The 576,716-nt window shown below is 41.1% G+C and overlaps 3 protein-coding genes and 3 pseudogenes across 11 annotated transcripts; 3 read left to right on the top strand and 3 right to left on the bottom strand.

Annotated features, from left to right (window-relative positions):
- Window positions 1-60,733: 60,733 nt before the first annotated feature.
- Window positions 60,734-67,370, bottom strand: LOC114505574 (annotated as a pseudogene).
- Window positions 67,371-103,936: 36,566 nt separating this feature from the next.
- On the top strand, window positions 103,937-454,232 carry NHS (NHS actin remodeling regulator). 4 transcript variants are annotated; one of them, XM_028522230.2, is made up of 9 exons: window positions 103,937-105,526; window positions 401,103-401,255; window positions 406,940-407,073; window positions 435,433-435,495; window positions 437,581-437,773; window positions 440,642-440,773; window positions 441,762-444,740; window positions 445,034-445,160; window positions 450,148-454,232. In XM_028522230.2, exons 1-9 carry the CDS (start codon window positions 104,971-104,973, stop codon window positions 450,755-450,757), a joined length of 4,947 nt encoding a protein of 1,648 aa, XP_028378031.1. In that variant the 5' UTR covers window positions 103,937-104,970; the 3' UTR covers window positions 450,758-454,232. The 4 variants fall into 4 exon arrangements, with proteins under 4 accessions (XP_028378031.1, XP_035872948.1, XP_028378032.1 ...); XM_036017055.1 differs by having other exon boundaries at window positions 441,762-444,050; XM_028522232.2 differs by lacking the exon at window positions 103,937-105,526 and adding an exon at window positions 351,020-353,038.
- Window positions 418,079-420,806, bottom strand: LOC114504826 (annotated as a pseudogene).
- Window positions 454,233-455,288: 1,056 nt separating the features above from the next.
- On the top strand, window positions 455,289-469,917 carry SCML1 (Scm polycomb group protein like 1). 4 transcript variants are annotated; one of them, XM_036017190.1, is made up of 8 exons: window positions 455,289-455,479; window positions 459,689-459,834; window positions 461,472-461,549; window positions 462,013-462,087; window positions 465,179-465,283; window positions 465,666-466,212; window positions 468,072-468,223; window positions 469,458-469,917. In XM_036017190.1, the coding sequence occupies exons 2-8, from the start codon at window positions 459,805-459,807 to the stop codon at window positions 469,593-469,595; spliced, it is 1,125 nt and encodes a 374-aa protein (XP_035873083.1). In that variant the 5' UTR covers window positions 455,289-455,479; window positions 459,689-459,804; the 3' UTR covers window positions 469,596-469,917. The 4 variants fall into 4 exon arrangements, with proteins under 4 accessions (XP_035873083.1, XP_028378957.2, XP_035873081.1 ...); XM_028523156.2 differs by lacking the exon at window positions 455,289-455,479 and having other exon boundaries at window positions 457,387-459,834; XM_036017188.1 differs by lacking the exon at window positions 455,289-455,479 and having other exon boundaries at window positions 457,387-459,834; window positions 462,016-462,087.
- Window positions 469,918-475,644: 5,727 nt separating this feature from the next.
- LOC114505575 lies at window positions 475,645-476,271 on the top strand (annotated as a pseudogene).
- An 18,584-nt stretch (window positions 476,272-494,855) lies between these two features.
- On the bottom strand, window positions 494,856-557,541 carry RAI2 (retinoic acid induced 2). 3 transcript variants are annotated; one of them, XM_028523243.2, is made up of 3 exons: window positions 556,732-556,859; window positions 496,704-496,862; window positions 494,856-496,487 (listed from the first exon to the last, which is right to left on the bottom strand). In XM_028523243.2, exons 2-3 carry the CDS (start codon window positions 496,836-496,838, stop codon window positions 495,228-495,230), a joined length of 1,395 nt encoding a protein of 464 aa, XP_028379044.1. In that variant the 5' UTR covers window positions 496,839-496,862; window positions 556,732-556,859; the 3' UTR covers window positions 494,856-495,227. The 3 variants fall into 3 exon arrangements, with proteins under 3 accessions (XP_028379044.1, XP_028379043.1, XP_028379042.1); XM_028523242.2 differs by lacking the exon at window positions 556,732-556,859 and adding an exon at window positions 557,328-557,541 and having other exon boundaries at window positions 494,856-496,862; XM_028523241.2 differs by having other exon boundaries at window positions 494,856-496,862.
- Between the last annotated feature and the right edge of the window lie 19,175 nt (window positions 557,542-576,716).

Genomic DNA, 576,716 nt, shown 5'->3' on the forward strand with positions numbered 1-576,716 from the left:
AACCTTATCACTCCTAAATACTTATTGTTTAGCCTGAAAATATTGTGTTGTGTGTATATTTTATAGGGGATTACATAGATCAGTTTATAAATTAATATAAAAACTTTCTATTGGTATCAAATAAGTAAATTAAGATTTGGATTATTTATTTATTTGACTAAACATGACCAGCATTGCTTAGACTCTGTATTAGCATGCATAGTTACCAAAAGAACACAGTATGTATGTGTATATACATAGTTTGTATGTATATACATATATATCAAACATACATATGTGTCTGATTTTGTTCTTGTAGAGATATGGAAATGTAATTGAAACAATACCCTCTGGCAACTTTAAACACTTCACATATTTTCCTTTGTTTCCTCCAAACCATTTCATTTTACCACAGGAAAAACATGAAACATGGAGTCCAACCAAGCCCATAACACTGCCAGCCAGATGCAAGAGAGAGTCCTTGCATGGGCTGCTATCTAGACTGGCAATAGGGGTGTGGTAAATTGTTTGCAAAAATGCCCTCTCTGCGTGCACACACCTTTGCAATGTGACTTTGCAGAATTCCCACCAAGCTGTGAAATCTGTTTCTCCAACCCTTGAATCTAAGTTTGAACACGTGACTTGCTTTGGCCAGTGGGGTATTAGAAAATGTGGTGGAAGCAGAGACCTGAGAAGTGCTTCTGCACTGGGCTTGTTCCCTCCTGATATACCTGGGAATTCTGAGAACTCCATCATGTGAATAAACTTGGGCTGGCCTGCTGACGATATGTAGCCCAATTACCCACATGGTTTCAACCAATAGCCAACACCAAACATCAGACATATGAGTAAGGCCACCCTAGACTAACCGCACGCCAGCCAGTATACTAGCTGACTCCAGCTGTACGCATAAGTCTATGTGAGAACATCAGAAGAACCATCCAGTCTATCCCAGGACAAACTGCTGAACAAAGAATCATACATTAATAAGTGTTGTTTTAAGCTATAAAGTTTTAGAGTGGTATGAATTAGGATGGGTATCAAGTTGTGAGCCTTTGTCAGAACAGGAGAACCCATTTCCTGCCCTCCCTCTACCCAGTAAAATTTGAAAATCTATGAGGAAGGTAGCTACTATAATTTATGACCTCTGCCTTAGAGGAAGGCAAACAAGACAGTTTTGAAGACTCCTTTTCTTTCTGTACTAATTAAAAAATTCTGACAAATGAGTAGCTCATCACCCAATTACCATCAAAACTCAATGAAGTGAAAATGATTTTGATTCATTGAGAAATTTAAGGAAATTGAAATGAACCAGAATCTGCATTCTCTTTTCATCAAGGCTGCTGCAGTTTTGCCTGAGAATAGTCCATCAAATGACCTTGCTGTAGACTCTTAGGACTTGCCTCCTCCAACCCCACTTTGTTCAAGTGAGCCATCTTGGATCCATGATAACCCAGGATCATGATTTTTTTTTGTTCAGTAGCTCCATTTCTCTACCAGTGATAAGTAAACTAGAGACAAAATAAAAAGGAAATACACCCCATGGAAATATTCCCTTCCCAAGTAATAATCCTCCCCTCACCTATCACATAGCTTTTCCAGCAATACATGTTGAGAATTACATAGCCAATGGTCTTAAGAAGTGTCACTTCTATAACCCAGTGGTCACTTTCTTGGAGTAAGCAGAGTGCTGTTCTTAAGTGATGAATTAGTCATCCTGTGTCACTTAAAGGGGCAGAAGACCATGCCAGGTGCCTGGTGGGAAGGAGGCAGGGCTGCGTTCCACCTGAGCCTGACTCTTTCCCATTTTTACATGGTCATCACTGTGAGATCCATGTTCAAGGCTGATGCTTGTATTCCATTTTTTTTCTTGTCATAAGACCCACACCTTTTCCTGGTCTTCTAGAAGGCAAAAACCTAAGGTTTTATTCTGAATTCTGCAGAAGTGTCTGGTACTGGCCCAACTCCAAAGGTGAAAGTGAAAATGCCTTTGGTAGTTCCTAAAGACTGAGAACTGGTTCAGAAATATGTTTCAAAGTAGACCAGCCATTTATAGTGCCCTCAAAGTAGCTATACTCAAAATATATTTCCTCTCACCCCACCACTCCATCAGGCGGATTTGGAAATTTACCTATAACCAAATTTATCTTTGGAGGTATAAAGTAAGGGATGAATGAAACATTGACAGTCATTGGGTGGATTTACTTTAAGACATTCAGATCATTAAGGATTCTCATCACAAAGAAACTTTGCAACGTATTAAATAGCTGGAGACAAGGCTGAGAATGAGCTTAGGCAGTGATAAAATGGAAAAATGGAAATATATCGCTTTTGTATTTGCTGTATTCTTGCCTGGAACTCTGATCTAGCTCTTGTATGAGCATTTAATTCTTGCTATCCCTGTATTTTTTTCTCTTAAGGAAATTGTGGGTTCCTTGAGATTAGGGAACTAGGTTAAACTAGATGGCAAACTCTGTAAAAACAGGTAGTGTGTCTGTCTTGTTTGCTGTAATATCTCTAGTACCTAGTAGAGTGTCTGGCACATAGTAGGTACTCAATACATATTGAATGAATGAATGAATGAGTGAGTGAATAAATGTGGCATCGAATACCGTATAACAGCTGTTGAATGAAAGAATAAACTGATGAATAACTGTGTGAGAATGAATAAAGTGTTGCTGGTTCATTTGAAAAGCCTAAGGGTATGTATGTCATTGGAATGCAGCCAACAGGAAGAAGGGCTACTGATAGCATACCTATGTTTGCATCTTTCATTTAGAGAAGCAGATGATTTTTGCTGCCATGATTTTCAGTGCTTACTGAGTCTGGTCCACCTGGTTATTAAAAATTGCTTCATTCATTTTCAATTAATTTCACTCCTTGGCTCAGCTTCTCTGCTTTAGGGTTTCGTTTCTCACTAGTGGGGCTTGCTGTCTCTCAGCTCAATGTGACACTACTCTGAAGACCTTGGAACGGTTTCCATGGTTACTTCTGGAATTCCCCCTTTGGAAACCTTATGTTCTTTCTTTACCTGTAACTTCCATCTCAGAAATTTAAATATACACCTCAGGGTTTTCAAGGGTGTTAACACTCTCCCTAGAAACACTTCAAACCATGGAAGACAGAAATCAAGGACTTCATATTCTGTTTCTTCTGTTATATGTGGAACAGGGGCAGACAACTTGATGCTAAGATCCCCTGAAGCTCAGAGATCCAGAGATGTCCAGTAAAAAAAGATTTCCCAGGTTGCCAAAGTCATAGTCTTATTCCAAATGGATTCATATCACAAGAATGAGCATTGTCATCATCATCAAAGCCTTTTTTATCTTATTTTCTTTTTATTTCTTGTCTCTTAAAATGACTTCTCATGCTAAACTTACTGCCAGTGTGTCTCACCTTGAAGTGTCTTAAGTGTTTTAGTGATAGAAGAAAATCAGAGAAGAGTAAGACTAGTGAGGATTGGGAGACAAAGGTGATTGATTTTCTTTTAAAGGAACTTCAAACACCAAACATTTATATTTTACTTTCTAAATCTTCCACTCTTTCCACTTCTGTAATTATTATCTAAGATCTAAACAGTAAGAGACTTCTATGGATTCAAGTTCTAAACCAGACTCAAGTTGGGTACACCTGGGATATACCTGTGGATCCCAATGGACTTATAAATAAAATGAGTGAGCTATGCAGTCAGTAATACAAACCCCACTTCATGGCTGCCACTCAAGAGAGCATCTCACCTTTTATGGCTTCCCTCCTCTCCACCTGTCTTTTCAGAATTGTCTCTAAGCCCTCATTTCCCCCATGCAACCCCTAATTGTTTCTTCAAACGCCTCCGTGCAATGTCTCTTCCCAGCTTCCAAAGGCACAGTAATCAAAACGAGAAGAAGCCATTCCTGGTTGTTTCCCATGAAGCTGAGTGCACTCAGCTGGTCTTCAGATCCTGTGCTCCATTTGTTCATACCCCAGAGGTATACTTGGCTCTGGGAAGAGCACAAAGCTGCCAGGCCTCATCATCAGACTTACTGCTTCTGTCTGAAGTTCAAAAGCTTCCAATTGGTCTCTTTATGGAATTTTCTTTCTTCACAGATCCTAACATTGTGATCAGTACTCACAATGTCGGTATCACAAGCCCATCCTTGCACCACTTGGGAGCTGACAGTGGTAGCAGCAGCAGTGGATTGGAATCTGGTAGCATTTCGATAGGCATTATAGCGTAGTTGCTAAAAGTGCAAACTCAAGCTAGATTGCATGGGTTCACATCCTTCCTTCACCGCTTACTAGCTGAGTAATCTTGGCCAAATTGCTTAACCTCTCTTTGTTTTTGTTTCCTCATCTGTGAAATGGGAATGATGATAATCATCTGCTTCACTGCTGAGTATCGAATGGATTAATTATGTAAAACACTTAGAACAGTGTATCACACATAGTAACTACCAAAACTGTTGTCTGTTGTTGTTGTTGTTGTTGTTGTTGTTGTTGTTATTATTATTATCTACATCAAGGCTTCTTTTCTTAGTGGGATGAGTCCTGGTTCTGCCACTTTGGAGCAGTGTAGTCTTAGGGCAACTCACATAACCTATGTGAGCCTTAGTTTCCCCAGGATAGTTAGGGAGGTTAAATGGCTTATTGGGCATGCAAGCACCTGAAAATGATATATTTTTGTCCTTACTCTGTATGATGAAGTCTGGGTAATAATTGGCATCTCTACTTTCTCATTTGTTTTTCTTTCTTTCATTCTTTGATTCCCTTTTTCCTTCTCTGACACTAAATTCTTGATGTTCTTTCCTACCTAATGTCTTATTGTTCTTACTTTGTCAAATCATGAAAACCATAAGAAAAAACAAAGGCCTGAGTAACACATTAAAAACTTTTTCTAGGTAGAGCTGCTAAAGGGAGGATCGCAGAGGTCTCCTCTTTCTGGGATCCAGGTAACTCCAGCTAGGCCAGGGTCAGTGAGGACCCAGCACAGGGATCCTGTTACCCCTCTGCTTAGAGACCTCCAATACTGCTCAGCCTGGCTTGCTGACCAGTGCTTCGGGGGCTGCTACTGAGCCTCCTTATGGCCTGGAGCTGTTATAAAAGTTCTGGTACCCTTCTCAGCTGTCTTTACCATGCATGGCCATAGCTGATGCTGATGTTTGGGAAGAACAGCCATTCTCTTCCCTATTGTATTGGTTAGTTTTTGCTGCATAACAATCAATCCTCAAACAGTGGCTTAAAACAACAAGCTATTTACTCAGTTTATCAGGGTGGTAGCTTGGTCTGGGCTCAGGCTGTGTGGTTCTACAGCTGTCTCAGCAGGTCAGCTGCCACCCAACTATATGGTTCTGCTTCTGAGTATTGATTGGCTATAGGCTGGGATGATGTGGGTGACTGGATCACATGTTTCTCATTATCCATCAGGCTAGCCCAGGCTTCTTCATATGGAGGTGGTGGCAGGGACTTCAGTGACAATACCAGAGGGAAATCTCCAACATTTAAGTAGTTTTCAAGTCTTTGCTTTAGTCAAAATTACTGTTGCTCCTTTGGCCAAAGCAAGTCATGTGGCCAAGCTCAGAGTTAGTATGAGAGGTGACTATCCAAGGGCACAGATACAGAGCCATGTGAAAAAATTTTGTGAATATGGAAGCATAGGTAAACATGGCTCACCTCCTCACACAACCACATCAAAATTACAACTAAACTATAGAACAGTAATCACTCAGAACAATCAGAAACTGAGTTGAATGGAAGTCTGACAACTATGTAATTAAATAAACCAAATCCATCCAGACTGGTAGTGGGCATGGAGATGTGCAACGAGGTGGTCCTACATTCACATACGGTAGAAAAATTTGGGAGGAACATCTCAGCAGCAAGGAATCCCAGTCCAATATCAGGCCCCTGGGCCAAGGTTCCAATGCCAGAAAAGTAAGTCCCTATAACTTATGGCTGCAAAAACCAGTGAGGATTGAGTTGGTAGAAGAAAATTCTGGAGTCCTAAGCAGATCCTCTTAAAGAACCCACAAACAGACTTAATCAGACTCATTCCCTCTGAGCTCCAGCACCAGGTTAGCAGCTTGAAAGGCACAAATGGCAATATAGGGAGGAACTGAAGTGTCTGGCATCAAGGTGACAGTTGGGGAGCAGCTTTCTCCCAGACAAAAAGGCCAGCAGAGGCCATTGTCCCTTTTCCAAAGCTGCAACCCTCTCTCCACAGAGCCATAGAACCAGCAGGCAGGTACCATATCTGAGACTCCATCAAACTGGCTAACACTATTTGCCCAGCCCTGGAGATGCCCTGAGGATCTGTCCCACCCAACTTATGGGCCCACCCAAGCTGTTAACAATGGCTTTTCCATATGAATGGTTGGTCTTGGCTCATGATCCACAACTTCCTAAATCTTCTAAAACAAGCAACATCTGGCCTCAGGGTGCCTCCACCCACCTACCATGAACCTCTTGCTAAGTGGCCTCAGGCTTGACACTGGCAATAACCAACCTAGATTCATAGCTTGGCTTCACTTTGGATGCTCCAAGCCCAGCACAAGAAGCAGCCATCTCATATTGCTTTATACCACAGGCGGGGTAGCCCTGGGAAAAACATGGCTGGGGGCTGAACTTGGCCTGCACCACCTGGAAAACCCCAGAGCGTGCAGACCAAGTGTGCAGCTGCAGACCACTTCAGAATACTACCACACTGCTTCTGCACAGCTGATCCTCCATAGAGGCGGAGGTTGGTGGACAGTGGTCACAGCCAGTCTTTGTAGCTGACTAGCCTAGGTAAATCCCTCCCATTGACTTGCCAATAGTAATCAAGGCTCAACTACAAGAGGAGGATGTACTCAGCTCACACACATAAAGGGTACACCCTGAGTACCCAACTTGGGTGATAGGGGAGGCTGTGCCACTTGACCCTACAGGACGCCTAGTACATTAGGCCATACTACCAAGACACAGAGTCAAAGTAGCTCTCCCTAATACATAGAAACAAACACAGGGAGACTGCCAAAACAAGGAGCAAAGAAACATGGCCCAAATGAAAGAACAAATCAAAACTCCAGAAAAGGAATTAAATACAATGGAGATAAGCAATCTATCAGATACAGAGTTCAAAACACTGGTTATAAGGATGCTCAAAGAACTTAGTGAGGATCTCAAAAACATTAAAAAAGATCCAGTCAGAAATGGATACACTAGTTAAAATAAAGAACAATTTACAGGGAAACAACAGTCAAGTGGATGAAGTGGAGAATCAATGATTTGGAACACAAGGAAGCAAAAAACAACCAATCAGAACAACAAGAAGAATAAAGCATTGAGAAAATGAGGATAGTGTAAGCAGCCTCTGGGACAACTTCAAGTGATCCAACATTCACATCATAAGTGTACTAAAAGGAAAAGAGAAAGATCAAGAAACTGGAAATCTATTTGAAAAAATAATGAAAGAAAACTTCCTTAATTTGGTGAAGGAAAGAGACATGCAAATCTAGGAAGCACAGAGAGTCCCAAGTATAATGGATGCAAAAAGTCCCACTCCAAGTCACATCATAATTAAAATGCCAAAGTTTAAAGATAAAGAGAGAATCTTAAAAGCAGAAAGAGAAAAGCAGTTAGTTACCTACAAGAGAGTTCCCATAAGATTGTCAGCTGATTTCTCAAAAGAAACTTTGCAGGCTAGAAAGGATTGACAATAAACAAAGGGATGAAAGGAAGGACCTACAACCAAGATTACTCTACCAGTAAAGCTATTGTCTAGAATCAAAGGGCAGATAAAGAGCTTCCCAGACAAGAAAAAACTAAAGGAGTTCATCATCACCAAATCATCATTATATGAAATATTAAAGGGATTTATTTAAGAAAAGGGAGATCAAAACTATAAACAATAAAATGGCAGTAAATGCATATCTATCAACAATTGAATCTAAAAAACAAAGTAAGCAAACAAGAAGAACAGAGACAGAATCATGGATACAGAGAGCACTTTCATTGGTTGCCAGATGGGAAGAAGGTGTGGGGGAGTGGGTGAAGAGGTGAGGGGATTGAGAAGTACAAATAAGTAGTCACATAATAGCCATGGAACTGTAAGTTACAGTATAGGAAACAGAGTAGCCAAAGAACTTACACGCATGACCCATGGACATGGACAATGGTGGGGGGATTGCCTGAGGGATTGGGGTGCTGGGTGGAGGTGGAAAAGGGGGAAAAATTGGAAAAACTGTAATAACATAATCAATAAAATATAGTTAAAAACTTTTGAGAGTGTGGGACATGGCAACTAATTCCAAAATCTCATTTACATATTTTTCCCATAGATTCCTCAAAATATTACACCAGCTCTCTATGAGATTGCTTTAGTTATAAAGTTATGCTTCTTTAAGAAAATTCAGGCTTTGAAAACACCTACATTAGCAGTGGCCCTTAACTCCTCTTATTCAGAGGTAAGAAGACATTGAGTTGGCTAAAATATCCATTTAGTTTTTTCTGTAATGTAAAAGACTGATTTTTTTCATTTTCACCAATAACTATTAATTTGGATATTTTGAGTATGTCTGCTATCTCCCACTATTGGCTTCTAGAGGGCAGAGGCCAGGGGTCCTGTTAAACATCTTCCAATGCCTAAGACAGCCCCTCATCAAAGAATTATTTAGCCAAAATATCAGTAGTACCAAGAAACTTCACAAACCAGTTTTGGCACATTTGATTAGCCACAGCACCTTTTCCATACACTGCACGAATATTTTTTTTTTTGCATTTCAGTCACATTTTTACCTTTCTTGAAATAATAAAGCATAATATGCTGAAAATGTTTCTTATTTTTTCCATCCTCAATATTGAAATGGCTGCACAGAAATTTACCAATTTTGATGATTTTTAAGAATTCACACTGTTATGACAGCTGTCAGAATACACTCTAACAAAATTATTCTGAATGGAGTTAAAGACTACTAAGCATTATTGAGCCACACTGTATGGGAAAAACTAAATGAACTTTTTGGCCAACCCAATAGTTACAAACTCCTTTCGGAATCTGATGAAACCTTAGTACCTTCTTCTCAGAGAAATTCTCTTTTTTTATTATTGTTGTTCAAGTACAATTGTCTCCATTTTCATCCCTCCAGGCCCCCCCCCCCACCCCACCGATCTCCACCTCCCACCCTCTAACCTACCCCCTTTGTCTTTGTCCATGTGTCCTTTAGACATGTTCCTTGATGACCCTTCCTCTTGCCCCGCTTTATCCCCTCCCCACTCCACTCTGGTTACTGTCAGATTGTTCTTACTTTCAGTGCCTCTGGTTATATTTTGCTTGCTTTTTTCTTTTGTTGATTATGTTCCAGTTAAAGGTGAGATCATATGGTATTTGTCCCTCACCACCTGGCTTGTTTCGCTTGGCATAATGCTTTCCAGTTCCATCCATGCTGTTGCAAAGGGTAGGAGCTTCTTCTTTCTTTCTGCTGCATAGAATTCCATTGTATAAATGTACCACAGCTCTTGGATCCACTCATTTACTGATGGGCACTTAGGCTGTTTCCAGCACTTGGCTATTGTAAATTGTTCTTCATTGAACATTGGGGTGCATAGGTTCTTTTGAATTGGTGAATCAGGATTCTTAGGGTATAGTCCTAGCAGTGGGATCACTGGATTGAAAGACAGTTCCATCTTTAGATTTTGAGGAAATTCCATACTGTTTCCACAGTGGCTGCACCAGTCTGAATCTCCACCGATAGTGTACTAGGGTTCCATTTTCCCCACAACCTCACCGGCACTTGTTGTTTTTTGATTTGTTAATCATGGCCTTGTAATATAGTTTATATCAGATATTGTGATCCCTCCTACTTTGTTCTTCTTCCTCAAATTGCTGTGGCTATTTAGGGTAGATTATAGTTCCATATAAATTTTTGAAATGTTTGTTCTATATCTGTGAAATGTGTCATTGGTATTTTAATAGAGATTGCATTTAATTTATAAATTGCTTTGGGTAGTATGGACATTTTGATTATATTCTTTCAATCCATGAACATGGTATGTGCTTTCATTTGTTTGTGTGTTCCTTAATTTCTTTCTTCAGTGTTGTGTAGTTTTCTGAATACAGGTGTTGTTGCTATAACAAAAGGGATTTTTCATGATTTCTGTTTCTGGTATTTCATTACTGATGTACAAAAATGCCTTAAATTTCTGAATATTGACTTTGTATCCTGTTTCTCTGCCAAATTCACTTATTAGGTCAGGTGGTTTTTGAATGGAGTCTATAGGATTTTCTATGTACACTATCATGTCATCTGCATACAATGAGTTTTGCTTCCTCCTTTCCAATTTGGATGCCTTTTATTTCTTTTTTCCTTGTCTGATCACTGTGGCTAGGACTTCTAGTACTGTGTTGAATAGAAGTGGTGAAAGCAGACAACCTTGTCTTGTTCCTATCTTAGTGGGAAAGCTTTTAGTTTTTGCCTGTTGAGTATGATGTTGGTTGTAGGTTTTTCATATATGGCCTGTATTATGTTGAGGTATGCTCCCTCTACTCCCACTTTTCTGAGTGTTTTTTTTTTTTACCATAAATGGGTGCTGTACCTTATCAAATGCTTTTTTCGCATCTGTTGATATGATCATGTGATTTTTTTGTCTTTCCTTTTGTTTATGTGATATATTACATTTACTGATTTGCGAATATTGTACCATCCTTGCATCCCTGGGATGAATCCCACTTTATCATGGTGTATGATCTTCTTAATGTATTGCTGGGTGCAGTTTGTCAATATTTTGTTGAGGATTTTAGCATCTATGTTCATCAGCGATAGTGGCCTGTAGTTTTCTTTCTTTGTTGTGTCTTTAACTGGTTTTGGGATTAGGATGATACTGGCTTTAAAAAAAAGAGTTTGAGAGTATTCTGTCTTTTTGGATTTTTTGAAATAGTCTGTGATGGATAGGGGTTATCTCTTCTTTACAAGTTTTGTAAAACTCTCCTGTGAAGCCATCCGGTCAAGAGCTTTCGTGTGCTGGGAGTTTTTTGATTACTGCTTCAATTTTACCAGTTGTAATCAATCTGTTAAGGTTTTCTGCTTCTTCATTCAGTTTTGGAAGATTATGTTTTTCTAGAAACTTGTCAATTTCACTTAGGTTTTTGTTGGGAACCGCCCTGACTGGTATCAGAAGCTGAAACCCCCGCCTAGGCTAAGGCTAAGGGAACGCCCTTGGAACCGTAAGCCAGCAAGGAGACAAAAGCTTATCTCCCTGGCAGGAATGCTGCTTCTGCTGCTGAACCCCAAAAAGGTTGGTCGGCTAGCCAAAGACAGGTAAGATTCCCCAGGGGGGAACGACCTAAGCCGGGCACAATCACTTTGGGAGGCCCCCCAAAAGAAGGACTTTGGGGGCTGCAGCAAAAGAGGGTGATGGACCCTCGCTTCTCGGCTTTGACATAGCCTGAGTTCTCATCATCTGGGAGAAAAATCTCCTTATTGCCTTAGTTCCCGTGCTAAGCCTGAAAAAATGACAGGGTGGTGCAGCTCTGTGCTGAAAAGAGCAGATTCCCTGGGTGATCAGGCCTAAGAAAGAACATGTAAATTACTGTGAAACCTTCTTTGTTTAGAATGCTCTCAGTTGAATGAGAGGGGTCCAAGGAGGAAGTTTGTTCCTCAAAGTCTTACAGCTCTTTGACCCCCACTCAATAAACCAGCAAAGTTCCTTGTTTTCTATAGTTCCTTACTTCCCCCTGATAAGTACTGTACTTTACCTGAATTATTATGTAAAATGAGCCCAATAAAAGCAAGTGTGGACAGTAAATCAGGGCCCTCCCCACTAGGGGGGGTGGCCATTCTGTCCCTACTTCCCCACAGGACCTGGTTGTCTTTGTGCATGTGTGTTTGTTTTTTCTCTCGCGTTTTTCGGTGAGCCATCCACAGCGTTCCGTGGTCACTGCTGGCCGGTGACCCACGCGCAACAGGTTTTCAAATTTCTTGGCATATAGTTGTTCATAGTACAACTATATATACAACTATATAGTACAACTATATATAATTTCTTACAATCCTTTGTATTTCTGTGGTACCAGTTGTAATCTCTCCTCTTTCATTACTGATTTTGTTTATTTGGATCCTCTCTCTTTTTTTTTCTTGATGAGTCTGCTTAAAGGCTTGTTAATTGTTGATTTTTGTTTATCTTTTCAAAGGGAACAAGCTCCTGGATTTATTGATCCTTTGAGTTGTTCTTTTAGTCTCTAGGTCATTTAATTCTGCTCTGATCTTGGTTATTCCCTCCCTCCTACTCACTCTGGGCTTTGTTTGTTGTTGTCCCTTCAGTTCTTGTAGATGTAGGATTAGGTTGTTTATTAGAAATGTTTTTATCTTTTTTAGGTCGGACTGCATCACTATGAACTTGCCTCTCATGACTAGCTTTGTTCTATCCCATAGGTTTTGGACTGTTGTGTGTTCATTTTCATTTGTTTCCAGAAACTTTTTGATTTCCTCCTTGATCTCATTATTAACCCAGTCAATGTTTAATAGCATGCTATTCAATCTCCATGAATCTGTGTGTTTTTGAGTTTTTTCCTTGAGTTTGGTTTCTACTCTCAGGGCCTTGTGGTCTGAGAAGATGCTTGATATGGTTTCAATTTTCTTGAATTTGTGAGGCTTGTTTTATGTCCTATCATGTGGTCTATCTTTGAAAATGTTCCATGTGCATTTGAAAAGAATGTGTATTTTGTTTCTTTGTCATGAAAGGTCATATATATATATATATATATATATATATATATATAAAACCTTTATATATATGTCTATTTGATCTCAGGCATTGTTCAATTTTGCAATATCCTTTTTGATGTTTTGTTTGGAATGTCTATCCATTTTTGACAGTGGGTGTTAAAATCCCCTTGTATAAGTGTGTTGCTGTCTATATCTTTCTTGAAGTTCTCCAAGATTTTCCTTATGTATTTGGGTGCTCCTATGTTGGGTGCATATATGTTTATAATGTTTATGTTTTCTTGATGGATTCTTCACTTGAGTATAATGAAGTATCCTTCTGTGTCTCTTTTTATGCCCTTTGTTTTGAAGTCTATTTTGACTGATGTAAGTATTGCTACCCCGGCTTGATTTCCTGTCCATTTGCTTGGAATATCTTTTTCCAGCCCTTTACTTTCAGTCTGTGTAGGTCTTTTGTTCTGAAGTGAGCCTCTTGTAGGCAGCATGGGTGTGTCGGTCATGATTTCGCGTCCATTCAGCTACGCTATGCTTTTGATTGGAGCATTTAACCATTTACATTTAAGGTTATTATTGATAGGTACTTGTTCATTGCCATTTTACTTCCTTCATACCTCTGTTCCTTTCTCTCTCACCTTTTTTATTCCTCTTCTTAAAGCAGTCCCTTTAACATTTCTTGCAGTGCTGGTTTGATGGAGGTGTATTCTTTCAGCCTCCTTTTGTCGAGGAAGTTCCTTATTTTGCCTTCCATTTTAATTGGGAGACTTGCAGGGTAGAGTAGTCTTGGTTGCAGGCCTTTGCTTTTCATTATTTGGAATATTTCTTACCATTCCCTTCTGGCCGGTAGTGTTTCTGTTGAGAAGTCAGTTGCTAGCCTTATCAGGGCTCCCTTGTATGTTACTTTCTGTTTCTCCCCTGATGCCCCTAAGATTCTCTCTTTGTCTTGGAATTTTGCCACTTTAATTATGATGTGTGTTGGAGTGGGCCTTCCTCTTGATTGGGACCCTCTGTGCTTCCTGGATTTGTGTGATTTTTTCTCTCATCCAATTAGGGGAGTTTTCCATCATTACTTTTCAAATATGTTTTCTATCCCTTGGTCTTCTCCTTCTGGTATCCCTATTATACAGATATTATTATGTTTTGTGTTTTCCTGAGGTTCCCTTAACCCCTCTTTGTTCTGTTTGAGTATTTTTTTCCTTTTCTTGCTCTTTCTGGGAGTTTTTTCCTACCTTGTTCTTCAGCTTGCTGATTCAGTCCTCTGCTTCATCTAGCCTGCTTTTGATTCCTTCTTCTGTGTTCTTCAATTCAGAAATTGTATTCCTCATTTCCTCTTGGCTCTTGTTGATAGTTTCTATGTCCTGTTTCATGCTGATATAGTTTGCAGTGAGTTCATCATAGTTTCTTTGTAGTTTTTGGTAATTCTCACTGAACTCATTGAGCTTCCTTATAACCATTGCTTTTATCTCAATCTCTGATAGTTGACTTGCCTCTATTTCATTTAGCATTCTTTCTTCAGCATCCTTTCCTTTTGATTGGGTGTTGTTTCTTTGTTTTCCCATTGTTTGTGAGACTCTTGTTGTTTGCTTCTGCTTCTTAAATTGATCTGTTTTGATTCCCTGAGTTTGTGGTGTGAAGTTCTATGATAGGAGAACTGTGAGATTCAGTGGTGCACTCTCTTTGGTCTCCTGAACTTGATGCTCTTGGGATGCCCTTTATGCTGTGTATGTTGGCTCTCTGGATGTAATTGGGTTTTGATTGTTGTTGGGTTATTCTTTGGTGGGTCCTTCCTTCCAGCTGGTTGACTGAGGGTCACTCTGCCTACCACGTCTTTTATGCTGTTTGCAGGTGCTGCCAGAACAAAACCAGAAATCCTAGGAAATGAACCCACATCCGCAAAAATACACCCCTCCCCAAAATCCCACTACCAACAGCAAATGAAGCAGTATTAATAAGAGTGTAAAGAGATTAAGACTATTGTAAGGAAGGAGAGAAAAAACTGTAGTATAAAATCTAGTAACTTAATATGCACAAACTTGATGGATAAGAAATGAATGTTAAAAAGTTATGCAGGAAAGAAAATATCACAAATCATGGAGGAGTCTACACTGGATTTCTTCTCTGTAGCCTCTAGTATTTACCGTTGTTTTTTCTTTCTGTACCTACCTCTGGTGATGTCAGATGTTGACCCTGTCTGACCTTAGGCAGCCTGCTCTGAGACTGCCAGGTATCTACTGTCTGTGGCTGTCTCCTTCCATTGTTAATCTAGTCAACACTCAGCAGTTGGGCTTAAGCCCCAGAGGGTGGGGCAGAATCACTCCTGGGGTTGGAGCTACTGTTTCTCCTCTGGCTGCTGCTGCCTGGAGGGGAGTGGTCTGCCTGAGCAGGATGGCTGCTGCTGTAGGGGCGATGAGTCAGCACCAGGATCCCTGAGGCTACTCTCTCAGCTCTCACTCCAAAGCTTCCATCCCCAGTCTCTCCTCTGGGTTCTTTAGCCCACTCTCCCCCCACCTTTGCCAGAGCCCAGAGTAAGTAGCTTCCAATGAAAATTTGTGTGTTGTTCCTTTAAAGAGTGTTCTGTGTCTCCAGCCTTCCATCTCTGGCAGAGAGAAACGCTACCGTTTTTCACTGCTGGTTATCTGTGTAATTTTTTGGCTCTGGTGCGCTAGGCTGAGGGGCCCAGCTTAAGGTTTAGGCTCAACACTTATTGGGGGGGATGCAGTCAGTTGCTTAAGTATCCCTCTGGCACTGCTACCTGTGTGCACCTAGCCATCCCTCTCATGTCTCCACTATATTCCTTACCAGTCAGGTTGTGCTGAAGCTGATTCTTCTGTCTGTCTGAGGTTATAAGGCTTCTTTCTCACTATTGTCCAGTTGTTTGTTCTGAGTGATTTCTCCACAATTTAGTTGTAATTCCAGACTGGTCCTAGGGGGAGGTTAATGTGAATTCCATTCACTCCTCTGCCATCTTGTGCCTCTCTCCACTTCTTTAATATTGTATTGCCCTCACTGTTCCAGGAGAATTGTAGCAATTTGGCTGTTGCATGCAGGTGACAATGTGCACAAATAGAAAAAAAAAGATTACTTTTCATTAGCAAGGCAAACCTCCCCAGCGAACTGCACTGGGCATTTGTTAAGTCTCATTGGCCAGAATTGCATAACCTGACAATATTTAAACCAGTTAGTCACTTGCTAGAGAAAGGCTAGCACCCTGATTGGCTTAGTACAAAATGTATTTCTCCTTTGGCTTTGGCCTCCTCTGCATGACATGACTTCTTGAAGGGTTAAAAAATCAGTGTGTTCTTGTTAAGAAGAAGAGAGGATCAACTGGCCATTGGCTGAGTAGTCCACAGTGTCTTCCATAGTGTTCTGTTCCTTAATAGTTAGTTTGAATGGGTAACATGACCTTTAGTGGAACAAGAGGAAAGAGAACACTTTTGCTAACATAAGTCATGGGAGGAGGGACTCCTAAAATGTCACAAAGGCTGAACCTGAACAGTTAGGAAAGAAGTTGATGGTTGCCAGAGAGGGGGAAATGAAGAATAATGGCTCAAACATGAGGGGATTAAGCATAAGACAGTGTGTAGAAGAGGGTAGTTATATAGGTTAGGGGAAGGGTGAATGTAGTGCAGAAAATAGATTAAGTATGAAGGACAGGATTAAATAAGAATACAGTTACAGCCCTGGCTGGTGTGGCTCAGTGTGTTGAGGGCTGGCCTGAGAACCAAAGGGTCGCCATTTCAACTCCCAGTCAGAACACGTGCCTGGGTTGCAGATCAGGTTCCCAGTAGGGGACATTCAAGAGGCAACCACACATCAATGTTTTTCTCCCTCTCTTTCTCTCTCCCTTCCCCTCTCTGTAAAACCCTTCCCCTCTCTTTAAAAATAAATAATTTTTTTAAAGAATATGATTACAGAGAATAGTAAGTGCCTCCCACATTGTATTCAGTAAAATGGCAGAAGAAAGACTTTGAAGGGGAGGGGTATGGCCACAGGACAAGAGAGTTGGACCCACACATTGAACAGCTTCTCTGTTCTTAGCATGGCTATCTATGTAGAGTCCAGCTTATGGTCCATGTCCTTTTAGGATGCTCTATCCCACTTCCAACTGCCAATGTCTATGTCTATATGCCTGTGGGTTCATTTCCACTCCTTTGCACCCCTAAGACTGTGGAAAGATGGGAGAATCAACACCCTCCTGGAGTAGACCACAACTAGTGACTCTGAGGAATAAATACCTCATTTCCCTCAACTCTTATTTTGGGATAATTCTGAGCTGAAAGCTTTACACTTTCCCAGGTTTCCTGGGGATGAGGTTTCAGTTGTCCACTGGTAGCCTGCTTAACAGCACACCCTTTGTTGGCTGTCCTCCCTTGCTTCTTTCTCCCCCTTCCGTATGTCTTTACCTCCAAATAAACTCATTCCACCCCAAAGCGTGGTATCATGATCTGCTTTATACACATTATTTTGTCCAGTCACTACAACAACCCTAAGGGTAGTAGGTATTATTGGCTCTGATTGATAGATGAGGTAACAGACTCAGGCAGGTTAAGTAATCTTCTCAATTTCATTCAGCTGGTAAATGGTAGCGCTCAGATTGAAATCCAGGTCTGTCTGGTGAAAGCCCATGCTCTTTCCCTAATAACAATTTGTATCTTGGTGATATATATTTTTAATCCTCACCCAAGTATATGTTTATTGATTTTTTAGGTAGACAGGCAGGAAGAGGGGGGATTGGTTGCCTCCTGTATGCACCCCAACCAGGTATCAAGCCCACAACCCAGGTATGTGGCTCAACCGGGAATTGAACCCACAGCATTTTTGGTGTACGGGACAATGCTCCAACCACTTGAGTCACCCAGCCAGGGCTGTATCTTGGTAATATTAAACCAGACACTAATGCAAAGACTGGAGATCATGGATAAAGCCAAGAACTGTGCAGTTGTTGTGCCACCTGTCCACAACCTGCCGTAGGTGGCAGCTGGTTGCTTTTGCATTTCCGTCTGTCAGGTCTTTCCAGGCTAAAACTCAAGAAGTTGATGCAACATACCTGCTTGTGTGCATGATGAGATGAAGCAGATCAAAGACCATAATCATGTGCAGTGAATCAGGGCATCCATAGAAAACATGGACCCTGGCTTCAAATTCCAGCTGGAATCAGAACTAATAGAGTTCAAGATGAGAACTCAAGATGTGACTGGCCATTGTCTAGAGTTCTGACTGCATAGAAGAACTTTCCAGGAAAGAATTTCACAAGTGATATACTTCATACATGGCCAAGCTATTGAGACAGTATCATGGACAGGTTACAAGATGGATTTTGGATCAGAATCTTCTTCTACTACTTTCCAAGTTTCTAGCTTGCTAGCAACTTCCAACCTCAAGAGCCTGAATGTCTCTTTCTTATGACTACTCTCTGACAGCTCTGAAGTCTGCTCAGCCACAAGTAGGTACAGTCCAGAACTGTGAGTGAGTTAATATCCCTCAACCAACGAGGAGCAGTAGTCAGTATAAATGCTGAAGTCTCTCCACCCTGTAGTGGGCTGATTCTGAGGCACATTACACATAGTTTATCAAAGGATCCCCAGCAGAGTTAAGCCTCACCTGCCCAGAGTTGTAACCCATTCATTAATGAGCTTATTTATTGGTTTTTGTCCTCTCCCAGTGTCACTGTCATCAAGTTGCTTAATTTTCTTAAGCCTGTGAGATTAAAATTACATCTTCATCATAGGGTTGTCATGAGGATTAAATGAGCTTCTATCTACAGAGTGGTCTGTACATAATAACTGTTCAATAGGAATATTGTGGTTGTTAAATTATTGAGCCCTTCTTTTCAGCCTTTAGGCTCCATCCCTGCAGTTCCAGTTTCTCCACTAGGTGGCAGAATATCAACATTCATCAATGGAAGGCAGGCCTCTTAGAAAGAGTAAGTAAAATAAGTAAATTAGAGACCCTGAGGGACTATGGTCAGTGTGACATGAGAAGGGCATGCCTATGATTAGAACCAAATCCAAATAAAAAAAGCAGTGCCCTGAAATTCCAGCCTCAGTCAGATCGGTGTCTGATTCAAGGCTTTGAAAGGTAGAGTGTTGGATGAATTCCCAAAGCAACATGGGAACCTGTATGAGAGAAGCAGGTGGAGCCTCTTTGCAAGAAATTACTGGGTGCTATTTTCCCATGCCTAGGGTAATCCTAAGTCATGGGAGATGACTAGGAGTTGGAGGAATGGCAAGGAGCCAGGGGAAAACCAAACAATCACTTGAACAAAGTAGATCTTGATAAGAGTCAGTGTGATCCTCTAGTCAGCTTTGGAACAAAATCTTTCAGGATTATATGGTGTTCCTTTTGGCAAGATGTTTGCATCATTGGACAAACCATACCAACTGAGAATTAATCAACTCCCTGGTAAAAGTTCAGGAAGAATGGGGTATTTGTCTACTAGCTTTAATCTGTCATTGGTTGAGAATTTACCCTGGGTCATTAACTCCACCATACTTGTAGGGAGTTAAGATGCAGGCATTTGAAGTAGGATTGTATTGGCATATAATAAACTGTCTGCCATGTCTGCTGATGAACTCAGGTGGGCAACTGAGATATGGTGCGGGGGGCATCAACAATGACTGCTTCTCAGATTTTAGTGTATATACAAATCACCTGGGGATCTTGTTAAAATGCAGATTTTGATTCTGTATGTCTTGGGTGATGCTTAAGATTCTGCACTTTTTTTCTTTCAATTTTATTTTGTAATGGTTTCAGGTGTATAGCCTGGTGGTTAGACAATCATATACTTTACATACTGTTCCCCTCGATATTTTTGGTACCCCAACTGGCACCATATATAGTTATCACAGTATTATTGACTGTATTCACTATGCTTTACTTGCTTCCCTGTGACTACTCTGTAACTACCAATTTGTGCTTCTTACTCACTTCACCTCTTTCACCCAGTTACTCAATGCCCCTCTTCTCTGGAAACCACCAGTTTGCTCTTTGTGTCTATGAGGTTGTTTCAATTTTGTTTGTTCATTTATTTTGTTCTTTAGATTACACATAGAAGTGAAATAATATGGTATTTATCTTTCTCTGTCTGACTTATTTTGCTGAGCATAATATCCTCTTGGTCCATCCATGTTGTCACAAATGGTAGGATTTCCTTCTTTTTATGTCTAAGTAATATTCCATTGTATATATGTACCAGCACTTTTTTGTCCATTCATCTATTGATTGGCACTTGGGTGGCTTCCATAGCTTGGCTATTGTAAATAGTGCAGCAATGAACTAGGGGTGCATATATTCTTTCAAATTAATATTTTGGGTTTCTTTGGATAAATACCCACAAGTGGAGTCACTGGGTCATAAATCAGATTCATTTTTAATTTTTTTGAGGAAACTCCACGCTGTTTTTCAGAGTGGCTACAATAATCTGCATTCCCACCAATAGTGCATGAAAGATTCTGCATTTTTAACAAGCTTCTGGATGATTTAATCTGCTGGTCCACAGATCACATTTTGAGAAGCAAAGGCTACACAATTCTTTAAGTCAATCCTGATATTTCTTTCATCATCCCACATCATTATTAACCCGAAATAATAGTGGAGGCACCAGGGTCCCTGTGCTTTGATCTTTCTCTTTCTGGACCTCAATGTATTCATCTTCAAAATGGAGGGCTTGGGTTAGAGGAGCTAACTGGTGTGGTGGATGGGGAGATGAGAGGAGGGAGTTTTAAAGTAGCATTTCAATATTTAGAAGACATTGAGATTTTTTAAAAATAAAAATTCAACAAAACAAAATAGGAACAAAACTTCTGAGCTGTTCCAGCCAAGATGGAGGCAGAGGTAGATACACTGTGCCTCTTCACACAACCAAAAGAAGGACAGCAACAAGTTTAAGAACAAAAAACCAACTAGAACTGACAGAAAACTGAACTGTGTGGAAGTTTGACAACCAAGGAGTTAAAGAAGAAACATTCATCCAGAGCGGTAGGAGGGGTAAAGATGGGCAGCAAGAGCAGAGAGGACTCAGAGCCGGGCAGTGGCTAAAGGACGGGGATGGGCAAGGCGGCAGCTGATGGAGCAGGTGGTCTCACATTTGCATGTAGATAAACCTGGAGGAACAACTGGGGAGCAAGACAGACCATGCAACCCAGGGTTCTAGAGTGGGGAAATAAAACCTTGAAACATATGACTGAGAAAACCTGTGAGGGTTAAGGAAGCAGGAGAAACTCCCAACCTCACAGGCCAGTTCATTGGAGAGACCTACAGGATCCTAGAACTTACACAAGCTCACCCACCCAGGAATCAGCACCAGAGGGGCCAAATTTACTTGTGGGTGGTGGGGGAAGTGACTGAAAGCTGGTAGAGAGCTGAACAAGTGACATTGTACCCTCTCAGATCCCCTCCTCCTCATACAGCACCACAACACAGGAACCTGGGTTGCCCTGCCCTGGTGAATATCTAAGGCTCCACCCCTTACTATGTAACAGGCACCCTGAGACCAAAAAAAAAAAAAAAAAAAGAAAAGAGAAAAAGAAAAAGGCCCAAGTGAAAGAACAGATCAAAGCTCCAGAAAAAAAATACAACTAAGTGATGAAGAGATAGCTGAACTATCTATCACATGCACAGTTCAAAACACTGGTAATCAGGATGCTCACAGAATTGGTTGAGTATTGTTGCAAAATAGAGGAAAAAGTGAAGGCTATGAAAAGTGAACTAAAGGAAAATGTACAGGGAACCAACAGTGACAGGAAGGAAACTGGGACTCACATCAATGGTTTGGACCAGAAGGAAGAAACAAACATTCAACCAGAACAGAATGAAGAAATAAGAATTCAAAAATATGAGGAGAGGCTTAGTAACCTCTGGGACAACTTTAAAGTTCCAACATCTGAATCATAGGGGTACAAGAAGGATAAGAAGAAGAGCAAGAAACTGAAAACTTATTTGAAAAAATAATGAAGGAGAACTTCCTCAGCCTGGCAAAGCAAATAGACTTCTAGGATGTCCAGGAAGCTCAGAGAGTCCCAAAGAAATTGGACCCAAGGAAGCACACACCAAGGCATATCATAATTACATTGCCCAAAATGAAAGATAAGGAGAGAACCTTAAAAGCAGCAAGAGAAAAGGAAAGAGTTACCTAAAAAGAAGTTCCCATAAGACTATCAGCTGATTTCTCAAAAGATCCTTCTGGGAAAGAAGGGGCTGGAAAGGAGAATTCCAAGTCATGAAAAGCAAGGACCTACATCCAAGATAACTATCCAGCAAAGCTATCCTTTAGAATGGAAGGGCAGATAAAGTGAGTCCCTGTTAAGGTCAAGTTCAAGGGGTTCATCATCACCAAGCCCTTATTATATGAAATGTTAAAGGAACTTATCTAAGAACTTTTTCAAAATATGAACAGTAAAATAGAAGATCAAAAACAGTACGACTTCTGGCCAAGATGGAGGCATAGGTAGACACACTGTGTCTCCTTCGCACAACCAAATTAAGGACAACAACAATTTAGAAACAAAATAACAACCAGAACTGACAGAAAATTGAACTGTATGGAAGTTGGACAACCAAGGAGTTAAAATAGACACATTCACCCAGGAGGGGCGGAGTCTGGCAGCCGGGTGGAGAGGGGTCACAACACAAAAAGGGGTGGCACTGGGCACATAAGGTATCCCAGGCACACAAGACCACAGCGGGTGGACCCTGGATGCACAGGTGGCGGCTGGCAGACCCAGCGAGGAGGCAATTGTGAAGCAAGGCACTGTGCGAAAGCCTGGCTGGGTGGTCCCACATTTGTGCACAGATAAACCAGGCAAAATTAGGGAGTGAGACAGACGTCGCAACCCAGGGTCCCGGCACTAGGAAATAGAGCCTCAGGGCACTAATTGAAAACACCCGTGGAGGGAAGAGACTCCTAGCCTCACAGGAGAGTTCGTTGGAGAGACCCACGGGGTCCTAGAACTTGCACAAGCCCACCCACATGGGAATCAGCACCAGAAAGGCCCAGTTTGCTTGGGGGAAGTGGCGGAAGGGACTGAAATCCAACAGAGAGCGGAGCAAGCACCATTGTTCCCTCTCAGACCCTGCCCCCACATACAATGTCACAACCCAGCAACTGGATTGCCTCACCCTGGTGAACACCTAAGGCTCTGCCCCTCACTAAGTAACAGGCATGACAAGACAAAAAAAAATGGCTCAAATGGGAGAACAGATGAAAGCGCCACAGCAAATAAAACTAAGCGACTAAGAGATAGCCAACCTATCAGATGCACAGTTCAAAGCACTGGTGATGAGGATGCTCACAGAACTGGTTGAATTTTTGTCACAAATTAGATGAAAAAATGAAGGCTACACTAAGTGAAATGAAGGAAAATGCACAGGGAACCCATAGTGATGGGAAGAAAACTGGGACTCAAATCAATGGAGTGGACCAGAGGAAGAAAAACAATCAAACAGAAAAGAATGAAGAAAAAAGAATTTTAAAAAATGAGGAGAGGTTTAGGAACCTCTAGGACATCTTTAAACGTTTCAACATCTGAATTATAGGGGTACTAGTAGGGGAAGAGGAAGAGCAACAAATGAAAAAGTTATTTGAACAAATAATATAAGAGAACTTCCCCAATCTGGCAAAGCAAATAGACTTCCAGGAAGTCCAGGAAGCTCAGAGAGTCCCAAAGAAGTTGGACCCAAGGAGGAATACACCAAGGCACATCGTAATTACATTACCCAAGATAAAAATGAAAGAGAGAATCCTAGAAGTAGCAAGATATAAGGAGACAGTTACCTACCAAGGAGTTCCCATCAGGCTGTCAGCTGATTTCTCAAAAGACACCTTACAGGCAAGAAGGGGCTGGAAAGAAGTATTCCAAGTCATGAAAGGCAAGGACCTACATCCAAGATGATTCTATCCAGCAAAGCTTTCATTTAGAATGGAAGAGCAGATAAAGCTCTTCCCTGTTAAGGTTAAGTTAAAGGAGTTCATCATCACCAAGCCCTTATTATATGAAATGTTAAAGGGACTTATGTAAGGAAAAGAAGATAAAAAACATGAACGGTAAAATGACAACAAACACACAACTATCAACAACTGAACCTAAAAAAAAAAAAACTAAGCAAACAACTAGGACAAGAACAGAACCACAGAAATGCAGATCACATGGAGGGTTATCAGCAGGGAGGGGGAGTGGGGAGAATGGGGGAAAAGGCACAGGGAATAAGAAGTATAAATGGTAGGTACAAAATAGACAGGAGGAGGTTAAGAATAGTATAAGAAATGTAGAAGCTAAAGAACTTATGACCCATGGACATGAACTAAAGGGGGGAATGTGGGTGGGAGAGGGTGTGCAGGGTGGAAGGGAATGAGGGGGGGGAAATGGGACAAATGTAATAGGATAATCAATCAAATATATTTTAAAAATATTAACAGTAAAATGACAACAAACTCATAGCTATTAACAACTGAACCTAACCTCCCCTCCCCCAAAACAAACTAAGCAAACAACTAGAACAGGAACAGAATCATAGAAATGGAGATCACATGGATGGTTAGCAGTGGAAAGGGAAGGGGCGATGGGGAAAAATGTATCAGGAATAGGTAGCATAAATGGTAGCTAGCAAATAGACAGGGGGAGGTTGAGTATAGTAAAGGAAATGTAGAAGCCAAAGAACTTATATGTATGACCCATGGACATGAACTAAAGGGGGTGGAATGTGGGTAGGAGGGGGTGTGCAGGGCAGAGGGGAATTAAGGCAGGAGGGAATGGGACAATTATAATAGCATAATCAATAAAACATATTTTTTTTAAAAAAAACTTCTGGGTTAGCCAAGATTCAGAGATGATAACTCCACTTTCCTAAAAGATCCCTGTATCCTGGGAGTGGGGGATGATATAATAATTTCCTGGGTGGGGGGTGGCCTAGATATATTTTGTTTTTATACAAAGGGGTTATTGGCTTTAAATGGTTTAAATAGAGGGAGGGCGGCAAAGGGTAAAAATTGGGACAACTGTAATAGCATAAACAATTAAAGAATTTTTTTGTTTTTGTTTTTTTTTAAAGATTTTATTTATTTATTTTTAGAGAGGGAAGGGAGGGAGATAGAGAGAGAGAGAAACATCAATGTGCAGTTGCTGGGGTTATGGCCTGCAACCCAGGCATGTACCCTGGCTGGGAATCGAACCTGTGACACTTTGGTTCACAGCCTGCGCTCAATCCACTGAGCTATGCCAGCCAGGGCATTTTTGGTTTTTTGTTTTTAAATTTTATTTTAATCATTGTTCAAGTACAGTTTTCTCCCTTTTACTCCCATTCCAGCCCACCCACCCAACCCTCCCCACTTCCCTCCCATTGCCACCCTCCCCCTAGTTTTTGTCCATGTGTCCTTTAAATTTGTTCCTGTAAACCCTTCCCATTCTCCTCTGAAATTCCCTCTTCTCTCCCCTCTGGTCACTGTCAGTCTGTAAAAAATTTTAAAAGGTTGAAAAAAACTGGATTTCATCTGTGAGATCTCATCCAGGTCTGATATATTTCCAGTGAATTTATATAAATATATTATATTATTGTATCAACTTACCGATTTATGTGTCTTCCCTACTGGCTTGGAAGCTTGTCTAGCCAGGGATTCATCTCCATCTCTATCACCCACTCTAGTGCCTGGCGCAGAGTAGATGCTTAGGATATCCCTGAATACATGAATGAGTTTATAGATTTTTTCCAGGTCTAAAAAACATTGTGACACCATGGAGCTGAGCCACACACTGGCTTTTTGGAAAGGGTCTTTTAAGACATTTTTTGACTGATGTGGTACTAACTCCTTTGAAGTTTTATTGTAGCAGAATTCTAGCCACATACAATCCCATGTCCAGTATTTAATAACACTATAAATTAATGTGAGCTGTTCCAGAACATATGCCATTTAGTGACATCCCAATGACTATTCTTTGGCTGGAGAACTGTTTGAAAATGGTGCTTTGGAGTAAGAAACATCTGCCCTAGTTTGCCATGGATGAGGAGTCTGTGGAGTACATTCTGATGGGCTCTGCCTGATTGAACTTGCCAGTGAGAGGCGGAGGCACCCCTAATTACATGTCTTGCATTATGGGTTGGAAATAGACATACAGAGCAAATGCTCTGGCCCACAAAGCCTCAAAAAGTGATGAAAGCATCTTAGGCTTCAAATTCATTTTAAAAATTCCCAGCATTGCAGAGCAGAGCCAGCCATACAATTTTTCCTCTTTTTCATGTGGCACTTAAGACACAGAAGAATGAACTAGTAGGAAGTCTGGAAATCTTGAAAGTTCAGAAAAAAAGAACTGCAGAGTGTCCAAATGAAAGATATAGACAATGACATTGTTAACATATAATTTTCACTGGAGGTATTAATTAGTAACTTTCTCAGACCCTTGATATGCTTGAAACAGGTCAGCATCATTGCCTGGCTTACACAAACTTGATTGCACTTAGTTAAGTTGCTCTTCTTCACGCAGGTCTTAGTCATGCAATGCTGAAAGAGACCTTCCTAAACAGGAAGAAAGTAGAAGAAGCAACAAACAGAATGAGAAGGCCAAGTGGGCAATGAGTGGGAGCCAAGAAGGAGCCCCATTCCTGGGTTCAAAAGATGAATTCTGTAATTGTAGGTAGCCCATTAAGATAAAATTTAGTAGAGTTGGGGCAACAGCAAGCTCAAGAAAAACTACCAAATGGGATGTAGGTGCCCAGTGACTAAAATATCTGTGGCAGTAATAGTTGGACTACTCTTCCTAGCCCTCCTTGCAATTTGGTGTGGCCATGTGACTGATTTCTAGCCAATAGAATGTGCACACAAATGAGGTGTTTTATTTCCAGGATAGGTCTATAAATACTTCTCACGCATGATCTTTCGTGCTCTCCCCCCTTCTAGCTTTACACATAAAAAGGGTGACTTTGGAAGCTGTGTGTTGAATATAGCAGAGCCTCAAGATGGAAGAGGCATGGGTCACAACTGCTTGGAGGAGAGCCATCTGTCAATGAGGACTTGATGTGAGTGATAATAAACTTTTATTAAGTAAAAGTGTTGAGATATTGGGGTTTATCTGTTACAGTAGCTTTTCTTACCTTAATTAAATATATAGTCTTTGGCTGTGTTAATACAAAGATTATAGAAAGAACAAAGGAGTGTTTTGCTGTTCTTTCTAGGACATTACCTTTAAGAGAGATTTTCCCAACTAGAACATGTACCTAAAAAATACTAGCATGGTAAGGAGGTGGGGTGTGATATATTGGGGAGGATCAGAGCAAGGGGGTTCAGTCTAAAGAAGATAAAACTTTGGTGTGGAGTAAGAATATACAACATCTGTTTGTAGAGTTTTGAAACTATGTCACAAGGAGGTGGAATGCTAGAAAGCAAAGCTAGGAGCAAGATTTGAGCTCAATATAAAGAACTTTTTAATAATTAGCAGTGCCTCAGAGTGGAATGGCCTTTCTTACCAGGTAAAGCCTTCTCCATCTTTAGTAGATGCTGTTGATTGACTGCTCAGTTTCCATGTCTTCCCTTCCTGACTATAGGACCCTAGTTTTGTTGAAGTATCATCTTCATGTGATTATGGAAGAGGGATCCCAGCTCCAGCTCCAGGAATAGTTACTGATTAGTGTAAGGCATTCAACACATGGCATTCTCTTAGTAGCTCTTACTGGTCTAGAAGTTGGTACATACCCTAAGCTGACCCAAAAATACTTAAAGGAAGCTCTTTCTTGTGTTTCATGGTTGAGGAAGAGATTTTTTCCTTTCTTCTGCTGGACATGCATAGGATTCATTAGTCTTGATTTCTCACTGGCAGCCATCTTGTTGCCATAAAGGAAACCAGCCTTAAGATGAAACCACCACTGAGGATGGTGGAGCAGAGAGATGGAAAGTACCTGTCCGTTAAGCTGCTGATCATCTTATGCCTGAAGGCTCCTCTACCTCTGGATTTCACTTTGAGTTGGGTTTTCTATTATGTCGAACTTAAATCATCCTAGTTGACACACTGTTCCTGAGGAGGTTTGGTAATATAGGTTGAATGCTGCCTTGTCATCAGCAATGTCAGAGGGGATTTCTAGCTTGGGCAGCAGGTGGACCTCTCAGGACAACATAAAATCCAGAGAGTTATAAACTCTGCTGAAAGAGATATAGCCAACTTCATTTAAATTAAAATATAGATGTACTTACAAGAGTCTGGAAATATATTTTGTAATGGACTTATGTTGGCTTTTGGCTGTCACACAACCTACCCATTCCATGTTGACTCCCATATATCTTTGTAGGAAGTCTCCCATAACAGAGACGACTTTTGTCTGTAGCAGATTTGGATTTCCTCTTGCTGAGTGCAGAGTCTTTGGTTGGAACCATCTGCCTACCAGGGACTCCATTTCTCATGCCTCCTTACATGTAGTTGAGACCACAGGACTTGTTCTCGCCAGTGGGATGGGAGCAGTAATGATGTATGTCTTGTCTGGGTTAAGAAGATTAAGCAGTGGGTGTACCTTCACTGTCTTTATCCATCCTCCAGCTGAATGAAAAGGATTCCAAGGCCCAAAAGAAGGGTGGAGTCAATATATGGAAGGAGCCTGGGTCATGAATAATCCTATGGAATGTTGCCTGTCAACCAAGACTGTTCGTATTGGATAGTTACCTGCATAAGGAATACACTTATATTGTGTTAAGCCATTAACATTAACCAGGGGTTTTTTTTAGTTATAGTAATTAGTATTTCCCTAACTAATACATCCTCACTGTACATGGTCTTCATAGGGGGTCAATAGCCAGCTCAGTCTCCTGGTGAAACTTCCATTATGGAATGCAAAGGGGTCTAATTCCCCTTTATATCTGTGCCTGGTAAAGCCAAGGGTTAAATAGGCACTTACACACTTGCCTCTGGGATACTGAATCTTAAACAAGAGGCACAAAGATGTAGGGAAAGTTCAGAATCAGATATATACCTGTGGCAATTGGGCTTTGGCTATGGTTTCTCTACTTCAGTAGCATACTTGGGTCTGCTGGTTGTCCAAGCCTTCTCCTCCAACTTCTCATTGATGCTGTTGGCCTGCAGTAGCCTGATAATTAATTCCCTCATTTGCTTAAGATAATCAGAATTTTTACTCTTGCTTGCAATTATATGGTGGTAGGTTTTAATTTTTGTTCATAGAAATGGCTCATCTTAAACTCATGCATTTCATTTTGTTTTAACTTTTAAAAGAGAAGTCTTTCCCTTACAAAATTCTGTATTTATCTCAGCATTTGATTCTACTTTACTTATCTTAGATTCATGATCTAACAGCAGTTGATGTTTGGCACCACTCAATTTCCTCCTTTTATTGACTGCCTGTCCAGATAATCAAGCCGTTATTTATTTTTTCCTTTTGTTGATGGCTTGATCTCTCTCCTAGCTTTCAGCAATTATTTTCCTCACTGGCCTTACAGATTATCCTTACCTGTGCATTTCAAGGTACTTCTACTTGTTAACCATTTCTAGCATTAGACTGTGTCATCCAGTTAGCAATCTGTAAAGTTTTTGTGATGGGGGAAGGGCACAGTTGGTGGAAAAAGCACTGGATTTGTTTTCTCAGAGACCTGTTTCTGTTACTTAGAAGATATGTGACCTTGGGCAAATCAATGAACTTGTCTTTCCCTGAGACTTGTTTTGCTAAGTAATTAGAATGAGAGAATACATAAAAATCTCAGTGTCAGTTACAATGACAGGAGTTAATTAAAGGCCACATGGATAGAGGAATACAGTTGGAGGGAAGTTAGGAAAGTATGAAGGTAGGAAATCTACAGCCTCTCCTGGGAAGTCAGGCTGTGAGAGCTATGAAGTGGGGAAGACCTATTCACCTAGACTTCCATCAGGTGATGGGAAGGAAGCACCCAATCATAGTTTGTTTGGATGCCAGCTTTATATGTTTTTTATTTCTCCTCAAATACTGTCCTTGAACAGAATCCAAACAGAGCAGTGGCCCTGCTTCAGCATTTATTCAGTCCTCACACATTATGACCACCAGACAAATTTGATTCCCCCCACAGAAACCTTTTACCTTACTCAGTGAGCAATTCTTGCACACCTCTGGTAGTTGTTTATATTGGTGATTGATCTGAATTAGGAACTCTACCTTAATGTCTCAAGGACTGTTTGGAGGATCAGATTTGGTGACCTCCAACACTGGGCCTCAGTTTCCTCATCAAAATGGGGTAGATCACCTACTGTTCCCAGAGTGTCCTCTCTGTTCCATCCCCCTGTGATGCTGGAAGATGATCTTGTGACCCCTCCTCTGACTGTCTGCTTAGCTCCGAGGTGGAATTAACTTTCCTTCTCAAAAGCAAAAGAACACTTCTGCTTGGTTTTCTCTTATTGAAAACCTCCTCCCTCTCCCTTTGTTGGGTGGAGCTTGATGACATGGAAACTCTGAGGTCTACATTAAATTCATCCAAATGGACTCATAAATGCCTATAGAAGGTCAGGATAGAGTATTTCTCTAAACGTGGTGATTCATTAATAGGAAACAAGTATTTAGTCACTCTGATAACTTTTCATAGAATTTTCCCTTTTTTCTTCAAGGTCACTTGACAAAATAAGATAGGACTGGAGTCAATTTGGCACAACTTGATAATCATTTTAAATATTTCTTACAGATAGATACACTTATCTTAGGGCATCTTTTGACTTGGAAAAATTATCTTCTCTTCTAAAACATATTATGAGTGTTTTGAATTGAGCCAAGAAAACGAGGCAGGAAAAACAAGCTTAAATAACTAGTAAACACTCAGATAAAAATAATCAAGTGTTATTTGGTAATACTCAAATAAATACCCTGAACACTATCTCTTCCTAGCACACCTACACACACACACATTCGTAATTACCTTTCCATATAATCAGATGAAACCTGAAGAAAGAGTAATGCCCCCCAGAGTTTGGAAAATGCTGGACTAAGTATGTCTTTCTGAGTGTTCCATAGAGTTCCAAGGCCAAATAGAGAAGCAGCTGGTTAAGGACAATGTGGTACCATGAGGAGGTGGAAGGTTATTGGAATGCTGAGCAGGCAAATTCATTTCAAATCGAGCCTAGGAAAATAAGGAGGTTTATAATGTAGGAATTCCAGCCCTTTAGGTGCCACAATGAAATATTAAGAGCAGCTAGGGCCCCCAGGATGCAGGCAGGCTCTTTGTCTGAGGCTTGAAATAAAAGGCATATTGCCAACTGAGACAAAGTGGGAAAGATCCACACACACAAAAGACTGGCTGGGCTGTCAGGCTGTATTTGTGTCTGCCTGAGCTGTGATAAAAAGAACTTCCTTTCCTGAGTCACTAAGACCCCCACTCCCAAACAATAGAGGGATGGAGTGGTGATGCTCCCTGTGCTAAGCAACAGATTGGAGACATGGGAGTGGGAGCTTTTATCTTGGCTCTGTCATTAATAACTACCACTGAACCCAACGCTAATGGCTTCAGCTTCCTCATTACCAGGAGGTGGGGGATGATGAAGAGTCTGGGCCATCCCATGGAGATGGTCCAAGGTGATGAGTCACTACTGCAACTTACCTTCCCTCCCTTCCATCCAAGCCGCCATTGTCTTTCACTGGGGTTTTAGCAGTTGCTTTCCCTTTGGTCTCTGCTTCTGCTCCTACTTCCGTATAGCTTGTTGTTCACCCGCCCTGAAAGCAGACTGATGCTCTCAAAATACAAGTTAAATTGCATCATTCTTCTGCTCAAAACCCTCTGATGGCTTCCCAATGTTCTTATTGTGACCTACAAGGTCCTACACAATCCGCCCTAACTCCCATTTTTTTCTCTAACCTCATCTCATATTACTCTTCCCCTCTCCTACTTTGCTTCAGACATATTGGCCTTCTTGCTTGAACATGTCATTTCTGTTCATGCCTCAGAATTTCTGTACTTGCTGTTCCCTCTATCTAGAATGATCTTTCACCAATTACCTACATTATGTGTTGCTTCACCTCCTTCAGATCTTTCTCAGATGCTGTCTTCCCAATGATGCCTTCCCTATGTTAGTCATAATTAGGCTGCATAATAAACCATTCCACACTCAGTTACTTACAGGAAGAACTTATTTTTGTACTCATGGGTTTGAATGGTACTTAATTGACCTGGGATGGCTTAGTTTGTTAGCTCTGCTTTATGCTGCAGATTGGGTTTACGTCTGCTCTGTGTGTGCTTGTGTTGAGGCCCAGAATGAAGGGTCAGTGGCTACCTAGGGCATGCTCTTCTTATGATATATGATCAGAGTAAAAGAGCCAAATCAAATAATATATGTATTTAAAGATCTCTGCTTGCATCACAGTCCCTGAATATTCTCTTGGTCAGAAGAAATCACATTATCAAGCCCAACATTAATGAGTTAGGGAAATATACTCTGCCCTCATTGGGAAGGGGAAAAGAAAGAATATTTGCTAAATAATTGAAACTATCACACACATACACACACCCACACCCCGGACCCCTGCCTGCCCTCTCTATTAGGGCTTATCATTACCCTACATATGACATATTTTAATTATCTATTTTGTTTATTATCTGTCTCATTGGCTAAAATGGAATTTTGTTTATTTACTACTGTATCATCAGTACCTTGAACAGTACTTGGAACATAGTGGATGCTGAATAGATATTTTTTGAATTATAGAATAAATAAATCTGCCTAGTAATGAGAGTACTCATTAAAGAAAGTGCAGAAATGAAATCAGGTCTTTCAGCCTTTTTCATAGAGACATAATCTCTGTAAAAGCTGGCTGTATCACTATATATACCACATTACTACCACTATTACCTCATCAACACCATTGCCATCCTTACCACTACCATCATCACTGTTACCATTACCATCATCATCACCATTACCATCATAATCCACATCAACATCACCATTGCCACCACCATTTCCTCACCACCACCACCATCACCATCACCAACAACATCATCACAATCACTCTTACTAGCAAAGCTTCTACCAAATCACCATTATCACTACCATCACCACCATTACCATATCATCATGGCCACTTCCATTACTATCTCGTGTCTACCGCCATCATCCTCATCACTGTCATCTCCATCACCTCCATCACTATCACTATCACCATCACCATTATCTCCATTCAGTGATGATGATTGACAGTAATACTGATTGCACACAGCTCTCAATAAACTAATTGCATCACAGGAAGCAGAAGAAATGATCATTTTGTCCTAGTAGGCTAGCTGCAAGGAAAGACATCAATGAGATTATTATTTCTCTTGAGATCCCAAAAGTAAATCTATAACAATTATACATTCAATGTTTACTACAGCTTTAGAAATGCTACCCACTCTTTTGGAGGTCTGCAGAAATTATTAAACCTTTAATTTCACCAAGGAGTACTGAAATTGTCTCCAGCTCCTCTTCCTTTTATCCTTCTGGAGGGAAAAAGGTTTTTTACAAAGTCATTTCTCTCACCACTTACAAGTCCATTACTTCTTGTTGCATAATAATAGACCACATGACTTGTTGATTAATCTTTTCCATCCTGAAACAAAATCTTTTCCTGGATTGATGCTGCTTCTCCAGTTCTTTGTAAACACTGCCTGACAAAAGTGTGTGGGTGCTGGAAGGCCCCCAAAATACCAGGGGTAAGATTAAAGTCCACCAAATCTCTGCTCCAGATCAATTCTCTCTGCTTACAGAGCAAGGCAGTGTAGTCTTTCTTCCACTTCTACTTGTTTTTTTTAAACATTCCTTTTTAAGACCAGATTTCACTTTAATTTTATCTGGCCCGTGACTCTAAAATGATCTACTAAAGCCTCTACTTTATTTATTTATTTTTGCTGAAGGCATCAAATGAATTGATGTGAAATCTGGAAATATTCAAGATATTCTACCAAAACAATCTTCCTCATAAAATATTGTACCATAGGTTAGGGAAGAGTCTGTTGAAGATGGTGTGAAGAAGAATTTTATTTAATTCTTAAAAGCAATTTTTCTTTGAAGGGAAGAAATTGCCACTGTTTGGCTTTGGTCCCAAACCTGCTATTATGATGAAACACCAAGAGTACAGTTTATCATATCCTGATGGCAACGCATATGATTTTGATTCTATCAATACAAAAAAAAACTGTATTGCCGGGGAGGGGGATGATTGAAAAAGGAATGTTAGAGCCTCCTGAGAAGCCTTCCTTTTTTGTGGGTATGAGAGAATGTTCCACAGGCAGAGGGAGAACTAGACGAAAAGGCTTACACTATTAAGAAGCTAATAAAGACACATTTGCCCAGTGATGCCCAGAATATTGGGTGACTGATGTCTGGTGCCTGCTGAGGACATCTGATGCAATAAGATGGCAGAAATGATGGAACTTAGCTGCCCCACTTCTCAACTCACACCTAGTCAGGTCAAATCTGTATTTGAATGTTCCCATCATTTCCTTATTCCTCTAAATGATTCTCGTTTCTGGTTGGCTTAGGCTGACTAGCCTGGGAAAACTTCAGGCTGAGCTAGGCTGAGGAGCAGTGGGAACCATCTTCTCCATAGGATTCCAAAGCCACCCCCACCTGAAAGGCATTCCAGGTGGTAGAAAACCCCAGCTTCAGCAGCTCTGCAAGTGAAGCTGGGAGAGCAGCTGGTCTGTGCCAAGGGTGCCTCTGCTGAGCTGAGGATTTTGCTGTCTGAGCCCAGACAGCCTCTTGGCAGGGAGGCTGGGATTTGAACTTAGGATGTGCTCAGTTGTAAAAAGATTTTGGAAGAAGACACTTCCTGTAAAGGGATTCAGCTTCAACTAAACAGTGTTCAGTTTATAGTTACTGTGGGCCAAAAGAGGAAATTTTTGTGTGTTTGGATTGTAACAGGATCTCTGAGTAAGGATGTATAGACATTTGTAGAAGAGTGGGAAGGAGGGAGTAAGGGAACAGTGTCGTATCTTGTGACTGAGACTTTGGCCCTTATCCTGCAGGCCTCTTTAGTGAAAACTCAGCTCAGAAGTAGATCTGGGCTTTAAAAGGCATTCAGTGTTTTATGGATTGAGCCTGAGGAGGGCATTTCTAAAAGAGAGGTTAGGGAGTGTGGCCTGCCGTGTTCCCCAGGAAGCAGACTGATGGAGAGATTCGTTTGCAGAGAGTTTATTAGGGATGCTCTTAGGATTAACACCTGTGAAAGAAAAGAAACTAGCAGGATTAGGCCAGGGATAATTTGAGCTACAGTGCAGCTGCAACAAGGACCTCTGTTGATCCTATGGGAAGCTCTGGACCTGTAATAAACTTGCAAAGATGTATAGAGTTAGAGCGCGGGCCCATGTATTTATACCACTGCATCCACCTGTCATTAGATGTGGGCTCTCCCAGCAAAGGGGTATATCCCTCCTGAGGCAGCTCTCTCCATCTAATGGAAAATGCTTAGCTGCCAACACTCCAATCAGCTACGTGCATGAGTACTTGAATCCTGAAGGGGGTATTGAGGAGACACAACTACCCTGAACTAGAAAGAAAGCCAAAGAATTTTTCACTAGAAGGGAGCCAGCAACAGATGACCTACTAGTTTCCTCCTTTTTAGTGTCAATTCTAGCCAATTCAAAAAAATATTTGAGTGTTTACTATGGTCAAGGCACTGGGAATACACAGATGAAAAAGATGAAATTCCTCCCTTTGAGGGACCCAGGATGGTGGAAAGATAAAACATATCAGAAATTAACCACCACTCAACATGATTATAGAGGCACTGAGCAAGTATATAGGATGGGGTGTGGAGGGGGCTGTCAACTTAATTACTGTGTGATATTCCAACTTTTGTGCAGCAGTAGACTAGTGAGCATACATCACGGCATAAACGCCTTATAATTTAGAAAAACACATACCATATGAAGTCTCTTCCATGTGGAATCTAAAATGCAGGTGAATTGGTTTTTGTTGTTTTTGGTTTAAGTAAATTGAAAAATAAAATATGTTTGTTGAAATACAAAGAAAAAAGAAAGAAAGTAGGGGTGAAGGGAGCTGGATCACAATTAAAGGAGGAATAAAGACAAAGCATGTCATAGCTACTTTAGCAGAGCTGGAACTAGAGTTCCGTGTTCTATCCTTTGCTCGGAGTTCTTTTTTATCTTTTTCCAGCACTGAATATAATTTTACCCATAGCAGTGTTCCATAAATTAACTCATCCTCTTTGCTGGAGTACCCTCTTTGTGCTTGGTTAGATAAAACCTCCTGATCAGCATGGACCTGACCCCTTGTGGAAGACCCCTCAGTCTCTTCATTCTCTGGCCACAGACTGCACGTATAGTGGCATTCTTGTTGAGGTGTGCCACTTGTCGCATTGGAGGGTAAGATGAGAGGGAAAGATAGATCCATGCAAATTGAATAAAAACACTAAGGTGGCTATTCAAAATATTTATCAGCTGGCACAGCATGGCAACAACCAGTACAACCAATACAGCAAAAGCTGTGCAAACAGGCTGAATACTAGCCTGTTCAGGATTATTTTAAAAATTACAAGTGCTTATCTTCTAAAAAATAATTTCGGGTTGTAAACAACATTGCTGTTATTGTTGTTACCATTGAACCACTTATTTTTCTACTTTATTGAATGACTAAATTATAGTATTGGCCAGAAATTAAGGGTGAACTCCTAGAACAAAGATTAACTCTTGTGGGCAAGAGGTCTGGAGAAGATACTAAAATTATTGCTGGGACTTCCAATGAGCCTTCAACAGCTGCAAATCTGAAGCCTTTGTTTCTTTATTATCCTTGTCTCTATAAAACAAAACCAACAATGTTTATTGATATACCTGTGTTTATGAAAATGACACATGTTCAAAAACAAGCCTATTTTCATCTTTAAAAAATGTTATAAATTTAAAGAAAGAGAAAAAAAATCAAGAGTAATATAAAAAATACCTGTGGTCTCATCTTCCATAATTATAAATCCTAACTTTTAGTCATTTCTGCTTCAGATTTGAAGTAAAGTTGAAGTTTCCTCTTGCTGATTCCATGTTTCTCTTTCCTTTTCCATAGGCAACTAAACAGATTTCCTATGTCTCCTTCAGACTCAGTCATTCTCAGCCCTGGCTGCACATCAAGATCACCTGGCGATCTATGAGAAAGCCCTGGTGCCTGGTTCTCATACCAGACAAATAAAATCAGTAAAAGGACCCGCATCAATAGTTTTTAAAGTTCTTCAGGTGATTCCAATGTGCAGCCAAGATTGAAAAACTAAGCACTGTCTAGCCCATGTTTGTATATTTGTAGTACATGTGTATCTATTTATGAACAATGCATTTTTATTGCTTGTATGTGTGCGTATGTCTACGTTTTAGTAGAATATGTAAATGATGTCATAGTGTAACTTTCTGCACCTGGCTTTTTTACTTGACATTATTTTTTTAATTATATTGAAATGATTTTAGATTTACAGAGAAGTTGCAAATATAGTGTGAATTTTCCAACTATCTTCAGTCCAGCTTCCTCTACTGTTAACACCTTGCATAACTATGGTACAACACTAAAATCATGAAATGAATATTAATAAGTTGCTATTAATTAACCCATAAACCTTATTTGGATTTTGCCAGTTTTCCCTCTGATGTCCTTTTCTGGTCTAGAATCCAATCCAGGTTCCTACATTACATTTAGTTTTCATGTCTCTTTAGTCTCTTTCAATCTGTGATAATGCCTCAGTTTTTCCTTGTCTTTTATGACCTTTGCACTTTTGAAGAGTACTGGTTAATTATTTCAGAGAATATAATTTTATTTTGATTTGTCTAATGTTTTCTCACTGCTAATTGAGCTTATGCATTTTGGGCAAGAATTCCACACAAATGATGTTATGTTTGACTCAGGCCATCATATCAGGGGGTCATAATGTCAATATGTCTCACTTGGTTATGGTGATGTCGACAGGATTTTTCTACTGTAAAGTTACTATTTTAATCCTTGTAATTAAAAAGTATCTTGTGAAAAGAGGCATTGAGATGGTGTAAATATCTTGTTTCTCATAATACTTTTGCTTACTAATTTTATCATCCATATTAGTTTGCTAGTACTACCATAACAAATACCACAGAATGAGTGGCTTAAACAACAGTAACTTCTTTTCTCACAGTCCTACAGGCTGGAAGTGTGAGATAAGGTGCCAACAGGACTGGTTTCTCCTGAAACCTCTCTCCTTGGCTTGTAGATGGCTACCTTCTCATGCCATCACATGGCCTTTGTCTCTGTGTGCATCCATCCCTGGTATCTCTTCTTTTTCTTGTAGGACATCAGTCATATTGCATCAGAGCCCCAGGCTTATGGTCTCATTTAACCTTAATTACCTCCTTTCTTAAAGGCCTAATCTCCAAATACAGTCGCATTGGAATTAGGGCTTCAACATATGAAGGGTGGGGGACACAATTCAGTTCCTAACAGCATCCGTTAATGATTACTGCCTGCAGCAACTTTTACAGTGGTCTTTGCCTAATGGTGTTTTTCAATTTCCACCATCTGTTTACATTTATTAACTGCAATTCTTTCTATATTTCTTCTGTATGATTGAGCAGACACATGTATATTTTTTCATATTCCCTTCTTTCTCACATGAATGGGAGCATACTACGGGTACTCTTCTGCCCTATCTTTTTTTTTTACACTTACCATAATGTCTTGGAATTCGCTCCATATCAATTCATAGATATCTTCTTCATTCTTTTTTAATATCTACATGTAGTACTCCATTGTGTAGAGCACAGGTGGCAAACACAAGGCCAGCTGGCCGAATCCGGTACTCCACCTTCTTTTATCCAGCCTGGCACCTTGTTTCTACCTGGCAGCAGCACTGAGCTCCTTGCTCCTACTTAAGGAGCAGTTACATTTATACAGTCCTAAAATTACATTCGACCCTTTGAAGGCAACCGTGAGGCTAATGTGGCCCCTGGTGAAAATGAGTTTGACAACCCTGGTATAGATGCTCCATTTACTTTATTCACCCACTCCCCCATGTATCAGCATTTAGGTTGTTTCCAATATTTTGTAATTACAAATGATGCCACAATAAATAACCTTGTGCATTTGTATTTTTGTATTGTTGGGTGCATTTCCAGGAAAAGATATTGCTGAGTCCAAAGACAACTTGCACATACAATTCTGTACATATTGCTTAACGTCTCTCCAGAAGGGCTATACCAGTTTGCATTCTCACCAATAATGTATGTGAGTGCTAGTTCCCTCACAGCCTAGAAAACACAATTTGTTATCACACTTTTAAAGTTTTACAAATCTGGTAGGTGAGAGACGGTATCTTAGTATTGCTTTATTTTGTATTTCTCTAATTATAAATGTATGAACATTTTTCTTATGTTTAAGGTCCATTTTTATAACATTTTGTTAATTGTCTGGATATGTATTTTTTCATTTTTTCATCAGGTTCTTTTGTCCTTTGTCCTCCAGTTAAAAAATATTTTAAAACCTTTACTGTGGTAAAAATACATGTAACACAAAAGTTGCCATTTTTGCCATTTTAAGTGTACAATCAGGGGCATTAAATACATTCACAGTGTTGTGCACCATCATCATTATCTATTTTCAGACCTTTCCTGCACCTCAAAGATAAACTCTGTAACCATAGCAATAACTTCTCATTTCACCCTTACCCCAGCCTCTCATCCTTCCATTTTAAGAGTTATTTCTATTTTAGAAATATTCAATGCATTTTCTATGGTACATTTGAGTTTTTTCTCTCCATTTGTCCATCATCTGTTAACTTTGTTTATAGTCGTTTTGGCCATGCAAACATTTGCTTTTAAGTAATTAAAATTTTCAACCTTTTCTTTTATTGCCTCTGGATTTTGAGGTATAGTTAAAAAGCCTTTCCCTATACCCAGCTTCTAGAGGAATTCACTCATGTTTCCTTTCCTTTCCTTTCCTTTCCTTTCCTTTCCTTTCCTTTCCTTTCCTTTCCTTTCCTTTCCTTTCCTTTCCTTTCCTTTCCTTTCCTTTCCTTTCCTTTCCTTTCCTTTCCTTTCCTTTTCTTCCCTGATCCATTTGGAATTTATGCTTATGTATGGTGTGAGATTTGGATCTAATTTTATCTTTTTTCCTTATGGCTAGCCAATTGTCCCCGAACTATTAATAGTATCTTCTTTCTCTACTTATTTATAATATCACATCAATCACACCAATATCCTATACATGCTTGATTGTGACTAAAATTGCATTGATTTTATACATAAAATCAATTTATAAAGTAATTTTATAAGAAGCAAATAGTTTTCTAGGCTGAAAGAACTTTTTGGAAAGGACCGTAGAAGTCGTCTAGGTCAACCTTCAATGACTTCTCACTATTTTCAACATAGAGCTAAAACCCCTCATCTTAGCCCAAGAAATTTCTTATGATCTGATCCATGCCTTCTTTTCTAGCTTTTTGTCCTGCCTTGTTTTTCCAGTATCCTACACTGTATCCTACTGAACTTTCTACATTTTATCCTACCCATGATACTGCTATATACCTATAGGCCCTCACATGTGCTGTTTCATCTGCCCAGAAGGCCATTCTTTCTCCTTCTGTGAGTGCCTTAGAATTCAAATCTCATGTCACTTCCTCTAGGAAGCCTTCCCTGACTCTTCCATATTAGCTAAAACCCCCTCTCTTGAAGCACTGCAGTATGTAGATACACTATAGTCATGGTCTCGTTGTACCATATTGTAATTATGGGTTTATTTGTCTGCCCCACTAGAATATTAGTCCATTGAGGCCAAGGGCTAGGTCTTAATTTTGTTCTTTGTATCTCCAAATACAGTGAAAGCTTGGTAAATACGCAGCAATGCATCTAGGCTTAGCTTGAATTCTTCAAATAACAGGCATTTTGCTGCTCCAAAAGGCAACCTGCTCCATTTTTACATTATTCCAAAGAAGGTAGCAGTTCTAGAAAAGCTACTGGGGATGAGACAGGTGCTAAAGTTGAACAAGCTGATGGATATGAGCCCCCAGTCCAAGAATCTGTTTAAAATTCAGATATTTAATGGTGACAAATAAAAAGGCCTGTTTATGATTTAAAAAAATTCTTCCTCACAGTAAGCTGAACTTTGCTTCCCTGTAATTTCTACCCACTTGCCTTTCTTCTGTCCTTAGGAACCAAATCTCATATTAGAGGGTAGTAATCTGTTCACAGAGCTGGGTCTTGGCCAGAGGAACAGTTGTAACTGATGCCTATTGGTACAATTCTGTGCTGCTTATTTGGGGTATGAATTCTTGTTTTTAATCCTTACCGGAGGACATGTTTATTGATTTTAGAGAGAGAAGAAGGGAGGGAGAAAGTGAGGGTGAGAAACATCAATGTGAGAGAGAAACATCCATCAGTTACCTGTCATATACTCTGACCTGGGACCTAACCCACAACTTAGACATGTGCCCTGACTGGGACTTGAACCTATGACCTTTAGGTTTATGGGACAATACCCAACCAGCTGAGCCACACCAGCCAGGGCTGAATTCTTACTTTTAATGGATATTTGGTTTAAGGTAAGAAACATCTGAGTTTTTCATAAAGTGCTTCAGTCTGTCAATGCTACTTGAATGTGATTGACAAGCCACTTCCCTGAAAACTTGCTAACTTAATTCAAACAAAGTATTTATATCCAGAATGTTATTTGTCAATTCAGTGATGACAGTTGCTGTTTCTTCCCTTCTTTTTATGGCGTTCCTATGGATTTAATCGGAGTCTTTGTTCTCTGTTCTTCTGAGTATTCTGTGGTGCTGACATGCTTGCAGTTCCATGCACCATCAGGTCGCTGTCCAGTGCCCCCAGCCTTTGGCTGCAGAGGTCTAGCCTAGATCTGCCCACGAGTTGTGGTACCACATTTACAAAGTTCTTTGGAAATGCTACACCATACCACAAACTAGAGTTTCTCAGATGACCATGTGAATTAGAATCTCACGGTGAATCTCTTAAAAATACAGATTCTTGAATGTGTACTCATGATATTACAGATCAAAATCTCTGAGGATGAGGCCCTATAGTATGTTTTTTAAACTAAAGCCTCTCTGGATGATTCTCAGACAAGCTAAACTGAAGAAATGCTGCTCTGGATGTTGGCAAAATAATCATTGTATATACATCATCAGTAATCTGTTTGGAATATTCATTATATCTAAGTATCATATTTTTTTGGACTATAAGATGCACTTTTCTGTCCCCAAATTTGGGGGGAATAATGGTTGTTAATGCTGCTGTTGAGGTCTGTTTACATTTACATTGGTGAAATATTATGTTATTTATGTTATTGAATATTTTACCACATTTTTTGCCTCAAAATTTTTTTCCTATTTTCCTCCTCTAAAACTTAGGTGTGTCTTATGATCCTAAAAAATACAGTATATGCACACCTCTATTAATGTCCTATCTACTACTTTTCCTTTTTCCCTCAGATATAAGTTTGGTGAGGGACCAGTGACCAGCACAGTACATGGACACATAATAGGTGCGCAGTAAGTAGCCATTGAAAGCACAGGAAACAAACACTTCTTCATCCCTTCCACTGCATTGATCCTTGTAATAGTAGGGGGAGTCTATGATGTAAATGAAGTGAGAGGAATGGGGAGCCAAGGAATGGGGGAGTGCTGAAATGCATATAGCATGCAGTTGTTGTGGGCCCAGAGTTCTACAGAAATCTGTGGATGAAGACAATTCCTTCATTAACAAGAACTTCTGTAGGTACAAGGTCTGTAGGCCATTGTCTTAGACTGTGAGAGATTGGGCAGCCAGAATCTGCAGAGACAGGGATGATTTCTTCTCTTTACACCAACCTCAAAGCCTATAGAGTTTGGGTAATGAGGGAAGGGCAAGAAACAGCAAAGGCTTGTATTGTGTTTCTAACAGTAACTAGTCATTCAAATAAATAAAAGCCTCAAGTAATGTTGATAATAATTACTATTACAACTGCCTTGGGAAGATAGGATGTGGAGTTGCTGTGAACCAGACAGAAAGCCTGTATTCATATTCCATTTCTTACCAGCTCAATTTCTTTTTACTTCTGTTTCTTGATTGATAAATGGGGATAATTTAATTATATAATCCCTATTGTGCTAGTTCAGATAATGCTAACTACCATAACAAAGGTATCCTCATACTTCAGGGGCTTAACACCATTGAAGTTTATTACTTGATCATGAAAAGTCCAAATGGATGTTCCTATTTGATGGGTGGCTCTCCATGTGGTGATTCAGGGACCCAGGTTCTTTCTATATTATGGATCCACATCCCCTAAGTCCTTTGAGCCTTCTGCTAGAACCTCTGCATCTAGTCAGCAGACAGAGAAAGAAAAAGTGAGAAAACACATCAGCTCCTAAACTACTTTGGCATCGAAGTGACACATGCCATTTTCCACTCACATTTCACTGGGAAGAACTAGTCACAGGGCCAATCTAGGAGCAAGGTGGTATGGAAAACATAGCCCAGCTGTGTACTCAAAAAGAATATTACTTATTGCTGCATTAAAAACCACTACAAAACTTAGTGGTTTAAAACAGCAATACTTTATTTAGTTCACAGTTCTGTGGGGCAGCAATTTGGGCTGAGATCAGCTAGGCAGTTATGCTGATCTAAGTTAAATTTATCTGATCAGCAAACTAGGATCACTCATGGAAATGTGGTCAGTTACTATGTTGGCTAGGGACTGGTTGGTCTAGGTTGGCTCACCTAGGAAAATGTGTTTTTGCTTCATTTGTCTGTCACCCTCCAGTATACTAGGCCAGATTTGTTTACATGGCATCTGAAGAGAGTCCCAAGATCAGAAATCTGCAATGTCTGTTGAGGCCTAGACTCAGAACTCACACAGTGTAGTTTCTGTCACATTATATTAGCCAGTCCCCAAGCAAGGAGCAGAAGTATAGAAGCTATGAAGAATTATGGCCATTTTGCCATGGCTGGTGTGGCTCAGTGGATTGAGCACTGGCTTGCAAACCAAAGGGTCACTGGCTTGATTCCCAGTCTAGAGCACATGCCTGGGTTGTGGGCAGGTCCTTGGTGCGGGGGGCGTGAGAGGCAGCCACACATTGATGTTTCTCTCCCTCCCTTCCCCTCTCTCTAAAAATAAATTTTAAAAAGAATTATGGCCATTTTGTAAGCTATCACAAAAATGAAATATACTTGATTAAACAGGTTTTCTGTGACATGCTTAACAGAGTATCTGGCATCATAGTAAGGGTCCAACAAATGTATCAATTGTCATCATCATCATTACCACTTATTGAACACCTGCTATGTGGCAGGCTCTATACTAGGCAATTTACATACATTGTCTTATTTAATCACCACAACTATTCCACTTTACAGATGAGGGAACTGAGGCTCAAAAGGTGAAGAAAACTACTGAAGGTCATTCAGTAAGTGATAGTACCCAAGCTTGTACTCTATACTGCCTTGGGTCTTAGTTTTCTACCCTAAAATGCTGAAGGACAAACTAAACTTGAATTTGGGATGATATTAAATATTTAGGAAAGTCTGGAAAGCGATATGGAAGGAAAGACCCTGCACCTATTACCTCAAATATGAGGGTGAAGTCCAGAGCCAGTTTTAGCAGATGCTCCTCAAGTTGGTCACAGCTCATCACAAGGACAAAGCAATGCTGATTATTATGGTTCATCTGCTTGTGTATGCTGACTAGTTATTTCCTTTATCACAGAGGGTTGATGAATTCCTTCCTGACCAAAGAGTCCATGTTAGTGTTACAAGATCTTGGGTAGGGGGAAGGAAGTAGAAAGGAAGTTGGTAGAGGATATTGTGAAATTCAGCCTCAGAATAGAAAATAGCAGAGCAGAAAAGGAGTCTGAAATTCCCTTAGCCAGATATTCCCAATCTCTTTTTTGTGATAAAAACACTGATAAATAAGTAGCACTTTATTGATTGTACAAACAAGGCTTGGTGAGCATATGACTTAACATACACTTTTCAGTAAACTCTCAGCCTCCCAGGAGCCTGCAGCCCATAAACTGGGAACCAGTGGACTAGTTCGGAGCAGTAGGTTTACTTTTGAGAGCCATTCTGTTAATTTGGTAGTGGTTACTGGAAGCACTGTGTTGAGATGGATTCTGAGGACATCTCTAGATATTACAGGAAAGATTGCTAAGACTGATTATTGCTTTCAGTGGCCTGGATAAAGATTGTGGTGTAATGCATGCTAACTTTTTGCCATCTCTGATCCAGTTATGTCTTCATAAGAATAAACTGTAGCACAGAAAATGATGTGATTTTTCCTCCATGTTACATAGTTAGTTATATAGGTCTATATCTTTGGCCTCATGATTAATGCCTGAGGCAGAATGTATTTTCAATTTTCTTTCTGCATTCGCCCCTATCTTTGTCTGGAACTCTGCTTCCATGCTGGATATGGTGTGGTTTCCTTCCTTCATTTAAGGAAACAAAACTAAACAAAGCTTATTTGGGGGTTTTCCTGCTGAATTTAATTGAGTGTTGAGACAAGGGTTTCAATTCTGGTCTATTTTCCACATCCATTCTCCTGTTGTAACACATTCGTGCTCAAGCATTAGACTTTGAAATTAGAAGACTAGTTTATTGTTGAATTAAAATCTAGTGCAATTCAAGACTACACTGTATATGCCTCTCCCCACCCTTTCTCTTTTTCAACCTCCCAGGTCCCTCACTGCCTTTCTGTTTTAATACTTTTCAGGCATCTGAGATTAATTAATTTCTGCTTACTCAAATGCACACCCCCACACAACCCCATGAAGCTCACGAGTCCCATAAAACCTCATTTCACTAAACCTAGAAGGGACTTAGACTTCATCCAGTCTATTTTCTGAGGAGACTAAAGTGCAGAGAGGGAAGAGCTGGAAGTTTTCAGGGTTGCACATCTGGAAGCCAATTTTCTAGAATCCAGTTTGCCAAATGGCCAATTTGCTGAATGGCTGACTCACACCACTACCTCGTTTTGTGAACTTCTTTTATTTAGTTGATGGGTTTTCACTTTGTCTTCATTTTAAGGAATATTTAGATGGTCTCTGCCCCAGTTCCCTTCTTCTGTAGCTGAGCCTGGGGAAAAGCAAAAGGGAAGCATGAAGAGCATGAGAAGACCATATAAAGAATATGAATAATTTTATTAACATATTCCCTATTAATAATATATAATGAAATGCTACACATTCAGAATGTATTTTTGAATAATGCTCTATTAATAAAGGATATCAATAAAGAACATATTTTTATGATGTCTTCCTCTTATGAGTCCAAGTATGAATAGATTTTCCTTGTGCCCTTTAGTTCTCCCGCTCTCTCTCTCTCTCGTCTTCAGCTTAGCAGCACTTTCCATCTTTCAAGTCCTTTAAAACACCAAGCTTTTTCCTGTCGTGACCTTTGAATTGCTGTTTCTCACTCCTTGAGTGTCCCGCCTGCTCTTAGTATCAACATCTCCTGATACCTTTTCAGCCTCAGCTTAAATGTCCCCTTCTCAGTGAAGCTTTACCTGGTCACATAATTTAACCTCACTCCTTTATCCCATGTATCAGTTAATTTTTGCCATGTAACTATCCCCCAAATTTCAGTGGCTTGAAGCACTCATTCCCTTAACTCATGTCTACAGACATATAAGAGAGCCTAGCAGAAATCAGCTGGGCCAGCCCAGATCAGAATTATCCAGTCAACCCATAGAATTGTGAGCTAAATAAAATATTCGCTGTTTTAAGCCACTACAATTTGGGGTGGTTTGTTACACAGCAAGAGCTAAGTAGAAGAGAAGTTCTGGATTAAGACACCAAATTCATTCATGTAACAGTATTTAGTCCTGTTTGTTTAGGTCTTGTAGCAGACACTTATAATGCCCCACCACAACTCTTCAGGCCTTACCATTTTCGTCCATATCTATATGACTCTCAGCTGCCAGTTATGTATTTCTTTGCCTGAGGGCTTTCTCTGGCTGCTGGATCCCACCTTGCCTGTACACACAGTACACCAAAAGTTCTGGAGAATTAACACTAATATGAGCATCTTTCAGTGATTGATACAAGTTGGTGTATAAATGCCCCAATTTCATCATCACTTGCGTGGGATCATTCCATACTGTCTTCCAGAGTTCTCCAGTGAGATTGAGCTGTAGGACTAGGTAAAAAACTTCCATCACATCCCTGCTCTTGTCTTTTCCATCCACAGCCTGACCTGGAAGCACATAACCCAGGGATGAGCTGAGGCTGCTTATTTAGGCTCTGTCACAGGCTGAAGCTGCACAATTACACCAAATAGATTTGGCATGATAGTTTTGATGGGGAGGGAGAGAGCTTTTGATATGGTTATCACAGAGGGAATGAGATGAAGCTGAGAGATAAGAGTGAGTAATAAGACTGGGGAGAGATCTGCTTTGTAAAATTATGTGACAAGAAAAAAACTAGTATTTAATGTATCTATTTTTCTTATAATAGTATTTTTTTTCTGCCAATACTATTTGTATGTATGTGTGTGGAGGTATAAGTTTCATACAGTGAAATACAATGCACTATTCAATGAGCTTTCACAAATGTATACACCTGACCCGAACCTCACAAATCAAGATACAGAGCATTTCAGTCACCCCAGAATGTTTCCTTATGCCCCTTTGAAATCCATCTCCACCCCCTACCAGAAGTAATAACTGTTATGATATCTATCATCATATATTATTAGTCTTACTCATTCTAGAACTTCACAAAAATGAAGTCATATAGTATATACTCTTTCATATCTTGCTTCTTTCATTCAATAGAATGCTTTTGAGATTATCCATGCTGTTGTGTATATCCGCTATTCATTTCTTTTTTATTGCTGGATTATATCCCATTGCATGACTATGGCATAATTTATTTATCAATTCTCATTATGCTTGATATTTGCATTATTTCCTGTTTTTATCTTTATGAATAAAGGCACCATGAACACTTCTACACAAGTATTCTTACAGGCATGTATTTTCATTTCACTTGAGTAAATATCTAGGAGCAAAATTGTTAGATCGTAGAGTAGGTGTGAAGCCTTTGCCTTGGTTGCCTCTGTGGCTCCCTCAGTTACCCTAGCCCTCTCTCTGACCTGCCTCCTCCTGCCTCTGGGTCTATGGTACTGAAGTTTCAGCAAGCATTCTGTGGAGGGGCCTTAGTTACTTCCCTCCAAGATTCAGAACAGGGATTAGGGATAGGGCCAGGAAAGAGCATGGAGCTATAAGTGGAGCATGAGTGGTTAAGAGACCAGAGTCCATCTTGGTTCTTCCATTAATAATTTCCAAGAAAGTGATTTTCTGAACTTTCATTTTCTCATAGATTTCAAGATTCCTTTCAGATGACTTTGTGTCTGTCTTGCGAGTTCATAGTAGATACTCATTTAGAATTTGTTTCCCTATGCAGAACAGAAAAAATATTAAATTATTTATATTCCTCTTGACTTCAAAAACATGAAAATAGTTACTGTTTGACTGATTTTTCTGCCTCATGATAAAGGTGGGTGCTAAGGATGATCTTTGTGTTTTTTTTGTGTGTATGTGTGTGACCTGGATGGTCAATGAGTGTATAAATGGGTGAGGCCAAAGAGACTAGACTAGGAGGAAGAAGAGGTTGCATAGAACAAAGAACAGAAATGGGAAAGAGGCTTAGTAGGAAGAAGAGGTGGAGGAGAAGGAAGAGGAGTGTGTGTGTGTGTGTGTGTGTGTGTGTGTGTGTGTCTGTGAAGAGAGCATAAGAGCAAGAGAAATAATGAGAAACATATACATAGAAGATGATAGTTGTCATAGGGAGTAAACTATGGGGAGAGAAACAAAAAGGTGTTCTAAGTAGTTTCCTGAGTCATGTGCAACATCAACACCTCTCCTCCACCACCCACCCCCTAAGAAAATTTCAGTGACACCATCCATATTTCCATAGTTTTTTCAGAGTTGGATATATACTTTGATATTTTTAATAAGAAAGAAGGAACTCCTACCCTTTGCGACAGCATGGATGGAACTGGAGAGCATTATGCTAAGTGAAATAAGCCAGGCAGTGAAAGACACAAACCATATGATCTCACCTATAAGTGGAACCTAATCAGCAAAACAAACAGCAAGCAAAAGACAACCAGAGACATTGAAATAAAGAACAAACTGACAGTGATGAGAGGGGAGGGGTGAAGGGGATAACAGGCAAAGAAGGGGAAGAGTCATCAAGGAACATGTATAAAGGACCCATGGACAAAGACAACGGAGGGGGAATTGAATGTGGGAAGTGGATGTAGTAGGGTGGAGAGTAATGGGGGGAAATGGGGACTACTATAATTGAGCAACAGTAAAGATACTGACCTTATGGTGACCTCAAAACCAGAAGAGAATTTCCTAAGGGGGACCTACAATAGTTAGGATGAATAAATGAAAGTATTAATTAGGGTAAAAGGCTAAGTTTCTGTAATAAAGAGACCTAACAACACAGTAGCCTACAGAACCAAGAGATTTATTTGTATTTCAGGTACCAACTCAGTGGTGTATGGTTCAAATTTGTAAGCACCTCTACACCACAGTCAATCAGAAACTGGAGTTCCTTCCACTGTGTGGCTCTGCCATCCCCTAAGGTATTGTTATCCGTGAGTTTAAGGCTACATCGTGGTGAGTTCCAGGTGGTAGGAAAGAGAAAGATAACATGGAGGAGACATGTGTACTGTCGTGAGTCCTAATTCTGGAAGTGGTTTACCTTGCTTCTTTTCGTATCTTACTGGCCCAAATTCAATCACATTACCACGCCTCATTGCAAGGGAGACTGGGAAAAGTAGTAAAGCTGTATTTCCACTAAGAAGTGCAAAGTGGATTGTAATGGACAACTGGTGGCCTTCACCCCAAAGAACAAGCCCTCAATTTCCACACAAGGCTGTTTGGGGGACTGTTCTGTCCATGCTGTGAGGGAAGAACACTATTATTCAGACCTCAATGAGAGGGTTTTTTTTCCCCCCTCTGGACTATCTTGCATTTGCCCTGAATGTGTGCGCATTTGTACTATGGTCTGATGGGTTTTGGTCAAGAGGGTTATTTACTAGTTCTTGAACCCTTGTCTGATACCAAGTTAAGGTAGAGCTAAATGTGTTGCAGGAGCTGAGTAAAGCAGGAGGAAAGTGAGCTGATGGGCTCTGTTCCTTCCCCTAACATGTTTGTTTCACAGTGGGGAGCTGAAGCTGAAGTCTTAAATCTCTTTTCCTGGAAAAATTCCCCCAAGCCAGATGTGCCCTTCCCCACCTACCTCCATTACCCAACAATTTTTTTCTACCCCCGCCCCCCCTTACAGAACCCAACAGTGTTGACTGGTTATGACAGATTGTAATTGAACACAGAGCATTTTTCCCCCCACTGTGATTAGTCAAACTTTATCCCATATGCAGTTGAATCACCCTTAAAAAGATGCAGCTAAGGTCTCCAGGCTACAAATTCCTCCTGAGGTGTTGAGTGGTATGTGCTTGGGTGTTCCTCTATGGTGACACCAATGCCAATTCTATTAACTGAGTACTTCCTCTCTTCTCACTTTCTTACTCCCTCTCCCCTTCTCCTCTTTCATGACTTTGACACTACCATTTTTCTTTACTTCAGGCCCACCATGGCCTGTGAGCCAAATCCACACTGTCAACAGGTTCCCTGGAATGGCATCCTATATTTAGCTTGTAACCAGACTCCGGTGTGTCTACATGGCAGTCAGTAGCTGATTAGGGTAACAGAGAATTTTCTCTTCAAGGGAAAGAGGTAGAGTTTAATTAATCTCAGGGCACAATGGTTCATCTCAAAGTAAATTATATTCTCTATCTGCTATAATGGCTGTTGAACAAAACACATTATTCAGCAAGTGAGAAGAATGACAACCTGCAGACCTTAAATCAGGGGGAAATGTTAAAACAAAAATAAATCAGGTGTGGTAGATTATGTAAATGATGGCTCCCAATACTTCCTCTGCCTGTATCATTATAGATCTTCCCATCAAGGGGTGGAATCTATTTCTTCACTCCTTGGGTCTATTCTGGCCATGTGACCCTATTTTGTCCAATGGGACATTAGCAACCATGAAGTGAGCAGAAACTTGAAAGATGCTTGGGCACTGGGGCTTGCTCTCCTGTGGGGCATGTGACTCTGTGTCACACAATTTCCTGCTGGATGATATGAGACATGTAGTTTCCCCTATTGTCCCAGCCAATAACTTGCCAACACTATACAGATGTGCGTGACCATCATAGGTCACTCAGTCCAGCCTCAAGAAATCTCATTATGTGACTGCAGGCAAATGAGAAATCTCAGCCCAGACCAAAAGAATTACCTGGACAAACATCAGAATCATGATCTAAATAAATAGTGGTTTTAAGCCATTAAGTTTTAGAGTGGTTTGTTATGTAGCAAAAGCTAACTGATATGACCAAGTAGGTGACACGTGTGTGTGATTGTATATGTGTGTGTGTTTGTGCTTGTATGTGTCTTTTACATCTTTCCCCCATATCCATAATAGATGCTCCTAACATACTCTGAAATCAGTACAGTCCAGGTAAGCCAAATTCACACCGTCACTCTTTACTTGGACACTCTATAGGAACTCCAAGCTCCATAAATACACAGGTAAAGAAAAAGTAAGTGATTGGTCTTGTCTTCCCTTTCTCATTCCTCTCCTACCCCAGGCTCCTGAACTTGAATCCTGGCCAGGTAGAAGCCTGACCAATCCAAAGGAAGAAGGTGTCTAGCACGGGCCACGCAACTCATTTGCTTCGGGGTACTACTTCTGTCTGGAAGCCCCAGCAAGAAGGATCAAGGAAGATATGTGTACACACCTAAGTTCTTCTGATTATAAGTAAATAGATGATAAGGAAATTGGTGCTTTCCTCTTTCTCATCAAGGGATTTAGATGCTAGAATCTCACAACCTTCCCACCATACCTTATATCCCACAAGAGTTGTTCATTGCTGGTAGCTTTCCTAAGACAGTTTCCCTAGGAGTGCTCTTATATATCAGATGTGGGTATTGGTTCCTAAAACCACAGATGTGGCATTTCTCAGGGAGTCTTCTTTGGATAGACAAAGCCTGCATGAGATTCTGTCCTTAATATTAGTTTCCTGTATTTGAGCAGGCATAGTTGGCCAAAATATTTTGTGTCCTGTATCAAATATATTGTTTTTATTGTGGAAGATTTATGCACGTGTTTCAGCTATGAAAATTAGTTTTCTTTCTTTAAAAAACAGATTTATTGAGGCATAATTTATACACCACAAGTTACTCATTTAAAGTGAATAATCCAATGCTGTTTAGTAAAAATAAAGAGCTGTGCAACCATCGCTATGATCCAATTTTAGGATTCTCACCCTCAGTCTAAGGCAACCACTAATCTGCTCTCTGTCTCTATAGATTTGTCTGTTCTGGACATTTCATATTAATGGAGTTATACAATATTTGGTAGATTTATGTTTTATAAAGACTTGCGAGTTTTCTAAAGACATAAATGTGTTTATAAAACCCAGTCTTTCTTTGAAAAGTTGATCCACGAATATGAACAAGATGTTCTAACTTTTTTTGGGTTCTCTCAAAGCAGATGTCAAAGCAAGGACTTAGAGGCAGATAGTTTATTTGGGAGAGTATCACAAGAAGCAAAAGTGAGGGAGTAGAGAGAATGAAATACAGAGGGAGAAAAATAAAATAAAATAAAATAAAATAAAATAAAATAAAATAAAATAAAATAAAATAAAATGATCATGCATTGAGAAGATTACCATCTGTGGATACCTGAGGCTCAGTCTCACTGAGGATTGCCTGAGGAACCATGTGGAATGTGCTTCTGCAGAAGCTGGTGTATTTATTCACCATATTAGTTGTCTATTGCTATGTAACTGGTTGCCCTAAACTTAGCATTTTAAAACAGTGATTAACATTTATTATCTCTCATAGTTTTAAGAGCTTAGCTGGGTTTCTGGCTTGGGGTTTCTCATAAGATTGGAGTAAAGATGTTGGCTGTGCTGCAGTTATCCAAAGACTTGACTGGGGCTGGAGGATCCCCTTCTAAAATGACACCCTCACCTGGCTGACAACTCAGTGCTAGCTGTTGGCAGGAGGCCTAAATTCCTCACCACACGGTCTTTTCCATAAGGCTACTTGAGTGTCCTTATAACATAGCAGCTGGCTTCCCCTAGAGAAGGTGATCCAAAAGAGAGCAAGGTGAAAACAGTAATGCATTTTATGACCTAGCCTGAAAAATCACACACCATATTTCCACTATGTTGCAAAGGTCACTCATATTCATTGTGGGAAGGAACTACGCAACGGTATAATTACCAGGAGGGAAAGATCACTGGGGCCATCTTTGATCCTGGCTACCACATCCATTGTCTCCTGTATCTCTTTGGTTGAAGGTTGTATTATGTGAGTTGAGGAAACCTGAGGAGGGGCTGGTAAAGCTGCAGGCAGAAGATTTTCGAGTGTTTGTGGTGACCATCCTGCTGGGCAGTATTTACTGTGGCTGGAAATGAATTCACAGTGGACATAGGGGCTATGGGATAGAGCCTCCCTAGCATCTGTCACATGCCCCCAATTTGTGCTTAATGGTATAATTTTACAGGTACATTTTAAAATGATTTTATTTATGTTTTGGGGGAGGGGAAGGGATGGAAAAAGAGAGAGACAGAAACATCAATGTGTGGCTGCCGCTCATGTGCCCACAAATGGGGACCTGGCTGGCAACCCAGGCATGTGCCATGAATGGGAATTGAATCAGCGACCCTTTGGTTCACAGGCAGATGCTCAATTACAGGTACATTCTTGATAATGAAAAGAGAAATATTCTACAGCCCAGCCTTAAAGGCAGAACAAAATGATAAGTTGTCAGTGATGTATTTATATCTTTTGGAGGTCCTTTAGTTGGCCACTGTGCCACTGAGATTTGGGTTTTTGGAAGCTCTTCCTCCATGAAGAAGAAGCTTCTAGTATAACAAATCCAACCTGCTCCTCATATTTCTAAAGAGTATGAAATCACAGGCCAGCCCTGGGAAGAGGTATAGCCACATTCTTGAAATATGGGAAAGGAGGTGGAGTCAAAGGCAGGAGTCAAGATTTGGAGCATCCAAGTTGTGAAGGTTCTTTTCAAGTTAACCTGAAGTAGGAGGAAATGATGAAAGATCAATGGCCAGCAACGCTGCAGAGTGCTGGGTTGAAAGTACTGACACTGATGGACTCCATCACTCATGCCACCAAATTCTGCTACCCTTTAAAAATATAACAGCAGGAGGAGAATGGAGGAAGGTAGAAACAGAGTAACAAAGGAATAAGGGAAGTGAACCTATAAACTCATATCCCTTGCTTCAAGGCCAAAGCTAGCTGAACCACATGACCCAGCTGGCCAGGGACAATCCTAGGTTAACTTGCTGTTCTGGAATAGTTATTAATAGCACCTCCTTTTACTCTCAAAAGCATGCAGGTTTGAATGGCAAATTACATGATAATCTTACCCATACTACATTGTACTATCCCATGCACAACCTTCCACACACTTAATTTGAACTATTTAATGTCTGTGTTGTGTACTCAACTATAATTTCCAATAGGGACCATGTCTGAATTTTATACTGTTGTATTGGCAGCTTTGGCATTTGTGAAGTGCTCAATATGTGCTGTCTGAATGAATGAATGAATGAATGAATCAATCAATCAATCAATCAAGCAATCAAGCAATCAATAAATACATGAGCTCTATTTAAAAAGGTTTGGTATGGTTGGAATGGCTGCATGGCAATTATAAGTTTATAATTCCAAAGGAAGCCATAGCAAATGTGTTGGAAAAAAAAAAAACCAGGTTAAAGCTTTATTCACATGTATTCCCTTCATTTAGTTCCAGTGGCTCTGGGACCAGATGGTGTATGTTCACAAACAGAGCTGCCATTGCTGCTGCTGCTGCAAGTATGGGTTGTCAAATATTCAGAAAAGCCCCAAGTGGGAGTCAACAGGCTTTGCATGTCTTTTCTCCAAGGGTCTGCTCTGTCAGCAAGTGGTCTGAAAGCCAGGAAATTGTTTTATCAGTGGCATAGCAACTGTAAGGTATGTTTTCTTTATTATTTCCTTTTTAGGGTGAGGGAGTGGAGCATCTTGCCACCAAATAAGGACCATTTATGGACGACTAAGTCACATTTGCTGTGAGGTGCTGAGGATGGCACGTGATCTTAAGCATAAACCTTAGCCCATCTCATGTAGCCAAGAGCATAGGCTCAGGATTTGGGAGAGAAGAAAAAAATGAAAACTGAAAGCTGAAGCCAAAGTTCTGCACACACTGCTACATGGTGGCTAATTTCGAAGGGAACCTTCAACACCTCCAGTGATGGGGTTTGATTTAGCCCTCCCAGCTGGTCCAAAGGCACTAATACCTCCTTTGCCCTTGGGTCTTAAATTCCCCCAAATAAGTTGCTATTATTGTTTTTCTTTTAGATTTTAGAAATAGAGTCAGGATTCTTGTTAAGGAATGAGACATTGAGTCGTAGTACCTGGCTTCTCTTTGCTGCTCTGCCATTAGATCATTGTAGAGCTGCTTAACATTTTTTTTGTATGCTTTTTTCTTCTAAGATGGGAATCACTATGCTCACCACATCATTATAATACTAATGCCCTGTACACTATTATTATGAATATTTACATTCTCCCATTCTAGTCTTTTCCAAGCATAATTCCAAAGCATACCCCCTTTATAAGAGCCCACAAAAGAAGAACACTTCTCAGCAAACTGTTCAATATTTATCTAGTACCTACTAGAATACACGTAATTATATTACAGTAACATCAGGTTAAGGCAATAGATGATAAGTACTAATGTTATAGTGGAAAGATAAAGGATGGATAGAATTTAAGTAGGCAGACAGGAAAAAGGGCTGTTCAGGCAGGGAAACAACAGTGGCAAAGTCATAGATGAGGAATTGGCAAACTATGGCCCTTGGGCCAAATCTGGCCTGCCATGTTATTGCAAAGAAAGTTTTATTGGAATACAGCCATGCTCACTCACTTTTGTATTGCATATGGCTGCTTTCATGCTACAACAGCAGAGTTGAGAAATTGTGGACAGAGACTGTATGGCCCCAAAAGACTAAAATATTTACCGTCTGCACCTTTTAGAAAAGGTTTGCTGAGTCCTGCCATATAGACAGTGGTGGAAATGAGGGTGATTCTTCCTTCTTGGAATGGGTATTCAGAAAGTGTGAGTCTGAACATAAGACATAGGGCTTCAAGCCCTGGCTGATGTGGCTCAGTGGATTGAGCACCAGCCTGCAAACCAAAGGTTCGATGGTTTGATTCCCAGACAGGACACATGCCTGGGTTGTGGGCCAGTTCCCCAGTAGGGGGCACTTGAGAGGCAACCACACATTGATGTTTCTCTCCCTCTCTTTCTCCCTCCCTTCCCCTCTGTCTAAAAATAAATAAATAAAATCTTTTTTTAAAAAGACCAGAACTTCAAAGCCATTTTAATAGAAAATAGGAAGAAGACTCATGAGAGTGGAAATATTTTTCTCACCCTGTAGCAAACTCAGTCTCAGACCCACATACTGAGAATCTGGAGGAATGGAAACCACTTAAATGTGTTGAATTTATCTATCCTTTCATTGATTCATCCATCTTGTTGAGCATGTATTTACTTACTTTTGCAGAATCATTTTGTTACTCAAATATAACATGGCCATTGTAGGGAAAAGCAGTTTGAAAAATAACCACCCATAATTCCACCAACCATAGATAACAACTGTTACATTTTTGTATGTGTCTTTCTTTTTTTTTTCCTAGATGGAAAAGGAAGTTTGTATTGAGTGCCTATTACATGCCAGGCTGTATCCTTAGCACTAAAGATACAAAATGGTGAAAGCTTGGTCTTGGCCTTAAGGATAGAGATCAATGACCCAAATCATTGCAATATAGGGTAAGAAGTACAATAATAGTTGCTTGAAGAGATACAAGAAAATCTGGGCAGAGGGAGTGAGCACCTCTTACTGCTCTTTATAGTCAAGGTGAGCCTTAAAAGATATTTGGGAGTCTACCAGATGAGCAAGAACATTCCAGAGGGGAAAGTAATTGATGTTTCCCATGCACCTATCAGGTACCTAGGAGTTTTATTGAAAACGTCTCATGTAATCATCAAAACAGATCTAGGAGGTAGATATTATCATTCCCATTTTACAGGTAAGGAAATTGAGACTGAAAAGCTAAGGCATTTGCCTAAATGCATTCAGATAACTTGAGGGGGATATAAGATTTAAACTCCAGTCTGTTCCCCATGCTTTCCCTACTTTATCATGCACCCTCCTCAGGTTAAGCAAAGTCATGGTGGTCACCTTTATTTAACAAATATTTATTGAGCTTCCACTATGTACCAGATAAAGAATATATTAACTGTGTCTTCAAGGAGTCCTAAATGATCTCTCATGGTGTGTGTGTGTGTGTGTGTGTGTGTGTTGAGGGAGTCTATACAAAGTCAGGTTATATTGTTTGGCTTCAGACATAACTTGAAACTGATTTAGTCCCCAAACATATATATTGAGGTTCTTCCCTCATTTGTTTTAGGACTCTTGGCCCCTTCTTGGAGGATGTGGACCAATCATGTTGCATTCTTTGCTCTCTAGAGAGACCATACTAACTGGATGATTTTAGTACACTGAAGATGGAGGTTGTCAATCTTTCATTAAGTCAGTCAAACAATTACCAGTGTTCTTGCTGGATAGCAAGCTGTTCTGCATGCACACCAGGAGATGTCACAAATCTCCCTTTAAAACCCAGGAGGTGCTTTAACTTCCAAATTCAAATTCCACTGTGAGAAGTAGGTAAGGATTGGAGGCTGGGGTTGTGTCTCACTCTCCCTTTCTTTGGAACACACACAGAGCCACCCATAGAGTTAGTGAGTTGCACCATAACATATGGCATGGCCATAAATGAAATTACAAAGAAATCGCTTCCAGAGGCTTCACCTTGAAACTTTAACTTCTACATTGTGAGCACACCATTTATTACCACCACTGCTGGGAAAGGGAGCTGTTAGTGTAATGCAGAAACGACAGGCCATCTAGGGAACAAAACATAAGATTTATTGTGGGAATAAAGCCTCAGGCAAATTGCCTCTTGTTACATGTGTATGTTGGGTCCAATGTCAAAGCAGTTCACTCCAGGCAAATATGATGGTCTTCCTGGAAAATTCTCTTCACTGGCCTGTGCCTCTGTTTCTCTCTTTGTAGGATGGCATATTAAGTGGTCTATTAAGAAAGGATTGGTGAGTGGGAAGATACTGCATTCTCTTTTATGTTCCTTAGTCTAACTATCCTTTTTCAAGTTTGCTCATGACTTCTTCACCTGGCGACCTCAAAAATGGTGATGATGCTCGTGACAACCTCACAGCTGTTCCACAGCCCTCACCTCCTGATGACTCTATGACAGCCACCCAAAGGATGCTTCTTTTCTTTTTAATTTTTATTGGATCTATTGGGGTGACATTGGTCAGTAAAATTATACAGGTTTCAGGTGTATAATTCTATAATATATCATCTGTATATTGTATTGTGTGTTCACCACCCAAAGTCAAACCTCTTTATGTCACCATTTATCCCCCCTTTACCCTCTTCTACCTCCTCCCCTTACCTCTTATAATCTTGTTGCCCATGTTTATGAAGTGTTTCCCCCCATACCTGACTCATTGTATTTGACTACTCTGCAATGTGAACCCATAGTCAATGTTAATGGAGCAGGCACTATCAGTACCCCACTTACACTCCCTTGGCACTTACCATTCTAGTACATGCTGAAGGCATCCTACTTCAAGTACATATAGCTCTTCTCCTTAGGGTTCTCTTTCAACCTCCAGGAGGGGAGACCAACAATACCTCCAGGAGCAGCCCTTAACTAATTATGGCTGGGAGTTATAGAGTAAATACTCCAGTTTCCATTCCCCTAAGGTGGCACACTAAGGTGTGTTCTACACCAAGTTCCTCAGCAGACTGAGCCTCAAAACCCACAGTGGGTACCCTGCCCAATAATACTCTTTACTGGCTTTCTTTCCTTTCCTATCTTACTTCCTCACTCCTCTAAGTGATTTCTGGGATCACCTCCTGAGTAAACTACTACACTCATTCGTATTCTTGTCTTCAGAGTCTCCATCTGGATGAGTACAATCTACAATAATCAGTGACTAGCCCTTTAAGGTAATGATGTTTAAGGGCACTGTCCTGAAAGCTTTTCAATGGCTTGTCCTATTTTATCAGCTCACCAGAATCTCTGGCATATTGACCAACAAGTAGAGGCTTAATATTGTTCTTAGTTTGTCCCATCCCACAGAACTGCAGACTTAACAACTTGGCACTCTCTCTTTGCCCTCCCAAACACACTACCTCGCATGAATTGGCACTTTCAGTTACATTTTTCTGCATTAATGATTTCTATTTTAATACTAGTTTCCAACCTCAGTTTTCATCAGACTGAGCTCCTGGTTTCATTTTCTCCTAATTGCAATAAGATGTCCAAGACATCTTAGGCATGATGGGTCTTAGGTGGGTGTAAATTGTTTGCTGCTGTTGAAGACACTCTGGGAAGGAACCTCTGGGATATGACAGGAAGTTTTTCCAGATGTCATAAATTTAATGCCAAAAATAAAAATAATCTGCCTTTACTAAACTGATAAGGGTCTTTGGCATTTCAGAAACAAGAGCGCCTCTAGCATGAGCCAAATCTGAAATCTCTGGAAATGGTTCAGAGATACAGCAAATATATGGGTTAAAAGAGTTCTGGAAGCTAGAAGATGGACTGTGGCCATTTAAGGAATCATTTTCTCATGTCACATCCGTGATTGGAATACTAGAAGAGCAGGAAAGGATCTTGGAAATTCTCTTATTCACCCTCCACTCTCTAATTTTATGTTTTAGAAACACTGATGGCCAGAGAGATGACATGATGAGTCTATAGACATACAGATAGTGAGCTGAGTCTAAAAACAGATTCAAAGCTTTTTCCACAACCTTGGAGCACCGCCTCTAGTTTTTGTGCAGAAAAGCCAATGATTCCAGATCAACAACCATTACTCCCACCTTCATCACCAGGGAGGACTAGAGAGTTGGGAAAGCCAAGGGAAAGACTAAAATTCTCACAGCTATTTCTTGACTATGCAAGACAGTGGGAACCACATTTGGTAGCTCACCATGAGGGATTGCCCAGGATCTAGTTAGAAGGCTGGCATGTGAAGTTCACTGAACTAAAAATTAATTCACCTACTGATGGAGCATCAGAGCTAGAAGAGTATTTCTGGCATACCTCATGGCATCAGGCCCGGAATTAGGTATAGACTTGGGCTCTGCTGTGAAGCTATTTATGATTGAAATAGTGGAGACAAGGCAGAAAATGAGCCAATTTGAAATATATAAATGTAATTACTAAGTTTCTTTCACCAAATGTTTGGTTGAAGTCTGGCATGTGTCTTCTCCATCCCATTCTTGGAATTGTCCAACAAATCCATGAATATGAATAGTATCTTATCATAATACCCATAAGTTATTTTTGGATAGAGATAATATTTTCACTTATTTATTAATTCAACAAATGTATTGAGTGCATTCAATACGTAATTAAGGATGAGACAGAGTGCTAGGTGAAGAAAATAGAACAAAAGGTGTCTTAAACACTCCAGCGGCTTCCTATATCACTCAAAATACAAACCCAAGTCCTTATAACTATCTGTAAAACCTATCTTAATTCCAAAATCTTTACTTTCCCTCTGGTATCTTGCTCTCTGTAGTCTAGTTGGAGTAAGAAAAGGCTGTTATGTGAGGTTATAGGGGGTGACTAGTTTCATTCATTTAAGTTAATTTATTGACTTCACTTATTCATGCATTTATTTATTTAACACACATTTATTGATTATCACCTCCATGTCAAGGCCTATGCTGAATAGTAGGGAACTGGTGGTAAATAGTGTTTTAGTTCTCATGAACCTTATAGTTGGTAGAAAGGAATTCTAGCAATGAACAGATTGACTGGTATCTAAACCATTATACAATGTGATAAGCTCTCTGAAAAAGAAATAAGGCATACAAAAAAAGAATAATGGGAAAAACAATTTATATTGAGGGTGAGAGAAGGCATCTCTTTGGGAAGTAACATTTCAATTGAGGCCTTAAAGAGGAAGCTTTAGTTGGGCAAGAGTGGAGGTGAGAGAGATTTTTCAGGTGGAGGAAACGAATTGCCAGAGAGGTTTGACACTGGCACACTGATATCCTTGTACTCCACCCTTGAGATCTGAATACACTCTTCATGCGACATTCTTGTGGACTCCTCTGCCTTTGGAAAACCAGCAGAGGTTGGTGTGTGGAAGAGGAGAGTTTAAAATATAAGGAGGGTCTCTCAAAGTACAACTACCTCAACACAACAGTTCTGGGAGAAGAGTTATAGAGAGTGATCCCATGAGGCTAATCCCCTAGGCACACACACACACACACACACACACACTCACACACACTCACACTCTCATATTTGGAAACACTTTGTTGACAAGAAGTAATTAGGATCAAGTCCTGTTTTTATTAGGGACAAAATGTACAAAACAGGAAAATTTCTCTTTGCTTTCTTCCTTAGCTTCCTTAGCATTTTCTGCCACAAAAGATTGACCTCTGCTCTATGCACGCTGAACTTAGAATTAGAAGGCTGTCCCACTTGTTAGTTGAACTTGAAGCACTTGAAGCTTTACTTTCCTTGTCTGCAATATGAGTGTTCTACATTTTCCCTATTTCCTTACAACAACTTTTATGCAAAGGTTTCAGAAAATATAAATCATCATAAAAATATTTGTAAAATGTAATACACTTTATTTTAGAGTACTTTTAGGTTCACAGCAAAATTGAGTAGAGAGTAGAGAGATTTTTATATACCTCCTGCCCTCCTACCTCAACACATACAACCTCCCCACTATCAACATTCCCCACCAGGGGAATGTATATTTGTTACAATCAATGAATTTACACTGATATATCACAATCACCCAAAGTTCATAGTTTACAATATGATTTACTCTTGACATTGCATATTCTGTGGGTTTTGAACATTATAAAAATATAATAATAATTGTGTTGATTATTCTTCACTCTCCCCTGCTCCACCAAGATACATTCTCTACCTTCTTTTCCCAGCTCTGTGTACCAAGAAACAGACTACATCACTTAGATTCCCCTGTCAGCTGCCTTCTGATTGGGTTCAGCCAAAGGGAGGGTCCAGCAAGAGATCAGAAAGCAGGAAGAAAGAGAGATTCTGGTCCCTCCCTGTTTTAGCATCCTATCTCTAGCAAGTCCTGGGTTTCCCTGTAACTCCAGATCCTGATAGGTGGCCCCCTTGCACATGGCTCCAGCTCTCACTGCGGTGTAGAGACACTATTTCTCCCCCTTGTTTCCTTCAGCGCAAGAGTATTAATGGTTCTTTATCATAGACTCTGGATACTTTAATATTCCTTGTCGGTTCCCTTCACCTGCCCACAAAGTACTCTCTTCATTGGAATCTGTTCATCTGAATCTCTTGGCTGAGTTCTGTTTCTTGTTGGCATTCTCATTCATATAAACATAACGACAAAAGCAGCAGTAACAACCCAATAATAACTTTCTTCAGTCCTTACCATATGCCAATTGGTATGTTAATTCCTTCAAAAGTATTGGCTGGATTAAAGGTTAATTTTGAAAAAATGTACAACTGTGACTTACATACAAATGTAAAGGGAACACACATTGATTGACAAAGACTCTATCCTTAACCTAACTCTACTCAGTTTCCTCTAAGCCCTCAAGGCTCCAACTTTGGGCTCTGTCCTTGGCCTGCTTATTCAACAATCCCACTGAGTCAGTTTAGCCAGAATCCCCCATTCTTGGTATTCCACTTCTCTTGATATCTGATCAAATTCCTCATCCCCCCTGGATATCTTACTTTTCTGGCTTGCCTTCAGCAAGAATCTTATCAAGTCTATCAAGTCAGTTTACCCAGAATCTCTTTCATCTCTGATGTTTCTTCTTAGTAATTTTCTATCCACTGACTTTTCCCTGCTTTTGGCCATAAATCTCCATGTGTCGTTGTATTTGGAGTTGAGTCAGCTCTCCCCTCCCCTGCAAAACCTCATTGTAGTAATCCCCCTGAATGAGGTATGCCTTAAACAGTGTCATGAACATTTTTCTTTAATATGGCAAAAGCTCTTTCCTTAACCAAACTGTAGACAAAAGTCCTCTGAGCTCTCTTTTTGACTAGGCTTCATCCTTGGACCTCATCTTTGGCCTACCTTGCCCAGTTTTAGCAAGAAAACCTCTAAATCCAGTTAGTGAGAATCACCCCCCCCATCCCTGATATCTCCTAGGTATTTGATCAAATTCCTCATCCCCCCACCCGCTCCATCCTTGATGTATGATCACCCTGGCCTGCCTTCAGCAAGAATCCTATTAAGTTGTTTTGGCAAGAAGCCCTTTATCCTTAATGTCTCCTATTAGTAACTTACTATCCACTGACCCTCTCAGTCTACTTGTTGGCCATTAACAGTTCTTTGCAGTATCCAGAGTTGAACCTTATCTCCCTTCTCTACTGCAAAAGTGTTCACAGCATTTGAATTAGTGCTGAATAAAATCTTTCTTACCATTTTAACAAGCATCAGAATAACTTTTTCTTTAAGACTGTTAAATATTTAATTCATCAAGAAGGGAACTGATATGATATTAAACCAGTTGAAGGGAGAATCCAAAGAATAGACATATTTATAAATCAGAAATATTTAAATGGGTATGCAAAGGAAAGCAAAATTGATCTCTTCTGTAGTTGGGGAAGGAAGTCAATTGAACAGAATTTGCTTGTCTATAGACAAGAATTATTTTTGCAGAATTTGGACAGAATTTGTGTGCCTATAGACAAGAATTATTTTTGCAAATATAGAGTTGTAAAATGGCTCAAAGGCAATAATCATATAACCTCAAGAAAGGTGTGCTCTAGACTACTGCCCATGTGCCAAATGCAGCTCATTGCCTATTTTTGTAAATAAAATTTTATTGGACCACAGCCACACATATTTCATTTGTGTATTCTCTGGTTGCTTGATGCTACAATGGCACAACTGAGTAGCTGCCGCAGTGCCCACGTATCCCATGAAGCCTAAAGTATTTACTATCTGGCCATTTACAAAAAGGTTTCTTGACCTCCCTGCTCTGGGCAGTCCATTGAAGCACAATTTTTTTCCTACAGCTGATTAGGAATATATCATTATTAGCACCATTTTACAAGTGAAAAAACAACTAAGACCAGTAAGTGGTAGAACCTGAACTCTAACCCAGGTCAGTCTGAATCCATCAGTAGTGCCGAGATCAGCAAGCAATTTAGCTGACCCTAAGAAAAAAAGTCCTGAGGCTTAAATACATGCCAAACATCAGATTACCTTAGAAAGTATTTCATCTTTAAGAAAGAAAATGTTGTCTTTAAAAAGGTATGTGTGTGTGTTCATATATATGGAGGGGCAGGAGGCAAGAAAAGAGTGACTGCTTTGATAACTACCTAGCCTAATTTTCTTTTATTCCTTAGTGTAAAACTACTTTTACAAGAGAAAACGAATTAAATTGCAGCCCCTTCGTACAAAGCAGGACACTAGTTGTACATCAGTGAACAAGGAATTGAGCCAGAAACTGCAAATTATTTCAATTTTGTAGTGTTTTCTTTTGAATGTTTGCTCTTTCTGAATCTGCCCAGCATCACAGCACTGTATACTTAGTGCAAGTTAACTTCAGTTGTCACTTTCTTAAATTGTCCATACCTTCCCTCTCCCTCTCCCATTTATTACATTTCTTCTCTTTTAAAGGTGTTGAAAGTGCTTGTCTATGAAAGGGATTAAGTGGGTTAATTAGCATTAAAAAGCCCTTTTATTTAGTCAGTATTTAAAATCTCTAAATACTGCCTCCACTATCCACCCCCTCCCCATTTTGTGAATGGGAAATTGAGATGAAAAACTCCACCTAAAAGAGAATGTCTGAGACTGAACCCAGCCAGCCCATTCCCCAATCAGATTTGGAAATCATGTCTTTAGTATCAGGTTACATGTGAAATCTTTGTCAAACCTTTTGTTGTTGGTTTTTTTTTGTACACGCTCATAAATAATACTTCCCAGAGTATCACTAATAGTCACAAGACACAGTGGGTGAATTTCAATGACTGAATTGCCATGGAGAAAATGAATAGACTGTTAATAGGATCGTTCTTGAATAAAGCTAAATTATTAAACTGCAGTGTGGTGGGTGTCACTTCCTTGGTGTGGCAAATTAGATTTGAAGGTGCCAGTGTAAATGTCTCAGGAATATTACATTGCACAGCCCTTTAGAAGGATTTTAAACTTTTCTATAGCCTCCAACCTTCTCTCCTTTACCAGAGCTTAGGTTTAGTTCTACTTTTCATTGGTTGTTGTTGGTAGAGGGTGTAGCAGACAGTATTGGTTTTCTGCCACATCGCCTTGGTATCCACCTCTTCAACAAAGGCTCTCTCCTGCAAACACCTGCACTGCCTTTTCTACCTCTAAGAGCATCTGGGCCCTCCTTTAGGGCAAGGCCAAAGTACTGGAAAGTAGTTCTGCCCCAGGCTGCCTTCACTTAATGATGGCTGTGAGTTGGGGGCCCAGCTGCTTCACCTCTCCATCGGAGCAATGATGAGGTGGGTTGACTCTGGGGTATGGGATAACAGTGGGCTCTGGGAGTTCCCCAGCAGGACTGAACTCCAGTGACCCCCCTGCCATCCCAGTATTTGATAATGTTCCCCTTATTGGCTGCCTTCTACTTCTGTCTCCATTTCCCTACTGATGTTAGAACCACCACCCAAAGATATGACTTGCATTCAAATTCTTTTCTTAGGTTCCACTTCCAGGGTAACCACACCAAGACATAAAGTGAATATGAAGATTTTCCTTACCAATTTTCATGCAGGAAAGGCGACATTTTATAATTTCCTCTCGCAGAACAACTTTGCCAAGTCCCTTGCTTTTACCAAGTGGCAGCATGTTTCCCTGAGAAAGCCATGAATTTAGGGGTTATGTTCAATATTCAGTTCAAATCCTGCCTTTCCCATTCACTGGCTGTTCGACTTATGTGACTTTGTTTATTTTATCTCAGTAAGCCTCAACTTCTCCATTTATAAAAGAAGGATAATAATACCTCCCTCCAGAATTGTTAAGAGAATTAACTACATAATGTACATCAACAGCTCAGTACAGAGCTTGGCATATAGTAGCAAAAATAGAAATGTCAATTCTTTGACCTCTGATGGGTTGCCCCACAGTCATTACCGATAGAATACAATGTTCTTGTTCTTGTAGCTTTTGTCAAAGAGGAATAAAAAAACAGATACTCAGAGAAAGAGTAAGACTATATCAAGATTTCAAGATTCATGTGATTGCGAAACAGTAGTAAAAATAACTATGAGGAAAACCTTATTTGATTAAAAAAATTTTCCAGTCCATTTATTAATTATTTTTTGAAAAATTTCATACATTCCAGGACTAAACTGAATTGTATTTAGTATTCCACTTTTATAGTTCTATGACAAATGAAAATTATAAGCAAAAAAAACCCAAATAAAACAAAACAGGGAGAAGCTTATAGAACTAAATATGGAACTCAGCTCTAATAGCTGAAAGTAGAAGGGAATTAAAATAATTTAAAAATCGTAAATGGATCATAAAGTATAAAGAAATGGGCATTGTACAGGCTATGGGAATTGCTGACTATTCAGAATTGCTGACTACACAGATGGATCAGAGGTGGTGAACAGCCAGCAAGGATTATAGATGCATTTGCATGGTTTTAGCTGCTTCCCATGCTACTCCTCTCTGAGGAAAGCCTGACAGACATTGAACCAGGCTAATGCTGGAAGCAGATCCAATGATGGTAACCTGCTTATCACTAGATCCTTCTTACTGGGCTTGCAGTTTGTTTATTTTTATACTTATTTAAAAAGATTTTATTTATTTATTTTTAGAGAGAGAGGAAAGGAAGGAGAAAAACATCAATGTGTGGTTGTCTCTCATGCACCCCCTACTGGGGACTTGGCCTGCAACCCAGGCATGTGCCCTGACTGGGAATCAAACTGGTGACCCTTTGGTTCACAAGTTGGCACTCAATCCACCTAGCCACACCAGCCAGAGCTGGGTTTGCAGTTTGATCTGTATCCTAGACATCTGGTATATCTTACTAATTTTGGCTTCCTAATGTCCCATTATGAAGCCAATCAATATGCTTGAGATGATGTGTTCACAAATAGTGTTAGTGGATGCATTTAAACTTGCCCAATAGCCTTTTACCTGTGGAGAGTGGATTGAACATCATTGAATCCAGGGTTGCCATGCATTATAGAAAAGCAAGACCTTTGCATTGCCCACAGGGGCAGCCTGGTCAAATGTGGCTGCGGTCCTTGGATGGTATAGGCCTGCAGAGGAAGTCCCAGAGGAAGTCCCTTCAGGTCATTGTTGAGGCACATATATAGGGTGGTATGGGGATAGCTCACACATTGCTGCTTATTATGTGCCTGTCCTGATCACCTGTAAAGATGGCCAGAGAGCTAGATGGACTTCAAGGTCAGAGTGATTCCAGAATAAGCAGACTGCTATGTGTTGATACAGGGATGGATTTAGGATGCCAGCAGGTGAAATGGCCTGCTCATTTAAGTTGAGAAGCATGCGCCCTTCCACCTGGACCTGAGCACCTGTACTTTCTTATCAGATATCTTTGATGTTGGAACCACTTTTCCCAATGAAACACCCAATGATAGCAGAGACCATCAGGCTCAGGGGTGACCAGGGTTTCCTGGCATGTGTGCTATTGTGCTGTCCTCTTCCAGTTTGCTCATAATCATAGCAAAGACTTTAAAGATGGCATTAAATGGGTCTAGCTGAGGTGGTAATTCTCAGCACAATTGCTTTCTGAGGTGTTGATACGCACCTAGCTCCCCACAGAGCATCTTAACTGAGCCTCCTTTCTTTCTGTTGATACTGCCAACTTCCTTTCCATGCATCAGGAACTGGTTGAAGACATTTAATTCACCTTCAATCATACCCTCCATCCACTGCAGGGCCCTTGTCACCTCCCTGCTACTCCTTATTGTTCTTCCTCTGGCCTTCAGCCTTTCCCCTTCCCAACCATTCCCCTTTTCTCCTTGAGTGTATAGGTTTTGGTTTTTACCACTACCAATGACCAGAGAGCTGGATCATTCAAAGTTCAGCTCCCCAGACATGGAGGCAGGTGTGATTATTAAAGGAGGCACACAAAGCACTAAGCGTAAAGGGAAAACAACCAATAGATTTGATTACATTTAAATGAACTTAAAGCAAGCCTTAGAGTGAGGGAAGACATTTGCACCTCTTGCACCTAACAAAGGGCTTTTATTTAGAATAAAGAACCCCTGTAAATTAAGAAAGAAATAGAATCTCAGTAGAGAAATGAGCAAAATGCTTGAACATGAGCTGCAAAAAGAGGATATCTAAGTGATCAATAATCATAATAAAATGTGCTCAACCTCATTACTAATCAGAGAAATGCAAATTCAGATCTCTACTATACATTGAATAGATTAGCAAAAATGAAAACATCTGACATTACCAAGTATAACCTAAGGTGCGAAACAACTGGAACTCTCATACACTGTTAGTAGCAGTGTCAATTGCTACCCTCAATTTGGAAAAGAATTTCATATTATCTGTTGAAGTTTAAGATACTTATACCTATGCCCCAGCAACACACACTGTACAATTCCATTTATATAGCTTTCTTTTTTTTTTAAACATTTTATTTATTTATTTTTAGAGAGGGAAGGGAGGGAGATAGAGAGAGAAAGAGAAACATCAATGTGCGGGTGCTGGGGGTTATGGCCTGCAACCCAGGAATGTACCCTGGCTGGGAATCGAACCTGGGACACTTTGGTTCCCAGCCCGTGCTCAATCCACTGAGCTACGCCAGCCAGGGCTCATTTATATAGCTTTCAAAAACAGATAAAACAAGTCTTTAGTTTATGTATGCACACATAGGTGGCAAAACAATAAAACACTGCAAGGGAGTTATTACCATAAAGTCAGGGAAATGGTTGCCTCTAAGGAGGAGGAAGGAATTTGTAATAGGTCAGGAGTACACAGGGGTCAAGCGAAGGGTTGGAAGGGTTCTATTTCTTGACCAGGGTGGGTAAAGAGTGGTTGGTGTGAAATAATTCATTATGCTGCATGTGTGTGCTCTGTGTACTTTTCCATATGTGTGCTGCATTTCATTATAAGAAAGTTTAAAAATTGTTTCTCAAAGTGTTCTCAGAGAAGCACTAGTTATTGAGATTTTAATATATGTTACTCAACAAAAAGGGTTCCATGGTCAAAAACATTTCAGCACTGGAACAAATGAAGATGAACAGGTCTTTAATATGCCAAGGTACGTTGTGAAATTCCAAGAGAGGTCAAGAGTATGCAATGATTTATGTGACCACAGAACGCTTTTCCTAAGGGATGTCTTAGAGAGCATATACTTAGGAAAAATAGATGGAAAATAATCATAAAGTAAGTCCCAGTTTCCTGAGGCATTTGATCTGATCTAATCAAGGGCTTCAGGAGCTTTATGCAAAGCACAAAAAGCAAAGGTGCAAACAAATAAAATTTTAGGTAGTGCTGATCTGGAAGCCCTCACTAGTCTTAAAATCCTCATAATGTCAGGTGTCTACTCAATTAATCCCAAACACTGAATAGTGAAAGGTCAGCCTTTACCCATTGCCATACTCTCTAGCTATGTTTGTTCCAGTCTCCATAGTCACCATGTTGATAACTATGTGTCTGTGGATGGATGGACCACCCCAAATTTGCTCACTTCTTGTTTTATATCAATGCCAATTACAATTTTTATTTTTAAGTATATTTTATTGATTATGCTATTACAGTTATCCCAAATTTTCTCCCCTTTGTCCCCTCTCTTCTCTGCATCCCCCCACACTTTACATCACTTCCCTTGCTTCCCACAAGTGAATTGTGCCCTTTCAGGTGCTGATTCCTGGGTGGGTGGGTTTGTGCATATTCTAGGACCCATGGGCTTATGCAATGGACTCTCCTGTGAGGCTGGGAGTTTCTCCCACTTTTGCAACCCCCACAGAAATTTACAGCCAGAGGTTTTGAGTATTTAGTTTCCCATGCTGGAACCCTGGGTTTCACAGTCTGTTTTGCTCCCCAGTTGTCCCTCCCAGCTTATCCATGCACAAATGTGGGACTGCCCAGTCCTCCAACCCTGCCTTACCCATGCAGTCCTTTGCCTTACTGTACATCCTCTCTGCCTGGCTGTGCAACTCTGTCCCTCCTACCAGTCTGGATGAATGTTTCTTTAACTCTTTGGTTGTTTGGCAGTTCTGGTTGTTGTTTGTTTTTAAATTAGTCAGTATCCTTCTTTTGGTTGTGCAAGGAGGCTAAGCTTTTCTACCTATGCCTCCATCTTGGCTGGAACTCCCACTCCCAATTACAATTATTTCTAAGCAGAATCATTCTGATAAGATCCAACATCTTCCCTAATGCTAGTGCTACAACTCTGCTATCACTGGGACATCATGTCATTTAGCTTCACTGTAGAACAAACTGCCCCAAAACCTAGTGGATTAAAATAACAACCACTATTCTGTGCTCTGGAAATTTGGACTAGGCTCAGATGGATGATCCTTCTGCTGGTCTCAACTGAGTGTCAATCATGTGTCTGTGGGTAGGTACTAGGTCAGCTAGGATGTTGGCTGGCTATTAGCTGAGGCAGGCATATCAGTTCTAGCCATAAATTTCTTTCATCATCCATCAGGTAGTCCTGCATGGACTTTTTCACATGGTGGCTATAACAAGAGTCCTAAGAAGAACAAGAGAATAGACCCGATGTGCAAGTGCTTTTCAAATCTTTGCTTGCATCACATTTGTTACTATCCTATTGGTCAACAAACCACATGGCAAAGTCTAAAGTCAGGGTAGAAGGAGACTACCCAAGGGTATGATTACAGGGAGACTTGAACAAATGGGAGCCATTACTGCATCCATCTGCCAAAGGTGCTTCTGGCATCATAGCCATTTGTTTCCAAAACTACATATTTCTAAAACTGTGTTGACTTATGGTACCTCTGATACCAGTCAAATTTACTACTGAGTAGATTTTTAAAAACAATCCTTTTCAATAGTCTTTTAAAAGAATGATCCAAATAGGAAAGGCTGATTAACATTTCAAATATATAATGAAATGTAAATAGTTTTCCCTAAGGAAAGTGTGCAAGTTGATTATTCAGGAGAAATTTAATTATAACCTAAAAAAAAAAAACAGAGGGATTCTAGCAGATAGGGGTTAAGTTTGGATTGAATTTTTACAGACATAGAAAAACTATCTCCCTTCCTTTAGTTTCACTTGTTTTTATTTAATAAAATCTGTTCATTTTTTTCAATATGACTGTATCTTATTTACAGTTTAACTGTTACAGAGTTCAGATTATTATCTAAGACTGGACATATTACCCCTGTCTGTTGGAAGAGAAAGAGCCTGTCATGTGGGTAATTATAGCTGAGGGAGACAATAATGAAAAGGCAGAACAGGCCCAGACCTGCTTTTTGTTTCCTTCAGCCATTGCCAGTCTATGGCTGTGACCATGCTGAGTTAGAAAGGGACTCACATCTCTAAGTCACAACAGTACTTGGAGGTAATTTCTCTTGGGAAATGATGAACCAAGGATCGTCAGGTGAGTCCATGTGGGATTATCAATTTTGATTCCATTTGACCACCTAGGGCCACCTCCATGTACTGTTTTTACACTATGAAGACCACAAGAAAGTATTGTCACAAGAATTTGTCTCTCAGTTCTGTCATTCCATGGCAAGGTCTCATATTCTCTTGCTTTGGAGGGCATAGAAGTCTATAAATAATTTACAATTTGATGAGGTTATAGTTTCTAAACTTTTTACTGATAAATTGAGACAATAATAATGCTTATAGAGAGTAACAGCTCTTACCAAGTTCTTGATAAGAATCATATCATTTAATCTTCAGAACACCCTCTTATTTCTATTTGATGCAGTAAAAACCAGAGGCTTTAAGAGATTAACTTGCCCAAGGACCCACAACTTGTAAATGGTGGCACCAGGATTTGAATCCTGAACTAATTTGACTCTAAAGTTCTGCTCTTAACTACTGAGCCACAGCACCTCCTTTTGAGAACTTGCTGGGTATGTCTGAGCATCATCATCATCAACAACATCATCTAAACTTTTATTGAGCACTCAGTTCACTGTGGGTAGCATGTGCAGAACTGTGCTGAAAGTGTGTCATAAAAAATTACTCTTGTACAAATGAACATGGATAAACAAACTTATAAATAGCTTTCTCTTGTTAGTAGTCTTGGTAGAGATGGAAAGCATAAATTATAAGAACCTTGTCAATTGACAAACCTGCTTTTGGTTAGAGGTTTAAAACCCTCCACCTCCCTCAACAAATGCTCATAAGACAGTCACTAACAAGCACCAAAATGGGAGAATTTGAGCCCTAGCACATCTTGTTTACCACATTCACCCCAATATTTTGTTGATGAAATCATATGAGACCAGGGAGCATCCTGGGTATTTCACAGCTGTAACTTTCAGATACCACATCTCCAAAAAATGTACTTTCATATTTACATATGGTTTTAACTGTCTTCTGCCAGTAAAAAGCATAGATTCAGACTGTGTTGGGTCAATCACAGATCTGCCATTTTACTAGCTGTGTGACCTTGGAAATATTAATAAACCTCTCTGGGTCTCATTTTCCTCAACTGGAGAAAAGATATGATAATAGTATTTTTTTGCAATTGAATTATTGTTGAGATTAAGATAATATATGTAAAATATACAATGCCTGGCTCATAGTATGTGCTATTTGAACATTAGCTATTAAAATTATTATTCTGTTAAACAGCTTAAATTACATAGAGGTTTTCATTTTTAAAAGTATATTTTATTGATTATGCTATTACAGTCATCTCGTTTTTTTCTCCCCTTTATTCCTCTCTGCCCTGCACCACCCCACCAACATTCTCCCCGCCCCCTGCCTTTAGTTCATGTCCATGGGTTGTATATATAAGTTCTTTGGCTTCTCCATTTCCTATACAGTTCTTAACAACCCCATGGCCATTTTCTACCTACCATTTATGCTACTTATTCCCTTACCTTTTCCCCCATCCTCCCTCTCCCCCTCACTACTGATAACTCTCCATGTGATCTCCATTTCTGTGATTCTCTTCCTTCCTGTTCTAGTTGTTTGCATACTTTTTGTTTTTGTTTTTTAGGTTCAGTTGTTGAGAGTTGAGTTTGTTGTCATTTTACTGTTCATTGCTTTTGATCTTCTTCAATTTTTTAGATAAATCCCTTTAACATTTCATATAATAAGGGCTTGGTGATGATGAACTCCTTTAACTTCACCTTATCTGGGAAACACTTCATCTGCCCTTCCATCCTAAATGAAAGCTTTGCTGGATAGAGTCATCTTGGATGTAGGTCCTTGCCTTTCATGACTTGGAATACTTCTTTCCAGCCCCTTCTTGCCTGCAAGATTTCTTTTGAGAAATCAGCTGACAGTCATATGGGCACTGCTTTGTAGGTAACTCTCTCCTTTCCTCTTGCTCCTTTTAAGATTCTATCCTTATCTTTAATCTTGGGTAATTTAATTACGATGTATCTTAGTGTGTACTTCCTCGAATCCAACTTCTTTGGGACTCTCTGAGCTTTCTGGACTTGCATGTCTAGTTACTTCACCAGATTGGGGACGTTTCCTTCATTATTTTTTTAAAGTAAGTGTTCATTTTCTTGCTCTTCCTCTTCTCCTTCTGGCATCTCTATGATTTGGATGTTTGAATGTTTAAAGTTGTCCCAGAGGTTCCGAAGAGTCTCCTCAGTTTTTTCATTTCTTGTTTCTTCATTCTGTTCTGATTGAATGTTTCTTTCTTCCTTCTGCTCCAAATCATTGATTTGAGTCCTGGTTTCTGCTCCTTCACTGTTGGTTCCTTGTCTATTTTCCTTTATTTCACTGTGCATAGCCTACACTTCTTCCTTTATTTTTCAACTGAACTCAGCCATTTCTGTGAGCAACCTGATTACCAGTGTTTTGAACTGTGTATCTGATAGGTTGGCCATCTCCTCATCACTTAGTTCTTTTCCTTTAGTTTTAATCTGTTCTTTCATTTGGGCCATATTTGTTTGACTCAGTGTTCTGGGTGTGTTGTAAGGGGCAGGCCCTTAGATATTCACCAGGGCAGGGCTACCCAGGTCACTGCATTGTGGCACTGTATATGGAGGAGGGGTCAGAGAGGGAACAATGCCACCTCTCAGCTCTTACCATGTTTTAAGTCACTTTCCCTGCTACCCACAAGTAGATTTTGTCCTTTCAGATGCTGATTCCTGGGTGGGTGGGCCTGTGTACACTCTAGAACCCCGTGGGTCCCTCCAACAGATTCTCCTGTGAGACAGGGAGTTTCTTCCACCACTGCAACCCCCACAGAATTTTACAGCCAAAGGTTTTGAGTCTTTAGTTTTCCATGCTGGAACCCTGGGTTGTGCGGTCTGTCTTGCTCCCCAGTTGTCCCTCCCACCTTATCTGCACATGAATGCGGGACTGCCAGGTGGGCCAGCCGCCACCTTGCCCACCTGGTATGCCAGCCACCACTTTGCTGTGCTTCCTTGACATCCCAGCTTCCCATCTTGCCCCTCCTATCAGTCTAGATGAATATTTCTTTAACTGCTTGGTAGTCGGACTTCCACACAGTTCAATCTTCTGGCAGTTCTGGTTGTTGTTTGTTTTTAAATTGGTCGTTATCCTTCTTTTGGTTGTGCAAGGAAGTGAAGCATATCTACCTACACTTCCATCTTGGCCAGAAGCCCTCAGTTTTTAATTTAAAAACTTTTACATGCAGCAATATTTTCACCAATATGTCCCCTAGAGCAAGGGACATAAAGGAAAGCATAAACAAATGGGACTTCATCAAAATAAAAAGCTTCTTCACAGCTAAAGAAACCATCAACAAAATGAAAAGGGAACCAACTATATGGGAAAATATATTTGCCAAACATACGTTAGACAAGAGTTTGATCTGCAAAATATATAAAGAACTCACACAACTGCACTCCAGGAAGACAAACAATCCAATCAAAACATGTGCAAAGGACGTGAACAGACACTTCTCCAAGGAAGACATACAGAGGTCTCAGAGTCATATGAAAGGATGCACCCCAATGTTCATAGTAGCACAATTCACAATAGCCAAGTGCTGGAAGCAACCTAAGTGCCCATCAGTAAATGAGAGGATCAAAAAACTGTGGTACATTTGCACATGGGATACTATGCAACAGAAAGAAAAAAAGGAACTCCTGCCTTTCACAAGTGTGGATGGACCTGGAGAACATTATGCTAAGTGAAATAAGTCAGGTGGTGAAAGACAAGTACTGTATGATCTCACCTATAAGTGGAACCTGATAAACAAAACAAACAAGGAAGCAAAATATGACCAGAGACGTGGAAATAAAGAACAAACCGACAGTAACTAGAGGGGAAGGGGAAGGGAGACAATAGGGGAAAGAAGGGAATGGGTCATCAAGGCACATATATAAAGGACCCATGGACAAAGCCAAAGGGGAAAGACGGAGGGTGGGAGGTAGGGGTGGGTGGGGTGGGGAGAGTGGTGGCAGGAAAATAGTGACAACTGTACTTGAACATCAACAAAAAAAGAATTCTCAAAACAACAGTAAAAGAAATTGATTCAGTTAGAAAAGAACGAAAGACATGAGGAGACATTCCACCAAAGAGAATATACTGATGACAAAAAAGTACATGAAAATATGTTTGACACTTTTAGTAATCAGGAAAATACAAATTAAAACCATGATGAAGCACCATTATATAGTCATCAGAATGAAGAGAATAAAACAAAACTGACAACATCAAATGCTGGTAAGGATGTGAAAAAAACGAATCACTCTAGTTGCTGTGAAGAAAAATGGTACAGCCAATCTGGAAAATACTTTGTTAGTTTCTTATAAAAATAAATATTCTACTACCATATAACCTATCAATTTCAGTGTTGGGGATTTATTGCAGAGTAATGAAAAATTACTTCACAGAAAAACTTGTATACAAATATTTATAGTGGCTTTATTCATAATAGTCAAAAACTGGTAAAAATTAAGATATCCTTCAACAAGTGAATAGTTAAACAAACTGTGGTACACCTGTAACATGAAATACTATTCAGCAATAAAAAGGAATAAACTTTGATTTCATGCATTAACTTGATGAATCTTCAGACATTATTCAGAGAGGGGAAAAAGCCATTCCAAAGTGTCACAGACTCTATGATTCAATTTATATAACATTGTTGGAATGACAAAATTTTAGACAAAGAGCAGATTAGTGATTACCAGGATTCAATGCCAACAAAAGTGAGGCAGGAGCCAGGAGGAGCTTGAAGTAATTATAAAAGGGAAATGCAAGGAATTCCTATGGTGGTAGAATTGTTCAGTATCTTGACTCTGGTTGTGCTTTCATAAGTCAACAAATGTCATAAAATTACATTGAACTGAGTATATTAATACAAATATACACAAATAAGTAAAACTTGGAAATCTGAATAAAGTTGGTGGATTGTAAAAAAGTAAAGAGAAAAACTTTTAAAAGAAATAAACATTTTTTAAATAAAAGAGCAATTTTTTTCCAAAAGAACCTATGTACCCCAATGTTCACAGCAGCACAATTTGCAATAGCCAAGTGCTGGAAGCAACCTAAGTGCCCATCCATAAATGAGTGGGTTAAAAAACTGTGGTACATTTACACAGTGCAATACCACAAAGCAGAGAGAAAGAAGGAGCTCCTACCCTTTGCAACAGCATGGATGGAATTGGAGAGCATTATGCTAAGTGAAATAAGCTAGGTGGTGAGGGACAACTACCATATAATTTCACCTTTAACTGGAACATAATCAAGAGAAGAAAAAAGAAAAGAAAATATAACCAGAGACATTGAAATTAATAATAATCTAACAATAGCCAGAGGGGAGGGGGGTGGGGACAATGGGGAGAAGCATTTTCAGGAGCTACTATAAAGGACACATGGACAAAACCAAGGGGGAGGGTGGAAGCAAGGGAGGGAGGTGGGTTTGGCTGGAGTGGAGGGGAGTGGTGAGGGAAAAATGCAGACAACTGTAATTGAACAATAAAATAGTTTTTTTTTAAAAAGCATTTTTTCCCTGATTTTAAAAGTAATGCATGTTCTTTGTAAAACTTTAGAAAATGCAGGGTTATGAAAAATTGCTTTTGGACTTTTTTCTTTGCTCATTTATGGATTTATTTTTTTTATTGTTGTTCAAATACAGTTGTCTCCATTTCTCCCCACCATTCCCCCCACCCCACCCATCCCCACCACCCACCCTCCATCCTACCCCCGTTTGGCGTTGTCCATGTGTTCTTTATACATGTTCCTTGATGACCCTTACCCTTTCCCCCTCCCCTTTTATCCCCTCTCCCCTCCACTCTGGTTGCTTAAGAACATAGTCTTAAAACAATACTCAATTATTACTTTAGAATTCTGTGGGTTGGTAGGTTGGGCTCAGTGTACCTCTGCCCTCTTCTGGAGGGTTGGCTGGGGCTGGATGATTGAGTATGGCCTCACTCACAGCTAGCAAATTAGCAGCCTGTTGGCCAAGGCACCTCAGTTTTCCTCTACATGGTCTCTCCAGCAGGCCATTAACCTACTGGAAAATAGGCTTTTCACCTATTCACATGGTGGTCTCGAGGTTCCAAGCACAACAAGAAGCAAAGCACAAAGCCCAAGTATTTTTCAGGCCTCTGCCAGTACCACATCTGCTAATGTCTGATTAGCCAAACAGGTTACAGGGCTAAGTACAGATTCAAGGAATCAATAGACAGATTTCAACTTTTGATCTAAGGGGAGCCAAAGGTACAGCCACATTCCAAAGTCACATTCCAAAGGTACAGCCATACAGAGATAGGAATAGTTTGTGGCTATCTTTGCCATTTTCCACAGATAAATACTGTTAAGTTATATATAGATATATAAATATGTACATATGTACATATATGTATACATATATGATGTGTATTTATTTATGTATACAAAGACTTTAAAACATACATACCCAAACAAAAGAAACCATACTGACTATGATGTTTGAAAGTTTTTCCCCATTAATTATATACTAGGGGCATTTAATGTCTTTATTTTAAGATGTGCATAATATTATATTGTATGGATATACCATAACAAATGTAACCAAAGTCTCTTGTAGGACTTTTAGGTTGTTTCCAATTTTGTACTAACCTTCTGAATATGTAGACTTTTATGCATTTTTCTCATTAGTTCCTTTGTGTACATAGTTTAAGCTCTGACACATTTTAAGAATACTCAACAGGTATCTTGTATCCAGAGATTACATTCAAAATACTCAACAGCACATTACATAATGACCTTAGCAGAGCAAAGTCCTGAGGGTAACCCATTTGTGGCTGGATTCAGAGGTTCAGGTCCCAGGAGGGAAGGCCAAGGGACTGGAGAAGTGGGTGGTACTCAGAGATGCTCATGGCGGGACAACTGTTATTTACCTTTACAACCATACTAAGTAGCAGCCATGGAGAATGTGGGAGAATGTTTCCCGTCGCCCTCTCCAACTCCAGATGTCATATCCCATAACTCAGGTTCTTGCTCTATTTGCTTCTGCAATATTAACTCATAAAAGCTTTTTACATGTGGATATTAACTTTAGGTATTTTACATTTTTCCTAGTTGGTCTTTCTACTTTTAACTTTCCTTGTCGTGTTGCTTGCTGGACAGGAGTTTAAAAATCTTACAGATTCGTTTTTCTATATGAATGTTTTCGGCTTGATTGAGGTTTAATTGACAAAATTCTCGTATATTTAAAATGTGCAAAGTGATGGTTTCAGATATATATATATATATATATATATATATATATATATATATATATATATATAAATGATTCCCACCATTGGGTTAATCCACATGTTCATTGCCTCACATAGTTACCTTTGTTTTTCGTCTGAGAACACAATTTCTACTCTCAGAAAATTTGAAATATACAGTACAGTATTGTCAACTATAGTCGCCATGTAATATGTTAGATTGCCACCACTTATTCATCTTATATCTGATAGTTGTATGTAGTTTAAAATATTTACTATGGTCAAGTTTTGCAAGCTTTTTTCTTAATCGATTTTGCCTCTAATATCATTCTCAAATGTTCCCTATCTAAAGGATATAAAAGTATTCATCTATATTTTCTTCTATATAGAACTTCAGAATTGCCTGTATTAAAAATATATGTGCTTAGGCCCCAACTCAGACTTATTGAATCAGGATTTCTATAATGAAGACTAGATGTTTATGCTTTTAAAAACATAAACAAGCTTACAGTCCAGGAGGACTGGTAAATACACACATTTATCTCTTTTTACTTTCCAAAGTACGTGAAATTGAGAGAAGAAATACTAAATTAAGAATATATCTACAAAATCAACTTCAGATGGTTAAAAGTTGTGAAATCCAAAATTTAACTTTTAAAAGAACACATAGGAGAATATTTTTATTAGAGTTCTCTAGAGAAACAGAAGCAATATTTATATATCCATCTTTCTCTCCTTCTCTCTCTCTCTCTCTCTCTCTCTCCATATATACATGGAGAGAAGTTTTAAGGAATTAACTGACATGACTGTAGGGGTGGGACTGGAAAGTCTAAAATCTTTAGGGAAAACCATTAGGCTAGGAATTCGACAAGGGTTGATACTGCTGTATTGAGTCTTAAAGCAGTCTGGAGACCAAGTTACTTCTTCCTTGAGGAACTTCAGTCTTTTCTCTTAAGGCCTCAACTCATTGGATGAAGCCCACACACACTATAGGTGATAATCTGCTTTATTAAACTGTACTTACGTAAATGTTAATCACATCTATAAAATACCTCCACAGCAACATCTGGACTGGCATTGTACCAAACAACCAGGCACCATAGCCTAGCCAAGCTGACACAGAAAATTAGCCATCACAATATCTTTATGACCCTGTGGTAGTGAAGGACTTTTAGCAAGACATGCACATGCAGAAAATGCACACTCACAAACTTGATAAATGGTTTGAAAAACAGGGAAATGTGTTTTCTTACCCTGTGCAGTTCTTCTCCCTCATTTGAGATGCCCCTGAGGAGACCAGAATCCAAATTAAATAATATGTTTCATGGAATCGTCACAACTTGCTCCCTTTCCAGAGAGCTCTTTTCTTTTTACACTTCCGTGATTCCTGATAAACACCAAGAAATACAGTGCAAGAACATAAAAGAGAGAAGTGTGTTTTAATTTAGGGTCCACAAACCTAGATATTAGCTGTGGTACCACATTATCCCATGCCAAAATACCAAACAATGATGAATTTTTGGTGCCCTAATTTAAAACAAGCCTGATTTATTTTTAAAAATGCAACCTCAAAACACGACTCACCAGACGTGATATGGAATGTATTATAATGCCTAACCAATAAACAAAATGCTACTTGGTACAGTGGACTTAAAATTATCTTGCTATTAATAGAGCTCCTGGATGGCTGTGATTTGTTGGATTTGATACATTACAGTTTTGGCAGCTGCTGAGGACTCAAAATAAGAAGTTCCATACGTTATTACTTATAAAGAAACTAGGTCATGAAATAGCCCTTTGGTGAATTTTTAAAAAAGATATTGAAGAGCCCAATTCCGTCTTTAATAGGCTCCTGTCACCAATTATGCTTGACAAAGCAGCAATGTGATTAGCAGACTCCTTTGGAAGTGTGTAAAACTGAGAGCAATGAGGGGTACCCTGATACTTTCATCCCTTCATCTAGAACAAATGCCTCAAATATTGTACACCTGCAAAAATATTTGCTGAATCTAAAAGTGTCCTTCTCTTTTGTTTTACATTTTGAGGGCCTGACACTGAACTACTGATTCAAACGTTTGGATTGAGAACCTTTACAAATATATCTGTCCAACAGATAACAACGTTTTCAAGAGTTTAAGGTAACACTGATCTGTTCAGCTAGGCTCAAAACATTTTTAAATGTTTCATTGGAGGAAAATATTTCTGCCCACCATCCCCTTTATATACAATTTTTTATTATTCATTTTTATTTTCTATTGTATTTTTCCATTACCTTTTATCTTCCTTATACCCTCTTGCACCTCCACCCACCCTAGTCCCTGCTCGCAATCACGACACTGTTGCCCTTGTCCATGAGTCCCTTTAAAAACAAGCTTTTCTTTTTTTAAGAGATTACAAAAAGGAAACCTTTAGCGGATTTTAGGGTTTGGTTTTTTACTTAAAGAAATCATTAATTGTTTTAGGTTGGATTTCTTCGTAGTAGACTGAAAGTTCATAAAAAACAGTAAGGAAATAGAACTAGAATGGGAAGCACTCCAAAGAGTGGTGATATATCAAGCAAAGTCCCCAAGAGGGTAACTTTGCCTCAGTCCTGCTCTGGGACGGTGTAGATCCTCATCAGGGGGCAAGTGACCTGGAGTATTTTTAAACTTTCCTCCTCATAATAGTCAGTGAATCAGGACTCACTGCAGCATAGATCCCCAGGTACTTCTGGATCTCCTTGCATGGATAACGTGAGTTGTATCAGCCTGAGGACTGTCCTCTAACAAACAGATGCAGGTGCCAGTTGGGGATGGGGGAGAGTGACAGGTGTACCTGAAGATAGTGAAGGGCTCTGAGGGGATATATGCAGACACCGGACAGTATCTGCCTCATTATTAAACAAGGAATAATTTGTCATGGTCTCTCCACAACTGAGAGCAAGTTTAGGTACAAAGAGAAGGAGGCACTATGTAGGTGATGCAAGGTTTTAAGCAGTGGCCTTATTTTCTTTGGTGTCTTGGCCCCCAGGCTGAGTCAATAGAAAGGAGATTAAAGAGAAGTTTGCTTTTGAGATGGACAACTGTGACACTCCCCTCTGAGGGTAATCCAAGCAACAGATTCCAAAGTCTGTGAGGTGGTGGACAGTGAGCAGGTCTGGAGTACAAGAACAGCATAATGATCCTAAAGGTGATACTTGGGTCAAAGACAGAAAAATGAGCTCAAGTCAGGGCTTCACTGGGGAGAGAAAAGAGAAAGGGATTGGGGGGGCTGGAGCTGGAATAACCATTATTATATTATATTATATTATATTATATATTATACATTATATAATGTACTATAAATTACATTATATATAACAATTGTGTTTATATATAACATATACAATACATAAACGTAATGTTTATATTACATTACATACATTTATTCTGTAACCATTTATATTACAATATAAAGCTATATTGTACAATGTTTAATAATGTAATATGTAAATTATTTAAATAACTGTAATACATTTTTTAATGCATTCCCCACATTTCAAGTACTCAGTAGACACACCTGACTAGTGGCTTCCATATTTGACTGTGTAGCTCTAGGAAATTACATCAACACAGAAAGTTCTTTTGGACAGTGCTGACCTAGAGGGTCCTAAATGGATAAAGGGTTAAAATGTATTAGGCTTCGCTTTCATGTCAAACTCTTGTTTTCTTCTTCCTGAGATTCAGCTTATAACAAATCAAATTTTGCCACTGGGATTTACTTGAAAACATTTGAAGTAGCCAATTAAAGGGCAATAGTATAGAGATACTTTTTACTTTCTGTCTTCAGTTACCTTTGTTAAATGGCTTTGACTCCTTGGGTGTAATCTGAGTCCTTAGCAGTTGAATGTTCACTCAGATTGAGTACACACTGAGCTTCTGATAAGCTATTAGAACAACCAAATAATCATGTTCACTTTCTTCTTTGATTGCTGTCTTCCGTTACCTTACTGTTTGTGTACATTTTAATCTTTACAAAGAAAAGGAAAAATGTGATCACAAGAGGGAGGCAGCAAAAAAGGCACACAGGAACAGAGAAAGTGGCAGAATCTAACTTTCTCAATCTTTTATACTTCCATTGCCACATGGCCAGAGCAGGAAAATTCTGTTTAGCTGCTGGGACAGATTCTCACTGCATCAAGTGACCAAGTAGAATCTGGGCACAGTATTTCCAACAGTCTGGAAGCTGCTGCTAGTTTTGTTAACATCCAGGAGCATTTTTACAGTGACGACTGCCTCCCAGGACACCTGTAAAAACTCTTAAGTTTGAGGAAATCCTGCATTACAATTGATCACCTTTTTCCTAAAGTTGAATTACAGATGGTCTTAATTCGTGTACTGCCAGAAGAAGACCCTGACACAAGGATTCAAGTGGAAGCACACTTTGTTTATGGGGTAATTCCAGGAAACACTGGTAGTGGGTTTTGGAAAACAGACAGGAAGAGGAAGGAATCAATTAGGATACAGTAACAAGGAAGTTTATCAGTGGAATATCTGTGATCCACTGCCTCACAGTTATCCCACTGAAGGGTGGGAGAGCTGGGCATTTAGCCATCATTTCTCATCAGTCATTAGTCGAGGGATATTGGGGGAGAGGAGTATAGGAGCACCTTGGCCTAGTGTGTCCATGAGCAGAGAAAGTCCTCAAAGAAATACAGATTCAGGCGTTCAGACCGGCATACACGGAAATGGTGAGTGTTGAAGGACATGAATGAGGCATTTACAGAGTCTGCTACACAGACTTATTTTTATGTTTAAGCAGACAAAATAGGCTTAAGACTCTTAGGGAACAGCCCATCCTTGTCTTAGTAGGGCTGATTCACTGGCACAGAGGACATAATGAATCACTGCCAAATGGAAAAACAAAAGATTCTTTAATGGATAACTTGACCTTTGGTCAGAACATCTTAAATAGTTGAGAGTAATGACAGAGCCTTTGGTATTAAATGCCTCTAAATTCAAAGGGTAGGGAGACAGTACTCTGCACCAAAGAAGACATGGAAAAACTTATTTTAACCACTTGGGTGGCTAGTGCATTCTGGGATTTCTGAGAGAGGCTTACCAAATGCTGAGACTGACGAAGCCCAGCTGGGGCATCTGCGTGCCAGGAATATATGGTTGCATATGTGCCACTATTTATCTGTTTGCAAAACATGCCATATGTTGACAGCCTGGGCATATGTTGAGCTATATGGTAGATCAGTCAGGGAGAAATAAGAGCCAGAATATAATAAACAGAGGGATAAGGACAAATATAAAAGTGAAAAAAAAAACCCTTGTCACTTTGGCTAGATGATGAATTCCTTGAGCATAAAGGGTATATCTTCATCATCTTTAACCCCTAGTGCATACAGTTTTGCTGGGCACATAGTAGATGCTTGGTTAGTGCATCCTGAAGATGGAAAGACTTAGAACATGCAAGGTGCTTAGAACCATGTCTCCTACATAGATGATGCATGGTAAATGTAGACTGAATAAATGCATGAGAGGCTATTCAGAGTTAGAGAGACTTTTGGCGTTTCATTATATCACTATTTTGCAAATAAAACTAACTCCTGGAGGAACGTGAAAATGACGGAAGCCTTAGGGCCTGGGTGTTGGAGCTGGTGCTTATGTCTCAAGGTGTCATCCACCACCTTCTTTACTGTGCTTCTGTTATTGCTGCTGTCTGGACCCTATGAGTCCATTCTGCAGCTGCCCCTGTTGTCCTTGGGTCTCTCATTGTATTCTAAGACCCTATACAACTGTTAAGTTATGGTCTGATGACATACAAGATGATAAAACTCCTAGAAGGAAACAGAAGAAAAAATTAATGACATTAGTTTGGACAATGATTTGGTTATCAAAACATCGTCAACGAAAGCAAAAATAGATAAATTGGACTACATAAAACTAAAAAACTTTTGTTCATCAAAGGAAACAATCAACAGAGTAAAAAGGCAACCTATAGAATGGGAGAAAATGTTGCAAATTATATCTTTGATAAGGGGTTGATATATTGAATGTATAAAGAACTCCTATAACTCAAAAACAAAAACCCAAAAAATCCAATTAAAACACAGACAAAGGAGTTGAATGGACATTTCTTTAAAGAGGACATGGAGATGACCAATAAACATATAAAAAGATGCTGAACACTAGTAATCATTAGAGAAATGCAAATCTGAACCACAATGAGGTATCACCTCACACCCATTAAGATAGCTATTATCAAAAAAAATGCAAGTGTTGGTGAGGATGTGGAGAAGTTGGAACTCTTGTGTACTGTTACTGGGATTGTAAAATGCTGCAGCCACTATGAACACCAATATGATGATTCCTTAAAAAATTAAAAATAAAACTACCATATGTCCATATGTCAGAAATTGCACTTCTGGATATATCTTCAAAAGAATTAAAAGCAGGGTCTCAAAGAAACATTTGCATACTCATGTTCATAGCAGTACTATTTATAATAATCAAGAAGTGGAAGCAATGCAATGTTCTCCAGTGGATGAATGGATAAGAAAAATGTAGTATACACATATAATGGAATATTATGCACATTCTACAATATGGGTGAACCTTGAGTACATTATGCTAAATACAATAAGCCAATCACACAAAAGGACAAATACTATGTGATTCCACTTATTTGAGGTATCTAAAGTAGTTAAATTTATGGATATGGAAAGTAGAATGTTGGTTACCAGGGATTTGGGGAAGCAGGGCAAAAGGAATTTGTTGCTTAATGTGTACAGGGTTTTGTGAAAAAGTTCTGCAACATGAAAAAGTTCTGGAGACTTGTTTCACAACCATGAAAATATACTGAACACTTTCTATGCAAACCTATTTCTACTTTTCAAGCTAGATAGCTAGGTATTAGCCTCTGCCAATAGGGGGCACTAGAATAGAGTAGAAGGCTATAGAGGAAGGAAGGGCATTCTCCTTTGTTTTCTTCCCGTTCCTGTGAGGAGCACAGCAGAAGTGCAGTTTCTTGGTTATAGCACTTCCTTCCTATAGCAGTTAAATCCAGTTTGCAGCTTTCTAACACTCCAGGTCAACTTCATTGCCATCCCTACCCTATTCCCCACCCCCACTCCCCACAAAAGGCAACAGCACCAGTGGCTGAGGCCACATCTTCAGAGGTCTGGGTCTCAACCCCCATAGACCTGGGAGCCCCTATGTTTTTGATCATTCTAACCTCTTTCCTTTGTTCCTCAGCCCCAGGAGTTACGGTAGCTGCCTCTAGCAGGTGCTAACTCTGTGATAACTTGAGTGTTCTCTCTTTGCCTTTTCAGTTACCTAATTAATGACTTTATACTTAGTTAACAATTCTTTATATTAAATCATCTGTTAAAATAACTAGAGTCATTTCTGTCTCTTGACAAGACCTTGACTGATAGACATCCCATTCAGCTTTTTTATCTGTCTTCTGTGGGAGTGTTCATCTAAATTACTATGTTCCCCTTACCAAAATTGGAAGCCCTCAAATGCTGTTATTATGTTACATGAAAAAGTCTCCATTGATCTTTGCATCATCACTAAGGCTGAACCATGTAGCCTTTGCTTTTGCTCCAAGACAAATGTTGAGGAGGTCCTTCTGTAAAATGTTCTTATCCTGTTTCTTGGGAGAGGGGGACTTTGAGCTCTGTTAGGAGAGATGTGCAACCCTGATTCCACAGAACATGACCCCTCTTCAAAATGGATAGAAGGAAGGGTGCCCTAGCCTGAGTTTAAGGATTCCGGAGAACAGTTGACATGGTCACTAAACTCCAGGCATTGTTAGCATGAGTGTGGCCCTGCCACTTCATTACTAGATTTTGCCTCAGGCTGCAGATGGCTTGCTATCCACCTTGGCTTCTTAGGATCCCAGTAATATAGATGGAAATGGTCTTGGCAATCATGGGGTCCAATGCCCCCATTTCTAAATGAAGAAACTGGGTCCATAGGTCTCATGGCCCTATAAATAGAAATTCAGGAGTAGGAAAACAGACTTGTGACTCCATTCTACTTCTACTTCCATTCTTGGCTTCAGTTTCTTTTTAAAAAAAAAAAAGATTATTTATTTATTTATAGACAGAGGGGAAGGGAGGGAGAAAGACAGGGAGAGAAACATCAATGTGTGGTTGCCTTTTATGTGCCCCCTATTGGGGACCTGGCCTGCAACCCAGGCATGTGCCCTGACTGGGAATCGAACCAGTGACCCTTTGCTTCACAAGCCAGTGCTCAATCTACTGGGCCACACCAGCCAAGGCTTGGCTTCAGTTTCTTTTTTCTTCTTTTTTTCCTCTAATTTTATTTTGATCGTTGTTCAAGTACAGTTTTCTGTCCTTTACTCCCAGCCCAGCCCACCCACCCCTCCCTCCCCAGGCTTCAGTTTCTTATGTGCTCACTTGCCCACCCACCAGCAGCCAATGTTCTTCCTTGTCTCCTGTCCATCCTTCAAGTTCCCGTCCATTCTTCTCATTCATTTGTGTCCCCTCATCCCTAATACATATTGTGCTCCACCTAAGCTCTTCCCTGAGAATAACATTGATCCCTTTTCCTCTGGACCTTAGTTACCATTGTTCCTCTGCCTAGAATTCCTTTCCCTCCTAATCTAACTATAAAAGGCCCAACCATCCTTATGTTCAATCCAAATGGCACTCCATCATGCATCCTTCCCTAGAATATAAAGCTGGAAATAATTTCTTCATCTTCTGTATTGTTATGACAGAATATTTCTATCAGACCATCTATTAGTTCTGCCTTGTATTATAGTTGTTTATGCTCATTATTCTCTATAAAATAATAATCCACTTGCTTGCAGAAATTCTTTCATCTTTGACCTTCCTCAGTGCCTATCATAGAGCCTTCAACATAGTAATAATAATAATTAGCAATTATTGAGTGTTTACTATATGTTAAGCACCACATTTAAAGGTTTACATGAACTGTCTCATTTACTTCTCCCAATAACCATGTGAAGTAAATGCCATCATTAGTCTCATTTTACACACGAGGAATCTAAAACACAAAGAAGTTAAGAAACTTTCCTAACATAACACAGCTGGGGAGTTGGTCTCAGGGTTGCTGATACTTAAGTTTAAGCTCTTAGCCACAATGTTGCACTTCCTCCTAAGGACCATCTGAACATTTGAATTTATATCACTGTTATTAAAATCTGAGGGTAATTTTTATTTAAAAAACCATTAAGTATTTGAATTTATAAGAATAGTTGTCCTCCTAGAAATAAAGCAAGAAGGAAACAGTAGATAAAAGGCTAAGATCACTCAGATTTCCCTCAGTAAAAAGTTAAATGAGCTTCATCAAATTATTTAAAATTTTTTATCTCCTCCCTCTGTGTAAAGAGTAAAGTACAAGTCCCCCTCCCTCCTGAAGGATTATATAAAGTGTCGTGTTGTTTATGAAACCTTTAAAATCCGTGGAAGTATAGAGAACAACATGAGTCATTATTAGCTGGCTTAAATTTTATGAGACCTATTGTGGGTTAGAAGGGCTGGAATCACCTCAGGATCCTGGCAGTCTTGTGTGAGTGTGGACTTAATATGTTTTAGTTTTACTATCTCAAATGGGACATAGTCAATTACAGTAATGTCAATTCTGTGGGAGCCTAAAGATTAGTGTATAGGAATCCTTCTCATTCCCGAACCCCCAAGCTACTAGCTACTTTAAGAGATTTTCAAAAGGATACATAACCAACCACTCCTCAGAACAGGGCCTTCTGAAGCTTTTGGCCTGAGGAAAAGAAACCTAAGGAGTTAGATCACAGTTGGCCAGAGTTACTCTTGTATTTCACTTGGAGAAACTACAAGGAGATGATAGGTTAGCAGCAAGGCTGGGCACAGCTTTGGGTTTACCTGAGAGGCTGTGTGGTGAAGTATTAAAGCAGAAGATAGACACCAGACTTCTCATCTGGTCCAGCAGTGCTGTTTAGTAGTTTGGTGACATTGCTTCACCTAGACTCCCTAAGCTGCACTTTCCTCCTGTGTCAAATGGGGATAATGATATGCATCTTAAAAGGTTGTTATGATGACTTAATAACACTGTTCGGCTTCCCAAACTTGAGTCACTTACATATCACCATATCAATCAGGGTAATGCTTTAAAAATTTATTTATGTTTAGAGAGAAGGAAAGGGAGGGAGAAAGAGAGGGAGAGAAACAACAGTGTGTGGTTGCCTCTTGTGTGCCCCACACTGGGGACGTGCCCTGCAACACAGGCATGTGCCCTGACTGGGAATTGAACCAGTGACCCTGTGGTTCACAGGCAGGCACTCAGTCCACTGAGCCACACCAGCCAGGACTAAGACAGGGTAGTTTTGAGGAATATTTAGTTAAGGGATCTGTTACAAAAGTATGTGCAGAATTCAAGGAGACCAGCTAAGGGATAGTGCAGGACCTAAGGCTAGCTATTGCAGAGAGCTGTTATCACAACAGAGCTAAAAGGAGCAAGATGGGAACCCATGCACAGAACTGGGGAGCTGTTTAGAGGATGTGGCAAGACTATGGCCCAGTCAACCTTCGGGCACCCTTGCTGGAGAGGAAGCAGGATACTGAAAAAGTGTTCCAGCCTCACTTTCTTCCCCACTATTTCCTGCTGGGGTTCCCCATGTGCTGAGCCTAGCCAGAAGCAAGGGAGCCCATGACATGAGCCATGAAGACCAGACTCCCAGGAAGGAAGAGGAGGGAAAGTAGGTGGGTGGAGAGGGGCAAATGGAACCAATCCAGCACACTACCTCTATTAGCATTTGCCTATTCCCCACTTAAAACAAATCCCCTATTAACTGAAATACATTTAGTTTTAAAAGGAGACTTCTTAAGTCTCATCCTAAGCAGTGATATCCATGGATGTGCTACTTTTTTCTCTGTACACTCTGGAAAGCTTGGCCTCAGTTCAGCAGTTGGAACATAGTAAATACTCAAAAGAAGTAATCATCTCTGTTGCTGGATGTCACAGATGAACACCTTGTGCATAATGAAACTAACTTTTAAAAACACAAGTTACTATTAAAAATGCAATCTCTTCTCAATATGTTTTCTAACTGGAGATTGCTAATTTATAGAAAAGATGATAAAAATGAGTTTTATGTATTTGTTTTATAACTGGCCTACATTAATGTATTTGATTATTTGGCCCATTGGTTTTTCATTAGATTCTTTTGGCTTCTTTAGACAAACAACTAAATCATCTGGGAATGTTGACAAGTTATTCCACTTGATGGTATTTAACATCATATTACAGTGGCTAGAACCTACCGGGCAATATTGAACAACGATGGAACAAGAATGGTGATGTCAGGAGTTCTTTGTTTCTTCCTTACTTTAATAGAAATGCTTCTAGTTCTTTTGTTGTTTGTTTGTTTATGAGAGACATCCTTTAACTTGGAAGTGTCCTTATATTCTTAGTTGACTAAGAATTACTATCAGGAATGGGCATTATATCTTATCAAATACCTCTTAGATGTCTGTTGAGGCCTTACAATCCTGAAACAAATCCTGCTAGATTATGATGCATAATTCTTTCAGTGTATGGCTTTACTATTTTTTTCTAGAAGAATTACATCTTGGTTGGATAAAACGAGTGTGTGTGACTGAGTAGTTTTTAGGGTTTTTAAAAATTTTTAATTTTTATTTTAATGATATATTTTATTGATTATGCTATTACAGTTGTCACATTTCCCCCCTTTATTCCCCTCTGCCCTGCACAGCCCCTACCACCCACATCCCCCAAATGCCCCCGCTTTAGTTCATGTCCATGGTTCATACATATAAGTTCTTTGGCTTCTACATTTCCCATACTATCCTTAACCTCCCCCTGTCTATTTTCTACCTACCATTTATGCTACTTATTCTCTGTACCTTTTCCCTCTCTCTCCTCCTCCCACTCCCCTGCCTATAACCCTCCATGTGATCTCCGTTTCTGTGGTTCTGTTTCTGTTCTAGTTGTTTGCTTAGTTTGTTTTTGTTTTAGGTGTGGTTGTTAATAACTGTGAGTTTGTTGTTATTTTACTGTTCATATTTTTTATCTTTTTTCTTAGATAAATCCCTTTAACATTTCATATAATAAGAGCTTGGTGATGATGAACTCCTTTAACTTGACCTTATCTGAGAAGCACGTTATCTGCCCTTCCATTCTAAATGAAAGCTTTGCTGGATAGAGTCATCTTGGATGTAGGTCCTTGCCTTTCATGACTTGGAATACTTCTTTCCAGCCCCTTCTTGCCTGTAAGGTCTCTTTTGAGAAATCAGCTGACAGTCTTATGGGAACTCCTTTGGAGGTAACTGTCTCCTTCTCTCTTGCTGCTTTTAAGATTCTCTCCTTATCTTTAATCTTGGGTAATGTAATTATGATGTGCCTTGGTGTGTTCCTCCTTAGGCCCAACTTCTTTGGGACTCTCTGAGCTTCCTGGACTTCCTGGAGGTCTCTTTCCTTTGCCAGATTGGGAAAGTTCTCCTTCGTTATTTGTTCAAATATGTGTTCATTTTCTTTTTTTTTAAGATTTTATTTATTTATTTTTAGAGAGGGGAAGGGGGGGGGAGAGAGAGAGAGAGAGAGAGAGAGAGAGAGAGAGAGAGAGAGAGATTCAATGTGCAGTTGCTGGGGGCTCTGGCCTGCAACCCAGGAATGTACCCTGGCTGGGAATCGAACCTGGGACACTTTGGTTCCCAGCCCGCACTCAATCCACTGAGCTATGCCAGCCAGGGCCGTGTTCATTTTCTTGCTCTTCCTCTTCCTCTTCTCCTTCTGGTACCCCTATGATTTGGATGTTGGAACATTTAAATGTGTCCTGGATGTTCCTAAGCCTCTCCTCACTTTTTTGAATTCTCATTTCTTCATTATTTTCTGCTTGGATGTTCCTTTCTTCCTTCTGGTCCATACCCTTGATCTGAGTTCCAGTTTCCTTCCCATCACTGTTGGGTCCCTGTGCATTTTCCTTCATTTCGCTTAGTGTAACCTTCATTTTTTCATCTAATTTGCGACCAAATTCAACCAATTCTGTGAGCATCCTGATCACCAGTGTTTTGAACTGTGCATCTGATAGGTTGGCTATCTCTTTGTTGCTTAGTTGTATTTATTCTGGAATTTTGATCTGTTTTTCTATTTGGGCCATTTTTTTTTGTCTTGGCACACCTGAGCCATGAAAGGTTAAGTGCCTAAGGCAGGTTCTGCTGGAAGGACTGATGCGCCTGACTGACTTGGAACCTGCAGGTAAAAATGCTGGAGTAACTTGTCCCAGTGTAAAAAGTCTACCTGCATCCACACAACTGCAGTTTCTTAGAAGAAAGTACATTCTCGGTGGAAGGGATGGATCACAATTCTCTCCTCTCCGAGTTTTCCGCCTTGTTTTTAGGGTTTTGAAGGACTAAAAATGAAGTGCATAAAATTAAAATGCAAATTATTTATTCTGATAAAAATTGAATATTTAACAGTAAAAATGTATGTTGTATATACAATAATGTTTAAAATAATGTTGTACGAGATGTAACTGTAGTTGCAGGCTCCCAACAGTCTGTAGGCTACTGAGTATTTCTTTTACCTCCAGCTCCTTAGCAGTTTCTCAAAGAATATGGAGACTGAGATATGGAAGATTTTGAATATTAAAAACTGAAGATTTTGGATAGAATTCCAAGCTGAGATAAAGTTGGGCCTTGCATATCTTCCTACTTTTCTGGAACTAGATCCAGCATCGGACTTTTCTCTATTGTCTCTAGTTAGAATAGGTAAATTTATCCCAGTGTGAGCAAGGACAACTATAATAATGAAGGAAGTGGCAAGCCAAAATATAATATAAGAAAGCTGTAGGTATGTTGTAAAGTGTACATGGTAGTGGGGGGGTACGTGCATATGCATGAATGCAATACAAGCCAAGCTTTTATGCTATATAAATTCAGGCCACCATGTTGTCCCCCTCAGCTCAGTTCTGCATTCAGAAGAAACAAGACTACAACAATCCCCCCAAATTGAAAACCTATTTAAATTTTTCCTGTAGTATCGACAAAATGTAAAGCACCAATTTATAACATAAAGCCAAGTTCCTCTTTGCTAATTTCATCACAACCCAACAGTTGCCCCTTCTTTTCCCGGTCTTTTGAAAGGTCCTTAGGCTTTCTGTCCTTTGCCATCTCTCACCTTCTAGATCCATTGTTTTCTCTGCCTTTCTCAGTGTAAACCAGTTGAGTTCTTTCTGGTTCACTGCCTTAGCCATTGGCCAGATCTGCATGTTAAGGCCCAAGCACTATCCTTAGCAAAACCCTTAGCAGGCAGGATTTTTATTTTGTTTTCCTATAACACATGCAGAAACAAAATTTCCAGGCAATCTTTAGCTTCTGCTTACTCAGGACTTTAATTTTCCTCCTCCAGCAAACATTTCACCATGTTCTAATTTGACAGATTCAAATCCACCACCCCCACCAACTCAATTATAGAACAAATAATGAACAACAAAGCGGACAAAAGCAGGGAGATGAAGAGAGACCTGTGTAGATGAGAACCTGGAAAAGGAATTCTGAGTAATGGAGTGTTGAGTCTGTTGGCTAAATTATGGTCACAGAAAGTGCTGTCTCTTCTACTTGGCATGGTTCCCCTAAAGCTGAAGTTTCCCAACAAGTATTATTAAGGCCTCAAGAAAGAGGTACAGGAGGAACAAGGTGGCATTAATCTGTCTTTCTGCTTCTTAAAGCTGGAGAGTTTTCAAGGGCTGAGATGCATCTAGATGGAGGAGGGCCCTGCCTGCCTTGGGCAGTTTCCATCCCAGCCCTTGCCCTCTGCCACCATCCTCTCAGTCTCTAAAACCCAAACACCCACCCCCCCAGCAGAGTGAGGAGCCTATTTTTAAAAGACCAGGCATACTCTGAATGAATAATGACTTCTCTTTTTCTCCACCCGGTGCCAATCAGTGACTCATCAACCATTTTCTAAATGACTATGTTTTCATTCCCCAGTTTCCTTCGCACTGCGATATTAGAGAAGATTAAATGCAGCCCCTAACTGCCTCCCTCTACTTTTCTGCCTCTTGTTTTAGAGATGGTAATACCCCCAAAATAGAAGCATTTCTTTGAATGCTGATCATTTAGTGACGAGTGAAAACGCACACACACACACACACACAGCTGTGGTGTTAGGGAAAAAGATCTGTACAACTTCCAGGAGTATGTTGGTGAAAAGGGAAGTTGAATCTTGGACTGCAAAAAATGTGACATCTCTACTGGACCCCATTCCCTCCCCCCATCTCTCCCCTAATTTCCTGGCAGAGAGCATTTATTAAGGACCCCTGACTACACCTTGTATGTCCCTTTCTACTCTGTGCTAGTCTCTGACTGCCAAAGGTTTCTTTTCCTTTATGGGCACTTCCATTCTGCCCAACTCCCACCCCTGGAACCTTTTCCTACCCCCTCACTGTATCTTTTTCTAGTTCCCTGAGGTCCTCCTAACAGCCACAGGGAAAACTATTTCTTGCTAGGATCTTGTCTTCCTGCTATTCCTGGACATGACTGTTTCCAATATGAGGCAGTCTTTCACCCCAAGAACAAAGAGAAAGTTTGGATGGTGAACATAAACCCATCATTATTTGTAGAATAATTATACAAGCCTATCCTGTGGCTAATGGGCCTGTGGTCTTGTTTTCTTGACAAAACAAACAAATAAACAAACAAACCACACCAAAACGACTGCTTAGATGTCCCTCCGCTATTGTACTAGATATCTTTTATTGGCCCTTCTCTACCCTTCTCCAACCTGTTCTGTGGCTGGGGTGCTTGATCTATGTACATTATGTCAACAGGGTCCTAGTGCCCATAAGCTTCCAGTTGGGTTCAAACTGGAAAGAGTTCTGGAAGTAAATCAGAGGGTAGGAGGACAGTAAGGTGCAGATACATATAATGCTCAGTTCCCTATTTGGGTTGACTCTTTCTGTTGACCTAAGGTCACTGCTTCTTTCAAGGAAGACTACATTCCTTTCTCCTTCTGGTAACTTCTCTCTATCCTCATCCCTTTAGGCCTAGGGGTGGTAACAGCTCTGCTACTGCTTGTCCTGAGTTCTTGCATTTTCCCACTAGCTGACATTGTATAATTAGTGCCTTTGTAAAAGAATCCTCTTCAAATCATCATTTGAATGTGTCAACTGTTTCCTGTTGAGACACTGTCTGGTCCTATGTCCCTCTCTTCTCCACTCCCACCCTACCCTTTGACCATAATTTGCTCTGATTTTTCTCTCACCCCATGCAGCATATTCTGACATGATGTATGGCAGACCTTTCAAAACACCTGCTGACCCTTTGGGAAACAGCTCCAAAGGGACTACAGTAAAAGGAATGTGCTTTTCTGGAGCGAGAAGCACTGGAGCAATAAACACAGCTCCCAGGAGTCTTCAGACTTATGGTCTAAGTGTAATGCTCATGAGCTCTGGTGGTCAACATATACTTGCTAGCAAGAAAGGCTAAGGATAGATTTGAAGCTGGATTATTGGCTATGCCCTCAAACTCTTCACATTGCGACTTACTTGTTCTGAGCTTATGGGGCTTCTTACTTGGTGAGCCATTCTCAGATCATTTAAGGCCACAGGATATCTATAGCAACTGAATCTCAATAATCATAATCATCATAGTGGCTGCCCAATTACTGACTGCCAACTCTGAAGCAGGCACTGTGCCTGGTGTTTTGCCTCTGTAAATCAAAGGGAAGTTTTCCTCTGATTCTTAAGTGTTGTTTCTCCATAGACTTTTGGGAAGAGTATGGGATTGAATCCCAGTCCATTCTGAAGTTATCTACCTGCATCCCTGGGCTTTTCTGAGTCCTGTATTACTCCTCACTCCACCAGGGGGCTCTATAAACTTCATGGTGGGTGCAGGGCTGGAATGTGGGAGGACCTGATCCTGGGTAAATTGCTGTTCTCTATGCAAGGATCTCTGGGAGCTTCAGGGGTAATTGGAATTCTCAACTTTCACTTTCCTCCCTAACACAGCCAGACAGTTATGCAGATCTGTGTGTGTTCAAGATTTGAGGAACATCAAAAGGGAAAACCACATGTGTAGGAGAGAATGTGAAACCTCATTAACCCTCAAGGAGTTTAAACTCGCACAGGGGGACTTCTCTTCTAAACTTCTCTAAAGCACTTCCCGTCCTTGCTCCCCTGCCCTCAAGTTGTCTCTTCTCTGTGGAATCCATTCCTTCTTCCACCTCTGCCTTTTGTCTCTTGGAAATGTTCATTCGCTGGAGCTATTCTCCCCTAGGATACATCCTTTCCCTACCAAAAGGACATATCCTCCAGTGTGAGTTAGTCAACAAGTACCTCTGCAGTCTCCAGGGGCGGTATTCTATCCACTCTCCTTCATGATCTGTATGCCTAGGTGGGGGCAGATGCATCCCTTACTCTTTAGATTGTCCAATGGTAGCTGTGGATCTCTCTCTCTCTCTCTCTCTCTCTCTCTCTCTCTCACACACACACACACACACACACACACACACAGAGCTCTCCCAAGGATAAGTATGAATTCTCGGAGACAACATAGTCTACTCCCAGAGGGAAGAAGGGATCTCTTTCCCTGAGTGCCTCCATGATTTGCATGGCTCCCTCTCCCACTGTGGACTTGGTACCTCACACCGTGATACAATCACAATCAGTTCTCTATTCATTTTCCTTTTCCAAGCTTTGGGTCTATGGAAACAGACTCTTTAGCAGCCTTCCCTTTAGCTACATAAAGACAGCCCAGGTATTTAAATGACCACTTTGAGAGCCATTGCATTTTTTTAAAGCTAAGGTCCCCACTCTGCCCTGATGCCTTTTGGGGGTAAGGGTTGGTTTCATATGCAATTTCATATGCCTTAGCTCTAGACCTTCACAGGCCTTTAGGGTGGCTGAGGGTCTTTTCTCACATTCTTTGTCCTAGTGAATCTCCCATCAATCTCGGGACCTAGCAGTTGACCTTCCCTGCCTTTTTCCTCTCATGCATGTCTTGCATGTATCAACTTGTCCCACATATGTTGTCTCCTTGACTTTTCCTGGAACCTATCTATCAAAACTGCACCTGACTCCATGTATAGTAGCTGACCCAAATAGGGAGTTATCTTTTCTCACAATATAAGAAGTCTGGAAGAGGAGGGACTCCAGGTCTAGGGCAGTTGTCTTCTCTCTTATGTTCCAGGAACTTTATCCCTTTGCATGAGAGTTCCATCCTTGTGCATGTCACAGGCATAAGACTAACCTTCCATCTCAACCTTGAGTCCATTCTCCAGGACCAAAGAAGAAGGAAGAAACAGAAAGAGACAGCACCTGTGCCAGGACAGCAAACGCATTCCTAGAAATCCACATAGATATCTTTATTCAGAACTACATCATGTGGCCAACCCTGAATGCAAGGGAGTATAGGATGGTGAGCAGATTGACTGGTGCTATTGCCACCTGAAACAAAGTCAAGATTCCGTTAGAAAAGAAGAAAGGGTAAACAAATGACAGTGTCTGCCTCTGTAGCAAAACTACATAAAGATGTACAGGTGGTTCAAGTGAAGACGCTGTATCCCAAGAGCAAAAAAAGAAAAAGAAAAAAGAAAAAGAAAATGGAAAATAATTTTGAAAACTCAAATCCATGTTCTTCATTCTCCCCATCCTTTTATTATGACTTTCCTAGCAACCAGGGGTGAGGTTCTTCCTGAAGTCAGTAGAAAATACTTTAGATATGTTGAAACATGGTCAAAATGAGCTCTGGCTGGTGTGGCTCAATGGATTAAGCACCGGCCTATGAACCAAAGAGTTGCTGGTTTGTTTCCCAGTCACGGTACATACCTGGGTTGTGGGCCAGGTCAGGTCCCCAGTGGGAAGTGCATGGGGGGTGGCCACACATTGATGTTTCTCTCCTTCTCTTTCTCCCTCCCTTTCCCTCTGTCTAAAATAAATAAGTAAAATCTTAAACAACAACAACAACAAAAGAAACATGGTCAAAATGAGCCTGTAATGCAAGTGCTTAATTACCATTTTTTCAATAAAAATCTTGGAACGCTGTTTATTTTTGTCTTAGTGGCCTGATATTCCATCTGTACACTAATGAGTGTCTAGGATGGTCACCTTTTAAATTCTCTTTTTCTTAAGTAGAAAATTCGAACTTCTGCAACGTTTCTGCTAGTGTTGCTGTTACTATAGGAGACTCGTAGGTGCTATCGTTCCTTATGGTGAACCTTGTATTTCTCCATGGAGAAGCTTTCATTATTTCCAGACTTTTATTGAATACATTACAAGGCCATTGAGACAGGATGAGAAACAAAAATGTCTACTTTGCACACTTGGCTGTTATTCCCAGATCTTTACAATTGAGGTGGAAAAAAGAAAGTACCTTCAGAAAAATAATTTAAGAGGCATGGCTGGTTGGTTTTCTCATGTTTGATCCCAGGAGCCCTGTAGTTCATATGCAAATATGAAAAGGGCCACATAAGTAAATTTCAATGACATTTTTTATTTAAAAATCTCCCACTGACAAAGTCACCTTTCCCACCAAGGGTCATCTTGGCACACAATTTAAAGGCTGTCCTGACCAGTAAAGGGCTTTTGTGTTAAAAAATCTGGATTTTCATTTACAGAGTTGTTTTTCTAAGTGGCCGTGCTGGATTTGAATTAGTTCATTGACCTTTTTGTGCCTGTGTGTTCCACATTCATAAAAAAAATGGCTGTAGTTTTTGGTTGTATTGATATAGAGACACTGAGTTAAATATCTTAATCCCCAAACACTAACCTCACACCAAAAACATCATTTTCCAGAGCAAGACATCATTTCTGCAAGTAGATTCTTAGTCAAGTTGATCATAAGGGTGTAGCAGTTCCTTCCAAAGAACCAGACTCTCTCCCACTATTGTCTAATTGACTCGATATTGTTTTGCTTGTTTGTTTGTTATAGTTCATCTAACACAATATCATATGTTATTATCTCAGTGAGCCTCCCATGAGGATGTCAACTTGTTCTACACCCACATAATATACTTTATTCTCTGATTTTCTTATTAGATTTACTAACATGCCGTTGTTATACCATTACGATTTGACAGCTTGGGAAGAAGAAAGAACAAGCTATTATACAACTCGGCAAAGCCAACAGGGTTGCAGGGAAATCATTGAGCTTCAGGAAGTTTTAACTTTCTTGCACCGAATTTCTTATCATTTATACAAAATTTGTATTCTTCTGGGTGCCCCTGATCCTGTAAAGGAAATAGAGGGAGTAAAGGGAAGGGGAGACTAGGAAGAGACACAAATCAGACTGAGCCATAGCCAGTTCCAGTGCCTGCATTCACATCAGTGATTAATCAAACTAATGGGGAATTCTAATTCTGTGCTTTGCTACTCTTAAGCCCTGTAATTGCGGTGTCTCTGAACCCAAAGGAAACACGTTGCGCTCTGCATGCCCAGACGCATAGCTTTTAAATCTTCATAACTCTGTAATTACTACAGCGCTTTCCTTCAAATCTGGCTCAATTTCACTTCCTTAATGTATATTACAATCTTGATAAGGTTTGAAGTTTGCTGCTTCTGCTGTTCACAAGGACCCAATCCCAGAATGATAATGTGAGTTGTAGATTTTTTTTCCCTCAAGTTCCTCTGAAAAAGAGCTGATTTATTTCAGGACCACCACAGTCAAAAGCACTTTCTCTGGGTCAAGGCCAGTACTGGGTGTTTTCATCACACAAGGGTGCTTGGAGAACAAATTCTGAACAGTTAAAAAAAAAGAGACGTTGCGGGGGGAGCTTATGAACCCTTGGGGAGTGGCTGTTTAGCTTTATTAGCGCCATGTGCTCTAGAGACTGTGGTTCATTTTACCCAATTGAAGACTTTTCTTTATAGTAAATATATTAAAAATCCACTTCATCTTTATAAACTGAGCCCTGCCAAAGAGTGAAAATTACAAGTCAGCTTAAAAAAAAGCAACATAATTTCCACATTCTTTCTTCTACCAACTGGTTTTCAGGATTTTTCAAAGACTTGTTGGAAATGCCATTTAATGATTCTAGTCAATAACATATCTCTTGCAGCTGGTTGTGGGGTCTCCATTTTCGCCAGTTTATTTTACTTTTAACCATGTGGTGATGCTTGGTCTCGGCTTTTAGTCTTTCCATTTCTAGGCTGTAAGAACCAGTACTGAAGCCTGAGTTGTTTTCAGAACCCCTGCTTCAGTCTACAACCCTCCCCCTACCCCAGTCAGTGTTAATCTTCCTGGAATTCCGAATAGCACTTAATTCTTCTCTATTATTTGTTTACATGTCTATCTCCTCTCCTAGATTCCATCCTTTGGGAGCCATGTTTATAACTTCTTTGCTTTATATGCCTGGCAGCTAACAGAGGCCTGAGCACCCAATAAATGTTTGTACTCAGTAAATAAAGCTTCCGGTAAATGTTTGTTGCGGAAGCAGAGGAAGGAATAAGTGAATGAAACACCCTTGTTGTTTGCTATCACCATCTGCTTTAACTCTGTCAGTTATTTTGATGTATTTGCAGTTCTGACTAGATCCAGATTTGGCATGTTTAAAATTACATTCAGTTGTAAAATGTGAGGCGTGAATTTTTGAAGATAAGAAAGAAGTCTAAATTTCTCCCATTGGAAACAATATGAGTAATCAACAGTTCTTTGGAAAGAAGATAAAAAGGCTGGTTGAAACGGTCTTTGCATTCAGTCTTTGGAATTTTGGGAGAACATTTAATAGCATTATTTTTTTCTGCTTATGTTTCCCTGTCAGTAAAATGCAGAAAGAAACCTCTGTCCTTAATATTTCATAGACTAAATGAGGACTTTTGCAGAACAAAAGCACAAACTAAAACAAAGGGAAACTTTCAGTAGTGGTATATAGTCTTTCCCCCCCATAAAACCATACGCATGATTGTTGTCAATATGCATGTGCCTGGACTGATGTGTACTGCAGCTTCATATTTTGAGATACTAATGAATCTTTCCTGTGATGTTTCCTGGGAACACTAGTACAGACAGCCAAATTTAAGGTTCTCAAACTGGAATAAAAGGGACTTCTGAATTTCAAAAACTAAGCCATGAAGGCTTTGAACATAATATTTATGCCGTGAACCATAGATCTGGAAGAATGCATGTACCCTACAACAAGATGGCATACAACCATGGGCTACTGGCCTCCTCCTAGTAACCAGCACAGCTAAAGGAGAAAGGGGGCTGGTGAATCTCGGAGCTCAGAAACTCAGATCAAACTTCAAACTTGGGAGAACCAAGTTCAAACTTCTAACATCAAACTTGGGAGAACCTCCTGGGGAGCATGAGGTGGTGGTCTCCTGTTGTTGGGGGGAGAGAGGGGTAAGTAACATCTTTTGCAGTCCTTACATTGGCTACGATAAACCTTCTTCCCATGTGTTTCACAGCTCTCTCATCTTTAGCTTTTATTTTGCCCTAAAGGTGTTTTCCTGTGCTATTACTTTATTTGTGGGTTCATGTTGGGTATAGGAGAACCATGAGCTCCAAGAAGTTTTCTGCTTGAATAAGAACCATATGACTTTCCAAGTTTCTCAAAAATGGAACCTCTCCCTCCTCATACAGCCCGTGCTACCCACTCTCAAATCTGCTCTTCTTCCTTGGGCAAGTTTAATGCACCTCTATTATAAGATATTACATTTTGTGGACAAACCATGTTCATTTATATTTAAATTATTGCTTTTTACTAATGTGAACTTGGTATATTTTTCTATCTGTGAAATGGTTTGGGTAACTTAGGTTAGGATGGAATACTCATATTTAATCCAATGTAATTACTTAAAATATTTTTATTTAACAGCTTTTACTTTGTGGCAGGGCCTTTAGGACTGAATTAAAATGATTAAGTGAGGAATAGGTGCAATTGGGTGGAAGGAGACTTCAGTCACCATTATTAGATGATTATGTTAACAAGCCCATGTGTTTCCTGGAATTTCTTAGACAAAATAAATATTTTTAAGTAGAAATAATTATGATGCAGCATCAATGCTGGCATATTTGAAACACAGCAGACATTTTGGTGAATAATCTTTCCAGAGTCTCCGCTTTGTTTCTTGTGAGATTCTAGAGAAAACTTGAATATCCTTCTGTGGACATAGGAGGTTAAGGACGGAGGTGGCTTATGGTGTTTTGTATGCCAATCCTTTTCTTTAACAAAGACCTTGTTCCTACTGGGCTGCAGCAGGCACTAGTGTAACTATGGGGCGTGGTGACACAGACAGGATATTTCATTCATTTTACAATGGCATAAGGTTTATACTGACTGAACATTAGAGTTTATGGGGAAACTGCTGGCCTTTGAGCTGCATGAATGACCGCTGGGGATTAGGCAGTGGGGTCATTTTTCAATGCTGCCTTTCCTTTCTATTTTGGCTATAAGCTCATGGTAATAAATATGTGTACATGGGTGTGGGCGTATATGATCAGGAGAGATCAACACATGTAAGTAGGTATAAAATCTGGCTTCAGATATCAACTTTGATGTCATCAGAACTTTTTGTGGGAAAAACTCAGAGTAAAATAGTGCAATTGGGGATTTGAATAAGAAAGGCACAACTCCAGGAAAGTGGTGGTGGGAAAATGGAGACAACTGTATTTGAACATCAATTAAAAAAGGGGGAAAAAAACAAAAAAAAAAAAGAAAGGCACAACTCCTAGATGTTTGGAAGACTCATTGGCATTAAGATTTTGTACACCTGAATTATATAATGTTATTAACTGATATTACGCCAATAAATTTAATTTAAAAAAGGAAAAAAAAACATACATCGCATCATGATTACATGTGGTTGCTACAATTTGATTTCAGTTCTACAAAGTAGGAACCAAACTAAAATACTTGTGTGGGTGTGGGGGTGTGTGTGTTGCGGGGGCGGGGTAAGCCACATAAGAGGGGCTTGAAGTGGGAATGAGTACAGTGAAGCCAGGAAGTTGTCCTGAAGCTACCCTTGCATAGCTAGCATGTAGTTCTTATTAAAATGGTGTTGTGGATGTATAACGATCACATTTTTAAAGGTGCCTTTAGTCACACCTTATAGAGGACTGAGAAAATATCAACCAATCGTATCAATGTATGTGTTTATTTCTATTAGTTTTATTTTTGGTGACTCTGAAGTCATCCTTTAGGAGTGAGAATTCACCACCACTCAGCCCATGTCAGGGTTCAGCTGGGCCCACTCCACTAGGCCCCTTGAATGCTATTAATAGGACGGTGCTGGGTAAGGGGGAGTGAGAGGCAGGGCAGACTTTCCACAAGGCTTGCTAACTGGATGCCTTTAATACCCTTTGTTTTTCTTTACCTCAATATGTTTAGGGAGGAGTATGTGGCTGGCCACCTAGCAGAACTCATGTTCAGAATTTTGAACATATGAAAAAGTCAAGCTACCTGCCACTACCCCACTGCCCGATTCCCTCTGGTAAAAAAAAAAAAAAGCCAAGTTAAATTTGAAAATAGCCAGCTCTAAGCTTTTTTAATTTGTGAGCTAAAGAACAACTCCCAAAAGACCCTTTTCCAAAATATTCTTTCTTTCACTTTTTATAGGGAATCCAAGCCAAATTTAAAGTTCCAAGAAATGTATGATGAATCCCAATATATCCTTTACTTAGACTCATTATTTTGCACATTTTGCTGTATTTTCTTTTTTCTTTCTCTTCATACATATACATTATTGTTTATCATTACTATTCTTGTTGTTGGTACTGAACCATTTATGTGTACTTGCAGATATCATGACCCTTTACCCCCAAATCCCCAGCCTGGATCTTTTATGAACAAGGACATTCCCTTGCCAAAAAAGTTACTTCTTTAGGTAGAGTAAGAGAAGGGTCTGTTGAAACCTTTATAACCAAAGTGTGGGCCAGTCCAAAGTGCTGATTGTGGGGCCCTGTTCAGGCTCCTGCTAAGGCGGAAAGTGAGAGGAGACACCAGCGAAGGTCTGGAGGACTTTATTGTTGCCATAAAACATTTTTTTCCATGTTCTCTTTAGACACATGAAATGAAGGCTGCATTCCCAAGATCTGGCTTGTGGCTTTAAAATAAAGAAAAAATATTTTTACAGTATTCTTTTTGGAGGGATGAAAGCATGTATTTTATTAACATTTCCCAAACTCTAAAAAAAAAAAAAAAAAGGTTTTAGGCTGACAGCATCTAGCCTGCTGCAATCGAAATACATGGCTCTTTAGAAATTATACCTTTCAGTTAACCGAAGGGGAAAACTTTCCTCTATGAATCATCTCTCTAATGGAGAAATTTAAAATCCCTGTGAATGATCAGCACAGTACAAAGGTAATCCTGCGTATCTCACCTAACGTGTCAATGAGTTTTGCAAGCAGTTTTCGGATTTGCTCATTGGTGGTTTGGGTCTCATTCATGATATTCTGTAGAGACTTGGCCCAGTGCAGGAAGCCGAGTGATACCTGGGAAGGGGGTATAAACAGCATGCTGGCTATTCTGGTCGTGCTGGGGTGCGCCTACGTCCAGTCATCCTCCCCAGCTGTCTCACTGCGCTCATAGAGCCCCGGGCACTTATAGGGGGAGCCCGATTTTCCCCGCTAAGAACCCAAAGGACTTGTTCGGGGCTGGAATTCGGAGAAGCAACTTGCTTCAACACGCCAGATCTGCCGGGTCCCCAATACCCCACCCCTCTGCCTCTGTGCTTGCTACCCACACCCCTAACCCCAATTTGAGGATTCTCCGCCCCGCCACGCTGACAGTCTCAGCCCTAACCCCTTAGATGTGAGGAAGTGTTTTTGCGTCGGAACGCACAGGGTGAGGCCACCAGTGACTCCCAGCGGCCGTACAGGGCGCTGCGCCCCTCGCCCTGGTCTCCCCCCTCCCTGCGTCGGCCCCGCCGCCCCCGCGCCGCCTCCTGCGCCGGGGCTGGAGGCGGATTCCTCTCTCCGGGTTTTCAAAGCGCCTTTCTGAAACCTCCTCCCGGCCCAGAGAGGGAAAGAGCCTGGGCGCAATCGCTCCCCGGAGCGGCCGAAGGGCGCGCGGGGAGAGGCCTGCGCTGGGGTACTTTCAAACTGAGGCGCGCGCACACACTCACACCCACCCACCCAGACACACACGCACGCACACACACACACACACACACACACACGCCCATTTATATAGGCGGCGGCGGCAGCAGCGGCCGGGGCGGCTGCGGCGAGCGCTGGAATGATGGAGCTGAGCCAGCCGACCTGGGTTGGAAGCAAGTGAGCAGAGCCCAGGCGCACCCCACGATTTCTGTGCCCCGCGCTTATCATCTTCCCCAGGGAACCGTGCACCCGGAGGAGGACCAGGAAGACTGATTTGCTAGGGGTAGGGCGGGGAAGAGGAGGAGGCCAGGTGAACGGAAGAGACCCCTGCGTATCCGGAGTGCCCCAGCGTGCCTTTGCCCGACTTCTGCCCCCTCTCCGCCCAGGTGGGCGCGCCCGGTTCCCAGCTAGCAAGGGGCGCTTTGAGGAGACCAGAAAGTCGCGGCCCGGCTGCGCGGGATGCCTTTCCCTAAGCGGATCGTGGAGCCGCAGTGGCTGTGCCGGCAGAGGCGCCCACCGCCCGGCCCGGCAGAGGACACCAACGGAGGCATAGCTGAACCGCCGCCACCGCTGCAGCCGCCCAGCGGACGGGACGAGGCCGTAGAGACCGGGCCGGAGGATCCTCCCCGTGCGCTCCGTGCGCCCCCTGCGCCTCCTGGGCCGCCGCCGCCGTTGCCCGTTCAGACCGATCAGGCACAGCCACAACACGGAGAGGCGCCCGCGGCGGGCGACGAGAGCGCGGCAGGGGTCCCAGAGGCGGTGTCCGCGGCTGGCGAGGCGTCCTCCGCGGCGGCTGCGGCAGTGCTGCTCATGCTGGACCTGTGCGCGGTCAGCAACGCCGCGCTGGCTCGCGTCCTACGGCAGCTCTCGGACGTGGCCCGGCACGCGTGCAGTCTGTTCCAGGAGCTCGAGAGCGACATCCAGCTGACCCACCGCCGTGTCTGGGCGCTGCAGGGCAAGCTCGGCGGCGTGCAGCGCGTCCTCGCCACGCTGGACCCCAAGCAGGAGGCAGTGCGTGAGTACCCGCGCCGCCCGCCCGGCGCTCCGCTCCTGCGCCGCACCCTCAGCCCTCCCCAGTCGCCGCAATCCCAGCCCCGCGGCGCCGCGCCCACTGCAGCTTGCAACTTACCCTTGCCTTCCCACCCCTCCCTTCCCCTGGGGCCCACCCCAATCCTCCCGGTGCTGAGAGTTCCAACTGGACTCTAATACAAGGATGCAAATGTGGAGGGGAGAAAGTTAAAGGGGCGGCCTCGGAACTTGCAGGCAGCTGTGGGCTGAAAAGGAGCGTTCTTGACGACACAGGAGGCAGAGGGGTCTGTCATTCACCTGTGGGGCTCACCTTCCCTATTCCTCCCTCTCCATCCATGGGGATGAGAGGGGTTTGGTGCAACTTCTGTGGTTTCCAGCTGCCCAGCTCTGAGCCTGATAGTTCGACACCCCTCACTCGTGATTGGGGGCTCAAGAAGTAGGGAGTGTCTTTTTAGGGCTTCTGCTTCGCTGTGGCAGTTTTGTCACTCTTACCGTGACCTGAGGAGCTGTGCAGAGCCCCGAACTTATACCTTGAGCTCTTGTGAGACATAGCAAGGCGACACTTGCCTCCTAGAGTGAACTCCTCTAAGAGCTCTGCTCCAACCTTGTGGCCCAGAGGAGCCTCGGGGAGGGGTGTGGAGGGAGGAGCGTCCAGGGCCCTGGGGAGATCATTGGACATCTTTTTTGCTCTCAACAAGCCCAGGGTTCCCACTAAATAGCTCTTGGTGCCTTCTGCCCTCCGAGGATCTCAGAAGTGTTCCCACGTCGTACTGTCTCCCAAATCCACCCGTGTATGGAAGACGCCTGAGCATCTTTGTTGCCCATTAACTTCACACTTGAGACACCTTAGGGCTCCCAATAAATGTCATTCTGTGTCATCTGCCCTCTGAGAGACGCTCAGGAGGGTCCCCTGGCGCACTGTTGGTAAAATCAGAGCGCGGCAGAATCCTTTAGGAATGAGCCAAAGGTGGGCGGGGGCACTAGGCCTTCGCTCCGGTTGTTAGGTGCCTAGTTCAGCTGCAACGCTCCAGCGAAGGTGATGTCAGCGGCTCTGACTTACATAAGAAGCTTCCCCGTTGCTGCAGCAGCTGCGCGGGTGCGCGGTGGCCCGGGGCGCGGGGGGCGGGGACACTGTCGCGGTGTCCTTTCCGGGAACCTCTGCCCTGCAACCCAGCTCACTCATTGCCCCCACTCAAAAAAAAAAAAAAAAAAACGAAAGAAAGAAAAAGAAACCCCTTTGAACCCCGCCCCGGGAATTCGCTGCTTTTCTGCAATAACAACAATAATAACCGTAATGAATAAATGATGTGCGCGATCGGTTTTCGCTGCTATAAAAGACCCTGAGTTGGGTTAATGACTGGTTGTTTAAAAGGGCAATTCCGGGGATGAGTTCTGGAAAGAATTAGGACTGCCGTAGGCCAAGTCGTATTTTACTTTTGGGACTTGAAATGAGCGCTTTAATCCTGCCTTTTTTTTTTTTTTTTTTTTTTTTTTTTTACCTTAAACCACACAGCAGGGACAGGCCCTTCACTTTCAACAGCGCTGATATCTGGGGAGTGCGGTTGGGGTGAGTGGTGATTTCACTTCAAAAGAACTGGAGGGAAGTTTTGCAGACTGTTGAGTGGTGCATACATTTCCCGTGTGTGTGTGTGTGTGTGTGTGTGTGTGTGAGAGAGAGAGAGAGACACACACACACACACACACACACGCGCAACTCTTTAAATTAGATTTCACACAAGTGAAACTCAGTGCTGGAGCAGATTGTGTCGTCTTTTTTCTCCCTCTTTCTCCCCTCCTTCTTTAGAGACAGCAGTGGGCACTTTATGTACATGGAATTTGACAGTCCTTTCAAGTCCTTTTAACTATTTGGAGTACAAACAAATGGTTAATGGAGGAAAAAAGAGAAAATCCTTAACGTGTGTATACAGCTGATGATGAACATATACTCTGTATTTATATATCAATAAATAAGTCCAGGGATGGACTTTAAAATATGTATTTTTAATTTTTCTGAAATGTTATATTTACACTTTGGGTCCAGACCTCCCTCTTTTTTTTTGTCCATATGAATTTAGGATGTCATTGTTCTTGTTTGATGTGATGGAAGGCATTACCTTTGGAAGGAAAGGCACAATAGTATCTGTCTCAGTTGGAGTTTCACAGCAGGTAGAGGCAGAGACAAGGGTTTCTGTGTAAGTGGTTTATTTCAGAGGCATCCCAGGAAGCACAGGGAGGGAGTACAGAAGTGGAACAGCATAGGGAGGAAAGTTCATGCACAGTGTGAGTTTGGATAACACTGTGGGCAAACTAGGTTCAATTCAGCACACATCTCAGAAATGTTCCACTGAGGAGTGAGGAAGCTAGAGTATTCTATCTACCAACTTCCACCATTGATGGAAAGTAGGACCTGGAGTATGAATTCCCTGGCTCACAGAGGGGGCCTACCCTATGTTAGGGCTCAGCATGGCCCCAGGCCAGGTATAGAGATGCAAAAAGCTTAGGGTTCATACAGGAATGCCTGCAGGCATCCTGTGAGGAGGGTCTATAGGTGAAATACCAGTGGCATCTGCTACATCATGCATCTCCCCTTAGTCTTCCTCAAGGCCTAGGGGAGTTTCAAAGAGAGTGACCCACATTGCCTTTCTTCTCCCTTTGAAGGTGTCTGGGTGCCTGCATATCCCCTGGATAGCCTTTCCACCAGGATCACCATGCCATACGCAGTCTTCTGTGTTGCTTAATCCTTGGACAGCTGCTTCCCATTGCCCTGAGACAGACTGGGGGCAGGGGAGCAGTTTGCAGGGGTGACAATGATCTGACATATACTTTAGTAACGTCACTCTGGAGACAAGTCTGAAGGCCGGTAAACCAGTTACACAGTGTGACTCATGATGGTGGCTAGGACTAGGGAGGTAGCTATGCAGACCGTGAGAAGTGGTGGGATTCTGAATTCATTTTGGAAATAGAATTGACAGTATATACTTATCGGATTGGGCACAGAGTGTAAGAAGAAATGTTTATGGATGATTACTTTTTTTTTTTATTTAAACAACTTGTAGAAAGAAGTAGTATTTCCAGAAATGGGTACATCTAGTGGAAGAGTGGGTATTTTATTGTGAAGATAGAATCAATAGTTTTCTATTTGCACCATGTTAAGTTGAGACTTAGATCATTAGATGTTTGAGTGTGCAACTGGAGAGGCCCAGGCTGGAGAGGTAAATGGGGGACAAAAGCATAGAGATGGTATGCAAGTTCTAGAAGCTAGGAACAACATAGGTAAGTGAAGAAAAGGGGGCCGGAACTTAGCTTATGGCAGTCCAACTTCAGAAGTTTAGTAGAGGAGGAGAAAGACTGACAAACAACAGCCAGCAAGCTACAAGGAAAATCGGGAGATTATGGTCTCAGAGAAACCAGGAGAAGGTGTCTCAAGAATGGAGAAATCAAGTTGGTCAGATGGTTCTAAGAGTAAGATGAACACTGAAAGCAGACTGTTCAGTTTGGTATCTTGTTAGCAATTAATGGCCCTGATAAGTGCCATTTAAGAGGAGGAGTGGCTATGAAGGCCAAATAAGAGGGAATGAAGAGAGAACAGGGTGGGTGGAAGAGGAGATAGCAACCACAGATGACTCTTATAAGGAGTTTGCTCTGAAGGACAGTGGAGAAATGGAACAGTAGCTGGAGGGGAATACAAGATCAAGGGAGGTTTTTCTTAAAAAAGTATTGATGTATAGGCACATTTAGATTCCACACAGCTGGAAATTGATAATGCTGGAGAAAGAACTGTATAATTATGGAAGAACTTGAGAAGCTGAGAGGGGAAGGGATCAAAGCACCCTTCCATCCATAGTAGTGGAGGAAAGATAGAGGATATGGGCAGACAGGCAGGTAGGGTGGTGAATTGATGGTGGTAAGATGCAGTTTTCTTGTACAATTACATCTATTTTTTCTGTGAAGTACCTGGTGAGGTCATCAGGCAAGAGGGCATTGGTAATTTGAGAAAAGAAGGCAAGGTGTTAATGTTGTCTCAGGGAGGGAACATGGATGCAGTAAGGAAGTGTGAGGGAATTGCCTGGCTGTGTTGAGAGCCTTCTGAAATTTATGGTCATAAATTTGAGGTCAGTCCATCTTTTCAGTCACTAAAACCTGACATTTTGGAATTTATTTTATTGGCCTAAACCCCAAGCTGTTCATTCTTAGATGTCATTGGCTTTTCAGTTGCAGTTAATTAATTATATTTAGTTACTAAGTTTTAAACTAAAATTTATATTAAAGTTGAATATTCCTACAGAAAAGTATACAAATCATAAATATACAGCTTGGTTAATTTTCACAAAGTGAACAACTCATGTAACTGTCATCCAGATCAAGAAATAAAAACATTACTGTATCCTGAAACAGTCCCACCCCCAGGCCCTTTAGCAATGGCTATCTCCCTTCCCAAAGGTAAACACTATTTTGACATCCACATCCACCAATTAGACTTTCCTATTTTTGAATTTTATGTAAGGGGAGTCATAGAGTATATACCCTTTTGTGTTCACCAAACATTATGTTTGCCAGATTCTTCCATGTTGGCCCTGGTTGGTGTGGCTCAGTGGATTGAGTGCCAGTCTGTGAACCAAAGGGTCGCTGGTTTGATTCCCAGTCAGGGCACATGCCTGGGGCGTGGGCCAGGTCTCCAGTAGGGGGCACATGAGCGGCAACCACACATTCATGTTTCTCTGCCTCTCTTTCTCCTTCCCTTCCCCTCTCTCTAAAAATAAATAAATAAAATCTTTAAAACAAAGATTCTTCCATGTTGTTACAGTAGATTGTTCATTCTCATTGCTGAATACAATTTCATTGTGTGCATATACCACAATTGGTTGATGCATTCTCCTGATGATGGCCATTTGGGTTGTTTCTAGTTTAGGGCTATTGCCACAGACATTTTTATTTGCCTTTTGGTGAGCTTATATACACACAGTTCTTTGGTATATATCTAAAAGTGGGATTTTTTGGATCAAAGGGGGATGGATGTTTGGCTTTAGTAGCTATTGCCTAACAGTTTTCTAAACTGGTTGTACAAATCTACACTCCCAGAAGTACATGAAGGTCCCAGTTGCTCCACATTCTCACAACACTGTTATTCCCTTTTTAATTGTAGTTACTCTAGTGGATAGGTAATAAATATTTCACTGTGGTTTTAATTGGGATTTATCTGATAGTTTGGGAGATTGAGCACCTTTTCATATATATTTTTTGACCATATGGATATTTTCTTTTGTGAATTACCTATTCAAAGCCTTTGCTCATTTTCTGATAAGGTTTTTTGTATTTTTTTATTGTTTTGTAGGAGTTCTTTAGATATTGTGGATATGGGTCATTTGTGAGCTATAGCAATTGCAAATACCTTCTCTCTGTTTGCCTTTTCACTCACAATGTTGTCTTTTGGCAAGAAGTTCTTATTTTTTTATGTACTCCAGCTTATCAATCTTTTTCTTTATGATTAGTGTTTATTTGTGGACTGTTCTGTTTGTTCTTAAATTCTTCACTGGCCTCAAGATCATGAAGATATTCTCCTATGTTCCAGAAGTTCTTTGTTTTGTCTTTGTCATTTAGATCTGTGATTCATATAGAATTGATATTTGCAAATGGTATGAGGTAAGAGTCAAGCTTAATTATTTTTCCATATGGATACACAATTGATCCTTTGCCACTTACCGAAATGACCATCATTTCTCCATTGCACTACAGTGACACTTTTATCATCTATTGAGTGGATTGATTTTATTTTTAGCTAACATTTATTGAGTTCTGCTATATGTCAGGTCCTGTGCTAAGATCTTTATATGAATTACCTTATTTAATCTTCACAATAATTCTATGAGAGAGGTACAGTTATCTTCCCACTTTACTGAGGATTAGCAACTTGCTCCAGGGAGCAACAGCTAAGAAGTGCTGGAGCCTAGAATTAGGGTCCAGGTTTGAGCCTACAGTGTTGTTTGCAAGCACTAGGCTTTTCTTTCATGCATTGCTGCACAAATCCAGAGGAATCACTCTATCTCTTTTCTACCCACTGACCCTCCCTGCCGCCTTCATTTTCTACTTCAGTCCAGTTACACTGACCTACTGGCAATTCCCCAGCTTGCCAGACTTTCTCATTCTTCATGCCTGTGTATATTTTGCACTTTCCTTATGGACCATTTCACTGACTAATTTCTACATGGTCATTCTTTGATACTTAGCTGGCACATCATCATCTTCTCTGTGAAGTGGAACCTGATTCCTTGTCCACCACCTCCCCACCTACAAGTTTTCTCAAACTCTGTGCTAGCCGTTATCTTAGCTTTTCTCTTCTGAGCAGCCAGCGGTGTTGGTACTCTGTCTGTATTCCATCAGCCCTCACCTCTCATACTGAAGGTTGCTTACTGCAAACTCCTAGAACTCTGCCTAGGGCTTTTCCCCTTCTGGCTAATGGACCATGCTTAGCTGTGCCCACAGGGAAGGCTGAAAGCCCAGTTAGTTAGTGCTCCTGAAGCAGCACTCAACCAGTGATGGACAGGGTACTGATGGATGAACACCCCAGCTTCTTTGCCCCTTGGATGAGAGATCTATGAGGTGTATTCTATACCATTTCTCACAGTTCTCCAATAGGCCTGAGCTCTAGTTGCCCACAGTGGTGACTTATTTAATAATGCAGCATGTATTCTCTGCCTTCTTTTCTCCATCTCACTGTCTCACTCACCTATGGGTGGTTCCTGGGGGCACCTCCCACATAAACTACTTGTGGTTGAATTTGCACTCAAAGAGTCTAGGGCAACCTAGATCAAAACAATGTGTTTAATCTTTGAATTGTGAGGGCAAAGACCTAGGGCCAGGAGTATGGTAGAGGTGATTTTTTCACTCTTTTTCCTCAAACTCTTTCACCCAGGATTATTATATTAGCCACATGCCTGTCTACTCCCAGGTGATGTATAGTGGGTCTGGTAATAACTTACTACCCTTTAGAAGAGATCTTTAGTGCTTCAGAGGTGTGAGGGGGCATGGGAAGATCTCAAGTCTAAGATGATGAAGACACACCACCTTAGTTTCTCAATGGTCCATTGGCCAGCCTTATAGAGTACTATTTATCATCCTGTGCAATTGGGCCAGTGACAGCCCCGGGAGATCCAAGGTTCCTTGTTTGAGAAGCACAATGTCAGCCTAAGCAACGTAGAAACCGGTAAACCTGGAAAGAAACTAGGAAGTCACACATTGGGTGGAGTGATCATTTTGGATTGGTATGGTAATGCTAATCATGGGTTCATTCTACTTCTGGAAGGTTCATCCTTTTCCTCCCCATTCTGTTCATTCTCACACATGCAAAAACCCTTTGCAGACTGGTTAATGTGAGGTTCTTTTGATGTTTCAGTTACTTTTCTGTTTCTTTCGGTTATGTTTCTTTTCCTTCTGTCTCTATTCAGCACGTTTCTTTGGGGCATTATGAGATCCTAACAGCTCTATTGAAATCTGCTTTTAAACCCATCACAGAACAACTTGAGGAAAAAAGCAATCTTTCAAAGGTTAATAATTCATGGTTGTAATATTCTCATAACCAGTAACAACAACATATTTCTTTCTAGACTTTTCTTCTTGTACTGGATTGGGCTTTTAAATCAAAACTACTGAACTACTTTACCTAGGAAATCCTTGAGATTCTGCTTGGCTGATATTGCTAAGATGGTAACAATAAAGAGTTCTTTCTTTCTGTTTGTGGAGACCTGTCCCACACAATGCCATCAGGAAAGTGTAAATTCCACATAAGCTCTCAGAAATGTCTTCAATCTCAAAGCTTCTAGTCTACCTTTAATGGGCATTACCTTTAAATTGCCATGATGTATGAAATTTCTCCTATTGTCCCATGTTTGCCCAAAGGTGTTAAGGATCCATTCACTTCGTATAATGCTTTATAATTTTATGGACAAAGGCGATTTCAAATGTAGTTGAACTTTTATTTTGACAGTTCAGTTTAAATTATTTTTTAAAGATTTTATTTATTTTTAGACAGAGGGGAAGGGAGGGAGAAAGAGAGGGAGAGAAACATTAATGTGTGGTTGCCTTTTGGGTGCCCTCTATTGGGGAGCTGGTCCACAACCCAGGCACGTGCTCTGATTGGGAATCGAACCAGTGACTCTTTGGTTTGCAGGCTGGCACTCAATCCACTGAGCCACACCAGTCAGGGCTAAATTATTTTTATTCTATTAAAATAGTGGAACACAAGATTCTGTGGGGCACTATTAACAAGCATGGGAAGAGACTGCCTGGAACAAATCATCAATAAAAAAAATTTCTGAAGGTTCTTTTTGCATCAAGAATTCCTCATGAATAACATCTTGATAATAAATGAAAATAAAAATAATGAGGTTGGAATGGTTTCTGAATGTAAGGCTGTCATTATAAGGTCTAAATTTATTGAGGCAAGGTTTTGGAGAGCCTTCCTAACATACTGCAAACCCACAAAGGACAGTGGCCCTGTCAAGCTCATCTTTTTGAATGACTAAGACAGGCATGACAGATTTTTGTTTCTGACATTAATGTCCATCTCTCAATCCACTAATGAACATGAGAAGGGTTGAGTGTACTGAAACAGGAATCTGAGGACCTGGATATCCATATGGACCTGGGCATCCATATGCTGAAAAATTAATTTATTATGAAGTCCTTAATTAAGTCCTTCCAAGTGAAATTAACCGAGAATAAAATGAATTTAATAAGAATTGGAGAATCTTGGGATCTTAGAGTTGGGGAAGACCTTAGCACCCATTGAATCCAATCTTTGATCCAAGGTAGGACCCTTTTTAAAAATGTGACAAATGACAACCCATCTGGTCTCCAAGTCCTCAGAGGCTCCTAGAAGGGGAAGTGGCCACCCCCACCCCGACTTTATTAGTGGATAGTTCCTGTTCTCAAACAATCCTTATCTACACTGAGACTAAATCTGTCCTTTTGTAATTCCATTCTTTTAGTCCTACTTCTGGTGTCTGGAGCCATATAGAATCTGCCTACAATCTCTTATCCAGGACATCTTTTAAGTGGCTAAAGGTTACTGTATGGTCCCTGCTAAGCTTTCTTTATCCCAGGTAAAACAACTTCAGTTCTTTCAACCAGACCTCTTAATGTCAAGTTTCCTGTCCCTTGTCACACTGGTTACCCTCTCCTAAAGGTGCAGAGCATGAATGGACTCATTCCTTTCTTTATAAGAATGCCCCACTAGGACTAAGGTGGCCCTTGTTGTTTTAACCATTGCAAAATACTCGTGGGTACATTATTGCTCTTATGGCCCAACAAAGTTCTTTCCTTTATAGTGGTAGTTATTTTACATGAGGTTTCTTCTATTCCATTGGTGCAGTTGTTATTTTGAACTTAAATTTCACAAGACTCCTCTATTGTCTCTGTTAAATTGAATCTTGCTTGCTTTGCTTTTTCACTTCTAATCAGTGGTGATGGCTTAAAATCTTGATTCAATGTGTCAGCTACTGCCCACAGCATTTTGCTCTCTGCAGACATCATAAACGTGATTCTAGACCATCACTCACATCTTTCATAAAACTGTTGTTCAAATGGACTGAAATCCAGACGCCATTGGCAGCGAGTGCTAGCAACATCCCTCCAAGTTGACATCTATTAGTCAACATTCATTGGGTACCATTGTTGCAGTAGCCACAAGTGATCCCCCCATTGTCCCATGCAAACCACATTTCTCCACCTTGCCCACAAGATCTGTCATCCTTTGTGACTGTCAAAAGTTTACTGAAATCGAGATACCATATGTCTGTAGTATTCCTTTCATCTCCCAGTCTAATAACGCTACTCAAAAGGGAAATGAGGTTAGTCTGGCTCAAACTGGACTCATAGTCATCAGATGGGGCCATTTACATTTTTTTTGTATGTAATGGATAAAGAGTTTATTTTGCAGACTCGGTTTTGCTGTTTTGGCCATAGAATGACTGCACTCTTGGACTGCAAGGGGGCCCTCTGAGTCCTAGAGTCCATTTCTCTAAGTCCGAAGCGTGTGGTTTGTAAAAGGTAGAGAATCAGAATGCTCATCCCTTTCTTTCTTTTATGATACCTGGTGGGAACCTATGTCCTTGTTTATTAAGGAGAGGCTTGGAATTCTTGACCTTTGGAGTTTGCTTAGGCTCAGTTTGAGTCAGGTTGGCAAGTGTCAGGTTTATTTTATTGTTGAGAAACGAGTGTGGGGTTGAGAGTAGGGATTCTGAAGTTAGACAGCAGGGGCTCAAATTCTGGCTCCACCTACCCAAAGCTGTATGACTTTGGACAATTTAATGAACATTTATTTTCCTTTGGGATGCAGATGAAAACAGTATATGCTGCATCAGGTTGTTGACAGGACTGAAGGGGGCAAGGGACATAGGCACTCAGAACTGTGCCTGACCCATGGTGAGCCCTGGTCACTATTGGATGCTATTTTATTGGTACTCTGATTGGATCATGCAGAGTGGGAGGCATATGTTAATTTTTTCCAAGTAGGTGAAAACCTGTGCCTGAATCTGTGAAATGTTGGGTCAGGGAGAAAGAGACAGCTGACCAAGCAATGCTATATCTGTCTGCATGGTCAGAGGACTATTAAGATTTCTGTGTTCTTCGTGACCTCTTTTTTTATGCAAAGAAGTATGGAAATAAAAAAAATTGATCAATAATCTTATCATCCAGATTCATTCATTTATTGTATGCCATGCACTATTCTAGGCACTTGGATTTCATCAGTAAACAAAAAGTAAAAAAAAGAGCTGATAGTGGAGAGAGATAAACCATAAACAACAAACATAATACAGAGGTTTAACAGAACTAGACATAATTTAAAGAGATTACAGAACATGTTAGGAGGTGGTAACTTATGGGCAAAAAGAAACTAGAGCAGGATGAGGGCAATTCAGAGGATTGGAGTGGGGTTACCATTTTAAATGGGGTGGTCAGGTATACCTCATTGAGGAAGCAGCATTTTAGTGAAGATTGGAAAGAGGTGAGGAAGTTAAAGATGTTGATAGCTGGAAGAAGAGTGTTCCAGCAGAAGGGACCAGAACTAGTGCGAAGGCCCTGAAGTGAGAGAATGCTTGGCATGGTAGAAGGATGGTAAGGAGGCCAATATCTTGGATGCAGAGTGAGCAAGGAGGAGACCAAGAGAGGAGGTCAGGGAGGTTGGGGGCAGGGCAGCTCATGTAGGATCTAGAAGACCTTTGTGAGGACTTCGCTTTTTGCTCTGAGTCAAGTGGAGACCCACTGGAGGATTTTAAGCCTAGGAGTCACATTACTGACTTATGGTTTAAAAGGATCACTTTGGCTATTGTGTCAAGAAGAAACTGTGGGGCAGGGGTAGATGCAGGGTGACCAAGTAAGATAATTGCTCTAGCTGTTATCCTGGTGAGAGATGGTGGTGGTTTTGTGGAAGTAATGAGAAGAGGTTGGATCCAACTAAGAGATGTTGATATTTTCTGTTTCAGGTTTAGGACTAGGCAATTGAACCCATACAGAGGGCATAAAAAAGAAGGAAGGGAAAGTCCTCCTCCCCTCTTACTCTACCAGACTTGCTCCAAAGGAAACCATGTTACAATGTGCTGTGCTCTTCTGGAAGGAGCAAAAGAGAATTCTCACATAGGCCTAATGTATTTTGTAAAGCCACTTCTGAATGTTGAGGAAATAGGCACTTCTAGTGTCTTATTGATTAATCTTATTTTGCTGCCTGGGGAAAATTTAAAAGGTGTTCTAAAGAAAACTTTTGTGTACTTGAACAACAATAAAAAAAATCAATGTATAATTTCCATACAGTGAAATGTATGGATCACATGTGTGTAGTTTGATAAATTTTAGCAACTGTCTGTACCTCTGTAACCCACATCCCTATTAAGAGAGGAACAGTTCTCTCACTTTAGAATCTAAAGTTTAGATTCTATCTAAAGTTTACATAGATAATACCATTTTGAGATAGAAAAGCAATATTTGAACTCTGGTGCTTTCCCACTGTTCCCTGCTAGAGCTGTTGCATTAATATGAACATGGAAGAAAATGTTTCCCCAGGAATGTCTGGACTCTTCAGTAGGATCAGACTACGGACTAGTGGTTCCATATATAAAATTTGCAAAGGAACAAACTTCTAGTTAGAGTATAAATGAGTCTTGGGGATGTAACGTACAGCATGGTGACTATGGTTAATCATAGTGTATATTTGGAAGTTACTAAGAGAGTAGATCTTAAAAGTTCTCATCACAAGAAAAAAAACTGTACCTAGGTATGGTGATAGACATTAACTAGACTTACTGTGGTGATTATTTCATCATATATACACATATCAAGTCATTACATTATATATCTGAAAGTAATATAATGCTAGTGTGTTAATTACATCACAATTTTTAAAAAGATTGAGAGAGAAAAGATTCCCAAGACAACTGGAACAGTGGAGTCTCTTCTCTTTGGTCTTGTCCATTTTGGGACAAGAAAAGAATCTTGCCTCAGAGACACCAGAAGTAATTTATAAGTAGGAGTTTTTCTAAGATAAAGCTAAAATAACATTTAAAAATACATGGGGAAAAAAGAACTTGTGACTTGTACTCAAATTGCTAAATAGCTGGGAACAGTGATTTGTAACTGGGTTTTCAGCTTATACTGATGCTTGAAGCCTGGATAGAGGATGAAGAAAGTTCTTTAAGATTTGCTTCCTGATTATTCTATCCAAGTGCATTTAGATTTGTAAAAGAAGGAGCCCATTGTAGAGTTCAGGTACTTTTGATTTTTAATACTAACTATCTAAGAGGGAAGAACTAGTATCTATGAGGAAGGATGAGAGCCAGTGAGACTTAATGTCCATTAGAATATATAAGCTGGGGTGGTGGGGAGGAGTATGGGGAAAAGGCAGAGAACTGTACTTGAACAACAACAAAAATCAAAAGTATTTTTAAAAATGTTCATTAGAATATAATATCAATATTTATGTTTCTCTACAGCATGAATCTGGATTCTGTTCCTCAAGCCTGTATTTATATTTCAATAATGAGAGTAAGCTGTATTTTCTTTTTAAATTTTACATCAGAGTTTGCTGCCTCAGCCAGTCCTCTCCTCACCCCTGAACACTTAATTGCAAGATGGCACATGTTTATTAAGAGATCGATTCTGGAGCTTAACTTTGAAGTGGGGGAAATGCGGAATGAATAAATACCTCAGAAATCCTTTTCCATGCAAGAAGTCATGGGGCTTTCTGCTTCACAAACAGGAAAGCATCAGCATAAGAGTTTGGGACAGTGTGGGGGAAGTGGGCAAACCAAGGAAGAGATACTGGGAAGGATGCCCTGGAAGGGTTTCTCAGAGTTTCACTTGGGTTAAATGCCTTTAGTGTGAGAGAAGAGATGTTGGAACCCTGCTCAGGTATCAGATGTCACCGGTGATTATCTGGCAAAGTTTTAGCCTTTGCTAATTAAAATTAATGCACTTGCATGAAGAAAAATACATTGCGTAAGGTTGTGCTTGTGTGGCTGTATTTTATTAACCCTTTGCCCCATATCCTAAGACCAGCAAATGTCAGGTCAGTGATAAGGTAGGAAGTGATGGTGAGAAATGGGATTCACTTACAAATATATTTGAATAAAGACAATGAGTGGGGCTATTGGCTTGTCTCTGTAAATTTGAAGCCCTTTGGGTTTTTTTTAAAATTGATTTGTCAATTCGAAGTTTTAATGGCTGTTGAGTGAGGAAGAAAATAAAAAAAAAACAAATAGACACCCTTGTTTACTTCTGAACTTGTACTTTTTCTTTGCAAATTGCTCTGTAAGCTTTTCTGTGGCCTGATCAGCGTGGTTGGATCAAGCCCTGTTCTTAAAAAGCTACCTAGAACTGAAATAATTAATTCATTTTCATTCTCTCTCCCTTGCTCTCTCTCTCTCTGATATATATTTAAATATTAAATTTTAAGACCTAATTATAACACAAATATAGCAATGTGCACAAATCATAAGTGGATAGCACCTGGAATAAGAAACAGCATTTGCAGCCCTCTAGGAATTCTCCCACTGTTCCCTTCCAGTCATACCTCCCAAAGAGTGGCCCGTGTCTGACTTCTAACAGCCTAGATTATTTTGGCCTATTTTGGAATCATATAGTATATCCTGTTTTATGTCTGGATTTTGTGGTCAAACTTATATTTATTTGTCCCATTCATGTTGTTGCATGTAGTTGTAGCTCATTTTTCATTGCTGTATAGCATTTCTTCATATGAATATACTATCATTTATTTGTCCATTCTACTATTGATGGACATTTGGATAATTTCCAAATAATGCTACTATGAACATTCTAGTTCCTAGAATGGTCTTTTGGTGAATATATCTGTGCATTTCTGTTGGGTAAAAACTTCCTGAGTTGTAATTTTACAAAACTTTCTCTTTCAATAAGATACCTCAAGGCTATGACAGTGACTGTTCTTACTCTTTGCTATGCCTTGACTTCTGGACTAAGCAGAAGTTTTGTTCTGTTTTTCTATAACGTAAAGATTATCATTGATCACTGATGACAAAGTTTTGAGGTCTGAAATGGATGAAATGTGATCTGCTTAAATGGACTCCCCCCCCCCTCTTTAAATTAAACCATAATTATGAGGCTTTTTATTTCTCAGACTAGGGCTCCTCACAAATCCATGTTTCAAATCACTTGCAAACTCCATGTAATCAGAGTTTGACATTTGAATCTTTATTGGCACTGCTTCAGCTCTTCCTCTGTGAGAAGGAGAATCCTTTTGGATTTTCAAATTGCTTCCTTTCCTTGGGGAAGGAATAGAGGAAAAAGAGTGATGAGTTCTCTAATCACTTGGCTGGATTAGCCTTAGAGCAATGGGGGAGTTGCCTTCTCCAGTTGCCCCTACTATCAAGGTTTTACAAAAAAAAAATCTAGGCAAAGCAGAATATTTCATCAGAAGAGCGAGAGACAAAGAAGAGGGGGAGGTCTTTCCATTCCTGTCACAGGGTCTATTCTTGTGGCTCTGTTTTCAGAACCTTGAGGTATCTGATTCACAAAGGAGTACCTGTGGCTAGATGGAACTCTGTGGATTCTGGGAGTTGAAAAGGCCTCATGCAAATTCTGAAATTGCCCACAGGACTTTCTTTTAACCCCCTGACATAGGCTAAGCTTCCCAGATGCCTTTGCTGAGGTTTGAAGTCCCAGACTCAATGAGTGGTGTAACCACCCTCCCCACAAGCCCTGCTGGCCCACAGGCTTCCTCACTGTTTGGTTTGAAATGACCATGATTGGAGAATTGAGGGGGTGAATGTTTCAGCCTGACAGGCCTTCCCCTCCAAGAATCCTGGGAATGTCTGAAACATCTTTGAGGTCCAAGAAGCCTCATGGCTGCCTTGTATTTTGATGGAACATTTGGTTCACTTTGGGTGTGAAACCTTTACAGTTAAGTCTGAAAAATGGTTGTGAGAAGTGCCCAGGGAACCCTGCTGCTGAGTGATACACACCTGGGCCTTTGAAAGTGGGGTTTTATGATAAATTTGAACATGGTTTTAAATTTTATTGTACTTTGCTTCATTCCTTTTCCTAACTAGAGGAGAGGTGAGCTGATTTTTCCATGAGAGAACTTTTTTGGACCATTAACCCAGATTTTTTTCAAGTGTAGAGGCGACTACGTAATTGAGTTTTGGCTTTTAAGAGCTAGAGGCTTAGTGAGACAGCTCTGTGAAGTCAGAGTTGCAGGTGGGGTTGGTGGAGGGGAGGATAGACTTTTTTAAAATTCAGCAGGTATGAAATGCAAAAGAGCTTTATGCAGAATTAGAGGCCTTTAAAAATCCAGAGGTAGTCTCAGGAACTTGCTTAAATCCACTGCTTGTTCCCGGTTGTCTTTCTCTTCTGTACGTTACAGCTGAGATCACAGGCTACAGTTTATTTTTCTTTACCTGTTTGACTTTTTCTATAGCCATCCCTGTCCCCAGTTTTTAGAATGGCTGAAATTTTGTCTCAGATGATTGACTGTTATCAAGGGGATTCTTCTAAACATGTTCAGACAGACATCAAATAAATTCGCATGCACACACACACACCCACAAATACCCTTAACATTTATTGTATGACTGGTTTCTGCTAGTACTCATTCACCTTATTTCACAAGTCCCTCAACATTTTGTGATGGAAATATTATGACATTCTTTGGGTAGATGAGGAAATGGAGGCCCTGGTAGTAGCTTTAAGACCACACTGTTTAAAACCACACTGTTTAACAGTTGAATCCAGGATTCAGATGTGGCTGTCAGTCTTCGGTTTTAGAGCTCCATCTACTCTACTCAGGGCCTCTCCATACAGCACATGGTTTCTCCCATCACTAGTGCCTTCATACCACTGTGATAGCCTAAGTCTCCCAGTTTGTGATAGGGAAGCAGAAGCAGTTAAAAAAGACATTAGGGTAATTGCTGTCCAGGTGGGTCCTTGGATGCTCAGAAGGTCTAGGGTTGGGACCTCTGGACAAAAAGGCTCACAAATCAGGAAGTACCTACTTTGTGTCTGGCGCAGGCACATGGCTCTATTGGATGTTAGCATGTGTAATTGGGCAAGGGGGTGGCTGCCTGTCTGGCTGTAACTAATTAGTTGTACAGTTGAAACTTAATAGTTTTTGGGAACATACCCAATGTGTACAATAACTCCTTCATGACCATATTCTGCTTTACTCCAATTCTATTCCTCTTCGCTTCTGTTTCATTTTTAAGATGACTGATCATGACCCACTAAGTTGATTTTATGATTTCCTAATGGGCCACAAACTACAGTTTGAAAAATGCTGCTCTAGAATGTTAACAGTGGTTATCTCTGGCAGGTGGAATTATAGAAACATTTTATTTTTAGAAAAGAGGGGTCCTCTTTGCGTCTCCATGTTACTTATGTAATACAAAGTCCAATGAAAGTTTTTAAATGACGTGATTCCATTTAAAAACAAACTGACACCCTGTAACTTTTTAGGAAAGTATTGATTGTATAAAATAAGATGCCTGCTCTACTCCATATTAGGTACTTGGAATGTTCTTGGAAATTTAAAGAACGTGATGGCAGAAAAAATATATCCATTGAGACACATGGTTTAAATAATAAAATAACAAGAAAATGAAACATGACCTTACCTCTTTAAACTCAAAAGATCACCAAACATCCCTACTTATTGCTTTACCTCAGTGAAGTTGCATCAGTTCTCTGGTATTTATTTCTATTTATGTTCCAGATTACATTTTTTCATATTCATTCCCACCTTAAAAAAAAGAATGTTAAATTCATCAGGCTACTTTCTAGCCAGATTATCTTGGCTTACAGTGCTGTTGAAGTTAGCCTCCTTTAAAGCTAATGATGCTTTGAAATGGAAGGTAGTCATTAAGAACTTAGAGCAGGAAGGAGAAGCTTTAGAGGGGGACAGGAAGAATCCCTGGCCTGAGCCAGTTTACTTCTCCATGGGCTTCCTGCTCTTAGCACAAAGCTGAAAATCTGCAGACAGGCCCAGGAGGCCCACCTATATCATGGCCACACCACCAAAGAGGGTGTAGCGTATGAAGTGAATTTTCCCTGGCTCTTCTCTGGGAAAACCATTGGTGGGAAAGTGGGGAAGAGATTTCTGTGGAAAGTTCTGTTTACATAGAGCCCAAGTAAATCTTGAGCACATGTGCCAACTGCCAAGAGGGTGAGGGCAACCCATAGGGTTGGAGCTGGGGAGAGGCTGGCTGGCATTTTCAGGGTAGGGGCATGAAGAGAGATGCTTCCTGCCCTTGAAAGGAATTAATGATAGGAAATCTGAGAAAATAACTGGGGTTGCTTTCATTGCTTTCAAAGATGTATTAATTTAGTTACTATTGTCTCAGACTTTGCTGAGAGTAATCTGACAATGCTGAAAATGTTATTTAGAGCCCTGGCTTTATACTCAGGGAGAAGGCTAAATTCATTTTATCTTTTAAACATTGTGAATAGCATGTCAAAGTTATTCATATGCTCCTGTATTTATTCATTTTCATCCATTCCATTTATATCATTTCATATCAATTCAGTGATGATTATCCATTCATGTGGTTATTTCTTCATTCATTTTCCTTCCTTCCCTCCTTCCTTCCTCCCTCCTTCCCTCCCTCCCTCCCTTCTTTCCTTCCTTCCATCCCTCCCTGCAACCATCCATCCAAGCATCTACTTACATGGCGTTTCTTGACTAGATGCTTTGTATTGAGGGGCATGAGGCAATCATTGACATAAGTGAAGGGACTCCAAAAGGAAGAAGAGCAGTCTGTATAGCTGAGTTGCTCACTGTCAGGTGTTGTAGACAGATGAGTACATAACTAATTGCCACATAGTATGGTAAGTATTACTAGAGAGGCCAACCTGACTTGATACAGATGTAAAACTATCTCTCTCCTTCCTGCCTTGAATCATGGAATGTCAGCCTGAAAAGAAGCCTCAGAAAACCAGAATGTCACAATGCTTTTCAGACCTTATCCACAGATTGCTGGGGTACCATTCCAGGAAGTAGAGGTGGGTATAGGGGGGAGAAGTGAGAGAAAAGCTGATCAGATGGGGTTGAGCTTCCTTGAGAACCAGAACAACTCCCTTTTCATCTGTTTCATTTATTGAGGTTCCTTGTAGAGTATCATTTGAGGAAAGACCTTGTTTGCTAAATGATATTTGCAAAGCACTGGACTAGTCTACCATCATTCCTTGTTTCTCTGGTTTAAAAATTGAGGCTTGCCCTGGCTGGTGTGGCTAAGTTGGTTGGAGCATCATCCCATAACCAAAGGTTACATGTTTGATTACCAGTCAGGGCATATACCTAGGTTGTGGGTTCAATCCCCGGTCCAGTCACATATGGGAGGCAACTAATAGATGTTTGTCTCTCACATTAGTGTTTCTCTCTCTCCCTTCCCCTCTACCTTTCTGACTTTTTCTAAAAGCAATGACAAAATGTCATTGGGTGAGGATAAAAAAATTGAGGCTCAATAAAGTGATTTGCTCAAGGCTGTAAAACTGATTAGTTAACAACCCAGGAATAAGACCTGCTCTTATTAACTCTGTATCAGTTAGCTTTTGCTGTATAAAACATAACTCCAAAACTTAGTAGCTTGAAACAGCCAGTTTGTTTAGCCCATAATTCTGTGAGTGGGCAATTTGGGCTAGACCCAGATGGGTATTCCTCTGGTCTAGCTGGGCTCCTTTAAGTCAGTGATGAGTTTCTGATCAGTTTGTGAGTCACCTGAGAACTAGTTGGTCTAGGATGGCCTTACATCTAAGAGATGGCTAGGTGTTGGCTAGGGTAATCAAGTAACTGAGTCTGGAATGTCTCATCAGCAGCAGGGTACTAATAGAGTAGGGAAGTGTATGTAGCCTCTTTAGGCCTAGGCTTGGAACTGATCAAAGCAAATTACAGGAACAACCCATACTCAAGAGGCGGAGAAAGAGACTGTACTTCTTGAGTGGAGAATTACAAGGGGGGCGTGGATCTAGGAAGGAAGAATTATTGCCCTTTTTGCTATCTACCACAAGAATACTGTGTATTAACGTATCTTCTCTTCTTAATTTGGATATTTGAAAGATGTATGTTTGAAACTGTTATCTAATTTCAGTGGTATCTTTACAAGAAGATCATAGCCATGACTCTAGAAGAACTCTCTTTGTGTTTGAGACAGATGGTGTTTACTTCTTGTGGTAGGGACACCTTACCTTAAGAAGATCCCTACTTTACTTCCAATCACAGTCTTTCCATCAATAGCCCTTACCATGGAAAGTCTCCTTCAGCTTTTGGTTACCCTGATTCTTTCAGATGCTTCTGAAGGATGATTTCATCCTCATCATTCCCACAAAGATTTATTGAGTGACTCCTATGTATTAGAGAGTTAACTAGATATTGAAGATACAGATAGTCTTAAGGTAGGCCCTAAATTCATGTAATTCACAGTATGGAAGGGAAGGAACAAAGATAAACAGATTATTACTGTGAAATATAATGAGAAAGAGGAATGGAAATGGAATTTCTTTTCAGTAGTCATTATTATCTTTATAATTAGAAGGTACAGCCACAGGACCATATAAACAGGTGCAGAAAAAGTATTCAACAAAATTCAGTACTCTTTCAAGATGAAAACACTTAAACTAGGAATAGAAGAGAGCTTCCTCCATCTAAAAAAAGGACATTTATGAAAAACTCACAGCTGACATTATACTTACTAGTGAAAAATTGAATTCTTTCCTCCTAAGGTGAGATACAAAACAAGGTTGTCCATTCTTGCTATTTCTATTTAACATTATACTGCAGATTCTAGCCAGTACAACTAAAAAAGAAAATAAAAGGCATTCAGATCAAGGAGAAGTGAAAGTATCTTCATTCACAGATGATGCGATCTTGTATATAAAAATTCCTAAGTATCTACAAAAACTATTAGAAATAATAAATGAGTTTAGTAAGCTTTGAGGATACAAGATAAATATACGAAAGTCAATTGTGTTCTATACACTAGCAAGGGACAATGAGAAAGGAAAAGAAATTAAGAGAAGAATTTCTTCTATAATAGCATAAAGACGAATAAGATATTCAGGAATAAATTTTATGAAAGTAAGACTTGTACACTGAAAAATATTAAACATCATTGGAATAAAATAAAGACCTAGCCCTGGCTGGTGTGGCTCAGTGGATCGATTGCCGGCCTGTGAACCAAAGGGTTACTGGTTCAATTCCCAGTCAGGGCACATGCCTAGGTTGCAGGCTGGATCCCCAGTGGGGGGGCATGTGAGAGGCAGCCACACGTTGATATTTCTCTCCCTGTCTTCTTCCCTTCCCCTCTCCCCCATAATAAATAAATAAAATATTTAAAAATAAAATATAATAAAGACCTAAATAAAGAGAAAGATATTCCATGTATGTGGAACAGAACACTTAATATTGTTTAGGAATGATATTCCTTAAATTGACATACAGATTCAATTCAATCCATATAAAAATCACAGATGACTTTTTTTTCCAAAATTGACAAGCTGATTCTAAAATTTGTATGGAAATGCAAGGGACCCCAAAATACCCAAAACAATCTTGAAAAAGAAGAACTAAGTTTCAAAACTTATTATAAAACTATAGTAATCAAGACAATGTAGTTGTGGCATTACAAAAGATATATAGATCATTGGAATAAAATTGAGAGTACAGAAATAAATCCTTACATCTATGGTCAATTGATTTTTGACAAGAGTGCCAAGGCAATTCAACAGATGGTGTCTGGACAGCTGAATATTCACATGCACAAGAATGAAGTTGAACTCCTTCCCTACATGCCCACAACAAAAATTAACTCAAAATGGATCATAGGTTTAATTTTTAGAGTTAAAACTATAAAACTCTTAGAAGAAGACATAGGGGTAAATCTTTATGACCTTGAATTAGGCAATACTTTTTTAGATATGACACTAAAAGTATAAGTGACAAAAAAATAGTGAATAGAACTTTATAAAAATTAAAAACTTTTGTCTTTCAAAGAATAACATAAGAAAGTGAAAAGTCAACCCACAAAGTGGGAGAAAATACTTGGGAGTCACATAGTGAAGAAAGGACTTTGTATTAGTTTTGTAGGGCTGCTCTAACTGACTACCAATGGGTGGCTTAAGACAACAGAAATTTATTCTTTTATAGTTCAGGAGGTTGTAAGTACAAAGTCATGCTGTCAGTAGAGCCTTATTCCCTCTGAAGCCTCTAAAGAAGAATACTTTCTTGCCTCTCTCCTGGCTTCTGGGGCTTGCCTACTGGCATACCTGGTATGCCAGTATATACCCAAGGAATACCTGGTATTCCTTGACTTATAGTCACATGATTCCATTCTGTCTCTGTCTTCACATGGCACTCTTCCCTATGTGTGTCTCAGTGTCTCTGTGTTTTCACAAGGCCTTCTTATAAGGATATAAGTCATTGGAGTTAGGGCTTACCCTAATCCAGTATGACTTCATCATCACCTGATTCTATCTTCAAAAACTCTATTTCCAAATAAGGTTATATTCATAGGTACTGGAGGTTAGGAAAAAAACATATTTTGGGGGGAACACAATTCAACCTGTGACAGACTTTATCTAGAATTATTTAAAAACTTTTAAGAACTGAATAATAAAAAGCAAATCTAATATTTTTAAAAGTCTCTCTTCCTTCCTTTCTTTCTTTCCTTCTTTCTTTCTTTCTTCCTTTCTTTTCTTTTCTTTTCTTTTCTTTTCTTTTTTTCTTTTCTTTTCTTTTCTTTTCTTTTCTTTTCTTTTCTTTTCTTTTCTTTTCTTTTCTTTTCTTTTCTTTTCTTTCTTTTCTTTCACAAGGAGGAGGAAGGGAGAAAGAGAGGGAAAGAAACATCAGTTGGTTGGTTGCCTCTCACATGCCCCCAAACCAGGACGTGGCCCACAACCCAGGCATGTGCCCTGATTGGGAATCAAACCAGCAACCTTTAGGTTTGCAGGCTGGTACTCAATTCACTGACCCACACCAGTCAGGGCTAATTTTTAAAATGGGCAAAGGGTTTTTGAATAGATATTTTCTTTAAAGAAGACATAAAGGTGAGTATAAGCAGATGAAAAGATGCTCAGTGTCATTAGTCATCAGGAAAACGCATATCAAAACTACACTGAGATATCACTTCATGCACATCAAGATAGCTAAAATAAAAAAGACAGACAGTGAGAAATGTTGGTGGGGATGTGGAGAAATTAGAACCCTTATGAATTGCTGGTGGGAAGGTAAAATAGTATACTAGTTTGGAGAACAATTTGGTAGCTTTTCAGGTTGTTATACATAGAGTTACCATATGACCTAGGAATTCTAGTCCAAGATATATACCCAAGAGAATTGAAAACATATGTTTAAACAAAAACATGTACATGAATGTTCATTGCAGCATTATTAACAATAGTCAAAAGATCAAAATACTCCAAATGTCCATCAGCTGATAAATGGATAAAGAAAATGTGGTTATCCATACAACAGAATATTGTTTGGCAATCGAATGGTGATAAAAGGCAATACAAATTATTGGTACATGTTACAATATGGATAAACCTTGAAACATTTTGATAAGCAAAAGAAGCCAGTCATAAAATAATACATGTTGTATGATCCAATGATATGGAATGTCAGAACAGACAAATTTATCGGGACATAATGCCGGTTAGTGTTTTCCTAGTGCTGAAGGGAGGGGGAAATGGCAAATGACTGCAAATGAGGATGGGGTTTCTTTTAGGGGTGATGAAATGTTCTAAAATTGCATTGTGGTGATGATTGTTTAACTCTGTGAATGTGCTAAAAACTATTGAAATGTATGTTCTAATGGGTGGATTCTGTTTTATGTGAGTTATGCCTCAATAAAGCTCTAAAATAATAAGGGGAAGTCCTTTGCTAGGAGTAGGAGATGTTAGGGGAGTGGAGAAAAATGTTAATAATTTGGAATCCCCTCTCAAAAGAATGGGAGAGAGCGCTGTATTAGTTAGGTTAGCTGCCACAAGCAACAGCCCAGAGCAGTCACTGGCTGAAAACAATAAAAGAAATTTCTTTCTCTCACACCATTGTCTGATCTTGGTCAGTTGACTATCTTCAGTGGCTGTCTTCCACATGGTGACTCAGGCCCTCATGTTCTTCTATCTTTTGTCTCTGTCCTCTTTTAGAACTTTGGTCACCGCTCCACTCAGCTGCTGGATGGGGAAAGAGTGTGAGGATTGAGTATGGGAGAATTTTATAGTATGGCCTGGATAGGATTGCTTCACTTCCACTTATATTCTGTTGGCCAGAAGCAAGTCACACAGCCACACCTACCTGCAGGGGAGATAAACACAAAGAGTCTACTTATGTTTTTTAGAAGAAAGGGGAAACAGGTTCGCTGAAGAGCTAGCCAGCCTCTACTGCAGGGGCTGATCAAGAACAAGGAGAAGGATTGCAGGCTCAGAGCCCATCTTGAGGTGGCATATATTTGTGGTCACAGGGCTGGGTCATTTTTTCCCATGGTTCTAGGTAAAACATTCCTAGGTTGAAAGTACCATAGTGGAGTACATTTCTGTGAATAAATGTAGCCCAGTCTGCATTAGTAATGCCTGGGGAGGAAAACGAAGAACACTTCAGCATATCTCTTATGGAATGACAAAGGTAGCCATGCTGTCCACATTGTCATTAAATGGGGAGCAAGAAAAAGAAGAATGTGAGAAATAAATTTATGTTTCTTTGCACTTGGACATGGAATGAATAAAAATAAAAATATGCCTCCTTTTAAGGTTGTGCTTTAAATGGAAATCTGCCTCAAGCCCTTCTTGATCTCTTTTTTCTTGGCTCCCTCTCTCTGGCTGTTATTCACTCCTGGTCACATCTGCTCCTTTGTGGTGGGGGCTGGGGGTTTGGTTTCTGCTTGGGAGAGAACTCACCTGAGTGGATCCCTCAGACTGAAGCTCTTTCCAAGTAACTTTTTCATACATTTTCAGGGCTGTCTTGACATTTCTGTAGTGAGTATACCTATCCTTCTAGACAACTGCTGCCTGTCTTTGTGACAGACTGTGTCTGAGTACTATTGCTGGAGTGAAAATCACCTCATTGGCCTGTCCTTGTTTTCCGAGGCACTTGTCTATAGGTATGATGCTAGATGTTTAATGAGCATTGCTTGTGGAGAGTGTGAGATAGAATAGTATGACCTCTTCCTTTGTGGCATAAGGGCCTGTAAGCTTTGTTGAAAGGCACGCTGGGGCCTTGAGGACAGGCTGGCAGGAAGAGGGGAGCACCAGGATCAGAGAGAAATGATTCTGTTTCAATTGGACTGTAAGAGATGCCCAATAGTCTAAATAACAGCGGCCAAGATCTGGAGTAATGGTGGGTGGGATCTGGGCTGATGTAAATGCCCAAGGCTCTGGTGTACAGAAGAGGTTTCCCATTGGTAATTGTGTTTGCCTGCCTATCTTGTTTTCCCCGAGTCCATTCTCTGCACTTCTGCAGAGTGAATCTTGCAAGGCACAAATCCAATCACATCACCTCCTAGTTCACATTTTTTTCCATGGCTTCTTATTGCTCTTCTGATGACATCTAAATGAACTGGTTTTCAAGACCGTATGAATCTCTCTCTAGCCTCATCTCTGGTCACAGCCTCTCTTCAGCCTTATCTCTCATTCTGCCTCTTTAGGCTCATTGCTCTGGCCCCAGTTCTAAGATTCTTATGGTTTCTCTTATAAGCTATGTTATCTAGCTCCTACAGCTTCCTTTGGTCCTGACCTTGATAACCCTTTTCCCTTGTAGTCTTCCTGACTAACCCCATTTGCCTCAGTGAGTTAGTTGCCACTGCCCTCTGTGCCTCCACCTCCATGGCAGTCATCTCAATCTGTTGTAATTACCTGTCTGTTTTTGTGCTCCTGCACTGAACTGAAAACTTTATAGCATTAGGAAAAATTTCTCATTCCTCATTATACTCAAGTTGTATTAGTCAGGAATGTTAATTTCTGTAACAGAGAACCCCAAATATTTAAGTAGATAAAAACAACAGGAGTGTTATTTTTTACTCACATAACAGTTCACTGTGGGTATTTGGTTGATGGCCTTCCACACAGGCTATTCAGAAATCTAGATCCCTTTCATTTTGTAGTTCGTTCCAAATCTACATCTGACATGCAAATAGCAGAAGAAAGAATGGAGGTGATAGAGGAGGGGTTTCTTGAGCCACACCTGAAAGTTGTGTACTTAATTTCCACCTAAATTTCATTGGCCAAAACATAGTCATATGGCCACATATAATTGCAAGGGATGGAAAATGTTAACCAGTTAAGCAAATAGCTGGTCTCTGCCACACCAGTACTTTGCCTGCATTGGTAAGAACTGAGTAAATAAATATCTGTTGAATTTGTTGAACGAGTAAGTGATGTATTCTAGGCTCCATCTTGATTTTTAGGTGGTTCAACTTAATTATCAGGAAGGACATGTGATGACAGATCGCAGAGAAAGAGCCCAGTTATCTCAGTTTCTGGGTACCTCATGAGTGTTATAGACAGTAGTGAAAGGAACAGCAGTGTCATCTAGGAGACGAGCACTCAGACAGTGAGGTGCTACCCTTTAAGTCCTCCAGGGGAAGAGATTTTTTCATTAATTCGGAAACACATTTTCTCAGAGGGAACAAAGGAGACAAAGGAAGAGTGAGGACTGACTCTTTTATTTTGTAGAATGTAATGGTGTCAGCTTTTTTTACACATTGCTCCTAGGTCTATAAAAGAAACAAGTGGCATGCCTGTGCATGTACCCATCACTCTTCTTTTTGCCTAGGAGGGAGCAGGTGTGTGTAGCACACATGACATGTCCATTCTCAATTCCATCATCAGTGCATCCCTGAAACCATGCTCCCTTAGATGTGAGTCTCCATCCAGGCTTTTCCTTGAACCTGGCCCCCTACAGTTGGCAAAACCTCATTGCCCACATGGATAGGAAGAAGCAAGAGAACCACATGGTGATAGCTACTAATGACCAAGAGTTTAGTTTGAAAATTAACCTCCAAAGGCTCAACTTCTAGACGGGTTGGGCTATAGTAACTCCTTGCCTGTGGATGGCTCTAGAATTTTCCAAAGTTCTTTCCCACACCTTATCTCATTTCATCCTCTTAACAACATGGGGAGGTAAGAAAGCCAAGGGGTATTCTGTCTGCTTTACAGATGAGCAAATTGAGGCAGAAAGTAGCTTGGATGACTTTCCCCAAACCACGTGGCTATTCTTCCACACTTGCTGTTTCTACCCCAAGCCCCATTGCTCAAATCTGCAAACTATTTTCCAGAAGATTCCCTCTTAGCTTGCAATTAGTGGGACTGGAAAATATGTCTGATGACTGACCTTACCTCTCAACACTGGCCACTTATTTTCCTGTCTAAACAAGCAGGTCTGCAAGAAGCTACCACAAAATCCTCCCCTATATTTAAGTCTCGGTGGACTGTGGATCTTTGTCTTCCCTCTGAGTGTTGGGGGAGAAAGCCAAACACAGCTTAAATGTTTTCCAAGTTGCAGGGCCTTACATCCCAGTTCATTACAATAGGGTCTAGGTGGGTGGGGTTGTGCCATGAGACTCTTATTTTATTAAATCAAAACAACACGAAAAAGCCCAGGGTGTTTCATTCAGTGTCCATGTGCATGCTTGCTGCTGAGCCCTTGTGTTGCATTCCCAGGAATCCTTAACACTCTCTCCCAACCTCACTCAGACAGAAAACTGATATTATCTTGCCATCCTACCTAATTAAAGGCAAAGGCTATAGTTTCCCCAGTCTATCATAGTCTGGTTTATGGATTTTGCCAGCACAGAGGAGGCGGGCAATGCTAAAGGTTGGCTGTGATGTGGGAGAATGTAGGAAGAGGCAAAGGGGGTCAGGATGAGTTCCTTACCCAACATAACCTAAAACACAATTTCCAGCATCAAAATCCTAACAGCACAAAGTATCTTTGTGGAGGAAAGACTGGCTAATGTCAGTTCCTAACCCTTCCTTCCTCCCACTGGCTCAGGTAGACCCACGAAACCCACATCTTCTGGCATCATCTCCCATGCATTGTTTTCTCAGAAGCAGAGCATGACCAACATTGAATAGTATCGATGTTGGTATCTGCCTCAGCAAATCCCTTTCTGTATTAAAAGATTAATGTAGTAAATCTGGAGTCGGGGGAGATTGTGGTGTTTCCTCTTCTGCCCTCAGAGTGTTGTTTATTAACGCTATTTTGTGTTTTCCTTTTTTGTTCTCCCCTCACATCCCTATAAACCATATTTTGAAACCCTTCTCCAATTTCTCACTTTTCCTAATAGTAATAAAAAGTCAAAGCAAATTGGATGGCATCTGTGCCTCCTCCCTTAGGGAAGATAATCCATTTTTTTCTCCAACAGAAAAGTTATGGGTCTTTTGTGATCTGGCCTAAGGTCCCTTGAGTGAGGCTGACATGAAGAAATGATGCTTGGTCCATAAGGTTTTAGGAAATGTTCTGAAAACCAAGCTTTCTCTGAGGAGTACTGATATTGCTTTTTCTGGGAGATTATTTTTGTCAGTATTCAGGTGAGAATTCAAATCTGCTTCTGCTACTATTCATGACTGCCTAATGGTGTGCTTAATTCAGATAGTACTGTGCTATGCAATGACCACTTGCTTTGAATTGTATATTAAGACATGTTATCATATAAGCTTTTCTGTGAGCCAAGAATTTGCCTGGTGAAGCTGAGAATATGGCTGTTATTGGGTCATGTTTTTTAAAATAAATTTTATTGAATGTATTAGGGTGACATTGTTTAATAAGATTATATAGGCTTCAGGTATACAATTCTATGACACATCATCTGTATATTGTATTCTGTGTCCATCACCCAAAGTCAAGTCTCCTTCATCACCACTTATGCCCCCTTTATCCTCTTCTACCTCCCCCACCCTGGGTTTGGTTCATTTTTGGGGGAGTGCCGCCTGCTTGCAAGATACCATACTGTTCAGACTCCTAGAGATCTTCCAGGTTAAGTCAATCAGACTGAGCACAGCTCAGGGAAAAGATGGCAACATTCCAAGGACAATTGTACTGCCATGTGGTATGGAAGGCATGTCCCTCCAACCCACTTCTCTGATTATGGATTATGCTCACAATTTAGCAGTGTGTGTACTTCTATGAAGAATGGTGAGATAATCAGTAATTATGTATTGCCTGGTTCGACTCCCACCATGGTCTAATAGCATATGGTATGTGCTCAGCAAATGTCTGTGGTATTGAAGTAATGTGTTTTACTCAATGTATTTTTTTCATTAGATTGTGAGTTCTTTGGAGTCAGGGCATGTGTGTTACTTGCCTTTGTGTCACCAGCTCCACACCTAATTTTACCATGTCCTTGTTTTTTTCCTTCCATTATGATTTTTTGAATCCATGGGAATTCTCTTGAGCATATTGATTGCAAAAAGCTATTCACTTTTTAGAGACAGGAGAGCAGTAGCAAAAGGAGGTAGCGTAGGAAAGTCAGGATAAGCTGGATTATGCTGTGGTGATAAACATTCCCAAATTTCTAGTGGCTCAAGATAACAAATGCTTATTTCTCCTTTACACTACATGTTGCAGGCATGTTAACAGGGGCACTACTAGTTGTAAATTTTGGGGGATACAGCCTGATGGAGTCTCCATTTTGACACATACATGGCAAAGAGGAACTTAGTAAACTGAACACAGCTCCTGAAGTTTCACCTAGAAGTGTCACATAGCGCTTGCTGCTCACCCTTTATTGGCTAAAGTAAGTCACGTGGCCACACCCAATCTCAAAGAGGCTGATGAAGCAATCTTACTAAGAAGTGGGAAAGCTCAAGTATTTGCCAAACAACACTGATGATTACTATAATGGGGTTATAATGAGGCTTAAGTAAATGTGGGTGGAACTTGAGCAAAATTTGTGGCACAAATGGAAATTTTTATTTATTTTAATGCTGTTTTTAAAAAGACTGTGTTTGCAAAACAGTCCTCACATCTAGGATTTCTTGCCGAGCTGAGTATTTCTGCACCTAGAATGAGATTTCACAGAATGAACCATTTTCCACTGAGTTCGTGAGAGTTGCCTTTCAAGTGTCCATACAATATAAATAACAATAGCCTCAAAGAAACAATTAAAAGCTCTCCAGGTGGCTTATCTCAGATCCACTGAGAAATGAAACCCCCCAAACATGCCATAACATTTTAAAAAAATGGCTGTGTCTGAGGGTGGTCTCCTTGTAATGATAAAGCTTTCTCCCCATCCTTCCTGAAAGTGATACCAGCCTTAATGTTAGGAACAGTATTGCTGTCTGGAAAGGGGATGGCTGAATCTGGTAGGATTACATTTGAGCTACATAAACACAGATTGAATTAAACATGGTGAGTTGATGATGGGGGAACGTAGAAAGAGTCAGGACCTTCCGTTGAGATAATAACTAGTTCATTATCTGCCCAGATAAAGGTCGTACAGGCTTTCAGCAACAGCATGGAAAGGAGACTAGACTGACCTTTCTGACAGCAACTCTCTGCTTTGTTTTTTTTTTTTTTAACAGACCTTAGAACATCAGTGAGTAAGGAAATCCATGTTCCTCCTGACACCCTTCCTTCCCTTTCCTTAGCCTTCTCAATACACAGGACTTCACTTCAATTACTTTTTGAGCGGCTGCCTTTGTTAAAATTACTTATAGTGGAACTTTCCTGGAAAAAAATCTTAAATAAGCCCACGAACAGATGTTATTACCTTACATTTCCCCCATTTTACACAATATCTCATGCCTTTCCCTTGCTCCTAAATTTTGCGTTTTCATCAAAAGGCACAAATGGCATCACTTAGTCAAAGGAAACTTCTGCCTCTTGGGCTTTATCTTTCAATTTTCCTTAAAAGAATCCATTATGAATCATTTGGAAGGAACCAGCATGCCATATTGACTTTGGGTGAAACTTAGAAAGCAGTGTGGTGTGGGTGGGGTACTTTTACCTATAAAGAGAAATGACAGTTACATGTGGTTTTCAAGACATTAATGCTATTTTCGAATCCAAAGTTAAGCAATGGCAAGTTAAGCTTTTCCCAGGAGATGGTGATTTTAGTGAAATGTCATAAAAGTGTTAGCCCAAAGCCAAAGTTTCCAATGAGATTTCAAGCGAATAAGTTTTCCTTATTCATTTTGCATAGTTGTTTTAATATGCCAACTATGTTTCATAATGGATAGGGAAATCCTGAGCAATATATTTTTTCTACTACCTTAGAAATCTTGTCAATAAAATGAAGACTAGTAATATGGATTTCTTATGTGGATGTCATTTCTCTTTGTAAGGGGAGTTACTATGGTAAGAGAAATGGTCTGTGTTGAATGCCAGATCATAATGAGGCCTCCTGTCTCCAATAAATTACATTTGTTCTAGGTTGACTAGCTAAGGAATGAGGTCATATGCCCTTGATCCAAATTATGAATGTGACAGTCTGCATCTACATATAGAATAATTCAATCTTTGCTACCCTATTATACTTTATCACTGTTTCTGTCATCTTCAGGGCATGGGTTTGGCATAGGATGATAGTAGTGATGAGTATTATGCTCAATCCTTAGCCTCACACAATAAAAACCTTACATTTAGATTTTTAAAAGAATATAATTTCATATCATCTAAGGATAATTAATAGGTTCCATGTGAGAAATGAAATCAGAATTATTGAACTTAGAAATAGAGGGAATATAGAAGATTCCTTGAAATATATTCAGATAGTATAGAAAACCTGTGATGATATCTTGTAATATTTTCCTCTCCTTGGCTGCCTATGCATATTTATATTCTCCTCCAATGTACTCCTGAGTACCATGCATGAGAAGTAAGAACATGAGAAACAAGAACAAGTGATTTTTTTGGAAATAGGATAATGTCATTTTGTCAGGGGTAAGTGGTTATGCTCAGGAAAGATGTATGTGGGAGACGTATTAGAATCACATGTAGCTTCATACTTTTGGTAACAGGGGATTTCAGATGGCTGTCTAGCTGCCCCTGATTGTTATGTATCTCTCTGAGTTTTGTGATGAAGTAGAATTAAATGATAATGAATGATAGTACATATAATTATGGAGTTATGTGTTTGTTTACATGAAAGTGAGTAAAATCCCGTGCATGTATGAAACTCTTGAAACAGATGAATAACATTTGTATAGCTCAATTCCAATGATATTCATGTACTTAAATTATGTATTTATAATGCATATTATATATTCAAATAACATATATGTACTGTATCATATCAAGAACATAGCTCAAAAATGTTTGTAATGAAATTAAGGTTCAAAACAAAGGTAGTAATTATGTTAAGTCTCAAAAGGTCCTTTTTGTCTGAATTTTTAGTGTGTCATTATATTTAATAACATTTTTCAATAATTTGGGAAAAAAGTCTAGACCTTGTTGTAACAAACATGAACAATGTGTGCAGGCCGACTGATGTGGGAGTTAGGAGATATTCATTGTGTTCATCAGATTGGCAATTTTTTTCTGTAATGATTCAAATAGTAAATATGTTCAGCTTTGCAGGTACATAGTCTTTCTTACAACTACTCAACTTTGTCATTGTAATGCAAAAGTAGCCATAGACAATATATAAATGAGTGAACGTGGCTGTGTTCCAATAAAACTTTATTTATAAAAACAGCTGATGCCAGGTTGGCTTGTGGGCTAAAGCTTTCAACTCTGAATCTCAACTATGAAGCTTTTAATCTATACCCTAATTGAAAAACAATTTACATATGGTACCTAGTTGAATATGTGACTACCTGTATATTCAGTGTAAGAACATGTTCATAAATGTGTGTGTGCACACACAAGAATGAGGTGCACTGTTTATATGTGTTTTTCAGAGGAGATTGGGCTCATTCAGGGTGGTATGGCCATGGACTATATGTGTTTTTCAGATCAGTCTAGAAGAATCTCTGTGTATGTAATGTTGTCTCGCAGTAAACAAATATGCTCCATTTTCTAAATAAACATTCTGATTCTCTCTGGGAGTGTGGCTACCTTACCTGCTTAAAGTTTATGCAATGTTGTCATTGTGTCTTTTCTCCTGTGGGGTAGTAACAAACTGTTCTGTACTGTCAAGTTTCTTTTAGCTGGTCTAATAATCAAATATATATAAGACAGGTCAGCAAGATAAAATAACCAAATTTAATACATATATATGTATGGGAACCCTGCATATATATGAAGTTCGGAGACCTCATATGTAGGACAGGTTCAGAGATAGAAAGGGAACAGGGATATATAAGACATTCTGAACTAGGGATGCGATAATGCACCTTGGGGGCTTCAAAGAGTCATTGCAGGATAAGAAGAGTATATGTGTAATAGATAAAAGTTTGCCCTGCCATATAGGTGGGTCAGAAAGAGAGTATTACTGGTAATCTCTTACTATGAGCAAGGACCCTAATTTAAGTTCTAGGTAGTTAAAGGGAGGGGCACACGTTTCTCTTGAAGCTAAAGTTGCCTTTAGCTCAAAATAATCTACATCCACTGAGGCACATCTTTGGGTGGCCAATTCTGAACCCCCACACCCCTCTGAAGTTAATTGCATTATGATCATATGGGCTGCTTAATTAATACTCTTTAGTGAAGATGATACTATTAAGGGGGACTTTTTAAAATATAGGCTATGGAAGTCACGTTTGTTATGAGTTATTCTCTATTGATATCTTTATACAGTTTTAAACTAAGCATTAATTGAAATGATACCACAGGTTTGGTCAGATTGATCACCCTTTTTAGATTCTATTCAAAATACTTTTCTTTCTTCCTAGAAAAAAATCTGCAGTCATTTGTCCAGAAATGGGAGAGAACAATGCTTTTTCCAAATGATAAGGCTGTTTGTTTTGAGAAGTGAATTTATTGGGCTGATAAATCTGGCTTTTACTATCTGCTTGCCTGTTTGTTCTTAGGAGAATTATCACTCTTTATTGATCCTTTTATGCTGGAAAAGTTGAAAAGACAGACAGTTTCAAAAGTCAGACCAAAAAGAACTGATAAGCACAGGGAAAAAAATTACTCTTGTGCTTTGAATACATGTGGGCACTTCCTTGTGAAAGGCAGGTCGTCAGACTAGAGCTGTGGCTTTTTGGTAACTGAGCCCTGCCTTGTATTTGAGAAGCACTGTCTTTTGGGGGGCAGGGAGAAGCACAGTCTTCCAGAGATTTAGGGCACAGGTCTTGGGCTAAACATATCTGTTTTTTTCATCAAAGGAGTAATTGATCTTTCCTAAATAGGAAGAGTTTAAATTAAAATGATGATTTTCATTTAGCTAAATGACAATAGGGCATATAAGTTTAGAAATTCAAATGAATAAATGTACATGTATTTTACATTTTATTTCTAGGCAATGACATTTTACTTTCCCAAAGACTTTTTTTGAGATTACCTACCTATAAGAAGGGGTATTTTGCCCCCCTTCCCCACCCTCAACCAAAACAGAAACTATCTTAGCTTTCTAAGAGCACAAAGCACACCTTGCTTGTCTAAAAACAAAGAATCCATATAGACTCTTTTGAGGTACCTACCCTGCCCTGCCCCCCTGCCAAGTCTCAAAAGTCATATAGAAAAAAAAATAAATCTCTATTTCCTTTTCTTATGATGAAAAAAAAGTCATATAGAAACAGAATAACTCCATTGTGGGAGGGGTTTGGTCATCTTAGCAAAATGCAAACAAATAAATATAGTTAAGACACTTCTTAACCTGGGGAAACCTAAGAAAACCTCTTAATTTTTTTATTGATTTACTCAGTTCCTTTTGATGCATCTGACATCTACACAGCAGGCATGGAATGGCGCTCGGAATGACACTGATTCATCCTTTAAAAATATTAGCACCATTTGGGGTCTGAGATGCTTCCGGGCTTTTCATCCAGCAGGTTTTATTAGAGGGGCCTGGCCCAGACAATGAGCAGATGAAACTTTTGTCCCCTCAATTTCTTCTGTGCAACTGGTTGCAGCATCTCTGCAAAACCACTTATATTCTCTTAACTTTAGCCTGCTTGTTTGTAAAATGAGTGAATCCCTAGTACAAGGCAGCAGCAAGCAAAGATGTAAAAATCACCCAAGAGGGGGAGGGCAGAAATGAATTCACGTGGCTGGAGGTGCCGTTGTGTATTCAGAAAATCCCATCAGCGTGCGCACTCATGAGTGTTAGTGTGATATTTTAGTCTTTCTAATCATTGTCAGTGGTGTGCTTTCATGTGCAATTTGATCTTAAAAATATGTGGGCTTTCAAGACTTTTATTTCAAAATTTCCCCCTTTGGTGAAATAATTGGGTAATACATTTAAAAGAATGCCTCTTCTTGGCTGGGCCTGTTTTCTCTAAGAGGTTACTCGCAGTGTGCTCATTAGCAGTGGTGAGGAAATGGCACCCTAGCAGCCTTTGTGAAAGGTCTCCACTGTGCTAAGCTGGAAGGTGGGCACCTGGGTGGCTGGGGTCTTAGTAGTTTTAGCAGGAGGGAAAAGGGAAATGAGGACTTTTGTAGCCTCAGAAGTTTTTATGCATATACTCTGTGAAAATGGTAAGGATAATGAATTCCAAGTTGAGAAGGGTAACACAGACAGCAGTGTGGAACACCAAGGTCCTTACTTAGCATCCCTGTGGATATTCGGAGTCACCTTCACTTCTAGGCCTTCCAGGAATGGGGGACAGAAAGGCAGAAGAGAAAATGGTGAAGCAGTTCTCTGTTGCCCTTGGCAACACTGTATGGGGTGGGGTGGGGGAACTAGCATTTTAGGAATGGGCCTGTCCTTCCCTGGGGAGGTCATGAGACATCACATACGGGTGGAGACAGGGTTGAGGTGGGCTGAGCAGTGTGGTGATCACAAGACTGCACCATGAGCAAGCACAAGTTCCCTGCTGGGCACTGCAGCTCTGGGACATCCTATAGTCCCCATATGGCTCCTGTAGGGTTGTTTGTTTGTTTGTTTGCTTGTTTGTTTTTTAGGGTATTGATTCATCATAGTAAAAGCTCACCAAGAGCAAGAGTGGGAAATGAAATAATCCCCCAGACTACTCTTTCCTCCCCCTTCCTGAGTCTCCATGGTATCAGATGGCTGCTTGCAACCATTTACTTCTGATTGAGTGCTCTAATTTCTTTAGTCTCTTATCTTCTCCTCTTCCCTCCCCCAGTTTCTTACCCACAGATTCAGTAAGAAAGAGCCAGCCTTGAATTCAAGCATAATTGCTCGGTAGGGGGGACTTCCTTGAAAAAAACCTCAAATTTTTGGTTGTAACAGTGGAAATCTGTTTGAACCCTTGAACTTCCTTTATTGTTGAAATGACCACCTACAGAAACATGCTGGGGAAAGTAGCAGAAGCACAGTGGTCCCTTTTATGGGAAAAACAGTAGCTGGAATTATTTCACTTTTGCAAGAATTCTGTAATGAGGAGGAATTTCTGAAAGGAGAGTATGGAGCAAACATTCCACAAGTTGAAGATGTCTGGGCTGAGATTGGGATTTTGTAGTAATCAATGTTTCTGGGCTTGGAAACAGAGTCTTCATTCTTTATTGGCCACAAGTACAAGAGCTGGTGACTGGAGCATTTCTGTATACTTTCTTTGCCATTTGTAGGGCTCTGCTCTGGATACTGGGGATTTTCAGACACACAAGCAACAATAGAAAGAGGAAGGATTTTTTTTTTGCCTCTTATGAAGTAAAATTGGCATGCTGTAACTGTTCTGTATTTTCCAACAAACAGATTGCGTGAACGCTTTTCTTTGGTTCGCACAGGCACTAGGATATCCTTCCATTTATGGAAGCCCTGTGCACTTGGTATGCCTGGGGAGGGCTTGTGGGTGGACAGACACTGATAAATCTGGGAAGTTGTTGCTTTCAGTCTGCTCGCCTCTTCATCCTCCATCCATCTCCCCTCTTCTGTTTTTATCTTGAAACAGAAATCTGAGCATGTTACTTTTCTGCTAAAGCAACATCTATAGCCCCTGCCTTTAAAGATAAAACCTAGCCTTCTTAGCAAGGCATGGGTCTGACTCAAGTCCACTTTCCAGCTCATCTTTTTATGCCCTCCACTCTCACCGGACTCTATCCAGCACACACAATAGGCAGAACCCGGGACCTTGCATGTTTGTTTCACTTCACTACAATATGCAATTCCTGCTGTTTAACATATCCATTCTCTTCTTCACTGGAAACAACTACTCAGACTTCAAACCCCAACCCAAAGGTCCTTTCTTCTGTGAAGTCTTCCTTAACTTCATCTGCTCACTCCATCCACTTGGCTACCAAAATATTTTCATATTTGACTAATATTCCTCTGAACAGTACCTATAACACAGGACCATAATCATTTGTTACATGACTGTTGCTGTCCACTGCCAGCCCAGTGAGGACAGGACTGTGTTTTACTCTGCTTAGATTCTTGGTACCCAGCATAGAGCCTGGCATCCAGTGGGTGTTCAGTAAATATATTTACTCAATGAATGGATGAGGGCCTTGAGGAAGATGTAGAATAATGTCTGTGTGTGACTGTGTATGTATGCATGTGTGTGTGTGTGTGTGTGTGTGTGTGAGAGAGAGAGAGAGAGAGAACAGTTACTATAACTGGTATTATATAATTACAAGGGTTATAGTTTTCTTGAAATGAGCTTTGAAAGAAATAGCAAAACAGCTACATCCACTCTTTTTATCAGCATTCTAGACAAACACTCCGTATTGCTATAAGGTGACACAATACTTCGGTATTTTACTTAGATTTGTGGGTCTATGTGGATTTCAGAACACACACACACAAATTCTCAGTTTTAAAAACACAAGTTAAGATTTTTTTCATTGAGTTACTACATAGCAGGGGTCAGGACCTTTTTCTGTAAAGGGACAGGCAGTAAATATTTTAGCCATTGTGAAGCAGTCTTTGTTACACTGTTCAAGTCTGCCTTGTAGAGAGAAAGCAGCCATAGAGAATATGTAATTAAAAAATATTTTTTTACATTATAGATTTTAAATTAACATACAAAGTCTCCACTTTTGAATAATGGATATTCAGCAATGATTTTATGTTAAAATTATTTTCCCTGCAACTTTTTGGAGTTATATAAAGCATGTGAAGGAAGCTACAGCAGGAGCAAACACTGAGAATGGATAATAGTATTGGAATCAGTTTATTTTCATGTTAACCACAAATATTTATGATGAATCTCTTTAAGCTGCCACAAGTAAAATAGAATGCAATACAAAATCCAAGTTTTTAGCAATACTTTTTCTTACTTATGGCTTCCACTGTTCATTTCCTCATTTATAATGATTAAACATTGGCTTATCTGAGAAAGACAAATTTTTCCAGAGAGGATTAGTGTTCCTTTTTGGCATTGTGTTGATCACATCAGTCAGAATCATCAATTAAAAATATATTTGTAGAAGTTGCAGTGTTGTAAAGATATTTGCATTTTTTTTGTAATAGGGCCACAGATTATTCTTTGACCTACTCTACTGATTTTCATTTGGATGACGAATAAGAGACCATGTATTTTGTGTATCAATGTTGTGCCTTTGGTTAATTTTGCAAATTTTTGTTTTGTCAGTGATATTTTCTCCTTGCAGCCACATTCACAAATGCATTGTTTTAAGCAACTTAATTCTGGATCATGCATGCCACCAGACAGTAAATGCACAAAAGCCCTTTGAAAATTGTCAAGTTCTACAAACTGTTTTTGTACATCAAGGACTCTTTCTGACAAAAATTAAGCAGCAAGAAATCAATGCAAAAAGAAAAGAAAAACAAGCATGAGCTGAATTGAAATGTACAGGTTAATGCCTTAATATTACAAGAAAGCCAGATGATGCATTGAGAGAATTCATTCATTCTAAGAATGCTGGAATCTTTCATTGTCACTCATTAAAATAATGAAGGTTGGGTGTGTAGAGATTATTTCCCAAACATCCTGGCAGGAGCTGGCCCTTCCTTGCACCTCCCTTCCTGGGTGCTATCACCTCCCCTGGAGGTGCTTCTTCAGTCCAAAGCCCTTACCCTGCCTGACCCAGGCTACTCTGGATAGTCACCCCCTTTCCTCTGGGGAGCACTATAGTTTCTTCAGCTGGGCCTGCCTTGAGCCTGTCCTCAGGGGCCTCAAATCTAATCTGTCAGGACACCATAGTTTTTTTTCTCCTCATTCTCAGCTGCCCTCAATCCAATGCTAAGGAGGCTTGGAAATTCCCCTAACTTCTTCCATGTTCAGGATGACTTTGCAGAAAATAAAACTTTCTATCCTTTGAAGATGTGTTAGTTCTCAATCTCTATGTGACATTTGAGCCTGTGAAACATTTTCATGAAGGCTTAGGCCAAAGGTGCTTCCTAGCACTTCCCAAGGCTTATTTACCTCTGTGATGATGTTCATCCAGCCCATCTGATATTGAAATAAAGGAAACAGGTTGAGAGTCAGAGAATGGATAAATAAAACTACAAGTGGGAGGACGAGGCAGCAAAGAAAGAGCAACCCAAACAGCAAAGGGCAAATGGAGGGGAATATTGATGTTCAGGCTGGTGGTGACTAGTAAACATAAGTTTCATAGCTAAGGCTCTCAGAGCAGACACCTCTGTTTGTGTGTGTGTGTGTGTGTGTGTGTGTGTGTTTGTGGATACGACTTCAAATACATGAGATTATTCTGCAGTAAATATTTTTGTTGCAGTTTTATCTTAGCATCTTTATGGCTCAACATAGATCCTTTCCTTTGATCAATGGATCTTAAAGGCAGCAAGCTTTGCTATAGACTTTTGTAAACATAATTTTCCCCTTCTAGTGTTGAGCGTAGAAATCTAAAGGGCATGGTCCTTTTTATGGGCAGATCTTTTGTTTAAAATGTTCAATGGCTCACCATCAGCACAAGGAACATTTTAAAACGGAATTCTGAACTATTATCTTTGGTTTATATTAAAATTCTCTATTGAAACTTTTTTCTTTTTCAAGTGGACCTTCTGGACTTAGACATAAACTTCTATAATCTGGTTTGTTTCTCAGAATAATAACACTTAAAAAAAGCTTTTGGGTGACTATCAGTTCTGGCTTGAAATGAAAACAGAAATGTAGATAAAATACACAGGTAGAAAACATGAAAAGAAAGGAACTCCTCTTTAATGTCAGTGTAAAACAGGTGGTATTTGCTGTGGGCTGCTTAAGCTTATTTAAGGTTGCTTAAACTTGGTTTGATGCTTTAAAAGCCATATATGTGTCCATGTGTGCACATGCATGAGAGGGAGGAATAATATCTCTAGATTTAGTGTTTACAGAATAATTGGTTAGCCCTGGCTGGTGTGGCTCAGTTGGTTGGATTGTCCTCCTATAATGGAAAGGTTGCCAGTTTCATTCCCCGTCAGGGCACATGTCTAGGTGTGGGTTCAGTCCTTAGTCGGGAAGCATGTGGGAGGCAACCAATTGATGCCTCTCTCTTATATGGATGTTTCTTTCTCTCTCTCCCTTCCCTTCTCTCTAGAGTGAGAAAATATTAAACCTTTAAAAAAGAATAATTGGTTAGATTGTGTAGAAGGTGAGAAATGAGTGGTTATGATCATGACCTACCTGGCCCGGGGTTCTGCCATCAACCAGCAGTAAGGTATGGGCCATAAAAAGCTAAGATTGTTCCCTGATGTCACTTTTAAAGGTGAGGTATGTGATAGCTTATTTTCTAGACACTCATAGTTTTGAATTGTTAAAATATCTTGCTTATATACACTTTTTTTTTAAAGATTTTATTTATTTATTTTTACAGAGGGAAGAGAGGGAGAGAGAGGGAGAGAAGAGAGAGAGAGAGAGAGAGAGAAACATCAATGTGCGGTTGCTGGGGGTTATGGCCTGCAACCCAGGCATGTACCCTGGCTGGGAATCGAACCTGGGACACTTTGGTTCCCAGCCCGTGCTCAATCCACTGAGCTACGCCAGCCAGGGCTTATATACACTTTTGAAACAAGTAATTCTATAAGTATCTCCTAATATTTCTATTTTGATATTGGAATCAAATCCATGATCACCTTATCCATGTCCTTTGTGGATTTATAGATTTCTATTGTATTAACCTTGGCTTTCTCCAACAAATCTGGTAGCTAAATGGTGGTGATTACTATTTCTTTAATTTCTGTATGCTGTAGTAGTCTATCTCAGTATGCAATCTACTCATTCCTTGCCCTTTCAAAAATAAGGTTATATTTTAATTTTTAAACAATTAAGTATTAACAGAGAACCTATTATGAACCTGAGTCAGAAATGTTATGAGTAGATATCTAATGCAAACAATTTGAGAAACTAAAATTAATTTTTCAAAGCATGTAATCTATTTGCTAGTAGTTTGTTCATTCATTTGGTAACCTGACTTTCATCTTTTCATTCCCCTATCTGCTCTTCCAGCCACTCATGCATCCATCCACCCATCTATTCATCCATCTACCCATCCATCAGCCCATCATTTCATCTCTCCCTCTCCCCATCCATTCATCCTATCATCCTACTTTCCCTCCCTCCACTCATTTATTCATCTATCCACCTATTGATTATTCATGAGACAGATGATGAAGGCCTATCATAATCTTTTACATGTCTTGGTATTTTAAATATAAAGTTGACAAAATAGTTTTTATCCTCAAGAAGTTCAGAATCTGAGTGTGGAGACAAGCTAAATAAAAAATTTCTTTATAAAGATTTTGAACTTCTTGGTAGAAAAACATTCTTCAAGCACAGTGGCCTAATCACAGTGCATGTGTATTGGGCATTCTGTAATAGTTATTGTTTTAAAAGGCAGTGCTAAGTTCTGCTTTAGCAACTGAGTATTTTTTCTTGCTGTACTCTTCTGACTCCTTATTTAAATGCATAAAATTTTTATAATCATCTATAAAGGTATGCTTTTAAAATGGAAGTAAGAGATATAGTGGCAAGTGTTAGATGGAATTAAGTAGCTATTGGAATGTGGTAATTCAGTAAGGGGACATAGCTGAGAACTTAATGGTTTTAAGAAGACTTGCCATCATTTTTTCTTCAGTAGCAGGAAATTCATAATTTCTGTTTCTTGGGAGAGAGAGGACAAGGGTGCTTTCTTAATTATGAAATGCAGTTGTTTAGATTCTTAAGTGGTATGATTGCTGTTATGAGCTGCCCCAGGAAGCCACATCAAGGGCAGCTCTGTGTGTGTGTGTGTGTGTGTGTGTGTGTGTGTGTGTGTGTGGTGCTGGCCTGGGTCTTTGAGACAGACCTGGTCTGTCAAACTTGTATTTAATTTCATTGTTTAAATGAGAAACTAGTGTGTTTTTTCTGACTGAGAGAGTCATAATTTTCCTGCCTTGTTTTCTAACCATCAAGTCTATATTTGCATTTTAATTAAGAGAAAAGATAACTCTTGAAGCTGAAATTTGGATGAAAGCTGTGAATATTTACTATTGGGAAGAACCTTGTTAACATAAGCCTACCAGTTTAAAACATTTGTTTTTAAACTTTATACTAGGGCTGACTTTTTCTTTTTAATTAATGTTTTCCTTTTTAAAAATAAGCTGTAACTGACATAGAGGAATGTGAACAAATGTGATAAATTTTTGTGTGTATATACACACATCTGACCACCAACCTGATCCAAATGTGGAACATTTCCAGTGTTTCAGAAAGTTCCCTTGTGCCCCCTTTCAGTCAATAGTAATGCCCCACCTCCCACAACATTAACTACTATTCTTACCTCTATCATAGATTCATTTTGTTTATTTTTGAGTTTCATAGAAACAGAATCATACAGTATATATCTTTTGTGTTAAGGCTTCTTTTGATGACTATTATGCCTATGGTATTCATCTATATAGCTGAATATTGAAGAGCTGTTCTGTTTGTTTGTTTGTTTGGATTGCTGTGCTGTATTTTTAGAAAATAACTGATTTTTGACCACTTCCCTAGGTATGTTATCTTAAAACCATAATAGGATTGAGCTAAAATGTTCTGTTTCAATTTATATTTGGTCATTTGCCCCTCCCCTATGATGTAATTGAGGTGCATAATCATCAATTAATTATCAAAAAGTTTTTATACCTACTATGTACCCAGCATCACTGGGAAGAAAAGAAGTGTATAAGACATGATCCCTGCTATCGAATATCTTACAATTCATTTAAAGTAAATAAACTTCATGTTTTTAACCACAGACAAAATTATCAGGGTTTCTGCCTAAGTTCTAAGAAACTGAAATTACTACCTGAGTTGCTCTTAGTTGAGTTTGTCTGACTTCTTTGTTTGGTTTTGACAACAGGGGTTGGTCCCAGTGATAGAGGCAGTTAATGATTCAGTCCATCAATCTGTCAGTTTTTATTGAAAACTCACTCACTATGTGGTCAGCATGTGCTTCATCTATAGAGTTCTCTTCTAACCCACTTTCTCACCATAGGTACTATTGACATTGGAGGCTGTATAATTCTATGTTGTGGGGGCTGTCCTGTGCATTGGATGTTTAGCAGCACCCCTGGCCTCTACCCACTGGATGCCAGTAGCACTCCCACTCCCCCTAGCCATGATAATCAAAAATGTCCACAGAGATTACCAGAATCTCCCTCGTTGAAAACCACCTTCCTCAACATACTGCAGCTGCTTCCTACATTTTAATTCATACACCTTTTTGAATACCCGCTGTGTGTTTCTATTAGGAGGAACCTTTGGAGGAAAGGGGAAGGTGGTCTCCAAGTTCCTCTTTTGTTATGTACCTGGATGTGCAAATTACACAGATTTCACTTCTAGAGGGTGGAGAACAGTATGAAAGAAAGCACCAAGTTAGAAATTAGTAAGCTTTTATATTGGCTATTTACAGGGCAAATGTTCAAACTTAAAAGCGTTGATTCTTAAGAATCTATTGGCAGTCTGAAACTCTAAGTGATTTTTAGAGGTTTTGAAAATTCAAGAACTTCTAAGGCTAGCACAGTTTGGAATTATGCCTTGAATAATAGCCCTGGGATAGGCATAAAGTTCCTATACTGTATTTCATTATAAGGACTTGACCAGGGTTCCAACTGGCATTTGCAACTGGAGTTTGGATCAGAGAGAGCCTTGTCCTAAAATATGAGAAAACTTGAATAGTAGAGCCACCATGCTGATGGCTTTTCATTTATTTGTTTAGAACCTGCTTTGTTCTAGGAAGGGCGTAAGGTGGTTGTCATCATCACATATGCTGTCTTCAGTATTGGTTTAAAATGTCAACCAGAGTAGAGATATATTAGACAGAGCAATATCAGAATCATTGCTCAAAAAACTGTTTGAGAAGGCTTTTCCTCCTCCTTCTTCTAACCTTCAAAAAGGACCTCCCCTAACCAGACAATCCAGTGAAATCATGAGTTAATTATAGACTTGGAAGAGTTAGCATGAGAACCTTGTCTGTCTTGCCTCTGGCCCTTTGTCTGCTTGGCTGCCTCTTGGTTAGGAGCCTTTGGAAAACTCAGGTTGTGGATGAGATACTTTGCCAGGCTTGGGTGGGCATCAAAGACACCGGGAAGGAACCCAGCTCAATTTCTGGTAATTCTGTCACTGGGTTTTACTCATGTGTTCAAAATATTCTATTTTTCCATCTGTGAAATGGAGATAATCCTTCCTCACCTTGCAGGGCTGTTGTGAGGATTAATTAGCTAATGTTCCTCAAGTGCTTTGAAGTTGAAAAGGCTTGTGGAAGTGCTAAGTAGAATTAAGGAAAGGCAGGAAATGCCTACTGGAAGTGACCTTATTTTCCTGATTGTCTTCTCAGCATTTGTGTTTCTCTTGACTTTTAAGTGTGTTTTTTGGAGCATAGTGCTTTGTTGGTGGGCAGGACCATGCATAGATCAGTATAGAACAAAGATAATGCCGCTTTATTTTATTCCTTAGTACTAATTTGGCTTATCAGTTGGCATGACTTCTGAAGATCTTTAGCTCAGAATGTTTTAATTATTAAGTTCTGGTGGTTGTCCAAGGAGGGCTCAATTTACTTTGGGGTGGAGGAGGGAGGAAGTGAGGTTAGAAGAGGTCGAGCCAGATGGCCTTGAATTGCAAGGATTTCTAGAAATGGAGGTGACTTTTGAAGTTATGATAGGTGAGAAGACCGCAAGGGAGAGAGAAGCTGAGAGGAAAATGCTGTGTGTTCTCTTCACTTTTACAATAAGAATATAACTTCCACTGTCTTAGCAGTAGCTTGTTCCTTGAAGCTGTAATGCCTTCCAATTGTGTCTTTCCTGAGGTGAATTTTTCCTTTCCAACCCAGATTTAGAAGAGGGAGTCCATGCAGGTCCCCCATACTAGGAGAATGGATTGACCAGGCACACCAGTTTCAGCTTATCAGTTCATCCTTTACTGTTGTATGGTTTGTGTATTAGGATGGAGCTCTCAGTGAAGGGGCTGGATACAAGGCTTTATTGAGAAGCATGTCTCCTACTCTTGCAGTGGTAGCTTCTTCAGATTTTGCATCCCTTTCAGGATCTTTTCTAGGCATGTTATTATTTTTTTAAAAAATTTAAAAGTATTTTATTTATTTATTTTTAGAGAGAGGGGAAAGAGAGGGAGAAAGAGAGGAAGAGAAACATCAATGTATGGTTGACTCTTGCATGCCCCCTGCTGTGGTCCTGGCCCGAAACCCAGGCATGTCCCCTGACTGGGAATTGAACTGGCAACCCTTTGGTTCACAGGCCAGCATGCAATCCACTGAGCCACACCAGCCAGGGCAGGCATGTTATTATCTGTAATAACTACCTTGAACCTGAAAGAAGAAAATTAATAGTGTTCAATAATTTGTTGATTTGAATCTTTTAATCTTAAAAATTCTATTGAATTCTTTTGAGAAATTTTTCTGGTCATTGATTTTATAAACCACCTTGCTTTAGAGAATGGGTATGATCCCAAAACACTGAAAGCAAACCAGATTTTGGTAAATCTGTTATTTTAGGTTATCAGGTTATTTTAAGGACCCATGGCAGTTTATAATTTAAATGATGCTTAAAGTGAATCCTTGTATAAGACAAAGTATCTTGTATATCCTGTTGACTTTATCGTGTGTGTGTGTGTGTGTGTGTGGTGGTAGGGAGGGGATGAGACTAAAGACCCATAGGCAAAATTCGGTGATATCTATTCCCAAGTGACCCTCTGGGAAGGGTTGTGCTTGTGTCATTTTGGTGGGGCAGATCATAGGGTCAAGAAATTGGGCAGAAAGCTGAGAAGCCATTTATAGGTGTTTGTTTTTATATCGGGTCTGCTTACGATCTGTCTGGTATTTATTCTCCTCTATTTCTGAAACCAAGGCCCTGGATTCCCTTCTTTTTAAAGACCTCTTGGCAACCTTCTGAGGAATAGCAGAGTTCATTCTGACCAGTGTCCGGTGAGTGTACCTCAACCATGATGGAGCTCAACCTGTCAAACTCACAGAAAAATGTCCGTTACATATTCCAGCTGTTCCTTAGACGTGCTCCCTAAGAGCTATTTACATGTGTTAGCTGTCAGAACGATGGTAGAGTGATTGCTGCAGACCCTTGGATGTCATCATTCACCTTTTTTATACAAAAGTTTTTTTCTTCTTCTTTTTTTAAAGATTTTATTTATTTTTAGAGAGGGAAGGGAGGGAGAAAGAGAGAGAGAGAGAGAGAGAGAGAGAGAGGGAGGGAGAGAGAGAGAGAAACATCAATGTGCGGTTGCTGGGGGTTATGTCTTGCAACCCAGGCATGTACCCTGGCTGGGAATCGAACCTGGGACACTTTGGTTCCCAGCCCGCGCTCAATCCACTGAGCTACGCCAGCCAGGGCTAAAAGTTGTTTTTTTTTCTTTATTAGCCAAATGATGTTTGGCAAAGAGAAAAAAAGAGGATAAGAACTTTCCCTGATGAGTTGTTGCCCCTAACCTTGAAGCTCTTGTAGCAAAAGGAAATTGAGGAAGATTTTGGTTTTTCATGTTTTCCCTCTTGCTTATGAGACCTGTGGAGGGCTGCCTGAAGCTGAATTCAAGCACCTCCATTGACATTGGCAAAGATGAACGTCTGAGCTCATGCATCACCTTGGAAACTGGATCCAGTTGCTGCTAGGAAAGGAATGCTTGGTTGCCCTGAGCATTAAAATAGAAAATGTTGATTCCACCTCTCAGCACTTCTGCCTGGAGTTGTCAGAGATGCAGGCAGGATGAACCAAATGACTTCTCAAAACTTTGATTCTCTCTGGAATCCATGGACATTGGAACTGGAGACTTTAGGGTTCAATGGCTGAGGGACAGTGCTGCTAGAATTTTTTCTCACAAACTGAATGTTTGTTGCTTGTGAGACAAAGATCATTCCATCCTCCAATTCAAGTGTTTTGGATTTCTCAGAAACTCGAGCAGTGTGCTGGAGTCAGCTTGTACCACCCCTCTAGAGCTGACTGTGACACCTTTCCTCAACTTTCTTTTAGTGACATCATTGATAGCTTGAAATCTGTCATGATGAGAATATGGACATCATCAAAATTGACAAATGCTGCAAATCAGAGTTCCTCAGCATCCAAGCTGGTTGTTAAACATCTACTAGCACATACAGGAGGTTATTCTCACCATTTACATGTCCTTAGCCTCATTTATGGGGCTGTTTAGTTTAAAAGGAAAAGGCTCCCTTTGCTGTCCCTTTGCTGTGGTTTCATGGTATAGACCTCTTCTATATAGGGAAACTGGGCCTTGTTCTCTCATCCACTCTACTCAGCCTGAGAGAAAGCACTGTGGGCTGGGCCGTGTGACAGAAAATTGCCATGCTGATGATTCTGTTCCTTTTGCTAATAAACTATACAACAGGTCATTTTACCTCTGTAGTCTTCAACTTCCTTTTCACTATAATAAAAGTAATATGGATGATATTAGATGATTCCTATGTTTCCTTTTAGCTCTGAAAATCTATGTTTTCATGAGTGCTTAGCTATTAGGAGATGCCATGCCTTTTAAAGACTTGGGACTCTTGAAAACTTTCTTATTTTCTCTTTTGACCTTGGGCTCCCAATAATTTCACTTCTGTCTAGACTTTTACCTCCAGCATGAATGAATGGGACTTCTCTTGGTGAGAATCATCACTCATTAGTTCATTTTATCTGAAGGTATCAAAGCACTCAAGGCAGCAGCAGTCAGTACCTTCCATGGTCACCCTCCAAGGAAGGTTGCATGAGTGTGCCTGCTAATTTACAAGGTGGGGCCTATCATGGTGGTGAACTGAGGGTCTGTAATTATTGACTTATCATCTCTTGATCAGAAAAGAGGCTACTTCCTATCTGAAAGAAGTTTCCGTTTTGAGACTAGTCTGCCATTTATAACACCAGATTACTTGGCATACTTGGCCTGCTGACAGCACTTTATGTATTTTTCATCTCTCTGAAGTGGAAATACACCTGCATAGGTTTTTGCTAGTCCAGATGATTTTAAAATACATGTTTAAATAAGGCTTTCTCTTCAAAATTCCTTAAAAGAAGAGTGGTGTGGGTTTGTATTGGGGATTGAGGGTAGACAATGGAATGTAGAAGGAATGAAATCCACCCTTATGGGGTGCCTGAAAGGAAAAGAGGTGCTGATGAAGAGTTAGGAGTGACCACAGATTTGGCAACTTTGTGGTCTTGCTTAGAATCTTGTCAAGACATGTAGGCCCATATTTCAGCACCTACAGAAATACATGTCTGTGGGATGAGCCGTCTCTGCCCAATGACATGTGCCAGCTCATTCCAGCTGTTATTGTGATTGTATTTATGAGGCCATTGATTCTTGAATTGGGAATCCTGAGTGTTTTTCTGACTGTTTGCAGGGTTTGTTACCCACCCTGACACCCCAGCTGGACTGTTTGTGTTCAATAGCTGCAGCCATGGTTCCCACACCTGAAGGTTTGGGCCATTGAATCTGCACCTTTGTAAAATTGAGGATAGGTGGGCAAAATATACCTTTCTTTAGTAAAGGGGGAGGAGCGTTGTGAAAGAGGAGTGAGGGGAAGCAGAACACCAAATATCTAGCAGATTAGCTTTAGGGAGGCAGCATATGGAAGCTGAAAATATGGAAATTGAATCTTCTAAACTGATCCATATGCCCACATACTGCCAGGAAGTCTTTGGGGACCTCAGTGGTAGGTGAACCCCAGTTTAATAATATTGAGTTGGAGAATGAGTTAATACCCTTTTAAAAATTCTTGGATTCAAGCCTTTTAATCTCCCTTCTGCCCTTTTCCGTGTGTGTGTGTGTGTGTGTGTGTGTGTACATACATATACACACAGCCAAGTATGTGAAACAAAAGAAAATTAGTTCCAGTTCACCACAACCAAAGCTTCTGCCTGTTTCCTTGTCTTCTATTGAATTCCAGTTGCAATTGAATTTATCAAATATTTATTTAATATCTACTGTGCTTCAGGTACTATACCATGCATTGGGGATGTAGAGATGACCAATGTAGATACAGGGAAATAGTTACCATTAGCAACCAATGTGCAAACACTTGTGGGAATCATGTAGAGATTTTCATAGGATTCTGAGTAAATGGATGGCAAGAAACTCCCACTGTTAACCTAGCACCACAACCTCCTTATTATGGGTGAAAGTTCCTGATAAAGGATATTGAAGTCTATTAAAGAAAAGATTCATCTGCCTCTGCCCCTGTGTGAGTGTGTATGTACATACACACATACATCTTATAGCTGAAATTATCACAGACCTGCAATGTTATCCAAGTGCTTTAATGTTTAATTCCCTTTGATTTGGTCCACAGTAACATCAAGTGTTTCTTTGGGCAGTTTCAAGTCATTTTAGGAGCCTTTCTGGGAATTAAATCCAGTAAGACCTTCAGGGAAACTGGAGAAGGGGAACTTTATTGGTTTTTAGGTCAGCCTTATCATTTCATTCTGTTTTCTGAGACACCCATGTCTTTTATCACCTATTAATGCATGTGTCCTGCCAATCTCATGATTTAAGATGAGAAAAATGAGCAAATGTTTGGGGAGAAAGCAGCACCATTTGGGCACTGTGGCTGTTCTCACGTTGGGGCAATCAGATAAATCTAGGATCCATGCATCAGAAAAGAAATGGTGCAAAGAGCCCTGGCTGGGTATCTCGGTTGGAATGTGATGCCATACACCAAAAGATTTTGGGTTCAATCCCCAATCATGGCATGTACTTAGGTTGCAGTTTAGATCCCAGGTTGGGGCACATGGGGGACACAGCCAATCAATGTTTCTCTCACACATTGATCTCTCTCTCTCTCTTTTCCTATCTGTCTATTAAAAGAAAGAAATGGTGCAGAGAGACTCTGCCACTGTCCTTGAGCTGTAATTCTGGGTAACTTGTTGACTTTGATTCCCCGGGTCAGGTTATTGATAAGTTGTTGTTAGCACTAAGAATTGTAAAATGGCCTTCTGCATCCAAGGTAAGAATATTTGGGGTATTAGTGGCGAGAATATTCTCCAGATGGTGTCACAGAACTTCTCACCAGTACCGTTTGAGGTCCCTTTGGCTTCAGTCCCTTCCCCTCCATGCATACCACTGCAGTCTGGCCCGAAGTACTTTCTACCTTCTCTCCTCACCCCTCTTTGGCTGAAAGCTGGGGAGCTCATGAAAGACACGTAGGACAGAAGAGGGTGGAGATTTGGACATCTTTGAATACCCCAAGACCAGTAGTTGTCCCTGCCATGTTCCTCTCTCTTTCTTTTTCTTTGACTTTAATTTAGTTACTTAAAAATTGTCAATTTTTACTGGATGCTAAATAGTTATTGAGTAAAGAGCTTACATTTTAAAACATTTAGAAATAACAGCTTTGTTAAAATGCAGCTCACTCATTTAAATAATAAAGTTCAGTTGTTTTTAGTATATTCTCACAGAGTTGTGTAGCCATTGTTACAATCAATTTTAGAACATTTTCATCACCCCACACAGAAACTCTGTAGCCATTAGCAGCCACTGCCCATTCCCTGTCCTGCCCTGGCAACCACTAATCTACTTTCTGTTTCTATGGATTTGACTATTTAGGACATTTCATGTAAATAGAATCATATAATATGTGACATTTTATGTCTAGATTCTTTCATTTATACTTTTTTAAGGTTCATCCATGTTGTAGCATGTATCAGTATATCATTGCTTTTTATAGCTGAATAATATTTCATTGTGTGGTATGCCATATTTTGTTTATCCATTCACCTATTGTGTTATTCTACCTTTGACAATTATACTGCTATAACCATACGTGTACATGCTTTTGTGGTAATATACATTTTCATTTCTTTTTGGTATATGCCTGTAAGTGGAATTGCTGGGTCAGATGCTAAGTCCATGCGATCTGTGGAGGAACAGGTTATGCATTTTTTATCTGTTATTGGTCCATGGAGCTTAAAGGTAGGAAATGGGGGTTTAAGCTATTTACAATATTGGTGGATCTTAGCAGTGCTCAGCTTGGCAGTGTCATTTTTATGGACACAACAAGCTCATCTCTTCAGCCTTTTGTGGTCTTGTTTTCCAGAGACTAACAACCCTCTTTGGTGTATGACCTTGGCCAGAACTAGCAATTTTTTTATTTTTAACCTCTCTTGAGGGATGCCTGTGAAACACAAGCCCCTGGAGTGCTTGATAGACTGTCAGCCTGTATGTGCAGGGAACACAAGCCAGCTGTTCAGCTCTGTTAGTTCCTGTCTCATCTGGAACTGCCTTTCAGTCCCCCCCCCCCCAAACAATACCCCAAGTTATAGCCTTTCAGTTGCCAGCCCCACTTAATTGGGTCCTTCATTTCATATCTGTTATTTGCGTGGTGTCTGGGCCTTGACTGGAGGGCCATGTTTTTCTTGAACTCAAAAGCTTAGTAAGATGTCTCTGGTTATATTTTGCTGGCTTGTTTGTTTTACTGATTAGGTTCCACTCACAGATGAGATCCAATGGTCTTTGTCTTTCACTGCCTGGCTTCTTTCACTTATCATAATGCTCTCCAGTTCCATCCATGCTGTTGTGAATAGCAGGCGTTCTTTCTTTCTGTTGCATAGTATTCCATTGTGTAAATGTACCGCAGTTTTTTGATCCATTCATTTACTGATAGGCACTTAGGCTGTTTCGTGCACTTGGCTATTGTAAATAGCACTGCCATGAACATAAGGATGCATAAGTTCTTTTGAATTGGTGTTTCAGGTTTCTTAGAGAAACATCAATGTGCGGTTGCTGGGGGTTATGGCCTGCAACCCAGGAATGACCCTGGCTGGGAATCGAACCTGGGACACTTTGGTTCCCAGCCCACACTCAATCCACTGAGCTACGCCAGCCAGGGCCCATAGTGTTTTTTAAAGTGGCTATAACCAGTCTGCATTCCCACCAACAGTGCACTAGGGTTCCCTTTTTTCCACATCCCTGCCAGCACTTCTTGTTTGTTGATTTATTATTAATGATGGCCATTCTGACAGGTGTGACGTGATATCTCTGTGGTTTTAATTTGCATCTCTCTGATGGCTAATGATGTAGAGCATCCTTTCATACGCCTCTGGGCCCTCTATATGTCCTCCTTGGAGAAGTGTCTGTTCAGGTTTTTTTCCCATTTTTAAATTGGATTCTCTTCCTGGTGTCATGTCATGTGAGTTCTTTATATATTTTGTAGATCAAACCTTTGTCCACGGTATCACTGGCAACTGTGTTCCCCATATGGTTGGTTCCCTTTTCATTTTTTTGATGGTTTGTTTAGCAATGCAGAAGCTTTTTAATTTGATGTAGTCCTATTTGTTTATTTTTTCCTTTACTTCCCTTGCCCTAGGAGATATATCAGCAAAAAATTGCTACATGGGATATCTGAATTTTACTGCCTATGTTTTCCCCTAGGACTTTTACTGTTTCACAACTTATATTTATGTCTTTTATCCACCTTGACTTTATTTTTGTGTATGGTATAAGTTGGTGGTCTAGTTTTATTTTTGCATGTACCAGTCCAGTTTTCCCAACACCATTTATTGAAGAGGCTGTTTTTACTCCATTGTATGCTCCTGCCCCCTTTGTCACATATTAATTGGCCACAGAGACATGGGTTTACTTCTGGACTATCTATTCTGTTCCACTGGTCTATGTGTCTGTTCTTATGCCAGTACCAGATTGTTATGATTACAGTGGCTCTGTAGCAGAGTTTGATGTCAGGTATTGTGATCTCTCCTACTTTGTTTTTTCTGAAGATTGCTGAGTCTATTCAGGGTCTTTTTTTGTTCCATATAATTTTTTGAAATACTTGTTCTAGATCTGCAAAATATGCCATTGGTATTTAATAGGAATTGCATTGAATCTGTAGATTGCTTTGGGTAGAATGGACATGTTAATGATGTTACTTCTTACAATCCATGAACATGGTATATACTTCTATCTAGTTGTATCTTCCTTAATTTCTTCTTTCAGTGTTCTGTAGTTTTCTGAGTATAGATCTTTTACCTCCCAGTTTGTTTATTCCTAGGTACTTTATTTTTCTTGTTTCTATATTAAATGGGATTTTTTTTCTAGTTTCTGTTTCTGGTATTTCATTGTTGGTGTACAGAAATCCCCTCAATTTCTGATGATTGACTTTGTATCCTGCTATATTTCCAAATTCACTTATTAGTTCAAATAGTTTTTTTGATGGAGACTATAGGATTTTCTATGTACACCGTCATGTCATCTGCAAATAATGACAGTTTTACTTCCTCCTTTCCAATTTGGATGCATTTTATTTACTTTTCTTGTCTGATCATTATGGCTAGGACTTCCAGTACTATGTTGAATAAGAGTGATGAAAGTGGACACCCTTGTATTGTTCCTGTACTTAGGGGGAAAGCTTTTAGTTTTTTGCCCATTGAGTATGATGTTGCCTGTAGGTTTCTCACATATGGCCTTTATTATGTTGAGGTATGCTCCCTCTACTCCCACTTTGCTGAGTGTTTTTATCATAAATGGCTGCTGTACCTTATCAAATGCTTTTACCACATCTATTAATATGTTAATGTGATTTTTGTCTTTTTTATGTGGTGTATTATATTTATTGATTTGCAAATATTGTACCATTCTTGCATCCCTGGGATGAATCCACTTGATTATGGTGTATGACCTTTTTAATGTATTTCTGGAATCTGGATTGCCAATATTTTGCTGAGGATTTTAGTGTCTATGTTCATCAGAGATATTGGCCTGAAGTTTTCTTTCTTTGTTGTGTCTTTATCTGGTTTTCGAGTTAGGATAGTACTGGCCTCATAAAAAGTGTTTGGGAGTCTTCCCACTTCTTGAGTTTTTTGGAATAGTTTGAGAAACAATAGGAGTTAGTTGTTTTTTAAATGTTTGGTAAAATTTGTCTTTGAAGCCATCAGGTCCAGGGCTTTTATGTGCCAGGAGTTTTTTGATTACTGCTGCAATCTGACTAGTTGTTATTGGTCTCTCCAGGCTTTCTGCTTGTTCTTGATTCAGTTTTGTATGTTTCTAGAAATTTATCCATTTCATCCAGGTTGTCCAATTTCTTGGCATATAGTCTCCACCTTCTTTTATGGAGTTTTCCACATTTAACCTTTATTGGAGTTAATTGTGCTTTAAATGTAACTCCATTATTCTGATGGTCAGCCCTAGAAGAGTAGAGCCTGGTCAGATGTTTTGATATATCCTGTAAGGCCTTGCATGGAGGGCAGTAAATATTTGGTAAATAATCCCCTTTGGAAACAATGGTTTTAAACCATTAAATTAATAAGTGTTTTACTGATGCAAACACAGAGACATATGCACACAGACAGAGTATCCCTTCAACAACTTCATGGCATGTGGCTTTCTTTTTTCCTAAAGGAAGCGATAAAGGTAAAAATTAAAGAGGTGGGTGATGGTAGGAGCCAGAGACTTGTAAAAAATAAAAATGTGAGTTCAGTTCAAAGAATAGGTTGATGCTAAAGTTTTATTGGAGTTTAACAATTATAAAAAATATATTGGTTTCATTCTGTTTTGAACACTTTCAAATGTTGTGTGGTTTTTGAAATGAAAGCACACAAAAACCCTTTGGTTCTGTCTGAAAAATAATGAATAATTTGCACTGGATTCTGGATATTGAAGGTAATCTCTGTTATTGTGCTTCTTTGGTTAATGGTTGGAAATGCTGTGGTTATCTAGTGAGGAGTTGAGGCCTATCTCTTGTTGGACATGGCTGGTTAGAGAGAAAAAGAAGTTACTTGGCCAGTAGTCCCTAATAGAACAGGGTTGGTCAATACATGGGCTGAGGTCCTTCTTGCATGCCCAGAGGACTGGTGACAGGTCAAAGAGAGGTAGTTGCCAACTTGTACCTGAAGAGATCTCCCTGTTTTATAGAGGATCAGGTAACACTTGACTAACCTCGGAAGTTGGGAAATAAGTTACATTGAACTACTTCCTCCATATCATGTAGAAAGAAGCCATGTGAATCAAAACAGAAGTATGGACTGGGTCAAGGCAATTTTTCTCACTTTGACTTTTGAAGTTATAGATTATGTGTACCCTGAAGTTTGGGTAAACTGACAAAAGTGTTTCAAAAGTACATTATCCACAGTAAACTAACTGCTGTAATACTTTCAAACCTCTGTGATTTACCCCAGAAAATGATTATTTTTGACTCTCAGCACAATCTAATGTGGGATTGCAGAGGATGGAGGGGGGCGTGCTACACATTGTCATTCAGTGGTCCAGGCTGCTTCAGTCTTGTGGCTCCACCCTCCCTTGGGGTCTCAGATTTGGGAATTCTCTACTGGATTCCACAATTCTTCCAGCAGTCAAGAAATGAGAGAGACAGAGAGTATGGGGGAATGTGAGGGAAGTTTTTATGGGCCAGGTATAGTAATGGTATTTATCACTTCTTCCCACATTCCATTGGCCAGCCTCAGTTCATGGCCACACCTAGGTATAGAGAGGCTGGGAATCAGGTCTAGCAGTGCCCAGAGGAAAGGAAAATGATTTGGTAAAAAACTAGTCAATCTCTGCCACAGAAAGCAAACTGAAAATGTCTCCTCTCAGTTGTCATAAGGAAGGGCAGGGTATTATACTGTGGTTTGGCAAAATTCTTGATGAAAAATTTTCTATCAGTGTGTTTTGGAAGGTACTGGCACTGAATACACCAAGGGCAATCATTTGTTTAGATTTCTATTAAGCATCTATCCTGGGTCAGGTGTTGTGTTGGGCCCAGGGTCCATGGTGGTGAGAAAAACCAGAAGCAACCCCTGTCCTCTAGGAGTTGGCATTTGTCAGAAGAAGGGCAATTAAATGTGCACATTGCATACAATCTGAGGACTTCATGGGGGAAAGTAGGAGTGCCGTGGAAGCAAATAGCTAGAGGCCTAGTCCAGTCTGGAGTAGCCACAGAGCTTTCCAGAAAAAAATAACACTTACACTGAGACTTGCAGGAGGGGTACTAAGACTTACCTAGCTGAAGAAAGGCAGGGCAGTGATGTGGGTAAGTGTGTGCCAGGCAGAGGGAATAATAGCTCAGTGGATCTTGGTCTTGATTGCATTTTGGAGCTAGTTTGGGTAGATTTGGCCAATTAACTCAGAATCTCGTTGAGAGGGGTGGGATAAGTCCAGGCATTGGTTTTGTTTGTTTGTTTGTTTGTTTTAAAAGATACTTCCCAGGTGACTCTGATGCACAGCCAGGGTCAAGAATCACTGGAGTAGCAGCTTCAAAGAGAGGCCAGGAGGATAGCTCCCGGCCTCCAGGTGTGTGTGAGGGACTGAAAACTTTCCAGACAGAAGTTGCTTCCGTGCTGGGGTTGGTGAAAACAGGACAGAGAGGGGAAATGCTTAGTTGAGGAGAACCTAATTCACAGAAACTATTTCTTCTGGGTGTTGGGAAGGATCACTTCTCCCCAAAGCTCTCTACCTGGCAGAGTTTCACCAACACCGAAACTCCTCCTGCAGGGTCTAATTATCTCATTGCCTTTGGTGGTTTGGGGGAAGGTAGGGCAAGAACAAGGATGGCATAAATAAAAACCCGCCTCTCACCATGATTGCTTACTCAGAGGCAGGGCAGACTGCAGGCCCTACTCAAGACTGGCTGGAGTCTGAGTTTCCCTGGTACTGCTCAGGGTGCAGGTGTGGCCTCAGGATTGTCAGCTCTCCATTCAGCAAGGCATTGTGTGTGGGAGCACAAGGGCTTCTTTAGAAAGAACCCATTGGGATTTATCAGGTCAGCATGGGGTCCTGCCCATAATGAAGGGGCCTATAGGTTGTTGTTGCTAGCCCCTTCTTGGGCCTGTCAGTCTGTTCCCTCATAAGGGGAACACAGATATCCTAGGCCCTAGGCCTGAATGCTGAATAGGCTTGTGTTTTGTAAGGCTCATACCTTTGCCAGGCCACACCTGCTCATATGGCGTTTTTCCTCATATGTTTGGAAGCTGAACATCCTTGGTAGCAAATACACACCTGCTTACCTATAAGGAGTTACCTTAACATGAAAAGAAAACACTTTGTTCCTGTTTGAAAAGCACAAACCCTTAACCTTACAATTCTGTCAATCAAACTACCAAATTGGAGGTATAAAAATGTTGAGGCTGGGGACTTCTGGCCAAGATGGAGATGTAGGTAGACACTTTGTGCCTCCTCGCACAGACAAAAGAAGGACAACAACAATTTAAAAACAAAAAAACAAACCAGAATTGACAGAAAATCGAATTGTATGGAAGTCCAACAACGAAGGAATTAAAGAAGAAACATTCATACAGACCAGTAGGAGGGGCAGAGATGGGCAGCCGGACGAAGAGGACTTGCAGCAAGGCAGCAGGTGGCGGACCCAGTGAGGCGGTGGATTGTGGAGGGGCGTGCAAGGCAGCTGCCAGATCGGACGGTCCCACGTTCATGTGCAGATAAACCAGGTGAAACTGGGGAGCTGGACAGACCGAACAACCCAGGGCCCCAGCATGGGGAAATAAAGCCTCAAACCACCAATTGAAAACACCTGTGGGGGTTGAGACAGCAGTGGGAGAAACTCCCAGCCTCACAGGGAGTTTGTGGGAGAGACCCAGAGGGTCCTAGAATGTACACAAACCCACCTACATGGGAATCAGCATCAGAAGGGCCCAGTTTGCTTGTGGGAAGTGGGGGAAGTGACTGAAATCAGGCAGAGTGGAGCAAGCGCCACTGTTCCCTCTCTGACCCCTTCCCCACATACAGCATCACAACCCAGCGATGTGTGTTTCCCTGCCCTGGTGAACACCTAAGGCTCCACCCCTCATACGTAACAGGCTCGTCAAGACAAAAGAATGGCCCAAATGAGAAAACAAATCAAAGCTCCAGAAAAAATACAACTAAGCGACAAAGAGGTAGCCAACCTATCAGATGCGCAGTTCAAAACACTAGTAATTAGGGTGCTCACAGAAATGATTGAATTTGGTTACAAGTTACATGAAAAAAGGAAGGTTACGCTAAGTGAAAGAAAGGAAAATGTACAGGGAACCAATAGTGATGGGAAGGAAACTGGGGCTCAAATCAATGGAGTGGACCAGGAGGAAGAGAGAAACATCCAATCAGAAAAGAATGAAGAAATAAGAATTCAAAAAAATGAGGAGAGGCTTAGGAACCTCCAGGACAACTTTAAACATTCCAACATCTGAATTATAGGAATACCAGAAGGAGAAGAGGAAGAGCAACAAGTGGAAAAGTTATTTGAACAAATAATAAAGGAGAACTCTCCCAATCTGGCAAAGGAATTAGACTTCTGGGAAGTACAGGAAGCTCAGGGAGTCCCAAAGAAGTTGGACCCAAGGAAGCACACACCAAGGTACATCATAATTACATTACCCAAGATTAAAGATAAGGAGAGAATCTTAAAAGCAGCAGGAGAGGAGACAGTTACCTACAAAGGAGTTTCCATAAGACTGTCAGCTGATTTCTCAAAAGAGATCTTATAGGCAAGAAGGGGCTGGAAAGAAGTATTTGAAGTCATGAAAGGCAAGGACGTACATCCAAGATTGCTCTATCCAGCAAAGCTTTCATTTAGAATGGAAGAGCAGATAAAGTTCTTCCCTGTTAAGGTTAAGTTAAAGGAGTTCATCATCACCAAGCCCTTATTATATGAAATGTTAAAGGGACTTGTCTAAGAAAAAGAAGATAAAAAACATGAACAGTAAAAAGACAGCAAACTCACAGTTATTAACAACCACACATAAAACAAAAACAAAAACAAACTAAGCAAACAACTAGAACAGGAGCAGAACCACAGAAATAGAGATCACATGGAGGGTTAGCAACAGGGGAATGGGAGGAGCAGAGAGGGGGAAAAGGTACAGCGAATAAGTAGCATAAATGGTAGGTAGAAAATAGACGGGGAGGGCGAGAACAGTATGGGAAATGTAGAAGCCAAAGAACTTATATGTATGACACATGGACATGAAATAAAGGGGGGATCTGATTGGGAGGGGGTGTGCAGGTTGGAGGGGAATGAAGTGGGGGAAATGGGACAACTGTAACAGCACAATCAATAAAATATATTTTAAAAATAAATAAATGTTGGGCCTGGGTATGGAGTCAAAGTCATGGTTGTGTCTCTCAAAAGGTGGTCAGGTCAGGTCAGGGTGGTGGTGGTAGAGGATCATCCCAAATACAGATGAGAGCTTTTTTAAGAATAAATCTGAAGGAAAAGTTTAGACTATTTTTACTATTTTTTTCTCATACAAAAACTATGGTTATTGGATTTTTCCTCAGAGATAAGGGGGAAAAAGAGCCCACCTCTCCTCTGTATCCAACTGTGTCCCCTCTTGGTACCCTCTTGGACACAGAATTTTCTAAGCATCCTGGATGCTGGATGTGGGAATAAATCTTTGTAAATTATATTTGGACACTTACTTTGTAGATATATGTGAATATCTAGAACCTTCCTTAAAAATAAAATTGCAGTGATGATCTCTGATTATATACTTTAGCCATTTTGCCAGGAGATCCCAGATTAAACATTTAGGCTAAAAAAAAAAAAACACCAAGCCACTCCCTACCCCATCGATTTCCACTGTGGGTGATCAGCCACTATGGCAGTATGGCGCCTGACTTATACTTTCTGAGATATTTGAATGTGACATCCAGCTGAATGCCTTGGTCTCCATTGTCACACAGGAAAAATGAGCTATGGAGGACCGGGAAACCTGCTGGAATCCAAGATGTCCAAGAGAGTCAACTTGGGTTCTCTGCACAAACAACCCCCTTCTTTGACTTAGGGGCCCTTATCTCTTAATTTTCCCATTTGACACCTCTAAAAACAGAACAGCTGAGAGGTCAAGTGCCTGGTTCAAGGTCGCACAACTGTTTAGTGGGAAGTCCAAGGCTAGAAACCTGGTCTCCCGAAGCTCATGCTAAAGTCATTACCTTAGCAGAGGTGCCAAGCACTTTTGCAATTGCATGCTAGTCTTTATCATTTGATAGTGCCTGTGAAAAACCATGTGTTCAGAAGGATTCTGAGGCCCAGTGTTTACTCACTCAGAATTGCTGTGAGTCATTAGCTTGGTGTACCTGGGGTACAGGTGAGAGGATTTACTGCACTTTGTTCGTGTCTCTAGATGTTATACCATGCTATATTTTCATTTTAATGTAGGCTCTAGAGCTTCTTTTTACCCCATTTCTCTGCTAGTGTGAGTCCAAGCCTTCCAGGATAGCCTTCCAGCCATACTCGCCACACCCATGGGGAAGCACTGGACTAGAGCCGTGCAGCAGTTTCATATTACTGGTGCACTTTTTCTTGACACTTCTGAATGGGTCCCATTACAACTCCTGACCCTAGTGTGTCCCACTCATCATCTGTAACATACATTTCAGTTAGTGGAAAACAGAGATCAACACAATGTTCTCACCCACCGTCCAGGTACAAGTTTCCCTTCTACTTTTCCTCCTGTGTTTGATGGTAGATGGCTCTGGTCCATGCAGGCAGGCTGTTTGGGAGTTTACTTGAATGGCAAATACACAGACATGCTCACAGATGTACACACAAATAGCATTCAACTATGCCCTGATATTTGGTGTTAATAACTCCCAGTCATGTCTTTATACATACAAGGTAGGGGGAAAAGTAGGTTTACAGTTGTGAGTATGTGAAACACAGTTTATTCTTGTATTATTATTTATTAATTATTGTATTATTTTTGTATAAACAACTAAACCTACTTTTGCCCTACCCTGTATCTGTATGTATTCCTAAGCAGCATCTAGTATTATTTTCTCTGATTTTAAATTTGTTTTAAAATTGTTTTACAATGTATACAAAACAGTATACATTGTTTTATAGTGTATTTTCTTTCTGCAACTTGCCTTTTTTGCTCAGCATTTTATGTGGAGATTTAGTCATACTGTTACTTGTAGCTCTACTTGATTTATTTTTAATTGATGTTTAGAGACAGAGAGAGGGAGAGAGAGAGAGTGACACACACACACACAGAAAGAGAGAGAGAGAGAGAGAGAGAGGGAGAGAGAGATCTGCAGATCTGTTGTTCCACTGATTTATACGTTCATTGGTTGATTCTTGTATGTGCCCTGACTGGAGATTGAACCTGCAAACTTGGCATATTGAAACAATGCTCTCACCAACTGAGCTATCCAGCTGGGGCTACTTGATTCATTTTCAATTGCTGTGTATAATTCATTATATGAAAGTACTTCTGTTTATTTATCGCTTCTCCTATTCATAGACTCATGAGTTGTTTCTAGTTTTTCCTTTTCCAAATAATGCTTCAGTGAACTTCTGTCACTTCCAATGTCATGCATATATATGTGAGTTTTTCATGGCAGTGTTTTTCACAGACTGTGCTGTGACCCATTAACAGGTCATGCACTCAAACCAATGGGTTGCAACCAGCACTGAAAATAATGAAATAGAATAGAATGTATTGGAAAATATCAGAATATGTTGCCTATGGTAACAGGAGGTAATGCTACATTAAACTTGTTTCAATTAGAAGGTGACACACTTTACTCTGACACCAGTTACCTTGTAATTAAAACAAGTTTAATGAAATTAAAGTTGGCTCTGTGGGTCATGTTCAGCCTAGCGCTGGACTTGCTGGGTTGATGGCTATGTGTATCTTTGGCTTTTTGAGACCTTGCCAAATTCTTCTTCCAAGTGCACCAGTTCATACTTCTATGAGTTTTGAAGTTGAAAAGCTCAAGAAAAAAAATGGACCCCAAGGATAGATGGAAGCTAGAGAATGAGTGAGAAAAACAAGTTAAGCTTAAAATTTCCACCTCCCTCACTCTCCTTGAATGCTTCTTAACCCTAAGTAAACACTGTGGGTTTTCTTGACCTTGTAAATTTGCTTTTAATTTTAAAAAAGAAAAAGTGTAGAAGGAAATTCCTCATCTTCCTGGCTCTCTTGCCTCAAATCAGGAAGGGGCTCACTGGAAGGAGGTAATAAATAAGCAACCCCTTCCTTTTTGGAATCCATTCACAGCAAGTCTGGGAAGACCTATGTCTACCCTTTGCTCTCTGGCTACTGTGGGTAGTTTTTTAAAGTCATATAAAGGTTTTCGTGGATCAAGGTTAATGGTGCCATCACTGTTGCTTGTTTAGAAATGAAGTAGGGATTTGGGAATCCAAGGAACTGTTGTTTCATAGTTTATCTCTGGAAGGCTTGCTCAGTTTCTGCTCTGATTCTGAACCCCACCCCTAGGAAGGCAAACCCTCTGTGAGCCAATTGCTCTCAGACTTTGCACTCTGTTTCCATAGAAGTGTGTATCAGTGTATTCTCTCCTTGTCTGCACTGCACAAACAAGACCTAAAGATGTAAAGAAGGCAGGCTTTGGAGAGGAGGAACCCCCAAGCCCTCAACCTTGCCCCTCCTCCTTGCCAGTCCCTGTGCCCAGTACCTACCACTCATCATCTCAAGTCATTCTTGCAACACCCCTTTCTATAGATGAGGAAACTGAAGTCCAGACTTTAGGAGCACTTCCTGTACACCAGACATTGTGCTCAGCACCTTACATAATTTTCTGTTTAAATCCTTATCACATCCCAATGAGGGTAGGGACCATTATTATTCAAACTTTATAGGTGAGGATACAGATACCGGAGGTTAAATAATTGGCCTGAAATTACACAGCAGGTGAGTGCAGAAACCCAGATTTGAACCCAGAAATCCTGGCTGTAGTACTCAAGCACCTAACTCCTTGTGACATCCTATATCTGCAGTTGGAATTCAAACCTTTAGGTGATGACGTCAAGCCACCCAAAGCAAGAATGTTTACTGAAATTACAGCCTGACAAGTCACATAGTCTTTTGACAGTTGACATTTTCCATCTTTTGAATGGGGGTGATCAATGAGTTGGCTGTCCTGCCCTGTTCTGTATCTTGAGTACGCCTTTCCCTCCCTTTCAGCATTTACCAATATGTAATGGAGATAGTCTCTGCCCATGGTGACTTGGGCCAAATATGTACAGCAGAGGGGAAGCAGTGTGGTCACAATGCAAGTGACCATGTACAGTTATGGACTAAAATGAGCAGATGGCACAGAGATCAGAGAAGGATGAGCTGGATAAGGCTTGGAGATAGCCTTGTAGATTTCACCAGTAGATCTTAGTTCACTTAAACCAGTGGATATCCAACTTGAGCATGCATCAGAATTATCTGAAGGACTTAATAAAACACAGATGACTATAGCAACCATGTAAACAATGGAAATTTATTTCTCACAGTTCTGATAATTTCATGATATATACATACAGCAAATCATTGTTGTATACCTTAAACTAACACAATGTTATATCATTTATATCTCCATAAAACTGGAAAATAAAAGAATTTTATATAATTAAAAAACAGTCCAGATGGCTGCAGTCCACACTGCCTACCAAGTTTCTGATTGAGCAGCACAGGAGTGAGGTCTGGGAATTTGCATTACTAATAAGCTCCTGCTGCTGTTTAGAGACTACACTAGAGAAATCACTGATTTAACCAATAGGTAAGATTTGTAAAAGTGCAAGAAAAAGGAAATAAGTGAATGAGTGTGATTTCTGTGTTAGAGTAGGTTAACTGTCATAACAAACAAGTCCTAAAGGTTTTGTGATGTAACATAGTCAAGTTTTATTTCTTGTTTATGTTATAGCCTAGTGTGGGTTGATAAGGGAGTACTCTGCTCCACGTAGGCATTCAGGGACCCAAGCTCCTTCTACCTGTGGCTCTGCCACCCCCTGAAGACTTCAAGTACTTCATTGGAACTTCTGAATCTAGCCAGCAGTTGTGGAAAGAGAGAATGGGGGATTGCGCAGAGGCTTTTACGTGCCAGGCCTAAAGGAGAAACATGTTACTTCTGTCTATGTGCTATTGGCCAGAACTCAATTACACAGTTTCACATAATTCAAGGGAGTCTGAGAAATGTGTCCCAGCCACATGCCTGGGTAGACAAGGGAACAGAGAATGAATATATAGCAGTCTTTGGCACAGCCTGCCTGAGGATCCACAAGGAACTTGGTTTGACTGGAAAAGAACATTTGTGTTGAGAGAATAAGTGAATGTTTCATGCTCTTCCAAGGAAAGTTGCTGCAGACAGTTCAGGTCATTATTTAGCATCATTATAGTGAGCTGCAGACTGGGAAAAATAATCACCAGATTTATGTGCAGATGCTCTTCATTGAAAACCTGGATAGCTGACATTGTAAAGTTATACAACTTCTCGGTACCTGATTTTTTTTCTTTAGTATATTTGGGATCCGATATGAAAATCGTTGGCCCAGTGCCAAACACATAACAACATAGAATAGTTATTTCTGTGTTTTCTGCATTCAAGTGAACAGGCATTCCGGCTCTTGTGGCATCAGGAACCCTTTAATGTGGGCAGCTGTGGGAGTCAGTTTTTAAAGGGCACAGGCACAGACCTCATCTCAGTACCTGGGTGGCTGTTCCAAAGGCCTCAGACATACCACAGGGAATCAGGTGGGCCTGGCAAGGCTTGAGGGAGCCCTCTAGGCCTGAAACAACAGCCAGAGTTGTTAAATACTGCGGTTTTAGCGTTGAACTACCCGGAATCAACACCTTTGTACCTCGGTTTCCCCATGTGTAAAAAGAGGCTAATCATATTACCCACTTCATTTGGTTTTTGGAATGATGGGATGAGAGAAAGCTAAGGACTATACTGAGAAGTATTGGATAAAGATTTTCATGAATTCCCTAGCCACCACTGTGGTATTGTATCTTTTTTTCCCCCTTGGAGTCATTAGCTGAGGGCAATGTGGAGGTTATTTGAGCATATAAAGCCTGTAGTCTTTGTTTGGTCTTAGAATGGCCATCCTAGGCCTGACAGAGCCCTTTCTTCTCTCTGTTGCTTAAGTATCTTTCAGTGATTTGCGGGCTGCTGAACTGTCAATGAACATGAACACAGTCTGAGGGAGGACATGATGAGGAGTTCTCTGAGCTCTTTTTCCAGGCTGCACCTACATATGTGATTCGTGACCCATGGCTGAGTTGACACAGCAGCAGACATTGAAAGTTTCCTGGGCTCCTCAATGGCAGTACTAATGCCCCAAAGGCTCCCTCCCCATCCCAGCACCAACACAGATCTCCATTTCCCCCAGCTCTTTCCTCCCCTCGGGTCTGGGCCCTTTAAAAGCCTTTCTCCTTGTTCAAATGGTGTAATTGCGGGTGATTGAAACCACATTTTTATATGTGTCAAAATCAGTTCAGCCCTTAGGAAGAAATTGTAATATAAATTGGATCATATATCCTAAGTGGATGCCACCAGCTAATTCGTTTGTTAGACCGTTCAGCTACATAGGATTAAGTGAGTGTTTACTCTTAAGCAGTTACATGTGGGCCTCATTAATGCACACTCTGGTATGGCTTATGCCTAATATCTTGTCAAATAGGAGAGCATATAGAAGGCCCTCTCAAACCACCCAACTGCAGGGAGCCATTACTTCCCCAGCAGCCTCTAGTGATTAATAGGGTGGGACTGGGGTAGCTGGCTGCCTTTCTTTGACTTGATGTTGCAGAAACTGGGTATCTTCTCGTACTTCCATTGGCCTCTCTTTAAAGCAGAGGAGAGTAAGAGCAAGGCCTGCACATATGCCTTAGTACAAAGGGACACAGGTTTGGAATCCCATTTTGTGTAAGTGGACATAAAGGGCTAGAAAAAAATTGATTTTATAATGCCCTTTCCCACTTTTGAAATGTGCACTCATTAGGTTCCTTGCAGCCTCAGACAGGTGGTGGTCTATACCCTCACTAGTCCAAGTGGGGGCATTCTCAGACCCCAGCCCAGGTCCACTGAATCAGAATCCGACTTCACGTGCAATGTCTGCACATTAAGGTTTTAACACGTGCTGGTCTAAACCGTTCTTCTCAACCTTAACTTGCACACTGGATTCATCTAGAGGGTTTCTAAAAATGCTGGATCTGCATCTCACCCCTAGAGATTCGGAAGTTACTTGTCTGGACTGGACCTGAACATCAGGATATTTAAAAGCAGGGTGTGGGATTGGTGGAGGAGGGCAAAGGGGGGAAAATTGGGACAACTGTAATAGAATAATGATAAAAAAACGATTTAAACAAAAGCAACCCAGGCGATTCCAACGTGTAGTCAAAGTCAGGAAGCACTCCTCTAAGTGGCCATTCCTTGATCCCTCCCAGTTGTAGGGGAGATTACATGCCTGGTTCCCAGGTAGCTCAGAGGATTGGTGGAGGTAACGCTGGGACCAGCCAGCATACCATGGGCACCCAGAGGTCCCTCTTCCTTTTCCCCTTCGCCACATTTTCCTCTGCTCTTTCCAATTTCCCATTTTCCTATTTCCTGAAAAGAGAAGTTTCTTTTCATCCCAAGTATGAGAATGTTGGGAACTGGTGCTGAGCAGGGGTCCGTGTACATTCCTTTCATCCAGAATTGTCTTCTCGCCTGTCTTTGTGTTGTTGCAACTTTACAGCAAGAACTTCATTTGTTCCTTTTTTTAAAATCCCCATTACAATTATTTATTTTCAACTGTCAACCAGTGGGAGCTGAAGCATGGGAAAGAAAGAGTTTGGAAATGCTTCCTTCTGGGTACCTGTACTGGAATCCAGACTTACATTGTGTCTTTGAAATTTCAGATGTTAGTGTTGTTGACGGATCACGGTATAGATTGGATCCTGCAAGGCACAGCAGGCTTTTCATTTGGCCACAAAATTTGTCTTTTATATGAGGGTAGGAAAGGTGTTTTTAAACAGCTCTTGTTGCCTGGCCAGCCCACACAAGTTGGCAGATAGTTATTTTTCCCAGCTCTTTCCCTTCATAGCACAACCAGAAACCCTGGCAATAATGTGAGTCTAAATAATGCTAAGTACTCACTTAGCCCAAGGGGAACTACCGCCCTAAGTTCTGACATCATGGGATTGTGTTGCTGCTTTTTGTGTTTTAGGTAAATGAATCATTCAGTTTGGTCTCTTTTGTGTCTGGCTTCTTCTTCACAGTATTATGTTTGTGAGATTCACCCATGTTATTGTGTGTAGTTGTAGACTCTTATAGGGAAGGATTTTGTCCAAATATTGATCTTGAACTCTGACCAGAGTTGTGACTTGAGTAACACTAAATTGAACAGTAGTTTTTATTTTTGTCTTCATATAGAAGCGTAAGACCTGTATGATGAACAAAATTTAAAAAGTAAAGATCAAGAAAATAAAAAATAATAAAAATAGTCTCTAAATCTGTCACCCAAGGAGAATCACTCTTAATATGTTAGTGTATATCCTTTAGGATTTTCTCTGTACAAATTTTAATAAAATGTGCTTGGGGTTTACATGTTTCTTTGTAAACTGACTTTTCTCACTTATTAGAACAAGAACATCTTTTTTTGTAACCAAATATTCTTCTACAACATCCCCTTTAGTGATTATATAGTTTTTTCTTTGTGTAAAAAATTTGGCTTAATATAACTTAAACTTTTTTTGCTTGAGATTCATGAGCTGCCTTAAATAGATTTTATTGTTATAAAATGCAATAAGTAAGTAATATTGACATCTATTTTGAAGGAAAACAGGCTTTAATTTTTGTCCTAAAGGCGTATTTGACTGTCCGAAGCTTGGGGGTGCCTGTTGGTGTCTGCTGGGTAGTGATAAGCTGGGTAGGCATAGTTGTCAAGATGGAAAGGTCTCCATGTATTTCTACAAATAAAAGCCAGTATGAGGCCCTGACTGGCATGGCTCAGTGGATTGAGCACTGGCCTGCAAACCAAAGGGTTGCCGGTTTGATTCCCAGCCAGGACACATGCCTAGGCTGTGGGCCAGGTCCCTGGCAGGGGATGTGCGAGTCGCAACCACACATTAATGTTTCCCTCCCTCTCTTTCTCCCTCCCTTTCCCTCTGGCTAAAAATAAGTAAATAAAATCTTTTAAAAAAAGCCAGAATTAGATGTGTAGTGACCTGATCTCTGGTTGTTTTCAGAAAGTCAAGAGCTAAGGGGTGAGTTTTTAATAACTCTCCTTTAGTTTGGGTCTTTGAATTTCCTCTTTCCTGACTGCCAGAAAGTTAAACTGTGTCCACTACTCATTAGGGCCACAAGATTCTAATTTCCAAGGCCTGCCTTTTTGATTTTATGAAATAATTCAGTTGTCTTAACCAGTACCTGTGGATATCGGTTGACTTTTTCCCCTTTTTACCAATAGGGATTGCATGCTAATCAGATTCCTAATTATTATGTAATCTGAGGGCCAAAGAGACAGGTGGGCATTGTAGTTTTATTGGGGATGCTATTAGAGTGTTTACAAACTACAGAACTACTTTGGAGAACTTTGAAGCACTTTGAGCCAATAAGCTCATTAATGATGAGGAAAAGGAAATAAAATTTCATTGTCTTTATGCACATGCTATGGCCTAAGTCCAGCTAATTTTGGCTGATGTCAACATTTGCTAGCTAGCTCTTTGAGAACAAATAGACACAGTATTAGCAAGATTTAAGTAAACAATAACATTTGGACTTTGACACCCCCTGATAAAACACGCATACGCAGGTGTGCGCACGCGCGCACACTCACACACACACACACACACACACACACGAGGTTGGGAGAGAGAGAAAGAACAGAATGAATATGAGAATGAGAATTTTCCAGTCCTCTCTTTATTGGAAACATTTCAGGTCCTTCCTATGTTTGCTCTAGAGGGTATAACTATTTCTACTTAAAAAGGTCTGTCTTTATTTCATACAGTTAAGTTACTGGCCTTCCTGCGGTTTCAGAGGTCTTTTAACTTTCATCATCCCCATCATCCCCATCCCCCAACCTTGTCCCCCCTGTTCCATCATCCCCATCCCCCAGCCTTGTTGAGTGATCTTTATAATTGGAGTTTGAGTTGCTTCCTTTGGACCCTCTTGTGCAGTAAGTATGGTACTATATTTTCATTCCATGGTAGCCTCCTGAGTCAGATGCTGGGGAGAAATATGTTATAGGATATTTGTTATTATACTAGAAAATATTTTAGTTGGACATTTTCTTACTATGATTGCAGCTTCTATAAAAACATGTATCACTGCCTACAACAAAATCTTTAGAGTTGTTAGAGATTTCTTTGATAAGCAAGGACACCTTGACACTACCTAATGCTACTTAAACCTCTCTCTCTCCAGCCCTGAGCCTATGGAACATTTTGTAGTTGTTACAAAATTCTAGAGGTGGATAGAATTTCTAAGATGATATTCTGGGATGAGCTGGTTTTCTATCTAGTGTTTGCTCTCCTAAGAATGAGGATAATTCAGCTCCCTCTCTCCTCTCATGGATACCCACTCTGGTTTGGGGCCATAAGTCTTGTCTCCCACTGGTATTTTACAGCTATTTTGTGCATTCCAGCTCACATAATGTCATCTCGGAGTGAGTGAGCCCTGCCTGCATTTGGGGAGTGAGACATTTGCATTCCCCAGACCTGCTTATGGCAAATAGGTTCCTTATGAATGGGGTTTGTCTCTTTCTTTTATACTTCCTTCACTTTGATCTTTTGTCTCTGGGTGTTACTGAGCAGGAGCTTTCTGAGAAGGTTAGGAGAATTTTAGTCATCTATATCCTGAGAAGTGGGGAATTGAAGGTGCATATGTGTGTGCATGCACGTGTGCACCCCTGCATATTCATTTATGTACACATTATGTACCCTGTTCATACATGTGTGTGTTTGTGTACCCCTGTGAGCATGGGTTTCTGCATGCTGCATGTTCATTGCTCTATATTGCACCCCCAGATGTCTCTGAAGGCATTAATGGTATTGCCTAGACATAATACTTCATCTCTATGAAGTATCATGTTTCAAGCACCATTCTAGGTATTTAACCATTATAACATCTAATGAAGTAGATACTCTTGCTATACCTCTTTTTCAGATGAGGCAACTGAGGCACAGAGAAGTGAAGAAATTTACCTGCAGTAACCAGCTAAGAAATGGCAAAGCTACGCTTCAAACCCAGGCTGGCTGTCTCCAGCTCTTACCTTTCATGCTAAACTGAAAAGGATGTCCCTAGGGCAGGGGTATGAAACTCATTTTCACTGAGGGCCACATCAGCCTCACAGTTGCCTTCAAAGGGCCGAATGTAGAGCTTCTTGCCCCTAGTTAAGGAGTAGTTACATTTATACAGTTCTAAAATTATATTTGGCTCTCTGAAGGCAAACCGAGGCTGATGTGGCTCCCTGTGAAAATGAGTTTGACATCTCTGTCTTAGAGGAAGCAAGACCTCCCCAGCTTTCTCCAGATAAAACCTAATCTTTTTATGGTGAAGCTTGTTGCCACATGGCTTTGGGTCTGTTGTTGTACAGAGCAGTTCTGGAAGTGGGTTTGGATACCTAGGAACTGAGGGCAGTAATGTTTGTGCATCAGAGTCAGAAGATGTAAGTGTAGCATGCTGGTGTGTTCAGGGAGCTCTCATCCTCTCTAGGATTGCTTTACTGGTGCCCATTTTTGGTATTCAGTTGTATAAATAATATAGATCACATGTCCTTGGTCACTTCCTATTGCTCCCTTTTCTTCTCTTTCCCTGCTATAATATGCTTAATTAGATGCTTCAAGATTCAGGAAAGAGAGAGACCCATATCATTTATAGGAAGTTCAAAACTAGGCAAAGCTAATCTATGAAGAGTTGTCAAAAGAGTCGTTATCTTGGCAGGGGTATTCTTGGGAGGGGCTCAAGAGAGCCTGCTGGAGCACTGGAAACAGTCCGTATTTTGACCTGAATGATGTTAACCTAGCTGTGGAGATAAGTAAAAATTCTTTCAGCTGTACACTTAAGATTTGTGTACTTTAGTGTATGTAAGTGATAACTCAATATAAAGGTAAACAAAATAGAGGCATCCATATTTACCTGTGCCAATATGGTAGAAGCTGTGCCAGGAATGCCAGGGGACAGAAATAGACATATATGAGTGAGATTTAAAAGAAAATTCAGTCAGGGATCTATATATCTATATCTATATCTATATCTATATCTATATCTAATCTTTTAATCTATAAGAACCAGAGCTTATTTCCCAGAAGACATAATTGCTTATATTCAGCAGACATTAATTTCATTACTCTTAATTTCTTCTTTAGTTTCATGATTTATATTCTCTCTTTTAATACCTCTGACCACTTGTGTTTGGCTTGCCTTCATTTGATCCTGGCTGTGCCTTTTGAAACAGTTGCTGCTGCCATCTCTCCCAAATTCAGAACAAGTTGCAAATATTTGAACAGAGAAACAAAGACAAAATGGGAGACATGGTCTGGTTTGTTGCAAATGGCTTTTCCTGCCAAGCTGTGGAGAATGGTATTTGGGCCAGCTTTGCTTTCCTATTTGGAAGCATAGTTCCTCAGATTGCCGTTAGATTGCAAACTTGAGGACCCAGCACCCACCAGGACCATTTTACTCCGGGACACTGTGTACCAGGATTGTCATTGACTGTAAGGGAGGATAACAGAGTTCCCTTGCATGGAAAGGGAAGTTGCAAACCTCTAATCCTGTGTATGTTTTATACTTCTCTGCTACACTCTTCATGCCCCTATCTGGAGCTGAAATAATAACACTAGTTAACATTTATTGACAGTTTACTATGTGCCTGATGTAGTTCTAAGCATCTTGCATGCATCGGTTAATTTAATCTTCACCAACACTGGAGGCTTCTATTGGTATTACCCTGTTATACAGGAAGAAGTTATACACAAGGAGGTGAAGTCACTTGCCCGAGGTCACATAGCTGCTAAATGACAGAGACAGCATTTGAAATCAGTCTGGTTCCAGAGTCTGAGCTCTTATCCACTGTCTAAATAAAATCAAGTTCCAAACTATTGACTCCCACAGCTATTCCCATGCTATCTAGACCTGTGCTGTCCAGTACAGCACTCACTAATTATACATGGCTATCAAACACTTGAAATGTATCTAGGCAATTACTTAAGATGTAATGTGCTCTAAGTGGAAAATACACACTATGTTTTTAAGATGTAGTATGAGAAAAAGAATGTAAAATACATAATTAATATATGTTTATATTGATTATGTATTGAAATTATATTTTAGATATATTGGGTCCAATAATATACATTATTAATTTCACCTTTAAAATTTTTTTAAGATATAGCTACTATAAAATTCAACATTACACATGTGGCTCACATTGTATTTCTGTTGAGGTTTGTAAGACTGGGTAAAACCTTCTTTCCACCTGCTCCGAATACAGTAAAATTTTGTATCACTATAGTCACAGGTAAAATGGATTTAGGAGTAAGAGCCATGGATCAAATTCCCATCTTCTACCACTATCACCTTGCTGACTACGTACAATTATTTTTTTTATATATTAGGGGAAGAGATCTAAACCCTTAATGAATGTCTGTTATGTAACTGTTATGGCACCAGATGCTTTCACACAATGGTTGCATTTAATTCTCATAACTCTTCTATGAGATACATTTCATTAGCTCCATTTTATAGACAGGGAAATTAAAGCTTAGTGTAGCATCTTGTCTTAGCTTCTATTATTAATAAGTGGTAGGGCCAAGATTTAGATATAGGTCATCTGGCTCCAGTTCTAATGACAGTTTTCCCCCCAAATAATCTACCTTGTACAGTATGTATCTCATTCTGCATTGTATTTGAGATATTATGCATGCCCTACTCTCCCATATTAGTTAAATCTCTATGGGAAGGGACTGTGACCCACAGTAGGTCACAGTAAATGTTCAGTGAACTGAATTGCTTTAACAAGCATTGTATGAGAAATCTTAATATTCTCCTACAGAGTTTGGTATTTGCTCTTAATTTTCCTCTTAATGCTTGTAGTTATGTCCCTGAAACTTGCATCATTAAATTTTTACTTCTGTGTCCCTATGACATCTTGTAGAAACTTCAATCTTTGATTAATTCAGTAAAATCTGTTAAGTGTATATTGAAAGTACTATAGTACATTTACAATGCCAAACTTTGGAAACCCAAAGGACACCAACAGAAATCCAAAGGGTTCCTGCCCTCAAGGAATTTATAGTCTAGTCCCACATTTGCATGTGGATAAACTGGGAGGAACAACTGGGGAGTGAGGCAGACTTTGCAACCCAGGGTTCTGGTGTGCGAAAAGAAAGCCTCAATACCTCTGGCTGTAACAACCTGTGATGGTTGTGGTGGGAGGAAAAACTCCAAGCCTTACAGGAAAGTTCACTGGGGAGACCCACAGGGTCCTAGAATGTACACAAACCCACCCACCTAGGAATCAGCACCATAAGGGCCCAATTTCCTTGTGAGTAGTATGGGAAGTGACTGAAGGCCAGCCAAGAGTGAAGCAAGTGGCATTGTTCCTTCTCAGACCCCCCTCCTACATACACTGCCACAACACAGCGATGTGGGTTGCCCTGCCCTGATGAATACCTAAGGCCCTGCCCCTTACTACATAACAGGTGCACCAAGATGAAAATATGGCACAAACGAAGGACGAGATCAAAGCTCCAAAAATAGAACTAAGTGATGAAGAGATAGCCAGCCTATCAAATGCAGAGTTCAAAACACTGGTAATCAGGATGCTCACAGAAATGGTTGAGTATGATTGCAAAATAGAGGAAAAAGTGAAGGCTATGAAAAGCAAAATAAAGGAAAATGAACAGGGAACCAACAGTGATGGGAAGGAAACCAGGATTCAACTCACTGGTTTGGACCAGAAGAAAGAAATAAACATTCAACCAGAACAGAATGAAAAAAGAAGAATTCAAAAATATGAGGAGAGGCTTAGGAACCTCCAAGGCAACTTTAAATGTTCCAACATCCGAATCACAGGGATGCCAGAAGGAGAAGAGGAAGAGCAAGAAAATGAACACTTAATTGAAAAAAAATAATGAAGGAGAACTTCCCCAATCTGTCAAAGGAAATAGACTTTCAGGAAGTCCAGGAATCCCAGAGAGTCCCAAAGAAATTGTACTCAAGGAGGAACACACCAAGGCACATCAGAATTACATTAGCCAAGATGAAGGATAAGGAGAGAATCTTAAAAGCAATAAGAGAAAAGGAAACAGTTACCTACAAAGGAGTTTCTATAAGGTTATCAGCTGATTTCTCAGAAGAAACCTTGCAGGCAAGAAGGGGCTGGAAAGAAGTATTTGAAGTTACGAAAGGCAAGGACCTACATCCAAGATTGCTCTATCCAGCAAAGCTTTCATTTAGAATGGAAGGGCAGATAAAGTGCTTCCCTGTTTAGGTCAAGTTAAAGGAGTTCATCATCACCAAACCCTTATTATATGAAATGTTAAAGGGACTTATCTAAGAAAAAGGAGATCAAAACTATGAATGGTAAAATGACAACGAACTCACAATTATCAATTACTGAACTTGAAAAACAAAAAACCAAAAACGAACTAAGCAAACAACTAGAACAGGAACAGAATCACAGAAATGGATGTCATGTGGAAGGTTATATCAGGGAGATGGCAGGGGGAAATGGGAAAAAAGGTACAGGGAGTGAGAAGTATAAATGGTAGGCACAAAATAGATAGGGGGAGGTTAAGAATAGTATGGGAAATGGAGAAACCAAAGAACTTATATGTACGACCCATGGACACGAACTAATGGGGGGGGGATGCTGGTGGGAGATGGGATGTAGGGAAGAGGGGAATAAAAGGGAGAAAAACTGGGGCAACTGTAATAGCATAATCAATACAATATATTTAAAAGGGGAACTTAGAGTCTAAAGTGAGATGGAGATATGTAAATAGGCATTGCAATGAACATTGTTTCTACAAAGATGAGAGTAGGTGAAGGGGATTTGGGAGCACTTCGTTGGGGTACTTCATCTAATCTTAAGAGGTTATGGAAGGCTTCCTAGAAGAAGGGGAAGGAAATGCTAAATTTTAGTTCTAGGTTAGTGAAATTAAAAATGTGAATTTTCAAATGGATGCTCTGTGTTATATTAATAAGATTTTACTGTGGAGATGGGAAGCGGAAGGCAGTTTGAATCTATGGGGTTCATCTCCAGGGCTCGTGGTATCCGCTACAGCTCTCCACCCTTAGGTAGGCTTACCTTATCTCTGGGTTCTCCCCTCTTATTACCCTGAGTCAAAGTGTGGCTTCTTCTGTGTTTTCTTTCAGCCTTGACCTCCACCAGTAATTGCCTTATTCTTGCAGTGTGTCTCAGTTCACATTCGTGAAGAGAGCATAAGAGTTTATTTGACCGAGATCATTTAAAAACATATATGAAGCCGTACTATTAGCTATTGATCAGCCAATAGTCAGGCTGCTCTTGAATCTGATGTTTATCCTTGGTCCAGTCAGCTATGGCATAAAGAGGGGCAGGGACGTGTGGTACAAAAAAATGGACACCAAAGTCACCCTCTACACATACATCTTTTCTGGGCTGTGGCAGGTTGGATAGTTTATCCAAGGACATGGCATGGCAGGCATGATCACTGATACAGAAAGTTCTTTTAATATCTAGAGAAGCAATATAATGGACAAGTGAGCAAGCTGGAAAAATGCAGGAGACTGTCTTTAATAGTATCAGGGCAGTCTCCGAATCCATAGCATTGAGGTTGTTTTAGTTGTGCCTTCGCCATGCTTGTAATACCTCGCCCCAGAAAATCATCTTCTCTTCATTGTTAGATGCTCAGAGTGTTAGTTCAATATTTAGGGATTGTCCCTCCACCCGTACCAACAACAACTAGTTGTTGACACAACCCCTCATTGGAATAGATGTCTCATCCATTTATTTTTCAGCAGTCCATTCATGTAGCCTCTCTCTGGGAAAAAGTCTGTCCTAACCTGGAACCAGTGACACTTCCACCTTTGCCCCCACCCCCCCATAGACAGAATTCATGAAGTCTAGGAAAAATAACATCTTTAGTTTCACTAACCTTAAACTGAAATTTGGCATTTCCCTCAATTTTGAATAAAGACACAAACCACAGTAGTGTTAGCTGTACCTGTGGGTGGATCAGTAATAGAAATCATAAACATTTACATATCATATTACAGTTCCTAGAGAGATGTCAAAATACACTTATTACTTCAAAATCATTATAGTATTAGATCTTATTTCATGTGTTGATAAACACATACTGAAAATACTCTGACCAATTTTCTGTTTAGTATTGGATGACTGCATCTTGGTACAATTTAACTCTATAATCCTATATATTTTATTTTATGCATCATGAATTCTGAGAAGTTGTCCATAGGCTTTACCAGGTTGCTCAAGGGGCCATGGTACAGCAAAGGTTAGGAACCCTTGCTCAGGAAAGCAATCCTCCAATGTACATACCCATTATGGAGGCTGTTGCTCACTCTGGGGTCTGTGATTCATTGGAGCTGTACTGGTGTGCATTAGCCTGAAGGAAGGAAAGCCTGAAGCTGAAATACTACAGTGGTACTGGGAAGAGTGAATCAGATGGTTTATAGTCAAGAGACCATGCTATTTGAGAAATAAGCAGGCCAGTAACTTAAAGAGAATGGTGGCAGGAAGCCTTTAATCGAAGGCTACCCTAATGCACCTACCCCATGGTATATGTATAAACATTCTCCACGGTGTGCATGTCTTCTTTGGCGTTAATCAACACCACATATTTTGTATTATGGGATGATAGGAGACTTTTAAGTTGTTGCCTCCATTCCCTGGTTTCAAAGGACATAGAGTGGGCACATTTTTTGGAGGAGCCCCTGTCTGAGTCTTTGGAGTCCTGCGTTTGATGTCATTGGTGCTCATTGAGGCTATCCACATCTTTCCCATTGGAGAGCCAAGTAGGGGAAGCTACTGGGTAGATGGGATAAAGGAATCAAATAAGGGCAGAAGGGGCTACAGAACACATGGAGTGGAGGCAAGTTGATAACTCTTCACTGGCAATGTCTTATCAGTGTTCCTAGCCACTGACAACCCCTAGATGTACATTGATGTAGGTTACCTCTGAGGCTCTTCCCTAATACCTGCACTCAGAGCTACTGACTCCTCTAGTCCAACAATCAATCTAGTCCCTCATTCTGCTGGTGAGGAGTTTATAAGCTCAATTCAGCAGTTGAATGTTGGCTAAAAGGCTGCTGGATGAAAAGAGTACAAGTTTGATATAAGGAGACTGAGGTTCTAGCTTTTACTGTACTAATGTCAGCTGTGTGATCTTGGGAGTGCCATATTGCCTCTGTCCACTTCAGGTTCACCATCTGTTGAGTTCAGTAGGTTCCCTGCTTAGAATTCTTAAGAGCATCAAAGGGCATGAACACATGTGGGGAAGAACAAAACTTTGTGAGAGCACAAAGGGAATCTCATGAGGTACCTATTGGCTCCATCATAAGAACCTCTTAGTGATTTCATCATGTCTTTCCACTGAATGTTCATTGCAGAGTTCTGAAGGGCTGAGGTTTGTTTTATGCTGGGAATACCTCTACTGGCCATCTGCCAAAATGCAATGAAAGGACTTAATTTTATGCTCAATTAGAATAGGGTCTCTGTTGGTCTTTGCTTTTTACCAGGTGAGCTCGAAGCCTGAGGAGTTAGAGAATGGGTCCAATTTGGCAATCAAGGAGGGTCCCAGAACAGAGGGGATCATGGATAACAGTGAAGAGCAATATAGAATCCCCATTTTGATTTCCCTACCTACTACCCTTGTCTGGGTGGCTTACCTAGAAAATGTAGGCTAGAATTCCAAGGCTTTGGAAGGATCAAATATAGTTTCTCATCCCAAAAAGACTGGGAAACTCGGAAAAGAGGTTCCACAAGACTAATAGACCAGTATCTACCATTGGCTACCTCCCAATACCCAAGAGAGGTCCTGACCATTTTTCTAACCCTCCTCCTCCTCACCCTCCATCTCTTCCTCATTGTCATTATATCACGATCATTACATATTCCATAGCACATCCCTGTGTGGAATATGTGCCAGGTGGTTTACATACATAGTCTCATTTAGCTCCGACAGCCATACTCAATTGCACTTAGGCAGCTGAGGCTTGGAGAAGCCAATTGACTTGTCCAAGGACACAGCTGGTAAAATTGAGCAGATCTGCTTGAACCTGGAGCCCATGCCCTCAACCAGCATGCCATACACAATTTATTTGTTACTTGATAAATGTGTGAGGAACACATGAGCAAATGGATAGAAGAATAAATACCATAGGGTGAAAAAAAGGACACGGGGTTGTGGCAGTGGATTTACTGGGGTATCATTTATCCTTTGTTGATTCTTCAGTTTCCATCCCAAATAGTATAAACTCTGTTGCTCTGTTCCTATATATCTCAACTCAGAGTTTAGCTGCTGTTGCTTGATATGGCAGCTGAACCCCTCACTACATGACGCCAAGTTGCTTCTAAAGTGCTCTTAAGTCATAGACTGCCAGGTCGCACTTGGTTTGCAACAAAGACAAGCAAAATTTCAAAGAATTTCCTCGAGATATTTGCAGGCAAGTAGCCCCCTTCTCAGAGGAAGGAATTTAGAATTTGCAGAGGGAATATGAGGTCAATTTTGTTACCTGTCATCTCAGCCTACCAGTACCAGAATGAACACTGTGTGTTTTTGAGGTGGGCAGGCCAATATGCATCTTGGTTTGTATAAAATGTGGGCTTGTGGCCCCTGGGAGGTCATATGCTAAATTATAAAATGCAGTCCATTTGTTAACCTAGAAGATTTGGGGCTATTGGCTTATAAAAATGTGCCAATTTTGAGGCCTCTGCGCCAGTATAGATAAACAGACAGCAATAACTGTCTGCAGTCCTGGGATTTCAGTTAGGACAGAGAGAGAGAAAACAGATCTGAGCTTCTGACTTGTAATCCAACTATCCTTCGTTCATGTTGGGGGATCAATAAACTGTGAAAACAAGAAGAAAAACTCTAGAGAAGAGAACCAGTTGCAGCTGGCAGAAGAAACCCACCATAGAAACTGGTAATGCCACTTTTTAATTAGGCTAAAGTGTGAATAAGTGCTGCATTAAGACCTTATCCTTGGTGCCCTGGGTCGCTGGGAGAGAGAATGTGCTTGCTTTGTGTACTTTGCCAAAGCCCACCAGCTGCCACCTTGCTGGAGAGTTCCATCTGAGTCACTGGTTTCCAAAGGGGTGACAAGGAGACTGTGTGTAGCTGAATGAGAGGGGCCTGCCTTTCCTTGATCCTGCCAGCTTGAGCCTGGACTTCAGCCATCCCAGCAGTGGCTTTGATTTGTAAATGGGTTGGATGTTTCCCGAAGCTGTGATGAGAGCGGATTGGGGGAGAACAGAAAAAATAGGCATGGAGGAAGAAAGCTGTAAGCCTGGGCTGGGCTTTTTGAGACTCAGAAGACCTGTTTTCTTTATCTCTTACCTCTCAGTTTAACACTGTATAAGCTGATAGTATCTTGCCCTCCTGAAGGAGTCAGCGTTTGATGAAGATAGTAATAATGATGATAATAATATTGGTGATAAAAATAAGGTTGAACATTTAACAACCACTTTCTATGTACCTGGCACTGTTATAAATGCATGACATAAATGAAATCAGTTTTCACTCTAGCCCTCTGATGGTAATTCTACTGTTCTACCCATTTTAGAGATGAAGGAATAGAAGCCCACAGAGGTCAAGTAACTTACTCCAAGACCCATAGCCAGCAAACCAGGATTCAGAGCCAGGGACTATAGCATTCCAGCCAGAGATAGATCTTAGGAAAGGCTTCATTGGGCTTTGGACTCAAGTATGGAGAGCATCACCTGCAGAGCAACCCCAGACTCTCAGCTTTAGGAGAGCAGGATTCATGTATGTGATGCGCACTGTGGGATTCAGCCCAGAATATTGCTAGCACAGTCCTTGTGCTCTGTCAATGCTTCTTTACACATTGATTTTTAGTAAGGCAGAGAAATGTGCTACCATATGAAACTTTGTAACATACAATTTAATGGGAGAATGCTTACATTCATATTTATTCATTTACTCATTCATTCCATTGAGCATCTACTGTGTACCAGGCATTGTACTAGATGTTAAAAGTAGAAAAATGAATAAAGTGAGGTCTTTCTCCATAAAACTCATGTGTGGAGGTATATGCATACAGATATAAACGTGTATACTTATGTATGTACACAGATATCAATGACTTCACCTCAACCGCTCCTTTTAGTTTTCCTCCCTGGCTGTCTGGGTCTCTCCTGAGACCGAGACTTATCACATTTTACATGGTGTTATTTTGTTTTGTGCATGTTCATGTGTGCACAGGTATCTTAGGTCCAATGATGGATTTTTAGGTGCTCGAGGCCAGCTCTACATGTTATTTACCTTTGCGGCCAATAAAAGTATTCCTCCAAGTGTGATCCATGGACCAGCAGCATTAGCATTACCTGGAAACTTGTTAGAAATGCTGAGTCTGGGCCCTGCCTCTGACCTACTGAATTAGTAGCTCTGAGGGTAGGGTCCAGGAATCTGTGTTTTAATATTTGCACAGGTAATCATAATGCATGCTCAAGTTTGAGATGCACTGCTAGGATATGGAACCTAGGTCCTGTCACATATAGGTGCTCAATTAATAATCTATGAATGATTGTATACATATTGACATTGAGTGGGGGGAAGTGGCTTGGTCTTAGTAGGTCTAGGTATGACTCTATGTATTCATTTTGCCCAGTCTAAGGGGACTCTGGGGAGATGGAGTTGTATTTCTTTTACTCTCAAACAATTTGGATGGATTTACTTAAACAGCTAGGAAGATAGACCCCAACAGCATCAGTGTGGGAAATGGTAAGCAACTGAACATGTGAACTGATAGAAACTGAGTGAATAGGCCAGTTTATAATGAAGGCCAGGAGATCAAACAGGGCAGAGTGAAACTACCATGCAGATGGTTGGGACAAGAAGCTAGAGCCACAACTTTACAAGAATTGTATGCTTGGGACCCTTCTGTTTTAGGGACTTATTACGAATTGAATCCTCCCTATTCCTGCGTATGTGGCAGAGTCTGGCTGTAAATGTATTTCACACTGGGTTTTCTCTCCCATCTCATTTCCCCTTTCATGTTCTTAAACTCTCCCCTCTCTCCCTAGCTTCTTCCTTCTTTATTCCCAAGAGGATATTGTTGTCCAGACTTTGATCAGTGTTAAGCTACCCTGTGGTATGACATTTGTCAAGGGCAGGGATGTGTGGGCTTCTGTGAGTAACCAGCAGCTGTTTTGGGGGTTATGGTTCTAAGGAATTTCCCTCCCTCAGTAGTGTGATCACCCATTCCCTCCTCTCAACACCTCCCCTCAAAAGCCTTGCATAAGAGTAGTTGGCTCGATGTAATAAAATACAGCTTGGCACCATGAGTGACATAAACAAGAGGCATTTAATAAGCTGTGTAGCATTTTGGCAGTGGGAGGGACAGTAGAAGCCAAGGAGACACAAATGGATGGCTTAGCAGCATTCTGGACTCATGGGAAGAGGATCCTCTGGTTTCAGTCCCTGGGACAAGGAGGTGGGGTGAACAAGGGGTTAGAAAGACTAGGGTGGTACAGCATCCTTGGGAACACTGTATGCCCAGGTTTTCCCAAGAACAATGCTTATTTCTTTTATTTGATAAGCACTTATATCATGTTCATTCTGGGCTAGGCACTGTCCTCTAAACCCCTTACACTTTTAAAAACATCTTTATTGAGGTATAATTTACATACCATAAAACTCACCTGTTTTGAGTATGCCATTCAATGAGTAAGTTTACAGAATTATGCTCCTATCATCACAGTCCTATCATAGAATACTTCTGTCACCTATCATGCCCGTTTACAGTCAGTTCCCAGTCCCACCCCCAGCCACAGGCAGCTACTAACTTACTTTCTGTCTCCATGAATTTGCCTTTTTTTGGAAAGTTCATACAAATGTAATCATATAATATGTGATCTTAGTGACTGACTTCTTTCACGGAATGTAGCATTTCTGAAATTTGTTCCTTTTTATTGTTAAAAAGTATTTGGTAGTATAGATATGGTGTTTTACACTTATGACCTCAATTCATCTTCACAGCTATTCTGTGAGGTAGACACTTTTACTATCACCATGTACAAGTGAGGAAACTAACTAAGGTATAGTTAGTAAATTGTAGGATAATGATTCAAACCCAGGCACTCTGATATTACAGTCTGTTTTCTTGGACCTTCTTGCTATGCTGTCTCTCCCTGGGTACAAAATATGTATTTATTTCTAACTTGCAGAGCTTCTTTTATGTATTGGCCACTAAATTGCTAAAAATACATAGCTTAGTTTTGTGCAATCTGATAAAATTTTTTAAATGCTTAATTTGTGCTTGGAACTTTGCTAGGTGCTATGAGAAACTGAGACAAGAAAATTGAGGCCTTCAAACAATTAAGTGTCTCATTTGGTAGATGAGATACCTATGCACATGGTAATATAGATCCTTTAGGGCAGGGGTGTCAAACTCATTTTCACTGGAGGCCACATTAGTCTCTCACTTGCCTTTCAAGGGCCAAATGTAATTTTAGGATTGTATAAATGTAACTAACTACTCCTTAACAGTTAAGGGAGAGCTTGGCGCTGCTGCTGGGTAGAAACAAGGTGCTGGGCCAGATAAAACAAGGTGGAGGGCCAGATTCGGCCTGCAGGCCTTGTGTTTGCCACCTGTGCTCTAGGGCCATATGAGATCAGGAATTATCTAAAGTCTAAATAAATGCATTGTCTAGGCATAGGAAGTCCACAAGAAGAGGTTGATGTCCATGAGAAGAGCTGAGGAAAAGTTTTCAGAGAAAATGGCCTTGAGCCAGTTTGGCCCCTTGGCCTCATCATTCCCCAGTTGCATGAGTGGAAGCTTGTAATTGTTTAGAGCCCGCCCTGTGTCTTAGCGTCTCTTCCACCCACAGTTTTCTATTTGTTTGGTTCCAACTTTTAGGTCCCATCTGTGTGTATATAATTATACCAAGAAGCTTTTCCTCTTAAGCTGTTTTTAATAGAAATATCTTGAGGGGGGTTTGCTCTTTTTAGAAAAACTGGTTGGCCAAGGCACAGGGATTGGTATGTGTGTTTGTCTGTGTGTGTGTTTTAAATGCCTTCACACAATCAGTTCTTGGGCTGGCCACAGAAACTTGGCAGACAAGGATTCAGGAATAAGGGTGGCACGTGGAAATGCATTTTAGACTCTAGAAGGCCTGAATTAGGTAGCTTGTGCTGTGTAACAAACCACCCCAAAACTTCATGGCTTAAGACAACCACCATTTATTTGGCTCCTAATTCTTTGGGTTATCTGGACAGTTCTATTCTGTACTGGTTAAGATAACCTTTGTTGGGCTCACACATGCATCTGTGACCAGTAGGAAGACTGGCTTGTAACTGGATCACAAGTCTGGCTGTTGATCCACAAGTCTGGATCACCAGTTATGGTATATCTATTAGCTAGGATGCCTTAGTTTTCTTCCATATGGCCTCTTATTATTCAGTGGGCTAGCTTGCTTTTGCTCCCAAGGTAGTTTGTTCCCAAGTGCTTGTTCACAAGCACTTTTCCAAGCCTCTGTTGCATTATGTTTGCTAATGCTCCATTAGCCAAAGCAAGTCATGTGGCCAGCTCTAATTCAAGGAGTGGAAAAATAGACTCCACCACTTGGTGGGAGGTCTGCAATGGGGTGTAAATGGTGGGAGAAGCCAAATCTGTGGCTATTTTAATAATAATCCCCAAAGTCAGAGTATATAATAGCAATGAAGTTGGCCAACATCTATTACATGCTTACAAGGTGTAGATACTATTAGAAGTACTTTATATGTGTATCTTTTAAGTCATTTAAACCACAAAACAGCCACGAGAGCTAGTTGATTCTATTTCCCCAATTTTATGGAGGAACAACTCGAATCTTTGAGAGGGCAAATAACTTGCCAAAAGTCACACAGCCAGTAAGAGGTGGTCCCAGTATTCTTATCCAGGTGGTCTGGCTTTAGAGCCTATGGGTTCTTAACCATTGTGCCGTTTTGCCCATTTTCAGCTTTGTGAAATTTAGTTACTGTGCCACCAAACTCTAAGAATAAGACTAATGTATACTAACGTGTATTGAAGACTTAGGCTGTCCCTAGATCTGTTCCAAGTTGTTTATATACATTGTGGTAGGTCATTCCCACAGCAATCTGATTCATCCAGGATTGCTTTTATCCCCACTTTATAGATGAAGAAATCACAGAAGTTATATGTCTAAAGTTGCACAGCTTATAGATGGGCAAGCTAAAATTCTAATCCAGGTCTGAAGAGTCAGTACTTGTATCTAATTCAGAGTATCATTCCAGTAAGTTAGACTTTATTTAACAGTCTCAATTTACAGTGATAGGAGAGGGGATCTTGGAACTCTCCAGAGCTTGGGTCATAATATAATGAAGAAAAAGGAAAAAAAGCATCTACAGAGTTAACTAGAGTTACCATCCTGAAGCCCATGCATTTACAGGGGAAGTTTATTAGTTGTCTATTTTACATGGCAAAGCCAAGTGTGCACTGTCAACACTGCAGGGGCAGTCTTTGGATGGGCTACAATGTCAGTGGTGTGCTGGAGTGTGCAATGTGGTGCTCTTGCAATGCACGTAAGCTTTCTCCTATAGTTTTTCACCTTATATGGATTAGCGAAGCAAATAAAACAAGATTGGGTTTAAAAGTGTGAAAACACCTTATAAGGTCATTACAATCAGAAAAATTATGGAAGACTCAGAACTAGTTTACCAAAAATCACAAGAAGTCAAAAGTATGAGGGATTGGGGGTGTTGGTGTAGAGACAAATAGCCCACAAAAATCTCCATAGCTCCTGAGGGGCATCACTGTCTTGCTACTTGGTATAGTAGTTGGTTTTTAGAGAGGAAAAAAAAGATCAGATTATGTTCATATGCTTTGTTGATCAGGGAAGGGAATTAAATAATGTGATTTGGAAAGATTGCCATAGATAATGATGAGGATATTAATATTTCTTAGGTGGAGCACCTTATTCCTTTAGATACCAGATAAATGAGATGTTATTGAAACTGACATTCCAGGATGGCAGTGGCCTCTTGGGGTCCCTGCTTTTTCATATTTTTGCCTCTTGGTTTTCTGCATGGTTGATGTAGTTCTAAATGGACAAGAGTGGGGGCTCTCAGGGATTGACCAATACCCTGAAATGAGTCCCCACTTCCACACTGCTCCACCCATAATGATGGAACATGCTCTTGAGCTTCTGAAGTGCTCTCGAGTTCAGGTAATAGAAGGAAAATGAAGATGATTCCTTTGAATTTCTAAGGTTAGGGAAAGCAGCCAGGTGCAGGGAACAACTTGAAAGATCCCAGTTGCATGTGCCACTGGAAAATGTCCCATAGTTGTGCTCAGCTAAAACCTTTGTTCTCCCTTTGTACCACCCTTGCCCCCCGCCCCCTGTTTCTTTAAGAGAAATCTCAGAAAAATACCAGAGCAAAATGTTTCAAGTTCTCAAATATAGCAGGATCTGCTTTCAGGCCAGAGGTAGCCATGTCATTGGAGTAGTGAATCCTGTGGAAATCAAAGAGTAGGAGAAGATGTATGGGGCAAGGGGAAGCTAGCCTCATGGAAATGCCAGCCTGCCAAACCAAGATGGGCATAGATAATGCATTGGTTCGGTTCATCTTTTGCCCTGGCTGGTGTAGCTCAAGGATTGAGTGCTGGCCTGCAAACCAAAGAGTCGTTGGTTCAATTCTCTGTCAGGGCACATGCCTGGATTGTGGGCCAGGTCCCCAGTAGGGGGTGCACAAGAGGCAACCATACATTGATGTTTTTCTCCTTCTCTTTCTCCCTCCTTTCCACTCTCTATAAAAATAAATAAATAAAATCATATTTTAAAAAAGACGGGCATCGTCTCTGATGCTCTAGCTGGCAATATTTGGACACTGGTATTATATTTGCAAAATATCTTAAATTCCTGGGAAGAAAGATGTAGAACAAAAAACAGGAACTTTCTATCACATTGTGAGAGCTTCATTGTTGCTAATGAGTCATTGATACACAAATGCATTTTCATTGGGGCCAGGAGAGCTATTAAAGGCAATGGTAAAAAAGGAGACCCACATTTCAAGATAAGTTTGTTTGCGAAATTACACATATGGATTGTAGGTGTCTGGGGTGCAGAGTTTGACCAGGACTCAGGAGTTTTGGGATGGATTTCGCAAGAGTGTGATGATATGATACTGCAGGGTGCATAAATGATGCAATTGGCTGTAAGCCCATAAAAGTCTTTATAAGTGTCCCAAAGCAAAAAATATGGAAAAAATTAAAGTAGTACTTTGGAGGTCTCCATTGATATTTCTTTTCTGTGTATCATATGTGGTCAAGACAGCAGCAGACAGCATAAAAGGAAAGGGCTCTTTGTGTCCTTGTCCGTGTGGGGTTCAGATGGGGGTGAGGTTGTTCATTGTTAATACTTATAATGGTATTTGTGCACAGGAGGAAAAAATGATATTCCCTTCAGCTAACTTCTCAGATTGCTGGAGTAGTAGATGAAAGTACAAGAACAGGGTTGCATGTGTGTCAGAAGAATCTGGTCTTCCAAGGAGGAAAAGCACTCCTTACACAATGGAAGCTAGGATCCAGGACAGTGTTTTCTTTCTCTGGGAACACACTATTTTTGTGTCCTTTTTTTCCACACTTGTATGTGCAGACATTACTGTTTGTCTATTTGCCTTGTCTGTTTTTAAAGCATCAAGTTCCTTAGTGTATGGTGCCAGTTTATCATGGGTAATGTCTAACATTCTAAAGCTATTTTATATACATTTCTTGGTGACATTTAAATCTGGCTGGATGCTTACCCAGTGGCACTCTCCTGGCCATAGGGGAAGTAGCTTTCTGCCTGTCTGTTGTTTCTTATATGGCCTGCCCTCAGTAATGATGGAATTTGAATGTTTGGCATGTGGCGATTAGCTGTGACACTGGGTGTATGAGCATTTGCAGCAAAATTACATGCATCCATATGCATGTGCTTCACTACAAATGCAAACAGCACAGACATGCTTATTGTAGGGGTAGTCGAATCAAGTTTTGCCCTCCTGCCTGGTGGGCATCATATTTACCTCACTGACCATGAGAGAGCTGCAGTGGGGCAGGCAGGCAAGCTAGGCTGAGGAGGGGGAGATAAAGGTGCCATATGGAAGTAGTTGGAAAACAGATGGGGGAAGTCTGGAAAAATCCAATTTGTTGTCTTCAGGTATTTTAAGGAATATCTCGTTATTAGGGTGTTAGACCTTCAGTGTTCAAGACAGATTAGAATTAGATGATACAAAGCAATTTCTCAGGTAGGACTGGTATATAACTAAACATTGAATAATGATGTTTAATTCACAAATAATAAATTGATGGAAAGAGTAAGTATGTGCATTAGGCAGGGTTTGAATGGTTGGCCAATGTTGGGGTAGTGAAGCACCTCTCAGTGGAAAGAAAAGAGTCTGAAAATAATCTTATTGTAACCTTGTCAACAATAAAATGGAAAGGAGGAACAGAAAGTTCCTTTGCATCTCTGGGGAAGAAGCTGTTGCCAGGAGTCTGTTATCCAGCATCAGACCCCAACATCTCATTTTTAGTATTATCTCTGAGGAGGTTTTTGATGCAGTTCAAAAATGTAGACATTCCCTCCTTGACTAGTGCACCCACCGACATTTTAAGCTATTGATTGTGCCTTTAGAAGTAATGGAGTGTCATTTGATGTGTTTGATTCCATGATGTGAGGAACTGGACACTCTCTTCATATGTCCCCTTAATGGGCTTCTATTGAAGAAAATCAGATTTGCAAACAGTCGTGTGTAAACCTACATGCCCATGCAAACCAGCTGTTAAGGTACAAAGGCTAGTGACTGCACATGGAATGAGGGCTTCCTTTCTTATTGGCTCCTGTGGTCAGCATCTAGTCCTGGGGTGTGAGAGCTTAGAAAGCTGGGAGGGCTTCCTTTGTCCATAGACCTGGTGAGATGAAGAGAATGGTTTTGAGTCTCCAACCACGTTCCTAGTCCAGTGCTCTTTCTACTCTACCATTTGTTTCCTAATTTCTCTTGTCCCTTACATTACCTTAATGCTTCTATTAAACAAGATGGTCCTGTTGATGTTGCCTTTACTTTCCTTTAAATTTGAAAAGAAGATGCAGAAACATACTTTTACTTACTACAGGATCATGCATCGAGTCTTCCCAAACTCTTGCTCTCTCCTTTCAATGTGCAACGCATCATCTCATCCCTTGGTTTAATATCAAACTAAACAAATTAACTTAGTAAGGCTTCACTGTTCTAAGAACTGGGTTTATTGGGTTCGAACTACTTTAGGACTTTTTCTTGAGGATGGAAGTCATAAAAGTTGATGATGGAGACATCAACTTTCATAGTGATTAAAATTGGGTTTTAGTTGACCATTCTTCCATTCTTCCAAATGATAATATTGCTAGTTATAATTGAACAGGTTTTTAGAACCTGAATTTTCTCACTTAAAGTTATTCCCCTAGATATAATTTTTAAAAATTAAATTAATTACCATTTCATTAACTACTTAATTGGTTTTTAACCCAATAATTGGATAGCCTAGATTTTAACAGAAAAAGCAAAAAGGTAAACAAACAAACAAAAGCCACACAAGGATTTTTTTTCTTAAACACGAATATTTCTGAAAGATCAGATGATCAGATCAGATCTGTAGGGGAAACTAAGATTATATAATTGATAGGAGCCAAGGTTTGAACTTAATTAATTGGCTTTTAAAAATTTAGTCAACTAAAAGCAGGTGAAATATGCTTAGAGACTCTTCATGGGAAAGAACCAATTTGTGGATTCAAACACAATATAAATGATCATATTGACTTTTATCTCTTATTATACCCACTCCCACCCTAGACATTTGGGAATGTACTGTTTCTGCTTATATTATGAACATATGAAAATGGGCTCATTTATCTACCGTAATAGACAAACGAAATAAAACCATGTGATTTCTAGACAAGATATGGAATTCTTACACTTTTCTCACTTACTACATCTACTGCTGGTTTTTCTGATACTTCTATTTGCTAGTGTTAAAAAAAAAAAGATAAGGAATCCTGGCCAGGTAGTTCAGTTTGTTAGTGTATTGTCCATATATGCCAAGGTTGTGGGTTCAATCCCTGGTCAGGACACATATTGAGTTGGCCAAAAAGTTTGTTCTGTTTTTCCCCACATGATGGCTCTATGCTTAGTTGTCTTTAACTTTAGACCAAATGATTTTGTTAGATTGAATGTGACAGCTGTCATAGTAGCATGCATTAAAAAACTTATCAAAATTGGTGAATTCCTGTATAGCCATTTTACTATTGGATATGGAAGAAAATAAATAACATTTTTGGCATATTATGCTTTATTATTTCAAGAAAGGTAAAAACACAACTGAAATGCAAGAAAAGATTTGTGCAGTGTATAGAGAAGGTACTGTGACTGATTGAACGTGTCAAAAATGGTTTGTAGGGTTTTGTGCTGGAGATTGCTTGCTGGACGATGCTCCACGGTTGGGTAGACCAGCTGAAGTTGATAGTGATCAAACTGAGACATTAATTTAGAACAATCAACATCATGCCACATGGGAGATCGTCAACATATTCAAAATATCCCATCGAGTGTTGAAGATCATTTGCACTAGCTTGGTTATTTTGATTGCTTTGATGTTTGGGTTACACATAAGTTAACTGAAAAAAACCTTCTTGACCATATTTCCACATGCAATTCTGTACTGAAACATAATGAAAATGTTCCATTTTTAAAACAAATTGTGATGGGTGATGAAAGTGAATACTTTATATGGAACAGAAGAGATGGTGGGGCAAGTGAAATGAACCATCACCAATCACACTAAAGGCACCTCGGTCTTCATCCAATGAAAGTGATGTGTATATGGTGGGATTGGAAGGGAGTCCTCTATTATGAGCTCCTCCTGGAAAACCAAATGATTAATTCCAACAGGTACTGCTCCCAATTAGACCAACTGAAAGCAAGACCCAACAAAAAGCCTCCAGAATTAGTTAACAGAAAATGCATAATCTTCCATCAGGATAACACAAGGCCAAATGTTTCTTTGATGACCAGGCAAAAACTGTTACAGCCTGATTGGGAAGTTCTGATTCATCCGCTGTATTCACCAGACATTGCACCTTTGGATTTCCATTTATTTCAGTCTTTACAAAATTCTCTTAATGGAAGAGAATTCAACTTCCTGTAAGACTGCAAAAGGCACCTGGAACAATTCTTTGCTCAAAAAGATGAAAAGTTTTGGGAAGGTGGAATTATGAAGTTGCCTTAAAGAAGGCAGAAGGTAGTGAAACAAAACAGCAAATATGTTGTTATATAAAGGTATTGGTGAAAATGAAAAATGTGTCATTTATTTTTATTTTAAAACAGAGTGAACTTTTTGGCCAGCACAATATAGGAAGCAACCAATGAATACATAAATAAATGAAACAACCACTACAACAAAAGATAGGGAATGAGCTCACTATGATATTCCAAATACAAAGTCCTTCATCACGAATCACAGTTTGTGAAATACCATAAACCTTTCACTTGCAGCTTGAGGTGTGAGCATTTGGCAGGTTCAGCCATATATAGGGACCTGAAAGAAAGTGTCTGTAAGAGTGCGGCTTGCTACTGTGTTCACTCTCAGTGCACTGATTCAAGGAATTAGGCAAGAGTGACATCCTGGCCGTGGCACCCAAAGCAACGATCAGATCACACACAGGTCTACTCACCATCAGAGTTTGACCCTACCAAGGATTCTTTTCTGGAACATTTTTAAATTGAAGCATAACATACAAGTAGAAAAGTCTACCAAAAGTAGCAGTATACCTTGATGAATTGTTACTAGCTCATGAGAGAGCCAGAAACATTACTAGTACCCCAGAAGCCTTTGTTGTCTCTATCCACCACCATCCCATCCCCTGGACAACCACTATTCTGAATTCTAACACCATAGATTAATTTTTGCTTGTTTTACTACTTTATATAAATGGAATCTTACACTGTGTGCCTTTTTGTATCTGGCCTCTTTTACTCAACATATGTTTGTGAGATTCAACCCTTCTGTGGTGTATAGGAGTGGCTTACTCACTCACATCGCTAAATTGCATTCCATCATGTAAATAGACCACAGTGCATCTATATATCCAGTCTATTCTCTATAAGCATTTGGGTGTTTTCTGGTTTAGGGCTATTACTAATACCTCTTCTATGAGCATTCTTGTACGTGACTTTTGTGGAACATATGTTAGTATTTCTGTTGGATATATATCCAAAAGAGGAAATTTTGGGTCATTCATGAAGGGCTATTGAGCCAGAAATCTTGTTTCATTTTTTTCCCCATCTTCCATAAGTGAAGATGTTTATGGGATTTTAGGACTGGAGGGGCTTCACAGAACATATATCTGGCCAGTGTTTTTTTTTGATTCTGCCCCACCACACTCGAGGAGCTCAGAGGTCTTTACTGAGGGGGTGGAGGAGCTTGGGTGGGGTTTTGGGCTCTCTGCCTTCAATCAGAGCAACACCCCTTCTATCTGGCTCATAGACAGTGTTGGAATTGCACAAAATATTTTGTTTTAAGAATGCACTCTGGCTCTGGCTGGTGTGGCTCAGTGATTGAGTGTTGGCCTGTGAATCCAAGGGTCAACCCTGGTTCAATTCCCAATCAGGGCACATGCCTGGGTTGTGGGCCAGGTCCCCAGTAGGGGGCATGTGAGAGGCAACCACATATGGATGTTTCTCTCCCTCTCTTTCTCCCTCCCTCCCCCTCTCTAAAAAATAAATAAAATCTTAAAAAAAAAAGAATGAGCTCTGCAGTTAAAAAAAGATGGAAAACAGTTGATTTTGGTTCCTTATCCTCACTGGAGAAAAGGGAAAATGGGCCTACATGGCAGAGCTTGGAAGGCCTGGTGAACCTGAACAGTGCTGGAACTTTATGGCTGTTACTTCACTCAATCCTTACATCAGCCCTATGAGGCAGCCATGTTCTAATCCCTATTTCACAGCTGAGGAAACCTGGGGTAAAGCGGTTAGGTGACATTCCTAAGGACATACATCTAAAACCCAGGCAGACTGACTCCAGTGCTCCCCTTCTTAACTCTCCAAACCAGAATATTCTGGTCCCACACACTGCCCATTTCACAATCTCAAACTGTCAAACACCTGCATGTTACAAAATGGTGAGACTGGTTGACCCTTTTTGTCCAAGTTTTTGTTTCTTTGGTAAAGTTATTGCTTAGAAGCCCCAGTATAATAGAGACAGGCTCAAATAAAACTGATCACCCCTCCTCTTTTTTCCATTTCACAGCAGAATTTAACCCTTTGTCTTTGCCTTTCTACACATATAGTCTTTTGTGACTGTTGTTGAAAACCTGTGATAGAAGCATGATAAGTATTACTAGCCCTTATTTCATCATTCTGTCTGCTCAGATCTCTCAAACCCCTCACTGCAGTCTAGCCACCTGGCCTCCTTAATATGCCTTAGTACCTTTGCACTCACTATTCCCTCTGGCTGGAATTCCCTTTCTCACATGCTCTCATGGCTTGCTTTTTCATTTCCTTCTGGACTCTGCTCAAAGTCACCTAACTAAAAGTGCTCCTTTTCTGCCCTCACTTATATAAAATTACCTTTTCATCACTTTACACTTCCTGACTTGCTTTACTTTTCTTCATGGTACTTCTGCTGTCTAGCATGTGATATATTGATTTATTTTGTTTTGTATCAGTTGGCAGACAAGGTAGGCTTCAGATGGACTGTGATTTTTAAATCACTGGGTATCTCTGGTACATCAATAAATATTGAATGAATGAATGTAACTGGTTTTTACAATTCAGAAAATTGATGCCCAAGGATGGTAGCTGGAACCAGTATTTAAGGGGGGAAACTTTGAGGTGCTATATACTTTTACAATCCAATGTTATTTATTTTTGCATTCTTTCTTTTTTTCTTGATTATTCTTGCCAGAGGTTTATCTTTTCATTTGGCTTTTCAAAAAGCCAGCTTTTGGTTCAATTGAGCCTTTTCTTCCATGCCTTTCTTCTTGTTTGGCTCTATATGTATTTACTTCGGTTTGTATATTTCTCACTTATCTCTCTACATTAAAGATTGTTTGAGTGCTGAGACCATAACCAACCACAGCTATGATGAGGCCTGCTGACTAGGTTCGATCTTTGAACCTCCATGTTTGGGAGTTTGTGGTTTAGGTTTCTCCTTCTCCTGCTCTCCCAGCTTTGCACAAGGCACTGGTGTGGAAAAGAGCAACACTTACATTGCAAAAAAACAAGTTATCCAATCATAATTTACACCAAGCTATTTTTAAATAACATTTCAATTGATATGGATTGGTTTCTAACCTGCGAATATAATAGCTGTTATAGCATCATTTGTTAATTTCCTTCTAACAAATGTCTTCTATTGTTTGCAGTGTTACTTCCATTATTTAACTGCTATAATTAAAACTATGGGGAGATGAAGGTTATGCTAGAATGAAAAAGTGCAAACCACATTTTGGGCTTTTTTCTTTTGGTCGAAGTGAAATCTCACTATATTACAATAACAAAACAGAAAATATATCTCTATAATTAGGAAATTAGCAGAGTCAGAATCAAACTATATGAAAGTACATTGCTAAGGGTTGCTTCTTCCAGTGCACGTATAAGCCAGTAGGAAATAAAGCCTATATGACCAAGGAGAATCCTGTGCATGGACCCTCAGAGATAGGGATGTGTGCTTGGGGGGTCAGGGAAGGGACTGATGGCAGCTTAATGCCTCATTTAAGCACTTAACCTCTGGGGAGAAGTCCTAGTCCAGAGAACACTGAATGGTTGGACAGCAAAATGTCATCTGATGAACCCTGACTTATAAAGTGATGGAGAAGTGGTTGTAAATTTGTTTGGAGATTCTTGTATCTCATTCTGGTTTTGGTTAGCAATCTGATAGGGTTTATTTTCACAGGGAGTCTCTCCTAACACCATACTCACTTGTGTTAAAATCAAGGCATTTAGTTGGTATGTGAAATGTGATCAGGGAAAGCACCAAGGATTCTCCAACTTGGGATGGTCTCTGACCCTAAGGAAGATCAGGGGCAAGAAGTAAAGAGAAAGTGAAAGGGAAAGAGAGAAATGAAGAGCAAGAGTGGGAGTGAACAGAAACAGACACACATTTGGGATGTTTAGGATAATGAAAAAGCAGATCTGTACTGTCCTCTTAAAGATGGAAATTTCACTCAATCCACCTTTTATGGCCCCCACTATTGAGGTCCACAATGAGAGATAAGTTGGTTCCTAATGTTACTTCCAGCTGGATCCCTTTACCCCTGTCCTTTGATTCTAAATACATGAAAGATATTTTCTGCAAAAGATGACAGCTTTCAACATACCTTGAAAGATCAAAGGTCAGTGGTGATCATCAAGTGCCATTTTATTGTGAGCACAGGAAATGTTCCCTGCAAATCCTGGGTGCAGAGGCATTGGGTCCAGTGACTAGACCGTGTTAGACCCAGGATAGGGTACTTTGTAGAATCCAGTCAGACCCAGTCTGAATTTTTTGGATCCAGTGGAATGATGCAGCCACTACATAAAGAGCAGTTTTTCAATGGTGAGTCCCTTATTGTGTGATATCAAAGACATACTTTCTTTTAGCAAATGGAACTCGAGTTCCCGACAATAGCTATAGCAGGAGGAAAGGTTATATTCTATTTTTCAAAGATTTCAAAAGGACAGAGACCATGCATTAAGTACATTTGTGTAAGGAATAGTCATTTTCCAATGTTATATAGAGAGAGAAGTTGGAGTGTAAACACACGATTTATTTACCACAGAATATCAAGACTATCAAGCCAAACCAGGAAACATGAGTGTGCCAGTAAAATCTTGGCAGACACCAGAAGAAAAATGAGAACCCGACTTACTAAGTGGTGGCAAAGAATATGTGGTGGTGGATTGAATTCTTTTTAAAAGGCTTACACAGAAATAAATGTAACTTTCTTGAATAGAGTCCCATTTGTACTGGGAACTTTCTCTTTAACATATATGAACAAGCCAGCTAACTGAAAGGAAGGACACTTCTTCCTATTGCAAGGGTAACCTGATAGTTTGTTTTCTCAACAAACTAACTAGTTTATTAGTGATCCAAAATATTCATTTGTCAAGAACTCTAAGGCTGTGCTGTCCAATATGGCAGCCACTAGCCACTGGTGGCTATTGAATGCTTGGATTGTGGTAGTGTGATTGAGGAGCTGAATTTAAAATTTACTTAAGTTTAATTAATTTAAATTAAACCAGTATTTTATTTAGTTATTGGAAAAGTTTTAGTATCTTTGGAAGAATTTTGGTATTGTGAATATACTTTTTGAACTATTTTATGAAATCTAAATACAGATCAAGTATTTCTGATGAAAATTTACCACCCAGATTGAGATGTCCTTTAGGTGTGAAAAACCACATGGGATTTCAAAGACTTAATAGAAAAACAGACAATATATAATATCTTATTAATTTTTTACATTGATCACACATTGAAATGACAATATTTTAGACATATTGTGTTAAATGAAATATGTTATTCAAATTAATTTCACCTGATTACTTACTTTTCTTTTTACTTTTTAAAATATGGCTAATGAAAAAAGTAAAATGACCTACATGGTGTGCACTCTTGCATTGTATTTCATTTGGACAGTACTTAGGCACCACATTTGGTGGTTAAGGCTAGCTTTGCCACTGAAGATTGAAATGAATTGAAATCTAAGGAAAATGGTGGACTTACTGGCCTCATGTAGAACTGAAAGTTTTCTCCGCTCTTTTATTCTATTCCCGGAAACCAGTCACTAGGTGATTTATCTAAAGCAGATCTCTGTGTCCTGAGAGAGCTAGGTTTTACTGAACTCTGGCGTGTTATGTTTAAGCCTTAAGATCAATGAAAAATCTAGTTGGTTAATGGCTTCAGGGCAGTGTGCTTCCTCCTAAAAGTTACCTTGAGTTGGGTTTATTAGAGAGACTCTGAGATGGTACAGGAAGCTTCTAGGAGGTACATGTAGGATCAATATAGGGTCAAGAGAAGCAAGGGAATGGGCAGGGGAAGAGCTGAACTGCCATGAAGCAACACAGAGACCTCTCAACTGTGGAGGTGAGTTGGCCCTTTAGAGTTCTTCGAAATTGAGGTGAGGTGGTTGGACCTTTGAATCCTTTGTCTAGCCAGTCTTTTGATGTAGGTTGCCCCTAGTAGGGGACTAAACCTTGAGCGAGGCAGCTTCCTTCCACAGAGGGCAATTCCCAGAGCAGGAAACATCTGTGATCCCTCAGCAGCCAACACTTCCAGCAGCTGAGGGAAGGAGTACCTCAATCTATAATGGGGTTTCTGGGTGGCAAACAACAGCATCTACTATGACATGTCAATCTTGCTCTAACCATTAGCTCTAAGCCAGACTCATACATGCAAAGCCTGTATGGCATCATCCTAGACTGGGGGAACTAAAAAACCTCCCTGTGCCTGAGGATGAGGAGAGGTGTATGTATCTTCCTACATTCTTCTTCTTCCTGCCCTGGAATGAGCCATAATTTCTAGAATACAGAAAATTCAGGCATTGGGAGAAGAGGAGAGAAGAATGGAGAGGGAGAATAGAAGGATGAATCAATGTGACTCAACCACTCTTAAGTCCCCATTACTATAAATATGCAGAGATACATTTTATTTTCCTCTAACTTCTGAAATTTGGCTATACACATCAATTTACAAAGAAGTCAAGACTCTGTGTACTAGCATTCCACTGGTATCCAACCACATGGAGAATTAATGTCACTCAGATAACAAACCAAAAAAGAGAGCAAGTCCCACCCCCAGTTCCTCCAGAGAGTGACCTGCAGTTGCTGCAGAGGAAATAAGAGCTTGGTAACCACATGATCCTTGAGAGCTTGACTCTGATTTTTCTATGTGTCTGTTTGTATATCTGTCTGGTTCTTCTGTTTCCCATTTTCTGTTTTGCCCTTTAGGCCAAGTTTACATCTTGGTACTACTTCCCAAGAATCTCCCTAGCCTATTTGTAAAACCTGATTAATTAGAGATGCCCAACAGCCTCTGATCATTGGACAAAAGCATTTTCCCATAAGCATCTTCTGCTTCTCCTGACAGTTATCTGTAATTTAACAGCTAAGCATGTCACACATGTCTGTGCTTACAGAGGGATGTACACACTCCTTAACACACACATCTCTAAAAGCATGTTAGTGCAAACTGGGTTAAAGCTGCCCCCAGCTACCTCATTTCCTTTCCTGACTCCCCCTCTTCCCTTTCCTATCTCCAGCTGTCTCGCTCTTTGCCTCTCATTTCATGCTGCCTCTGAGAGAGAAATCTCATTATTTCTGATTTAGGGGCTCCTATGCCCTCCCCTGCTACATGTCATGCCCATTGCTAGCTTGTTACAACATCACAAGAGAATTCAGAGGTCTGATTTATCTGCCAGAAGGAATGACTCCGGAGGGGTAGGAATGGGGATGGGGGAGAGTGGGACCAAGAAAGGGAATAAAAGGGGGATGGAATTGGCAGGGAAGGGCTACAATTTTTAGAGCTGTGATAGCTTCAGGATGCTTGTGCTACTTGGATTAGGCCACATGAAAAATACTGTGCATTTTATCAGAAACTTAAAGAAAAAGCAGAGCATCCTTTGTTTATTTAATTTTTTGTTGTTTATTTAATTTTAGAGATGGGCTAGGGATATGTCATCAGGGCTCAGGGACAGCTGTTGACAAAAGCTGTAATGGGATTTTTAATCCCTTTTTCACTGTTCTTCCTGGAAAGTGGTAAATGGTGATGATGGTCATGTAGTTTATAGTTAATCAGCCTTTATATGTCTACCTCTGCCCCATTCATTGGGCTGAAGGCAGGAATTAGACATCTTGTGTTGGGATCAATGTATAGGTCTGGTACACAGCTGGGGCTCAGAAAATGTTTGCTCAATTTGTAATCAGCTCGATCGCTCAGCTGTCTTAGATTTGGTTCCCCCAGAAACAGTCCCTGAGACAATGATCCAAGTATAGGTAGTTTATTTGGTAGAATTCAGGAACACTAGTAGGTCATGAAGATATGATGCAGAAAAGGAAAGAAGACAAGAAAGGAGAATTGTCATACTTAGTTCTGCAGAATTATACCATCCAAAGGGCAAGGGAGCTAAAGTATTTATACTCCAATTTCCCAAGAGTCATTGGTTGGGAGCTGCTCCTGAGAGCATTAATTCCCTGGCCTTTTCAGCCCATTTTGTGTATGGACAGAGAGGCCTTCCACAGTTCAGGAAAACTGGCTCTCAGGCTCAGAGATGTAGGCAGTCGGATATCTACTGGAACTTACCTAAGGATAAAGGTCTGAAGGATATACATGGGGCACTGATGGCCTGCTACAGTAGCTAAGTTTCATTCATTCATTCACTCACCCAATAGATATTTATTGAGCTGCTCCTATGTTCCTGACATTGTTCTAAGTGTTGAGGATACAGCAGTAAGCAAAACACATACAAATCTCTGCCCTCAGAGAATTTATAGTCTAGTAAAGAGACTGTACTATGAGGAGACTGATATAAAATATGTAGATTGGGTGGTGAAAATGCCATGAAAAAGTAAAGATTGAGGTTAAGGATTGCTGAGGGTAAAACCCTGGTGAGAATTATTCATGTGGCTATCTAGGGGAAGAAACTTCCAAGCAGAGGAAATGCTAAGTCCTGAGGTCCTGAGGACTGAGGCAAAGGTCCAGAAACAGAAGTCTGTGCATGGCATGTTCAAGGAATAGTAAGGAAACCTTACTATTGTGCAGTTAGACAGAATGGGTGAGGCAAGAAGCAGTGGGAAGTGAATTCAGAGAAGTCATACATAAGGTGGGGGTATCCTGCAGATCAAGCAGGACCTGTGTGTGATTGTAATCCTCTTTTACTCTGAATGAGATGGAGAGTTGGAGGGCTGTTAGCAAAGAAAGTACCTGTTCTGGCTTGTGTTGCTGTGCTGAGAACATAGTGTGGCAGGGCAGGAGTGGATACAAACAGGGAAACCCATCAGGTAGCACATTGTCCAGGACCTTCCATTTTACTCCATAAGTGAATTAAAAAATAAGAATGTGAACAGGGCTCTTGAGCCCTCGATATGGAATTGGCACACTGCAGTTTCTTCTGCATTCTGTTTGTTGAAACAAATCATAAAACAAGCCTACATTCACGTAAGGAGAAATAGAGTCACCTCTTGGTGGGAGGAGCTGCAAAATCACTTTACAAAGGTGTGTGGCTGCAGGAAAGGAAATTATAGTGACCATTTTTTTTTTTTTTGCAAACAAGCTACTGTGGCAAACAACCTCAAATTGAACCTCTAGTATCCTTGTTCCTAAAATTTCCTTGGACCACCCTTCCTCATACTGTGAAATGAAACAGAAGGTCCAGGAATATGTACTATATCTATCTTAGACCATGGCCACCATCTATGCTGGTGGTTATGCATTTGCTATCTAGAGATTGGGGAACACATTGGAAAAGCACTTTGCCTTGATTGCTTTGCTCTTTTAACCCTATTACCGTATTCTTTTTGTCAGATTCTTTTTTCCCTTCTTTTTGCTACCTCTTCTAGCTCTCCATGCCCTTCTTTCTTGAGAACAAACACCCATCTCTTGTGTCATGAAAAGCATTTTCTCAGATCTTCAGTAACCTTGCTCTTGATCCCTTTGCACTGAAATGAATCTCATAGTTCATTTCTAATAGCTTCCAAGGTACTTTCCTAACCAAAAACAACCCTCAACCTTGCCCAAGATGAGTTCTGTACCAGTTGTTAATGTTACTCATTTTCTACCTGCTTATTAAATGGATGTCCTTGATTTTGGAACTGGAGCTATTTTAGGTTCTATGGTTTGGATGGACAGTGGTATTCTGAATGTGGTATTGACAAAATATCTGGTACTTTGTTCTTGTAGTAGAGTAATTAATGGGTATATTTCTTGAAGCCAAGGTCTGTGCCTCTTTCTTTAATTCCCCTTCTAACACCTAGTACTGGTAGACTCTCAATTAATGTGACCATAGAATTGAGGTCAGTTTCTATAACAGTCTGTCTCGTAGCTCAGACCTTCCTCTCTTCTTCTTAAGCTAGGAGGGAAGGACCTTGAAACTATATCTATAGGATAACTAGATTTTGGTAGTCTACACAAGTGTTTTCCAATAGAACTTTTTGTGATGACAAAAATGCACCATATCTGCACTGTCCAGTATGGTAGCCACTAGCCCCTTATGGCTACTGAACACTTAACATGAATTTAGCACAAGTGAAGAATCATATTTTTAATTCACCTTTTATTTAAATTGTATTTTATTTAATTCACCTTGTATTTAAAATTTTCATTAATTTAAATTTAAACTTAAATACTATATTAGACTGTGCAGCTTTATATAGTACTTCTCAATTTTTTTACACTGAAGTGCTCCTGATGATAGAGAAAAGAGAATGGACACCTTCATGGTTTGGGGTTCAAGTACAAAATTATCTTAGATTACAAATGCTACATGACCAAAGCAATCTATGGATTCAACACAATTCCTATCAAGATACCAATGGTTTATTTCACAGAACTAGAATAAATATTCCAAAATTGTGTATGGAAGCACAAAAGACCCGGAATAGCAACAGCAATCTTAAGAAAGAAGAACAAAGTTGGGAAGAAACATGCCACCTGATATCAAAAGGGTATGGTACTGACATGAAAACAGATATAAAATCAATGGAACAGAATATGACCAGAAATGAAGCCATGCCTTTATGGTCAATTAATATTTGACAAAGGAGGGAAAAACATACATTGGGGTAGAGATTGGCTATTCAGTAAGTGGTGTTGGGAAATCAGACAGATATGTGCAAAAAAAAAAAAAAAAAAGGAAACTAGACCACCTTCCCACACAGTGCACAGAAAGAAACTCAAAATGGATTAAGGACTTCAATGTTAGACTAGAAACCATAAAACTCCTAGAAGAAAATATAGGTGGTAAAATCTAAGACAGTTCTGGCAACAGTATTTTTTTCTGATATACCCTAGGCAAGGAAAGCAAAAGAAAAAAAAAATAAATAAATGGACTACATCAAACTAAAAGGTTTTTTCACAGCAAAGGAAACCTTCAACAAAATGAAGAGAAAACATGCTGAATGGGAGCACATATTTGCCAATACATCTGATAGGGGGTGAATATCCCAAATTTATAAAGAACTTATAAAACTCAACACAAAAAAACACAAACCAAACCAAAACAAAACAAAACAACAAACCAATTCAAAAATGGGCAAAGCACCTGAATAGACACTTCCCCAAAGAGGACATACAGATGGCCAATAGGCATATGAAAACATGGTCAATGTCACTAACCATCAGAGAAATGCAAATTCAAGCCACAATGAGATATCACCACACACCTGCCAGAATGACTGTCATTAATAAATAAACAAACAGCAAGTGTTGGCGAGGATGTGGAGAAAGGGGAACTTCGTGCACTGTTGGTGGGAATGCAGACTGGTGCAGCCACTGTGGAAAGCAGCCTGGAGATACATCAAGAAATTAAAAACAGAATTGCCTTATGACCCAGTGATCCCGCTTCTGGTGATTTATCTGAAGAAACATGAAACGCTAATTCAAAAGAATATACGCACCCCTGTGTTCATTGCAGTGTTATTTATAATAGCCAAGATATGGAAGCAGCTCAGGTGCCCATCAGTAGATACGTGAATAAAAAAAGCCGTGGTGCATTTACACAATGGAATACTACTTGACCATAAAAAGGAGGAAATCTTACGTTTTGCAATAGCATGGATGGACCTGGAGAGTATTATGCCGAGTGAAATAAGGCAGTCAGAGAGACAAGTGCCATACGATTTCACTCATATGTGGAATCTAAGGAACAAAATGAAGTAATAAGCAAAATAGAAACAGACTCATCCATACAGTGAACAGACTGACAGCCATCAGAGTGAAGGTGATGGGGGACTGGGTAAAAAAAAATGGAAGGATTCAGAAGAAAAACTCATTGACAGACAACAGTATGGCAATTACCAGAGGGAAAGGGGTGGGGGACATGGGAAAGGATAGATAGGGGTATAGTGATGGAGGGAGACTTGACTTGTGGCGGTGAACACAATATAATATATAGATGATGTATTAGAGAATTGTACACCTGAAGCATATGTATTTGTATTAACCCATATCACCCCAATAAGTTCAATAGAAATTCTAGATGATTTTACATTTATTGTGTGTGTGATTTTGCTGTGTATAATATGTATATTCTACTGTGGAGCAAAATGGATGGTCTAGGAAAATGTACCCATGACCTCCTTAGCACATGGCTGTCATAGACTCCTGTGGGATCATGAATGCCAGTTGGAGATCGATGAGTGCATTGTGAGTAATTTGGCTTAAAGGTTAAACTTTACATTTTCCCTAGTTTTAGTGCAACCTGGGGATGAAAACATCTCATCCAACACCCATTCACTGTGAGGAATGACCTCCAGGCTGGTGTGGAGTGTAACCCTCTCACTGTAATGCAAACCTCCTATTCAATTTAAAAGAAATTCTCCCCCAGAAAGCTCTTCAAGTGCACTTAATGAATAAGGTGGTGTTGGTAACTTTCTGTGACATTTACTTTATAAAGTGGGAATCATTTAGTGATCAGTGGGTACTGACATTTGAGAAGGGAAAGACAAACTTTGCCACTTCTGACATGACTTTTTTTCTTCCCCTCTTGACTGCGTGCATCCATGGAAACTCTGTTTCCGGAGAGAGATATTGTATTCTCTGGGTTTTAGAAGTAATCTTATTTTTTTTCTGTCAACATGTAGCCACAAATTAATTTTTCCTTTGTGTGTCTGATGGTGCGATTATTTGTAGTGAGTAGAGTATGTTTTCCACAGCATTTGTTCTTTCTGTCTTGTTATGAGGGGTGTGTACATGTGTGCATGTGTTTTCCTCAACATGGGTTTTGTTTCATTTTGTGTAGAAGAAAAACACATGGAAGAAAGGGGATTTTAAAAGACAGATTTAAAAATATTACACGGGCAAATAGATAACTACAACTCTCTCTCTAGATATATCTCATAGCATATATATAATAACTACCCAGATCAAGACATAGAATATTGTCAACACCCACAAGAGGTCCTCTCATGTCCCCTGCCAGTTAATATGTCCCACCCAGAGGTAACTATTCTGATTTCTGTCACTACATATTAGTTTTGCTGGAATCACAGAAAACATATTTTTCAACATTATGTCTGTGAGATTCAATGTTGTTATGTGGATCAGTGCTTTATGTTTAATTGCTGTATAGTATTCCATTATAATATGAATAAACCTATGAATATACCAGATTGATTTATCTGTTTTCCCATCGATGGATGATTGGCATAGTTCTAGCCTTTGGCTGTTATGAACGAAACTTGCCTTTTAATATGCTTTTGCGCTTTTTTCTTTTGGTATATATCTAAAAATGGAGTTGCTGGGTTATCAGATTAAAAGGAAGGTTTGGTTGCTCTGACTAACACCTAATCTAACAGTGGTTTTGTCAAGGTAGAAATTTATTTCTCCCTAATGTACTGTTCAGAGACCCAGGATCTATCCATCTCGGTTCTCTGCCATTCTTAGGGTGTTGCCCTTGCTCTGGTGGTCCAAAATGACTGACCACATTGTTTATATTCCAGACAAAAGGAAAACAAAGGGGGAAGTCAATAGCATGCCCATTCCCTGCCAAACAAACCTCCTAAGCTTTGGACACACCACTTTTGCTGAGAGTGCATGCACCACAACTTGATTCACAGTCACTCCCTTGAAAAGTGCAAGGGGTAGCTTTTATTTTGGGAAACCACATGCCCATCTAAATGGGGAAGAAGATGGGGATAGATATTGGGATATTACAAAAAGTCTCTGTCACAGCTTACTTATTGGGGTTGGCACATGTTCCATTTGAGGGAATGAATGTGCAGGTGTCAATGTTGATCTCTTTCATACTCCAGCCCAGGAGATCCTTTAAGAACTTGATCCCCTGGAGCAGTTATACCAGCCATCCACCTAAACTCTTACGAAGCATGGATATTAACTCATCACTTGTACACAGATGTTTCCGAATTAACCGATTTGTTTTTGTTTTTTAAAAAATCTTTTGAAAATAGAATATTGCTGCTGTTATTATTTTCAACATAGTTATTATTTTCCTAGTAAGAGACCCACTACATCTTGGTGCATTCACTTATCAGATTATGTGGTGGTGGAATAGTTGCTTATTCTCCCTGAGCCTCTCTTTCATCATCCATAAAATGGGAATAACATGCCTACCTTGAAGAACTATTTTAAATTACAGAGATAATATATTTTATACCCAATATAACTAGAGCTCCATGTGGTCCAGTCTTGACATACTGTCACAATAAAAAAATATCTAGCAACCAGAACTGATCAAATATAATTCTTGTTTCTCAGAATGTTTCTTAAAATGTTAAAGAGGATATAATTTACAACTTATAGCAATAGTTCTACACACACACACACACACACACATACACACACACACACACAAAACTGCCTCTCCATCTCTTAAACACACCTAAGTATCTTGGAAGTTTCTTTGTCTCCTTGCCCTCAGTTCTCAGTTCTCCCAAACTTTTCCAGACTGTCTCCAATATCCCACTTATATGGGTGTTTACTTTCTTTCCTCTTCCTATTTCTTTCCACCTCTATTCTTTTCCTCTCACTCAAGTAAGTCTGAGGGAAAGAGGCTGTGACTTCCTTGTATCATTAGTGTTTTCCCTGTAACAAACATATTTCAAATATCTGATAGATAGTAGACAATCAGTAGTTGCTATTTTCATTACCATCAAAATGAAGACAGTTAGCATTCTTTGCTTATCTAGGACCCTCTTAAGAGTTTGAGTGGAGATGAACGCCATTGAGATTGGCTTCTGAGAGCAGGGATATGTGGTGGGTGGACTATTGTTAGTCATAACAACTGTTTTACAGTTTACCAAGTATTTGAATTTCATTCACTCATTTACTTTATATACATTTATTTATTGATTGATATAGTCAATTGAAAGAGTTGACAGAAAAACATATAACATAGAATGAAGTAAATAAATAATAAGCATAATCAAAAGGAAATAAAACAAAGCCAAAGCCCCAAAATGCATACCCCAAGCTGATGTTCTTCTCAGAGGCATTGAAGAAGCTAGAGGTATATGACTGACCAGCCTCATACTTACTTTAAGAAATAAACCATTGGATAATGCTTGTTCAGGTACAAACTGCTTGAAAAATATGTAGTAAAATGAGCTTTGTCTCCTGTATGTATGGTTTTAATGACTGGGGTGGATGGCTGGTCTTTTTGCCTGATCTCTGCATTTGCTGTCCCAGCAGTTAACTTTGAACAGAAGAGACACAATGCCATCAGCTCCCAAATTCTTGCTGCTCAGCTGGGTCTCAAATACGCTTAATCACTTGTTATTCATCATGGACTTCTAGTGAGTTTTAGTGTTCCTACAACTATTAAGACATGAGCTTTTTCATAACATGTTTAGGTGCTGGGTTCAGGGCTGTGGTGTGCTGGAGCCAGCTTGTACTGGATCTCAAAGGCCAATTGTGCACCTGTCTTACCAAGTGAACATGGCCCTCCTATTCAGTGGCTTTCTTGATGTTCTGATAGTTTGTGATTACATGGAGCCAGGATGTTCTGGGTTTGAGGTAGCTGTTCCATTGGGGCTCATCTAAGCAAGGCTGTTACTGTCCCAGTGGCTCTGAGAATCATCATCATCATCATCATCATCATCATCGTTAAATCATCTAGCTTTAAGTTATAGTGTTAATCCAGGGATTCTTGATATTATTTGAACTATGGAACCCTTTGACAATCTGATTAAATTTATGGATTACTTCTCAGAATAATGTTTCTCAATGCATAAACTATAATACATAGGATTACAATGGAAGCCACATACATTGAAATACAATTATCAAAATATTTTACAAATTGTGATATTGTACTAGCTTTGCTTCTTTATTGATACGTTAAATGATAAGAATTACTGGTGAATTTAACCATAATTTGAAACAGTGGTAATACAAATAATACTTCAACATATCAACTATAACATGATATGAACATCTGTAATTTTTATTGGTAAGAAACTCACAGGTGCTACTGATACCTCTAAATTTCAGTTACAAATTGATGAAAAAAATCCATGGCTCCCTTGACCAAGTCAAGAACCTCTGTCTGTTTTGGGCATTGTGCTAAACCCTAAGCAAGCATTATTCTTAGCCTTTACTACAACCCAGCAATGTTGGAGTTGTTATTCTCATTTTACAGATGAGGAAACTGTAACTTGCCCAAGGTCATACAACAGACCGTTGTGACACCAGAGTGTAGGTTCTGTCTTCCACACCCTGTGCCCTGAACTACAGTTTGCCTTAAGGGACACTGGCTTTTAAAAGACTTTGGCAGGCACATCCTTTTCATGGATTTTACATAGTTCTGTGAGGAGAAGAGAGGTTCCCTACCTCTTCTGACAGTCTGCTCCATGGGAGTATCAAGGAGATTTTTTTATGTGGTCTTCAAGGCCACATTTTAGAAATTCCCCAGGACCCCAGCAAATACTAAGGAGCTCCTGCTCCATTGTTGTCCCAGAGCTAAAACATAAAGCTTGCAAGAATTGATTGTGTGCATCTCTTCTTGTGTTGTTAGCTTGAAATCAGCCACAGTGGAACTATTTATATGATAGAATCCCAAAACACTAGTAATCAGGGCATTTTCATTTTGTAAACAAGCAGTTGTTAAACATTTGCCCTTGAACGTGCTCTTTTGTCCCTCATTGGTTCCCAGTCGTCATCCCTTCAAAAGAAAGGATTTGAACACCCACATCACAATTGGAGGAACCATTTTCCCTGGTGACACAATGTCTTGGCTTACTCTCCCCCATCCCCACCCTTTCCTGGGCACTAAAACTCTTTTTAAATGTAGGTTCTTTTATTCAGGTATGATGAGCACAGCAGATCAGAGTATGATTGCCATTGAAAAGACAGTTTGTTTCTCACAGATCCCAAGAGGAGAGGCCAAGGCATGCCATGGAGTTGGTGGGGGGCATATGGGGAAGCACCAGGTTGATGAGGACACAGAGGGAAAGGAAGAAAGAAACTGTGGGTAAGAGCTTTTATTGTTGTTTCTAAGGGAAGAAATGGGCAAGACAGAGTAATAAGCAGATTTAGGATTGGCTTATTTGAATAATTTTAGTGAGGTCTAGAATATAGAAGCTGTCCCTAGTTGTCTGATGCCTGATCTGGGGTGATCAGGCAAGTGGATAGTGGCCTGGAGTGCTAGAGCTCCAAAAAGGAGCTGGTTGACAGTGTGGGCTATGGATTGGCAGCTTGCATATGAATGGCATGCTCCCATGTAAGTTGTCAGCTACCTCTAGGAATTAGCTAGCCCTGGGAGAAGTAATCCTTCCAGACTCATCAAGTCCCCAAGATGTCAAAACATCAACAAAGTAGAATAAAAAGACATGATTAACACAGAAGCCAGCAGCGTTCTGAGAGTGGAAGGTAGAGAATTAGATTGGAGTGGCTTCCAAATAAGTGGTTGTGAGATACCCTCTGCTGCCTTTAGCTTCAATAGTGAGAATGTCTCACATTGCATATTTGGCAGATACAGCTGTCCTCATAAGAAGCATGATAAAAAGTAAAAGCTGAGGTTTATGACCAATTTAAAGATTGAGGGAAATATGCTATGATAGGTCTACAGGGGTCCGTAGGTTACCTACATAGCACTAGTCTCAGCCCTCTGTGCATTAATTCAAACTTCAGGGGACACCCATTTTACATTTCTAGAAACCAAGTGAGTATTTAGAAGAAATAAACATTTGCCAGTTATTTTTATGCTACCACATTGTATGTTGTACTTAAGAAAAGAAATATGCCTTCTGGAGAGTTGTAAACATTCTACACACGAGGTCCATTATTTCATGGCTCACAGTGGAGTCCAAATGGAATAATCTGTAGACTAAACCTTTTCTTTATCTCTAGGGTTGAAACAGAGGCCTGTGAGGGCAGTGTGCATGAAATGGCTTCTAAGGTGCCCTCCAACTCTGAAATGTGCTGACCTGGAGTATCGCCAATTAGCCCAGGTTGGATGACAGACTCTTAGATGACCTATACTGAAGGGATGATAAAATTGTGGCCCAGCCCTGATCCCTGCTCTTGCAAGGTTCTAAACAGTATCAGCTATTGGAGGAATTTCCAGGTGGACTGCTTTTCAATTCCCACAAGCATCAGAAAAGCAGCTGGCTGTTAAAGACCAGGACTGCTTTAGCCAGATGGAGAGAGGCATGCAACTTACTGCCTTTCCGGTCACAATGCTTTGGATCTGGAACATCAATGGCAATTTGGAGACTATAGAATTTTCTTCAAGGCTGAGAGGATCTTGGACATTTACAGCCTTCCTGCTTAGCAGACATATGGTTGACTAAAGACTTTGGTGGATTCCAGTGGTGATCATGCCATGCAAGCCTTCCTCCTCTGGCCAGGGCTGATGCATCACAGGGCATGACTTTGCTCTCTAAGGATCAGGATATCTGGCAGCAGAAGATGACTTAACTGTAAGAATTAAATGCAGAGGGCTTCGAAGCATGTGTTTCCCCAGTACTTAGTGTGGTGTCTATATGTAGTAGGTGCTCAGTAAATGGTAGTTGGATGAATGAACAAATACTTGTTTTATGTATCCTGCAGAGGAAAGACAACAATCTTTCCTCTTGTTTCTTTTTTATAATGAGAGTTGTTCAAAAAGGGAATAGAGTGTGTTTTAAAAAACACATTTGACTCAATGCCACAAGACAAACAATCCAATTAAAAAATGGACAAAGGACCTTGTAGAAGGACTTCTATAAGAATGACATACAGACGTCCATAGACATATGAAAAGATGCTCAGCATCACTAGCTATCAGAGAAGTGCAAATTAGAACCACAATGAGGTACCACTTTGCACCAGTCAGAATGGCCATCATAAATAATCAACCAACAACAAGTGCTGGTGAGGCTGTGGAGAAAAGGGAACCCTAGTGCACTGTTGGTGGAATTGCAGACTGGTACAACCACTCTGGAAAACAGTATCAAATTTTCTCAGAAAACTAAAAATGGAACTGCCTTATTACCCAATAATTCTACTGCTGGGATTATACCCTAAGAACCCTGAAACAGCAATCCAGAGGAACATATGCACCCCTATGTTCACAGCAGCACTATTTATAATAGCCAAGTGCTGGAAAAAACCTAAGTGCCCAACAGCAAATGATTGGATAAAAAAAAAAACTGTGGTACATTTACACAATGGAATACCACACAGCAGAAAGAAAGAAGGAGATCCTACGGTTTGTGACAGGATCTAGAGAGCATTATGCTCAGTGAAAGAAGCCAGGTGGTGAAGGACAAATGCCATATGATCTCACCTATAAGTGGACCCTAATCAACAAAACAAACAAGCAAGCAAAATATAATCAGAGACATTGAAATAAAGAACAAACTGACAGTAATCAGACGGGAGGGGGAAGGGAGATAACGGGGGAAAGAAGGGGAAGGGTCGTCAAGGAACATGTATAAAGGACCCATGGACAAAGCCAAAGTGGGGAAGGATGGAGGGTGTGAGGTGGGGGTGGATGGGGCAGGGGGAAGTTGTGTTGGGAAAATGGAGACAATTGTATTCAAACAACAATAAAAATGATAAAGAAAAAAAAGAAGGGGAAGGGACTAGTCAAAGAACATGTATGAATGACTCACAGATGTGGATAACACTGTGGGAATTGACTTTGGAAGTGGGGGGTGGGCTGGGTGGAGGAAGTCAAAGGGGGAAAAATTAGGACAACTGTAATAGAATAACAATTAAAAATGATAAAAAAAAAAGAGTTAGCATTAAAACTGCCCAAGTGTCCAAGCTGGAGCTAGATTGTAAAAATAGTGGTAATAACTATTAGCCATGGCTGTGTAACAAATAACCCTCAAATTCAATAGCATAAAACAATAATTCTTGAGCTTTTAATTTTGCATATCAGCTATGGTGACTGATTTGAGCTGCAGTAGTACAAGTTGGCTAATGTAATCTGGCTTGGCTCTTGTCTTCAGGTTTGATTCTAGTCAACTCCACATGGCTTTTGTTCTTCTGCGACCAGTAGGCTAACCAGGGTATATCCTTTTCATGGCAGTGGAAGAAGCACAAGAAGGCCAACCTCACAGCACAAGCACATGTAAAGCTTTAGCTCACATTACCTTTTCCAACTTTCCCTTGGCCAAGCAAGTCTTATGGCCCAGCTCAAAATCCATGAGTGGTGAAGTACTCTCTGCCCACAGTGGACCATGAGTGAAATGAATAATCACTGAACACCAATCCAGTCTCTCATAATAACTACCACTTATTGGATGTTACTCTGTGGCAGACACTACTGTAAGCATTTTACCTGAATAAACTCATTTAACCATCATGGCAACACTATGGGGTAGGTGCTGTAATGTTTAAGTTTCATTTTACAGAGAAGAAAGTTGAGACACAGAATTACTGCTGAACCTGCTGGAGGACATGCAGCTAGGAGGTAGCTGAACTAGGCAGGATTCACTCCTGGCAGTCTGATCTGAACCACTACTCTCTTCACCACTCTGAGATAGCAAGAAGTGTGCTTAACATCTTTGGAACAGCTTAAACTCTGCAACATGCTAGCATAGATAGTGGCTTATTTAACTTTTGTGGAAGCCCAGGTAGAGAAGGTCTTGCTCTCGCTATTCACTATGGATGAGGACACTGAGGTTCAGAGAGGTTAGGGATTTGGCCAACTCAAACGGCTGGATAGTGGCAGAGCCAACATGCAGTCCTGGACCTTACTTCAGGAAGGAATTCCTCTGTGAATGAGGAGTCTCTCAGCAGTTATCAAGCATTTTTTGCTTTATAATTTTGCCTTGCATCCTTAGGCGGCTTCTAATTTATAGATATCACCCTACAGGGCAGTCTTTTACTTTACTTTTTATTTTCTGGCTAAGGTATTTGTGCCCTGGTTCCTTGGCATTGATGCCATGGTGAGATGGCTGTGCATTTGTTCTCATGGTCTCCAAGTCCTTAGTTTCTCATGACATTGCATGTCCCCAAGTGTCCCCTTCCCTCCCCTGTGCACCCTGTCCTGGCCTTTTTCTTTTTCAGAGAACTGTGACAGCTGAGTCTGTCCTGTGGTATCTAGTTACACACTTAGAAGGGCGAGTCCAGCTCAGCGGCTGTAATTTTAGTCTTTGATGAAAGGCAAAGGGAAGTGAAGGGGGCTCTTTAGGCCGAGTTAACAGATGTACCCGAGCCACAAATCTCTGTCTCCTGAACTTGGGAGAAAGCACAGCTACAAGGGTATTTGGATAGTGTGGAGACAGACACTAGAGCTTCAGCTGGAAATTAAAATTTTAATCAAGTGTCTGGGCGTGTGCAACATTTTCACCCCAAAGTTATGAGAGGATACAAAGCTACGGCATTGGGGGAACTCAAATGAGCTCTAAGTTCTCAAAACCCAAATAAAATGCAGAGCAATAGCTGTGAACATAACCTGGTGCTTGCTGCTCATCAGCAAGGCATGGTATGTCAATACAAGGTTGGCAAAAGTAGGTTCAGTTGTGAGTATGCAAAATGGGTTTTATTCTTGTATTATTATTTAATAATTATTTCAGTATTTTTCATACAAACCATTGTAAACCTACTTTTGCCCATCCCCTGTATCTTCCCACCTTTGCAAACAGTTTGGAAAACATCCCCAAGCATGCAGAAATCTGGTGAATGTATTTTGTCTCACCTGTGTTCTTCTGCCATCTTACCCGCCCTTGCTCTCCCTCCTCCCAACTTCTCTCCTGTCAGAATCTCACTGCTACACCCCTGTCATTCAGGGGTTTCTGCTGCAGGCAGAGATTCCCATAGATAAGGCACAAATGATCCAGGAAGGACAAAAAGAAAAGAATGTGACTTTTATTTGGCCCACAGCCCAATGTTTTTATGCCAGAGTCCGGGCTTATCTTCATGATACTTGAAACTTCATATGCTCCCAGCCCCTTTTCCCCCATTCTGAGTGCTCTAGTCAGGATGACATTTGGGCTTGAGGGCAGAAGGACTCACATTTTTTGCGGGGGGAGGGATGGGAGATTTATTGATGCTACAGGCAGCAGAGGCCTGCTCGGGGTGTGCAGGGGTGTGGCAGTGCTGCCTGGGCAGGTAGGTGGTATGCGGTGGCTCTGTGTCCTGAAAACCTGACCTACAGCTGGAATTCCTAACCTTTTTCATGCCCTGGACCCCTGTGATGGATGGGTGAAACCTGGACCAAAGGCTAAAATTTGAAAATATAAAAATACTGTATACAGATTTACAACAGACCAACTGTTATTAAATATAGTTTCTAAATAGTACAGTTATTGAAATATTAAAATATGAATTGGTACTACAGTAAAATATGAGCTTCTTATTAAGCCACTAATTATTAACATGTAGCTAAAAGCTTAAATGAGTGATGTTCTAAGATGCCTGTAAGGACAGTTACTATGATATGAAAATGCCTGTGGTTTCTGTTGGTGACAGAATAATAAGCCCTGCTCATACTAGTGTGGTTTGTTGCCTACATTAATAAGGGAAAGAAATGCTATATTTCAGTTGTAGGTAAGTGAAATAAAATGTAAAATTCCCTTTCAAGTCCTTGGAATTTTAGAAGTTAAGGACTTCTGATGTAGAATCAGGCTGCATGACAGTTTGTAAGTTCTTTGAGGCCAGGTATTATGTTGAAATCGCTTATATAGTATAATCATTTTTAAAAAATTCTGGAGAATGTTGAACATATAATAAACAGAACAATATGATGAACCTCCCCCAGGTAAGCATCACCTAGCTGCAACTGTTACTGACTCATAGGCAGTTTGGTTTCACCTATACCTTCATCCACTTTCCCTTGCCATATTATTTTGAAGCAAATCCCAGACATTATATCATTTCACCTCATACTTTGATTTATGTATAGTAGTTGGACCACTAAATCTTCAAGGATTGCTGGAGGCTTGACTCAGAAGTGCTGTTAGTAACACTTAGTTCCACTTATGGATCAGTATCAGAGAACCTGAACTCTAGTCACTGTATATCCTTTACTTTCCAACAGAGATCTGATGAGGTATTATTTATTTGTTCACTTCTACATATGTTTCCTATCTCTTTTTACTCCATGAGAAAAAGGTTTTGCCTACCTGTCCATGGCTGCATGGCTACATCCTTAGCTCCCTGCACAATGCCTGGCATATTGTAAGTGCTCAGTAAATGCAATCTATTTTGAATGAGTGAGTGCCTAAAAGAAGAAAAGTAGGCCCTAGAGGAATAGGATGTTACTACTCAAAATGGGGTCCCCGAACCACAGCATTGATGTCTTCTGGAAGCTGCCTGGAAATCCAGAATGTCATGCCACACCCAAGACCTATTGCATTAGAATATGCATCTTAACAAGATCCCCAGGTAATTCTGTAGGTACTTCACCGTTTAAGGAGAAGTGATTTACTTCCTTAACCCAGAAGAGTAAGAAGGCCAACCAGGAAGAGCTTTCTGCTGTGATTTCGAAGGCCTTACCAACCAGGAGGACAAGGCTAGACAGGGAAGTACACTCGCATCTGCATAGGCATCCTGGCTATGAACTCTGGGTTTCCCACTTACTGGTTCTGTACGTCTCTGTTTTCCCATCTGGAAATTGGGCTGAATAAGGCATATCTCCCAGCAGCATGGAAAGAGTAAAAGAAGTGATGGCTCTGCTATGGAGTACAGAACATATTCTGTATAACTCCTGGGGTAATTCCACATGACTGTCTTTTCAAAATATGAAGGAATGTCATTTATTCATCTTTCAAAGGCTCTTGATAACTTGGACTTTTGATAATTTAAACTGGTTTTGGAAATCTTTTCCCCTCTTGTTTAGTCATAATCATGGAGAGCACTTAGAAAACTTGTGAAGTGGGAGGCTTGGCTTTGCTGCTTCCAGTCCCTTGCTTTTGCATCTTTTCCCCCTTTCTGTGAGATCCTTCTCCTTCTGGAGCACCACACACCCTATCTCCTAAGATCCTCCTCCCAAGAAACATCCCATATCAGCAATCACAAAGCAATTCATTCCCTAAAAATGTTGGGTCCTTGATTGTACAATAAAAGCTTTTTTAGATATCAGAAGACTGGCGGAGGAAATCTTTAAACAAAACATTGCATATATGTGTGCCACTAGAACTACATTACATGCACAAGTGCCTGCTTTGGCCCTGGGTGTTACAACTACTGATGGTCATGTCCACTTCTTTTCATTGGAACCATTGACCAACAAGCTCGAGTCAATTCAGCTCAAGTGTAGTCAGACAGTTTGGGGCCATTCTTACTTTTAAACCCACTTTTTCCAACCTGCATGGTCCATTGTTGTTTAGAATCCCTCTAGATCATGGAGGGAATAGTGATGAACGAGGTGAATGTTCCTCACTACCCCCCTCCCCCAACACTTTCCAGTCTTGCCTCACATCCATTAAATGACACATTGTATTTACCTATGGCTTTTTTAACAGAGCTCAGCAATCCCAGTTCTGTCTTGCCTTCATTGTGCATTTACAAGGTAAACATTTTTGTAAAAGAAAGGGAAATACTCACTTTAAAATATCTTTTTTTTTTTTAAAGATTTTATTTATTTATTTTTAGGGAGGGAAGGAAGGGGGGAGGGAGAGAGAGAGAGAGAGAGAGAGAGAGAGAGAGAGAGAGAGAGAGAGAGAGAGAGAGAGAGAGAGAGAAACATCAATGCGCGGTTGCTGGGGGTTATGGCCTGCAACCCAGGAATGTACCCTGGCTGGGAATCGAACCTGGGACACTTTGGTTCCCAGCCCGCGCTCAATCCACTGAGCTACGCCAGCCAGGGCTAAAATATCTTATAAAATTGTCCTTTAGAGATGAGTGGATAGAACAGAACAAACATTTTATATTTATTAAATGAATCATTTTATTAAAATGTCACCCATAGAGCAAAACCTTAGTAACAACAGTAATGTTAATAGTACAATAATACTTGCTTAGGTTTATTTAGCATTCTTCAGATATATATGCATCATCCACCTAAGCTTCCCAGCAATCCAGCAGACACGGTTAGGTCCATTTTAAAAGTGAGAAAATTGAGGCTTCAAAAAGTTATGTAAATGCCCAATGTTACACTCCTAGGCAGTGTTAGAGCAGAGATATGAGCCTAGATCTTCTGACTCAAAACCAAATACCTGTTGACATATATCAGCTAAGAGTAACATGTAAGCGTAAACCCATTGGTATACAGCTGCCTTAAAATGTCTGTATCATTCAGCATTTAACCAGGACAATGGAAACACTCTACATATTTCACACAGAGAGAATTTAATACAGGGAATTGGTTACACTGACTGTGGAAGAGCGAGAAAGCCAAACAGAATGGCGGATTAAGCCAGAGCTTAATGATGGCAGGAACCTGCTATCACTTAAGCTAGAGGGACAGAGGAAAGGAATGAAGCTACCAGAATTCAAGGGCTCTAGGCTCCTTGCAGAGGCTGGGACAATGGTGAGCCAGCCTGGTGGGAGTTGGAACCCTAGAGGAGACATGGCCATGAGCTAAGGGTGAACAGAGAGAATACCCTGACTTCTTCCCTCTTCCTGACCTCCATTCTCCTCTCAGTGTCTTCCATTGGCTGAACCTAGCTGGGAGCCAGTGGCCCTGGAAGGTGAAGCCTGCAGGGGTGAGCCCTCCCTTTGATGCCTAGCAGAGCAGAGGAAGGTAAGGAATGGATCTGGGCCAGTGCTAAGTTTGTGTCTTCGTTTTTCTCCTCCAAGGACCCCTGATTCCCACTGGTTCCTGCTTGACACCCTCCTTCCATTTGCCTCCCTCCTTCTCAAACAGATTTGGCACCAATTCGTTTTTTGACCTGTTTTCAGGACCAAAAATAGGGGTTGCATGGGAGTTTCCAAAGGTGAGAGAAAGTGGTTTAGATTGGTCCAGTTATACATTTCAAACTCAGAAATTTCTGTTGCTTCGGGGATAGAGGGACCAAAGCTCCAGTGACTTTACAGACTAGGTCAATGAACATCTTGGCAAGCAGATGCCAAAAAGAATGCTGCCAAACGCCCCACTGGGAGAACTGGTTTGGCAATAAGCCAGTAGAACAAAATGAGTGGCACACATCCGCCATTCTTCTGGCTACTATTTAATTAGCCTGATTAAAATACTCGTTTCAACCTTTGTAGCTTTCCCAAATCCTTTCTTGATTTGCTGAATTTTGCAGGATTGTTGTTTCCTTCCAGCCACTGCCCTCCCTCCACCAGCAAGGTTCCATTTTCCATGTATATTTATCTCTTGAAGGTAAGCTTGTTTGCAGGCCTTTTTTTTTCCCTTTCATTCCACAACCTTCTGTATAGATAATTGGAGACACCTGATGCCCTTAAACCAGAATGGGAAAACCCTGGCATAAGAAAAATCATTTCTGTGGTTCATAGCACAGTTTTGTGAACTCTCACCAATGAAAAGGGAAACTCATGGTCATTTGGGTTCATGATAGGGAAGAGATAAAAGGGAAATCCTACACCTCATTCAGGGCCAGGTGCACAATACGTTCTCAAAAAAGAAATGCTCGCTGAATGGATGGGAACAAGCAAAATGTACAGTACCCTGTTCATTTCCTTTGACAGGCACTGTTTTGTTTTAAATATACACAGCATTTGATAGTAGGCCACCAATGTCTTGGAGTTTCTCTGGAGACTTAATAAACCCTAAATAATAAACTATTTTCAAGGTTTTTAAAAAAGATTTTATTTATTTATTTTTAGAGAGGGGAAGGGAGAGAGAAAGAGAGGGAGAGAAATATCAATGTGTGGTTGCCTATCGCGCACCCCCTACTGGGGACCTGGCTCTCAACCCAGGCATGTGCCCTGACTGGGAATCGAACCAGCCACACTTTGGTTTTCAGGCTGGCACTCAATGCACTGAGACACACCAGCCAGGATTTTCAAGGTTTTGTTTAGTTTGTGTACTTTTATGGAATTACTGTGTCTGCTGTCTGTACTGTTGAGTTTGTGATTAATTTGAGGCTTATGCCTATGTTGAGTCACTTTATCAGTTTGATCACTTTTATAATCTGTAGCTTTAAACATTTATTATGCACGTTTTCAAACAGAGAATAACATAACAGCCATGTACCCACTATCCAATTCTATCAGAGCTAAAATTTCTTCCATGCTTGCTTTATATTTGTTTTAAGAAATAAAGTATTACAGTTAGAATTGAAAGCCCCAATGTTCCCTGACTAATCTGATTACCCCCTCTCTCCCCAGTGGTAACCGTTATCCTCATTTTTGTGTTTATCATCTTCTCCTCAATATGTTTTAATGTTATTACTACAGATGTATATATTCAAAGACAATATTGACATGTTTCAAAATTTGCATATGTCATTCTGTAACTTGTTTTATGAGTTCGACATTGATACACATGGCTCTGCTGTATTCATCTTTCCCTGAGGAATGCTATAAAGGAATATAGTATAATTTATGTATGCACTCTCCTGTTGATGGATATTTAGGTTATTCCCAATTTCTTGCTCCTGTAAACAATGCTGCCACAAACAATTGTCAAATGTCCTTCTGGTATAAGGGGGAAGGTTTCTAGAGACCTCAACCTTTTCTACACATCTGAATTGCCTAGGGAGCTTTTAAAATTCCCAGCCAGGCCCCAGCCAGCCCAATTAAATCTGAATCACAGGGGGTGGGAATCAGGCATCTGTATTTTTAAAAGTTCCCCCAGATAATGCCAATGTGCAACCAGCATTGACAACCATTCCTTTAGGATATATATCTAGAAATGAAATTTCTGGGTCCAAGGGCTTGTTCCTCTTCAGCTTTTTAGATATTGCCAAATTATTCTCCAAAGTGGTTGTTCAGTAAAGTTGCCACCAGCAGAGTGTGAGATCTCTTGTTTCTGTGGCATCGTCTTTTCTCGCAAACTTTATTGATCTTGTCCCCAGGGGGATCTTAGAGGGGGCAGAGAACTATCCCTTTGGTGACCTCCCATGCCTGCCTCTACGTGATTCATCCCCTGATACAATCTCGCCTTTCCCCAAGGTTGCAGAGTAGGGACTGTTCTCACAAAATATAACTCAAAGCTTGGGGTGCTCAATACCACATTATTTTGCAATTTAAGGTATTACAGTCAAGAGGTTCCTGCCATCCATTCAACTTGGTATAGACAAGCACACTTTTCATGGCATGGTTTGGCACTCATCTGTGATGTCTAGTTTTGGGGCTACCAAATGACAAATGACACAGGCCATATTGCTATCTTGTTGCTTAGCCACAGATCCAATTTGATAGCCCCCTGAGCAGCTGGAGATACAAGATGTTCAGCCAAGTCCAGGCTTCCATGCGGTTATATCAGAGTAATTGGGGAGAAACATCAAAGAGATCGTAGCTTTGACCTTACTCAGCCCACAGCACTGTAGAACCATCTATCTTTTAGCTTGATGTTCTCTCTCTTTGGACATTCTGGACAGCTAAGTGATGCTTTCTAACCTGCTGACACATGGAAAGCTCATATGAAACTTCTCCCTATGTTTGGATAGATTCAGAAAATTGTACAGTGAAGATTGGTGAGGTTATAATTATTGTCCATTTTGAATGTAGCAGCCTTCACCCTAATACATTAAAGCTCCCTCATAGTATGCAAGTGAGGACCAAGAAATAATTCAAACATTTATAATGCCATGCCCATGAAGTCTGCATAGCTACTTGGCCAGGAGTTCCAGGACTCTGTGTATGTGATCTGAATCCATCGCAGCACAGTGTCTGGTGCCATTCTTTGGTGGTAGTGGTGGCCCTTTCTGGCTTAAATATTAATAGGGACAATACTAGGTCCCATGGCTGGCTATTCCAGGAATCTCTTTCATTGGCCTGCCAGGGGAGACTGGGCCAGGAGAACACTGGAGACTCGGGGAAGTTAACTCTCCTTCTCCCTGTGTCATGCTGAGACATAGTTGCCTGCAGTTTCCCTGCCCGGCCCCTCCTTCCCCTCCACATTTCTTTCATTCCCTCTCCCCAAAGAAGAAATTTACCATTTTTGAAAACACAACCCATTACTAATTGCATTACACCCACAATCTATTATCATGGGATGCCTCATTGCAGGGTTTTGTGCTACTGCTTATCTTTGTTTCTCACTTTGTGTCTTGAGTTGGGTTTCCTAGAGGTGGAGACTGAGACAAGGATTCCAATGTGTGGGATTTACTGGGTGTGAAGGAGGCAGAATGGGGAAGGAGACATTGCAGAGCTACAGTGTGGTCACAGAGAGAGGCCAACTTTACTCTGATCTACAGGGGTGGGGGTGTGGTTTGTATGCTATACCAGTCAGTCAATGCCTGAGAGCTGCCCCTGGGAAGAGGGTAACCCTAATGTCCCAGACAAGGTGGCTCTCATCAGCTAAGGGCAGCTCTCCTAAGAAGGGGCAGCTGTGAGTCACTAGCAGCCACTACTTACAGCAGTTGGAGGATGGGTGTACAGACCTGGTAAAGGGGATTTCAGAGAGGCATTACTGTCCCTACTACCTTGTGGGATACCCTATGGACTGGCAATAGAGAATAATAATTCCAGCACTCACATATTGCCATGCAGGGCTCTGAAAAGGAGATGAGCTTCATGTAGGTAAGCAAATAATAAGTATAATTTCTATGGATATCAGGTATTATAAAAGGACTGATTAATAATAGATCTTTCTTCTGGCTACAGGTCTGAATATATCTTTGCTATTTTAATGTTAATCCTGGAATTGAGCTCTGGGACTTTCAGTGTACCTGGAAACCACTTTGACTATAAGTTGAGAAGCAATCTAAGGCAGATGTGTGAACTGATATCCAGGATAAGTAGCATGATGAAATTAATGAATTCCCTGGTAGATGGGAAAGGAAGGCCAGCGCTTTTCCCAGTCGGGGCTCCCAGAGATGATTCACAAGCTGGGGCTTTGAGGCATGGAAAGCAAACAGCAGACCCACGAGCCTCGGATGCAGTTGCTTCCTTAAGTCATCAACCCGGGGAACCCAGATGACTGAAGTGAATGTTTGCTAGGCTGAGGTCAGATTTTATTTTGCTGGGAGGCTTCCTTGATTCTGATTGTTTTATCATTTGTCATCTGAAGGCTGTGAAACGGAAGGAAAGGATTCATAGAAATAGCCTGACTGTGATCCCATTGTTGCCTGTTGTAATGTCTGGCCACGTTTCCTCCTGGGGTGTCTGGTTAGAACTTTCACTCTGAAGAAGCAGTGCCATAAATAAGTAGCTAAGACTGCATCTATGGGAGGCTAAAGAAAAGAGTCTGTGAGCTTTACGTGGCGGCTCAGTGGGGAATTTATGTTTCTGAAGATATCTTCATGTACTCCTTCAGGAGAGATGATAAGGGTTTGAAGCTGTGTGGAATAGGGTAAAAATGTGTGGGGACTTGGGTTGAGTCTTGGTTTCACCACTTATCAACTTTAGAAGCTTCCTGTAACTCAGGCCCTTAACTGCTCCCAGACTCTATTGTTCCAACTGAAAGTGGGGAAAATAAAGCTTATCTTAAAGGGTGGTTTAAAAGATTAAACGAGATAGTATTGTATAAATTGCCTATTGTGTTATAAATACTCAATAAATGGCAGCTATTATGGCTTCTTAAGAAAGTTCTGTTGCATTCCTGGTTTATAGGAGTGAAGACACAGACCAGATCTAATAGCCCTTTTTTCAGAGACTAAGAAAAATGTATTAGGATATTTTAAGAGACTTACTTCCCTGAGGCCCCAGCCAAAGAAGGAAAAAAGGAAGGTCACAGGCACCCCATGGAAATGTGGGGCAGGGTGACCGTAGGTCTTAAATATTCCAGGACAGTTACAATTTCAGATATTCCATCTCAGTGGCCAATCAAGTGTGTGGATTTGGGGTTCACAAAATATGATCTCTGTTCTTATGAGAAAATGCAGTTCTAGGCTGACCTGCTTGGGAATATTATTAGGGCTCTTTGGGGCACTTTCAAAGAAAGCAGATTCCTCATGGGTTACTTTTGGTGTTTACCATGTCATTTTAAATTGTTTGGCAGAGAGTTTATTTAAGTCAGTTAATTCTTGGTTAACCTCCCACTCCCCTCACTGAATATTTGGAAGTGACTTCCCAAAGCCCAGCAAGGGCCAATTTCTCAGGGAGGGTCGGGCGAACAAGGTCTCATGGGCAGCTTGTTGTCCCTGCCCAGCTTTATTCTCTGTGGTTGGGGAGGGACAGTATAGGGCAGTAGATAGGTGGACACTCTCTCTCCCTGTCTCTGGAGCCTTCTCTATGCTCCAGTTAGCAAATATGCTTTGCAGTGTTCAGGCTGAAACTCAAGTGCCAGCACAAGGCCAGTAATGCCGTTTGACTTAAAAAGAGCCTGCATTTAAAAAGTCAGAGCATTATACTCTGCCAACACACCTACTTGAAAACAAATTAAAGGGGAGGGAGGAACCTCAGCTCACCTTCATATCCTAACTATATCCACTTTGCTGCCAGAAACACCCCCATTTTCCTTTGAGTCCCAATACATCCCATTTAATATTTCCCTCTTTTGTTCTTCCTGCATTCTAAGACTCCAGCCTCCATCTGCTTACCCCTCAATACTGAGAACATCCTCTTAAAAAATGACCTAATCTTTCTAGGACCTTAAGGCTGGAAAGAAAAAAAAACTCAGTATATGTCTTGCCTTCCTGGCCCATATATATATATATTAATCACACACTCTGTGTTTCTGGAGGGAAAAAGTATTATTTGAATTCTTGAGATTTGCTGTGGCACTGGTAGACCTATTAACATTGACTTTTTGACTATGGTTGAATCATTACTCTTTTGGTTTCACTTTCTTAAATTATTGTTTTATTAGAGTGAGAGTGTTGCGTAAGAATGATAATGTTGGAGTAAGGTTTAGGACACTGAGGCCCCGGTAACTTTATTTTGCTTAAAGAAACACTTATCTAGCACTTAGTAAAAAGCTATGTACTAGCCTACAGGGCTTTACAAATACCAGCCCACTGAATCCTTATCACAAGACCACCATTATCTTCATTCTTCAGAGGAGGAAATGGAGGCCCACAGAGTTAGTTGCCTGAGGTCCTGCAGAATGCTAGAATTTAGAGTTTCAGCTCAACCACAAACTCCAGTTCCCTCTCTGTTTAGGATTATCTGGGACTTCATTTCCTTGTTTTTACAATGAAGGAGATGACCTGCATTATGTCTAAATTCTATTCTTGGACAAATATAATAGAGGACAATGATAACTTCAAGGGGAGTTTCTTTAGCCACAATCCTTGACTTTTATCATTTTTGCCCTCATCCATATGCTGAAATACTTCTTTTAGATACAATATGCTGAGGTATAGTTTTTACTTCCCACCCCCATTCTCTGATCTGAACATTAAGGACAAGAGACAATCCTTGAATGAACTGGCTTCCCAAAGCAAACTTGAAGGCACACCAGTCTAGAACCAAACTGTGTGCAAAGGGTTCCCAGACAGGAATTTTGGGAAATACTACATACAGTGCTCCACCCTGTTGGAATTCACATTGCACTTGAACTTGTGAAAGAAATGTAGATATTGTACAGTTGAGAAACCTCTTTAGTTTTGGTTATTCAGGTGTTTACCATTTTTCTTTCACCATGAAATCCACTCTTGGTATAGTATTTAATGAATGCCCTCTAGTATTGGGATTCTGGCAGACACTAGGGACACACTTACATTCTTTGTAAGTTCTTCATACCTATCTGTATATATATAGCTGGTTAAATATTAGGAACAATAGGAGTCTTCTGTAAAAAAGTTACATATTTGCTACCACTTGGGGTTGTCAGCTAATAAGACATGCATGCTTCACCCACAGCCATCCTTATGGTGAAAATACTCATTTAAATACAAACTGTACATGTAAAGATGTGAAACTGACCCTTGAGACATATTTCCCTTCACTACCCTCCTCCCTGTGCCATCTTGAGAATGTAGACACACGTTGACTTCTCCTCACCTGCTTCTTATATCATATTTTCTCTCCATTTATTCTTGGGCTTTTTATATATTTGTTTTTTTGTGTGTGGATTTCCACTCCTATTTTCCTCTGCCCCCTCTACTTTTCATGATTCACAAAGACAAGGCTGTCCAGGGAGAGAAAGGACTGGCAGTTCCCAGAGTATCATTTTCTAAACACTGAACCTGGAACACCTCATGCGTCTTCACAGTTTCTATTTGCTGATTTCTTTATTATTTTTACAACATCCACATGCAAAAAGGGGTTCTTTACTCCATTTGCTAGTGTTCTCTTATACTTTGTAATTCGAAATTAAAAAAATAAAGTACATGCACAGGATTAAAAATAAAACCTCCAACTATAAAGAAAGGAATAAGATAAAATAAAACACGAAAACCTTCCTCTCCCCTGAGTACTACATCTTCTCTCCCAAGATAACACTGATAACAGATTTATGTGTATCATTCTGCAAAGGTTTTTTCAGTTACCTGTATGTGTGTGCTTGCATGAATCCCTCTATTGATCTAATAATATACACAATATTTATCATCTAGCTTTTTATTTAACTTAATAACAAATCTTAGAAATCTTTCTGGTTCCAAATGAGTTACTAATTCTTTTCATCAGATGCATAGTATTTAAAATTCTATAATTTATTTAACCAGTCCCCAGTGACAGGCATAAGATTTTCCATTTTCTGCTATCAACATGGCTGCACTGTGTATTTGTTTACTTATAACTTGGTTTGCTCTTACAGGTGTATCTGGAAATTGCCAGTTCAAAGGGTGGTATGTTTTGTAGCTGGAGAGGTAGTGCCAAATTGCCCTGCAATTACGTTGCATTATTTATACTCCTATCCTCTGTGTGTGAGAGCCTTCTTTCTCCCAACTTGCAACAACTCTGGATATTACCAAGCTTTTTACCTTTGCTCTTCCGAAATAGGTGATATAAGGTATATTTACTTATTTAAAATGACAGTTCTCATTTTCATTGTGACTTCCTTTATAAACATCTCAGATTATGTTCTCTCATTTAATCTGTATGATGAGTAGTGATGTTGGAATTAGTGTTATTTTCCATGTGAGGAAGGTGAAGTTCAAAGAGGGAAAGTTTCCTATCAAGCCAAGAAGTGAGGGAACAGAGAATTAAAACCAGTTTTCCTACAAAATAGAAGTAAAAAAACCACAGGTTTCCTAACTCATGCAAAGATGAGGTTGGAAACATTGTGTGGCTGCATGTGCATAACGTGGCTTCAGGACCTGAGAAGAGAAGATGGCTGAATGTAGGATCTTTCTCTTCTTCTCCCAACTCTTCCTCCTTAATATCCTGCCAAATCCACATTTGAGCCTCAGGTGCTTCCCTCATCATTCGTTTTAACTCTCATACCCAGCATTATTATTCCTTATCTGATTCTCAGCCAAATTATCACTTTGTGAATCACACTGAAATAGAACAAGAGAATATGGTATTAAGTGCCATGTGTGAAGTTTAAATGGGAACCATGTAAGAACTTTGTCACCTCATAACTCCAAGACACTTAGTCTTAGAAGCAGCATAAACAAGCTGCCTTTCCCATCTCTCATTCTCAGACATATTCTCCAGAAAATTGGGAATATTATACACTCTGCTTATTTAAAGTCAGGCTGCCCTTGGGCTGATAGCGCTGGCAAACCTTTAGGGACTTTTTAGTTCCTATTGTTCTCTTCTTGCAACTCTTGATAATTCCTTGAGAGTGAAGGAAGCTACAAGAGTTTCTGTGTTGCTAATTCTTGGCAAGATGGAGCATTGGCACATGCAATCCAGCCTTATCTCCTGTGAGCATGCCTTCTTGTACTGTACTGGAGGGGCTGGAAAGCTAGAAACTACATATCCCGAACTCCCTTGCTGCTAGATTCTAGTTGGAAATTAGATTTTGTCAAGTAGATGTAGCTGTGCCTTCTTTAATCTGCTGGGGTTTTGTTCAGGCTCATTGGTTTCTAGGGAATAAACCTGTGACAAATTTTCCCTTTGGACATACCTAAGGCTGGGGAAAAAAAACACCAGCCATATTAGATGGAATCTGAAGTGTCTACTTTTAAGATTCCTTACTACCTTTTTATAGTTGGTTTTTTTTTTTCAGCCCATATCTGAGTTTTTACAATCCTATTGGCCAGTCTTTTTAGGCTTCTTGGCTAAAACAAACAATCCCAAGATAACCAACAAATAAAACCAGTACAAAAACTCTACCCTTTCATTTGCAAAAGGTGACATCTTCAGATGCCATATTTCATGGACTTCATAAATAGATACTTAGCTTAGGGGTCATTAACAATCATTAAATGAGCGAAGAGATATTTTTATTGCTCTTTTGATATCTGGGGTATTTATGTAGTGACATATTTTCTATTGTGACTTGTACGTTCCTGTGAACTTATATGTAATACTTTTCCTGGCCTTCATTTATACTGGATTTTTGCTTTGAGCTGGAAAAACACAAATACCTAAAACCATACCTCATCACACTGTAATGAAGATCAAAGTGAAAAAATGAAGACTATCAAGACATCCAGGTGTGTCGTCAAGTTTCCAGAAAGTCTCCTCTCTGGGGATTCTCCCTGCTTCTTGCCAGAAAGGACTTTCCCTTCTCGAATGTAAAATAGAGTTGCTTGTTTTTCTGCTGCAGATCGGGAGTTTTAGTAAAGACTAGCCTGCTGTTACTGTTGTCTACTTGGGTGCCTGATCACTATTCATATTGTCACTTACTTGCCCAAGATGTAGACAAAACCACTAGAGAGCTTTGAGGGTTCATCATTAAGTGAGGTAAAGGGGTGTGTTTGTCTGTTTTTACAGTGCAAGTTAGATTAGCCATTTTTATTTGGAGTCAGGAAGGACAATCTGTCCTTTTTCTTTTTTTTTGTTTTTGGTCTATTAACATTTATTTTTATTTATTTTTTACTGTTCAAGTACAATTGTCTCCATTTTTCCCCACCCCACATATCCCTGCCTTCCATCCTCAATCTCTCCCCACTTTGGCTTTGTCCATGGGTCCTTTATACCTGTTCCTTGATGACCTTTCCCCGTTTTTCCCCCATTATCCTCTCCCCCCTCCCCTATGGTTACTTATCAGTTTAGTTCATCTCTCACAGTGTAGCTTTGCTAAGTATCTTACCCTCTTCCTCTGAAAGATGGGGGCAAGAGTGATAAAGGTCAGCCTTTATTGAGTATTTACTCTATGCCAGGCATAGTACTAAGTCTTTTACAAACACTCTTATTCAGTCCTCATAGTAAGCCTGAAGTTGACATCATCATCATCATCATCATCATCATCATCATCGTCATCATCATTTTGAATTGTGGTTTTTAAATTGAAGTGAAATTTACATAACACAAAATTAACCATTTGAAAGTTAAAGATTTAGTGGCATTTAGTACATTCATCATGTTACACAACCTAATTCCAAAATACTTTCATCACCCTAAAAGGAAACTCCATTCTCATTAAACAGTTGTTCCCCATTTCCCCCTCTCCCAGCCCTGGCAACCACCAGTCTGCTTTCTGTTTCTGTGGATTTGCTTATTATGGACATTCCATATAATTGGAATCATACAATATTTGTTCTTTTGTGTCTGGCTTCTTTTAGCATAATGTTTTGAAGGTTCATGCAAGTTGTAGCATGTGTCAGTACTTCATTTTTGTGTCTGAATAAAATTCCATTGATATACCAAATTTTTTATATCTATTAATCTATTAATGTACCTTTGAGCTCTTTGCACTTTTTGACTGCTGTGTATATAGTACTATATGAACATGCATGTACACCTGTTTGTTTGAATGAATGCTAATAAGAGTTGGAGATAAGTTTCAAACCAAGAGCCTTCAGGTAGCCACCATGTATGCACCTTCCTGTGTTCACACTACAGTGCTGTCGCTGGAATCCTTCCTTGGGAACCAACTTATAACAAAGTCTCTTTAGCACTGACATTGAAAGTCCATTGGCCATGATGGAGTTCAGGTGGAATTCCTGTAAAGCATCTGCTGTTCTCTGGCAACTAATGTTGTTGGGAGGGCTTCTTTATTCCTGAACTTCAGGCAATAGTTATAACTAATTTGAATGTATATGCATGTTACTTTTATAAAGCATCTTTACAAAGGGTTTTCATTTGGTCCTTATAACAACCATCTGAGGTTTGAGAGGTCAGCTTTATAACTTGCATCTTTATTTTATAAATTAAGAAACTGGGGCTCAGAGAAGTTAAGGAACTTTCTCAGGGTCATGCAGCTTAAAGGTAGGTGATCCAGGATTTATGCTGGGTCTCCTATGGTCTTTCCACTATGCCATGCTGCTTCTCCAATCAGCAATCAGGAGTGGTTATAAAAGTTACACAAACAAACGTTATACCAAAGGCAGTTATACAAACTGCTTTTTAAAAATCAAAACCCAGTTGCAGTGAAGGAATGTTATTTTTAAAGCAACCATGACATAGTAATGATAATAGCAATAACAATAGCAATAGATGATTCCAGCATGTATACATATGTCCATGCAACAAATATAATCCAGCACACACTTTCTACCAACATTTGTTAATCATCACTTTAGTATCTGGAATAAGCATCATAAAACTCTCAACCCAGAAAGGTTCACCCCTGTAATCCAGAGTCTGTCTCAAAGTTTGTCTCTGGCAGCTGTTAACCACTTGGTGACATTACTCTTGACTACAAGTAGAAACTGTTAGTTTTTCTCTTTTTAAATACCTCCCCCTATTTTCCTATTTTCTCAGGTCATATGAACCATTATCCCTTTTTTTAGATGAGGAGATCTGGAAATGAGAGATATCAGAATCTCTCATTTCTGGACTCAGAATTCTGGGTTCCTTTCTAGAACTTTCCAAACTGTTTTGCTTTACCTTGGAGGGCCAATCAACCACACTTTTCCCTGAGTGCAGGACATGGGCTTTTCAGTCTGTCTCTTTCCTCATTGTGGGTTTACTGGTCTGCAGGTACTCACCTCCTCCTTTCCTACTGGCCTGTTTCGTCAGAAGATATCACACGGAGGTGAGTTCAGTGCTATGAACTGCCATTAATGAGTAATGGGAAAAGCGTTGCTTTACAAGAAGCCTAATACAAACACATGTCCCAGGTTAGCATTGTTTCTATAGCAGCATCTGAGGTGGTACTTAAGTAGTGAGATTATAAATTGAGTGGTGAAGCTGTTTAGATTTTCCCAAAGGAGCTCGAATGGCTGGTCTTTCCATCTCCCCTTAGCTCCAAGGGACAGTTCTGTTCTTCTGATTCATACATTGTTGCATGTAAAAATAAACTCCAGCCTCATTACTCTGACATTGTATTTTTGGATGCTGCCATAAGGCTTCGATGACCAACTTAACTGACGACATAGGTTTATTTACTTATCAACTCTAGGGCAACATTCTCCATCAAGATGAGGGGTTTGTTCAGTTGGCCAGGCTCAGAAATGAGCCATGTTTGGGTTAAAAAATAAGTAATTGAAGCTGATGCACAAGAGAGTCATCCTGGTTGTAGATGGGTTGGTTGTCTGCAGAATTCTGCCTCTGTGCTCAAAAGCAGGTAGTGAGGTGGGAGTGCCTTGGCCTTAAACTCTAGGAGATTAAATTTATAGCAATTTCCTGAAACTCATCTATCTCTAGGATGAGAGGAGCTATTCTGGGACCTTAGCTGACCTTGCTTGTGGGTGGGCAGGATGTAACCTTGGATGGGAGTCCTGCATGCCTGGCCCCTCACTCTCCATAAGTCACTTACTGCCGTTGAAGAATAAAGGAAGAGACAAATGACCACAGCTGGCCTGTCACCTCTTTGTCTTCTGAGAGTGGGTGCAACTGGGTGGGGGGTGTTGAGGGCCCGAGTACAACCTTACACCTCTGCCACAGTGATTTCTTGTCACTCTTCTGCCCTTGGCAGTCAACATGGGAACTTCTCTTGTGGCCAGTTGGAGTCAGGCAAAGTCACTAGATTATTTGTTTTGCAATGTTTTCAGGTTTGCTGGATGAGACAGTCGCCTTTGGAGGGAGGCACTTGGGGATTGGGTGTTGTTCACCATAAAGAGGCTTCCCAGAATCTTCCTCTGGAGAATTTGATTCAATAGATGTGGGTGGGATTCAGAAATATGAATTTTAACAAGCCTTCAATGATTCCTAGTACTTGGCATGCTTGGGAAACTCTGGTTTATAGTAAGAGGCTTTGAAATGTGCAGTCCCACACTCCTGTCCTGTTTTCTTCTGCAGTGTTTTCCTTTTTTTGCCTTTGTGGCAGATGCTCATAGGGAGATGACTCATATCCCTTGGGTCTTACCACTTCAGTGTGCTCCAGGGGAATTCCCATCTATCAATAACTGCATCTTCTTGCTTTCCTGAGAACTCAACAGGCTGGAATTAGCACCCCTGGGAGCAGCCCTTAACTGATACTAGAGAGAAGATGGTACATAAATATGCTAGCTCCCTTGCCTCTCAGGTGGGGTAAACCTGAGCTGTGTCTTGCACCATTTCCCAGTGGGATTGAACTCTAGTCACCCACAGTAGTAATGTGCCTCACAGCACACTCTTTATGGACTGCCTTTCCTTCCTGTCTCACTTCCTTGTTTCCTTACCAGTATTCCTTTGCCTCTCATATAAACTGTAGTCAATTATGCTATAGCATGACACAACTTCCTAGAAAATCACCATGCTATGCAATATTATGTGATAAAAACCACAAGGCTTATGGGATCAATGAGATTAAGGGCACAACACTTAAAAACTTAGTAGCACATAAAATAATAAGATGGGGATCTAATAAAAAATGGTCGCACAGTTTTACACATGTTATATGGTTAACAAATGCATAACTACAGGAATAGCTATGGCACTCTACCCAGGAAAACCCTGAATATGGCTTACAGAAGTGGGCATCAGAAGAGTTGCAACTTCTAAGTTGCTGTGACCTGGAAGGTGCATTATCCTAAACCAGATGGAGAATCGTAACACCATTTGGGGATGGTTGGGGCTCCTAAGGTGAACTGAGGTAGCCGGTAGATGTTTGAGGTGTGTGCCTGTGAGTGCATTTTGTAAATGTGGCTCCATTCAACTGGGTGCACTCTTCTGTGTTCACCTACTGTTTTCCGAAGATGAAATTGCACATAAGCAAACGTGAAATTTGTGTGGTGCTCAAATCATTCCTTAATATATCAATCATGATTTGCATTTTCAGGACAAGTGTTAGAGCAGAACTGACTGTATTTGCGCTAGCTTCCTTGTTGCAGGGCATGTTTCTTTTTAAAAAAACTTTATTTTAATCATTGTTCAAGTACAGTTTTCTCCCTTTTACTCCCATTCCAACCCACCCACCTATCCCTCCCCACTTCCCTCCCATTACCACCCTCCCCCTAGTTTTTGTCCATGTGTCCTTTAAATTTGTTCCTGTAAACCCTTCCCATTCTCTCCTGAAATTCCCTCTTCTCTCCCCTCTGGTCATTGTCAGCCTGTCCTCTATTTTAGTGTCTTTGACTATATTTTGTTTGTCTCTTTGTTGTTTAGGTTCCTGTTAAAAGTGAGATCATATGGTATTTGTCTTTCACTGCCTGGCTTATTTCATTTAGCATAATGCTTTCCACCTCCATCCATGCTGTTGCAAAGGGTAGGAGCTCCTTCTTTCTTTCTGCTGCATAGAATTCTATTGTGTAAATGTACCATTGTTTTTGATCCATTCATTTACTGATGGGCATCTAGGTTGCTTCCAACACTTGGCTATTGTAGATTGTGCTGCTATGAACATTGGGGTGCAAAGGTTCTTTTGGATTGGTGTTTCAGGGTTCTTAGGGTATAGTCCCAGCAGTGGAATTGCTGGGTCAAAAGGCAGATCCATTTTTAGTTTTCTGAGGAAGTTCCATACTGTTTTCCATAGTGGTTGTACTGGTCTGCAGTCCCACCAACAGTACACTAGGGTCCCCTTTTCTCCACAGCCTCTCCAACACTTGTTGTTTGTTGCTTTGTTTCTAAACTTAAAGTATGATACCTATCAATGGCAGCTTTATGGTAGTTTTTTTTAACTGGGTCCTTCTCACTGTGAATTAAGCTGACATATAAATCACAAACCCCTTCACACACAGGTAGGTTCAACAGAAACTGTGGCTGGATGTAGGATGTAGCATCTCCAGACAGAATGTCCCCTGAAGGAGGCTCTGCATCTCAAGTCACACAGTCAAGCCCACTCATTCATTATCTTGTAACTCTCTAGGGGACTGCAACCTTGTTTTACAAGTCCTCAGAACCATGGTTGCCTATTTGCAGTTTCTTGGAACTGATTTAAACCTTAAATCAAATGTCAGATTATTATGAGCTGCAGCAGAATTCTGTAAATGCTTAGCTCATTCTTGTATTAAGGAAAAAAAGATTAACATACAGCTTTGGTAGATATATTATTTGCCTACATTCAGTGCTTCCCAGGAGGTAAAATTACAGCATGAGCTGAGCTCATTCTTAATTTCCCATGGTAGGTTACAAATGGGTTCTTTTTTATTCTACAACTTCTTTAATCTCAATACCTGATTTCTCCCACGTGTAGCTCTACGCAATCAAGCAACTTATATACCACATGGCTCATTTGTTTAACTGGTTCTGCTTCAGTTTCAAGTTCATACTCTCTGCAGCCTTGATTTTTGACCTGGGCGTGCACCCAGGCTGCAAGATCAATGTTTTTTAGACTGTGGACTTCAGACCACCCACATGAGAATCCTTAGAGAGCTTGTTACAAGCACAGCTTCTTGGGCTCCACTCCAAACCTCCTTAATCAAAATGTCTTAGAGTGGAGCTCAGGGATCTACCTTTTGTGCAAGATATTGGGTGATGTGTATGTGAACTCAAAGTTGAAACTCAAAAGTTTAGGCCAGTGGGTCTCAGCTGGGGCCAGTTGTGCCCTCTACACACCAGGGGACATTTGGCAGTGTCTGGAGACATTTTTGGTTGCCACAACTCAGAGGGGAGTGCTACTAACATCTAGTAAGTAGAGGCCAGGAATGCTGCTTAACATCCTGTAATACACAGGACAGCCCCACCATACAGAATGAAATGGCTCCAAATGTCAATAGTGTCAAGATTGAGAAACTCTGGTTTGAACCCTTAGGAATTTCTCGAGAGTCTGTTGCACTTGGAAAGCTGTTTTCTTTCTCATTATTTTCCTTGGTTTCTTCACATACAGAAGGTCTAGAAGTGACAAAGTTCTCTGGATGAGTAGAAATGTGCAGGTTGGACAGACTGGCAGCTTCACATAGGTGGAACCAGGGTGGTGGGGATTATAGCTGACTCTTAAAAATGCCTTCTCAGGCATCACGAGTTGAACTGTAAATGAGGTCAGTTCAGCTCATCCCAAAGATTAAGGGACCTTGCAGAGTTAGAGCAAATAACACAAATTTGGAGATGCAGAGGTGGGCTTTTCCGTCAGGTTGTAGATGTGTTCTCAAACAAGCTCAATTTTTATTGCCTGATGCATACATGATTCAGTGAGAGCTAGCCCTATTCATCACCTAGGACAGTGCCTGGACTGGTACTTCCATGCTTCATTTGTTATTGACTCTTGTTTACTGAAATATCTGGAATTACCTTTTAAATCATCAAAGAGGGGTTAGAGGAGTCAGTAGCATTTCAACATTGGGAGTATTCCATTGTGCCATGAATTTTTGAAAAATGGTAATTCTTGTATAGGGTAAAGGGTAATTCAACTTCCAGTTTTGAAATTCTAAGGGTTTGTGTTATATCCCAAGGAATATGTATCTCCATCATGTCTATAATTCAATGATAAGGTTTTTCAGATATTGTACAAAGAAGGATATTTTGAGTGCTAGTTAATGATATTTTAGAAGTTCTTCATGTATATTATTTAAATGTTTTGTGTATGCTTCAACTTGAATGTGGAACCTCTTTCATTTGTAGCTTGTTAAAGTCTGGAAAACCCTTTGGGATCTTTTAAAATTATTGAAATGTTAACATGTTTTGGATAATTATGACACCTAATATCTGTTCAGCACTCACATCTGCCAGCTGCTGTTCTAAGTATCATACATTTATTTTGCTCATTTAATCCCCACAACAACTTTATGGGGTTGAAGTATTATTATCATGGTACAGATGAGGCCAAATACCAGGAACACACAGATGTTCAGATGGCTAAATTACAGTTAGAACCCAGGCAGTTTGGGTTCTTAACAAGGATATTATTCTGCCATAACTTACTTAACTGTAATAATACTTTGTCACCTTTGACTTCAACCAAGTGGAATAAGCGATGACTCTCTTAGTCCAGCACTATTTAGTAGAACTAAAACATGACTGACATAATGTAATTTAAAAATATCTAGGAACTAATTTTTTAAAGTTGTAAAAATAAACAGGTGGTATGTATTTTGATAATATATTTTATTAATACAACACACACAAAATATAATTTCAACATGTAATTACTAAAAATATTATTGAGATATTTTACATTCTTCTTTTGTACTAATTCTTTGAAATCTAGTATATATTTTACACTTACAGCATATCTCAGTTTGGATGAACCATGTTTTAAGTGTTCTAAAGCCAGATGTGTGCCCCAGCTGCTGTGGCTCAGTGGATTGAGTGCCAGCCCGTGAATCAAGGAGTTGGCAGTTTGATTCCTGGTTGGGGCGCATGCCTGGGTTGTGGGCCAGGCCTCAGTTGGGGGCACACGAGAGGCAGCCAATTGGTGTGTCTCTCACACATCGATGTTTCTCTCCTCTCTTTCTCCCTCCCTTCCCCCTTTTCTAAAAATAAATAAATGGAATCTTAAAAAATTAAATAAAGCCACGTATGGCTAGTGTCCACCATATTGGACAGTGCAGCCTTAGCTGACTGATACTTAGTGAGAAGCTTCAGGCTTTGGATAACTGAGTTTAAGTGATTTTTGAAAGGCAGAGAGATGGTTTTCCAATGCTGCTTAGCTCAAGTCAGAGAGAGACCTTAAATGTGTCTCCATATTTTGACAGTTTCGTGGTTACTTCTGTCCAGGGGTGGGCTTTTGCAAATGGGCCTGAACATTTATACTTTCCTTTGTATATGCCATAATATTTAACTCTCAACAAATATTCTTGAAAGGGGATTTAACTTATAAGCACACACATAAACACACACTTACCATCTATATTGTCAATGTACACATTTCATTGGAGTGAGGATTCAATTCAAGTATATGGGAAGGGAGAAATATTCTATTTGTGTCTGTGTGATACCTTTCTTAGTCTGGCTGACCTTTCAACATTCACATAACTGCCATCTTGGCCTCATGTGATTTAAATAGTATACACATATTTGCACAAACACACATGCAGACACACACCAGTGGGAGTGTATGGATCTACATCCTAAGAGGAAATAAGCTTGTTGTGGGCTAGCTCAGAACTCCAGAAGGGCTCCCATACTTGTTTAATAATGACATCAACTTCATGAAAGACATCAACGGAACTCAGAAGAGTGTGGGGTTATTTTAAAGTCTTGAAGAGCTAGTGCATTTTCTCTTACTGCCTGGTAGAGAACAGCAATCCCTGATTACTGAATAGGATGTACAGAGGTGCCCTTGAACACTCAGGCTGACAAGAACACTATCTATTGGTGTTGTCATGGTTTTGTTATTGTTTTCTATTACTTTGATATTTAACTTTATATTTCCTTTTTAAAGTATATTTTATTGATTATGCTATTACAGTTGTCCAGATTTTTTTCTCCCCCTTAATCCCCCTCTTCCCTGCAGGCCCCTCCCACCAGCATCCCCCGCCCCACACACTTAATTCATTTCCATGGGTCATACACATAAGTTCTTTGGCTTCTCCAATTCCTAGACTATTCTTAACCCCCCTGTCTATTTTGTTCCTACCATTTATGCTTCTTAGTCCCTGTACCTTTGCCCCCCATTCTCCCCCTCGCCACTGATAACCTTCCATGTGATCTCCATTTTTGTGATTCTGTTCCTGTTCTAGTTGTTTGCTTAGTTTTTGTTTTTTTAGGTTCAGTTGTTGATAGTTGTGAGTTTGTTGTCATTTTACTGCTCATAGTTTTTTATCTTATTCCTTTTCTTCGATAAGTCCCTTTAACATTTCATATAATAAGGGCTTGGTGATGATGAACTTTTTGAACTTGACCGTATCTGGGAAGCACTTTATCTGCCCTTCCATTCTAAAAGATAGTTTTGCTGGATAGAGTCATCTTGGATGTAGGTCCTGCCTTTCATGACTTCAAATACTTTTTTCCAGCCCCTTCTTGCCTGTAAGGTTTCTTTTGAGAAATCAGCTGCTAGTCTTATAGGAACTCCCTTGTAGGTAACTGTCTCCTTTTCTCTTATTGCTTTTAAGATTCTCTCTTTATCTTTCATCTTGGCTAATGTAATTATGGTGTGCCTTGGTGTGTGCTTCCTTGAGTCCAATTTCTTTGGGACTCTCTGGGCTTCCCGGACTTCCTGGAAGTCTGTTTGCTTTTCCAGTTTGGGGAAGTTCTCCTTCATTATTTTTTCAAACAGGTGTTCATTTTCTTGCCCTTCCTCTTATCCTTCTGGCACCCCTATGATTAGGATGTTGGAACGTTTAAAGTTGTCCTGGAGATTCCTAAGCCTCTCTCCAGTTTTTTGAATTCTCGTTTCTTCATTCTGTTTTGGTTGAATGTTTCTTTCTTTCTTCTGGTCCAAACAGTTGATTTTAGTCCTGGTTTCCTTTCTGTCACTGTTGGTTCCCTGTACATTTTCCTTTATTTCATTTTGTATAGTCTTCAATTGTTCTTTCATTTTGTGACCATACTCAACCATTTCTGTGAGCATCCTAATTCCCAGTGTTTTGAACTCTGCATCTGATAGGTTGTCTATCTTCTCATTGCTTAGTTATTTTCTTCTGGTTTTGATATATTCTTTCATTTGGGCCATATTTCTTTGTCTCAGCACACTTCATCATCTTTTTGTTAATGAAATTCATGAGGCAAGTGGTTCTTATAGAAAAACACCCGTAATCATAGAGAAACGAGGTACTGTAGTGAGAAAATCATGGATGAAAGGTTTTGGTCTTGACCTCTGCCATTAGCTAGTTAAATGACTTTCATCCCTCTGGAGTAAGAAAGGGAAGTGGAATTAGATTTCAGTCAGTATGCACATTAGAATAATTGGGAAGTGGTTTTTTAGAAATGCTGATGCCCAGGCCCAATTCTAGACCAATTAAGTCAGACTCTCTGACATTGGGGCTGTTTGGTTGTAAATGAGCCATCCCTTTTTTAGTGGAAAATTAGAGGAGCAGGGAGAGAGTAAAGGGGCATGTAGGTGTCCAATTTTAAATGCTGCTTGTTTGTAATATACTTGAGAGAGAGAGAAAGGGAGAGAGAAAGAGAACCCATTTTTACTTTAATTTCAGTTAGGCCCTCTCTAGTCTCAGAAAGGAATTAAGATGTCAGGGGAGGGGAGGTAATATTGGATGTCTCAGTCGTTCTTTCTTGAGAAGTGTTCTACGAAGAGGGGAATGCTCTTGTGTGTCTCATTCGCACTAGAGCATGGCTGAAATCAGACAATTCTGGGGGTGAGTGATTGTATCAGTCATGATAGGCCTGGTAACAAATGACCCCCAAATATCAGTGGCTTACAACAGCACAAGTTTATTTCCTGCTCGTAAAAATGCCTGTCATAAGTTACCTGCAGCTCTGTCCTCCATCACTTTCACTCCAGGGCTGAGGCTGATGGGATCAGTCTCTGCCTAGAATACTGCAAGACCAAGTGGAAAGGGGGCGGGGAAGAGAAAAATGGTGAATCACACACTTGTTGTTAATGCTTATTCTCAGAAGTGACGCACAACATTTCTTGTCACACTTAATTGGCTAAAGCATGTCGTAGGGCCAGGTCAACTCTGAGTTCAACAGAGCTGGGATGGGGTTGTGTCAGCCCTCTGCAGGGATAATGGTGAGAATGATAATATAATCCATGACAGGAGTGAAAGACACCATAATAGAGAGCATCACTAACTCCCAGTGAGTTCCCGAGTGGCCACAATTCAAGGTAAGCTCATAGCTGGCATGGCCTGCCTCTCTTCACCCCCGGTGGTCTACTGGAGTTCATTTTCACCCTGAACCCACCAAACAAGATCCCTTGAGGCATGTTGTAGCAGTAATTCCTTTCAGGTCAGTCTTTCCTGACCGTTGGCCTTTCCAAAATCCTTCCATGTGCTGAAAGTTGCTTGTTTCTCTCCATGTGGATTTTCCGATGACTTGAACAAAGACCTAGGCTCAACCCAGCCTATCCAGCTGTTCTTTATTTTCTGAAGAGGCAATGAAGAGTGGTGTTTGGCAACATTAGTTCTCAAATTTGGTTGTACCCTGCAGTCACCTGGGGAACTTTCAAAAATACTGATGTCTAGGTTCTACCCCCAGGGCATTTGATTGAGTTGGTCTTGAGCAAAACCTGGGCTTGTATGGTTCTAATACAAACTCTGAGGACCTGTGGTTCAAAGCACCCACTTCCCAGACAGCTGCCATTTGGGTTCATAACTTGACTTCTCAATTTCTCAGCTGTGTTGCTTTGGCCCAAGTTACTTTATTTCTCTGCTGCGTGCTTTTGGTGGGTTTTTGTTGTGATAATTACAAGAGAGGTGGATAAAACAGTAAGCATTGTACATAGGTCCTAGTAAGTCCTCAATAAATAAAATGGTTTCTGTTGTGATTCTTTTTGTTCTGCCTCAGCATGCTTCTCACGCTGCACCAATACCTCCTGGAAAAACCAGCTGTTCTCATAAGTTGGCCAATGAAGAAATGGTGTGTAGTAAAAGCCACATTGTGCTCTTCAACATGATTGCATTTCACGATGGTCTAGGTTACAGGTGGCAAACAACAAGGCCCGTGGGTCGAATACAGCCCTCCACTTTGTTTTATCTGGCCTGGCACCTTGTTTCTACCCGGTGGCAGCACCAAGCTCTCGCTTAACTGTTAAGGAGTAGTTACATTTATACAGTTTTGAAATTACATTTGGCCCTTTGAAGGCAAGTGTGAGGCTGATGTGGCCCCCACTGAAAATGAGTTTAACACCCTGGAAGGTTATGGGCATAAAGGCCACTCTGGCTTTCCATGATTTCTCAGGTCCTCAGGAGAAAAACACCTTGGATCTTCTGTAGGTCCTCACCACTCCTTCCTCTGTATACGGCATGGAGGGCTCATTGAGGAGAAGCTTTTATGGTAAAACTAACAAACAGAAAAGAATGAAAAGCAACAATTTCGAAATGTCTTTCCTTTGCTTTGCTGCTCATTTTACTTTCCCACATGAATGAACAGGCTATTAAGATGCCTGGAGGGCAGTGCTTTGCCTTCTTCCCGCAGTCTTACACAACTAAGAGACTTGGGCCAGCTGGGCTTAAACTGACGAGTGCTTGCATACACATTGTCCCCCAGATGTTCCTGCATGTGTCTGGGTTTCATTTTGATATAAAACATGAAACATGGGAAGTTTCGGGAAGGGGCTGGGTGGTGATCAGCTTCAAGATCTCTAACCACTTGCTTCTACGTATTAATTATGTTTCTTTGTGTTAAACGATAACCCACTAGGACCACTATCCTGGGGGACTTCCCTTTGTAAGGATGGAATGTTGTCGCCATGATATTTCCCATCATCCCAGTTTCTTTTAAAATAAATATGTAGGGCTGCTCAGCCTTTTCACACTTATTTGGCAAGTTCCTTCACCTCTTTTTCAATTCCTGAGATAAGACACCCCATTTTTGCTTATGGAGTTTTTAATAACTTAATGAGTGAATGTCAAGTCTTATATTTTTGTTTCCAGGAGCTATTTCCTGATCATTCCTAATTCTTTACATATGACACATAGATCAGAGAGTTAGTTTCATTTGACATTTGTGAATTCATGGGAAGCCTCATCTTTGTAGACATTTAAAACTTGGCTGCACCCATTGAATGCACCCTAGGGAACAATTTTGTAAGGGTCCCTGAAGGATTAGGCCAGGCGAACAATAAAAGGCCGCTTCTGTAAATTCTGATTTCTGTGGGGTTTTCATGAGAAGGGTATTTCTTCATTTTTGTTTTTCCCCAGAAAACATGGAAAATAAAAATGTCTTTGGGTGATTAAGATCTAAGAGTGGATAATGAAAGCACAGACAATGATAGTCTCACTGACTGCCAAGAACACGAGCTCTGTAGGGGTTTAGGGCTGGCTCAGAGGAGAACGCGGATTGCTCACATTTTATACAGACAAAAAGGGAATGTCTGGACCAAAAAATGAGGGAGATGGTAGATGGGGAAGGGAAATGTGTAATTTGTAAATGGAATTTTCGGAAGAATGACTGGAAAGCAGAGAAACACATTCCCATCCTTTCTAAAAAATGACATCATTGACGGGATGACATTTTGCAAGCCTGACCCCTCTCTTGTGATTGAGGGTGTGATTTCAAGATAGGGGAGAGTGAAAGTAGACAGTGCTTTCATTTACTTGAACTGGGATGCACCTCCAGCCCCACCCCTTCATCTGATGTGTCTTTTAAAGCTTCGTTTCTCAAAGTGGAGTCCATGGAACCAGCAGCATCAGCATCACCAGGGAGCACATAAAAAAAATGGAGACTGTCATCCTCAACTCAGATGGACTGAATCAGAATCTGCATTTCAACAAGAGCCTGGGATGGGTGGTTTGTGTACACAGAGGAAGCATTGCTCTGGGATTTTTAAAGAGCCACAGATACTTGTCTTGTTGGGATGACTCTCTTTAACCCAGTCAGGGCACGTGCAGGGGACCGATTTTGGCCCTCCCTTAGGAGCATGAAGGGAGGCACTGGCTGTGTGCATTGTCATCTCATCTCCATAGTAGAAATACCAATGCTCTGCTCCAGAAAGTTTATCTAGTTGGAGGGATGGCAGGGGCAAGTGGCAAGGGATCAGTGTGAGGCTTCTCTCATTGCCACATATGAACCATGAGACCTTGAAGAATTAAATCGGATTCTCCTATTTCTCTATCTTTTTGCCTACTGAGAAAAGTTCACTAAATTCTGTCTCATTCCCCTGCTAACTATCCTCTCACTCTCTCCCCACAAATATTTATTATGTGTAATGCAGTATATATTTTCAAAAGTGAGGTGGTAATTTGGTGACTTAGTTTTCTTTATTAATTTATTCACCCATTCATTCATTTTGCAAAACCAAATGCATTTTTATTTGCTAGTGCTTCATTTAAAACATCAAGCTGGCTAAGACCAGGTGGCCGTAGCTGAAGCAAAGGGGAAGATTCAGAAATGGACTCCATTTCACTGAATGACCTTGGCCAATCAGGGTTTGGCTCCAGTTCTCTGAATAATTGTCTCATTGCTGCATTTTGGTTTGGCAGAGGAAGCCGCCTGCATGCTTGACCCCATAACTGGATTTTGTCAAAACCAGGACTCCTGAGCCTCTGTTCCCCTGCGGACTGTGGAGTGAGGCCCAGGCTTGGAGAACAGAGGCAGATGGGCCCTGGGCTATAGCCACCTCAGGTCCTGGGCTATGTAGGAGATGAAGTCCGCTGTTGTCTGTGGCATTTTAAGATGATTCTTCCTGAATCTCTGCTATCTCCACTTTGTTGGTTCCCAAGTCGCCTGGAGCAAGTTCTCACACTAGAGTGTGGCGTATGGCCTCAGAGAAATGCAGTGGCTCTACCAGCCAACAGATTTTCCTGCTGGATGGCTGGGTCTTGAGGGGAACTGACTTGGTAATATTCTGACCTTGGCTGTTCAGGATGGTTTGGGCTGGTGGATGCTATCGACTCTGAAAGGAACGTATTTGGAGGGTGGGGGTGGAACTCTGTGGCAGGCCTACAGTTTCCCCTACCGGTAGCTCAGACACCTTGGCTCAGCTAGTAGCAGGAAGCCTCTGAAAAGCAGTTCAGAACCCTCTCTGATCCAGGGTTCAGAAGCTTAAGCCGCCTGGGTGTGGTGGCTCTTCTATAGTTCCCAGTACTGTCATCTGGAAAACCTGGACTGGAGTTCTATTTAGGCTTAGCTCAGAGTAGGCATGGGCTTGTCTGTAGCAGCAAGCCTTTCTTTGTGAAGTGTTGTTTCAGGGGCCCGGAATGTCAACTTTTGACTTTGGCAACTGGCCTGTGAGGAAACCATCTTGTGACACTGTCCCCAGATCTCCTTTTCTTAAAATAATTCCTCTCAAAATTATGAGAGAACGCAGCCACTCAATCCCCAACATCTGATGTTGGGGAAGTGATGTGGCTCCCTCAAGAAGTTGTGTCTGGATCTTTTTCCTGATGCCTGCCTGGTCACACCTACAGGTCAGGTTTGCTTTGGCCTGTGGTTCTAGAGGTACGAAGTGATCTCTGGATTACTTTAAGGCTTGTCAGTAAAAGAATGCATAGAGAAGTATGTTCAGGTGAGAAAATGTCTCATGTTTGTAATTGTACTTTGAGGGGTTGTTCTTCACAGTCAGCAACATGATTCGGTCACTGTCTGAACAGCATGAGTCTGGCAAGTGGTGAAATAGAGGTGGAATCTGGCAAGCAAGGGTGATGGCAGGAAAGTCCAACATGCCTGGTAGCTCTTCCTGGAGGCAGGCAGGAGCTGGGACACCATCAGGCTGAGTCTTAGGGCCTAGCTGGACTCCAGCCCTGGCAGGACACAGGATTGCTACAGAGAAAACAGAGGTAGCAACACAAACTGGGAAGACATGTCAGCAAGTGGGAAACTCAGCAGCAGGCAACACTTGTGAGACAGAGACCCAGTTTTCTTGCCAGGGATGTCCTTCCATGGCCCATTCTGCCCACAGATGACTCAATCCAACCATGCCATAGGAATGCTTATCCCACCTGAGCAAATGAGAAAACTAAGGTTCAGAGCAGCCATGAGACCCTCCTCTAGGTCCGCATGACAGTCCAGAGACAGAGCCAGAAATTGGGACAGTTCCTTCAAATGAGTTGACCTCAGTGGATCTTTCCACAAAAGGTAGAAGATGGCACAGATAGGGTGGCATTCAACACCCCAAGGGATTGTCTTGGAACCTGTGATTTCCCACCTGTCCCTCCGTTGCTTCCCCAGGTCCCTCACACCTCCGTAAAAGCACAGTCATATCTCTCTCTCTGGACAGTGCCAGCAAAGGAACTACAGTCTTCAACCTCCACAATGGAAAACCCACAGGAAGAAAATGTTCAAAAAGGTTTGCACTGTGGCCTGGAGGGGTTTCAATTTCCTGGCTTTCAAGGCACACAGCAACTTGGAGTGCCAGGGGCCTGTGGTCACAAAAGCTCTGCCTCGGAAGCTAAGAGGGGTTCCTTTCTGAGAAGGTTCTGGAGGGTGCCACAGATGATGGCTGGGAAGGGACATTGCATGGCTGGGAAGGGACATTGCTCCCTGTTAGAGTTCTCTGCTTGTCCAGCCTTGAGGTGCAAACCTCCGAGTTTGTGATGCTTGTTTTACTTTTTATTTTGAAATAGTCCAAACTTTTAGGAAAGTTGCATAAATAATACAAAGAACTCTTGTATTTCTTTACCTAGACTCCCTGCCACATTTATTTCATCTCTTCTTTCTCTCCACACTCTTGCACACACACACACGTATTCATGGATATATATGTGATTTTTTTCTAGACCATACGTGAATGGGCTGTTAGCATTAAACCTCCTTCACACCTTCTATTTCCTAAGAGCAAGAATGTTTTCTCACAGTAGCTTCATGCAGCTATCAAATTCAGGACAGGTAATATGAATTTCATACTTTTGTCTAATCCATAATTCATATTCCAATTTTGTCCCAATAATGCCCTTTAAAATGATTTTCTTATGGTTCACAAGCTATTCCTGGATCCCACATTGCATTTAGATGTTCTGTCTCTTTACTTTTCTTTAATCTCGAACAGTTTATGTCTTCCTTTCTCTTTTCTGACCTTGGCATTTCTGAGGAATGCTGGCCAGTTACTTTATAGGATGTCCCTTAATGTAGGTTTCTCTTATGTTTCCTCCTTCTTGGAGGGCCATATCAGGAGGCACAGATGTCCATGTGCCCCTTATTCATGATGTCAGATTTGATCACTTGGTTAAGGTAGGATGATAACTTTGACATTAGGTTAATATCCCACCCATCAGACTCTCTGCGCTTAATTTTAGCAGTCATTGATGAGTCTTGCCTGAATAATAGTTTACTAGGATGGCTGGGATCCTTCATACCTACTGTATTTGTGAGTCCAAAATAATCCTTGATTGGGTGGAAAGCACATCCACCCTTTGAGCTTGGTAGCTGAGCTCACAAGGAGGAAGGGCCTCAATTGACAGCTCTTGTAAAGCCATCTTGGTCTGCTGGGTGTGTGTTTTGACACATGTAGCAACTCATTTTGGAAATACTTCTCTACTACATGACTTTTGAATAAATGCTTTACAAAAACATAGAATTTTGGTCACATATGTTATCATTTATTTTTGTGGCATCTGCTGGAAAAATTGCACCTGGATGTCTTACACTGTGTTAACAGAAAGTTGATCATGATTAGAGTATTAATAATCCCTTCTCACTATGTGAACACTGCTTTAGAGAAAGGGGAGAAATCAGAGATTGTTTGAACTTAGAAGGGTAGCTGGACTTAAAAAGAAAACTAGCTATTGGAAGCAGATGAATTAAGTAAAACATAAATTTTCAGAGATATTTCAAAATGCTTGCTTTCGTTTAGTTTTTGCAGCCATTTACTGGTATTTGTGGGAGGGGCTGCTGTGGGGGAACCTCTGATTGTTGTTTTCCTGGGGCTGGGATATTAAGTTCTCTGTGTTGATTTTTGTCTTTTTAAATAGTCTTTTTAAACTCTCCTAGTTGATTTTTGTCTTTTTATATAAGCGCTAGTAGGGACAAAGGAATAATAGGGAATATTTGGGAGGCTTATCAGCTCTTATATGTCGTTATAACACTGGCTGTTCCAGTTCCCATTAAGGTAACTGTTTTCAAAACAGCAGTGAAAGCTGCAGGTGGACATGAAGGAAAAGCAGCTGTTTTCCATAAAAGCTGCAAATGAACAAATGCTACTTAGGCATGTGATGTGTGATCTGGACCAGTGTTTCCCTAAGTGTGTGTGTTCCCTGGAATGTGCATGTGTGCACACAGAAAGAGAGAAAATGGAAAGGGGAGTAAGTTTGTGGTTGAATAAGTTTCAAAAACACTGCAGATCATAACCCCCCTCTTGAGCACAGTCAATCCTTTGAATGATACATCTTTGCTGGGGGGAAAACCACCCAAAATTTAGTGGCTAAAAACACTACATGTGTATCTAGTGTGTGGCTGAACTGGGTTGCTGTTCCCACCTGGGTGGCTTGGTCCATCTTGGCTGGGCTCAGTCAGAAGCCCAGAGTCCACTGACAGGTCAGCCGGGACTGACTGATCTAGGTTGACCTAATCTCGAGCGTTTTTCCTGGAGGTGTTCTCTCATCCTCTAGCAGCCTAGCCTGGGGTTGTTCACATGGTGGTCACAGGATTCGAAGCATGTGAGCAGAGAAATATGCTGAGGTCTGTTGAGACCCAGGCTTAGACCTCATATGATGACACTTTTGTTGCAGTGGCCAAAACAAGTCACATAACCAAGCCTAGGTCCAAGGAACCAGAAATAGACTCCATCTCTTGATGGGAGGGCCTGTAAGATCACAAACAGAGGGGTAGAAATACCAGAAGGGGGGTGATTGGGGCCGTTTTCACAATAACTATAGAGACCAACTAAGTATGTGACTGGCTATTATTTTTATGCATATTTCTGGGTTTGAAGAATTTAAAAGGGAGGTGGAAAAGGAGATATAGATAATTTGTAATAGCAGGAGTTATAAAAATGCTTTGGTTTGGATTTAATGAGCTAATCCATGTAAAGTGCTTTGAAGTAGAATGTAATAAGTGCTTTATAAATATTATCATGGGTGGGTATGGCACAGAGGTCCCCAAACTTTAGAAATGAAGCTGAGGATTAACTTGACAGTAAAATGAACCAAGCTTCAGATCTATTCACAAAATGGACAATCAAGTAAATTGCAAAAACAGTCTGAAGTACAAACCAGACATTTTCCTCTCGGGGGCTTAAGGCCAGAAGATATGTCCAGTTTTACCTTCTCTGACCAGTTAACCCTGTTTGGCTTGTTTCTTACATAAGGCCAGAGGTTGGTGAGTCATTGCTAAACTGGAGTGTGTAATAAAGGGGGTATCCAGGTGTGTAGATTGTTTTCTCAAGACTTTTGCTTTGTTTATTTACTTAGCATTTATTAAGTGCATTGGAGCCTTAGAGGTTCTCGGTACTGTCCTTTCCTGTGTGATAAACGTGGCATTTAATTTTCCAGTGACTATTTTTGTTTCCTGAATGATAAATGGTGGGAAATGCAACCAGCTTCCTTGGTCTGCCTCTTCCAGGCACCTGGGGGAGCAAGTCCAGTGACCGCCACCATATGCCTTTGAATTCGGCCAGTGCTCTGGATTCCAGGCTGGGAAAGGGAACCTTTGCCTCTATTTCCCCTTTTACTTTACTTCGTGGTCTCAGCACTCCTCCTCCCCTCCTTGCACAAAGCCCTCTGCAGTTAGCATAAACAAATCCCAAGCTGTTTTTATGTGTGTCAAGAAGAAAAATTCTCTGAGGTTCAAAAGTAGACATACTGGAGGGACTGCCCCTTGTACTTGAATCACTTCAGGCTCCTCTGTGTTGACAGAAAGTTTTGTTAGTCTTCAAGTTTAAAGAAAGGAGCATTCAGGGGTGGCATTTGGAGTTTTTTACTGCTTGATAAGATATGCCCTGAGCCACAAGACACTCCCTTTTAAATAGACTTCACTGTTCTTTTTACAATTCACTGCTACCTTCAAAGGGACGGTGAGTTCTTGGGTTGGAAACTCTACCCACTGGTCTGATCTGCAAGTTGAATTGGAATTTGAATTCTTCTTGGCTGAAGCCTGTTAGATGTTCCTGCTCTGTGAGCCTCTGCTCTGACATCTCTATATTTCTTCTCTTTCCTCACTCCACCCCTAAAGTAATTAGTGTCTGGTCAGTTGTTCCACTGTTTCCTCTTGTTCTTACCTGCGGGGTGATTCTGCCCCCACTTCTAATATGGCTCCTCCTTCCTTTCTGGAGAGGACTGTTCTGTGTCTAGGACTGGTTACATCATTTCTGCCTTTAAATAGCTAAGATCCATGGAAGGAAAAGTTTTTTCCTTAAGGGTGCTACTGACTCTTGAATCCTGGAGTATGTATGAATACCTGGGTCATGTCAGCACTGAGAATTCATAACAGAACTCCTGTTTCTGGGTTTCTTGGTGTGGCATCTGTGCTGCATTTACCCATGAGAGAACTATGTGGCAGCTAATCTTTGACTCATCTCTGAGGAACCAGTTCTCTTTGGGACTGTTGACTGACTAACCCCCTTTTCAAAGACTACTTGTGTGGCTATAGAGTCAGATTTCTGGCTTTTAAAAAATAAAAAAAGGAAGAAAGAAAAATAAAACACCCACACTTCGAGACAACTCCTATGACTATATTTACATTGGAAATGCCCCATTTCTCAAATATTTATAAATATATGGTGTCCTCCAAATGTTCCAGCTCTGTCATTTGGGAAAGTTAGAAGGCCCTAGGACACCATCCTTCTTCATAATCACAGTGCATTGTAACCAACACCAGATTGACAACTGAGTGGTACCCAGGGAATGGTGACAAGTTGACCTGTATATACCCAGGAGGTATCAGACCTAAGACCTTGAGCTGGCCACACCTCTTTTATAAGCCACACCTTTCCTGAAACCAGTCCCACAGGAATAGTGCCCATAAAATGTCCATTCCTAGGATATATCCTTCTGGCTCTTCCCTCTGCCTTCTGACAGGATCATTTCATTAAATATGGAGCAATATCTGTTGAGTGCCTCTGTGTGCCTGGCACTGTTCTAGTGGCAGCGAACATAGTCATCAAAACCTCTGCCCTCCTGGAGCTGACATGTAAGTGGGTGAATCAGACAATACAGAATAGACAAAATGCTGGGTGATAAGATGTGAGATAGTAGTAAGTGCTAGGAAAACAAACAAAGCTGGGTAAACAGATAGTATGTAGTGGGGAAGGAGTAAAGAAGACTTCACAGAGGAGATGGTGACATTTGAACAGAGGCCTGACTAAGGCAGAGGAGCCAGTCTGGTGTGGCTCTCTGGGGAAGAACATTCCAGCAGGCAGAAGAGCCAGGGCAAAGGCCATCAGGTGGGAATGTGAATCTTAATAGAGGTGCTCTGGCACCATGTGGAGAACAGACATTGGGAGGCAAGACTCCACACAGGGACCCAGTTGATAGGTCACTGCAACAACCCAAACCCAAGAGACATGCTTGTGGCTTAGAGTTACCCACCATCTGAAGTTTCCAGGCTCCCTCCATTGACAGTGTGGGTCTTTGGTATCTGCTTCCTCCAGGAAAAGGAATTATGGGAGGTGGAGTCACTCTTTGAAGTCTGTGCAGTGGTCTTTATCTACTTGGGGAAAACTGAGAAATCTTAAGACCCACCCCAAGATGCTGAGAAGGATGTATATTCTAGACCGATGAGAACAGGAGCCTTGGCTCTGTCTGCATCTTCCTGGGGAAGAGCCAGAGCTAAATTACATCTCCCAAAGGCTTCTATGCCTCTCTCCTTATTCTCTTCTCTTTCTGCCTCTACCTTTCCCTGTGTCTCCCTCTTTCCCTTGACTCTCTCACCACTACTCCTCTCACTTCCATGATGAAGACTTTGCTGCCCAACACACCATCTCACCCCATTCAGATCAAACATTCTTTTTGAAACCATACTGACTACTGTTTTTTTTTCTCTTTCCATCCTTCCTCCCTCCCTCCCCCCCTTTTTTTTTCTCAGCACAAAGGTAACACACGTTGACTTTCTAAAGCTTGTCAACTACTGTGGGTTGCTATCAAGAAGGGGGCTACATAAGCAGAAATGCTACTCTAATTTCCATATATCCCTTCCTGCTGCTTGGTGAGTGATTTAATTAGAAAACACCGTATTTTCTAGGGAAGACATTTTGAGCAGAAGGCCTGATTTAGCCTGGAAACGGATGCCTTTATTACGTGTCAAAGGGCTAAAAATTGCTAGTGATATGTCAATGTGTATACAACTAGGAAACACAGGAAAACACAGGCACATACAGGAAGAACAATAAAAAGAGAGATGCTGAGGGAGTGGGGACAAGGACGTGTCAGATGCCAGAGATGGCTTGATTCCTGCTCAAGAGTGTGTAGGCTGCAGTTGGCTCCAGTGTGGCTAACACTGTAATGCCTTTAGTGTCACTGAACCAGGGAAGAGAGCTGACATGCGTACTTGTAGGGGAAAAATGTGCTCCCTCCGCATTCCCACTGCAGACAGGTAGCATAAAACAGAAATGAGACCAAGCCACCCAGAGTCCATCCACATGGACTGCAATTTAGTCTTTAAGTTATTTATTCAATTCTTGCCACTTTGTACATTTCCCCTAAAAAAAAAAAAAAGAATCAGTTCACAGTAGGTCTTAAAAAGCATGAAGGGGAATCCTCATCAGGATTCAATTAGTCCCAAGAGAGAGCTTTCAAGTTCCATTCTCATGAAGAAATTTCATGCTTGGAAGATGACAGTGTGGAGTCTATACATAAGATAGGAAGTCAGTTTAAATGCACCTGCCTCCTGTTTACTTTGTTTGTTTGTTTGCTTACCCCTTTGGAGTTCGCTGTTGACCTGTGCCTTTCACTTTGCTTCAAGACTTCCTGGATGTGCATGCTGCTTTGTGGCTTTGGGCTCGCTGGTGGCAGCCAAGGGACTTTCCTCTCTTCTACTTCTGGGCCACGGAAAGGAAAAAAACAAAAATGCTTTCCTTGCAGTGTCTCCAAGCTTGAGCTAAGAAAACTCCGCTCTTAAGAGAGCTAATAATTTAAAAATAGCTTCAGGAGAATTTCAAAGTGAGTTTCAGCTAACACTCTCAGTGGTGTCTGGATTCAAATCTCCTGTCTCTTCTCCAGCCTGACTGTTGGATGGGGTGGGTTATTTGTATCTGCTCAATACGTTTCCAGCCCTGCTGGGTGGGAGACCTGTGCTGGACTTTCCCTGAAAGAAATTCTATTAAGGAGCAGGACATTTCTCAGGTTTCTGGAGAGATGATGTTCTGGCTTTATGTTGAGTGCTTATCTGCAACCAATGAGCAGATGGATGGTCCCTAACCTTTTTGAACCTTGCTGGTCAAAGATGAGTCCTGGGACTGGTAGTATCATCACTTTGGGAATTGGTTAGAAATGTGGAATCTTAAGCTTCACCCCTGACTGTCGGAGTCAGAATTTGCTGTTTAAGATGATCTCCAGGGTATTTACATACACATTAATGTTTGAGAAGCTCTGGTCCAGAGCGGTGGTTCTCAAACTTGAGTGTACATCAGAATTATGTTTTAGCAATCATGCTAAAACGGGTCGCTGGGCCCTATTCTCAGACCCATCAGGTTTGGCATGAGGCCACCAAATCAATCAATCTTTCCTTTCTCTTTCTTTCTTTCTTTACTTTCCCTTCCCTTCCCTCCCCTTCCCCTCTTCCTTCCTCCCTCCCTCCCTCCCTCCTTCCATCCTCCCTTCCTTCCTTCCTCCCTTCCTTCCTTCCTTCCTTCCTCCCTTCCTTCCTTCCTTCCTTCCTTCCTTCCTTCCTTCTCCTATACTGAAGTATAACTGACACACTAAATTGTCATAGATTTAAAGTTTACATTGTGATAGTTTGATATAGTATACATTGTGAAAGGATTCCTACCATCTAGTTAATTAACACATCCATTATCTGACATATTTATGTTTCTTATGAGAACATTTAAGTTGTACTGTCCTAAAAAATTTCAGTTATACAATACAATGTTTAAGAACCTGAATTTCTTTCTTTTTAAAAAAATATTTTACTGATTATGCTATTATAGCTGTCCTATTTCTTTTCTCTCTTTTAGTCCCCTTTGCCCTGCACCCTATCTCCCACCAGCATTCCCCCACCTTAGGTCATGTCCATGGGTCATACATATGAGTATTTTTTAATTTTTTTAAAGATTTTATTTTATTTTATTTTTCAGAGAGGGAAGGGAGGGAGAAAGAGAGAGAGAGAGAAACATCAATGTGGGTTGCTGGAAGTCATGGCCTGCAACCCAGGCATGTACCCTGACTGGGAATCAAACCTGCGACATTTTGGTTCACAGCCCGCACTCAATCCACTAAGCTATGCCAGCCAGGGCTACATATGAGTTTTTTTGCTTCTCCATTTCCCATACTATTCTTAACCTCTCCCTATCTATTTTGTATCTACCATCTATGCTTCTAAGTGTCTGTACCTTTGTCCCCCATTCTCCCCCTCCTCACTGATAACCCTCCATGTGATCTCTGTATCTGTGATTCTGTTCTTGTTCTTACTATTTGCTTAATTTGTTTTTTTTTTTAATTTGGTTCACTTGATGATAGTTGTGAGTTTGTTGGCATTTTCCTGTTCATATTTTTGATCATCTTCTTTTTCTTAGGTAAGTCCCTTTAACATTTCATGTGATAAGGGCTTGGTGATGATGGACTCCTTGAACTTGACCTTATCTGGGAAGCACTTTATCTGCCCTTCCATTCTAAAAGATAGTTTTGCTGGATAGAGTCATCTTGGATGTAGGTCCTGCCTTTCATGATTTCAAATACTTTTTTCCAGCCCCTTCTTGCCTATAGTGTCTCTTTTGAGAAATCAGCCGCTAGTCTTATGGGAACTCCTTTGTAAGTAACTATCTCTTTTTCTCTTGTTGCTTTTGAGATTCTCTCCTTATGTTTCATCTTGGCTAATGTAATTCTGATGTGCCTTCTGTGTGCTTCCTTGGGTCCAACTTCTTTGGGACTCTCTGGGCTTTCTGGGCTTCCTGGACTTCCTGGAAGTCTGTTTGCTTTTCCAGATTGGTCAAGTTCTCCTTTATTATTATTATTTTTTAAACATTTTTTTAGATTTTTATTTATTTATTTATTTTTAGAGAGGGAAGGGTGGGAGGGGAGAGAGAGGGAGAGAGAGAGAGAGAGAGAGAGAGAGAGAGAGAGGGAGAGAGACATCAATGTGCAGTTGCTGGGGGTTATGGCCTGCAACCCAGGAATGTACCCTGGCTGGGAATCGAACCTGGGACACTTTGGTTCCCAGCCCGCGCTCAATCCACTGAGCTACGCCAGCCAGTCCTTCATTATTTTTTCAAACAAGTGTTCATTTTCTTGCTCTTCCTTTTCTCCTTCTGGCACCCCTACAATTGGGATGTTGGAGCACTTAAAGTTGTCTTGGAGGTTCCTAAGCCTCTCCTCACTTTTTTGAATTCTTGTTTCTTCATTCTGTTCTGGTTGAATGTTTCTTTCTTCCTTCTGGTCCAAACAGTTGATTTTAGTCCTGTTTTCCTTTCTGTCACTGTTGGTTCCCTGTACATTTTCCTTTGTTTCACTTTGTATAGCCTTCACTTCTTCCTCTATTTTGTGACCATAGTCAACCATTTTTATGAGCATCCTGATTCCCAGTGTTTTGAACTCTGCATCTGATAGGCTGGCTATCTCTTCATCGCTTAGTTCTATTTTTGGAGTTTTGATCTATTCTTTCATTTAGGCCATATTTTTTGGTCTCAGCACACCTGTTACATAGTAAGGGGTGGAGCTTTAGGCATTCACCAGGGTGGGGCAACTCATGTTGCTGCATTTTGGTGCTGTATTTGGGGGGGGGTTAGTACGAGAGGGAACAACGTGTCTTGCTTGGCTCTCAGCTGTCTTTCAGTCACTTCCCCAGCTACCCACAAGCAAATTGAGCCCTTCTGGTGCTGATTCCTCAGTGGGTTTGTGTACGTTCTAGGACCCTATGGGACTGTCCAATGAACTCTCCTACGAGGCTGGGAGTTTTTCCCCACTGCTGCCATAATCCCCACAGTTTTTATAGCCAGGGGTTTTGAAGCTTTATTTCCCTGTGCAGGAACTCTTGGTTACATGGCTTGTATTACTCCCCAGTTGTTCCTCCCAGTTTATCGGCATGAAAATGTGGGACCACCCCATCTGCCAGCCACTACCCTAACCCTGCCCAGTCCTCCAGCTGCCACTTTGCCATGAGTTCTCTCTGCCCCAGCTGCCCATCTCTGCCCCTCCTACCAGTCTGGATGAATGTTTCTTCTTTAGCTCCTTGGTTGTTGGATTTCCATACAGTTCAAATTTCTGGCAGTTCTGGTTATTTTTTTGTTTTTAAGTTTGTTGTTGTCCTTCTTTCAGTTGTGTGAGGAGGCAAAGTGTATCTACCTATGCCTCCATCTTGGCCGGAAGTCAGAACCTGCATTTCTAATGAGTTCCCTAGTAAGGCTGGGGGCTATGGTGTAGGACCACACTTTGAGATTCCTTGTCCCTCCCTTCAGTGGACCTCATTTCTTGTCTCCATGTAAACCCTATACACCTATACTCCTTTTCCTGTCCCCTGATTCCCTTCTTCCTCTCTTTGGGGAGGCCAATTCTTTTTCCTTAAGAACCTCCCACTTCCTGACTGTGAGTCCAGGTCTACACTCACCTTTCATAGGCCCTCTTAGCTTTTCCCTCTGCTCCAGAAGCTTTCCAGTGCTTCTCCAGTGTCTCCAGCTCCCCAGTTAGATTGTAAGCAGCTTGTGGACTTTCCTCTCCCTCACTCTGCCACCTGATATATCATCAAACCATTCATTTCATCTCCCAAGTGTCTCCCTTCCAACTTGACCACTACCACTTGGGTCTGAGTCTGCATCTTCCTGGCAGGTGTCCTTGAAGTGGTCTTCCTGTAGCCCCTATTGCTTTCATCTGGTCTCTTTTCTATCCTCAAGTCCCAGTGCCATTTTCTAAGTCTCCCCCACCATCACTACCTCTCCTTTATTGTCACACCTTTAGCTCTTTCAGTGGCTAATAATTGGTTAATACCAAATAAGCTCTCCTCCAGGGGGAAGGATGGAGAAGTCTGTCCTTTAAAGCATTCTACACATCTCATACAAAAGCCTCGTGCAGTCACCTGGTGTATCACAGAGCAGTTGTTACTTACACAACACACTCTGAAGCTAGACTGTCTGGGAAGAAATGAATCTCAAGTCTGCCACTTAACTCCAGGCAAGCCACTTGACCTCTCTGTGCCATGATTTCCTCACCTGTGAAATGGGGATCTTAGCCATTAACTTTAGCCTCCAGTCTTGAGCATAAGCATGTAGGTGAGTCTCGTCTCCTCCCCCATCTTCCTCCATGATGCCCTCACCCATCTTTGTGCTCTGCTTCAGCCAAACTGAGCTACTGTTAGGTCCCCACAGGAAATTTCCATAAGCTGAGATGTTCTCCCCATCCTCATCTCACTTGATTAGTGGCTCGTCATCCTTCAGATTGTTTCTCAGGCTTTCCCAGAGAGGCCTGTTTTGACCCCTCCCCAACTGGTGAGATTCCTCTGTTATAGACACACCTCCTTCCCATTCTCAGTGCTTTTTGCCTTTTACCATTGTACATTAAAAGTGGGATGATTTAATCAATGTGTGCCTTTCCTTTCAGGCTCTAAATTCCATGCAATAGAGGGACCTGATTCATTTGTGTTGATCCCTGTGTCCTCAGGAGCTGGCATCTAGAATGCACACCATAAATATCTGCTGACAAAGCCAGTGGGATCTTTTGCAACTCTGTGCAGTGGCGTGTGCATACCACGGAGACCTCGAGTGCACAGTCTGCCTCATTTAGAGGGTGCAGATCTCCAAAAATATAATACTGGGAAACAGAAACCAAATTTCCCCCCAAACCTTCAAAGTAGCCTTTATAAAATTGTCTTAAATATGTAAGAATTAGGTTCTGAATGTTTCCATAACTGGTAGTATGGATTGGCCCTCTAGGTCAAGAAGGTTTCTTTGCTCTGGCTTTAATTAGGATAAAGTGGAAGCCATTTCTATGTAAATTAATCAATCCATTGACACACATTTCTTAAGCCCTAATTATATGCTGGGCACTGGCTGGAACCCTAAGAAACAAAGATGAAAGATGCAATTTCTGCCCTTGAAGGAGTAGGGGGCAGATAAGAGCCTGCAGAGTGCTTAATTGCAGGAAAGAATTCAGTAACAGTATGGACCATGGTACCAGAAGTGTGCTTTGCTTAGGACCAGCCTCAGCGTGCCTGTCACCATGTGTTTCCAAGAGGTAGACACATTACCATGAGAAATCTACAGAATGTCTTCAGGGAGGAAGTGAGATTTTGGTATTTTCAATGAAAATGTCAGTGTTGTTGAAAAGAGCCCAGACCAAGAAAGGAGCTGGAGTTAGGGAGTTAGGGTAAGCTAACTCCTCACCTGGCATCAATCCTGACCATAGCACTCATCGGGAAGCAATTTGGGCACTTTTCTGAACATCTCTGAGCCTCAGTTTCCTCAACTGTGAAATGGGAAAATAATATCTGTCTATAGAGACATGGTGAGGAATAACAAGATAATATAAGTAGCATACTTAGGACAGTGCCTGTAGGTAGAGATGCTGAATATATTGTCGTGATGTGTATCAGGCTTATAGAGCAGTGCCTATCTAAGATCTGTATGGAATTTTCTAATAATGAATAACAACCATCACCAAAATAGCCTATTAAATTGCTGCCAGGTGTTTACCCTCCCTCCACCCCCGACACCACTGGAATGTTGGGGCATCAAAGAAATGGGGGTGAGTCAAACTCTTGGAAAAGTGGAGGTCATTGATCATGGCTTGATATAGAATCTTCTCAAGTGCATGAGTCCATGTGGTTAGACAGTTTATTACTCTAAGTTCCTTTACATATTTTTCAACAACCTTTTTTTTGGTAAGGCTTCTTGTTATTTTTTTTAAAGTATGAACTTTAAAAAATAAGTTTAAAGCAACCAGGGAGTTATCAGTTCCAAGTACTTAATATAAAGTGCTGGATTCTGCTAGGAATATAGGCAGGCCTGAGGATCACAGGCACAGCCTTGAGTCTTTCAGAAATGGGTTTCAATCCTGACACAACCCTTTGGGTTCTGTGGTTGTGGGTCGGCCCCATAGCCTCTGTAAGTCTCATTTTGTGGCCTGTAAAATGTAGTTAGTAGTAATGCCTCTTCTGAGGGCTGTTTTGAATATTATATATTTTGCCGTGTATAGTGCGCACTTCCCCAAACCTAAATTTTTTGAGGGAAAAATAAGGACACACATTATACATGGGTATAATGAATACATACCATGGGTATAATAGTGGGTACAGTAATCCTGTGTATGAGGCACACAAAAATGTGGGTGCACATTATACACAGCAAAATACAGTAAAAGACATATATACAAAATTGTCTAATCGTGTGTCCAGTAAATTGTTGGCTCTTCTCTTTTTATTAATATGCATTTTTCTCTGAGCTCAAGTTTTGTCAGCACTTAACAGAATAATTACAAAGCCAAATTAAGGGAGTATGAGTGTGATATTTTACCATTTTCTATTTTTTAAAGATTTTTTTAGAGAGAAGGGAAAGAAAAGAGAGAGAGGGAGAGAAACATCAATGTGTGGCTGCCTCTTGCATGCCCCCTGCTGGGGACCTGGCCTACAACCCAGGCATGTGCTCGGACCGGGAATTGAACCAGCCACACTTTGGTTCACAGGCTGGTACTCAATCCACTGAGCCACACCAGCCAGGGCCTATTTTCTCTTTTGATGTCATTTCTCTCACTTATTGAGAGAATGAAAGTCTTCTTTAGAGTCTATTGTCTGAAAGGTTGTTCTGTGTGTATGTGTTTATCTACCTCCCACATTAACATACTTCCCAAGACACACTTACAGTGCTTAAACAACTGATGGGTCTTTGGAAGGAATTCATAGGATGGGGACCACAACTTGACTTCATGAGCAGAAAATTGTACATTTTGAAGATGAAGGTCACAAGGAGGCCAGTGTGCCTAGCTAGTGGATACTCTTACAGTATCCCTCAGAATTCCCCAATAAGACTGAACCTGTATTGTTCATCATGGGAACCTGCTTGATAACCTGTCCCTTATGGCTGCCCTCCCTTTCCTGTCTCGCCTCCCTACTCTCCTAACATGCTTCCCAGATACACTGTAAATCCTCCTTGACTTACAATGGAATTATGTCCTTATAAACCCATTGTAAGTTGAAAATATCGTAAGTCAAAAATGCATCTAATACACCTAACCTACCAAACATCATAGCTAAGCCTATCCTAACTTACCTTAAACATGCTTAGAACACTTGCATGAGCCTACATTTGGGCATTTTTCTTCAATTTTACCACAAGGGTAATTACCTTCTTCTTTTTACCAGAAACAGGAAACACAGATGGGTGTTTTGTAGATAGGATGAGATGTGAAAACTCAAAACACAATATCCAAAAACACTGGCAACACAGGATACTCTAGAGTATCAGTTGTTTATCCTCATGATTGCATGGCTGACTGGGAGCTGTGGCTGTTACTGCCCAGCATCACAAGAGAACATTGTATCATGTATTGCTAGCCTGGGAAAAGATAAAAATTCAAAGTACAGTTTTTTTCTGAATGTATTTTACTTTCATATCATTGTCACATCAAAAGAAGTTAAGTCAAACCATTGTAAGTCAGGACAATCTGTACTTATATTTGAATCTTTGTGTCAGGGTTGGCTTTGGAGGAATCCATTCTAAAGCGACATTTCAGAATGTCCCTTTAAATAAGTAATTATTTCACTTACTGAAGTGTACAGTACAAAACCTGGATTACCAACCCCAGCCCCACCCTTGTTTCTGGCCTTGGGCAATTGATTTCATTTCTTGAGAGCTCACCTCTTCTATAAAATGAGGATCATAGGCTGCTTCAACTGGGATATGATGTGCAGTATAGGTGAGACAATGATGTGTTGTGTGGGATGAACTGGGCATTCCAGGTCATCTAGAATCTCTGGCCTTGCCTACCAAAATGAGTAAAGCGGCCTCCACCAGCCATGGTGAAACAAAAAACACTCCCACACACTGCCAAATACCTGGAGGAGTCAGTACCATTTTCGCATGAGAACTGGTACTAGATCATTTATGAAGTCCTTGCGAGTTTTGACACTCTATGATTAGTTTGTCAGTCAAGAACCTCAGACATGATGGCATATTTCAGTTTTGGAAGGGTGTTTAATGATGACTCTTGAGTAGATTCTCTAATATTGGAAATAACCACCGATTTGCTTCCTTCTTAAAATGTTGAAGAAGAGAGCATTCAGTCAAGTCTCTGTTTCCATGAACTCCTTGAGACTTTCCCTCTTCATTCATTTGACAGTTCCCCTGCCTTTGTAGTCACTGAGGAACTTTAAAAGCTTGCCTGCAGATACATACATGCTCTGAAAGCACTGGCTCATCCCTGGGTAACAATGTCTCTGGTTATGTCTGTCTTGTCAGAGGCCCACATGTATGGTATAGAAGACGAGAAAAGAAGAAAGGCTCTAGAAGGTTTACTCCGTCTTAGATAGAGTCAGACTTAGGATTTATTCCTGAGCCATTTATTGTTCTTTCACTGAAGTGATTTGAGGCCATCACCACTTTCCTTTTTGTTCTTTACGAAAGAGTTTGAGGACCCCAATAAATTGTCTTTTTCTTGAAGAAAATCTACAAAATATGTTCCCGAGTGGGGAAGATTGGTCTCATAATGCCACACACCTAGTCACTGTCTGACATGTAGAAAACTTCCATAAATGTGTACTGAATTGACTGATCAAGTTGTTCTTGTTCACTACATGAAACTTTGAGAACTTTTCTTTGCAAAAATTTTTTTTTCCATTCTAAAAAGGAATTGGAAGACTACGGGACCATGCTTCTTTGGTGTGTGGTAAGCTTAATTTTTCCAGGAAGGAAAGTTTAGGGGAATTCTTATCTTGATTTTCCATAAACTAATCGAATATACAGGCAAATTGAAATGTGAATCATAAAACTTATTGAAATAGCAGCAAAGACTTGCCAGATAGGAAACAAAGCAATGGCTTGTCATGTCCAAGTAAAACAAAGACCAATCCCCCAAAAGGAAGAAAAATGGGGTGTTTTGGTCCTGTCTTTCTGGCAGGTATAATGGCATCAACCTGGAAGATGAATTTCTGGTAGACATTTTGCCTGTTCTCTTTAGGCTTTGGCATCAGCTGAGCTCCATGGAAAGCATCACAGGGAGATAGGAAGTTGGTCTTTAAATTGGATTCCAAGCATGATGAATGAGGAAACATCTGTGATTACAGGTTTAAACTGGGGCAAATTGACCTCTAGAAGAAGACAATTTCTTTGCATATAAGGAAGAGAAAGTATAGTGAGTTAGAATTAACTTATGTAGCTGAAGAATTTCTGAAAAATTTGCTTCCTAGTACATCCAAGCGAGGGGTAATCACAGTTGCTACCCTGATGATGAGGTCAACTTGTCACAAATCAGATCCTATATAGGTTAATTTCTGTAAAAGGACAAAGCTGAGCTTCAAAAAAGGAAGGCTTCAAGTCACAAAAAAATAGAGGTGTCCTGTTGGCTCAGCATAGTGGCTAAATCCATCAGGAAATGTGACATCTGGCTTGGTGGTGACAGGGGATTGCATTGCGAAGGGGAGTTATACAAAGATCAGCAAAGCTAAAGAGTTTCAAAGAAGTGAGCATGGGGACTGTCCTGCTCAGCATCCTGACCTGCCATGCTGATGTCAGAGGGCTTATTCAGATTTGAGGGCCTTTGTTTGGGGGGATTGGAGTGATTCCTAAGAGACAATGCTCAACTGGAGGCTGGAGGCACACGACGCCTGAATTGAATTTGGGCAGTTGCTGAGCAGATGGGATCAGAGGCACAAACAAAAGGGAAGCTGTTCCCAGCATATCCACAGGAAGGGAGGACCACAGAGCCAGCCACACAGCAGGAGGGCTTAAGTAGCTTGAGGGGAGAGGCAGCTATGCCCCCATCTTGTGCAAGACAAAGCGTCTCCAGGGCTTGTGGGGCTTTGTCCATTTCCTAGAGAGAAGAGAAAGGCAGAGGTGGGAAGGGTCAGGTCCTTGAACTTCTGTTACAGCTCAGAGTTTCAGGGACTTTGTACTATTTTCTCATTTGTGGGTCCTAGATTCTTAGGATGGTGAGCAGAAAGTTGCCTCATGGTTAATACAAGTCTGACACCCTCATTTTGAGGTGCATTAAAGGAAATGAGATCTATAAAAAAGTGAACTGCCTTTTCTGAATTCTGCCAGTCTTTGATTGGCTTCCTCTAAAAGCACCTACAAGATGAGGAATGGAGTGCAAGCCAGGTATTTAGGAGATGATCCCAGGAAGCTGTGGCCAATGACTGGGGAGGTGAAGAGGTGAGACAGGGAAGGGGCAGGGAAGGCAATACAATCGTGTTAATGACCAGCTCTCAGTGGGCAACCAGTTCTCAGTCCCTCTGGAAACCTCTAGGATACCGAGTAGAATGCATTTCAGAGCTTTTTCTCTGAACCCTGGTTAGGGCAAAATACCAAACATTTCCCAAGAGGCTGAGTAATTACATCATCAAAATTGTAACAGCTCCCACTGAGTGGATGTTCACTGTATGCCAGCTCCTTGGCTTTAGCAGGTCACTTGATTCGACTCATGTCATCTTCCCCACAGTGAGAAGAGATGGGCACTGCTGTTATTCCCATTTCACAAATAAGAAAGTCGAGGCACAGAGAGGTTAAGTGACTGGCCTGGAATTAAGTGGCACAGTTGGGATTCAAATCCACACAGTCTGGCTTCAGAGTGCAGTGTAAAGGTGAGAATGGTTCCGTAACACATCAGGTGACTGACTGCACAAGGCTTTTTTATGAAATGTGTAGAATGCTTTTGATAAACCTCTCTGATTTTCCCTCTGGAGGAGGGCTTAATTAGTATCTGTCTTTCATCTTGCTTGTAGGGTGGTTGTGAAGATGGACAGCTCAGCAACTCAGTAGTCCATTACTCAGTATAGGGTTCATGGTCCAAGATGCCAATAAATGTTGATAATGATAATGATTTTTAATTCATAAATAGTATTTATCATATATTAATAAAACGTGAGGAATGGTGTATGTTGTAAAGAATGTGAGCATTCTCTCCGGGCTCCCTGGAATTTTGTTATGGTCCCCTCAACACTCCAACTTGGATGCTTTCCATGGTAGGCACCTGTGGTTCACCTCTGAGGACTTTACTTGTTTGGGCTATTGGACCTTCTTTGTCCACAGGCTGGCAGAGATAAAGCGCCTGACTGAGTTTATGCTTGTGTGCATGTGTGCACGCACACATGTACATGCACTATCCTGAGCCATAACTAATGGGTCAAGAGCCCAGCTCTCTTGCCACAAGCTGAAATAGCTGTAAGGTGTAACTTATACTCCAGAGCTTCCTGACACCTCAGAGGAGCTCTCCCTGAGACCTCCACCCTTGCTTAGCTCCTCCCCTTCTCTGTCCTGTTTCTTCCACGCCCTTACCTGTCTTTCCTGGGAGCATCTTTTTGATAAATCATGTGCACAACTAGTCTGCTCTTTGTAAAACACAACCTAAGAGAGTCAAAGACCAAGGGTCAAAAAACTTTGTCTAGTAGTTTATAATCCCAATTTTAATGGGAAAGAGCAAGAAGAGGAAACACTAAAAAACCCCCTGTAGGGGCATCTAAACCTTTGAAAAAGGTGTGATGAAGAGGGTGTAATCTTGGCATGGTCAGTCATTGCCCACCAGTCGCCTGATGTCTATTACAGAGCTGGGCTGCTGTGAATTGATCTCCATCCAAGCCCCCTGCCAGAACCATCATGCAAGGCAGCCAGAGCCTTTGGAAACAGCCTTTGGAGACCCTGCCAGGGTTCTGTGTATTTGTATGCCCACTTCCCAGTCGTGAGAAGCAGTTTTTACATTTCTGCCACTTGCCTGACCTGCTGTGGCAAAGCAGGCTGCCAGGGAGGCTTGGCATCACTACCTGGCACTGGTGCCTGTTCCTTCCTGGCACTGGCCCATGCCAGCAGGAACAGGGACAGTGCCAAGCATGCCACCATGGCTGTGCCAAGCAATTCCACTGCAGCTATGGCCTGAGGATCGAACCTGCCAATTGTCATTAAAACTAATGCTGAAGACACTGGAGGGGCTGGCCATTTCCTTACAGTTTCCTATCTCCAAGCAGTTGTGGCATCCTGGGCCAGCCTTACAGGTATCTATTATTCAGATGCCTGAATCCAGAGAAAGTACAGCTGCTACAAGAAGGTGATACCCCAGTGATGTTTTCATAGGAGAAATCTCGAATCCAGGGGACTGAGAGAGAAGTTGAGATGTGCAGTGCTTTTGCATCAGGCAGTCCTGGATTCAGGTTCAGGATCCATCACTTCCAGGCTGCATGATCTTGACCAAGTTTACATGATCATTCTACTGCTCAGTTTCCTAACCTATGAAGTGGGTATAATAATGATATTAGTGTGTGGAGGGATTGTTATAAAGAGTACAGACAATAGTAGATAATAATAAACAGTTTCTAATAATTAACAGTAAGTATCCAATTAATGCTAGGTGTTATTAATAATTACATATTATTATTAATAATGTTCTAATGAGTGCTTGATTCTTTAGGGAAGGTGGTATAAACCAGTGCTTCTCAAACTTTAGTGTTCATAAGAATCACGAGGAGAGTTGGTAAAAATGCAGATTTTTGGGCCCCACCCTCAGAGATTCTGATTCCACAGATCATCATTTCTAACAAGATTCCTGGTGATGCTGGTCCCCAGACCACACTTTGAGTAGCATTGGTATAAACCACAGGACAACATTATCCTTGTCAGATATTCTGAAGCATTTGAGGGTGGGATGCCATGCATTTTATCTTAGCTCACGCCACAAGGTCCGTGTAGAATCATGTGATTTTAGGCTGACTGCAATTCCTATTCCATTTGGCTGCAGAATCAATGCTTAACATTGTCCTAAGCATTGACAAGACAGGAAGGCAGAGCTAATGCCTAGAAAAGCTGACATAACTAAGAAATGCTTACAGCTTGAAGGGTGAGCCCAGTGGTGAACCTGAACGCTGCTTAGAAGTCAGAGTGTATTCCTGTCACAGAGAAATGCAGGTTCCCCTCCCCCAAGGAGGCAGATGGAGCTGATGGAAAGAAATGTGCTCATTGTCTGCTTCTCCTGCATAGAAATCATGCAGAGAGGAAAATAAGCATACTTCAGAAATGGTGTCTAGGCAGTTCTTGATTTTTTTCTTTCATAGTTATGAGACATGAAAATCAAATACTATTGCCTTCAAAATAAGGGACTACATCGCCCTTGGTGTCCTGTCAGTTTCCCCTCACATCTTTGTTTGTTGATGCCTTCACTCAGAGTTCAGGCTTTTGCTCCCTTCTCTACGCCCCTTTCTTTTTTCTTCTGACACAGAGGCTCCTTCCTCTAAATTGCCTGGATTCTGGGAGTCCCTGAATTTGTGTCTTCCTGAGGACAAAAAATGCAAGAGAGATGGGGTTGTAACGCATCCAGAAATCATGTTTTTTTTTGTGAATTCTTTTGAGGAAATATCACTTTTATAGTCAGAAATCCTAACTCCTCTTTTTTTTTTTTCAGTAAAGGTGGACAATTCTGTATATAGCTTACAATAGCTGACACTTCATAAGCACTTTGTCTCAGCAAGGTAGACACTGTAGTACATGCTTGCATGCATAACATCATTTAATTCTTGCCCCAAGTTGAATGAGATTCAAATCACTGTCCCCATTTTATAGATAAAAAAAATTGACACACAAAGAAGTGAAGTAACTTGTTCAAGGTTGTAAGGCTAGGAAGTAACAGGTTTCAAATCTGACATTTTGAACTCTGTTTTTAACTGTAATGCTTTATTTGTGTATAATCACAACCATGTAAAAAATATAAGGCAGGCAAAAATTCCAGGAGGAAATATATCAAAATTTTCACAGTGATTTGTCTGGATGGTGCAGCACTCCAACTCTGCACTTTTTTCCTTCTATTCTGATCTTCTAATTTTATTTTCCCAAATGACCATATATTTTACAAAAAAAATACTTTACTTGTTAATTGAAAGAAAAATCACTTAGCTCAGTCTCTTTCCTCCTAGTTTAATGTGTAAAGTCATCTCAGGCAGATGATCTTCTGTTGTCCTGTGAAGAGTCCCAGAGATGCAAACTATGCAGGAGCTAGTCAATTTGGTTAATCATTCTGTAGATTTACCTACACGAGGCCCCAAAAAGTGCCTGGCTCTACTCTTAGAATGGAAGGACTCCTTGTAATCATGTGCTTTCTTGCTGGGCAGGGACCTGCTGTCAGTAGGCTTTGCCCTTTGGGCTGCTCCTCCAGCTGTTGAAATGAGGTCTACTGATCTACCAAATTCCTATTTAGCCACCTTCATGCCCCAAAGCCTGCTACAGAGAGTTTTAGGGCCAGAACTAGAGACCAAACTCATGCCTTTGGCCTGTTTACTGGCTAGGGTATGCTAATTGCTGCAACAAGCAGTCCTCAGATCTCAATAGCTTAAGAAAATAGGTAGTCAATGTGTGCTCAGCTAACAGTTCTGTTTCATTCTTTTCTATTTCCACATTTGGTAGGAAATCCTCCACCAGGCCCCTTCACCTTGTGGTCCTGCCTCACAAGCTTCCTCTGGATTCTCTAAATCTTACAGGTGGACAGGGGAGTCCATGGGAGATGTCTCTGGGCCAGGCCTAGAAGTAGTGCATATCACATCTGAACTTTCCATTGGAAAATGGAAAGGGTGCCTGGCTAGTGCTGGTTGCTGTCTCAGAGGGGGCACAATGAGGCTGCTTTTGAGATTGACAAAAACCTCCCACAAAACAGCTACATTCAGGAATCAGTGGCCACTGCTCAAATGAGGGGCTATTACTAGGGGAGTGCTCATGGGAACATGAAGCAAAGAGAGACACAAGTCCCTTCTTCCTGCATCCTGCCAGTTTCTCTCCAGCTCCCCTTACTGGCAGATCCCAACAGGAAGCAGCTGGCAAAGCAGGAAGGAAGTATTGGAGTCCCAGCTCCCCCAGCATCACAGCTCAGTGTATAGAATGGATGGATTTAGACCTGAAAGACAATAACTTAGGAACTGCTGCAGGGGCTTTTGTTTCAAGCTTATATAATTTATGTTTTTGTTACATGGTACAACCACAGTAGACTCTCAAAGGGTCACTCAGAGAGACCTCCAAGTACAATTCATTCATTCATTCATTCATTCACTCATTCATTCATTCACAGAACACATATTTTTGAATGCCATGCCTATACTTTGCATTGAAGATAGTGCCATGAACAAGGCAATTCTTGCCTACAAGGATCTCACACCACACATGTGCACACATGGCATACCTGTACACACATGTACACAGTACATAGGTATGCACACATGTGATATACATGAGAAAAGAAATTGAGAAGCACTGAAAGACATTTGGGCTTGAGAGCAGCGACCTTTATGCTTTTTGGCTGCCTCCATTGCAGTATTGTGTGGAAATTAGTTTAGTTATCCTCTGAGAAGAAAGAAAAGGAAAAAGTGGCATTTAGCATGCCCTTGCCTGTTATAGAGGTCATTGATTGTTCTGATACCCAGATTTGCTCTCCCATCGAACCGCCTTCCTGATTAGGGGGCAAATCAAGTGGAGGTAGACTTTGACTGAATGGAGCGAAAGAAGTGTAAAACAAATGAGGGCTATCAATGCGCATTGGCCTCTTGGAGGCCCCTGCTTTCCTCCCTGGGGTGCATAGAGGAGTCTGATCCTTTCCTTTGTATCATTTAAGCATTTGCTATAGAGCACTCAGGGCTAAACATTTTTCAACACATTGGGAAGGTGATACATTTTCTGTGATTCTGTATGAGAGGGAAAAAAGGGCCCTGCAGATAGGAACTGCAGATTTTTCCTTTAGTGTGGCAAGTTTTCCACATGCATGTACTCATTTGACATTTATTGAGCCCCTACTGAGTGCCAGTGACAAAGAACAAGGCAGACCCTCCCTATGGATCTGAATCAGTGCATTGTGTGTACTGCTGAGACTCACCCCCACCTCTCTGATCCAAAGAAGTCAGAAGTCGCCCAGACACTCCCTTTTTATTATAATGAATGTCATGTTGCAAAGGAGGCCTGCCATTAGTTTTAGGGCTGGGGAAGCCACATAACCTTCTTGGGCCTCTGTCTTCTCGTCTTGAAAGTGGGGAGTCAGATTAGGTCAGCTCAGGATCCAGCCAATATTTACCGAGGGCTCACTCTATGCCAAGTACTACGTTATTTCTAGGTTGTCATTATGGTGACCTGTGTAACCTAGCATTTCTGAGATGGTACTGATTTCACGTAATTTGATTTGTCTCAGTAGAGGCAACTTCTAAATATATAACCAAACGTGATTTAATGTTTTCTGTAGACTGCTTATCTGAGTCAGAAAACAAGAAGGTCAAGCGTTAGAGGTGGTGGCTGTGGAATGTAACAGAGGTGTATCTCTTAGCATTTGCTATAACTTAATGACTTACAGGCACACATGCTTATTCTTTCTCATGATCCTGTACATCGATTGGGCATATCTGGTCTTGGCCGACCTGATCAGGACTGAAAGGTCTATAGTAGCCTCACTTCCAGGGCTGGGATCTCAGCCTGGACATCTGCATTGGCTGAGTCTCCTCTCTATGTGGTTTCTCATCCTTTAACAGGCTAGCCTGTACTTGGTCCCATGGTGTTGAAAGGGTCCCTAGTAGCAAGAGAGGGCAAGCCTGAAAGCCCAAGTGCTTCTGCATGTCTCTGCTTGAGCCAGGTTCTCTATTGTCTCTTGGACCAAAGCAAGTCACAATGCCAAGCCAGAGTCAGCCTGGGTGGGGATGACCCAAGGGTCAGTTTGCACAGTTTCCATAGGAGTTAATAGGTGTGAGAGACATTTTGGCGTCTTCTTTACATGTGGGGAGGTCAGTGAGAGGTTGGCCAGCTGTGATGGTATTAAGGATGAAGACCTGGGTGAGAGGAATGTTGGAGCCATTGAGAACCAGAAGATCTAAAGGAGGATCAGATTTGATGAATGAGATTTTGTTTCTATGCTGGTTGAGGTGCTAATGACTCTCATCTCACTATCATCTAACAGATTACTCAAAGTCATTCAACAAATATTTCCTAAGCTCCATCTATTTGTTAGGTCTACAGATCTTCTGCAGAGGACAGAGGCTGGGGGTTGGGGTGCAGACAGTAATATAGTAGAAAAATATGACTTCTTGACATGGAAAAGATAGGAGAAAAGATGGAGAGATTTGAAACTCTGCTAAAAACTACAGACACACATGTACACATGCACATGTACCACATACACACCACACATACATGGGTCCCACACATGCATGCTCACATGCTCCCCCATGTATATATACCACATCTACATACTTGTACACACCACACACAAGCACTCAAACTGCACATATGTACAATGTATATACACATGCATGATCTTCAAACAACCTCAGAAGACTTACAGAAGCCCTTCCTAGTGGATGTGAAAACTTCCAAGTAAAACTAGGCTGTGGAGAGAGGGGAGAAGTTCAATGATAGACCCTGGGGGGCAGCTTTCTCTCCTCCCTTTAAGGCCAATGATGGTTGAGTTTAGATACTGCCATGCTCTGTTCTACATAATGAATCCTGAAGGACATTTTTGTATATCACACTTGTCCCATTTTTTTAAGAACAAGGTTGACACGTGTCTGTTGAAATTAAGTTCCTCATCTCTATAGACAATTGTGGGGGAAACAAGTCTTCCAGGTAATAATAGAGAAGTGGGGTAGAGAGGTGGAATAACAGGGGGAGTTGGGAGTTGGGGGTAGGAGAAACCTATTTTAAAAGGTTTCAAGGTGAGCAAGCCTCTCATTAAAAAAAAAAAAAAGCCAGGCTGTGCGTTAGCAGCACAAAAGCAATCCACTTCAGGGCCTGCTTCCCATTAGGTCCTGCCAGTGGCCAGAGTTTGTTATGATTGTGGCTGTGAATAACAGGTGCGTTTGGAAAGCGTGGAAGTGAGCAAGCACTGTCTCTAACTTCCTCAGAGACTGAGTTGTTCCTTTAAGTCTTACTATGGTTCTGACTGCCCATTATTCCCAGGTCTTACTGTCCCAGACACTCATTGGCAGCAAAAATGTGGGCTTCATCCCACTGGATGAAAAAGAAAGATGGGCTGTGGGCTACCCCCTATTTGGGGCTTTCCTCTTGTCTATGTTTGGAAATTTTCAGCTGACAACAGGTCAGCTTCCATCAATGACATTACAGCCAGCTCTTCACAGCAGTTGAGTGTGAGAATGTATATGAAAGAACATCTCGGTACTGTTTGGCAGAGGTGAGGGGGTTGGGGGGGCAGTTGCTGTCTTAGTTCCTTACAGAAATGGGTGCCACTAATTGTCCAAGAAGCAGTTCTGCATGATTTTCTGAGGTGGAAGGACAGCTGATGTCAGTACTAGAAAGGACAGCTGGGGGATTTGGGGGATGGAGGCAAGAGGATGGCTGGGGAATAAAAGAATTTGCAAAACCCTTAAGCCCTAGCAAAGAAACAAATATATTCAAATCGGGTCATACCTTTAGTCTAGAGGAAGAGACTTGACCAAGGCCCCTTGAGTCAGAAAGGGGTATCTGTTGGAGACCATCAAAGATTTGGAAGAAAGATTGAATTTTTAAAAAGATTGATTGAAGGGTTGGGTGGGTGGGCTGGATTGGGAGTAAAAAGGAGAAAACTGTACTTGAACAATGATTAAAAAAAGATTGATTGATTGATTGATTGACATAGGGGAAGGGAGGGAGGAAGAGAGGGAGAGAAACATCATTGTTTGGTTGCCTCTCATATGCCCCCTACTGGGGACCTGGCCCACAACCCAGGCATGTTCTCTGACTGAGAATCAAACTGGCAACCCTTTGGTTTGCAGGCTGGCACTCAATCCACTAAGCTACACCAGCCAGGGTGGAAGAAAGATTGAATTTGAACTTGGGGAGGTTTAAACGCAGGATGTTTGGCCTGGTAACCATGATTTTTCTTAAAATGGTAAAAATAAATGTAAAGAAATGGGTAAGAAGGTGATTTCTTGAGACCTCTAAACACCAAAAGATGCTTAACTTCTTGCTCTAGCTCTCTCACCATCTTGCATGTATATGTGACACAGACACAGACAAGCAGAAGCACACACACACACACACACACACACACACACATCAGCTAGCTGGCTGTGTGAGGCAGAAAATAATTTACCTCATAGGACATTCTGTGCTTGTTGATGACCATACCTTTAACCCTTCATTTTTAAACATTTTAAACCTTTCTTGGACTTGGTATTGCCTCTCAGGTTCATATCCTGAGGAAATGGATGTTTTATTGCTTGGATGCTCGTCAGGATTCTGGTTAAAGATCAGGCTGGAAGATGCTTAGGTTGGCCTGTTGTAGCACCATAATGTAGCAATGTGCAATCAAAGGCAGGATGTAGCCCAAGACACCAAGCTTTTGCTGTCACTTAGCCATGGGGTGGCCATTGGACACTCATGTCTGGAGCTCATATACTGGCCCAGGGCTGAGTCAGGTGGATCCAACCTTAAGGAACAGAGGTGGTCTCGTTGGATGCCCATGGGGTTCTTCTCTTTGCCTCAGCCCCACCCCAACATCCTGAAGATCTGAGGCCTAGAAGGAAGAGTCATCCAAGCCACCATTATCTGGCTCCCTGGTCTCCATGCTCCCGCCTTTATAGGCTTTAGTCCATTCCGCACACAATTGCTAGAAGAGTTCTTTTTTTTTTTTTTTAAGATTTTATTTATTTTTTTTTAGGGAGGGAAGGAAGGGGGGAGAGAGAGAGAGAGAGAGAGAGAGAGAGAGAGAGAGAGAGAGAGAGAGAGAGAGAGAGAGAGAAAGAGAGGGAAAGAAACATCAATGTTCGGTTGCTGGGGGTTCTGGCCTGCAACCCAGGAATGTACCCTGGCTGGAATCGAACCTGGGACACTTTGGTTCCCAGCCCGCGCTCAATCCACTGAGCTACGCCAGCCAGGCAGAAGAGTTCTTTTAACAAAGGCCAAATCATGTCCCTCCTCTGCCCAAAGCCATCCAAAGGTTGCCTATCTCACTCAGGGTAAAAGCCAAGGCCCTCACTTTGGTGTGGCCCACAAGGCTGTGCATGGTGGGTCTTCAGTATATATATCTCTCCCTACTCTCCCCTCACTCTGTTTCTGTTCCAGCTGCACTGACCTCCTGGCTACTCCCAGAAAACACCAAAACACTTCTGTCCCAGGACTTCTGCTTTTGCTGATCCTCTCAGCCTGGAACACTGTCACCAGATATCCAAAGGCCTCCCTCCTTCATCTCCTTCAAAATTCACCTTCATAGTGAGACCCTTCCTGACCACCCTCTGCAGTCTCTGAATCCCCACTCCTCACTTAATTTTTCTCCATAGCATTTATGAGTATGTAACTATATATTTTATGTCCATATTTTGTTTATTATCTGCCTTCCCCACTAGGATATAAGTTCTGTGAGGGCAAAGATTCCTGTTTGTCTTATTCAATACTGTATCTGCAAGGCATATCACAGTGCTTGACACACAGTAGGAGCTCAATATTCATAGAAAGAATGAATGGACCCACACTAGACAATGTTTTTTGGGATGACACATGTGGCTTATTACTCAAATTCTGGTTCTCCCACTGAGTCAACCTCTTTCTCAGCTTTGATGACTAGAGTGAACAAGATGGCATGTTTCTGAGAGACTGGCCTCTTCCCTAGCAGCCTAGTGTTGACTTTGGATCCCCAAATGGTTAAAAGTGTGTGGTTCCCTTTTCCTCCTGTGGAGACACCTCTTGGAACAAAGGTGTGTTGCCATGGCTTCTATTAGAACTCCTTGATCTGGTGATGAGGCAGTTTTCCCAGGACATTGGCTGAGTTCACAGCTTCACAGTGGTGGGGTGCAGGGACTCCACTGATAAAACTATTGATCCCACAAATGGCAGGACCCAGCAGACACACAAGCATAGGTGATCAAATGAGGCAGGGCAGCTTCTCAGTGTTCCTCCCTGATGTACAAACGTTTTCTCTTCCCTATACTCCACCTTGCCTCCCTGTACCCTTATCTTCTGCCCCCCTCCATACATGTCCCAGGCAGTAGCCTTGGCCTGACACACTGCAGCTGTGGGAGGAGGGGACGCTTACAATCACTGCAGTCATTCAATGCAGGGTGTTCCAAACAGAAGCCAGCAAAGATTGGATGATGTATCCTGTAATAATATCTGCTATTTATAGAGTATCTGCTATGTGCCAGCTGTTTACACATATCTTTAATGTTTACAAGAACTCTCCCAAGGAGGCATTATTATTTCTCTTTAAAGAGCAGAAACTGAGGCTCAGAGAAGTTACCTAACTGGTTCAGGGCTGATTAGGGAAATAAGTAGAGGAACTGGGCTTCTACGAAACTATGGCTGCAAGCACTATATGCCACATTCCCCCCATGACAACCTTGTACAGTACTGCAGGTTGTACACCGCACGACTCCAAAGGCATTGTGAATGATGCCTTGTGGAGTAGTACACAGTCTACACGATTGTACACAAGCACCCTGACTATCTGCTGGGAATAGTACTTGGCTTAGGGAAGCTAGTTGTATCAGAAAGGCATTGCACTGCAAGGACTAGGAAAGCTGTACTCTCAGGTCAGAGGTTGAAACAGAATAGAGTTTTAGTTTTCTCACTTAGCCAAAGGTCTGCAGGTAAGTGGCTGCAGAGGTTGGTCAGTGGCTCAACAATGCTGGTTTTAGTGTGTCAGCTATTCCTCATGGTTGCAAGATGGCCGCTACAGATCGAAGCATCACATCTGTGTCCTAGGGAGAAAGAAGTTGGGGAGTGGGTATCAGTCACATCTGTTACTTTTTCATGAAAGGTAAACATTCCTAGTCTTCCATTTCTGCTTCCTGGAAGATTTCTGCTCATGGTTTACCAACTAGAATTGTGTCACAGGGATACCCTAGCTGTAGACTGGGAAAAGAAAGTGTTTTAAATGTCAAGGCTTTGAAATGGAAGACAACAAGGGAGAGAGAACTCTGGGATAACAGTGCCAGCTACACCAGTATTTTCTGCTTGCTAACTGGGAGCCTTTTTAGCAGACCCTATGGCCAACAGTGTCCTGTTCTTTATTGGCCATGCTAAGCCAATAGAGACTTATTTGTTCTCTTGGGCTGAAGCATGGGGAGAAACCAAAAGGCAGAGGGTGCTCTGATATGGTCTGTGGCCTCCCTGAAATAGTGAGTAATTCCAGATCCCTGATGATGACATCATTATCATCTGAGAACCTGTTAGAAATGTAGAATCTCTGGCTCCAGACTAGAGCTACAGGATCAGAATCTGTATTTTAGCAGGTGATTTCTATGCACTTTAGTGTTTGAGAAGCGCTATTTCTATTTTCTTTTAATCCTCACCCAAGGACTTTTTTTTCATTGCTTTTTAGAGAGAGATGAAGGGAGAAAAAGATGTGAAAGGCAAACAGCGATTGAGTATGTGCCCTGACCAGGAATTGAACCCGTGACCTTTCAGTCTACGGGATGATGCACCAACCAACTGAGCCATACCAGCCAGGGTGAGAAGTGCTGTTTCTAGAACATAGACTGAGAATGCAGGGCTGTCTCCCTGACCTCCACCAAAGTTCTCTCAGCTTTCAGGTCTGGGATGACCAACTCATTCCGATTTGCCCAAGACTGTCCCAATTTTAGCACTGACAGTACCACAGCCTAGGAAACTCCTGAGTCCTGAGAAAATCACCCTATCAGCTCTTTTCTGTGGGTCCTACTCTCCTTCTGCCTCTACTAGAAGGCAGGAAGCCTAGAAAGCTTCTTTGGAGAGGCCAAGATAGATACATAAAGGGTCTTTCCTTTGGGATATGGTATTGAGCAAGGCATGACTCAGGACTCTCAGCATGGGAATATGTCAGGGCCCTGTCCTCCTGTGGGAGATATGGAGATCTGGCAAGGAGATGGTTAAGAACCCTGTGGGCTTTTTATCCAGGTGGTTTGGAGGTATCATTAGTAGACTTAATAATACATCAACAGCCAGCATTAATGGGCTTTGGATTAAGAACTTGGTAAGAGCAGCTTAACTCCTTCCTCCTTTCTTCCACCTTGTGATGTCGCTTTCTTCCTTCTGCCAAGAAAACAGAAGAGAAATGCCCGAATCCCACACAGGAAGCACTTGTCATGAGTAGCATTGGTGACTCAGAGTTATAGTTTAGTCCTGCCAGCCAAGAGAAACAGGAATGAACTAGAGTGATTTGATTTATTAGTGGAAAAAAACTTTTTTTGACCTCAAACTTCCCCCGAGTCCTCCCCCTTCTGCCTCCCAGCCTCCTTCTCCATGCCCCAGGCAGCCCATGTGGCTGCCCGGAAAGGCCTATTTGGGGAGCCTAGGGGACAGCTGATTTCTCAGGCCTTACACTCAGTTAAAAAAAAATATGTGCCATGGGCCCTGGCTGGTGTGGCTCAGTGGATTGAGTGCTGGCCCGCGAACCAAAGGATTGCTGGTTTGATTCCCAGTCAGGGCGCATGCCTGGGTTGCGGGCTAGGTCCCCAGTGGGGGGTGCATGAGAGGCAACCACATAGTGAAGTTCCTGTCCCTTTAAAAAAGGAAAGAAAAGAAAGTATGTCCCATGGGCCTACTGGAGTGGGAAAGAGAAGACAGGGACCAGCTACTGAAGCCCAGTGCCTGGGAGCTACTTAGCAAGTAAAACACAGTGCAATGCACTAGAATTTCTGTATGCTACCTAGAGGAGGGGGCGAGAAATCCAAGAGCAGCTGGCGTGACGTCCTTAAGAACTTTGGTTTGGTTCTTTAGTTTGGCCATTCTTATTGTGAGCCTGCTGGCTCATGGGAAATTTGTGGACCTCTCACAAAAAAGTAAGGAGCAATAGTGCTTTCCTCGGGGCCTTGTCAGCTCACTGCAGCCAGTGTATCTGCATTTTGTCCCTGCTTTGCTCTTGCGTGAGAGATGTTTTAGATTCAGAGGAAAGGTAGACCCAGGAGCCTTCCTGCAGAATTTGCTAGGGTATTTCAGACTCTTCTGCTGTCTAGAAGGACAGCTATGGAATATCAGGGTGTAGTTCCTCCGTCCAAGCTTCTGTTATTGAGTTTCTACAATGCCTTTTCTCAGAACATGATACAGAAACCTTTTAAATGTCTCATATTCCCATACACAGGCCAGAGCTGCAGAAGGACATAGGTCATGGTGATAGGCAGGGATGACAAGGTGAATGGAAGACAACATGTTAGGTCCCATTTGCCAACAACAACAGACAAACAAGGGCAGCACCTGATGAGTGTCACTACTGGGCCGTGGAAACTTTCTGCTGTGCAGAGCTAAGAACTACATTGTGGTTGGCCCAATAGGACCATTCCAGTAGAAGCCATTGCTCACTGACTGGAATACATTAAGGTGAAGAGCTGTCTGATTTTTCATTGTATTTTTCTCTAAGAGTTTGAGGCTCAGCTTCAAACAGGAAGACCCCTATTTCTATTTTTAGTACTATAAGGAACAGATCTTTTCAAAGGGTCAGTGGCCAAGTTTACAACTTTGGTGACCATTAATCCTTTTCTAGTCAGAATATCCTTCATTTCAAGGAGTTCATTGTGTTGGTGTTACAGGGTGCTGCATAGGGAGTGTTCAGGAAGTGGGAGAAGGCTGACAGTGGATTATTGTATTTCAAACCTTGGTTTGGATTTGTGTCACAAGAGTTCATCTGTCCCCTCACTAGGCTGCAGTGACAGATTTGAGCTTCAAGCCACGGATCTCCATTACATGCAGCTGACCACCTACCTAATGCAGGGCTTCTCACTTTGGAGCATGCATGGAGTCACCTGGAAAGCTTGGCAGTGCCCACATTGCTGGACTCCACCCTCAGAGATTGAGATTCAGTGAGTCTGGAGTGGGCTTGAGGGTTGACATTTCTGACAGTCTCCCAGGTGATGCTGCTGCTGCTGGTCTGGTCACCACACTTTGGGTAGCAGTGGTCCAGAAAAGGTGCCCAGTATTGATTACCTTCAGTAGCTCCCCCTTAACACAGACTGAGTATGTATGTATAAGCCAGTGTGATTGCTTTTCCTTTTGAGCCTAACTCTTAATTTCTACTCCCCCATCCTTGTTTGTAGCGAGAGTTAAGATACCATCTTGAAGTGTGAAGCAGGAATCCTAGGTGCTAAGGGATTAGCCTGGCTGCCCTCCCCCATACTGTCTCTTCCATCCACCCCCAGCAGACCTCGGGGGGCCTGGGACTTCCTGCCCGAGCTGCAGTAGCAGGCAGCTTGTATCTGGAGTTACACCCTTCAAAGGTCTCCAGAGGAGTAGGAACAAACTGGAGGAGAAAATTACGTTTGAAATAATTTATTTTCACATGCAGGGGAGAAATCACATTTGGTCTAGATTCATGTAAAGAAAACAGAGATTAGATTTTTAAAAATGTGTTGCTGGCAAGAGAGAAGAGCAGATGGATTTGGATAAAATACACATTCTGTTGAACCTGGCGTTCAGTCCCAGACTGCATTTAAAGGGATTTTAAGTTAGACTATTGAGGAGAATCAAGCTGGATTTTATTTTCAATTTTTTTTTCTTTTGAAATACTTCCTAGGTTGGGACTGGGAGTGACAGAAACATCTGGACTACAGAAGAGGTTGTTCCTAGAATTTTGAACTTTTGCAGTCCCCCCTGAAGCAGGCTGACTTAGAAGTCTTATCTGAGGAGGGAGGATATTCTCTTGGGATTTCTGGCCAAAGTCTGAGGATCAATCCTAGGGAAGGCAATGAAAGGAGTCTGGGGTAGGAGGCCCCCATGCAAAGTGAAGGCTGAAAAAGCCATGCAAATAGCCACAGCCCGAAGGCTTCCTTTATAGTCCCTCAGTATGGAAAAGGGTTAATGTCAGGTTTAAACCCATCACAAACATAATTAAAGAAACAATCACAGCAACAGAAATTTTTTATTGGGACCTTACCGTGTACCTGGCTGTATGTACATCATCATATTAAATCTTCACTTAGCTCCATAAAGTAGGTACTATCATTATCTCCACTTTATAGCTCAAGAAAATGGAGAGAAGTAATTTTCTGAAAGTCACACAGTTGTCTGACTTAAATACCCAGTCCAGGAATAAGTTTAGGCAATGATTAGTGTCAGTAGCATTAGCATTGTAAATAAAGGGCCATAGTTTGTGTATATGAAAATTTATTAGGTTGAATCACATGAAAGAGCTATTTTTATAGGTAAAAATGACTGAATGTTGACAATTTTGTATGGTTTAACCTAATATATGTATATACACACACATGCACATACATGCACAAACACATATACATGCTTATTGTCTGGCGAAGAAGTAAAGAAATTGTGATATAATCAAATAATGGACTATTATACATGGAATATGATATAATTTGTGTATAGGTGAATACATAAAAAATTATATTTTGTTAAGGGATATATATGTGTATATATATCTTTATATCTACATATAGGGCAGATATCTATATCTGTATATAGATGCATGTACATATGTGTATCTATATATAGATATCTGTAGGCAGGATTTGGATTCTCATGGGCTGTTGGACCAAGGGTTTTTGGTTCTTCACTGACTGTTTTTCCAAAGGCCACCCTCACTTCATTGCCACGTGGCCCACTACATAGGGCATCTTACAACATGGCAGCCAGATTTATCAGAGTGAGAGTTTTGAGAGAACCCGAGAGAGGAGTTAAGAGTCTTTTATACACTACTTCTGGAAGTAATATCTCATAATTTTTGTTGTGTTCATTAGAAGCCAGTCATTAGGTCCAGCCCATACACCCAAGAGGGGAGGGTTACACAAGGTCATGTATACCAGGAGGTGATGAGCATCCTAGAGATCTTCCTAGTACAATATGTCTGAAGTATTTTATAATGTATACCTTTTTAAACAAAAATATATTTACACATAAAATATAACTGATTGCTGACAGTATAAACTCTCTAATCCTCAGTGATAGCCATGTATTTGCCAGCTGTCCAATGCTGCCCATACTCCCATTCCCATCTGATTCTCCCCAAAATATATCATAATCAACAACAAAATCAATTAAGGGTGTTTTTCTCATTATTGAATTTAGAGAGACGTCTGTGCCATATCAAAAGTGCCTTTCACTTGTTTGGTTATACTTTTGTATGTTCTTTTGATACTTTTGATTTGTTCTCTTGTATACTTTTGATTCCTTTTGTATGTTCTTTAAGATTCTCCACTGGCTAGAGTTGTCAGGTGTGCATGAGCTTTGCAGCCATGGAAGCCTGACACCTGGTATATCCTTTGTGAATATGACTTCGGGGAAGTTAATTATACTCTGAATGTTAGTCTTCTCGTCTGACAAATGAGAAGAACAATGGCCATCTCAAGGATTCCTGAAAGGTTAAGTCGATGAGAAAATATGTGCAATTTGAAGGACAGTACCTGACTCACAGTAAGGATTTGATGAGGTCAGGAAAGATTCCTCCAGATTAGTTAGCACCCAAATAGTGTTTGCAATTAATGAGTGGCCTGAGCAAACTACATGCTTTGAAAGGTGACAGGTTGGGATGCCATAAGAAACAGTGTTGATCCTTATTTCTCATTTGATCCCAAGATGAATTTCCTGCTGTTGACTTGAAGTTTGTTTCATTCATTAACTGATTCGCTTTTTCATTCCTGCACTCATTCATTCAGGTAATGTTATTTGTTAAAGAAAGCGAAGACCACTCTTCTTCAAAAGTTTAATGCCTTTTGATTTCTCAGGGATGGGAAAAAGAGTCTGAGTTATTTGTGAGCAGTTACTCATCCCTGTTCAAGGTAGCAAAAGCACCAGAGTTTGCTCAAATCTACCTTTCTTCCATGTGGCTTCCTGTGTAATGTTATTCCATCAAGTGAAGATGCTTCAATGAATGGTGGCATTTGGCATTTCTGCTTAGCAGAGGAAAGGAGCTAATGGCTTGAAGGGAATGCAGTATTGTAAGATGGAAGTCCATGTAGATGTGTTCTCTGTGGATCTCTGCCTGCCACTAGGGCACTCACCATTCCTGCTGTTTGACCAACTGCTAGTTATTAGCTTTTGCTTCTGAAAAAGGTATAACATGGACCATAGAGATGTTAAGCAGAGGCTTGGTTCTGGCCTCTCAGCTAAAGTGAGGAAGGATACTCTTAGCCAGAGCATGGGTTGAAGCAGTGGCCTCCATGCACTGCAATCAATGTAAAAAAACCCCTCATATTATTTATTCAGGAGTCATATGTATATGTTGTTATAACAATATATTGTTTTCTGTATTAGTTCATGTCCATATTCCTGAACCTTAACACATAGGGCAACCCTTTTGATAGCCAGCTACCAGATTCTCCATCTTTTTACCTGCAGGCTTTCTCTAAAGATGCAAAAGACCCCTCTGCTGGCTCCCTGGGCAGGTCAGAAATGCAAAGGAATTCAAATACCCCTGAAAAGCTCTCATTCAACCAATGTTGGGGGCTGGTATGTAAATAGCCCAGGTCCCTTGGCCCTCGGAAAATACTTGGAGGTACCTGTCCTGTGCCACTTTTGTAGAGTCTCCAAGTAGAACTGAGCTCCAGGTACTTGCTAACACTCTTCACTGGCTTCCTTCCCTTCTGTTTACCTTCCCCATACCCCAAATACTTGTTCCCTGCACCTCCCAGATAAAATGTATACCCTTCAATCCTTGTCTCCTGAGTTTGCTACAGAAACCCAACTTACTTATATTTTAAAACATTTATACTTGAAAAGACATATAAAAGAGAACATTTTAAAGGCCTAATATTTTCCTCACCCCTGGGCTGTGCACTCTGCACTTTCAAGGGCACTGGTTTAAGGAGCCTGGGAGCTCCCTTTCCAGTCTTCTGATTTGGTGTCAAGAGGTTGAAGTCAGAGCTCTCTTTCTCTGGGTGCCTTTCCAGGGCCCATTTGACTTATTTAGGGTGGCTTGGCGGACTTTCACATTGATTCGTGGTAGAGGTTTGTATGCCATAATGTACTGACTGGAATCACTTCAGGATTAAGTTTGCTAGTCTCTCCTTGTATGGGAAAGAGTAACTTCCTTTCTTGGACTTCCAACGAAGTAAAAACAAATTTCCAAGCTCAGAAACAGACAGAAACTTTTTGTGCCATTGGGAAATCCATGGGTCTTCTCAGTTTAGCTCTACATGCAAAGAAGACCATGCAACATGTACATCTTGAATCATCCTGCTCTTACATGATAGGCACCCTCATTGTAACAGAGTGGCATCAATATTCTCACTTGCCAGCTTTAACTCCAACACATGATTTGGCACCACCCAGACATACAAACACACTTCAAACAGCCTTCAGCTTGATAACAGACTCCACTGGTCTCAGCATAAAGATTTGGAAGGGCTGAGTACTCCCTTATTTTCTTTCCGCCTGGAGCAAAGCCTCCTACTGTCTTTCAGGCGATCACACTGATTAGCCATTCAGATTGAAGTTGCTCCTTAACCACCAAGTTCAACTGTAAAGCCCCACTCTGCTGACTCAGCCTGGCTGGAGGAGACTTGGGGCAGTACAACCTAACAGTCCCACCCAATGGCCTTTCTTCTCAGGGCCTCCCAATGGCCTTTAAATGATGGGAACTTCAACATCCTAAGACAGCCTCCCAGAACACTCATCTTAGGAGAATGCCACCTACCTCACACCTGTTCACCAGTCCTGCTCAACAATACCTCCCATGTCTTTACAAGTAGCTCATTCTTCAGTAATGAACCGCAAGTAGAGATGTCCAATGAGACCTGTTTTTTAGGGAAGGCCTTTGCCATCCCTCTGTCTGGCCAGGGTGACCATCCAGGGCATTAAGGTCCACAAGGCTTGTCTTGCACTTAATTTCCCTTGAATTTCCCCATGATACCATATTCCTTGGCTAAATAGATGTCATGACTGTGTAGCAGTGAGAAACAGTGTATGTGGTGTTAGAACAGACAGAAATACAAACATTTTTCTTGCTGTTTCCTTAATCCCAATCCCCATGGGCCTCTCCTCTTACTTTTGCCAGATTACCACTTGGGAGGGGTTCAAAGGAACTATTTTCTACTCCATTGTCTGGTAAGCAAAGAGGGTTCACATAATTAGAATGCATTGAAATGAAAAGTCCCCCTCGTAGGGCCTTGGAGGGAGAGAAACAGAGCAAAGGGGAGCCCCCTTTCCTGCATTCCCAATGTTTGACTTCCCAAGCCAGTGAGTAGAGTTACTTCAAGTTCCACACACATGCAAATGCATGGACTCATGTATATCATGCCTCCCCAAAGCATGGCATGGCTTGGCAGGGCTGGATTAGAGCTTGGAGAGTTGCTTACTATGTGGTGCCAACTTTTTGAAAAGAAAGAAATGACCCGCTCTCATTGGTGAAGTTTTAATGAGAAAATATACTGAAGCAGTCAGAGAAGACATACTTTTTCTGGGGACAGAAAACATAATGTTAATCTCCCTAAACACAGCAATAAAATAATGAAAAGTTCTTAAGGGGTTGTGAGAGGAAAAATTGGGGAATTAGGGGCACATTTATGTGATCTTAGAGGATGATATGAGGGATCTAAATGTGTATCTCAGTCAGGAACAGAATCCTAGTCCAAGGGAACTAGGATCTGAAGTTTCTGGCTTTCATCTTTCCTGATACTTGTTCTTAGCCTTTTCCTTAGTATGTGTGTATGTGTGCGCAATATAGAAAAGCCCTGTGCTACTGCCCTGAAAAGGTATATTTTATAAATGGATTGTGGATAACCATATTAATTTGGGTTCCCCAGAAGCAAACTCTGAGACAAAGGCTGGCATGCATGTAGTTTATTTGAGAGATGATGAAATGACGGGTAACACTGATAGGGGGAGGAAGATGGGGAGGGAATGAAGCCATGAAAGGGTTATGAAGCAAATTACCACTGTGAGCAACTGGAGCTTAATTCCAGGGGGGACTCAGGGAGATAGTGAACACTCAGAGTACTCCCACCTGAGGGGTGAGGCAGCTGCAGTATTTATACTCCATTTCCTCAGAATCATTTGTTGAGATGCTCCTGGGGGTTGCTAATTCCCCAACACTTCTGACAAAGGCTGTGGACAGAATGGTCTTCCTCAGTTATGGGAGAGAAAAAGCCAGGCACAGGGATGTGAAAGAAGCCTTTGGAATTCAGCTGCAGTGTACCAAGGTGGGTGGTCTGAGGGATGTCTGCGGGACAGTGATGGCGGCTGCTACAATCACATAGGGTGTGTATATAGAGTGTTGGGAAGGGGGACTTTCTCACAGATAGGATCTCTATCAATATGTGTACACTTTAATAAAATATACTGCAAGATTTTTAATAACGAACAAAAAATTTTAAAGAAAGAGAGCTTTTCAAAAGCCAGAGGATACTGGTATAGTTTCTATGGTATATACATTTGACAAAATTAATCATACAGTGCATTTCAAATCTATGCATTTTAATGTATGTAAATTATACCTAAATTTTTAAATTAGTAGTTTCGATATTCCAGGTTTTGATGACTTTCAGTAGAATCCTAAGTTCCTTCACATTTGGGGTATACTTGCCCGAACCTCTAAAATTCCACCTGCACCATGGGCCAACAGTTTAAGCCTTTTCTCTAGAACTTCAGTCAGGAGATGATGAAATGGGGGGGGGCTGGCAAATCGATGCATTGTACTCTGGTTAGTGACTCCCCAATAACAAAAGAGGCTCCTTCAGCTGCTTCTGTGCCCATGTAGCCCCTTGTTAGGTTGTGCTTGTGACTGTGGCTGTGCATTTGGTAAGAGAAATGGCCAGGGATTTCATATCTGAGATCACAGATCAAACATCTGTCATACAAAAGAAATGGACAGAAAAAGGTCTTATCTTACCAATTTAATCTTTACCGTGAAATTAGCTGAGTTCACCTGCCACAGCTGTCAAGTAGGGTAATAAGGACAAGATGATGTTTTAGAATGGGTACCAGGCCAGGTTCAATTTCAATGCCTGGCCCCTAGTGGGCACCCCATAAATGTTTGATGGACTGAGCAGATTCCATCCCACTCACTGATATCTCCTGGGACCAGCTTCAGATGAGAACAGAAAGGGGTGAAGGTAAGAGAAGCAGCAGTAATGGGGAGGCCATTGGGCCCTTCTGTTTTTTCTCAAAAGAACCAGCTCTGTAGCTGATGAAGTGGGCCTTCATAGCAGAGGACCTTTCTAATGACTTTTCAATTAATTGACTTGACGCCGGTGGGTTAGAGCGCCAGAGGCTGAAAAAGATGAAAGGCATTGAAGAGGAAAAGCTTTGATGTCACTGCAATCCTGCTCAGATTCCGAAAGGTTTATTCAGGAACTTTATATCTTAACCACAAAAGCCTCACACTGTCAATCAGTCATGCAAGAAAATTTTTGTCATTCTCTGGGATTGGTGGATGATGAGAGGTTGAATGGAAAGCCAAGACAGAAGAGCTGTGTATGATTTCTGTGGGTGGCAAGTGTGTGTGATTGGGGGTGGCAGGCAGAAGAAGAAAGGTGTGCAAAGAGGAGTAGAGGGTGATGGTTATATGTAGTTGTGAGTCATGTTTTCTGGGCTTATTCTAGTGGTGTGCTTATTCTACAAGTTTTGGGATAAATGTGTGTTTTCCCAACACGTTGTGCTTTTTTGGACTCAGTGTCTTCATTCTGTGTTTGTTTCTAAAGCTAATCTAATGTAGTTATATTAACTGATATTGCCTGGCCATTTAGACACACACACACACACCTATGTATCTTATTGATGCAAAATTTACATAATCAGAAAACTCAAAAAAGTACACTGAGATTGCAGATATGTAATGAGTAGAATTTTAGAAGTAGACAGAACCCTAGAAAGCAGTTGTGTTGTTTCCTATAAAAGGTGAGGAAATGGTGGTTTAGACATGGGAACTGACCTCTTACCGAGACCAGGGTTTCTAACTTTGGCACTCATGACATTTAGGGCCAGATTAATTTTTGGTAATAGTGGATTGCCTTGGGAATGAATGTTTAACAGCATCCCTAGCCTGTAATCACTAGATGCCAGTATCACCTCCCCCAAGTTGTTACATTGAAAAATATCTCCAGACATTGCTAGTGTCTCCTAAGGGGCAACTTCACCTCTGATAGTGAATGACTAGCCTAGATAGAGGCCTTAGTGAATCCTAGAATGCCACACTCCCTGCTCTGTACAATTCAGGGTTTCAAATGATGGCTCTTACATGTCTTCGGAATCATGTACAAACATTTAAATGTAATGATTCCTTGTGTGGTATGCATAAGAGAATTGGCAATGTTTAAACAGCCAACCAAGATATTTGTCTTACCAGGGCACTCCATTCTCTAACAGCTCTAAATCAGATGGGTTTTTCAGTATGTGTTAGGTTAGAGCATATGGAATTGCCTTTTTTGTGTGTGTGGCCCAAATGGTCAAATGTCAGCAGTTTTCATATGGTTCAACCTAAACACACAGACTTTAAGAGATATGTCCTGAACACCTTTTGAAACTCCCCAATTCTTGAATGTAGAAATGTTTGTTTAGGCTTGTGACTCTTCTCAATCACATTTCTAAGGCAAGTCCAATATTTTTCATGCAGAGCCTCAAACCACAAGCTAACCGCATTGCACAATTCCCCTCAAGATTTCTCTTTCACCCTGTGGTAAATTAAATACGGCCACAAATTCTTTGCAGTGATTCCCATTAAGGGGTGGAGTCTGTTCTCAGCCTGTTGATTGTAGGCTGAACTCGTGACTTGCTTTGAGCAACAGAATGTGGCGGAAGTGGTGTTGTTTAGTTCCAGAGCCTAGACATTTGAGGCCTTCTGGCTTCCATCTTGGCCCTCTTGGCCATTGTCCTGAGACTGCCATGTAAGGAAGCTGGTACAGCTTACTGGAGGATGAGTGGCATATGGAGGGAGAGCCAAGGCACCCCACTAATTGCCAACACCACTAACAAGACATGTAATTAGGACCATCTTGGACTTTCAAGTCTGTAGACCCTCCAGCTAAATTCAGTCAAATAAGTGAGATCAAATAACACCAGCAAAATTATTCAGTGGATCCATATAATTATAAAAAATAAGAAATCATTGTTTGTAGTCACTAAGTTTTGGGATGGCTTGTTATGCAGTACTGGATAACTGATGCACACCCTATTGGCTGTTTTATGTTTTTTTAACCATCTATTAGAGTGTGACTTCAAATATAGAGCAGCAAAGCCATGCTCCCCTGGACTGCTTGGCCGGTTGGCTGGCATCACTTACTAGCCCAGTGTCAGACACTGGGAGGCTAGTGTGAGGACAGTAGCCTCCCATTGGGCACCATTAAGTCACATTCTCCAGGAAAACTGCAGATTTCTGTATTCAGAAGCCATGAGAAAGGATCAACAACTCATCAGTAAAAGCTACAAAGACCAAATGTCTGCTCTAGAGGATGGTTACTTCTCCTCCTGTATATATACCACATACCAATGTAACATCATACATCCAGTTTAAGCATACTCAGTTTAACCATGACATAAACTCTAGGAATGGGTATGTGATTGAAAAACACCTTAAGCCAGTATTTCTCACTGTCATAGTTTGCAAGGGGGTATTTCAAACCAATAATTTCCTCATAAATGGTGGGCATTAATTGACTTTCTGTCTTAATGCTTTCATTGAATATCTCTTTTGATCTATAGCAGATGCCTTAAGAAGCCCTTTCTTCATTATCTGAGGAAAGCCATAGTTAGCACTTGTGATAATAATGGTCTGTGAGTTATTTCTTTAATGTTGCACATACCAGCCCCCACTGAATTTTACCTACATGAGAGGAGAAATTCTGTCTTTTTCTTTGCTCAGGGCATCCCCAGCACATTGCACAGGGTTTGGTTCCTGGTTGCTCCTCCATAAATTTGTTGAGTAATGAATAAATGAGTGAGTAAATGGATGTATTATAGAAACTTAGAGGTGGAGAAGAGCTTGGAATCCATTGCCTTCAGTCTCCTGCTCTGCTTGATGAGTGAGGACACTGAGATTCAAACGGGATTAGCATTTTTTTATTCCAGGATTTTATTCATTTAAAAAGCCACTTGACATACCTAATTATCTGATCTGTCACAGCTTGTGATTATGGGAGAGGAAACATTGAGGATTCCTTCTTGGGCTCAGTGGGATATACTGTGAGCATCCATGACTTTGGGCTGGCTTTGTGCCATTGAGAGCAGGTTTCTGCCCACCCTGCTTGGCCCTGTGACTCATTTAAGGGCTGCCTGGCCCACCCAGGCACTGAGCATACATAAGGTGTGCCTCTCAGAGTTACATTATTATTACTGTTCATGTGCCTATAAAGCTAAGTCCCTTTCTGTGCTTCTGAATATGAAAACAAAATGGCCTTTTCTGATATGAAGCTAATAATAGTCCTCATCTTGATTCTACTTAACACAAGATTTGGCCTCTGGAGTGATGCTTATAGTTAATTTACTCTAAAAATAATTACAGAACCCATAAAAGAAATGTCCCAATGCAGGCCACCAGTGGTCTAATTCTCAGTGTTTCTCAGTAACCATGTATGTGCTGGGTGCTTGAAAGAATGAGAATGACAACTCCGTTTGAAGCCTTGGGCAGAAGGTGAAGCTGCAATGGAATGACTCTGTATTTACTCTGGTTAGGAGTAGCAATGCCCATCCCCCTGCTACCCACTCACTTCATTTTCTGTGATGACCTAAATGAGAAAGACAGTTGGTTTCCTTCCCCCTCAGCTCAGTCCCCCACACAGACAAACAGGCTGCATGCCTGGCAGACTGTACTAGGGTTATGTGTTGTCTCATCTACTCAAGAATGATCTATAGCTTTGAAGGAAAAAATAAATAAACAAGCAAAGTCCATCCCTGCCCTTTGTCTAAGAGGAAATGGATGGGTTCCTGGGCTGCTATTTCCTCCATGTCGCCATTCCCCGGAGCCCCAGGGAGAGAATAGCCAGTGAAGAAAAGAAGCTGTTTCTAGTTGTGTGTGTGTGTGTGCATGTGCCTGTGTATGCTAATGTGTATGTGAGAGAGACAGACAGAGAGACAGAGATGGGGGAGGGAGAGCAAGCGAGAGGAGAAAGAGAGGGTGAGAGACAATAAGACAAAAGAAGAGGGAAAGGGAGGGAGGAAAAAGAAGGGAGAGAGAAAAAAGTAAGAGAGTAAAGGGACTAGCTTCAAAGAAGGCCAGGTAATGATTCAAATCGTTATTTCAAAATGTGAATAAATCTATTAAAAGTCCTTTTCCACCTCTAATTTCCCCTCCTTGTCCTTCCAGATATACTTGTAGGACACCCCGAGTCCTCCTGTCTAACTCTAAAATATATTGAAGAAGTGTTGCTCAAACCTCAGATAATTTCTCTTCCAAGGTAGTAAATAAGTTAACCATTTCCATGCATCTGACACTCTGTTGCACTGCCATCTCACTACAAAGGTCAGGGAAACGGGATCCAACCTTCCTATCATCTTGGTCAGCTCACATGAAAACATTGACTTGTTGATGGGCATGCCAGAGAGAAATGTCTGTGTCTCAATTCATCCAGTCTGAGAGTGTCATCTAGGTGAACTGTCCCATCTAAAAAGCAGTGCCAGAGAGGGACTTCATCCTTCATGCAAGCTGGATGGGATGTTTGTACTAGTGTGATGGGGAACCAATATGGTTTGTCATGTGTATTATCACTACTTATAGTAAAAATAAGTGACGTAATATATATCAAACATATGGCACATACATAGTGAGTGATCAGGAAATACTAGTTACTGTCATTAGATGTCACAATAATAATAGCTAACTTTTTAAATCACTGTGTGCTAGCACCATTCTAAGCAAATCTTAAAACAACACCATGAGCTAGGCACTGTTTCATCTTCTTTTAACAGATGGGGAACTGAGACACAAAATAGCCCCAGGTCGGAGGACCTACACATGAGGATCTGTTTTAATATTGCACCTACCCACTATGAGAAGAGACAGTGACAACAGAAGCAGAAGAGAATTTACTAATATCTGCCTCCTTTTCTCTGTCTCTAGCACCACTACCCAACACCAGGTCACCACCTCCTCTTGCCTGGCCCATAGCACTTGCCTCCTCTCTGGCCTCCCTTTGTCCACTGTTATTTGCTATAGTCCATTCTTCACATAACTCATGGGCCACACGATGATATATCCCTCTAACAAATCCTCATCCCTTTCCATTTCACTTAAAATGAAATCTGCACGTGCATGACCTGGCAAGCCCTTCCCACTTGTCCAGTTCCATGCTGTGACATGCTCCCCCAGGCCCAGTACTCTCCTGCTACTCAGGCCTGTCATCAGTTTTTTAAAAACATGCAAGCTCGCTCTTATGTCAGAGGATTCATACATGCTATTTCCTCTGCTCTTTTCCTCATCCTTCAGAGCCCTGCTCATACTTCAGTACCCCTCTATCCCCATTTTCTGTATCTCAATGCCCTCTTTTTATCCTTCATGGATCTTCTCCCAATTGAGAAGTATTTTCATTTGTTTGATTAAGTCCTTGCTTTCTCTCTGCCTCCCCCCACTAAACTGGAAGCTCTGTAAAAGCTGCAGTAATGTCTGTAATTTTGCTGTTGCATCCTCAGAACTTAGCACAGGGCCTGGCTCATGGTAGGTGTGCAATAAATAATGCCTGATATGTGAATGGTTGCTGTATCTGGAGTGTCTGGGCTGTGTTGTCTGGAGGAATGACAGGCTATGGTTAAAGATCATGTCACCTGATTTACCTGACTGCTGAAAGTCTTGTTTGTGTACTTTTGCCTGCCATCTTGTGCTCTAGACCTGAGTGTAGGCCTGTCTCATTCCAGAGAGTTGTGCTCTTATTGGAATTTCAATGCAAAGAAGCCACAGATCTGTTGCACAGGAAGAAAAGATGGTGTCTGTTGCAATTGGCTCTCTTTGCCTTGTGTCAGGATGCAGAATGAAAGGTAGAAGGATATTAGATGTTCAGTAGTTCTCTCATTGTTCAGAATATCCAGGAAATGCTATTCCCTAAATAGCATTTATAGAATACCTAATATGCTAGTCCCTTGCTATCCTCAGCCACCTGAAATAGTTGAATCTAAGACCCATACAATAGTCAATCATATATATATTCACACTCAAATAATTTAATATTACAGAATGTGAACCGGTAAGCTAATTAAGTGTGCATTGAAGAACTTAGCTTCTCACCATTGGAAGTTGATTTCTCCTTTATGTGACTAGAGACATTCTCAGACAAAGGTAAAGAGGTGGATAGATTTTGGTACCTCTTTACCTTCCAGACATTCCTTGGATTTTTCTCAGAAAAAATGATACAAGGCACATCTCACTTTTTCTTATCCCTCCACCTTTGTCCTGGCCAAAGGGTGAACTATGGAAAGATCTCATGAGTCGTGTTCTAAACAACTTTCCTTGACTGAATAACCCTTCTCCCAAGGGCTACTTGTGCAGTTTAAATTACTTAAAAAAAACCACAAAGCAAACAATCTAGGATAAGAGAATCAGTTTGAACAAATAGAAGGTTATCAACATACTTGCCCTGTACAGCTGGAAAAGATGTGAAAAGTACAGGCTGCAAGTGCCAAACAGGATAAATAAACGTTGTCGCAAGTGCCATTAAGAAAACACATCTGCACACTGTCAGCAATGAGGATAAACACGATTCTTTTCCCTTTCACCAGGAGCAGTGATGAGGAGAAGTAACTTGATGAACCTTATCCAGGTCTGTTCAATTTACATCATCTTAAGGTTGAGGGATGGGCACTTACCCAGTCTTGTGCATTCCCAGAATCTCTCATCAGAAGGAAATCTTCAAAGAAAACAAATAGTATATTCACTCTGCTCCCAGCTTACGGACGGGAGAAAAAACAAGGAAAGAAAGAAAGGTTATCTGGCGGACGCACCTCAGTTGCCAAAGATTGGGGTTTTGGCCCAGCATCCTTCTCTGGCTTTCCTCCTTCTTCTAATTACCATGCCACTGGGAAGAACCAATGAAACTGATATGAATATTCCTTATAGCTGTTGGGTGTTAGCCAGTGTTTCTTTCCTTAGCCCTAAATTCCAAATTTACAAGGTCCATCCACTTTTCCAGTGTCTCAATAAGTAGCTTTATAAGCTTTTATGAACTATAATCGGAATTTATGAATGATAACTAAGAGCCTAGATTATTATGATAGATCCATTGAAATCCTCATGGACCTAATTTGGGGAAAGGTTATGATAGATACACAAGGAAATGAAGATGACCTCTGGAGATGCCAGCAATCTGGGACTTCCATGCCTTATATTCCTAAGGTTACTGACCACTATTTAAATTTTAAGTTGAATCTTCATTTTGATTAGGTCAAATACCTCTTACATTGTGTGCCTAAATCAGGCAATGGAATATGATGAATATCTAAAACAGGGTTAGATTCAAATATCTATATGCTCTTAGTCCCCTAAATTTCAAAATTTGCTCTAAAGTGAATTAAATGTAATTCCAACGTCAATTTTTCACAAAAATACAAAGTGGCCTCTAAATTGCCAACACCTCAGAAGTCATTCACATTTAACTTTGGAAGTTGTTCTGGGTTTATTAGCTGACATTCTGAAAATTGGCTTCAAGTACCATAATGGAGAAATGCAGGAACTGATTCAGGTGGAGTTAGAAACCTATCTAGACTTTCCTCATTCTGTCTTCTCTCCCTTCCTCCAGCTTCTTTACAACATTAAACTCTTTCCAAGTCCTCATCTCTAAAAAGGGTTGGGAGTGGACAGTTAAACTAGAGTATTTCTAAGACATTGCAGTATTACAGTTCTGCAATTTAATGGAAAAATATATATCCTGATATATCTTTCAGCTATTCATTCATGTAACAACCTTGTTTCAGTATCAGTTAGGTGCTATTGTGCTAGTCACGAAAGATAAAAAGATGAATGAGATACCATTCTTAGTGTAGAAATGATATAAAATATATCTGCCAAATATACAGTAAACACTTCATAAACGCTGTTGAAGGGGTACAAGGTTGAGTTTATAACAGCTCTACTGAATGGTGCTATGATTAATGATGTTCTTTAATTTTGCTACCATTTAATATCCCATGTTAAAGACTTTTTATCATTTTTTCAGCTGTTGGAAATGATCAAAGAAACGTGTACACCCAATAACTATGAAGAATGTTCCCAGACACACAAGCCCAGAAAGGTTACATACCTCATCAAGGTTACACAAGGGTAGAGGTAGAGCCTTGATTAAGGTCCAGCCCTCCTGCATCCCAGCACTGGGTTAGTTCATAGTTAAGAAAGTAAGCTTGGACCCCAACTGCCTGGGTTCAAATTCTGGCTCTTACAGGTTGAGTGACCTTGTTTCCTCCTCTGTAAATTCAGACTAGCAGAGTAACTTGTTGCATAGGGTATATGGATTAAGTGAGTTCTTACATGTCAAAGTGCTCAGAGCATAAATATAGTATAGTTTCTTTCATATTTAGTAACAGCTGTTAGCAACTAGAGGTAAGGCTAAAATGCTTTCTGACATACAATAGAAAATCAATTGGTGTTATGAGATAATCAAGACTGGTGGTATAGCCAGTTCTTAGATCTGTCTGTCCAAGATATTTCATGAGTAAATTGTATCTCTGCCAAAAAAGAAATACCTGCTTATAACCATTCCAGGCACATAATAAGTGTCCAATAGTTGTTAGCTATTTTCTCATTGTACTGCTTCCATTTCCTGTAATGTTGAAGAGGGACTTTTAAGAGCATCATTGGAGCCCAGACATAATGCTTCCACCTCACCCCCACTCAGTGTGTGTGTGTGTGTGTGTGTGTGTGTGAGAGAGAGAGAGAGAGAGAGAGAATGTGGAGAGTGTGTGCACATGTGTGCCAGTGGACAAGAAGGTATGTGCTAGTGGCAAATCAAATAACTCAATAAAGTATCTCAGCCAAAGGTTCAGTTGCAGGAAATCAAATTCAGAGCTGTAAGCCTGGTGAAATTCAAATTCCTTTTAAACATTTATTGCCATTTCTAGGCAAGAAACATTTCCCCTGATCAGATTGTCTTGGCCAGGAAATCTTGCATTTTAAAAGCAAGTAAGAAGTAAAAAATAATTCTCAGTACATGACACAATTTACAGTTAGTTTCTCAGGAATGTGTGTCATGTTTTAAACTTGAGTAGCTTGATGTTCTCCAAATGCCTCAGTGCTTCATATTTATAGAGGGCTTTATTTTAGAGTGTTAACAATGAATGAGAAAAAAAATGGAACTTTCTGTAGGCATTCCCCCTTTTTTGTCTTGATGCTGTTCTTATTTGGAAGCAGCCTTGTTTCTCCTGTCTTCTTCAAGCACCACAGAATTACACTCTCTTGCGCTCTTTCTTTTTTCCCCAAAGGAAATTCTCCAATTGCTTTTATTGATGAGGAGAGAAAATCTAAACATCAGGCAACCAGGCTAATGAGAGACACACTGACTTGACAACTAAGAAAGAACAAAACCAGTTACCCCTCTTCGTGTAGGTGCCCTGGGTTCAGGAGGAAAGAGAGTGGAGAACTGTCACAGATGCTGTCAGTGCCCTATCCCTACCCCCTGGGCCCACTCCAAGGTCACTTGTAGCTTGGTAGACAGTCTTCTACACACTTATAGCCTCTATGTCTGAGGATTTTCTGTAGACTGCAGGAGCATGTTCCAAAACCTCTCCAACATACCCCACACATAGAAAAACCCTCAACCAACAAGGGGGAGCTTGGGAGGAAAAATGACCTAGATTCCTCCTTAGCCCTTCATGGGACAATCTTCACATGTGTTCCACATTGTTTCAGAGGGTCCCCAGCAGGATTGAGCCCTGCTGGCTCACAGTGACTGGCATTGGCTTCCTTCCCTACCATGTTTCAACCCCCACACACACTCTTTCTGTACTTTTTAGAATCACCTCTTGCACCCAAATCATCCTTCAGGGACTGCTTTTTGGGGAAATCCAAAACAAGAGATGATCCTAAAAGTATTTACTCAAGTACATTCCTTATCCTGCTCCTCCCACTCTGTCTTAGTAGCAGAATAAAAGATGGGGAAAGACTATATACATATAGCTATAGTAGGGTCCCTTTTGTTAGAAATATTTTTATAGCATACTCTAAAATGTATGATTCTCTTTAGGTATTCAATGCGAACACTTCTTTAGCTGTTAGTTTTCATTAATTTGTTTGACAGATATTTACTCAGCACCTACTACTATGTACCACATACTGTTCTGGGTGCTGGCATTATATTAGTGAGCAAAGCAGACAGAATCCTTGCTGTCCCTTATGGCGATGGCTGTCTAGTGGGAGGAGACACAGCATAAATGATAAATGTAATGAATTTATAAAGCATATGTATGTTAGAAAGTGATAGCTGCTATGGACTAATGGTGGAAAGAAGGGTAAAGGACTAGTCAAAAAACATGTATGAATGACCCATGGACATGAACAACAGGGTGTGGACTGACTGTGAGAGTGGGGGTGGGCTGGGTAGAAGGGGAAAAGGGCAAAATTGGGACAACTGTAATAGAATAACAATAATAAAAAAGAAATCAAGCTAAGCAAGGGACACCAGCAGTGAGAGGTGGGGGCAAGAGCTAGTTGCAATTTTAACTCAGGTTGTCAGTAGCTTTTCTGCCTCCTGCAGCGGGAAGATGGTGGGGCTTGATTTTGTGAGGAGCTTCCCCAGCAGATAATCTCTTCCTCCCTCCTTATTTTCCAAATCAGTCTCCAAGGAGAAGCTAATGCTATTAATAGTCACTAAGGACGGGAAACAAATGTCTGTGTTCTCTCCAAATGAAATTATTTGTCCACATTAAGTTTGTTAACCATATCTGGAGCCTGGCTAACAGTAGACACCAAGAAGTAAATGTTCAATGAATGATGCATGTGTGTCAGGATCTACCTCCCTGTTTGAAGTCCAGTTGAACTTTAATGACTAATCTTGCTTATAGTCATGACCACTGGGGCAGAAAGGGCAGGGAGGAAATTGGAGAGCATGCCTACTTAAATTTGCCTGTAATTAAAAATGAAGCTTAATCATTAGTTTCAAGGGCATGGGGTAGCTTGCATGCACAGTGGAGAAATACAAATTCCACCTTCTCTTGCCTACTAGGACCATTCAGGCAATACTGGAACAAAGGACTCATCTTAAGGGTACAACTTTGGATGGGGTTACCAGGGAGACAGAGAGCATGGGACAATTTTAATATCCAGTGTTATTATTCAGACAGTATTTTTCCCAGAGAGGGGTAAAATCGTGAAAAGAGAAGTGGGCAAAGTCAATGGTTGGGGAGGAAGGTGGAGAGTTGGTGTTGAGGAAAGGAATGGGCATTTATACCAAAGGGCTGACATAGAGAGCCACCCAGAGATGTGAAGAGAGACTAGAGGTGGGGACAAAATGAAATGAGGCTACTTTGGAGGGTGTTCTGGGCATTGGGACCACCAGCCATGAAGCACACTGAAGGAAGGAATACAAGTCAAAGACACACATTAGAATTTTGTTGAAATTGGCTAATAATTCCAACAAAGTAAAATGAGATCGTCTGTGTCTGGTTTATCCTCTCCTTTGTGATTTCTATGGAATTGCTTTGGGGAGAGACAGGCTGATCTAGTCTTCAAAATTAACAGGTTAATTAGGAAATTGAGATTTTTTGTTTTCTTGGGTTGCCTCTCACCTTCCCTTCCTCTTAGTGACTTGAGACTAATGAAGATGAGATCCCCTGTGAATGTTTGGGATAAAACACTTTGTCAGGAAAACAAGCAAATAAATATGACAGCTGCTTGATGTAGAACAGTCATTAAATTTTCAAGAATGTAGGTCTTCTATTATTTAGTGATGTTAATCTCTCTTCCGAAATAGAAAAAGTAGGGGGGGGGGCTGTTCAGAATTTCAGACAGGGGAAGTTGTGTTGTTTGCTCTGCTTAAAGTTGCCAAGGGCCCCCTCCCTGACTCGCTTTCTTCATGGGACTACTGAGCTGGACCTGTCAAGCTAGCGCATGTCAATAATAATTTGATTGGGTTTTCAGGGGCTGGTATTTAGGCCTTGTTTTCATTCAGTTCCCTTACTTGTCTCCTCTTTTCTCTTTCATTGCCTGTTCTTTTGGCTATTTTCCCACTTTTTTAGACCCACTACAGGGGAAGTAAGATAAAGAAATGAAGCTCAAATCAGCTATTTACTTTGCTGTTTGTTTTGTGTCTGGGAAGATTTAGTGTAAAGTGAAGTTGAAATGCTGGCCAACAGGAGATTTGAGAAACGTCTGTGGCTTTCTTTGTGCCCTGTTACTTAGGAGGGATGACTAAGAATTGATGTATTTCTTTTCCCAGAAAGACTTAAATACCATAAGGGACTGAGGGTGTGTGTGTGGAGTTTATAAAGCAACATTCCCTCTCGACTCTATACAAGCCTAAAAGTGAAGTTGGATGTCCAATGGTGGGAGGTTGACAAGAGCTGTTCTTTTGGTGGCTTTGAGAGGAAGAGAGAGACCTTTGTGCTAGGGCCACTCAGACAAGGAGGAAGATGGCACTCTCCCTGGGCTCTGCACAGAGAAGCTCCCGGGTGCACTATTTCCCCACTGTCTAGATGGGTGCAGCTAAATGAATACAGTGGCGTCTAAGGGCTCAATGGTAAATCCTGCCTCTGCAATTTTCCCACTGCATGACCTAGGTAGTCAGTTAGTCTCTGCATGCCTAAGTTTCCTCTTTCATAAATAAGCCCAAGTCATAACAGTGTATGCCCATAGGCAGACACATACACCCACATGTATGTACACTAGTGACAGCTGCCAGGTTAGGAAGCACTGAGGTAACTTGGTCAGGATCTAGAACACGCCTTGACTCCCACTTAGACCACATTCTACCCTACTAATTGAGTTACTGGTCTTTCTATATAGATCAGGGTGTAATTGCTCTGGAAAGCATGTACACATTTTTATAGCCTTTGGAGTAAAACATTCCACTAGGCTGTTTATTCATGCTATTCAGAGAGCCACTTTCAAATGATATCCCATGGCTTATTTAGTCAGTAGTAATATTTAAGAAATATTAATTGGGTACCTAGTACATAATTCTAGGTGTTAGAGAAGATACAATAGGTTGCTAATCAGATAAGGTCCCTCCGTGCATAGAGCTTATATTCTAGGGAAAACAAGCAGATAGTAAATTATGTCAGGTAGTGGTGAATGTCAGGAGTGCTGTGAAAAATCTATCGCAAATCCATTGCTCAACAAGTAATGTCTCAAAATCTATGCATTCATTTATTCAGCAGGTAACTGATAGAGCAGTTGAAGATGTAAAATGCTGCCTGACCTCTAGGTGTTTACACAAATCATTCCTTTCTCCTTCTCCCTGAGTGAGGTATCTTGTGTTCAATGGAATGATCTGGAACAGTTAATTTTGAGCCAAACTCATTCAGCATGGCAATGTCCACCAAACATGGATGCCCAGAGAAGTTATTTCCAGCAAAGGAATTATGTAAGTGCATTTTGTGGGCCTAGAGGTGAACTTGCAGTTGCGGGACAGGGGGCAGGGATTTCTAGCACATAGGGACTCCAAAAGGAAATGAGGAAAAGGTGGTCTTCACACTGCCGCAGCCTGCCCCTCTTGGTGTTCAGGCCAGAGGTAGCCCAGACTATTGTACAGTTTCCCTCTAAAGTTTCCCTTGTAGGATTTGACTGGGAATAATATATCTTGTGAGAATTCTCTGCTATTTGGTGAGTTGTCAGTTGACTCCTACTGAATTTTCAGACCAATATAAGGTAAAAGTATATTCAGGCTATTTCTAAAACAGAGATTATTGATCCAGTTATGCAGATGGATGTAACGACCAGCAGATGTCCATGATTCTTCTTTCTCTCCCTTTGTTTTCTGAGAGAGTTGAAAGTTGGCACAGAGGAGACCCTGATCAAAATGGATAAGTCAGTCACTGGCACAGGCCATTCTGTGTCTGTGTAAGAAGACAAGAACCTTTCCTTCTGAGGGGGTGATGGCCAGTGAGGAAAGGTCGGGTAGTCAAGTTTTCTAGATTCTCTGATTTGAAAATCAGGGACTCAGAGGAAGTCTGTCCTTCCTGAGTAATTGCATCCTGAAACTGTTGCACTTCCTCTAGGTTTCACCTTTCACCCCAGCCAGGCTCAGAGGCAGGGAGGACAAAGGAGAGACCACTCTCCTTCTCTGGGGAGGGTGGAGGTAAGTGTGCAGTGTGGGGCAACCAACCCGGCCCACAGGCTTCTCTATGTGGCTGCTTCTCCTCTTCCTGGACAGAGGAACTGGGTATCATTTCCCCTTTTCCTCTTGTTAGATGCCATTGTGGGCCTCCCATGGGTCTTTGGTGCACATTAAGGTCTGCAAGGTGGTTGCCACACAACATTCTGTTCTGGAAAAGAAGTGGCACCAAAGGCAAACATTTGCGTTTGGTAATATTTCGTGAATTTTATTCAACTGCTCTGTTCTTGTAATATGGACAAACCATATTAGACAGGAGATCACTAGTGTGGAATTTGGGATCTTAATTCATCAAGAGTCAGAAAAAGAGTAATGCTGAGAAAATGATTAAAATGTTTCTGAAGATAAAGCATTCTAAGCATTCCCAGTTACTTAAGGATCCCTACTTTCAAATATCTCTTCACAGATAAACAGTTGCCCTAGGATACCTTCCTATATGGTGTTTGGTTGACCTGGCCTCAATACTTAGAGATGAAAAACTATACTTTGTTTTATAATAGTGTATAACATTTTACACTTATCACTAATGTAAGAACTTACTGTTTTTTTCATTTAACCTGAATTAACCTCGCTTTATATTTTGGCTACATCTTTTTAATGAAAAAAGTAATATAGTTATTTACTTGTGACAAAAATTACTAAAGATGAAACAATAATGTATACAATTTTTTTTAAAGATTTTATTTATTTATTTTTTAGGGAGGGAGGGGAGGGAGAGAGAGAGAGAGAGAGCGCGCACGAGAGAGAGAAACATCAATGTGCGGTTGCTGGGGGTTATGACCTGCAACCCAGGAATGTACCCTGGCTGGGAATCAAACCTGGGACACTTTGGCTCCCAGCCCGTGCTCAATCCACTGAGCTACGCCAGCCAGGGCTATGTATACAATTTTTAAAAAGTAGAAAGTAATCTCTCTCCAAACCATTCCCTGAAACTAACCATTATTTATTGCTCTAGCCATGTGTTCTAGTCAGGATACCTAGCTTCTCCATGCTTCAGTTTCTTCATCTGTAAAATGGGGACAATATTAATACTTATAGAGTTGTTGTGAGGATTTAGCATAATGTCTGATGCATATTCTGGCTAAACCGATATTAGCTACTGTCAGCAGTATGTACTCTTTCTATATATCAATGTTAACTTTGCATCTTTTCTAGATTCATAGATGTTTAAGGGTATGGAAAAGTCTCAGTAAACAGCATTTTCACTCAGAATATGTGAGTGACGAGGTCTGGTTCAGTTTGGTTTTCTCTAGTGGGATCCAGTGTAGTTTGATTTATTCAAAGTTTCAAAGAAACACTAAGCTTTCTTGAGTATGAGGTAGCGAAATTAGAACACACCTTTTGCTCTATGGAGAAGCCTGACAGGTAAGTTATTCCTTCACTTGCAAGTGCCTAGCACCTTATAGTATGGGTGCCATCACCCAGAGAAGGCTTCACTTCCTGGGAATAGGAAGGAGGATTTATAGCTCAGAGTGACTTAAATAAAAAGAGAGAACCAAAATCTCCTATTAGATGAGTTGATGGAAAACTAATTGGGGTTTTAGTTTTTTTTTTTTTTAATGAGGTTGGGGGAGCCATTTGTTTATTTTGCCAATTGCACTATGAAAACCATTAAAGTATATCTGTGTGGTTGTTTGTAGACAGAAAGCAGAAGAAATGAGAAGAACCTCTAAGCCATTTGACAAAAGGCAAGACCAGGCTGGATATGCTTTGTTTCTTTTAAAAACTAAGGGTGTGTGTTATCAGATAATTTTAAAAGTCCAGTGAAGGAGTTAGAGAATCTGTCTCCTTATCCTGGTTCTGCCATGTGTGGCCTGGAACAAACTACTTAACCTCTCTGTGCTCAGGGTACCACATCTATTTAAGAAAATGAGGCCATCCCTGACCTCCAGAGCTATTTTGGCAAAATGAGAGCTGTTACAGTACTCATCTTGTTGGGTGAATGTAGGCGTATCTTCCCATTCTATACCATAGGCTTTCTTCACAGCGTGTGGAGCTCTGATTGCACAAACTGAAAACAGCTGTAAGTGAATCCGAAGACAAGCTGCTGCTTTCATGGGACTTAGAACCAAAGAATACCAATGCAGATGTATAAAAGCGGCTTGAACACTTACTAAGGAAAATGATGAAATGTTAGCCACCACAATAGCATTTAATAATGCTGTGATAAGATAGATAACTAGAGAGAAAAAGTGGCTGGGAACCCCCACAGAGTTGACAGAGTGGCAGGATACCTTTGTCAGTTGCTTGTAGATAGATATCAGGTTCCCAATTTTTACCACAAGCTCCTCTGGTCCCCTGTGAGCAAACACAGCCATTTACTTGATGTCTGAGAGTGCCGCAATGTCTCTTTACTCCTGGTAGGACTCAAATCCATTGTTTCCTGAGCCCAGCCCTCTAATCAACCTTGCCTGTCCACCAGGACTTGGGAAGCTGGGCTGTGATGCCATAAACCAAGGACTGCTGGCTGAAACACCAGTGAGAAGCATGGATGTCATTATTCAATGGCCAAGAAGTCAGAGTAGACCTGGAATACATTTCTTTGCTATGCTGTAGGCTTTACACAGGCTTATTATGTCTCTTTTCTAAGCTGAAGTTGACGAGATAGGAAATGATATGAAGATTTTTCTCTCGACTTCTTAAGTGACTGGCCTAGAGATACCTTGTTTATTAGTCAATTGTTGGGGGAGGAAGGAGGCCTAAAATTTGGATTTCCTAATATCCAAGACAGAGTTGATTTAGTAAGTTGGTGTTTCTAGGGTAAGATACAACTACATTGATATATATTAATTTACCGATTAATTAATTTATGCAAAAACTACAAATCTACATTAGAGAATGCACACTTTTTTCACTTCATAATAAAGATGAGCTGCCTCTTACATACTTCTTTAGCTTCTTCCAAAAACAAACTACCAAACTGGTAACTGCCCCAGTTAATTGGAGTTGGAGTCAGTTAGGTGCTTCAGTTAATTATTGAACTGCAGAGTATAAAAACCATGTAACACCACTGAACACAATGTGTTCCCTCCTTTCTTCACCAGGTCTGCTACCCTGGGGTAGGACCTAGGACCTTTTAGGATTAAGACCAGCAAAAATAAGTTCCTTGGCCACAAACTAAAAGTAACTCTTCTGTGTAGTGCCTTTTTGGGTGAAGCCAATGGACCACTAAATCTGCTTGGGAAATGATTTGTTAATTATTCTCTTCCCTTTATGACTTTTTTCAAGATAAACTTACTCGGAACAGCCTCCTAGAAAACCTTTTAAAATGCTAATTGCACAATTGTGCAAATAATGTAAAAATGAGTCATGTGATACACTCACTACTTGACTAATTAACAAGCAGTAAATGAACTCTTGCCTAGCAAATTTTGTACCAGGCTGTGTTAATGGTAGTGGAGCCACAGTTGAAAGAGTTTGGTTTTAAGTAAATTGGTTCTTATAGGGATTAGTCAGTGGAAATCAAGAATTATTGATCGTAGTTCTATTTTTTACTAAAATTGAACATTGTTGGTGGATTGGATTCAGGGAATATTTATTGAGCCTCTCTAGGGCTCTGTGATAGGCCTGAAGAACAAAGACACAAAGATGAATCAGATACAAAGGATTCCCTTGAAAGTTAATAATCTAGCAAAAGAAGAGGCAAGTAATCAAAAAGAAGAGTAGGATGCTTTTGACTGCAAGGACAGAATATCCAACTAATATGGCGTAAGTGATAAAAATATTTAATAGCAGGTTCAGTAGCTCAGCAATGTCTTTCACACTAGGCTTTTCCCATTCTTTTGCTTTACCATCTTCATCATGTTGGTTTTTTGTTCTTAGGTTTGTTGCCCTCATGTTTGCAGTATGATTGTCTTGCTGCAAGTGTTGTATTCTCAAATGATAGAATTCACAAGCAGTAAGCAAGGTGAGTGGAAAATCATATCCACTCATAGGGTATTCATCAAAACAAGTCACGTGTCCACACCTAGATGCAAGGAGGTGAGGTTCCTGGAAATACAGTTTGCCTGGGTAGCCACTTTCCATCATCAACTCAGTCCCTATGATCCCTATGGAAGGGATTAAAAATTTTGTTGGGCAATTAGACATCTCTTCCACATAATATAAAAGGGCTCATATTACAGCAAGTACAAAAGCACACAGAATATGAAGAAAGCTAATTCTGCCTTGAAAAATGATGGGAAGTTTTGTAGAGGATCTGACGTTTTAGCTGAGTCACCAGGTGGATGGGGGAGAGAAATCCAAACAAGAAACCTGTTGTGCAAAGACTTAGAGGCATGAAAGAGCATGTTGGATTCTTATGCTGTTTGTATTTTCTTGTCCTCTTTTCTCCCATCTTTTGGTCAAACCGCCATACCTAGCAAGTCATTTCACTCCTCAGGGTATATAAAAATGAGGCAGTTGGATTTTGCAATTGTGAAAAAGTCTCCAAGGTTCTCTCATTCACTCCTTCTCTACCTTCAAAGCTTTAAGTAGACATTAATAAGCAGTCTCACATTTCTTACATGGCTAGCTAAGGAGTGCTTTAATCTTACCCCCTCTATAAAACTACATTTCAAAACTATCTCAGGGAAGGAATGTGGTTATTGAAGACAAAGCATGAAATTGGGGATCATGGATCTGAATTTGAAGCCAAACTTTGTCATTTACTTGCTGTGCGACCTTGAGAAGACACTTAAGATCTTTATGCCTCATCTGTAAAATGGCGATTGTGGTATTTATGTTGCATGGTTCTTTGGAAGACTTAGTAGTACTTGGTTTTAAACATGCAACACAGTGCTGGATACTTATTATGTTTTCAAATAATTCACAAATGAAGAAATAAAAATTGCCAATACACAGTCTTAAATATTCAGTGAGAAATAACTTTGTGTGTGTATGTGTCAAGTGGGCAAAGATTTTTAAAATATTTTTCTCTGACTTTATTTTTCCTGCTAATTCATTTAGTGTATATTCTATTATAGTTGTCCCAATTTTCCCCCTTTTCTCCCCTCCACCCAGCCCACAACTCTCACCTGAAGTCAATCCCCTCTCCATTGTCCATGTCCATGCATCATTCATACATGTTCTTTTACTAGTCCCTTTCCCCTTCCTTCCACCATTATTCCCTCCCCCTACCCCTCTGGTCACTGTCAGTCTGTTCTGTGTTTCCATGTCTCTGGTTCTTTTTTCCTTATTAGTTTATTTTGTTCATTCAATTCTAGTTATAAATGAGGTCACATGGTATTTGTCTTTTGCAGACTGGCATGTTTCACTTAGCTTATTCTCCAGTTCCATCCTTGCTGTCGCAAAAGGCAGGACTTTCTTTTTTCTTTCTGCTGTGTAGTATTCCATTGTGTAAATGTACCATAATTTTTTGATCCACTTATCTACTGATGGGCACTCGGGCTGTTTCTAACTCTTGGCTATTGTAAATAGTGCTGCTATGAACATAGGGGTGCATAAATTCTTTTGAATTGATGTTTCAGGATTCTTAGTGTATATTCCCAGAAGTGGAATTGCTGGGTCAAAAGGCAGTTCCATTTTTATTTTTTTGAGGACATTTCATACTGTTTTCCACAGTGGCTGCACCAGTGTGCATTCCCACTAACAGTGCACTAGGGTTCCCTTTTCTCCACAACCTCACCAGCACTTGTTGTTGGTTGCTTTGTTTATGATGGCCATTCTCACTGGTGTGAAGTGGTATCTCACTGTGGTTTTAATTTGCATCTCTCTGATGGCTAGTGATGTTGAGCATCTTTACATCTGTCTCTGGGCCCTCTGTACATCCTCCTTGCAGAAGGATCTGTTCAGGTCCTTTGCCCATTTTTTAATTAGATTCTTTGACTTCCTGGTGTGGAGTCATGTGGGTTCTTTATATATTTTGGAATTCAGACCCTTGCCTGAGGTATCATTGGCAAATATATTTTCCCATATGGTTCCCTTTTCATTGTGATGGTAGTTTCTTTAGATGTGCAGAAAATTTTGAATTTGATGCAGTCCAAACGGGCAAAGGATTTTCAAATTTTAAGAAATGGAGACAACTGTACTTGAACAACAGCAACAAGAAAGTTTTTTAAAAAAGAATTTATGTTAGGTGGATAATCAATGATATGAACATAGAGTATACTTAGTATAAAGGTATTCATCTTGGTATTAGTTGGAATAAGAAGCATTGGAATCAACACAAATAGACAACAATAGACAATTCATTAAATGAATCAAGCTCCATTCTGTTATTTTAATGTTACTTAGATATTAGTAATCAAGTTTTTAATATTTTTTCAAAAGATTTCATTTATTTATTTTTTTATACAGAGGGGAAGGGAGAGAGAAAGAGAGGGAGAGAAACATCAGTGTGTGGTTGCCTCTCATGCACTGCCAACTGGGGACCTGGCCCACAACCCAGGCATGTGCCCTGACTGGGAATCGAAGTGGTGACCCTTTGGTTCACAGGCTGGTGCTCAATCCACTGAGCCATACCAGCTAGGGCTAATAGTCAAGTTTTCAAAGATCTTTGGTGTTGTGAACGAAATGGCCATGATATAATATTCATTTTAAAAATGCAATCTATAAAAAACTATTTACTACATGGTCCAAGTTTTGTATAAGTAAATAAATATCATGCTTAGAAAAGTGCCTGGAAAGTAAAACACCAAAATGTGAACATGATCGTCTCTGGGTACTACAAAAATAAGAGACTTTTATTTTCTTCTATGCTGCTCTGAGTCCTCTGAATTGTCTTGTGCACATATAACAACATGAAAAAAACAGTTATAAAATTAAGAGAAAATATCAGGTTAGAAAAATTATCCCCCAAATCAGAATACATTGACTCCAACTATGTAAGAATACCCACACATCCCCTCTACCCCACCCAAAGAAGATTGAAAGGAATACATCCAAATTTATTAGTGATTTTCTATGGATAAGGAATGATGGATTATTGCCATTTTCTTCTATATACTAGTTTGTATTTTCCAATTTTTCCATGATTGGCATATATTATTTTTATAAGCAGGAAAAGAAAATCACCATCAAATAAAACCTATAAAAATATTTCTTGGGTACTATATTACACATAGCCATCTGTGTGGGTAACCACTGGCAAAACAAGTCAGTCTGAGGACCCAGGCTTTTTGTGCTCCACAGCTGGGAAGTCATTTGACCAGTGTGGGGACCTGGTACCCATGTTTACACTCTGCCTCCTGAATATACCAAGTCCCATGTTCTAAAAGGCAGAGGGAGGAGGCCATAGTTACTGTTGATGAGGCAGATGAGTGAATTTTGCTGGTATAAAATTTTTAATAGAACCTGTGCTCCAGGCTGCAGGGACTGAAGGGCAGCCTGCCCTTTTTCAACTTGTTTGTGGAGCCAAAAGTGCCTCTGGCTGGATGCATGGAGCTCTCTGGTGGCCAAGAGGTGTCAACGCAGCAAGTTTTGCACTCCCAGAACCAAACCCAAGATTGATTAGCCAAACCAGAGTGTTCGGAAACTACTGTGTACTTACATATTAAATGTCAAGTCTTCATAATAGGTAGGAAAACATCTGTCTCCACTATTCCCATAGTATTTCCTATGAAGAAGGAATCCTTCATATCTGCCAGATAGAATAATGCCTTCATGCCCATGTTGAAGTCACTTGAGCCTGCTTGGTTTTGTGATAACTTGTTGGTTGAATTTGGTGATGTACAATGACTAGTGTGTGAGCCCTGACTGCATTGCTTGTTTCACAAACCCATGCTGTATGAAATTGCCCTTGTGGGTTGTTTTTCAAGCGGGTCTTCATAGCATCATAGAATGTTAGAGCTGAAAGGAGCCTTAGAAACAGAGAGACTAAGGTCCAATGAAGTCTTGTGGCTTATTCAAGAAATGATTTACAGGAATGTAACATATTCCAATCTTAAGAATTTTGTCCAGAATGCTCCAACATTTCCCTCAGGTTACTTTTATCTGAGTTGGTTGACTTAAAACCAAAGCTAAGGCTTCAGACTCTCATTGGCCCTTTGTAGTCTTGTGTTTCTCTGTTTGCATCACACTGTGGATCTGAGAGAGGGTGGTCAGCCAGTTTGTGTGTGTGTAATCCTGTGTAATCATGAGTCTATGTGTGTAGCTATTCCTGTATTTCTGTGAATCTCTATCATTTTGTTTGGGCATATTCCACACAATCAATCATGTTATAAATTCATTGAAGGTGATCTATGTCTTTTGTGTTCTAATATAATACTCTGTAGAAGTATTGAAACCATTCATACAAGTCACATTATTTTCTTTGTAAGCCAAGAATGAAAATAATGTTTAAATCATTTGGGTTTTAAGACTCAGGACTTTATTCACAAGATATTGTTTTATACTTAACTTTTACATCGGCACTGGCTCTTAGAGATGCTGGAAGATTAGTGGAAACTTACTTCTGGGTGTTCTAGAATGTTCCATTGAGAGGTAACTAAGGGGAGAAAAAGGAACAACTTGTACTCCCCAATTGACAGGCCAGTTATTTGGTTATATATTTATTTTTTTCTGAAGCAAGAGCACTCTGACTTCTATTCCTCTCTAACATCATCTGAACAATCACCAAGGTAGCTTTGTGATGGCACCTTAGAACTTTGCTGGGCATTTAGAAGTCTAAAGATACACCTTGAAATGCTCTCTACAGTCAATTTGACTATTCCATCAAATTTATTCATTTTAACATTTTTTTCACTTTTTAAAAATAGAAATATACATAATAAATGATAATTTAAGGTGGACCTTAGGAAGTGCTGTAATAGAACCTAGTACTAGGAAAAAAGCAGGGACCAGTAGGGCAAGACGTTTTGGATCCAGACATGTGGGGTTTGATTTTTGGCATTGCCAAAAACATGGGAGGGGGTAAGTGGATGGGAATGTGAATGGGGCAGATGGGCCCTGGATGGTTATTGTGTGTGTGTGTGATGTGTATGTGCTTTCGCTGTAAAGTTCTATCTACTTTAGGGTAAGTTAGAAACTCTCCATAAGACTCCAAACAACCCACCTACCCCCAAAGATAATCATAATGAAAGAAACTTGGCTGAGATCATTCAACAAGTGGCAGAAGAAAAGCAACATAACTTAATACAAGACTATACTACTAAAAGACCATAGCACAAAGGTTATCATGAGCACAGACTTTGAAGTAGGGCATTGATTTAAATAAATTATATTACTCCATTTGTAACCCTGGGACTCAGTTTCCTCAGCTATAAAGTTAAAATAGAGCACCCGCCTTCCAAAGTAGTTTGGACCATGATAGATTAATATGTTTCATGCACCTAAAACTCTGCCTCACCGTCGTAGACATTATCTCAAAGTGGCTTCTGCTTTTCCAATTAATATTCTAAGTGGATTAAGAATCCCAGTGGATCCCAGTGTGCTCACTGGGAGAGAGCATGTTTGGGAGAAGCCATTCATTTTGTCCTAAGGAAAACAGGAGCTCTCAGGTCACATGGGGAAGGCCAGACCAGCAGTCCCAATTTCTTGGAATTTGGTGATTTTGGAGCCTCTTCAGTGCTGTAGTAACCACTAAATGGGGAGGATTTCCCATCAAATCCCAAAGGATATCTGATTGCTTCATTGGGTGGGAGTGTCAGAATCCACACAGGAAGGACTTCTAAAATAAATGACTTCTCAGTGTATAACTGAGCCCCAAGTCTCCTGCTTCTTCCTCTATCGAGATGTTCCTGGATTCCCAGGGGAAGAGTCATGAAGCTTTCATCAGCAATCATCCTTGAGCTTCTTACGTGGAGTCTGTTTCTAATTTATTTCTATGTCCCCAAAACATGGCTCACAAAGAGGAGTAAGGGTCTGTTATGGATGAGTGGAGGGGTGGAGGGGCGGTTGGATGAGCATTTGGGTGGCTGGATGGATGGATAGATGGATAGAGGTGGAAACTGAGCTGATGCAGGATATCAATGTATCTGTGTGTTAAGAATAGTTTTATTTTTTAATGTCTTTTTATATCTTGTCTTTTTTACAAAGTTCCAACTAAGGATAACCTACTGTATACCAGATAGTCTACCACTGGGCACATATTGTATACTAGGTAGGGTATCAATGAACACCTATTTGTATATCATTTAATCATCACAACACTCTATAAGGGAGGATTTACTAATACCATTTTACAAATGAAGAAATCCATGCTCAGAAAAGTTGAAGAACTTGCTTAAGTTCACCTACCATGTAAGTCCATGCTCTTCCCTGTATATTATGCAGTGCAGGAATACCTATAGTAAAAAAAAAAAATCCATACCAGCATAGAAGTGAGGAAGAGAGTCACTAACTCAAATACATTTCTTAGGGGCAGAGGGTCACTAGGTAAAGAAAGTCCAATGGAAGAAAGGGAGTCTTCACTTGGATATGCATTGGAAGCTGTTGAGTGGCAGATGAGAGGAGGTCATGGATCAATGAAGACAGGAAAGTGTTACTAGGCAGTGTCATACTCCCAGGTTTCTCTTCCACGTGGAACTCAGTCACTTATTGGAAGGAGTGAGATGGGTTACTCCATCTCCATTCCACCTGGGGTGCCCCTGGGATTAAGTTACCCTATCTGTCCACAGGGGCAACCTCTGCCAATAAATTATCAGGCAAGCTGGAGGCAGTGCAGGAATACCAAATGTCTTGCATGTCCTTTGTTCTAGTTCAGAAAAAAAAGCATAACAAGAGTAGAAACCAAGACGTTGATTTTTGTGTACTTGTTTCACTGAGGGGGTGCTCTTAGGAGAAGGGGAGTAAGGGAAGCCAGATAGGTCAAGGGGAAAAGATCCCATCATGTTAATGGTATTAGCTAGATTGGCTTCAACCCCTTCTCATAGGAGCAGGAATCACACCACAGAGTTGATCCCACCTTAAAGCAAGTGCTGGCCTTTTGGATCACCATATCATTGAGTTGTTAGCTATGGACTGCCCACTGGAAAGGGGGTATAATATTCTGGGCTAGGTAACTCCCGTTCACCAAGGACAATTCTTCAGAAAAGGTATCAGGTGTGAGCTGTCATTAGCGGCTGACACTCATAGCTGGGGAAGGGGAGTCCAGCCCAGTTAAGGGATCTGGTTGGGCCATCACCAGCATCCAATACACCCACCAAGCTTCTGAATATGTTTCTGCTGGTGTGGAGTGTATGCAGAATTTCTGCAGGTATTTTGGCCACTGCCCTTCTGTTCAGAATGCGGAATGACTTGGGTGGAGCTAATCCACCTAGAAGTTCATTCTTTCATCGTGAAGGAGAGGGGATACCAAACCCAGATCCTTCCCATGAGCCTGCCAGTCTAGAGACTTGCCCCACTCACTCTTTGCTGGCCGTTTGCTACTTACATCCCCTCTCTGACTCAGTCTAAATTTAATGTTCTTGGTGAAGTCTAGCTTAAGGTTTTTATTTTAATGGCATTTATCATGCACAATTACCATTGATGTAGTATAGCCACATCGTGATATCTAGGTTATGTCTTCTATCCCCATGTTTTATTTCTCCTCTTAGTTTAGACGTTCCCCATATCCCTGCTAAATGCCTGTCCAATACCTCCCTCTCCAATCCTGTTAATACTTAACCTGTCAATGTTTTGTTGGGTGAAGAATAATGGAAAAGCAATCAAGTTGACTTTGAGTGCTAAGGGAGTGAAAACTGATTATGTGTCTAATTTGAGACATTCCTAAAAGTGTGCCTTTCCTTTATAGTCAAGATTGAAAGAAACCAATGGATATAGGCTTTTTTCTTGCTTTTAGACCTTAACGATTAGTCATAGGATTGTGGTGAAATTATTCAATCCAGAAAAAAGTGATTAACATTTAACTTTCTTAATGGGCAATTACTCAGCAATGGGTAAATATTTACTCATCATCTATTCCAAGGAGTGAATGTTAACTTGAGTCAAATAGTTACTTGTGTTAGTTCTTTAATAATGAAAAAGTGCATTTTATATAGCTTTAATAGCTATGGTTTCCTGCCAAGTAAAAAACTGATTGAAGGATGTTCAGAGCCCTGAGATTGACTTAAATTACAGATAATTTACTCACCTACTCCCTCACTGAAAACAAAACAAAACACTAAAGATTTGTTGTATTCACCACTAGTTGTTGAAACCTGGCTGCCCCAAATCTCACACAGTCAAATATAATAATAAATCAACTAAGTTTCTCAGTCTTTAGGTATGTGTCAGCCTCTGTGTACCAAAAAAATACCTGTTTCTTTTCATTATGAATGCAAGTCAGGGCACAAGCAAAGCCACGATGCTGGATGGCTTGTTCTTTGTAATGTGCTTGTAATAGTTCTGCCTTAGAAGGGGAAGGATGGCTTGGGAGAACTTGTCCAATTTGGAGGGATTTGGCAGCTTCCAATCTCTTTTCTTGTATATATCTACACTGTAGTCAGTGGGATTAATTCAAATATCTCAAACATGGCCACATGGATACACAGAACACGTGGCCTGAAGACTCAGTTAAGGGAATAATGGGCACCATTTCTAAGAATTGCAATTCACTTCCAACAGGCACATTTTAATCAACAGGAAGGAAACCAGGTTAAAAGTTGAAACATGAACCAAGATTAGAGGCTGAGAATAGGGACATGGGACTTTGAAGTTAATACACCAGGTATGACCTATCACATAGAGAGGTCAATGATGCCTGCACAGGGAACCACTGAGAGAGAGGACTGGGGTGTCCAGACTTGAAGAAAGAGGTTTGAGGGTCTGGACTTGGTATATTAGTCAAGGTATGCTAACTTCTGTACCAACTACTCCAAGCCTCAGGGCTTTACACAAATCAAGGTTTATTTCTTCCTCACGTAGCATTCCAAGGGGACTGTGTTCATGCGGGCATTCCAATACCCAAACTCCTTTCATTTTATGGTTTCACTACCCCCTGGGACCTTTTAATCCTCAGCCTTCTGAGCTACTGTATCCAGCTAGCAGATGAGGAGAGAGGTGGGGGGGGGGGAGAGAGAGAGAGAGAGAGAGAGAGAGAGAGAGAGAGAGAGAGAGAAGGGGGGGGAGTTTGGGAAGTTTTATAGTTCCACTCATATTCTGACCAGATCTGTCATATGAACCCATAAACATGCAGGGAAGGCTAGGAAGTCTGTGCCGAAGATGTAAATGTAAATGGTTTTGTGTAAAACTAGCCAGGCTGCCATACATGGCTTCAAGAACTTGAGACCATTTATAAAAAAAAGAAAAGAAAAGAAGAGAACCGCACCCCCCCCCCCCAAAAAAACCTGGGAGTTCAGAGGATACTCATTTGGAAGAGAGCTGGAGAAAGAACAAAGAAAGAAGGCAGGAAAGAAACTAGTTAAAACTTAGTGGGATACTTCAGGAGAGTTGCCAAGTTAGAGTAGATTCACTTACACTCATAATGGGAGATAAAAATTGTCCTCATTTGGGTTTATTTTGTTCAGGCACAGGCTTTAGAGGGTGAGTTCAACTTACTAAAGCAAAGGATTAGATGAGAGGAAAATGTGCTTTGATTGAGGACCCAGCTGTGTCAGAAAGTAACAGGGAGAGGAAGAGCGGGTCAAGCCCCACTGTGAGCACCTGATTATGGCAGACTCTGGAGGTGGCCTGTCAAAGGAGAGGCTCCTCAGGCTCTTCATTCACTAGGGATGTTCAGGGAACTAACTTGACTGAGAGAAGGTGCCAAAATGTACACAGGCTCATTTCTGGAAACAGGATAATCCTGCTCGATTTTCTCTCTTTATTTCCTTTCTTCTCCTGTCTGTGAATGCAGCCTTGTCCCAGTCAGCTCTTTTTGGAGGAGAATTATGATGGAAGGGAAGGTTCTGACAGGGAACTGGAAGAGATGCAAGGACTTAAGGCCCACCCTACCCAGCAGGTAGCGTCAGGGGCCTCCAGCCTGGCATGGGGCCTCCAGCCTGGCGTGAGGCCTGGTGTGGTTCCTAACTGGATCATGCTCTCCCTCCCTGACAATTCCCACAGGCCCTCTGGGGCGGACTCTTTTGTGGCAGTTTCTGGCAATCCCAAATGTGGCTTGTTGTCAAGCCTCTGGACCAGTGCCCAGGAGCCTGTTGGAAGTCCAGATTCCCAGTCAGGAGGAACAGAATTAATTGGCCAAGTGCCAAGATAATATTTTCCCTCATAATCAAAAACTCTGCCTAGGAAATAAGTTCAACTTCTTTCTTATTTCCTTAACTCTTCTTCAATCTCCTTTAGAGTGGTGATCTTTAACAGACATTTTAAATATATATTTTATTGATTATGCTATTACAGATGTCCCATTTCTTTTCTCCTCTTTATTCCCCTCTGCCTTGCACCCCGCCTCCCATCAGCATTCCCCCTCCTTAGTTCATGTCTGTGAGTTGTACATATAAGTCCTTTGGCTTCTCCATTTCCTATACTGTTCTTAACCTCCCTCTGTCTAATTTGTACTTACCATTTATGCTTCTTATTCCTTGTACCTTTTCCCCCATTCTCCCCCTCCCCGCTGCTAACCTTCCATGTGATCTCCATTTCTGTGATTCTGTTCTTGTTCTGGTTGTTTGCTTAGTTTGTTTTTGTTCTTGTTTTCTTTAGGTTCAGTGGTTGCTAGTTGTGAGTTTGTTGCCACTTTACTATTTGTATTTTTGATCTTCTTCTTTTCCTTAGGAGAAGGAGGAGCCTCTTCACCTCTACCCTAACCCCAAGGATAACCCTTATCTTGACTTTTGTCAGCATGGATTAGTTTGCACTATTTTTTGAATTATAAACAAATAGAATCATACGGTATACTTTCATTTGTGTCTAATTTATTTCTCTTTGTATCACCTTTGTTGTTAGCTATAGTCAAATTTATTTGTTTTCATTGCTATGTTGTATTTCAATTTTTGAACATATTACAATTAATATATTTATTATTGATTAATATCTCGCTAATATTCAGTTTGAGGTGGTATGAATAGGGCTGCTATGTACACATCTTTGGGTGAATTCACAGACGTATTTCTGTTGGGTATATACCCATAAGGGATTACAAATAATCACCTTTAGTAGATACTGACAATTTTCCAAAGTGGGTGCACCAATTTACAATCTGATCAGCAGTATGTGAGAGTTCCAGTTGGTTCACATTTTTTGCCAACACTTGGAATTTTCTTTCTGTCTTGTGTGTAGCTATTCTGGCTGGTGGCATGTATCACACTTGAAAAGAAATAGCTTATTTTTTAGAAACGTTTTAGACTTAGAAAAAATGAGCATATATTACAGAGAGCTCCTATATACCTCATACCAAGTTTCCCCTATTATTAATACCTTACATTAGTACATTTGGTAACAACCAGTGAACCCACATTGCTACCTTGCCATGCATGTAACGCTTGAAAAGATATTATAGAGAGTTCCTATATACTCCATGCCCAGTGTACCCTATTATTAATACCTTATATTAGTATGATGTATTTGTTAACAGTGAACTAATATTGATACCTTGTCATTCATGTGATGCTTGTTAAACAACAAACACACAGAAGAAATAATTGTTAATTTCTTTTCCCTTTGTCAAATTGAGGACTATTAAATAACAGTTTCACAGTCTCTCCAATGGACCAGGGGTGGTTGATGACTCTAATGCAGCAGTTTTCATCGTTTTTCATTTCCTGGTACATGTAAACTAATTTCTAAAATTCTGCAGCACACTAAAAAATATATTTTTTGTTGTGCTGGCTGTTGTCACTTTTTTACCTGACAATCTAAGGGAAAAGAGGTCAGTGCCCCAACTATATGGTCAGGTATTGCATGGTTTAAAAATTCTTGTGGTGCACCAGTTGAAAATTCCCCCTCTAATGCAATCCTTTGCTTGTTAAAGTCAAACCCATCAGTTTACCTGGTGTAAACCTTTAGTATCGTTGTCCTTGGTCAGGGATCTCCAACTATGGTCCAAAGAGGCACATGGTACTCCTGTTAAAATGCCAGTTCTTGGGTCCCGTGCTACACTAAGAATCAAAGCCTCTGCAGGTGCAGGCCAAGAATATGCCTTTTGAACAAGAAACTTCAGGTGATTCTAATGCACCCTAAATCCTAATAACCTGTGTTCTAGACACAGAAAAGCATTTCAAGTAAATAGTACCTATCATATTTTCAATCTAGGGACATACTATTTTCTGGGATGGGTGTCTATTACTGAGACAGTCGTTTAATTCTTGCACTTTAATCAAATAAAGGCTCATGGGCAAAATGGCAGCCTGTTTATACCAGAGTCCCAAAGAGGATGACTCTTGAGTTAGGTTTCCCAAGACCTTGCCTGAAAAAGATTGCACTGGAAAACATAAATGATGCAGCTGGTCCCCAGTGGGTAAGGCAGCTGAGACAGAGAGAGAGAGTTGGGGCTCTTGACCCCCTTGGAATCTCAAAAGGAACTTTCATGTCAAAGAGGGTGTGGAGCACAGCAGGAAGAGATCAGTGTGTAAAATATTCCAATGGCAAATTCCAGGAAAGCAGCAGTCAGAGCTAAATGGGACAAGAGACAATACACATTAATTGAAGACTGCGTCGTCAGTTTAGTGGCATGTTTATTGAAATAGCCCTTCATGTTCTAAAAAAAGCACTGGGGTACAGACCTCTGAATCCCTGCAGGAAACTACAGATTCCTGGGAGGGAGCAGCAGCCCCAATCCTGACTTTAATAACAAAAGGCAATTATTTTTAGTATTTTCCAGTAGATCTCAGCTGTCTGGTATTGTCAGACTCTATTCCTGGAGAGGTGGAATTTAGAGAGATTGAATTGACTGAATGGGGAGGGGAGGAAAAAAGGAGGAAATGAAATAGAGGATAAAAGAGGGAAAGAGAGAGTTAGAATGAGAACATGAGTGGGAGCTTACAAGCTTTTTTACTCTGGTGTATCATCTGGCATGATGGACCTTAAAGCAAAATGCCGGTCATTGAATAATCAGTGCCAAGATAAAATCTCCAGATACAAATAGAGGGACTTTAAAATAAGCAATTTGTCAGACTATTTTAGGGGTACAGGGAAGTGTAAAGAACCTAGAGAGAAAGTAGGTCAATGATAAATTCAGGTGGAAATACCCAGACACTATTGTGGGTGCTCGTGTTGTCACTAATTAAGAAGTGGTAAAACCATGAGAGGTGCTAGCATCAGAGGGGATGGTGGTGGCAGGCTGTGGAGGAGTGGAAGGGTATGGAATTATTTTTTTAAAGCTGCTTGGAAAACACAAACTTGTAGACTCAGCAGATTTGATGGATGAATAGCTTAGTGAAGTAAAGAAATGGGTGCCCTATCTCTGGCCAATTAGGTTTTAAAAAACTATGGAGAAGTAGGACGGTTGTTAAGTGGAGACATGACTCTGAAGAGCATTTGTGTCTCATAGCAAGCCTGGGGTGGGGGTCAGTGGAAAGCACAATCTTGACAATTACAGGCCAGAAAATGAACATGAGTTCCCTATCAAAATCAAGAGTAAACACAGAAGGAAAATACGAAAAGATCCCAAGTATGGCAGAATTGTTTACAATGGGAAGCTTACACATCTTAAATTAAGCTAAATGGATTTTATGATGGAAAAAGAGTAGTTGTCCTAAAATTACATAATTATTGGATGAGGAAGGAGAACATTATGTCTAGAACTTTAAAAGATGTTTCTATGGTGTCTTAGAAAATCTTGCTGAAAAACTCATTCAGATTGGCTGCACGATAGCAGCCTTACTTAGATTTTTAAGTGGCTTAAGGAGCACAGTATGCAGTTGATAACTTACAGAAACATTGCAGCCTGGGAGGAACACAACTTCTTCTTGAACGGTTTGCTGTTAACTGGTACTCCAAATGACCTCACTCTCATATTCTGGGAAAAGAGCAGCAACCTGAAAGCTCATTTTAGCACTGTGAGAGAGATCAGCTTCTTATACATAAATGGAGGTTTAAACTCAGAGGTGTTAAGTCACTGTCTAAAGTCATAAAGCTTATTAAAAAACCCAAATCAAAATTTCAACTGCTATTATTTAACTTTGAGAGTCACTTTCCATTGGTTTTCTCATAAGTTGTACTTCAAAGTACAACTGTGAGGTTCAAATGTGAGGTATTCTTGCGTGCCAGGAAGGAAGCAGGACCACTAATGAAGTCCTCCTGTAGAGCTTAGGGCCATTGGCTAAGACAGCAAACACAATTCCTCCTTCTAAATAATACAAGCTAGGATTCCTAAATAACTGATCACACACACACCTAGAAAATGAAACCTGTGTGATTATCAAGGTGTTCTTTGATGCACTAAGCAGTAATCTAAGAAATCAGTTTAGGGTCTCCCCAGAGAAGCCTTCTGAATGAATACTTAGAATTGGTAGGACAGAGAAGGAATGGAGAGCACAGCTTCCTCCTACCAGGCCTCTGCTCTTAGGTAGTATGTAAAGATACTTCCTGTCATTCACCAGAAACTGGGTCAGGTATGCTTCTGTGGAAGAAAAAAGAACATTGCTCAACTGGAGATGGCCTAATACACTATAAGAAAGTAGGCTCTGGATGGTGCCACTGAGACACCATTAGAGAAAGAGTGTATTTGCCACAGATTTGAAAGGAGATGTTCTGATGAAGTATCTATGTCCTTGCCTGGGAAACAATATGGGGTGGCCCAGCATGGATACTGTAAGTTCCCTGTTATTTTGTAAACAAGGCAACTTTTACCTTTCTCTCTCTGAGAACAGTGTTTAAGGAAGGAAAAAAATTACAAAAATTCTTTACATTTCTTTAAGTGGAGTTTCTTTTGTGTGTATGTGGCGGGGGGTGGGGCTTAGAATATAAGGCTACTTGGCAACAACCCAACTACTATTAACATGTTAAACTTATTAAACTTTTAATTTCTATTCTCATATACATTTGCATATACACTTGCATGTCTTTTCTAAGGAATTTAGCAACAGTGATTTCAGGCTTGGGGTTTTAAATCAAGATAAATGGCTTTCCTTCTTTCTGAAGAGCAGGATTCAAGACATATGTCGGCCAAGTGCCAGAATAGTCTCAGACAAAACATGCTGTCTTCATTTGGGGACACTGAATTGATACTTGTAACTGTTTCAAACTTCTCTCCAAGATATTTCAGAGCTCAGAAAATAGAACAAAAGGAATTTGCATTCTTTTTTTCTCTTTCCAGAGTCTACAGCTTCTCACAAATGCCTGCCAAACCTACTATATAGTTAGACATTTATTCAGTCATTCACATTCCCATTATTAATGGCTCAAACAAAGAACATAATAAAATAAAGTTATAAGTGCTAAAAGATGTTTCTGTGACTTCACACCATGACTCAACATCATCCTAATGTTACTGCTTTCATGACCAAGTCATTAAGTCTCTTTACGCCTAACTCTGATTGCACCCAAAGCTAGACTGGCAATAAGAGAGGGGAACATATTTTAATAAGCTACTAGAGCTTTCTTTTCCCAAATCCCTGGAACCTGTAGCCCAAGAGGAAAAGAAATCGGCTTGGTTTCAATCACATCTCAGAGAAGACTGTAGACTCCTTTAGGGTCATAAATTTGCTTCTTCAATGACCCCACAGCATACTGCTCCAAGACTACAAGGACGTCACTTAAATAATATTTGTATACTAATAATGATGTATTAATGTTATTTTTAATAATAAAGTTAAGATATATTGGTCAAGTTAACAATAGTGTACAAATGTAAGGTAAGATATTTTTTGTTAATAAATACATCTCCTAGTGTGGGATATTTATATCAAGTGAGAGGCATGTGAAGGGTACATTGCTTTAGTTCAGTGTATCTATCTGTGGGTTCCTTGGGATACTAGTAGATCACACACACACACATTCTGTGGTCAGGAAGGTTTGAGAAAACTGGATGAGGTTTTAAAAATATTTCTTTATTGCAGAACTTTTCAGAGCCTTTAATATCCTGAAGTACATTGTGACCCTCTAAAAGATGATCAAGCATGAAGTATTTTCCAAACTCATTTGATCATAGAACTCTATTAACACATCTATATCTCGGGCTCCAAGAAACACATCTTAGGAGATTTTAGAAAGCAACTTTCTGCAAGAATGATCCTTTACAGAGTAGGGAGCAATGCTTCTAGCAATAGAGAATTTCTGTGACTTCTCAGTGGAAGAAAGGATGGTAGAACTTGGGGAGAGGGAATCATCAGGCATTCAAATAAGCAATGTGATGACTCCTTGGGGCCAGAATCTCCATGAGGACTCCTTGAAGTCACCCTCAGCAGCATCTCGCATAAGTGTTTGATATTTGATTGCTGAGTGAATGAATGAAAGAATGCTTTCTCAAAGCTTGAGTTCAGCCAAGTCCAGGTGATCCTGATTGTCTTTTGACCCAGGGTCATATGAGAATATAAAATGCATCCTAAGGATTTGGGATCCTTTACAATATATAAACATCCAAATCAGATAGAGAAATATCAGAATCGATTCACCTTAGGTGTTTCAGAACTGTAGACTGACCCCAGTAATATACTCAATAGCAATGCATGTTGAGGCAGAAGGTGCCTGATGCCTCCTAGTTTGACTTGAGAAAGATGAAAGTATACCTGGTTACATTTTGAGGTGGGCTTGAGGGCAGCGCAGGGAATATTCTCCCTACTCCTATGCTGATATAATGAGATACTGGCTCTCAGATGCACAACTGGACACATCAGTGTGTCAGTTGTAAGCTCAAGTTGTAAGTCTGAAGTACTTTCTTATTAAGTGAATTGAGAACAATTCACTTTTAAATATAAAAATTAGTGTGGATTTAAGGCTACAGCTAACTGTGATTCCATTTTGATATGCTTTCTTGAATGAGAGAGAAAACAGCTTGTTTACTGGAACAAAATGATGAGGTGTTGTACCACAGATTAAGGAAGTGCACCCTCCAGAAGATGGTAAGCCAGGAAACTAGTAAAGAGCTGTCCTTAGTTAAGTTTTTTAACTGCAGGTCAGTGAATAGCTTGGTTAGCTTTGATTTCCTTCTCTTTCATTGAGGTTCATAATATTCCCCTGGGACATGAATCATGATGCTTTCTTACCATGGGTCAGCTGTCTCAGCACCTGTAGTACAGGAAGCCCTAGGGACCTCTTGCTCATGGTCTTTTCCTCACAGGTTAGCCCTAACCCCAATCCTAATCATTCATTGCCAAGGAAGTTGTATCTGTCTTAAGATTTCTCATAGTCCCCCTTTGCCCTTAGGCCTGAGTTGGGTTCCAGCTGCTTTGCATTCCATCTTATCCTTGTGTCTAATTAGCAGGGACTGGCAAGCCTCTTTCTGTGGAAGAGTTTGTCACCGTGTGTGAAGAGCTAACTTAACTCTTTTCCCTTCTCTGTGGAAATCTGTTCTTGTGTTATCTTTCCAGCTCTGTTGCCCTGGAAACCTGGTGGAGGTGGAATGTCACCTGTGTTACCGGACAATATTGCTTATAGTAAAAATGACTGATTGTTAAATTGCTTCTGGTACACCAGGATTGTAAATGAATCTGAATGCCTGTCAAGACACCGTACCTTTGGTTTCCCTGAATGCAGAACTGTTAGTACCAGCATGTCCCTCATGGCACCTCTGGAAACTATAGTTGTTTATGAGATATCAACTCCAGGGAGCTTCTAAGCCAAGATAGACCCTATACTCCCTGATGTGCCTCCTGTCTACTTGCACTTAAGCTGCAGCTTGTGGGACCGAAGCAAAAACAAACCCCCGAACAGCGTGTGGGTTCCTGTAAGGACCCCTGCAGAGGAGGAACATCTGAAGCTGCCCTGCTGCCTAGTGATGGTTCCTAGCCACTTTTCCTTACAAGTAGACTCACACCCATGGTGGCCTGTAGCAGTCCTGGGAGTCAGAATATTATTTGAAATGACAGAGGCCTCTGGTAGACATTACAGTAAACAAGAGCATGGGTATGCTCTGCACTCGATGGGGCTGACATGACATGTTGTTTAACTGTCAAGTTTCAGAACACATGCTGGTCTGGCCCTTCAAGTATGTTTGCGGCAAGTTGTTTCTCAGTCCTCAGAAGCTATTGAGGGCCCATTTCCATTCAAAACAACCCTGTTGATTTATCTTCCTTGAACAAAAGCGATCAGTTGGAAGGGCTGAAAAGGACTTCCACTCTCAGTTTTTCTAGAAGTTTTATGTTTTCTTTTTTATGGAGTGATTTTATCCTGCTTTTAAACCTCTCAAATACCTTGCACTCCCAGAAGCCTCCCAACGTACATACTTCAGATAGCTGGAGCAGCTTTTCAGAGTTTCATTTTATTCAGTATAGTAAGTTCTGCTGCTATTTGTGGACTACCTGGCAACAGTTCATCCTGAGACTCCTCATGTAGCAGGATGGGCTTGACAGGAGGAGTTTAATAGCCAACATTTATTGAGCACTTATTAGCACAGAACTGCTCCAAGTGCTTTATGTGAATTACCACGTAAACAATAACCCTGTGAGGTAGGATCTATTATTTATTGTCCTCATTTTAATGATGAGGCAATTGAGGCACAAAACAAGTTAAATGACTTGCCTCAGGGCCACACAGCTCATAAGCCGCAGAGCCAGTGTTCATATCCAGGGAGTTGAGCTTTCAACCCCTGTGGCAAGCTGCCCCTGTGAGTATCATAATGAAGGCAGGATGTTGTTCACCCTCAGGTAGTTGAGGATTGAGGCTGTTTGAGACTGTACCTCGTGGTCCCTGGTGTACTTGGTGGGTACAGACAGCAGGCTCCCAATGACTAAGCAGGAAGTAGAAGATATTTTCGTTTTGTGCTTCATAAAGGGAAGTGGAAACACCCCGCCACATTGGGATCACTTACCCATTACGCACTTACTAAACACCTATTCTTAAGAACTGTGGTGGCCATGAAGGGTATAACAGTGAACCAAAGGGCCCTAACTCCCTGCCCTTGAAGAGATTCCATCCTGGTACATGTCCTGATCAGATTCTCCCATCTACGAAGATGGCAAAGAGGAGAGTCAGAGATAAAAGAAAAATAAGTAGAAAAGCAGAGAAACAGGAGGAAGGACAAATGTTCCAAGATTTTCTGTTGCTCCTCCTTAAGGAACTTTTCTGTTTTCCATTATGATTTTGTCACACCCCCAGCAACCAAAGTGAAATCACTGATAGCACCCCACCCAATAAAGCTTTCTGCTAATCAGTAGGGTAACCCCTACAGACATGTGGCTATTGAGCACTTGAAATGTGCCTAGTGTGACTAAGGAAAAGAATTCTAAATTATATTTAATTAAAATTTACCTATAAATAGCCCCATGTGACTAATGGCTTCTTTGGTGAACTACACAGTCCTATAACTTTCCTACTCTAAGCATGACATCAAGCCCTCTCTTTCCAACCTGGTCTAGGGTATTCTAAGTTCCTAAATTTCACTACAGAATGTTTGACTAGGTGACTATAGCTGTAGCTTTCAAATGTACACTGTTGGATTAAAATTTAAATCCATGAACATGGGCTTTAAACCCCCACGTTCATTGTCTTTTGTCTTAAGAGTTGAATTTCTTTTCACTGCTCATGACTCTGAACACATTTCCAGGTAGCTGAGTAAAACACAAGCTGCTTAAAAATCATTTTTTTAAAGGCAAGTAGAATGTAAGAGAAAGGGCACGAGGGGAATAAAAGAAAGGCTGATACTGTAGCATCCTACCAATCTTTGTTTCTACATCTCAGCAGCCTTGAAAGAGAACATTAAGATATCTTTTACTGTCTGGCCTGGCTTCCCAGAGTGAGGGAGACACAAATGAAAGCCCACTTTGTGTAGTTATACTGTGTCTACAGAGACAATGAAAAGACGTTTTTTTTTGGATATAAGCGTGTGTGTGTGTGTGTGTGTGTGTGTGTGTGAGTGTTGAGGCTTTTGTCACTACAGAGCAATCTCACAATTAGCTACTATTCACCTTCTGGGCTCTGGTCTTTCTAAAAATAATTATGATAGTAATTTTTTAAAATCCAATGTCCACATTCAGGGCAATTTCTTGGATCCTGAAGGATTTAACAAACAGTACCCAAAGCCTCAGACTCTAGCTGACCTAATCAGCTTGAAACCTGAGCAATTTTTAAAGACTGAATCAGATATGGAGCACCCTTCACCGAAACCCTGACCATTGGGCTATAGTCAAGGTTCAGTTAGGATGCATCAGCCCAGCCAGGAATCCATTGGACTGGTCAGTCAGTACCCATACCATGTACTTGTTAACTATTATGAATATGAACCCTGAATATCCTGGCTGTGCTAGGTCTACAGGAAATGAAATTATTTCAGTAAGAAGGCACTGAGCCACCCCATCATTGATTTATTTAACACCAAATTGAGTTAGACAGTCAGGGAGACAGATATGCAAACAAACAACTACCTAATGGAAAAACTTAAACCCATGCTAAAATGCAAGTATTTATAAAAAGCTGTAGGAGGCCAGAGGGGAAACTCATTACTTCAACATTGGGGTATCAGGGAAGTTTGAAGAAAGTGATATTTGATCTGGGTGTTGAAAGATGAGTAGAAGTTTACCAGGACACAGAACATTCTAGGCAGACAGTGCAGTAAATGGAAGGTGACAAGGGGAAAAATATCAGACAGAGGAATTACAGGTACAAAGTTTTTGGAGGATAGAGTTTGGATGGTGATGGTTGGGGAGGTGGTACAATAGGAGATGAAATGGGGGATCTATGTTAGTGTTATATTCTGAAGTGCTCTGAATGAATGAATACAGAATTACTTAATTCTATAAGCAACAGGGAGTCAATAAAATTTATTTGAGCATGTAAATGATGGTTGTGTTTGATTTGAAGGAAGATGATATCTAGAGCCATGTGACAGAGTAGCCAGAGGGGAGAAATGGACCAGTGTCAAAGAAACCAGTGAGAGGGCAACAGTTAACATGAGAGTCAAGGGAACCATTGGCTTCTGGCAGTAGCTGTGGAAAGGAATGGATGGAGTTGAGAGCCAATTCAACATAGAATCAGTAGGGAGGAGATGAGGATGATTCTGAAGATTCCAGCTTAGTGGACATTCTTAACTAAGATGTAGCACCTTTGAGTGAAAATATAATACTTGGCTCTGGATAGGAGACTTTTGTGGTTCTTGCTCCAGAAGGTAGTTGGTAATCCATCAACATGTTATTCCAGCCCTACTGTTGTGCATGAAGACTTCTTTCTTTCAGTTCTTTCTGAATTGTTAATGATATTTAATAATCACTTGACTTTTCGTATTCATTATACAATCAAATAAACCAGGTCCCATGGTGACTGCTGAGTTTTTACTTAGTAAGGACTTAAAGCCTGGCTGGAAGGGAGCTTTTCTGGAAGCTGTACAGTATAGGAAGCACATTGCTTCTAACAGAATTGCATACTACAGGTGTTTAAAAATAGGGCAAGGGGAAACAACAAAAATAAAATAAAATAAATCATTACGAGAATATTATCAAAACACAATTATTTACTTCCTACATGAATGATGTCATCCACTGCCCAGGACTTATCACACAGTGAAACAAAATAAACACAATTAATGAAAATGTGTAGCTACCTACTTGTTCTTATTCAAAAGGATACTTAAATGGGCTTATAGGGACAGAATTATTATTTGTTCATTGCAGGTGGGGTTTGATAGGAATCCGATGGAGTTTTGGAGGGATTAAGACTCCTCCAAGCCATCCTTTGGTGCCCCAAAGATAAAGACCTTATTCCAATATGTCAGGCTGAACAATTTCTCTTCTGATGTCCAGATTTATCAACTTGTGGCTGCATTGCTTCTTGAAGATCCTGTTTCAACTATAGAGATTTAGCTCCTGGAGCTTTACTTCTTGCTGGGTTGGTTTCTAAATCTATTGAACTGTTTCTCTCATGAATCATTCACAGGATATAGCAAAAGTAATGTAACTGTGTCCCCCTTTAATAAGGCTTTTATTCTCCCTTGTCTGGGCAGAGATAACACTTACTTCTGGACAGACTGTGAGAAGTCATTGTATACAGTGAATTTAGATACCTTCATGGGTCTGTGATCTGCCAACTTCACTCTGTGTAATCACATAGATCTGTAACCACTACTCATGTATGAACTTTGGTGAAGTCTGCTAAAGATTACAACAGATATTCCCATTTAGAAACTTTTACTGGCTACTGTTTTGTTTCAGGATGGCTGGCGGAACCACAAATTGAGCTTAAGATGTATCTTGAAACCCTTTAGCCATGCCCCACATTTGATCAGAATCAGTCAACTCCTTTGAAAGTTATCATGAAACAAATAGGGGAGATAAAAGCAAAATGTTGAGTGGCTGAGGTGAAACAGACCCCTTGTTATGGTTGGTTATTTGATCTCAACCCACATCCTGTCATTAGGCACATTGTCAGATTTAAGAACTAATTCCAGACTTCCATTTATATGAGGGAAACCAGTGAACACAATAGAGGGGAGGGGGAAACCCACACAATTCATTAGATTCCTTCCCACCCTCTGTTTTCCTTTTCCTCATTGTAGAGGCACGTCTCCTGCATTCAGGTCCAAGGCTATGCCAGCAGTGAGGTACGTAAGGACCTAGATCAGTGGGCAAGCTAATCTTAAATAGTCAGTGGTTTTTAGCTCTCCCATTACTAAAACAGAATATTTGATTTCCTTGTTTTAAAAAAAAGTCAATGGGAAGAACTATCAAAGGGAAAGAGACATTAAAAAAATTTTTTTAACCTAGTAGAAACTTGCCTGGCTTTTTCATAATAAAAAAGTTGACTTAGCAATGTTAGTTCCATTTCAATTCCCATTCATTGGGAATTTAGGGAAGACTGTAGGGCAAAACTCTCAAACTTCCAACATTTTCAGCAAAGTAGAGCGAAATTGTCAGTACCCAGGCACTTCGGAGAAGAGATGAGAGAGCCTTTATCGGGTGGTTAAGTTAGGAACTATTGTTTTACCAGCAGAAAGCACCTCTCTTTGTTCCTATCTGAATGTGTAGACTGTCTCCTTAGGAGTGAAAAGCAAAGGTCTGGAAATGCAGACTATCCAGCCATCAAGCTGGGGACCTTGCCAGATTTGTGTGTTCTTGGGAGTATAGACACAGGCAGTTAGAGAACAGCCAGGGAAGTGAATGTATATCTTGTTTGCTATTTAGATCCTGTGCATTTGAAATAAACTACAATCTCATTTTCAGAAAAGCATAAATGCATGGTTGGTCGATGAGATTCAACAACGGTTTCTTTCCAGGATTGTTATTGCCCAGCATTTTATTAAGAAAAATTTCAAAGAGGCAGCACAGTTTTTCCAAAGGACCCAGCATCACCTAACTGGAACAAATAATAGAAATTTGAATCAAATGGATTCAGACACCAAATTTACTTTGTGCATTTTCCCTGAACTTTTAGGTGCTTTTCATTATTGTGAAAACATGGTTGTTCATCCTGTTGAAATACACAAACATTGCCGTCTGGCACTTTAAGCACCATATGCTTGAAACATGCCCTCTCTTGCTCCTTCCCCCATGTTCTGCCAGTCATCCCCCAATGTTTCCACATCCCAGACCTCAAATTTCAGAGCCACCTTTGATGCACCCTATCCTTTTCTTGTCCATGTCCGCTCAGGTCCTCGCAGGTCTCCCTTGGAAACATCTCTCCTAGCCTTCTTTGCTCCTTTAGGTTGCCACTGCCCTACTGCTCTGAAATTTGTTGAGTGTTTTTTTCTGTGTCAGACCCCATGCAAAGCACTTTATGCACATTATCATATTTGATCCTCACAGCAATCCAATGAAGAAGTTCATTATTAACCCCATTTTACAGATGATAAAATAGATCTATATCACTTTATGCCCATATTGCTGTGCTATTATTCTTCACTGCATCCTGGAAATGCCTAGAATCTTCCCATTTCTGAGCCACTGTTTTTTTGTGTGCTGTATGTGACTTCATCTACTCTCTACCCATCCAAATTCTGCTCTTTCTCCAGGCCAGCCCTGGCTTTCACAGCTGGAAGTGATCTGTCCTTAAATTACAGCTCTAAATGCCTGTACCACTCCCTTGGTTACCCTCAAACACAGCCTTCCAGTCATATTTCCCGCATGTGCATGTCTTATCTCCCAAACTAGATTGCATCCCCTCAGCTGCCTGTGTATAATAGATATGCTGTATAGATGCATTGATTGATTATTTTTCAAAAGTAACCACTGTTGTCATCACTCTTCCACACATCTTGTAGTAATGACACAGTAATGACCTTGCATAAAAAACTGCTCTTGCTAAGTAGGAAGTGAGGGCAAGGTCTCGGCATCCATCTTTACTGTGGTATTCCAGTGCTTCCAAGTTCCAGGTTCAAAATCGGAATGACCATTTTTACTAAAAGTAATAACTCCTCCAGATTTGGTTTATTTGGGGGCCTGGCTGCATTTCCTTTAGACCTTCTACTTGTTCTGATTGTCATAATGTTTTTAACAAGAGCTCTTTCCTTCTGACTGTCTGTGATAAAAGCAACATTTTTGGCCCCCTTTCTAGAGCTTCAGGCACTCAGTTTCTGAAGGCACATGCAATGACAGCAATAGGGAAAACACAATCTTTGGTGTCTGATTACAACCCAGTTTTCTGCTTTCAGCACACTCTCCTGTTTTCATAACTGTGGCACTGGGATAAATGCTGAAGAGTACAGTTAAGCTCCGAGGACTTGCACTTTGGATAATGGTTGACAAAATCATTCCAACAAATGGGTCTATTGAAGACAACTAAAAATAATGGATAAAATATGAAGAAGCTTCAGATTCATCAACTTCTCTGAAATGGAATTAATGGGTTTGTGATTAATCTGCTAGTAAGCCTTTTGTTTTGCTCGATATATATTTTCTTTTGGGCGTGGGAGCAGAAATATAGTGTTAGGTTTGTTCCTGTGAGATTAAAAGAGGCGCCTGGTATCACTTAGTATCAAGTGGGGTAGGAAGTAGTGTAAAAATGCTGAGCATTCTCCAGAAGAAGGTCTGCATTGTTGAGAAATGATATGGAGAGAGAAAGGATGAGTGATAGCTATAAGCAGTGGCCTTCCCTTTTCAGAGGCACAGAGCTGTTGACAGAACAAATAATCACATCTAAAAGACTTTGAAGCTCCCCACATGGTCAGCAGACAAGGGGCCACAAGGCTCAGCCATAAATTCTGGAATTAGTTCAGAGAGCAGGAGGAAGGACTTGCCTTTTCTTGAAGCCAAAACCATTCTGAAACCACAAAACCTCAGCCCAAGGGCTAGGCAAAAAGCTTGCTTTTGAAACCTGAGCTCCTGTTGCTGTGGGGGTTTGGAGAGGGGGTTGGGGAGATTGGTGTCTGTTCCACTTGTACAAGCAAAACCTCTGATAATTTTGACCCTGCAAAAATTACATAATCCTTTCATCACGGCAGGTTACATTTTCTAAGGGCACAGCTTTGACTTTTAACTGATCGTAGGTATATTGTTAGGACTCCAGCGCCCATGCCTAATATGTGTTTGTTTCATTTCCAATGTTTTAAGTATTGAGTGTCAACAGTCTACACTCATGCTACCTCATGTTTGAAAATGAACTCAGGAAATCCCAAAATGAAGATGCTTCCCCCTTTGGCAATTTCCCATTGTCATTGTGTGATAAAAGTTTTTGGTAACAGCCAAGTACAGCACTAGGCATATAGTGGGTCTATGATCTGTGGGTCTGTTATCAGTATCTTGTGTTAATCCAGGCTTTCTTCCAAAGAGTTTGCAGTGCTATTATTTTAAACACACGACATCATATCAAATCTATTCTTCCTCCTGTGTACTCTAATCATGTTTAATGACAACACCATTATCACTGTCTTGTCTTCCCTTACTGCCCTGATAGCCGAATATTCCTCCACTGTGCCTTTTGCATATGCCCCCTGTTTGGCAGGTTTCTTCCCCTGTACCAGGGTATGCTCTTGCTATTTCTTGATTGACAGATTGCCATGGTCCCCGTGAGCCTGTCACTCCGATTTTCTAAAACCACGCTGGTCCCAACTGATTCATCTGGTGTTCCTGGTTCATCATCATCTGGTCTCTTTGGACTTTTGCAATCTGATCTGTCAGGACTTCTCTCCTTTTACCTCCTTTACCATCCCTGCATACACCATGCTCATACCTACGTCCTTTTTCTTGGCTCAGGCTTTTTCCATCATCTGCAATGCTTCCTCCCCCTTCTCCAGTGATAAAATCCTCCTTGTCTATCATGGTTCATCTTACGTCAGTGCATAGAAACCCCATTCTGATCTCCATAAGTAGAACTCATCACTCTTTACCCTGTACTTCTGGGGCTCTTTGTTTTGAGCTCGATTTTAGCATTGATTTTAGCCTGAAATTAACTAACTAGTTTTCTAGTTAGTTAATTATGTGTTTGGAAATAACTAGACCACAAGCCCTTTGAGCCCAGGGATGATGTATCATTTGACTCTGAGCCCTGCTGTAACACTTAGCAAGTGGTCTGGCTCTAAGGAGAGCTGAGTAAATGAACTGAGTGGAGGAATGTTATCCATGTGTTGGAGGTAAAGAGAGATTAGCATTTCCTGCGGTGATGACAGATAAAGGGATTCATTGTCCAAAATTCTTTGAAGGACAAGCCAAGCTGGGGACACTGTCACATCTGTCACAATCCTCAGTGGCTGGGTGATACCACCTCTTCAGAGGTCTTGGTACTAGATGTTCAGTTGCCATTTGTTACTTTATACATTGGAGGGGGAGCTGTGTGTTTGTGCATCTGTGGCGAGGACTCGGGAGGCAGATATATGATACCTGTCTGAGTGAGGCTCTTTTTACTCTTCAGTAGCGCTGCCCATGGAAATACAGTGGGAGCCATAGGTTTATAGGCATGTCTTGTTTTATTGCACCTGGCTTTATTGTTGTTTTTACAAATTGAAGGGTTGTGGCAACCTTGCATCAAGCAAGTCTATTGGCACTATTTTTCCCACAGGCTCAGATGACGGTTAGCATGTTTTAGCAATAAAGTATGTTTTAAATTAAGGTATGTACATTGCTTTTTAAGCATAATGCTATTGCACACTTAATAGACTACAGTATAGTCTAAACATAACTATTACGTGCACTGGGAAACCAAAACATTTGTGTGGCTCACTTTATTGTGATATTTACTTTATTGTGGAAGTCTGAAACCAAACCTATAATATTTTCAAGGTATGCTTGTACTCAAATTTAAAAAGTACAAAGAAGTGATATTAATTTTAATAATATATTTTATTTGGCCTGATATATCCAAGCAATTACCACTTCAGAATGCAGCCAATATTTTTAAAATATTAATGTTTCATATTTTTTACTAAGTCTTTAAAATCTGGTGTGCATTGTGCACTTACAGCACATCTTAATTTAAATGCTAAATTTTCATCAGAAATACTTGATTTGTGCTTAGATTTCATAAAATTTACAGGTTGAAAAAGTAGATTCACATGTCCAAGTACTTATAAACATGTTTAAGCCTTTTCCAATAACTGAATTTAACAGCAGCTTTTAAATTTAAACCTAACTAATTAAAATTAAATAAAAATTTAAAATTCCATTTCTCAGTAGGTATACTTTCATTTCAAATGCTCAATACCCACATGTGGCTAGTGTCTACTATTCCAGGACTCACCGCCCTAGGGTTCAAAGACTTGTAAGTATTATTTAGCACATTCCTCTGCTCCTATAACTTAATTTTTAAAAAATGAAAAAATGTAATAGGTAGAGTTATTAGAGAGCTCCTATTAGCCAGCCTTGCCACCAAGGTCTTCATGAAACTGGAGCTGCTGGTGACTTCCTCGGGCTGCCATGAAAGGTAATGGGGTGCTGTTGGTGAAGCCCTTGAAAACCGAGGGATGAAACAACCTGTGTAATTCCCAGGCTTGTTGGCCAGGCTGGATTGTGGATTGGGGTCTGTGTCTACACAGTTGCTTCCCCCTCACAGCCACACTGATCTGTGCTTCCTTCTGCAGTCAAGGCCTCTACCAACATTGGTTAACACATATGTTGACTGAATGTGTCAGTTGTATATTTTATTGTCTGCAGTATAGGGATAATAGTTTTAGATGCTCATAGCTTTTATAAGATTAGAATATATTTGAAGTTTCAGTGATTAGCTACTTTTGAGTGATTAAATATGTGGAAAATGTCTTACTTGGCCAAACAGCATATTTTCCAAATCCAAAATATTTTAATATATTTCCCCCTTCCTTCAAGATTCCCACCGAATGGCACCCCAGAGACCAATTTAAAGCCTGAGAAGATTAGAGTAAAAATATTTTGGAACAAATAAAAATGAGGTGTGTCACCGAACCCAGTATCTAGCCACCCAGGCCTCATGCAAAACCATCTAAACATTCAACATTATTTATAATAGGAAACCAGGGTTAGGAATTGATTTCCATAGAATTCTGTGAGTGTGAGGCATGTTGCTGTGGCTGGCTCTGATGTGAGATTTGAGGCCTAGGGGGAACTGAAATTACTCTAGACCCTTAAGGGTTTTGAAACAGGTGCAGTCTCTCTTCTTGCCCTCCGGGAAGCGTGCTGTCCACAGTTGGATGAGTGGTTCAGCAGCAGTTCACTGAGCTCTTGGATGAAAATGGCAAATTTCTCCCCAAATGAGCTTATTATCTGCTGCTGTTGGGTGCAAAGCATCCTTCAGCTATGGCGGGAATTACAGCTTCCATCTGTTCCCTAATGTGAAAAATGTGTGCAGGCCTCTGTGCTACCAAGCTACATGAACTTTAGACATTCAGATCTGCTGACACATTTGAGTCACAGCCCTTGGAATGTCTTTTGTCAATTACTTCATTACATATCCAAATAACCATTCTGAGGGTGGTCTGGATTTGTGATCTGTAGCAGTGTGGTGCTGACACATTTCTTGCCCTTGGAACTATCTGTTTTTTGGCTTTGTTTAGGAGTCGATGATATATAAGTACTCAGTATATTTAATAACTATTACTTTTGAAGTTAACACAGTGCCGCCAATATGAAAAATTCTTGGGCACAGTTACAGCCAAATCCACATCATTAATTCTTGGCTTCTTCCCAATGTCTCCAGTCTTTCACCTTGTTCTATCATTTTGCTCAGACAAATCAAATATTGCTTTGTACTTAGCAACTTTCATCAGAAAATTGCAAGGCCCTCTGTAAACTTTTATTTCTCTAAGTACAAATAAATATCTTCAGAGAACCATGCATATTTAAGTGTATTTATTCATACTGGGTTTTTTTTTTCAATGGGCAAGAAAACTATGGCTTTCTGTGTGTTCACTTTGGAATATAGACATGTAATATGCAGACTTAAATTTGGCTTGACATCTTTAATAAATATCCCTTGAGTAAGTGATTAGATATAGTGTCAGGTATGCTCTTGAGAATATGGCTGGGCATTAGTTTCTTCTACTAATTTTATATACTTGAACATTTTCAGCATTACATCCTGTACATTAGATGCACAAATTATTTCCATCAATTAATAACTATTTCTGACTGTCATCAGGAAGAAAAAATGCTTTGACTAAATTTCAAGCAGGATTAAGTCACCAATTGAAAAATAGAGTCAGTTATTTAAGACTCTGCTCATGATTTGTTTGTGGTTAGGTGATTAGTTGTTTGGTTTACATAATGCCACCACTTCATTTTCACTACATTGATCCGTTCTGTACTTTATCTCACTGTTAAAGTGTGCCCTTGTGGCAGAAGTAATGCTAGGTGTTCACCCAATCCCATTTTCTTTTCTTCCAAGATGTATAAAGAGACTACATTTCCCCACATTCCTTGTAGTCAGATGGAATCCTGTGAATGAATTATTAACAATGGGTTGTGAACAGAAGTAATGGAATCCTCTTTCAGCCCTGGCCTTGAAATCTTCCCTCCTAGGCTTCCATACACCCTCTCTTCCTTTTCTTGTTAGATAGGTACAGAGAATCCTGTGGAGGACCCTAGGCATCTGGGAGATGATTGGACCACAGATAGTAGGAGCCTAGTTCCCTGAATGACTGCATGGAGCAGAGCATCTCAGCTGAACTGCCTTGAGTGTGACATCAGTAAGAACTTTAACCTTGCTGTATAAAGTCAGCGAGATTTGGAGGTTGTTATACCAGTTAGCATACCCTAACTAATATTCATATAAATATAGTACAGAATCAATACTGTCTTTATACACATTCCACAAATTGCAAGGAGTCATGGAACATGCAAAGCACATTGCTGGAGTTGAACAGAAAATGTATAACCAGTAAGCCATGTGGCTGTCTGATCACCATGTCCAATTAAGCCACATGGTTACTGTGATTTTCTGGTTTGAGTCAGCCTTTTATCTGGGGCAGATGCAACCATGGACAGCTTCATTACTGAAAACTGATCATTTCAGTAAGTGGCTTCCCCAGAAGAGGGAGGAGAAGGTACAGAAATCCATGTATTACTGAGAACTTCAGGCTTTAGCTTATTTTTTCCCTCTGAGAAGACTTCCCTAACTCTTAGTCATGTCTAGGTTGCTCACCTCTAACCTTCTCACCCTATGGGCTTGTCACCAACCATGTATGTTCATCAGACTTCTTACCTCACTGGATCTTGATCTGGAAGCTTCCCCTGTAGACCATATATCTTAGAGGGCAGGGGCCATTTCAGCTTGGCTCACTGTTTAATCCCCAGCATTCCACATAGTGCTCGGCACATACATGTTGTTAATTAAATTATCAAGGGAATGAGTGACAATGTGATCTGGGTTATCAGGCATGAGCAATAGCTTTAGGATCATTCATGAGCTGGCCCTTAGACCAGTTAAATAAGGCAGTCTAGAATGCTTTTTATTTCCTGCTTAGATATGGGAAACTTAAGGAGCTAAACTGAGTTTAGCTTTGCCAATAGTGAAAACACAGGTCAGTATAAGAAACAAGAACAGAATCCATTTTCAGGTTTCATTGTATTAGCCACCATGAGTTTTTAAGAGTTGGAGCTCAGTTAATTGATGGCCTAAGTACATTAGTGAAAGCATACAAAAACAAACACACTAATAGCAGTTAGAGCCAAATCACCTTGTTTATGATCCAGGACAGATCCTGATGTTTTGCTCTTTCATGCATTCATTTACTAGACATTTATGGAGCTGCTTCCAGGGCAGAGCCTGGTTCTAGGTGCTGGGACAAATGGTACGTAGGACAAAACAGTGGCCCAGATCTCAAGGAGGTTCCAGTCAAGTGGGGAACAGACCAACATAAACAAGAAAATGTCAGGTGGAGATAATGTTCTAGGAAAAAATTTGAAACAGGTCAATGTAATTAAAAATGGCAGATCAGGAAGATTCCATCAGTGGTTGAGAAGGCCTCTGGGGAACAAATAGTTTTGTTATGTGCAAACTATAGCCTGAATGACAAAAAGAACCAGCCATATAGAAATCCAGAAAGAAAACATTCTAGGCAAAGGGATATCTTAAGGTTTTATCTAGTCCTGAGTTGAGAGAGTAACCTGTCAAGAGGAAGCAAAGGATCATTTATGGAGAGCCCTGTTTACTGTTTCCAGTGTCTGGATTTTAGCCTGTGAGCACTGGAAGCCATGAGAAAAATTGTAAGAAGAGGAAAGAAATGAGCTGATGCATGCTTTAGGAAGAACACTGACTGCTCTGTGGAAAAACTGCCCCAATCCAAGCCCTATATGGAGGCCTGATGAGAGGGAGGGCCTGAAGTTGTCAAAGGAAGCAACAAGTTTCAGAGCTCCTTGGGAGGGAGAATTTATGGCACCTAGAAATGGACTGGACATGGGGATTGAGGCAGGTTGTAATCCAGCGCATTCTCAGGTTTCTTGCTTAGGCAGTGGTGGTGGAGGTGGGGTGGACCTCCTCTGAAACCAGAAAGCCTGGGGAGCAGTGGGTGTGTATGAGAGGCTGAAGAGTTCCAGACATGGTGAATCTGAAGTATCCATGGCATTGCCAACAAGGAACGTGCAGGAGGCAGGTGGATATGTGGCTAGGCCAAAAGAAAAGAAGAGGACATTCTGAGTAAGCAATTAGATGGTAACACAAAGGACACAAGGAAAGGCAGGTTCACATCAGAGTTTTGAACCTCAGCCACTTGATTTTATGTGACTTTTTTTTGGCTTCCTTGCCCATCTCCTTTTTAAGATGCTGAAGAGTCATTTCTGCCTTTCCAAACTGGTCTGCCCCAACCTTGGCTTCTTCTGGTTTCTATTCTGCATCTTACCTGTTGGCTTTTATCCTCAGAGATTCCCTTTCCTGTCATATGGTCTTGCTACTTTCTTCATTTTTGCTTTGCAACTCTATGCAGTGAACTTCCAGATGCCCTGAACTTTACTGATGAGGGGGTGCTATTGGAGTCTGTGCGTAAGTCTGGATGCATGTCCAAAGTCTGCCATTCTCTAGCTTTGTGGTCCATGCCTCCTTTTCCTCATATATAAAATGAGGGAAATTGGAGGAAAGAGTATTTTGAGCTTTAAGATTTTCTAAGTTGCCTTAGCCCTCAGGATGAAATGGCTTCTTCCAGAATTGGCAGGAGGAGCTGCTATAATAGCCATCAATATCTGAGAGAGGATAGCTTTTGTTATTTTGTGTGTGTCAGCTGTTATTTATTTCTTTATATATATACATATATATTCATTAACTTTTTAATTTATTAGGGTGACAATTGTTAATAAAATTACATGGGTTTCAGGTGTATAATTCTATAATACATCATCTGTACATTGAATTGTGTGTTTACCATCCCAAGTTGCTATTGTTATTTTGTACAAGGCCCTCTGGAGGCTGGGTGGACTGTAGCTGCTCAGTTTCTATTAAAAACATACACCCCCACTTTGTTTTGGTTTAAAATCTGAGCGCATCTAAATTTCTAAGAGTCCAGCATATGTGTGAGGAGGTACTGTTCCAGAGGCCTAATGCAACCCCTCCTCTTGCTTCCCAAATTTTATGAGCTCTGTCCAAAAGGTATCCAGCCATGTAATATGAAATATAGAGACATTTATTGTAGAATATAGAAGAAACATGGTACATAGGACAATGAAACTTCAGTCCCCTTCAAAGTAGGCACCTTGGGACCTCATACAGTTCCCCCAATCTCCATTAGCTGCACTGTCATATTTTCCTGAATCTCATCCATGGTCTGAGATCTCTTCCCTTTCAAAGATGGTTTTAGTTTTGGGAAAGGCCAGATGTCTCTGGGTGCCAAGTCTGGGCTGTAGGGGGGCTGAGTCACCTTGGTAATGTGATGTTTCTCACACAAAAAAAAAACAATGCAGAAGACATGATGCATGAGCAGGTGCATTTTCGTGGTGAAGCTGCCCATCACCAGTCACCCATAGCTGTTCTGAATCACCTGAATAGTTTCTGTGGAGGAATGTTCAAGGTTAACACAAAATTTGATGCAGATTTGTTGCTCTACTCACTCAGTCATTTTGAATGCGATGACCACACACTACACCTGCTCACTCAACAGCGTCTACTGTCCCCACTGAATAGTACAATGAAGTCATCATTGTCCACACATGGACTTCCCAGTCCACTCTCTTTGGCTGCCAGGTTACATTGCTGTAGCATAAACCATTCTCGTTGTATTAACAATGGCTGGACTTTTTTCAGACAGGCCTTAAAAAAGGGCAGGGGAAATTTCAAAGTCTTGAAGATACATGGAGAGAGTGTACTATAGGTTTGAAGCCATTGGCAAGCACATTCTAATATACAATTATCCATCCCTAATTGAAGGCTCCTTAAATGCCAGTGTGTGCTTATGAGCCCAGTATTTGGGCAAGCATTTCTGAGTGGCTTAAGAGTGAAAATAGGTCTGTCTGTAATGAAGACAGTCTACCAACTATCTGTGGTGGTCCTGAAGCAAAGTTACCTCATCCAACAAAGGCGGCAATCAGGACCTCCAACCAGTCATATTCTAGAACCTCAGGCAGCTGTCACCTCACTTCAGGGTGGGATACTATGGCCTGAGGCGGCATCCATCCCTGATCAGGGGCCAGCCCTGCTTCATAGTCTCTGAGTGAACAAACTGTAATCAGAGATGGGCTGTGATTCCACTCAATAGCAATGGTGGCCTAGGCAGCAGGGCCTAGAACAAGGATCCTGGAAGATGTAGGATATGATAGATATCCCAGTCCAGCTGGCCATATACCTAGGGCTCTGGATTTAGTGAAGCCTGAGAACTCTAGGAGTCTGGGGCATCAGAGATAGAGGCAAGGCACGTAGGAGAGCTTCGTGTCAGTTTTAATGCTGGAGCAGAAGACATCTCAGTGGCCTCTTTTATGCCCCCTGCCCATTGTTGTTGGCTCTCCAGGCAGGAACATGGGGATTCATGTGAGGCAGAAGAAGACACTGTTCACTAGTGTCCATGTTCTTATTTTTTTCCTGGGCATACCACCAGACATTTCCCACTATTCCTTGTGGTTAGTGGAGCCAGGCTGGATGGTGAAGCCTAGGTCCTTTCCCCACCTTTTGTGTGCATGTGTCTGTGTGAGGGAGAGGAGCTGAAACTGAGGTACAGCTGGGAAGTGTAGCTTACTCCTGATTAAGCTCGGGGCTAGGGTGCTTGGTCTTCTGAAACACCTTTATAGTCTCTTCACAGAGACCCATGTGAATGAATGTATGTATGCATTAGTCTTGACTGATAGGAAACTAAGGCAAAAAGTGAATTCTTGGGTGGGAAGTGGGAATGGCTGGGGTGGGGGGAGTAGGGCAGGAAATGGAGACAGCTGTACTTGAACAACAATAAAAAAAGTGACTTCTTGACTGGTGAATTGTCCTGGGGACTACAGGTCAGGTCATAGTCATATTCCCTAGACAGCGGTACCCTCGTTATAAATCCTGCCCTGTCACTCTGCTCACCTTTTCCCTCAGAGGGCCTTGGGAGCACAGCACACAACCTGGCTCATTCCTACCCCCCATGCTTTTCTCTCTCGTACCCATGCCCTGTCCCTGCCCCTCTCTAGCTGCATCCTTGGCCATCACTATCATTGCATTGCACAATAGCCCAAGTCACCTCTGGAATCATCATTTATGTTATAGGCCTCAAACACAAGTTCCACCAGGGTTAGACAGGTAGCTTAAATGTGGGACAGAGCCAGTATATCATAATAAGCAGTGGTGGAGACTGAGATGCTGTGTGCATTCTAAGTAAATAAAGGCATTCAAAACACATTAAAACAAGTCATCATGCTGTCTAAGCCAAACAACCCACCCCAACTTACCTACCTCAAGTTAACTCTTTTACTATTCTTTACCTCTCAGGAGGACTGACATAAAGGCAGAAACTATGAGCAATGTCTGAAAAGTCTACTTTATCATCTCCTGTCCTAGTGGAGTATGGCATAAAAACAATAATTAATTATTGATTTTTCTTACCTTGAGTGATGTCTAACATATATACAGAAAAGTGCTCAAATCACACAAATCAGTAAATTATTAAGAAATGAACACTTCTCTGTACCCATCAGGTAAGTCAAGGCCTAGAATGTTAGCTCCCAGAATCACACATAGGCTCTTATTCATCTGCAAAGGCAACCACTGTCTCTATTTGTAATATTATAGATTAGATTTGCCTGATTTTTAACTTTACAAAGATAAAATCATGCAACCTGTAGTCTTTCTGGCTTTACTTACTTAACATTGTATCAGTGAGATTCACCCACATTGCTGCATATAGCGGTGACTTATTTGTTCTTTTTGCTGTGTGGCATCCCACAGTGTGAAAGCACCAGAACTTACCTATCCAGTCTACAGTTGTCATTCAGTTGTTTCTAATTTTGGACTTTCACCAACAGCCTTGCAGCATGAGAGAAAGCTCTCAGGTAGAACAACAGAGACCCTGGTGTTTGAGGTGGGAAACTGTCCACTGCAGCTGCAGAGGACTCAAGGTGGACAGAGGAGCTGTGGGATGGGCCATCCACAGGATGTGCTACCAATCCCTTCTAGAACAGAAGTTCTCCAAGTTTTGGATCACAGGACCCCTTCACACTCTTAAAAATTATTGAGGACCCCAAAGAGTGTTAGGTTGCGTGAATTATATCAATGTTTACCATACCAGGGATTAAAACTGAAAAGTAAAAATAATTTACTTGATAATTTATTTCAAAATTAACAATAGGTACATACTCTACATTATATATATATAGCATGTTTACAAATAAAATATTTTGAGGAAAATAACTATATTTTGCACAACAACAAATGTTAGTGAAAAGAGGAATTCTTTTACTTTTTTTTTTTTTTTTTGCAAAACCCTCGAATAGCAGTCTGGCTTAATACAAGACTGCCGGATTTTCCTATTTGCTTCTGAATTATAGCTGGTATGGTATCACATGCCACTCAGCAGAGAATCAGTATGAAAAAGGCAAAGGATATCTTAGTATCATTATGACAATAGTTTTGACTTTGTAGATTCCCTGAAAAATTCTCAGGAACCCCCAGGGATCCCCTGAACAAAACTGGAGAAGCACTACTCTGGAACAACCTGACCAGCTCTAGTGTGGAAACACGGAGTGAACAGGTACCCGCAACTTGACCCACTCAGTGGAGAGTTTTGCTAATTTACTTCAAACCATCATGAGTTAATTCACTTCTTAGCTGATTAAAAACCCGTATTTTTCCCTGGCTGGTGTGGCTCAGTGGATTGTGTGCCACTCTACAAACCAAAGAGTCGTCAGTTTGATTCCCAGTCAGGGCACATGCCTGGGTTGTGGGCCAGGTCCCTGATGGCAGTCACACAAGAAGCAATCACAGATTGATGTTTCTCTCCCTCTCTTTCTCCCACCCTTCGCCTCTGTCTAAAAATAAATAAATAAAATCTTTTTAAAAAACTCATATTTCCATTACAACACTTATAATCCTCACTTGTAAAAACATCAATTTGAAATGTTTTGATTTTATCCATTCTAAATGAGCAATGTCCATTAGAAATATGTGAGCCCTTTATGTATTTTAAATTTTAAGTAGTCACTGAAAAAACTGAAAAAGAAACAGGTGAAAGTAACTTTTTAAATTATATTTATTGATTATGCTATTACAGTTGTCCCAATTTTTGCCCCTTTTCTTCCCTCCACCCAACACTCCCTATTCCCTCAGGCAATCCCCACACCATTGTTCATGTCTGTGGGTCTCGTGTGTAAGTCCTTTGGCTTCTCCATTTCCTATACTGTACTTTACATCCCCATGGCTATTCTGTAACTACCTATTTATACTTCTTAATCCCCTCCCCTCTCACCCGTCCTCCCCACAACTCCCTCCCATCAGGGAACCATCAAAATGCTCTCCATATCCATGATTCTGTCTCTGTTCTTCTTGTATGCTTAGTTTGTTTTTTAGGTTCAATTGTTTATAAATTTGTAATTTTTTGCCATTTTGTTGTTCATGGTTTTGATCTTCTTGTTTTTCTTAAATAAGTCCCTTTAACATTTCATATAATAATGGTTTGGTGATGATGAACTCCTTTACTTTTTTCTTGTCTGGGAAGCTCTTTATCTGCCTTTTGATTCTAAATGATATCTCTGCTGAGTAGAGCAATCTTGGCTGTAGGTCCCTGCTTTTCATGACTTTGAATATTTCTTGCCAGTCCCTTCTAGCCTGCAAAGTTTCTTTTGAGAAATCAGCTGACAACTATGGGAACTCCCCTGTGGTAACTAACTGCTTTTATCTTGCTGCTTTTAAATTCTTGTTTTATGTTTAATCTTTGGTATTTTAATTATGATGTGACTTGGAATGGGCTTATTTGTACCCATCTTGTCTGGGACTCTCTGTGCTTCCTAGACTTGTATGTCTCTTCCCTTCACCAAATTAGGAAGTTTTATGTCATTATTTTTTCAAATAGATTTTCAATTTCTTGCTGTTTCTCTTCTCCTTCTGGAACCCCTATGATGCGAATGGTGGATTGCTTGAAGGTGTCGCAGAGGCTGCTCACACTGTCATCATTTTTTTCAATTTTTTTCTTGTTGTTCTGATTGGTTGGGGGTTTTGTTGTTGTTGTTGTTGTTGTTGTTGTTGTTGTTTCTGTTTGTTGTTTTTGCTTTTTTATGTTCCAAATCATTGATGTGATTCTTGGCTTCATTGACTCTACTATTGTTTCCCTGTAAATGGTTTTTTATTTCAATTAGTGAATCCTTCATTTCTGACTGGATCTTTTTCATGCTGCTGAGGTCCTCACTAAGTTCCTTGAGAATCCTTATAACCAGTGTTTTGAACTCTGCATCTGATAGATTGTTTATCTCCATTTCGTTTAGTTCTTTTTCTGGAGTTTTGATCTGTTCTTCATTTGGGCCATGTTTCTTTGTCTCCTCATTTTAGCAGCCTCCCTGTGTTTGTTTCTGTGTATTATGTAGAGCTGCTATGACTCCTTGTCTTGGTAGTGTGGCCTACTGTAGTAGGTGTCCTGCAGGGTCCAATGGTACAGTCTCTGCTATCACCCAAGCTGGGTCCTCAAGGTGTGCCCTTTGTGTGGGCTGAGTACATCCTCCTTTTGTAGTTGAGCCTTTATTAGAAGATCAATGGGAGGGATTTACCCAGGCCATCCATGGACTGGCTGTGTTCGTGTACCACCAACCTCCACCCTCCGTGGATGATCAGGGGCAGGGTGGTGGTGTTCTGATGGGGTCTGTAGCTATGCACTAGGCATGCAGGCTCTGGGGTTTCCTGGGTAGTGCAGGATAAGGTCAACCCCCCCACTCCTGTGTTTTGTCCAGGGATACCCTGCCTGGGCTATAAAGCAATCTGAGATGGCTGCTACTTGTGCTGGGCTTGGAGGTTCCCAGGTGAAGCCAAGCTGTGAATCTAGGCTGGCTGCTGCTAGTGCCAGTCTTGGGACCACTTAGCAAGAGGTACAGGGGCTGGGGACTCACTGAGGCTGGCTATTGCTTGTTTGAGAGGATTCAGGAAGTGTGGAACATGAGCCAAGAACCAACTACTCATATGGAAAAGTCACTGTTAACAGCTTGGGTGGGCCCATTAGTTGGGTGGGATGGAATCTTAGGAGATCTCCAGGGCAGGGCAAGCAGTGTTAGCCAGGATGATGGAGTCTCAGATATGGCACCTGTCTGCTGGCAATGTGGCTCTGTGGGGAGAGGGTTCAGAAAAGGGTCCTCTGCTCACCTTTCTGTCTGGGAGAAAGCTATTCCCAGCTGCTGCTTTGATGCCAGACACTTCAGTTCCTCCCTGTATGTCACTGGTGCCTTTCAAGTTGCTCCCCTGGTGCTGGAGCTCAGAGGGAGGGAGTCTGAGTAAGTCTGTGTGTGGGTTCTTTAAGAAGAGCTGCTTGGGACTCTAGAAGTTTCTTCAACCAACTCAATCCCCACTGGTTTTTGCAGCCAAAAGTTATGGGGACTTATCTTCCTGCCACTGAACCCTGGACTGGGGGCCCTGGTGTGGGGCTGGTACCCCTCACCCCCAAGATATCCCTTCTGAATTTTTATCCACCATGAATTTTTATCCAGCACCTGTGCAGAACAGGTTGGTCCCACATCTCCACTCCTCCTGCTGGTCTAGATGGATGTGGTTTGTTTAATTCCATAGGTGTTGGACTTCCATTCAACTCCATTTCTGGTGGTTCTGAGTGATGGTTGTTCTATAGTTTAGTTGTACTTTTGATGTGGTTGTGCGAGGAGGTGAGCCATGTTTACCTATGCTGCCATCTTGGCCAGAAAACTAAAATTAATTTTAATGTATTTTATTTAGCCCAATATTTTTAAATATCCTTTCAGCATATAAAATCATCAAAAATAAAATCATGTGAAAATCAAGCCACATAAAATATTAATGACATACTTCACATTCTTTTTTCATATTAAGTCTTCAAAATCCTGTGTATGTTTTTATTTTATAGTATATAGTATGTGTCAATTTATATGCTAAATTTTCATTAGAAATACTTTACCTGTTTTTAGATTTTATAAAATTCCAAAGTTTGAAAAAGTGTATTAACACATTCAAGTTTTTCCAATAATTGGAGTATCAGTATTCAAAATTAAAATTAAATGAAATAAAATTTGGTTCCTCATTCATATTAGCCACATTTCAAGTGCCCAGTAGCCGCATACAGTTAGTGGCCGCCATATTGGACAGAGTAGATCTAAACTTTATCCTCTGCCTTCCTTATCCATTGTTTCTTCAGTGCTTAGAAGCCTTATTGGGAAAAGTTAATCATTCTCTGATTTTTCTAGTAAACTGGTACCACAGTGGGTTTCTTCATAGGTTGGTTAGGATATTTGACAGAGAGTTGGGAGTGGGGGAATCACTGTGCAGCCACAGTTAGCAATGCCAGATACTTCCGGGACTTTACCATTAGATGTTTTCATGTACATAGAATAATTTCACATTGTTACTGAAATAGCTGTGAAATATACTGCTGGCTCCAGGCAGCCGTGTAATGGACCTCTTTCTGATTGGGTATGGCAGGAACTTAAATGGGATAGTGCCATGAAGGATTTAGACCAGGCTGCTTTGCTTATTGGAAAAGTTTGCTAAGTTCTTACTGATGAACTCTACATCAGTGTCTTCCTGTATCCCTTCATTGGTATGCTTTCCAAAAGGTAAAGAGAAACACTGGAATTAAATTCCAGGCCAAAAACACTCAGAGTAAAGATGCAGCACTGAAATTAGCATCTTATAACTCAAAGACAGCAAAAATGATTTAAGAAGTTTGAAAGGAGAGAGCCAAAGAAAGGCTATAAAGCATTAAAGACTTTGTTCTGTTTGTGAAATGTATCTTGTCCAAACAATTTTATATTCAGGAAAATGAAAAGCTACCCCACTTTACACATTAAGGACTCTCTCAGTTATATTCTCCAAATAAAAAAGACTAGACTCCCAAGTCTAACCATTTGCAAGTTTTGTGGCTGGTCAAGTGTTTGATTCTTGTCATTGAGTGGGCAAATGAGAAAATGACTTTTATCTCCTTCAAATGTTCTCCCTTCCCCACGCTGACTGTTTAAGGTTTTAGCCAATCTTATCATTCCATCATATTCATTCTCCTAATGTTGGACTCATTCAAGAATCCTGCACCTGAGCGCATGATGCCATTTTAAACAAATCTAAAAGGAAGTAGGAAAGTTCTAGAATTTCCTTATCTAAGGTAGCCAAACTAAATAAACTTAATTTGCATCCATCAGGAGCTCAGTGAAATCTAGCACCATTGTCGTTGGAATGATTTCACACTAAATGACATGTAAAGGTAGGTCTTTCTGGGCTTCTCATTAGACTGGATACCCTACGTTTTCTATCTGCAGGTCCACCTTGCAGAGTATCAGAGGAGCCATGACCACACAATACCAGCTGGGCATAAAATGCCTTAAACTTAATATACTCAACTCTTACAGTAAGGAAGTACATAACTAAGACAGGAGTTATGCCACCACATCTAATACATTCTGATTTGGTGAAGCCAAGGCTTTTCTTCAGCACTCACATTAAAGGAGCTAGAGTAACTAGAAGATAAAAAAATATTAAAGCCAAGTGTTGGAACTGTTAGGGACCTTGGACATTATGTAATGCTGTCTTTCTGTCCCTGAATGGTCTTATTTGTAAAACCATTTTAATGTTCTTTCCATTTTCTTGGTAAAATACAGTTTTTTGAAATTTTTAAGTGAATTATCAGATTGACATTGGTTAATAGCATCATACAGATTTCAAGTGCACACTTCTTTGTTATAAGATCTGTATACTGCACTGTGTGCCCACCACCCAAAGTCAAACCATCTTCCATCACCATATATTAGGCCCCCTACACCTCCATTATTCTTCACCCCCTTCTATTAGGATCCTCAAGAAATCATAAGTGAAGCATTGGCTGGTTTTAGAACTATAGAACTATGGTTTCTCCTCCCCTTCCTTGCTCGAATTCTCTTCCACCTGCTGACTGATACCTCTAGTTCCATCATTCCAGGTTTATCCTTTCAGCAGTGGGCTGTTAATTGCCATTAAAATGGAAATACCCTAGGAAGGCCTAGCACTTAAACATTATCAGGTGTTTTAACTGTAGTACTAGAAAGGGTCAAAGTAAGATGTTTTGTATCAGTAAGGAAAGGGTGTTGGAGAAAGGGTGCAAACCTGGAGGGCTAGTGGCCCCCACTTGGGAATCTAAAGGCTCTACTTGAGGCTCAACAGACTCTGGCTGCTTCTCCCAAAACATATCCATTTGTATGAATGTATCTTTGGACCCCCTGTGGTAATCCAGGTACTTGGTAATTGTTCTCAACCAAATTGGAGCACCTGCCAAGTGGAAGCTTCTGGTACTGAGGGACCGCTTGGGCTCAGGGTAAGGGTTCCCAGTCTTGCCAGGAGGGTATATTAATGCCTTTCCCATCTTAGTTTGTGGAAATAGCAGTGGGGAATCATGCAAGTTGGAGAGGTCTTGTTTTCAGTTTTATTATGAATGGGAACCCTTTATCCAGGATCAAGGAAGAGCACTGCATAAGATGGTATATATAGTCATCCATGTATGCACATGCATACACACATCCATGGATGGGCTCCCTCACTCTATCTCTCCTCTTACATGCACACACACATGTGCATGCATACACATACACCTACTCCTCCATATGCACATGAATGTTTCTCCTGAAACACTCAGCAAAGCAAGTTGCAGGAGTTGCACTCCTGTGGGTAGCTAGGATTTCGAGCCTTATTGTTGGTTTGGGATTGGGATGTGAATGATGGAAGATGGTTAGTCTCTGCTTTCTGAAGCATGATGATAAGTTCCCTGGTCTATATTTTTGGGGTAACCTAGCACAGTGGTTAGGAGCCCAGGCTGTACCATTTACCACCTCCAATGCCTTGGGAAAGTTATTTAACCTCTTTGCACCTCAGTTTCCTGATCTGTAAAGTGGTTGTAATACTAGTATCCATCTCATAGAATTGTGAGAAGTAACTTAAATGGGACACACAGAGCATTTAAAACAATGCCTGACACATATTAGGTGATGAATAAATATCTGCTGAATGAATAGAATATTTTATCATCATTACAAGTATATTTTTACCATAAGGAGCTTCCATCACTTGATGGCTTCAGACTTAGTGGAGAGAGTGAGGAGAACCCTGTTAGGTATTGCAAGTTCTATTCTTATGGTGGAGCCAGATTGCCAGGCAGACTCATCTGCAGATATTTCTCAGTATATGAAGAAAAAGGAAAAACAACAACTAAATGTCTCAAAACAATGAAATGAGGAATGAGACAGAGAGAGGGATTGACATCTTACAGTTAAATAAGGCATTGCCACAGAGCAACTTCTGGAGACACAGTTGAGCCAGGCCTGGGTCTTTTATTTTTCTAACTCTAGACTTAGACTTGAAGTATTGAGCTTCTTCTTAGATTTGAATAAACCACAAAAGGAAAACACATCATTACCTCTTTTCAGCACTCCTCACTCCTTGCTCCATTTTCTGCTTCCTTTCCTAGGTCTCAGCTACAATATAAGAAATTAAAATGGTGGCACTTCTTTCGTGAGAGCAGAGACTGAGCAACTGTGGGCTCTATAGAGGGATGGAGTGCTACATAAACGGTGCATGGCTTATCTCCTGATGAAAAGCAACTGACAGATGGGGAACTGAGGTGTACTTTATCATCAATGCTTCCCATTTCTTGACCTTGTGGTAAAGACTGCTTCAGTGGACACTGGCATTAAATCTGGTGGGGGCTGGAACAGTTGTGGGGCAACCCAATCAAAAGCCAGGGTCTACTGGGCTTTTAATTTTCTATACATGTGCACATATGTACAGCAATACAGCATATGGGCAGCACATAAGCTTGGGTAGCAATCCACTGACAAGTGGCAGTATATCTGAATAAATTACAGTGGCCTGAGCTGCAAATTTTGCTCCAGGAGATAGGGATTTAGACAAACAAGGAGAAAAGGCATTCACTCAACTTTTTTCCTGAAATGCCAGAGGAATAAAACAGGTCAGTGGTGAATACAAAATTAGCTTTTGGCCAGTCTCCAAAGTGATTTGACCTATTTAGGAGTCATTGAGAATAAGCCAAAGGAAGTTCAGTGGCCTGCATCTTGATTTGTCAAGGGAAAATAAAGAAGGCACGACTGCCAGGTGGCCAGATTCCCTGAGTCACTTGTTATGGAACATATGAGTGAATATGGCTGAAACTCATGAGAAGGATTCTGGGACTCTGACTTTGGGGAAACTTCTGGCATAATTTAGCTTGCAAATGATAATCCCAGGAGATGCATTGGTAATCTGGTGTGCCAGCTCAGTAGCCCTGGTCACTGAAAGGACCATATAGGATCCTGAAAGCCTTCCTACGGTTTAAACTTTTCTCCGAGGCCCTTCTTTAAAAGGTAAACTCAGGCTGAGTCAGCAAAGTGAGTATAGACATTAAGTCTTCAATGGACAGCAAACCTACAAAAATACTGAGGCCAACTCCACTACAGCCTGGCAGGTTGCAATTGGTAGTGGATGCTGTTGCTGCCCTGCCTATATCTCCTTTACCAGCGTGTGTACCCCTCCTTTAGCTGCTATGAGTGTTGGCTGCCCCTTCCCCAGATAATTGCTGTCTGCCAAATGCCAGCCCTGCCAACCCTCTTGCCTCAAGGTGAGACTAGCTCTCTGGTACAATTTGTACTCCAAAGCTCCCTGCAGGATCAGGTTGAACCAAATCTGCAGCTGAGGGCATATCCTTACTTAGTTCCTTCTTCTGCTGTACCCTGCTTTCCTTGTGTCCCTTCTACTGAGAGCACGCCCTCCATACATCACGTGAACAAGAATCCCCATCTTAGACTTTGCTTCTAAGGAATTCAACCTAAGAGAGAATTGGGGAAGAGGGGCATTTGAAAACAGCCCCAAACCTGACTGCACATCATAATTACTTGAGCAGCTTTTAAAACACAAGTTCCCAAGCCCTACATCCAGAGATTCTGATTCAATGAGTATAGAATGGGACGTGAGATACTGTGGTTTTCCTAAGTAGATCCTCGGTAATTTTAATATGGTCAGTCCTTTGACCAATGGGAACCCACTCACTGTAGTTCATTGTTTTTATTTCCTGTTTTAGATTTTTTTAAAGGAAAAATTCATTGATAAGTTCAGGAACAAACCACACAATCTGTCGAACACACTGAGAAGCAGCGATTTATGTAAAAGGATCCACAGTTTTTGAAAAATGTATTGAAGTCCAGCATACTGTGCTGACTCTCAGAACTTTTTTAAGTACTTTGTATCTTTACATTTGTGTGTGTGTGTGTGTTCTGAAACATAAAGGTCTGTCTGGTTGGGAAAAGAGAGACTATTTTCAGGCATTGAGTTGTTATGGAGCTTTCCAAAAAGGGATATTTGATAAAACTTATAATTTAGTTAATAGTTCCCAGTCTTCATGCTCAGAAGTGTTAACCTATTAACCCCTCCCCCAATTCTACAGAAAACCCTTCCCTGTACCCTAGCTGCTTTCTTCGTTCAGTAAATATTTATTGAGCACTTACAATGTACTAGGCACCATTCTAGGCACTTGGGCTTTGTCGGTGATAAAAACAAAAATTCCTTCTAGCTTAATAGCTGTGTGATCTTGGTGAAGTTCCTCAAACTGTCTTGGCCTCAGTTTTCTCATGTGTAAAATGAGAATAATAAAAAATACTGCACATAGTAATTGTAAAGATAGAATAAGATTCTAAGTAGAAACCACAGTCATTGGGCCCCTGGTTGGTGTGGCTTAATGGATTGAGCACTAGCCTGCAAACTAGGGGGGATCACCAGTTCGGTTCCCAGTTGGGGCACACACCTGGGCTTTGGGGCACATGCCTGGGCTATGGGGGTGCACCCTTATTAGGGGGTACGTGAAAGGCAACCAACCACACATTGGTGTTTCTCTCCCTTTCTTTCTCCCTCCCTTCCTCTCTGTATAAAATAAATAAAATCTTCAGAAGAAGATTCTATGTAGAAAACACAGTCATTGGCACATCATTAATTTTTTTCAACATCATTAAAATGTGAAAACTGGTACCTATTGCTGTTATTGTTGTTGGTATGAACATGTCTATCTTCCCCAATAGGCTGTAAACTTCTCATGGGCAGGAATAGTACCCAAGGCCTTCTGATATCACCCAAATATCTTACCAGAGCAGTGGCTTAGTAACTGTTGGTTGAGTGGATTAAAAGCATCTCACTGTAAAGAGAACTTCCTGCTTTTTCATGCTGTAGACTTAGGAAGCAGTGAGAAATAGATTAGGCCCATGGGAACTTCTTTTCCCCCTAATTTAAGGTGTGAGTTGTAGTGGATGGGGTGCTAAAGAAAAACAAGATTGAATAAGATTCTACTCCTCATAGTCTCCCAGAAGACTGAAGAAAGAAAATATATTCTTTTTCTTACCTTCTCTGATAGATTTAGTGTGCCAGTAAGTCCTGCTGACCTCTTTTTTTTTTCTATCTCCCAATTCTCTTTTACATTCTTCTCTATTGCTCACCTTGATTTCTGCCACCTATGGGAAAAGTGGTGCCGGTCTAGTGTCCACAGGGAAAGTCTGGAAGCAAAGAGGCATTGTGCATCCAGGGTCCCGGAGCTGTTGCTTTCTAGTCCCACAGACAGCACCCTAGGTAGAGCTAGCCAGCAGTTGCATCAAAACCACACCTCAGGTTTGTTGACCACCAGATTCCCTCCATTTTGTCTTCTCATCCCAGCCTTCATCCCCCAAGCCCTGGCCCTTGTGCAAAGGCGAAAGGCAAGTTCACAGGATGCAGGTTCTTCATTCTTCCCTGACATCTGGTTTGATTCTGAGTAGCTAAATAGTGGCTTTGCCATGAACAACAAAAGCTAATTCACTGTGGTTTTTAAACACCAAGCGCAAATATTTTTCCTTTTCAGCTTGGGGTCACTGGAAGGGAAAAAACAGGACTGAGAAGGACATTATCCTTTTAAAAACTATTACAACTTCCCATAGAAAATAAAACAATGGCATCATTTCCTTCCATTCATGAGTCTTTTTATGAGTGATTGTTGTTTGAAATAAGACTAGGGATCTGAAGAAGATTTTTAAATACTGTTTTAGCTTGGTTTTCTACTCAAAAGCCCACCATGATTGCTTTTAAGAGGCCACACAAATCCCAGTAAAGCCCAGGGCCACCCTCTTTGCTTTCTCTCTCCTTTGTCTTCATCCCTGGCTGGCTTTCTCTCTTCCTTTTCTTTAGCTCTTTGATTTCCTCCCTCATGAAGGGCCCTGGCCCTCTGCTAATGGGAGGGATATGTTAGACAGGAGCACTACAATTTACAGTATTTTAGGCAATGGCCATGCCATCTACTGATGCCACTAACGTGCTTGGAAGGCTGAAGATTCTGTCTGAGTCACTTCCCCAAGGTTCTAGCCAGAGTTTCTGTTGATTTGGACTGTCTTAGTGCATCCCTAGATTCAGCACCATTCTGTTCATCCTCAGAAATGAAGTCACTTATTTTGACTCTTGCTCCACATGACTAAGGAGCAGAAGCAAAGCAACCAATGCAGGGAACTGATGTCATCAGCAGAGACCTGATGATTATCAGAAGAAAGCAAGTCTATGTACCTCACTATCAACTATTTCAATCTTCTTTCTGGATGGCAAAACTAAAGCTCTTCTCCACCTTTCCATAAATTTCTCTTCTTTCCTTCTCTCTGCCCATCTAGCTTTTGCACATGGATTCAGTGCTGGGTTTAGGTGAGAGATGAAGCATATGCCATGATGACAGAAAGGCTATAAGAACAGAACTATTAAAGTCCCCAAATTCTCCCTTTCTTGCCAAGAGGATAATCTGAGTAGGCTCCAGGCTGTTTGATGTTTGTGAAGAGACTTACGGATTCTTACCATGTACTATTACTGCTGTTATCGGCATCACCAGAGTGCAACATGTTGATACAGGTGGTATGTATGGTGGAGGTAGGAGAGGATCAGAAATTGATCTGCAACACGCAAAGAAAAACTCCATTTGTATCCCCTCCATCCTTTCAGTGTATGTGCAAACATGTGCAGACCTGTTGAACAGCTCACCCTCACACTGACCTAAAATTTCACAGCTAAGTGAACCAGCCCCAGCCCTGTGGGAAGAATGGGTGGCAATGTGTGGCAGCCATGGAATGATGGAATGAAACGTATTCCTTCTCATGACTGCACAGTTGACATAGGAGCTGGGCTGTTGTGGCTCCCTGGGTTTTAGTATTTGTTCAGCTTCCTACTCTGGCATCATGCTAATGGTTTCCATAGCCACGTGGCACTTGGCAGAGCTTCTCAAGCTGGTAGGACCTGAGAGTCTGCATTTCTAAGAAGCTCCCAGGTGACGGCTGACCCCTGGCCTATTGCACTTAGAGCAGCCAGGCTATAAAAAAGCACCACTGCATTCTAAACTCCTCCAGGGCTGGAAAAGAAAAGTACCAAGCTCCTCCTCTGGAGACAGGGTGTGTCTGAGGCTGCCCTGGAGTCCTGATTTGCCATTCAAGTGAACCCCAGAGGGATTAGAGGCTGGCCCAGCACTTGGGTGAGACCATCTCCCCCTCTGGGGGTGGGGGGAGTTCTGGAGGCAGCACAGATGTTGTGTGAAAGTCTGCCACCCTCCTTGCTGAAGGTTGCCCTTGCTCGCCCTCTGGCCCCCCTGTTCTGCCTGCTGACTTAAAGAGATCAGCTTTCAGCGATTTGGGACTCCAAAAGGGCTTTGGATAAAAGAAAAGGCCTGTCCTTAAGAAGCAGAGCTGGAATCCAAGCATGCCTCTCGCCTGCTGCATGCCCAAGAATGCAGGTATTTGGGGTTTGCAGCATTTCCTGGCAAGACAGAGGGGGAGGGGAGCTGGGGGAGGCCAGGCCTAATGGAGAGGGGCTTGCGCTGCAGAAGCTTCCTATTGTGAGGGGATCTGAAAAGTATTTTTTGAAAAAAAAGTTGAGCTGTTGTACAAAACAGATGTGAGCAAGGGAGGCTATGCCTGATTTTCAGGGTTGACCTTGACATTTGGGATCAGTGGCTACTAAGCTTTGGGGACTTTGGTTTCTTTATACTGGCTGGCCATGTTTGAAAATTTGCTCCTTCTGAAGTGTTGGTCTACTTAATACAGAGAGGACCGGGCTTTCTCCCTCCTCTTCCACTATGATATTTGCTGTCTTGTGAGAGGGCCCAAAGGGTAGCCCAAGTTGGGGTTATAGGGTAGGATTCCCCAGGACTGCTGGGGAGAGGCTCAGGCCTGCATGCTGTACCAGATTATACTGTGCCCTATCTGTTTGTCTCTTTCTTCTCCTCCCATCCTGCACCCCCTCCTGTCTTCCTGGAATTCCTCATATCCTACTCTCACCCTTACACAGAGATTTCTTTATCTCTCTATGTCTCAAAACAGCCCTGAACTGGGAGTCCCCAGACCCAACTTTCCCGATATCTAGTTTCTTGCTCCATCTTAAATGGCCTCAAACCTTTTGGGATCTGGCCACAAAATCGAATGCTGTTTGAAAAGTGTTGAAATATTTGCAATATTCATCCTGTATCGGAGTTAGTCCTTCCATTTTAACTCAGACTCCTGAACATCAGGGACAATGCCTATCTTATATTTCTTCTATAGACTCACCCTGCTCCCCACCCTGTCATAGGAACACGCAGGGGTGGGCAGTGTGAGTGTTGAAGTCTCTGTTCTCCTTGCCCCAGCTAAACTACTTTATTGCACATATGCCTCCACTGTTTCTGTGCAGACTTGATGCATGGCATGATGATACTCCAAGGGCCATGTGCTGACCTAACCACTCCCAGTACTGTTGTGTGCAGGCCTGCGCCATGAAAGTGTTATCCTGTCCTGCCATCTCAGAATACACCTTCTGAGTTGCTTTTCCAGGTGTGGTGATGGAGAGGCACTGGTTTATGCCTGCTTTGTTACCTAGGAAGGGAACATGCTTGTGCACCAGACAGTTTCTGGTAGGTACCACTGAACTTCTGTCAGTTTCTTCTGGGCATTGCTCTTTTTGAGTTTGCGGGTAAAGTGGTTCGAATCCAAATCCCTAATATCATATATACTTATGATGAATAACCATTATTTGTTGTGCAGGCCACACTTTAGATCAATTCACTCAGAATCTATGGGGATGGAGCCAGGCATCAGTGGATTTATTCAAAAGCTTCCCAGGTGGATTCCAATGTGCAGCCAGGGTTGAAAACTATTGACTTAAGTAAGAAGTGAGGACTTCACTCCCACTCTAACCCCCAACTTCCTCAGGGAGCTGAGTAAGACAATTAAGAACCTGAGTCCACACATTTTTATAAGTTTCAGTGGATTTAGGGGAGTTTCCAACAGCCAGGTAGTAGTATTCATCAGGCCCAAAGGACTAACTAATGGGAGGGAGTACCAAGGAAATAAGGCTCCTCCAGGTACCTTCCAGAAGTTTCCAGTCTAAGCCCAAGGAGAAAAATAGAGAGAAGGCATTTAGAATAGCTTGACCCAGTTTACCTCAGAGAGTTAGAGAAGCATTAGGGTAGCTGGCAGGTCAGGGAGGTACAGAGAAAGCTTGCAGGGCTACATGAAGGGAGCTCAAGCTTCTCAGAGCTGCTGGTACTTTATGAGTTTGGCCATCTTCTGGCAATAGAGTCAGCAAGGTCATGGTACTCCCTGCCAACTCCGGATAGTACATAAGTGGGGAGACCAGGCCCTTAATGAAAGATGCCTCCAAGTAGGATTTGGCTGGTATTGCATTCAGCACAATAAATGCTGACGGGAAAATGACTGCTTTTTGACTCAACACAAATTTTATTACACCAAGTTTCATTATAAAAATGTTATAGTTTTGGGTGTGTGTTTACTACATAAACAATGTAGTTACTCTGATCTTCACCATCTTTCAAACTAGAGTCTCAAAGGGAGTTTTATTTATGAGATTTAAAGCCATGGAACAATTGTTTCATATGATTACCTTATAAGCATAGGAATAATTCAGGGGAAAATAAAACTCGGCGCTTTCTTTCCTCCTTAGACCCTGCCAAATCTCTGCAACCTGGGGGTAGTCACAGCCACATGCTGACAATGTTAGACTATAGCTGTTAGACTATAGACATAAAAGGCATAGTGTGGTATTCAGGAAAAATGAAGCATGGGCTCCTATTGCATCCAGCCTATAAGGCTGTCCTGGTGGCTTGGGCAGGTATGAGAACCACTTAAACTGATCAGGTAAGCTCTCAGGGCCCAGACCCTTATACTAACCTGTAGTTAGTGACCAGCGGGCCAGATCTTGGGACATTCATATTTCCCAGAAGGAAACCCTCATAAATAAAGCATATTTACCAATATGAATGTCAGCTCAGGTTCCTTAGTTCATTTCTGGGAACTCCACATCAGGAGGGAGTATGGTGTAGGCTGCCACCATTTTATGACAAAGTCTGTTTTGTCCATTTTATTGGTGTTTTCCATTTTTAATTTGTGTGATTTTATATTCATTTACTTGGGATTTTAACTTGTTGTTTTCTATTTCTTAAATTGAATGCTTGCTTTAAAAAATAAATATGAGAACTGAGAACTATAAATTTGTCTCAGAGTAACAGCCTTGGTAATTTCCATTGGTTTTACTATGTGGGCTTATTGTTATGGGCTTCATCCTCTAGATAGGTTTTGGAGAGGCAGCATGGTGTAAGGAAAATGAACTTCGGTGTCTTTCAGATATGAGTTTGAGTCCTTACTCTACCATTTACCAGTTGGGTAACTTTGGGAAAGTTATAGGATTGCAACTTCATGATTTCTAAAATGAAGATGATAATATCTGCTTTGTGTATTCTTTAAATTAGAGTAAAATGAAAGAATCAGGCAAAGGACTTAGAATTAGTGCATCTAGTAGCTACTCAATCCATAGTAGCAATGGATAATAATCATATTTAAAATAAGATGCCTGCAGCACAGGCAAAAGCTTTGTGGCTGGGAAGCTGCTCTCCATTTGCATGTCTTAGGCAGAGGGCCAGGATAGTGGGTGTCCTTTCTGGATCAACCCACTTATCCTAATGTCCTCCAGAGGCACTGGCAGATGGGACATGAAAATACCAACAGTGTGTGTAGGGGAGGGCATGCAGCCAAATGTTACACTGGATTGAACATGCCGAAATGAGCCAGGAAAAAAACTCAGCACAACACAAAAACTCACCACTGAGAAATTCCTCTCAAGTTTCTTAGTCTCTGTCTCTTGTGAAATGTTCCTCAATAGAATGTTTGACCTGTGCTGTCCCAGACCTGGCATCTTTCCTGGCTACTCAACTGTGTTGCTTCCCATTGCATAGGGCCCTGACTGCTTGTCATGAGCCTTGAAGGAAGTGAACATTGTGGCAGCTAAACTTTTTAGAGCTGCATCTCGGTGCTGGGCTCTATGTATCAAACATGCCTAAGACATGGTCAATGGCTGCCTTTGAGGACTTCCTAGTCAGGAGGACACTGACTTATGAGCGCCCGAAAGGCTGGGTACCTCGCGCCCCACCCACAGGAAGGAGGGGCCAACTCTCCCTCCTGGGGTGGCTCAGCTAGCCAACTGAGACCACTGGAGGAGGGAACTTGTGAACTGACTCTGTTAGGGTAAATAGGTTAAGATGTATCAAATTTTAGGCATATTTTTGTTTGTGGGGGTTTTTTTTGGTTATATCTCATTTTGTTTTATTTTTTAGCGTATGATAGAATGAACTCACTCTGATGATCTTCAAATATTAAAAAAAGTACCTGGTCTCCAAAAGCAAGAAAAATATTTTGTAAAGCCAAAATTTTGCAGAAAATGAAAGCCAGTTTGCTTTGGGTTGATTCTTGCCTTCTCTCAGTCTGGGGGGTGGGGAGGTAGAAATGATGATAAGATTAAGAAAGGATAAGGCTGCAGGAAGTTATCAACAACTGTAATCTGCTGTCTGCATTCTTTCCGTCTTGCACAAGCTCTCTGTATGTAGAGGTAGGTGGAAGGTTACTTGTCTGTGCTCAAGGAAGAATCTTCTAGTCTTCTCTAAAGCCCACCCATGCTTCCGAATACTCCACTGAATAGCATGGTTTCCTCCCTCATGGGTTAGAAGGAATACTGAGAAACTCTACTCTCCTGAGGGATTCTGGCCTTACCTGTGGCTATACATCATGACATAGAGTGTGGTGACAACCACTGGCTCCCGAAATGGCAGAATGATACAGAGAGGAATTAATCTCAGCCATGTCCTCTTACAGTTGAAAAACAGGACTGCCTCCTTAGCATCCAGAGGCCAAATGTTAAACTTATTAGAGTTTAAAAATGGGTAAAAATGCAAACATTTTCTAGTCTTTGAAGAGAGGCCTCCCAGGAATGTTATCTTTACTCCCTTCTTGCCCTACCCTACAATGAAGCACAGAGGAAATCTTGATCATTCTTCAAAATAGAGAAAATCACTCTTCAATAACTGCCTTGTTTTTGTGTTATACTTGCCATTGACAACTAAGATCCCGCTTCCATCTAAGTTTTTAGCCCTGGAAACCTTCACCAGCAAGTGAGAGCTGGATGATTAATTTGAAAATAAAGATGTGCTTGAGAACAGGCCAGGGGCACACACCAACAACCATAGAACTGTTGGCTTAAACGGGAGATAAATTACTCATCCCAACTAATACAGACCTGTAGCTCCTGTTCTGAAAGCCAGGAGTGATGACAGGGGCCATGAGTGTCTAGTACTTCCCATGCATACCTTGGAAAGCGAGGAAAATGCCTGCCTGGGAAAACCAGTATAATTGTGTATTGAGTGCTTTTCCTTGGAAAGAAGTTGATTTGTAGCATCTCTTGATTAATTGGTCTTTATTTTTCCCCTCCTGCCCCTCTCCTCTTGGAATTCACTTGCTTCTTGCTTTTAATTTTTTTTACACGAAAGACATCATGGGTAAAAAGAGAAGATTTTATTTTGAAGAACAATGATCACATTAACAAGGTGACAGCAGATAAGCTAAAAGTCACTCCATTTTCTGCTTCGGAAGAATGTTCTTTGCCACCAAATTGCATTCTGCTTCTCTTTGTCTATTCTCCTTTTATAGGAGGGTGGCAGGCCCAGCCACTGATGGACTTAGAAAAACTGGGAGATAAGATATACCCTTGATTAATGTAAGAAGGGAAACTTTTAAGTTGAATGATAAAAAATGACTTCCTTTCCTGTTGCTCAACATTCTTGTGGCTGGAGCTCCCTATAGGACAGTGGCATTTCTCTGTCCTTGGTCCAAAGTGTCAAGCAGAAAATAATTATAAAATCTAAAACTTGGTAAAGGGCAAAAATACAATTCTTGCAATTTAATAGATGTCTAGGCCTGGAGCAGATTCTGTTGGTACAGAATCTCCCTACATCCTGCCCTATATTTGGGAAAAACTGAGGACTCCCCTTACCTTTAAGGTATTGGAGCCATACACAGAGGCCCAACCAGCACTCAGTGAAAGAGCAGTCAAACCAACTGGTGTTTGACTATGTCTCCAAATGTGTCTATTTAAAAACAAAAAAAGACAGGCTTCAAAATGATCAATGAAAAAGTGTATGGGGTATGGAGGAGGTAAAGAGGGAAAGGGAAAGGGAAAGAAGCTTCCTGAAGGAGGTGAGATTTTAGGTAGACTTTGATGGATTGGTAGGAATTTGTTAGCCAGGAGAAACATTCTGGGGTTATACCTCTCTTAGCTGCTCTTTCTTTTGCAAAATATCATCGGATTTTTGTGAAGATTGTATGATGTAATGAAAATAAAGTGCATTGCACAGTGCTTGGTACATGATAAGGCTGAATGTTTGCTGTTGTTATCATCGTCATCATTAGGAGTTGGTGTTTGAAGTGTGTGAGCAAAACCTTCAAGGTCTTTCATAGGGAAATGGTGCTATCAGTCCAGACAATTAAAATCCTTTTCCCTCTAATCTTACCCCACTTTTTCTGAGGCAAACCCTCATCTTTCATGTATTGGCATACTTTGGTTAATATCAGTTTACCTCTGGCAATGAAAGCACTCTCAACCAAGTATCAAAAGATGTTTTTAACCCTACTCCATTTCCCAATATAACATTTTATGCACTCGTTTATAGTTTCAGTAGTGGGTGGCTATTTGAGTGAAGGTGTAAATATAAAACCAATAGCTTATGTTGGCATTTCTATTGGGTCTTTGTTTTCAACATCTTATTTTAGTAACTTCAAAAAATATTCACTTAGGGGTATGTTTTTCTTCCAATCTGTTTATTCTCCAGTGGTTTCATTCAGGTCACAGAGGAAAGGTATTTTTGGAAAGAAGCAATGAAACTTATTTCTTCTAAATTTTGAAAGTTAAGACAGAAGGCTAAGTAAGTTTAAATCATAACTAATTAAAGTAATGTGTTTGAGAGGGGCTTGTCCATTGACATTGGGGGCTGAGGAGATTTTGGACCAGTGGTTAGGAAAAAACCAAGATGTTAACATCAAAAGTAATTTAATGACCCCTTATTATATGCTCAGCAGGACTATGCTAATTGCTCTGTCATAGTTGATACTGCACAATTATAATGTTCCTTCCATAGATGGGGAAAATTAGGCTTAGAGTATTTATATACCTTGCCTGAGATCATAGCTCAGATGTTGCAGAGCCAGGACTTGTATCCAGTTCTGTCTGATTCCCAAACCCAGGGGTTTTTTTGTTTGTTTTGTTTGTTTGTTTGTTTGTTTTTACCATCAGGTTATTCTACCTGCAAGGGCTTGAAAATAATGACTGCAAACTAAACATGGGGGTGGTGTTTTTAGGTTATTACACAAGTTAAGAGTTAAAAAGATGTGCTGTGGCCTATGTACAAGCTCAGCTTAGGTCATCCAAAGTAGAAGGAAACTCAGTTTTGATTTGAAGGAGCAAAACCCAATCCACAGAGATGGCCTCCACCAAAATGACACTGTGAGCTAAGAAGAGAGACAAGGGACAGAAAGAACCAATAGTGTTCTATGGCTTGAGAAATCAGAGGAGGGTAAGACCTTTTACTTCCTCTTTAAATTCCTATAATGATTCTACTTTTTGCTAATTAACTTGACTGCCTGTAACTGATATATTTATTACCCAGCATTGTTTATCAATGACATACTGTTCAAGTACTCATTTCCTAGGAGAGGGTTATAAATGTCTTTTGGGGATCATAAAAGGTGATGGATTAACAAGTGTTGGATGTTTAGCAAGTTAGGAAGTTACAGTACAGATCTTCCTACACCTTTGCTTGAATGTGTTGGTAGTTCAGCATGAAGAGGTGGTGTTTTTCATTAGTGAGAAAGAGGATATTTTGTCCTCTAATTTCTTAACTTCTCATCCTGGTGAAGATGCTTGCAGAAATTATGCTTCATCGCATTCAAGTTTTAGAGCAAAGTAACAAATAGTAGATAGCTCTTTCTAGAGTTACCAAAACTTATTTTTAAATATCTTCCTTCTATATGTGGCCACCCTCATACCACCATCTGCCTTCCAAAATTTCTGGATAATCACCAAGCTGCCCTGGGCCAACAGTACCACCTGTTGGCTAGAACAGAAAACTCTTGGACTCAACATCGTTCCTCGTCCTTTGAGATAATAACGCATGTGTCCATGAAATTCCCTGTACCAGCTGAGTGTTTCAGTCATGCAAAATTGCTTACATTTCTTCATTGCTCCATGCTCTCTCACACACCTCCAGGCTATGTACACTATTCTCTTTATAGAATCTTTTCTGACTTGTTTCACGTGGCCAACTTCTAGTCAGTTTGGAAGCTGACTAGAAGCTTTTGGCCTAGGTATCACCTTCCTTGGGAAAACTTTGCTGATGTTGCCCAGAATGATTTAGCCACCTGCTTTTCTATAGCCCATATGCTGTACATACTTATATTTTAGTGGTACTTCCAAGAGCAGAGAATGAACAAGTAACCCTAAGGGGATCTGAGCCAGATGATGGAGACAGAGATGAGTAGACTTTGGTATGGCCCAGAACAGCCTTCAATAGATCTTAAGATTTCTTTGTAATCATATGTGTCACCCTAACATTCCTATGAAATTAAACCATACATTATTTAACAGAAAATAATCTCCCTCAAACAATTGTTAGGTAAAACTAGTGGTCCACATTTATCCTGTAGCTTCCTGAACCCCCAGGCACAACACAGTGTACCTTGAGAATACATGTAAGTCTTTCTGAAAGCCATGTAGAGTACAGTGTCTTTCTAGTCTGCAAGTCTAGGCTCTCCTTCAGAGTAGGGACTAGGGCTTTCATCTCTGCTATAATATTGCCTAGTGGATTTTAGATAGGCAAAAGTACTATTTTGGGGGGAATGAGGGAATCCAGAAATGCTGGGCACAATAAAGAACCAGTGCCAGTCCTCAGAGATAGATACCCCAGTTGTACACCTCAACATCTCCATCCGTCCACTAGTCTTTCTCTACTTTTTTTTCTTGCATTTCACTGGGAATTGGCATTTCAGATTAATTTTTAAAACCATCTTCTGGTGTTGTGTTAATGTTTATTCACTACCATTGCAAATGAATATTTCCCCAGAAATATTGTGGAGGAAGTAAACCTTAATGGGCAAACCTCTAACTCTAAATGACATTTGTGACTTTTTTCCATGGAAAAAAATGTGTCCTGAGTTAGAAAGAAAAACTTACAAGTGAACTTTGAAATACTCCCCCGGATCCTGCAGCTTCAGGGTATATGGATTACTGCCTACAGGCTGACGTACGGGAAAGGAAGACTAAAACCACAGACACAGAGTGACATCCCATAATCACTGGACTGGGCATGAAGATCTCAGATTGGTCCTTCGCTGGGGTCTCTTATGGTTCCACCAGCATCATCATCAGGCCACCTTTAACCTTTCCAGGAAGTCACAAATATTCATTTTCACACATGCTACTGACATTTGCCTCTGTATGGTCATAAAACTGTTCCCCCTCTGAGGTAAATGAATACCTGAGCCATCTGCTGTCTCTCCATTAAAAAATCAATTTTTAAAAATCAGGTTTATTAGGAAATATTTATGACTAAAAGAGTTCCCCTGGGTGCAAAGTAACTTTTTAAATTTATTATGAAATTATTCTTTGGAAACTTCCCACTGTTTCCCTTTTTTTCTTTTAGAAATGAATTGCTCTAAGTGAAAACCCTTCAAGAACAGGCCAAACCATGTCTTGATTCATCTCCATGTCATAATCCATGTGGCAAAACATGAATAAAGGACTTCTGACAAGAAGGGTAGACTTCTCTATCTGGCTTCTCTAGTATAGCTTCTGGTGTATCACAGGGACCATTGATTATCCCCACCCAGTCATTTATCTTTCTGCTGTTCAATTTGACCGTATCCTTAAGTTTAAAACATCTTCCCTTCACTTGGTACATAATACTATTTCTATGTTAACTCTGATCTGAAAGTTTCATTTTTGATTGTACCTGGAAAGCAACTGGTGGAAGTCGTGGCCTAGAACCTGAATCCAGTGTCCTGGCCACATTCTTATACTGAGAAAGCTGTTGGCAAGCAAGTTCAGAGACTGAACTAGAAATAGGAGCAAACACTGGTATAGAGAGTGTTTTTCTGTAACTCACAAAGTTTCTCAGTAAAACATCCCCTTTTCTAGAACGTAATTAGTATGTGTTTAACCATTAATGTAGAAAAATTGCTTAGGGTCAGACCAACATAGTTTCTCAGGACTACAAAGAAAGTTTCTTCTCTTATGTGCTCCTTATAAATCCTTGCCAGAATCAACTAAAAGGGAACCCCCTTTCATTACATACACTTTTCCCCAAGAAGTAAAATGAACTAAATTAATTCATTCACTTACCACTGTAAATACCAAATGAAAAAGCCAGAGACATATAGATGTAAATACTGCTTCTGTAATTATTTTTGTGTTTGTATAACTAGAGAGCACTGAGAGAAAGAAAAAATAAATTATTCAAAGTTCAAAGGTTCCCAGATTTACTGAGACAAGAAAAAAAAAAGCCTAAGTATCCGCATGCTAAGACAGCCAAGGGACCAACTAATATGTTTACCCACTAGCATTTTCTTCAAAAGAAATGGCTTTGTCAAAACTGGTGAGAACTCCAAATGCAGAACACTTTTTCCTGTTAAATGAAGTTAGTAATTAATGTTGTGATTAAGAGTTAGGAGTTGATTTCACTATGTTGAAATTGCAACATACAGCCAAAGTTGAGAATTACTGCTGAAGGTATTTAATTGTAATGATTATTTTTTCCTTTCTTAGTTCATTTGGCCCTAATTTAGTTGCAATTATTACTTTCTTCATTTTGAGGGTCTCTGTCTGTAAATTTCCCAAGTGTGTGGGAAGGGGAGGGTGGACATCTCTTTCAACACTCCCGTCTGTGTTTTTGGATACCCTGTATTCTTAAGAAGACGGCAATGACCATTGCTGTTGAATATTACAAAACTGACACCACATTGTAGCATATTGCAGTTCTTCTTCCACATTACTCCTCTATTTCTCTGAAGGGTTTCATTCAGGGTTATAAATCAGAATTTGTAGTCTCTAAATACATCATCTCTTCTCTTCCTTCTATCCCCTGATTATTTCTTAAGCGTAACTCTGGGCCACTCACCTTTGTTCTTTTCCATAAATCACATGACCCAACATTGGCCTGACAAGTCTACGATTGGAGGAAGGGAGGTGGTGTTCTGGGACTGAAGGTTATCCATAGGAAGCCTCTCTGAACTGGTATTTTCATGGGACATAATTGAGATGATGAGAAGACTTTGAACTATAACAATATTTGGAGCCATCAAAAAGGATTCATTTTGTTTTCAAGAAGGCTTTAGTTTATGATGCGCGTGCTCAAATCAACAATGCTCATCATTAGTATCTATTTTGACACATGGCTAGAAATTTATTTCAAAGAACTTGATCAGTTAGCCTTTTCTGTGTAACAAATTCCTGTGTGACAAATTCCCCCAATATTTACTGGCTTAAAATTGAGCAGTGGGTTTAGCAGTGGGGCTGGCTCGTTGGTCTCTGCAGGGCTTGCTTATGTGTCTGTAGTCACTCAACTGAGGCTAGATGGCCTAAGGTGACCTCATTTACCTGTCTGGTGGTTAGCAGGCCATCGGTCAGATCAAGGCAGGCAACTGGGCCACATGTGCCTCATCATCCAAAAGGCTAGCCCAGCCTTCTTCATAGAGTGGCAGTAAACATGGATAGGCAACAAGATGAACAAAAGTAGAAGGTACAAGTTTTTTTGAGGCCCAGGCTCAGAACATGGATGATGTCACTTCCACTGCATTTTGTTGGTCAAATCAAGTCACACTCTTGATGGGAAGAGCTGAAAAGTGCTGTGGCTGTTTTTGAAATCTACCACAATAACCAAGAACCCTCATTTGCACAATTTTACTGTATTAATTAAAATGGATTTGGAGTTACTCCACTAATAAAGTAACTCTCACTTGCATTCAAATAGACTTAGTAAATGGAAGAGAAAGGGGTGGTAATTGCCTGTGGTTATGACAATGAGTGATCCATGTAAATAGTATCTATCATATGGGGCATGTCAGAAAAAGATTGCAAACAGCTATCCAAAAGGTAGTGAGTGTGGTGAGGTGAAAGAGCATGAATCTTAGAATTGACAGATCTGAGTTCAAATTCTATCTCCCAACTTGTTAGATGGATGACCTTGAGCAAGTTATTTAACCTCTGTTAAGCATCAGTTTTCTCAACCATAAAACAGGAAGAATAATAATACTTAAAGCACAAGGCTATTGTGAGGATTAAATGAGATTATGGTATAATGCTCAGCACATAATAAAAAACCATTTCATGCTAGCTTCCTTCCCAATCCCCTTCATTTTTTGAAATTCATGTGTAGTGGGCATAGTAACTCTCTTCTACTCAGAATCAAAGCCGCCCTGCCAGATACTAGCTTTTCTTTTTGTATGTATTGCATATCTTTGAGAGAGGCCTTTGATATAGTATTTTCCAACCTGGAATCTTGGCAGTGCTTGGAAACATAAAGTTACAGTTAAAAATTCCAAGACCATTCTTAGTTTTGGTGCAACAAATTATTTCACATTTTTGAGTTGTGCATAGCTGATTTTTATTTATGGCCTGGATATACCATGGAATTTAGGAAACCCACCACCAGAAAAGGAGGCTTTGAAATAATAGAGCTTGAGCAGCAAATATAGGAATGGTGTTCTCTCAGAAAGGATGCATTTACCAGACAAAATTTTCAAACATAACTGGGAGCTCTAAGTAGTGAGGCTGGTCCTTGGGGTGAGAAGGGGACAGATTGGGCAAAACTTCTGCTTCTCCTGTGGTACATTCCATAGGGCTCCATTTTGGCTCAATTGTCATAATTCCCACCAAGACAGCACAGAATGATAATGATTTTATTTATTGTTTTATATGCATTGCCAGTATATACAAAGCTTTATAGCTTGCCATAAATTGAGAGGGATCATCACAGCTGTTACTTATTTTAACGGGTCACAATACAGTAGTTTATGCCAGATGGTTTAGAGAATTTTGAGAGAAAAATTTTATACAGGCAGCCATATAGATACTAGCTTGGGTAGTTGAGCCCTGAAATTAATTTACATTTGTTATGATATAAAATATATATAAATAAACACATAGTTCCTTATGAATGAGTGAGCCATTTTATAGCAGTGATTTCTTCTGGAAGTCAGAAGGTCTCCTGTGAGCAGTGGTGGGGTAGCAGCGGTAGTAATGTGCTGCTACCATGATAGAGGAGAAATAAGACTTAGCCGCATCCCTAGATATGTAGGGGCTATCTAACTTGCTCTACAGAAATAAACTTTGGAGGCAAAACTGGGTTTTTATTATTGGAGCCAAAGGGAATAAAGCAGGGAAGCCATCCTAGGTAGGTGGTGAGTGAGGAAGGTGAGTGTATAGGGAAGAGTAGAGCTGGAATTGGGATCCCCAAGGTCACCAACAAGGTCAGTCTGGGATAAAAGGTTCCCCAGCCTGGGCAGATCACAGAATCTATTGTTTTTGCAGATGCTCAAATTATATGTAGAGTGGTCAGTTCTGGATTATTAGTAGAAATGGGGAGAAGAAATAAATACTAATGATCAGAAATCATTTCAGAAGGTGTTTTTGGTTCTAGATTTCAAAGAGTGACAGATTTTCAGAATGAGAAACCTGGAGAAAACCTTATACATCTTCACCCTCCTTGTTTTATAAATGAAGAAACAGACCAAGAGGATTGTTTAAATATGGTCATCTTGGTTCTCTCAATAAACAGGTAAAATCAGACTGTCAAGGTATTTGGATTTTGCCAGCCTCCTCCAATCTCTCTCCCTTTAATCCACCCCATGAGTTTTTCTTCTGCTTTCCACCTCATTCTGGGAAAAGACCATATCCTCACCCGTCAGAATAATCCAAAGACCAGGCCTGAAGCACAGCTGGGTTTTCTCAGTAAATAACCCAGAGATAAAGTAAAGGTAACATACCATCCTTGGAACAGGATACAATTATTTAACATTTTTGAGTCAGTTCTCCCATCTCCTACAAGATAGGGGTCAACTAGCATCTGTTGGTATCAACAAAATAATTAAGTAGAAAAGGTGAGTTTAAAACACATGTGAGGCATATAATGGGTATAATCTATGGGTAGAAAATCAGGTAGTGGCAGTATTTCAAAAGAAGAACCCATGAATGTCAAGGGACATGAGTAGAACTTCATTATGGACTCCCCAAGATGACTAGTAGAAGAATTAAAGCTTTGAAAATTCATAAGCTAGAGAATTATCAAGGTGCCCAACTCTTTTTAGAGATGCCAAGCTTCCAATAAGTTTAGCTCTCTGAACACAGCACTAAGCCTGAAAGTAAGTGAAAAGAGCTTCCCAAGGTCACACATAGTTGTCAGCAAGCCCATGCACTTTCACCACTTAGGTTCTTGCCCAGACCATTAGTAACTTTTAATGGATAGATGTTACTCAGCCATGGTGTCTGTTTTTCTCAGCCCACCGTAGACTCAAACTATGGGGAAGGAGGTAGGAGGATGAAAAGAATGACAGGGGAGAATTAAATATCAGGAAAGAAGCTTGGAAATTGAAAAAGGAGTCTTTGAAATGTGTTACCACAGAGACCAATAATAAGTTCTACTTATATGGAAATTCACCTGTGTAGACTTCTACATCCCCCAACAATATCAGTTAAAGGGAATAGTTATGTCCTGAGCCACACTGTGGATCAGAGGCTGGCAAACTATGGCCCACGGGCTAAACCCCACTCAGTGTCTGTTTTGGTGAATAAAATTTTATTGGAACACAGCCACATCCATTCATTTATTCCTTGCTGATGGCTCCTTTTGAGCTACAACAGCAAAATGGAGTAGTTGCAAGAGAGGCTGCACGGCACACAAAACCTAAAGTGTTTACTACCTGGCCCTTTGCTGAACAAGCTTGCTGATCCCTGCTCTAGATCATTACTGTCCTAAGGCAAGACACTTTTGCAATTGTTTTCCTCCTGAGACCTGGTGCCCTTGACTTCCAATAAAAACAAGTGGGACACCCATGTGGACTGGAATATAAACTCCGCCCTTAGAGTGCTAGCCCCAACAGGGCCCAGACTCCTCTCTACCCCGACAGCACACCACACAGTACCTTGCATCTAAGAAATGCCCAGTAAGTGCTTCTGTTGGAACCATCAAGCCATAGGAAGCGTCAGGTACTCTAACCACTGTACAGGAGATAGAGATCCCCCAAAACTACAATATGAGCATTTGTGTGAATGCCTAAAACATAAGAAGGTACTACTTTCACTGGCCTTTTATTATGTTCCAGGTACCATCATGGTGCTTTACATGTATTATTTTATTTACATTTCCTAACAATGTAAGGTATTCCTCTTTGTGTTCGACAAATGAGGAAACCAAGGTTCAGAGAAGTCATGCTGCTAAAAGATGGAGGAACTAGGATTCAGACTCAGGCCTTTCTGGGACCAGAGTGCAGGTTTTCTTCCTGTACACCATGGGGCTTGCTAAAACCTGATTCAAATGTAAGCAATGTAGTTATATAATTATTTTCATCATTACAGTTAGCAACAACCTCATTATTGTAAAGATCAGTGCAAAGGGGAAGACACGGCCATTTTCAATGCTTTATGAAGTTCTGCAGGTCTCATTGCCAAGGCTCTCCTCTGATAGAGCAGCCCTGAAAACCCAGAGCAACACAGTTCATTTCCTTGAGATGTGTGATCAGTGACTTAGCCACCAGCTTCCCATGATATTGCCAGGGATTGCTGTAGAGGGCAGCCATTTTGCTCACCTGAACATAAATTCTCATTTCAAGGCCTGAGCTCTTTGAGTCCACACATGGTAGCTCTTCCAGTGCCCCAAGTGGAGCCAGTGTGGGAGTTTGTTAATGGAGATGGTCAAGCATCACCCTGAGTCTGATTCAGCCTATCTGGGTGGAGCTGGAGTAGGTATACCTCAAACAAGCTCCCAGGTGCCGCTGTGCTCCTGGTCCTTAGACGAGCAAGGCTAAGAGAAGGATATCCCTTCTCTTTCTTGAGGTTCTAACTGGTCTTCCCACCCACCCCACACTTCCTGCCAATATTCACTCCAACAGGTTTTCCTGAAGACCAAGGGGCCCAGGTCTGCCCTTGACAGGCAGAAAAGTACTCCCACTGACCTATCAGTTACATTTCACATTCTTAATCGTGCAGCCTTCTTGAAACCCTTTCATGTCCTGGTTTCTGAAATGGGGTCCTCTCTCCTTCCTGGTCTCTTTTTTTTTCTGAATCATCTCTCTATCTAGTGGCCTCTGTTTTTCCTCAGCCCCCTTAAATTTGGGGGTTCATGCATCTCTTCTCACTCCCCCTGGGGAGTGACCATGCCACCCCCTCTTGCCTATCCTTTCTGTCCTAGACATACTCTGTCTTCCAGGGGGACTCCAGCCAGATTCTCCATCTTCACTGGCAGCTGGCAGCTCTCCCAGGGGTGGTGTGAGTGGGGTCGGAGGAGAGCAGCCAGCTCAGACTTAACTTGGGTTCAGTGTGATACTTCATATGACCACAATCATAATTCATAGTACTGTCAATTAGGAAATGCTCTTTACCAGTGCTTATGCAAACCCTGTGATTTCCTGTGACCTTGGCAAGTCCATTGTTTCACCATAATTCGTGAATTATGGAGGAGTCACAGGACTCATGGACACAGTACTGCCTACTCATGCGAATCTGCCCAGGGCATAAACCTCCCTATTTGAAAATAGGTGGCGGGGTCAGAAAATAGCCAAGTTTTCCCTAAATGGGTTTACAAGGCACCAAGATAAATTACCAAAAACTGCATCCCACAAAGCATCCTTCGATAGTTTCATTCACTGATTTTTTTCCCCTTCTTATATATTAGGAACTATCCCATAAGTGGTGTGTTTTAAGTGGCCCTAAATGGTTTTCTGTCTCCTGCGTGTGGTTGTTATATATAGAACCTGCCCACCTAAGGCATGGGCACACACTGCCGTGGTTTTTGTACCCTGGTTCAACCTCAGGGTACAAAGCTGGTTTGGTAATCACCCTTCCCTGGAGATTAGTAAGTACATCGCAGCGAAGGCATTGTCTTTGCAGTGTTTTTAAGCCTAGGTAGGGTGAATTGTGTCTAGAATGCAAGGTTTCAGGTCCGGAGATGAATAGGGGGAGGGGACGCAATGTAACAATTTTACGGTCGCTCTATTCCTGTTACACACGGGCACATGCTCCATGCCAGTCTCTGGCCTCCCTCTTGCCCAGACTGGAGGAGTTGGTATGGTCGGTGTCTCTGATTCTTCTGCTGTTAGCTAGAGGCCCGAGAAAAGGGAGGTGAGAAGGGAGCCACAGGGGTGCGGTGCTGAGCAGCAGTGGTGGGTCCAGCCTGTTGGTGATGTACCGAGACCACCGCCACTCTGGGCATGGGTAACGCGCAGCCCAAGCGGTCGCGCTACCGGAGAAAGAAACGCACAGTTACCAGAAATCCGGATTCAGGATCCTCCGTAGCCCCCAGCTTGTCTAAGCGCACAGGGCCCGCGCTGTGGCCAGAGCCAGTGCGCGCCACCGAGTTTGGGGCTGGGGGCTGAGTCCTGCAGCTCACTGCGGCTGGCGGCAGGGGACGGATTATTTTTAGCAGGTTCCCTTTAGCCCAGTGGAGCCAGGAGATGTTCGCGGAGACGGGCAGCTGTCTGCAGAGCGTTGGTGCAACCCTGCCGGCTGCCCGGGAGGTTTGGCTGCCGCATTCCCCTCCATTCACTGGGCTGTAAATCGAAGCTGTCTACACCGGCAAGGCGCTGGATCCCTGCGATCCCCGCGTGGCCCTGGGGCTACGTCCCGCCCAGGTCTCCTGGCACCTGATTTCCCAGTGGTCAATTAGGTGTCTCAGCCTGCAGCATTGAAGCAGTGGAGGGGCCAATGCCCCGGCTTTGATGGAGCGCGCCGTGTGCAGAGACCTCCCCAGTCGACTTCCTCATCAGAAGGCAGCATCCATTCATAATTCTCTCCTTGCCTGTGGACGGAGTTAGGCTGGAGCTGGGCATGGACTCCTGCGATCTCCCTTTTTGCATGTGAAGGAGAAACTAAGATAAAAGGGGAAAGGAAAGGGGAATGCGGTCCTAACGCAACAAGGCGCTGGAAAGCCCCTGAGAGGCCTCTCCTTTGCGGGGAGAGAGAGAAGAAGCAGATCCCGAGCCCAGCGCTCCAGGCAGCTGCTGCTTCTCTGCGGAGCCGGCACGCATGCCTACCTCACCTGACGGCCACATTCCCGGGGAGCCGGCACGGGGCCCCGCGGCGCGCCCAGGGCGCACGGGCGGTAGGATTTCTGCACCGGGGGAACGATGCATGGGCGGGCTTCCCAGGGCCGAGCCCGAGCCTAAGCGGGTGCTGGGAGAGGCTAGCGTCGGCGCAGCGCCCCACCGCAACCCCTCAGGATGCTCCACGTCTCGCTGCCCAGGCCACTCGGGTGTGTGTGAGATGGGACCAGCTTGGGGGGAGGGGGTGTGGGCAGGTGACATCAATAGAAACTAATTTTTCACACCTCTGGGTGGTGGGTGAACTTGGGGGACTGACTAGGCAAGCCCCGAAGCCCCAGCGCGTGCTAGCCTGAGAGGAAATCCCTCCGGCTGAGGTCCGAGAGCTCGGTCCCCTTGGCAGAGCTGAGTGAGGGTGAGCTGGCGGTCAAGGTGGACCACGCACAGCTCCAAAAGGCATGGAGAGCACTCTGGCTTTCAGGGGTCTTTTATTTTTTTTAAAAAAGCATATTGCAGCTGCAGCTTTGAAGTTTGCCGCCTCCTCCCCAACCCCCATCCCGGATTCTGGGGCGGGGCTGTACTTTTCCACGCGGCTGCCCAGGGCCTTACCAGCTGCGTGGAGGGGGCTGCAGGGGCTGCAGTGTCTGGTGGTGGGTTTTCTGCAGAGGACACGGGAACTTGAGGGTGCTGCAAGTGGGAGGGTGCCCGGAGACTCAGCCTTTTGGGAGCTCTGAGGGCTGGGGAGAAGTCAGGGATCCCGCCTGGTGTCCCATCCTGTTTTCTTGCCCTGCCACTTGGTTTTGGGTGACATTTTGCCTATGCAGGGGTTTCACTGTCATGGAGCTGTCTGTGATGCTGTAAGGCGTAGGATGTTAGGATGAGATAGAAAAGAGACAAGAGAGCAGGAGCTTTTCCTTTTGTGGCAGTGTTAACCCCATCCAGCCTGCTTCCTTGGCACACCTGTCCACCTGGGTCACCATCTGTGGGTGTGAGTGGGACTGCCTGGCTGACTAGCCCTTTCAGGGCTGGTAGACCAAAGCTGGACTTGTCCAGGGCATGCCATGCCAGGAATGTGTGGACAGTAAAAGAGCAAAGCCCCACCTGGCACCCCTTCTGGAAAAGGTTAAGCAGGCCCTGCCATGATGGTGCACAGTATTTTGGCCATAGTATGGTCTGCTCTTGAGTTTGGGAGCTCCTGTTTTATGAGGTTTTTATTTTGCAGTTTCGTGCTCCTGGTCACCAGTTTGTTTTTCACAGCTGCTTGTGAGCATGGCAAAGATAACAGCATCTAAAAATAGCCCTGCGGCTGGAGATGCGGCTTAGCTTGACCCTACTATTACAAAGATGGGGTCTCCCTTCCTAGCTGTGTTAGTGTGAGCCAAACCTGAGCCCCCAAACAGCCTGAGATGAGATCCACACATTCTTCAGAGTAGTTCACACTCCAATCTCAAGGCACAACAGGGATGATACTGGGGTATTGATCTATGTGAGAAGGGTAGCAGCTCATCCATTCATAGTGAGGCCCCAGAAAACTGGGCTGCAAGATTGGGGGTTGGGATCTCTAGCAGAGACCCCTTCCCCACCCCCAGCCATGGACATCTACAGCTTTATATTCCCTCTGAGTTCCAGGTATCTATAGGGCTTCCCCCTCTGTGCTTTAAGGGTCAGCAGGCCACTACCCCCCACAAAAGAGTTTGATCCAGAGTAGTGAGATACCAAAGGGTCCTGGGTGTAGACAGTAGCTGGAGTATAGTGCTTTCCTTTCCAAATGGAAACCCCTGAATGGTTGAGTGAGGAACCTCTTCTTGATGAGCAAGCAGTACCCAGTCTGCCTGAAGGGGGTGGCCCCCAGCTGAAGGGGGAGTTACCACAGGAATGGAGACTTTTCAATGATTGCAGTAGAAACCCAGGTCTCTTGTGGGTTCTGGATCCACAGAGAGCCTGCTGGACCTCTCCCATTGTTTATTTTCCAAAGGCTTCCCCTATGTTCACCTTTTCCTTGGCAGCAGACTCTGTGGCAAAGCCCAGCCTGAATAATAAAAAAAAGTTATTGATTTGATTGAACAGTGGAAGTCTTTTTTTTTTTAATTTTTGCAAAAATGTGCCAGTAACTGCTGAAAAAATTTAAATGCCTAATTTTTCTACAGTGAAGGAAACAAACTAAAGAGCATGGGAATTTATGAAGGAGGGTGTAAATCCCCACCATCAGTGCTCTATTCAAGATAGAACCTACCAGGTGATTCTCCTATCCCTTTCAAAGTAGACTTCGATTTTTATATTTTACTTTTATTTTATATAGGTTATAAATATAATCACTAAGTAACTATTAAGATAGAGAGCTTGGTCCTGACTGGTGTGGCTCAGTGCATTGAGTACTGGCCTGCGAATCAAAGGGTCACTGGTTCGATTCCCAGTCAGGGCACATGCCTGGGTTGCTGGCCAGATTCCTAATGGGGAGACATGTGAGAGGCAACCATACATTGATGTTTCTTGCCCTCTTTTTCTCTCTCCCTCCCCGTCTGTCTAAAAATAAATAAATAAAACCTTTAAAAAAACTAAAAACAAAAAGATAGCTTGATTTCGGGGAAAGAAGAGACCAAGAAACAGCACCTCTGAGAAATCCACCATTCCTCTAGTCTTCCAAGTAGAGACTTGAAAATAGTTGCTGGTTTATCTTTAAAATGCCCCCATTCTTTGTGTTTAAGGATTACTGATTGTCATGATTATGATGATTTAATGTATCAAAAAGACTCAGTGCAATAGTAGCTAACTCATTAGCTCACATAGAAGAGTAGCTAGGAAGACCATGAGTTGGGTATTCATATTTATAAAGATGTCGTTGATTTGGCTCTTCCTGTAGCAAATAAGATGTTGATGGTCTCCTGCTCTTACATAGAAAGGGCCTGCTTCCTCCTGAAGCTCTGAACCTGAATCAGCAATTAACTAGAGACTCACGCTGAGTGTATTGGTCAAGGAAAGCTAAATAGTATAACAAAAAAAGCCCCAAATCTCAAGAGTTTAACACAATGCAATTTATTTATCACATACAGTCTAATCAGCTTTTGGCATATAATGACAAGGAACTTAGTCTCTTACCCTCTTGTGGTTCTACCATCCCCCAGGGCCTCAGAGTCATTCCTGGGTTCCTCTGCATCTAGCCAGCAGAAGGGCAAAGAGAGAGCATGGAGGATTAGAAGCAGTACACCTCATCCCCACCCACATTCCACTGGCCAAAACTCAATCACATGGCCACACTTAACTGCAAGGGAGCCTGGGAAATGTAGTCTGTGCCATGGCAATAAGCTCTATCACCAAAGACCCTCTTTTTAGCTCTGCTTTGGGATTTGGATTTGGCTCTGAACAACTCATGTGACCAAATATACATCTCCATCTTAAAAATAGTGGTAATTCCACCTGCCCTTTCCTGTCTCAACAGGGATTTGGAGAGGTACTGAAACATAAAAAGGCTCCTAGGGGGACCATCTGGTCTAGCCTATTTAGGCAAGGTCATTGTCATTATCCCCTTGTTATAGATCACTTGCCCAATATGACATACCTAGTTTATAGCAGGCGTGGAATCAGAACCTAGGTCTTCTTCTCTTGGCTCAGTGCTCCTTTTGCCATGCTCTGATCACCTTGCCCTCTTGTGAAAACAGTTACATAGGATATACTTTCAGAAAGCTGATATATGGTCACTGGACAGCCTTGAGTCTTGTATAATCACTAAAAATAGCCATGCATATTACTAAAATTCCATGTGAGTTTTTTCCAGTTCTTACTGTAGAACCACTTATTGTCAGACTCAAAATAACCAGGCGCTAGTAATATATGCCCTGTACATATATTAACTCATTTAACCCTCACAATAGTCCTTAGTAGTCAGGGACTATTATTATCCTTACATTATTAATACATGAGGATGCTGAGGCACAGTGAGGGTAAGTAACCTGCCCAAGGTTTATGGCTAACTAGTGACAGATCTGGGATTTGATCCCAGGTGATCTGGCTCCAGAATCCAGCCCTGGATTACTTTACTACACCACATCTCTGATTTGGTGGACTCCATGTCCAGCCCTCTCTGGTGTGTCCAATTGACACGCACCCTGATACTCTGGGTTTAATAATATTCTGCGTTTCCTCTCTTAGTGAGTGACCTTGAAGGTCTGATAGGGGGTCATTTGTAAATTTGCTGAGGCATGAATTTGAGCCCCAAGCATATGAAATTGATACAAAGGATTAAGTTACTTAGCTAGTAAAAAAAAACCCAGTCCCTAACCTCCAGTTCTGACAGCCCAGTGAGGCTTTTTTTTTTTCTTTTTTAAAAAAATTTGGTCAACTCATCACTGGGTAGGTAGTAACTATTGTGAAGTAATAAAAATGTTTCTTTCCTTGTGAAAAGTGTCACCTAATGAAGAAGGGCTCCTCTGTGCAAGGTTAACAGGCAGTTGATTTGTTGGGGGTGGGGCAAGGCGAGCAGTTGCTGTTGTTCATAAGAAACCACCCCCAAACTTCCTGACATAAGAAACAACAGTCAATGTATTGGTTTAAAATTCTGCAGTCTGAGATGGGCTCACTGGGCAGTTCTGCTAATCTTGCTAGCGGTCAGTCATTTTGTATGTCACTTGAGGGCCTGGGCAAGGCTCAGCTGGGCCTCTGGGCTGGCTGTGCTTCTGTCTCTTTCTATGTAGTGTGAGGGCTTCTCCCTTTCCAAGCAGCTTTTCCATGAGGTCTCTCCATATAGTCTGTCCAACAGGATAAGTGAACTTCTTAACCTAGCTGTGTAGGGTTACCAACAGCACAAAGGCAGAAGTTTCCAGGGCTTCTCAATGGTGGACCTCTGACTTGTTTTACCAACAGAATGAGGCAAGTCCCATGTCCAGGCCCCACTCCAGAGCAGGGAATTAACCAGAGGTGTGAATACCAGTAGGCATGGAAACAGACCACCACAGTGGTGAAGTCTGAAGCTTCAGTATTTACAATCTGAGGATTCCCAAAAGTATAAGAAGTAAACTGTACATTAAAGTGTAGGTTAAACAAAGTCCATTCTTTTTACTCCAATAGAGAGAGGCTGTTATATATGCTTGGTCCTTTCTCCATCACCAAACTAATGAATCATTTATGCCCCGAAAGTACCAACGCTATAGATGTAACTGGCCAGAAGGAAAGGGAACTGAAGTATGTGACTTCTGCTCTCTTGCCTCTCCTATACTGTGTCTCAAAGGTTATTAATTTTTAAAAAGATAGCAGTATTCGCCCTCAGATATAAACAAAGGATAGTTTTGGAAAAGTCAAGAGCATACCAGTTGGATCAGGAGACAAGACTATTTTTGATCTCCATCTACTCTTTCCCAGCAAGTCACACATTCTGAGGTGACTTAGCATGCACAACAGAATCCCCTGGCTGCCTCAGAAGGTAGAGCTGCTCTCCTGCAGCAGTGGGTTAGTGAGTTCAATTGTCAGGGTTCCATTGCAGGTCATCTTCCCCAGGCCCTTGAATCAGTATAGTCATTATCACCATTCGGGGTGCAGTGGCTACTTTGATGCACCATTCCCCAAGCACCCATTTGTCAGATCTGGAGACTGGTGGCCGACAGCTCATAGCCAAGTCTCTCTTCGGGAATTGTCCTTGGCTGAAGGGAGCTATCTTGCCTAAGGTCATTCATACCCCTTCCCAAGTCAGCACACATCCAATGACCGGTCACCTTGCCTCAATTCAGGATTCTGCAGGGCCATCCCAGCTCCAGAGCTCCCCCATGAGACTGCCCAAGCCTTTCTTGTGACTGTATCACAGCCTAACTTCTCTCTCTGCCCAGTCAATTCCTCCATTGGAGTTGGCCCAAAGAGCATTTCCTACTGAATTTCCCACACACTGTCTATCTCAAAGTCTACTTCCAGGGAACCTGACCCATCATAGGAGCCTTGTACACCAGATTACTTCCTACTATAGATTGGGCCCTGTAGCACACACAAGAGCAGGACAGACAACATGGGCCTTCCTTAAACTCCTTTAGTTGGGAAGAGATGACATACACTTAAACAACAATATGAGAAAATGAGCAAATATAATGTAACAGAGCCATAAGTAAGTCTGATGCCTCAATGATTTTTTGCCCTCCTTATTCTACCCCTCACAACTTCCCCCAAAGTTATTTTTTTAGTGCATGGGTGATGCATGACATTGATTATATGGTTAACAATTGTGCCTAAGTGCTCTCCCACCTGATTATTTCTTCCTTTGGGCATGGCACTGGCAATCAAAATTTATCTTTCAAATTAAGGCTATAATTATATTTTGATAAAGATCTAGCAATTCAATGCGGATGAAATTTTGAGGGTTGCCAGGATACGGATGACTCTGGGTTATAGAGAAGGGTTTGCACACAGAATACTAATAGGTGGTTCAGCACTCTTATCTAGACCTTTCCAATAGCGTCTGATAATGCAGGCCAATCAAGTACTGTTTCTCTACTATTATTCTAGGAGGATAAAAGTGATGAAAGATATAAGCAGGGTTTTATGAATGAAAAGGTGATTCATCAAATGTCTTTTGGTCTATCTCACTAGAGTTAAGGAACAGAGTAATAATTATGTGGTGTTACCTAAAAACATAAGAGACAAAAGCTTTCTCTTATTTTCTTGCCTCCTTTTTTATTGTAAATAAAAGCAAGATTTCTTAGATATTGGGTTATAGTTTTGGGACATAAGGACCTGCGTTTGCAATGGTGTTGACTCCCAGGAAAATAGAAAGAGTCGAAATGTGTGTGATATCATAGTCTCATTTTTCTTTACCTTTCTTTTCCCTTTTATACTGTCTGATTATTATTAATTAATTCATTCAACAAATATGGTGTCTCAAGGTATTGTGTATGTCCTGATGAGGGATCTAAGAAGGTTTAAAATGGATAACCACATATGAAAATAATAAATATGTGTAACAATACAATATAGTAGCACCCAACATGGTTTTGGGGGGAGGAAGAAGGGGGTTATTTTTTTTTATTGAGATAACACTCACATATAATTCAGTTCTATAGAGGTCTTAAGTGTTTAGGTCAATGAGCTCTGATATATACATTTGTTAACCACCTCCTGAAATAATATACACATAGGTATACCTCAGAGATATTGTGGGTTTGGTTCCAGACCACCTCAATAAAGCAAGTAACATGAATTTTTTCATTTCCCAGTATGTGTGTGTGTGTGTGTGTGTTATGTTTATACTATACTGTAGCTCATTAAATGAGCAATAACATTATGTCTTAAAAACAATGCCTATACCTTAATTAAAAATACTTTATTGCTAAAAATGCTATCCATCACCTCAGCCTTTACTGAGTTGTAATCCTTTTGCTGGTGGAGGGTCTTACTTTCAATTTGTAAAAAACACAGTATTTGTGAAACGCAATAAAGTGGAATGCAATAAAATGAGGTATGTCTCTATAGTACATTTCCATCACCCCAAAATTTTCAGTACCCTTTTCCAATCTTCCACCCCCTTTGGCAACCACTGTTCTGAGCTCAATCACATAGATTAGGTTTGCCTGTTCACAAGCTTCATATAAATTGAATCAGATAGTATGATTTTAAATAAATGTCTGGTTTCTTTCATTCAGCATAATATTTTTGAAATTTACCCATGTTGTTGCATGTACCAGTAGTTCATTCCTTTTTATTGCTGAGCAATAATTCATTGTAAGGATATACTACAGTTTGTTTATTCATTTAGTTAGGCTGTTTCCAGTTTGGGGCTATTATGAATAAAGAAAGCTGCTACAAATATTTTTGTACAAGTCTTTTTGTGGATTTATGTTTCCATTTCTCTTGGGTAAATATCAAGAAGTGAAATTGCTTAGTCATAGGGTAAGTGTATGTTTAGTTTTATAAGAAACTGGCAGAGATTCTTCCAAAATTGTTGTACCATTTTACACTCCCACCAGCAATGTATTAGAGTTCTTGTTGCTCTGCATTCTCCCAAACACTTGGTATGTCAGTAGTCATTCCAGTGGCTATGAAATGGTATCTCATTGTGGTTTTAATTTGAACTTCTCTGATGACAAATATTGTTAAATACCTTGGCATGTGCTTATTAGACATTCATATAGCTTCACTTGTGAAATGTCTAGTTAAGTCTTTTCCTCATTTTTAACTGGGTTCTGTTTATTATTGATTTATAATAGCTGTTTATATACTCTGAATGAAAATTCTTTGTCAAATATATGAATTGCAAATATTTATTCCCAGTCTGAGCCTTGCCAATTTATTTTTAATGGTGTTCTTTTAATGAACAGGAATTTTAAAATCTTAACAAAGTCCATTCATCACTATTTTCTTTTATGTCTAGTCCCTTTTGAGCCCTGTCAGAGAAATCTGCTTTCCTCAAGTTCATGAAAATTTTCTCATGTATTTTCTTCTAGAGGTTTTGTAGTTCTACCTTTTATGTTTAGGTCTATGATCCTTCTGTAATTACTTCTTGTGTAGGAGTGAGGTAGGGGTTGAAACTAATTTTCTCCCCATGTGTATTACTCAGTTGTTCCAAAACCATTTAGAAAAAAACAAAAAACAAAAAAAACAAAAAACCTTTCTTTTCCCCAATTGAATTGATTTAATGCCCTTTTTTAAAAAAGTCAAATAATTGTACATGTGTAGGTCTATTTCTGGACTCTTTGTTCTACTCCATTGATCTACATGTCCTCTCTTGCCAAAACCACACTGTCCTGACCTCTGTTAATTTATAGTAAGTCTTGAAATAAGGTAGTATAGATCCTCCAAACTTTTTCTTTTCTTTCAAAATTATTTTAGTTATTCCAAACCTATGCATTTTCTTTTTTTTTAAAGATTTTATTTTATTTTTTTAAAGATTTTTATTTATTTATTTTTAGAGAGGAAAGGGAGGGAGAAAGAGAGAGAGAGAGAGAGAAACATCAATGTGTGGTTGCTTGGAGCTGTGGCCGGCAACCCAGGCATGTGCCCTGACTGGGAATCGAACCTGCAATGCTTTGGTTCGCAGCCCGCACTCAATCCACTGAGCTATGCCAACCAGGGCCCATTTTCATATACATTTTAGAAAGAACTTATCAATTTCTTCAAAAAATTCTGGGCTTTTGATTGGCCATTGATTTTAATTTATAGATGTAATTGGGGAGAATGGACATCTTTAGCAATGTGTGTCTTCCAATCCTTGAATATAGTATAGCTTTGGACCTTATAGGTCTTTAATTTCTCTTATCAACGTTTTGTAGTTTTTATTGTAGATGACTTGCACATCTTTTGTTACATTTATTCCTACGTATTTGATATTTTTATGATCTTATACATATTATTCTTTATTTTCCAGTTTTTATTACTAGTATGTATATATGAATATATTTATTTAAATACAGTTGATTTTTATATATTTACCTTATATCCAGTGACTTTTCTAAATGCAGTCTTTCTAGCAATTTCTGTAGATTTCATATGGTTTTTAACCTAAACAATTATATTATCTGATATTGACAGTGTGTACTACTTCCTTTCTTACCCCTTTATCTTATTATAGATGTTTTTCATCAGATTTTGGTATCAAGGTTATATAGGTTTCATGCAATGAGTTGGGAAATGTTTTCTCCTCTATTTTATGAAAGAACTTGTATAAATTGGTATTATTTCTTCCTAAAATGTTTTATGGAATTTGCTGGTGAAGCCATCTGGGCCTGGAGTGTTTTTTTGTTTGTCTGTTTGTTTGTTTTTTTGTGGGAAAGGTTTTAAGAATTCGATTTCTTTAGAAGATATGGGACCATTTATGCTTTTTATTTCTCCTATGCCCCTTGTTAGATTTTTTTCAAGGAATCATTCATTTAATTTGAGTTGTTGAATATATTAATACTGAAGAGAAGAAGTGGGGACAAGGAGAGGCATCCTTGGGAAAGAATGATGTGACAAAAGTTATGAGAGTGGGATCTCAAATGGTGTCCATTTTTGGATATGGTTTATGCCAGTCTGGTTGAAGGGGAAGCTTTGGGTGAAGGAGAAGTGGGAAATAATGTTCAAAAGGTAGCTCACCACTGGATCGATGCCAAATTGAGGAGTTAGAACCTTTTGCAGGCAATGAAAAACCCTTGGGTGATTTTCAAATGGGCTTGAACTGTAGAAATGGTACTTCAGAAAGATTGATTTGAAGTGATGGGCTGATAGAAAGCAGAGAGCAGTGGTAAACTTGATTTTTGAACTGGTGCAATATGCAGGGGTGAGCACTGCTTAGATGAAAGGAGTCTGCTAAAGAAGGAAACTTGCAAGGGTCTAGTGCTTGAAGATTTCTAAAGGTAAAGGCCTCTGAATATTTATTTCTCTGCACACAACACAGTGTTATGCACCTAGTATATACTTACCACACTCTATTATTATTGTCTTGGCACCATATCTATCTCCTCACCTAGATATTCAGCTCCTCCAGGGGAAGAACCCAAGGTTTATCCATGCTAAAGTACTAGTATCTAGCCATTTAGTAGCCTGTTAGTAGCCACCAAGTGAATGAGTGGCATCTGCAAGTACGAATGAATTAATGTATGAATGAAAAGGCAGAATAAAGAAAAACTGTATTAGTCAGGATAGGCTACACTATGCTATGATAACAGATAAACCAACAGAAGTTAGTGCCTTAATGCAATAAAAGTTCTATTTCTTCCTCACAGAAAGTCTGATGTAAGTCTACAATATGTAGTCACCAAGCAGTGGAAGAAAAGAGAGAAGCAAAGGTCTTGTAAAGACCAAGCATCAAAGTGGCGTATATTACTTCTTTTTTTTTAAAGATTTTATTTATTTATTTTTAGGGAGGGAAGGGAGGGAGAGAGAGAGAGAGAGAGAGAGAGAGAGAGAGAGAGAGAGGGAGGGAGAGAGAGAGAGAGAGAGACATCAATGTGCGGTTGCTGGGGGTTATGGCCTACAACTCAGGAATGTACCCTGGCTGGGAATCGAACCTGGGACACTTTGGTTCCCCGCCCACGCTCCATCCACTGAGCTACACCAGCCATGGCTGTGTATATTACTTCTGCCCACATCTCACTGGCTAGTAGCCAATACTCTGTTATTGGGCCCTAATCTAACTGCATAGAAAGTGGAAATGTGTAGGTGTGTACATGGATATTTGGTAAACACTATGAAGAACAATTAGAAAAGAGTAAAAGAGAATCCTAAAAACTATTTGTTAATTGCTATCAGTCTGAGAGAACCCTAAGACCCAGAGACAGTAAGGAACTTACTGAGGACTACCCACATAGACCACAGACCACTTTTGCCAACAGAGCTCCATATCCCTTGACTACCTTTTAGGCCTTAATAGTTATCACCTCAGGCTTGCTTATTGCTAATTTTTATGTGCCAAGTCCTTTAGAAGGAACTGTGAGCACAATGAAGCACTAATAGACTTTGCCAGTAAGTAGCTCTAGCCAAAAGCACAAATGCAGGGGAGCACGATATGGGTCAGGGTAGAAAGTTTTGATGATGAACCTCCCAGGAGGCAGCAAAGCAGTCCTGCTCCAGGAGGCATCTGAGCTAAGCTCATGCCAGCTGCCTAAAGAGAACTCCACATCCTCTGTGATCTGGAGTCTCCTATTCTGTATCAAAGTACCTGCCTCGGCAGGGCTCAGAGTGCATGGTGAAGGTACTACAGCTGCAGGGATCACTGCTGGGGTGTGTCATGTGTAGCCAGAGGTGTAAGAGGAGGGCCTCATCTGTTGCAGGTTTCCAGCAGGGTGAAATAGGAGGAAGGTTTCCTCCCTGGGCCGGGCTGTCGTTATTGTTTGGTTTTCAGAGTTGCTGTGAGGGTCGGAGATGATGAAGGCTAAGCAAAGGGCACGAGGTTTGGCACATAAGGGGTTCTCAGGAAGTGTCACTGATGAAGATGTTGATAGCAATGGATAGGAGAAAATGAAAAGTCTCCCATCTTTTAAATAATTGGGGGTGGAGTCCTACTGAAGAGAGTCTGCTGCTTTTCCCCTGGAGGTTGCTTCCCTAAGCAGGACCGTGCACAGTCTCCGGTACCCCTGCACCAATCAGTGGTAGACACATTTAAAGACAATGAAATAAAAAGTGCAAATAAAATTGGAGAACTCTCAGGAAATGAGCCATCACAGAAAGGGGAAGTGAACCAATTGGAAGAATGATGAGAGAAAGGATTAAAGGAGATATTATAGCTATAAACTGAGGAAAGTAAGAAAGACATGTTCTAACCCCTTTCCCTCACCCATTCTGTTCCTGAATGCTGGCTTTGCTGTTCCTCAAATACTCAAACATGAGCCCACCCAGGGGCCTTGGGTTTTCTGTTCTGTATACTTGCAATTCTTTCACTGTATATTTTCACTTCACTCCCCCCTTCATGGGACCACATATCTGTTCAAGTGTCACTTTGGCACAGAAGCCTTCCCCAACTACCTATTTTAGTTTGGGTTCCCTCAGAAGTAGACCCTGAGACAAAGATTAGACTACAGGTGATTTATTTGCGTTCAAACCCAGGTAACACCTGTAGGGGAAAGGGGAGGAGAGATAGAGGAGGGAACAGATCGATAAAACATGTGCTATCAAACAGTCACCATGCAATCAGCTGGAGCTCAGTCCTGCTGAGGAACTCTGGAAGAGGTGAAGACCACACTTCTGAGTTAGCTTAACATCAAAGGAGGGCATATGTCATTGCTGAGGACTGTTCTCAGGCGTATGTATTCTCTAATACTTCTTCCTTGCCCTGCTTGTGGGCCAAGCATTCTTTCATTGCCAGCAAAAAAAAAAAAAATCTCCCCAGGGCCAAGTCAGGGGTTCATAGGGACTGCCCTTCAGAGTGTCTAGATGAATATTAAGGGGATGCTGGCAAGGAACTGAGCTTAATTTCTCACAGAACTTATACCACTTAACATTGTATCTCTATGTTTATTTTTTATCTGTCTCTCCTACTAGACGGCAAACTCCAGGAGGACAGAGACCCCATATGTATCTCAGTGTCTCATGCAGAGATAGAACTCAGTAGATTCTCATATCACTATCACCCTCAGCACACGAAATTGTGTGAGAGGCATGGCAGAAGTAAGTTGCAGGAACAAAGGTAAAATTATACAATGGAGTGCCAAGCAGGTCTGATTAATATTTACTGAGTGAGCAATGCCATTGTTTTTTTTTTTTAATGGGTAAAGAGTGAAAAACAGGGCATGACTAGTCATTCCAGTTTCTTAGTCTGATTTTTCTGGATATTCAAGGATTTCATTTTTTAAAAAAAATTATTTATTTACTTTTAGAGTGAGAGGAAGGGAGGGAGAAAGAGAGGGAGAGATACATCAATGTGTGGTTGCCTCTCACGTGGCCCCCACTGGAAACTTGGCCCACAGCCCAGGAATGGGCCCTAATTGGGAATCACACAGGTGACCCTTTGGTTCGCAGGCATGTGCCCTAACTGGGAATCACACAGGTGACACTTTGGTGCTCAGTCCACTGAGCCACACCAGCCAGGGCAGGATTTTATTCTTTTCATAGTCATGAGAGCTATTACTTTTGCCCTTATATACCAAGTGGAGAAAACTAGCAATAACAGGAGTTCCCTTATAGGCTGGAAAATGTAATATATCTTAAAAAGGGCAGGCTAGTCTTGGTCTCTTATAGGGCCAAGCCCTCATCAAGGACTACAGGGAAAGGAGTGTGAAGGGGACAGAGAAAGGGGGTAAAAGATAGTGATGGAGAAAGTGCAGTCTAGCAAAACGGCAGGCAAACAAAGGCCCTAACAATCTTGAAGTTCACACTAACAATATAAATTCAACTGGGATTTTCTTAATTTTTGAGATGTGCCTTTTGGAATCTATTGCAGCCCAAATCTCTAAACCAATACTTATTACTAAAAAGTCTCTGATAGACCCCATAGTTCAGTCCCTGAACTGTCTGCTCCATTGAATTCACACAGGAGGAGGAAATTTCTAGTTTGTTACCCCTGAAAAAACAGTTTGCTTGGACAACCCCATTAGATACCACTCTCTGTGGATTTGCAGAAAGCCACCCCACCTCCGCCACCCCATGGAGAACACTGATATTTCTGAAATGGGCTTCGGCCAATACCCAACATCTCAAAAGACCTGGAAGGACACAATGGTAAGCTAACGCAATGGTGAGAAAGATGGGAATCTAGACACCTTTGTGTATCACTTGTCCCAAGTGGCTTTTGCTCTAGAAAGAACAAACCTTTACGTGGGTGGATAAAGGCAAATAAATGTTGTGCTCACCAAAGCTATTGGTTTGACAGCCTTTAAAAGAAAGTGAAAAAAAGGATTAGAACATTGGCTAAACTTCGTTACCAAGTTTGGCCCATTCCTTTCCCAATCTTGCTCTTTTACCAAATTGGTCTGGCCTTGGTGTCTCTGATCAGTGATGCTCTGCACTCTGACTCTCAAAGAAAGTTGATATCTAGGTCAGGTCACTGTGAAGGCAAGAGCCCATGTGGGGTTGGCCAACTTGGTCTGAGGGCACTGAAAAGGCATCTTAGTATAGATTAGCCACAGTTACTCCCTGGAACCCATTCATTGCCTGAGGTTTGGCTCTGAAGGGAAATCCTGCACAGCGTTTTTTGGCTAACTGGGTGCTTGCAGCTTTCACTGGGGTAGGTGACTTACAGACTTGCGTGTCAGAACAAAGACTGACTCTGCCTGTAGTCTTGTAGAGATAATTTGAAGGTAGAGTTTGGGAAGAAAGAGCAAAGGAAAATAAAAAGCCAGCACTTAGCAGAGCAGCAGGAAAGCAGAGTCTTATTTAGTGTGCCCTCCTGCACAATCTTCATTTCTGTGGATGCCCCAAAGCAACCTGTAATTCAGCCTGACTTCTATGCATCTAGTTTTCAAGGTAAAGCTTTTGTTAACACTGAAAGTAAATTGAGGGGTTGGCTTTAGAAATGCTTTCTGAAGAACAGAAACGTTTGCAGATTATTTCCAAAGCATACTAGGGTATTTAACAACATTAAATAACCTTATTTACTCATTCAGAAAGCATTTATTGAGCACCTACTGTGTGCCTGGTTCTCTGGTTGGTGTTGAGACACATAGAGAAGAAATACTTTGTCCTGAAAAGCATAGGGTCTGACATGGAAATAACAACTACAACAATGGCTGGATTGTACTGTCATATTCACCCTGACTCCACCAATTCAGAAATGATCATAATTTGGGGAAGGATTCAGATAAGAATTGTATTTGTAGTAGTCTAGAAAGCACATCTTTTAAGCAAACTAAAAAAGAAAAGTTGGAAGCATTGACCATTCCCCTACCTAAAATACAAATGACTTAAAGGACCATGAAAGCATCCATTGGTTGGGTATAGCCGTGAAAGCAGAATCCTGCTTTGGTGAGTAGATAAGATATCAAAGCATTCCCCTAAGAAGAGCAAGCATCTGACTGCACTGTGGCTATGAGATAGTGCAGTCAGATGGTCTAATCCTTTTGGATTAGACTCCATTGACGGGATGGGACCTACAGGAAGGAAAAGTGAATTGAAAGTACAGAGGTAAACAGTAATACAATAGGAACTATGTTATAGGCCCGGAAGGGGCCAAATGAGTAGCCATGGCAATGATACAGTAACTTCAGTGAATTAGTGTAATGTGAGCTGCTGTACCAAATAACCTCCAACATCTCAGTGACTTAATAAAATTCAGGTTTATTCCTAACTTGCATAATGTCCAAAATGGGATTTTCTTCATTGGTGACTAGCTCCTCTCCTAGCTGAAGTTCAATGATCTAGGTTCCTTCTATCTCACGAATCTACCATCTTCAGTATATGGCTTCTAAGGTGTCAAGAATATGAAGGAGAATGTGTGGGAGGTTTTTTATGTGCTGTGCTGGAAGTGGTGTATATCACTTTTGCTCACATTCTACTGCTACACCTAAATACATGGCACATCCAACTGCAAGGGAGACTGGGAAATGTCATCCAGCTGTGTGCCCAGGAAGAAGAGGAAATGATTTTAATAACCAGCTAGGCCAGACTGCCATGATGAAGTAGAGCAAGAGGTCATCCCACTAGAGGTCAGCTCCATATGGATAGGGACCCTCTGTCTCTCCCTTACCTTGGTACCTCTGATACCTAGTTGAGAATCTCAGGCCTTCCTGGTCATTATGCCTCCACTGTCATTTCCTCCATGTTGTGCTTCCCACTACCCTTGCTCTCTCTCACATACCCCTGGTTTTTTTGTTCATCAAAGTTATTACTACTACCTGATGATATGCTTCCTTATTAATCAGGTTATTTCCTGGACTTCTTCCTACCCGTATATAAGCTCTGTGAGGCCAAGAATCATGTCTGTCATGTCCACTTCTGTATTCCAGTGCCTAGCACAGTGCCTGGCACATGGGAGGCCCTTAATCACTCATTGCTCAATGAATGAATGAAGCAGCTGGGCCCTGGGGATCTTGAAGGTCTTCATGAAGGAGATACAACTTGAGCTGGGTATTGAGTAGAATTAATTTATCTGGAAGGAAAGAGATCAGGAAAAGAAAGGAGGTAGACTGACAGACAGAAAGGGCCATAAAATGTATAGGTTAAACCATTTATGGAGTTTAGCCACATCCACTCAACCCACATGCTTGAACTTCTATAACCTACCAGTGTTCTAAGACTGTTGCTTACCCAGAGTACCAGCATACATAAGAAACCCCACCTCTATCCTCAAACAACTTTCCTTGAACTCTGCTTTGGGGAGCAAATAAGACATTCTCCATTATGTAGCAGGTTCCTCATTCCAGCCACCAGGGCTCTCCACTGAATGATTTCAGTCTTCCTTTCCAGGATGACCATTGTTTTCCCAAATGGACATCAGGTTCTGTGTAGGTTAGAAAGTATGGTAGCAAGGCAGAAAGTAGAGATCAGATGTACTACTCACTTCAAGTCTTGGCTCTAGCATTTATAATCTTTGAGCCTTTGGGCAAGTTTCTTAACCTCTGTGCTCATATTTAGTAAATTGGAGATAATCAAACATGCTTCCTGGGTTTATTGTGGGAACCAAATGAGATTACCTCTGTTAAGAGCCTAACCCAGTGCCTGGTTCATACACATGCTAAATGGTATTGTCTTCCTCCCTGGCAGACTCTAAGTTGCCTCCCTCTACTTCATACAACTCCTGATCTAGCTACAGTGGTTCTTCTGGGATCTGGACTATGAGACTCTTTCCAACCTTTATATTGGGTTGCCTCATAGGAAATTGCCAGTATTCAAATCTTTCTTATCTCAAGCTGGAAATTTCATATGCTTCTCTTCCATCATTTTACAGCCTTCCTACTAATCCTATCCATCTACCCTCCCCCCACTTCAAGGTTACCTCTTCCCTGTACTCCTCGCCGAACCACACAGCATTTCTCTGAATCTGTGGCACTCTGTGCCTCTCTCAGGGTACGCACTTGATCCTACCTGGGATTATCATCTAATCTGTTTTATGTGGCTACCAGGTTATAAACTCCTGAGGGTACTGATAACGTCTCTTTCTCCTTAAAGTACATCTGCATAGTACCTTGAACTTAATGAGAGGTGACACTTTTTTTTCCAGACTCAAGTGTGATTCGACAGGGATTCCAGTACACTCAGAGATCTGTTGGTGGATCTCTGAACCATGTCTGGGGCTCAAAGCCCTTGTTCTATAACAAGACTCTCTAGAGTCAGTTGCCTTTCCTGTCCCTTTTTTTCCTTTCCTCTCCTCTTACCTTTGCCAGCCTCCTTAGCAAATCGAACTGAGAAGAGAAACTTTATAGATATGCCTTGAACATGGGAGGAAGAAATAGGAGGTCATTTATCCATTTTGAAAGATTATTGAGCTTTTGCATCCTCATATACTTATTTAAGAGCTATAAAGTCGAACCATATGAAATGGACAATACCTAAATATTTTTCTTTAATTTTTATTGTTTATTTATTTTATAAAGAGAGGAAGGGAGGGAGAAAGAGAGGGAGAGAAACATCAATGTGAGAGAGAAACATTGATCAGTTGCCTCTTGCACATGCCCCAACCAGGACTGAACCTGAAATCTGGACTTATGCCCTGACTGGGAATTGAACCCATGATCTTTCACTTTTTGAGACAATACCCAACCAACTGAGCCTCCCTGGTCAGGGCAATTCCCAACTATTTTGACCTACAAAAATATCAAATTCATATGGTTTGACCTAGTGTTTGGTATTTGGGCTCATTCACAGTCAATAATAGGTGAAATGGTCTGATCCCTGTGTGTGGTCCACTCAGACAAATCTTAGTAGAGAGATTCCCCAGAGAGGCTTCTCATAGCTTCTGATGAGTCCACGACCTTTGGTAGATTCTGCCATTGCCTATGGAGTTTCCATCATAGGCTCTGTGTTCAAAAATGGCTTGTTCACTTCCCTTTTCCCTGCAGGTGCCAACATATGTGTTTGATCTCTGGAATAAATGCCAAGACCTCCAAGCTTGAGTTTTCAAGTCTTCTGTAGATCAAAGGCTCTCTTCATCACTACATGGGCTTCTCTGTGCTGTTACTCAACAAACCCAGTACAGCTCCTCTGAGGGCCACTGGCTGAGTTTCCAAGAGGAAAGAAGGGAAGGGAAGAAACTCCTAGTTTTCTAAACATTGTAACACATGGGGCAGATGAGCATGAACAGCAAGAAGGCTTGTATGTTTTTCTCAATAAACTGTACATTAAAAATGCAGAAACTTTAGATGGATTTTAGTTATTTATGAACTAGATCCACCTAAATTGGGCAGCCTGGAGCCCCTCGTAGTTACTCATTTTATATACCTAAAGGAATAGACAGGCCTTCAATAATCATTGCATTCAATACCTTCCATCATTTCTTGTGACTTTTAAACAAAGTATTCTTTATTGTCCATTTCTAGTAGTAAATATCCTGAAGAAAACAGGAAACCAAAAAGAAATATAAAGCTAAAATCAGTTGTATTATTGTAGTCATTTTGAGACTATTTTAAATAAGAAATTATGCCATTGTCATAAAGAATCAAGATTTTCAACATAAGAGAAAAGAGATCAATTATAAAATCAAGGAAGTTGAATTAAAACCTGTAATGTTAGATTTGAATTGGAAATAGCAGTCTGAACTCATGATTTATCTTAACCTTCTGAAACTTACATATTTTCTAGCCCTGTCTATTAAAGAAGCCTAGAGTCAATCACAACCCATCAACAATGACTACCCCTGGCATGTAGAATGTGGTCTCTAAAGCCTGTTCCCTTTGAGAGGAGCCAGGGCTTCTTGGAGATAGGGCTGATTTCAGGTCTGGGGCAGCTAATGTACAGGATGAATGTAGGACACTTTATCATACCTAAATTTCTGACACAGGAGAAAACAGACCTCTAGAGACCCAGTGACATGCTCATGCCACACAGGGGGCAGGACTCTGGGAATAGCCGGGGCACCTCATCCATGCCCCTGCAAAAGTCAGCCTTCCCTCAGCCATGCCTCCAAGCCACAGTCTTCCCAGCTAGTGCTCCAACCAGCATCCAGAGCTATCTGATCAGGGTTCTTCACTGCCACTTTGGGAGATTCTAACAATAAATTTATTTTTAAGCCACTTTGGCATTAGAGAACTTGTTAAATTAGCCAGTTGTTGCCCTGGCTGGTGTGGCTTAGCTGGATGGAGCATCATCATTCCATAGACCTAAAGGTCACAGGTTCAATTCCCGGTCAAGGCACATACCCAGGTTGCGGGTTCGATCCCTGGTCAGGGTACGACATACAAGAAGGCAACCAGTCAATGTTTCTCTCTCATGTAGACATTCCTTTCTCTCTCTCCCCCCTCTCCTTTCCTCTCTCTAAAAGCAAAGAAAAAAAATGTCCTCAGGTAAGGATAAAATTAGCTAGCTGCACAATCAAGATATCTGAAATTTGAAATACACATGCTTGTGTGCTATGAGGGTTACATTCCTAAAATCCCCAAGACTATTGGTGCCCTGCCTATATTTCCTCATCCTTATCACTTTGGGGCACAGCAGCCAGACTTACATCTCCTAGGACTTGCATTCTTTACCTGAGGGCTTTCTCTTGTCAGGGAGCCTACTTTTCTTGAACTACCAGGAAAATATTGCTATGGTGCCTAGGCAGCCCTCAACCAATGACTGAAAGGAAGTGGTAGATAAACATCCCAGCTTCCTTGCCTCTAAGGTGTGTGTGTGCTCTGCCCTGGCTGCTGATGCCATCCAGCCCCAGTTACCCACAGTGATAACATGTTCTTTTTTAAAATTTTATTTTAATTGTTCAAGTGTGGGCTGGGGTGGAAGTACAAGATGGCATGCTCTTAAAGCACACCTTTTATTGGTTTCCTTCTCTTCCATTTTTTCACTTTCCTGCTCTCCCTTCTGGTAGCTTTCTAGCATTATCTCCTAAATAAACTGGTTGGACCTGAACCTTTGTCTCAACTCCTGTCTTGGGGAAACCCAAACTCTTATTTTCATTCTCTGAGCCTGTTTTCCATGAGCAGATAGAGAAGAAAAAAGCCATTGACCATGGAAAGTGGGTCTCCCAAGGTTCACGGCAGACTCAGCTAGACTCAGGCTAACTGAGTCACCAGAGAGCATATCTTTTCTGTCTCAGGGTCAGTGTATCACGCTCTAAGTTTCCAGAAGTCATATAGCTTATGCTGTGTGTCTTTTATAGAGAGCACAGAACTCATAATAAATGTCTAGGCTATGGGGGTGGTAAAGTCAGAAAAGAATTCCTTTTGTCCTGCAGGTTCATGTATTTGTTCATGTATTTATAGCTTTTTTGTTGGCCCCAAAAGGGCAGCACTTCTCTTCTACTACAGACATACTAATTAGCAAGTAATAATTCTAATGAAGTGCAGTGGGGGTGGTATGTGGGGCCTTTGGTAAGTATTTTTTAATTTTGTTGTTGCTGATAATCTCTAAATTTTAAGAGACTAATCTCTAAGAAATTTACTAGCATACATAACTGGGTGTCGCATGCTAATTACTGTACTGCTTCACAAATTAACCAAGATAAGGACCTGTCCAGGAGGACCAGAGAGGTTCCATGCACCATATTGGAAGCAGAACCCTTTCCTCTTACAGCCAGTGGCTGTGCACTTCTCCTGAAGAAAAAGGTGATTTCACATGATTTTTCTAAGTTGCCCTTCCCACTCCAGCTCTACTTTTTTTCCCTAGAATGTCAAAGGCACCCGGGTTCATGACATCACATCTGTGGTTCAAGTGGGAGAGAAGAGACTTAAAATCATATTAATCTTTATGGGCAGAGTGCCATCTTTCCTCTCCATTCCCATGCTTTCAAGGAACTAAGAGTACCATAGGATGATACTCATGGTCTTCCCTGTAATGAACCATGTCTGGCTCTTCTCAAATAATGAAAACATTTGTGACGTTCACCCTTTTCTGAATCTTGGAAGTATTTCTTAACTATCCATTTGGCTCTCCTAAAAGATCAAATTTCTTACTTCTGATTAGTATTATCTTGTCTTATATTTTAACATGTTTGTAAACTTTTAAAACTGCCAATGTCTCTTTAAGGGGTGTGGGGCTAATAAAGCAAGGATTGAGCCAAGCTTCTATTCCTTCCACTGATTTAAGCTTGGGCATAAAAGCCTTGAAAACTGGAACAAATGTGTCATGATTTGGTAATGGGCTGGCTATTTTCAGGCCAAGTTGCTGGAAAGCAAGCACTTTATCTAAGATCATGAAGGCCCCTCTGGTAAAGCTAACTTGAGGGTTGATATAATTATGAAATTGAGCTTTCAAGATAGTTTTTCTGGTGCAAAACAGTTGACTATCACTAATTTATTCTTGTTCAATCTAACACCTGCCTTGTAGCCTTGATCTCTCACTCTTTAAACTACTGCTACTCAATATGAGGTCTGCTGACTGGGGGTGATGTCAGCATCCCCAGAGAACATGTTCTTCATTCCCTGGGGTGACATGCTCCTGAAATCCTAAAATTAAAATGCCGTTTCTTAGAGAACAAGTGAGAAAGTGTGTTTTTAATTTGGAAAAATAGCCTGATAAATTTAATAGGTAGCAAATCATGACAGAGAGAGATGAAAGGTACAACATCCAGGCTGAATGTTGGCATGGGAGGAAGAAGTTGCCAAGGGAACTGCATGGACCCAGGGTTGGGAAACTTGACCTTTGTTTTTGCTTCTGTTAAATAATCAGCTCTGTGATCATGGGTCAAATCTTTGAACCTCAGCTTCCTCATCAGTACATGAGAACGGTGGCCTAAGTTGTAGCTGTCAATGTGCTGACTGCTACCAAACAAGAAACACGTAATTACATCACAATCCTGCACACACACACACACACACATACATGCACACACATAATAGAAACAGTAGCTTCACAAAACCATACTTACTACATGCAGTGTGTTTTGGTATTTTTCTACTGTCTTCTATTTCATTACTTTTCAAGTGCTATTCTTGACCTGCTGAATGGACTTTACAATCCACTAATGGGTTATGCCCTGAGGTTTGAAAAAACACAGAACTCTATAATTTCTAAGGTCCCTTCCAGCGGTAGAATCCAATGGCTGTTCTAGCTACCCCAAGGAATTTTTTTTAAAAAAAATAGCTGAACTGTAACAGATGGCTACATGCTTACATTCTGGAAGAAGTGTGTAGTGTAGAACATGGCAGCAGAATGACCCAAAATTAAAATAATTATAAACATGCTGCACCTCTGACAATGACTCAGAGAATTAGCATCTCCAAGTCGTTACACTGAATGTTTCCCAAGTCAGCAACATCGCAGATTAAGGACATCTGACCTGTCAGAGAGATCACGGGCTCTCTTGTAGTGAGCAGCCATCTTTTCAGTCTCCATAGTATAAGACACCCCTGCTTCCCATCAGAAAGTGATCTCTACTGGCCTCCTCGTTGTTTACGTGTCACTCACCAAGAAGACAGGAAAATAAAGAAAAAAGAAACTTGGAGAGTTCCAGACCTTCAAACTTAGACCTCAATCCTGGTATCTTGGTCTTTGTTTGTTTCCAGTCCAGAAAAGGAAACTAGCATTTGGTAAGCAGTGACATGGCAAGGACTTTATCATTTCATTGGATTCTCAGGACTGTTCTATAAAGGCTCTATGATTTCCACTTTATAGAGGAGGATACAGGGGCACAAAGAGTACACTAGCTCATTCCGGATCAATTGCTGCTGTGATGAATCCCCCGTTTTTCATCCCAGACAGAGCCCAGGGTCATTCCCCAAGGTCACCCTGTCATACTTTGAATACAGAGTCCTTAAGGGTAGATGATGCAACCTCACTTAATTTTGGTGACTGGTAGAGAGCAAAAGCATAAATAGAACAGGACAGAATTCAGAGAGCAGGAGGTCTAAATCCTCATTTGTAAAGATGGGGAACTTGAATCCTAGGAAGGTTTGGTGATAAGCACAAGGGCATAGAACGTCAAGTAGAACCCAGGCTTCTAGTGGCCTTTCCACAGGATGTCGGACATTAAACCAACAATAGTAACAGTAATAATTAAACAGTATTCTGGTATGAAGCATCATTTTGTTTTAGAATATGGGGGAATGTTTCTATGGGAAAATTGTTCTAGATCCTTGTAGCATATAAATAAATGCACAGACGTGTTCTATTCTGTGGGTGCTGGAATGTTTTAGGACACTGAAACTTGTCATGAAGCCTACATTTTTCTGATGCTGAGGGATTCATGTTGGATGCTATGTCCATAGTAGGGAACAAGTCTGAATTATTGTGGTTCTATAGAATAGGAAGCCCAACAGGGACAGACTGTGGGAGCCTGCCTCTGGTGTTGGGCTGCTCCACAGGTGGCAGAACTTTGGTACTCTCTACCCTGTTCCTTCCTCCATGCTGCCAAGCAGACTGGCCAAGGGGCTGATTGCCAATGAAGGAAGAGAGGTGGGAATGAATGGTTTCACTTGGTGAAATCCCCTCCCTAGTTCCCTAACAGATCTGAGAATTCAGGCAGCAGCAACAAAGACCCTGAGTAGGCTCTATTTTCATTTTGCTTACCAAGCTGATGACTGCTGAGGTTTGGCTTATGCATAGCAGGGATCCACAGAGCAAGCCTGTGACATGTCTGTGATAGTGACTATTTCAGATGCTCATTAATATATTAACATGCTAACACACTGTTTGCTGCTTTCGGTCACAGGGCATTAGAGTGGATGGTTTGTGGAGAAATGTGTTCCTGGCAAGACAGCTGTGTTATCGGGGTGGGTGTGATGGGTGGAAGGGCAGGAAGGTTTACAAGGTTTATGTGGGTAGTTAATCCTGTAAGTACTCTAGGAACATTTTTAAAACAATCTCTTTCCTCCTTTGAAGGGGTAGAAATTCCATTTCTGAGTAACTTTGCATATTCTTCTGAATTTTCCACCACATGTAGCATTCAAACTTTGATTTCAGCTGTCACCTTACCCACTTTAAAGTCTTGAGAGTCTGGGAGAAGGAAAAGGGAGTCATATGGGGAGAGAGCCAGGGGCAGGAGTGAAGACAAGGTGAAGAGGCTTTCTATGAAGAAAGACCAAGAATAAGTATTTTGTACTTCTCCCAGGGTTAATAAAGCTTTAAGGGAGTGAGAGGCTTGTGAAGCCAGGAAAAGCAGTGCTGAACAAGTAGCAGTCCTAGCAGGGTAGGAGGAGAATAAAGACTGGAGAGGATGGGGGCAAGGTTATATGTGCCCCTGATTTTTACCCCTTCCCAACAGTTCCTAAACTCTAGTCTCCTCCTGGCCTCTCCAAGACAGTGGCAGCCATTCGTTTTCCTCAACTTCCAAGTCAGCTCATTTCAGATGAATCCAGTGACCATATCCATACTTTCAATATATTACTCTGAATCGAGGTCTAGGCAATTCCATTATCCCCAGAGTTTGACAGGGGAATGAATTAAGTTCAGTCTATACAGACTTCACTGCTCTGAGGACATTTTCTACAATGGCATTTTCTTCCAGCAATTTGGTGTTTATAGTGCTGTTCGTATTTCTATAATATGACAAACGTGCCAGGCACTTTCTGAGAGATTCACTCAGTTCTTGGGTACTCATAATTCTATGGATGGCACAGAAAGTAACAGTTCTGAGTCCTTTACTTTGATTTTGAGAAGCACCAAATACTTTTATGTGGCAGACAACCCTCTCCTCCTCACTTTCCAATCAGTCTTAGACAAATTTATTTCAATATTGGTTTTAGAGAGAGAAGCAGCTTGGAAGCCGGAGATGGTTTCCAGTCCTAGATCTTCCACTTGCCAGGTGTGTGACTTTAGAGATTTACTTACCTTCTCTGAGTTTTGGTTTCCTTCTTTACACAATGGGAGCAATATTGTAATCTTTGGGTTATGTGACCATGTCATGAATATAATGTACCTGGCTTCCACCTTGGCATATGGCTGGAGCTCTATGCAAGAGTCTACAGCCTTGGACAGGAGAAATGGTACATCCACATAAATCTTTTTCCTGCCGTAGGGGATGAAAATGAGACACATAGCTCTATTTCCCATTGTAAGCCATGCCATTATCTGTCCCTTCCTTGTGGTAACAAAGGGAGGAGAGAACAAGTAACAAAGGGAGGAGAGAACAAGTACTAGGTAAAGCAAGCAACTGGCTCTAGGAAAGTAGAAAAATAGTGGGAAGGTGTGTTAGTTTTCTGTTGTCATGAAAAATTACCACAGACCAAGCAGCTTAAAACAACAGCCATTTATGACCTCACAATATCCGTGGGTCAGGATTCTGGGCACAGGCTAACGGGGTCTACTGCTCACGATTCCACTGGACTGCAGTCGATGTTTTGGCTGGGGCTCATTTCTTATCTGAGGCCTGGGACCTCTTTTAAGTTGGTTGTTTGTTGCTAGAATTCAGATCCTTGAGGTTATAGAACTGAGACTTCCAGCTCCCAGAGGCTACCCATTATTACTTGCCATGTGGCCTCCTCTAGGTAGTTTGTTCTTCAAAGCCAACATTAGTGTCTCTTCTGCTTCTTGTCTTTTTTTAAGGACTCACATGATTAGGTCAGATATACCGAGAATAATTATCTTCCTCTTAATTAACTCAAAGTCAACTGAATGGGGATCTTAAAATCCCTTTTGCCTGGTAATACAATTCACAGGTTTCACCTACACTCAAGGGGAGGGAACTATACAGGATGTGTACATGAGAGAGCAGGGATCTTGGTGGCAGTCTTAGAATTCTGCTCACCACAGAGGGATACCTGGATGTATCCAAATAATCAGAGGACAAACCTTCTTGCTTCACTTTGTATCATATTCATGAAAAAAAAAACATTACTGGGAGTATTAAGCCTGCTATACTGCATGGCTTAGCCATGGTGAAATTGTTAAAAAGGGAAGAAAAGGGGCAAAGGTGAACCTGAAGGAATGGGACAGCCTTGCAATGACAGCGGTGCAGTGAGCTTATGAATGAGTGTATTCAACTTTTGCTGGACTATTACTTAGGAAAAGAGATAGATTTTTTAAAGAAGGAAAATGGGATAGTTCTCCCTAGAAGAGCCCCACTAGTGCCTATCTGTCTGCCTCTGGTAGACACCTAATAGTAGTTAATACATTATATCCAAAGGACAAAACTGAAAGCAAAGTCATTACAGACTTTACCTTCCCTTCCCTGTGTAAGAGATAAACACTATTGTGGCAAATGATGAGTGAAATATGCACCTGTTAATGTGTGGTAGAAATCCATTATAGCTTCTTAGCAGATAAAGAAAAGACTTGAGATAGGGAAGAGGTGAGAATTCCTAGCCCTTCATGAAGGCTGTCATTGTGATAGCTGGTTCTTCCCAGGAACCATGACTTGGGTGCCCACGCTGGAACTCATGCATTAGTCTTTGTGTCTGTAAATCCACAGTCCTGAGCCACAGGCCAATTAGCAGCCCAGAGACTCAGAGCTGGGTTGTGCCGTAGGCATAGTAAGAATGTGTTTAGGGTATTCACAAGTTCTTTTTTTTCAAGTGATCTGATATTTAAAAAGGAGAAAAGAGAACTTGACTGAACTTCTTTACATTTATTTTATGATATGCTAATTTATCTTTTACTTTGGGGTTATCTGCTGTGGAAAGGTGGAGGTGGACAAGTGGAGACTATATAATCTTTTCAGTGTTTCTGGCCTTTAGAGTCTAGAGGACTTAAGCAATCCCCAGGGAATTGTATAATGCCATGACAGGAGGAATCTGCCAGAGGTCACATCTCCCAACCTATTGCTTCCAGGTAGAAGCACACCTAAACCATTTCACAAAGAGCCAGAGAATGTACACTCCATGCAAGCAAGTATTCTTGTGTGTTTTGTTCTGTGCTATATCCCAGAACCTAGTACTGTGCCTGGGACATTATAACTATTTAGAAAATGTTCCATTGGTGGATGGATGTTTCCATTTTCAGCAGTTTCTTCCTTTTCCCCATGTAGCCCATGTCCCTTCACTTCTGGAAGATTCCAAGGCATCATCAGGTTACATTTTGTGTATCTCAAACTTGTCTGATGATAAAAAATAATCTAGGGGCACTTCTCAAATATACAGATTACTAGGCCTCTCTTTTGGAAAGTGGTTCAGGAAGTCTAGGTTGGAACCCAGGAATCTGTGTTTTTGACGAACACTTCTGATGAACTGAAGAGTTTTCTCTTCAGATCAATATTGAGATAAATAGCAGAAGCTCAGCTCTTCCCCACACAAAGATGGATGAGCCACAGCCACTTGACCCAGTTTCTGAGGGGTTATCAAAAGTTAACACTCTGAGTTTCTGGTCAATGGTACTCAGGGAATGAGAGGCTATAACAGTTTTCTGGTCTACTCCCAAGCCACCTGGGCCCAGCTCCGAATGCTGGCTCTTGACTTCCTGAAGGAGTGAGCCTGGGGAAGCACTCAGAGGCTACTCTTCTTCTGGGACTGACCACTGAACTTCTTGCCATGTCTTTCCACCATGCAAGCTTTCTGTTCTGTCCCTTATCCCAGCCATCACTAGCACATGAGTTTATAGCCACCTCTTTTGGGTTTGGTAATGCCCTCTGCCCTGTTGGGTGGCAGTTGACCTCTGCAACCAGGGAGAGGCCGACTTTTTAGCCAATGATGGTTATTGGATCCAAGTGTTCCTCTGAGTGTAGCTACCTAAAGCCTCTGTTTTCAGTGCTCCCCCCTATTTTACACTTGAGAGAAGGAAAGCTCTGATCCAAATATGGCCTTTCCCTTTCTATCCCCAGGCCTCCCATACTCATCTGGGGCTGGAAGAGGGTGGCTTCTCCCTGAGCAATTCCTCCTAGGTTTACTTATCCCCAGGATGCAGTGACTCCTGACTGGTTCCTCAAGCACCTATAGTTTCCAAATAAAGGGTTGATTTATAGAAAGAAAACTCAAGAAAGAAAAGTTGATGCCTTTGTTCTTGGCCCCATAGAAATCTTCCTTAAATGTACCATACCTTACACAGGAAGATAACCCTGAGATCACTAACCTTTGGGTTTGAATTATTCTTGGAGATTAAATACCAAGAAAGGATAAATCTAGGTGAACCAGAATAATCTGCTCTGTAGGTGAGGGTTAAAGAATGTAACAGACTATTTATGATTATGCTTGTCTAACTTAATAGGCACCTATGGCTATTTAAATTTAAATTAATTTACATTTAAAAAATAAAAATTTAGAAGTCTTTAATAGCCAATGTAGCTAGAGGTTACCACATTGGTTAGCACAGTTATAGATAATTTCTTCATCACGAAAATTTCTATTGGACAACACTGTTTCAGAGACATGGTGTTGCCCCTTTGACCCTGTCCATGTGTTGTTTCTTTAGCACCTTTGCAAATATGTCTTTGTTTCTATTGGTGCTCCTTGTGGGTATGATGCATTATCCTACAAAAACGCACACTATTGATGACTGCATTAGAAAACAAAAGCAAAACCAAAAATAGCTGCCATAAATACAGTACTCAGTGAGGTGGGGGTGGGGGATTCATTATCAAAAGGCTGCATTTGTCCCAGTTTCCTCTCTTCTTTTTCCCCTCTGTGAAAGTATCCTTCCTTCTTTTTCATTTACCTTTTGTTCTATCTGTAGAGTATCTTGTCCTAGGTATGGCTTCTCAGACAAAGTGAAATGGTAGACTAGACCTCAAAAAGAAAAGGAGCAGAGAGAAACTAAAGCCTTTGTGGGGCACAGGAATACACAGTTGGGCAGAATGTCCCCAAATCACACAGTGGGAAAAAGAGGAAAAGAAGCGAAAAGAGTCAATGAGACTGGGAGGAGCCAGTGAACCTAAGATGCCGTCTGGTCTGGATAGTAGGTCTGGAGGATAAGGCAGAATGGGCCAGTGCTCACCATTCCTCGGGCTGGCAGGCTGCCTAGGTGCTCAGGAGTTCCTCTGTGCAATGATTTCCTCATCAGAATCCTCTTGTTTAGGAACAGCTCCTCCCATAAGAATTTGTCTTTGACTCATGGGTGATCTCCATCTGAGGCTCAGTGTATGCATGAAAAAGACGTAGTCGGTCAATTTTTGTGCTTTGGGGAAGGGGGCGTCTGTCCCTGATCTCTTGAATGAGCTGTAAGGACTGTGCTCTTCTGCTCACCAGCACTCTCTGCGGTTTCTTTCCCTTAACACCCATCACCCATGAAATGGGATCTTTAATGTTTGTGTTTTCCTATGGATGAAACTAGGGAAATGGAATAATACTTTGAAACATGGCAGGCAATGGGGTTGGCAGGTGGAAGGCAGGATTAGGTTAAATAATGAAGGTCACGGACCAAGGGTCACAGGAAACAGAAAGCAGGGCCAGCAAAAAGCAAAGTTCAGGTGGGCATCAGGAGCAGATGTGTAGAACTATATTTCCGAGGCCCTGTGGCCAGAAGACTGGAGCTGGGACAACATTTTAGACTCATCCTTGAGCCTTTTCTCTGCTTTCTTAGAAGGCAGGACTCACCTCCTACCCCCAAGCATGGCTGGCTAGGGGCTTGTCCAGGTTGATGAATGGCTGTCAGAGTACAAAATGAAGGTGTGGAAAAGTTAGCTGGTTGGTGTCCTGGGGTTTCCCATTCCCTGGATGGGGGCAAAGTTGTCCCTGTGTCTACTCTAAATTTCAAACCTTTCTTTAGCCTTGAGTGAGTTCCCTATATAAAAGCAGCAGTCTGCAATTCCACTCCACCCAGACCCCCCCATCCCCCTCCCCAGCCTAGAGTCTGCCAAATGCACAGTTTAAAGCTACTGAAGTCTAATGCCCCATTTCTCTCTTTGTGTTGCAGCCGTCTCCAACCTGGACATCGAGAGTAAGCTGAGTGTGTACTACCGTGCACCGTGGCACCAGCAGAGAAACATCTTCCTCCCCACCACAAGGCCACCCTGTGTGGAGGAGCTGCACCGCCATGCCCGGCAGAGCCTGCAAGCCCTGCGCAGAGGTGACTGATCCCGGGCTTTTGGGAGAGGGAACTCAAAGCATGTCCCGTCCAGGTCTAGGAGTTGTTCGCTGTTCCATTAATCCCAACACTTCCCCTTGTTATAGCAAGTACTTAGAAACACTCCTTTTTCTACCCTGGAATGAATTAGTGGATAATATAACCTACCTATACACCCTATACACATACAGTCTAAATATGAAAATAAAGAGAATTTTTTTAAACTAGAATTTTTTTTAAGATTTTATTTTTTAAATTTTATTTTTAGAGAGGGAAGGGAGGGAGAAAGAGAGAGAGAGAAACATCAATGTGCAGTTGCTGGGGGCCGTGGCCTGCAACCCAGGCATGTACCCTGACTAGGAATCGAACCTGCGATGCTTTGGTTCACAGACCATGCTCAGTCCACTGAGCTATGCCAGCCAGGGCATAAAGAAAATTTTAAAGGAAAAATATTAATATTTGCAATATGCAAATGCTTGGGCATGACTGCACTAGAAGACATAATGAAGCAGTCAGATGTTTGCACCTATCAAAGTAGGTTTGAATTAAGTAAAGACAATCAGAAGCTATTCTGAACAAAAAGTATAAGGAAACAAAGGGGTTGAGGGGCAGGAGGACACACCGTAAAAACTGATGCATTCAGAGTACTTTAAACATGAGCAAAAAGAAAAAAAAGACAACCACCCTTGGATTATAATTACCAGGGAATTAGGTTTGATTCAGAAATAGGTGCTAGACTCTCCCCTTATAAGAAATTGGTGTGGGGTATTTGTGGGACCTGAGGTGTTATTTTATTGTTCAGGACTGTCCTGTGTGTTCATTGCAGGATAGCTATCGTCCTTGGTTGGCTCCCTCCCAATCATCAAACAGCCAGAACCTCTACCAGGGGGCTCTTCTGCTCCTGTTGAGAACCAGTGACCTGGCCCATTCTACAGTGGGGCATGTGGAGGCCTACAAATGTCAGGAAACTTGCTCAGGCCCACACACAGCAGGTTAAGTACAGTGCTAGGACCCAGACACGGGCCTCCAGACCCTCAGCCAGAGCTCTTTTCTTCTTTACCATACACTGTGTTCTAGGGAAATAACTAAATATTTCTACTTCTGTTTCTCACAATCCTGAGAAAGCCAGAGATAGGCACATAGCAGCCAAGGAAGAAGATATAGCCCTTTCTTATACTGGTTAATTTCGGTGCCTTAAAACCATAGTAATTAGGACAAGGAAATTAAAAACTGGCATCATCCTCTTAGATCCCCCTAAGCTGAGTGTCAGAAGTTGGCATGCCAGCCTTTTTGCCCTTTAGATTTTTGCTGTGGAGACAGATAATGTCTGTACCTTCAATGTCTTTCTTCCAAATTCCCTATGCTGCTTTAAAAATTGTATTTTGTAAAACTAGTAAAATTCAAATAAAATATGTTAATGTCACTGTCAAGATGAGGAAATAAAATGGCAGATGTTGTTTTCAGCTTACAATTTCACATGTATATGACTTCTCCTTTCCCTCAATCCCTAGTCTTTTTCCTCTTTAATAAAAGAGCTAATGTACTGATACCCCTAACACAATTGTTGCTAAAAATTCTTCTTGGTTATTAGTGCAGATATTGTGACACTTATAATGAAGAGTGATGATCAGTATCCTCTAGGAGTATCTCTGGCATTCTTACTATTCACTTTGATATTATACCTGGCTAAAAAGGTCTTCTTTACCAAATTTTTAGTGCAAGCCACCCTCTGGAAATCTTCCTTAACACTCTCACCATTCCTTTACAGCTTTGATTAGACACCCTTTCCATAATATTCTGTGCATCTTCCCATTATGCTACTTATAAGCCAATATCATAACTAAACACCTATGGGCCTATCTTTAAACATTAATCCATGAGTAACTCAGGGGCAAGGATATTTTTTGATTCCAAACACTTAGCATGAATCTGATGTATAATAAATAGGTCCTCAATTAATGTTTGTGCAACTGAATAAAACTCTGCAGAAAACTGGTTAAGTATTGAGGGCATAGAATGGCGACAGAGGAATGTGATCATTCTCACTAAACACTTTCTCTCATCCCATCATTAGAGAGCTTGAGTAACATTAGCCCTTTAGCCATAATTATTTTATCCTTTTATTATCATTCATAAGTCATCATTGATTCTATTTTTCCAGATTCAACCAGATAGCATTAAGCTGCTCATAAGCTATCACATTTCACTGTGTTGTCAGGTTTAGACGTAATGGCAGAACTGAAGAATAGCAAGCACCAATATCAGTTTTCTCCAAACTTCCTCCTAGGGACTGACAGGGATATGGGGCCTCCTGGGGTTTGGAAGGAAGACCCTAGAGCTGTATCTTGCCTCCACAGACTGGCTGGCTTTGTGGTTGTCTCAATAGCAAATCTTGGATGTAGTGGTTTTAATAGCACTGCAGAGAGTCATAAACAGGAATTATAAGCATCATAGAATTAAAAACATGCAGTGTAGAATTAAAATTAGAAAGGGACTTTTTTTTAAACCTTGTCCAACAAACACAGTAGCTTGGTAGTGTGATCATCAGAAAACCACTTCTGCCATCTGGTGGCCATGACTAATTCTAACCTATTCAGACAACAGCCTTGCTCAGCAAATGTAGCAGTAACTTCCCTGTAGGTTATCTGTTTGGACAGCTAGAATACCCTGGCTTCCACCAGAAGGGAGTGGATAATGAAGCTATAAGGAGGGAGCTGGAGTATTTAGATCAAAACTTAGAAATTGGCTGCTTTCAAGATCTGTTTAATGGGAAACCCCTCAACAAAGTCTGCTGAGGGCCAGGCATTGTGTTCAACCTGGGATTCAGAGAGCTGTAATGTATGGTCCCTGCCCACAAGAAATTCCTGATCTAGTGAGGAAGATGACAAGTAAGCAGGCAATTTTAACACAGTGATATGGGGACTCAGAGGAAAGGCATTAATCGTGCCATGGAGCTTCAGGAAAGGCTCCCCAGAATGAGTAGCACCATAATGGATTTCAAGCTATTTAGAATCTGATTCTTCTTCCCTGCTTTTTTCTCAGCAATTCTTTATACTCAGAGTCAATAATGGCTCTAAGTGATGCCATTGTTTATGTTTGTAAGATAGCGAAAGATTACTAGATGGCTATAAAGAGATATTTATATTTTATATGTCCATCCTTTTCAAGTTTCAGGGCTATAGTCTAAGTTCTATTCATCTAAGGTAATAAGAACCAAGAGTTGACTCTAGTAGACAGGCTCTAGTAGACAAATGTTCTCCCCACCCCACCACCAGAAAAAAAGCATTATTAGGGGAGCCATTAATCTAGCCTACCTACTCCTGACCTAGGGTGACTGAAAGAGATATATTTAAGAAAGTGTAGGAGGGAAGCAATCGAATAGGATATTGAGTTATCTCTCTCTGGACTGTTCCCTTCCTTCCACCTTTTCCTAACCAGTGACAACTGTATTCTACATTTCATTATGTATTTAAGGATGTCAAAGCTTTTCCTTGCACTGCTCATTTAATAAAAAGCCCACTGTTTGCATGCAGAGAAAAATGAGGGTGGTACTGGAGGTAGACACTTTAACAAGGAAGACATGTATCTAAAAAAAGTATTTAGTTCTGTTTCCTGACAAACATTGGCTGTGAAGGCACTTTAGCAAAGACTACCTACACGGTGATGAAGAATTTTTTCTGTTTGTGAACAGGAGTCAACATTTATCTAAAGAATCTCAACCAAAGTAAGATGAGAAATACTACCATATTTTCTGGCCATGGACAAAGTCAGCAGTTTAGGCAGGGAGGTCCACAGACAGCCAAATGAGACATGGAAAGAAACCTGAAAGCTCAGTAGTGTTCAGGTACATTTAGTGTGCATCACACTGACTACAGCAAAGGAGAAAAAGGCTGGTATTAGCAAGGCCAGTGGAAACAAGCAACAAGACCTAGAGAAGGACCTACCAGTCAGTAAAACATATAGAGGTAGGCCATACCCAGTATGGAATATGCTCTAATGTTAAAAGACTAGACTTTGACAAAAGCATTAATGCATCCTTCCTTTCAGTCACTCAACAAACATTTGTGGAGACCACACTACATCTCAAGCACAGTAGGGCACTGGTATCAAAAGCTAAAGAATATATAGTCTCTGTTTTCCTTCTAGTGAAAGAGGCAGACATAGACAGAGATCTTGATTTTTATGAATCAAATGATTCAGATGAAGCGGGGACTGGGTACTATCAGGCCTTTGGAGAAAGGGCTTCCTTCTGATGTCACCTGAGAGAATAAATGTAGTTAGTTCCGTTTCCTAGCATGGGTAAAAAAGTAAGTAGTGTCTTATGAGCTGCCAAATATCCTATATTCTATCAGCAATAATCAAATAATTAGAATGTGATAAAATATAATTATAATCAAATACTATCAAACTCAAGCAGTCTTGCTCTGATGAGCGAGAAAGTGTGTTAGGGCCTTACAGTGTCTATAGGTCAAGTAGTGGGAAAGAACACGATCCTAGGGCCAAATAGGTACCACTGGTAGCTCAGCAGTGACTTAGCCTCCCTGAGCCTGTTTAGGCATCTACAAAAGAGGGACAGTGTCAGTGCCTACTGTTAAGATGCACATAAGAACTTGAGCAAAGCATCTTTGGCCTGTGGCAATTGCTCAGTAAATATTGGGTGTCATTTATTATTATTGATGTGCTGAGTAATTATGATTTTAAATAATAAAAGGGCAAATTAATAAATCTGCTGCATAAATTTGTACCTTTGTCATGATAGGATCATGAGATTTCAGGCCCTGGGCATGACTACAGGCCAGTTTTTGGCAGGTGGGATGGCCTTTGATGCGGTCAGTGTGTTGGCTTGAGTGTGCTTTGGGGCTTTCTGAAACACCTAGAAAGTGAAATTGTGCTCCTAGTGCCTCAGTGATTCTTGCTATGAAGTCAGGACCACTTTATCCCACACATGGGAATTTCTTGGCTTTTCCCAGTAGTAGCTTTATTCCTAAATCAGACAACTGCTGTCATTCAGATTCCTTTACTTTTCTAGGAGTCCAGGATTTCAAAGTCCTCTGAGTGATGTGGGTGACCTGCAATTGTGTGCTGATCATGGGTTCTCTAAACAAACAAAAAGTAATAAAGTAAAACAAATAAACAAAACCCCTGATATATAGCTCTCACCAATATCTGTGATGTAAACACTCCCACCATGGCCTACTTCAAGCTACCAACAGTATACAATGTAGCTTGCACAATTATGGAACACATAGCGCTTAGCACCCTCAGCCCATATGAGCTGGCTTCAGTACCTCCTGGATAGCTGTGAGCATTTGTTCCTGGCACTCCTTGGGTAACTCTGGCATTCGTGTGCCAGCACACCTTCCACCACTGTTCTGGATTTTGGCTGGGGGGCTTATGCCTTTTTGAAATAAGGCACATTAAGAAATAAGCTGCTTTTTACAAACTCAAGGGTGAGCCATCTTGTACAAAGATTATGAGATGGACCCACTGAAATGTAGGTGTCTTACTTCATATTAATATGAGCTGAGAGTTTAGTCTGGAACCATTCTGAACATCTTATTTGGTATACAAATGAGCTAGATTAGAAAAACTCACCTTTCTTTAGCGCTTTGCTCATCTTCCCAGTGGGACAAGAGACATTGCAGATGTCAAATATATTGATATGTTATTGCTTTTTCTGCCCCCAGAACATCGGAGCCGGACTGACCGCCGGGAGCAGAGAGCCGCTGCCCCCCTTTCTGTAGTCGCTCCTCCATTGCCAGCCTACCCCCCAGCTCACAGCCAGAGGAGACGCGAAGTTAAGGACCGTCACTTCTTAACGGTGAGCTTGGTGGCCAACCAGCAGCCACCAACCAGGAAGAACAAGTGGGTCTTCGGAGTCAGTTTCCCTCCTAGTGAAGGAGGTGGGCTGCCTCAGAGAGTAAATCCTGGGCATTTGAGAACAAGTTAATTTTCTCCCCTTTCATTCCTGAAAGTAATGCCTCTTTGTGGCATAGAGTGGGGACACAGATGTATATTTTTTCAGTTAACTGGTTGCACAATACAGCAATGCAATAAGACTTAAGGAAATCTAAAATCAGGGGGAAAGTTTGCTTCAAATCCTAGTTTTTCTGTACACAAGCTGAAAGATTTAGGGCAGGTTACTTACCTTCTTTACCCTCAGTTACCTCATCTATAACATGGGACTATTAAGAGTATATAGCTTTTAGTGTTTGAGGGTTAAATGATATAAGAACTTAGCACAGTGCCTGGCACAGAGTAAGACCTCAATAACAGTTAGCTACGACAACCACCACTCTTATTCCTAGTCAAGTGAGGGTTTGGCTGACTCAGTGGGATGAGCCTGGGGGAGGACTTATGTGGAAATTTTCCATTTGAACATAGTTTATCTCATCAATTCCTGCTTCCCCATTGTATAAGGGAGGCTAGTTCAGAGTAACAAATTACCGATGGTGATTTCAGCCTTGCCTGGTTGGCTGTAGCTATAACTTAGCCCAAGCCCCAAGTATGGATCACAGATGATGAAGCTTGAGCCCAGCTCAGAACACCTCCAAACACCTGAAAAGTTTTCAGCAGCCAATATAAACACTATCACCCCAGATGTGCCTTCTGGGACCTCAAGGGAGATAACTTTGTGCCTCTGAGTAGGACATCATTAATGTGAAGGGCTATGGTTTCTGTGACCAAATCCGCCCATACTTCCTTCCCGAATGGCTGGACCCCTGCTCTCTTGTCATTCTAGTTTGAGACCGAAAGCCTAAAGAAATTACAGCAATGTTGTTACACAGTGAGGTTTTTATTTGAATTAAATTGGTATGAATGAGTATAAACCCTATGCACTATGCAAAATAGATGCAAATTATTTGGGTCACGTGATACCAAACATTCAGATGAACAGACTTCATCTAAATGAATCTGTATGATGTAACATATCCAGATAAAACAGTGAGTGATATTAGAAAGTACATGGATGTTTTCCCTACTTGTGACTGGATGGTAAGCTTCATGTCTTTCAGGCTCATCAACTGTCTACTGAGTTCCATGTCACAATCACTACATTGCTTCAGTGCAGCCCAGGAGTAAGAAAAGAAACCTCTTACAAGCCTCTTAGAGCTTTCTAGGTCTTAATGTAGAACAATTACACATGCTAGTGATTTGTCATAAAAGCCCCTGCTCAACGAAAGTTTATATTGAGCTCAAATCTGCTTGCTGAAGCATTTGCTTTTAATGAGGCATTTTCTGCATAAAATGCTAAAAATATTTTCCCCATTTATTATACATGTTTTGTGGCTCATTAAGTTGGTTTTCTTGGGGGTGGGAAACAGAAGGTGGGAGAGAAGATTGTTGAGCACTTACAGAAATGATATAAAAATACTACCCTTTGTCATATTCTGCATATTTTTTAATGTCTAAATATCAAAGTTAGACTATAGGAAAAGGCTTCAAATACTGAATAGGAATGAGGGTATTTACTCAACAAACATCAATAAGAGAAGAGTCTAGATCATACTTATGTAAACTCCAGGAAATTTACCCATCTCAAACAATAATTAGTATTTGAATAAGTTAGGGAAGTTCAAACTGTTTCATTTGTTCTATTTAGTCTGGGTCGCCAGGTTCATGGGAAGATTTTCCATTCAAGTTATATTCCTCAGACTTGGAAGTGACTCAGAATAGAACATGGTTCGATGCATTAAGCTTACAGGGCTATATGTTGCTGTGAGAGAAAAAGCTGTAAGAATAGGGACAGGAAATTCGCAGCCAAATTGCTAGATAGACATTTCTTAGACAGAAAATTGCTTGATGGACCTTTTCTTAGATAGCAACTCTCTTTTCAACTATGAGACTTTAGGTTAGCCATTTTCCCCCTTTAAAAAGCATTCATAATGAGATTATGGTACGCAATCTTCTACAACTCTGCAAACTGTTATTCTGTACTTGGGTCATTAGTGGCATGGGCTCTGAAGACAAACCGCCTGCATTTGAATACCAGCTCTGCCATTTACTAGCTGTGTGACTGGACAAGTTAATAATTTCAGTGTTTCAGGGATAATGTAGATTAATACCTCACAAATTTGAAACAAGAATGTGTTGATACATATAAATGGTACCTGATACATAATAAGCACTTAATATATATTAAACATTATCATCATCATTACTATTAGCCAATCAAGTCTCTGAGGTATCATTGATATAGGGATAATATTATGGGTCTAACCAGGTCTAAATCCCAGCTCTACAACTTCTTGGTTATATGACTTGGGAAACCTTATTATATTTCTCTCAGTCCCAGTTTCTTATCTGCAAAGTGATGATAATAACTTCAGTTTTACAAGGTTGTTAAGAAGGCTTAATACAATGTTATATAAATACAACTAAATTGTGTGTGTGTGTGAAAGCATCAGCACAGTGCCTAAAATGCATGAATATCTGAATCTCTATTCCTAATCACTTAAAACCCTTAACATTAAATGAAAAGCCTATAATGTATACTCATATAAGACTGGAGGAAGTATAAATTGTACTACCCTTTCTAGAGGGCAATTTGCCAATATTTGTCAGAACTATAATATATTTATACCCTTTTTATCCAGCAATTCTATGTCTAGAAATTTATCCTAAGGCAATAATGAGAGTGATGAAAAGATTGATTCACTAGGATGTACACATCAAAACACTGTGTACAATAGGGAAAATAATTACAAATATCCTAAAAGTCCAACAATAGACTTAGTTTAATGAATTCTGATATGCTAGGATAGAATACAATATCAACAATGTACTACAGAAAAATATAATGACATGGAAAATGTATATGTTTTATCATCAGGGGTTTTTAAACAGTGTATAGTATGGTCTCAAAAATATCTATGAAATCCTGACTGGTGTGGTTGGGTGTCATCCTGCAAACTGAAAGGTCGCTGATTCAATTCCCAGTCCAGGCATATGCCTGGGTTGCTGGCCAAGTCCACAATTGGGGGCGAGTGAGAGGTAACAGATTGATGTTTCTCTTGCACACTGATGTTTCTCGCCATCTCTGTCTCCCTCCTTTCCCCACTCTCTAAAAATAATAAAATTTGGCCTGCCTGGTGTAGCTCAGTGGATTGAGTGCAGGCCTATGAACCAAAGCGTCACTGGTTCTATTCCCAGTCAGGGCACATGCCTGGGTTGCAGGCCAGGTCCCCAGTAGAGGGGCGCATGAGAGGCAACCACACACTGATGTTTCTGTCCCTCTCTTTTACTCTCCCTTCCAGTCTCTCTAAAAATAAATAAAATCTTTTTTAAAAAGACCTTTAATAATAAAAATAATAAAATCTTTTTAAAAATCTATGAGTGTATATGTATGTATACACACATGCATAGGGAAAAAGGCTGGAAGGCTATATACTATATACAGTGGTTCCCAAACTGTATGATGAGGTACTCCAGGGCACTGTAGTAAAATCATTAGTGCGCCTTGAGTTATTTAAAATTTTCAAGGGACTCAGTGTCATCTGTCTAGTTACATCTGGAGAAGGTTCCAAAGTAGCCTTATAACTCTCATAAGGAGAAAGAGGGGATGCTTAGTTCTTGATATTTGATTCCTATCAAAAGTTCTGCAAAGAGAACTCACAGGAAACTGATTAGCCAATTTACCATAGCTTAAAATCCTCTGTCAGTTGAAAATTCAAGGGGTATCTGCTAATTAAAGCCTATCTGGGGTTCCTCCCTCACCAAGGGTATCAAAAGAGGTGATTTCAGGCCAAGATGGATTCTCAGAGGAATTCTACTGAGTCTTCAAAGTCCAGGTAATCCCAGTGCTCTATAAATTGTTTCAGAGCATTAAAAATGAAGTAGAACTCCCCCATTTCTTTTATGAACCTTTCATAAACTTTTGATACCTAAAAATCATAAACAGAGGCAGGAAGTAAGAAAGAAAGGAAAGGAGGGAGGGAGACTACAGACCAATATCACTCATTATTGATGCAAAAATACTAAATTAGATGTTAGCAAAAAGAACACAATACCACATTAAAAATTAATATACCATGACTAAATGGAATTTATTCCAGGAAAGGAAAATTGGTTCAACATTAGGAAATTTGTTAGTATCATACACCATATTAATTGAGCTAAGGGGGGAAATCCATATGATTATCTCCTTAGATGCTGAAATTGCTTTAAATAAAATCCAATACCTATTCTTTAGTCTTAAAAAACACTCAAGAAAATAGGAATTGAGTGGTACTTCATTAACATTTATATGTATTTATAAATATATATACATACATACGTATATATATTTTTTCATTCTACCTTAATCCTGAAGCCAGTATCTTAATTAATGGGGAAACAGTAGAGGCATTTCCACTAAAATCAGGAACAAGGCAAGGATGCTCAGTATCTCTGCTACTAATTAGCATTATATTAATCAATGCAACTAGACAAAATAAATCAATTAAAGGCATAAAAATTGGTAAAGAACAATGGAGTATTATGCAGTAGAGAGAAAGAAAGAGCCCCTAGTTTTTGCGACAGCATGGATGGAACTGGAAAGCATTATGCTAAGTGGAGTAAGCCCGGGGGTGAGGGACAAATACCACATGATCTCACCTTTAACTGGAACCTAATCAACAAAACAGACAAGCAAGCAAAATGTAACCAAACACAGTGAAATTAAGAACAATCTGACAGTAACCAGAGGGGAGGTGGGAGGGGATAATGGGGGATGGATTTTCAGGAACAACTATAAAGGACACATGGACAAAACCAAGCAGGGGATAGAAGCATGGGAGGGAGGGAGGTTTGACTGGGGTGGGGGATAAATGCAGACAACTGTAATTGAACAACAATAAAATAATTTAAAAATTAAAATTGGTAAAGAAGTAAACCTATATCTAGTTGCAGATGGTATGAAACCATACCAGAAAAATCCTAGAAAATCAATGATAAAGCTGACTCAAACAAAAGAATTTAGCACAGTAGCAGGAAATAAATGCACAAAAAGCAATACCCTTCATTTACACAAATGATAGACTATTACAAGATCTAGTGGTAGAGAAAACTCCATTTGCAGCAATAACAAAGAATATTAAATACTGAGGAATTAATATACCAGAAATGTACAAAACTTATATGAGAAAAACTTTAAAGCATTCCTAAAGGCACAATATTATGTTTTCTGAAATATAAGGATGTTCCCTGTTCTTGAATAGAATGATTTAGCATTATAAACAAGTCAGTTGTCTCTAAGTTAATTTATAAATTTAAATCAATCCCAATAAATTTACCAATGAGCTTTTTAAAAAAAGGAGTTAGACCTACCGATACTAAAGTTCTTATGGCAAAACAAACATACAAGAATAGCCAGGAAAACACTGAAAAATGAAACCTACAAAGGTCGATTAGACCTCCAGACATTAAAATATCTTTAAAGCCTTTATAATTACAATACTGTGGTACTACTAGCAGATGAATAGAAAAATATATCTGTAGATTATTTCACTTAGCATAGTGCTCTCCAGTTCCATCCATGCTGTCACAAAGGGTAGGAGCTCCTTCTTTCTTTCCGCTGTGTAGTATTCCACTGTGTAAATGTACCATGGTTTTTTGATCCATTCATTTACTGATGGGCATTTAGGTTGCAAAACAAACAAGCAAGCAAAATGTAACAAGAGACATTGAAATTAAGAACAAATGGACAGTAACCAGAGGGGGGATGGGAGGGGACAATGGGGGGGAGGGGGAAGGGTTTTCAGGAACAACTATAAAGGACATATGGACAAAACCAAGGGTGGGTGGAATCAGGGGAGGAAGGTGGGGATGGCTGGAGCGGGGAGAGGTGGGAGCAGGTAAAGGCAGAAACCTACTTGAACAACAATAAAATTTAAAAGTATTTTTTAAGATTTTATTTATTTATTCTTAGAGAGGGAAGGGAAGGAGATAGATAGAGAGAGAGAGAGACATCAATGTATGGTTTCTGGGGGTCATGGCCTGCAACCCAGGCATGTACCCTGGCTGGGAATCGAACCTGTGACACTTTGGTTCACAGCCCGCACTCAATCCACTGAGCTACGCCAGCCAGGTAAAAGTATTTTTTAAAAAAGAACTCATGGATGTGAATAATAGTGCAGTGATTGCTGGGGGAGGGGGTATAAGGGGACAAAATGGTAATGGAAAAAATACAATCAAGATTTTAAAAAAGGGGAAAAAATGAAAAATATACCCATAGAATAGAATGCAAAGTCCAGAAATCAACTCAAGTATATGTGAACACGCAATATATGATAAAGGGAATACCTGAAAACACTTAGACCAGAGGTGGAGTTTTTTAAATGATGATGGAACAACTGGTTAGCCATTTGGTAAAAGAAAAACAATTATCAGAGTTTCTCAACCTTGGCACTATTGACATTTTTGGCCTGATAATTCTTTGCTATGGGGGCTGTCCTGTGTACTGTGCAATGTATAGTAGCATCCTTGGCCCACTAGATGCCAGTAGCACTCCCCCCCATAGGCTTAATAACCTAAAATGTCTCCAGACACTGCCAAATATCTCCTAGGGGGACAAAATCACCCTCAGTTGAGAACTGTTTAATTAGATCCATACCTCACACCATATATAAGATTAAACCCCAAATGCATCAGGGACCTAAATATAAAAAATGAAATGAGACAAGTATGAGAGGAAAATAGGGCTGAGTTATTCTTGACCTCAGTCCAGGAAAAGGCTTTCTAACTCTTACTCTAAATGCAGAGGCAATGAAATAGAAGATTGATACATTTGAATAGTAAATATTGCTATATGCTCAAACACTGTAAACTAAGTAAAAAAAAAAAACCAACCAGAATCTGGGAGAAAAGATGTGTAATATATACCACAGAAAAAGACTAATATCACTAATACATAAATACCTTTTAAATATTGAGGGACAAAGAAAGGAGTAAAAACCTGGTGGGAAAATGACGGGGGGGGGGGGGGAGGGGACCTTGAACAGACAGTCCCCCAAACCAAACAAACATAAAACTGTTTCTTAAACTTAAAAAAAAAAGTTCAAACTCACTCATTAGAAAAATGCAAACAATACTGAGATACCATTTATTACCTATTAGATTGGCAGAAATTAAACAATATGACAACATATTCTGCTGGTAAAACTGGGGAAAAACAGGCACTCCCATACAGTGCTGATAGAGATGCAAACTTGGTACAACCTATCTGGAGGGGAAATTGGAAATATCTTCAAAAATGACATATGCACTTACTTTTTGCCCTAGCAATCCCACTAAATTTACACCTCCGATAATATAAAAAGGTTATTCATTGCAGTGTTGTTTACAATTATCAGGTATTGGAAACAACCAAGGTGTTTATACATGGATGTATGTATTTAAGAGTTATTTACCCATTAGTGATATTAGCCCTTTTTCTGTGATACATGTACATGTAGTAATAAAATAAACGGAAGGACGTCAACACAGTGGAGTACGATGCAGCTATAAAAAGGAGGAAGATCTTTGTGAACTAATAATGAGTAATTTCCAGCATATACTCTTTTTTTAAAATTTAAATTATTTTATTGTTGTCACTAGCCATCAGAGAGATGCAAGTTAAAACCACAGTGAGATACCACCTTACACTGGTCAGAATGGCCACCATAAACAAATCAACAAACAAGTGTTGGAGAGGATGTGGAGAATAGGGAACCCTAGTGCACTGTTGGTAGGAATGCAGACTGGTGCAGCCACTGTGGAAAACAGTATGGAATTTCCTCAGAAAACTAAAAATGGAACTGCCTTTTGACCCAGCAATTCCACTGCTGGGATTATACTCTAAGAGCCCTGAAACACCAACCCAAAAGAGCCTATGGACCCCAATGTTCATAGCAGCACAATTTACAATAGCCAAATGCTGGAAGCAACCTAGATGCCCATCAGAATATACTCTTAAGTGAAAAAGGCAAAGCACAAAAGAATGTCTGCAGTATGCTACCCTTCATGTTAGAAAATATACAGGTATCCACTTACTTGTGTAAAGAATTAGTCAATTCCGCTATAATACAACATATGTATCCCTCAAAATCTCCACACTATGCAAACTTGCCAATAACATCAAAGGGTTTATGAAGAAAACAGGGTACAAACACTCAAAAAAGAAAAACTTCTTCTGTGACATACACACAGACACACAAAAAGATAGGAGCCTAATTTAAACAACAGCAGTAGCAGTGTTTTACACATTTTAAAGGATTAAGAAATACAGAATACAGTAAAAGTGCCACTTTACCTGGAGAAAGCCCTGAAGGTTGCTCTGGCATGGGCGTCAGGACTGCAGCTTGTTAGTTACTGCAAAAGAGTAGAACAAGGGGTCCCTGCAATCAGAGCGAAGTATGGAGCCTCACATGTAGATGGGTGTGGCTCCCAACACATCAGGGAAAGTGAGGGAACTTAGAGGTGTTTGAGGTGTGTGCACTTTGTGTATTCTTGTACAACTCAGGTCATCTGGGTACAGTTCCTGCATTCTTACAGAGCTTCTCATGCAGGAAATCCTGCATAAACAAATGTGAAATTCTTATTAAGCTTAAATTGTTCTCTTAGATGTCCTTCACATTGGAACAAATTCACTTTTTCAAAATAAACCATAGAGCAAAACTGACAGTACAAGAAGGATAAACCAGAAACTAATGAGATTGGTTTACCAGCGGGGGTGGGTAGGGGGATGAGAAGGTGGTGGTAGGGTCAGGGGAGAATGGAACTTCTCTGGATATATTTTTTGGGTAGCTCTAACTCTTAGAACCCAGGTAATGTTTCACATACCCCTCTCCAATAAATAAATAATTAACAACTAGAATGTGAGGAGAACCTAAAGTGAAAGACAAACAGTAACAAATAAACTGAACTGTATTATAAATGAATATCATAACCACAATGAAGGAAGTGGGGAAGAAAATAGCTAACCTAAGTAACTTGGAAAGAATATTTTTGTTGTGTTTTAAGACAAATATTTATTGATAGGTTGATGAATATAATTTTAAGTACAATAATAAGCCACACCTGTGGATTAAAACAATTCATTATATCTCCAAAAAGAGGAAAAAGCCATAACTTAGGAACTTTAAATATTCAAGTCAAGGATCCTCTGAGTTACCAAGCACATAAATATCAGATAAGTTTTCCTTGTATACAATTTGTATATTACATCCCTTGATCACAAAGCCAAGATGATACTTCATACAGAATTCCTCATTCATTTATACTTGAACTGTCCCACCTGGCTACTCTTCTATACCCCACCCCTTTCCTTTCCTTTTTCAATGGTATTCTTGAGCCCTTCCTTTCCTAAAGAATTGTGTACACATCTTCCCTCCCAAGCAAGGAAGCCAGAAAACAAGGAATGAGTCAGAGAATGTCAGCCACAGGCAGATACATGAATGGATAGACTTACACATTAGGATGGCAACAGACTGATTCCATGAGGTCTAAACTAAGCTGATTTTGACCAAGAAGCTGCTCTGGTTCACCGAAAGGTCTGTAATGCCACCTCAGGTCTTGCCACCACTGCCAGACCCTATGTTTCTAAGAGATTAGCGGTGGTCTACAAAAAAAAGGTAGAAAGCCAATGTAACCAGACAGCTAATGTGACAATACAGTCAATGCTTTGGACCTCTACTGGGATATTCCAGCATAATCATTTGCTAAAACTTGCAGGATACTAAGGCAACCTTTAAATCTCTTGGACAGGGTAAGTTAGGCACATCCATAATGCTAATCTTTCTATTTGGGTATGTGAAGTAAAAAATATCCAAGGGCATGCAACACTGAGGCATAAAACATGTTGCAGAAGTGGAAATATAGGAGGCTTTTAAGGTGACCAGCTTCTTTGTTCAAAAATCCATGAGAAAGTCCCTAAGGATATTGTCTGAGCAACCATTCCGTTGGTGACAGTGCCCCAAAGCTGAGCAAACCTGCAGGCATACAGCTATTTTCTGAAGAGCAAATGCTGCAATAACAAGAGTAGCCATATAGGTAGGTACTCTACATATGGAGAATCAAAGGCCAGAGGTCAAGGGACCTGGGCAAGCCACATAGAAGACTTGGCTCAACACCTCTCATCTTTCAAGAAGAACATCTCCATCTAGCAGCAGCCCTTTGACTTCAGGAGACAAAAGAGATGGTCAAATTCTTCTGAGAGAAGTGCTGGTTCTTGAAAAGCTCCTGGGGAGAAAACATCCCAGAGGCTCATTTATGATTGAGGGTCAATAAAAACTGCAAGACTACAGAACTATCTGTTCAAGTTGGACATATTTAATAGGCATAGGTTGAGGTAGCTGGTAGAACAGAGGGCATTTTGAGGCACAATTAAAAAACAGAAAGACCTAAAGATCACTGATTGGTAGGTTGGATGACAGAGAAGCAGGAAGCAAAAGACATAAGGGAACAGCTGAAGGAGCATGCAGAAGAGCAGCTGGAGGGAAGGCAGCATGGCTACAGTCTACATCCAGTGAAAGAGCTTGCTTGGCTGGCTCTTGACATGAGTCCCTCTGTCGCTTTCTCAAACAGGATGGACATGTGGTCTTTCAGCAGTATGATTGGGGGAGATTTTTGTAAATGGGGAACTGGTGAATGGACACTGAAGAGAAAAGACTGGGTGTGCTGTCCTGTAATGCTCTGTTTACACCAAAGGCAGGTTTGTGTTGACACAGCACACCTGGGAGTCTCATGCAACAGCAGCAGTATCATGGGAGAAAGGAGATGATAGGGTGAAAGTGGGGCTGCTGGGTAGGAAAACTCTCAAGTTCCAGTTCTTAAATACTAGAGAGCAGGAACAGCTTGGTCTTAGCCTTTTAGTCAAGAAATCAGATGCTCATTTTCTGTTCTACAACCACTCTCTCCAAATCTTAACAAAATGCAAAAGATATGGCATCATCCCCATCCTAATCAGCCTCCTGGATGGTCTTGTTTGTGATGCTGCTCAGTTGCTCATCAGAGATATTCACTCCAACCATCATGCATAGCATCTGGAACAGCTTATCACAGGGGATCTTGTCCTCTTTATCTAAATCATATAGTCAAAAAGAAAAGTACAGTTTGCTGCTTCGGCTGTTGAGTGGTTCTGGTCCATTCTTATCTTTGCTCTTTGCACTATCTTCAATGGGTTAGAAATGAGCCAAAATTTTTTATGAATCCGTGGAAGTTTACCTATCTTCTCCCTCTGGAAGGAAGGCACTGATGAGCTGGTCCCCCAGGGGGTTGATTGACAGGTTTTGGAATCTGCTAGAAATCTTCCCACCTGAGGGTCCCATTCTCACCTTTGACCAGGTTGTTGAACTAGCTGTGGAGGTGGGTGACTCTAGGGAAAAGCCAGTGTCCTTTTTGATCTCCTTGAGTTCTTTCCTCCACAGTGGCATGGAGGCCTGAGACCTGTCTTCAAGTGGGAGCTCCTCCCGGAGCAGCCGCACCTGAAGCAACAGTGTAAAGCTAAAGACAAAAGGAATTGTACACAAATATTGTATTCCACTTGGTAAATTTGTTCTTCACAAGAGGGTGAGTTAGAAATTCTAAAACTACTTTATGTGTATGCTAGAATTCAGTAAATACATAAATATGTTGTAGATGACAGTCAGTTTGTCACTGTTGAAGAAAGCAATTACAGATAAGGAAAGGGGGATATCTAGAATGAATCCTGTGGTGTTAGATTAGAATCTAAAATAGCAGTATAGTCCTGGCTGATGTGGCTCAGTGGATAGAGTGCCAGCCTATGAACCAAAGGGTCACTGGTTCAATTCCCTGTATAGGTCACATGCCTGGGTTGCAAGCCAGGTCCCCAGTTGGGGGTGCATGACGGGCAACCACTCACTGATGTTTCTCTTCCTCTCTCCTTCCATTCCCCTCTGTCTAAAAATAAATAAATAAAATCTTTTAAAAATAGATCAATATAAAATTGTACACATATTCTCACACATTCACATACATACATATACTCATGTATGTGCAGATGGTTAGGCATAAAATAAATATGTGTATGGGTATATGTGTGAGTATGCAAACACCTATTTCCTAGCTCTCATCTGAGAGAACCTTAGAAGAAATGACACTCTGGTAACATTGAGATCATCTAGTGCCAAGATCTTGTTTCTAAATAGCATTCTCTAATAAAAAAAAAAAACAGGTTCCTCGGACAAATTGTTTATATGGTAAAGAGGGAAATAAGATAATCCTAGACTATCTTGAGATGCCAGAAATCAAAAAAGTGCTGAGAAAATATATAGCGGGCATGTCATAAAGGCATAGGAGCCAACATAAAGGAGATCCCAATGGCTAAACCTGGGACACTTTGAGAAATGAAATAAATAATTATAGTAATACATTATAACACAGAGAATAAGATAAATATCCACGAGTCTATAGTAACATGAAGTAAACTGAGATAAGTAAATAAATGCATGGGGATGGAGTAGCTCTTTCTCACAGAAGAATTCTAATTAATAAATGTAGAAGTATTGATGGAATTTTAAAAATCACCATTACCCAAATCACACATCTCCTAATATGATGCATTGAAATGATACTTCTGTAGGATTTTTGCCAAAAATGTATAACCTCTGTCTGATCATAAGAAGACATCACACAATCCCAAATGAGGTACATTCTAGAAAATAATTAGCCTGTACTTTTCAAAAGTGTCAAGGCCATGATAGGCAAAGATTGAGGGACAATCACAAATTGAAGGAGACTAAAGAGATTTGACAATTAAATGCAATGTGGGGTCCTGAATTGGATCCAGGAGTAGAAAAAGCACAATAGTGGGAAAACTGGAAAATGCAAATAAAATTAATAGATTAGTTAATAGTACTTATCAATGTTCATTTCATGGTTTCGACAAATGTACTATGGTTGTGTAAGATGTTAATATTAGGAAAAGCTAGATAAAGAGTAGTATATGGGGACTCTCCCTACTACTATTTTTACAACTCCTCTGTAAGTATAACATTATTTCAAAACAGGAAATTAAATTCACACACACACACATACACACACACACACTTAGCCATGGATATTTCACAGTTCCTGGTTTGGGACTTATACCATAATGCCTATGAATGATATATGGCTTTAATAAAAGATAAGTTCAGTCAGGAAATGCTTAGTTCAGAACTTCTTTATTTTAAATAGCAAAATTTAGAAGACCACACAGAATCTCAAATGATTAGAAGTTGCCATAGTATGATATGACACTTTGTCTCCAGTGTACCATCATGACTTAGATTCTCATTTCAGAGTATGGAGTCAGTTTATCATAGCAGTTCATCTTCATACCCTCCTGAATGGAATGTTTAGGTTATCTGTTCTCATCAGTCAAGTCCCTTGGTACAGGCCCAGATATGCAAATACTCGGGACATTCACCTGCTCTTCCCCTGTTCAAGCCTAAGGCAAGCGTTACCAATAGATTGCAGCATTCTTTCCAGTTGGATCAGAGCTGGCACTTGAGCTAAAACATCTATTGGTGCATTCAGCCTGTAGTCACATTCATGGGGACCCTCAAAGTCTAAGTCTCTGCTTAGATTTGACATCTAGATGTATAGGCATGGATGACATCTTTCCTCATATGTGGTAAGTGATTCCAGCATTCTTGCCAAGTGTTCCTCTCCACACCTCATAGGTGATGGAGGTGGAGGGGTGGAATGTCTAATGGTATCTGTAGTGTTGGAGGAAGACGTTTGACATGAGATGGAGCCCTATAGCAACAGCTGATCAGGTTCCAGAGGAACACTCAGGCCTAAATCCTTATCATCAGGATTGACAGTATGCAATGTATTGTGTTCACAATTACATTCCTTGTCTGACTTGATAAAACTAGCTAGGAAAGAATATCAGGGATTTCTTTTTTTTTTTAAAGATTTTATTTATTTATTTTTAGAGAGGGAAGGGAGGGAGGGAGGGAGTGAGAGAGAGAGAAAGAGAGAGAGAGAGAAACATCAATGTGTGGTTGCTGGGGGTTATGGCCTGCAACCCAGGAATGTACCCTGGCTGGGAATCGAACCTGTGACGCTTTGGTTCCCAGCCCGCGCTCAATCCACTGAGCTACGCCAGCCAGGGAGGGATTTCTTTTCATGTCATACCCTGATAGTGGTTTTCTAACTCATCACACTATAATATTGAAAAATTTTAAAATAAAAGTCTATCAAGTGATACTTTTCTTTTTATCAAAGAGGTGCATTTGTAGGAACAAGGGGCATTCTACAGCCTTATTGGGAAGTAAATGGAGGAAATCATTCAAACTAGGACCCAGACCTCCTAGGTCGTATTCCAGAGCTATAAACAATGACCATGTTTATTCTTCCATTTTATATGAAGAAGAAAAATTGGTTTTATGAGAAAGTAGCTTCTTAGAAAAACTAAACTGGCTTACAGAAGAATCAGAAGAGTGAGAATGGACTTCTGAACCAGGAAAGAGGATTAAAGACAAGAACTGGCAGAAGGGGTAGTTCAATACTGTTTGACCTATCCTGGGATAAAGACCTTCCCACTGCCTGAAGCTCTCTCCCCAGATCCTCCCCTGTGCTTTTTCCTTGGGTCCACATTAGAGATTTTTGACATTCTATTGGTTTATAAGAGCTGGGGCTAAGAAGCACTGACCAAGACTTTCCTTTACTCTAAAAGAATTACACATATCACAGTGTCCTAGATGGGTCTTGTTTTGCTTTTATAAGCTATATTTATGGTGTTGCAAGCTCTTTTAGAAGTATTCTGTTGATTTATGACCTATCTCAAAATGGTTGTGTCCATCCCATCTCTCTTGCTTAACCTTAGGTGATTCCCTTTGTCTCATCTAGTTTGCTCCTTTAAACCAATTAAGAATAATTAACCTTGGTATGAGAACCTTTGACATATAAATTCTCTAACTCTAAGCCTTCAATTGCTTCATTCTGCCTAAAGAAATAAGTTCAAATCCTTAGTCCTACTCTCTAGCCTCTGTATAATCTGATCCTAACTTACCTTTCCAGATGGATTTCCCACAGATTGTTTGTACAGACTTTAGACCTCAGCCAAACCAAATTACATGTGCTTATCTAGAAAATATCCTGCACTCTCAAAACAATATATCCACTTGGAATGCCCTCTCTCTCATTGTGGCCTCCTACTTATTTTTCATTTTGAAAAAAAATTAACTGGATATCTGCTATTAATAAGTATTAAAGGGATACAAAAATGAATGAGACATAATCTCTGCCATTCAAGGAAATTATGTGGTATTGAATACAAGATGTTAATGCCTAACTGGTATGTGGTGTTAGAATGGGGTCAGATGTTAGGATTAAACTTCATGGCAAAGGTAGCATTTGAGAAGGCCTTGAAGGATGGGGTAGATTTTTAATGTGAATGCTGGGAGGGAAAAGATTAAAGGCTGAGGAAACCATAAAAGCAAGGACACAGAGACAACAGAAAGTGGAGCGTGTATACATGAATTCCGATACCTTTTTTCTCTGCAATGCTTCAATAGACCAAATCTTGAAGGATCTTGAATGTCAGACTAAAAAGGTTGATTTTTTTCCATAGGCATAGGAAATTATTGAAGGGTTTTGAGCTTGGAAGTAACACGGTCAGCAAGAGCAGCGCTTTACTGAGTACACTAGACCATGTGTGTATAGGATTAATTTCCTCAATTTCTAGAGGCTTTTTTTTTGGTGTAGTAGGGAGAGAAGGGCCTGACATTAGTTTCCAAATATATGATTGCAGGAATGGTGATGTCTATCACACTCTCCATTTAACTCACCTGTCTGCTCTTTGCAGCAGGTAGATGGATCTTGGATACTGGCTGTAAATAGCTTGTGACTTTCATCATAGCTCCTGTTTGCATATGGTATTTTATTTGGAGTAAATCAACACAGCACCTAGCATGTGCAATGATAGAGCTATTGACCACAGCAAATACTTTTTCCCACTATACCCATTTTCAAGGGTCACCAGAAGCAACTTGCTTTTGAGACTGTGTCAGCTCTACTGCCCTCTGTCATAAGCTGCAGAGATCATTGTCATCTTGACACCCCACAGAACATCACACTGCTTCATATTTTCCTCACTAGACTGAGAAACTGGAAGTAACAAGTAGCTGAGATACCTCAGACACAGCAAACCAAGGGTGAAGGCCTGTATCACGTATTTTGTCAGTCAGGGTCCAATCAGGAAAATAGAAACCACACCAGTTATTGTAAAAGAAATAATGCAATATAGGGGAGGTATTATAAGATTGACGTGGCAAATGGGAAACTGATGTGACTCAGAGATAGTAACTACAGAAAGCAGCTGGCACTCCTAGGGAAGAACCTAATAGAAAGCAGCTGGCAAGGAAGAAATGCTGTTTGCGGAGTCCCAGCATAAAAAAGCAGAATATGGCAGAACAGATTCAGAGCTGACAGACAACTTAATAGCCAGCACAATAGCTAATGGAAGCATTAGCTAATGAGTCTGGTTTATATTAAATATTCTGAGAAATAAAGAAAATTCCTTGTTGCAGGTTTTAGTATTAGACTTCTTCCTTTTAAAAATATCAGTCTGGCTGTGGAACAGCCAATAAAATTACTTCTCTGCACACATCATTACAGAATATTCTCAGATTGACATTCTCTTGCATGCCTGAGACATTTAATCCATTGTTCAAGTATAAGCAGATAATGGAATACTACTCACAATAAAAAAGAACAAATTACTGATACACACAACAACTTGGATGGATCTCAAAGGCATTATGCTGAATGAAAGAAGCCAGTCTCAAAAAGTATGATTCCATTTATATGACACTTTCAAAAAGAAAAAACCATAGTGATGCAGAACAGATTAGTGGGTGCCAGGGTCTATGGGTGGGAGGAGACTTTGACTATAAAGGGATAGTGTGAGGCCCTTTTGGGGGCATAGTGGCAATCAATGTTTTGAATCCTGACCGTGGTAGGGTAATGTGAGCCTATGTGATAACATTTACAGCGCTGTACTCAAAAAGTGTCAATTAGAAAAAGGAAAAAAGAAAACAGGGGAAAAGGAAAAAAGAAAACGGGGAAAAAAACGGAATGTGTATGGCTTGTGTGTGAGGTTTTATCTTTTTTGTTTAATTGCTGAGGTAAGGTCAAGTATGACCCTACTGAGCTTTTGCCACATCTGGCCTGACTTTTGAGGGAAAAGTGTCACTTGGAGTGAGACCAAATGTGCAACATGTCTTCAGTTGGCACACATCCTTGGAGCCCCCAGCTGAGGGCAAAGCACAGAGGGTGAGGGAGGAAGTCTCCCTGAATCTCTGGGCTCTTCTGGCACTTGAGCTGCCAGCTCCTGTGATTCGGGTGAGTGTATTTGTGCTGTTTGCAGCAGTTCAAAGTCTCCTTTTCCCCCTCCCTGTGCTTCAAAGCCTGGCCTGCCTTTTCCCCACTCATGGCTTTTATGTGGTACCAGCAGCCTTTGAGGATTGAAACTGAGTGGCCCTTGGCAGTGATCCCACTAAGTGGCAAAGCTGCCTACAGAGGATGAATAAGCTACTCACTGGCATCAACATCACAGTGATCATAGTCCATTGGACCTTGTGTTGTGTTTTTCTTGTCAGTCCAGAGCAATTCCTGTGAATAAACAACTGAGTGGCACAGGAAGCATTCCCCCAGTGTCCCTAGAGCCCTCTTTCCCACTCATCCAAGGACTACATGACTCAAAATACAATTTCGTTATGCTCTGCACATTTAAATTGTTTCATTAGCCCTGGCTGGTGTGGCTCAGTGGACTGAGTGTCGGCCTGTGAACCAAGGGGTCACTGGTTCCATTCCCAGTCAGGGCGCATGCCTGGGTTGCCGGCCAGGTCCCCAGTGGGGGGCGTATGAGAGGCAAGCACACATTGCTGTCTCTCTCCCTCCCTTTCTCCCTTCTCCTTTGTCTAAAAACAAATAAATAAAATCTTTAAAATAAATAAGTAAATGGCTTCATTAATAGAACTCCATTAAACAAAATGTTCCTCAACTTTAAAATACATAAAATCATTTTACATTCCATCATCCTAAGAATTTTTGTTCAGTTCCAGCTGAGATCAAAAGGAGAGAAATATTCTTTGCAGTTACACACTATCTTTCAGAAAGCCTCTTTGGATGAAAACTGCACCATTGCCATTGCCATTCAAGCTCTGTTCACTAGCAATCTTATACCCAGAACATCTATCGGCCTGTTACAGGATGGGATTAGAGTGAAGGAGCATGTACTCTTTTGTGTCTGGCTTCTTCAGCTCCACATACTTTTTTTCAGGTGGATGTTGCATGTATCAGTTGTGTTTTTTTTAAATTACTGTGTAGTATTCCATTGTATGAATACAGTACTTCACAGTTTGTTTACCCATTCTGCTGTTTGTAGGTATTCAAGTTGTTTCTAGGTGTGAGGGGTTTTTTTTGTTGTTTTTTTTTTGGTGGGGGATTTTATGGATAAACCTGCTATAAATATTTTTTGTAAGACTTTTGGTAGATATACTCATTTTTAAACTTCTATAAACCTAAAAGGGAATCAAAGGGTAGACATATGTTTAAGGTTATTAGCTACTGCCAGTTTCTGAAATGGCTACACAATTTTATACTTCCCTGAGCAATCTATGAGAATTTGAGCTCTGCATCTTTGCCAATACTTGGTATGATTCATCTATTCTAATTTTGGCCCCTTAGTGTATAGTAGTGTATCATTGCGGTTTTAATTTGAATTTTCCCTATTAAGGAATAATGTTGAGTCCCTTCACACACGCTTATTGGCCTTTTGTATATTTTCTTCTTTTAACTTTTAAATTTTTTGAATTACAGACTATATTCAACATTATTTTGTATTAGTTTCAGGTGTACAGCATATTGGCCACACAAGTATACACCCCACAAAGTGCTCCCCTGACACCTCTTGCACTCAGCTGGCACCACACATAGTGACCACACTATCAACCACATTTCCCAAGCTTCAGTCCACATTAACATGATTATTTTATAACTACCAATCTGTACTTCTCAATCCCTTCACCTTTTTCATCCAGCTCCCCAACTCAGCCATCTGGTAACAGTCTGTTCTCTGTATCTATGAGTCTGTTTCTGTTTTGTTTGTCCATTTATTTTGTTCCTTACATTCTACATTAAGTGAAATCATATGGTATTTGTCTCTCTCTGACTGACTTATTTTACTTACCATACTACCCTCTAGGTCCATCCATGTTGTCACAAATGGTAAGATTTCATTCTTCTTTATGGCCAAGTAATAGTCCATTGTAGATGTGTATCACAGCCTTCTTTATCCACTCATCTATTGATGGGCACTTGGGTTGATTCTGTATCTTGGCTATTATAAGTAATGCTGCAGTGAACATAGTGGTGCATATATTGTTTCAAATTAGTGTTTTGGGTTTCTTCAGATATATACACAGAGGTAGAATTTCTGGGTCATAAAGCAGTTCTATTTTTAATTTTTTGAGGAACCTTCATACTGTTTTCCACAGTGGTTATACTAGTCTGCTTTCCCACCAACAGTGCATCAGGGCTCCCTTTTCTCCACATCCTCTCCAACATTTACTGTTCATTGATCTGTTGATGATAGCCATTTCTGATAGGTATGGGGTGGTATCTCACTGTAGTTTTAATTTGCATTTCTATGATGATTAGTGATGTTGAGCATATTTTCATATGTTTATTGGCCATCTGTATGTCCTCTTTGAATAAGTGTCTATATAGGTCCTTTGCTCATTTTTAAATTGGATTCTTTGGATATTTGGTCTGGAGTTGTATGAATTCTTCATAAATTTTAGATATTAACCCCTTATCAGATGTATCATAGGCAAATATGTTCCCCCATTCAGTGGGTTGTCTTTTTATTTTGTTGATGGTTTCCTTTGCTGTGCAAAAAGTTTTTTAGTTTGATGTAGTCCCACTTGTTTAATTTTTTTGTTTCCCTTGCCTGAGAAAAAATATTGCTAAGAGAAATGTCCAAGATTTTACTGCCTATGTTTTTTTTTAGAAATTTTATGGTATTGAATCTTACATTTAAGTCTTTAATCCATTTTTTAGTTTATTCTTGTGCATGGTGTAAGAAGATGACCTTGTATCATTTTTTTTTGCAAATTATCTGTCCAATTTTCCAAATACTATTTATCAAATAGACTGCCTTTACCCCATTGTATATTCTTGTTTCCTTTGTCAAATACTAATTGATCACATAGGCATGGGTTTATTTCTGGGCTATCTATTCTGTTCCATTGTTCTCTGTGTCTGTTTTTATGCCAGTACCATGTTGTTTTGCTTACTGTCACCTTTTAAAAATATTTGAAGATCTAACTGACTTTATTTAAGCAGTTAATGCATTGGGCAGCATCCCATCTATCAACTACAAGGGTGTGTCCTATAGCATTTTTTTTACTTTTTTTATTGTTGTTCAAGTACAGTTGTCTCCATTTTCCCTCCACCACTCCTCCCCACCCAAGCCATCCCCACCTCCCACTTTTACTATCACCTTGTAGTATAATTTGATATCAGGTAGCATGATAATTCTAACTTGGTTCTTCTTTCTCAAGATTGTTGTGGCTATTCAGTGTCTTTTGTGGCTCCATGCACATTTTTGGATTATTTGTTCTAGTTCTGTGAGATACATTATCGGTATTTTGATAGGAATTGTGTTGACTCTATAGATTCTTTGGGTAGTGTGGACATTTTAACAATGTTTTCTTTCTATCCATGAGCATGGTATATGCTTTCATTTATTTGTATCTCTTTCAAGTTTTTCTTCAGTGTCTTATAATTATCCAAGTACAGGTTTGTTACCTCTTTTATTTATTACTAGGTATTTTATTTTATTCTTTTGATGCAATTGCAAATGTGATTGTTTTCTTAGTTTCTCTTTCTGTTCATTATTGGTGTACAAACCAGGCTGTGAAAGACAAATACCATATCATCTCACTTATAAGTGGAACCTAATCAACAAAACAAACAAGTAAGCAAAGTATAAGCAGAGATATTGAAATTAAGACCAAACTGACAGTAACCAGAGGGGAGGTGGGAGGGGATAATTGGGGTAAAAGGGGAAAGGTTTTCAGGAACATGTATAAAGGACACATGGACAAAACCAAAGAAGGGTAGAATCAAGGGTGGGAAGTGGGGATGGCCAGGGTTGGGGGGGGGTTGGGGGGGGAAATGGAGACAATTGTACTTGAACAACAATTAAAAAATGTGGAAAAGATTTAAAAAATTTAAAAATGCAACTGATTTCTGGAGATTTATGTTGTATCCTAGTACTTTACTGAATTTATTTATCAGTTCTAGTAGTTTTTTTAATGGAATCCTTAGGGTTCTCTATATGCAGTATTATGTCATCCATTAATAATGATAGTTTTACATTTTCCTTTCCAATTTGAATGTTTTCTATTTCTTCTTCTCGTCTGATTACTGTGGCTAGGACTTCCACTACTATGTTGAATAAGAGTAGTGAAAGTCGACATCCCTGTTTTGTTCCTTATCTTAAAGGAAATGATTTTAGTTTTTCCTCATTGCGTATGATGTTAACTGTGAGTTTATCATATATGGCCTCTATTATATTGAGATATGTTCACTCTATTCCCATTTTGCTAAGAGTTTTTACCATAAGTGGGTGTTGAATTTTTGTCAAAAGGTTTTTCTGCTTATATTGATATGATCAAAAGATTTTTATCCTTCATTTTGTTTATGTGATATGTCATGTCAACTGATTTGTAGATATTGTATGAACCTTGCATCCCTGGAATAAATCCCACTTAATCATGGTTTATGATCTTATAATGTATTGCTGGATTTGGCTTGCTAATATTTTGTTGAGAATATTTTAACATAATATTTTATGTTCATCAGGGATATTGACCTATGATTTTCTTTCTTTGTACCGTCTTTGAATGATTTTGGAATTATGATAATGCTGGTCTCATAAAATGAGCTTGGGGGTTTTTCCTTCTCTTAAAATTTTTTGGAATAGTTTGAGAAAGATAGATTTTACTTCTTCTTTGAATATTTGGTAAAATTCACCTTTGAAGCCATCTAGTCTAGGACTTTTGTTTGTTGGAAGTTTTTTTATTACTGCTTCAATTTCATTAGTTTTAATTGGTCTGTTCTTGATTCAATTTCAGGAGATTGTATGTTTCTAGGACTTATTCATTTGTTCCAGATTGTCCAGTTCGTTGGCATATATTTGTTCATAATATTGCCTTATAATCCTTTATATATCTGTGGTGTCAGTTGTTCCTTCTCGTCTTTCATTTCTGATTTTATTTATCTGGGGCCTTTTTTTCTGGATGATTCTAGTTAAAGGTTTATCAATTCGATTTATCTTTTCAAAGAACCAGCTCTTAGTTTCATTGATCTTTTGCATTGTTTTTAGACTCTATTTTTTTTATTTCTGCTCTGATCTTTATTATTTCCTTTCTTCTACTCACTTTGGGCTTTGCTTGTTGTTCTTTTTCTAGATCCTTTAAGTGTAATGTTAGATTGTTTATTTGAGAGTTTTCTTATTTCTTGAGGTAGGCCTGTAATGCTATGAATTTCTCTCTTAGGGCTGCTTTTGCTGTGTCCCTTGGATATTTGAGTTGTTGTATTCTCAATTTAATTTGTTTCAAGGTACCTTTTGATTTCTTCCTTAATCTCATTGTTAACCCATTCATTGTTTAATTAACCTGTTATTTAGCCTCCATGTCTTTGAGTGTTTTTCATTTTTTTCTTGTGATTAATTTCTTGTTTCATACCATTATAGTCAGAGGAGATGTTTGATATGATATCTGTCTTCTTAAATTTTCTGAGACTAGTTTTGTGCCCTAACATGTGATCTATACTAGAAAATGTTCCATATACACTTGAAAAAAATGTATATTCTGCTGTTTTGGGGTGTAATGCTCTGAAGACATTAATAAAATCCATTTGATCTAGTGTGTCATTTAAGGCCACTCTTTCCTTGTTGATTTTCTATCTGGAAAATCTATCCATTAAGGTCAATGGGGTGTTAAAATTCCCTACTATGGCTGTATTTTGTATATTTTCTTTTGCAAAGTACTTGTCCAGAGAATTGAGGATGTTTTGGTGGCAATATCTGTTAGGGAAGAAAATTAAAGGTGTGATTTGGAAAAGCAGACTTATCAATGATAATAAGGTCATTTTATCCAGCCCTGAATAGTTATGCATCTTACTGTTTTAAATAGATATTAATATATAACATGGTTAAAAGAAGAACACAGTAGGCACCTGTTCCCAAGTAGCTCTGTCCTAGCCTATAACCACTGTCCAGAATTGTGCTTCAGAGATTTATTCCTTTGGGTTTACCACTAGGAGTTCCCAGCATGTTAATATGAGTGCATCTGTGGGCTTCTTTCTAGCCTCATAGCTGGCTGGGAGTACACTGTGAAGGGTTTGGGCACTTGGGAGTCGCTGCATTCAGGCCCTTTGGGGGAGCATGAAGGCCTGGGCTGTGAACGGATAAACCAGGAAAGGGAAGAAAGACTTGGGACATAGAAAGCATAGGACGTCCCCTACACTTTTATTTACCTCATTATTTCCCCGACGGTTGCTCACTTTGTTAATATTGGAGCTGAGGAAAGGGAGAAGCACAGTATGAGTTTAAAATAATGTTATAAAGCATATTTGGAAGATAAGAGTACAGTGCCAGTTAGTAGGAAACTTTGGGAAAATCTCAAGGGAATAAAAGTGCTATGTAATTGCAGCCACAACGTGATAAGTGAAGATGGTATGGCCAGACTCCTTTAAGACTTCAGAAGGATCAAAGTATTTCGTATTTGTGTACAACTCATATAAACACTCCAGTGAAGAAAAATACGAGGCAAACAAGTTCCCCTCCATTTCATAGACAGGCCATAAGCTGTGCAGAAATGTGGGGACTTGGTCTAAGGACAAACAAGGCTCAAAGTAGAATGAGAATAATATCCCAGATCACCTCACTAAGAACCCAGTGTGCCTTGCAATAGCCATCTTCAAACTAAGGTTTTATTCCTGTATTCAAATGTACCATAATGTCCATTCTCCATTAACTATTTCTCATGTTTAAGACAGCATGATAGTAATAAACAAGCTCTGAAAGTCGACTCCTATAAATGCCATGTGGTATCGGTTAGATCACAAACCAAAGCCAATTTTTCAAAACATTTCCTGCTGGAATACCCACGACATTTTAACAGATGTCTTTTGGAAAGTTTTGAAGCAAATAAACCCCCATCAGCATATAAAATGAAATGAAAAAAGAAAGTAAAGTGTGGAGGGATGATTTTCTTTTCTTTTGGCAGTAAGAGAAAGGATAGGGAAAATCTTGAGATATTTGGAGAAATAGCCACAAAAGTGAAGAAATGAATTTTTCTCACACACTCAGCATAAAAAAGATTGGGGGTTGGAAAATATTCTTTCTTTATTCACCAAAGAAATGCTTTTGACTGCTTTTGAGTATAATGTCTGTCATTTCTTGTTCCGAGCACCCATCATAAGTATAACTCTAGCCTTTGTTGAGCAAATTCATGGGAAGCTAGGGAAAGGATTTGAGGGTATAACTGATGGGCCAGAGCAGGGACAAAAATGGGATGAAAACATCAAGGAAGTATCTTCTGTTAGGGACAAAATAGGCATGACTGGTAGTGGCTGATTCTAAAATGGTGACAGTTAAACTCTGAGGCCTCTCAAAATCAGTGGTAGGAGGGTCAGAATGGGAGCCCGGGAAACGAAGGACAAAATTTGTTTTCATTTTTATCCAACATTGTATTATGAAAAATTTCAAAATAACAAAAAAGTCAAAAGAATTGTACAGTGAATATGCATATATTCATGAGGGAGATATGTTTAATCTGTCTCCACTGGGGCTGATTTTTACCCTCATCAAAGAAATGTTCTTGAATGAATGAATGAGTGGTCTAACAATCTTCCCACACACTTACTCTGGAGAAGCCAAGGTTATTCACTGCTATTCCTGCATGGAGTGGTAATTCCAAAAGCAGGAGTCCCTATGAGTCTACTTCTATAATCTGTTATCTGAGATGCCTCTTGCTCATGCTGTCTTGTCCTCTCCTTGCCTCGTTACCTCTGACTTTGTGCTGGATGTTGTACTGAACAGTTATTATGTGGACATAATTTGATATTATTCCTTGAGGGAGGATTTTTTTGTTTGCTTATTCCAGGCACATGGGGGCACTAGCAGTATAACAAATATTTATTGAGCATTACTGAGACAGTAGGAATACAGTTATGAACAAGAAATGGTTCCTGTCTTTACAAGTCTTACCCTGAATAAGCAATAGGGTTCATTTAAGTAGAGCCTTTAAAGAATAATTCAGTTCATACAAGTTTGATCAGCATGCAACCTTCCCTAACCTTATCCATCTGCACCCATTAAGGAGTAGCATGCTGAGCCATGTAGACATGCCCTGAGGTAGTAGTTCTTTTGCAGTTTTATTTCATAGATAATTTTAAAAAAATCTATGAACTGACTATTGCATTCACTGCATAGAAATCTTATTGGAACCCTGGCTGCCATAGCTCAGTGGATTGAGCGTGGCCTGTTAACCAAAGCATCGCAGGTTCGATTCCCAGTCAGGGCACATCCCTGGGTTGCAGGCCACGGCCCCCAGCAACCGCACATTCATGTTTCTCTCTCTCTCTTTCTCCCTCCCTTCCCTCTCTAAAAATAAATAAATAAAATCTTAAAAAAAAGAAATCATATTGAAAATAATTAAAACAATTTTACTTCCTTTGACTAAACACCCAGGAAAGATGATGCTTTAAAACATTACACTAAGGCAGTTTAATTCATGGCAGAAATAAAACCATAGCTCATTTTAATATTATAAGTCAAAGTACTCTAAATCCACAGACCATCTGCAAGGACTTAAGTGCTTGTGTCTAGGTGGTAGAACCAAAAAATACAATCCTTCCACACCCAAGCTCAAGAGTACCTAATTTCAGCCCTTACAAGCTGGAGATTGGAGCGACTATCAAAATAATGGCGAGACTGATGAGTTGGAAAGGAATCTTCTGTGGAGTCTAACACACAGAGACTTTGACTTAATGATGATGACCCAAACTAAACAGTCTGTGCTCTCTCTCTGTCTCTGGATTTGCTATCCTTAGTCATTTCCAGGTGTTACCTTGAACTTGTTTAATGGGATGGACGGGGGCAGTTCTCAAACAGATAAAAAATAAATTACTCCTCATCTCACACTCCTGGAAAAAAAATACTCAGCAGGAGAGCTGACTTAGGAGACTTAACACAAACTACCAAAGTTAATATATTAATATCATTAATATGTTTTCTACCCTGTAGTTAGTTTCCTGCTCTTTGATTTTTTGAAATCCTTTTGTAAGGCACCAAAGCCTTTGGTTTCTTGGAAACAAATTATTATACCATGCAGCCTTTGTTTTCAAGCTCCCTTTTCCCTACTTTTATGAATTTTCTCTCTACTTTGTATACCCCAGTGTGTTACCTGCACATCACTATCTGTGACTGATTCTTATGAGAGAGCCAGGTTAAGTATCTGAACTCAGGCCGCATATACCATATCTATCAAAATGATCCCTTTCAATGGGGAAGCCATAGACCCTACAAAATCATTTGTCTTAAATAAGATCGAGATCAAAGTTAACTATGCTTGAGGAGATGGCATTTGCTGTACTTAAAAATTAATGAGCAAACCTGTCAGTTAAAATTTAGAAACTTAGAATAGTATTAGAACTTAAGTGCCCCCCAAAATATATTATGCTATAGGCTTAATAATAACTAGAACGAGCATATGTAAATACTGAGCTTTCAGTGGAACCAGTGGTTGCTTGTGGTTTGCTCTATCTGTTTTCACCTATTTTCACTAAGAGAGTATGTTCTGTTGGATTCTGAGGTGTCTGCCTCCTCCTGAGGTCTTGATCATGATCCTTACTTTATTTGGGTTCCCCATCACTGTTAAAAAACACAGAACTGGTATTGTTAAAGTTTACCAATAATTTGTTAGAGCCCTTACAATGAAGAATCATTTTATTGGCATCACAGAAGACTGAAAGGAAAATGAAATATATCTCCTGACCTCTAGGAATTTGTAACTTAATAAATGAAAAAGACACTTCAGGGATAATTCATGTTACATGAAAGCAATGCTACATGGAAAGTGCTGTAATAGATGCCTAATGGAATCCAATGCTGACATGGTTTAGAATTTAAAAGAATTTTAAAGTCTTCCTTAGTAGATGCTGAAAAGGAAATTCTAGTTACCAAATTATCCTACAAGCAGGACTGGCTACATAATTTGTGGGTCCCAGCGCAAAATGAAAACGCAAGGCCCCTTACTCAAAAACTTAAGAATACCAACACAGTGACAGCTTTAAACCAAGTATGGAGTCCTTCTCAGGGCGGGGTCCTGTGCAACTGGAAGGGTCACATTCCCATACATTTAGCCCTGTTGTCAAATACAGCCTATGAATATGAGGAAGAGGCAATTTTTGAACAGTCCAGAGGAGGAATTGATACACAGGAAATATTCTTCCAAGTAGTTCATAGGAAAATAAAGTCACTCTAAGGAAAGAAAATAATTCAGTCTCCCAAATTAGCGAGTGGGATTGGGATACAAAAGATAGAAAGTTACAATTTGCAAAAACAATTTCACAGATCTTTCACAGCTACAAAGTAAGGGTAATGATAATAGTGGTAGTAGTAGCTGATGCTAACATATAGAGCTTATTATGTGCCAAGACTCTTCTAAGACTAGTATGATATATACTCATTTAATCCTCAAAACAGCCCTGGAGGGTAGATACTGTTATTTCTCTATCCTACAGATAATGGAAATAATGTTAGAAAAGTTGAGAGATTGCCCAGGTTATACAACAAATAAGTGGTAGAACCTGCATTTGAACTCTGTCTAGCTTCAGAGTCTGTGCTGTTAACCACTATGTATGCTACTTCTCATAAAATGAAAATGAGGGAGGGAGGGAGGAAGGGAGGGAGGGAGGGAAGGAAGGGAGGAAGGGAGGGAGGGAGGGAAGGAAGGGAGGAAGGAAGGGAGGAAGGAAGGAAGGGAGGAAGGAAGGGAGGAAGGAAAAGGAAGGGAGGGAGTACAGCAGGCATTATCCCATTATATTCATTCATTAATATCATAAGCAAGGGTATACTTTGTGTTGTGTGCATGTTTTAATTTTTTTCTTTTTTTGCATTTCATGTTCATAGTTTAACAGCACCCGTTCGCCCTCCCCCACTGAATGTTGCCACATGACCCCATGGAGTAGAAAGGTACTGGTTCTGAGAACACTCCGTTGTACCCTATCCCACTCTCTCCAGACACTTTCACTTTTCTTCTCTTTTAATTCTATGGCAAACTCTGTTGTTTCTAACCAACTAAGAGGTATTCTTTTAAATCAAGTTAAAGAGTAGGTATTTTCCTAACTTGAATTAAATAAAATATAATTTAGACAGCCATGGCATTGGCTTTTTTCCCACTTACTCCACCCCGCCCATGCACACACCTCTAAGTTGCAAATAAGGCTCTGTTCAAGATGGGCATCACCTAACTCTTCTCCTGGACTTTGTAGTTGGGAGAAAAAAATTCCAACTTGCCTTATATTTATTTATCAAAACTGTAAAAGTTCAGCTTCTCAAATCAAAAAAGAAAACACGACAAAAGGATTATCTGGCAGTCAGTTGTTGCTGTCACCATTAAATAAAAAGTGCTTTTGGCTTCTGGTCAGAACCTTTAGTCAGGTCACTATTCTTTCTTTGTTTCTCAGTCCCTTGTTATTCAAGGAAGGAATTCCCTACAAAATGTGACCTCTGGTGGTGGGGTTTTCTCTCCAGCTATTTGTGCTCTCTCCCCTTCTTTCTGTCTCATTTTGCATGCACCAAACTTTTTTTTTCCTTTTTGGAAGTTACCTAGGAAACAAAGTCTTTTGTGCTTCAACTTTATTTGAGCTATTCGCTTCCCTGGGAATAAACAGCTGAAGAGAGAAAGAAGGTTGCGATGTTTTTACTAAAACATTCATGGCAAACACATTTTTCTCAAGGAGGGGGAATCATATCCTGTTAGGTGTGTTGGGGGCTTTGCAGATACTTTCACAAGGTAAGCAAACGCTGGGGATTAGTTTAAACAACTGGTTCTGGGATCTTCTCTTCAAGGGGACTTAATTCATTTGACAATATGTGAAATCCTCAGTCAACAGGGCATAATGCTTCCAAATGTGAGGATAAGAGAATTTTTTAATGGTTCTGATTTTAGGATGGAATATTATTAAAATCTAACTAGAATAAGAGGAAAAATTATTTTCTATAAATATCCACCTTTCTCCAAATTGTAGAAAGAAATGAAACTAGTTTCAGTAGTGGAAACTACCAGTAGGTTTTTAAATAATCTGAAATCAAAATTAAAATGGAGCCTTTTTAATAACCTGGGCTAGGAACCCAACTCTGAAATCAGTTAGACAATATTAATGTGTATGAAAGGTTTGGGTGGAGAATTTTCAATTGTCATATAGAAGTCAAAACCTCTAACTACACAGCTGGAAGAAAAACTTAGCACTTCAAAGCTGAAACAAAATAAACAAGGACTGTTTTTGTCTTCCAAATTTGAAAAAAGAAACCCACTTGAGTACACCCTAACGGCATGTATATTTTTCACTATAGTTGGTGGGGGGAGATTCTTTACTTTTACTTTTCCATGTGCATAGAGTGTTTTTTTTCTTTTTAATCATTTTTTATTAATGTTCAAATACAGTTGCCTCCATTTTTCCACCACAACTTTCCCCCACTCCACCCATAGTGGTTTTAAAATGTTACTCAGAAATGCCATAGTCCTGCAGTAAAATTAATTCCTTGTGTTTTAATCCAGCCTCTCAATTAGGTTGACTTGTCCTTTAGATGATATGTTCTGGAATGTATCCTGACTCCAGGTTTTCTGGCACATTTTCCAAAACGTTTCACAGGCATCCAAATCATCTTCTCTCTTTGATCCTAGTCATCTAGGGCTCTCAAGACTTTCAGTAGAATTTATGGCGAGATGGATATAGAGAAAGTGATCTACCTCTCACTGGATTAGAGACTCACATTCTTCTTCAGTTTGAAGCTCTGGCTACCTTGTCTCTTGTCTTCTTAATTCCATTTGACCTGAAGAGCATGTTTATTTAACTCATTTTTTCCTTTTGTGTTGCTTGACTATGGAAATTCCAACTTTCAGTTAGTTGTGTTTACTAATTACTTCTAGGAACTCCTCCTTTGACCTAAAAGCTTATTTCTGACCAAATCTTTCTTAACTAAACTGTGAAATTCCTCATATGTTTGTTTATGTATAAACCATGATGGTTGAATCTGAATGCACTTCATTTGCAGTCCCATCCCCCGGAGGATGAAGATACAGATGTCATGTTAGGGCAGAGGCCGAAAAACCCAGTACATAATATCCCCTCGACACTGGACAAGCAGACCAACTGGAGCAAAGCACTACCTCTCCCAACACCAGAGGAGAAGATGAAGCAAGATGCTCAAGTGATTTCTTCTTGCATTATTCCCATCAATGTCACTGGTATCGTTCTGTTTTTTTTTTTTTCCTTAGGGGCAAGAGGGTCAAAATATTCTGTGTATTAAATATGTTCAAAAGTTATGATGCTGGGGGTACCAATTAAGAATACTGCTTTGTGAACAAGTAATTCCTTTTTATCAGAATACAACCCAGAAGATGTTCAATATGCTTTTGTCAGGTTTTGAACACCAATTTGCATGTTTCATTGGCCCACTTGTTATGTAAATGATGGACAGTTTCTTTTTGAAAAAAGTCACCAAATAGTTCTTTGGGCATAGCTCACAAATAATTGAGAGAGCAGCAGTGATTAATCATATGATAATGACGTGTGGCACCGCAAGAAAGAAAACGGCGAACTCTGGATTCCTAAAACTGCAAGTAATGATTCTGTAGACCAAGTATAAAATCTGTTTTCATGCTCCCTTGGGTGAAGGTAGGCATGTTTAAAATATTGTTTAGAATTCTGCAGTGATTGTAGGGATTTTTGACCTAAAAGTATATGGATTCATAGATGAAAGCTGAATTCTACTCTAAAACCAGCAAGCCTGTCTTTCATATACTCTGCTTTCCTCCTCTTGTGTACCGAGAGTGACGATTAGTCTAGGACGAATGCAAGCCTGTCCAGACTTTTCTGGAAAAGTTTATTGGCAGCAATTACAAATTCCAGAATTGGATATGGTAATCTTTGTAAGTAAAATAATGTTATAAAATATTCTAACTTTCAAAGATGGAAATTAAATGATCTGTTTACTGTGCTTTCTTTGAACATCTCTAATAGTTATATCTAATTTATTTATATATTCAAAATTTCAATATGGCCATATTGTGACTGATTTTCACCCTGGTACCACGTAACTAAAGATTGCATGTTACTTGAAATGCATTTTGCACACAGGTATTATTAACCCCAGTCAAATTTCTCTCACATAAAGTAGGGAACAAATGATGACCTGGTATCTGGCATAGCTATTTCCTTCCTTAAAAAAAAAAAGGAGTTCTAGTTGTTCAGCTGGTTGTGAACTTGGGGTTAATTTTCCTGATGACCTATTTAACTTGTAGGACAAATTATTCTAGGGATGTGTACTTTATCTGATCCCCATAATCTAAATGGGATGAATTAGGGGAGTTCAGCTGTCAAAATGGATCATTTTGGCATCCTCATAAACTAACTTTCAGTTCTGGGGAAATCTGATTATTAGCAACATGTGCTTTCTTCATGGCACTGTAAGTAAAATCTTGTTTTCAAATTTAGTTCTTTGATTATGGGCCTTGTGATTCAGGAAAAGGGAAGATCTTTCCTTCTGCTTTATTTCAGGAACTCTCAGACTAAAGCCTGGATTATCTGTTGATTTCAAGAGCTTTAATTAGCAGGTGCTTGATTATGCCCATGTAACACAAAATGTCTGTCTGTATGCCATATGTTCTGTAATTATTATGATTAGAATGACGTAATTTAATTTTTGATTGGAACTAAGAAAGGAAAATTCCATTAGTACAAATTCTCTGATAATATTATACTTATTCATCATGGTAGATAGCTCATACAGATTTTACAAAGAGTTCTACAAACTGTTGTCACTGTGATGCTAAGCAAAACTCAAACTGCTTCATTATATAGCTGAACAAGGTTTAACATGCCATCCTGCCCTAAGCTTAACAATCAGGATAAATGATGAGACAACCAAATTCCAAAGCACTTTTGGTATTATGGCTTCCTGAGGCAAAGCTTACTCTGGAAAATGCATGGCATATGCCTATGCCAGATGAATTTGGGTTCTCACCTCCTCCCTCAGCATTCTAGATTGGATAGGACTGAATGTAGTGTGCATAATGTGGTTATAGAGAGAGAAACTAACAGGTATCATGATTTCCCCCCATATTTACTAAAGCAAACATATACATGTAACAACTGGGAATTCCAGTTTTATTTACAGTTGGTACAGAAGGTAGATCCACTTAAGTGCAGACTGGGGGCTGCCTTTTATTATTATTATACACCAATATGACACTGGTGCTAAACTAAAAAGTATTCAGTTTACAAGCAAGCAAAATATAACCAAAGACACTGACATTGAGTACAGGCTGACAGTGCCCAGAGGGGAGAGGGGAGGGAATTGTAGGGGAAAAGGGTGAAGGGTTTGCAGGAACAAGTATAAAGGACACATGGACAATAACAAAGGGGATGAAAATAGGAGAGGGTGGTGGGAGGGGTAGTGAGAAAAGGCAGAAAACTGTACTTGAACAACAATAAAAAATGTTAAAAAAAGAGCACTTTACACACAAACAAGTGTTCATTTTAGTCAGTAGAAGAAAGCAGACAGAGTTACATGATTATTTTTTTTAAAAATCTCTAGGCTGTTGTTTCCTCCTAGCATGTGTGTATGGTTTTTTTTTGGGGGGGGCAGAGTGAGTGGAGGGGAAAAATACAAAAATCTTTTAATGAAGAGATAGGTCAAGATATGTTAGCTGAACTAATTCAGGTTAACATCTTGGCTATGGATCTACTATGGAAAGACATCAGCTTTAATAAATAAAGCAGTAAATAGTAATAACTAAAGGTTTAGGTCCTTAAAGAGTCATTTCTGTGTGAGGGTTATTCTTTGATGTTATTTTTCTCTCCTTGTTCTTTTGATTTTCCTTCTTTGCTTGTTAGTTTCTGCAGTGCAAGCTGTTATGAAGAGCTGTATTCAGAAATAAAGCTTAATGTACTGCAGCATAATTTAAATAAGAGCTGAATAAGGGCTCCCTTATATTTGTTTACAGGCTTAATCCAAACTCTTCCTTTACTTCAATAAATATCACTGCGTTCCAAGCAAATGAAAATGCGTTTGCCATTTCTAACAGCTAATGAGATTTATTTGTGGGTTGCAGGAGTTGGTTTTGACAGAGAGGCTAGTATACGCTGCTCTCTTGTTCATTCACAATCCGTACTACAGCGGAGACGAAAACTGAGGAGGAGGAAAACCATCTCTGGTATCCCCAGAAGAGTCCAACAAGAAATAGGTGTGATATAAAACTGTTTATTGTCAACATTCTGTTGGGTGCTAATTTTAAGGAGATGAAACAGAAGCTGACCTTTAACCAGCATCTTTAAAAAAAGTCACTGTTGTAACTGGTAGAGGTTTTGAAGTGGAGTATATTTGTTTTGTGTTCAGCAAGCCAGGTATATGACTTTTTAAGTCTCTCTTCTTGACTGAGAAGGTTTGACCTTATAGATTTAGTCATATACATTCAGGTCTTATGGCTGAAATGTAATTTCAGCTAATTTTGATAATTTTTAAAAGTTTTATTAAGGTGGAAATTAGGAATAAAAAGTAACAAGATTCAATGAAAGATTCATTTAGGAAAGTATACCTTTATTTGAAGAGAGATACACTTTTATGATATTAATAACTAAAAAAGATAAATTTCAAATATACTAAATTAAATATTGATAACATGATATCCTTGATGACATTTTTCTTTTTTTTTCTGTTAAATGTGTTTAGGATATCTCTCCATGTGTTTATTATCATTTTCATCTTTTACAAATAGGATTTTTATTTCTTACAGTAAATTCTAAGATTTTTATATCATTGTGTTTAAATTACAAAATAAAACTGAATAGTGGCCAAGAAGTTAAAATAGACTTTAGTTTAAAAAAATAGTAGTCACTTATTAGGGCAAAGTGATTTGAGAAGAGAGAATTAACAAAAGATAAAAGATCTAAAAGCATATCTTCTCATTATATATATATACACACATACATATATATATACACACATACATATATATATAGTGGGAATATCTATATCTATTTATCTATCTAAACAGAGAGAGGAAGAGACAGGGAGAGATTATCCAAAGCATTTTAAATTCTGCTAATTTTATATGCTGATTTTTTCCTGTAAGAACAAGTTCCAACATGCTAGCACACATATTTGTGTCTCTCAGAATGTCTGTTGATATGATGTTATATAAAATATCTCACTATGCTTTCCATGTGCCCTAGATTCTGATGAATCACCCGTGGCCAGGGAAAGGAACGTGATTGTACATACAAATCCAGACCCTTCCAACATTGTCAATAGAAGGTCTGGAACCAGGGACTCAGAGTGCCAAACGGAGGACATTCTGATTGCTGCTCCATCCAGAAGGAGAATCAGAGCTCAAAGGGGTCAAAGCATTACAGCTTCCCTTTCACATTCCGCTGGCAACATTTCTGCATTGGCAGACAAAGGTGACACCATGTTTACCACGGCAGTGAGCAGCCGCACAAGATCTCGGAGCCTTCCCCGGGAAGGCAATAGAGGTGGAGATGCTGAGCCCAAAGTTGGTCCGAAACCCTCAGCATATGAAGAGGGGGAGCCTTTTGTGGGTGACCAAGAAAGAACCCCTAATGATTGCAGCGAGGTCCCCAGCAGCCCAAGTGCCCAGGAACACCAGCCTGCTTTGGGTCTAGCCTGTTCTCAACATCTTCACAGCCCCCAGCACAAGTTAAGTGAGAGAGGGAGGTCACGTCTGTCCCGAATGGCTGCTGACTCTGGCAGTTGTGACATCTCTTCCAACTCGGACACCTTTGGGAGCCCCATCCACTGCATCTCCATGGCTGGTGTCCTCCTCAGCAGCCACATGGACCAGAAAGATGACCACCAGTCATCCAGTGGCAACTGGAGTGGGAGCAGCTCCACATGTCCTTCACAGACCTCAGAGACAATCCCTCCTGCAGCTTCTCCTCCCCTCACTGGCTCTTCACACTGTGACTCGGAGTTGTCACTAAACACAGCCCCTCATGCTAATGAGGATGCCAGTGTCTTCGTGACAGAGCAGTACAATGACCACTTGGATAAAGTGAGAGGCCACCGGGCAAACTCCTTTACCTCCACTGTGGCAGATCTTCTGGATGACCCCAATAATAGCAACACAAGTGACAGCGAGTGGAATTACCTACACCACCACCACGATGCCTCCTGCCACCATGATTTTAGTCCTGAGCGCCCCAAGGCAGACAGCCTGGGCTGCCCAAGCTTCACAAGCATGGCAACTTATGACAGCTTTCTGGAAAAGTCTCCATCAGACAAAGCTGACACTAGCTCTCACTTTTCAGTGGACACAGAAGGATACTACACCTCCATGCACTTTGACTGTGGTCTCAAAGGTAGTAAAAGTTATGTCTGTCACTATGCAGCCCTGGGCCCAGAGAATGGCCAGGGCATTGGAGTTCCTCCTACTCTTCCGGACTGTGCCTGGCAGGAGTACTTAGACCACAGAAGGCAGGGGAGACCAAGCATCTCTTTCAGAAAACCAAAGGCAAAGCCGACCCCACCTAAAAGGAGCTCATCGTTGAGGAAGTCTGATGGAAATGCAGACATTTCTGAGAAGAAAGAACCAAAGATTAGTGGTGGCCAGCTACTGCCTCACAGTTCCAGGGAAATGAAGCTGCCTCTTGATTTCTCCAACACGCCTTCTAGAATGGAAAATACCAACCTTTCCACCAAGCAGGAACCTTCTTGGATTAACCAGAATGAACATTGTATTAAGGAACCTCAGTTAGACACTTCAGATATTCCACCATTCAAAGATGAAGGTGCTGAATCAACTCACTATGCAGACCTCTGGCTTCTAAATGACTTGAAAACAAATGATCCTTACAGATCTTTATCTAATTCAAGCACTGCTACGGGTACCACAGTTATTGAATGCATCAAATCTCCAGAGAGCTCTGAATCCCAAACATCCCAGTCGGAATCAAGAGCTACCACCCCATCCCTTCCTTCTGTTGATAGTGAGTTTAAACTGGCTTCACCAGAAAAGCTGGCTGGCTTAGCATCTCCATCAAGTGGCTATTCAAGCCAGTCTGAAACACCAACATCCTCTTTCCCTACAGCTTTCTTTTCTGGTCCATTGTCTCCTGGAGGTAGCAAAAGAAAACCAAAAGTCCCAGAAAGGAAATCCTCACTACAGCAACCCTCTTTAAAAGATGGAGCTCTGTCACTAAGTAAAGATCTTGAACTTCCAATTATACCTCCTACCCATCTTGACCTAAGTGCTCTTCATGTCTTGAATAAACCATTTCACCATCGTAACCCATTGCATGTTTTTAGTCATAATAAGCAGAACGCAGTAGGGGAAACACTGAGGTCGAATCCTCCACCATCCCTTGCAATTACACCGACAGTCCTGAAATCTGTTAATCTTAGGTCAATCAGTAAGTCTGAAGAAGTTAAGCAAAAAGAAGGCAACAATATGGAACTCCCCTACTTAGAGCAAAGCACTCTCACAATGGCTGCCCCGTCTCCAGGTAAGATTAGGCCACATATAGCTAAGAAATCAATAGCACGTCAGTACTCCACTGAAGACACCATATTGTCCTTTTTAGATTCCTCTGCAGTTGAGATGGGACCAGATAAACTACAGTTAGAAAAAAAATGTGCTTTTGATGTGAAGAATCATTGTGATCCAGAAACAATAACCTCAGCTGGTAGCAATCTTTTAGATTCAAGTGTCACAAAAGACCAAATACATGTGGAGAGTGAGCCTATTCCTGAAAACACACCAAGTAAAAATTGTGACTTTCTCACAGAAGGATTTCAGAAGGTCTCTACTGCCCACCCCAATGATTTGGAAGGTAAAATACTACAATATGGAGTTGGTCCAGATGGAGCCGTAGTACAGGCCCAGAAGGCATCCTCTGTAGATCAGGAGGAACTTGCTTACCCTGAGTCTGTGGATGTGCTCACACCTCAGTCAAACTCACCAACTAGAGCCACAGACATAAGCAATCAACTTAAGCATCAACTTGGGATGAGCCGCCACCATGACAAAGTGCCTGGGAATATCAGCTATGAAACAGAGCTATCAACTGTAAATTTATACCCTGAAAAATGTTCTGAGCAGGAAAATATTGCTTCAGGTATTTCAGCCAAAAGTGCCTCTGATAACAGCAGAGCAGAGGAGACCCAAGGAAATGTGGATGAGGTTTCATTGAAAGGTCAGTTTGTCACCATGGAAAGGGGTCTCATGGCACTTCCTGAAATTTTTCTTTCTTCCATTCCCTATAACATGGTAGAGCCCTGGGTGTTGGGTTCCCTCCACTATTTCTTTATACTTATTAAAACAATTGAGATAAACACTTTTGCTATTGAGGGACTAGGTGTTGTGACAGATATCTCTTGCATTTTAAAAATGGCATTAAGGTAACTGTTATTTGTTCCCTGAGTCAGTGAAGCACAGCAATTGTGCTGGGTAACTTCCTCCTAAAGATGCTTTTGTTCTTAATTTAAGAATCGTCACCAAATGATGACTCTGTGATTTCACCACTTAGTGAAGACTCTCAGGCTGAAGTGGAAGGTGCGTTTGTGTCTCCAAACAAACCTCGAACAACTGAGGATTTATTTGCAGTCATTCACAGGTAAGGCAACAATATGAAAGGTTTTGCTTCTTATGGTACTTCTCATTAAATGGGAAAAAAATGAGAAAGACTCGTGCACTTGTAATACATTCAGCAAAAAAAAAGCACAGAATAATTATTTTTCCAAATCGTTAATCAATAGACTTGTATTCAAGTTGGGAAATATAAGTTTTTTTTAAGATTTTATTTATTTATTTTTAGAGAGATGGGGAAGGGAGGGAGAAAGAGAGGAAGCAAAACATCAATGTATGGTTGCCTCTAGCACACCCCCATACTGGGGATATGGCCTGCAACCCAGGCATGTGCTCTGACTGGGAATCAAGCCAGCAATGCTTTGGTTCACAGGCATGCACTCAATCCACTGAGCTACACCAGCCAGGGCCTATAGGTCTTCATATATAGTTAGATTGACCTTAAGTAACAGACTTTCATAAGAACTGCTGAGGGAAGATTTTTTTTTCCCTAGGAAAGACATTCTGTTTCAAGTTTTTATTTGAAAACAATTTGGTTAAGTAACTGAGATTGAAAGCTCAAACTCTAGTGCAATCTCTAAATTTTAGATAATTTCTTGAACCTAAAAAATATGCTCAAAGCTGTAATCTTATATTAACAGATATAATATTAACAGAGATAAATGGAAATTGATTCACTAAATAAAGCACCAAATTTGAGACAAGACAGTATATTACAAACCTGCCTGTATTACAGCTCAGAACAAGTAACCACTGCTCCTTTTTTTCCCAAAACTTACATTTCTTTAATAACACCAGCCTTCTCTAAAATGAATGTTTCACATCCCTCAGACAGTCCTTTGGGCTGCTTTTCCAGGACAGTGTTGTGTCAGTGCTGTCCTTTCACATTCTCTCATCCTTCCCCTGCATCCTTGTGGTTGGTCGGTGTCTATATTTGCAAGAATACTGCTTACAATCTGTGACTGAAAAACAGAGCAGGAACTAGCCCTTGGAAACTGAACCCATATCAGACTGAGCTATTCAATCATGATGCGCTTACTCCTTTCACAACCGTGACTGCCTTCCACTAGGCCTCTGACTTAGATGGGACTCCCAAGGGAAAAAACTTAAGAGACTATCTTTTCTACCTCATGAAGTTAACACTTTTTGAAGCAAGTTCTTTGCAAGCAGCTTACCATTGTATTCTCCAGAATTCTACTTTTTTTTTAAGATTTTATTTATTTATTTTTAGAGAGGGAAGGGAGGGAGGGAGGGAGAGAGAGAGGCATCAATGTGCGGTTGCTGGGGGTTATGGCCTGCAACCCAGGAATGTACCCTAGCTGGGAATCGAACCTGGGACACTTTGTTTCCCAGCCCGCGCTCAATCCACTGAGCTATGCCAGCCAGGGTTCAGAATTCTACTTTTTAAGGGAACTTAGGTTTTCTCTTGGTGTGGTTCTCTCATAAAGAAGGAGCACTACTCTTCAACAACTTTTCGAAAGGAGCCAGTCAGATACACCTTCTGTATATACATTAGGCATGCTTCTCCATTGGGAGAGTGAAGAATCCCAATGCTGTCACTTCTTATGCAGCCTTGAGTCAGTTAAAACCTCTGTACTTAATCCCCTACTGGAAATGGAGACACTTATAGCTCACAGTCTGTTTTCATGATAAAAGAATGTTTTAGTGTCTAGAATATGGTAGATGCTAAAAACAAATGTCAGCTTAAAACTCCTACCCTATTGGAGTGCTGGACACTGGCATACACAAGATAACAACCATAAAGTTTTCAGTGAACCCAAATTAGGCTTGTCTCCAATTACAAAGCTGACATTTTCTCTACCCTATGGATTTTTAGAATACTTATTAATGAACTGAGTCATGCTGAAGATTCACTGAATTTAAGCTGGCTTACTAATCAAGAGACATAATATGATGATAGGTACCTGTTTGGTAGACTTACAGAGTTTGGTAATCTTAGATTGGCAGTTCTGTTGTGTGTATGTATGTATTTATGTGCAGCATAGTGACAAGAATGATTTTGTTTTTTTAAGGGAAAAAAATCTTTTTAATCTTCCCTTTTCCTGTTTGCAAATACAATGCAATTCAAACTTGAATTGTAAAACCTTCAAACTTGAAAAAAGTATTTAACATAGAAAATAGAAATCCTGTTATGCTAAGGTAACTACCATTAAATATGGAGAATATTATATTCCTTTATATTTTCCCATGCATTACAAATACATATTATATTCTAACTTGTATTTTCTGCTTTTTCTATTACAGTTGACATTCAATATTATATTATTTTCAGATGTACAGCATACTAGTTAGACATTTATATAACTTACAAAGTGATCACCCCAATAAGTCTAGTACCCACCTGGCACATAACACAGTTATTACAGTATTATTGACTATATTCCCTGTGCTGTACTTGACATCCCCATGACTATTTTGTAACTGCAAATCTGTATTTCTTAATTCCTTCACCTTTTCCATTTAGCCCCGCTCCAATCCCCCTACCATCTGGAAACCATCAATTTGTTCTCTGTATCTTTGAGTCTGTTTCTATTGTTTGTTCATTTGTTTTTTCTTTAGATTCCACATATAAATGAAATCACATGGTATTTTTCTTTCTGTATCTGACCTATACCACTTAGCATAATACTATGTAGGTTCATTCATGTTGTTGCAAATAGTAAAATTTCATCCTTTTTCATGGCTGAGTAATATTCCATTGTAGATGTACTACAGCTTTTTTATCCATTTGACTATTGGTGGACATTTAGATTGCTTCCATATCTTGGCTATTATAAATCATGCTGCAATGAACATAGGGATGCATATATCTTTTCAAATTTGTGTTTTGGATTTTTTTTTAAAATAAATTCCCAGAAGTGAAATTTCTCGGTCATAAAGTAGTTCCATTTTTAATTCTTTGAGGAACCTCCATACCATAGTGGCTGCACCAATTTGCAATCCCACCAACTATTCATAAGGGTTTCCTTTTCTCCACATCCTCACTAATACTTGTTTGTTGATTTATTGATGGTAGCCATTCTGAGATGATACCTCATTGTGGTTTTAATTTGCTTTTCTATGATGATTAGTGACATTGAGCATCTTTTCATATGTCTATTGGCCATCTGTATGTCCTTTTTGGAGAAATGTCTATTCAGGTCATCTGCCCATTTTTTTAATTGGATTTTTTTGGTGGGTTTTCTTTCTTTCTTTTTTTTTTTGATGATATTAACCCCTTATTGGATATATCATTGTTGAATATCTTCTCCCATTCTATAGATTGTCTTTTTGTTTTGTTTACGGTTTCCTTTGCTGTACAAAAGCTTTTCAGTTTGATGTAGTTCCATTTGTTTATTTTTCTTTTGTTTCCCTTGCCTGGGAAGATGTGAACAAAAAAATATTACTAAGAGCAATGTCGAACAGTTTGCTGTCTGTTTTCTTTCAGGAGTTTTATGGTTTCAAGTCTTATATTTAAGTCTTTAACCTATTTTGAGTTTCTTCCAGTGTATGATGTAAGAAGGTAGTCTTGTTTCATATTTTTGCATATTTCTGTGTAATTTTTCTCAATACCATTTATTGAATAGACTGTCTTTACCCCATTGTATATTCTTGCCTCCTTTGTCATAGATTAATTAACCATATAGGCATGGCTTTGTTTCTGGCTCTCCATTCTGTTCCATTGATCTATCTATCTGTTTATGCCAGTACTCTGTTGTTTTGATTAATATAGCCTTGTAGAATAGTTTTATATCAGGTAGTGTGATAACCCCAAATTTGTTCTTCTTTCTTAAGATTGCTGTGGCTATTTGGTGTCTTTTGTGGTTATATATAAATTCTACAATTATTTGTTCTAGTTCTGTGAAAAATGCCATTGGTATTTTGATAGGGATTACATTGAATCTCTAGATTGCTTTGGGTAGTATGGACATTTTAACAATGTTAATTCTTCCTATACATGAGCATGGTATATGCTTCCACTTATTTGTATTTTCTTAAGAATGATTTTGTTTTCTTGATAGCTTACAGTGTACAGAGCTTTAAGATCTCCAGGCGTGGTTTATGTTTTCAGCTCCTCACAGAAAGTTGGCTCACTGACTAATATACTTTTGATATACCTAGGCAGCTATGGACAATGTTATTTGCAGCCCAAAATGGATTGACTTATTTAAAAAGTCATGTAAGAAACTGCTTTTATATGGAGGAATTTAAAAAGAAAACCAAGTAGTATAATACACCCCCACCCCAGCACGCATGTGCGTGCGTTCACGTGCACGCACACACACACACACACACACACACACACACACACAAATCCATCACCCAAGCCTGTTAACCAGCAACTTATAGCTAATCCTGTCCCATCCACAGATCCCTCTACTTTGCTCCTCTGGTATTCATTGGAAGCCAACCTCAGACATCAGATCATTTTATCCAAATTGAAGAAATAGATTTAATAAGAAACATCTACACTCCTTCACCATCTAGTCTAGAGGTGTCCAACTCACAACCCACAGGCCACATGCAGCCCAGGATGGCTGTGAATGTGGCCCAACACAGCATTGTAAATTTACTTAAAACATTATGAGATTTATTTTTTGTTTTTGTTAGTGTTTGTATATTTAATGTGTGGCCCAAGACAACTCCTCTTCTTTCAGTGTGGTCCAAGACGCCAAAAATTTGGACACCCCTGGAATCAGATAGCAGTATTTTGTTATATGAAAACATCCCAATGAGTCCTCATCTGGAACCTCTAGCCTCCACATTATCCATTATTTAAAGTGGTCATTTCCAGAACCTAATTAATGTCCAGTGGTTATCAGAGAATTTCTCTCAGGCTGTTAGTGCTATAAGGTAAGGGTTGTATCTTACTCCTCATCTCCATAGCCCTGATACTTGGTATCTGATCAGAGAGGGTGCACCAAAATGCTCATTAAAGAGATCTTTGAATGTGACTTAACACTTTTGGTTTCCTAAAAATGTATCTGGACTGAGATTCTTCCTTTTCTTAAAAGGTCTAAGAGGAAAGTACTTGGAAGAAAAGATTCTGGAGACATGTCTGTTCGAAGCAAATCAAGAGCTTCTCTTGGCAGCAGTAGCAGTAGCAGCACTGGTTCAGTCACTTCACCCAACAGCAATGCGACCACCCAAAACAGCCAGAGGTCTCCTGGCCTCATCTACCGAAATGCTAAAAAGTCCAACACATCCAACGAAGAGTTTAAACTGTTACTCCTCAAGAAAGGCAGTCGTTCGGATTCCAGTTACCGCATGTCTGCTACTGAGATCCTGAAGAGTCCCATCCTACCTAAACCTCCTGGGGACCTCACAGCTGAGTCCCCCCATAGCACCCATGAAGCCCATCAAGGGGCACCTGGTGCTGAGGCATTGTCCCCACTCTCTCCATGCTCCCCAAGAGTTAATGCAGAAGGGTTTTCGTCGAAGAACTTTGCCACCTCAGCATCAGCAAGAGTTGGACGTTCCCGGGCCCCCCCTGTGGCCAGCAGCAGCCGCTACAGTGTCCGCTGCAGGCTGTACAATGCGCCCATGCAGGCCATCTCTGAGGGCGAGACAGAAAATTCTGATGGGAGCCCACATGATGACCGATCCTCCCAGAGCTCAACATAGGTGTCCTGTGCCAGGCTGGCTATCAAAGGCCAAAACCCTTAGTCATATGAGGATGGGGGAATAGAACAGAAGACTAGGGAAGTCAGCACATCATGGGGTACCATAACTTACTACCAATGAATTTCTAAATATTTGCTGGGGAAACAAAAGGTTGTTTGATCTTTCTTGATTATTTTCCATGTTTTTAAGTAGCACTGTCTTTCATATTTTTCTTTAGCTTAGTTTGATTTACCCGATGTCATTCCTTTTGATAATATAGGATTTTAAAATGTCTGCTTTTCATGAAACCTAGAAAAAAGTTTTCCCAGAGCTGCCTATTCAGAAAACAACCCTCACTGTCATAATTCTTAAGAAGATGAAATTACTCTGGAGGTTTGGTATTTTTTTACATTAAAATGAACTAAAGCAAAATTTAGAAGAAAGAACTACACACATGTAAATACCATATTTTTGATAAAAATGTGTAAATAGATTTATCAATGACGAGTGGACATGTGGCAAACTATCTACTGCACACCAACTGTTTATACAACACAACAGATAAAGTGTAATAATTGTATTCTGTGAATACCATTTTCATATCAAATATCATATTTAAATGTCCACTAATATGATTTCTAAGTGATAAACCTCATATATGAATTTTAAACTGGTGAAATAAAGTAAATCTTGAGGTCATATACTGAAATGTGATTAATTTCAAATAATGAATTCAGACCTAACCATTTTTGTGACAAATTGCAGCACCAAACAAGCTAATAGTAGTAATCACGTGGCTGTGATTTGCCATGTGGAAATTTGGACAGAATGAAAAGCATGCTTTTGTTTTTTTAATCAATGAAAGAAATCATCATTATCAACACAATGCCCTGAACAACAGCATTTGACAGTATCCTTTAAACTTTAATTTTTCGGTGGATTACTTTAAAGAGAATGAGTAGGGAAAACTAGTTAATTTTAGGTTATGTTTTATATTAGGCTACTGGGGACATAAATAGTCATAATCTAATGACTATAATCTTAAAACTCCTTAAACAGTGTAGCAATTAGCTCCAGGTTCTTTAATGAAAATGAAACATAAGCATGCCACAGAGCTGTTGATTTAACAGTGAATACCTGCAGTGAGTTTTCAGTGAAGCTTCTCTCTGTGCTGATGAGATTTGTGCTACCTAAAAATGAACAGAAATGACACTGTGAACAATGTAGTTGGGAAATAGGTATGTGTATATGCATTATTTATCTTCACTGTTAAGCTGGGAATGGGGAACAGCTCTGGTTCACAATGCTACATGCAACTGAGTTTTTGTCTGATTTTACTATATCTGCTTGATGGCAAAAGGGGAGGGGTGGTGGGTGGGAAAGGAAATGTCAGGCAAGTGCTCTGATAAAATGAAGGCAGGGAAACAAGCTGAATTACTTGAAATTACTTGAATTTTCTTGTCTTAAAACTGAAAAAAATGTAGTTACAAGTTGAAATCTGCAAATAGTTTTTACACCTCTGATTTTAACATGAACTGATGCCAATGTTTGAAATATGTCAGAAATATAAACAGTTATGTACTTAGAATATGTTTTTAATGGGAGAAGGTAGAAAGTGGAGAGAACTAAAGAGGGATATCGCCTATAAAAGAAGAGAATGCAATTAGAATGATAGAGCATACCAGAGTTACCAAGAAATTGATATGCAGCTGGCTTTAAGCTTATGCAAGTGGTTTTTGGGAAAGTAGGATGTGTGAAAGCGGGGTTGTGGTTTTGATTTAATTCATGCAATACGAAGGAGAAAGCCTGGTCTAAGAACATGCTGTCTTTCAAATGAAACACTTTCTAAGATGTTACAGATTGAGAATTAGAGAATCTGATTGTTGTCGGGTTGTTTGTTTGTTTGTCCAGAAAGGAAAAACAAGTCTGGCTCCTGCTATTTGTTTTCACTATCAAGTTGTGTTTCTTAATTTCTTGTCATCCTTGTATGTAAAATGGGTGCTGAGGGTGGCGGGGTAGAGGAGGGAGGATGTATGTATGTGTGTGCACGTGTGTGCATTTGCACACTCTTGTGCTGGGATAGATAAGCTACCTGGTAAAGGGTACATTTGAACATTTACAAAGTGTTATACTTTTTATTAAAAGAAAAATATTTGGGGGTTTGAAAAATGGACCATCATTTCTCATTGGAACCCATTAGTTTAAAAAACCAGCATGGTTTGACACCACATGGAAACATGAATATCTGTTTCTCATGCTTTCAAAAGTACACTTGGCAAAAATTTAAAAATAAAGTTTTTAGACAAATGTGATAAGAAACAGTCATTTCCAGTCACAATAGGTGATCTTTTGTAATTTTCATAAAAGCAGTTCGTTTGCAGTATGGCTTTGTGTAGTTAGGGGTTTTTTAAGCATAAAGCAAGGTATGTGGGCTTTAAAAGTGATTCTATATCTTGAATAGAAAACATGATTGGCTTTAATAAATATGTCACCTTTTTATTATTGATGTTAATTTAAGTAATGGTACCATGTGTGTTTTGAAATACATATTGACTTGAATTGTGAGGCAATAAAATACCTTCTGTATGTAATGATCACAGAACTAACCCTTATAGTTTTACTTATTTTGTTTACTCTAAAAATCTATAGCAGAGTTGCTCTATTTTATATTTCATAGATTAAAAAACCCAAATAAAGATGGATTTTAAATTCACTGTGGAAAAGAGTACTGAGTAACAAACTGAGTAAAAAATAAACAAACAAGGAATTCCTTAGTAGTGTGGAATATTCTACATGGCTTAATTACATAGCATATAAGACCAAGATTTAGAGGACTATTTTCAACATCACTGCCATCTTGAAGCAGGGTACACACATTAGGTATTGCAAAAAACATCAATCCAAACTTTTCTTCTGTTGTTTGCACTGATGGTAATTTTTTTAAATGTTTGTACAACATGTCTATGTTATGTGGGAGAAATCTTTTTTTCCTTACTTTTGGATTTTTTTTTTGTTTTGGCTAAGTAGAGGACGTGGACTAGTTACAGCAAACAAAACACACTGTTTGCTCTTGCCAAAGGTCAGTGAGTGAGTACATTAGCTACGGTGGTGGCAGACTTAGAAAACTAGATCATGACAAAGATGTAAAACTATAAAGAAGGTTACAGTGTAACTATTTTGGTACTAGAAACAGTTCATGCTAGCCAAAAAGACAATGGTTTATGGACTTGCATCCATTTTGTATTTTTGTAATATTGTAAATATGAACTTTTTAAATTGTTGCAAAAACGGTTTCTTTTGTAAGTTTTCAACGTTTACATTCAATTCAAGCCTTTGTATATTTTAGAGCTGTGCAACACTTTAAGTCTTGTATTTATTTTTAGTAAAAATGGTGACAGTTTTATTGTGAACCCCTCTCAAAAAATGTACCAGGAAAGTTTGATTACCTAGAAAGTGTGTATAGAAACTGCAAATAAACGTGACTGCAATTAAACAACTGGTTTCTCTCTTCTTTATTATATAATTGCATTCTTGGGTTTTCCCAAACACACGCGTTTTACAGGGAAATGGAAATAAAAAGGGAACTGCTGTGTCAAAAGTATGGGCAAAATAAAAATAATAAGTAGTAATAATAATCATGTCTCAATAATGGGCTTTAATCTAGTTTTGTATTTGAGAGGAGAAAGAACACATTTGCAATGTTGGATATACTTTCCTCTCTTTGGGCCAGGAAAAGATTTCTAACTTGACTTTGAAATATTTACCTTTGCTTCTGATAAGTACTAAGACTGTGCCTCCTTTTCAAGATGCACAGCCTCGAGATAGATACAGATAATATCCCACCAAATAATGTCATGTATCCTTGATTACATAGCAAAGTCATGTGCAAAAATACTGCGCTCTGCTTACTCTAACTCATGTACTTCCCACATTGTGCCCATTTTACAGATGGGGCAACTAAAGCACAGAGCATTACTTGACTGGTCCAAAGCCACAGAGAGACTAGGCACTGGGACTGGGCTTGCAACCCAGAAAATCTGGCTCCAGGGTCTGCTAGAAACAAACCAGGACTGCTAAAACCCATTGCTAGGGCCACGCCCCTCTCCCACATCAAATTCCGTTACTGAAGAGCACACTTAGGATGCAAAGTTGACTGCTGGCTGTGGTACCTCGCAGAGGGATGGGGAGGGGCGGAATTGTGTTAGAAAGCTTCAACCAATCAGTGTCAGTGGAGAAGCTTCGCGCCTAAACCCACGTGAGCCACCTGCAGGCTTCCTCTCTGATGCCGAAACTGTCACATGCACGTGCACGTGCACGCGCTGGCACCCCTTCACAGCCGTAAAAACCCCTTTCAGCACTGCACGATCGCGCCTGCGGACTAGCGCCGGATTCCTATCCCACTAGCCTCTGCGAACGGAAAATCTCGGATACAGGCATTGGCGCTACGCTGTAGGGAAGCAAAATCTCCCTAGCAACATCCTGTTCTCCAAGGGTTGCGCATGCGCCCTCGGGATTGCTAGGTAATCTGCAAACTTGGAAGCCGTTGCGCTGCGGTGTTCACTAGGTCGTGCGTCGGTCCTCATCTTGCGTGAGACGCCCCGGCCCGACGTCACGTCATCTGGGTCAACTTCCGGTGCGACCTCGAGCGATCGGAAAGCTGTTTGCGGTTGACGCTGAGGGACAGTGTCTGCCGCCAGCTGGTTCCCGCATCTTCTGGAGACCGGCGTGACCGGATTTGAAAAGGTTTTTCCAGCGGCATTTTTCCCTTTCCTTGAATTTCCTTGACTTGTGTGTGGGCGAGAAGTAGTTGAGTAATTTTAATGCCTGAGGAACTCCGGGGAGTCAAGCGGGGTGGGTGAGAGGATTTGCCTGAGGGGAAAAATTTTTTGGAATCACAAATCTACAATTAAATTTCAGCAACGCTGTGGGGTAGGGGTCCGTGGGTGAGTGTGGCTGGTTTGGGTCGGTTCCGGCGGGTTCCCGCTCGATCCCACTCGATCCCGCTGGTTCCCGCTGGTTCCCGCTCGTTCCCCTGGTTCACCCCACCTCTCGCGGATGCCCGCGCTTTTGAGCTTTTGCGTTTGGGCGGTTTGTTGAGTAGGTCGTGCGGACTTTTGGGTACGAGTTGGTCTTTTCTCATCGGTTTTTTCTTCCTTGGCAGAGGTGGGTGGGCGGCGAGGAACGATCAAGACTTGGAGTCTCTGTCTCCTGTGTGTATGTCATTTCGAGTTTCAGTAAGTGATAAGATAGTGGGTTTGTTAATATCTTGAGATTGCGATGCTGTTTCTGAGGCTTTGATGGAAAATGCGTTTGATCGAAGATAGTGCAGCCTTGCTGTTGCGTCGTTAATAACGTAAAGGAGGAGAAAGAAAATAAAGACCTAGGCTGAGCACGGTCGTTTGATAAATTAGTCTTTTCGGGATCGCTTCCTTCCCTCCCTATCCTGCCCTCCTAGAATTAGGATTGCTATAGGGTTTGAAACTGGTTTAGTGTTTATAAATCGTGATATTTCTAGGCAACTTTTCTGCTCTTATAAAGCAAAGTATGGGCTCGATTCAGTGCCAGGCAGTGGAACACGTTTTGGGTAACATTGTCCCCAATCTGGCTTATTCTGTAGTCTGTGGAGTTTTGTATGGACAGTAGAAGTGCTGCTTTTGCGAGACCTGATAGGAATTTTAGAAAGTGATTGTTCAGTGTGTTAACACACAGTTTTGTTGTAAAAAAAAAAAATCCACCTTGGAGTGGCCTGGCGTAATCTGCCCTGTTTTGTGTATTCCTTCAGATTATTTTTGGGCGAAAGGCCATTTTCATCCCTCACCATTCTGATAAGTTGATGGCAAGTGAATGCCTTGTACCTTGGGAGCAGAATCTTCAAATGAGTTTTGAAAAATGTCTTCGAAATGTTTTTAATGTCTAAAAATACCTTATAAAAACCAGATGGCTTTTCGTTCTTATGTTATCAAGAATTTAGATTTTCTATGGTAAAATATGAATGAACGTCATTCTAGGTAAAATTATTTTGCAGGATTTTGAATTTGACGAGTTTTATTTATTTTGTAGGAAGAAGCAAAACGGAAAGTTTAGGCTGTGCCTGCTGTGAACCAGATGTGATGCTGGGTGCTTAACTGTATTTGGTCTTCACAGCCCTGTGAAGTAGATATTCCAACTATACAGGTTAAGAAATTGAGGCACAGAGAGATTAAATACCTGACTAAACTAAAATAGCAATTTTTGCAATTTGTTCTTAGGTTTGAGTATTTCTTAAAGCCCAGTTCTTTGTACTATGCCCTGGTATTTCAAATTTGCTTGGAAGAAATGGTTGCTATATCTGCAGTGTCCAGGCGCAAAATGACTCAGATTTACATGTTATGACCCCAAGGATTTGTTACACATGTGCTCCATGATGAATAGTTCTGTTGGGAGGATGTTGTGAATACACAGATAATAAAGTAGTCAACAGTGGGTACTGCTGTGCCAGTCATTGTTCTAAGCACTTGACACTTAATTCTTTTAATCCTCATAACTTCATGAAGTTGGAACTCTTATCCTCATTTTACAGGTGTTTTTTTTTAAGTACACAGACATTAAGTAAATTTTCCAAAGTCACTAAGTACACAGACATTAAGTAAATTTTCCAAAGTCACTAAGTACACAGACGTTAAGTAAATTCTCCAAAGTCACTCAGCTAGTAAGTGGAGGAACCTGGACCCAAAGCCAAGGTCTAAGGACTTAATGGTATTTGAAGTTGCCTCTCATGTAACTACTCAATGTAGGCCAGTTGCCTTAAAAGTGTTGAAGTATGAGTGCTCTGTACTGGGGAAAGCAGTGTCGCTTCCAGATGGGGTAACATAGCACCTTTGCTTTGTGGAGATGGTACTTGAATTAAGCCATGAAATTGACTAGGTTTTCCCAGGTGGAGAGATGGCAGGATATTTGGGCAGAGAGCATAACAGGAGTAAGAGGTTCAGAGTGCAAGATTGGTGTTGATTTGTGAATGGGCCACAGAGGTAAAAATTGAGTGGTGGACTCAATGCTTGCTGCTTCTGGTTTAGCTATAGCCAAGTTTTTGCAGCATTATAATTTTCCAGGAGAGGATTGTCTGGTTGTAAGGGTCTCCAGCAGTGGTTGGCAAACTTTGTCTATAAAAGGCCAGATAGTCAATATTTTAGGTCTAGAGCTAGGGGACAGGTGGTAAGAGGGGACCTCCTGAAAGGTGTGTAGGCTTCTGACTCTATGTTGTAAGGACCTTGTAGACCTTAATAGGAGTTTGGATTTTATATTTTTGTTATAGAAGGGATTGCATGTGATTCAAATAATGAAGAGTATGTAAGGCATATAATGTGGTGCAGTCTGGCTCCATTCTTACTAGCTATGATGCTTAGGTAAATTATTTAAACTTTCTTTGCCTCAGATTTCCTTTAAGGAAAATGGGAATAATTATAAAGCCTGCCCTGTAGGGTTGTCAGGAATAGTAAATGACTTAACACATTTAGTGCTTAGAACATTGCCTGGCAGGGTAAACAGTAAAATATATTTTAGATACTATTATCTGCACTTTGTGTTATATTCCAGATTTTCTATAGTGAAACTATATTTAATGAAAAATGGTGTATATGAATCTATAAAACAAAATTGTTAGAAATACAGTGAGTATAAAATACTATTCGGGTTGGGAAACTTGAATTTGCTATTCTCATTCTGTGAGATTTCAAGCGGAGGTAAGAGATTGTTCTGCAGTGTAAGAACAAAACTTCACAAGTGACTTGAATACCCATTAATAGGGACTTGTTAAATGAATTGCTGCTACCTGCATGGTGGGAAACTAAGTTGTTAAAGTGACTGTGGCATATCTAAAAGTATTGGTTTAGAAATTCTTTTTCCACTATTGATTGCTTTTGCCTGTTTTTTAGCTTTAGATCAATTGACTCGTATACTATATTCTCTTTAGTATCTGGCTTTTACTCTGTTATGGTTGTGTGATTTGTCTTGTTTGTGTGTAGCAGTAGTTAATTTATTCTCATTGCTGTGTAGTCTTCCTATGTCCAGAACACCACTGTTTAATTGTTCATAGCTTGTATTAGTCTCATATCAGGAAAAAATACACATAGTCTAAAACTAAAACTTGATTGAAGTTATAGCTCAAATTGGATGTATTTTATAACTTGAATTTTTCCACAGTATTAACCTGCATTTATCTTGAATTAACTTAAGAGTTAATTCTCCGTTCATCCTGGCTGTGTCGTTACTACCCTGGCTCAGGGTGGATGGAGGGAATTTGGACTCTTCATCAATGCACCTGTTTCAGTACCATGATGCCAGCCATGGTTCAAATCCCTACTACAAGATATAATATGATGGTATTGTACTCCATGTCTTTTCTAGTTGTAAAGTTAAATGATCCAGAACCGTAACTGAGCCTACATAATTCTAGAGGCTTTTTAGCTTATATTTTATATACATTTATTTAGGTTTGATATAAAATTTAACTATGGAAACAATCATATTCTTAGAGCTGAAATGGCCTTAGGCATAATCTCAGCCACTTTTCACCTGGCAGATGAGGAGGCAGTGTCTTGAGTGGTCTGCCCAGTCTACACTTTGGTTAGGGCCCAAGCTGGAACAGACTCCTTACTCATATTTGGAGGCCTGATGGGCTTCCTTTACAAAAGCAGTTAGGAGTCATGTCCTCTTGTTTTCAGTATTTATTCTGTAGCCTTTAAATTGTGGAGCATTCACTTTACAATTTGGAAGTGTGTTTGATCTTGATTCTTGTTCCTATGCAGACCAATATAGCCCTTTAGGTTTAAAAGGTCTATTCTAAATCATGAACGGAGAATTTCTAAAATTCAGCCAGTACTCCAATTCAGTTTGAGTTGGCATTGTGAGAACGTAGCCATACTAAGTTTATTAAGATAATGTATAAAGTAACTTTTTTTATGCATTGTTTTTCAGGAGTAGAAGGTTTACCAGTTATAGGTGACCAAGCAGTTTCACAAATAAAGCCTCCAGCGAGTTTAAAAATAATTAGTCCCAACTCAGAGAAGTGGAGTTGTTCCTGTTTCACAAAGATGTCGAGCTGCTCCAGTGAAGTCGATGTGGTTTGTATTTCAAATTGAAAAAAAAAAATTGTCCTTGTTCTTTTCATTGTGTTACATTTCTTTTCTAAATTGAATTTAATTTCACACAGTGAAATGCAGAGATCCTAAATATATAGTTTATGAGTTTTGACAATGATCTGTAAAGCTGTTATGAACATTCATGTATGAGGTTTTTTTGTGAACAGATACTAACATTTCCTTTGGGTCAGTGCTCAGGAGTTAAATTGCTAGGTCATAGGGCTGATGTAATTATAACTTTGAGAATCTACCAGCTTTTTAGAAGGGGTTATGGTCTTCAACATTCTTTCACATTCTGTTTCTTGATCCCTGATGTTGAATAAAAATAAGAGTTTTTTTAAGCTACGTATAATTTGGCTTAACAGAAAACATACTACTTACAATGGATGTAGATACTACTGCCACCTAAGTGGCCTAGGAAATTTTTAAAACTTCTGTTAGTCCTAATATTTTTCATCTTTGGAGATAATGTTAACTGCCTACAGAAAGTTATTTTTTCTGACATAATCATATGAAACCACTTGGGAAAGCATAAGGTACTATACAAAAGTAAGGTGGTATATCTTTAAAAGTACTAATTCATAGCAATTCCATATTACTTTGGTTATATCTTTTGAAACAGATATGTATAACTTCAAAATATCTTTATTTTAAAATTATTCCTATAGTTCATAATTCATTCTTAGAATAAAGAGTTGTTAAATAAAGTTGAATGGTTATTTACTATCTGTTTATTTAAAGCATCCCAAAATTTTTAGGGTGATTTAGAGATTAATTTATTAAGAAAAAGGCAGATGGGTTGAGAAGTGCAGACTGGTAGTTACAAAATAGTCATGGGGGCTATAAAGTATAGGAAAGCATAGGAAATAGGGTCAGTAATATTGTAATAACTGTATGCTATCAGTTGGATATGGGAAACATCAGGGGGAGCACTTTGTAGAATATATGATTATCGAACCACTATGCAGTACACCTGAGACTAATAGAAAATAACAGTGAATGTAAACTGTAATTGAAAAATTCTTTTAAATTTAAAAAAAGTTCCCCCCCCCAAAAAAAAAAAAAAAAAGAAACGCCTTGGTAAAATACTATGTAGAAAAACCTAGAATTTTAGATGTTTTATGATTATTTTTTACTAACAATAATTAACTTTTGTGCTATTAAAATAAATATTTATTATTCAGGAAAAGAAAGGTTTCATAAAAATTAGAACACAAAGAAATAGGTACTTAAGTGTTTCCTATTTTGTCCATAGAGTGGCACTGTTGAGTGGTTTAAAATCAAAAGCCATGCAACATGGTTCTTGGTAATAAGAAATATTTGTTGTTGCAGCAGTTCTGGTACCAGATTACTAGACTACTAGTCTTTCTACCCTTAGGTACACAAGTGGTTAAGCTTAATGAAAATATGTCATAAGTGTAGTTGGGTTAATGAGTAAGCAGTTTTGCAAGTACATCTTTTGTGTGTGTGTGTGTGGTCCTACTATTTATTTACAACGAACAAAGTCCTTTAATACCACAGTAGACTTTTGGAGTTTCTTGAAAGTGCAGTTGAAGTCCTAAGTTTTTCTGGCAGTTCCTTTCATGCTTCCTTTTAATTTATTAATAAATCTTCCTTAGATAAAAACTCGCATACGTTCTGGTGATGATGAGAATGGGATTCTTTATGCATATGAATCAAATCCTGCATATGTAAACGTAAGTAATGTTAATTGCCATTTACCAAATGTAGTAACATTTAACCATTTTAAAGGAAATATTTAAATTCTTCATACATGATAGAGTGCCTCTAAACCACTCAAGAAAATATTACTCTGTCATGAATTTGGCTGCTTTCAATAGACAGTGAGCATTTAACCATTTTACTTCTCTCTTTTCCTTATATAGTAGGAAATTGAGAGCAATATCCATTTTCAGTACAAAATTCTAAACGTAGGTCATTGTGATATAATAAATTCTTGCCTTTCTCTCTTAATTGGCAGTTACCATTTCTATTATAATATTTTTTATTTCATATCTGCTTTAGATTAAAATTTCTGAAACTGAAAAGTTGGTAAAAGTAAAAACAATTTCAAATAAATAAGTATAAAGTGTTTTTATCCTATGTTCAGTTTGGCTCTTACAGAAGTAAACCATTAATACTTAACATTTAAAATCTTAGCAGCAAAGTGTTCAGTCTGACACATCCTCCGAAGAGCAACAAAAAGTGATTATGGATGTCCTGAGTCGTTGCCAGGTACAAAAGTTCTGTCTGTCAAATGTAGTTTTCTAAAATACTAAGCTGACATTCTCTTTATTTCATGTAAAGAATATAATTAATTGAAATTTTGCTGTATTAAATTATGTGTGATTGTCACCCCATTGTGATCATTTTTAACAGTTTCTAGTTTGAATAGCATCTCTGGGTGAAAATTTCAAAGTAGCAATATGTAGATTTTATAGCTTTTTTTTAAAGCCCTTAATTGCTCAAATGTAGTTATGTCTCTTTCATCTTGATTATTCAGTATTGAATTAATTTTCCCTACATAATTTTCAAAGGAAATTGGCTGATTTGGGTGAAATTTAGTATGTACCTAAATGCATACAAAGATATCTCAATTGAAACAAAATGGCAGCCAACCACTGTTTTTAAAAGAGTATATCTTACATAGTTTCGAGGGGATTTTGTAAAAATTAGCATATCGGTAGAGGTAGATAGAAATATGTAATTATCAAGGATTTTGTGGGCTGCATACCCTAGAGGTAATGAACATTTATAAAAAGTCAATTTTCTTAAGGTATCAAGTGTCTTGAATAAAATGAGCTAGCATGCTTTGAAAAGTAAATAATGTGTATATGAGTCTTGATCAAGTGGAATGCTTAAAGGGGACACATCAAGTCTTCAGGGGAAAATGTGCAGAGGATGGGCCATAGCGGGAGGGGGAGGGTTCTCATTCTGAGCAGGGCTATCCCTGGCCTGCCTTGCCTAAGCATCCAAGACCACCTAGGTCCGCACTGCTCTGCCAGGGCCTTCTGAGCAATTGTGCAGGGTGTGGTGGGATGTAGCATCTCAGATAAGACATGCTCAGGCCCCATGAGGGATCCAGTCTATTTCTCCTAGTGTGTTAGCGCTCTCCTTTCTTCACCTTCTTCCCTTAGCAGCCTAGACTGCATGGCGCAGCACCTCCATCTTTTCTTTTTTATCCTTGCCCACATCCTCTTTAGTAAAACCCCAGCCCTGTCCATGCTGGGAAGCAGAGGGGAGGACTTCTGCTGGGACCTGTCCACTGTCTGGTCTGTAGTCAGCACCCTCTCCCCATGTGCTCCAGGCACGCCCACCCTTGCCTCTTGTTTAATGGAGAAAATGGGTGGGGGGCAGAAATCTTCTCCCCACAGCCCACAGACTTGCCTGGGATACATTGTTTTTGTGTTTTTCTCTGTAAGACCAACATCTCTGCTGGCTTCTGCATCTGACCCTCTTTCCCTGTGCTCAGACTCCCCCTTTCATGGGTTCTGTCCTGGATCTCCAGCCTCTTTGTCTATCACTCTCAGCATGTTCTCTCATGGTTTTAAAAAAATCACTTCTCTCCTGGCTGGTGTAGCTCAGTGGATTTGGTGCGGGTCACTGGTTCAGTTCCCAGTCAGGGCACATGTCTGGGTTGCAGGCCAGGTCCCCAGTATGGGGCGTGTGAGAGGCAGCCACACGTTGATGTTTCAGTCCCTCTTTCTCCTTCCCTTCCCATCTATAAACAAACAAACAAACAAGTAAATAAATAAAATCTTTTTTTAAAAAATCACTTCTTTTAGCCTTCCAGCCCTTTTCCACTGTCATCTGTCCTCTCTCCTTCCCTTAATAACCCAGCTCTTTGAATGTGAGTTATGTTCACTATTGAAACACCCGACTTCCTGTTTTCTCTGAGAATACACTGTTCTTTCTGCCCTGTGTGTCCTTCCATGCATCTTTACCTAGTGAACACCAACTTGTCTTTCAATTCTCAGTGTAGACCTTTGCTTCTCTGAAAAGACCTGCCAACCTGCATTAGGTCTTTGCGTACACTTAGCCTCCTGTTCTTACCCGTGCCGTGATAGTCATAATAGTAATGTTCACATTAATAGATGATTGAGCATGATTGGACCAGTCATTGTGTAGTATTGCTAATATGTTAGTACGAACACAATACCATAGCACCTTGCTTTGTCCTCAGGAGAACTCAGAGGGATTTTCATCCTGATTCTATACATGAGGAAATTGAAGCACAGAGAAGTTAAGTAACTTGACCAAGGTCGCAGAGCTAATAAGTGGCAGAGCTCTAATACTGAAACCCAAGCTCGTTCCCCTAGAGTCCGCACTACTTACCTCAGTGCTGTAGGCCCATCACTGGGCCTCACACTTGATGTGACATCACAATTACCTGGAGGGCTTGTGAAAACACAGGTGCTGCCCCCACTCTGAGTTCCCAATTCATTAAGTCTGGAGTAGGAGATTGTTCATTTCTAGCAAACTAGTATTGATGCTACTGGTCCACAAGTCCATACTTTGAGAACCACTGCTCCAGGCTGCTAATTACTTTCTCTATTGAAACCATCTCTTCACTTGTCTCTCTCCAGCTAGAATAGGAGTTCCTTAGGACAGGAGCTGGTTGGTTTTTCTTCCCCTTACCATCCATGTTTCCAGCATCTAGCAAAGTAGTTCTGACAGGTGGTATGCCCTCAATAAATGTTTATTGGAATGAGAAACTGAGGAAATGGTTCCGCACTATTACTTAAGTATCTTTTTTTGCCTGAATGAAATTTCTCTGCATTTCAAGAATTCAGTCACATACCTGATTGGCATATAGGGGATGTGTACTCAAAGATTTTATGGCGTTAATTGTTGATTTTATGATTTTTAAATGCTTTGAAGCCAGAAGTTACACCTGATATATCTGGCTCACTGTTCTTCCCAGAGTTGGAATGTTCACTGCCTATTAGTTCATGTTGTCATATGGAAAGAGGTTCTTTGGATTTTCAGCAGATTTGAATGTTTATTTCCAAAAGGTAGTACCTTCTTGATGTAAAATGACTCCATCAGGAATGTGATAGGTTATAGGAATTGTGGCACATTTACTTTCCAGAATTAAAGCCTCTCAAAATGCCTGTATGACATGGAGTAGTTGCACTGGAGGTTGGGGATCCTTGTGGTCAGCCAGCTCTCTGTTACCGACAACCAGGCATCAAGTTGGCAAGCAAGACATTTCTGATGGCATGAGAACTTTCTTTGTTCCTAGCAGTCAAAATTGGCTTAATGGTATTTTCGTATGTTACATTTCCTTTGATATAGAACCTGCTAATAGATTGTATTATTATAGGTCATCCAGGATACTGTTGAAAACCTGGATAAGAAATTTGATGTCATGAATGGGAAGGTTTCAAAAATTTACCGTTTCCGTGCAAAATTAATCTGGCAAAATCGTGTAAGTGTTATAAAAATATTTTCATGACTCTGATAAACCTTTGGTTTTTGAAGATGCCTGTGAGTTAAAAGTGAGAGAAGTAATAGTCTGTGAGATTGTGTGATCCATACTTGTAGCAATAGATGGAAGACTAAACTTCTAGGAAGAATGCTGAAGTTTAGGTTTGAGAAATGTAATGACAGTATTTTTATGTTTGTATCCATAATGTATAAAATGCAATTAAAAGGTAGGGTCAAAGAGGTATAAAAACCATATAGTCAAATAGAATATTAATCTTTAATCATAACAAGCAATGTTGCATGGATAATAAATACTGATGTGTTTACTACTTTCCTTTTTTGTTCATTCTCAGTTGGTTTATTCTGGGTTTGTGTCATTACAGAGGCCACTTGGATATGCATACAAACATTATAATCACCTGATTTCTAGAAGGATAAAATTGCCGAAAACGAAGAAGGATGTGCCTGATGAGCCTGCTGTGCCTGCTGTGCCTGCTGAGCCTGCTGTGCCTAATGAGCCTGCTGTGCCTGATGAGCCTGATAATATGTCTGAAAAGCTTTTTCCCGCTTCATTGTCTCGTAGTCACAGTTATAGCCCAACTGTACCAGTTAGAAGACCAACAGATTACCAGGATAGCCCTATGGGAACACTCTATCAGTCACAGGATTCCCTTACTCAGGATCACCGTTCATTCTATGAGGGCCGAGGCATACGCCTTAGCCAGAGTCCAACATTTCCTGGCTACTCTTCATATCCGTCAGGTTATGCACCCATTGATCTAGTGCAGGGCTCTACATCAGTACCTGCAGACATGCTGGGCCAAGGCAGATCCAGTCCAGCACACAACCATGATATGACTTACCCAACCTTGCTGCAAAATGAGAACCTCGGCCATACTGCCTCATCTCTCTGCATGCCAGCTGGCTTCGGTGAGTGTGAAATAACACATATTACAAGTAGCACTATTTAACCTTTATTCCTCAGCATCCTTGGTGCAAGCTAGGGGAAGCTATTAGTTTTGTATTTTGAGGACTGATTTTGGGTGATATTCATAATGGTGACTTAACATATGTTAAGTATCTGTTATATGACATATTACTAATCAGCTGACATGCCTCTTCTCCATTAATATTCATAATGATACCATTGTGAGATTTTTAATCTTATGTTTTTATTTACCCTTTTCCCAAGTATATATTCAAAATGTTCCTGGGATGGCCAGAGCCCAGATGATAGGAAAGAAAAGGTACACCTTTGGCTAATTCATGCACAAGAATGATCAAAATTGTGTTGATGGTCCTTAGAGAAATGAATCTTCCTAGGGAATTATAAAACCCACTTCTGTTACCACAGACTGTAGAGTTGAGTGCTGTAGTTGGAAAAAGAATAGTTGTCTAGACACAGAGAAATTTCAGCACAATTTAGTGAACGTCACAGCTAAAACTTCGAGGCATGAGCACTTCAGTTTTATGTCTTAATTATTTTTTCAACATATAAACCCTCAATCAAAATAGGTATTACTGTATAATTAAACTCAAAAGAGGTATTAAATATAATATTAAAGTTACTTTTGGCATAGCTAAGCAGAAAATAATCTTGTTTTCTTTAAAATTCAGGTAAAAATTTAAGCCTTGAGAGACAGGAATTTAAAAGACTAAAAGGCTTAAATATCCATAATGAATAAATACAATGGAGAGAGTCAGTAAAGAACTAATTTGGGTCTCAAAGATAATAGGTTTTTGAAATTCATTGATTAAAGTGAATAAATTTAAGCAATTACAAAATTAAATTTGAGGAATTTCCATTGTATATAGCTAGTAAAATAAACCTAATCTACACAGACCAAGAGGAGAGAGATTCAGAGAAATTCACTGAAATACTTAGAGAGTAATAGGTTAGTTTAGATGGACCTAATTAACCCAAGTAACAGATCTTTTGCTGTATTTGTGGCCAAAGAGACCTTGGGTTGTTCAGTCTGTTTTATGATGTTTGAAGCTTTCTGGTAACTTCTGAAGCTGCTTTTGTTGTTCGTGGGCAGTCAGATGGGACACTCATGGGTACCCATCCTCACGCCATCTTCATGTAAGCTTTTACTGGATTTTACATTTGGAGTCCTGGGTCCTTGCTGGGCTACTTAACAAATGGTTCCAGGAATGAGACCAACACTCCCTATTTAAGTAACATCTCTTCTTTCAGGATAATGATTAGGTCAAGTGTTGGGTTAGCCAAAAAGTCCATATGGTTTTTTCCATTAAAAAAGAGATATATTTTTTCATTTTTACCAATAACTTTATTGATTTGGATATTTTGAGTATGTCAGCTATCTCCCACATGGTACAATGTTGATTGTTCTCATTTAATGTCTCAGTTTGATCGCTATCAACTTGAACTTTTCTACCGAACTGCAGAGCATTATCTAGTGAGAAATCTCTAGCACGAAACTTCACAAACCACTTTTGACACTTTTGATTAGTCACAGCACCTGCATACACTGAACAAGTCTGTTAGTATGTGTTTTGGTTGTGTTTTTACCTTTTTTGAAATAATAAAGCATAAAATGCTAAAAATGTCACTTATTTTCCATCTTCAATATTAAAATGACTACAGAAAAATTTACCAATTTTGATGTTTTTAAAATTCATGCTGATAGGACAGCTGTAATGATACAGTATAACAAAATTGTTTTGAATGAAGTTAAAGACAACTAAGTGCTACTAGAGCCATCTTACAGAAAACAGATGACTTTTTTTGCTAATCCAATATAATTTGTCTTTTTCCTCCATCAAAGCTACAAGTTCATCAGTTGGAAATGACCAAGGTGTACTGCAATACCCTTACTATGCAGACCCTGCAGATTGGTCTGTAGAGGAAGTGATCCTGTTTCTGAAAGAAGTAGATCCTCATACACTCCTCCCCCTGGCTGACCTCTTCAGGGAACATGTAATGTATCTTTTGATACGATTTTCCTGCCTTTGAATGACCTCTGTGTAGGCTTCTTCAGTTGGATGCTGATTAGTGTGGATGGGGAACCCTATCAACTGATTTTTCCTTATGTGAGAAAGTTTACTTTGCTCAAAGTTAGAGCAATAAGTGGTAGAGGCTGGATCTGTGCTTTAAATGGGTACCCAAGTACCTAAAATACTGTCTTCAAGTCCTCAAGAGAAGATTATTCAGCCTGGTCATTCACTCTCAGGTGTCTTCTCCTTTGTAATGACAGCTACAACAGTTCTTGTTTTGATGCCTGATGAATCCAGCAGCTGATTTCATTTGCTTAGTTCTGCTAACCTGACATGGTTATCGAGGGTTTGGGATGCTGATACTCTCATGCCATTTAAGTTCTCATTTCTTTAACTTCCCAGTTTTACTTAGTAGAAAAAGTATGGAAGGTGCCTAACAAAGGCAGTACTGTATGGGATTTCAGATGTTTTCAGTTGGTGATACACATAGATGATTCAGTAAATTTTTATTTTTAAACCAGATCTCTGAAAACCAAATTATGTGCTCCAGCAGTGTCAGTTGTTTAATTAACATAATAAAGATTTTAAGGAAGTTGCCTGTATCTATCAAGTCATAGTCTTACAGCTTTTCATAATGGATAAAATTAGTGGCCACATATCTGATACACCCTTTTAGATAGGGTACAAAAATCAGTAATTAGTTTTAGCATCTTTTTAGCTTCAGACAAGTAACTGATGAGCTTTCACCATAAACACAACACTGTCTAGCACATTTACAGTTTGCATTGATGCCGATGTGCTCATGTTCCCCGCCTTTCTAAGAAGGTTAATGACCGTCTGAAATCCATTTCTACTATTCCTAGTTTTTATTTTTGTAATAGCTATGTAGAATTTTATTCTTTTTTTCTTATTGTTCATCGTAGGATTTTATTCTATGTACAGTATCTAAAATTAGGTAGTTTGACACTAAGGACATTTTTACAATACTAGGTTAAATTTCCTTTCTCTTACAATTTGAAGTAAATTTACTCATGTCCAAATGATGGCTTCAGCTATACAAATTGTATCTTCAGTAGTTTTCATCAAGCAGCTACATATTCAGAGAATATATATCTGAAATGAGCTGCCCTCTAATTGATGTTACATATTATATATAAAGAAATGACTATTTTGATAAAATACGAAAGCATTATTAATTATTGTAATTTTCTTTGTAGGAAATTGATGGGAAAGCTATGCTGTTACTCCACAGTGATGTTATGATGAAGTATATGGGGCTGAAGCTCGGGACAGCTCTGAAGTTGTGCCACTACATTGAAAAGCTTAAAGAAGAAAAATGCATCATTGACATTTGAGAAAATGTCTGTGTAGATTTAGATTGGACTTAATTCTGGGGAGAGCAATGCTATCTTGCTGTAAAATCATTTTACTGCCCTTAGAAATGTTTGTGTTGTAGAAGGTTCCTCTAAAAGCTTCTTATATCCAGAATCACAGAGCTACGTTATAGTCCAGTCTACTGCTTTAGAAACCATTTAATGTGTTGTTATTAGCATATTCAAATGGACAGTTTCTGCTTAATCTTTATTGTTGTCATTTTGTCATTTTTACTTCATATAAGAAACAGAGAAATACCTTTGACTTTGGTTGACGTTTATGTATAGAACAAAAACAGCTAAATCCCAAAGAGAAAGTATTAGGGATTGACAGATTCTCTAATAAAATCTATGAGAAGTTTTCCTTAGAAGAAAATTTAAAGATATAACTGCAGATATCATCTCTTTCTCAAATATTATATATCTGTAATAGCAGTGTTCTGTTAGTGTCCTACCAGTTTCCAGAAAGGGAATAACGATATAACTTACTTTCCTTTTGTTATTATTTCTCTGTTTGTTTGTTTATTCCCATTTAAAGAAAAAGTAACCTTACAAGGTTTCTCAAGTGTTACTACCAGGTTTTTGATAAATTATAAGATAGAATAGTTTTATGCAATAGATCACAGGTGGCAAACACAAGGCCCATGGTCCAAATCTGGCCTTCTACCTTGTTCCTGCCCGGCGGCAGCGCCGAGCTCTCACTTAACTGTTAAGGAGCAGATACATTTATACAGTCCTAAAATTACATTCGGCCCTTTGAAGGCAACTCTGAGGCTGATGTGGCCCCCGGTGAAAATGAGTTTGACAGCCCTACTCTTACACTACAAGGATGTTTTGGGTGGAGTCTGGCTATATGCTATTCCATTAAATACATGCTATTTTAAAACTTTTAAAATATTTTGTTTAAGCTCTGATATTTAGCCATTTGTAGTTCATATCTCTCCCTCCCTCCCTCCCTCCCTCTCCCTCCCTCTCCCTCCCTCCCTCTCTCTCTCTCTCTCTCTCTCTCTCTCTCTCTCTCTCTCTCAAGGTGCCTATGTGCAAACTCGTAAAAGATGCATATTCATGTTAATGTTTTATTCTATATGTGAAGTTTACACACAAGTAAATCTTTTTTATTTAAAATGATACTTTGCACTTCTACAGAGATAAAGACTAATCTATATATAGTGAGAGGTCTTAACTCTGTAAAAAATATGCACATCATTTCCTATTACTAGTACCTTTCAGTTTGTTCTTCAGAGTTTAGGTACGGGAAAGTTCTCTGTCCTGTGCAATGTTTCTAGTTACTTTGCTTTCTGAGCCATTTTGTCTTCTGAACTGTGGAAGGTACATTAGTTTGAATTTATCATTTTGAACTTTAAGTACTGGAAATTTCAAGCAAAACACGTTCATTGTTATTTGTTATTTATTACATTGTTCTATTGTATGACATTTGTTTTAATGTTTATAAGCTATGAGAATTGGTGCTAATTGTATTAGCCATTTGTTGTAAATGCCAATAATTGTTTGCCATGGGCCAGAATGCACATTTACCTTTTAGGAAGCCAAGTGTCCTTTATATTTATAAACAAATGCAATTATTTACTAGGTATTTGTGATCTAAAGAGTGGTTTTATCTATGTTATTACCTCTGTGTTATAAGACAAGATTCTAATTTGTACTTTTAATCTCTCAAATTGTTTGAGTGAAGATCGTGTGTCCAGTTGAACAGTCCTCAGGTGTTTATACAAATACTATGTTTTTATAGTTCTCAGACTTTGAAATATAATAAAGTTAAAAATACCTGCAAAAACTAGTGTCAGAACCTCATATGTGATTTGCTTTTACCTCATTACATTTTTGTATGGATTGGTTATATTGAAAAAGTGCTCTAGTAAGTTTGTGGTTTTACATGTCCAAATACTTGACCTTGACCACATTTGTGGTTTTATGTGTCCAAATACTTGAGTTTTAATGCTTGTCCTCATTCTATAGGTGAACAGATCCCTAGGAGCAAAGGCTGGTCTCTTGGGGGGCCTTCAATGAGACCCCAGGGGAACAGTCAGAAGTTAAATCAGTGAGCTTTATCTGTGCTCAAAACTTCTGTTATTTGCAATGTTGTTGATGAAGCAAGCATGCTAGAAAATGCCAGTGCCCCCAGATATTGTCCCATCTGAGTTCATATGTCTGGCTGGCAGTTCCGGCTGCTCCTTGGCCACCAGGGCCAGAAGCCATACTGCCCCTCTGCCTTCAGCTCTCCCACCTTACACAGTGGGAAGGCCTTAGAGCCTCAGGGTTGTGGCCTTCTGTATCCGACCCCTCAGCCCACCTGCCGCAGGAGCCACTGCTCAGTGCCTGGGAACCCAGCAACTTCCCGCTGTTGCTTCTCAGCAGCCTGTCCCATAGTTCACTGGAGGAGGCATGGCCATAACACTCCAGGGATGATGCTCAAGTGACTGGCATGGGGCGGCCATTTGCTGTCTGAAAGTTGGGTGATTCAGAACCGCTTGTTCTTCACTGAGGGTTTGTAAATTATTAGTGTAGAGAATACCATGTTATATTAGCCTCCTGTGAACTTGCCAGGCTTTTTTAATGTTACCACTTTTGTTACGAGTTTTTTCCCATTAGAAATCGATCATTTTTTAAATTGTATTTTTATTGATTATGCTATTACAGTTGTCTTGGTTTTCCCTTTATCCTCCTTTAATCCCCCCTCCACCCAGCACCCCCCACTCCCTCAGGCAATGCCTCCACCATTTTTCATGTCCATGGGTCATTGGCTACTCCATACATTACTGTACTTTATATCCCCATGGCTATTTTTTTAAATCCATGGAGGGGAAAGGAGGGAGAAACATCAATGTGTGGTTGCTTCTTGCATGCCCCCCACTGGAGACCCAGCCTGCAACCCAGGCATGTTTCCTAGTATGGGAATCAAACTGGCAACCCCTTGATTCTCAGGCCAGCATTCAACCACTGAGCTACACCAGCCAGGGCCCATAGCCATTCTGTAACTAGTTATTTGTACAGTACTTCTTAATCCCCTCACCTCTTCACCCACTCTCCCATACCCCCTCCCCTCCCCTCCCATTAAGCAACCATCAAAATGCTCTGTATCCGTGATTCTGTCCTCATTTGCTTAGTTTGTTTTTTAGATTCAATTGTTGATAGATTTGTATTTTTTACCACTTTATTGTGCATAGTTTTGATCTTTTTCTTAAAGAAGACCCTTTAACATTTCATACAATAACAGTTTGGTGATGATGAACTCCTTTAGTTTTTTCTTGTCTGGGAAGTTCTTTACCTGCCTTTCAATTCCAAAAGATACCTCTGCTGGGTAGAGCAACCTTGGCTGTAGGTCCCTGCTTTTCCTGACTTTGAATATTTCTTGCCACTCCCTCTAGCCTGCAAAGTTTCTCTTGAGAAATCCAGTGACAGTCTTATGGATACTCCCCTATAGATAACTTCTTTTCTCTTTCTGATTTTAAGATTCTCTCTTCATCTTTAACCTTTGGTGTTTTAATTATGATGTGTCTTGGAGTGGGCCTCTTTGCATCCATCTTGCTTGGGGGTCTCTGCTTCTTTGCTTCTCTGATCTTCCTGCACACTAGAAGCAACTCTGGTGTTATGGGCCCCCTTCCCTGGCTTTAGGGGCACTATCATCCCAGAAGGGATATCCTTAATACCTACGGGGCCCCACTCCTTCCCTCAAGCTGCTAGAACTCATGGAGGTGATTCCACATTCACAGAAAGGAGAGCCTTGGGCTGCCTATGATACCGCATGTGCATCAGCTCCCAGTGACTGAGTGGTGAGTGTCATGGTATTTCTTTCAGTCACTTTGTGGTCTGCTCTTCGGCCGAAGAACGAAGAGCTTAATTAAGCCCATCTGTGCTCTCCACGGAGAGCACATTGAGCACGTCGCAAGTTAGATTGATATAAGACGAGAGATGTTAGGCTCTTTGACATTTAATGTATGGATTGGCTAATGTAAAGTGTTCTGACGCCCTGGGTGGTAGTGACAGTTGGGACCACCCCAGCCCTTCCAAGTTGTCCCCTGTGCTTAGAGACACACAGCCTGGAAGCAGCATTTCCCACTCTGCCTTACGGTAGGGCGGGTTCAATTCTACCACAAGTGGGGGAGGGAGGAAGGTAATGTTCCACTGCTGGCTGCTCAAGGCAGGCCTCTGGGCATCAGCAGAAGGCAGATGTGGGTTTTGCCAGGCCTCTGGGTGTCACCTTGAGATGCACCCACTTCAGTCATGGAGGAAGCTGAAGCCAGTGCCAGAGATTCCCCGTGAAACCCTTGCACTTCTCGATCTCTGGAAACTTCTGTCACTTTAGCCCCCTGTCTTCCAGTGGCTCGGTAAGCTTCTGGTTCTGTATGACAGCACTTCTGTCCTGAAGACTCAGACTGGCTTGTGGGGCCCTACTCAAACCCTGACTGGTCGACCTCCCTCAGAGTGTTGTCCTGCTAACTGTTTGAAGGGAAGAGTAGAAGTTCCACAGGGAGGGGGCCTTTGTTTTCCCTAGTTTAAGTAAACTAGTACATTTAACCATATATGAAACTTCTTTGGGAGACGAGACATCGTTTTATGAACCAAATAGGAAAGAAGAATGACACCTGTTAAACGTCAATTTTAATACGCAACCAATTTCACAGATGTTCAGATGTGACAAAATGGATGGCTTAAGATGCATAAAATGTTAACACTCGATAGCTGAACTCCAGTAATCTGTAAAGGTTGATGCAAAGAAACTGAGAGTTAAAGACTAACAATGTAAGCCCTAGTGACCACAAGAGAACGGCCACACTGGCCTGAGCTTTGTCAGAACCACGGTACAAATGCAAACCCAAGCAATCTAATTGGTCTGCCCAAAATACACAATCATCAAGATTGAAGTGTGAAAGTCTATCCCCTATCATAAGCAAAAGCCTTGCCATGAATGTGCATTTTGCCTTTAGGCATTAGCTGATGCTAGCTAGGATGAAGGCGTCACAGCGAGACATTTCAGTTTCCTCCACGCAGCAAGGGGAAGGGAGAACAGGCTGGAGTGACTGTAGATTAACACAGCCTGAAAGGCACGTCGCCCAAGTGCCACGCTTGGACCTTGCTTACATCCTGATCAGAAGAAGCCAAAAGTAAAAAGGCATTCGTGAGAGAATTCAGGAAAGGTGGCCACCCAGTGGCTATTAGATGATGTGCGAGAACTGTTCCTTTATGACAGTGGTACTCCTGCCATGATAATTACGTTCTGAAAGGGGGGCACCCTTATCTCTTAGAAATGATATGGAAGTTTCCTGGGTGAGATGGCGTCGGGGACTGTTCTGAGGGAGTCCAGGAGGAGTGGGCTATAGACAGAATGGGGTTACCCAGGGGCATTACTTGTGTAGACCAGGTGATGGATGTGTGGGAGACCCTCATACAAGTCTCTGTATTCTTTCTGTTTGGTAATTCCCATAACAAAAAATTTAAGAAAAGTAAGTATCCAGAATATGAAGATGAAGCTCCCTATTTTTAAGAATGTCTAAATTCAAGCAAATTCTATCCATACAGAATTTCACTAAATCAGTGATAAATATTTAGACACTTGCCTTGAGATTTCTTAATATTAGCTGAAAACAGTTAAGCTGCTTACCCCTGAGAAACACCTGTTCCATCTGATATGGTTAAAAAGGAGAACGATGTTGAAGTAATAAATATATATATTTACAAAAAATATATAAAATATATATTATATGCATATTTTCCTGGCTGGCGTAGCTCAGTGGATTGAGCGTGGGCTGGGAACCAAAGTGTCCCAGGTTCGATTCCCAGCCAGGGTACATTCCTGGGTTGCAGGCCATATATGCCCCAGCAACCACACATTGATGTCTCTCTCTCTCTCTCTCTCTCTCAAAATAAATAAATAAAATCTTTAAATATATATATACTATATGCATATTTATAAAAATATATATAAAACAATACATTTTCAAGTGAAAACACATTACTTGGTCAGCAAATACACCTGGCAGGTGCAGAGAAAACATTGTGAAGAACTGAAGAAATGGGGCAGCCCTCTTGCTCTTATTGTGTGCGTCTGTTGGAGGGCCCTCCCTGCTTTAGATTTACCAACAGTGTGAATCGGGAACAGTTAGCCCAACTTCAGGCTCAGGTCCAGATACAGGACAAGGGCAGAGCTTGCAGAAAGAAGAAGGTGGTACATGGAACAGCTACAGCTGATGACAAAAGACTTCAAGATTCTCTTAAAAAGTCTGTGAACAATACAGCTGGTATCAAAGAGGTTAACATGATTAAAGATGATGGAACAGCTATTTACTGCAAAAATCCCAAAGCCCAAGCCTCCCTTTCTGCTAACACCTTTGCAACTACTGGTCATGCAGAAGCCAAGCCAATCACACAAAGCTCCCTGAAATATTAGGTCGGCTTGGTGTTGACAGCTTAACAGGACTTTGAACGTTAGCTCAACAATTCTCTTGGCAAACACGATAACAGAAGCAAAAGCAGAGACACCGATGAGGAGGATGACCAGCTTCCAGATCTCATAGAGAATTTTGATGAGGCGTCAAAGAATGAAGCTAACCAAAATCATTTCAGGTTTTTGGAAGCTGCATGGGCTGTGGTTCCCAAGTTTTCCAGACATGGAGACTATCAACTCTTAGCAGTTCAATAACAAATATTCTGTATATAAAAAAAGAACAGAAGAAACAGGCACTAGGATGGACTGCGCTGTGTGGCAGCACTGCCATTCTGTGGGATGAAAATTCAGGTGCTTCTAAAACTCACCCGTTGATGGCATAGTCTCAGGGTGCTTTTCTGTCAGAAAAGGAAAACCCTCGTTGCATCATTAACACCCCTCCTCAAACCTGCCTCTTTTCCTCCTTTCCCCCCTGATTATCGATAATTTCTTTTTATAATTTTACAATGTACTTTATTATTATTTTTCTTTTCTGATTGTTGACACTATTACAGATGTCCCCCATTTGCCCTCCTCCACCCAACCCCTGACCCCCCCGAGGCCTTCCCCACATTGTCGTCTGTGTCCATGGGCTATGCATACATGCATATATGTTTTTGGCTGATCTCTTCCAGCCCCCTCACATTCCTCCCCTCTGAAGTGTGTCAGTCTGTTCCATGTATCCATGCCTCTGGTCCTAATTTGGTCATCTGTTCATTAGATTCCACATGTAAGTGAAATCATATGGTATTTGCCTCCTATTGAGCCTTCTGGTGAATTCCTCCAAGTAGCATTCCTGGTTGTTTCAAAGTGGTGAGCACTCTCTCTTTATTTGGGTATTGCAGTTACAATTGCTCTAATGTCATTGCTTTTCAAACAAAGGGATTCATTTCCTTTTCCCTTGTTTCCCCTCGTATGTATTAAGGATATCCCCTCAGGGACGATAGCGCCCCGAAAGCCAGGGAAGGCGGGCCCATGACACCAGAGTGACTTCTAGTGTGCAGGACGCGTGGGCAAGCTCCAGCTGAGGGTGCACTCCCTGGGGACAGGTGATTTAATGGGAGAGGATGACATTAAGTAGAAGGTGACCCTCTCAGTGTTCCCCTGAGCTCCATGGCGGGGGCTCTGGCATGGGGATCTGTGCAGGCCACTGGCTATGCTGGGGCCCCATGTCCTCAGGCCAGGCATCTCCTGAGCAACCCTGGCCACTTTCCTTGTCTCTCTTTTTGAAGCATCTCCCAGGTGCAAGAGTGTCATCAGAATCTTGCCAGGTATGTTGCAAAGAGGTCTGAGATAGAAGGAGGTACCCAAGGGATGCATGCGGGCTTAGACACACACCCCAGTTTCTGACTGTGTGACTTTGGTGCCATTGCTTTAGCTCTCAAGAGTCGAGGATCACCCATTCCCCTAGTGGTATGAGAATTCGGGGAGATGGGGCTGAGGAAGCAGTCTGACAGACAGGCCAGGGATGAAAGTGTGTGATCTTCTATTCTTGCCTTGCCCCCACTCAGTCCCTGCCGTTCTGTGTGCACATCCTGCTCACAGCTCAGCCATTACACTGGGGCCCAGGAAGGCCACTGTGCAGCTTGATGTTAAGGAAGATTTCAGTTTGTTTTTCAAATAAATGTCAGCATGGGTTCTGGAGTTACCTGCACTGGACTGGCTGTGCAGCCTTGCTCCCTGTGTCTATGAAGGATGGCAGCCATCAGGGTGGAGAGCCTACCATGAAATGCTGGGGTAGGGTCATCACTTCTCCTACAGCAAAGGCAGCTGCACTATTGGCCTCTGTCCACATTTGGTTCACCTCATCCCTGGGCAAGTTGGGGTCTTTCTAATTGGTGATTTTGGGAACAGTATCTGGCTGTGTTCTATCAGCCCTGCCTTTTTCCTCGTGGGAGAAAGGCTGCTGGCAGGGTGGGATTTCTGGCTGCCTGAGTCCAGTAAACTCCGGAATCCACCTGCAGGCTCCTTGGCCTGTCACACTAAGCTGTGTCTTCCAACTGGCTCTAGTAAGAGAAAGATGTTATTTCAGCCTCCATTTTATTCTTTTATTTCTCAACATTTCAGAATGTGGGAGCAGGGGAGACAGGGGTGAGGTTTCCTGGAGTTTCTTTGAACACCTCGACACCCAGCATGAACTAGGCATCAAAGCTCTCTCCCCCTCCCTTGTCCTTCTACACACACAGACAAATACACATGCCCACACACACACTTATCAGATGCTGTTGCTTCTTTCTCCACCGCACAGCTGATTTCGCCAATCCCTTCTGGCATCATTGCTTGCTACATCATTTTATGGACACTACTTACCTGTGCTCATGGTCAATAATGCTTGTCTTCTCTGGGATATTATGCGCCACGAATCTAAAATAAGTTTTTTAGGCCAACTGAAGACATTCAAAAGTGTGGCCCTCAGAACCCCAATATGACTGTCCCCCACCTAGCTAACCTCATTTCTTGCTATGTCCTGGCCCCCACACCTCATATCGGCCCAGTCATCTTCACACTGTTTCCATTGTCTATACTCGGGCCTTTGTGTCACCTCATGAAACTCATAAGCCCCACTAGAAATATTTAAAGCAGCTCTTTCCTCCTCACTAGTGGAGCTGTCCCCACGACCCCTGTTCCTTGGCACCCACAGCCTTGTGCGATCCCCTTCCACTGAGTGTGGGCTGGACTTGCTAACTGCTTCCTAATGAACAGGATACAGGAGAAGGGATGAGATATCGGCACAGATCAGATCCAAAAGACCATGGCTTCTGTCCTCATACCCTCTCAGGAAGCCAGCCGCCACGTCATGTGGCAGCCCTAGACGGATGTCACGTGTGAGGTCTGTTGGCTGCCAACAACTTTCTGAGTGAGCTGGGAAGTGAATTCCTACTCCACCCCTCTTGGAGCCTTCAGTCGAGATACAGCCCCACCTGACGACTGCAGCCTCATGAGGGACCTTGACACAGGGGGAACCTGCTAAGGTGCTGACCCACGGAAAATGAGATAACAAGGGTTTGCTGTTTAGTTACAGCAATGTGTAACTAAAGCAATGGCTTCTGGCCTGTTTTAAGCCAAAGGCAAAGTTTTGCCTGATTGTCATTCTGTTTCCCCAGTCTCACTGCTAAGCCATCCTCCTCTAGTCCTGTCCCGCCACAGACAACAACCACAACATGTGGTGAAAAGCTGTCTGTTGCCATAGGAATTGCTTGTTACCTGTTTATAGTCCTGATCTCTCAGATCTGCGCTGTGAAAATCTTTGCCCAAAATCCCAGTGAGATTTTGAAGGAATGAAGTCTCTTGCTCGAAGAGGAAGATGTGCAAGTTTCTTCTTGGTGCATGAACTATCTGATATGTGCAACCTGCTCTGGTGGTTATCTTTAGACCTTCTCTCTGCTGGAGCGCCTGGGTCTTGTTTTCACATGTCTTTCAATGCTTGTGTGTGACTGAATGGGGTCAGCTCCCCAGGGAATAGGAGTTCCGGCATCGTCTTTACGGGGAAGTTCTGTATGTATGTGGAGGTATAGTTCTTTTTCTTCTTTCCTTTTAATTATTTAAAAATATCTTCTGGTTGTTTCCTTTTCTCATACATGAGTATAGATCTCATGTCTATATGGAAATGTATCTGTAACATAATCAGCATATGAGTGTCACCACTTAGAAATATTCATTGAGTGAAGGTTACTGCATGTAATGTTGCATCTTGCTTAGTAACTCAGATATCATTATGTTTCAGAAGAGAGCATGGGTGCTGGCAAAATCAACAGCGATGCTTCTGTTAGAACAAGTGCAGGCAACAAGAAGTGAGTTTGGTCAGAAAACAGTGCCCTGATAGAACCCCTTCCTCAAATGCCTGAGTCAGTCAGTGACACATGAGCCTCCGTCCCTTAGGGGCCCATAGGGAAGCTCTGCAGAGTGGGGAATGGTGGCCACTCCAGACACTGTCAAATGCTTGTTTTACCTGCTAAGTGTTTATACTCGTGACCACCATGCAAAGGGTGTAAGCTTTATCATTATGCAGTAATAAGTAAACTGCCTGACTAGGATGTGGTTTTGGTCACTGTGCTTGGTCAGGATAAACTAGGCTATGCTGTATAACAAATGAACCCTGAAACCTCAGTGGCCTGTTTTTGTCCCAGGTAAAATATGATTCCCCATAGCTGCTGCTGCTTTCACGTGGCCCTGCCCATGTAACACATGGCCTCCAAGACTCTTTTTGTCGTCCCAGCCCAGAGGTGACCTGTGGCACTTCTACTCAGGGCCCACTGGTAGAACTTGTCCCGGGGCCCTGCTTAAGCACAAAAGAGTTAGGTAGACTGGTTTTCCCAGAAGAGGGGAAGTAAGTGGAAGATGTGGCGAACACACAGCATCGTTTCCACTGTGAAGCTTTACACGTTAGTTTCAAGTGAAAATGGCTGTAGACATGTGTTGGGGCTGTGCCAAGTTGGTGGCCAAAAAGAGAAACTGGTTGGGTGTAGTGCATAGGTGTGCACAGGTTACTAGAGGGGGCTGTCTTTGGGCGGATCCCACCTGTTGCTTCCAAGGAGGATAGCAGTCTCTGCATTTGTTGTCCTGCAAGATTTTTTGAGTCTTACATTATAGATCTTCCAATCCTTCAGAAGTAAGTAGAAATGCAGATTTTAATGTAAAATGTCCTGGTTTTATTTTATTTTTTAAAGATTTTATTTGCTTATTTTTTAGAGAGGGAAGGGGGGGAAGAAGAGAGGAGAGAAACATCAGTGTGTGGTTGCCTCTCGAGCGCCCCCTACCAGGGACTTGCCTGCAACCCAGGCATGTGCCCTGACTGGGAATTGAACTGGCAACCCTTTGGGCTGCAGGCGAGTGCTCAGTCCACTGAGCCACACCAGCCAGGGCAAAACAGCAACCCAGGCATGTACCCTGACCAGGAATCGAACTTGTGATCTTTTGGTTTATGGGACAGTGGTCCAAGCAGCTGACCCACCTGGCCAGGACTAACATCTCCCGGTTGAAAAGTGTAGACTTAAGTGTATGACAACATAAGCCAAACCGAATGTATTTGCAGGCCAAATTTGACCTACGTGCTGCCAGCAGCAGATCTCAGTTCTCTGGAGTAGGAACTTGGATCTTCAATGGCCCTTTATTTATGTGTGTGGTAGAGCTAACCCCAAAGTTTCTAAGAAGAATCTTGGTTCTGCCTGTGAGCATTCCCTCAAGTTCAGGCCTTGGTTCGGGTTCAAATCCTTCACCTTGCACTACTCCATGCTCAGCTGGCCACTGGAGCCCTTGGGGCCACAGTCAAAGGACAACAGCTTCCCTGCATTCCGGGTCATTGCCAGGCTGTGTACTCTTGAGGCCTTTGGGGCTCCATGAAGTGTTGAGAGGAATGGAAACACGGGATGGTGTCTGGGTACTCCTTATGGGCTTGGAGAGCTGAAGAAGGCCTGGAACAGGAAGGTCCTTGGGTGAGCTTTGGGAAGCAAGGAAAGGGTTATAAATGGGGAGGGGCAGTCCACACAGCCAAACCTGCATCCTGGACATAGCATTCTGCCAGCTGCTGGAGACAGGGAGGGGAGCTGTCAGGCAATGGCACCCGCCACCCGCTCTGCACAGCACCTTCTACGTGATCCCATCCAGGTATGTCCCTTGGGCGTGACTCTAGCAATTTCATTCTACCTTTTTCGGGCTGTTGTCAGAAGAATAGGTAACCCTCTGAGCGTGGCCCGGGTTGTTGCATTAATTATAGCCAGCAATGGTCAAGTGCAACCACCTTTCCCTTTCAAATGGTAGAAGCAGCTACTGTAAAGATGGCCTGAGGTCTGGGAAGCCCTGCTTTTTGCAGGGGGCTTAGATGAACTTTCGGGCAGAGCCCAAGGACAACAGTCTCTCCCCTTTGCTTTCTCAGAATAGAAATGTCAGGTTAAGAACACAGGGAGGCAAAAGGCAGTTCCACAAGAGTGTGGGGATTGACTGTGAGAGCAGAGAGTGGGCTGGGTGCAGGAAGGCAAAGAGGGGAACATTGGGACAACTGTAATCGAATAACAACAAAAATTTATTAAAAAAAAGAACACGGGGAGGCAAGCAGAGGCCTTGACCCTCTGTGACCTACATTCCAGGCTGCAGACCCCTGTGCCCCATGCTGAGGGGCAGAAAGTTCTAGGCCTGGTGGGAAGGCCTTGTGCCCTGCAGCCACTCCTTCAGGTGCGAATGGTGATGAGGTGTGGACGAGTCCACCACCCAACCCAGGCCCCAGGAGTCAGGCACCACTGCCAGGAAATGACATGGACTCAGGTCACCACCACAAAGGTCAGCAAGGAGAGGTCCTGAGTTCTGCACCTGTCAGTCATTGTCGTCAAATGGGGCAGGACAAGGTGGCAGCCAGTGACAAACTCATTGTCACCCTCTCCCAGACCTGAGCCACCCGCCGTTCCCAGGTCCCTTTGCCTCTGCAGGCCCGGGCTCGGCCTGGGAGACACACTAGCCTCAATCAGATGTAACTCTCCAAGGCCACTTACTTACTTCTAACAATGGGGAGGTGGTTGCTTTTATTTACCAGGCCCCTTCCCAGGTTCTTTCCTGTTTTGGGGGCACCACCGCCACCCCATCTTCCCTGTCTCTGTCTCTTACACATACTCTCTGTCTCTCTCACACACACACTCATACTTATACACACCTCCTCTCTGGCTGCTCATGAGCCCATGGAATCCCCCCCCCCCCGCCTAGGATGCTGCCTCTTCTGGGCTTTTCCTTGTTTCTGCAAAGAAAACATGTTTCTCAAACTTGCTCCTGTGTTCTCGGCCCTTCCCCTGAGAGTGTTCTTAAGGCCTTGGAGCCACCAAGCCCATTGTGGCCTCTAGTTGGGGGGCACAAGGACATGGGTCTTAGTCAAGCATGGGGCTTCCCACCTGGGTTCTGCAGCCCCCCAGCATTTCATGTGGGCACTGGCCACTAGCGGTGCCTTGTGAAATCCAGCCGCTGGGTTTCAGTGCATTTAATGAGGCCAAACAGAAACCATCAGAGTGTGTGGCATGCACTAAGGGTCCATGCAGTTCTGTGTCTTGTGGGCAGTGTGTGGTGGTGCTGTAGGCTGCATTAAAGTCACTTCACATGCTGTTTGTGCCTGTACCGTGAGCCCGGCTGGCTCACTTCCAGTGTACATAAGCCAGCTCAGTAACATGAACCTGCCCAGGCGATGTGAGAATGAAATGTGATGATATTGTGACCGACCCCCTGTGGCATACAGAGCAGCGCACCTCAGCCTGATGCCCATGACCATGCCCTGGAACTTTTCAAGCCCAGTGTCCACCCCCCTGACCCATAACTTGGGAATCTCAGGGGCCAGTCCTGAGGTCCAGGGGTTCTTGCAGTTTCCCTGATGATTCCGGGTGCCGCCAGGGTTGGGAACAGGCATCTAGAAGAGTGACCAACTCTAGTCATTACACAGCCGGGCCCCTGGCTTGCCCTCCTCAGGGGCCCACAAAGACACCAGAAGTGGCTGGAGTCTGAGCCCTGTGCTCGCCAGCCCGCCCGCCTCTGCCGTGGCAGCTCCCTTGGGGACCACACCTTCCTTCCTTCCCTTCGTTCCACTCCAAGAACGCCACCAACCTTCCCTGCTCTGTTTTTCTTGTCTCCTCCAAAGCGAAGCTGTCATTTCATCTGCATACATTTGAGCATGGGAAGTTTCCCAGCTGGTATCTTAACTCCTGAGGTCAGGAAGCTGCTGCAAATGCCAGGGCCCCCAGCCTCTCTCACCAGCCAGCGGTTTTCCATTACCAAAGGCAAGCAGGCACCTTTCTGAAACCTTGGGCCCTCAAGGATTTTCAATCTCTATCTTTCCCCAGATATGGGATGCTCCTGAGCTAGCTTTCAACAGAGACCAAGGTCACCAGCCAGTGCCTCTGTCAGGACCACTATGTGCAGGAGTGTCCTGTGTTTGTCTCTGTGGCTGCCAGCAGGGGGCTCTGTCCCCCCAGCTCAAAAGGAGTGGATGAGGAGTGGTTGCTCCGCAGCAGGCTGGTGGAGCAGGAGTGGCTGTTGTGATTTTTTAAAAATTCTTTTGCTGTAAAGGCCCCACTACTAGTGGTAGAGAGGTCAGCAGCTCTTATACGGGGTGAACAAAGGATATTTTTTTTCCACAATCACCTTACAAACCCTTTTCAAATACACTTTCAAATACAGTTGGCCCCAATTTATCACTAGCTGTGCTCCTAAGAGGCTGCCCACAGTCTAGATTATGTTTGAAGGGTACTTAAGAAAGCTCTACCATTGAAAGAAGAAACTGCTGTTATCTCTTGTAAAGTGAATTTGTATTTCAAATTCAAATAAAGGTATATCTATCTGCTCTCAGACATCAGATATTTATAAGACAGCTTTGACACCTTTACATGTTTACATCTGAGAATGTCCTCATTGCCCTGCTCACCAGGTTGCAGGCTTCGGATGCTGTATATCTCCATGAGGCCACTACAGAGCTTCCCCTGGGTATGGCCTTCAGTGGGGCATGGACAGGGCGGTGGTCTCTGGACAGTCCTATTTCTGGGGGTCCCTAAGAGCCCCATGCCTGCCCTAGGGGATTATCCACTGCAGAGGAGGAAGGGCATGGTGGCCTGCGTGCAGCTGGATGAATGTGTTATGCCATCAATCCCCATGAGAAAGGCAGCTGAGTCACAGTTTCACAGATGGAGAATCCAAAGCAGAGTGAGGTTTAGGAACATGTATCACTTTGGGTCAATGGCCAGTCTTGCATTTGAGATTTTTAAATGCCAGTTCATGTCTCTTTTTCTCCTCTTATTACTAGTCAATTTTCTTAATAATGGCAACGTGATGAATGCCTCTCTTGGGCCAAAAGAAAGGAAAATAAGGTAATACTATGTTGCTTCAAATATTAGTCAGTAGTCTGCAGGACAGCACAGAGGTGCTTCGTTAGAAACTCACTTTTGTGGAACAAAGTAGAATCTGAAAAATATGCTAGCTGAAATTTAAGGCTTTGTAAAATCAAGAGTTTCCATGACCTTTCTTGGCCTTGCTCCGTATTACTATCCATAAACAAAACATAATACAAACTAATTTATTGAGCACTCGCTCCTTGGTGCCTCAAATATTCTAACTGATGTGCTCACAGATATTTTATTACTCCCATTTTACAGATGATGAAATTGTGACAAAGAGGTTAAGTGACCTGCCCAAAGTCACACAGCTAGAAAGGAGTAGAGGTAGGCAGTAACCCAGACTCTGTAGCTCTAAAGCCAACAACTCCAAACTTCTACCCAGGGTCCATAGCCACTTAGGTACAGTGACACACACTGTTCCTAGTTCTGACACAGAAACATCTTGTACTTGGGTATTTTCCACATTTCATGACAGAAGGATACCTGAAACTATAGGAGGATTTAAAGGTCCATTCCGTCAGTTGAGTTAGAATATTCTTGTTTCATTATAACCCAGCAGGGTATATAAGATGATGAATTGAAGCACAGAAAGAAAATATTGAACCACTTTATATTTGTTTCATTCTTTCAAAATTTTGATTTTTGCACATATTTTATAATCTATGCATTTATAATCCATGCATATACATTATAAATAAATCCACAAACTCTAAGGAGGTACATGCAAAAACATTTTCCTTGTATACCACCAATGAGACTTTGACTATTGTTTGTTTTGTATTCTAAGTATATTTATATGAATGTAGAAAGTACTTTTGAGAAATCCATCTTGTTTTGAAGCAGAGTGAACCATATGATTTAAAAGAACCAATCAATACATCTTTTTTGCAAAGTTAATTATAATTCCAGATATTTCTGTTTTGTGCGCCTTTATATCCATGTGCTATACAGGTCTGGCTAAGAGGGGCATCCTTATGTTTTCTCCATGGGCTCGGTTCAGTCCACACACATTTATTGAGGGCCCTGTAAATACCAAGCACTGTGCTACACATGTGAAATAAATGGCTTTGACCTTGACCCTGTAGGACTTTATGGCATAGTAGGATGGACAGAGACATGACTTCAAATTGAATGGTGGACAAGATGATATAAGTATGCACATGTTGCTATGGGAGGGCAGGAGATGACTCTAGCTTTTGCTGAACAGTCATGGAGAGCTTTCTGAAGGTATTATTTTCAGCTAAATCTTCAAAGATTACCCAGACTAAGAAAGTGAGCAAGAGCATCAGAGCACTCAAGGGTGGAACCACAGAGGCTTGTACTGGGAACTGGGAACCTTCTGTGTTCTTGGAGCTTACATGTGGGGGTAAAGCGGGGAGTGACAGCCAAAGAGGTGATCTGGGGCCTAATCTGAGAAGGCCTGACATGGGAGGCCTTTGCAATATACGGGATATACCCAACACCAATACCTTTTATGCAGCAGAATGACATGATAAGACCTGGCTTTTATCAAAACTATTCTGGTAGAAGTATAAAAGGCATATTTGGTTGGGGGGGTGGCACTAAAATGAAAGCATGGTGTCCACCCAGTTTGGAAGCCATTTTGAAAGTCTAGGCAGGGGATGATATGGGTTGGATCAAGGACAGTAGGTGTGGAGGAAAGGAATAATGGATTTGAGGAATATCAAGGAGGCAAAGTCAGCAAAGCAGAGGGTGTGGGGAGAAAAGCAAGGCAGAAGTCATGGAGAACAGCTCTACATTTCTTGCTTGGGCAATCAGGAAGAGGATGGAGTAGAGAAAGTGCCAGATGCTTGGATCTAGATTGGGGGGAGGAAGGGAGATGCTGAGTTCAGTTTTAGTGAGATGAGTCTGAAGTACCTAAAAGGACCACCCTGCGAAGATGGCAGGTTGCACCTTGGGATTTGGGTCTGAAGAGAGAGAAGAGGAGGAGGGAGCCAGGGCTGGAGATAGAGAGGAGTAAACATAATAAAGATATTGGAAACAATGAGAACAGCAGATGAGGTCATCCTAGGAGAGCACATGGAATGAGAACTGTATGCCTGAGGCACTGTCTGCTATGGAGAGAGAAAGAAACAGGGGTCGCAGAAGCAGCATCTGAGGATGCAAAAGGAAGGGGCAATGAGAGAGATGACCAGGAGAGCTAAGGAGGAAGAGAGGGGATACATCCTACACCTCAAAGGGGTCAGGAGGATGAGACCTGAAAGGCAACCACAGCTCCCTGGCTAAAGACTGTCTGTAAAATTGAACAGAAGCAGCACCTCTGGGGGTTTTAAAAAAAAGAAAAGGAAAGAAAGAGGAAAGGATAAAGAAAGAAAGGAGCTTCAGTAAAACACTGATTAAAACTTCATCAGTTTGGAAGTTTGCAATGACTCAAATGGGCTCTGTTGGATTTTAACCTTCATGATAGGAACAAAGGGTCTAAAAAGTAAACAAATAGGGCAATCAGGCTGTAAGTGAAATGTCTAAAACATTGTCCTGTCCATCTAGTTCTTACATAAATCACCCTTGACCAGCATCCAGAAGAGGTCCAAGGCACAAGGACCTGACAGTGGCTGAGCCCAAGGCAGGGGTCCTACAGCCAAGAAGTGATATACGAAAAGTAAAAAAGGCAGTCTGTACTTCAATTCAATAAGCAGTTGTTGACACTTCCCTAGCTACACTACCTTGTGGACCAAAATCTGAGGATACAACAATCACTTCTACAGGGGCCTGTCTCAGAGAGCTTACAGCTGAAACACTGGAGACTGGCTCAATAAGATGGGAGAGGCCTTCGATTGCAGCATCACTCCCCTGCAGGAGGAAAGGAGCTGGGGAGGATGTTCCCAGAGGTAGCACTGAAGCTGAGCCTTGCAGGTTACTGAGAAGGCCCTTGCCAGGGGAGTGGGTACCATTTCCTGTTCTTGATTAGGTTGTGGATGAAAGAGAGTTGGCCAGTGATGGCTGGCATGCCCTGCTGTCATGGAAGCTGCAAAGGGACACAACTGGAAGAGATTTTTGAAGAAAAAATAAAAAGGAGGAGGAGGGGAAGGGAAGGGGAAGGGGAAAAGGAGGGAGGAGGAGGAGAAGAAGAAGAGGAGGAGGAGGTATCAGTATGGAGTGGCACTGGAGACAGGAGAGCCCACACCACCTAGAGACAAACAGCCTTCCCTTCTCTGGATGGCCTGCAGGGCATCACATCATTCCAGCCCAGGCCAGCCACCAATGCCTGTTGTGATGACAGACTCAAGGAAAGGTTTTCTCTGGTAAGATGCTTAATGCATTTTGAAAAGATTTCCACTGAAAATCATTGCAATGAAAGGTCTCGGAGGTTAAAGAATTACCCTGGCTCTCCCACTGCCTGCCTAGTCACATTCCCCAGCCACACAAAGCAAATATACAGTTCTTATCCACCCTCAAGTACCTTTGGAGCACCTATTCACTTATAAACAGCTGATGCACTCTTTGTAAATAACATAATCCCTGAGTCACCACCATTTCACCAAGGACTTCTGCCAGACAAGACCTTGTCAGCTAGTTTCTATTAGTAAAGTACTTGAAATCATAAAGGTGCATAAAAAAAAACATTTCTTACAACAACAAAAACAGCAAAGCCAGTTACCATTGTGTGCTGGTCTTGCCTCCAGGAAGGCTGAATTGCCCAGGGCATTTCAGTGGTCTCCGTTGTCATTGTGGCCACCTTGGGGACTGATACTTACTGATATCCTGTAATCAGGGGCCAAGTGTGAGGACAGTGCTTACATCCTGACTGTTTCTCTGCCCTGGGACCCCAACCCCACTTCTGAAGGAAAAAATGATGATTGGGAACCTGGTCACCTAATTCTGAGTTCAGATGTCATTAGATGATATGTCCCCTGAATGCTCCCTTTATGCCTGGATAAAATTTAAGATAAAATAGAAGACACACTACCCCAGTATCCAAAGTCCTGATAGAGAAGGTGTTGAGTGGGATGGCAAAAGCTGCATTGCTGGGGCCTGTTTGGTGCCACCATTATGCAGTAGCTTTTGACAACCATGTGTGCAAGCCATGTAGGACGAGGGGGCAGTCAGGTCAGACTCCAGACCAGAGGAGCTGATGTTCTGTGACTTTTTTTTTTATACTGGTCATTCATGTGATTTTGTTTGAATTAAGAGGCCTGTGGCCAAATATAGTTTGAACTCTGGTAGAGAAATGGTGAGGAACAACCTGAAGGTTTGGGAAGGCCTGTTCAGGGCAAACCACTTGGAGAAAGAGTTTCCAGATTCTAAGAAATGAGACATGGGGGCTGATATTTCAAGCAAAGTTTGGACCATAAAGAGAAACCTGAGAAACTCAGATAGGTGGGGTCCAAAGGGAAGTTAGGATGTATCAACAGGTATATAACTAGGCAAAGAGAGAGGGGCCCAATGGGAAGTGGGGATATACTAACAGGGATATAACTGATCAAAGATGGGAAGTAAGTACTCAGTTCTAGCATGCTTTGCTGGAACCCACAGTCAGTTCTTAATTTCTGTCTGGTATTCTTTTATTATTTTTTAAAAAGTAACAGCTTTATTAAGATATAATTCACATGTACAATTTACCCATGTAAAGTATTTTTTTTTAGTATATTCACAGAGTTGTACAACCATCACTACAACCAATTTAAAAACATTATCATCACCTACCTGGGGTTCTTGATTCTACAGAGTAAATGTAGAAATTGGGGAAAGAGCAACCAAGATGATGAGAGGACTATAAACTAGGACCTCAGAGGGCACAAGAGGAGATGGGACTCTTAAGTCCTAGGGAAGGAGGTTCTGGAAAGATCTGGTGTTTAAAATAGGGAAGTACTAAAAGGAGATTTGGCCTATGTTTCCATTAAGGACAAACAAAAAACTGGGCTCAATTACAGCAAGAGGATTTAGGTAAAACATGAGGGAAAAAAAAACCACTCAACTTCCTGGCAATATTTGTAAATTCCTGGGTTATGCTGCCATTGGAAATAAGACTGATGAACAGTTATCACGGGGTGAGTTTTGAATAATGGGGTCTTCAGGTTTCACGGTGTTGGTAAATAATAAGGCATCCCTTCAGAACTGGCTAAATGCCTGCCTTTCAATGAGGTGTAGTCCTGCTGAACCCCATTCACCAGGAAGAAACTTCTAGAGAGCCCTGTTACATGATAGATGAGTGATGGCTCTCCGGATGGATGAATACAGTCCCAAATAATATTTTCCTGGTCATATCAGCCTTGTGAAAGTAAACCAGAAAATACATCAGGGGCACTAGAGACCACAGCTATAGATCTATCTCCTTATCTCTTGGTGAAATTCATTCTTCAAAGAATTTTGAGCTCCTGTTGTGGGCCAGGTGTGAGAGAGACCCTAGAGATAAAGCAGCGGTTCTTAACCAGGGGTGACTTTGCCTCCCAGTGGACTGTTGGCAATGTCTGGAGACATCTTTGTTCACAATCGGGCAGGTTGTGGAGATTGCTCCTGGCATATCATGGGTAGAGTCCAGAGATGCTGTTAAATACCCTACAGTGCACAGGACAGTGCCCCTCAATAGAGAATCATTCAGTACCAAATGTCAATAGTGTTGAGGTGGAGAAACCTTGAGATAAAAAATTAAGATTCAGTTCCTGCTCTCAAAGAATTTGGTCTGCTCATTGTGTTGCTTCTTAATATGGCTTGAAATGTGTGCTACTGAAACTTTCTGCATTGAAAAGGAGACTTCAGCCCTGGCTGGCATAACTCAGTGGATTGAGCGCAGGCTGCGAGCCAAAGTGTCGCAGGTTCAATTCCCAGTCAGGGTACATGCCTGGGTTGCAGGCCGTGACCCCCAGCAACTGCACATTGATGTTTCTCTCTCTCTCTCCCTCCCTAAAAATAGATAAATAAAATCTTAAAAAAAGGAAAAAAAAGAAAAAGAGACTTCAAATTCCATATTTTAAGCAATTATACCTAAAACCAAATTTCCCAATACCATTTGGGACTGATAGCATGCTGCTCTCCATGTAAAAGGGCTCATTACATTGTTACTAATAGACTGGGTTATCAAACCTTAGATTTAAAAAAAATAACAGAGGGGAGGGCAGTATGAATTGAGCTTTATCATCTTTATCAGCAGAGTGAGCCTACACTCTTATTTGAATGTATATATATACACTATAGTTAAGTGGAAAATAACCTATTAGTTGGGATTTTATAGTACACCTCTACAGTTCTTTTTTTTTAACTTGAACTTGTTTGTAATTTCAGCAGCACATTGCTGAAATCTCACTTTGCTTAGAAATCCCCTGGTTTAATAACAGTTGCAGATGTATTATTTCCAATATTTTGGAACTAGTATTTCAAGCACTCGTATATACTGCTTACTATAAAATCAACCAATATATTAATTAAAATCAAATACCAATTTATAAAAATGGCACCCTAAGGGCCTCAAATACACTCTATTTTGTTTCACTGATGTGGGAGGTCAGTTATTTGACCTGGTGATAGTGAGCTGTTCTGGAAAATTGCCTCTTTTATTTAATGAGGAGTAAAGTCTGCCTGAATGACCTCTAATGCTTTTCCCCTGCTGTTCAAGTTTTGAACTTAGCAGCTCTCGAGTGTGGTTTTTAGAGGCCTGGCACCCCATCCTCCAGCTTGAGATCCCCCCTTTACCATTGTGCCAAGTGTTGTGGGCATTCTAGTTAACTAGAATGGTCCTGAAAATAATTGAAAAAAAATCTGTAATTCAGACTCTTCACTAATTTATACTGGCTTTTGCCCCCAAAGGACACAAATTCCTGTGGGCTCATTGGGCTTCAAACCCAATATTTAAGAATCGTTGCAAAGTACATACTTTTGAGTTGTTGATGCTTAAAAACTGAAAGCAGAAAACTCTTCTGAGCCTCAATTTCCTCATTTGTAAAATAGACTTTAAATCCTTTCCTGTTGTTTTATTAATTATGCTATTTATGACTATTCATGACCATATTGACAGTCTGTCAGTAACTAGCTACCTTCCTCTCCCCTCCCTCCCTCTCTCCCCTCCCTCCCTCCTTCCTTTTGTTTGGAGTCTTCACCATTGAGGACATATATTTTTTATGCTTAACTGTATCCCCTTTAGTTATTATTTTTTTATTTTTGGAGAGAGAGGAAGAGAGGGAGGGAAACATTGATGTGCAAGAGAAACATGGGTCAGTTGCTTCTCACAAGCCTTCAACCTGGGACCTGGCTCACAACCCAGGCATGTGGTCTGACCAGGAATTGAACCAGCAATGTTTTGGCTCATAGGCTGGCACTCAATCCACTGAGCCACACCAGCCAAGGCTAACTGTATTCACTTTAAATCTTTTTTTCCTCTAGTTCAACTAGTTTTTACTTTATCAAGAAGATCAGTACTCCTAAATATGAAACTTTGTAACTTGTTCTAAGTTGTTAATCATTTCTGAACTGAAGCCAGCTAAAGCCATCTTGACAAGTCTGAACAAATATCAACATTCCTGGGGACTAATCCTATTTTCTAAATGACCCTGAAAGGCTGTTCTTTAGGTTATGTGGCCCAAATATTTCTCTTTTGTAACAAGGTGGGAAATCAAGTCATGAGAAAAAGTCTGATGGAAATCCTACATGGTTGAAACCTGCAAGCAGGTTAGCTGGAGACAGTTGTGAGGGGTGAGGACATATGAGTCACCATAGCTGCCCGCATCAAGCAGAAAAAATGATGGCTCCTGAAAGTTTGCTAGTGGCCCACTCTGTGAGCCATGTGGGAATCACATGCCTCAGACCAGGCACCAAGGTGCCAGGCTGATGGTTCTCACTTAGGGTTTGTGTGGAAAGGCTACAAATTTCTGAATGAGGTGGGAGAATGGCATCAAACCATTAGGGAGCCCTAGGCTCACTCTGCCACAGCAGGCTTTTGCCCTTCTCCTGACTCCCTGGCCTACATGCAGCCAAGTGGATTCCAGTTTCCATCAAATGCTAGGAAGGGGGTCGACAGAAGATGTCCCTACCTCAGTAGCACAACCCTACTCCCAACTCAATACTATGGATATAGCCTTCACAGATCTCAAAGGGCAAGTCTCCCAATGCTACAGCTGGTCCCCACCACAACACCTTCTCTCCCGAGGCCCCCAGAGATAAATGCAAGGGCTATGGATGGGTGCAGCTGGGGCTGGTGTGGAGGCCTATAGCAGGAACCTGTCCCAGGGCTGGGGGATAACCCACAGCGGCTCAACACCCAGGTCTGGCTGTGGAGCCAACATTTTGCACCCAGCTGGAGCTGACAACTGAAGACAAGAGGGCATTGCCAGATACAACAAAGAGAAATCTGTAGCTTGAAGTTTTATAATGTAATTATAGACTACCAATGCCTTCCTTTCCCACCTGTATGTCACTCAGCTTTAAGCACATGCTTCTAAAGGGCAAATTGGGAATTCTCTTCCCTCAAATCTGGAGGAGAAGCATTCTTGCCAGTACTCTGTGAAGCCAGGGGCCCTACTATGGGGGCAGCAGAAACAGCCACAATATGGTGATAAAAGATCTCAGGCAGATGGGAAGTGCTAGTCCCTAGGCACACTTGTGATGGTTGTGTCTGAAACTAGAATACACATGCCATGCTCAGGAAAGCCACAGTGGGAGTGAAAATGGAAAAAGTCTGCACCACGTCAAAGCTGAGGAATGGAGTTTGGCTAGGGCAAAAGAACCGACTAGTTAGCCTAACAAGAAACAGCTATTTGGTTATTTACCATCGTGTCCCACTTTGAAAAAAGAAATTTTAACAACACAGGAAAAGAGCAGGAAAAAGAAAAGCCGTTCTGGGTGTATGGTGCATTCAGGACCAGCTAAAGCTGTAATCTTATACACAGAGGGCCTGGTAATAAAAGAACAGTCTCGCAACTGCTTTGCCTCCTGTTCGTGTTCACAGCAACAGCTGGATACATACTAATTGCAAGAAGCGAAAGAAAGAGCTTTAAGTTTAAAAGCAGGCATGCCATGATCAATCTCTCACCGGCATGGCTTCAGACAGAAGTGTGAGGTGGCACCTAGCAGGTCTGTTTGAAATGCACACTCACAGTTCTTCACTTGTGAAGCTGTCCTAGGAGAGCAATGTGCTGTTCCCTCCTCCCAGGTACATCCCTTCCACCCACCAAGAAGTGGCTTACACAGCAGTTCTCAGCCTTGGCACTAGTGACATTTGGGCTGGATTACTCTCTCTCTGGTGGGTGCTGTACTGTGCATTGTGGGATGCTACCCACCAGATGCCAGTAGCACCTTCTCCCCCAGCTGTGACAACCCGAAGTGTTTTCAGGCATTGCCAGATGTTCCCTGGGGGGCATGAACACTTCTAGGTAAGAACCACTGTGCTAAACTGGTAAGAAATGTCTTTCTCTTCCCTCCCAGACCCCACTCCCAAATATCTATCCATCCAGGGCCTAGAACACTGACAAGACAGACATCTCCCCATCCACCAGCAACAAACTTTCTTCTCTTTCCGAGTGGTCTTTGGTAATGCTTTCGACTTGTAAGACTTCCAATTATTCAGAATTTATTACCTGTGAAAATAGGTCCTTTCCAGCTAAATTCTGGGATGGAGGCAGGAAGGAAGCAAGTAAATCATCCTTTTAGAGATATTTGTTTTAGTCTGTGGAAAGTTCAGACACAGAATTCTACACACCAGTGTCTCTGTGAACTGAAATTTGGGCCTCGGGTACTTGAAACTCATCTCCTCCTACCCTACCCACTTTGCCACATTTTTACAAATGAAGAAACCTAGAGGCCTAGAGGGGGAAGTGACTTGCTCAAGGTCATACATACTCCTAATTATTTTTGGCCAATAGAATCCTTCTTTGCCCAATATGCCTGAAGAGCTTAGGTTTCTAAACACAGAGAACTTGTAATGCTTTACAAGTGACAGTTTGGGCTAAACCATGCCAGTTAAGGAATACAAATTTTAAAAATGATAGAATGCTGCAATCAATTAGTGCAAACAAACATTTATTGTGAAATATTCATCCTACCCTTTATTAGGTATTACATCATCAAAGCACTTTGTGGCAATGAAAATAGCTTTTTTACCCCTCTGATTCACCCAATATTCCATTAAAGCTGCAAAAAATGTGCAATCTGCTTGAAAAATAGGTTGCTCTTATTTACTCATTTGTGAAAAGTCAAAAATTAAAAAAGAAAATGATACTAGCTTACAGGGCCTCTAGAGCCAATTCACCTTCCTGCTTTCTAACTACTCCCCAAAATAATTAACAAAGATAATTTGTTTTAAATGCCTTTTTATAAAACCAATGCACCTTTCCCCATATTATAATCATAAAAATTTTAAAAAGCCATTATTTATTTTCTTGGAAAAAAGGTGGCCAGCCGTTGTTTTTTGATTGGGAGCATGTGTATTTCCTGGGAGTTCACTTTCTTGAACTTTATGTTTCGGCTTTTGACAGGTTTCCTAAGGAGCTCTGTGTTTCCCATGGATTCTTCTTGGCTGTTGATGTCGTAGCCCTGAAACACGGAGTCTTCTCTTTTGAAGGAGAAGTTTTTGGTGGACACACCTGAGAGACCTTTGATTTTGCCACAGAAGATGGTTGGCATGGCGTCTTCCACAGAGACAATCACCTTGGCTGCCTGGGAGTTGCTCACCATCTCAATGTTATTTTCAGCCTTGACCTCCCCACTGGGCTGGCTGGGCTGGCTGGGCTGGCTGGGCTGGCTGGGCTGGCTGGGCAGCTGAGCAGCATTGCTGCCTGTGTGGCTATCCATCATGGCTGAGGCCTCACAGGGTGTGGCAGGAGCAAAGGGCATTTCCATGCCTCTGGGCAGTTTGTCCATCACTGTGTGACGTGGGCTGTCCACTGACCTGCTGCTGTTATACAGAGTCTCAGGGGGAGGCTCAGATTTCCGGTGGGCTGCCAGCGATAGATCAAGGGCTGCATCCTCCTGGCAGATTGGGGGACTGACTTCTCCAGCCTTGAGCCAGGGCACCGACTTCATGGAGAGATCCAGGGCCTCATTCTCACCCCCCATCTTTATGACTGTGTGGCGGCTGAGCTGGAAATACTCCTTGGGCTGGAGGATGTCAAAGGGCTTCAGTTCCTCCTTCTCCAGAGGGGTGTGGGTGCTTTTAAAGGGGTGCAGGCCAAAGGAAGATGGTGGCTTGGATAAAGTGGGGCTGAACTTGGACTCAGAACTCTGAGGCACTGGGATGGGGATGGGAATTGGGATGGGCACAGGCAGAGGGACAATCACAGGGTAGGGCACCAAGAGGGTGGCTGGCGGGACCAGGGGGGACAAGGGGGAGTTAAAGGGCTGAGGGGGAACAGGGGCATATCCAGGAGGAGGCTGACAGGGTGGAGGGCCAAGAGTGCCCTGTGCAGGAAACAAATTCTGGAGCACAGTTTCAAATGGCAAGGTGGGCTCCTGCGGCTGGCTGGGGATGCGCAAGTCCAGAAGCTGGGGCTGGGTCTCAGGGTCCTCGGCTGCCTGGAAGAGGTTGTTGTGGATGGCATTGGAGGAGCATGGGGCCTCTTGCGGCAGGACTAGAGGGGAGTTGAGGTGCTGAAAGACATGCTGCTCCAGCACCACAGGCAGCTGCACGGGGCCCTGCGTGGTCATAACATAGGTGGCATTGCTGTTAGGGCTGAGCTCCGGTGCAGAGCTTCCCTCCACCTGCATGTGAATGGGCATCACCACTGGGCTCTCCCCAAGGCACAGGGGCTGCAACACAGTGGCAGCCACCTTTAGAGCCATGCCGCTCTGGGACTCAGCTGGGGGGTTCAGAATGGATGGGGCTGGCACCGTCACCAGGGCCTTCTTTACCAGGTCTGTGGAGTTGATGTTCCAGGCCTCCGTGGTGATCAGCTGGGCCATACCATTCTCCAGTCTGTTACTGGGCAAGGCAGGAGAGGAGTTGGTCATGTCCATGGAGAGGTTCTGTGACTGCAGATCGTCCATCACTCGCCTCTGATGCCACTCAACCTGCAACATAGAACACACAATATGAATGAATCTTCCTTTGCAGACAATTTATAATCGCCTCAAGAGCTCTCTTCACATCTTTTTAAAGTTTCTATATCTTAGTTAACCAGGGAGCATACCCATCTCTCTATGTATACATGCACATTACAGACATTCCCTAATATATACGAACACACCCATGTGATCAGCTCTGTGTGAAGAGCCCCAATTTAACAGATGATTTTGATATAAACACAGATGTGTAATGACTAAATAGCCAAGTGGGGTTAAAAAGAGTGTTTTTAAGCCTAATACTCAGCTTATGTGTTTAGACTTCAACAGGCACAAAGATGAATTCCACAGTGCTATATCAGACAGGTAAGATATGCAGAGATTTGACTCTTTCACATTCAAATAGGCAGCAGAAACTTTCCTTTTAGAAAAAAAAAACACCTGTCATGTTAAAATATTCTATGAAAATGGAAGGGGGCCATTCCCCAAACTGCAACTGAAAAAAAATGTAAAAATTAAAACAAAAAACTATCTAGCAATAATTCTTCTGAAAGAGGCTTACTAACAGGAACAGCAGTGCTTTACACAAGGTGGTGTTTACAGTTGTTTCACTGTCTCCCTGCAACCAATTACATACCCTTTCCTCCCAGCCCTCTGCCAGTGCAGATACAATCACTTCCATGAATGCTTATTAGGTCCAGCGTCACTTTCCCCAATCAGCTCCTTTGTCTGACCTGTGACCTCTCCAAATTTCTTTTAAAAAATATTTATTTTTAGAGACAGGGGATGGGAGGGAGAAAAAGGAGAGAAACATCCATGTGTGGTTGCCTCTCACGTGCCCCACACTGGGAACCTAGCCTGCAACCCAGGCATGTGCCCTGACTGGGAATTGAACCGGTGACCGTTTGGATCGCAGCCTGTGTTCAATCTACTGAGCCACACCAGTCAGGGCTCCACATTTCTAACTGTCAAGAGAAAAGGATGCTGATCACTCTAGGGCTGGGAAAATGGAGCACTTGTTGGAAACATGCATCCTCAAAGGTGAGATACACTCTCTTGATGTCCGCAAAACCTCTGCCCACCTTCAGAGAGGCCAAAGGAACACAGCACAGGTGCTTCCTGGAGGAAGCAGGACTGTAGCTGCCAATATGGCTCTCCATGGAAACGTATCCATATTTAGCCTGGTTACCATGGAGAAGGCAGGCACCATGTCTAACTCCAGGATCTGTGCAGCCTTGCAGTCTGGTTGGGATCAATAATAATTCAATAATCCTCAGTCTTGCTGGGCATCTCTGATTTTTGACTTTACCTGTCTGAGTTGTCTAGACTTTAGTCCTGAGGTCATCTAGTCCTGCTCTGCTCACCACCAAATTATCAACACAGCCTCCAAAACAAGCAAGACAGACGAGCCAGAACTCCATGGGATTAGAAATAAACAAACGACACATCGCTACAGGAAGGCAGCTTTAACAAATGAGCAACTCTGTGATATTTCTAGATAATTCAGATGTGTCAAATGCATGGAACAAGGAGTTTCTCTGAAGCAGAAGGAGGGGAGGGCAAGAGGAAGGATGCTGTGCAAAGCATCACTTTGTGCAGAAAGACAGGTGGGTGATGTCCTTGGCAGTAGGCACTATAGTGCACTGTAGACAGGGCTTCAGAGACTGGCTCCCTAGGGCCAGGGTGCCCTCTGGAAACCATGAGGTGACCCAGCATGCTGGTCAATAATGCCCCTGGGGCAGAGCAGGGAGGCAGCCTGCCCCTAGGAATCTGAGGGGGCTTGCCCTAACTACAGGGCCTGAATTTTTCTTGAGAAGAATGCTCCCTGATTTAGTCCAAACAACACCATACACCCAACATAACATTCATTCACTCATCCAACCAATTAATTTGCTGAATGCCTACTATATGCAAGCACTTTGCTGGGGGCTAGAGATGCTGTGGTGGTCCACACAAGGTTCCTGCTTTCAAGGAGATTATAGTCTAGTATGGGCACATGCCCCTGATTGGACAGAGATTTGTTAGCATGAGAGGGCATTAAAGTTATGACACAAGTGGCAGCAACATCAGCAGGACAAAGTTTTGTTGGCCACTTGCTAGCAGTCTTGTGAAAACCCTGAGAACCTCAGGTCTCTTCTGGAAGGGTCTACGTTGTCCCTCTCACTGGCCAGAACTCTCAGGGAGTCGTGAGAAAAGGCTGACAGGAAGCTGGGGTGGGGCTGGTGAGGACAAGGACAGCAATAGTCAGAGAAGGTACCCATGGCCACCCATCTGAGGTAGCTTCTGATGGCCAGTCACTGGGAGAGGTCATGTTCTGTGCTTCCTGTGAGTTCAGGATTATCCAGCAATGAGACTGTTTTTCTCATAATGGGCTGTACCTGTTCACACTTTCAGACATGGTAGCCTCCCTCCCTCTCTGCATTCCTCAATACCCCTTCCCCCCCACCAAGGGAGAGATGGCAAACTCCTCAATGCTTCCTGCCCCTGCTTCTGCAACATGCCTTCAGGTGCCAGCTTTCATCTCTTCCTGCAAAACCTCACTCCTCTCCCTGCCTGGCCCTGGTTCTAGGCCTGGTACTTCCTTGGAACCTTCCTGCTCAGAGTGTGAAGAGGGGACCTCACCAGGGCAGGGCACCTCCCACAGGCCCCTGTTCTTCCCACAGATGGCAGAGCTCAAACTCACTGAGCATTTGCTATCAGCCAGGCCCTCTGCTGAGAATGCTGAGAACTTGCCATGTATTGCCTCATTTAATCCTCAGAACAACCCTATGAGATGGGTTCAATAATTATGCCCATTTCATTGATGATGATTCCACAGGAAGGTTAGATAAATAGGTGAAGGATACACTGAGGCTGGGATTAGAGTTCAGGGTCAATCCCAGTCTCCTCCCTGTGGGAGCTGTGAAGGCCACAGACACCTCCCCATGCATTTCATTATTTGGCAGAGAGTCCCCTACAGATTCCTGTTTAACACTGAGTGCAAGGGGCCTGCAGGGGTGTGTGTGGGAGTGTTGAGAATAACATTTCTTCAAAGTGGTGGCCAGGTCCTTTCCAGAAAGTCATTGAACTATTTGCTCATTCTAGTGTTTCAACCACGGACCTCCTCTGTCCCTTTCACCAGGGAAAGAGCTGAAGGGGTCCCCAGAGTTCCTATCCTTTGGGAGTAAATGCAGCCCAAAGTGGCTTTGGTTCTGTTACTAGATGGGTAGGAGGCCTCTATACTCTCAGCCTCCTTCCAGTTACCCACCTCTCCCACCCTTACTAAGTCAGAGGTCATGTGGGTGGGAGGGCACATCAGCACCCATGAGTTACAGGGAGGCCATCTGACCCTCTGCTGGGGCCTCGCGTCTCTGTACACAGGGCTGCACCAGATAGGATGTAGAACAGGGCACGATGCGGTGGGGGTGAGCAGTGTACAGCATATCAGGGGCAAAGGCCCAAAATCTCGCTTCCACCTCCTCCCACACGACAGCTTTGGTCTTGCCTGGTGCCGCAGCCAACAAAGGGCCTGTAAGCACCCCAGCTCCTTCCCTACAGAGCCACCACATGCTGAGAGTGCCTTTCCTCCAGCACTGAGTCCCAGCTCTCCACCAGGTACTGGGTGGAGCTGGGACTAAACCACCAAAGGAAGCAGGAGCCTGCCTTTGTCTTGTACCCTCCTCCCACCATCCAGAAAGGCTCTCCCTCTTTCTCTCTCTCCTCCACCATCCCTGTAATTCACCCTGCCAGCAGGCATCTTAACTAGAGGTGAGCAGCTGGGGGCCCTGAGTGTACCCACTGTGGGTAGAGCATGCCCTGAAAGCAACCATCAGCTCAGGGATGAGGGTTCAAAGGGTAAGTCTCTCTCCCTCAGGATGAGCCAAGAAATCAGATAATACTGGGGAGAAGGAGGACGCCTGTCCTCCTGGTTGGCAGTGGAGTGAAGGGTGCACTGAAAACTTAGTCAAATGCAGCAGTGTCTCAGGAGACACCAACTAGTGCTCCAGCAGAGGCGGCAGCGATTTTTTTCGGAGGCCACAGGGAACTTTTTGTTTGGGTTTTCGAAACATTGTTTGCGAATATATTGAAATGAGGTTACCAACCCATTCCCTTGCAGCCATCATTACTGGAGGTATGGGGCAGGTCAGTAAACAAGGCAGTGTGGCCAGTGCAAAGTGGGAGATGTGGGTTGTAGGAGATCCTCACCCTCTTGGCCCTTGGCTGGGGTTGGAGTTCTGGGGACTGGAGTTTGGGGTCTAGTCCAGTGTAGGTCTCCATGCCCTACTACCTATGGATGGAAACTCTGGGGAAAAGCCTCAGGGCTCAGGGCAGATGGGGAGGTGGGGAGGGACTGCCTGGGGCAACAGTTGGGCTCAGAGACCTGTGGGGTGACAAACTTGTTATCTGAACTCTGAACCCCTCATCTCACTATCACTATGAACTGAGTGCACCAGAGGCAGATTATTTTAGGATCAGCCCCTCAGGCTGGAATCTTCTTAGGCTTTTTCCCTCAGCCAGTCAACTCCTGCTCACCTGTTAGACTTTGGGGTCTCATCCTCTGAGAACCCCCCCACTCACTGAGCTCCCATGGGACCACGATCTACTCTTGTCTAGTCCTGATTCTCCTCTCACACTTGCAATGCTTATTGACTCATCTTCAGAGGGAGAGAACTGTTACCACCTCATCTTTATATCGGCATCTCTCAATAGCAGGTACTCAGTAAATACTTTCAGAATGAAGGAGAGCATGAAAGAGTATGTAAACCTTTCTGGGCCTTACGTTCCCACCATTGATAAATCACGGTGTGTTAAGGCTGAAAGAGACTTTAAAGCTTACATCTGTATCTTCTTCCTGACTCTCTTTACAGCTGAGGAAACTGTGACCCAGAAAGGCTAACTAAAACTCGCCTGAGGCCCTTTATTACAGATGTCACCCCACTCTCACTGTGGAAAGAGCAGAGGGCCAGGCCCCACAGGTGCCATGGAGGGTAACATGGCAGCCACCCACCCTCACGAGCCAATGGGAGCCTCCAACAAGACAGTAGATGCAAAAGCACTTTGTGGACAGAGAAGTCCCATGGGGGTGAGCGTGAAAGAATCCATCTTGGGCTCCTGTGTTTCTGACACACCCAGAAAAAAGAAAACCAAGCAAAGCTTTATGTGTGCTATTTTCCTTATAAGGAGTTACATTTGTGAAGAAGCCACCTGGGGCCTCCCTGCAGTGACCCGCCTGCTTCTGTGCCCTACCAGTCACCTTCGCCCCACCAGTCATCTTTGCCCTCTGTGCCTGTCTCTCAGGCTTCTGGCCTCCACAGCATTGTACAAAACACTCATTTCACCCTATGGACCTCCATACAAATGGACGTCTTTATAATGAGGATTCACTTATAGCGTAATTTAAAAAGTGAAAACACTTGAGCACTGAGATAATTCAGACTACTCTCCAGGTGCCAGAATCCATCTATTTTCTCGCTGTGGGTATTTAACACTGTCTAAGTCACACATGCACACTCACTTACAAATAACCTAATGCCCTCATTCCTAAGACCCTCAGCCACATCTTATATGATCCCACAGGGTTCCCTGAAGTGAATGTACTAACTCAAACTGAAGGAATATCAGAATGTGACTGTGAACCCCACACTGACCCAGGCAGTGTCCCTGAGACTGCCTGAGGCAAAATCTGGTTTTTGAGCCAGAAATATGGACAATAGCCCTGGGGCATGTTGGGACAGGGGCTTGGTTTTATTTTGTGAATTGAATGCATTTTCACCACAGAAGCAACTATCAAGATGAACCAGGAGTCTACAGCACCAAGTGCTCCTGAGCAAATGTTTTAGGACTGGGTACCAGGTACGATGGGCAGGGGTTAGTTACCTCATAGCGATTCAAGGCAGGGGCCACTGCCTCCTTGGGGGCCCTGTAAGGACCCTATGACTACCAGAGTGAGGTCTCTGGAAGGTGAACTCAGACTCAATGGAAGTCATCTTAGTGATCTGGGCTACACTGGACAGATTCCACCTCAGGACCCAGCTGCTCCACTGTGAGCTTTGAAGTCTCCTCCTCTGGTCTCTGTCTCAATGCTGGAATCTGGAAAGAATGAGGTACAGGCCCTGCTCCTGGGCATGTCCCCTTCAGCACCAGTGGCATATAGATGTGGCCTGCTTTCCTCTTCTAGTGAAATAAGCCTCATGTATGTTGTGCCTAGCAAGATAAATTTCTTCCTCAAAGCATTCATTTAAAAAAATTCTGATAATTCTTTGAAGAAATGTGTTTCCCAATTGTAGATTCTCGACAGCTTTGCTTTTTGTGGAGCCTCTAGGCAGTTATCAATCTTTCCATGTCAAAACCAGGTGGTCTGTGTCCTTGTGGCTCAAAGTGGCATCCTCGTATCAGCAGCAGCATCCCCTGAGAGCTGGCTAAACACGTGGATTCTTAGGCCCTGCCCAAGCCTCCTGAATCAGAATCTGCATCTCAACAAGCTTCAGGTGATTTATGTGCAAGTTAAAATCTGACAAGTACTGGCTTAGAGTTCTCAAACTTGGCTGCACGTTAGAATTGTCTGGGAACTTTCAAAAATGCTGATGCCTGGGCCCACCACCAAAACTCTGATTTAATTGGTCCGGGGTGCAGCTGGGGCATGGGAGTTTTTTCGAGCATTGGGGTTTTTAAAAGTCCCTGGGTGATTCTAATGTGTAGTCAAGTTGGGAACCCTTCATCAAAAGGCCAGAGAATAAGGCAGCTGGTCAGCCAACCTTCTTTGTGGCAGACCTTGCTCCTTGCTTCACAGAAAAGGCAAAAGGCATGAACCCTGAACTCCCTCAAGCTCCCCCCAGCCTCACAGTGTCTCCCCATGTTCCCCCACCCCCAGGACAAGATGAGATGTCTTTTTTTCTTCAAGGCTGACTTCCCAGGGACTCTCTGCTAAGAAACCTAACCCCTTCCAACTGCACCCTATTCTGAGGATGTTTTCCATCCAGTAAGTAGGTTCAGCTATACCCTCAACGACTGATCTAATTCTATATAAAAAATCACTAACCACTTACTAGTTAAACAAGCAAAGCATAAATTTCATCCTTTAGTACAACGTGGATATTGTTTCACCATTCAGGGCCTGATATGAACTAAATATATAAGAGGTAATTCCAACTGGGTAAAACATGGTTTTCCTCTTCTGATAGGATATAATAATTGTTACCGAATTTTTCGGACTGTAAGATGCACCAGATCATAAGATGCACCTAGGTTTTAGAGGAGGAAAATAGGAAAAAAATTTTTGAAGCAAAAATGTGGTAAAATATTTAATAACATAAATAACATAGGCCACTCCCCGCAGTGATCCAGGTAAGCTACATTTGGACTATAAGACGCACCCCCTTTCTTCCCAAATTTGTGGGGGAGGGGGTGCGTCTTATAGTTTGAAAAATACGGGAATCACTTGCGCCAGTGATTACATTTTCTGAGCTTTAAACATCAGCACAGGGCCTTTCTGCTGAAGCTGTGAACATAATTACCACACGAATGTGTCCCCAAATTGTTTAAAATACAAAGAATACACAAACCAGTCACTCACCTTATGCCTAATTGCCTTTTACACTCAGACATCAACACAGCCTTCCAAAAGGAATATGACTACCTAGGTTGGCTTTGAAAATGAGCACCCCAACATGTTACTTAATATATTAAAACAATGGTGGCCAGGTAGTCTCACCTTCATGAAGATGGCTAGTGGCTGTGGGGAAGTTCTGCCAGAGAGAACAGAGTGTAAATCTCAGCTTTGATATGATATTGATGGAAAAATGGAAAAGGCGGGCAAGTCAGAGGAAGTGGTGGGCCTGAGTGTCATAAACTAGTCATCGACACCAGGGAACACCAAGGTCTTCCCAGAGAGTGGGGTAAGGTAGTCAGGGGGTGCCATAAAACTTAGTTATGTTCATTTTATCATCTTATTCTTTTTACTCTCATTTTCTATTTTGTAGCATATGTAATAAATACAGGAAGACATATATACTTTAATAATGTGTGTGTTGAGGGTATGTTCAATTTTTTTTCTAATAAGAATGAAGTTCTGGCTCAGCTGGAGAAATGGCATTCTAAAGTGCCAGTGAGAGTTCCAGGGTCCCTCCGTCTGAACAAGTTTTAGGGTCACTGGCCCAATTCACTCCCTCCCCCATTTTTCAGAGCAGGAAACTAAGGTTCAGGGGTTAAGTGAGGCTCAAAGGTTGTAGAGTTCACCAACTCCCAGGCCTGTGTTCCTTCAAAAGACCAGTCCCTCACCCATGGATTTGGTTTCAAATTTCACTTGTGCCCAAGGGGTCCCTTGCTATATCTCTATCTTTACCAGCATTGAGCACCAAAGTATTTCAGATGGTCTGATTCAACCATCAAAATGTCAAACAGAGTTTGATGGGTGAGATTCTTGATTTAAAAAAAAAGATGAAACAACCTTTGAGTCTGCAATACCTAATAGACAAGTGATTGAAACAGAAGAGATGAAATTCATGACACACATACACATGAACTTTTTATGACAGTAGGAAAGACATTTTGTGTCCCTGAGAATCAGTTTCTTCTTCTGTAACCTGGGGGTACTGCCCCATTCTCATTGTGGGGTGGAAAGTTAATTCAGGCTTCTCAGGAGTGAGTAGTGTCTGCTGAGGAGTCAAACCTGGCCTTCTAGGAATTGCTGTGGGCCATGAAGGATGGGTAATTGTGGGCTTCTGGGAGAACTGGAAGGAAGAAGGAAAGGGCAAAACTGGGGTGGGTCTGGCTGAGCCACTCCCATGACCACTGAGAAGACTCTACTCCCTACCCTCCCAATTCTAAAGAGAAGGCCACAGGGAGCTTAGGGGAGCACCTTGGAGGGAGGGACCAGGAATTGTAAAAAGGGAGACATTGAGAACCGAGGTGGGTTCTTCTGGGAGTTCTGGTTCACCTTTAAACCAGGCCAGGGGGAGTAAAGTCTGACAGGAAGGGAGAAGGTAAGAAAACTTCTTCAGCTTCAGTCTGACCATGATTTGTTTCTCTTGGGACTGAACTTCCTATAGCAGGGCAGTCTCTGTGGACTAAAGATATCAGAACACTGGCAAAGATCCCACTATGTGCGAAACATGCCTACTATGTGGTCCCTGCTGGGTCTCAGGTTAGGGCTGGGCCTCGCCAAGTAAACAGGTTTGTACAGACCTGGCTGAAAAGACAGATAGTAAATCTGGACAAATCTGAAGAGTTCAGGGAAAACTTCATGCTTAGAATCAACAGCTCACACACCTGGTTTTGTGTTGGTGGCTTTGACTGGGTTCCACCAGAGCACAAGAGGGATCTGAGAGACCGTCCTGCCTCCTTCCTCACCCAGGGGGAGAGTGTCAGCTGACTTTGCACTTTCATGTTCATTTATATTCCCTGTCACCTCTAGCCTGCCCACAAAGGACCTATGGCAGCTCCAGGGACTTGTAAACCTGGGTGCAGGGCTGAAACAGGGAACCATGTTTACATCCACTCATTTTTTTATTCTTTCAAAAACTATCTGAGCCCTGGCAAGTGTGATTCAGTTGTTTGGAGCATCATCCCATAATCAAAAGGTTGTAGGTTTGATTCCTGGTCAGGGCATATACCTAGGTTATGGGTTCAATCCCTGGCCGGGGCTCATACAATCCCCAGTCTGAGCATGTATGAGAGGCAACTGACTCATGTTTCTCTCTCGAATTAATGTTTCTTTCTCTCCTTTCCTAAAAGCAATGAAAACATGTCCTCGGGTGAGGATTAAAACAAAAAAACCTATCTGAGCACCTACTCTGTGCTAAGGAGGCACTTCCTGTCCCTCTACTCTGGCACTGTTTTCTCCATAGGCCTGTTGCCTTCTCTCTTGGCTCAATTCCCAAATGATTAACCAATTGATATTCTGCCAGGGTTATCTGCTTCTAACAGGGCTCCTTTAAGACCCACATTTCTTGCAGAGATAAAGGAATAAGTCTTTAAAGAAAAATGTCAGTCCCTAGGCAGCAGTGGAAAAAGATGTTGGTGCAACGACCTCTTTACAGTAGAGAAGAAATGCTTATTCTCTTGAGAGAACTGCCTCTGAAATGAAGAGGAATGAAGTGCCCTCCCCAAGTCCTGATGAACCTCAGTGGAAGGTGAGAAGCACACCTCAGAATCATAGGAGAAAATTATAAAGAGCTGCTGTTGGTGGCAGTGGGCTGTGAGAGTCAGTGAGGATCTTATTCCTGTGTCCAGCCAAGGCCCCACAGCCTACAGCTGCACACACAGAACCCCAAACATCCCCAGGTGCTGCTGCCAGAGCAACTATCTTGTACAGTAGGAGCACAGGTCATGTTTAAGGTCTCAGGCCAGGGTCTGTCATGTTTAAAAAACTATGTCTTTTTTTTTTTTCAAAAAGGAAACCTCTTAAATATGAAACAAAGAGTAGGGTGAAACCTGCCTCTGGATGAGAAAATACTTCTAATTAGATTGAGATACAAAGGTTACATTTTTGTTCTGGGAAAAGGGCTGTTTATAATCCCATGTCATTAGCAGGACATTTTCCAGAGACTAGTGTGCCAGAAATAGACCCTCTAAAGGGTCACTGGAAGGAAGGGGTGTAGATTTGTGAAGTAGAAAGGACTGGAGTTCAGATTTTCCCTTTCTTCTAGTGCGTGTGGGCCCCTCACCAATCGCTGGCACAGAAACAGTACCAGCCTCACCCTGGGTACTGGATACCCCGTGAGAGTGGTCAGAAGTACTAGTTTTGAACTCAGACAAGCTTAAGTTCAAATTTAAGCTGTCTACCTTTACTAGCTGTGTGACCTTGGACAAGTTAGTTCTAAGCTTCAGTTTCCCTCTGTGCAAAATGGGGATAAAAAAAGACCTGGGATGGTTATAACAATTGTAGGAAATAATCCATGTAAACTACTTGGCACAAGTGCACATGGAAAGTGCTCAAATAAACATGACCATTGTCACTACCACCATCATCATCATTGTTGTCATCTTGTCACCAGAGTCACTTCATCATTATCAGATCCACTACTCGAATTTCCTCTGAGCATCTTAAGTAGCATTACAAATTCTCCCAATAGGTTTGCACATTCAGTTTCCAAGTTAAAACGTCGTTTGTTCAAAGATTCATTTTAAAATCAGCTGCTAAGAACTGGGAAGGCATTTACTAGAGAATTAATGTTCTCACCTGATGGTGAGGTTTCACAAAAACTCACTTAACCTCCAACATGGCTAGAATATGCATATTGAACATTCGCATTGAATATAGAAAGCCATGCTGTTGCAGTATTGGAAATGAAAGACAATGGGAACACAATTAAATACATACAAAAATCTATTTCTCATCTGGGCTGAAAAGGCTGAGCACCAAGAAGAGGTGACCAGAGCCTTTAGTATTTTGAATACAGACTCATGAGCATGTAGGGGTCTGGAACAAGTCTCCCCAGAATGTGCCACCATGAATTGCAGACTATTTCCAACTGAAAACATTATTGCCCAACAAGCTCAAGAAGGCCTTTTCCCCCTCCCCCTTTACTTGCCTAAGGAATTCAGACAGGAGAGCCTGTTTCAGGAAGGGAACCTCAGCATACTCACCTCAGCACATAGGAACTAAGTGTGGCAGACAGGGAGGGCCCAAGCAAGTCTGTTTGTTAGATTCCCCTGTGCACCATTGTTTCTTGGCGGCCCATCAAGAATTTGTGTACCAAAGTTTGCTCTTTCTAGAATTGCCTACTCTCCCTTTGAAGTCCCAGACCTTAGGGACTTTGAAGCCTCCTTCTCCTTAGTGCAGAATGGCATATAAGCCTCAACTACCTAATGTATCCTGGGGTACCATATTTTAGGGAGCCTACATATGCACATATGTAATAAAAGTTTGTCATTTTCTCCTGTTAATCTGTCTCATGTTAATTTGATTATTAGACCAGCCAAAAGAACTAAGGGTTGAAGAGAAAGCATTTTTTCCACCTCCATAAGCATTTATAAGGTTCAGCAGTATGCTTACTATTAATTGGATAGGATATATAATTTCAGTTCATATTCTACAGTTTTCCTTCTGGTTGTTGGCACAAAGGACTAAGTAGCTCTCCTCTCCTGCTCAGCAGTGGGATTAGGGTCATTTTTTCACTCACAAGAAGAACAAAAACAAGGGAGGGACAGAAGAGGAGAGGGAGAAGAGTAAGAACAAGAGGGAAACAGAAAGCAAAGAGATTTTCTAATATAACTGGGCAGGAGTTGAAGGAAAGAAAGGGTGGGGAGAAAATTAAAGCCTATGTGGAAGAGGCTGCTCAGCTGCAAGTGATAAATCAGAAACAGGAAAGCATTCAATGAGCATTATTCAGCTGGCCACAAGGGGGCGCTGCTGACCTACAACAGCTTGGTTACCGCACACCGTGGTGGTGGACAGAAAGGTGGGACTGGAGCTTCTTAGTACAATGAGAACGTGGAGAAGATACGAAATTGTTCACGAGTAGTAGATAGAGGTATATATAAGGAAGATGATCCAAATTTGAGGAAAGCGTCCCCTTATTCGAGCTTGAAAACCACCAAGCACATTCATTTGTGACTTGGTTGTGCTGTCAGTCCTAGGAAAAAAACAGATTTATCTTTTGGTGACTAATCATTTTTGTTTACCTCTCACCCCTCCTTGGGCAGTTAGAATTGAGTTTCTCCCATCAAAATTGGGTTTTCAGTAAAGAAGCTGAAAAACTCACTCACTGAGGTCTATGACTGACAGGTTCGAGAATTATGTTTCCTTTATTGGTCTAATAAACATAATTCAGTCAGTGATAAAGCTATGGACAAAGAAATGAAACTCTAATTGAGGGATTTAATATACCCATCATGGGGAGGGACCTTCCTAATTGTCTTGAAATCTCTCTACATAGTCAAGAGTCTAAAATTATGATCAAGGTGGCTGGCTATCTTAAAAGGCATTGAGGTTCGAAATGGGGGTGGGTCATAGCCTCAACCTTTAGGCACTCACAGCTAAGAGAGGAAGTGAATGCAAGTCAATTCTTCATTCCTTATAGACTCAATCCACAAACACTGTTCACACACCAGGAGCCTCAGGAGTATGTGCCTCCAGGGTCCAGAGATTTTTAGCAGTATCCAGCATTGTCTTTATGTCATGGTACTTCATGCTCCTTACTTACCCTGTTACTGAACTAGCTACCTCCTGTGACTCTGGTTTCTGTTTTACCAAGCTTGGAGATTATCATAACAGAATGTCTTCTTCACAGGGGTCATTGAAAGTGTCAGCTGTTGGGGAAACACCTGGTCATGGTGGCCTGAATTCATGACATTGTGTCTTCACATAATAAGCACTGGAACTTTGCAGGGCATGGCTGGTGTAAAGCAGACATGGTTGGTGCTCTGCCCCTGTTTCCCATCAGACTGGCTGGCCTCTATACCCCAAAGACTATGTACTGCAAATACCTGTAACTCTCTGAGAACTTTTTCTTTTCCTCAGAAGCACACTAGGACTGCATGCAGGGCTAGCTGGAAGTGCTAAGGAATTGACATTCCAGGAGTGGCCCTTGATCAGTAATGGATGAGGGTTGGTGATTAAACACGCCAACTCCAAGGCATTTGTTCTCCACTGTCTCCCAACATCCCCAGTGGAACTGAGCCCTTTTCCTGTCTCAATGCTTCACTCCTCCACTGGTGTTTTCTGCGATCTTTTCCCAGATAAACTACTTTCAGTCAAATCGGTCTGTTTTTGGGTAAACCCCACTAAAATAACTAGCCAGTTGGGTTCACAAAAAAATACCGAACTTCCTTCTTTTACCCGCCCCCACCATGTGTACCACTATTGGTGATGGTTGTTAAGTTTGCGTTGTGGCTGTAGCACTGCAATAGCACATTGTGCATGGAGGAGGAGGAAGGGGGGTGCGCAATCCTTTGAAGGCCCCTAACTTCTGCATAGAAATCTGCTAAGACAGAAACCAGAGTTGCGCCCTGGCTGGCGTAGCTCAGTGGATTGAGTACAGGCTGCAAAACAAAGTGTCGCAGGTTCGATTCCCAGTCAGGGTACATGCCTGGGTTGCAGGCCATGACCCCCAGCAGCCGCACATTGATGTTTCTCTCCCTCTCTCTCTCTCTCTCTCTCTCTCTCTCCCTCCCTCCCTTCCCTCTCTAAAAATAAATAAATAAAATCTTTAAAAAAAAAGAAACCAGAGTTGCAGGAGGTAGCTAGTTCAGTAACAGGGTAAGTAAAGAGCATGAAGTACCATGATGTAAGGACAATTCTGGATACTGCTAAAATCTCTGGACCCTGGAGGCACATACTCCTGATGTTCCTGGTGTGTGAAGAGAGGAATCAGCTCACAAGAAGTATGCTTTGAAATCTCATAAACAGCCAGGCACATAAACAGGCCAGGGATGGTTCTGTTTCCAAAAGCAAAATGGTCTGGAGGTGGGAAGCTTGGCTATTGTGTTCCTTTGTTAGACCATAACTGGGGCTTCAAGAAAGTTCTTTTAATCATATTTGTGCTGGCTGGAATGCAAGATGTTCCTGGGATGACTCACAGAGGGAGTTTCTCTTCTGGTGATCTTGTGTTCCAACTCAGGGACCAAAAAAACAATAAATAAACAAATGCCACTTCTCTTCATCAGCTGCATACCACCTAAAAATAATAACAATAACCACCTCGACCCCAGTAGTACTAGACTACGCAGGAAGAAGAGGGTGGAGAATGCTCATCTTTGAAACAGGGAGCCTGCTTTCTGGAATTGTTTTGTCAAAAGTACCCCTCTGCCTGGAAGTGAGCTTTCTCAAAAGCAGAACAATGTACTCTGAAGAATCTTAAAGTCGGTGAGTCTTTTGAATCCAATAAATGCACTATATTTATTATCTTAAAGCAAGTATGGTGGTTGCAGCTAATATAGCACAAACAGTGCAAGGTTGAGGTGGGGCAAGGAAAAAGCTGCTGTGTAACATCTGGCTAGTTGACAATAAAGATTATAGGTGCTGTTTCCTATTTTCTTTAGGGGGATTCCAAGAGTTCTCCTGGAATTTGTGTGTTTACACACACACACACACACACACACACACTGCTTCCCATGGTGGATGAGCAGAAAGGAGGCCACCCCTTGTCCCTGTAACATTTGAGGCAGATCCCCAAAGCAAGATTCATGCTGATTCTCCTTTGTTCTCACCTGCTCTACCTCTGAGTGCTGTTATTAAACCTTTAGTCTTGGAAGTGACATGTGAACTGGGCCTGGCCACACAGGGAGGAGTTCAGCAGAGATGATGGGATGGGGGAGGTGCCGAAGTGCAGGAGGAAAGGCTCAAGAGGAAAGGTGTGGGGACTGGCCAGCAGGCTAGGCAGCTGGAGCACAGGGCTTGGGGGAGCTTGAGGGAGAGACAGGATGCCGTGAATATTAGAGGGGTGTCTGGCCCTTCCAAAGCGTGTTAAAAGGTGCCCCTCAACAGTGAGACTTGTGCCCCAAAGGATAGAAAACTCAACCAACACAACCTTGATGCCTTTACAGGCCCTGAGGAGGCCAGGATACAGTCCTAAGGAAGGTTGGAAGAGAAAGGACACTAATTGGCGGAGCTGTGCTAGCTCCCCCTTCTCTCTCTACCTTTCTCACATACCCACCAGATGATATTAATAAACTATTTATTAAGATTTACTTATTATGTGCCAGGCACCCTGCTAGGTATTTTACATTCATTTTCTCATCTCAGTTTCTCAGCAACCCCAGCAGATCAGTACCACCTTGCTGTGAATTGGCTTGTTGGTTTTTTCTTCTTCTGTTTTTCCAGGAACAGAGCTGAGAGTCCCCAGGGAATGGTTGTTTTGATGGGAGGGAGGAAAAGACTTTTCTAGAATGTGAACAACATTCAGTGCAGGGAAGGCAGGTCTGGGGGAGGTGAGGAAAAGATAGGGCAAAGGTTCCTGGCTCCACATGTGGGGGCAGGTGGGGATGGGGAAGGCAGGAAGCGAGGAGGAAGGAGGAAGTGTCTTCTAACCTCTGACCAGAGCCTAGAATTCCTTGACCTTGTGCACCTGGGGCAGGCCTAGCCCTGAACTTCCCCCTCCATCATTAGGACAGCAGCCAGCCATTAATGCTCCTAGATGGACACAAGTATTCTCATTTCTTTGTGGAGCCCAAGTCTCTCTTCCTACCCCTCCAGACCAGCTTGCATCCCAGTCAGGGCTTCCCTTCCAGCCATCCCAGGTATTTCTGGGATGGTGGGACAAAGGTAGATTTACAGTTTTTTGTATGGAAATTAGTACAATAATTAATGAATAATAATAATACAGGAATAAGCTCTGTTTCACATACTCACGACTGTAAACCCACTTTTGCCACACTCTGTATTTGATCTGTGGCTGTCTGGCTGCCTATTCAACATACGAATTTCCTCTCCTGCCTGCACTACATTTCCCAGCCTCCCTTGCAGTTAGTGGTGGCCATATGCCTGAATTCTAACAACAGAGTATGGGTGGAAGTGATGTGCACCTCTTCCAGGCCTGGCTTCTACAAATCTTCCTTCCATGTTATTCTAATCTACTCTTCCCTCACCTTGATGCACAGGGACCTCTTAATAGCCACCTGTTGGAGATAGTATAGCCACAAGAGGGAAAGTCCTACATGTCTGATCATGGTGTGAAGGAGAGTCACTGGCCATCAGGAACACCCATTTGGGGCTTTATGTGAATGAAGAATACACTTCCATTGCTTTTGAGCTGTGGTGCACTTCCGATTTGTTTGCAACAGCAGCTAGCATTACCTTAACTGACACACTGTGCACAGTGAGTGCTGGGGCACACTGACTTGCAGCCTCAGACCATCCTGCACCCCACTAGCTGAAAACCAGACTGCATTAGCACCTCAAGTGCCCGAGCCCAATTCTGAGTTTCCATGAGCTAACTTCTTTGCACTAAAAGCACTAACATCCTTGGCTGTTCCTTCTGACTTGAATGGATTTATTAATGCAGGTTCGAGACCATTCTCTTGGTTCCTGCATAAATATCCACTGAGGCTATTTCATTGTCATTCAGAGCTAGCAGGGTTGGGAGAGTGCAGGGAGTGTGGACCTGCCTTCACAGAACAGGAGGAGGCAGACCTGCTAACAGCCTTTCTTCCCTCCAGAACTCTGCAGGTGGCCCTCATCCCTGTGAGTGGATGGGGGGGTGCATTGAGGGAGAAGCAGCCCTGGCACAACACAGGCAAATAGAACCCGGGGAGCTGGCATGCCTGGCATCTAGCCAGAGGAAACTGCTAGGACCAGAACACCCCCCTCTCTCTTTATATCCTTGAATATTTTCTTGTTTTGTAGGGAGGCCTGGAATTTCTGCTCTTTTCCCAGCCACACTGGAATCCTCCTAGGGACAGTCCCTGTGGATTTTCCCTTAGGGGATCTCACCACCTATGGCTCAAGAGCCTGGGCCAGCTTTCCCTTGGTGCCCTATATAATTAATTTTCTAGGCAAAGGACTGTCCATTCAATAGTATCCTCCCCTTCCACCAACCACTGAAGTTTCACTACAAGCAAGCTCTTGCCTTGTATCCAACATTATTGCCCTCTTTCTGGATTCCTTTGCAAAACACCAACCCATCTAAAGACTTTGGGTCATTGCTACATTGGAGTGAACTGATCATAACACTTTCTACATAGCAGGGGTGCCAGCAACTACAGTGGGAATATTTGCTGCCCATGCCTTAGGTGAAGCTCTAACCCACTCAGCCAGCAGAGCTCCAGTTGTCACTTCATTTCCATCAATACCTGAGGCTCGGCTACAGAACACGGGGAATATTATAAATGTTCTTTGGGTGGTGAAATGAATGGCTTGCTAATGAGCACAATGACTATAAGAAATGGGTAAAATTAACAATACTGAAGATATATGGATAGCTAAAATATTTTAGAGGCACTCCCCATTTTGTATGCATAGGGTTGTAGAATCTAGGAAAGCCTGTGGCGAGCAGACCAAGGATTATTTCAAAACTTGCCACCTAACTGGTCCCATGCCTGGCAACTAACTGGTTTTGGAGGATCTCTGGTTGCCTATACCACCTAGGAGGTAGCAAAATTCTGTCTTGGGAGCATTGGCATATCTGTGTTGAGTGGAACTTTCATACCATGTGTGGTCAACAGCAGCTGAAAGGACAGCAGGCTGGAACTTATCCTAGCACAGGCCTAAGAACAGGTCTGTGCCTGCTGGCTACTTACATGTCAGATTTTCAGCCATGTCTGCATGTGTGCACCACAATTTGTGCTGAGACTGGCTGTCAGTGTGATTCTGATCTCCCCATGCAGGAGAAGCCCCTCCCCTCTCCACTCCAAGGCTCTGGCCCGCCTCCTTCTCGTGCCCAGCCTGAGCCCTCTGGAGCTCTAGCTTTGAGGTTGCCCTGAAGCAACCCGTAGATAGCCCTAGGGGCTGCAAAGACTCTACTTCAGGGACAGGATGATGAGCAGAAACCTTTTGTCTGGAAAAATGTAACATTTGGCTTCCTCTCCCATAGGACTTTTTCAGTGTCTCAGCTGGCATTGACTGGCATGCTTGAAATTCTTAAAAGTGTCTTTAAAATAAAAGAAGTAAGGGATCACACCACATTCATTAGAACTAAAATGAAAAAGACTGTAACAGCAAAAGTCAGCGAGGATGTAGAACAACTGGAACCCTTGCTGGTACGTGCTGATAAAAAGGGGACTTGTCTGGCAGTTTCCAATGAAGTTCAACAACTGCCCACCTGTAGCTCAGCAATTCCACTCCTAGGTATCTTCCCAAGAGAAATGAAAATATATTCACAAAAACTTGTACCCAGGTGTTCATAACAGTGTGGTCTTAGGAGCCACAAACTGGAAACAACCCAAATGTCTGTCAACAGGCGAACAGCTAACATGCTGTGTGACACCCACCAATGAGTGGACCTCTACGCAGCAAAAAAATCAGTGAACTCCTGCCACATGCAATGACACAGATGAGTCTTGAAAACACTGTGTCAAATGAAAGAAGCCAGATACAAGTATACATGCTATAACTTTTCATTGAGGCAAAATCCAGAAACAGGCCAAAAAAATGTATAATGATAGAAATCACAGAATGCTTGCTCTGGGGAGGGGGCAGGAAAGGACTTTTCTAGGGGTGATGGGAATCTTTTATTGCCTCTTTCAGGTGGTGCTTACACAGGTGCACACAATTGTCAAAACTGATCCATCTAACCACTGAAGGATCATTTGATTTTGTTAATTATCCCCTGATTTAAGAAAAAGAGACATTGAAAATGTCATCAAGCTGCAAAAAAGAAAATACCCAAGTGGTTCTGTGTGTCTGTATTGTGAACCGTGATCAATTCTGAGTGCAGTGGAGGGAAGGAAGCAGAGGGCTGCTGCTGGTGAGGGGGTGCAGGCACCTCCCAGGGCACCTGCCAGGGACCCTTTACTTCAGCTACAAATGAAGGAGGCAGCACAGTCAGCCCCCAAACAAACAAACCCTCAATGAAATAAAAAACAGAGGCTCCAAGGAAAGCTGGCCCAAGCGTGTGGGATAGCTATCAGGCTTTGAGCCAAAACCACTTTCCAGGAAATGGCAATATTTTTGTGTTTGGGAAAGGGGAGGGAGTATTAAGGGCAGTAAGAGCCAAAACGCATTGGTCTTTGGACAATTGCTGCCCAACTAAGGGGCTCTGTAGGGGAGGCTTCAAAGTGCTGCTACTGAAACCTCCTCCGTGGGTCACTGGGGTAGGGAACCTAGGAAAGCCCCGGCTGGAGCAGAAGTTCAAAGTTCCTTAGGGGCAAAGGTCTCCTATTTCACAGGGTTGACAGAAATCTTATATTTTCCTAGTAAGAGGTCTGGCAGTCCCACCCATTCACCTATTTAGCCCCCAAACAGCTCAGGGCACTGGCATGAGCTTGTGAATGAGGCTGGCCACAGACCCTGGCTCTGCCCCTTCAGAAAAGAAAGGCAGGGGAATAGATCCATATGGCCTATTTGTCATTTTACAAACACCATCTAGTACAATATGTTTTTCAGATGAGGAAACAAAGGCTCAGCAAAAATGATTTGCCCCAGGCTAGCATCTTGCCCCAGTTAGGGAACAAGATTATGGTTACGAGTCTCCTTTGTTCAAGGCTGTATACATCTTCCATAACAATGTGCTGCTCCCCTAAATGTTTAGATTTCCACACAATGCCTCCAAGTGGTTTTCAAGTACTGAAGTGACAAATAGTAGATAGGAATGGTGTGCCTCCAAGCAAAAGTTCTTTCTAGCAAACAAGATTATTTAAAGAATGTTTAGGATTCTGACATTATTTAATGACCCAAAAGCCATGTGAAAATCTATGTGAATATTTCCAAGTTATTTTCTGATAATGGGTGATACTTATTCTCAAGAGAAAAATCAAGGATATACTAGTGATATTCTTTGAAATTTGAGTTGGGTGCTATGATGATATAAACAGAAACAAGAATTTTTCTTAATAACCTATAAATAACTTAGAAATATACAAGTAGTAGATTAATAATTTTACACACATTTTAATGCCATTCCTTTAGTTCAGTAAATAACAAGAATACTTACTCTTGTGCACAGAAATGTTAAGGTTGGGGTTTAAAGGCTCACTTTTCCCCTTCTTTCTTTGAAACTCTGAGCTGGGTACAAGATAAAACCAGGACAGTGTAGAAAGATACTAGAGTAACTGACCTGCATCCCCTCTTAAACCAGGTAAATGGATTTCTAAAATCTGTTTTCCTCCTGGACTGGCTAATCCCTTCCTTCCAGGAGGAGATTTCAGCCCTCTACTCTGTGCCTCCTTTATGGCCATAGAGCCACGTGCTGTTTGCATCTGTGTCCCCACAAAAGATCTGGTACAACTGCAGAAATGACTTTAGAGGCCACAATCACTGACTTCCAAGAGCCTCTGACTCTCCCAGGAGAACAAGCAGATGAAAAGTTCTATGGATTTTCAGAGAGATGAAGTCAGGCTGTTCCTGAATCACACCCAGGCTTTTCTCTGCCTCTCATTTTTCTTCAGAGGAGAATTTCGAAAGTGTACAGATATAGCAATGCCAATGGCAGAGAGACCTGACATCTTTTGGATGTCAAGTAAGAACCGTCTGCTCTTAGTTACTGAAACTATGTCTCCACAAGACCAAGACAACTTGGTCCAGTGCATGTAACTAAAGTGACTCCAACTGTTGGCTGACAAGCTGTTGACAGACCCCTTTGCCGAGCTCTCGGTCTTAAGCCATTCCTTGCCATTGTGAAAGTAATGGGGCTCTGGTAGAGCTCACAGGTGCACCCTCACTCACAGCCCATAGTTCTAACCTGAGAAAAAAATACAATGCAGAAGCAGAACAAATCCAAGATAAACCCTTCTGACTTGTAGAAAAGGGCCATACTTAATGAAATACATGCTCGGCTCAGCCATGGACTGGCTGTTGGAACAGGAGCAAGTTCCTTAACCTCTCTATGTCTTGGTGTCTTCATCTGTACAATGGAGCTGATAGCAGTATACGAGGTCTGTCTAGAAGGTATCTAGTCATGTAATATAAAAAATAGAGACATTTATTGCAGATACAAGAAACATTGTACACAGGACAACAATACCTCAGTCCCCTTCAAAGTAGGCACCTTGGGACCTTACACAGTTCCAGTCACCGACAGCTGTCCTGTCCTATTTTCCTGACTTTCACTGATGGTCTGAAATCTCTCCCCTTTCAAAGATGATTTTAGTTTTGGAAAAAGCGAGAAGCCACAGGGCACCAAATCTGGGCTATAGTGGGGCTGAGTCACCTGGGTGATTTGATGTTTCAATTAAAAACTCACTACTAGACATGATGCATGAGTGGGTGCGTTGTCATGATGAAGCTGCCAATCACGAGTTGCCTGTAGCTGTGGCCTTCTGAGTCATCCAAATAGTTTCCACAGAGGAATGTTCAAGCTTACTCCAAAACTGGGTGCAGATTTGTTGATCTACTTGCTATGTCATTTTGAATGTGACAGCCACACAGTACACATGCTCACTCAACGGCATCTATCACCCCCATTGACTAGTACAATGAAGTCATCGTTGCTCACACATGTGCATTCCAGTCCACTCTGCTTGACTGCTGTGTTACATCCATGTCATGCAAACTGTTATTATATTAGCAATGGTTGGACTTTTTCCAGACAGACCTTGGATATGCTGCAGGGTTGTTAAGGGGAATGAGGTAACATCAGAAACACTTAGAATAGTTCCTGGCACACAGTTAAGCACTCCATAGGGGTTAGCTACTGTTATTGTAATATAGGGAGCTAAAGGACACTCACTGTGAAACAGTAAATAAATAAGGTGTGAATTTCATTTTAAACTATAAAAATACAACAAATAAGATGAAAAGGAGATGCTTTTTCCTTTCGGTTGTTTTAAGCCTGGCTTGGCACTGGCCTTCCATGGCCCACAGTGGGCAAGGTGCACAGAGGAACAGCAATTGCCATCAAATCTGAAGTGACAAGTTAAGGTCAAGAACTGAGGCAGTGGGAACCTAGTGGAGGGTTTTCATTAGGCTAGATTCCTCAGGATAAAGGGTGGAATGGACACTCAGCTTAGGCTGCATCAGAAACTCAGCTGGGGCACTTTGAAAGATCCAGATACCCAGGCCACACCGACACCAATGAAATCAGAATTTTTCATGGTTGCATGGGCATTAGGATTTATTGAAGCTCTTTGGATGATTCCAGTGTATGACCCCCACCCCCCACCACCATGCTCCAGGTCTAGATACCCCTCCTCCTGACATGAATGAGTGCTTATTCCACTTGGTACTCCAGAGACCCAGACACACAGTTTCAGTCCTCTTCACAGGGACAGAGACATCCATGAATCCTCAACCAGGGCAAGAATTGATTAGGATTTGTGTATGTGTCCACAGTGCCTTTGATAGTCTTCGTTCTGAATCAGTAAGTTACTGAACAGACACGTGGATGAATGAATGAATGATGAATGATGAATGAATACAGCGCCACAGCAAATGTCTGCTGATATGGAAGCAAAATTGGTTAAAAACTTTCTGGAGGACAACTTAAAAGGATTCATACCCACTGACCAAGAAAATCCACTTCTTGGAATTGCCCCAAGGTAATGCAGGCCCTGGCTGGATTTTCTCCCAACTGCCTACAGTTCTGATTAAAGAGAGATCTGTGGGTGAAAGAAGGGCACCCTCAGACAAGGCCAATTTTTTTTGTTTCTTCCATTAAGGTTTGAGATTTGTACAGAATTTCAGATAAGAACTCAGCTTAGACCCCAGAGTTCAGCAGCCTAAGCACAAAGGAAACTTTACTAGATATGTGAAAGATTATAGGAGGGTCCTGGCAACCAGGTACCTAAGCCATTAAAAAAATCACAGCAAGGCAGGGTCTGATGTCTGGTTTTGAGCAGAGCAACCCTCTATCAGTCTCCCCACCCAGGATAAGTAAACTGCAAACTGTGCTTTCAAGTAGTGAATGTGGTGATTCAATCCTGCCAGCTGCTGTGAACAAAGGCATTATGCCAACACACTAAAGATGAGTATTTAACTTGGGGAAGTGAACAACCTTCCTTTTCTGAGAATGGGATAAATTTGCCTTTTAGTCCATCCTGAAGGCACTATACATCAGGGCGAATCCATTTGTCAAAAACAAAGGCCTACTCTCAGTTCTGTCCCTTGAGGGTAATGGGGGGCCTTCTCTACTGTGTATGCAATGTGTTAAAATGATGGGGCTTTGAATGACGGGCTGGAATCAAGAGGAACAATTTTTGCAAGTATGCCTTTAAAAAAGTCAAATGATCCCATCTGAAGCTTTTAAATGGGTTTACATGTGTATGTACTTCTTAAGAGAAAATAGACTCATCTTTAAATTTAAAAACATTCCCTGAGTAAGACCACTTAGAAGAAGTTTAGTCCAGAAAAAAATATTATTCTTGTGTTACAAAATCAAAGCAGTAGAGGGGGAAAAAAATCAAAGGGAATGATCAGTCAGGAAAAATGTCAGGGCTCCAAAATGCTGTGGGAGCCCGCATAAAAAGCACAGTAGTATTTAAGCTTGTGCTAAACATACTTTTTTCCTACACTTTTCACCAAGTGTGACTTTATATATGCTTTGTTGAATGCCTCTTTAAGGATTTATTCTGAGGGATTTCCTATCATTCTTGGGCTTAAAAATTCAGGCAAGGTTAAAGAGGTGGGTGGACTTTGGAAGTGCAAGATACACAGAGGACAGAACACTGCACTAAGGATGCTGACGTCACCCCTTTGAGCCCTGCATGGCCCACTTAGAAGGAGCATGGGTAGTTCTCCCATGTCATAAGCAGCCCCAGCCTTGACTGCCCATACTGCAAAGAGCATGGGTCATGAATTGCATGGGGGCCCAGGGGCTGCATGTGGCTGGGCCAGCACTGTCCCACAACTGGAAAATCACAGGAAGGTTGATGGTGGGCATGCAGTGATATCTTAGATATCAAGGGTGACATCACCACCAACACCCTCACTGTGACCATTGCAGTAAGTCTCTTACTAAAGAGAGAGTAAAACCAGTTCCTTCAAAACTGACCAAAGTAGTGTTAATAAATATTATCAAATTATTGATCCCTTCAAATGTGACACCCATCACTTTGTGAGACTGTATGTTCTAAAACAAAAAGACAGGCCCTAGCTGGTGTGGCTCAGTGGACTGAGCACTGAACTGCAAAGCAAAGGGTCACTAGTTCGATTCCCAGTCGGGGCACATGCCTGGGTTGCAGGCCAGGTCCCTGGTGGGAGGCACGCGAAAGGCAGCCACACATTGATGTTTCTCTCCCTCTCTTTCTCCTTCCCTTCCCCTTTCTCTAAAAATAAAGAAATAAAATCTTATAAAAATAAAACAGAAAGACAGGGAGCTCAGCTTCTGTGTTCTTCTCCACTGCAATGGCAATGGTTTAGGTTATGTTGACGTCCACATGGCCAGATACACTGAGAGAGTCTGTTGGCCCTCATATTACCATCTCAGCAGTGTTCCACACAGTTGACCATTCCTTCCTTCTCTTCTTTCCTTCTCTTCAAACAATAAATTAAATTGTTTCACTCAACTGCATAAAACTCTCCAATGGTAAGCTCTATGGGACCTGCTCCACTTTAACCCTTCCAATCTCATCTCCTATTACCTTCTTCCTCCATCATTATACTTGTTTTCCTAGAAGCTACCTCATTTTTTCCTGCCTCAGGGCCTTTGCACAGGCTGTTTTCTCAGCTTGGAATGTCCTTCTTGCAGCTGGTTCCTTCTCAAGCCTTTAAAAGTTTCAAATCAAAGCAGGCTTTTTAAAGATGATTATTCATTTGGATGCAAGAAGGGAGAGCAGAAGGAGGAGAATGGAAGAGAGAGAGAGAGAGAGGGAGAGAGAGGAAAGACAGTGTTCCCAACTAGTGTGCCCAATGACTAGCACAGCTCAAATTCCTCAGAGAAGTACCCCTAAATTTTGAATAATGGTTCCATTGATTTCGGATATATTGAATAGCTGAGGCCATATAGAGTTCAGCTGCTATCAGTGAGATGTTAAGCTGATCCATGATGAAGTAGTGTTTGACTTTGGATGGGTAAAAAGCACTGCATGGGTTCTAAGGCCTGAAGGCATGACCATTGGGATACTGAGGACCTTCCCTAGTGATTAGATAAAACAGCACCACCAGGGCAGTGGGCCCTGCCACCACAGTGCTGCCTAGAGAGGGGAGAAAGGAAGGGAGCACTGCCCTCAACCTCCCATCCCACCCTTGCAGGCCAAACTCAGAGCAAGTGGAAGGTATGGGTAGGGCTTTGTTCAGTACCCAGTAAACATTTGTTTAATGGCTGTATGTAACAAAGGTTCTTCATTCAGACAATTGATGTTTTATTCACAAAACACTTACACAAAGTGTTTATTTTGTGCTGATGCTGCTATTCTTCTAAATATTTACAAATATTCAGTCCTCACAAACAACCCTACAAAGGGGGTGCTATTATCATCACCAGTTTACAGATAAGGCAACTGGGACATGAAAGGAATAGGGTACTTGCTACTTGGTGGTGGCAGAGCTGGGATTTGAACTTGGGCTGCAGCACTGTGTACCAAGGTGAGGCAGGAGGGAGGGCAACATGGAAAAAGGGAAAAGAGGAAAGCTGGGCCCTGGATAGTGAAGTCTCCCACACTTTATATACCTGAGGGAAGGTGGGGAGGGAGAAGTGTGGGAGTCTTGCCAGCATTTTCTACCCTGCAGCAGATCTCTTTCCCTTTCCTGTATCTACTATAGGTCTAGGCCAATGGTTATCAACCTGGTGCCATTCTGTCCCTGTTGCCAAGGGGACATTTGGCCATGTGTGGGAATATATTTTGTTGTCACGAGTTGTGGGTCGAGGTTCTTTGGTCATCTAGTGAGCATAGGTCAGAGGTGCCGCTAAATGTCCAACAGTACACAGAACACTCCTAACAAAGGACGATCCCACCCCAAATGTCAATGGTGCTAAGAGTGAGTAACCCTGGTGGTCCAGACACCACCACCTTTCAGAAAATTAATGAAAATGGTAGTAAGGTCAGCAAAGGAAGGGCCATCTGGAAATGAAAGGCCAGCCTGGATCCTGCTTCACCTCTATAAAACCTGAAGGGTAGAAGCCTTCCTGTTTGCCTGCCTTTCTCTGCTGTTTCCTGGCACCACAGCCACTCCTTCCTGCCCAGAAGCTAATAGCAGCCCTTGGCCCACATGGCACACAGCAGAAGCTGCTTAATACCCACTTCCTTTGGCAGCTTCATGAGACCCTTGGCTTAGAATTTGGTATTCCTCGAGCCCTTTTTCTTAATTACATTCTAGAGATGAAGGGAGACCTGTGTGCAATTTGGTATTCCTCGAGCCCTTTTTGTTGATTACATTCTAGAGATAGGGGAAACCTATGTGTATGTAATTCAGAAATGAATGATTCTACCTTTGATTGCTCTCAAACATGCCAGATCAGAACAGAAAGGTACTGCCCCTCCAAAGAGATTATGGAGGTCTCTGTCCAAGCAAATGCACCTTGATGAGCCAAGCTGTGACTGAACCAGATCTCCAAGCTGGACCCCAGAGAAGTGCCCAAGTAAGTTTAAAATGCCCTTTATACATGATAAGAAGAAAACTCAGGATCCGACTTATGGTAGAAGGGAGTAGGTAACATGGTAAATTCTGAGGACCTAAGCTCTGTGACCTGGGATAAACACTTTACCTCTCCCACTTCCGAAATGGGATGCACAACATCCCCATAAAAGTATTTTAAGGGTAAACAGAGGATGCTGTAAAGGATCCAGAAGCTATTTTTGTCCGTAGCCCACCAACCCAGGAGCAGTCAGATGTCCTGAGCACTCAGTAGAATAACAAGAATAAAACTTCAGAAGTACTGCATGTGACCTGATTTGAAGGCATGTGAGGGAATCATGTAGTTCATTGGATTTTAAAATTGGGCTTCAGCTAATGAATAAACGTATAATCTGGAGTGCATGGCATTTGCCAAGATGCTATTTGATGGCCATCTGTTTGGCAAAAGAATTGTCTGGGATGGTATGGATAAAATCTGGTCCAGAGAAATAGACCAGGCCAGCAGTTCTCAAACTGAGTTAATCATCAAAATCCTGTAGGTGAGCTCTCTCAGCATGTACAGTTTCTGTCAGACCCCCCAAAGCCTGACCCAATGCATTTGATGGGGTCCAGGACCCTGAAGGTTCCAAACTCTCCTCAAGGGATCCCAAGGTCAGCCAGATTGGATTTAGGAACATCTTGATGAGGTTTTTAAATTGTGTGGAGCAATTTACCAAGTACCACACACTAAGCCATGATCCTTAAATCATTCCCAAAATCCTTAAAAAAGATATTTCCCAAGCATTATTTGAACCTGCCTTTGCTTTATATCTAAGAAAAGGTTTTCTAGATACAAGATTTGTTTTCCTCCCAGCAAGATGCTCTACATCAGTACTACCAATTAGGCAAGTTCATTTAAACACTTTCAATCCATACTTGTAAAAAACCCCCTCTGCTCATCCAACTTTATGTCTAAACAGTGCAGCGGACGGCTGTACAGTTCCATTTGTGAATTCCACTCTTGTGAATGTATTTCCAAAAGTGTTTCAGAATTTCTTTCACTGGGAAAGCCAGGACTGCTGGTTTTAATAAGAACATGGTTAAAACACAGTTATCCAGGTCACTGAGACTTCATGACTTCCCAGAACACAGGCAGCACAGCACCCAGAATACCCTCTCTTTTTTTCTTTTATTTTTACTTTTATTTTTTATTCAATGTATTGGGGTGACATTGGTTAAGAAAATTATATAGGTTTCAGGTGCACAATTCTACAAACACATTATCTGTATATTGTACTGTGCATTCACTACCCTAAGTCAAGTCTCCTTCTGTCACCATTTATCCCCCCCCCTTTACCCTCTTCTACTTCCCCCACCTGCTTTCCCTCTGGCTTCCCCTCTGGTAGTCACCATACTGTTGTCTGAGTCTATGAGGTTTTTTTGTTTGTTTGTTTGTTTAATCCCATCACTGTACCTTCTTTTTTTTAAAACAAGACTGCCCGCACATGTCTCCACCCTTTGCTCTTACAAAAGGACTCTTTCCCCACTCCCTTTTCCCAAAGTTTTCTTTAGAAAGTGTGACCTGGCTTAAACGGATGAAAACTGAGTTTAGACCAAGTGAAAAGCAAGTCCTGCTCTCAGATTAAAACTCATTGACATCACAAAGACTCGTTAACAGCGGCTAGCATGCAGTAGGTGCTCAATCACAAACAGAATGAATTCAAACTATTTGATGAAAGTCTGGCCCCTCCTTTTATGAAAACCCAAACAAGAATTCTCTGAAGAACTGAGATATTCCACAGCATTCACATCTGAGAACATGTTCTGTTATGTAATCAACAAAGTAAAAAAGAACTTTATTTTTAGTTACTGAACTTCACATGGAAGATCCCAGTCCTATTTAAACTTCGCTTTCATCCTTAACCTTCAAATGACACTCACATGATTTTCTTTTTTTAATTTGTTTTTTTAAAGGAAAGACTGAAAGATGGCCTTGAGCATATTTAAAACAATACAAAACAACAAGAGAAATAAAGCAGATGGCAAAAAATCATAAATCAGGACTAGCTTGCTGAACACGCTACAAAGGAAAGCATCGTCAAACTGAAAAAGGGAAGAGGCACGTTGTTTCTCATGGCTGTCTCTGTTATTGCTTCCTTGCAAAAGAAAACTGGGAGGTATCTAGGGGAGGGTGTTACCATCCCTCCCTAAGTTTTCACAATCTAGACTAGAAAGAGCTGCATGATAATTGGGAAGCCCAAAGGGTCAGTACTGAGAACAGGTAGGGGGTATGTTGCTTCCCATGTGATAGAAAATGAATGATTTGGAAGGATCTCTCTTTTTCAAAATTTTCAATTGCAGTTTACATTCAATACTATTTTGTATTAGTTTCAGGTGTACAGCATAGTGGTTAGACAATCACATACTTTACAAAGCGATTCCCCCAAAGGATCTCTGTTTTAATTGTACAATGGCACAGGTAGGAAAAGAAGAAACAAAAAACAAATAAACAAAGAAAACTCTAACCCAACATTTGTACACTGTTTGTAACACATGATGAAAACAACAAAAAACTCTTCTCTAGAAAAACCTTCCAACCCTATCTTTTCTACAGATATCAGTAAAAGGACATCCCTTATAAAAGCACCATTGACACCCTCTAGGCTGAGGAATACAGTAATGGCCACATAATGATATTTTGGTCAACCACAGACCCACCTGTATGAAGTGGTCCCATAAGATTATAATGCAGCTGAAAAATTCCTATTGTATAGTGATATCATAGCACAACACATTAAACAAATACTTACCCTTGTGTTACAGTTGCCTACAGTATTCAGTAGAGTAACACGCTGTACAGGCTTATAGCCTAGTAGCAGCAGCCTGTACCACAAAGCCTAGGTGTGCAATAGGCTACATACCATCAAGGTATGTGTAAGTGCACTCTATGATGTTCACATAGTAATAAAATCACCTATTGACACATTTCTCAGTATGTATCCCTGTCATTAAGCAGGGATACACAGAGTCCAGTGTGTGACTCTAACAAAAAAGACTCTTAAAATTCTAGAGCCATACTATTTGGCTGTCTTTGACACTGGACTATATGTTTGGATCATCCCATAAAGATAAGGGCTTTAGTTTGGGAGGATTTGTTTTGTTTTGTTTGATGTATGTGATGGCTGGGTGGAAAGTAAAATATTCAGGGGAGGGGAAGGAAGGAAGGAAGGAAGGAAGGAAGGAAGGAAGGAAGGAAGGAAGGAAGGAAGGAAGGAAGGAAGGAAGGAAAAAGAAAGGAAAGGAAGAAAGAAAGAGAGAGAGAAGGTGGGAGGGAGGGAGGGGGAGGAAAAGAAAATAAAAGAGAAAAGAAAGAAAGAAATGAAGGAAGGACAGAAGGAAGAAAAGAAAGAAAGAAAGAAAGAAACTGCATTGGGTTAGCCTTTCAGATCTTAAAACAGCTGCCATATATTTCTAATGCATTAAATGAGTTTTTCTTTTAACAACAATAACTGGGCCTCTTAAGCAAGAACACATGAGTACATGCTGTTCTGGTGTAACACAACAGAGGATCTGGCACTAACTTTTACTCCTAGAGCCGTATTTACAAACATACTGCACTATTAACCCCAGTACATCAGCTCTGCCTCCCCTACCACATTTTATCTACATGATCCAAAAAGTGCAGAAGATTTGCCAGGGCATGCTTCTAAATATGAATTCATGGGCACAGACAACTCCAAGATCTTCTGCTCAGCCCACAACTGGCTACTTCATACCACCTCGTAGTGTGCCTTCTGAGTAGGCACAACTGGGGGTCTGAGCACCACAAAGAATTCCATCAATAGACCTAAATTTGTCTACTTTCTTGCAATCCCCATGCCCACTGGCTTGGTTCCACAGCCATTTTGAATGCATCAGAGTTTGCTGTAAATTGTTTTTCTGAGCAGTTCTAGAACTCTGTTGATATGCTAAGGCCATAAAGAACCGGTAGTGCATTGTTCCCCACCTGCTTCATCTCCTCTGGTAATTTCCCAAAGCACTCATTGCCTTATCTCTATCGAAACAAGCTGCTGCTCTGCATTGTAATCATTCTTTAAACCCCACCTTTCTCTCTAGAGGAAGCAGTCTGGAAGGGGAGAGGGATCACTTGTGCCTTGTTGATTACCACTCTATCCCCCCAAACCTTGCAAGGTGCATGATGTGTAATAAGTTCAACAATATTTGTTAACTGAATGCTCAGAAAAGTGAGTGAAAAGCTAGGGTGATCAACCATCCTGGACCAGGGGGCTTCTCAGGACCTCAAACTTTCTCTGCTCATCTGGCAACAGTCCCAGGCAAACCAGGACCATTAAATGGCTTATGCTCTCCCTTTGTTTCCAGCTTGTAGACCCACCCCTCCTGGGAGTTCCCAAGCCTGCCAAGCCTATCTGTGCAGCTGCTCAGCTTACCCATCAGCTAGAGGAAGCCTTCTGAGATGACATGCTTTTGTGCCCCTTTTCTGCCCAGTGACAAATGCCTACCCTAGCTGTGCTGCCTGGTCAGTCTTTGAGAGATGATAAGAAGTTTCTTTATTTCCCAGATGCAGAAAACTGGAAGGTGTCAGATACCCAAATTTCTGCTACATCTCTAAGTCTACCCAAAGAGGGATGTGGTGCCAGATGCACAGGCACTCTAGATGAGAAACGGCTCCACTCCTAGCTGCCGTTAAGCCCACCCTGAGCCCCACCTTCCAATCTGTTTGCTAAGCTATCTCAATATGACTGGCTGAGGCCCTGCTCACCTCCCTCTCTTCTATCTCAGGCTTAAAGGAGGTGAGGCAATGAAGCAGCCTATTTGTCCCACAATTCTGTGGGGGATGCAATAAGAGAACACGGAGCTGGCTTTATTTTTAGGGGAAAGATAAACCCAAGACAGTCCTGGCCTTCAAGATATATAGCACACTTGCTTATGTGATGGTGAGTGGATTTTGCCACCAATTTGGAAGAAGTTCACCTGGGGGCATACCATTCCTGCTCTCAGATGCTCATCTATAGACTATCTAGAGATATAAGTTAAAACTGGAGGCAAGGGCATAAACTGTGCTATATTCTCATAATGGAATATTACAGGGCAATAACAGAGAATGAATTACCAAAACATGCAACAACCTGGAGGAATTTCACATTGAGTGAAAGAAAACAGACACCAAAGGACTTTGTATGACATTCAAAACCAGGTGATGATTTTCAAAAACTGATAGAAGTCAGGGTAGTGGTTACCTTGAGGGCAGGAGAGGGGTGTTATATTGATTGGGAAGTGAACTCTTTGCAGGGATGGAAATGGTCTACACCTGGATTTGGATGGTGGCTATTCAAATCCATACAATGGCAAATATTTATGAAGCTGTACATTTAGGGTAGGCTCACTTAACATACTTCATATGTAAATTAAACTAAAACAGTGTGGGCTGGACAGAGGAGGACAAAGGGGAAAATTGGGACAACTGTAATAGAATAACAATAATAAAAGAAGACATTTGGGAAAAAGAGCAAATGATTTGTGACTATGCATCCCACTTCTGCCAAGGTATTCCCTATTATATAAAACCATCCTCCAAAAGCTAAAATCTAAAACCAAACAATACAAACTAAAACAAAACCAAACAACAAAAATACAAAAGCAAAGTAAGAGAGATATTCACTGACATGTGATCCAGCAAGCAGTGTCATTTAACCCCCAGGAAGCTTTCTTACTCACTTTGTAAATACATTCTTCTACCCACCTGCTTTGGCTGTCAAATTAAATTAGATGAAACCGAGTGGGGTGGTTGTTCCCTCTCATTTGTTAAATGTATGCTCGACAAAGGCAACACTGTCAATCTCAATGAAATTAGGGTTTGTCAAACTAAGGATTTGATTTTTTTTCTTTTCTTTAATAAAAGACAGCTTTCAGCATTTAGGACTCACTCTCAAATATCTTTCCAGCGGCTGTATCTCTCAGCCTATTAGTCAAGGGCAGGCACCCAGCCAGCTGTTTGCTGGATTCAACTTCCCTCTACATGACTATTTCAAAGGTCGTGTATATGTTAATTTACTACCTGGTTGTTATTTATGAGGATTTTATTACATCATTTTTACATTGGTTTATTCTTTATCTTCCTCTAGGAAACTCTGGATTCTAAAACAGCCAATGGTAGGGCAACTTTGGGTGAGTATGAGACTTCAAAGAAACCACTGTTGTCATTTTTCAAATTAAAAAATAAATACACACTGATAATATGTTTTGATTGACAAGGGTTATGATTGTCATTGTCTAGATTTAGAAGAAGCGGCTTAAACAAAAATTGTTTGTGTGAAAAATAAAAAAAATAAAGAAGAGAAAGCAAGCAAAATGACACCCACAGCATGCCCTATTTAAATTATTTGACAGTAGCAATGCTCCACTAGCAAATTACAGAATGTCTAGGTCTTTAAAATTTGAATCAAATCATTTTTTCCTGGAGGCAACCTAAAGGCTTACCTATTTTATTTTAAGTCTGCACAGTTTCATTTTCTATGGTTTCTGTGAAGCCAACAGTATCCTAAAGCTGAAATCATATGGGATGAGCCTGAATACCAAGAGGATAAAGAAGGAAGGCGAGTTGGCCCTGCCAAGGCAGCTTGCAGGAGGGGAGGCAGGGTCAATGGAGGGAGATCCTGTGCCTAAGGTCATTCCACAGGAGTTACAGAAAAATGATTGTTGCTGATTGTTGCTGCTGCTTCGGGAAGGAGAGTGGTGATGGGAAAGGGAAATGGTAGAGAGACACAAGGTGAGGAGACCTGGAGAGATAAAGCCCTGATGAAAGCACTTACTGGCTTTCAAAGGAACAGTTCATGCCTCCTTTACTTTTCACCAGCACCTGTATCTGTGAGGCCTCACCCACATGTATGTGCTCCTGTAGGACAAAAGAGTGACTCCCACTCAAACTGTCAGTGAGTGATCACCACTGCTCTGCTCAAAACCCAGACACCCCTATGCTGCCATTTAGAAATCTATTAGCAGTATAGCAGAGTAACTTCTCTGACCTACACTCACCAGAAAGGGGAGCTTCTAATTCTGCAATCAGTGAAACTGCAAAATGATTAGAAAATGTGTGTGTTGTTGTGCCAGATCAACCCAGGCAAATACAGCCCTGGGGAAAGGTTAATAGAATGCAACTTAAACAGCTTTCATGCTTCTTCTGAAGATGCGGGGGATGGCAAGAACCAGACAATAGGGACTCCCTCAGAACCGAGAACATGTCCTCCTCCATCAGCTCGGCTCTTGTGTAGTGAGTGTGTCTGTGCCCTCAAATTCCCTCCCACACACCCCCTTGCTGCTCCATGTCCTCCCGCAGATGAACTGTTATCTGTGTCTGCAATGTGATGCCCTTCTCTCCCTAATGCCTCCAGATCATCCCAGCTGCACGGACATAGGTCCGTGTATTTATTCCTCCAGAACTGCAAACTCAAAGTCAAATAATCCAATATTATATCAAATTATAGACGTAGCTCTCTGCCCCAAACTCCACCTTCCTTTCTGTTCCCTTTCTTCAGTTATGTGGAAAAACACCCTTCCAAGAAAAGATTAGAAAGAAACTAGACAAACTGCTTTGTGCATTATGACTTTTCTCCCCAAAAGCATTAGTCTTAGAATTCTTTTTTTTTTTTTGGTGGTTGTTATTCTCTACAAATAAATTCCAATTTTATTTTATTTTTTCCATTTTTTATTGTTGTTCAAGTACAGATGTCTCCATTTCCTCCTCACCATCTCCCCAATTCCATAATTCGACTAAGAATTCCATAAGCAACACCCACCCCCATTTCACTTCCCAACCCCCATATGCCCCCAGCCCAGTGGGTGCTTTAAATGATTCCATTCTCCCACACCTTTCTGCACTGTTACATCCATCGTGCACAGTATTGGGAGCGACACTGACAGGGAGAGAGCGATGGGACGAAGGCTGTCTGCCTTTACTGCAGCTTGAAAATGAAACACTATTTATTACAGTCCTCCCTTGGGTCAGCCACTGATCTCAAACTTCACAGCAGAGATACCTGTCAGTGGCTTGGATGAACCCCAGAGTGGGTGATGCAGATGGTACATGGAATGTGCAAAATTCCCAGACAAAATTAATGTATTTGGCAGAGAGCATTTTTTAACTTTGTTTTTCAATTACAGTTTACATTCAGTATTATTTTGTAGTAGTTTCAGGTATACAACATTGTGGTTAGACAACCATATACCATATTTTGCCATGTATTAATGTGTACCTATGTTTTGGGCCCAAACTTTCAGGAAAAAAATGTTTCATTTTAATTTTTTAATTCAGTTTTTATTTATGTATATTTATACACTTGTTTTTTTATATTATAAAGGAAGTTTAGCATTTATTTGTGAACATATTATGGTACAAGAAATTTTATGTAACAAACATTTACAAAACACAAGAACAGATACAAGGTATTTCAGGTACTATATGTATAATGTGCATCCTTATTTTTCCCTCAAAAATTTGGGCAAAACAGTGAGCATTATACACAGCAAAAATGGCACTTTACAAAGTGTTGTCCCTGGATATTTCCAGTGCCCAGCTGGCAACATCCATAATTAGTTATTAGAATATTATTGACTGTATTCCCTATGCTGTACTTGACATCCCCATGACTATTCTGTAACTGCCAGTCTGTACTTTTTAATCCCTTCAACTTGTTCACTCAGTCACCCAACCCCACTTCCCTCTGGCAACCATCAGTCTGTTCTCTGTATCTATGAGTCTGTTTCTACCTCGGTTGTTCATTTCTTTCGGTCTTTAGAGTCTACATATAAGTGAATCATATGGTATTTGTCTTTCTCAGTCTAATTTATTTCACTTAGCATAATAACCTCTAGGTCCATCCGTGCTGTCACAAATAGTAATATATCTTTCTTTTTATGGCCGAGTAATATCCCATTGTATTCTGTACCACACCTTTTTTTATCTATTGAGGGGCATTTGGGTTGCTTCATATCTTGGTATTACAAATAATGCTGCATGAACACAGGGGTGTATATGTTCTTTCAAATTACTGTTTTGAGTTTCCCAGAAATCACTTTTTCTTAGGGAAGGGCATAGTTTCATTTGGGATTGCCCCTCCCTGCCCCCCCCCCCAACCACCCCACAGCCAAAGCAGGCCTCAAGGCAACACTCAAATGCAGACAGTTTTGTGGGAGGCCCCAGAATGCTCTGGTGTGGAGACATGGATGTGAACCTGAAAAGGTACACAGACCTCCCGAGGTGCTTCACTTCTTATAGGAGTTAACCTTAGTGGTATCCCCCACCATCCCAGGTGGGGTAGAGAAAAAGCTCTGGTGTCTATCTCCTAATTGCATTGCAGCATTGGTTTGGGGCTGCCCACTGGCACTAACTTTAGCACCTCTGTTTGCCCAAATCTGAGTGAAGCATGCTGCCATGGCTAGCACAGAAGTCTTGTTGCCCAGAGCCACAGGGGGTGACAGTGAGCTCACAGGTAGGTGGAATGAGTGCCAGGGACACAGAAGCTCTATTCTGTAGACAGAGCATCAAGGGTTTAAGTGCTGCACACACCAAAATAACTGAAAATGACCACTGTGTTGGTGTGGATCTGGTCATTCCTCTTTATTCCCTGAAATCCCTCCTGGGGTCCAGGGTCAGGTAACAGGCTAGATTTTCTCAAGTTCTGAGCTCCCTCAAAGTAAGCTGTTAATCTTTTGGAGTTGGCTGAATCCAGCCCCTACAGGGGCTCCCAATGAGAACATCTTGGCATTGGAGCCCAAATGATAGCCCACAGAGACTGCAGCAGCCAGTGGCCCTTCCAAAACCCCCAAGGAGTAATTTTTACACTGGTAATACCTGGTTCCATAAACACTGTAATCTTCCTAGATGATGTCTGTTTCGCAGTAGACCTCTGAGTCCCAGAGAACCTGCCACTCTCCCACGTGACCCTCTCTTCTCCCAAAGGCACAGAAATAGTCAGATTCAAGACAAGCCACATGCAAGTCTACTGCTTCATTCTTCTTGGGAAACCTGCTGGAGTAAATTGGTGGCTTTGCTGCTGTTTGATTTTTGCAAGCTCTAGCATCTTTCAAATGCTATCACAGACAACATCAAGACAGCTCTACACATGAGCACCAAAAGACATGCTGAAGAATGTTTGTAGCAACTTTATTTCCAATAGCCCCAAACTGGAAACCACCCACATGTCTGATAGTAAGAGAACAGATACTCAGATGCATCTGTATAATAAGATACTACACTGCAATAAGAAGACATGAACTGCTTATACATGTGGCAACATGGATGGATCTCAAAAGCAGTGTGCTAAGTGAAAGCAGCCAGACACAAAAGACTATATACTGCCTGGTTCCATCTCTATGAAACTGTAGGACAGACAAAATTAATCTCTGGAGACAGAAGTCAGAATCATGGTTGCCTTTGAGGGATATTGACTGGGAAAGGGCTCAAGGGAGCTTTATGCGGTGCTGGAAATTGATTCAATTTGGATCTGAGGGGTGGTTACATGGATACAGATACATGTAAAAATCCATCAGCACTTAAGATTTGTGCAGTCCATGCACTTTACTGTATTGTTATATATACCTCAACAAAAAAAGGTAAAATAGAATAACATCTTTAAGGAATAATAAAACAAAATAAAATAGCTCTAGAGAATACTGACTCCCTCTCTCTATCTCTGCCAGGCAATGCTATGAAGAGCAGAAACATAAGTGCTTCCCTAGAGCTTAGCTTCCTAAGGGAGAAAATGGTCTAGAGGCTTCTCTTGGATGAGGATGGCATTTTTGCCACAGGAAACAGGGAAGACAGGAGGAAAAACTCAAAGTGAGCAGTGTGAAGCCTTTAGTAGGTCATATAAGTGCCTCAGGGGATTTAACTGGTGTCCCCTCAAACATATCCACACACAGTACACTCACATACTACCACTGTGACATACCAATTATCCATATACAGTCACACACACAGCACTGCATACATTCACTACATACCACACATGAACATTATATTCACATACAAAACCACATCACAGTGGACAGATACACATACACAAACACAGGTGATGCTCATAGTGTGTGCGTGCGCACACACACACACACACACACACACAGGGGAGGTAGGCCTCCTGGCAGACTCAGCTCTTAGTGTTCTAGCACTCTCTGGGCAATCATCTCCCTCCTCCTACCAACCAAAGACACTGTCATCATCATTATCATCATCACCATCATTCCAGAAACATCCTTCATGGACAGGACATCTCAGAGAGCACACAGCTGTGCCCACAAAGACACCTGCCTGCAGCTGCCTGCTCACCCTGAAAGCTGTCCAGGGACATCAGATTTACACCTGGTTCTGAGGAGTGAGTGTCCTGCAACCTTCAGCTCAGGCCCAGCAAGAACCTTCGGGCAATGGCTGTACACCCTTCTCCCTGCTTTCTTTCTGGCCTACTGGTCACTGGCCCCCCTGAAAGGAAGTGTTGCTTCACTTCTTAGTGAGGGACAGCATTTTCCCTGGAGCCCAGATCAGCCCCAGCATTCTGGACAACAGTGATCTTATTACCAGGTAGCTGCAGAGAAACCAGCCAACAATGTGATGGTGTCACTTTGTCAAGTTGGGATGCCAGTGCCTCCTCATTGTTCATTTTGCCACTGGCTTGGAGCATACCTGCATCATTCCATAATCCTAAAAACCCTCTCCTTTACTATTCTTTCTTATCTTAACTTGAAGAACTAGGTCCATCTAGTCTAATTCAATATCTGTTGACCTTGTGGACCTTCTATGACAATAAATCTCCACATGTGGAAGACAGGGAAACATGCCTGTCAGTGCCCTCACATTTTCCCTCTTAGGACTCTATCCCAAAGGGAAAGGCACAAGCACATTTGTCACGGCTCTTTTGTGATATAAAGATTGAGAACAACCTGAGTGATGACCAAGGGGAAACCGGTTAATTATTGCATATTATTACATAGACTATTACCAGTTATTGCCAAGGATGACATAGATTGGTATGTCTTCACATGCAAATAATGTCATGTAGTGGCAGAGAATATAGATTTTGCATACACAAAGTGAAGTAATTTTTATTTAATGTATGTATATGTTAAGAACATAAAGAATAAAACCAAGCTTGTACCAGTTTCCTCTGCTAAGATTACAGAGGGTCATTCCTTTCTTTGTTTTCGATGTCTATGTTTTCATTTTTAAACGTGTGTTATTTTTTCTAAGGGCACATAATTGGCTCCCTATCCATTCTTTTTAAAGCTGTGGGTTACAGATACTCAGATGCAGCTGGACCTTTAACCCAGGCAGACCTGGATAAATAGTGGGTCCACCATTTCCCAGCTGTGGGCCCTGGGCTTATGACCTTGCCTCCTTGAACCTTCCTTTCCTCCATTATCAACAAGCCTCACTGAGATCCTATTCAATGCCATCCTCTGTGCCAATCCTGGAGGCCATCATGGTGGACAAGACAAAATATCCATTTCCTACTTGGAGCTGTATGTATCTGCAGCTGTAAAGTCGGGGTAACTTTGCAGACTAACTGTAGGGATTAGTTTTAATGTAAACAATTTCTGGCACATAAAAGGCCTTTGAAAACTGTCAGGTACTTTTCTTTAAACACCGGAAGAGTATGACTTAATTAAGGTAGGATAGGATGTCTAAGAAATTACACTTGTAATGGCTCACTAATGGAAGTTTATTTCTTGTTTGTGTAATAGTCTAAGGTGGGGGCTCCAGACCAAACACTTCTGTTTCATGCAGTGATCCTCCCCAGGCAGAGAAGTCCCTGCCATCTTCCAAGGTTACCCAGGGACTTTGCTCCATCCCCGAGAGCCAGTGAATGAGAAAAGAGTATAAAGGAAAACCTGGAAAGCTTTTATGATTGGATCAGAGGTGCACTTGTCATCTCCATGCACATCCTATTGGTCAGAACTCAGTTACATTGGCTGTAAGGCAGACTGGGAAATGTAGTCTGGCCGAGTGCCTGGAAAGATAAACAAAACAGGTTTGAGGGACTGACTGATCAGCAATTGCTGCCACAATGAATTGTAGGAGAAACACACACCCCTGTGACTGTGTGTTTGTGTGTTTATTTTGTGTCCAGTCTGCAAAAAGGCAAAGCTGTGGGAAGTTCCGAAGCTCTTCTTTGCTGAACTTTTAGTTTTCTGAAAGAACTCAATCGCTCTTTTTTATTATCAAGGTTGTCTTGCCCACCATCTGAGATATTACCAAAAAACACCAGACCCAGCTTTGACTTTCACAAGATTTGAGATGCTGTCAAAAATAAATGCCAACTCACCAGATTCTGTGTGTAAGGGATGCCAACACACATATAACTCAGAGTAAAAGCTGCAGATGGGTGCTTTACTGTGCATACATTGTCACTCCTCCTCTTCTAAAGAACTTTATATGCCAGCCAGCAAATCCATGGACTTAATCATGGGAATTAAGAAAAAATATGATTTTTTCCTTAACTGGGTACCCTGCACAACAAATACTTATGTATCTGTCAGAAGTTTACATTATAGAGCCAGAGGGCTAGAAATTAAATTCTAGTTTGGTTTGCTTTGTCATTCAGAAGATTGCAGAAAGCCCAAAGGTATGGTTGGATAAAGCAAGATGTGTCCAACATGATATTATTCATTTATTCATTGACTCATTCATTCAATAGATATAATGTATTTTGAATGATTCCTTAATTACTGGATTCCACATTGAGAATACCAAGATAGAAAGCCTATTTCCTGTCTAGTGAGGGAATGAGCTACTGGACATACAGTTACAATGCAACAAGACCCATGCTTCAGGGGAAGCATGTGCACTAGCAGTGGAAGGGCAGGTTATTAAGAAAGGCCATTGATTCTTTGCCATTCCTGATTCACTTGATGTAAAAGCATAAAGTAACTCCCCAGAAAGTCTCCTATACTTATTAGATGAACCGACTGGAAATACAAAGAGAAAGACAATGCTCTGGGGCCCTGAGGGCTCTTTATTTATGTTGTCATTGTCAGGCAGGTATCACCACCGCCCACTTTACAGATGGCATTTCTGAGACACAGAGAGATTCAGATACTTGTCCCACTATGTAGTAATCTGCAGGCCTGGGAATCTGGTCTGTTTGACCCCAAAGACTGGGTACTTCTCACTGCCACCCCCCACTACCTTTCCACATGAAAGACCAGGGGAAAGTAGACCTAGTAGACAGTGGCGGAACCTATGGCTTAGTCAAACTGCTTGTGAGAGGCAGTGAAAGAAGGGGGAAAGAGGTTGGCCTCAGGAATCAGTGCTTACCTCCTGGAAGTAATGTGACAATAGACTCTCACCACTGATTCACTGATTCAACACTATTAAGCCATGGCTAGGTGCCAGGCGCTGTTCTAGGTGCTGGTGATATAGCAGTGAACAGGATGGGAAGGGCAGTGGGAGAGTGAGAAGTAAATATGCCCCCATTTTTTGTTCCACATGAGAAGTAATAAAGTAGATGCTTTTTCATGCTTGATATTGATAATTAGAGAAATGTATCCTAGAGATTTGGGGGGAGGGGAATCAATTTAAGCACAAGGAGACATTCAATTGTGCAATGTGGTTTCCAAATCTGGAGAAGATAAAGGACACACACACACACACACACACACACACACACACACACATACATAAATACTCTTAAGGATAAGACCAAACACATTGATAGTGGTGGTCTTTGGGTGGTAGGGCTACGAATAATATTTATTCTTATTATTTTTCTATATTTGTAAATTTTCCAAAATAAGTGTGTATTACTCTTATAATCATAAAGAAACAAAATTTACTAAAATGTTATAGAAACTAAAGCTCCAAACAACCAGATTCTTCCTGTCCTGGCATTTAGGTGGTAACTGACAAGTCAGCCAGTCAGGGCAATGCCTCGCTCCTCTACTCATGCTGAGTGATATCTTATTTCAACACACTGCTTGATTATTTCAAAATTCACTCACAGGGATAGCCACAGGAGGAAATATACACTCATCACTGAGATATTAGGGACTGAATTATGAAGCTTAATTTTTCATTAGGGCATTGTGCCATGTTTCAATTAAGACAGTTTCATCTTTTTTTTTTTTTTTTTTGGAAAAGTGCTGATGTGTAAAACCTCATTTCCTTCCTTTGCACACTGGCGTATGGATTTTATTTTTAATTGATTTCCATGAGCTACTAAGAGTGGCAGAGAAACTAGGATGGTGAGCTGTGTTGCTACAGTGTTCCTGGTGCTGGAAAGGAAACATAGCTCTGTGAGAACAATGCTTTGGAAAATCCGTAAAACCCAGTGGAACACACCTAACGTTCGTATGAAAGGGCAGGCATTACTCACAGTGGCTTTGACAGTGAGAACGAAGACTGAAAAGCCCTTCAGCAATAAATGTGCCCTGATGAATTGGCCAGGTCTCATTTAGAAGCCAAGGAAAAATTTTCTAATAACATTTTGATATAGTGGATGCATTGCATTATCTTTTTATTAAAAGTATTTTCTGTGTTTTTTCAATAAGAGAACATTGCCACCACCCCTCCCCCATCACATATCAAATCTAAAAATGGAGATACCTTCACTCAAATTAACACGGTCTGTGAAGGATTTAGGGTTCTTAACATAAGATTCTGTTTTCTGCTAGAAATATTGTTTCAGAAAAAGTAGAAACAATGATAGAAGGACCACAGGAAACATCTGTGTGTACAAACAGGCCAGCTCACTAGGAATAAAAATGCATTATGCCTCATGAAGGTCTAAATATTTTTATTAACACAGTTTGTTAACCAAGATCTGGGAACTAAGGTTCCCTAAGAGTCCCCTGTCAAATGCTTTTTTCAGTATTTTATTTTATTCTTAAGAGAGAACTAACTCTGAAATCTTATCTTAGATTTTAGCAATGAGTTTTCTATTAAAAGTTATTTCTTTTCCATCTCAGGCTGAGCAAAGCTCTGGGCCAAGGGGGTTAGAGAATTTGTTTCATAAAACTGACAGCTTGGCTAGCATTCAATCACTCGGCACTACACAGCCCAGGAGAACAAATAAGTCCTTTTCTGATGCCTTTCCAGACACATTACGATGTATGTTCCATAGCTTTATTCCCGCATTTGCCGTGTTTGCCTCCTACAGCAACATGGAAAGGGGGCAGAAAGCACATCAAAAACTGCACCAAACCCACTAGGAAGTGATACTAATCAATCATGCTCTCATTTAGAAGCTGGGGGAAATGAGCACCCTGGATATGCTGTTTTAGTGGTGGTACCTGGCCTTCCTTTCTAGAAGGCCAATAATTTCAGGGGACTCTCGGCCATTTTGTTGTCCTGTCGTCAATCCTTCAGGACATGTGTCTTTGCAAGATGTAAGCGAGGCTTTAATGGGGCAGATATGGCCAGCTTGGTGGCCGCTTTTGGCAGAGATGGTGCCTAAGGCAGGCTACTGGCTCGCAGTCTGGGTATCGTTCTGGGCAGCAGAGACCAGCCTTTCCCAAACCCTGCACCAGTGGAAACTTCCTGTTTAACAGGCCTAACTCAGAGCAGCCAGGGAAAGGAAATCATTACAAAATCTCTGCCCTCCTCTGTAAAAAAAAAAAAAAAATCACAAGGGCTTTTTGGGGGGGTTCTCATACGCAAAGCTACAACTGAAAAATTCTTGTGTGAGACACAACTAATCCATGCTGTTGGAAGATAGTGGTTACTGTTGGTGAGGGGTGATGAAGAGGATACAGGGAGGAAGGGTGGTATGGCCCTGGTCTCTGTCAGGGTGCTGATGACATGGGTGTGGCATTTGTGAATTTTTTCAAGTTATACATTTAATAATGTGTGCACCTTTCTGTATGTCTGTTAGGATTTTAGACCAAAATCTGAAAATAAAACTCCATGGTGGGTAATTTTTAAGATTCCTCCCATCCATATAGCTGGCTTTAAAAATCAAACAGAACCAAGAAAAGAATAAACCATATCCACTTAAAACTTCTCACCTGTTGAAAGTGTATGTAAAATACAAAGACTTTTTTATTTTTATTTTTATTTAGTTTTTACTAAGAAATACACATTTTAATAAATAGATGATCTAATATGTAACAAATGACCATAAATATAATAAAGCAAAAATAGCCACACAATTTATTATACAAAATATATATATATTTGTTTCATACATTACTTTATTGTTGTTTAATTACAATTGTCTGCATTTTGTCCCCACCACTCCCCCCACCCCAGCCAAACCCACCTCCCTCCCTTGCTTCCACCCTCCCCCTTGGTTTTGTCCATGTGTCCTTTATAGTAGTTCCTGAAAACTGTCCCCTGCCCCTCCCCTCCGGCTATTGTTAGATCGTTCTTCTTTCCAATGTCTCTGGTTATATTTTGTTTGCTTTTTTCTTTTGTTGATTATATTCCAGTTAAAGGTGAGATCATATGGTATTTGTCCCTCACCCCCTGGCTTACTTCACTTAGCATAATGCTTTCCAGTTCCATCCATGCCGTCACAAAGGGGTAGGAGCTCCTTCTTTCCCTCTGCTGCATAGAATTCCATTGTGTAAATGTACCATAGATTTTTGATCCAGTCATTTGCTGATGGGCACTTAGGTTGCTTCCACCACTTGGCTATTGTAAATTGTGCTGCTATGAACATTGGGGTGCATAGGTTCTTTTGGATTGGTGTTTCAGGGCTCTTAGTGTATAATCCCAGCAGTGGAATTGCTGGGTCAAAAGGCAGTTCCATTTTTAGTTTTCTGAGGAAATCCCATATTGTTTTCCACAGTGGTGGCACCAGTCTGCATTCCCACTAAGTGCACTAGGGTTCCCTTTTCTCCGCATCCTCTCCAACACTTGTTGTTTTTTGATTTGTTTATGGTGGCCATTCTGACAGGTGTGAGGTGGTATCCCAATTAGAAAGCCTTTTTTAAATGCTGATACTATTATTTAAGCTTTAGCTACCATGCCCTTTATGCTTGGGAAAGAATATACTGTAGGCAATTTTGCTATAACTAATATCCATTCATCATAATGTGACAGAACACAGAAAAATGACAAAGCTCATTTTCACTCTCAGACTCTTGATAGGAGCTGGATATTTGGAAAGACCACTTGGAGTCTTTCTTGCTTTTTCATTATCTGAACCATATGGCCAGAGGACTCCCATCCTCACAGTTTTTCACATCTTCCTCTATTTTTCCCTTTCTCTTTTACTTCCCCGCACTGAATTCTTCCTTATTCCTGCTGCTGCATGAGAGTGGACTGATACTTTTTTCTGTCACTGGTGTCACTGGTGTTAAGGGAATCTATCACCTCATCCTCCATTTCTCTCTGAATTTCTGAATGTACCCAAAGTTTGTGCCAGGCCAGGCCAGGCCTTCACAGGAAACATTCCAAGGCTCCTCTGTCCTACCACTTACAACATGCTGTCTGCTTATTTACTGAGGTTGATTTTGCAAGACCAATAGTTGGAGTGGGGGGTGGGGAAGGGAAGCTTTTGAAGACAAAACATTTGGTCTCAAAGAGTTACTCGAATAATGGCGGGCTAGGGTTGATTTGCAAATTAAGATCTGAATAGTGTACTGCTATAAATGAGTCTGCATTTTGCTGTTCTCTAACAGGAACACACTGTGTAAAGAAACTGTTTTGCTCATCTAACACCCAGTTTAAAATATTCCCAAGTCTGGTTAAGGACTTGCAGGTCCCAGATGCCAGCAAGACCAAATAATTCATTCAGTAACTTGAAATTCACCTGAAATATCCGGGTGACTCCTTCAGATGAGCTACGCATCAGTTTCCAGGAAACAGAATGGTGTTCTCAGGCCCTTATTTTAAGAAAAGCATGTCATCAGACCCAGAAAAGCTATCTGAAAGGGCCTGGAATATGTTCTTGTTTTTTCCATTCCCAAGCTCCCCTTCTGCTCTGTGGTAGCATCACTGTACTGAGTTCCCAGGCTGAACTGGAGTCTCCATTGCCCTGACCCTAACCAGCCCACTTGTGCATGTTGCAACACCTGCCCTGGCACATGGGGTGACCATCTCCTCTGTTTGCCCAGGACTTCCAGGGTTTTAAAACTGAATGTCCCTTGTCTCAGGACCCTGTACCCTCAATCCCAGCCACACCAGAACAGTTGGTCACCCCAGTGGCAGGTCAACAGCCAAATCCCTCTCCTCTAGCTGGGCCAGTCAAGGCCGGAAGCACCAGGATTACCCCATGCCTTCTGCTGCTTACAAATTCAGACCTATTTAAAGTATATGAATTTGGAAAATGTATTTAAAGCTGCTGACTGAAGATGCTCCTGGCTGTTAACTATATCACTCAGGTTTTCTCCCTCCCCCTTTTTTTCTGGCCCATTCATTGTTTTCATCACACTCCTTTCTGAAATTGGGTCTCAGATGATTATATGGGCCAGTGCCAAGATTTTCTAATCACTCATCTAATTCTGGGCTGCCTCAACCTTAGCTATAAAGGGAAGGTGGGGCCCAAGTATTCCATCTCTCCCTCATTACCAAGTCCTACAGAGTCAGTCTCCTAAATACTTCTAGAATCCAACCACTCGACTCCCCATCCACTATGCTGCTTCAGTTCAAATTCATTGCTCTCCCTGGACTACTGCAACAAAGCCTGTTTTGGTCTTCCTTCACTCCTGCCCCAGCTCATTCTCCCTTAGGGGAAAAAACAAACACATAAGGTAGATAATGTCGCTGGTTTCAGGATAAAGTCCAAGTTCTTTATCAAGGCTTAATAGCTGTTTCTAAACATTACTGTGGGTTTAAGTGAGAGCACATATGTTAAATTCCTGGCCAGGTGCTTCAGCTCTATCGCGAATTTGGAGAACTTGGAGTGCTTCACCCGTGCACAGAAGTGGTAAAAAGGGTCAGGCATTTGACACTGAAAATTACAGAGAGAGGGGGCAAGCAACAGATTTGAGGTGTCCCACATGGATGGGAGATGAAGAGCTTTGTGTCTAAATATCTGAATGGAATTGAAAGTGGATCTGGTTGATTAGGGGAAGATGGGTCTCATCCCCTGATGAGTGGTGGTGACAGAAATGAGAGGGACAGGGGTGGGGTCCCACCGGTGTGCTCAGATTTATTGAGCTCTGTCGTGGGTGGAGGGCACAGAGCTAAGTGGAAAGATGGAAATACACAAAACACAAGAATGTGACATTTAATCATTGATTAATGGGGGTGGAACCTATGTAAAAACAAGAATGAGGACTTGAGTTCATGCCTTTGAAGATTTGCTTTTGGAAACAGAGAAACTGAGAAAAATGTGTGTTTGTACTTTTTATTAAACATGTTATACTATCAGTATCTAAGTGCTACAGAGCATACTGCCAGGAGCTAAGGAGGTCTGGGTTATTATATATGGTGCTCAAAATGAACTTTAGGAAGAGCTGCCTGGCTCAGGAGAATAAATGCTGATTTTAGAACAAACCATTTAAAAAAGGAAATATGATTCCCGCTCTCAAAACAAACAAACAAACAAACAAAACAAAACAAAAAGGGAGAAACAGCCAGAGAAAGACAACAAAAAGGCACAGGTTCTATGGAAGAAAACACAGGTTTGTGCAGTTAGGAAAAATGATTCCACACTACTCTTTTAATTTAGAAATATTCATAAGAAAAGCTACCTTATTGCTGCTTTCATGAGTAACCTCAGCTACTTCTTTACACCGCCATTAAAAGAAAAGAATAAACAACATTCTCAGCACTGATGAATGAAAGCTAGATCAAAAGTCAAGGTAGCCAACATAACAGTTCCCTTTCCAAATACCTCTCCAGGTCTCCTTGCCACTCTACCCCTTTGCCTCCAATTCTGGCCCAGGGCATCTATCCTGTGTTCTACAAAAGAACAAAGACTTTAATTATGTTGAAGACACAGGGGTAGGGGGTAGGGAACACAGCTTCCTTATATGTCTGCCTCAGGTGCTTTGCCTTTTATTCTTTCTTAATTAACTTTTCTGCCACCATTTAATCATTGCAGAAAACAGCAGATCAGACAACAAATGGGCCTCTCTGTCTGGGTCTGCGGTACTTCACCAGGGTGGTCAGACAATTCCTAGAGATTGTGCCTCTTTCTTCACCCTGCCTGTATCTCCATCCCTTCTCAAGGCACCCCAACTTTAAATGCATTCCAGAACAATTGCCAAGGGAGTGACCAAACCTAACTGTGAGCCAAATAAATGTGGAACTATCCAGGTACCCAGGAAGGAAGCTTCTTTCAGCTGATATAAGCTAGTGATCACTGCTCTCTGTGTACCAGGAGATAACAGAGAACCCCAGGCCACACTACTTGAAGATGCAGGAATAAGTCCTTAAACCCAGGGAGATTAATGGTTAATTGAAGGTCCTAGCACCAACAACATGAATACCACGTGGGAACTTGTTAGAAATGTCAATTCTTGGGTGCCACTCTAGACCTGCCCTGGGGGTGGGTCCCAGGAATCTGTATTTTAACAAGCCCTCCAGGTGATACTAATGCACACTAAAAGCTTGAGAACCACCCTGTCTACAGGCCCCTGAGAAAAGGAGGAGTTGTGTTGGGCTAGGAGGGAAGAAGAGAGATGCCAAGCTGATGGGCATTGAAGGGGAGGTGTATGTAAAGCTGGGAGCAGAGAAGCAGAATAACACAGGGAAACAAGTGTGTTCTAGAGATGCACTGTCCAATATGGTAGCCACCAGTCACATGTGGCAATGTACATTCAAAATTGAAACTACAAAGACAAATATTGTATAATCCCACTTTAATGTGGAATTTTTAAAAAGCCACACTTATAGTAACCAAGAGTAGAATGGAGATTACCAGGGGCTGGGATGTGGGGGGAACAGGGAAATTTTTAAAAAGAAAGAAAATTTAAGTACAAGGGTGGCTGCCAGGGACTGGGCGGAGAGTGACAAGGTTATTGTTCAATGGGCACAGAGATTCAGTTTGCAAGATAAAAAGAGTTTCAGAGATAAATGGTGATGGTTGCACAACAATGTGAATGTACTTAATACCACTGAACTGTACACTTAAATGATTAAGAAAAATAATTTTAATAAAATTAATTAAAAATAAAATTTAAAAGTCAACCTCATTCACACTAGTCACATTTCTAGGGCTCATTAGAGGCTTATAGCTAGTAGCTACCATATTGGACAGAGTAAGACATTTCTATATTTGCACAGAGTTCTATTGAACCAGGCTGTTTAGAATCCCTGTTCCACCTTCTATGAGCTATGTGACCTTGTGTAAGTTACTAACTCTCTCTGAGCCTGATTCCTCCTTTATGAACGGAATCTCATAATACACACTTATCTCATATGATTGTTATAGAGCTGTAAATAAAAAACAATAAATGTAACTACTGGGTACCACTCTCCAGCCTATAGCAGGGGTTCGATAAATGATAGGTAATATTACTGCCATTATGATTTTATGAACAACCATTGGAGACATTTTCTAATGAAATCGACAGTCTACATTGGCTAGGATGGACTCCTTCTACTACATCTCAATTACAAATTTCCAGAGCTTATGTAAGTGGTTTTATTTTCAACAGGACAAGCCAACAGTGCTATCCCAAAGCAATACCCATTTGCTAGCAGGCCAGAAAGGTAGCATCCTAATCCAGAAGCAGAATGTAAAACACTTGTAATAAGACTGCAATTCTTGAAGTCAGAGTATTACGGCAGACGGGGGAAGTGATTCCTTTTTTTTTTTAACACAACTGTCATAATCACTGGGATGGCCCATTACATTAGGCTCAACTCTTCAGTGTTCTTTATCTAGAAATATCCCCAAGAGATGTTATAACTTTGCAAACCTTCCCCCATATAAGAAAACAAAATTTAGCCCAGGGCAATTGTATATGGAAACATCCTCCCTATTAGAATAATTAGGAGGAGACATCCTCCTAATTAGAATGAACACAAGTGACCAGTCATAAGGGGGAGAAAGGGAAGACGGCTTCATGTGCAGTGTTTCATTCTAATTAGGAAATAGGGAGTCATTGAATGTTCTTGAGCTAGGGCAGCTGCTTTACTGAGAGAAATAGCAATCGGGGCATCAAGGACAAGAGTTAGATGGAGCAGTAAGAAGACTTGGGCAATACCCAGGTGAGCTGTGCTGAGGCCTATGTTAATGGTGGCAGTGGGTGGAGATGAGCACAGGAGGAAGGCGGGTCAAGTCTATGTGAACTGTCAGCAGAGTTGACAATAGGAGCCAGGGATAAAGGGTCCAGGCTCCCAGCACTGAGGCTGCATTTTCAGACACATCCAAGAGGTCAGCTTTCCCCTTCAATGTCCTCTGCTGGAGCAATTCCATTCTTCATATGGGCTTTAGACAAAGCCAGCTCTGTGGGTGATGGGTCAGAAGAGTCGGGTAAGGGACTTGGAGCAAGAACTCTCATGTTGGTATTTCTGGCTTAGGAATCATAACAAAGGCTCCCCCTCCTGATCCACTCAGGCCTTCCAGGTGAACCCCAGATTGTCTAATGTTCTAGATGAGTAACATTTTTTTTAAATGGAGGCTCTGTTGGAGCCTCCATTTTCTGACTTTGTCCAAAAAAGAGGTAAAACTACAAATGCCATATACTATCTCAATCCTTCAGAAGAGAGGCTCTAACACTAAGAAAATTAGGAAAGCCCATTTTAGAATAAAAAGCAGTTCTGTAAAGTGGAAAATGTTTAGCTTAAAGAAACTCACTACATTTTCACTTGTCTTCCACTTCACTGTGAATAGATAGAAATTTTGTCCCATGCAGGCAGTGGTCTGCAAGCCTGGTCTGTGGGGACCACTGGTTTATGTGACAATTCCAAAACAGTTCACTGTGTGGTTTAGGCTGTCAGAATCAGCACTGGTGACCCCAAATCCAACTGCCAGCTCCTAAGAACAAAAACAAAGCTGAGGTTTCTGGATTGAGGGATGGGTCTAACATGGAAAGGCAGGGCACAATCAGTCTGTACTAGTCTTCTTAAAATGCAAGTGATACGTCACAAAGGATCCTAGAACAAATGGTCTCATATTGATATATTCACGTTCAATAATTTCATATTTAGTCTAGTGGGTTAGTGATTTTTTTTCATAAAAGGAAATTGCAGCCAGAGCTAATTGCTCAATCTGAAATGTATCTGGACATTGTTTAGATGTTGGAAAGGGAACAGTAACATTGTAGAGTTTTAGCAAAGAGGAGGACATTATGTTTTTAAAATGTAAATGAATAGAAAATGTGGCCCCGTATGATTTTCAAAGCTTTGATATATATGGTTGGAGAAAGAGCGCCCTTATTTTGAGCTCTCCTTGACATTTTTCTTATTTCTAACATGTGAAAGGAAATTCATCAGCACAGGCTCAGTCTATTCCCATTCATTGATTTGTTAGCCAATCAATGGCCACTGTAGTCTGAAAAAAACAGCACCCGTTTCTATGAACCTTTCCAAGTGAGGCCAAGTTCAGCTAAGCTTAATAAAGAGAAAAACAGCAAGGACCATCTGGAAAACACTTCCGGAGTCGCAAAAGATAGTGGCAGCCTTTGCCCAACCTGCTATAAATAAGTGTCTTAGGGAAAAAAAAAACACCCAATTTTCAAATCTGTTTCTACTTAATACAGCTGCAATACAGTTTATTTAGCTTTTCCCTATAGCAGGAAGACTGCCTTTTTATGACAAGGGTCTAAATGTTTTTCACAGCCATTTCCACTGCCATTATTTTGAGGAACAACATACCATGAGGACCTGTCTGTTTGTTTCTGGAGCACACAGAAGTGGCCCCAGTGGCCTCTGCACCATGAAACTGGCCTCCAAAGGCCAGATTTATGGTCCTGTTTTCTTTCCCAGTGTTGCAAACACCACCCAAATCCTGGCCTGCAAAGGGCTGGCAACTTAGAATGACCAAGTGTCACATGCAGCAAATCAATTATTTATCTGACTGGACCCAGCTCACTGTGGATGTCTGCCAGCTCATTGCCTCTTCTTCCCGATGACAAGAAAGGGTCAAATTACTCTTCAAATGAGGCTAGTGCTTGCCAATGAAGGCTTGGCAAACCCCTACACATTCACCTTTCCATCTTTCCTCACTGCAAAGCTTGCAAAGGAATTTTTCTACACATGACACTCCAAACTCCTTCAAGTCACTCTTTGGGGAAAAGGCCCGCCTACCTTGGAAAGCTACAAAATGAAGTGTCCCCAACTGTTGTGTGCACTGAATATCTGCCCATACACTCAAGCACACCTAAACAGCCCATCCCACTCCAAAGACTGGAAGGGCAGGGTTGACCCCAGGACACTGCCCTGTGTAATGAGTGATCTACCTCTCTGCCTCTCCCTCTGTCCCCTAAGCATCCATATCTCATTTCCATGCATGGGCAGGGTAGGGTTCACCCCATGACACCTTCCCAGTGAATGCAGGCCCCTCCTTTTCCGCTTTTCCAGGGACCATCAGAAAGAAGATGGTTTGGGAGCATGTCTTGATGGCAGCATTTCATGTGTTGCTGCAGACTGCAGGTATTATAGTTTGAGGTGCTGCTGACATTATCTCTCCCAAGGAGAACTGCTGCAAGAAAATGAATGTGTGTAAGAGGGGTAAAAATCAGGAGGGGTGGTAGAGACCACCTGAATTTGAATTTCCAGTCATTTTGAAAACTACTCCATTTAGCCACTATTGACTTTCTTTCTCAACAGTACTGAAATTAGTGGTGGGTAGTGGGCTCCCAGATTCTGGAATTAGTTTATTCCAGTGTTATGAGCAGAGTGCTCTCAAGTTCATTAAGGGGCTAGATTAATTGGCTCAAGTTTAAGAAGCTACAGAAGAAATGATAGTGGAGAGACAACAGAGGTGGAGGAAGATACCTAATGGCTCTGAAAGCATGCCTGGGATAAAGTACATATTAAAAAGAAATTAGGGAGGAATAAACCTGTTCTCTTTATGAAAAACCAGAGAAGCCATTCGTTATTACAATACCCCCCCGCAATTACCTATTACTTATTCAATGCCTGCCTTTAAAAAAAGAGTCTGTTCATACAATCTTAACGACCCTTCCACCAACCTTAGAATTAACTCAGGCACATAACCCACTTCCAAATGTTAATTAATAACCCCCATGAATTGTATATATAAAAGTCAGAGGGAGAAGTTGTGTCTTTTATTATTTTAAATTGAATTTTCAAAAAAACCACAACTTATTTATTAAATCTTGGTCTAGACCAGTGGTTCTCAATAAGGGGTAATTTTGTCCCAGAAGGGACATTTGGCAAGGTCTGGAGACATTTCTGGTTGTCATAGCTAGGGTGGAGGGGTAACGCTACTGGCATCCAGTGGGTACAGGCCAAGGATGCTGCTAAACATCTTACAATGAATGCACAGGAAAAAATAGAAAAAAATGTACTCTAGATAAAGGAAAGTATGCTTGGCCTTTAACATTCTTGGCAGTTATCAAAGGCAGAGGATCCAATTGTCTTTGAAATCTAAGGTTGGCTTACATATATGTCAACTAAGAACATATTTACTTCTTTCAGAATAAATGAAACAGGGTCTCAATCTGAATCTAGGAACATTCAAGAAACACTGTGACCAAGGTGGGGGTAGGTAGCATACATTTTAAATGCATATTTCATCAGCTTAAATGGATGGAAATTAATATCTCACAAAATAAAATGAGTATCTACTTATGTTCCATACAAAACCAAAATCAATACATTGTATCTTACTTAACCTGCAATTACAGTTAAAAAAAAAAAAACTAAAACAAGGAAATGCCATTCTTTCCCATTTCTTGCTAGCTGGGTACACTTTCCTGAGCAAGAAGCATTAAAACATAAACAAGCAGACAAAAACCTTTTTTAAAAGCAAATTTTTCCAGAGCATAAAAGGCTTCCTGAACCATTCCATTTTATTTACTGTAGATTCGATCAGTCTTTAGTGAGCAAAACATGCAGCCCATTCTCTTGGTTATGCCTGCCTGGCTTTCCAAATGCCCTCAAAACTGGGATGATGAATCACATACTTTGGCCCCACTGTGCCAATTAATAGTAAGCAAAGAATTCCACACAGCTACACAAGACTTTCTGCCTGGTGTGTGTACATGTGTGTGTGTTTGAGGGTGTGAGTGCCTGTAGGGGAGGTGTCTGTCTGGGGGGGAGGGGAGTCCTTCAGCCAGTTGTTTGCACACAGTCTTAAGAGCAGGTGTTGAAATTCTGTAAAATTTCTTTGGTTCTAGAACATTCTGTGTGGCTCTACCGTGTCCCCAGCATGAGGATGGGCTTTGGTGAAGAAAAATGTATATACCTGGAGTCAGCCTAGAGCTCCCAGGCTAAGGAAAGAATGGCTAACACTATACCATTTTGACTCTTCCAGGCCACCATTCCTTTCTCCGAATTATACAGCCAAAGTTGTCATACACACAAAGGCAAAAATAACAACAACAACAAATTGCCCAACACACCCAGTCTTGGCTGCCAGCAAGGCCTGATTCTGCTTCTGAAAAGGAACAGTTGCTACAGTGCAGCTGGAGGAGCTTTTCCAGGGGACTGGTAATACCCTGGCTGTTAATGAATTATTTTTCGCCAGAATGTCAGATTCTTCCTGTGCTCCAGTAAACAGTCTGCTTTTGCCATGGGAAACAAAACCATGTCCTTCCGAGGAGCTCAAGGAGGTCAGCCAAGGGTCCCCCTGTGGGAGCAGCCCCCTTAGGAGCCAGAGACACAGGCACCTAACCTATAAATCACCACAGCCCTGAATTCATTATTCCAGCTCTTTTTCTCTACTTGGGCCATGCCCAGTACCAGGGAAGGGCCCAGGAAGACCCACAGTGCCACTGCCACACCCCCTGAACTGTTCCTTGGGCAGGTTTCCTCATCTTCAGCACCACAATGTGTGAAATTGGGCTTCCTTGATTTCTCTCTCACAGAAACTGTATTTATCTCCTTGCTCTTGCTTTCATTAAGCTGTCAGATGACTACGTGTCCTTTTTTTCCTTTCTCTTCTTTAAGGTTAGCCCCAGCCCAGAATAACCCACTCTCAGTATTAAAGTGTCTACTTGGGACAGTATTCTCCAAGCACAAATCTCTTGGAAGGACATTACTTGATCAGGTATCAGGGAAATGAGTCGCTCAGGCAGGAGGCAACTCATCAATGGACAAGAACATGGGCCTGGAGGAAGAAAAGGGGTCACTTTGTTCCAAGCCAGCCCTATCCCCACCCCCACCTTGCTCTCTGGTCTCCATTAAGTTTCAGGAGCCCACATTTTTAACTGAACTTGACTGAGCAAACATGCTCATTGGTAGGCTTGATGGGGAAGTCCCAAAATGGCACCTTAGCCATCAAAAATCTAAGTTGCCTGATGACAGCCTGTTGTGGCTACTGCATCAGCCCCATGTCTCACATCTGCCATGGAGATGGAATGAATTTATGCACCCCCCAAACATCTGGAGGTGCTGTGAGGTTGAAGGCACAGGTTGGTAGTTTACTCTGGAGCAGTGCTAAGTAGTAGAAATACAAATGTAATTTTAAATTTTCTAGCGAGCATATTAAAAAAGATTAAAAGAAACAGGTGACATTAAATTTAATATTGTGGTTTATGTAAACATTATATTTAGCCCTGGCTGGTGTGGTTCAGTGGATTGAGCACCGGCCTGCAAACCAAAGGGTTGCTGGTTCCATTCCCATCAGGGCACAGGCCTGGGTTGCAGGCCAGGTTCTCAGTAAGAGGCATGCGAGAGGCAACGGCATATTGGTGTTTCTCTCCCTCTGCTTCTCCCTGTTTTCCCTTCTCTCTAAAAATAAATAAAATATTTTAAAAACAATATATTCAAAGTATTATCATTTCACCATGCAATTGTTATAGAAACTATCAATGAGGTATTCGGCATCACTTTGTTGTACTAAATCATAGAAATTCCACGCATATATTATCCTTATACCTCATCCTACTTTGGACTAACCACCTTTCAACTGCTCAATAGGCATGTGTGACTAGTGGCTATTGTAGGGAACAGCAGACAGAGAACATTCCATCATCATAGAAAGTTTAATTAGATAGTGCTGTGCTAAAAGACCAAACCATCTGTGATAATAAGAGTGACAGGTGACATCAGAATGGACTGTGGAATTATTGGAGCTAAGAATTATAGCAGAAATGGGAACTGTGAGGATTGTGATGTTCTAGGAGCCTCTAGCCCGACCACTAAGTGGAGAATAAAATGAGCTTTCAGAAAGGCCCAGGTCCCATGCTTGCATAGTGAGTATAGTCATTACTGAAGCTGGTTGAGCTGCCTCCATCTTAGCTCTTCTGATCTGTTTAAGGCAGGGGATGGGACAGAAAAATCACCACAGTCAAGTACGTTCTTTCAATAACAATTCTGGGTTTGCAATCTAATTTGGTGAAGCAAATACAGAAACATGATCAAATTATGTGCATCTGTGCCTGAGCATGCATGTGTGTGTTCTTGGCTGGCGAGAGAAGGAGGGTCATGGGAGAAGTGCAGAAGCACTAACATGGACACCAAAATCGCCTCCTCATCAGTGGCTATAAGAACACAAGAGAGCAGTAGAATCAAGGGGCTCATCAAAAATTGTGAGCCGTGAAGGAAATGCCCTGAGCCTGGAAAGAATAAGATGATGGGCATCTGGGCAAACAATTAGATGGAAAAGAGGAGTGATAATGTGAGGCATTCTCCAAAGACAAGAGCTGCCAACTCTACAGTAAGGATGTCACTCTGGTCCCTAAGTCAAGGTTACTTCAAAATCCCACACAGGCTTTTTTGTGCAGGGCAGGGTGCAATTAGCCATCTCCCTCTCCCCTCGAGAGCCTCCTTCTCTGAGGGTGCCCTCAAATTCTGATAAAGGAGGCAGCAGAGTAAAAAGCACCTCATATATGGATTCAAATCCTTGCTCTTCCAATGGCTCCAGAATTTCTAGGGGTTAAGGTTGAAATCTGGTTGGAATGGGCCTAAGGGACTAGCTTTGACAATGCATTTGCATAGCAAGATCCCAGCTCATTTTTATTTAGAGCTTATTTATCTGAGACAGTTAAGAGTCAGAAATATCTACCCACCCTTTGGTCCCACAATGGGCCTTGGATAATTACTTAACCTCAACCTCAGTTTCCTCATCCACAAGGTGGGAATGCTATTGCCCGTCTCATGTGGGTTTGTCAGCTTAGAACTACTCGAGGCTACAACTGGAGCATGACACGAGGGACTCTGAGTCCCCAACCAAACATTCATAGCTCTAGATTTCTCCCTGCTGGGCCTCCCTTGACAATGACTTACAGCTCCCTCCCCAATACCATTCACTCCAACAGCTCCACCATTTAGTCACTCAACTCTCATTTATTAAGCAACAACAGAGTATTGGGTATTCCAAGATGTAAAGGCATAGTCTTTCCACCTGAAATAGTTAGGGACTATTTGGGGTCTATCTACTTGACACATAATCCCTGGGTGACTGGGCTGCATCACTGGTAGTCTCCCCTCATCCTTAGGTACCATATTCTGTGAACGCGTAGGATCTGAGGACTCTGGCCTTTGGGGGAAATAAATAAGAGACTTGGGAGAGACGTAGAGGGACATGTTGCTCCTTTAAATCATAACCACTAACGCCTGGAATCAGACATGCAGCTAGAAATTTCTCTGAATCTCCTATTCCTTATCTGTAAAATAATGTTTCTGTCATGTCATAGATTCCCACATGTGAAGTGCTTGGCAGACAGGGCAACAACACATGTCAATTCCTTTCCCAATTTATTCCCCTCCACTACCCTTCTCCCCCAAATCTAAGGTTAAGGAAGGAGCCAGAGAACAGAAACTTGGTATTTTCTGACTGGAGATTCACAGCACACTATATGTGAGTACCTCCACATTCAGAATACCTCAGTTCTGGGGTCCAGTGGATTGGGGGAGACCACTGTAACTAGGGCTGTATCTGTCTCCAGGTGCTATAGCACTCGCATCAACACCTGGTCACACACTTCCCACCCTTTTCTTTTTGTTTCTTGTCTCTCCGAGGCCCTGTCTCAGAGGCTTTGTTTTCTGACTACAAGATTTTTTATTTTACAACTCTGACCCAACTGCCCACCAAGCAACTTCTCACGGTGGCAACCGGTATCACCTAGAAAGCTGTTTTGGCTTTTAATCCCTGGCGGAGTCTGCTTGCTGGAGGTCTGGGGCTTCTTTGCATTTTAAGGACCCTCCCTGGATGCCTGATTGGTGCTGGTATCAAAGCAGCCAGTACCCTAAGTTCCAGTCTGATTTGATTCACAGTGCCCTGACTGCCTTGTGGATGCCTCTAGTGGGCATCTGTCAGGGTAAGACACAAGTGATTATTCGCAGGATATTGTGTTGGGGGGGTGTGGTAAGGTGGGTGTAGGTTTGGTTGTGGGTGGGTGGCTTCTTTGGGCTTCTAAGGGGCAGAATTGGGATGACAACGGGCTTATGAATCTGTGCATTCGAGCCAACCCCCAGTTTTTAAAGGTGGCACAACTCACTACATTACCCTTTGAGAAGAAAGGCTAAGGACAAAATCGGGTGGGGGCATAATGCTGCTCTAGTGAGCAGGCTCCCACCCACTAGCCTCCCCACTGTATTCCTCCCACATTGCCACCCCTCTTCTGTAACAAAGGCAAAGCAGCACGCATTTTCAAAGTTATCAGAAGTCTCATCTTGGTCAATCAACATACGATTCTGATGACTTAAAGGGAGAAAGACAGGCATCCAGAAAACGGTGGGAAAGATTCCCTCAGCAAAGCACAGCAAACCCTGCCCTGTGCATGCAATGCTAAGAATCGTCTCCCTGCTGGCTGCTTTTCTCTCTGTTCTAAAGAGAAGCTTCCAAGAATCAGCTAAATAAAGGGATCACACCAGAGGATGAGAGAGAATGCTAAACCAACAAAAACAAAGACCCAGATGAAACAGAACGAACCATGAGAATCCGCGGTTATCAAAACTTTGGCCGTATCTATTTATCATCGCTGCACACCCGGGCTCTGCGGAATATCATTCTGTTGATGTCACTTATCCTCAGCAAAATATTTACACATCTTTAAAAATGCCAGATGAGGCAGGCCAGCCCGCGCACCGCCGCAAACCGCCCCGTCGCCGAGTTTGGAAGACGGTGAATTGGGGGAACGATGAAGGGTGGCTCCTGCGGGCACAGGTAGGAGCTATGGACAGTTCCCGGAACAGGGACCCCCGCGCTGCGCCCTGCCCTGCCCACCTCTCCCCCACCTGACTCTGCAAGAAGCAGCCACATCCTCGATATGGTGTCAGTACCTCCCCGTCCCCCCACCCCGCCTTTCTCATTGATTAAGTTCTCAAACCATTGTTAAAGCTGAGTTGCTTTTCCCTGGAAAACTGGGCTGAATTCATTAAGCTTCCCCATGCCACAAAAGGAATATTCATAAAAGTTTGGCAGGCAGAAAAGGAAGCTGACTGCATGCCACGGGGTGGGTGACAATTCGTTCCTCCAAAGCCACCTTCTTCCTCCGTGCCCCATCCCTCTCTCCATCCATCCGTCGTACCCCAAATCTACTCCAGGGACTTCTGATAGGAAAACACAAAGCAGCAGCTGTTTGGCAACATTTCTACCCCTCGCCGGCAACTGTGGTGGGATGCCATTTCCCCACCCAGGCGGAGCTTATCCGGAACAATAGTCGGGCTTTAAACGGCAAACAAGCAAACACACAGAGCACAACCCCAACCCCGAAAAACCCAACAGGGCGAGAAGCAATAACTCCCTCCGCAGCAAAAGGCACCACGGAAACGCACGCAAAAATGCAGCGAGAACACAGCTCGGTGCCTAACATGGCAGAAAGCCTGAGCCCGTGCGGCCAGCCGGAGTGCGGGCATTGAGGGGCAAGAGGGCTCTCGGGGCGCCGACGCACACTCACCCGGCTCCGGGAGGATGCGGGGCTGGCCAAGCGTCACAAAGGCGAACCCAGCGCGATCTGGCAAAACCCAACTTTCCACCCGGCTCGCCAGGGCCTCCAGATACGTCAACAGAATCCATCTTTCGAAGGGCCTGGAAGGCGCCGGGTTTTCCCGGCCGGGGCAGAGCGACAGAGCCAGAAGCGGCCCCGTGCGGTGCCCAGGCGCGGAGTCCGCCGCGCGCCGCCCTCTGCGCCCGGTGCCAGCGCCGGTGGCGGCCCGAAACCCACTTCGGGGCCCCCGCCCTGCTGGCCGGCGCCGCCTCCTGGGCCGTCCCCGGCTCCCCCGGCAAGTGCACGGCGCCAGGAGCGGGAGCGAGAGCGGGGCCCGAAGACGCCGCACCGGTAGCGGCCTCCGCCAGCGTCCCCGCCCCCGTCCGGCCCTTCCCCCTGGCCCAGGCTTCAGGGCGCCGTCCTGCCCCCGGGGGCAGGCCCCTCCCCGGGCTCCGAGCCCCGCTAGGCACTCCCAGCCCGGCGCGCCCCCTGCGTCCCGTGGCAGGTCGGCACCCGGAGGGCGGGTGGGGGGACCCCGGCCCGCAGGGGGGCGCCGCGCCCGCTACCTCGCGATTGCAGCCGCCGCCTCCAGGAAGCCGCGGGGGTGGTCGTGGGTACGGGAACTCTCAGGCTTGGCCTCGCCGCAGACCTCCTGAAGCGGGGTGTGCTGCGGTGGGAGCCGCCGTTGCCGCTGTCACCGAGCTGCTGTCGCCGCCGCCACTGCCGGTTGTGCGTGAGCGTGTGTGCGCCTCTGTCGGGGCGAGTGTGTGACTGCGTGCGGCGCCGGGGCTTTACTATATACACCAAGGGGTGGGAGGAGGCGGGGAAGGGGAGGGCTTGGGGGAGGTGGCAGAGGAGGGGGATCAAGAGGGAGGCGAAAGGGTACCCGAGGAGGCGGCAGCGGAGGAGGGACAGGTGATCTCGCCCACGGGGAGGGCGTGGCAGTGGGTGGCGAAGGCTAGCCGCAGAAAGGGGCACCCACAGCGTAGTGTGGGGGTCGGTGGTAGGACGCCTCGGAGGGCTAGCGGAGCGGAGACCCTGCCACCTCCCGGGCAGGCTAGGGACCATTCCAGACCCCAGGATGGAGAGGAGAGAGAACAGAGCCCAGGAGGAAGTGACAGGCTGATGGAGGTGGGAGAGGTGGGGAGGGCCCAGCAATCACCTTCTAAAATGCCAATTCTGATAGGTGTGAAATGATTAAAGACAAAAATAGTCCAAGGACATAATTTCATTTCATTTCCACATAATTGCTTGAGAGGTGATTAATCTAACATTTATTAAGCACCTAGTGTTTGCCAGACAGTGGCCTAAGAACTGGAGTTACAGAGATGATGAATACATGGTTACTAACCCGTGTATATATAACTGGTATCAGCAGCACTGTTGATCATTTTAAAGCAAAATAAAACACCTAAATACTATAAATGTTTTGAGTGTGAAGGAAGCTACTACATTGGTTTCATTAATCCCTAAAAGTGTAAAGATTTTTTTCTGCTCATCAAAACAGGATGAAGATATTTTAGAGAGAATGGCAGAGCAGAATGACTTTAATCACAGCAGAGAGCAGTCTGAACCTGGCTGTCCTTTGCATGTTCAAACCTCCTCTTTTCTCAGCACTGTGAATAGTAACCATGACTCAACCTCTTGCAGAATTTGGGGTGGTCAAACAGAAATACATAGACAGCAGCCTGGCAAGTTTATAATTAGTATGGGAATTGAAAGGCTGTATTTTAACCTTGTGTTACAAGCATAGTATGGTAGAAAACAGGGCCACACTATGACTTTCATGGACACTTTACCTTTGTGGACCCCTTCACAAAAATGGTAAAAATTACATTTTTTCCATTGCTTTGGTGTAAAGATGAATATATTAATATTATATATTGAAAATTTTCTTCAACATAAAAGATCACTTTTTCTTCTGATTTTAAAAGAAATGAAAACATTTCCATGGACCCCTAAAAGTACTTTGGGCTCCAGGCACTGTGCCTACTGCCCCTAAAAGAGAAGTCAGCCCTGATGGTACCATTCCTTAATACTGAATTTCCTCTTTTGAAAATGAAGACTTAAATTAAGAAGTACCCAATCAATATAAGGGCAGAGATACACACAGTGCAAGTTTAAGATTTGGTAATAATGAATATCAAAAGAAAGGACCAATTCCTACTTGTTTCAATCAAGCTCTTGAGTTTTAAATGAGCTCTGAGTAACTAATGACACCCATGGAGGTATTTGTTCGTGAATGTCTTCAACCACTTCAGTAACCAAAGACTTCCTCTATGAATCCCATAACTGTTCTCATCAGGTATGTGAGAGCTTAGTTACCAAGATATAGCTTGAATACAACTAAAGATGCAGCCAGACAATTATAATGGGGCAAGTTCTTGGATGAAAGGTCCATAAAGGTTTTGTGTGTATTGATGGGGTATGTGTGTACCAGGTAGGGATTGATAACCTGGAGGGGAATTGCTAGACCATTTCTTTTGTTGGCCTCATCACAACCCTGGGTTAATGTTTGATCCTCAGTGACAATTGTGATTCATATTTTCTGCCCTTTGAAGTGCTTATGTTTTCAGGAAAAACTAAATTGATTCAGAATGATGCATAATAAACAGTCATCATGATCCCCATTCCCAAATAAATGTATAGTGGCACCCCTTTTTATTTTCATTGTGGCTGCCCTTGCAGAGAGAAAAGAAAAGGAGTTCAGAAAGACAAGGTCTAGGTTGGGAGGGAGGAGATCTTTTGGGGTAGAAATAAGGCATGAATATGGAAGAATTATGTTCATACAGTTAAAGGGATGGCTAAGAAAATGGAGGAAAGACAGGACATACCCAACAGAAAGAGTGAAAAATAAAAAACAAAACCCAAAACTTTCTAGAGTTGCTCATGGTAATTTTTGAGATCTGTAATTCTAATACTTGTTGATTTTAAATAAGGACTGAAAAAATTGCCTATCTCAGATCTGATTCTTTTATCTCTATCCTGCTTCTCTAATACAGCATCTTCTCATAATCTAGTTTTCATATGCTTGCCAGATGGGCAATTCAGTCATTTACCCAATAAACATCCTTTAGGCACCTGCTGTATGGCAGTCACTGAGCTAAGGACTGTGGTTAGAGAGATGGTTAATGGAGGGTTGCAGACCCTAAGGAGCTCACAGGCCAGTAAGTAAAGTGTTAATAATACAATGTGACACTGTGGTATATGAGGAGTTATAAAATGGACCAGGTGAACACCAAAGGAGGGACCTATTCATGTACTGAGAAGGAGTACGGAATGGCATGGGGCAGGGCAGCAGAAAGGATTGCACAGAGAGGGTAACATGAACTGAACACTGAGAGATGGATAGGAGTTTTTCAAAGTAAAGGCATTACAAGTGAAGGGAATAGCAGGCACCAAAGCTTGGATATAGAAGAGGCTGCAAATATTTTATGAGCATAGAGGAGAGTCTGTGGAGAATCTTGGGGAAAGGGGGCAGAAAGAAGGTAGGGGTCAGTTGAGATCCCTGGTCTGTCCTGTAAAGAAGCTTTTCATAGTCAATGGGGAGCCATTGAAGGACTTGAAGCAAGGGAAGATTTGGGTTGAGGAATGATCACTACAATGGTGGGTGAGAAGCACTGATTGGAGAGAGGTGAGATTGACAGCATGAAAACCATGTGAGAGAGACTATGGCATTGATCAGAGTTTGAGTCAGGGTAGTGCCAGCAGAGAGGAAGGGTTGGAATTTGAGTCAAGTGGTACTCAGGACACAGAATCAACAGGACTTGATGATGGAGGAAACAAGAAGGAGTTATGGTGACTGATACCTCACTTTCTGAATCAGGTGACAAGGTAGGTGGGGCTGTGGTAAGCGATTTACAGGTCCCTGGGAAGAGGATCAGATTTGTAGCTGGAAATGATGAATACTGTCAGTCCCTCAGAAGCAGATCCTGAGACAAGGATTTGAGTGCAGAAAGTTGATTTGAAAGGTGAAGGAAACACTAGTAGGGGTGTGTGGAAGGGAAACAGAGGGCTGACAGTCAACAGGAGGTATGTAATCAAGGCCAATTACTACCATGGGCAAGTAGAGCTTAATCCTGCAGGCAAACTCTTGGATGTGATACAAAACACCCACTTCAAAACTGTCCCAACTCAGAGGATGATGATTTTCTGGCAATTTCAATCTGCCACCCAACATTGGCAGAGAGTCCTTCTGAGGTTTAGGGAAAGGATACTGGCTGGTAGCTTAGATGTCTACAGACTACATTGAAATGGTAGCATCCAAAGGATATGGGTGGAGCATTGTCAGTGTCTGCAACAGAGAGTCCTGGTTAGGACATCTTGGGTTGGAAGTATCTGTTGGTTAGTCACAGAGAAGTCCAATAGGCATTTGCAAGAGCAGGTGTGGAGTCAAAAGCGAAGCTGGGGACCTAGATTTGGTAGCTGTTGGGATCTAGTTGTTGGTTGAACCAGTGGGTATTGATGAACTCTGCAGAAGACACATGTGACTTAAGTTGATGGCTCAGCTCATTACCCTTGGCCAAGCCAACGTGATTTGATCAGATCTGATGTGCATAAATATCATTGTGAATTTCTCCAGGAGTTCCTGGAAGCCCTGAAGTTGTAATGCCAGAATGTATCTGGGGAAAAGGGTCCATTGCTTTCATGAACGTCTTAAGGGGTCTATATTTGACTGACGTTGAATAATGTATTTAAAATGGAAACTGTTTTTTCAAAATGTGGTAGTCAATCATATTTATAGATGATTAAGTGGCTGAATGCAGCTGGGCATTTAAAAACATAATCACAGTGAAAAGGGATATATACAGGGGGAAAAATGCAAGGCATAATTAAAACACACAGGACTGAGATCAAACCTAGGTAGGCTCAGGGAAAGAGGATGGAAACCATTCAGAGAAACAGTCCAGCAAGAATGACATTTTTAGCTAAGGAATAGTCAGAACCCATGGGGTAAGGGAAAGGTTTTAACTATTTTTATAGAACAGAGACTTCTTTTTTATTTTTATGTTTTGATTATATTTCATTGTTTATGGTATTACAGTTGTCCCAGTTTTTCTGATGTGGTTGGCATGGGGGCTTCTGTATTCTTTTTTAGAGATTTCATATGAACTATATTATGCCCTGATTTTATGCAAAGGGCATAATAGAATTCATATGAAATCTTCGTTAATTTTAGCAAGACTGAATAAAAGGATATGTGAGTTAGTACTTCAGTTAGGCAACCGACAAGCATATCCCAAGCACCTAGAACACACAGGGTAATAAAGTACCGGCCCTGACTTATGTTTGACAATTGAGAAATTGTTAAGAGTCAGAAGTGGGCTCATTATAAAGGGTTCTTCCTGTGGCTGCTCCATTCTGCATTCTCCATTTCTCTTCCTAACAGAAGAACAACAACGTTCAGGTATCCATCCCTTTCCTACAAAACCATAGACCTTAGAATTTGATCCTAGTTTTAGAGTGGAATCTATTTGATCTGAAGCAGATGCATCTCTCCTGCTATAATTTGGACCAAATAGATGAGAGGAGAGATTTGCTGGGGGCATTACGAGTAAGTTCTTACTCTTCCAGGAGAACCACCCTCCTTTTCCCAATGAACATGGAGGTAATGAAATCTCATTTGGAACTGGCAGTAAAAACACAATGCAGCTGCCCTAACACTTGATTATCAAAACTAGGACACTACTGAGGGTAAAAGGGGTTGCTATTACTAATTATGTAAGGGCATAAGCCATAAACTGGGTCTTCCCAGCAAACCAGGATGGATGATAACTATGATGCTAGCAGCTAGGCCTGGATGGAACCTGATGCTCTCAAGGCAGCACCACAAGAATAGACAAGGCACCTGGAACTCTGATGATGCTATTGAACTGATAGAACAACCAATCACTTCTGAAGCCACCTGAACTTGCACTTCCTGTTACATAAATTATTACACTGCTTTATAGGTTAAGCTTCTTTGAGTCAGGTCTCCACTGCATGCAATTAAAAGCATCCTAAGGCGTATATGCAGTTGCAGGACTGCTTTTTTGTTTTGTTTTGGTTTAGTCCCAGATGGAGTGAGGGCCTTCTGGAGTCAACAGATGTAACAGAAACAAGTTAGGGGGAGGAAGAAGGTCAGGGTTGGTATTTTAATCTGACTTTAGAGACAAGTGAAGGAAATCATCTAAACTAGCACGTGGTTGGGCTGAATCTGGAGGTCACTGTGCACATGGCAGTTGTCACTGGATCGGCGTCTTAGAGAGGCACACTCCTGCCTCTGACAGAGTCCAGAGTCAGGGGCATTTGTCTCTGTCTCCTGCTCTCTCACTGCTCTGTCTGAGTGGCTTTGAACCAGCTCTTTCTCTCTGTGGACTTGGAACCCTTATCCCAGCAGCAGCCATCTTCCCCCGATGTCGCGTCTAGTCTTTCTGACTTGACTGTACCATGGCGTGCATCTCCCACAGAACCTGCCCTCAGTAACTAATGGTGGAATTCACGATTATCTGCCCTCACACCTGTGGTCTCTTACTCCCAAGGAGCTTCAATATCCCTTATCTTGTTCAAGTCTTGTAACCATGAAACACACCTTCCTTTTCAGTGTGGAGGGAGGATGGGGACAGAGGGGGTTTGGGGTTGGAGCCATGTGACTGTCGCCTGAAGTTATCAGGCTTTGTCCAATTCCATGGAGAGCCTTGCACAAGTCCGGTGAGAAGCCAGGTTGCATGAAACAGAGTAGAGTCCATACAGCTCACCAAAAAGGACTAGAAACAAAACGTCTATCTGGGAGGGAGATTTGGAGTCAGGGCCATGAAATAATAAGGCAGTAGGTTTGAGTTAAGTGGAAAATAGACCCAGATTTGGTTTTGGAGAGGTGAATTATTTTGCCGCCTATGGCGTGATTGTGGTTGAAATACGGGCACAGGAAGGACTGAGGATAGGCTCACTCAGAGGTGACCCCCTACTACCTAGCCTTCCGACAGGGAAAATGATGATCACAGAGAGGTGGGCACAAGAACTGGACACACACACACACACACACACACACACACACACACACACTTTTACACATATCAAGTCCTGTTCTCTTTCCCGGTGTCGGGGTTACTTTTTCCTCTCTGAAAAATGCATTCACAAATGGGCCCTGGAGTAATAAGCCGTGACAATGAGAATGTTGTCCCAAACAAACATTAAAAATAGCTGCGGAGACACTCCAAGGCAGGAGTCTTAATGTTAAAGGGGACAACAAGCAGCGGCCCCCCAAATCTCCAATTGCCGAAACGGCAGCCCCCCGTGCCTGGCACGGGGTGAGGGCAAGAGTCTGTCTCTGCAGTTGTCTCTTAGAAGAAGGGCTGCTGAGGACTTTCTCAGCCACGGAGCCCATGGACTGCTGGAAATGATTAACTCTCCCCTAGATACACCCTATCTGATCTCGCTAGCATGCAGTGTATAAACAAAGGAGAATGTGGTCGTCAATTTCACAAATGGTCGGTGTCACAAAATGCACTGCATGTTCCCACAACCTTCAGCGGGGGGGTGATGGGTCAGGTTCGTCCTGATTCATGTGGCAGCAGGTTTCTCCCACGTAATGGACAAGGTTTCTCTTGCTATACCTGTTAGAGGTGAAAGGAGTTGCAAGGTCACCTGTTTTTGAACAGGACATTAATCATATTAATCAGTTTTCTCCAGTTAAGAGAATTTCTCAAGTTATAGAATTTTATTTTATTTTTGCCATTTTAAAATCATTCTTATTTTCAATTGCACTTGGCATACATTATGATATTCATTTCAGGTGTACACCACAGAGATTAGACATTACATAAGTTACTAAGTGATCATCCTGATAAATCTCATACCCACTTGGCACCATAGATAGTTATTAGAATATTATTGACTATATACCCCATGACTGTTCTATAACTACCAACTGGTACTTTTTAATTCCTTTTTCTCCCCTCCCCCAACCTTCCTCTCATCTGGAATTCATCAAAATGTTCCCCATATCTATGAATCTGCTCAGAATTTTATGATTGGAACAACTTTATAGAAGGAGGAAAAGAGAGCATGAGCAAAACCTCTCTTGGTAGGATGGCTAGCAGTTTTTATCGCTGTCCTTTGCAAGCCTGGCCTCACTCTGCCAGGTCAACATCCAAGTGCTCTCATGAAACTGCTCCCTGTCAGCACCTGCTTCCTCAGCCCCTCCCAGGGGGCTCCTGATGCTCTTCACCCCTAGGATGATCCCTGCCCAATTTCTGAGCCTGGCCACCCATGTGCTGGGTCTGAGATGAAGCTGGCCTCCCCCTGTAGAGCTCCTTGTGTTCCTGAGGCATCACTTAGCCATATAGCATTCTCCAGCAGTCCTCTCCCTGACCCTCTCCCACATTGGCCCAGCCCTAGGCATAAGGTTCTGGGTTTGTTTCTCTTCATAGCTCTCACACCTTCCTTTGGAAATGTAGTTCCACCACCTAAACCCACTTACCAAGTGTCTCCATCAATCTGTGAAACTCACTTTGCACTCTGCATGGTTTCTCATTCACTGAAGCCCTGCCTTAAAAAGGGACTGTCACAAAACTTGGCAGGACTGTTATATAAATGCCAACCTGTGCCATCCTGGATTATCTCTTTCAATGTCTTCTACCCCTTCTGTTAGATAGGTCCTTGTTCAAGGTTTATAATGACTGTTTTTTTCAAGTACAAACATTTTACTTGCAAATACAGGTGACCTTTTCAAAACCACAACATTATTGCTTTAGAAATACTGTATAATGCACATAATTTATTCTTTTCAAAAGGATTTTTCATTATAGTTAAATTTGGTTAAAAATTAAATATAGGAGTAAAGGCTATTCTGTCTTCAGGATAAACATTCAGTCACAACCACTTTCAGTGATCTGTATATTCCCTTCAAGTTTTTCTCCTTATAGCTTTTACCCCAATGAAATAATATTACCTATGATTTTAGTCCTGCTTTTATCTCTTAATATCTTCAAGTAATAAACACTTCCTATAGCATTCTAATAATATTACATGATAAGAGTAAACATTTTCAATGGTTCAATAAACGATTATATTAAGTGGATTCATCACCATATACTTAGCTTTTCCCCTCCTGTTGAAAGTGTGGGCTATTTTCCAATTCTTCTGTTGTGAAGAACTCTGCAATTCATAACTTTGTGTATATTAATGTTCTCCACTAATAATTATTTCTCAAAATAAATACACAGCTGTAATATTTCTGGGGTAGACACAGAAACATTTACATGTTTCCAATCTGATTTTAAAAAGGATGTTCCACTTACAACTCCAAACAGGAGCTCTGACAATACTCTCCTTATGGATATTCATCAGCCTAGACCAAAATATTTCTCATTTTCTATTAAACTATATTTCACTAATGACTTAGGGAGGCAGGTCTTATTTGTGTGCTTTCTACTTGCGTACTTAAGAGAGTTGGTAGTTTATTGCTTTCATTCACTTAATTAAATCATAGTGTTTGCATTTTATTTATGTGTCTTTTATTTAATACAAAATAAGTGTATATCATAATAGCAACATATAAATCCCAGAAACAGGATTACTGGATCATATGATAGTTCTATTTTTAATTTTCTGAGAAACCTCCATACTGTTTTCCATAATCTTTGTACCAATTTACATTCCTACCAACAGCATGGAGGGTTCCCTTTTGTCTACAACCTAGCCAATATTTGTTATCTTTTTATAATACCCATTTTAACAGATGTGAGGTGATATCTTACTGTGTTTTTTTAAAAGATTTTATTTACTTATTTTTGTAGAGAAGGGAGGGGAGGGAGAAAGAGAGAGAGAAAACATCAAGTGTGGTTGCCTCCTACACGCTCCCAACTAGAGACAAGCCTGTAACCCAGGCATGTACCCTGACTGGAAATCAAACTGATGAGCCCTTGGTTTGCAGGCTGGCACTCAGTCCACTGAGCCACACCAGCCAGGGCTCTCGTTGTGGTTTTGATTTGCATTTCTTTGATGATTAGTGATGTTGAGTATTTTTTCATATACCTATTGGCTACTTGTATGTCTTCTTTTGAAAAATGCCTTTTCAGGTCTTTATGCCCACTTTAAAATTGGGTTATTTGTGGGTTTTGCTATTGAGTTGTATAAGTTCCTTATATATTTTGGATATTAACCTCTTATATTATATACCTTCGATAGGTGGTTTGGCAATATTTTTCTTCCTTTCCATAGGTTGCCTTTTCATTTTATTGGTTGCTTTTTTTGCTGGCTAGAAATGTTTTAGTTTTGATGTAGTCCCATTTGTTTATTTTTGCTTTTGGTGCTTGTGCTTTTGATGTCACATACAAAAAATCATTGCTGAGACCAATGTCAAGGAACTTTTCCCCTATGTTTTCTTCTAGGAGTTTTACAGTTTCAGATCTTGTATTTAACTCTTTAATCTGTTTTGAGACAAGTTGTGTGTGTAATGTAAGATTTTTATCCTTTTATGTGTGGATATCCAGTTTTCCCAATACTGTTTATTGAAGAGAATATCATATCCCTATATGTATTCCTGGTGCCCCTGTCAGAGATTAGTTGTCTGTATATGTGTGGGTTTATTCCTGGTCTCTCTATTAAGTTACATTGGTCTATGTGTTTTTATGCCAGTACCATACTGTTTGATTACTGTAGCTTTGAAATATAGTTTGAAATCATGAAGTATCATGCCTCCAGCCTTGTTCTTCTTGTTTCCAACCAAATCATTTTGGCTATTTGGAGTCTTTTGGCTATTTGGGATCCATTTATCCTTGTGATGCAAGGATGGTTCAACATGCAGAAATCAACAAATGTGATACATCTCATTAACAGGATGAAAGATAAAAATCATGTATTATGTCAATAGATGTAGAAAAAGTATTTGACAAAATTTAACACTGTTTTGTGATAAATTCTCTCAACAAATTAGGTATAAAAAGAATGTATGTCAACATAATAAAAGTCATATATGACAAGTACACAGCTAATATCATATGCAACAATGCATGATTAGGGACAACATGAGGGTGCCCACTCTCACTACTTCTATTTAACATACTACTGGAAGTCCTACCTAGAGCAATTAGGCAAGAAGAAGAAATAAAAGTCACCTATGCCCTGGCTAGTGTGGCTCAGTGGATTGAGTACTGGCCTGTGAACCAAAGGGTTGCCAGTTTGATTCCTAGTCAGGGCACGTGCCTGGGTTTCAGGCCAGGTCCACAGTAAGGGGTTCATGAGAGGCAACCACATATTGATGTTTCTCTCCCTCTCTTTCTCCTTCCCCTCTTTAAAAATAAACGAATAAAATAAAATAAAATAAATAAAAGTCATCCAAAACCAGGAGGAAGAAATTGTCTCTGTTTGCAGATAACATGGTACAGTATATAGAAAACCTTAAATACTCCACAAAAAACTGTTAGAACTAACACACAAATTTAGTAAAGTTGCAAGATACAAAATCAATATACAAAAATCAGCTGTGTTTCTATATGCTAACAATGAATTATCTGAAAATGAGGAAACAACCTTAGTTACAATAGCATCAAAAAGAATAAAATACTTAGGAATAAATTTAACCAAGGAGATGAGTGATCTATATACTGAAAACTGTAAGACAGTGATGAAAAGAAATTGGAGAAGACACAAATAAATAGAAAGATATCTTATGTTCTTGGACTGGAAGAATTAATATTGTTAAAATGTCCATACCACCTAAAGTTATCTACAAATTCAGTGAAATCCCTATCAAAATTCCAATGGCATTTTTCACAGAAAAAGAAAAAAAATCCTCAAATTCATATGGAACCATGAAAGGCCAAAAATAGCCAAAGATATCTTGAGAACAAAGAACAAATCAGAGAGTTTTCATCATGAATGAGTGTTGAATTTTGTGAAATGTTTTCTGCATCAGTTAACATTAATTCTCTAATTTTTCTTGTTTACTCTGTTGATAAGATATATTGCACTGATTTTTTAAAAAGACTTTATATTTTTAGACTGTGATTTTCAAACAGTTCAGTCATTAGTGAAAAATTCTCCTGCCACAAAGTACCATGGGTGGGTTCCAAGGAGACTCATTTTAGTGAGATTTTTACCACTGTGCCTTTATTAACATAGATTACAAAAATCACTTTTCAGGTACATGATGTGGAGTAGAAGTCAACACAGTAAACAGTCCTTAGGGTGGGTCACTTCCTTCTGAATTTGCCATTCTAGTCCTTGTACTCCAGTATTTACCTTTTGTCTCTGCACATGGCTGTCCCTCAGTGATGGAGGGAGTCAGTGATGGAGGGAGTGCACAGTCATGGAACGGCATTTACCAGCACTCAGCTGGCAGTAACTCACATTGCTAAATCTTCATTACTTTTACAAAATGCACCACAAAATATAATAAATAATCCACATTAAATTGCACTTATCAAAACATGAAAAGTTCATTTTATGATATAGCACTGTTGACTGGGATCATTGTTAATTCTCAGTCATTTGTTAAATGGACTTGGATGGTACCCACTCGCTGACACTAGTAAGAATTCAGGCACTTTCACTGATTCAGAAGTGGAGTGCTGTGTCTGATAAGATGGAACGCAGAAACAAAATAAACTTAAATGTTCACTTATTTCTGCCTTCTGTCATTCACTCAACAGAATGCTGTTGAGAAGCTACTTTATGCGGGCTCTGTGCAAAGTGTTAAAGTTTGAAGGATTAAAGACCTCATCCTTGACCTCAGGGAGTTTATTAGAACCCGATATTCTGACTCAAAAGCCAGAGCCTATTTACCTCTTGCCTAATGACATCACTTCACATTTTGTCCTAATTTAGGTGGTGATAAGGCAGAGAGATTACCTTATGGTAATTTTGTGACTCTTGCCTTAGCCTGTTGACCCAACATTATTGACATCACATATAAGTGTGTTTCCAAAAACTCCTGGGAACTAACAAGGCTTCTTTCAGGGCTGGCATAGGCCATTACCATGTCTTCAACCTGCTACTGACATTTTTAGCCTGCATTCTCCCAACTTTCTTTCTTTTTTTTTTTAAGATTCAATTTATTTACTTTTAGACAGAGGGGAAAGGAAGGAAAAAGAGAGGGAGAGAAACATTAATGTGTGGTTGCTTCTTGAGCACGCCCTACTGGGGACCTGGCCCACAACCCAGGCATGTGCCCTGACTGGGAATCGAACTGGCAACCCTTTGGTTTGCAGGCCAGCACTCAATCCACCGAGCCACACTAGCCAGGGATCTCCCAACTTTCAATGCATCTTTGTATTAGAGTCTGCAGAGTGACAGACCTAAGCAGGCCTAGGAGGAATGGAAAATCACCAGGCAAGAAAACTGTACCTTGGGAAACTGTAGCCTGGGAAAAATGCCTGCCTGGGAAACTGCCTGCCGACCCTACCCAGGACAGACAGATGCCCGGCTAAGATTAGGGTCTGGGGTCGGCGTATCTGGCATAACAGGATGCAGCTTTAACTTGAGCCTGACAAGCTGTATCAAAAACAATGGTTAGCAGAAATGGCACCCAGCAACCAGCTCTAGCCAATCAGACTCTGACACCCCAACCAGTTACCCTTCGAGGGTTTTTGCGCTTAAAAATCCTGTCCTAAGAACAACCGAACTAGTTTTAACCTCTCTTGGTTGGCTCTCCAACCTCCCTAGGTTGGCCTCACTTTCCCTCACAAGTCTTAACCTCCCTTGGTTGGCTCCACTCTCTCTACTTTCCCCTGCAAGTCCCAACCTCCCTAGGTTGGCTCCACTTTTCTTCTTATTCCCCGCTAATAAACCCTGCTCCTTAGCTCTCTGCGTCCATCTGGTTTCTTGAGCGACTCCAACCTAACACAGAGGTGTCCCTTCTGCCTTGAATTGCGCCATGTACATCTGTTAGTTCATTAAAAACCCATTGCTGTGTGAGCCTACTTTAATAGCAATAACTCTGGGCTTGGATTCAAGTGGTGTGGATTCCAGGCTGTGGCAGAGATGGGCCAATGTTGTTCATCACACCTCCTTTCTCATCTTCTTGGGAACACAGCTAGTCTTCATTTTCTAGGCTCTCTTATAGTTAGGTGTGGCTATATCTCTGAGTTCTGGCCAGCAGACAGTGAGCAGAAATTTTATGTAATACTTCTAGGCCTGACTTATAGAAACTTGTCACATATTTTCTGTCACACTCATTTTCCTTCATGCAGACAAGCCATGTGTTGGTGGTAGAGCCACAAAGTGTCAAGCACCCAGATCCCTGAATCACCACACATGGACCCCTGATTTCCTCAGTGGACAGGGATATACCTACATTGGATTATTCTGGAACCCAGAAACACTTGCTGGTGTATGATGTCCCTGACATTTTGGTGTCTTTAGAGTAGCTGTTATTACCTTAACAAATACCCTGTCACACCAATAGCTTTGACTCATTGTGTTACCTTCCCTCTACCCTTGGTCAAGTCAGCCTGTCAGAGTGGTTAATGCAGATGGGGATAATGAGATAAGATTTCTTGGCCCCATTTTACATATCAAGGGATTAAGTGAGGTAACATTTGCAAAGATCCTTTGTAGACCATTATGCAAATGTAAGGTGGTATTATTATTGGATATTGCTCCCATAAATAGCTAATACAATTCTTTCCTTTCAGGTACCTCAGTTTCTTCCCTGACCAAGCAACACTGCCTGTTAAGTGTATAGCTGGGGCAGTACAGGTTTTAACCTCTCTTGGTTGGCTCTCCAAGAGAGGTTTGGCCATGCAAAGCAGGGTGAAGGAGCCCTCAGACCTTGCTGACTCCCTCCAACATGTCAGACTGCAGATCATGCCTGCCTCAGCCAGGCCACTGACTGTTCCTTCTACCTAGGTGATGTCCCAGAACTTGATTTCCTGACCAACTAATCCCTGTGATCATCTAGGGCCTATTCAGGTGTCAGAACTATGAGTTTCCCAAGCCTTTTCTGGATCCTTAAATGTTTCACAATAGTAAAGATAATATTGAGTGCTCATGATACACTGTTTTTGCATCAGTTACTCTCAGGCCATCTTCATAACCACCTAACGAAGGAGATACTTTCTCATCCCCATATAACCAGTGTCCCCACATATGCATAGCTTCCACCATATTCAACATCCCCACCAAAGTGGTGCATTTGCTACAGTTGATGAGTCTACACTAACACATCATAATCACACAAATCCTGTGGTTTATCTTAAGTTTCACTCTTGATGTGACAAATGTATAATGACATGATCTATCATTATAATATCATATAGAGTATTCTCACTGCCCTAAAAATCCTCTGTGCTCCACCTATTCATCTCTCCTCTGACCCCCAACTCTTGGCAACCACTCATCTTTTTACTATGTCCATAGTTTTATCTCTTGCAGAATGACATATAGTTGAAATCATGAAGTGATTGGCTTCTTTCACTTAGTAATATCCATTTAAGTGCCCTCTATGTCTTTTCATAGCCTCATATGTCACTCCTTTTTAGTGCTAAATGATATTGCATTGTCTGAATGTACCACTATTTACCCATTTAATTACTGATGGGCATCTTGGTTGCTTGTAAGTTTTTTTAAAATTTATTTCTAGAGAGAGGGGATGGGAGGGAGAAAAAGGAGAGAAACATCAATGTGTGGTTGCCTCTTGTGCCTGCCACTGGGACCAGTCCACAACCCAGGCATGTGCCCAGATTGGGAATTGAACTGGTAACCCGCTGGTTCGCAGTCCGGCACTTCATCCACTGAGCTACACCAGCCAGGGGGTTGCTTGTAAGTTTTTTAAGCTGCTATAAATATTGTTGTGCAGGTTTTTGGGTGGACACAACTTTATAGCTCCTTTGGGTAAATACCAAGGAGTATGATTGCTGGATCCTATGGTAAGAATATATTTAGTTTTGCAAGAAACCATCAAACAATGTTCCAAAGTGACTGTACCATTCTGATTCACACCAGCAATGAACACATCCTCCCAGAATTTGGTGTTGTCAATGTACCAGATTTGGGCCATTCTCCCTTGTTGATGCTTCAAGATTCCTTCTTTTTATACCTTCCTTTCTGCTTTAAGAACTTTCTTTAGCCAATATTTAGGTCTGGTAGCAACAAATTCTCTCAGTTTTTCATTTAAAAATGTCTTGATTCCCCTCTACACCTAACCGATACTCTGGGTTGTCAGTTCTTTCAGAGGTTGCAGAATATTGTACCACTTCCTTTTGTGTTCTATGCTTTCAGATGAGAAATCCATTATCATTAGAATTGATGTTCTCTCTTAAGTAATGCATCATTTTTCCCTGGCTGATTTCAAGATTTTATCTTTGCCTTTAGTTTCCAGAGGTTTAATTATGATGTGTTGGTAAGAATTTCTTTGATATTTCCTGGTTGGGCTTTGCTGAAATTCATGTATCTATGCATTTTGTTTTGACTAATTTGGGTTGTTTTACATTATTATTTCTTCTAATATCTTTTCAGCCCCAATCTCTTTCTTTTTTTCTGGGACTCCAATGATAAGAATCTTTTCTTATTGTTCCACAGGACCCAGAAAGTTTGTTCATTTTTTTCTTATCTCTTTTCTGTCTTTTACAAATTGGTTAAATTTTGTTTATATGTCCACAAGTTCATTGATTCTATCTGCTGACAAAATTACTCTACTATTGAGTCCATTGAGCAGGTTTAAAGTTTTGGGTATTATATGCTTTGGTTAGAAGATTTCCATTTCATTGTTTTCATACCTCATATTTTTCTGAGATTTTTCTATATTTTCATTTATTTCACAAGAATTTGTTATTACTTGTTGAGAGTTTTTTGTTATAGCTTACTTTGAACTCCTTGTCAGGTAATTCCAACATCTGATTCATCTGATTCATCTTTGTGTTGGCATCAGTTTATTGTGTTTTTTCATTGAAGTTGTGATGTTCCTGACTTTTGATTTTCACTTGTATCCTGGACATTTTTACTATTATGTTTGAGACTCTAGGTCCTATTTAAATCTTTTATTTTAGCAGGTAGTCACCGGTTTAGGTTTAGCATGCAGGTCCTGACCTACTTTTGTGTAGTATGGTTTGAATAATAACTTATTTTTCAGAGCTTTTACAGTATTTTTTTGGTGTGCTTGGTTTATCTGGTGCTACTAGAACTCCCACTGGTCCCTGGTGAAACTACCTAAGGGGTTTCCCTAGAGAGGGCCAACTGATGTCTCTAGGGAGAAGAAAGCAGTCTCCGGTTCATAGGGATAAAGATTGTTTCCTGGGCTAGGCAGCTTCTTATGTGTGGCAGAATCTCTCTTGCCAGTGTCAGCCTGTCACTCAGTGTCTCCCAGTAAAGGAAGGGAGTCTCAGGTCTGGCAAGGAGGAGAGCACTTCCTTTAGCTGCCTGTTTTTAGTGGGGTTCATGATCCATTCCCCTTATAAGCACTGTCAGGCTCACCTGGTGTCTGAGAGCTAAATGCTTGATCTGGTAGTAGAATAAACCTACCTGAGTAGCCCTGTGTTGTTAGGTTGGGGGTCTGGAAATTTGTTGGGTAGGTGCATATAAGACATCCTGCTGCAGTGTCATTCTGTCTTGGGATCCCAAACCAGCTTGCTTTCCTCTCCCTACCTTTCAGAGTGCTCCTTTGGTTGCCTCTTAAGTTCTTTACAGTGTTTACAGTTGTACTTAGCAGGGGAGAGCAGGGAAAATGGGTCTAAGCCATCTTGTGCAAACCAAAATTTCTTTAAAATTTGTACTTTTTAATTTTAAAACTAAAGAATAGTTGAAAATCATTGCAGTTATGTGATTGATACAAAAAATAATTTTGGCACAGAAATAAAGGGCATTTTAAAAAATGATCTGCTCCAGGTGTCAAATATACTAGCTATGCCATTGAGAATGAACAAAGTGAAAGGAGAGATTAGAAAGATTGTTAAGCAGGGCCTTGGAGCCAAGGGTAGAAAGAGTGTTAAGAAGCTGAGAGAGGTTATTATTACTTTTGTTTTTTGATGGGATTAGAAACCAGAGGATCTGAAGCATTAGATTGCTTGTCCAAAATTGCTTTGGCATTTGACTGCAGCATGGTTGCAGAATTCAGGATTATGACATTCCAAGACCATGGTAACAGCACACTGTTTCCCAGGGCACTGCTTTCAAACTCTAGGCACAACATTTGCTGGAAGATATATATAATAGTCAAGTAACTTTTGCCTAACTGGCAAATGAACAAAAAAATTCAATAGAAACAAATATTTACTAAATTTGACTAGTAGGGAATATCTGTTATTAATTCTCTCTTAATCATCCTGCTTGGAGGGGGCTTAATTAATGTTCATAAATTCACTTCAAGATAATAACCAATAAAGTGCTTACTCCCAGAGGGAGAGTATTAAATTATATTTGGCATTTGGATAAGTGTGTGAAGCCATTTCTTACTTGTTTCTTTAAACTTCTGACTTGTAGAATTTATCCATACAAATTTCTTATATGTCACTTTTCTCTGAGTTTCATTTGCCCATGGTCACTTCCTTATAAGCTAAACTTTTGTTCCTAATAGTATACACAGGAATTCAGATAAAAGTTGATTACTTTCTCATGAAATGTGTTTGAGTCTTTCATTAGATATCTCCATATAATGATATCTATATCCCTGCCTTTTTCAGGGTCAATATTTAGAAATTTAATGAAAGACATTTATATATGATTTATGTATAAAAACATATTTATATATGATATAAATTACTTACATTTTTTCCAAAGAGACAATTTTTAAAGGAAGCTCAAGATAAGAGACCTCCTTACTCCCAATATCCCCCAAATGAAACTAAACTGCAGAGAACAACCTGGATGAAAATTAGACTTTCACTGCTCAGTACAAAAAGTCTACATATTTTTGCAAGTGCAATTGCACTCTGACTATTTATTATATTGATCCTTAGGAAACTATTCACTGGAAATAGATTAACGTATCTTTGGAAGCTCTCTTAATACTTTGAAGACATTGAGATGCCATCTCACCCACTCAAAAATTTCCTCCAGCACATTAAATGGCTTCCTAGCATACTGAAAAAGTGAACCAAGCTTCCCAAAGTGTCCATCTTCCAGTTAGTTGTCACTCATACTTGAGGTACAACTGGTTTCAGAGGTCTTAGCTTCTTCCTACATGTCTTAGAGTATTTGTGGTGAAAGTTACAATGCTTTAGTAATTTGAGACCTTGCCTCAAATCTGAGATATTAAATCATGAATCTATGAAAAGGTGAAATGACAAGGATTTGGGTAGAATTGATAAGGCTTATAAGTTACAGGTTCAACTTGCAAGAATATAAGTATTATAGTCATAAAATATCATATATATAATGTACAAATGATTCGCACAGAAGAGTGATGCACTCATTATTTATAGGACAGGTTCTAACATCTATAATTCTGCAACTCAGGACAGCAGGAAGTGAATCTGCCCTTACAAACCTGCTTAGAAGAAGCACTACGATTATTTGTTCTCTTCATTCGTTCCTTAATATTATATCATCAACTGATGCTTCAGAATGTTCCCCTACACTCAATATTGCCTTCATGTGAACCGAACTGTGAACACTGACTTTTCACCTGAAAAGTCATTGTTAATTTCTCTGCAGTGTGGCTGGCTCTGCAGTGCCAAAGCAAAGTGGAAAAATGAGTATTTGATGTTAAATAATAGTTTGGCTATTTCACAGTAAAGAACCAAAATCATTACCATGACCTGAATGTCTCCTGGAGTATATGAATGAGGTTAAATTAATCCAAAAATCTTGGCTCTTAACTCCACCTGATATTTCAGAGTCACTAGTGCTATGGTTGGAATGTTTATGTCTTCCCAAAATTCATATGTTGAAATACTAATCCCCAACGTGATGGTATTAGGAAGTGGGGCCTTTGGGAAGTGATTAAGTCATGAGAGCAGAGCCTCCCTGATGGTATTAGTGCTTTTGTAAGAGAACCCAGAGAATTCCCTAGTCCCTTACCCCTCCAGAAAGAAGTA

The sequence above is a fragment of the Phyllostomus discolor genome, chromosome X (genome assembly GCF_004126475.2).
Source record: "Phyllostomus discolor isolate MPI-MPIP mPhyDis1 chromosome X, mPhyDis1.pri.v3, whole genome shotgun sequence".
NCBI lineage: Eukaryota > Metazoa > Chordata > Mammalia > Chiroptera > Phyllostomidae > Phyllostomus > Phyllostomus discolor.

Excerpts from the sequence above, each read along its gene's own strand:
- NHS (XM_028522230.2), top strand. The coding sequence starts at position 104,971 with ATGCCTTTCCCTAAGCGGATCGTGGAGCCGCAGTGGCTGTGCCGGCAG. Across the intron at positions 401,256-406,939 it reads CCTGCAAGCCCTGCGCAGAG|AACATCGGAGCCGGACTGAC; the intron begins GTGACTGATCCC and ends TTCTGCCCCCAG. Across the intron at positions 437,774-440,641 it reads TATTCCCATCAATGTCACTG|GAGTTGGTTTTGACAGAGAG; the intron begins GTATCGTTCTGT and ends TGTGGGTTGCAG.
- SCML1 (XM_028523156.2), top strand. The coding sequence starts at position 459,652 with ATGTATAAAGTAACTTTTTTTATGCATTGTTTTTCAGGAGTAGAAGGT. Across the intron at positions 459,835-461,471 it reads GCTCCAGTGAAGTCGATGTG|ATAAAAACTCGCATACGTTC; the intron begins GTTTGTATTTCA and ends AATCTTCCTTAG. Across the intron at positions 465,284-465,665 it reads AATTAATCTGGCAAAATCGT|AGGCCACTTGGATATGCATA; the intron begins GTAAGTGTTATA and ends GTGTCATTACAG.
- RAI2 (XM_028523242.2), bottom strand. The coding sequence starts at position 496,838 with ATGGACGATCTGCAGTCACAGAACCTCTCCATGGACATGACCAACTCC.